Source organism: Balaenoptera physalus, assembly GCF_965194825.1.
Source record: "Balaenoptera physalus genome assembly, chromosome: 3".
Classification (NCBI taxonomy): domain Eukaryota; kingdom Metazoa; phylum Chordata; class Mammalia; order Artiodactyla; family Balaenopteridae; genus Balaenoptera; species Balaenoptera physalus.
In genome coordinates, this window is record NC_138890.1 from 112,248,521 (window position 1) to 112,825,236 (window position 576,716).

The following is a 576,716-nucleotide window of genomic DNA, read 5'->3' on the forward strand; positions in this document are numbered from 1 at the left end:
CCAGTCTGGTGAGGACGACAGGCTTCAAACAGGGACATTCACACACTCTGGGGCTCATACAGCAACAAAAATGAACTGATAGAGGCTTAAAATCAGTCCCCTTAGGAATAAGAAAGCTATGGTGGATGATTTTCCCACTGAAAGGAATGATGCCATTCACCTGAGAATGTCAAAGTGGTTTCCAGTAACAAATAGCAATGGGTCACATCAAAGGCAGGATGTCAAAAGCACTGCTCTGGCAACTAGTAGGAGATGAAACTATCTTTCAAATAGGACAGGGATGCCTGACTTTGTTATGGAGACTACAAACTATTCTAACTGTACAACTGTCTCACCGATAATTTTCTAGCACTCTTTCAGTTCCTCAATATGCTTCCTTTCCTCCTTCCCATTCTGGGGAGTTGTACATACTGCTGCCTCTGCACAGAACACTCCTTTCTCACCTCCACCAGTGGTTCTCACCTGGGGTAATCTTGCCCTTCAGGGGATATTTAACAATGTGTGGAGACTATGGTGATTGCCACAGCTGGAGGGGGGTGCTATTGGCATCTAGTTGGTAGAGACCAGGGATGCTACTAAACAGCCTATAGTGCACAGGACAGCCCCACGACAAAGAATCCCGTGCAAATATCAGTAGTGTGGAGGTTGAGGAACCCTACCTTACCCTTGTGCTCTCTTCACCTACCACCTAGCAATTACTCAGGGAAGCCTTCCTGACTCCTCAGAGATGGGGTGTTCATCCCATCCTGGGCTTTTCCTGGTGCACGTGTCCCAAAAGTAATGAAAACTCATGGTTTGCTGTTATATCTGTTCACTGCTAGACTAAGAGCTCCACGAGGACCAGACTCATGTCTGTCTTGTTTATCACCAAATATCCAGTGCTTGGCACAGGTCCTAATATTTGCTGGATGAAAGAAAAGAGTTTAGGGGTCCCTCCTGGAGAGCAACCTTCAGAGCAATTCAAATGCCACAATGGACAAGTCTCAACACTTAACACTAATACGTCATTTTTCACTAAAAATGGTCCTTCCCAACATGATTGTCCACCTTCTTCATTAGATTGCCCTCCAAATGCCTTTGGCTGTTTTAAAGATCAAATATCTTCTCAAAGAACAAAGAATTGTTGCATTAAGGGCACTCAAGAGAATGAGACACAGGCTTGTAGACAATATGTTAATAATAGAAAGCACAACTTCCCACAATGAGCACTTCGAAAGGGACAACACTCATGTGTACATGCAAGTTTTAACATACTTGTTTACATGTCAGTTTCATTACTTGATAGTCATAACATCATTTTTTGTATTTACCCTAAGGAAATGCACAAAAATAGGATGCCAGACAATTCTGTGAATGAAAAGAATAGGAAACAAAAGGACATGAAATAAAGGAAATATTTTAGAGGTTTCCACAGTATGCCAAAAAATAATTAAACTTTGGAAATCAGGTAGAGCTGGGTTCATATCCTGACTGTTTTACTAAGTGTGTAACCTCAGGCGATTTTCTTAAATTATCTGAGAGACAGTTTACTAATGTAAAATGGAAATGAAAAACATCCACCTCTTGAAATCACTGTGAGGATTAGCAGAGTACTACATTTGAGTACTAGCATAATGCCTAACTCTATACTCAGAAGAAGCTGTATATAAAAGGTCCACTTCTCATAAAAGAATTAGAACACCATTCTAACCCCAAGAAAGATGTTAACTGAGAAGGCAGGCTGAGAATATTCCTCTTTTCATTCAGCAAATACTGAGCACTGGGTCCTCTACTAAGAGTATAACAGTGAACAAGAGTAAGGATCTTACCACAAGGAAGTCTTCAAAATATTTGCAGCTCATGGATGCCTACAGTAAGGAGAACAGTATAACAGCAGGTCAAGAAATAACGTGTTTCAGACTCACAGCAGTTGTCTTGCCTTGAAAAACTGGCCTTAATTATATAATTAATATCCTCTTACATTCCTTGGGTGCAAGAAACACAATCCAACTCTGAGTACTTCGAGCAAAAGAGAATTCATTTCAAGATGTGGTATGGCTCAGAGAACCAAAGGCCTGAAGAAGCAGGCTCAGGAAGGGTAGGGACCAGAGCTACTCCTGAGTTTTCCCATATCAACAGAGCTGCCATGAGGATGAATCTGCTCTAGGTATTTTGTTACTTTAGCCTCCATTCTTGAATCTTCCCTCTCAGGCACCAAAGTCCCAGAAGAGTCTAATAGCCTATTTTAGGACACATATGACCCTTCAACTAAGGAAAGTCAAATAGCCTTAAATTATAATCTCAACAAGATTGCCCAGAATAGCAGAGAGGCCATTCACCAAAAGGAAATTGGGGTAGTGTTACTGAAAGAAAAAGAATGAATGATGGTGGCTAAAATACAACAACATGTAGTAATAGTAATAATAATAATAATAATAACAATAATAATAATAATAATAATGAAAACAGGAACTAGCTTTAATGAGCACTTTTGTAGTATTAGGTACCATGTTAAGCATCCTATTGAACTAGTACCACAATCCTACAAGGTAGAAAGTATTCTTACTTTTAAAGATTAACAAATGGAGCTCAGCTGAAGCAAGAAGAACTACAATCCTGCAGCCTGTGGAACAAAAACCACATTCACAGAAAGACAGACAAGATGAAAAGGCAGAGGGCTATGTACGAGATGAAGGAACAAGATAACACCCCAGAAAAACAACTAAATGAAGTGGAGATAGGCAACCATCCAGAAAAAGAATTCAGAATAATGATAGTGAAGATGATCCAGGACCTTGGAAAAAGAATGGAAGCAAAGATCGAGAAGATGCAAGAAATGTTTAACAAAGATCTAGAAGAATTAAGGAACAAACAAACAGAGATGAACAACACAATAACTGAAAGGAATACACACTAGAAGGTATCAATAGCAGAATAACTGAGGCAGAAGAACGGATAAGTGACCTGGAAGACAGAATGACGGAATTCACTGTGCTGGAACAGAATAAAGAAAAAAGAATGAAAAGAAATGAAGACAGCCTCAGAGACCTCTGGGACAACATTAAATACAACAACATTCACATTATAGGGGTCCCAGAAGGAGAAGAGGGAGAGAAAGGACCCGAGAAAATATCTGAAGAGATTATAGTTGAAAACTTCCCTAACATGGGAAAGGAAATAGCCACCCAAGTCCAGGAAGCACAGAGAGTCCCATACAGGAAAAACCCAAGGAGAAACACGCCAAGACACATAGTAATCAAAGTGGCAAAAATTAAAGACAAAGAAAAATTTTTGAAAGCAGCAAGGGAAAAATGACAAATAACATACAAGGGATTCCCACAAGGTTAACAGCTGATTTCTCATCAGAAATTCTACAAGCCAGAAGGGAGTGGCATGATATACTTAAAGTGATGAAAGGGAAGAACCTACAACCAAGATTATTCTACCCAGCAAGGATCTCATTCAGATTCGATGGAGAAATCAAAAGCTCTACAGACAAGCAAAAGCTAAGAGAATTCAGCATCACCAAACCAGCTCTACAACAAATGCTAAAGGAACTTCTCTAAGTGGGAAACACAAGAGAAGAAAAGGACCTACAGAAACAAACCAGAAACAATTAAGAAAATGGTAATAGGAACATACATATTGATAATTACCTTAAACGTGAATGGATTAAAGCTGCCAACCAAAAGACACAGGCTCGCTGAATGGATACAAAAACAAGACACATCTATATACTGTCTACAAGAGACCCACTTCAGACCTAGAGACACATACAGACTGAAAGTGTGGGGAAGGAAAAAGATATTCCATGCAAATGGAAATCAAAAGAAAGCTGGAGTAGCAGTACTCATATCAGATAAAATAGACTTTAAAATAAAGAATGTTACAAGAGATAAGGAAGGGCACTACATAATGATCAAGGGATCAATCCAAGAAGAAGATATAACAATTATAAATATATATGCACCCAACATAGGAGCACCTCAATACATAAGGCAACTGCTAACAGCTATAAAAGAGGAAATCAACAGTAACACAATAATAGTGGGGGATTTTAACACCTCACTTGAGCCAATGGACAGATCATCCAAAATGAAAATAAATAAGGAAACAGAAGCTTTAAATGACACAATAGACCAGATAGATTTAATTGATATTTATAGGACATTCCATCCAAAACAGCAGATTACACTTTCTTCTCAACTGCACAAGGAACATTCTCCAGGATAGATCACATCTTGGGTCACAAATCAAGCCTCAGTAAATTTAAGAAAATTGACATCATATCAAGCATCTTTTCTGACCATGACGCTATGAGATTAGAAATCAATTACAGGGAAAAAAACGTAAAAAGCACAAAAACATGGAGGGTAAAAAATACGTTACTAAATAACCAAGACATCACTGAAGAAATCAAAGAGGAAATTAAAAAAAAACCTAGAGACAAATGACAATGAAAACACGATGATCCAAAACCTATGGGATGCAGCAAAAGCAGTTCTAAGAGGGAAGTTTATAGCTATACAAGCCTACCTCAAGAAACAAGAAAAATAAACAATATAACCTTACACCTAAAGGGACTACAGAAAGAAGAACAAACAAAACCCAAAATTAGCAGAAGGAAAGAAATCATAAAGATCAGAGCGGAAATAAATGAAATAGAAACAAAGAAAACAGTAGCAAAGATCAATAAAACTAAAAGTTGCTTCTTTAAGAAGATAAACAAAATTGATAAACCATTAGCCAGACTCATCAAGAAAAAGAGGAAGAGAACTCAAATCAATAAAATTAGAAATGAAAAAGGAGAAGTTACAACAAACACTACAGAAATACAAAGCATCCTAAGAGACTACTACAAACAACTCTATGCCAATAAAATGGACAACCTGGAAGAAATGGACAAATTCTTAGAAAGGTATAACCTTCCAAGACTGAACCAAGAAGAAATAGAAAATACGAACAGACCAATCACAAGGAATGAAATTGAAACTGTGATTAAAAATCTTCCAACAAACAGAAGTCCAGGACCAGATGGCTTCACAGGTGAATTCTGTCAAACATTTAGAGAAGAGCTAACACCCATCCTTCTCAAACTCTTCCAAAAAATTGCAGAGGAAGGAACACTCCCAAACTCATTCTATGAGGCCACCATCACCCTGATACCAAAACCAGACAAAGATACTACTAAAAAAGAAAATTACAGACCAATATCACTGATGAATATACATGCAAAAATCCTCAACAAAATATTAGCAAACAGAATCCAACAACAAATTAAAAGGATCATACACCATGATCAAGTGGGATTTATCCCAGGGATGCAAGGATTCTTCAATATATGCAAATCAATCAATGTGATACACCATATTAACAAATTGAAGAAGAAAACCCATGATCATCTCAATAGATGCAGAAAAAGCTTTTGACAAAATTCAACATCCATTTAGGATAAAAACTATCCAGAAAGTGGGCATAGAGGGAACTTACCTCAACATAATAAAGGCCATATACGACAAACCCACAGCAGACATCATTCTCAACGGTAAAAAACTGAAAACATTTCCTCTAAGATCAGGAACAAGACAAGGATGTCCACTCTCACCACTATTATTCAACATAGTTTTGGAAGTCCTAGCCATGGCAATCAGACAAGAAAAAGAAATAAAAGGAATACAAATTGGAAAAGAAGAAGTAAAACTGTCACTGTTTGCAGATGACATGATACTATACATAGAGAATCCTAAAGATGCCACCAGAAAACTACTAGAGCTAATCAATGAATTTGGTAAAGTTGCAGGATACAAAATTAATGCACAGAAATCTCTTGCATTCCTATACACTAATGATGAAAAATCTGAAAGAGAAATTAAGGAAACATTCCCATTTACCACAACAACAAAAAGAATAAAATATCTAGGAATAAACCTACCTAGGGAGACAAAAGACCTGTATGCAGAAAACTATAAGACACTGATGAAAGAAATTAAAGATGATACCAACAGATGGAAAGATATACCATGTTCTTGGATTGGAAGAATCAATATTGTGAAAATGACTATACTACCCAAAGCAATCTACAGATTCAGTGCAATCCCTATCAAATTACCAATGGCATTTTTTTACAGAACTAGAACAAAAACTCTTAAAATTTGTATGGAGAGACAAAAGACCCCGAATAGCCAAAGCAGTCTTGAGGGAAAAAAACGGAGCTGGAGGAATCAGCCTCCCTGAATTCAGACTACACTACAAAGCTACAGTAATCAAGACAATATGGTACTGGCACAAAAATAGAAACATAGATCAATGGAACAAGATAGAAAGCCCAGAGATAAACCCACGCACCTATGGTCAACTAATCTATGACAAAGGAGGCAAGGATATACAATGGAGAAAAGACAGTCTCTTCAATAAGTGGTGCTGGGAAAACTGGACAGCTCCATGTAAAAGAATGAAATTAGAACACTCCCTAACAACATACACAAAAATAAACTCAAAATGGATTAGAGACCTAAATGTAAGACCGGACACTATAAAACTCTTGGAGGGAAACATAGGCAGAACACTCTTTGACATAAATCACAGCAAGATCTTTTTGGATCCACCTCCTAGAGTAATGGAAATAAAAACAAAAATAAACAAATGGGACCTAATGAAACTTCAAAGCTTTTGCATAGCAAAGGAAACCATAAACAAGACGGAAAGACAACCCTCAGAATGGGAGAAAATATTTGCAAATCAATCAACGGACAAAGGATTAATCTCCAAAATATATAAACAGCTCATGCAGCTCAATATTAAAGAAACAAACAACCCAATCCAAAAATGGGCAGAAGACCTAAATAGACATTTCTCCAAAGAAGACATACAGATCGTCAAGAAGCACATGAAAAGCTGCTCAACATCACTAATTATTAGAGAAATGCAAATCAAAACTACAATGAGGTATCACCTCACTCCTGTTAGAATGGGCATCATCAGAAAATCTACAACCAACCAGTGCTGGAGAGGGTGTGGAGAAAAGGGAACCCTCTTGCATTGTTGGTGGGAATGTAAATTGAAACAGCCACTATGGAGAGCAGTATGGAGGTTCCTTAAAAAACTAAAAATAGAATTACCATATGACCCAGCAATCCCACTACTGGGCATATACCCAGAGAAAACCGTAATTCAAAAAGACACATGCACCCCAATGTTCATTGCAGCACTATTTACAATAGCCAGGTCATGGAAGCAACCTAAATGCCCATTGACAGATGAATGGATAAAGAAGAGGTGGTACATATATACAATGGAATATTACTCAGCCATAAAAAGGAACGAAATTGGGTCATTTGTTGAGACGTGGATGGATCTAGAGACTGTCATACAGAGTGAAGTAAGTCAGAAAGAGAAAAACAAATATCGTATATTAACGCATACATGTGGAACCTAGAAAAATGGTACAGATGAACCAGTTTGCAGGGCAGAAATTGAGACACAGATGTAGAGAACAAACGTATGGACACCAAGGGGGGAAAGTGGTGGGGGGTGGTGGTGGTGGTGTGATGATTTGGGAGATTGGGATTGACAAGTATACACTGCTGTGTATAAAACAGATGACTAATAAGAACCTGCTGTATTAAAAAAATAAAATTAAATTAAATTAAAAAAAAACAAATGGAGCTCAGATATATTAAATAACATACCCTGTGTCACACAGTTAGAAAATTGAAGCATGTTCAGATACCAAAAATCTGCTGAACTGCTATGCTATTTTGCATCTTTCATTAACTTTGGGCAGTAAATAACCAAGTGCTCAATTCTCAAAATGTGAATATTAAAAAGAAAACCCTAAAAACTCCTATACTGTGGTAAGTATATGTGGTGTTGGCTTCAGCGAATGATAATCTAGTTATAGAAGAACAGGCAGCAGCAACCACAGAGCTAATAAATGAAACAGAAACCCAGAATCACGTTTTGCAAAAAGGGGCAAATGGTAATTTACTGACTACAAAGACTTTCCTGATCTCTCTGTAGCTTAGAAACTGTTAACCTTGGCAATGAACAAGTGACTTACTGCAAATTGGATTCCAACCACCAGCACTAGCAGATTTTCAATCGTCTGTGGATTAGTCAAGTTCAGTGAAAAACTGAGAGTATACAAATATCGCCTTTCATGTTAGTTTTACCTTTAAAATGAATTCTCTGTTGCTGAATTGATAGGATGGAAGTTGAGATTTCCTTTATCTACCTGCAAAATTTGGAATAAACTAATAAATATTTCTAACTATGTTGTACTTTTCAAAAATTTAAATAATGTTATCTGTAACTGGAATAGTGCTAATAAATAAGTCAATGTGCAGAACTGGGGAACCAGCCACCATTCCTGAAGTGCCCATCCAACAGGGGTGTGCCCACTGGTCCTGTCAGCCAGACACAGTCCCAAGCCTGGATGTAGTATGTGTGATGGGGCAGAGCCTTGGCACAGATCAGACTGTCTCTGTGTGTATCTCAGGGCACCACTGTGTGACTTCACTGCTTGGTGCCTGTTTCCTCATCAGTAAATCGCTATCTCCAAGACTTGCTCTGAGGACAATATAAATAGACAATACTATAAATTGCTTGGAACCAGGTTCTTGGGATGGTTCCCTAGAAGCAGAGTATCAGGTTGGGCTTCTCGTGAATGTGATTTTTTGAGAGAGTAAGAGAAGCAGAATAGAGCAGAGTAAGAAAGCTGAGCAAGGATGTGGTCTCAGCTGGAGACTACCTTTAGCCTGATCCATGGCAAGCTCTGGAGCAGGAACTATACTACAGAGTTGGTCCCGTCTGGAGGCAGGGGGTGGGCTTTCATATTCTGGAGTTAGTCGGTCACTGGCCATTGGCTAGAGGCTTGGGAAAGGGAGGGAGGGAAGGGCCAACTGGTAATTCTATGAAGAAGAGGGTAGCTGTGAGCATTAACAAGCAGTCCTCATTAGCAGGTAAGAGGATTTGAGCAGGGAACCAACAGCATCTATTCACATGTTTGTGTGGCATATCGTAAGTGCTTGATAAATATTAGCTCTTTATTTTACCCTCAACCTAGTAAATATTCCTTGAGCCCAGGACCCTTATTAGGCAATGAAGTTATGAAGACGAATAATGTATAGTTCCTGTCCTAGAAGTGTTCGCAGACCAGCTGGAAAGACAGGTGTATGTTGGACTAAAAATGCAATGGGAAATAGGAGAAATTATCTTTAGTAGCCTCTTCTCACATCCCCCTTTCTTTGAATGCCCTCCTTTCATCCAATCCAGGGCCCCAGGATATTTTCTTTGCCTACCATCTCTCCCCTGGCAACACTCAATGTTCAGACCTATATTTCAGAAATCTTTTTTTTTCTTTTCAACACCTAGCACAGATAGATGTGTGATAATGGCAATGGTTTAATCAATAAACCAAACCAGTGTTTTCAAACTGCATTAGTGAGCATGAAATCAATAAAGTGGATCCTACAGCCTGTATTTTCAAAAATATAAATAGAACATAAGAGAAGGAAAAAAATATCAGAGTACATCACAGTATTAAGTAAGGCTAAAGGTAGGTATAACTATGGTCTCTGTATATACATATTCTGTATATATGTATCTGTACATGTGTATGTATGTTTTTTTGTCCTGATTTCAGGGTAAATACTTTTTAAATATGGATCACCACCAAAAAACATTTGAGAAACACTAGCCAAACTAAACGTGGCTGTTAGCTTCATAAGGTTATTATTCCACGCAGATAACATGTGGTCCCCAATAGGTCACAATACAATTTCAGAATGAAAGTGTGAAATCTGAGGTAGCAATTTCAAGTAACTTTGCAGAACAAAGGGGTAAATATTTTGGTTAGCTGTGTCTTTCAGCACCCCTCATGTTAATAAACCTGCTTTTTCAATAAGGTTTTTGAATGTCTTACCAAGTTCTGGGCTGTGCACTGAGAATACAATAAAAAAAACAAAAACAAAACAAAACAAAAAAAACCCATAGGCCATTTAGGAGTTTATAATTTCACAAGGTCACCCACACAAATTGATAATTTTAGTCAAGTGTGGTAAATGCTATAACAGAAGCAATCAGCTGCTAGAAGAACATAAATTTAAAACCTACTCAGCACATGGCGTCTTTTCTGCTTGGCATGAGGGACACCCGGTGTGTGCCCTCATGGACCTTACAGTCTTATTTGGCAGACATAATACATAGAAAGAGTTAAAAATGAAATAACACACAAGCATTTTTTTGAAGCAAGGAGGGGATTAGGATTTTGATCTTTTTTTTTTTTTTTTTTTTTTTAACTCCGTTTTTTTTGCTCCGTTTTTAAGACAACAGAGCAGTGCAAAATCAGGAGACTGGCTTGATTCTGGAAAGCCAGCCTAGGCTATGGATTCATGAACGAGGGCCAGAGAAATGCAATTAAGCACACGTATTATTGTTTAGCCTGGAACACAATAAGCATTTAATAATTATTCAATGAGTGAACACATGCAAATATCTGATCACTGATAAGTGGGCTGCTCCTCTGACTACTCCTTATAAGCAGCAAGAGTGGTAGTTAACAAGGATCTGCTTCATACTAGATTTACCCAATCTCTCTAAGAAAAATCAGCACAAATCTGGTGAAAATGACAGGACCCTGAAAACCCATTTCCTATGACCAGCACTGAGTGGTGAAACCAAGAATGTAACACATATCTTAGTCCATTCAGACTGCTCTAACAAAAATACCATAGAATGGGTGGCTTAAACAACAAACATTTATTTCTCACAGTTCTGGGAAGTCCAAAATCAAGGCAGTTGGAGATTCAGGATCTGGTGAGAGCCCATTTCCTGGTTTATAGAATGTTGGCTGAGTCCTCACTGGTAGAAGGAGCAAGGAAGCTCTCTGGGGCCTCTTTTTTTTTTTTTTTAATTCTGGTCTTCTTTATTTATGTATGTATTTATTTATTTATTTTTGGCTGTGTTGGGTCTTCGTTTCTGTGCGAGGGCTTTCTCTAGTTGCAGCAAGTGGGGGCCACTCTTCATCGCGGTGCGCGGGCCTCTCACTATCGCGGCCTCTCTTGTTGCGGAGCACGGGCTCCAGACGCGCAGGCTCAGTAGTTGTGGCTCACGGGCCTAGTTGCTCCGCGGCATGTGGGATCTTCCCAGCCCAGGGCTCGAACCCGTGTCCCCTGCATTAGCAGGCAGATTCTCAACCACTGTGCCACCAAGGAAGCCCCTTTTTTTTTTTTTTTTTAACATCTTTATTGGAGTATAATTGCTTTACAATGGTGTTAGTTTCTGCTTTATAACAAAGTGAATCAGCTATACATATACATATATCTCTGGGGCCTCTTTTATAAGAGCACTAACCCCATTCATGAGGGTTTGACCCTTATGACCTAATCACCTCCCAAAGGCTCCACCTCCAAATTCCATCACGTTGGGGAGTAGGTTTCAACATATGAATCTGGGGGAGGACACACTCAATCTATTGCATTCCGCCCTTGACCCCCCTAAATCCTTATCTTTCTAGCATGCAGAATATATTCATTCCATCCCAATAGCCCCAAAAGTTTTAACATGTTGCAATATCAACTTTAAAGTCTAAGCCCTAAGTCTCATCTAAATATCATCTAGGGACTTCCCCGGTGGTCCAGTGACTAAGACTCCACACTCCCAATGCAGGGGGCCCGGGTTCAATCCCTGGTCGGGGAACTAGATCCCACATGCCGCAACTAAAGATCCCACACACGGCAACGAAGATCCCATGTGCCGCAAGACCTGGCACAGCCAAATATAAATAAATAAATAAATAACACAAATAAATAAATAAATATCATCTAAATTATATTTGGGTGAGACTTGAGGCACGATTCATCCTGAGGCAAATTCCTCCCCACCTGTGAACGTGTGAAACCAGACTATGGTGGGACAGGCATAGGAGAGACATTCCGATTCCACAAGGGAGAAATAGGAGAGAAGAAAGGAGTAACAGCTTCAGGTAAATCCAGAACCTAACAAGGCAGACAACATTAAACCTTAAGGCTCAAGAATAATCCCCTTTGGCTCAGTGCTCTGCCTTCCAGGCCCACTAGGGTGGCAACATCATCCCCACTGCTTGGTGGGGATGCCCCCATCCTCCCGATGCCACAGTTCTCCTGGGCTGGGGTCAGGTTCCCTGTGGCTCTAGGCAGTTCTACGCTTACACTTAGGTGGAGGCTGCTAAGCCCCTCGGCCACGTACTCTGCATATGCCGGCGGAGACAGAGGCACGTGGATGCCACCGCAGTTTGCTGCTTGTGCCTTCTGGAGGGCTGGCCATAGTGGCTGAGCCGTGCTGGGCCCACTGCAGCCATGCCTGGGATGGGCCAGGAGCCAGGAGCACTGAACCAGAGGGCGGGGGTACAGCCTGTGATGTGAGGCGGCGCTGGCATCATACGCCGAAGGCCCGCAGGCGCGGCAGCCCCTCCTCTGAAGCCACCCTGCCTACCACTCCAACCCCCTCTCCCTGCACTAGAGGCCTGTGATGGGACTGGCAGCTCTGATTCTCTCTGAATCACCTTCTGGGTCATTCTTCCATTGCTTGGGAGAATAGCTCCTGGCTTCCGTTGAGATGGCTGATGCATACTAATCTAGTCAAACGGTCACTTGGCCACATCTTCAGTGTTCTTATTTTTTGCAGTATGAATGGGCTGAGAATTCTCTAAGTTTTCAAGTTCTTTTTTGGCTTAACAATTCCATCTTTAAGTCATTTCTCTCGAATTTTACTATAAGCTGTCAGGAAGGGCCATGGCTCACCTTCAACACTTTGCTTAGACATTTCTTCAGCTAAATATCCAATGTCATCGCTCTCAAGTCCTACTTTCAGTAAAACACTGGAACACGAATACAATTCAGCCAAGTTCTTTGCCACTTTATAAGGATGGCCTTTCCTCTACTGTCTAATAACATGTTCCTCATTTCCAACGGAAGCCTCATCAGAATGGCCTTTACTGTCCTTGTTTCTACCCACTTTCTGTTTAGGATTACTTCGGTATTTTCTAAGATTGAGTCTTTCTCTACAGCTCTCCTCTTTTCTTTTGGACCCTCACCAGAATCTCCTTTAAAGGTCGACCCACAACAACGCAGGCTCTTTCTAACACACACCTGAAACTCTTGCTGCCTCCAGCCATTGTCTAGTTCCAAAGCTGCTTCCATTTGTTTGCTGTTTGTTACAGCAGCACTCCAATTTCTTGCCTCCAATTTCTTGCCTCCACTGTCTGTCTGTTTTATAAGCCACCCAGTGCCTGGTATTCTTTTATAAGCAGCCCAACCAGACTTAATACAATACCCAAGGAACAAAAGGAAGAAGATAACTTGTGGTGGTTTCAAGGAAACAGTGCTAATATGGGGTAGGAAAATCTAAGATTTGGATCATTTTTACTTAGCACTCTTTCTTTCTAATCAGTTTTACTGAGGTACTATTTATAACACATAATTTGGCAATTTTTAAGTGTACAATTTGATGAGTGTTGACAAATGTATATAGTAGCTTAATGACCAACACAATATACGGTACAAGTTCATCACATCGAAAATTTCCACATGTCCATTTTACTTCAAATTATGTTTTAAAGCAAGCACTGAGGTTAATAAATTTAGCCACTAATCTTATAACCAGCAAAAGGTAAGCAAAAGACAAACCCTGTTAACTCTAATTGAGATCTCTTAAATTAATCCCTCAGTAAATGTAGCAAGAAGAATAATGAAAAATCAACAGGTGATGCTTAACAAAAACATACTTAACAAAAATCAAGAGGTGATACTTAACAAAAACAGAGAGGCAAAAAGATAAACTTCCTCCAGAAAAGTAATCTAACAGTTAATTTATATAATAGGTCTTACTTTTATCTGTATCAGTTTGATCAAAGTGCCTACGCAATATTATTGGTCTTAGGAGACAATGGATATTTTTCAGGGGGAGGGAGGACAAACTCTCTGTCCCCAGGGTAACTTCTCCTTTGAACAGGTACCAGTCAGAGAGACCAAAGGAGAAAATGACCTGAACATCCTCACAGCCATCTAAAGAGTTACACAAATTTGCAGCTGATTTCTTTCATGTTCTATATAAGGAGATTTCATAGACCCCAGTTCCACACAAGAAGAAGAACATTACTGTAAATAACCAAGAGGTCATGAGGATGACTATATAAGTTTCAGACAGATGTTTTTATAAAAAAAGAAATAAAGAAAGAAGCCACATGGGAGTATTAAAGGCAGGAACCAAGTTAAGCCCAAGATTACCCAGAAAGATAAAAAGATGACTAGGAGAGTAACAGCCAGTGCTGACCAGAGTCAGAGCACAGCCGGCCCGCCAGTGCAGACAGACGTGGCTCAGACTTGGCTCAAACCCAAGACAAGCACAGTGTACCCATATCCAGAGCAGCCAGAGAATGAACCGTGTGCTAAGCAACTGAATCATCACACGTTACAGTAAGGTCTACAGTCCATTCTGAGGAAGAATGTTTTAAGAATAAAAAGGAATCTCATATTGTTGGGCACGAAGAACCCCACATACTCTTGCCCAGAGGCAAGAGACAAGCCAGCAACAAATAAAATATAACTTTGACGCACATACCCCAGACTTGTTGGTATGTTTTCAATCAAATTTCAAAGGAAGTAAAATACGTAAAGAAAACACAAATTTAAATTTTCACTCCCCAAAATAACTACATCAAAGGGTTCCTATTTTATAGTTTCAAAATGTTAGTCCCACTTAAATATTTTCCCGCCTGCACGAACCTTTCCCATAATAATCAGTGTTCTGGAGGTCAAGCCTCTGATCAACTACTAAAACCCCTCAGCTGTGAATTTGAATTGTGATTATTTATAGCTTGTTTTCTCTTGGAGCTGAAACCTAAGAACAAGTGCTAATTCATTCTGAGGTACTGGGAGTTACGTTTTAAAAATATGAATTTGGGGGAGGGGTACACAATTCAACTCATAACAGGAATAAAATTATTATTTAAACTGAAAAACAAAAAAAAGAACGAGTGCCAATTTACCTAATTGTCTTGCTTGCTGTGTGCAGTGCATTAACGTACCACAGAATACCACAGACCTTGCAAAGCATAGCTATCTGACTCTGATACCTGCTATATTCCTCCGCAGTGAACAAAGGAAGACCCCACTAGAAAGGACCCCTCAGGTCCCTGCTAGCTGCTCTCACTGTGAATACCCATCTTCCCTCATCCCAGCTTACCCATCATCCTGAAAGTCCTCAGGGGTCTTCAGGGCCTCCTTCCTTTGATTCAGACTCAGGTTAAACCCGAAAAAGTTGTGGTCAGCATCCTCCTGAATGTCAGTGAAAAGACTGAAGCCCCGAAGAGGAAGAGGCGGAGGGAGAGGAGAGGGTGACGGGAAGCTACTACGCTGGCTCTGAGTGGATTGCTTTAATTAAAAGCAGCTAGGTGGTGTTTTACACAAAATGGCTCCCAGAGCAATTATAAGATCACCCAGCCCAGTGCTTCTCAAATCACCTGGAGATCTTATCAAAATGTAAATTCGGATTCAGTAGGTCTGGGGTGGATACGAGATTCTTCATTTCTAATACGCTCCCAAGTGATGTCAACATTGCTGGCCCATGGGCCGCAATGGAGTAGCAAGTTTACTTAGAGTCCTTGTTTAAAAATTCAGCCGTCTAGTCTCCACTCCTGACCAACTGAAGCTATGGAAATTGTACTGTTTGAGCTCTTCTGATGATTCTTATGCATACTAAATTCCTGTCTGCTCACTCTGCCACCCCTGGGAGGGTAACACCTGAGCCTACCTCAGTCAGTTACTCTGGTGACAGCTGCCTACCGCAGTCAAACCAGCAGTGGCAAGGCAGAAGTATTCCACGGCCAGGAATATCATGAACTCGCGAATACCATGAGCTAGCTAAGCTAAGCTACTTTACCCTCTTAACTAGTGATTCTTGCCCTGCCACTAGTAAGTGATTCTGACCTGGTAGTGGGGATGGAGGAGGGAGTTTATTTCATTCGGTACCTCAAGGAAAGAAGTGAAAATACTGGGAGTGGTAAGGTGCCACATGCTAATTACGTTTGGGGTTCCTTTATACTTTTCTTTAATTTTCTAATCTTCTACAAGAACATCTATTTACTTTTATAATCAGAAAAACAAAACATTTTTAAACTCTTTAAGCTGGGAACTACCACACACTTGAGAAACTACCACAGAATTCAGTACTTCCTAACTCAGCAAACTACCTGAAAACATCTTTCCCTTGAAGTTTAACTTTTATACACACCCTAACTCAGTTTTCTGATTCTCAAACTTGACCTCTGGATTTCACCTACTAGAACTTTTTGTCGACTGTTTCCTCAGTCCTTGCCCATTAGGCAGATTTCAGTCTTATAAATGTACCTGTTTGTTTGTTTCATAAGAAAATTTTCAGACCTATCTACCGTTGAATATTCCTGGTATTTTCTTTCTTTTGGTTTTCAGGTGTCTAGTTTTACTAAACTGCACTATTTTTTAGCTGAAATAAATGGCCTGCACCATCTCTTCCCTAGAGGTAAGCACTTCTAACCATTTGGATTTCGTTTCCTCTGCTGTTTACCTCTTTCTTTTTTTAATCAAAGATAAGCTTATGAATGATGACCATTTAGCTCACTTAATTCATCCCTCCTCATCCTCCCTGTATGTTGTTGCTGTTGATTATCATTATTAATTACTCTCCCTGTCACATCTGGAATTTTAAATATTTTAAAATCTGTATTCTTATTCTGTAAACTTTTGACCTGATCTACCAACTTCCCACTGTATCAGGAGTTAAAGATATTAGTCCCCTTCCCTTTACTTCACTTTTCCTTCTTCCTTATCTCTTCTAAGTCCTGTTATCTAAACCTTTAATTTTATAATTTATATTCTGTACTGTAACTGTAATTGTCTTTAATGGTCTGTGTATAGATTCTAAAAATTAAAAACCAATAAACAGTTATCTATGTCATTGTAACTATCTAAATATTATTTACTGCAGAAGCAAGAAATATGCTAGTTTACCTTTACTTCTCAAGTCCCATGTGCCTGTGCTGCATGACCCCAAGGACAGCAATCCTACATAAGGGTCAAATGAATTATTTTCTTGTGTGGCTTCAGTTATACCAAATCCTGTCAAATTTCTGTTTGCTCCACATTTGGTCCATGACTTTCTTATACCTTCTGTATTTGATCTGGTTTGGAGGACAGAGAGGAGATGTTTAATTATCTTGTTTTCTTCTTGTAAATAGAAGAAATATATGCTTCTACTATATCCTGAAATTTACTCTCAACCATATAACAAAATCTCCTTTTTCCAAGAGACATTTTCCTGTAGACCTGGGCCCTCCACCTCCCCCCAGCTCTCATCCTGGGCTCTCATTCTGGGCTTTCCCACACTGCACATCTGGCTGAAACGCTATGTCTTCTTTCTGGGTTTCCTTTCTCATTTTGCTATCACTGAGAAATGTCTTCAAAAGGATACATGGTAGGCAAATTTTCTGAATCCTTGCATGTCTGAAAATGTCTTTTTTCTACCCTAATTGATTCATAGATTGGTTATGGAAATTTTGTGTCAAAATAACTTCCTCAGAGCTTTGAAAGCATAATTCTATTTTATTCAAACACCCCACATGACTGATGAGATGTCTGATACCAGTCTGATTTCTTCATCCTTTTAAGGGAAATTTTTTCTTTCTGAAAACTTCTTATCTGCATCCCAAACGATCTGAAATTTCATAAGAATGTATCTGTGGGGGGGTATTTTTAGTCATCCTTAACAGCACATGATGAATTCTGCTAATCTTACATTCAGCTCTGGGAAATTTTCTTTCATTATTTTGTTCATTTCTTCTTCTCTCTTTTCTCTGCTTTCCATTTCTGGGACTCCTGCTAATCTGATTTTGGACCTTCCAGATTTATCATATCTTGTTTTTAATATTTTGGTGGTTTCGTCTGTTTCTGCTTGATGTTACTGGAGTTTTACTTTTCAGCAATCATTTGTAGTTTATAAAAGTCATTTCTCATTTTGCTTATTCTTTTTTCATGGCAACCTGCTTTTGTTTTATGGATGTAATATCTTCTCAAATCTTAATGGCAATACTAACGGGATAGAATTTTTTAAAGTTCTCTTCTGTTCCCTAAATTACCTCTAGCTCCTCCAGAGTCAATATATATTTTTATATATTTGTAACATATTTTAATATATTTTCTTATCTCAATGTTTTTCAGTACTACTATTTTTTCTCTACTGTCTGGTATCTTGGATTCCATTTATGTTTAAGAATGAAGATCTGGGTTTATCATTCTAGATAACTGATTGAGATTTCCTCTGCACTGTCTTTAGGCATGGCTCTTCCCCTGAGCGGGAAGACTGACTATAAATTATGTGTTCATGGGTTGTGAGGTTTTTAAGTGTTGAATGGGCAAGAGGGAAACTGGTGGTCAGAGTGAGGACAGTAGTTCTCTAGAAGCCTTGGTTTTCTTCAGACAGTTTAATTCAGCAGAACACTGCTTGCCAAACTCTTTCACACCAACAAATATATTGGGAGGAATATTTTTATTGGAGCATTTGGACTGCTTCCAGGCAGAGAAGATCCACCAGGAGTTCTTGCTGCTCCACACCTCTCAGGCTTCCTAGCAGTTCTATGCATGGAGGTAGGGAAGGATGCACCTATCATATTGCATTGACCAACCTTCATACCATCACTTCGGTTTTCTGCATTCCACATCTGCCACCTTGAGCCCAGCCATCTTGCATTCCATTTCCCATATGCCCAGCAGTCAGCTACTTCCTCTATTCTGTGTCCCTCCTCACATTTCTCTGTGTTCTGTCTTCCAGAAATTTGTTAAGCTCTCATTTTCTTATAACTTCTGCCTCCCTTTCTCCTGGTTGTTATGAATTTCTAGCCTAACCATTTTACTGTGACATCAGTGGGATTAGAGATGGAGGGCAAGTCAATAAACATGCTTGGTCTGCCAGCTTGAAATCTTGGACCCGAATGCACTATATTGCAGGCAACCAAAATAACTCTTCTTACTCTGCTTTTTCCATGTTTTGTTTAATTTTAAGACAGATATTATCTTTTAGTCAACAAAGACTTAAATCATGAAATTATCCTTAATTCCTCCTTAATTTTGATTCCCATATCTAGTCAGTCATTGGATTTCCATTGTCCATGCAGAAAGTGTAGACTAATGAGAGGTCAATTAAGAACTTAGTAGTAACTATGTGAGGTGACAGATGTGTTAACTAACCTTACTGCAGTAATCATTCAACAACATATACATATATCAAATCTCCTTAAACTTACATAATGTTATACGTCAATTATATCTCAATAAGATGGGGAAGGAAAAGAAAGAACTTAGTAGTTCTAACCCTCATAGACCCACCTGTCACCTTGTGACAGCTCCCAAAACTTCTTCCTGCCTGTAACTTCCCTTTCTAATTCATCCCACCACTGTTCTCCTTCCCTAGTAATTCCCCCAAAGTACAGTTCTTATCATTCATCATGTGTGTATTAGTCACCAGGACATGAACCCCTGGAGGTGCTTATGAGAACTTCAGGGGAGGTCTTTTTAAGACTCACCCTCTCCCCAACCATTCATGATTGAGAAATAAAAGAGGAAAGAATAAAGTGCAAGCATCTAAGCTTGTCACTAAAGCCCCTCCATATCCAGGTCCCACTCTGCATTTCTGCCCTTACCTCTCATTCCTCCTCCTTATGGTCTTTGGATTCTAGCCAAGCTAAACTACTTTCTAGGCCTTTAATTTGTCTGTAATTTCCTACTCCTGTGCCCTTGGTTTTCCTATTTAAAAAGCATGTTCCCCTCATGGAGAAAAGGTGTTGTCAAAATTTCTTCCCTCTTTCAAGGACCAACTGAAATGCCTGCTCTTTCCTCAAGTGCTCCTGAATCCTCCCAGCTGGAATTAATTTCTCTTCCCCTGTTTTATCTTAATACTTGGTTGACACTTCTCTTACTTCTCTTGTAACTCCTGTCATATTCTGACTTATTCAATAGTCGTTTACGTACACATATTTTCTCCTATGTAGTAGACCATCAACTGCTTGAGGGCAGAAGTCATCATTGTTAATTTTTTAACTTCCTATAATACTTAGCACAGTGCCTCTTCCAAATGGATGATACTTAATAAATGTACTTTGAGCGAAGGTAGATAAACCTTCTGGTGAGAAATGACTATAGTAACACTCAATAACTTATCATTGTTCAAATTTATTAGCCTACCATTCAAACTTCTCCATAATATAGCTCCAATTTACCTTCCGACTCTCCTCCTATAGGAATCTTAATACATGCTAAAAGATTCTATTCACAGACTGCCAGACTGGTTAGCAAGCTGGATCCATCCCCTCTACCTGACCACATTTATGATCTTTATAAGTCACTTCAAAGTGCTTCCTTATAACCTTTTGACACCATTCAACCTACTTTGCTCTTTCCATCTGCTGATCTCATTTGGCAATGTTTGCATCAACTGTGATTTTTTCTTGTTATTCAAATTTAATTATTATTAAATACCTTCCCTAGCTAAATTATGTTTCTTTTTATTTGCCACAGTACTTTGCATGTGACAAGACTTAGGACATATTTGATTTATTGAAGATTTTATCATTCATTCAAATTAATCAGCAGTAATATTATTCTATAAATCCAACAATATTAATTACATGATTTTAAAATATAATTTGGTGTTTTCAACTACAATTATTAACATGAACTATTTTAATGAAGAACAATACATAAATATATATATGCTAATTGATTATTTTAATGTATTTAAAATATCTTTTAAATAGTTTAAATTGTACATCATCATGTTTATGTTATACATGTGCTTTGTATATATGTCATAATTCATTCCAGATACATCTAAATTATCAACTTGAAATTACTAGGCTCTGATATAATTAAAGCTTGTTTGTAAAATAAATAATAGAGAATAATCCCTTCTCTTTTCAATACATTTCTGTATATTTTTCTGGAGATAATTTTAAAGCTAATCTGAATTCATTCTAACAAAGATTTCATACAGGGAAACAAAACTTCACTACAAAATCAAGACATGTTGCTGCATACGTTTAGTATACTCAGGAGTCTTGTCAACACATCAAAAACAAGATACTTATTCTTGCTTATTTATTTCTAGAATTTTACTTCCATCTTACAAACATATTCCTATCTTGTCTTAATTATCTTTGTTTCATAACTTCCTATCATATTTCATTTTCTGTTTATTTGTAATTTGACAGCTTGCTCTGGGCTTATTCTGGTTTTTAGTGAACTTTGTTTCTGCCTCTATTGAATCTTAATCGTATGGAGCTGTCCCTCATCCACTTTTTGAATGGGGCACTGAATCCATGGTCATGTCTTCAAGTGGCTTATGTCTAGTGGGAAAATATAGTCACATGATCACTTAAATATATTATAAAGCATGATATCATTAAATACTAATTGAGTGTTATGATTAAATAGAGAACATAATTAAGATCTCTGCACTGGAATTATCAGAAAGAGCTAGGTAGATAGAGTAGAACTTGACCTTTAGTTATATAGAACTTAACAAGGTGAAGAGGCAGCATGAAAAGTAGAAATACTCTGAATTTGATGCTGGACAGAACTAGGTTCTGTCACACAGCTCTTCCACTAAGGAATGTGTTGGCATGTTCAAGGGATATTATAGTCTATGCTCTAGCAGAATAGCTGATTAGTGTTAAGTCTATAATGCTCAATGGAGCAAGTCTTAAAGGGTTTTCAATTATTTTAGAATTAATCGTGTTGACCGTGGTGAGCCATGGAGCCACGGTGAGCCTTGTTCTACAACATGTAGCTAGGTTTGGAAGAAGATTCCTTTTGGCAGCAATGTTCAGGATGGGTTAAAATCAAGGAAAGGATGGACAGAGTGAAAGACACCATGTTTTTAGCAAGAGTACTGCACTTAAAGGCACAGGGCCTGGCTTCACGTTCCAACTCTGCACATAATCACACATTTGCAGGAGGGACTTTTGGAGGTATCATCCCAGCTCGAGGTTTTCCTTCCCTGAGAACTTCTGCCCACCAAAGTGGCGCCCTGCAGCCATGTTTCTTCTCTGTGACACTGTAGTAGATTTGCCCATGTGTGGACACCTAACCCCAACTAGTATCCAATTAAGTCTATTCAGACTCTGTTAATATTACAACTAACAAAATAGGGCCCCTTAAAGCTGTCCTGTTAAGATCAATGGCATAGGAAAACAGGGGGAAGAGGGTCTATGGACAGAGCGGTATAAAGGAGTTCATAGGAAAACAGAGATGTAAGACAATGGGCAGAGTAACCTTGGCAGATCTCCCTGCCCAGCTTCAAAGAATGTGATTAGCTGATAGTCTCCAACTGTCAGCAATCTCAGCAACCTCTCAGTGTGCCACCTGAGCCCACACTCCTCTTAGGGTGTGGCCAGTGATTAGTGGTGGTAACCAAAATCACATTTCTTTTGATAACCCAACAAACGACCAAGCAAAGGGACGGAACAAGGGCTTAGCCATTTTCACGCAGTGCAGGACTCCTCCAGCAGGCACACTTCAGTCCAGAATTCCCCCAGTGGGTTGGCAGAGACATCATTCATATCTGCATCACGATCTGATTGGCTCCTCCTGCCGAATCCAGCTGCCCAAATGTCAACAGCTCTGAGGTTGATAAACACTGCTCTTTGTGTCTCTTCGTTGCCATTAAGTGATCTCTAAGTCAGAAATTCTCTCAGAATTATTTGAGATATGTTATAATAAAAGAAAAATATGCAAATGGATCATTACCAGGAAGTCAAAAAAGGTCACATAGTAGAGAGACATTTATTCTTTCTACTATGTGCTAGAAAACCTATGCTAAGGATACGTTACCACTAAGCCCCAAAGGTAGCTCTCAATGGCCAGGCCAGAAAGGAAAACACTGTGTTACACAGTTCTCATCATGGGATAGTTTTTCATAAAAGTACTAGGTTCCTCAGTGAGTCCTAGAAGAATGATGACATTATGTAAGAAAAAACTGAAATAGAATTTGATTCTGAATGTCAATGGCAGGGTCATTTCAGATAAGTCAAGTATGAATGAATGCCAAGCAGAAGCACACAGTATGGGAAATCTCTGGACATTATGAGATTTACAATATTTTATTTTTACTTCATTTTTCGTTCAGTGTGTATATGACTCTCAGACTTAGCTTCACAGGGAGAATATAAGAGACCAATTCCTGAATACAGGGTCCCTGATGTTTCTGAAGTTGGGATTTCTATTTTGTTTGCTTGTTTGTTTGTTTTTAACAAACACATGTAGCCCAATTATGATACAGAAATAGAAATTTTCTGGTTTTCTGAACAGGGTAAAAGCCCTTCCACAGTCCACATTCTCTATGGCATCAAGCAGCACAGAAAAGACAGAAAGAATGTCCAGGGTCCATATATACCAAGTCGGCCACTGTCCCAGCAACAATGAGAAAGGAACAACTACCTGTGGTCCCTCTGGACAGTAGGGGACACTGCCTCTTAGCCAAAATTCTATCCATCATCTCCCACTCTCCTTTCAACTCTCAAACAGGAGAGTTTCCTTCAGCCAATTATAAACCCAGAATCTAACCCACAGGTTATTTTGGCCAAATTTTTCCTTTGGACAGAAAAAAAAAAAGAGGGAGATAGAAGGAAAAATACAATACAGCTCTGTTACTGTCCCAGACAACATTCTCAGGCAAAGAAACTGACTCACAGCCAGACAACTTCCCAAAAGAAAATTTTCCAGAAGACAGCAGTGATGCCACAGAATCAAAAAAAAAAAACAAAAAAATGATAAAAAGTTGTGACCTGGAGTTTCATAACTACAACTCTGCTGCCTAACGTCTCCATGAACCTAATGACTCATGATTTTACTGTCAGATCTGTGTTTTAATCACTTTGTGAAGGAGCACATGGAGGGCGGAAACTTGCCTGAAATGATGACTTTTCAAATAGCTTCATCAAAACATAACCAATGGGGCTTCCCTGGTGGCGCAGTGGTTGAGAATCTGCCTGCCAATGCAGGGGACACGGGTTCGAGCTCTGGTCTGGGAAGATCCCACATGCCACGGAGCAACTAGGCCCATGAGCCACAACTACTGAGCCTGCGCGTCTGGAGCCTGTGCTCCGCAACAAGAGAGGCCGCGATAGTGAGAGGCCCGCGCACCGCGATGAAGAGTGGCCCCCGCTTGCCGCAACTAGAGAAAGCCGTCGCACAGAAACGAAGACCCAACACAGCCATAAATAAATAAATAAATAAATAAATAAATAAATAATTAAAAAAAACAAAAAATAACATAACCAATGGTCTCAAGGCCTTGTCTGCCTCAGCCCAGCCAACATGTACAGATGGGCTTGTCCACCACACCCTGGGGTGAGGAGGACAACCTGCAGAGGGAAGGTTACTGTGTTGGGTCCTCACGTCCAGCACAGGCAGCGTCTCATTAATGTTAATGCTGAAGTCGCATTAATGTAGGCTGAGAAGAAGCAAGAAGAAATAGCCAAAAATGACCCCAAAACATTATGACTGATAAATGTAAGTGATAATAAGAAAGCACCCGATAGGCATGCAAGCACGATTGGACAGCATCAGTTAGGTTGAAAGGCTCCAGCTGGAAAAGTCAGAGGTTAAGAGCCCTCAATTCAGGGAGCACTGGGCATGTGGGAGCAAAGGAATCTTCCAAAAGAAAGGGGTCAGCGCTCAGCTTGGCAGACCACAGGAACTTTGAGGAAGCCATCAGGGAGCCTGAGGAGGAGGAGTTCAGGGAGAGGAGGCTGGCCTGGGGGTGACCACACACTGAGAGCCAGGAGGACGGGAATGAGGCCAGGCCCGGAAAACCTGGGTGCAGCCAAAGCGAGGCGAAGTCTGGGGCACAACGTGGATGAGGTGATGAGAGGAGCCGCCATTGAATGAAAAAGAATTTGAAAGATAAATGTGGTCAGAGAGGCAGATAACTTTTATAAGAGCATTCCAGAATGAGCAGATGAGAAAGGCAGCTCAAGCAAGGAGGGAAATATCTGTTTATTTTCATGGGCAATTGTAGGCTTAAAAGGCAATGTTGGAGATCTTTAGCCTTAAATAGACAAACGGTATACTATTTTCTAGTCAACCACCAAATATAACCTGGTATCTGGAATATAATTTAACATGCAATTCCCAGAATAAATTATGTCAACTTAGCTATATATTTCCAGCCTCGTTAAAGGCTGTGTGTATTTTCCTCTCCCAGAAGTGCACCAAACGTCTTACTAACTTGCAGCCTCCTGCTCTCACTTGCTGCCCAGTGTCAGATGACATTCCTGGCAGCCCCCAACATGGATCCCAAAGCCCCAGCATTGGGGCTCATCACTCTGCTCCCACCACAAGTCTGCCTTTCCACAGACAGGATTCTTTCAAGTCTGGCTCTCATCCTGGGGGGACCATGGTGCATGGCTAGTTTTCCTAGCACCTAATGGAAACTAAACCATCCCAAAAGACAAACACAAGTGGGTGGGAATCACGTGTGCAGGGTTTGCACACTTGACACACAGCAAACACAGAAAACATCTCTGAATTTCACAGTTTTTATTGGGTTTCATGCTATTATACACCTCAATTCTATTAGAAGAAAACATTTAATAAAAAAGTTCCTACTTCAAAAACCAACAAATTACTTTGATGCTACTTCAAACTCTGTGTTTTCAGTTCTCCCACATTTTTGCCTTGATCCCCCGGCTAAGAAACCAATATATCAGAGTGAATACCTTGTTTGTGTTTATCATTATCTTTATGAAAAGGCATTAACCTTTGCCCTTCGAGATAGCAAATCAGTTGTCCTCAGATCAAACTGAACTAAGAAATGTCAGAGACACGAGAAGTTTGCTGCCGTGATGTTGATTTTCAGTGCCCCAATCCAGCTTTGCAAAACGAACCCACCCCACCCCCCAAGACATTCAGAAATAATTTTATTTGCTCTTATTCATCAGCAAAGGAAAAGTAGTAAACTCCAGAGCCAATGACTATTCATCCCACCCTGTGATAACCCTGACCCTAGTAAAGCCAACATCTGTCTTGTGTTTGGAGTGGCTGACGGCCAACTGGGGATCAGAAAACAACAATTACCCTGGTCAGATGTAAACCTTGCCCGGCATGTTGACTTTATAAACCACCCTGTAAGCTCAGTAAATTTAATTGGTAGATAGGGTTGTCTTTCCTTGGCTCATTTCCCACCGATTAATATTACCGCCATGAGCCCCTGTATGATCAGACATACACTAACAAGGCTCTGTCTAGACAGGCAGAGAAGGTTTTTACCTCCCCCACTTTTTTTCCAGAATTAGGCATTAATATGCCACTTTCAAATGGGACAAAAGTTTACATAAATCACACTGGGAAAATAAATACGTCTCTCAAATACTTCCAGTGGAGACACTTTAGACAGGATTAGTTAGAGGTATAGGAGCTACCATATTAGTTCATTCCCTGTGTACTTCAAAGTTGTGTGAGCCAACAAGAGGGAGGGCAGCAGTGTGTAAGAAATGTGAGTAGCAGAATTATAAATCAGTGCTTCTGACAGGTTGATCCATCTAGCTTCACTTCAACCAACATTCTACCTTAATTTACGGTGGAAAGGGGGTATCAGGCATGGTTAATAGTGTTCACAATGACACTGGCCCTTCCTACAATGCGATATGAAAAATTATAAAAGGCACTTTTAACAATGACTTTGAAAATCTCAAGTGAGGTATATCATGTAGGGAAATCTGTTGTCCAAAATCTAAGATTCTTTTATTTTCTAAAAATAATTTTTAAAAAGCACCACCTCACACACACAAAAAAGAAGAACTTTAAATAAGGTCTTACATATAAGTGAAACTGCTAACTTTCTCTAACTACCCAAGCTACCCACAACCTCACCCAGTCCCTTTTTAATATTTAATTCATAAGTTTTCCCATAAGTAATCCCAACACCATCATTGTTATTAATTTTATGAATCTATTTATTATCACAAGTAATCCAAACCAAGTCAATATTTAGCATATTTTCAAAATTCTTCTGAGCAAAAGCAGAGGATAAAAGTATTATAAAATATAACCCCTGTCCTCAAGGAGATTCTAATCGATTACCCATTCCAGTTTAATTCTTAAGATTACGATTCTAGAAAACTAAAGCCCAACAGATAACTGAGAGTTTTCAGGTTGAAAAGAAAGATTTTTATCAGTTGAAGGGACATTTGCAATATTTCCCTTCTGAAGAGAGAAACTTCTGCCTGACTGTAACACGATGTTGTAGTTGAAGCTGGGGCTGCCAAATCACAGTGTTCATTCCCTCCAGACCGTAAGAGGCGGGTGGGGGGGTGGGTAGACATTGACACCAACTGGGTCAATCACAGTCCTGCCCTTGGATGGTTTTTATACAGAAGTTAAAGGGAGCTGCTTCTTCTCAAGTGGAAAGCTTTGGGAAGCACAAGGCTGGAACTATCAGTGGGAATTGCTGCTGCTCACAGAGAAAACCAGGCTGAGAGAATAGAGCCAACATACTGAGAGAAGCAGAGTGAAGAGAGAGACCTAATAGCATTGTAGGCTCTTCTTCCAGGGCCCTGAGGTCATCCATACCCCTGCCCTTTCCATAGCTTGGTTATGTTTGCCAATAAATCCCCTTCTTGGTAAGCTAGGCAGAGTTGGGCTTCTGTCACTTGCAATCAAATCATGTCTTAATTACTCCATCTGTTGTTCTCCATCTCCAGAACACCTGACAAGAGAAAGAGTCTTAGACTTCAACAAGAGTTACATAATGAATGTGACTATTATTTTATGTATAAAATTTGACTCTAAAGGAGCTTGAACACTAAACTTGCTATAAAGTGTATATGTGGAAACTATCCCTCATCTTCAAATTATCTTGGATAACTGTCTTGAATAACTTAACACACAGAAACAGGGCCTAGGATGGAAGATTACTTCTCAACTATTTGTTCTACAAATTTGGGGTCTGTTGTAATGACCCAAAGATCACCTACCCCTTTTGGCAGTGCAACTTCCTATTCCTGCCTTCTAATTTCAGATGCCCTCTACATGCTGTCATCCTGCTACTTCTGCACCTCCACGCATACAAACACATTCCAGTGTCACCCGCACATTCTCTGCCTTTTCACAGCAGCCTAGGTGAACCCCTTTTTCCCTCCTGGCCATCTGGGCAGCCACATCAGCTGGACCTCCAGCTCTTCCTTGTTAGGTTCCTCCCAACTAAAAGAATACCTGGTGTTGGCAACAGAGAGCACATTTTGAGAGCCGTTAGACAAGAGGAATTCCAATATTCCTATCAACACTGTTATCTCTGCATAATAGCAGAGATATTTTCTTTCTCTGAACATTCTGTGTCTTTTTTGGCAATTAAAGGGGCATATTTTGGAAGTTGTCTCCCCGTCCTATCCTTTACTTACATAAAAAATGGGCAGTACATGAACATCAACCAAGAATATTGTTTTCTCAGCTGCTTTTCCTTAACCTTGGGATTCCTGAATTGAAATGGGGAAGGGAGAATAATTAGATCTGATGCCTGAGAAATTGATTTCTAATAGTTTTGAGGTTGAGAGTATTTGTCATTTCACCCGCTAGTCAAGTGTTTCTTCATGGTTTGCTCCACAAAGAAAAGTGTTCTTGGGAGGCAAATCTGTTTGAAATTATTCAGCCCAAAGACTGACACTGTAAAATTAGAAAGAAAGAGGTCAAATAACCTTATGGCAAAAGTGTCAGTGGATTTCCAGAGTAAAGCGTTCTCCCAGCATCATGTTGAGATTTTAAGATGGCCACAGACACTGAAGAGACAAAAAGAACTTTAAAAAATAAACAGAAGGGTTTTCCTTACATTAGAAAAGATCCAAGTCCCCCCACACCATTTTTTTCTCTCTTTTTTTTTCCTTGACCCTCAGCTGCTAACATGACATCGAAATTACTGCAAACACAGTTGAGTTGGAATCTCCATTAATATTTACATAGCTTGCCACCCAGGCTATGACCCACCCTGCTGCTACAGAATGATAAATTCATCTGTCTCCACTGAGACCTGAGAAGTCTTATTTCACTGGGGAATAAGCATAATTTCTGCTATACATGTGAAGTGATTATCATGTCTGGTTTATTAGTCTACCTAACTCTCGAGGCTATTTCATGGTAAAAATGTATTCAATAAAACTTTGGAATGACCAGGATTATAAAGCTTTCTCCAAAAGTCTTATTTCCTTAGTAGCTGTTAATATCAGTAAAGTACAAGTAGGCACAAGGCCAACAAGGAATAAGAGGTAACCATTCTGCAAATGTGCCTGAACATAGGCCCCCTGAAAAAAAGAATGCACTCAGCAGCAGCTAGATGCAGAAATGCATTTCTTCCCGGTAGCTCTCCACGCCAATAAGTTTGTTTTGTCCTTCGTTGGGAAAAATGAGTTGACAACATTGGTTGTTTTGATCATTTTGTTTAAAAATAAACAAACTGGAATCTACCTTAGTTTTAAGAACCAAAGTCTACAAGGAAGTTAAACCACATTATTTCTAAGGGCTCTTCCAGACCTAAAATTCAAAGTAACATGTAATGAAATGACAAATCCCTATGTGCTAGAGATGAGCGCAATTTGACAACACCTGGTCATGCTTTTCTTGCCTTTTCTGGATTTTTTTCCTTGTGATGAGAACTTTAAAATTTACTCTCTTAGCAATTTTCTTTTTTTTTTTTTAATTAATTAATTTATGGCTGTGTTGGGTCTTCGTTTCTGTGCGCGGGCTTTCTCTAGCTGCGGCAAGCGGGGGCCACTCTTCATCGCAGTGCGCGGGCCTCTTACTATCGCGGCCTCTCTTGTTGCGGAGCACAGGCTCCAGACGCGCAGGCTCAGCAATTGTGGCTCACGGGCCCAGTTGCTCCGCGGCATGTGGGATCCTCCCAGACCAGGGCTCGAACCCGTGTCCCCTGCATTGGCAGGCAGATTCTCAACCACTGCGCCACCAGGGAAGCCCTCTTAGCAATTTTCAAATATGCAATACAATATTATTAACTGTAGTTGCCATGCTGTACATTACATCCCCATGATTTATTTATTTTATAACTAGACTCCCTCCACCTATTTCACACATTTCACCTCTGGCAACCACCAATCTGTTCTCTGTAACCATATGCTTTTTTTTTTTTTTAAGTATTCCACATATAAGTGAGATCATACAGTATATTTCTCTGACTTATTTCACTTAGCACAATGCCCTCAAGATTCATCCACATTGTCACAAATGGCAAGATTTCATTCTTTTTTATGACTGAATAATATTCCATTGTATATATACCCCACATCATCTTTATCCATTCATCCATCGATGGGCATCTACACTGTTTCCATGTTTTGGCTACTGTAAATAGTGCTGCAGTGAACATGGGGGTGCATATATATGTTCAAGTTAGTCTTTTCATTTTCTTCAGATAGATATCCAGGAGTGGAATTGCTGGATCACATTCACAAACATGTTTAATTTTTGGAGGAATCTACACACCATTTTCCATAGTGGCTGCTCCAATTTGCATTCCCACCAACAGTGAATAGGGGTTCCCCTTTCTTCACATCCTCTCCGATGCTTGTTATTTATTGTCTTTTTGATAATAGCCATTCTGACAGCTGTGAGGTGATATCTCATTGTGGTTTTTGATTTGCATTTTCCCTGATGATTAGAGAAGTTGAGCATGATTTCATGTACCTGTTGGCCATCTGTCTTTGGGAAAATGTCTACTCAGATCTCCTGCCCTTTTATTAATTGAATTGTTTGGTTTTTTTGCTATTGAGTTGTATGAGTTCTTCATACATTTTTTTAATTGAAGTATAGTTGATCTACAATATTATGTAAGTTTCAGGTGTACAACATAGTAATTCACAATTTTTAAAGGTTATATTCCATTTATAGTTAGAATAAAATATTAGCAACATTCCCTGTGTTGTACAATATATCCTTGCAGCTTATTTATTTTATACATAGTAGTTTGTACCTATTAATCCCCTACCCCTATTGTGCCCTTCCCCCTTCCCTCTCCCTGCTGGTAACCACTAGTTTATTCTCTGTATCTGTAAGTCTGTTTCTTTTTTGTTATGTTCACTAGTTTGTTGCATTTTTTTAGATTCCACTTATAAATGATATCATACAGTATTTATCTTTCTATGTCTGACCTATTTCACTTACCATAATACCCTTCAAGTCCATCCATGTAGTTGCAAAAGGCAAAATTTCATTCTTTTTAGGGCTGAGTAGTATTCCATTGTATATATACCCCACATATTCTTTATCCATTCATCTGTTGATGGACACTTTGGTTGCGTCCATATCTTGACAAGTGCAAATAATGCTGCTATGAACACTGGGGTGTACATATCTTTTTGAATTAGTGTTTTTGTTTTTTTCAGATATATACCCAGGAGTGGAATTGCTGGGTCATATGGTAGTTCTATTTTTAGTTTTTTGAAGAACCTCCATACTGTTCTCCATAGTGACTGCACCAATTTACATTCCCACCAACAGTGTAGGAGGGTTCCCTTTTCTCCACATACTCGCCAACATTTGTTATTTGTGTTCTTACAGATGATGGCCATTCTGACAGATGTGGGGTGATATCTCATTGCAGTTTTAATTTGCATTTCTCTGATACTTAACGACACTGAACATCTTTTCACATGCCTGTTGGCCATCTCTATGTCTTTTTTGGGAAAATGTCTATTCAGATCTTTTGCCCATTTTTTAATTGAATTGTTTGGTTTTATTGCTATTGAGTTGTATGAGTTTTTTATATATTTTGGAATATTAACCCCTTATCAGAAATATGATTTGCAAATATTTTCTCCCAGGTGATTCTGAAATTCATCCATGGTTGAAAACTACTGGTCTAAACGGTAGAGATGAGAGTAGAATAGGAGTGAATACATAGGATATGAAGAAGGGACAAGGAGCTTTTGCAATTTCCATACATTTCAAAAACCCTAGATAGGGTTTCCAGATAACTTCAACAGAGATAGAAAATATACTTGTTAAAATTCCGTACAACCAAAAGAAAAAAATTACATGATGTTCAGTTAATAGGTTACAATGGTTATTTCTCTTTTATCACTTATATTGTATGTTATAGATCGTGTCAGTTTTTTTAAAACCTTAATCTTTTTCTTTCAAAGAAAAAAGAAGTTCATAGAAAGTTCATAGCTAAATGACTCAAATGTCAGTCTTTCAGGTTCACATGTCCATTTATTATTTATGGCACTAATAAAATAATTACTAACAATATTAGTAGCTAATATTTATTGAACATTTACTATGAGCTAGTCATTGTGCTGAGTAATTTGTGATCATAACCTCACTTAGTCCCCACAATATCTCTGTCAGATAGTTACTATTATTATCCACATTCTGCAGAGCAGGAAACTGCAGCTCATGGAGATGAAGTCAACTTACCAAGAACATGCAATATATAAAAGTAGATCATGGAGAGGAACTCAGGTTTTTTTGAGTCCAAAACAGACAATTTTGACTACTACCAAACTGACTCACCAAAATTTCTTTCCATCCTTTTACTGAATAACTATAATAGAATAAAGAACCAGTTTTGATTTGAAAAAGAAGGTATTTGATGGAGAAAACAAGTCTGCTTATCAAGAAATGCTATTTCTTCATGGGAAATAAATATCATGTCCAAAGAATCACCAAAGTTATAAAAAGAATTTGCAGAGAGGGCAAGAGAGATTTTTCTCTCCCAACCCCCAACAGTGACAACAGAGTAATTTGTATAAGTTCACAACCAGCCCAACTCAGAGTCAGCTGTTGTTTACAACTTAATGCCACAGAAGTCAATGTATTGGCAATATTAATCAGTTCTTCTGCAGTGCAAAAGTAACTTCCAAATAGAAAATTTTACAGTCAGGTACTATTTAAATTTTTGGAATATTTGGAATTAAATAAAATTTGGAAAATTTTACTCAACGTGGCTAATCTCTTTGGGGGCACACTGCCAAATACCTCTTATATTAAAAGAGCACTTGATAAACTATAACACATATATTCAATATGCCTATAGGGTGGTACACTTCTTGACTAAAAGATAAAGCTTGTAAGAAATCAGAATGTTGCCAATAATTTTGCTGTGCATAACTCCATAGAGAAAACCAAATTGATATGCCAATAAAAATCACATTCCCTTTTCCAAGGACTGAATGGGCACAGTAGTGAATAACATAGGCCCAGAAGATGAGTGAGAATATTCACAAACAAGTCAGTGATGGTGCTAATTCACTTCAAACCCTCCACAGGTCTGCCACCAAGTTTTATTCAATATGTATGTAACCCATAAAATCCAGGAGACCTATGTGGTCCAAGATTGGAGTAATACTACACTCAAGAAAATAAAGTCCAAATACCAAAAGTAATTTTAAAAGTAACTCAAATAATTTACTTCCATTTCTGGAAGACTCCATTCATAATGGAGTCTAGCTCCATTATGAACATAATGAATAGTCTAGCTCTCAACACATGTGATTCTTTTGGTAAATAGTATTGGATATTGTGTTGGTAATTATGCCTTTAACTGAATTATCAATTGGGATGTTCTCAGAAATGACCAGGAGCTGAGAGCATCTCTGCCTCCAGACAGATGGAGGATCATAAACTTTGATGAGTCAAGTGGCCACCTGAAGGCCCACAGCATCCTCACTGATTGCAGTCAAGATGAGTTCTGAGAATAGACTGACCTTTGATGAGATACAGTGTGAGTAAACCTGAATTCCTCTCAGGTTCCTAAAAGTAGAAGTCAATATGGGCCCAAGGTAAAGAAGCCTTCCCTGTTGTTTCTTAAACTGATCTGTCTCAGAAAGTATAAACTCCTTGCGAGCCTTCTCTTTGCTCATGTTTACCATGCTAATGCCACCAAAGAACTCCAAGCAATAACAAAATTAAACCAAGTGCCGTTTTTCAAGTACCATGTCCCCCTGCCGCTATCTCAAGAAGGCTTGTATAAGTGCCTTTGCTTTTTTTTTTTTTTCTACTTTCTTCTTCAAAACACCATGTTTTTCTAACAAATGAATACAGCAAGTCATTTTTCACCCATTTAAAATTACCAATATAAAACAACACTTTGTACAGAGCTGATGAGGCAATTGTAAGGGATGAACGATGAATTCTGACATTTATGCCCTGCCCTAATGACTAAGATTTATAACTGTAAACCTGCAGATCTCTGGCTTATGTATGCAAATGTGAGACCAATTAGTGATTCACCTGCAACTGCTAATTAAAAAGCCTGGAGTGATGGATTACCACTAAGCGGGTAGACTAGGGCCTGGCTGTCCAGCATCATCTATTCCCACACAAAGGACACCCCAAGGAGAGAATATCTGAAGATTAGCTCCCTAAAGAGCCATCAGAATTTTATATCTACTAATTTGGAAGAAAAAAAATAACTTGTGTGGGAAAATGTAATTATAATGTAGCTAGAAAATAAAAACAGGCAAAGCAAACCAAACATTGTTGCATCATTAAAAGAGAAAATAACCCTTCTGGGTAATTTTCCCATGGAATTCAGAACAACAACAAAAAAAAAAAATTGGAAAAAGTTTTGGAAGAAACCGCATGTGATTCTTTCCCCTCCAATTACAACAAATTTCCACAGTTTTCAACTCAGCAAAATGCCTGAACCAAAGCTTGGCAAATAGTAAAGAATAAAATTGTTAATAAAATAAAAAATTCAAGTCCAAGCCTTCCAGACAGCTAGGTTGAATAGGTTCTCATATTACTTAAACTAAGTTTGGAGATATTTATTCAATATATGACTTCCAGTTTCAGCTGAAATAATCTAATTAAAAGTCAGATTAAAAAAAAAAAAAAAAAAACCCACCCTGCTTCTCAGAGTCCACAAACAGCTGCATCTATAGACCTCAAGCTCCCTCCAGTATCAAGTGCGAGGATATCTCTTCCTTTGTCAGCCCTCTGGCTCAGTCACAGACATATATTACCAAACCATTGCTGTGGCCACAGCGCCTTATGATCTACCATCCCTCAAACCCACACCTCTTCATGATTCTCATGCCTTAACTCAAAGCACAACCACAGCATCAGCTACTTGGACCAAGGGCCAGGCTTGTGGCCACAAAGACCTCGCCTTCAAAGGGCTGCTGAATGCAGGGTCTTTTTTGGTCAGGAGCATCTCTCCCACGCAGCCACCCTCGTGTGTTCGGGAAGTACCAGGGTTCCTGCTGAATGGCTTCCCGCATACGGCATCCTGGAGGTATGGAGAGCCTAATGAGGTGTCATATAAAAAATACTCCTTAATGAAGTGACCTCTGAGGAGAAACAGCAGGTGGGCAACATCAGTGAGCTACTGGCAGGAAAATCTAGTAGATGCTCATTAGGTTTACCTCATCAGTAAATATCACTGCCTTGGAGAAAGAAGAAATAAATAACCCTTTGCCAAAGTATGTCAAAATCCTGGACTTTTAGCCTCACAGCTACACCACGCTGAGTATCCTGTTTGCTTCACTTTGTTTATTGTCCCTTATGTTCAACTTGTATGCTATTTAGTTTTCCCCTCATAAGTACCTGTATTTACAGTAAAAATAGATTACACGTTTAAATATTTGCTGAGTGCCTACTATGTGTCGGGTGTTTCTTGCTGCATTATATCCACTAACCAAATGAGGTTGTAACTTGCTCTAAGTCATTAAATGATCAGGTAGCTGAGCAGGCATTCAAGCTCCAGACCTAGCCCTTTCCCTGACATTGCAGCTGCCGCCCACTATTTGGAGAGCCATTTTCTCCCCTAGCTTTGCCTCCTATTACTTTTCATTTGAATGTGCTCCCTATTCTTTTTGAAATCATCTTCTTGTGGATTTTACCTGTTTATCCCTGCTTTCCTCATGCTTCTGTTTTCTCTATTTTCCCAGTCCTCTACATTTCTTTCTTTATACTCTCTTTACCTTCCACTTCCAATTGCTTTCCCCTTGACACTGGGAACCCCAAACCCTCACCTTACCAATAATATCAGGTAAAGACAAGTGGTCTGCCCATATTGTCTACCATCCCCACCTACACTTAAAGAAACTAAGAAGTCAGGGAGAAGTTAGGCAACAAATTTCAAGGACCCACTGCTAGTAGGGAGTGAGATTCAGTCTAGAAACTAATCTTCATTCTTACCTTAGTGTTATTCCTACCTCTGAACTTTCCTCTCATGCTCCTTGATCATAATCACATAGTTCAAGTTCACTTTTCATCACTGACTAGTTTTCCTGTATTCCTCCAACCTTACCTCTGCCATACTGTCCAACAATTTTCAATACAGGTGCTCCAGATACGAGTCTCTGAGGCCACAGACCTTGGATTATTGTCTTTGGCGCAGAGTCGGAGCTCCATAAGTGATTATTGGATGAATAAATAGATACTGTTTGTTCTAGATTTCTTCACAGATCTCCTCACACACCTTCCCCATTCCAACCTATACTATCTTAAAGTCCTCCCTGACTGGAATGCTTCTCCCCAAACCCACACTTCTCATGGTGTATTTCACCTGCACTTAAAGGACAAGCTCAAGTCTGCTCTCTTCCATGGAACATTCACTAAGCACTTCAATTTACTTGGATTTTCCTCATGCCTGGTCTCCTAAAGTAATTACCATCTCCATATATAACCTAATTTAGAATTTGATTATATGTCATTTTGCTTCATTCATCTTAGTTTTGTCACAAGATCTTTAGGAATAAGTGCCAATTCTTATGTTAAAATATCTGCTTGTAACTAGAGCTTTGTAGATCACAAAGTACTTTTCTCACACAATGTTACCTCCTTTAATCCTCTCAGCAACCCCAGGAAGTAGGTAGATCTGCATCTGCCTAGTTTTGTGAGCCTCAGAGCCAAACTCTTTCTTCATCTCACTGCTGCTCTGCCCTTTGGTGATTAGTACTAACACACATGTCCATGGGCTGAAGAACTGATACGTACATTTGGTAGCAGTTCACATTTTCTCTTTAACCATACACTTTTTGAAGGGTAGCAGAACATGCCAGCCCAAACTATGCCTCTTTGGCATAAGGATTATTTTGAGCTGCAGACACAAGTGAAGCTCTGAAAACAGAGTAGAAGTTATCCTTTTGTAAGGGAAATTTACATTAGAAAGGAAACATGTACCAGGAAGAGAACTATTACCAGAGATCGCTTTTTTACCTGAGACTTATCTACAGGGCAGGGCAACCTCTGTTTTGTTCTTGTTTTGTTTTTATTAAGATGTAATTGACACATAACATTATACTAGTTTCAGGTGTACCACATAATGCTTCGATATCTATATATATTGTGAAATGATCACCACAATAAGTCTAGTTAACATCCATCACCTCACAGAGTTACGTTTTTTTTCCTTGCGATGAGAACTTCTAAGATCAGGGTAATCTGTGGTTACCAATCATCTCCTCTTCTCATCGTCCCATGAACTGCCTTGCTCACTTTGAAATCCCAGACCCTATCCCTCTCCCTAGCTCAAGATGGTATATGAGCCTCAATCTTTGGGCTGCCTTTTGAGTCTCATATCTTTGTGGGGCTCCTGTATGTACCCATGTCATTTAAATTTTTGTTTGTTTGTTTGTTTGTTTCCTCCTGTAAGTCTGTCTCTTTTACAGGGGCTTTTAGCAAAGAACAATGAAGGTTAGGGGAAAATTTTTTTTTTCTCCCCTACACTTCTGATATTTATGTTCCACCACTTTCCTAATCTACATTTTTTATCCTTCATTTAATCTTAATTCTCTATATCCGTTTATCCCTGTCACAACAAAGTAAATGCATAATAAGGGCTGTGAATTTCTTTAACTTGGCCTTTAGGTCATAAATTCACTACACAGTTAGAATTTTAAGGGGACTAAAGCCATTACCATGTATCTACGGTCAAGAGGACTTAGCACTTGATCACTTAGGTTGCCTTAGATTATCCCAGGACCACTTGAGGAAATTAAAGGTATTGGTTGCTTGTTCCACCATAAAGATAAACTAGTATGAATCAAGTTGATGGGAACTCACTCCCAGGTGAGTATGTTTTCTGCGTTTTGAAAGAGGCTGGGTGACAGAAGTTCAAAAGGAACTCAAAGGAGATTCTTGTAAAAGAGTTTTTGAAGAAGACCTGTTGTCTGCTGGCCTCTACCAGAATCAATGCCCAACAATGATCTTGAATTGAAGGAGCCCTCTTCTTAGGCTGACTAAATACACACCAACATCCTCATTCTGTCAGGGAATTACTGTTTGGGATAACGACTTTACATTTCAAAATTCTTAACCCCTTATTCACTGAGTATAAGCTCTGACAAAAATTTTTTGCCTAATTCTACTTTTTATAACATGTACTTCAATGCATACTGTAACATGTAATCACCATGAATACTGCTTGTTTGGGGGACAGGTTGGTGCAGCCAAAGAGCCAAAGAGAAAAAAAGTTATGTAAGAATTTAGGTTTTTAAAAATAAAATCCTGAAACTATTCTGAACAATACTATAGTAGTGAATACATGTCATCATGTCAAAACCCATGGAATGTATACCACCAAAAATAAACCCTCATGTAAACTATGGACTTCTGGTGGTAATGATGCATCATCATGTCCTTGATAGTGATGTATCAGTATATGTTCATCAGTTGTAACAAATGTACCACTGTGATGCAAAATGTTGATAGTTGGGGAGGTTGCGCATATATGGGGGTATGGGTTATACAGGAAATCTTTTACCTTCCATTCAATTTTTTTGTGAATCTAAAACTGCTTTAGGGCTTCCCTGGTGGCGCAGTGGCTAAGAATCTGCCTGCCAATGCAGGGGACACGGGTTCGAGCCCTGGTCCAGGAAGATCCCACATGCCACCGAGCAACTACGCCCATGTGCCACAACTACTGAGCTTGCGCGCCACAACTACTGAAGCCCATGTGCCTAGAGCCCATGCTCCGCAACAAGAGAAGCCACTGAAATGAGAAGCCCACACACCGCAATGAAGAGTAGCTCCCGCCCGCCACAACTAGAGAAAAGCCCACGTGCAGCAACAAAGATCCAACACAGCCAAAAATAAAAATAAATAAATAAAACTGCTCTAAAAAAGTAAAGCCTATTAAAAAATGAAATCAAACTTCTCTTACTATACATACACACATGCATATGTTCTAGAAAACATTTTTTTTGTTTGATGAGATGTCAGAAATATTCATGCACCTTGGGACTTCCCTGGTGGTGCAGTGGTTAAGAATCCGCCTGCCAATGCAGGGGACACGGGTTTGAGCCCTGGTCCGGGAAGATCCCACATGCCACGGAGCAACTAAGCCCATGCACCACAGTTACTAAGCCTGCGCGCCACAACTACTGACACCTGCGTGCTCTAGGGCCTGCATGACACAGCTACTGAGCCTGAGTGCTGCAACTACTGAAGCCCGTGTGCCTAGAGCCCGTGCTCCGCAACAAGAGAAGCCACCACAGTGAGAAGCCCGCGCACCGCAACGAGGAGCAGCCCCCACTCGCCGCAACTAGAGAAAGCCCACGTGCAGCAACAAAGACCCAATGCAGCCAAAAAAAAAAGAAATATTCATGCAGCTTGATTGCAGATTGTTTTTACTTTGACATCATGACATTTCAGTATAAAGACAATGAAAAGTGGGCTCCAAGAAAGACACCAAGAAATCCACTAAAAGAATTAAGTCTGATTCCCAATAACTGTGGGAAAACCTCAACAGAAATTCAGCCAGTATATTATCAATTTTTAATTTAACAAATATATCATAAAGATTTACTAGCTAGAAGAGATGAGGGGTAGGAATTGATACTTGCACAGCCTTTTTCAATCTTCGGCAGTAACCATCCCTTAGGAAAGAATGCTTTCTTTTATTTTCTGCCTGTGATCCATACAGGCCCAGGCTTACAACCTGTCAACAACCTCTTCCAAGCAACCAGCAAGTGAAAATCTTCTGTCGATAAACAGCTCACACACTTGTCTACAGCATCAGAGTAGCTTCTTTCTCAGGTTCTCTGCTGGCACAAAGGACCAGGCTTTATCATGAACAGTTCCAATAAAGTAGCTGCAACCAATTTATTAGAAAATAGCAAGACAGTAATCTAGACAGTGCTATTTCTCTGCTGTTATTACATCTACTCCTCCCTCAGCACTGGCTTCCTGAAGCTCCCAATGGTCTCATTTTTCAAGTCATTTGTCTACTTCCAACTAACCTTGGTAAAAGATTCTAGTGATAAATACATAATGACTAAACCAAGTCTTCCTTAACTCATTCATTCATACTGAATTAATTATTAATTTTCCAAACATGCTCTTCCTAGGCCCCCATTACTTATTCTTTCAATTCCAGCTGGTCAAGGGCTCAAATCTCCATTATCTTTGGAATTACAACTAGTGAGAAGGAAAGTAGAATGGTCAGAAAGCAGAGAGAAGGAAACCTGCTATTCTTAGAAAACGGTCAGAGGCCATCTCTTATCCCAAATCCTCAAAGACAATGAAAGGAAAAAAAAAGAAAAAAGACAAAGAAAAGTACAGTGACTATAATCCACCCCTCTAAGTATAGAAAACTATTATAAGAAGGCCCAATCTTATCTCAATTTCTATGGAAATTTCTTTGCCTATCAAATAAGAGTCAAGATTTTTACCTTATTGTGGTGTGACAAACCTTGCTCTTAGGTTGGGAGATCATTTAGAATTGTCCTAATATTTTGCTCCTATATATCTGAACAGAAAGAAAAAGCCCAAGGGTAAGAAATATTTAGACAGCAAAGAGTATTGAGTTCCTTTGATAGAAACCCTGTAATTCTTCTCCTCTTTTCTCTCCATCACCAGCTCTTCATTTCAGGAGGAACTGGAGACAAAAAATCTTGAGGTTAATCAGAATACAGTTCCCATGTAATGCATTTCGTGTGTCTTCTAATGATTCCTACCAAATCCTGATATGTTAGGAAAAGTGGTCATAGCTGCTGGGGCTTCATTCTGTCAAAAAACTTTCCCCCTGTCCTTAGTGAATTTGGCTTTTTTCTAGACCACATTCAACATTTATCCAATTAACTAAGTCTTCAAAACATCCCATACCCCCAGGGGGAAGCAAATGGGGGTACAGATGAAACAAGACTGGCCATAAGTTAATAACTATTGAATCTGAGTGATGAGTATATGAGAGTTTATTATACTATTCTGTCTACTTTTGTACATTTGAAATTTTTCCTAATAAATTTTCCATAATAAAAGTTTCACCCTCCATCATCTCAGGAGAGTGTAGTATTTTAAATAAGTTCTGAAAAATATCTTCCAGAAAATATTACATGCCATAGTTATCCTAAATTCTGTCCCTAAGCATAATAGCACAGTCCTTCCTTTTCCCTTACTGCAGATAATTCAGTTTACATGCTCTTTCCTTACCTCTACTCTACCATTCTCTTGCACTTTAGTAAACATGATCAGTTGTTTTGACCAGCCTGTTGTGAATTATTAGTTCTATGCCTCCCAATACTGTGTACATTTTAAAAGAGGCTAGGAAAAGCAAACCCTAAAAGAATGGCTTGCCAACTGACAAATTAGCTGGGGAGATCATTTGTGGGCAGGTCTTCAGTAATGCCTCTGTAATAGATGCTGTCGCTGTCCTGCCCAGATGCCCTTCACCAGCCAGGGCACCGTTACTTAGTTGAGAGTGTTGGCCAGGGGTGTGCCAGTAAATGTTTAACAACTAGTTCTTGGTGGGGGTGTAGAAGTTCTTGATTTGTACCTTTTGTTGGTTTTCATGATGCAAATGTTCTCATTATGGCTGATTCCAAACTACCAGGATGAGGTGACTGAATGGGGAGTTAGGAAGCAGTGCACACAGCCAGCTTCTGTGAGCTGTATGAGCCGCCTCCAGCACACCACTGGCTGCAATGGCTGCACACAGCTGTTCCATTCTTTGGGGAATGCCCCCCATTTTTCCTTCCTACTCCCACTGAAGGGAGTCACCTCTCAGTCTTCATGCAGGGATAGCCTGCAGACAATGACTAACTGATATGCAGATACAAAATCTCAGCCCTCTTGCCTCAAGCGTAGTCAATTTTATGATGTGATTTATTCCTTACCCCCATAAATCAGATTATGTTCCTTGAGACTATATCATTATTCAGCTGTTTCCTCTTTCCTATTCAGTGTCCCTCACTTATTAGAAGGCTTTTTTCTTTAAAGAGCATAACCTTAGTAAATTAACATATCAGAATGCCTACCTCAGGCTCTGCTTCTAGGAAAGCCAACCTAAGATACTTCTGTAACATACTCCAAGGGTTAAGCTTTCCTAAACTTTCCCTCCAAGGAACCTCTAATGAAATGAGGAAATAATTCTAATTCTAGGAAATCCAGAAGTGTAACCCAAAGCATTCAACTACAAACCCCATATTTTGAAATCTATTTCACAATAAAAATGCAAACATTTAAACTATATTTCGTAATATTTGTGTTTAACATAAAACATGTCTTCTTTTTTTTCCCCAGAATTCTTGAGTAGAATCAATGCTCCAATGCTCCAAGGTCCTGGACTATAATGGTCCCAAGGCTGTTCCATCCCTGAAGACACGCACGCCCCAGTCTGGTAATCCTGAGTGGGGGAAATCTACACTCAGAACCTAGATGCTCAGCCTCCAACTCCAGAATGTCCGGTATGCTTTGCCAATCCTTTAGAGACTGTCTCTTCAGCACTACAAGCTCATAACACACTTGCCCCAAACACAGTGTCAGTAAACCCAGTTTCTCCTTTAATCAGGAAGGAAAGGAGGGAGGGAGGAGAAAGGAAGCAATTCAGTCATTGATTGTTAGAACTTGAAGTGATCTTCAAGCATTCTTTCTAGTCTTCTGTTCTACTGAGGAGAAAACTGAGAATTGAGGCATAAAAGTAATTTGCTGAAGGTCAAGAAATCAGTCAAAGCTGGAGCCAAATTTGTCATGTCCCTGGATTCTCCGGCCAGAGGTCTCTCTGCTTGACATGTGGGCTGTCCAGATTTTGGGGACAGCCTTAGTTGGTATCAGTACAGTAAGAGAAAGATGTGAAGTCTGCGGTGACTCGGGAAAATGTCTCTGCTGATACCCCAGAGTGGGGTGCTGGTTTATTTAGCAAGGCAGCCTTCAGGCTCCAAGTGTTTCCAAGTGAGAGTCAGAAACTGCCTCTTTATCCAAAAGGAGACCTAAGTGAGAATTGTCTGGTACTTCCCAGCTGGAGTCCCTTGATAACAGATGGTCTGAGAATGCCCTCTGGTGACTTTCTGCTGCGTGTTCAGGCAATTTAGAGACAGGAGGTGACTATGGAAAAGGACACGGAGAAGCTGGACTCCTGGAAATGGACACCTGTGGCGTGGGTGTTCTGTGAGAAAACTGTGGCAGGATCCAACCAGGAAGTAAGGTAAATACATAATACATGGTTACGCCTCTGTGGCATTTGTCTTCTGTTCTCTAACAATGACTATCATTCTTTTTAATTACACAATTATTTCAATACTTATGAACTCATATTAATACAAGGCATAGAAACAATAACAAATTGGTAGGCATAAAATTCTCTAACACAATTTTAATTTAGGCATATCCTTCTCCAGTTTGCTGTATAATGTGATCACCATTTCCCAAGAAAATGAACAAAAGCATACCCCTAGGTCTTTGGAATGGAACCCGTCTTCTCAAGGCCACTGCCACCTCATTTGTGGTGATATATATTTGAGAAGAAGAAGACTGATACTTGTGCTCCAGGATATACCCCTGAAAAAGTTGAAAGGAGCATTGAGGTGAAGCAATGGGAAGAAGGGAGACTCCAATGCAATGAAAGGTTTTCTACAACTATGACCTAGATATGTTTGACACTTTTATACCTTATATGGATTCAAAATATAAAATGTTAGGTTTGGAAAGGAGACCATCCATTTCACCATTCCCTCACACCAGGACTACTAATAGTAATAACTGTCATTTGTCAAGTATTTGCTAGGTGCCAGGTAATGTGCTAAGCACTTCACAGGGATTAATTTAAGTCCTCAAAACAACCACAGGAGAAGGAAACTGTTATTATACAGGTGAGAACTCTGAGGCGTGGAGATATTAAATAAACTGCCCAAGTTCACACAGCCACTAGGGAAACCAGAACTCAAACATCAACCAGTTCAAGCTGCAAGCCCATGCTTTTAGCCATCCTGACATACGGCCTCCACAACTCTCCTAAACAGCTGTCCTGTCCCCTCTCCTTGAATTTATCCAACAATGAGCGAATCATTCTATTATCTGACAGCTCTTATTGCTTAAAGAACTCCTGTCGCCCCATGCTTTGTACCGTTTGGTCCTATTCTGTCTTTTAGAACTATGTAGGAGGCTAATCCCTGTTCTACTTGACATGCCTTTAAATACTTGAAATCAAGTATCAGGTCACCAGCCCCATCTCCCAGCCTTCTTTTCTCCAACCTAACCCTCCCTAAGTCATCCAACTCTTACTTGTATAATTAGTTTTCCAGGCTTTTCACCTTTGGGGTTCACTCCAGCTCGTTATCACCTCTCCCCACAAAATACAAACCTAATGTCCAGTGTTGTCCAACATTCTAAATGTAGTCTGACTACAGCAAAGCATAGTGGGACTATTACTTCCTTTGTCAAAATCGTATTTCTAATTAAAAGGCAGCTGAAGATGACCTTGATTCTCACAGCAGCCTACATCCAATTGATATTCAGGCAGAGCTCACGGTCAGCAAGAATTCTCAGCCTTTCTCATCCAGAAAGTGAGACCTCCCCCAGCCCACAAATGCACACTACATGTTTAACCAAAAGGAAGAATTTATTTATTTTAAACTTCATATTTTTCTTTATTCTCATTTCTTAATGTTTCTTTTCTATTAAGATCATCAAAATCTCAGGTCAAGATGTTCAAAAGGTGGGGTCCACAAGTAGAGCCCTGCAGCCTCCCTCCCAAATGCCCTTTGCATATCACCATCAACTGGCCATGAGTCCTCCTAGTTTAACTATCACCCAGCTCATATATCTTCATCGTTACCACAAGGACGTCATAAGAGACTCTATCAAAGGTCTTCCTGAAATCCAGACACATTTTGTCTGTGGCATTTCCCCTCCTCACCAGTCTCCCCACTCTATCAAAAAAGGAAATGAGGTTAGTTGGGCATATCTTATTTTTAAGTAAACCCACATTTAGTGAATCCATATTTACATGTGCCAACAAGCTCGACAGGATTTTTTTCAGAAAATGAAAAATTCCTCCAAAAAAGCAAATTTTGAACAGATTTGAACAAAGAATCGACATTTTAGCTACATTTTTTTTCACTTTTAAAAGCACTTGACAAAAACACATTTTCAGGACCATCAGTGCCATCACGGAGCTCAGAATTTATAAGAGTATAAACACCACTTAATCCTACACTTCCAGACTACAATTACACTTTAAAACTGCATTAACTGGGATTGGAATGTTTTCTGAATCACCCTCTCACCAGAGAAATAAATCTCATTAAAACAATTTGATACCTGAGTTGAGTTCTATAGTCAGTACATATTAAGTTCCACTTTCTAGAACTTTTAGAGCTGTCATTCTGGACAATGAAAGTTGAATTGGCACTGAAAGATTTCTATATCATAGACAAAGATTCCATTGCATAAGCATTCCATACATACCAAAGTTTAAATATTGAATGAAAACATTTTTAAAAGATATTATTTATCAAAAGTAATATATCATTTAGAATATGTCAGGTATGTGCTGAGAGTTTTACAAATATTAACTCAATTTAACCTTCATAACAATTATTTGTGATAGTTGCTTTTATTCCTTCATTTGAATGAAGGGACAATGAAGGCACAGAGAGGTTAAGTGACTTGGCCAAGGACACACAGCTAGGAAATGTCATGGAGCCCCCATAGTGAAAATTAAAAGTTTTATACTTAAAACTCAAATAAAATAATTTGTAGATATTCCATTACCTCTCTGGGCATTCCCCAAATGTCCTAAATACTTTTAGATTTCTCTTTACATCAACTGGCAATGTTATGTTCATCTTCATAAAAGAATAGGATAAAAATGTAGAGAATAAGAAAAATTAAGCAATGTTCAGGGCCATGCATGGCTGGTTTTAGTTTAAAATTCTTGAAACATTTAGTTTCAATTCACTGACTTCATTTCAACTACTGATCCTTATGGCAGCCCCAATGTCTGCTACACTGCCTGGTCTTTAGTAGGTACTAAATAAATCTTTATTGAATTCAATTAAATCGATTTGTTTTGAGGCATTTCCAAGCTGCTACATATAAAAGTAGTAATAAGAGCCCCAACAATGATCTCAAATTTTCTTTCCAAGTCCTGTTAGGTTACCCTCTCTCTTACAAAAGGTTTAGACCTATATTTCTATATAAGCAAGATTTTGGATACTTGGCTCCAGAAAGGAGAGTATGCTCTAAAAAATTATAAGAGAACCAAACATAAGCCCCAACAGAATACCCTAGATTGGTTATATTTCATGCAAATTTGAAATGTGTGATATTTAAAAATTAATAAAATCTCTTCATGTTCAAAATTTGAAGTAATGTAAATCTCCCAAATTTAAGTTCTTTTCAAGGATCACATAATTTCAAAGCTGCCAAGCCAAATGAATTGTAAAACTGAGTTGAGGCTATTGCCTAAATTATGCAAGTTTTAAATTACGCAAAGTCTTCAGGGCCACATCCTTTTCATAAAATGCCACCAGCCTCTACACATCACCACAAGACAACACAAATGAAACATTACTTTATAGCTTGATGGCTAAAGCCTTGGAGGCTAAACAGACTCAGAAGCCTCAAGCCAAAAAGCTGTCCTCTACTTCTCAAAAATCTATGGCACTACAGAGAACAATGCCAGGACTCAGGATGCAAAGATGAAAATTAAACTGAAGAGGCCCATGACCGATTTGTACCCACACATCCAAATGTTGGTGGTCATGGCCCTGAGACAGCAGTCTCCTGGAAGCTCAGAGAACTAGTTATCCACCAAGCTCTCCAGCCCTAACAGAATCATAAGTTCTCAGACTTCATCTGGACGAGAAACCACAGCTCTCTCAGAAGCCACATCATTTGAGGGTGAGAAATGTTGACAGATAAACAAGTTACTAAATGACAAAGTGAGCTTCGCCTATTGTGCACTGGAGCAATAGCTGGAAACGTTTCTGACCAGTTCCACAGAGCCAAGCAAATACTCACATTCAGAAAGTGTGAGGGAGGGAGCAGAGAGAATAACAGTCTATCATTTCCTCTCACATGTTCACTAAAATCATCCTTGGTCCCTGTTCCATTAGAAAGCAAGAACAGAACAAAAATTTTTAAAAAAAGAAAGGAATTGGGGCAAAGATTGGGGGTGACCATGAAGCAAATGGGGCTAGAAGTCTTTTACAAGGGTGTATGAATCTGCAATAATATGTTACTTCTTTTCTTAGGTTTTATCCTTCCATGGCCTTCCTAACTAGGGAAAAACTAAAGCCAGTCACTTTTGGTGCCTCTATCAACCTTGTAAGACACACTAAATTCTTCATGTAATGCATAACTGTCAGCCTCCCTCACTCATCTGGAGTGATTTTTCCAATTAACCACGACAGGCATTTCACTCAAGCGGCCTATTTTTACTCAAAGGCCAGGTCCTGAAGAATGAGAATTCAGGCAGCTGCTGACACTTCTTTTGTCATACAAGCTGCTCTAGACAAACAATATTGACTACAAATTTGTCAGGACTTTCTATGGCCATCAATCATTCCCGCCCTTTTGCCTTCTTAGGTGCCCCTGAATTTCCTCTCACTCCCATCCTTAAAAAAATAAATAAATAAAGCAAAAAATTAAAATCCCTCAAAGTTCGAGTCAGTACATGTCCTCAAGTATCTGGAATTTGAAGGTTCATTTGTTATAACTAATGTATCCCTTACATAGGAAATTAAATGCTATAAAATGATACACTGCCTCAGAGAAATGAATGCCATAGCCTCATGTCAGAATGCTTTGGGGTTTGTTCTTTTCACTCTTACACAAGATCTCAGAAAGTGCAAGACAGGCAAAGATTTAATCCACCAGTCCCAAACTCCGATAGCTTCAGTGACCAGAATTATTGATGTAAATTATAAAAATCCTGGGTGTAAGAAAGTCGGGACCTATGGAAACTGGGGTGTGCATCCCCACTCAGTTTTTCAAACACTGTGCTAACCAAACAAAGCACATCTGAGGGCCAAATTCACGGCATGTGCCGTGCTGCCAGTTTGCAACCCCTGGTTTAGTACACACAGTATGTGTACTGTGTATTATAGCTCCTCCTTTCTCTCCTACGGGCACATGTGTATTTTTGTTTCAGATTGAAAGAGAAAGGGTAGAAAAAAGAATACTGACTCTTAGTTTATATACAGTTCATACAGGCAGGATTCAGAGGCGTCAGCTTCTGCAAAAAGAAAAAGAGCTCCTGCACCCATATTCCTTGATAATCGAGAGTCCTACAGTAGCAAACACTTTTAACTTGGCCCCCATCTCCACTCTGTGAGCACTAAAACAATTCCATTACTCAGAACTGCTACTCTCCCTAGTTACTCCTCAAGCAACCAGAGATGTAGTTACTCCTGCTCAGAAAAGGCTATGACCGTTTCCAAGAGCTCCTCTGCAGAACTCGAATTAGGCCAAGGGTCCCCACTATGGCAAGCTCTAAGGCAGGCTGGCCTGGGACTTCTAACAAAATGGCTGACAACAGCACCAGAGCCTCCAAAGTTATGGTGGACTTGAATGAGAAGGAATTCATTTTTTCAATTAAAGTTTAAATTTTTCTTCTCTCTCCAAAAGTTTTCTCAGCCAACATGCTGGCCATCTGTCAGCTCAGATAATGAAGATGAACAGGAATGGTACACAGGCATCCCTTTCCTTACTGCTCTCCTCCTGCACCTCTGTCACTTGAAGACACAAACTGTTCTCATATGATGAAATATAGGCTGCTTCCTCAGCACGTTTGGGAGGTACATTCGCAATTATAATGTTGTTTGCAGTTTTGATTCATAATAAAAGCTAAAGTCAACATGATTAAATATAAAGCAGACATCTCAAAGCACATCTAGTTAACATAGAAGCTAATTTCGTCTTTTTTTTCTTTTTCCTGATTTATGAAAACTAGTCACAAATTGATGTAGACTCAAAGTAGGAGACAGGGGTGGGGAACGGGTCTCAGGATCTGGCCCTTTTGGAGGCAGTGCCTGAAGCACAAGGAGAAAGTATCTGGCCTGAAGCCAGCGGTAGAATCATCGCAACAGACAATGCAACCAATTTGTTTAGTGGGGAACGAGTTAGGCAACCTACTAAAAACCACAGGCCTGATCTACATTTTTTAAACTTCTGACCATGTCAAGAAAAGTTGCTTAACTCTTCTCTGCCCTGTTCTTTCAACTCTCAGAGCTCCATGAGACTCAATCTCTGCCCCTCCTCTAATTTAGATATGAGTGAGGGTGCCCAAAACTGCACAACTATCAGAATACCCTGGAAAGAAAGTCTTTTTTAAAAAATGAAGGTTCTCTGCCCTAACCCCAGGTCTCACCCTTGGCCTACTAAATCAGAAATCTGCAGCCTGAGGCAGTTTTAGGAAAGTATCTAGATGAATCTAATGATCAATCAGATTTAGGGATCACTGGCCTAGATCAAAAGGACAAACATATGGTACATGAGTCTCTTCTTCTCCTGCTTTGTCCATGGCAGACATTAATAATCAATACAAGCACTCTTCCACTGAGCCTAGCCAAAGTCTCAGAATTCCTCTCCATGTGGAACTCCAGGCAGCCACCACCAGTCAGTGAGAGCTGGCTTATAAATTGAAACCTATCTGCCATCCCTGAGTGAGAATCAACTAGCCCAGCAACATTTTGTGCTCAGTTGCACCTTTAGCCTGGCACCTAGAATAGCTCCATTGTACGGCAGTCCCCCCTTATCTGCAATTTTGCTTTTCGGTTTCAGTTACCCGTGGTCTACTGCAGTCCGAAAATATTAATTGGAAAATTCCAGAACTAAACAATTCATAAATTTTAAAGTGTGTGCCACTCAAAGTAGCATGACGAAATCTCACCACATCCTGCTACATCCTGCCCTGGATGTGAATCATCCCTTTGTCCAGCGTATGCCTCCCACTGTTCACTTAGCAGCCATCTGGGTTATCAGATCCACTGTCATGGTATGTTACCACACAAGCACTTGTTTTACTTAACCCTTATTTAATAACAGCCCTGAAGCACAAGAGTAATGATGCTGGCAATTCGGATATGCCAAAGAGAAGCTATAAAGTGCTTCCTAAGTGAAAAGGTGAACGTTCTCGACTTACTAAGAAATGAAAAAAAATCATATGTTGAGGTTGCTAAGATCCACGGTAGGAACAAATCTTCGATCAGTGAAATTGTGAAGAAGGAAAAAGAAATTCGTGCTAGTTTTGCTATCACTCCTCAAAAAGCAGAAGTTATGGCCACAGTTAAGATGGAAAAGGCATTAAATTTGTAAGATAGTTTAAGAGAGAGGATGAAAGACACCACATTCACATAACTTTTATTATAGTATATTGTGATAATTGCTCTATTTTATTATTAGTTATTGTGTTAATCTCTTACTGTGCCTAATTTGTAGATTAAACCTTCTCATAGGTATGTATGTATAAGAAAAAACATAGTATATATAGGGTTCAGCATCCACTGGGGGTCTTGGAACGTATCCCTCAGAGATAATAGGGGATGACTGTATAATCCTTCTAGGTTTACAAAATCTTTTCAAATACCTGATCCCTTTTGAGTCTCTCAAAAACCTTGTGAAGTGAGAAGGGCATGTACATTACAGATCTGACAGGTGAGGAAACCGGAAGCTGCTGCAGCTTTGTCTTGCCCAGAGTAAGAGAGCTGATGAGGAGTAAAGACAGAATATCAATCCTGAACCCCTGCCTCCCAGACCAGTGTTCTTCCTTCTAGATCAAGCTTGGCATGGAATGTCAGGGCAACATTACCACCTGAGCCCAGCAAGAAACAGAGACAATAGATCAAACAGCGCAGAAAAGGGTACGTAGGCTCGAGGGGTTTAGTACGTTGACCAAGCACAAAGCTGGAGAGCCAGAACTCTAACCAGGTCTGTCTGACCCTGGGTTCTGTGTGATTTCTGTTTGAATCGTCGCCCCTCCCACAGCAGCACAGATTAGGAAAGGGCCTTTCCTCTCCTCTCCTGCCCCCGCATCAGTTCTCATTCCCTGCTCCTCCTTCACTCCCTCCTCTCAGCCTAGTACCCTTCCTTCACTAGAATCATCCTCTCAGGCATGCGTACCTCTCCACAGCCTGCCCCTCTTCTTGCCCCTGCTACTGCCTTCCAAAAGCAGAAGGAAACCGCCCAGCTTACTCAGAGCAGCCCCAGCTAACTGACTTAAGATGAGACAAGCACCTTGGCAGTGAGATGTGAATATAAAATTGCAAACAGCTTTTGAAGTTGCAGATCCATAATCTTCTAAGCCAAAGAAGAGGGGTTTGCGTCTTCTCCCCCTTGTCTAAATCAACACTCCAAAGGTCTGAAATGAGTCCAGCCAGTCTTCGGATGTGATCTCACAAGGCTGCCTGCCACACACATGCATTTCCAGCCTGTCGCCTGAGCACAGCCCCCATGGGGCTTGTCATCACTTGATACAGGGGACGTGTTTCTGCTGAAATCAAAGTGAAGGGATGTGCTTTGCTGCCCTTTCATGTTCTCAAATACGTCCTGACTGACGTGGCTGGGCCCTTATCTCTTTAAGAAACTAAGCACTTTCAAGTTTAGGAGAAGGATTCTGAGGGTTTCAGAACACAGGGGCTGGTCAGGATCCCATCTACCACTTACTAGTCAGTAACCTTGGTCAAGTTACTTAATATCTCTTATCTCAACTTTTCCACCTGTAAAATGGAAATCTAACAATAGCACTTTTGTTATAAAGTTGTTGTAAGTGTTAAAATTGTTGATCCATGTAAAGAATTAAGTCCAGTGGCAGATACAGAGGAAGCAATAAGTATTAATCCCACTGTTCATTTTAAAACAGAAACAGAAGATTCAGGACACATATCACATAATTTCTGGATGTTAGACGGCATCTCAACAGGTCCTCGTAGTATTTTAGGGTCACAGTAAATAGGTTTAGATGGTCAAGCATAAAACTCTAATGCTTATGTTATCATTATTTTCAATGAAATGATTGCATGCATAGGAAGTAATAAGAGTAAAACTTCTTTTAGAATTAAGTCAGCTTAAAATAACAATACTTGCTGAGAATATGCATGATTTTTTAGCTTTTTTATAGTTTACATTTCCAACTTTTCTACAAAAAGCATGCATTATTTTATGATCAGAAAAATTAGAACAAAAAATACATAAATAATACATTTAAGGAAAATATGCCTTAGAGTATATAAACACAGTATCTTCAGGAAACTGCAATCAAACAATAAATAAGTACACTATGATTGCATCATGACTTTCCCTACTGGCCCCATTGGACATTTCTTTTGGAAAGTTTTAGAGCCTTAAGTCTCCAAATCCAAATGGAAATGGATTGCTCAAATAATACTGGTAGTACTTTCAGCCCAGAGAAAGACAAAATAATTTTTTGCAGTCGGAGGCCACCACCTGAGCTAGTTCCATTTGTGTATGCATGAAGCCTCAGCCACACAAACCTGTTCATCTGCCACCTGTACAGAGACAGACACACACACACACACACAAACACACACACACACAACCCAAATATTGGGTTTCATTTCCCCTGCTTTGTTCCTATGGAGTACCAGATAGATATTGGCAGACTCTATGTCACTTTTTTCTTGGTGTAGTCTGGAAATTTCAGCCTTTTTTCCACTTAAAATAGTTAGAAATATCCTCAATTAGGGCACTATTTCAACTGGTAAAATATTAATTCTCATGAGTCAAAAAGTGCTAGAGTTCTATAAGTGTGCAGAGTAAAGTTTAAAAACTGATGTCCAAGACCCACTTTGAAGTACTCATATAAGAAAAATCAGGAGCTGTAGTGAATCTAATCTGTTCTTTGGATCTATAAGCAGAGGAACCAGCTGGGTCATTTGGCATGGGACAAAAGCCCCAGGGACCTCAAATGTTGGCTTCTGTTTGATGGTAAATTAGGGGCCTCTCAGAGGCTGAGAGAGGTCTGAGCCAATTCCAAATTTGGAAATTTAATGAATACATTTAAAAATGAATAAATGCTGAAACACGGTGACAAAAATTATATTTTTAATATGTTTACATTTAGCAAATGAATGCTTTTGATCCAAGAATAATTTTAATAAGCACATATATGTCTTCTTTTGAAGATAACTTCAGAAGTCAAATTTTGAGCCCCATCAGTTATGTGAACCTAAAGCCCAGTGGCCCCCTACCCTGCCCCTGTAATGGATCTGAGAAAATTCGAGCAGAGGACAGGGTGAGGACAGCATTCTCTCTAATGCTGATCTGAACTTGGCTCCATCACCCTTGGTCCTGGTGACATTAAGGCATGGCAAACAAAGGCCTGGATTAAAGACCTCAAATTGAGGGCTTTCCAGGCCTCATGCAGCCCTTGAGCTCCTTTTTCTAAAACTGGGACAGACATAAGACATCCAAAGCAAGAAAACCTATCCTGAAATAACTTTCTCTGCTCTTGGGTTATCAAGCTGCTAATGGCCTCATTCTCTTCTCCAATCCCCCTCTAGACTTTGTCATTTTCACACAAGATAGATTTGTTCTAAGACCCCAGCATCCAAAGGTATCAAAGAGGGAAACTGTTTCCTCGAAGATGGTGATGAGTAGTCTTAGCTCCAAAGCCCCTCGGGGGTGGGGGGAGGAATAAGATGATGATAGCAACCTATGTAAATATCTGTCCACCAGATGCACAGATAATTACACACTCTGGGCTTTTTTGGGCATCCATGTGATGACTGCCTGACACAGGGTCCCCTGAAGCACAGAAGCAGAAACACAAAGAAAAGGCCTCTGGGATTTCTAAGTCATGTTAGTTGTGAAAGGGAGACAAGGAGAATGATGCACGAGCCTTCCCCGAGGAATCTCATGGCAACCTCATCCCTTCCTCTGTTCAGGGACATAAAGATGTTAACTTGGCAACTGTTCATCTCAGGTTCCCACATTCTCCACAATCTGCTCTCACAATGCCTGATACAAAGTGCGTGTGGTAAATGTCAACCGACCTACATTGGTACTTTGAAAATAAGTTAGAGCTTAGATTCAGAAATCCTTTTTAATTCCTGGTTGGTGAGTTTCCCACTTAGGTCTTCATATATATTCAGTTATTTAATAGCTTGCTGTACATGACATCAGAACATGCCGGTTATGCTTATCTACTGCTCACCTCTCCCCCTTCCCCCATACACACACACACACACACACACACACACACACACACACACACACACACACATCTTCCCAGTTGTAAGAACACTGTTTCCTGTTGTTTCACTTTGTGGTTTGGAGGTCTGAAAAATAATAATATTTTTTCCAGGAAGAGTATCAGAGAAAAGAAAATACAGAATGATGGATCTATTTAATTTAAGAAAAAACAGAAGTGATTCTCCAAGGAAAAAGGATGGTCTGGCATTAATAGAAGTTCATGCCCACCTAAAAATAAAAAGCCAAATGGATTACTTCATTATAAAAAAATATGTGTTTTCACACGAAGCACAAAGAAGAGATGAAATTTTCTCTTCCTGCTCTCACATGAAGAGAACTGAGTACAAATGCTACTTGGGTCAGAAATAAAACACATTCATACCAAATTGCAGGAAACTATCCTCAGCAGAAGAGATAGTCTACTGAGAATACTGGACCCAGGGCAGTGGTGAGCTTCCATTCCACCTCTCTGCTCAAAAGACAGAGTTTATTCTCTTCCCTTCTTTACATACACACTTCCAAATCTCAGACACTCACCTAATTGTCTGTTTTGTAAGCAAGTCTCCAAAGGAAGATTAGGTCGCTGAGAGATGGATGGCCACATTCCTTGAAAAACTGTAGAAGTGAAGAACGAATACACTTTATAACATTCCCCTCAGTAGGGAATTGTCCACGTGCCAGCAGTACTGACCCAGGAGTTGCAAGACATCCATTGTATAAATATGGGCAGCCCCACTGGTCACTGGTCTCCCTCGAATTAGATAAGAGGTTGCTCTCACAGAATGAGTTATACCAGCAGGACCTGGTCAGATTACTTTTCATATACTCTACCCTACAAGCCTGTGGTCAGTGCCTTTTAAAGCATCTGGGAGCAATTAAAAAAATGTATCAAAGGCATCAAGGTAAGTTATCAGGAAGACTAGTGTTCCCTGATAATAACAATAACAACAACAACAGCAACAGATGGCTGCTTTCAAAAAAGCTGAGAAAAAGATCTTTACTTTTCTAAGTCTTTTTTTTCTCTTGGTGCCAAAGCACTTAGTACTTCCATACTCATCATGTACTTTGTAATTGCCTTTACACATCTGTCTCTCCCATTGATTGATGAACTTAATAAAACCCCTGACCTATTCTTATTCACCTTTTTATTCATAGAGACTTCAGGATAAGTGGAAGGTAACAGACTCTCGATGAATGTTTGATGGATGGATAAATGTATGAAAAAGTAATGTACACCAGAGTACGTCAGGAAATAATATCCAAAATTCTTGAGATAAAAATGAGAGAGATCATCAAAGTAAAATTTCCCATGCGAATCCTCCAAACACTGGGGTGACTTCATTCTTCCTTAGATTTCATCAGTGATTCATTACAAATAATTCAAATAATTACATGAGCATTCTAGATAATGGACTGTTGAAATGTGCCCTTGTCATCACTGACACTACCAGAAATGTCGGTCATACCCAAAATAGCTGTAGTTCGTGAGACCAGGAAAGGAGACACACTGAGGACTCTAGAGGTGATAGTGTCAGTGTCCCTGGAAAGTCTGGAAGTCATCGTCTCAAATATGAGAGCTTAAGGAAGCTGAGGGCAGTTTGTTCTCTTGATCCCAGGGTTAGCACTCACCGAGGGGCAGGAAGTGGGAAGAGGACCCAGGGTCAGACCTCTGCAATGGTGTGAAGTAGATGAAATTTGTCCTCACCTCCTCTTTTACTGCCCTCCTCATTGTCTCTTCACCCACCCTGATCTGTCTGTCCTTAGTAATCACACTGAGGAAATTCCAACAGAGTAACTCATACTAAGGTATAAATTACTTACAATGATTGTACAAGTTAGTCCCCTGTGGTCATTGCCTTTTTAATAAGAAGCAGTGCTGTTACTCTAAGAAATAATAGTGAAAGAGTGTAATTTCTATCATGAATATAGCAAGGGATATGCTTGAGGGATGATGGTCTGTGCCAGCTTGGAGTTAAATAGGTAGCTACCCACTGAATTAACTACAAATGTTTTTTACTCTTTGGAAATTTAAGATTCAGGCCCTGGATCGCCTGTGACTATGTGACTATTCCTGTTTGAAAAACAAACACCTCCACCTCCTAGAGTGGTTGATAAAAACCAACAGGTTATCAGGTTCAGAAACTGATCAGTGATTCTCTAGAGACCCCAAGCGGTCAGAATAGGAACTCATTTTTGTAATAAATAGAACGAAGCAAGATGAGGGAATGTTAATGGGGCAAAATTAAGACCTACAATTTGGTGATCTCTATTAAGGAAACATTTGGAACTTTCAATAATGGACAGTTTGAGTCATTTAATTTTCCATCTACTTTTGTTTCTCTATTCTTTCTCTTCTTGATCTGTGTTATAATCCCATTTGCCTTATGTGCCTTTGAGGGCACTGAGCCTTACTGGGCCCTTGTTGTCCATTTTCATTGCTTTACCTGGGTTGTTCACAGAACAAAAACCACCTTGCCCTTCAAAGTATCCAACTGAGAGTTTCTCTCATATATTCAAAGGGCTCCTACATCTTGCTTCACCCTGACATTCACTTGGTCTTTTGTTACTTGATTCTCATACATACCAACATGTACTCTCAGATAAATACAAGAATATACTATTGCTGCCTTTGATTTTTCACCCTTCTTCTGCCAGGAGAGTGTTTCTTCAGGGGTATCAAATGGACTATCCCAAGGGATTCAACTTTAAGTGCTGAGTTTTAGTTTCACAAAGAACTGGATTTCTCAGTTCATTGTGAAGCTCAGGAAACAGAACAGGGAAGGTGGGCTTTCCTGGTGGCACAGCGGGTTAAGAATCCACCTGCCAATGCAGGGGACACGGGTTCGAGCCCTGGTCGAGGAAGATCCCACATGCCGCGGAGCAAATAAGCCCGTGTGCCACAACTACTGAGCCTGCTCTCTAGAGCCCACAAGCCACAACTACTGAGCCCACGCGCCACTACTGAAGCCCGCGTGCCTAGAGCCCGTGCTCTGCAACAAGAGAAGCCACCGCAGTGAGAAGCCCGTGCACCGCAACGAAGAGTAACCCCCCCTCGCCACAACTAGAGAAAGCCCGCGCCCAGCAACGAAGACCCAGCACAGCCAAAAAATAAAATAAATTTTTAAAAAAATGTTAAAAAAAAAAAAAAAGAAAGAAACAGCCAAGTTTTCTTTCAGAGATGATCCTTCCCAACGAATAAAAATAATCTCTATAGATTTGTGGTAAAAGAAATATAAGTATCTATTTTAACCTGATGCTTTATTTGGTATACTTTTTATACCTAAATTTTATTTTACTCTTCCAAATTTTCTCATCTAACTACTAAAATTATATAGATATATATCATATATTAAAATATATATTGACCAATATGTACTAGAAGGACATTTCTCTAGAATTAGATTGTAATTCCTCTTGGCTTTGAACTAATCATATCTCAGTAATAGAAAGAGGTGGATCACCTCAATAGGAATGGTGTGTGGGCTGCAAACACATCATCTATAAATCTTACTGAGCTCTTGCTTTGCCTTGAAGTTCTAGTCCAAGATCATAAACACGTTCCTTTAATTCATTTTTAAAAATCATCACGTCAGATGAAGCCCTTCTCAATTCTGAGTGGTCTGGATTTGAGTAGGTCAGGCCAGTGATAGAAGAAACAGGCCCAGAAGGACCTACTTAATCTGGACTCATCTTTGGGCAGTTTCCTCTCATTCATAGAAGCATAGGATTTCCCAGAAAATCCATCATGTTTGGTCCAAAAAATAAACATATTCATAGTTATAAACGGTTGATTAATGGGGAGTCATGTCCCAGACATTTATGGTGTCAGAGAGCTTTTTAATCAAACAGTTAAGAGGAGGGGAAAAAAGAAGCAGGTAGACTTTTGCTTTGGTTTGCTTCCTTAGCTCAACCCAGTTTGGAAATAGCAGACAACTGAACAACACTTGACAATATCTTTATCGTGGATATCAAAACCTAGGACCATGATCTTTGTGTAAAAGCAAGCTAGTTCATCAATCAGTGCTGTGGACTGCATTTTGTTCCCCCCAAATTCAAATGTTGAAGCCCTGGTCCCCAATATGATGCTATTCAGAGATGGAGCTTTTGTGAGATAATGAGGTATAGATGAGGTCATGAGGGTGGGGCACTCATGATGGGATTAGTGTCCTTACATGAAGAGATATCAGAGATTTTCCCTCTCTCTCTTTTTCTCTCTTCCCACAATGTGAACACCCAACAAGAAGGCAGTTGTCCACAACTCAGGAAGACAGTTCTTGCCAGAAACAAATCGTGCTGACACCCTGATCTTGGACTTCCTGCCTCCAGAACTGTGAGAAAATAAATTTCTGTTATTTAATCCACCCAGTCTATGGTATTTCATTGCCTCAGCAGAAGCAGACTAAGACACATTTTGGTATTGAGAAGTGAGGTGCTACTGTAGCAAATACCTAAATATGTGGAAGTGGCTTTGGAACTTGGAAATATGTAGAGGCTGGGTAAGTTTTGAGATGCAAACTAGAAATATGGATGTTAAAGGTGATTCTGGTGAGGTCTCAGACAGAAACGAGGAACATTTTACTGTAAAGTGGAGGAAAGGCAACCCTTGTTATAAAGTGGTAAAGACCTTGGTGAACTGTGTTCTAGTGTTTTGTGGAAGATAGAACTTGCAAGCAATGAGCTTGGATGTTTAAGTGAGCAGATTTCTAAGCAAACTGTTGAAGGAGCAGCGTGGCTCCTCCTGACTGCTGATAGTAAAATGCGAAAGGAGAGAGATGAAGAAGGAATTGTTAAGCAAAATGGAACTAGACCTTGAAGATTTAGAAAATTCTCAGCCGATTCATATTACAAAAAATAAGAAAGCATGTTCTTTAGAAAATACCAAGTATGTAGCTAGATTATCAACAAAGAGCTTATGAGATTTTATGCGCAGAAACACTGTCAGCTTGAACTGAAGGGCATGGAGACAGGATGAAGTGAAGGAAGGCCATTGAACTTCTTGCACTTGACAGGACTGGAAGATAGAGCTATTTAACTGTGCTATTCTTCAAGAAGAGTGGGAAACGACCCCTCAAGATCATCAGAGCCCCGGCTTCAGTTTCACAGGCCAGATGGCCTATACCTGAAGCCTCAGGGGTGGGGCCTCCCAAAGCCTTGGGGGCAGGACCCCAGCATGACAGAGTCATGGGCTGGGACCCTGGCCTAGCAGGTGGAACCCCTGCCTAGAACCTTGGGGTGACACTGCCACCATAGTGGGCCTGGAAGCAGGACATCAAGCCAAAGAGGATTATTCTCGAGTATTAAGAGCTAATGGAATTTGCCTTGCTAGGTTTTGGACATGCTTGGGACCCATAACCCCTTTCTTCTTTCCAATTTCTCCCTTTTGGAACAGGAGTGCCTATTCTATGCCTGACCTACCACTGCATTTTGGAAGGAATTGTATTTTTTCTGGTTCCCAGCTGGAGAGGAATTTTGCCACAGGAATGAATCATACCTCAGGTCTCATCAATGTCTGATGTAGATGATATTTAGATGAGACTTTGGATTTTAGATTTCAGAATTGATACTGGAATGAGTTAAGACTTTTGGAGCTGCTGTGATGAACTGAATGTATTTTGTATGCTAGAATGACATAAATTTTGGTGGACCAGAGGCGGAATGCTATGGGCTAAAACATGTCTCCCCAAACTTCATATGTTGAAGCCCTAACCTCCAATATGACAGCCTTTGGAGATTTGGTATTTGAGAGGTAATTAGGTTTAGATGAAGTCATAATGGTGGGGCACTCATGATGGGATTAGTGCCCTTATAAGAAGAGACCCCAGAGAGCTGGTACTCTCTCTCCCCTCCATGTGAGGACACAGCAAGAAGATGACTGCCTGCAAGTCAGGAAAAGAATTTTCGGGCTTCCCTGGTGGCACAGTGGTTGAGAGTCTGCCTGCTAGTGCAGCGGGCACGGGTTCGAGCCCTGGTCTGGGAGGATCCCACATGCCGCGGAGCGGCTGGGCCTGTGAGCCACAATTACTGAGCCTGCATGTCTGGAGTCTGTGCTCCACAACAAGAGAGGCCGCGATAGTGAGAGGCCCGTGCACAGCGATGAAGAGTGGCCCCCACTTGCCACAACTAGAGAAAGCCCTCGCACAGAAACGAAGACCCAACACAGCCATAAATTAAAAATAAATAAATAAATAAATAAATAAATAAATAAATAAAAATTAAAAAAAAAAAAAAGAATTTTCACCAGAAACTGGCCATGTTGGCACCTTGATCTCAGACTTTCAGCCTCCAGAATTTCTGTGATTTAAGCCAATCTATGGTATTTTGTTATAGCAGCCCAAGCAGACTAAGATTTTATACACAATGCCAGTTTCATACACAATGCATATACTACCAGTCTAGAAGTTAATCCCTCCAAGACCTGATTCCCACTGACCAGAGGCACTGATCTAGATCCCTTCTTCACTTAGGTACCTTCTCCCCTGGGGCATTTTGCCTTTGCTCTTAAAACTTAAGTCATTCCTTCAAATCCCCTTTATATATATGCATTTTAATTGTGCAACATAAGACCTGCTATCTTGTGTTCTCACCTTTCGTCCAAAGACCCTACAGCCCATGACCACCCAGCCCCAGGTGCCACACTTGAGGATTCTGAGAAGTCAGCAGAGACTCTGGACAAAATTCTTATTTCCTAGCAAGAGCTTCTGTGTCTAGCCCCTAATCTGACTCTGTCTGCTGAGCTCAGTTTCCTCTTTTTCACCTAAGATCTAGGGTGAAGCCAAGTGAGGCAGTCTGCTCTGAAAGTGCATCTCCTGGCACCCTTCCAAACCTACAACTTCAGAGGGGAGGGAGTAGAGAACTATTATATTATTTCATTACAAAAACCAACTATTTGTTAATTCCTAAAATATTTATTGAGTGCCTAATATATGAAGGTTATCACACTGAATTTGCAAAAATTTTAGTTTTATTTTCCTTCTATTTTCCAAAATCATAAGAGCATACTTATGTGTAGGAAAAAAAATTTAATTAGCTGAAGATCTGGGACTATGATTACTTTTAGGGAAGAAACTGTTTTTCTTTTGGACAGTCTGTTGTGGTAGAAGATGGACCGTGAAGGTACAAGGGTCATAGGAACAAAAGCAATAAAGGAGATAGCTAAACTGTCCTGCTAGAGCTCCACAGGAGAAAATGAGAGGGATTTGGTATTGCTCCAGACTGAGAGGGGAAAAGAGGAGAGATGCAGAGCCAAACCAATGACACATGGTAGGAGGATGGGAAATGTGTAAGGCAAAGTAGCCAGTAAAGAGTCCACCCTGGTGAGCCAACTTTCAAAAACAAGAATGGTAAAAAAGTAAGAATTGGTTTAAAAACAACTGAGCAGTTGTCACAAATGCTTTGTATTTCAGCAGTGAATCCTCATCTAACTCCCCACCCATTTACCCAGTGCACATGGCCATCTGGTCAGTGGCGCCCCCTGGAGTCCCCTGTGCCCCACCTGCCTACGGGGCTGTTTGCAGAGACCATTGTTTCCGACTCCCCAGAGCCCTTTCAGGCCCTGCCAACCCAGCCCACACCAATTGCTCAAGTCTTTATAAATGCGTAAAAGTAATTTGGTAAATTAGTAAATTCGGTAAATTCAGCAAATTGGTTATTCAACAATTGGCAAATTGGACCGATTGTCTTAGTGCTAGGAGAAGAAAATCATTTCCAGGCTTTGGCAAGCCTGCCCACCATTATATTCAATACAGTGCTTTGATGTTCACTCCCTCCATTCTCCTAGTTTCCCCAGTAAATGCCAAAGTGTCTGAAATTCAAGAACCAGCCCTCATTCTCTGAGAAGATCAACAGTTTAGACTTAGGCCTGGAGAGATCATCTCTGACAAAAGTTCATTTCTACAGGTCTCCTTTAATCAAAAAATTAAGAGAAAATGATTAACTAGAAAATGATTACCCATAAGAAGAAATATCCTTAAATGAGAGAAGCTACTACCAGCCTGGGCAAGTAGATTATGTCAGAAGCAGGGCATAGACCAGTGATTCATGGCTACAAGGCATGACTACAAAATGAACACGTACACAGGTCCAAGGAGGGCCTGCCCTCCAGCTCCACATCTCATCTTAGCCGCACTGTCTGGGGGACAAAGGGCAGGCCCAGGGGACTACAGAAAAATCAAGGTCATGTATGTCTCTCTTTTTCCCCTGTAATTCACTCATTGATTGCATCATTCAGGAATTTAGCCCGAGATGCCATGAAGGAGGCAGGGCTCAGACCCCTTTTTGGTGAAGGTATTCTCTGCCCTTCAGAGAGACCATACCCTACTCTGCCACTGGGTGGGAGATCACATTGCTCCCCTGAGGGATGCTCTTCCCAAGTGGCCCAGGGCTGAGCTCTCATGTAGATCCTAGGTGTGCCCAGTTTACAGGGTTGGACTGCCCAGAGCAGAGTTGGGTCCTGCCAGAAAAAAACAGGGCAAAAGGAATGTTGATGGCGGGGGAGAAAGTGAGAGAACATCTACCCTTCTTACTTTAAAACCATCTCTCTCCCTCACCAAGACAGATAGAGGAGAGCTAAACATACACCGAAGAGAGGTCTTATTGCAGTGAGCAGGAAAACTCCAGATGGAAATGTTAAAATCACACAAAAACACGCAGAGCACATGACACCCCTGTTGGCAGCCCCCAGCACTGGACCAGCCAACACTCTGCATCTTGAGAGCCAAAGATACATCTGCAGAAATGCACACCCTGCAGTAGCTGCAGTAGAGTCCCATGCTGGGGAAGAGGGCAAAGATGAGGGTGTGAGTCTCCCCCATCACTCCATCCACAGGTCCCAAGGGCTTACCTGGCACCAAGCCAAGGAGGGGGCTTTCGGCCTCTGTCCTTCCATGCGGGGGAGGGGAGGGCAGCAGGATGACCAGTGTACCCAACCTCAAACCTGGGATCCTCCTGCTATAGGCCAATTGAGCATTGGGAACAGTTACCTCATGAATGGCCTCCGGACACAGAGTTGGAGTTCTGTGAATAGGGGCTCAGCAGCTCTATGCTCAAGTTTAAAAAGTTGCGTAATTGTAAAGAAACAAAGGCTCTCCTGGGCCCTCTAATCAGATTTGGGGAGGGGGTAGATTTGTGCAACTGAACAAATATGGAACTTAAAGCAAAGGCCAGAAGACTAGTGCATGGCTCCCTCTCTCCAGCAATTCTTAGACACAACCTATTATTACTAATACTCCTTCATTTGCTTGGGGACCAGGCCAGCGCACAGGCTACAGGATTCGATGCTCAGCATGTAGCTGGGATAGATACCCCCCGGCCTCCTCTGCAGCTGCACGAGCACTTTTCAGAAACCACCAAATTCAATACCCCAAACAACCAAGGTTGAATCCTTGGGGAGAGGCCAATTCGGCCTGTGGTCATTCGTGTTTGATGAGTTGCTCTGATTTTGAAAGGAGGTCTGACATTCCTGACATTGAGCGGGTTAGGGTCAGCCTGACAGGGGTCAGCAGAAAATGTCCCATGGTCCTGTGGGAAGCCAGCACGAGCCTTCCAGAAACAGCTTGCGCCACTGTCTCCTCAGCCCTCAGCCCATTCCACTTCCTGGGCTTAGATGAGAACAAGGCAGGGAAACAGAAATGGTTCATGTTTCATCCTCTAGCCCCTGAGCTACAAAAGCCCTCAGTCATACACTTCCTGCCAAAGTTCACAGAGCGGAGCGGCCCCAGATGGGCATGAATCGCCCTCTGTCGTCCCTGGCCAGGCCCTGGCGTGGTGTGCTGTGAGGGTTCACACTGTCACCCTTGTTGTGCCGACAGCCCTGCACAGAGCTCTTCTGTCTGTTGGCACATTCAATTTCAGTGGTTTCAAATCAAGTCACAAAAGCCGACGTGACCTCTTCCCCAGGAAATAAGAGTGTGAGTTTGAGAGAGAATCTGGCTCTCCACAGGGGCCTTATCGCTCTGCATTGGAAGAGACTTTTAAATGTCTTCTAACAAAGATCACAAGCAAATTTTTTCTTGGGGATTGCCTCTTTAACCACCACAGCCCCAAACATCCTTGCTGTTCATCTGAGGCTCCCCTGGGTTCCTGTCCCCAAGCACTAAGGAAACTCCTGGGAGTAAAACTACCGAGTTTGTCAGAGAAAGGACAGTAGCTGTGGCATTCAGAGGTTCAGAATGCCGTCACCTCTCCACTGTGCACCCCCCCCACACACACACACATTCTGAAAGACCAAAACCATAGAAAGGACACAGAGTCAGCTGGTGGATAATGCAGCTTTTGCTCTCCCCATGGCTTGGCAAGCATCAGAAAGGTCAGGAGAATTGAGAGATCAAGATGGAAAGGAGTTCATCTCAAACCACCCTTCTCCTCTTGGCCAAACAACATCAGGTGGGGACCAGGACTGAGAAGCCAGACCCCTTCCATAGGAAGGTAAGTGCTTATGGTGCCAGTGAATCAACCAGTGAATTAACTCATATTTGTTGATCACCTCTGATGCTTCTCACTGACTAGAGCCCTATGAAGAGGACAGAAGCACAAGGTATGGTCCTCAAAGGGATGGATGGCATCTACTCACAACCCAGCATGGGCGAGATGGGTGGTGCAGGGGTGAGAGTACAGACTCCAGATCCAGTAGGCCTGGGTTTAAATCCACATTCCATCACTCATTAGCCAGAATTTAGGGCAGGTTGTTTATGTCACTATTCTCTCATTTGCAAATTAAAGATACTAATGGGGGTCAACCCTATAAGAACTGTTGTGAGAATTAAATGAGCTGATGTACACAAGGTACTTATATCAATGTCAGCTATTAATGGGATAAGAAAAAATATATATCAAATGTTAAGCCAAAAAAAGATAATATGACAGACATAAAACTTAGTCCACGAACCTAGGTGGGTAAGAGGGAACACTTCTTCCATATTCTTTAAATCAACCTGAGTCCAACTCAAGCCCCCAGGAGATGTAACCCAGTCGCTATTGGGGCTCCCCACACAGCAATAGGACATCAATAGGCCTTGGGTTGGATGTCAGCTAAAAGAGTGAGAAAAGTCCAGAAGGACTCCCAAAATTTCTGTCCCAGCATTGGGTGCACCACTGACTGAAAGAGGGTGAGACACACAGTTCTAGAGAGGCAACACCTTGGTTCACCTTGAATTTGAGGTTCTTGAAGGATGTCTGTGTGGAGATGCCCAAAAGGCATTTGCATATACAAGTCTGGAAAATCAGAACTATAGATTAATATTTTAGAGTTATCAGTATATGCGTAGCAATTAAAACTTTGAGAATGATAGTGTTTTACATGCAGAATTAATTAATTGCTGTCATATTTTACTTTTCTCTGGTACCCCCCACACACACACATACCCTGAAACAAAATCAGCAAGAAAACTGCTGACCTCACAGTGAAACTCAGAGTGGGAAGACACAAGATTGTTATCTGGCCAATTAATCCGGCACACATCTCCCCTTTGGTACATGGCTGTAGCTCCAAGAGGCTGGGGACACACCTGTTGGCTTATTGTTGCACACACACATCCAATCCTGTGCTCAGCACAGTGCCCAGCACATAGTAGGCACTCAGAGAGAGTTATAGACTGAATGAAGCAAGACATCCCACCGCCATATTTAACCATCATGTATATACAGTGCTGGATTTTGAGGTCTGGATTTATGCATGGATGATAAAGGGGAAACCTTTCTATATTAGAAAAAATGCTCAGAGTACGAATAAATAATGTGAATTGCTTGGAAATGGGGTCAATTATTTTGGCAAGATATGGCAGAAATTAATTCTGTATCTAAAACTGCAATATATAATGACAAAATAAAAGAATCTTTTACTATGAGAATACACTGACCATATTCCTAACAAATGTAAGAGTCACGCTTGAATGAGTCAGATGAAATTTCCCTGCTGTGACTAAAATGCATTCCCTTATACAAATACATGATTTCACAAAGGTGCCATATTATATAATTTTTAAAACTATCAAAATGACATTCAAAAATATTTCAAGACTCTAAAAAATATCTATGTTGACTGTGTAGTGAATAATAAATTAATTACATAAATAATTCCATTTTAAAAAGCATTACTTCAATTTTTCATTTAAAATAAGCACATTAAAAACAACAGATGCCTGAGATCATTTTGAATATCGTTTGATGTTAAGGTAAAAGAACCATGCAAAACTTTCTAACCTGGGCTCAAAATTGTTTTAGTTTGACATTTTAGTCTTTTGTGTACATATATTTAGAAGGAGCCTAACCTCATCTTTATCGTTAGGATCGTAAAGACTATCAGTTCTCAATGTTGTGTTATAGTGTCTAATTTATTCTAAAATACTTGCCCTCAAACAGGGTATTTGTAAGTGAACCTTAACTTAACTAATGTAACTCCCCAGGGGCGATTAGTTAGAATTTAAAAGACCCTAATCGGTCATTCTCTGAGGAGCCTATTGCAAGCAGCTTTCAATATGGCTTTCCAAATCTGCACCAGAAGATTAATTTAAATAAAGATATTAGATAAATTTTCATAGGTGAAATAAGAATTATTCTAGATCTGCAGTCAAATGAAAATTTTATGCAGGCACCCCAACCTTTGCATGAACAAAGTATAAAAATTTGCCACATTCACCTTCAGTGTGAGACCCTAGGTCTGGTCCAGTCCTCCATGTTGCCTGTTAAACTAAAAGGATTTTTCCCTTCCAAGAGTACTGTTCTACTGCCTTAAAATGAATGTTCATGCAACATGTTCAGCCCAAGCGCCTAAAAGGACAAAAACCTCATGAAGCCAATTGCATGACTGCCTGCTAATAAATGTTGGATTACAGTAGAATTCTGCCTGAGACTTGCTTTCACTGATTCCTAGCACCTGGTGGCTAGGGGTGTAGGGAAGGAGCTTTCCAGTTACCACTTACTTCTAACTGTTGGAGGCTACCAATAATCACCAAAATAAGCTGACACTGTCATTGGGTGAATTGGCTTACATGAGTTCTCAAAACTGTAGTAGGGAGACCAGTAGGGATAGCCAGAAATAGACTGGCCATGTCCCTCTCCCAAATAACCTGAGGCCGAATCCTTTCTAAAGCCTAACTATGCTCAGAAAAATTGCCATACAAAATGAAAGGTAGGCACATGAAAAGATGCTCAACATCACTAATCATCAGGGAAATGCAAATCAAAACCACAATGAGATAGATATCACCCTATACCTGTGAGAATGACTATCATCAACAAGAATACAACAAACGTTGGCAAGAATGTAGAGAAAAGGGAACCCTCGTACACTGGTGGTAGGAATGTAAATCGGTGCAGACACTGTGGAAAACAGTATGGAGGTTTCTCAAAAACACTAAAATTAGAACTACTATATGACCCAGCAATCCCACTCCTGGGTATATATCTGAAAAAAACAAAAACACTAATTCAAAAAGATACGTGCACCACAGTGCTCATAGCAGCATTATTTATAATTGCTAAGATAAGGAAGCAACCAAAGTGTCCATCAACACATGAATGGATAAAGAAGATGCAGTACATACATATAATGGAATATTACTCAGTCGTAAAAAAAATGAAAGTTTGCCATTTGTAACTACATGGATGGACTTGGAAGATATTATGTGAAGTGAAATAAGTCAGACGGAGAAAGACAAATACTGTATGATATCACTTATATGTGGAATCTAAAAAAGTACAACAAACTAGTGAATATAACAAAAAAGAAGCAGACTCACAGATATAGAGAACAAACTAATGGTTACCAGTAGGGATAGGAAAGGGGGGAGAGGGGCAAGAGATGGGTAGGGGATTAAGAGGTGCAAACTATTATGTATAAAATAAGCTACAAGGATATATTATACAACACAGGTAATATAGCCAATATTTTATAATAACTATGAATGGAGTATAACCTTTAAAAATCGTGAATCACAATATTTCACACCTGTAAGTTGTATAATATTGTACATTAACTATGCAATAAAAATTTTTTTAATCTTTTAAAATGAAAGGTATGGAATGACTGAAGTAGCCTAACCCTCCCACTATAGAGGTGAAAACTTCAACTCACAGAGAAGAGACCAGAATCTCCCAGAAAGCAAGTGATAGCCCCACACACTGCACCCAAGGGCAAGCCAATTGGCTGAGAAGGGTCAGCCTCACTCTGTCCTGAGGGTAGGACACTTCCTACACTTCCAGGGGCGACTGAAGGATAAGGGAAAGACTTCCACTCAAAAACACTGCCCCATGGGCTGTCATTAGTTGGTGTATTTTCTGCTGTGGATTTAGGGTTTGTATGGGTGAAGCCACTAGGCAAGATACAGAAAGACAAGGATGTTTGTTGAGATTAGGTCAACAACTGAAATTTCATGGTCAGGTGCTCAGTCTTTTGAATTTAGCTTGACTGTCTCTTGTACAAAGAGACTATATTTATTAGCAAACATGACTTAAGTACCGCTTGTATGCCGGGCGCTGTCCAAGTCACCAGGGACACAGAAATGAAAGGCACATAATCCATTCCTCAACTTGTCACCAGTCCTAGGAGAGTAGCATGTTCTCAGAAACAACTTCATAGGACTTAATTTATCTAAGTTTTCCTAGATGACTGGAAGGACCTGGGACAGTCTCCAAGCAGAGATGAGTGAGGGAAAGAGTTAAAGAAAAATGCCAAAAGGGAAAAAGAAGGAAGAGATACTGAAAGAGGTGCCTTCTTTCGGCAGCCTTCCCTGCATGGCCACGTCGTCCTAGGATCAGCCTAAACCTAACCAAGATAACTGAAGTTATTAGTAAGGTGAGGGACATAAGACTGTTGGCAAAACACAGATCCACCAGTGTCAGAGTAGCTTTAGTCTTGGAAAGAATGAAAATATAATACTTCTTCTCTGAGTATTCATGCTCTTTCATATGTTTGTCCCAAATCCTTGCAATGAAAAAGGGCTTCTTCCTTTCTGTTTCCATAGACCAAATGAATTCAGAATCATCTGGTGTTTGTATTGCACAATGTATGCAATGAAGCAGAGGTAGATGAAAGTAAAATACATCCTGTACTTCCTGCCAAGTTAGAAAACAGGCCCAGATAGGGGCCAGATGTGTAAATCACGCCATATCATATTTTGCCCTTCCAGAGCTCCGCTGCTCTGAGTCACTTAGAAATGGAAGCAGGTAGGAACTTATTTCCTAACTTAGGAAACTAAGGAACTTTTCCATAAGATGGAAGTACGAATTTTAGACTCAAGGAGAAAACCTGAATTTTCTGGTGCTGGGCATTAGGTTTACCCTCCGCAAAGCACTTAGAACTGCTTGGAAAAAGTCAAAAGACTTGTTAGACATCAAAAGCTCAGAACAATGCTTTAATGATTTTAAGTGTAAATGAATCTTTGACACATATGGATTAAATTTCCCTTACAAGGCGCATGCTAAAGCACTGAAGAAAAATGTTCCTGACAAGTCACATGTTCAGTTTACCAAATGAGTGCAGACTATGTGATAGATCATCCATGAGGCCCAATTGTGTACCATCCCACAGGACACATGCTGCCTGCAGGCGGACACATCACAGGTGGACTCATCTGCTTTTCTCCGGGAAAACCGGATAGCCACTTGCAAAAGAATGAAATTGGACCTTATCTTACACCATACACAAATACACAAAAATCAACTCAAACTGGATTAAAAATTTAAACATAAGACCTAAAGCCATACAACTCCTAGAAGAAAGCATAGGAGAAAAGCTCCTTGACATTGGTCTTGGTGATGATATTTTGGATTTGACACCAAAAGTACAAACAACAAAAGCAAAACTAAACAAGAGGGACTACATCAAATTAAAAGCTTCTGCACAGCAAAAGAAACAACAAAATGAAAAGAAAATCTATGTAACGGGAGAAAATATTTGCAAACCATGTATCTGATAAGGGGTTAATATTCAAAATATATAAGGCACACATACAACTCAATAGCAGAAAAACAACTAATCAGATTTTTTAAATGGGCAAAGGACCTGACTAGATATTTTTCCAAAGAAGACATACAAATGGCCAACAGGTGTATAAAAAGATGCTCAACATCACTAGGTATTAGGGAAATACAAGCCAAAACCACAGTGAGATATCACCCCACGCCTGTTAGGATGGTTATTATCAAAAAAAGTCAAAAGATAAGTTTTGGCTAAGTGTGGGGAAAGGGAACCATTTTCCACTGTTGGTGGGAATGTAAATTCATACTGCCTTTATGGAAAATAGTATGGAGTTTCCTCAAAAAATTAAGAATAGAACTATACTACCATATGATCTAGCAATTCCACTTCTGGATATAACTATCAAAGAGATAGCTGCACTCCCATGTTCACGTCAGCATTATTTACAATTGTCAAGATATGAAAACAGCCTAAGTGTCTGTCAACAGAAAAATGGATAAATAAAATGTCTAAAATCTATGTATATAATGAAATATTATTCAGCCTTAATAAAAGAAGGAAATAATGCCATTTGCAACATCACGAATAAACTGAAGGACATTGTGAAAATTGAAATAAGCCAGAGAAAGACAATTATGGCATGGTGTCACTTACAAGTAGAATCTATAAAAGCTAAACAGAACTTTTTACAGAAGCAAAGAGAAGAATGGTAGCTGGGGGATGGGGAAAATGGGGAGATGTTTGCCAAAGGGTACAAAAGTTCAGTTATAACATGAAAAAGTTTGGAGACCTAGTGTACAGTATGGTGACTGTAGTTAATAATTATTGTATACTTGAAATTTGCTAAAAGAATAGATTGTAAGTATTCTTGCCACCAAAACAAAAAAGGTAACCATATGAGGAGATAGATATGTTAACTTGATTGTGGTAATCATTTCACAACATGTATATACAATCATCACACTGTACTTTATATACAATTTTACTTGTCAATCATACTTCAATAAAGCTGAAAAACAGTAGGAGTATAATAAGGTAAAAATGAGATGAAGTAAATTGGAATGAAATTAAATGGAAAAAAAAAACTTATGGGCTATGAACCATAGACTTGTTAGTCCTTTTTATGGTTCAATGGGTCCTAGCACGACCCCAGAAACTCAAGAGAAAACATTTTGAAAGTTGATCAGTCTAGGTTCAGCCTGGGACAAAAGACTGTCTTACTGAAAAAATATGGATACGCCCTAAGGGCTGCCATATAAATTTAAAATCCATAACTTTGTGACATCATAATTTATGTACACAAGAGAAGGTCTGCCAGAAATATCTGAGTCCAAAACATCAATAGGGAACAAAATTATTCTGGGAAAAAATAAGTTTTAGGTTTGTATCAATCCACAGTAATCCACAGTAGACAAAACAGTCAATTTTAGAAAGTAACAAACTAAGGTTTCTTAGAAAGTAACAATAAGGCTGACACATTACAAACCTGGATGAGTGACTAAATATCTTAATCTAAAGTGAAATCTGGGTGAAGGTATGAGATGCGGTGCTGTGAGGCTTATAGACTATTGAAGAGCAAAAAGCAGCTGCAGAATTGTCCTGTTATTCTCCAGATTTAATGTCCCTAACACTTCTCCAAACACATATAAAAGCTGTGAAAATGCAATAAGAAAAAAGTCAGGAATCGTTACATATTAAATGGGTTTACTGTCTCATCTTTGGATTCAGCCTGATTTTTATTTTCATAACTTCTAGAAAAGGTAATCGTAACACTTACTAATACCTAACAGTCTGCCTTAAGAATTTCTATGATAGTTTGTGTGAAGGAAGGAAGGGAGGAAGGAAGGGCTAGTAACACACCAGATTTGGAGCATTTGAGGAACTGTAAATGACTAGACTGAATTTAAAGCTTTATCATTAGACTGTGTGCTTCAAAATCAGAAGTAAGATGAAAATTATAGGGGAAAACTGAATAAAGCATATAAAAAGTAAATATGAATGATTTATTTTAGGATATAATTATTCTTATGGAACAAGCCAGAAGGGAGTTGTAGACGGAAGAAAAGGTGGGGAAATCCCAGCTAATTAATTTCGATTTTTTTTTTTGGTAAATTTTACAGTCTCCACACTAAATTTCTAAAAAATTTTAAACGGCCCACACCATTCCAAAACTATTTGACTTTATGTTTCATCATTTGGTGAGTTTAATCAGTTCCATAAAGGAAGCAACAAATGATGGCCAAATGAAAATATAAACTTCAAGAGCTTGGGAATCATTAGTGAGGAGCCATGTTTCTTCCCAGGAAGCCTGCTCAGCTGTGGGCTCTGGATATGAGAATGAGAATCTCCTCTGAATTTACATAACCTTAAGTTAAAGAATGAAACGCAGCTAATAGGAGAGAACCAGATTAAAGAGGACAAGCTCTCACTAATTACTCAGCCAACGTTTTTATAGGAAGTAGCAATAAAGGTTTCATGTCTTTCACACTTCTCCCTAGAATAGGTTTTACCAAATTTTAATAAAGACACATGGAAAGATTTCTTTCTGAGCATTAACTTAAATCTCATTTTCAATTCTTATTTTTAGACACTGAGTCCTGTGGTTGGCATTACAGAAGTGTTTCTGGAGGGTGGCCATGTTACTGATGATTTTTAATGGATGCCAAAGAAGAAAAAACATTCTAACTTGGAAAGAAGAATTCAGGCCAAAGAAGAAAGCACAAGGTATGCAAGCCATCTATGTTAAACAAATGCAGCCATGCTGAAACAATATAATTTGTGCTTCAGACAAAAAAATATTGTAATTTTCTTATGGGTTACAGAAAAATCATACAATAAATATTATAGAAATGACCCTTTTTGGTACTGGGGAAAATTAGAGCATTTGCCTCAAACATTGTGCTGTGGGCACAGACCTATTCCTAGTCCCAAAGCCTTTTTTTCTTGCCAAACTAAAGCAGATACATGAGCTGGAGCAGGTGGGGGACCAGGCCTTGGACACTTGGGCATGTGAGCAGAGATGGGATAAAGTAATGAGAATATCACACAAGAAAAGTCCAAAGACCTGGGATCTAGTTCCATATATGCCATTTGATTGTTGGGCAGAGTTAATGAATGATTCTTTGGTGCCCAAGGCACTGACAGGTAGTCGATTTAGCATTTAGGCAGACCCACAGGCACTTTTAGTCTCATATAGCATCACTCAATGCCATGTCACAGATGACACAGAGAGTCTTACTAGACTCCATCAACCTGAGTCTTTCTCAGGCTCCATCCTTCTCAGTCTCACTTGGACAAAGCTCTCAAAAAAAAAGTTTGGCTTATCTGAGTCCAACAGGGTGTTGAGTTTCTTGTGTCAGAGCTCTAGAAATAAGACACTATTCTTAGCTAGGATTACTTGGGAAATGTTTAGCAGTGATTGTTAGCTATTCTAGGAATGACACTGAATTTGGATGGGATCAGGTTGGCGCCTCTACTAGAGGAATGTCTGCTCTGGTGAGGAAGGGAGCATGGGGATTGTAACTTCAGTTTGAACGTTTTAAATCATCCTGTGGGTAAACAGAAGTTCCCGCAACCCAATTCCTCAACATAATTTACCTGTAGCTCTGAGTTTTCTCATGAAAGGTGAGGGGTACTTCCAGTCAGCATGAGCCTAACCATCATGTTAATTGGTTAAATTCACTACATCTTCCACTGTTGAAAGACAAAAACTTCAGACACAAGAATAATCACTGGACATCTTCCCAAAACACATCCCACATAGCTCCCTAAACAGCTTACCATAATTCCTGGCACCCAACACTGGCATCAGCGTGCAGTGTCTTAGACATCACAAGTAGATAAACTCAATCAGGAAACCAGAGAGAGAAGCAAAAAACAACCTTTGCTTTTTATGAAGCAAAAAACAACCTTAGGGCTCAGTTGATATCAGAAGGCAGAATAACATGTAAGCCAATTTTGCCTACTTGACAAATCTACATGGAGTGCACTCTGGACATGAAAAATAGTAGGTCACAGTCCCATTTCTAGGCTTTCATAAATTCACAGTACATATCCAACCTCTCATATTCCTCTGCTCAAAAGACTCACATATAAAAGTCCTACATAAATTCACTTCAATAAAGGCTCCTTTAATCTAGATGAGTATAGGAGTTAATATGTATAAAGCACCTAGAAAAATCCTGAGTACATAATATTCTTTATGTATATAAATGTTTGTTAAATAAAAGATTTAAGAATTTAGTACATCTGTTTTTAAACGTCAACATAATTATAAACTCCTTGGAGCTTTTTAAAGATTTTCCTACAGTTCTATCAGAGTTCTAGGAACATACTAGACATGTAATAAACACTGCTTCCTAACTGATTCATTTCAAATATTTATTGAATACCTGTATCGTTATTCAAAATTAATTGAACGCTTCTGAAATTTATTTTCAGTGCCTAAGTTTTATATGAACATTCAGTCAAACCAATTTATTAAGAAGCCTTCATGGTTATTTCTTTACTCCTGCAGATGTTCATTATGCATCCTGCATGGCACCTGGCAGGGCTCAATCCTGCATCTAATTCATCTCAGGCTCTGTGTAGCATCACACCATCAATGGTGGAAATGGCAGCCTTGATGTGGTCCTTCATAGCCTCAGATCTGAGAGGATGAAATAGTCCGAATACAAGGTTCAGGACACACCCCCAAAAGAAGAAGTCACTCAGTGTACAACCTGAGGGGTCAGGGGGGCCACTGCTCCTGAGATAGTTAGGGGCAAAGCTCTGTACTCTACACATGTTGGATTCCTTGACCCCTGGCAGTGTTACCTATTATATGGTCTAAAATAGCCCTCTTACTTAAGGAACTTTACTCTGAGTTTTAAAAGTTATTGCTCTTTCTCCTTCTCAACATACTTACCCTATTTGAAGGATAATTCTTCCTGGCAGGAATAATTATTTATAATATATAAAATAGACTGAGGTAGACAATGAGTTCCTTATGCTCACATTATCACCTTTAGTTCTTCTACTTGCTTGTTTCTTTCAAACATTTCTCACTTTCCCCATCTGAATTGCTCATTTCTAGAACTTCTCTCTGTCCATCTGCTTTTCTTGAGAATCAAGGTTTAGGTTAAAAGAGTCATTTTCCCAGTACATAGAGTTTGCCATTCATCAGTGTCAACATAAGCATCAGCTTTGTGTCCAGTTCATCAAATTTTAACCTCTATGCCCTCTTTCTCAAACGACCTACACTTTCCAAAAATCATCTCTCAAGCTTCAGACTTTTCTGGCTGCCTCTGCTCACTGGCATTGGAAGGCTCTCCTAATACGCTTCTTCACCCAATGTCAGTTATGTGTTATTGTCTTCTTTCAGCAAAACATTTCTAAAGATGTTCAATAAGCCTGCACCTCACAACCTCTTCAATGCCTAGGACATCTGTCTCTCCACAATGTGGTAGACATCTATATAGTCTCAGCCCTTGATTCTCTCAGTCTGTCTCCACCCATACGTCAAAAAACCCATATTGTCCAGCACATCCATAACTCACTTCATAGGTCATATTTCATCAAATCCTAAAAAAGATGCTGCACTAAAATCTAGTCAAATAATCTACTGTTACTCTCTTCAGTCCCCTAACAAATCTATTGTACAAAGAACAGTACTCAGCATATCCAGAGAGTTGTTCATTTAGAAACACAACTATGGTCCAATCCATTAGTGGCAAGCCCAAGAAATTCAAGAGACTAGAGAGGGGTTAACACATAAATTCCTTTCAGAAAAGTGACTTCCTTTATTTCACTGGCCTTAAGGCATCTCTTTTACTCCTCATTCCATAGAGGAGTAAAATCAATAAAGATCTCAGAGAAAACACAATTTTTTAGACAACAGAAGAAATGGAAAGACCTCAAAACAGAAGACCTCAGAGGTATTTTTCCAGAGTGTGTATTTCCCAGGCTGGTGTGGACATTCCTTCAATCACTGAAAGACAAGGAGATTTGCACTTTGCTTTTCCTTAATCCGAACACAATCATCACCTTCATGTACCCAACAAACACATAGAGCTACATTCAACCTCCAACAAAAATAAAGCCATCCCTACCATGGGCTTCCCAAGGGTAGTTACCTACTCTTCCACTCACATTCCCACCATGTCACCTTTCCAAGCCCTCTGCTCTCCACGTTTAAGGGTGTGAGCAAGGAATAGGCAGGCTCTCACTTTTATCACCCTGACTTCCACCAGGATTAAAGAGTCTATAATATAATTGAATGGTTCTTAGATTTGTGGAATGTCTGAATTCTAAAGGTAACTGGAGATTAGATGTTCAATAAATGTTACCTATTATTCCACTAAACTCTAAGCAAGGCCTGTATCTGAATTTTCTCATCAATGTATCTCAGCACCCACCAGAGTATCTGGCACATAGTAGGTGCTCAATATCTATTTACTGAATTAATGAACAAATAAATAAGTAAATGAATGATGAATAAATGAGATATCACTTATTCCAAGTATCTATTTTAAGGATGACAAATGCTATATAGCATTAATAACAGACACTTCATATTTACTGTCTTACAGCAGTCTTACTTTCAGTCTTAAATAATATAAAACTAATTTAAATGACTTGCCCAGTTTCTCACAATTCTAATACCAAAATTTCAGTGCTCCTAATCTAAAAAAAAAAAAAAATGCCACAGTTGGGAAATCAGCTCCATCAAGAAGGTATTAAATATAATAATAGGGCTATATGAATCTATATGAGCTTATAGGCACAAAGCCCAAAATCAAAAGTATGTGTGATATATTAATAAACTATATAAATATTAATAAAAGATGTACTATAGTTTAATTTAACATATGCACTATAATTTAGATGGTATTATGATACTCAAGCATCTGATAATTCCTGAATGCATAATCAATATCACCTTGATATTGATATGAGAATGCCAAGCTGATGACAATTTTGCTGGTTAGTCAGTGTTTGCATATTGATCATTTGTTTCAAATTAGCTGTAAAAGCAAGATGGCCTTTGGGAAAAGTACAAATAATGGGGTGATTAAAAACAAATAAGGTGTTTTTATATCAGTAAGTGAAATACATATTTCTATTTCAAAATTGTGGTATTCAATTATTCAATGCACTGAATTCAATGCAGAATTCGATATACTCACTAAAGAGGAAAGTGGAGAATTTCAGCAATTATCCACCTATTGCAAAAGGGGAAATATATTTTGCTTATTCCATTAGATATCTCATACAAAACTAAGGGATGGTTTTGTTTCACCTGATCGGAGAAACAATCTCAGTTTGCTCCTGAAAAGCTGGTAGTTACACGTAATGAGTAATCGTTATTCCACAGTAAAACTTAATTTTAGTGTGATTCACTGGTCACCTACGTGTTACATTTATTACAAAATGCATTACTTTTTATTATATTACTAATATAATACTATACTGTTACTATATTATATTACTAATCAAAAATAAAAGAGCATATAAAATGAATATATTGATCTAGAGAGGGAGGAAATACCATTGTTTATTCACCCAAATATTACATAATAAATATCATTTTTTGACTCTAAATACAAATGAATCTGACTAGACACAAAATGCCTTACTCCACTCCTTGCTGTCACATGGACTTTGAGAAGTCCACCATTTACATCATGAGAAATAAGGCCTACTTCATTCTGTTGTGAATCAAATACCAGCTGATGGAAAAGCAACGAATCATTAACTTAGTCTTCTCTCAGTGAGGAAGAAAGAGACTGAGTGTGTTAATTCATCCACTTAAAAGGGAAATATTTTGAAGATTTTCAAAAGGAACCTTGAATCCCAAAAACAAATAAATGCAGATTTGGGGGAATCGTTTATAGGAAAAGACTGGGTGTGTCTACATTTTCCTTACTGATGACTGCAACCAATTAATTTAATCGGCAAAACTTGTTAGTAGGACAGAACTGGAAATAAATTTACTTATTCTGACAAGTTTTCTATTAGAGATATCAAGGAACAACTGATGTCTCTTGGAAATAACTAAAGACAACACCCTCTTTGGCATCAGCTGTGTGTTTTCTTTGGTTTGATTTTCCCTGGTTTTCCATGGCAAACAGTATTTGCTTAAAGACACCTCTCCCTGCTCTGCCTGACTATTCTCCATGGGAATCAGAGCTCCCTATCTGATGATAAATCTGGTTTCCTACAGCAAATGGAGTTGATACCCTGAGGCCTATGAGGCCTGTTCCCCCAGGGCAGTGAGGCTACTGAACAGATGAACCATAGAAACAGAAAATGTTTTCCATCTCCAAAAGCAGATACAGAAAACCAGTAGGAAAGAGAAACTCTTGGTTCTGAGATTGTAAAAGTTGGTTCAGAGAACATCTGCTGCATTTTAAAGAATATATTATGGAGGACACAATCTCTTTGTCTCAATGGACATCTCCCAAAGTCTATGCAGCAAAACCCCCAAAAAGCTGTGAGTGTGAGGACAGAGTGCAGGGGTCTAATTCAATTTCTATTTTGACATTCAAACAAAGAAATGTAGCTGTTTGGGAGAACTCTCCTGACTACAAAGGAACCATCTGGGACTAATTATGATATCCAGGCTTATTTAAAACCATCATTTCATTTGTATTTTGAGTTTCTAGTGTAGTTAATTAAGGTTTCCCTTATCCCTAACCATAACCGTAATCATACACACACACACACACACACACACACACACACACACAAAGCTTTTACAGAGTTGTGTAAGGATTACCACTATGAATAGCAGTGAGTTACAAAATTCTACAGGACTTTTTATTTATTTATTTAACAATTTATTTATTTTATTTTTATTTATTTTTGGCTGCATTGGGTCTTTGTTGCTGCGCATGGGCTTTCTCTAGTTGCGGCAAGCAGGGGCTACACTTCGTTGTGGTGCGCAGGCTTCTCATTGGGGTGGCTTCTCTTGTTACGGAGCACGGGCTTCAATAGTTGTGGCACGCAGGCTTCAGTAGTTGTGGCTCATGGGCTCTAGAGCGCAGGCTCAGTAGTTGTGGTGCATGGGCTTAGTTGCTCCACGGCATATGGGATCTTCCTGGACCAGGGATCGAACCCGTGTCCCCTGCATTGGCAGGCAGATTCTTAACCACTGTGCCACCAGGAAAGTCCTCCAGGACTTTTTAAAACTGGAAGTCATTTTCCAAGTCTTCTTCAACGGATAACAATAATAGTTCCAGCAACAATAGTTCCAGAACAAATTAGTGGTTTACATCATTAGAGCATTACATCTGGACACCACAAATGCAATGTACTCTTGTCCCTACAAGTGTATGAGCTTTTGCATTCAAGAAACACTCCAGATCCAGAATAAGTGAGACCCTGCCCCTCCAGTCTATTGAAAACCCTTGTGGGAGCCAGGAGGCCATAAAGAGTTTATATATCATCTCCTTCTCCCAAACAGTCAGAGACTGAACCAGATAAAATAAATCCTTTCTCTTGCAGGCTACTGGCTAGATGTAGAAGGCTCTGTGGTAGCATTCTTCCTTCCCATTCAGCTATATTTCAAATCTTCCCTTTTTGAGAGACTATCTTCAAAGAGGCTTCAGAATTCTCTAAAATCCTTTTACTTCTTTTTTGCAGTTACAAACTGAAAACTGAATTTGGAAAGGAGGTAACATGAGTTTCGGTGTATGATTATCTCTTAAATCATAAGGAAAGACAAGACACCTTACTAAAGGAACAGGAAGACTGTCATCCTCTTTTCCTATAGAGTAGTTTCCTTTTCCCACAAACGAGCTATAGTCAACATGCTGAGAAAAATCTAATGATCATGAGATTTGTGAATAAGTTTTTTGATTCTACCCTTCTTTCCTGCTGGCCATTTCTCTACCCCAGAGTCTGGGGAACCAGGAGGAGGGTAAAGAACAACTTGACTACTTGTGGATCTCTGGCAAAAGGTTTAGTGTAGGACAAGGTTCAACCTAATTTCTAAAATAAATTTTTCAAATATTACTGGTACAAACTCTGTCTGTTCCCCATTACCATAGATACCAGGAATTAACTGTAATTTTGCTTCCATTTGATTCCCCGTAGGGACAAAACCACAGTTTTAATGCCAACACATGCACATTCTAACATTACAGTAAACGTTTTTCTGACGCATTTACAGATTCACAAAAAAAAGAGAGATAAACTGAAACATTTGGCTAAGGCTTAGTTACTTTGCTGAGAATCAGTAATATTTCAGAAAGTGGTACAATGTTGAAATTACAAAATCCATTCTTTAAAAACCCTCAGGTTAGAGTTTGAGTTACTAGAAAAAGAAAGAAATGCAAATTGTTTATTGTTTTCACATGTACAGTAAATTCAGAAAATTGTACTTCTTTCAAGAACCATATGGTAGAGAGAGACTTTCTTTTCATCAGGGGTGGTTTTGCTTATTGTGCCAAGAGCTAAAAAGATGTTTTTAATAACCAAAGCCAGTATGTCATACAATCTGTCTGGATCTTGCTTGTAAGAGATGAAGATCCCTTGGGTAGGAAATAGAGGGTGATGGGGGAGTTGTCTGAGATAGAGAAGTTGTGCAAGAAACACAATCCAAAGGGAAGATCTTTAACTCATGGTTGATAGAAAAACTGGTTTGCATATTTCATTGCAGAATCATGGGAGGTTACTGAGGCTCCTTTTGTAAATGTAACCATGTTCTTCATGAGGGGGAATGTGACAATGAACTGAGTGCTGAAAACATGTCCCCTAAATACCCAAGTTTGGTGCAAGTGAAGGATTCACCCAACAACAGTCTGAGAGGGCCTCAGAGAGAAGAGGACTGCTCTTTGAAAATGACTTTGAATCAAGGGAAGGCCAGAATCCTGCCTTGGAGGCTAGGAAAAAAGCATTCTTAGGAATGAGAGTGATCCTGAGAGGATCACGCAGATGTGTTTCCCCAGACCTGTGTTTAAAAAAAGGACACATCAAAAACTAGTGCCAGACCATTATAAAGTGTTCATGGTTCATGATGAAATAAGAAAATTAAGGAAAGTGTTGCGCATTTTTCATAAAGTTAAATAAACTCACTGTAAAGGTCAGTTCTTTATTATAAGAGTATATCCTTCCTACAGTTCTCAAGTTAAAATATGCTTCAATATATTACATTGAACCACAGGAAATTGCCAATATTCAACTGTTTTTGACCTACAAAAATGGCAATTTCCTTGGTTTCAATCTAACATTAAATGATGATGATTGGATATGGGAGCTTGTAATGGCTTTCTGTGGCAAAATATAGACCTGGTAACCATATGTCAGTACCCAGATTTATTTTTGAAAATTTTCTATTCCATAAAATCCATATAACTATAAATTGCTATTAGAGAGTGCCTCGATCAGCAGGCTTCTAGATTTTGACTATTGTAAAATAAAACAAAACAAAACACAATTTTTTTAAAAAAGGAAAACAGACCCAGATGCTGAACAGAATGTTAAGGACACTGGAAGCTAGCTTAATAGGAAGGAGAGGCTGGAAGCCCTGAGTCTTGGGACACCAGGAGCATCATAAAGACATTTGAGGCAGGACTCAGGGCTAAGAAAGACTTTCCAATCCCTGCCCCAGCCTGATCAGGAAAGGAAATTGCTGATTATTGTCATTCACATTCCTCCAATGGAAGGACGCAGAAGTTGATCCTCCACTGGAAAGCAAAGGTAAAAATCTATTTGGTAACTTGGTAAAAAAGGAGTTCCAGAAAGTAAGGTGTAGTTCCTGCCAGTAGTAGAGATTAAGAATATTAATGCAGTCCTCTGGTTCTTACAAAAGATACCCGCCCAATGTGAAAAGAGTGGGAAGCAGCCTCATAGCACAGGGAGATCAGCTCAGTGCTTTGTGACCATCTAGAGGGGTGGGATAGGGAGGATGGGAGGGAGAACGCAAGAGGGAGGAGATATGGGGATATATGTATATGTATATGTAAAGCTGATTCACTTTGCTATAAAGCAGACACTAACACACCGTTGCAAAGCAATTATACTCCAATAAAGATGTTAAAAAAAATAATTAAAAAAAAATTTTTTTTTAAAAGGCAAAAAAAACGGGGTATCTTTATTGGCCTTGCCAACCACCACTCAAGCACAACTGACTGGTCCACAGTGGACCAAATAGGATTCTCTCTGAATGGGAATTTGAATTTATGGAAGGTGAGCTAGAAGGTCCTGAGGACTGGAGTCTGAGCCTGCTATTTTGGAATGGGCACAATGAAGCTATGTGCAAGCAGAGAACTGAAGAGAGAAAATGTGAAGCAAACATACAGAAGTGATGAGAGATCTTGAGAAAGAGGTGGAAAAAACAAGGCAGAGAAAGTAGCTCTCTTGTATCCAAACTATATTCCAGTTCTAGGACCAGTCACTCAAGAAGACCTAGCTGGGTCTTGGGATCCATGAGATACCCCTGAGACTAATTTTCCTTTACTTAAGCCAGTGTGGGGGAGTTTCTGAGTCTTGTAAACAAAAGATTCCAGTTGAATTGTAAAGTGATCCATTTAGTGGGAGAAGAAACTGGATTATAATCAGAACTACCTGAGAGTAATAGCAACCTGCCTATATATTCCTCCTTTTATATCTCTTCTCTTCCATATATGGTTCATCCTTTGCCTTTTCTTTCCTCTTATGTGGCAGGTGTGATAATTCAGCAGTGGATGTAACTTGTAATTTGGAAATGCTTCTAACCTTGACGACAAATCAATAAACTTTGGCTGCATAACAAACCACTCCAAGCCATAGTGGCTGAAAACAACCAATTTTTAGCCATAATTCTGCAGGTGGGCAATTAGGCTAACTTCAGCTTGGCAGTTCTTCAGGTCTCAGCCAGGGTCACTAGACATCTGTGGTCAGCTGCTGGGTCAGCTCGACACTGGCTAGTCTAGGGTCACCTCTGCTCAGATGGCTCCTCTCTCTTCCAGGTGGTCTCTCGCCCTCTAGCAAGCTTTGCCCCTTTGATTATTTACTTGGCAGCTGAGCAGTGTTCCAGGAGAACAGGTGGATCCTTAGGCTCAGAATCGACCCAGCAACACTTCTGCTGCATTCCAAAACAAATCATCAGGCTAGCCCAGATTCAAATGCTGGGGAAATATACTCCACCTCTTAAGGTAAGCAACTGCACAGTCACATCACAAGGGATGCAGATAAAGAGAGGGGAATAATAGTGGCCATTTTGCAAAAAGTCCACCACAGGTGGCCTCCCAGGCCTAGGGTAGGGTCTATTAACAAAAGAGATGTGGAATGGTGCTTAGTCCATCTCTGCTCTAAGGCCCCAGAATAAAAGCTATTTTCCATTTCCCTACTGGCTTCCTCCTGTCATATACAGAGTCATAGGACACAGAGGACCAAATTCAGGGCATGGGCTCACAAAGCCGAACTGCGGACTGGGATGGTTGCAAGACTGAAGCCTAGAATCTGGAAAGCCTAAGACAGCTGGTTTTAATAGTCTAAGAGAAGACTCTATCCAAAGAACAGCATTGCAAACTATGTCAGGGTGGAGATGGTGCATTGTGACCATGGCAATTTAAAAGTATCTCTTTAGGGACTTCTATGGTGGTGCAGTGGTTAAGAATCCACCTGCCAATACAGGGGACACGGGTTCGAGCCTTGGTCCGGGAAGATGTCACATGGAGCAACTAAGCCTGTGCACTGAGCCTGTGCTCAACTACTGAGCCTGTGCTCTAGAGTCCGTGAGCCACAACTACTGAGGCCGTGTGCCGCAACTACTGAGCCCACGTGCCACAACTACTGAAGCCCACGTGCCTAGAGACCGTACTCTGCAACAAGAGAAGCCACGGCAATGATAAGCCCGCGCACCACAACGAAGAGTAGCCCCTGCTCGCCGCAACTAGAGAAAGCCCACACGCAGCAACAAAGACCCAATGCAGCCATAAATAAATAAATACATACATAAATAAATAAATAAATAAATTTATTTTAAAAATAAAAATAAAATGCCAGCACCAAAATAAAAAAAAAAAGTATCTCTTTGACTATAAACTTCCAGTTATAAGATGAATAAGTTCTGGGGATCTAATGTACATGTTTATTATAACTAATAATACTGTATTGTATACTTGAAAGTTGTTACGTGATTGTATCTTCAATGATCTCACCACAAAAAAGATATGGTAATTATGCTACACTACAAAGGTGTTAGCTAACACTATGGTGGTAATCATTTTGCAATATGTAAGTATATCAAATCAATAGGTTGTACACTCTAAACTTACAAAATACTATATGTCAATTATATATCAATAAAGCCGGGATAAAAAAAGAAAATCAAAGTATAAAAAACAGTACCTCGGGCTTCCCTGGTGGCGCAGTGGTTGAGAATCTGCCTGCCAATGCAGGGGACAGGGGTTCGAGCCCTGGTCTGGGAAGATCCCACATGCCGTGGAGCAGCTGGGCCCGTGAGCCACAATTACTGAGCCTGCGCATCTGGAGCCTGTGCTCCGCAACAAGAGAGGCCGCGATAGTGAGAGGCCCGCGCACTGCGATGAAGAGTGGCCCCCGCTCGCCGCAACTGGAGAAAGCCCTCGCACAGAAACGAAGACCCAACACAGCCATAAATTAATTAATTAATTAATTAAAAAAAAAAAAACAAAAACCAGTACCTCTTTGGTGTGCTATTTCAATTGACATTCCTTGGCTACAAAGATGGAAGAGTTCATCTTCCTTAAGCACCTCTCCCATTCTTGCATGGACTCACAGTCTTTCCAGAGCCACTAACACAAACTCTACTCATCCAGGCTACCAGTACCAAGGAGACCAGCAACAATGATTTGAGTGACACAGAGGATGGAGCAGCAGAAAATGTCTTACTGTCACATCTAACAGAACCTAATAGCAAAACAAACCAGACAAGATAAGAGAACTTAGTTACTTCAGTGAGCTGTGGATCCTAAATAACATCCCAAATGCAAGTTTGTACATGAACAGCAAAAACCTTTGAAAAGTTTATGATTTTCCAGACACAACAATAGGAAACATTAATGGACACTTGGGGATAAGCAATAAGCAGTCAGAAAATGCCCTGCATGTAGACTGGCATTTACCTGAAGTAATTTGAAAGACTCCAAATTTCCCAGGATTAGCTTGCCGCAAAACTGAAATTTTTCATCGTTAGAGTAACTCTTTCTGTGACTTAGAGTCTGCAAGAAACCACTATAGAAATATAAATGTGTTTCAGATATATTTGAAAATAGAAGTCACGGATTCATTAACAATTTATCATTTTTCTATTAGAGTTCAAATCCTGAGCAAAAGAAGAATTTAAAAGGAAGGCTTGATGAAAAAAAGTTGATGAGACAAGAGGAAGAACTCAGGAACCTCAGGTAGCCAGGGATTTACATAAAGACACAGGGCACAGAAGGGGTAGAAAGAAGAGTCTTGCAATGACTTTGTGTCCTTCAATAGTTTGCCTGGAGCCAGTCTTGTGGAGAATGATGGAGACTGGGAAGGGGAGGAGGAGTGCACAGGGAGGGAGAGGACTCTACCCAGACACCTGGCGTTTCCTTTTGGGTCTAGTTTCATGTCAAGATCTCCTACTGCCACTGTGACAAATCACCACAAACTTAGTGGCTTAAAACTCAAATTTATTATCTTATAGTTCTGGAGGTCAGAAGTCCTAAAATCAAGGTGACAGCAGGGTTGTATTCCTTCTGGAGCCTCTACAGGAGAATTTATTTCCTTACCTTTTCCACTTCTTAAGGCCACCTGCATTCTTTGGTTCATGGCTCCTTCCTTGTATCACTCCAGCCTCCACTTCCGTTGTCACATCCACATCCTACTCTCTGATTGTCTCTCTCCTGTCTCCCTCTTTCTCTTATAAGAACTTTGGCAGTTACATTGGGTCCACCTGGATAAAAGAGAGTAAGTTCCCCATCTCAAGACCCTTAACTTAATCACATCTGCAAAGTCCCTTTGCCACGAAAGCTAACACATTCACAGATTCCAGGGGTTCGGACATGGACAACTTTGTGGGAGGGGCATTATTCTGTTCACCACAGGGTCCATATCAAACACACACACCAAGAGTTTAGGGATTATATATCTTTCCCCTAGAAGTAAGTATAATTAGGAGTAATGAGAAACAAAAGCTGAAATCCTGGGAGATTGTGCATAAGGAGTCAGCTTGAAGTGTCAGTGATGGATAAGGATGTTTTATGAAGCCTATGGCAGGCTGCTCTTAGTGAATCACAATGAAGACCCTTAGGATTTTGAAGCAGAACCACGCTATCCTGTGCAAATAACTACTCTCCTTTTGAGAAACAGCTTTTGGCTTTCTACTTGACCTTAGTAGACCTGAACACCTGACCATGGGCCACCAAGTTACCATGTGACCTGAGGCGCCCATCATGAAGTAGATAGTCTGACTCACCAAGCCTATAAAGCTAGGCATGTACAGCTGCGACATTCCATCAAGTAAAAGTGGTATATAGAAAGCAGGCTCAAGAAGGTCTTGAAGGCACAAGTCAGCTGCATGAGAAAGTTGCCGAGATGCCCATGCCCCCACTCCTGATAACTGCCTTCTCTCTCTCAACCCACACCTATGGCCTTGTGGGGAGTTCTCTATGAACAGTTAACTAAGAAAGAAAAAACTCAGGCTTGGTTTACAGATGGTTCTACTTAATATATGCAGGCAGAACCTGAAAGTGGGTGGCTATAGCACTATAGCCCTATGCTGGGATGGCCTTCATGAACAGTGGTAAAGGGAAATCTTCCCTGTAGACAGAACTTTGAGTGATGTACCTGGCTGTTCATTTTTCCTGGTAGGAACAATAACCAGAGGTATGTGTCTACAGTAATTCTTGAGGTATGGTTAATGGTCTGGCTGGGTGGTCAAGGAATTAGATGAAACACAATTGGAAAATTGGTAACATGAAGATCTGGAGAAGTATTGGATAAACATCTCTAAATGGGCACAGAATGCAAAATGTTTTGTGTCCCATGTGTATGCTCACCAAAGTGTGACCTCAACACAGAGGGATTTTAATAGTTGAGTGGATAGGATGAGATATTCTGGGGCTGTCGGTGAACTTCTTTCTCCATCTACTTCTGTTATTGTCAAATGGGCTCAAATATAATGGCCATATTGGCAGGGATAGAGGTAATGCATGAACCTAGTAAAATGGACTTCTACTCATCAAGGCTTATCTGGATACAGCACTGCTGAGTACTCAATCTGCCAGCAGCAGAGACCAAAACTGAGCCCCTAAAATGGCACCATTCCCTAGGGACAATCAGCCAGATACCTGATGGTGGACTGATTACATTACCACTTCTGTCATGAAAGGAGCTGCACTTTGTTCTCACTGGATAAGCACTTACCATAGGCGTGGATTTCTCTTCCCTGCCCACAATGCTTCTGCCATTGTCTGTGGCCTTACAGAATGCCTTATCCACCGTCATGGTATAATACAGCATTGCTTCCAGCCAAGCATTTCACAGCAAACGAAGTGCAGCCAATGGGCCCATCCCCATGGAATTCACTGGTCTTCCCATGACGCCCATCATCCTGAAGTAGCTGACTTGATAGAACAACGGAATGGCTTTTTGAACACTCAGTTATAGTGCCAGATAGTTGACAGTACCTTTCAAAGCTATGGCAATATGGACCAGGAGGTAGTATATAACCTGACAACAAATGTACAGTCCTGTTTCTCCCATAACCAGGATTCATGAATCTAGGAATCAAGGAATAGAAATAGGAATAGCAGCTCTCACTAATACCTCTAGTGATTCACTAACAAAGTGTTTGCTTTCCATCCTTGCAACTTTAGGCTCCGCTGATTTGGAGGCTGTAGTTCCCCAAAGAGCAATGCTTTCAGCAAGAGACAAAACAGTGATTCCATTAACTGGAAACTGAGACTGTCACATAGCCACTTTGGGGTACTTATGTCTATGAATCAACTGGCAAAAGAAAAGGGTTACTGGGGACAATTTTGTCCAGAGGACATTTGTAACGTCTAGAGACATTTTTTGTTGTTGTTGTGATAATTGCAGGAGGAGAGTGAACTAGTACCTGGTGGTTAGAGGTCAAGGATGCGGCTAAACATCGTACAATGCACAGGACAGCCCACTACAACAAAGAATTATCTAGCCCAAAATGCCAATAGTATGGAAATCCTGGATTGCTTAGATCATCCCGGTGATTGATCCTCACTATCAAGAGGAAATTGGATTGCTACTGCACAGTGGGGGCAGAGGGAAACCCTGGGAGAGCCTTTCAGCAGTCCTTTGTTATGTGATTAAAGTCAATGGAAAACCAAAACAAGTCAATTCATGCAAGACTACTAATGGTCCAGAAACTTCAGGAATAAATGTTTAGGTTACCTCACCAGGAGAGGAACTCCAACTCGCAGAAGAAGGCAATTATAAATACCAGCTAGACCATGTAACTAACTGCAGAAATGAGAAGTATGGTCGTTGTATTTCTTCCTTATTTTGATATGAATGTATCACATCAAAATACTATACACTAAACAGATACCTTAATTTTCTTTCCTACTCCCATTTCCTGAGCAACTAACATAAGATATATGGATAATTGTTAACCTTATATCTCAGTATTTAAGTTACAGGATAACAAAGGGGGAGTTTGAATAACTTAAGAGAAGAATGAACGTGATCAAAAACACAAAAGGGAATTAGTATCCACTTAGGGGGGAAAGGGTTAGCATATTTTCAGTTGTCCATAGGGTAGTTGTATCAGGTTAGGCAGAAGTATGACTTTGTTAATGTATTTATTTTTAAAATAAGTATAGTTTACAGAGATGTATATGGGTGGCAAAGTGACAATGGGCAGACTGTGGTGCTTTTGTAATACATCAGTATACTTAGGCTGAACCATGTTTCCGAGCATTCACTTCCCTGTATGTTTCTGGTTAGGGTGAACCATGTCTGAGAGACCTCTGTGCATGAGATTTAGAAGGTGGAAGTGAAGCAGCAGCCGTATTATATTTAACCTTCAAAAGGTGGAGTCAGGTACATTTGTAGCTCAAGCACGTTACCATTGATCTGCTGGTTTACCTTGTTGGCCACAGGGCAGCACCCAGGCCTGCAGCTGCTCCACCTTCTCCTGGGATCCTCCTTCAACATCTTCCTGAGACATTTGTTTAGCTCTGTAAAAAAGGGCACTATTTTATAAAGATGAAGGCAGTGAAAACTGACACAGGTCCCAGTTCATTCTCATGATCCTGGCTCCTCTTCGTGGATTCTAGCTTGTCCTTGCTCTCCCCCCACTTTACATCCATCTTCCCTTCCCAATTGTTTGCTATGCAGACTTTAAGTTTTAGCATCTGACATGAAGACAACAGGCCCAAAGAGACTATTTAACCAGCATCCACAGTTGTGTATAATGTCAAATCTCTGTAAAAATCCCATACACACACACACACACACACACACACACACACACACAATTTATACAGGTCTCTTCCATGGCCCTGGAAGGGTCCCTAGCATTACATTCTCATGAAAGTGTGTTTTTGAAAAAGTTGTGAAAATAAACTATTTCAAACTCAGTCAACTTTTAAAATTTTTGTTATTAGTTTTCTCTTTCTAAATAGATAATCACCTTTATGCCTAATTTATATTTATAATTTTATATTCATTTTCCTAAAGAGGGTCTTCTAAATAGTGCTTCAAAATCTGCCTCTGTCCCTGCAGAGGTCTTCCTGCACTCGAGGTCAGTTCAGAATTGATCTCCCGGAAACCAAATCAGAAAACCCTTTTGCAGCTGCAGGGTGAAATAGATGCAAGCTGCAAACACGTGGAGAAGGCTGGCAAGTCCTGAGTTCTAACCACAAGGCATTTAAACATGAAGTGAACTCATTTCAGTCTGCACTAAGGAAAACATCACCGTAAGAAGGAGGGCTGTACTGGAAAATCAGGCTCAGTCTTGGGAACATGCACATCCTCAACAGGAAGAGGGATGGAATTGAGGGCACAGGAGCTGCAGAAAGGGGGGAAAGACTAATTAAGGTTAGAACATTTAATCCAAATCTCCACCAGCATAATCTCCTGGACCTTGGATCCTCCAAAAAGCAGAAAAATTTGTAACACATGAAGACATTTTCAGATCTCACTGAAATGATTCATTGAAGTAGGAATAAGAGTATGCCTTGTTTAAGGAGAAGAACTGAGACTACTGAGTAGGTTTCTAAATCCAATGCTTCACATAAATGTGACAACAAACTCTTAAGGCCAGAGATGAGTTTTGCTCAGAATGCCATTGCTGGATAAAAATGAACACTTTATCACTGTAATAGGGTTGGAAATAAAATTTAGCTTCTTAAAAACTGTGATAATATGCATTCTACAGTTAAGTATTTTACTAAGAACACAAAAATTTCTTTGCTTCATACTTCCTAAGCTTTTCTGTGATAACTTTTGAAGAGCTAGTATGCATCTTTTACAGCCTAAACATACAGACTTTTAAAACATCTTTCAAGTTTTTTTAACATTGTAAAACCACATTCATCTTACATACGTACCAGATGGATAGATAAAGGAAAGAGAGAGAGAGATGGGTCAATAGATGAAGAGATGTTATTATTTTAAACCTGACTGCAGTTTAATCCAGGTAGGTTAAAAAGAAAGAATTCTGAAGAGGGAGAAAGGCTCTTTTCTTTAAGAGCTACACCATATATTATTCCCTAACTTTCAGTAAAAGTCTGTGACACTCGTGTCAATGTCAGACAGCAGCTCCAGGAACTGAGAGCAATGGGAGAAGGTGAGGCCACCGACGGGGTGTCTGAAAATCAAGACAGGCAAGAAATCAGAACTAGAAGAAACAACAAGAATACAAGTCACTACTGCTCATGCCACCAATCCACACTCCTGCTGAATTCTCAGCTATCTTGGGGAACAGACTTATTTCTCATATTAAGGAGACTCAAGCCATTTTATTAGGAGAGTAAACTGAAGGATGACTCCAGAGGGTTCGGGAACATCCAGGTGGCCACCATCAGGGTTACATGTGTTACAAAATAATAAACATTAGAACAACTAAATTTGACTACCAACATTTGTCCTATTTTTCCTTCATAAAATATCAGAAGGTCCAAACCACATTTTAAATTCCATTTATTTGGAACTAGAGGTTTTGCTCTTTTGGTCCTTATAAAATGTTGTTGATCTCATCTCAGTAACTGAAAGTATCATATAGCAAACATTGCAAGTTCTATCATAAAAAGAGGAATCTGAAATAAAGACAGATTGTCCCAAAGAGTTACAGGAAAACTGGATCTGTTCATTTCATTACCGTCTAACTCTTAAAGGTGAGGTCATGAAAAGCACAAGCAGGGATAGAGACAGAAGGGACAACTGTTCAGTATTCTCCCCGGAAAGTTGTTCCTTCTATGTGTCTCCACTGAGGAAGCACAAGTACCTTCTCCACCCCATCCCCAGAAGAAAATCTATAACACAGAGGACCTTGTTCCACCAATTTTCTCCCCTCTCTGGAGTATATATTTTTAACCTTTCTCTACACCCTGGACTCTATATCCTTTCTTCCAGTCCAAGGGTTCCCAGCTATAGAGGCAATCAACTTTATGGGATGCCCATACAACCTGTTGGCAATGATTGTTTATACTATTTGCATAAATCAGAGAATAGTCAAGGGCTGCCCTATAATAATACACTCTCACATTCCAATATGCTTTTTTAAGTAAGAAAGCCTCAGTTTGTTACCTAGGAATTGTCTGTAGCCTGTAGCTACCTATGTCTGTTACCCAAGGACCTTTATGCAGCAGGGATCTCAGAAGACTACCAGGCTGTAGGGCCCTGAAAATTGGTGCACAGAGTAACAACATGTGGGCATGTCTATGGGAGAGTATTACACATGTGAACGTCATCGTTCATAATGTCACAGGAGGCAAAAAAAAAAAAAAAATCCACCACAACCTCAGAACTGCTAATTTACCCTACAACATACTCAAGTTTCTTCTACCTTATTAAAATGTTTTAAATTCTTTCTGAAAAACTGCTAGCTATAAAAAATTGCAACAAATAAATTTTAATTTTTCTAAACCTCTGTGTAAGTCTGATTCCCAACAGGAAGCAGGCACCCTCAAAATGGGATAATTTAAGGAGGGTTTATTTACAAAGAAACCATTACGCAGGTCCCAGTAGAGTACAGGAGATCCATAAGGGACAATGCAGTAAGCTGGGGCTACTATCAATGGCGTTGTTACCATCTCTGAGTCCAAAGAGACAAGGAAATAAGAAATTACTGAAAGCCAGGAGAGAGTCATGTGTAGGAGGCCATGTTAAAAGAGGCAATGACCTTCAGAGAAGGGATACAACCAGTCCAAGGTATTCCCTCCAGGAGAAAACTGGGGCAATAAATACCCTGAGTATCTCTAATCTCTCTTTTTCCATGAAGTTTGATGTTCATCGAGGACCTCCTATTGATCAATCCAAGGAATAAACACTTCTTAAGTTCTTTTCTTACTTGATCTATCTCCAAATTTGACATAACTGACTACTCCCCTCATCCTGAAAGCCTTTTTCCCTTTAATTTCTAAGACAATACTCCTTTCTTGGTTTGCCTTCTTTCTTCTCCGATTGCTCCTACTCTAGCTCCTTTACAGAGTTCTTTCTCATCCTACTCCGTAAATAATGGCATTCCCCAGAGATCCATTATCAAACTACCCTTTCTCCTTGCCTGATCTCGTTCATTTCTCCATCACCACTACCACCTTGTTTTCAACCTTCCCCCTATGACCACTACTGCTTATCTTAGTTTGGGTTTCCTGAGAAGCAGATCCCAAGACAAGGATTTGAATGCAAGCAGTTTATTTTGGAGGTGATGCCAGGAAACATCATTAGGGGAGCAGGAAAGTAAGACAGGGGAAAGAAGAGAGTTAATAAAATGAACATTATCAAGCAAAGATGCCCCAATGGGCAAAAGAGCATAGTCTTTGAGGAGCTCCAGGAAATGGTGTAAAACACTCTAGAATTATTCCAGTCAAGGGGAAAATGAGCTGGGGTATTTATACAGAACTCCTGAGAGTCATTATATGAAGGTTACTCCCAGGGGACATTAATTCCTCAGCACTTCCAGCCTGCCATGAACACAGGCAGAGCAGCCTCTGAGGGCAGTCACTGGCAAAGGAGAGATGGGCCAAGATGCACTGAAATGGTAAGGTGCAAAGGTGGACACTGACAGCAGCTGCTACATTTCCAAATTTCTATTTCTAGTCCAGACCTCTTCATTGTACCCCATATTCATACATTCAACCACCTACTTGGACCTCTACTACAGGACCTGCCTACAGGAGCCTCCCATTTCCCACTCCCACCCTCACCTGTTTCTCCCTGATTGCAGAGATCAGCATCACCTTCCACCAGCACCCAAAATAAGTTATCTACCAGTCATTTGTGACTTGCCACCTGGTCGCTATGTCTTATTGAACCAACCTCTGAATCCTCCAAAATCCTCTCAATGGCCTCTCCATTAACTCAAGTCATGATTCTAAGTCTTTAGTTGAGTACAATGATCTGTTTCCTCTCTCCATTTCCAGCTGCACCTCTCTTTCACTCTCCAAATACATTGTATGTGCCAACCCATATACATGTGTTTATCATGTTCTCCGCACATGATAAGGTCTAATCTTTGCATATGTGTTTCCTTCTGCCATATCTGTCCTTCTCCATGTTACCTGTCTGGTTAACTGCTACTCATGTCAAACATCACTTTCTTTGCCATATTTTTCCAGACCTCCCAGGAAGACAGACATCTCTTAGGCTGTGCTCCTGCATCACTAACAATTACAGGACAATAATCACATACCTACTAGGTTAATAATAAAAGTACCCATGGGAATAGTGTCAGTTCTTTACCTAAAAGTCAGAACATACCAGAATTGATACAAAAAGACAGATACCTGATGGACAAACATAAAATTGTTCATGATAATACTCAACATTAGATACGAAGATCAAAGACCTTCTTTTAATAGGTCTCTTCTTCAGTCAAGGGCTCTCTTCTTAAGTCATGAACAGACTCAGCTCCATGAGTCCACCATGATGGCTCAAGTAAGGTCTTTTTTACACCAGAACTAGATCATTTATTATTATTATTATTATTATTATTATTATTATTATTATTATTAAGATAAATAAGTATTCCAATGGACTGTCTAGCCACATCTACCATAGAACACTTTACCATTAATAAACATAATCTAATCTGATTAACACTCCTGCCCTTCAGCCCCTTAAGGCTGCTCTGCTGCTATTTGACCCCTGCCACTCCAGGATCCCAGCTTCCCTATGAGACTAAGCGGAATCCTTAGTTCAAGGATAGCACCTCTTACCTTCACCCATAGACTACAGAGGACAGTTGCTGGAACACTTTTCAAAAATGCTGATACTATGTTCCCAACGTGTTTCTCAGTGTTATGACAAAAGGAGTATCCTCTGGTCCTTCACAGAGGAAAATAGTTATAAGGATGGAGAACAGGTCATACATGATAAATCCATTCCTATATCCCAATTTTCTAAGTTTAAATTTTTTTTTTTTCTCCATAGTATACCAAGAAATTTCTGGCCTATTTTATTTTGTGTCTGTCACTGTTGAGTTTCTGATTGTAATCAACCAACTGAGAAAACTGTTAGAAATACTCCCAGCTGCTCAACCACCACAATTAATCCAAAATCTGGTAAGAGAACCTATCTCAAAAGATTCAGCATGATCTAAATTATACACCTCACTCTCTGAGCTAGCACCTCCAGAATCCATTCACACATATATTCCCCAAGTCTTATGCTGCATAAATTAGCAAAACCTTGCAATTTTATTCTGCCATGTTTAACTTTGCAATTGGTTCCCTGGGATATGCTAGAATACAACACTAATTGTCTAGAGGCATTGAGGAAAATGGGCAAGGTAACTGTCTCTGATGAGGTCATCACAGGACCTTCAAGCAAGGCAAGAAGCATTTCATCTCAGAGAGGATGCTTCTGCTAGCAAGAAAAACTTAATGGAGTTTGGGATTCAATATACCTTAAGTTGTCTAAATTCTCCCAACAGTTACCACTCCTATTTCAGTCTCCTTCTATTTTGAAACAAATGTTCTCATGTATATGTAAGAGACCTGGCAAGGCTGTGAATTCCACATGCAATGCAGTTTACCAATTTGCAGGATCAGACCTGTGTCTGATTTTCAACTATGTCAGCCCTTTGACAAGAGGTAAGAGATCCTTGCAGATCAGTTATAGAAACTCCCTGGATTTTTTTTAACCATGCCTTGAGCTGTGAATTTAAAATCCTGAGCTATCATTTTTCTTTCTGTAAGCCCTCCAGCACAGCTAGAAAGAGCTAGCCTACCTTACAGGGTTACCACCATACCTAAGGTGACTATATACCCCAGTTTGCCTGGAGCCATCCCGTTTATGTCTGTTATCTTAGAATGGTCAATGACACTCACTTTTACTTTCAAAAGTGTCCCAGCTTGAACAATAAATTATGTTGACCCTTCATGTACTTACAGACTCTCACAGCAACCATTTATACCACCAGTGGACACTCAAAGCAACCACAATGAAAATTTCTTTATGGAATGGCATGGGCTCTCAGTTTCCATCCTCTAATGCTAACAAAGTCCCCTCTAATTTTAAGCTAAACAGAGTCAGATAATCAATCCTAGATTCCCATTTTCTTGAGGGTGTGCTCCCTGCAATCATCTTTGGTACAAATAAGTACATAAATTAAGATTCTTAGTTACAGGCTACAGAATCTGCTCCAGGTATTAAAACAGAAAGGATGTAAATCAAGTATGCTTCAATTAAAAAAAACAAAAAGGAATTCACTACAGACTAATAGGAGCTTACAGAATTCTGAGAGGGCTGCAACCAAATCTACATTCACAGCCAAGAATAATGCAGCCAAAAGAAATGACCAACATGAGACTGTTTTTATCAGAAATCCCACAGTCATGATCAGTCACACTTGACATCAAAGATGAGACTAGACTATAGACCCATCACCACAGCTGCCCAGAGGATCCAATTTCTCTGTGCATGATTCCCTATCTTGCATTGTTCTCAACTGCTTTCGAGGTTTTGTGCAGGGTATCTTAGTAGAACCTAGCTCATGTGTGAAACCCTAGTTATGGAAATGCAATGTAGTTTTTACACATAAGATCTCTTTAACACAGAAGGCATATTAGAGAAGCTTTGGTGAGGATGCAGAGTGAGCCATTTTTCACTATCTGCCAAGAACTGAAAAGGATTATGGGGAAATCCATGTGGAAGAAAATGGTTATAAGAAGATCAGTGGCACACCATATTAACAAACTGAAGAATAAAAACCATATGATCATCTCAATAGATGCAGAAAAAGCTTTCGACAAAATTCAACACCCATTTATGATAAAAACTGTCCAGAAAGTGGCCATACAGGGAACCTACCTCAACATAATAAAGGCCATATATGACAAACCCACAGCAAACATCATTCTCAATGGTGAAAAACTGAAAGCATTTCCTCTAAGATCAGGAACGAGACAAGGATGTCCACTCTCACCACTATTATTCAACATAGTTCTGGAAGTCCTAGCCATGGCAATCAGAGAAGAAAAAGAAATAAAAGGAATACAAATTGGAAAAGAAGAAGTAAAACTGTCACTGTTTGCGGATGACATGATACTAAACATAGAGAATCCTAAAACTGCCACCAGAAAACTGCTAGAGCTAATTAATGAATATGGTAAAGTTGCAGGATACAAAATTAATGCACAGAAATCTCTTGCATTCCTATACACTAATGATGAAAAATCTGAAAGAGAAATTATGGAAACACTCCCATTTACTATTGCAACAAAAAGAATAAAATACCTAGGAATAAACCTACCTAGGGAGACAAAAGACCTGTATGCAGAAAACTATAAGACACTGATGAAAGAAATTAAAGATGATACCAACAGATGGAGAGATATACCATGTTCTTGGATTGGAAGAATCAACATTGTGAAAATGAGTATACTACCCAAAGCAATCTACAGATTCAATGCAATCCCTATCAAATTACCAATGGCATTTTTTTTACAGAACTAGAACAAAAACTCTTAAAATTTGTATGGAGAGACAAAAGACCCCGAATAGCCAAAGCAGTCTTGAGGGAAAAAAAAGGAGCTGGAGGAATCAGACTCCCTGACTTCAGACTATACTACAAAGCTACAGTAATCAAGACAATATGGTACTGGCACAAAAACAGAAACATAGATCAATGGAACAAGGTAGAAAGCCCAGAGATTAACCCACGCACCTATGGTCAACTAATCTATGACAAAGGAGGCAAAGATATACAATGGAGAAAAGACAGTCTCTTCAATAAGTGGTGCTGGGAAAACTGGACAGCTCCATGTAAAAGAATGAAATTAGAATACTCTCTAACACCATACACAAAAATAAACTCAAAATGGATTAGAGACCTAAATGTAAGACTGGACACTATAAAACTCTTAGAGGAAAATATAGGAAGAACACTCTTTGACATAAATCACAGCAAGATCTTTTTTGATCCACCTCCTAGAGTAATGGAAATAAAAACAAAAATAAACAAGTGGGACCTAATGAAACTTCAAAGCTTTTGCACAGCAAAGGAAACCATAAACAAGACGAAAAGACAACCCTCAGAATGGGAGAAAATATTTGCAAATGAATCAACGGACAAAGGATTAATCTCCAAAATATATAAACAGCTCATTCAGCTCAATATTAAAGAAACAAACACCCCAATCCAAAAATGGGCAGAAGACCTAAATAGACATTTCTCCAAAGAAGACATACAGACAGCCACGAAGCACATGAAAAGATGCTCAACATCACTAATTATTAGAGAAATGCAAATCAAAACTACAATGAGGTATCACCTCACTCCTGTTAGAATGGGCATCATCAGAAAATCTACAAACAACAAATGCTGGAGAGGGTGTGGAGAAAAGGGAACCCTCTTGCACTGTTGGTGGGAATGTAAATTGATACAGCCACTATGGAGAACAATATGGAGGTTCCTTAAAAAACTAAAAATAGAATTACCATATGACCCAGCAATCCCACTACTGGGCATATACCCAGAGAAAACCGTAATTCAAAAAGACACATGCACCCGAATGTTCATTGCAGCACTATTTACAATAGCCAGGTCATGGAAGCAACCTAAATGCCCATCAACAGACGAATGGATAAAGAAGAGGTGGTACATATATACAATGGAATATTACTCAGCCATAAAAAGGAACGAAATTGAGTCATTTGTTGAGACGTGGATGGATCTAGAGACTGTCATACAGAGTGAAGTAAGTCAGAAAGAGAAAAACAAATATCGTATATTAATGCATGTATGTGGAACCTAGAAAAATGGTACAGATGAGCCAGTTTGCAGGGCAGAAGTTGAGACACAGATGTAGAGAATGGACATATGGACACCAAGGGGTGAAAACTGCGGTGGGGTGGGGATGGTGGTGTGCTGAATTGGGCGATTGGGATTGACATGTATACACTGATGTGTATAAAATTGATGCCTAATAAGAACCTGCAGTATAAAAAAAACAAACAAAACAACTAATACTAAACTTTCATTGGGTTATTTGTATGGAAATATGTTAATATAAATGTTTCAGACATTACATGAAATTTCTAAAAATCTAAAAAAAAAAAAAAAAAAAAAGATCAGTGGTGGTTCCAGAATTTCTTTAGGGAACGCTATCTCACTGGAAGGGGACTTGGAGATGTATTTGCATAGTAAGCAAATTGTTTTTGTTTAGCTTAGTTGTTTATTTTAAGTGGTACCTAGGAGAGCTGATGGAAGTCTAAATCAGACACACGAAGCAAGTCTTGGCACCACAATGAAATAAGAAAGGTAAGATACTGCCAAGACTATCATTGCTCCTTCAGAGACTGAATCGGGCTGCCTCTGAATAGCAAAGAAAAAGACAAGAATGCCCTTGAATAAAGTGTTCCACCATATTGACAGGAGTCTTCCCTAAACAGTTCTGTGACAGAGAAAAAAAAAGACTATTTTTTAAAACAAAATTGGGACAAAACTTCTGAGAAACGCAAACTATGTTACAAAATACTTTAAATTCTGAACTTCCAGATAACCTTATATTTATCATTTCTATATTTCTCACATTCAAACTGACAAAGGCAAGGAAAACCAAGTGTGTTTTCCCTTCTTTACATTGCATCATTCTTTTTGGGGGGGGGTTGCCCCTAACTTGAAATATTCTTTTACTTTCAAGACACCTTGGGGCAGCAATCATATTTATCTCCGTGGGATTCCTGAGATACCTTTATCATTGCTCCAAGTCTATCTAAGAAGGCCAGTGGATGTTCCAAAATGTATTCTTTGCATGTATTTCCTTTAAAAAAAGAAAATCAAGACTTTTGGTGAAAATCTTATATCACAAGTCAAACAGCACAGAACAGGAACACTTCCTTTCAGAGCCTATCGTGGACTTCCTGAGGAAGAGGGACCTGTGCTGTTAAACATAAATTTTGCAGGTCTGCTGGCTTCTCAGTTCATAGCATTCGACTCCCTGGCTCCTCAGCAGCTCCTTCTCTTCTGATGCATCTCAAGCTTTCAACTGGCAGAAGTGAGCCGGAGCGGCGATGAAATCATAGTGCCAATCCAGAGAGCGCAGGTAGATGAGCATGTGCAGGGCACAGGCCAACACCAGCAGCAGGATCAGGGACATTGCCAGGCTGACTGGAATGGCTGGTGAGAAGGAAGAGGTGCAGTCTCAGGCCTTGGCAAACTGCCCCCCGCTTAATGGTAAAGCCTTGGATCTGTCAGGAGAAATAAAAGTGCTGAAGTAACATACTCTTTCCTCTGAAAATCTGCTTCACAGTTGGGCTAGGGGTTCTGGAGCCCTAATCAGTCAAATTTAAATACTGGGGCCATACTTGCTGAATAATTTAAACACATTATCTAACAAATGTAAGTGTGCTCTTGGGGACAGTGAAACTTAATTTTAAATCAAGACTGACCCAGAAACTCTGGGATATATGGTTGTCATAATTAAGTGGCCAGATAAATTCAAGGCCCTGAAATAAAACCTCTTTTATCTGATCCTTAGTTCACCTAAAACCACGTCTGGTGTCTCTAAAATTCAAAGCCTACTCAAAATTTTATGTGTTAATATAAATTTCGCAAAGAACATTAATTCTCACTTTCTCTGCCTTTGATTCTGTTGACAGGAAGTAGATAGGAAGAGTCTTTTAAGGGAAGATATGATTCCCAGTGATGTAAAATATAGATAATAAAAGCTAACACTTATTGAAGATTTTTTTTTACGTACCAGACACTGCCTTAACTCATTTAATAATTACAACAGCCTATGAATAAGTTACTATTTTATCCTAATTTATGGATGAGGAAATAGGCACAGAATAGTTAAGTAACTTGCCCATAGTCACACAGCATTAAGTACAAAGAAGCTGTAATTCAAACCTTGGCAGTCTGGTTTCAGAGTCACTTCTCGGTTTACAACTCCGTAACTCCTGGTATATTGTGTCTCTTTTTCCCCCCATCACTAACTCTCCTTTTTTATCAGTTGTACCATGCAGACTTGGTACTGTTTTTGGAAGAGCTGTATACCACTTGCAGTCTGCCCAGAGAATAGAAAGAAAAGCTTTCTCATATGTGCAAATGAAGTGATTTAATTACTTGGAACTAGGAGAGGTTCAAATCGACAACTGGCCCCGTTATCTAAACACTATCACAATAAAGAAACAGGGGCTACAGAGTCTACGGAGTAATGATTCTAAATGAGAACAATCATTTGTAGAAGGCAGCTTCCACATGCAGCTGGTTTTTAGAACATAACCCTACAGTGTCACCTCATTCAGTCACCTAGTTGGTTTTAAAAGGGTACATCAGAAAACTGAATTATCCATGAATGCTTTACTGAGGATTCATTTTTAAGACTTAGGTGGGCACTTTACCATGTTTCCATGCTAAAATGATTGTAGCCACCCATCATACCATAGACATTAGGGGCCTTGCTTGCCCAACTACCTGTGCTTAGACTGAACCAAAACAACTACTGAAGGAGATTCTAGGCCTGGCTTTCAGGATATTTGGTCTGCCCACTCTATGAAGAGGCAAAGTGGCCTTCTCTTCAGGCACTAGCCTGACGAGTCAAGCTCCTCAATGACAAAAGATGGCCTCATTTGATGCTACAACTCCAGCCAAAGAGAATGTCCTGACACTGACTGCCACTTAACTCTTAAGACTTGACTGAGAACAATGTCTGTGGAGGATGCCTGAGGGAGACGTTGTCTATCCATGTTCTGGACTAGAGATTGCAAACACTCTGTATCTAGCCCACGGGTAAGTTTTGTTTGGCCCAGAGTTCTGAACATCCTGAAAACCTCCCCCAGGAATCTACATTTCTACCTTTAATTGAAAAGTCAGAAGATCCAGCAAGATTGGGCCTGCATTCCTACAAAGCAAAAATTAGCTGAAGTTTTACAAAATATACTTCTTGTGATGCCAGCTACATTTTGCCAAAGTCCCCAGCTGGCCCACCTGAGGCATGTGAGCTTTCACCTGAGGCACCTGAGTTTGCCATGCATGACATCACTCTATACTTTAATCCTAGAATAAACCAGATAGATCAGCAAAGCTGTAGATGTGGAACGCAGCCTTTTGTATGCATCCCTTAACCCCCATCACCACCAGCACTACCTCTTCCCTGGACTGGGCTTGCTTCTGCATCTGTCCACATGAAGAGTGTTTTACAAGGCCCACCTCTGCCCCCCAGTGCTCTGCCCCCGCTGAGGCTGCTGCTGAGGATGCTGTCATGCACTGCACAACACCAGGGGTGAATGTGCTCCGCACAAGCACATTCTCAGCAGTCTTGTGAACCCCATGAACACGTAAAGGGTGATTCTTTCTTATGCTGGCTGCTCAAAAGCTTCAGAGCGAAATTACTGTGCTGCTTCCAGCCAGGGCAGACAGATGGTCTCATGGTTTTGTGTACCAACTTCACTAGTGGTTTAGCTGATCTTTTCTTCCTTTTGTTTTCCTTAATCCCGTGTCTTGGCTCATTTTTGGTTTTATATTTTTTATAGTAAAATACGCATAAAATCTACCATCTTAACCATTTTTAGGTGTGCAGTTCAGTGGCATCAAGTACATTCACATCATTGTGCAACCATCACCACCATCCATCTCCAAAACTCTTTTCATCTTGCAAAACTGACACTCTGTACCAATTAAACACTACCTCTCCAGTCCCCTCTTCCCCAGCCCCTAGCAACTGCCATTCTACTTTCTGTCTTCAAATGTGCCTACTCTAGTACCTCATAAGTAGAATCATACAAATATTTGTCCTTTTGTGTCTGGTTTATTTCACTTAGCATAATACCCTCAAGGTTCATTCATGCTGTTGCATTTATCTGAATTTCCTTCCTTTCTAAGGCTAAATAATATTTCATTGTATGTATATGATAGATTTTGTTTTTCAATCGTCCACTGATAGACATTTGGGTTATGTCCATCTTTTGGCTACTGTCAATAATGCTGCTATGAACATGGATGCGCAAATATCTGTTCATGTCTGTTTTCAGTTCTTTTAGGTATATAATCGGAAGTGGAATTACTGAATCACATGGTAATTCTATGTTTAATTTTTTGAGGGACCACCATACTGTTTTCCATAGTGGCTGCACCATTTTACATTTCCACCAGCAATGTACAAGGGTTCTAATTTCTCCACATCCTTGCAATAGCTGTTATTTTCAGTTTGGGGGATTTTTTTTTTTTTATGATAATCAACCTAATGGGTGTGAAGTGGTTTGCCCATTTTTCAAAGTTATTTTTCTTGAAGTATTTCTATAAGTCATTGTAAGTCATTTCTGGAACAAGGTAGAGATATAAATCAGTCAATTCACCTGTTCGTTAAGATTATGTGTGAATTATTCCTTGTTTTCATTATTACCTCCTCATTGCCCTTTCCACCTACTTCTCTTTTAAAAGTGCGAGAGAAATAGATACAATATATACTTCATAAATGTTATATAAATAGATATATACATTACATGTATTATAAAGTGTCTTTGGAGCCAGTCCACAATTCAAATTCTGCCTCTACCAGTTACCAATTATATCACTTTGAACAATTATGTAATCATCAGTTTCAGTCATCTCATTTGTAAAACAGGGATAATAACAGCTATCTTGCAGCATTATGATAAGTTTTGAAGACAAAATATGTAAAATAACTACAACAGGGCCAACACACAAAGAGGACTCATAAGTATTAGTTATTGTTAATCCATGCCTGACACGGTCCTGGGTGTTGCCACATATATATTAGGCCATAAATTCTTTACATCCATAAAGATAGGTCAGAAATCGAGAGGGTGGAGTAACTTGCCCAAGTGGCTGAGAAGTAATTAAAAACCATGTCTTTCGAACTCCAAAATGCAAACTCCTTCCCTACCCCAAACTACCTCACCACACTTCTCCAAGCTGGGGGGAACGGGAATAAATATATATTTATATATGGAAAAGATTGGGAAGAACCCATAAAAGGGACATGTAAAACCCTGCCTATTTCAGCGAGTTGGAAGAACAAGTTAAGCTTTTTTCACAGGTAAACAGGTCAGAGGAAGTTGACAAATGTCTCTCAGCCCGAGATTCTGTTGGTGAAAAGGAACTTCTTGTGCCTCTATGCCTTTCCCCAAATACTTTCAAGAGGATCTTTAGGGTATTTTTGACTCCCTGGCTGACAGTTCCATTCCTATGCTAAATGCCAAAGCTGTCACTCACACTTCAGATGTTCTTCTTATCTGCCCTGATAGGATCACTGCTCCTCTCCCCGAAGGAAATAAAATAATTGTCTGACAATTCCTCTCCCCAGAAGGGCCTCTTGCTCCAGGAAGTGTCAGTCACTGGGCTCATGCCACAGCTTCACTCTGGCTTACATTGCTGGCATTCCTCACTGATAATTATTAGTGACTAGATAAACCTTTATATAAAAGAAAGTCCTTGTGGGGGGCAGGGGGGATCACTGTGCAGGAAGAGGAAATACTTGACCCTATTCTATTTCATACCTTAGAAGATAAAGAACATAATTTATACCAATATAATTTTAACAATATCTACTCCTCTCTTTTCCTTAAACATCTATGTTTTCAAACAAACAGAATTTCTTTGGCACCAAACACACAGGTGCATTGAGCATATGCTTTAGTTTATTACCTGGAAATCAACAAAAGTGACCTCCCACAGGCTTGACATATCATTGGTGTCGCTGGGCAACAAAAGGGCATCATACCGCTGCAGGCTGCTGACGTGTTGGCAGTGGTAGGAGTAACTTGACAGAGCAAATATGCCAGTTGCATTAAAAGTTGCTGGAATTGAATTATTGAAAATAACCTCGACTCGGTGCAAACTAAACCAGCTCTGGATGGACAACTTGTTGTAACTGGTAAGGGTGAATCTGACAATGATTATAAAACAGTATTACCCCCAAAGCACTTTTACATTTGCTGATGCAGGACACTGTTGACGAACAGTACAACTGCGCCCTCTTTTGTCAGGTAGTAGAACTGGCTCAGAGAGAGGCTTTTACTTTCTAGTTCTGAACAAGAGCCTCCTGACGGGTGGGAATGAAAGCAAGTAACAGGAGAGCCCCCCCAAAGTGAGCAATACAAATTCCTACAAAAGGAAAAACACAAAAAGCTTGAGGATTTTTTCTTTTTTAAAATTAAAATAATTTTATTATTGCAAAAAAATTGAGAAAAACTAAATGGACAATAATATAGAATTAGCTAAATAATGGTCAAAACTAAAAGTAATAGCTCTTACTATGTGTCAAGCATCTCTCTAAATTCTTTATGTATATTTTATTTAATCTTCACTACAACACCATGAGATAGAGAATATTATTATCCTCATTTTGCAGATGAGGAATCTAAGACACAAAGGGGTTAAGTAACTAACTTGTGCAAGTTTACTCAGAGAGTACGCACTGGAGCTGGGCTTAGAATCCCATCTGAGACCAGAGCGCTTACTCTTAGCCATTTTGGAATGGAATATTCTCTAGCAATAAAAAATTATAATATGCATATGTCATGATCACTTTTTTCATTAAAAATGTGTGACTGCATAGAAAAAAATTCTGGAAAGACAGAGATCAAAATGTTAATATGATTACCCACTTTGTTATACACCTGAAACTAACACAACATTGTAAATCAACTATATTTCAATTTTTTTAAATGGAAAAAAGAAAAAAAAAGCAGCTGAGATCAGTATAGCTCAGGGTGAAAGCCTGGGTTTTGATCCTGGCTCTGCCCACCCGTAGGTTATGTTCCTGCTCCTCCTGGGAACAGCATCTTGGTGTGTATAGGGCTGACCCTCTCCCCTCTCAGTGAAGTCTCCCGGACCCTGCCAATCAGTGTATTGCAGCCCTTTAATCACTGTGATCGGTTTAGAGAGAGGCATATGCCCCAGGCTGGGTCAATAAGATGTAAGCTGTGCTATAGCTATCAAGCAACAGAGCTCTTTTATGTTGCCTAAGTGGATAACTGTCAGCTGGCCACCATCTTTCCAGCCTGAGAATGGAACTGACACAAGGACAGCAGAGCCAAGAGATGGAGAAAGATGCTGCCCTGGTGAGGTAAGTTAAGCGTCTGAAGCTAACACTTTCAATCCTATTAATCAATCAGTTACCTTTTGACTTTATGCAGCCAAAAGAGTTCTCACAAATACAGCTCTTATTAGTGGTATGGTAAGTGTTGTTAAACAACCTCACTGGGCCTTGCTTTCCTCATCTGTAAAATAGGTTGTGCTTGCTTAAATAGAGTGCTCTGTGCTGGCCTGGTGTTATAAAACACTCGACGTTATCTGGGACAGCCCCTGCTCACCCTGGGCTCCTGACTCAGATACAGAAAGGTTTTTTGAGGGATGCAATTGAGCCTGGCCACCCCCACCCACTGCAACAATCCACCGAGAACGCTGAAGGCCAGAAGGACGGAGGTGGTGGACATCTCAGATCTGGACTCTGGAGTCAGCTGTTCCAGAGGGCAATGGGAGAGACAAGCCATTCCCAGAAAGGGCAGGCTGGCTCTGGATTCCCTGGAAGTGACTTCTGTTGTGCTCAGGGCTGGGGTGGAGCCTGCCACATTGTTTGCAGCCCTGTTTCAGATAATGGCCTGAGATTGAGGCTGTTCTGACACAGCCTCAGTGAGATGGGAACATTAATGCACCAACAGAACAGCTCGAAGAAATCCTTCCTGGTGAAAACACCAGGTCGTTTTGCCAAACAGCTGTCCAGCCCACAGTGTCTTTGGTTCTGTGTCTCTTGGCCCACTTGAGGGCAGGAATGGCATGCCCATGGGCCTGGAGGACATGACACCCTCTGCCCGGGCCTCTCAAACCTGTGCTGGTTCCTGGAGCAGAGCCTGAGCAAGGATTTGTGGGCGAGTGATTTTTTAAGAAAATCCCAGGACAGGAGAGGAAAGATGCGAAACAGGTGGAGGGAGGGGAGAACAAGTAAGGGCGTGCATCCAGCAGGGTCCCTGGAGGGTGACTTCGGCTCTGTCCTGCTGGGATATCTGGAAACGCCTGTTGGTTAGGGCTGTCCTGGGGGATGTCTGGCCCTCTGGTGGACATGCAGGCAAAGGGCGCTCCAGCAGCCCAGGGGAGCCCCTGGCAATCACACAGGTGCCTGTTGTTAAACGAGGAGAGGGAGGGAGGGAGGGAAGTGGATGGAGCAGCACAGTGCCTACTTCTGTCCCTGCCCTTCCAAGTTGCTCTTTTAAAAGGATACGTTGGAAAAGTCAGACATAAAAGGTCATATGTTGTATGATCCCATTTATATGAAATGTCCAGAACAGGCAAATCCAGAGACAGAAAGCAGACTGGTGGTTGCCAGGGGCTAGGAGGGGGAATGGGGAGTGACTGCTAAGGGGTAGGGAGTTTCCTTTTGGAGTGATAAAATGGTCTGGAACTACACAGAGGTGATGGTTGTACAATATTGTGAATGTACTAAGTGCCACAGAAGTGAACGCTTTAAAATGGTAACTTTTATGTTATGTAACTTTTACCACAATAAAAAAAAGTATAAATAGAAAAAACAAATGTTAATTGCGATGACCAATGGTGTTTGGATTATGAACGATTTTCATTTTCTTTTTATAGCTCAGTATTTTCCAATCTTTCTGTTTTCAACAGATATATATAACCTTGTCTTAGTTTGAAAGGCTCCTACAGAAGCAGACCCTGAGACAAGGATGTGAGTACAAGTATTTTGTGGAGGTGATCCCAAATTTATTGGGGAATTTAGTCATTCAAAAAATGTAGAATATCATATGACATTTGTCTTTCTCTTTCTGACTTACTTCACTTAGTATGATAATCTCTAGGTCCATCCATGTTGCTGCAAATGACATTATTTCATTCTTTTTTATGGCTGAGTAGTATTCTATCGTTTTTTTTTTTTTAAATGGGGTACAGTTGTTTTACAATGTTGCGTTAGTTCCTACTGTACAGCAAAGTGAGGTAGAATTCCCTGTGTTATACAGCAGGTTCTCATTAGTTATCTATTTTATACATATTAGTGTATACATGTCAATCCCAATCTCCCAATTCATCCCACCCCTCCTCTTTCCCCCCTTGGTGTCCATACATTTGTTCTCTACATCTGTGTCTCTATTTCTGCCTTGCAAACTGGTTCATCTGTACCATTTTTCTAGATTCCACATATATGTGTTAATATACGATATTTGTTTTTCTCTTTCTGACTTACTTTACTCTGTATGACAGTCTCTAGGTCCATCCACGTCTCTACAAATGCTCACTTGTATGTGGAATCTAAAAACTGATACAAAACAGAAACAGACTTACAGACATAAAAAACAAACTTATGGTTACCAAAGGGGAAGGGGTGGGGAGGGATAAATTAGGAGTTTGGGATTAGCAGATACAAACTACTATATATATAATAAATAAACAAGATCCTACTGTATAGCACAGGGAACTATATTCAGTATCCTGAAATAAACCATAATGGAAAAGAATATAAAAAAGAATATATGTATACATACACACACATATATGTGTGTGTGTATAACTGAATCACTTTGCTGTACAAAACTTATACAGCATTGTGAATGAGCTATAGTTGAAGTATACTTCAATTAAAAAATTTTTTAAATAAAGTATTGCAAATAAAAACAAACAAACAAAAGTATGTAGAATAGAGAGAAGAGAAATGACAGAGGAATGGAAGGCAGCCCCAAAGGACAGAGGTAAGCAAGTTTCCACCATGGGCAACGGGGGCTTAATGCCCACAGGGAATCCTGGGAGACAGCGTAGGACACACACCTCTGAGTTATCTCACCTGAGGGTGAGGGAGCTAGGATATTTACAGACTTCTTTCAGTCATTGCTGGGGTACAGATGGGAGGCAGTGGGCCCCTCTGGCCAGAGAAAGCTTTTAGGCAAAGAAAGGCTGGCAGTTGAAAGTTGAGCTGGTGGGGACTTCCCTGGGGGTCCAGTGGTAAAGAATCCACCTTCCAATGCAGGGGACGCAGGTTCGATCCCTGGTCAGGGAACTAAGATCCCACAAGCCATGGAGCAACTAAGCCCGTGCGCCACAACTACTGAACTCGCACGCCTCAACTACAGCCCACGTACCGCAAACTACAGAGCCCACGCACCCTGGAACCTGTGCTCCACAACTAAAGAGAGAAAACCTGCATGCCACAACTAGAGAGAAGCCCACGCACCACAATGCAAGATCCCGCATGCTGCAACTAACACCTGACGCAGCCAAAATAAATAAATAAATAAATGATAAATAAATCTTTAAATAAATAAATCATTTTTTTTAAAAAAAGTTGAGCTGGTGGACTATAGTGCTCTCAAATGGAAATGCCCAAGAGGATATAGACAAGGCACACTGACAATGTCAGCCACATAGCTTTATCATCAGAAAGAATAATAATCAAAAAGCTACTTTCCTCTAGGGAAAAAAATTTAAAAAGGTGCTATTTGAATCAAAAATATTCCCCATTCCTATATCAAACAGATATGTATACGTGTTTGGTCACCTTGTGAGATTCTATAAAGTGTCTCTGAAAGATGATGGCATGTATGTTCTAAATTATGACCAGTGAAACATTCGTATCCCATAATATGTAGGCACATGTTGAGGAAAGAGCTTTCAAGGTTAAACACAGGAAATGCTAGGTGAGAGGCAAAAAAAGAAAGAAAGGGGGACTGGAGACAAGACGGCAGAGTAGAAGGACTTGAGCTCATCTCCTCTTACGAAAACACCAAAATCACAACTAACTGCTGAACAACCATCAAAAACAACAAAAAAAGACAGGAAATGCTAGGTTAATCAAAGTCACCAAGTGAAGCAATCTTCCTTAAGAGCGCATCTTCGTGGAAACTTCAATATACAGATTTATACTGTGAATCTCCAAGAGGACACGGTGTGCAGTCTTTCTCAAACACAGGACCCCTTTTCTGGAAATATTATAAGCATTTACACAGAGCAAAAGTGTTCCATAGAACACAGCTTAGGAAAGACTGTCCTAGCACATCCTTCTGGTTTTTCAAGAAATGTTAATGACACAGCTGCTTATCTCCACTAAAAGGGTTGCTCCTATACGAAAAGAAACATTATATTTTTATAAGAAAAAAATTTTTAATGCCTTCAAATTGCTTCCCACCCCTGGAGCAGTTCCTAACTCCTTGGATAAGCCAATGTTGGCAGATGCATTATTCCATACATAAACACAAAAAAATGTAGGCCTATGTTGATTGTCTGCTGGGGAATTCAGCTAACAGAGAATTTTTAGTTACAGTTAAATGATAAGTGTGACTCAGTTGTAAGGAGCTATACAGAAAATAACTTCAAACTAGAGCCTCAGTTTTGGAGCTTTAAACATATTTTATTCTTTGCTCAGAGGAAAGAGGTATCCCATTCTCAGGTTCATGTATTTTCTAGGTCGCTAAAGGAAGAAGGAAAAAGTATAGTTGCTTTGGTAGAAACTAAAGAAAGCATTGCTACAGGATCCCATCATAACATCACTGACTTTTCAGTGTAATTAGATAAATGTGGCATTTCATGTGTCACAATACTGGGCACACAGTAGCCCCTTGATAACTTACACGTTGAATGAATAAATTATATGGAGCTAATCTGAAGTGCTGAACCTATGACATTCCAAAGTGCTATCCATACCTACCTTATATCAATACCTCTGGGATTTTCAGCATCACCAAACTTCAGAGACAACCTTAGAAAACAGAAACACAGTCCATCAAAATAGGAATAACCCTTACTCCACACTATACTCAAAAATTACCTCCAAATGGATCACAGGTCTAAATGTAACAACTAAAACTATAAAACACATAGAAGAAACATAAAATAACATTTGTGCAATCTTGGGGTAAGAAACAGCTTCTTGAAAAAATGTAAAAGTATGAACTATAAAAGAAAAAACTGATAAATTGCACTTTATCAAATTTTAAAAACTTTTGCTCTTCAAAAGATACTGTTAAGAAAATGAAAAAGGCAAGTCACAGAATGGGAGAAAATATTCACAACACATATACACAAAGAATTTGTATCTGAAATACAGAAATAGCATGAACAACTCAATAATAAGGAGACAACCCAACTTTAAAGTGTTCAAAAGACATGCACGTCACAAAGGAAGATATACAAATAACCAGTAAGTACATATAAAGGTGTCAATATCATTAGTCATCAAGCAAATATAAAATAAAACCACAATAAGATGCCATGGTACAGTAATCGGTATGGCTAAAACTTTTTTCAAAAAAAAAAACACTCTTAAGCTTTTAGTATCTATATTTATTCACATTTTCTGGAACATTAACACAAGATTTCCTGGAGAGGAGATAGATTATCACTAACCCAGAGCAATAACCACATTGGTTCTCTTTTAGCCCAATTCTTCCCCTGCTGAAAGCCAGATGCCATCCTGCACATACTGGGATTTACAACACAGGTAAGGAACACTAAAATTATGAACCTGGGAGCTCATAGAGGAGACAGTGGTTCCTCCTTCAACTCCTGAGAGAAGGAGAAAGACATTTGCTTCCTTAGTGTCAGAAATTTTCCCTGGAAAAATAAAAGTGTATGAGTTTTATTAGCCTTTGGATGGGAGCAAACAGCTCACCATAAAGGAAACAAATGGGTGCATGTCTAATACCCATGTAGGTAAATAAAGTCTCCAAGGAGACGATAAGAAGCTTCTCTGGGTTTCTAAGCCCTGGAATATCTCGATGGTACTGAGCTTCATTACTCCTTGACATGTAATCACATTCCTCTGAGGAGGTACATCTCTTACTAACTCCAAGACTTATCTTTTAACCCAGGTCCGAGCAAAATTTGTTTAGAAATTGCTAACTGTACAGAAACATAATAATATTTTCTCTGTAGTCCCACACTGATCATACCTAATGTTGGTAAGGATGTGAAGTAGCTGGAACTCTCATACAACGCTGGTAGAAAGGTAAACGCTACAACCACGTTAAAAAACCATTTGGCAGTTTCTTAATAAGCTAAACATACACATACCATATGATCTAGCCATTCCAGTCCTAGGTATTCACCTAAGAGAAATGAAAATATATGTTCCTATAAAGACTTGTACATGAATATTTACAGCAACTTTATTTGGAAAGTTATCTAAAAACTGGAGGAAAAAACAAATTTCCATCAAGATAAATAAGTTGTGATATATCCATACAAAGGAATACTTACTACTCATCAGTAAAAAGAAATACACCTTTGACACATGCAACAATGTAGAAGAATATCAAAATCATTATACTAAGTGAAGGAAGCTAAACTAAAAAAGAGTGTACACTATACGATTATAGTTATATAAAATTCTAGAAAATGCAAACTAATCTATAACAATAGGAAGCAGAACAGTGGTTACCTAGAAAGGTGGGAATGGCAGAGGGATGGATTACAAAGGGGCATAAGGAAACTTCCGAGTGTGATGAAAATGTTTGCTGTCTTGCTTGTGATGACGGTTTCACAGGTATAAACGTATGTCAAAACTGACCAAACTGTATACCTGAAATATGTGCAGTTTATTATATTTCATTTAAATTTCAATAAGGCTGAAAAATAAGAATGATGAAAAGCTAAATACAATTGAAATGGGAAAATGTGAGAAATTTAAATATATAAAGGATGACGCTGATATGTGACATTATGTCTTGAAGTTATAACACCTCAATATACATTATAAAAACAAAAAAGCCAAAGTAGATGGTTATAAAATGTCCAATTACAAATTTGAAAAAAATCACACAAATATAATCTCATCAATTTGGTCCCACTTATCAAGAAATAGAAATGTCAGTGACTGAGCTCGTTTATCTTCCTACTACTTATGGAGAAAGGGAAGGAGTATTTACAATATTAACCATATTAATAAGATCGCTAAAAGAAATATCTTTATTTCCTAACATCATATAAGCTTAGACACCTTAGAAGCGCTCATTTACAAACACTTTATAAGCTAATTTACTCGGTAAAGCAAGTTTTCAGGAGGATTTTTCTCTAACAATATTCTGATAATCTGTTAGAAATTACTGAAAATACTTTAAAGAAATGAAGTGCATTTCTTGGATTGTACTTTATAAATTTGACTGGTCACTTACTCTAACAGAAGTTCTCTAGTTCTTCCAAGGAATCAGAATAGCTTAGTTACTCACAAATTGGGTCTCCGGCTAATGAACTAAAGCTCCAAGCAAAGCCACGCTGTGCCCACCCGAATCTCTGGTGGAGCAGCTCAATGGCCTCCATGCTTCTGATGCCCCAAGAGCTTTCTCCAGCAGTCCTGGTTTCAATGAAAGCCGTTAACGTGCTCTGCTGTGGAGTAAAGAACATGAGGCCCAATTTCAACAAAGCAAATTCAGCAATCATTCAGTGAGATTTTTTTATGTGCCAAGCACTGCACCACATGCTGCACCATAAAGGGGAAATACAACCTAGGGAGTCACTCAAAAAAGAGCTTCATTTACTCTTCCAAGCGCCCTACCCTCCCATGTTTAAAACAGATTCTGAATTCTTGAGACTTTAATTGCCTAAATTCAAAATACACACAGATGCTGGGACTATGCTCTGTTTGTAAGGCTTTCACTATTTAAAAAGACTTCTGTAGCAAATCTGTCTGCCAACAATTTGCCTTTCCCTGAACATTTTGTTTCCAAGCACTAAAATATGGTCATTTTTTTTTTAAATCTGTGCTTTTGACCTTACATGGTTATGTCTTAGCTTGGGTTTGTTCTTTCCGCAACTCCCTTTCTGGTTCTTGAATGTAAGATTTCCTTGCCAGCACAACAAAGGCATCTCACTAATCTATGCAATTCACAGGAGTCAGGGACAGTCTCAGCAGCTGGTCCTTGAACGCCTCACATCCTCATGCCCTTGAAGCCTCCCCCTCAGGCCCTTGGGTGGGCTCTCCAGGATGCCTGCACACTCACCTGAGCAGGACTCCAAAAGGTGGATGACACACGCTCAGAACTCACCCACTAGAATTCTTGGGCAGTGACAAAGAAAAATAAAAAATCATTAATTTGTGTATTATGAAAACCAAAGGTTCCTTAGGCCTCTCTACCAGGTAACTAGACACTGTTTTACTCTAGTTGTCATTAGTATCTTATACTTTGAGTAGCACTTGGCAAAGTTCTCATGCATACATTTCCTCATTTGATTTTCACACCCCAATGAGACAGGGCCAAGAGAGAGGAGGGAAAATGGCATTGTTAAAGATGTTTTAGACCCCAGCTCTATTACCATACAGGCTGTATGATCTTAGCAAGTTTCCTAACCTCACGAGCTTTGATTTCCTCACCTGAAACACCGATGATAACTGTACCTGTGACTCAGGGACTTACTCGCAATAGCATTGTGAGGAATAACAGAGTGGCTCCTGTTTATAAAGTCACAGAGCTCACTGGCAGAACTGGGCCTAGAAGCTAAGTTTTCATTCTTTCTGTCTCTAGGTTCCCAGCGATAATCAAGGTTTCTCAAGTCCAGCAAAAAGCTGTGGTGCCCTGATCTTCCCCACAAATTCCCTGGGGTCAGGATAAATGGAATCAAGCAGGGCCAGTCAGCCATGGACAGGCAAGACTATCCCCAGGCAATCAGCCTCTCTCCCCGCAGCTGACCACAAATAAAGAGCACTGTAGGGAATTAATTAGAGGCTGAGGAAAAAGTCCTGAGCTCTCAGCAATGCTGGAGTCTCTTTGATAGTTATGCTGTAACAGAATAAACAAATCCGGGAGGACTCTGGATTTTGCTTACAATTCCCTAGCTCTCTGATAAGAGATAGTCATTCTGAATAGCAAGATACTTACTAAAACTTGTAATGTAACTTGTAAGCATACATGAATATAATCCATTTTTTACCCATCATCAAGAATTTTTAAATGAGAAGTAAAGTTCAGAAATAAAAAAGTGTTTCCACCAAAGTATATAAGAATAATACAGAGAAACACACACACACACACAAACACAGATCATGTTATGGTTTATACAAAGCATTCTGCCCATCTAAACCAGGCCAGAACAAATGCAGAGCATCTTCCAAAAGCCTCCATTATGCCAACAAATGTTGAAAGCAAGGAGCTTTATAGAAAGCAAGTGGGACATGCCAGACTTCCTTCCTCTGGACCAAAACAAATACAAGCAAAAAATATTTGCTGGGATGGCTGAAAAGCAGAGAAAGGCACTGGAAATTGACTTCCTCTTCGAAAGGGATAGTTGTTTAATCTGCTTATCTCAAGTCAAAAATAATTATTCTAATCATTTTTTACATGTCCTAAAGAATTCTCTGAAATTTGGCCATTCAAAGGTACCCTTGCACATTTGCAAACAGGCAATGTTCCATAACTTCAGAACACTTCCTAGAGTCAAATATCTGCCCTGGCTAGATGGAGTCAGCTTTCTTTGTTTCACCCATTAGAATATGTATGACTCTGCTCACCGATATGCAATTTCCTTCCTGCTGGGACAAAAGTAGTTTGACACCTCACATTTGGAGTTGACACAGAGCCTGGAATCCTTTCTCTTTTTCAGAACAAGTTTGGGAAACTTGATTTTCAGAATCCTGAACTTCCACAAAGTATTATAACAATTAGCTAAAGTGTTCAGAAGAAAATTCCTGGGAAAAAAAATAAGAAATAAAAAAAATTAATTTCTGACTTGACTTGTTCTTTCATTTTAGACGTTAGACATTTCCTCAGAAATGTAGGTCAGGGTCATGTACAAAGGAGCCTACTTCTACTTTCCGAAATGACAGAAAACTGGACCACCCAGTTAATAGGCTACACTCGCCCCAAGGGTTTGCTCCAGCAAAGCAGTCAACTTACATGGCACTTCCTTCACTGCAATTTGAGTTGCCAGCGCCCACTATTGCCTTCTGGCCAATGGCTTCATCTGTAAGGTCCAGCCAGGTCTGATTCTTAAATTTAATTGTTATTCTTTTGGCCCAAAAGAGAATGCAGGGAATTCCATCCACGGAGACATTAACCGGGCTATGACGACTGAATGCATTCCAAGGTTCTTTTTCTAAATCTTTGTCTGCTCAGATTGTAGTTGAGAGCCTAATTAACCAAACAAATGAAATTTAAGATATGAATTTGTATCCATGGTACAAAAGGCTTCTTGGAAGTAAAAGAGCCAATTCAAAACCTGTTGAAACTCTACTAGCTCCAGAGTCCATGCTATTGCGGGGAAAAGATGGGTGGACCTATCAAGCCTAAAAATGATAGGTGTACCTGAAAGGCACATGAACCCAGTTCCACAAAGCACCAAAAATGTAAAGGAACAAATTATAAAGACAAACAAACCAAAAACCAACTTTGAAAGTAATAATATTAGCAATAATGACTTTAAAAAGTCACCAGTCACCATGCTGGGGGAGGAAGAGGGGATAAATAGGTGGAGTGCACCAGATTTTTAGGGCCGTGAAACTACTAGTCTGTATAATACTGTAATAGTAGATAGATATCATTATACATTTGTTAAAACTCATAAAATGTGCGAGACGAAGAATGAATGCTAATGTAAACTATGGACTTTAGTTAATAATGTATCTAGTGGATTATCAGTTTTAACAAATGCATCACACTAATGAAAGATTTTAAATACAGGGGAAATTAGCAGGGGTGGAGGCTGCAGACTGGAGAGGTATATGGGAATATTCTGTACTTGTGGTCAATTTTTTCTGTAAACCTAAAACTACTAAAAAAAAAAGTCTATTAAATTTTTTAAAAAATCCACCGTGCCTTGAAACTAATGGTGGTAATCTTTTCAAAAAATAATATCATAAGAACCCAAATAATTCAGAACTTTAAATAAATTCATTAATATGTTAAACAAAGAAAACAAAAGGTTTCTGAAAATCAAGCGTAATTCCCCAGACCATTAATGTCCAACAGAACTTCCTGTGATATTGGCTATTATGCACTGGAAATGTAGCCAGTACAATTGAGGAGCTTAATTTTTAATTTTACTTAACATTATCCAATTTGAATTTAAATTTAAATAGCGGCATGTGGCTAGTGTCTACTGTCTTGGAGAGTGTAGTTCCAGGTCATTTAATATACATAAACTAGCAAACTAGAAACTAGCAATTCTAACCTTATTCTACATCTTATGAAACCTTTGCAGATTTCCAGGAAGCCCAAGACAATGCACTTCAGTATGTCACTCTGGAGATCATAAGGGCAGGTCTCTATCCGAAAGAAGATCCACTTATCTAGAGCAACTATTCCATACCAATTACTCCAGTGTAAACAGAGATAAAAGAGAAATTGAACAGGCAGCAGCAACCCAAGTTTACCAGTAACCAAAGATAAACTGTTACTATAGTGATCCTATCTGGAAAGCAACAAAAGTAAAACTGAATATTGTAATGAAAATACTGTATATGACAGCAAGTGAAACTTTAGTGTTTTCTCAACTATAAGATTACCATAATACATTTCCTCACCCAAAGTTCAAGAATGTTAGTTATTAATAGAATTATTACTTATATTTTCACAGTGGCTCTGACCTGATTGAAATGTGTTTACTTTTTTTTATGATACAATCTAGTTTCCTAACATGTTCATACCTGTGTGATTGGTATTGTTGTCAAATCCTGCACTGGTTTCATACCTCCATTATTCTGTTGATCTGTCAAATAAAATGATATGAGTACAAAGGCTAAGTGTCATATATTTATTAATGTAATTGAGTGACAATAATATGCTAAGCACAGGCTTAAGTCTCTTTTGGCTCATAATTTAGAATACTGTAGTTTAAGAGATTTTCACATCAGACTGCTGGTGCCAGTACTGGTGTTCAGGGAAGCCCATCACAGACAGAACCCTTCCTCAACCCCCCAAGGAATCATAAGGGAAATTACAAGTCTTACCATTGTTCATAACCACTTCTTTATTTGAAGATGTTGGAGAGCTGAAACTAGAAGAAACAAAAATAAAAAGATGCTGAACAAATATCTACATTTTAGATTTTATATGTAATTTTAAAGACATTTTGGTTTATTACATCTCAGAGTAGAGGAGCAGAACCTTAGCCTGTCAAAACTGTTCACTTTTGAATAGTGAATTTCTGATTTAAAAAGTAATACTATATATGTTCTTCAAAGAAAATAAGGAAAAGACTGAAAACTTTAAAGTAGAAAAAATTTTTAAATATCAACCCTAATGTTCATTCATTGAATAAACAATCTACTCTGAGAGTTTACTATGTGCCAAGCAGTATGCTAGACACTGAGGTTTAACCAAAAATAAATAATAACCAAATAATAAATCAAATAACCAAATAATTAAACATAATAAAATATTTTACAGTGAAATTTTATCCCACATTGTACTGTCAACATATTAAAGCAAAAGTATTCAACCCTTTTTATTTAAAAGACAGACTCTATTGCCAAAAAGGTATTTCTGAAAATTATGAAGATATAAATTATAATAATATATCCTTCCAGGTTTCACGCTACATACATGCATACACACCCTACACACAAATATAATTTATTTTTTATATCATTTAAACAGATTTTTATAAACATCCTGTTTTAAAGCATGTAATTTTTTTTACTTAAAAATATATCACAAATATTTCCCACGTTATTACATATTTTTCTGACATAATTTTGAATTCCATGTGGTATTACATCATACAAATGTATTAATTTATTTAACTAAAAACCTACTAAGTATTTAAGTTGTTTCCAATTAATAAACAATACTACATTGAACATTATCATGGATTATTTGTTCATACTCCTGAGAAGTTCCTTAAGATAAATTCCTAGAAGTGAAATTGCTATGTTAGAAGATATATACATCTTTTTATCGTGGAATATTGCAAACATATACAAATTTAAACAGAAAAATATAAGCTCCTTCACCCTCCCCAAGTACCTGTGCCCATCATCCAGCTTTAGTAATTATCAAGTCATAACCAATCTTGTTTTACCTATGTGCCCACCCACTTCCCCACTCTGGTATTATTATGAAGAAAATATCAGAAATTATATCTATTTAGGTATGTATTTCTAAAAGATAAGGACTTTAAAAAGTAACAGCCCAGTTATATCTAGAAAATATTAATAATTCTTTAATATTAAATATCACATCAGTTTAAATCTCCAATTGTGTCATGTCATAAAAATTTTTAGTTTATTGCATATTTTTAATTTTTCATAAGTTGTACCTGTAATATATGAGAATGCAGATTAAATTCTATATTTAGAGACTCCTATCCAAGATCTATATATATAACTATCATATAAACTCAACATTTTTACAATTAGAGAAATATATATATTACACATTATTATCTATACGCAAAACATAATTTTGGATAAAGAGTTACTAAATCTATATTATAATGAAATGCTTTAGACTTAATTATATGGAACCAATTACAAATTAAATGCACCATTCTCCTTGTAATACAACCTCTAACAGCTAGTGAGACGTTCTTAAGATGATAAATTGATAACTATAATGTCTACTAGATGCTGTTAATAAATTCATATATGCATGCAATTATTTTTTCACTTTATCAGCTCTATTGACATATAATTTAAGTACAGTAAACTGCATTAATCCATTCAATGTGTACAATTTGATGGATTTGGGCATAGACATATACCTATGACACACTGCCACAATAAAGATACAGAACATTTACATCCCACAGAAGTTTCCTCAGGCACTTTTGCAGTGAAGAGATGTTTCCTCCACCTCAGCCACAGGCAACTACAGACTTACTTTCTGTCACTTTAGATTAGTTTGTATCTTCTCCAATTATAAATAGAAGCATATAACATATATTCTTTGGTGCTTGGATTCTTTCAGATTTATGATGACTAAAATTCACTGACGTTATTACATGTATCAATATTTCATTCCTTTTTATTACTGAGAAATATTTCATTGTATGGATATACCACATTTTGTCTATGAACCCACTGGTGGACATTTATGGGGTTTTGTGGAATATGTTTTTGTTTCTCTTGAATACATACCCAAAGTAGAATGGCTGAGTCATAATGTATAAGTTTGTTTAACTTTTAAACTGCCAATCAGTTTCAGCATGTGAGCTTTCCTGTAGCTCCACATCCTTATAACATTTGGTATTGTCAGTCTGCTTAATTGTAGCCATTCTAATGGGTGTGGGTTGCTATCTCATTGTAGTTTTAATTTTCATTTCCCTGATGACTAATGATGCTGAGCGTCTTTTCTTGTGTCTAATGGCCATTCATATATTTTCTTCTGTAAAGTGTGTGTTTAAAACTTTTTCCAATTTTTTTTTTGTTTTGTTTGTTTTTTTATACTGCAGGTTCTTATTAGGCATCAATTTTATACATATCAGTGTATACATGTCAATCCCAATCGCCCAATTCAGCACACCACCATCCCCACCTCACCGCAGTTTTCCCCCCTTGGTGTCCATATGTCCATTCAGACTAGTTCAGATCCCCCTATTATATGTGTTCACAGTCTACCATACTTTCATAGCATATTTCACAGTTTATTTGTAATAATATCATTCATTTGATTAATGAGCACCTCTGCTCTAGATTTAAAGGTCCATGAGAGCAGAGACTATATCTGTTTTGCTCACTATTGTACAACCAGCACCTAGCACTGTGCCTATGTAAAAGTATCAAGCATTAAAAATATGTGTTACATGCATAAATGAGCTAACAATTTAATGAACGAACAAACTCTGAAAGGCAAGTAGGAAATGGGAGATCACGGGGGGTGCTGTGTGAGAGGGAAAAGATTTCCTTTTTGTTTAAGTATAAACCCAATTTGAGGAAGGAATATGTAAATGAAGAGTGATGACCCCTACTTTCTCTAAGCTTAGGTAACATGTGTCAGGCTTAAAATACAATCACCCTTCCTAGAGACTTAAGAACCTTGAATTACTCATAGAATTTAAATATATTTTAAATTCCAGATCTATGATTTGAAAGAGCATTCACAAAACAGCAACTGTTGTTTCCTTCATAATGAATTAATATGACATATTATTAGATTCAAATGATCATTGATTTGTATGATTTCTAGGGTCTCTTCTGGAGCTAAAATTATTTAAACCCATTAATCTTGCTTCAAAAACAGAATTGGGATTTTTACAGTTCTTGGTGTATATTTTACCAGTGTAATACACAAATCAGTCATTTCTGTATAAACCAGGTGAGGAAGCATTACTAAGCTTTAACCACCTAAGGAGTATAGGTCACTTATTACTTGAAAGTGAACCTGAAGGAAAGCATCAACTGATTTGGAAACAACGTGGGGAAACAAATAAACAATACCTGTACTTACTGTTTTTATTAGCTGATGACTTAAGAATTCCTTAACACAAGTTTTGGCAGATCATCCTGCTTGACACCTTCCTTTGTGCTCACACTAAATCCCCTGATGGATTTGTTGCGAGAGCACATAATGAGTAACTGGGGGATGTGACATAAGTTAATTGCTATTCAGATTTTGCATGTTCTTCTTTATATAGAAATCTCTATATGTTCCCTTACATGGTATGGAAAGAAGCCAAAAGGACAAAGGAAATAGAAATAGAAATTTTGCTTGTTAGTTTTAAATAGTATGTACTCCACACAATTACCGTCTCCTACCAGTTAAAATGATTTAATACCTGTTCTTTGGGGGACAGGTAACATATTTCTGAGGTTTTTAAATGTTTTCTTACTCTCTTCTCACATGAAAACAGCAGGAGAAACCAAAATTAACATTTACTTATAAGTATAAAAGAAACATGAACACTAATTTGAGTCATTTTCTCATAGAGATATACTTTGATACATAATACAAATGTTTCTTGGATATTTTGAACAAATAAATTAACTCTTCTTTCTTATAATAAAGATTATATTTTCATCTCTTATTTATAAACTCTCATTCAATGATTTTAGTAGCTACCAAATGATCTAATCTAGTATATCCATTTTGAATTGTTAACAAATGTAGCTGTGCAACAATATAAAGAAATTACAGAACCACCTAATTTCATACTTGCACTGAAGTTCGCAGATGCATTATATTAAAAGATGTGCAGTTACTCACCTTACATTCTCCCTGGCAAGTAACTGGTCCAAGGTCAGTGAAAATCCCATACATAAAAAAATATGTGAAAAACTAAAGAAGATTTTTCTTCCCATCAAGAAATGAATCCGTTTTTTCAAACCAGGCACATCTGTTAATTCATAAATGCAAACAGAGCAGAGGCAGTACTTTTTACGCCTTGTGACTGACTAATATATTCAACCAATAAAAAGATAGCTTTTCCAGGATGTATTATGTGTGGGAGACGGTGGAAGGAGGGGCCTGATACTGTTTAATTTAGAGTACGGAGTGAAACTAATGAGTCTGTTTAGGTTGTTTGATTATTCATCGCAATGAAAGATTATTAAGCTCTTTTTATAAACTGGCATAGTTTTGGTACTCTCTCAAGAATCTCATAATGCTTTTCAGGAAACAAATTCTCCTCAAAAATCTATGAAGTATACAATATCATATGCATTTTCAGGTGAATAACTAAGTAAAACTCTCTGAGGCTAAACTAATTTTATGTATGTGTCCTAGAACACAGTTTCCTATTGAATTCATGACTCTCCATTTGCTGAGAAGCATGGAATGCAATGGTAAAGCACACTGGCTTTGGAGTCAGACAGCACTCAAGTACATTCCCAGCTCCAGCTCTTACTAGCTATCTGATATTAGGCAAGTTACTTTTCCTCATTTGCAGAGTGGGGACAAAAGTACTTAACTCAAAGAATTGTTGTGAAGATTAAACAAGGTCCTGAATAGCCAAATCTACCTTGAGAAAGAAGAACAAAGCTGGAGGCATCACACTTCATGATTTCAAAATACATTACAAAGCTACAGTAATTAAAACAGAACAGTACTGGCATAAAGACAGACATATGGAACAATAGAACAGACTAGAGACCCTAGAAATAAATACATGCACATAAGGGTAACTGGTCAACAAGGGTGCCAAGAACATACAATGGGGAAAGGACAGTTTCTTCAACAAATGATGCTGGGAAAACTGGATATCCACATGCAAAAGAATGAAATTGGGTGCTTATCTCACACCATACACAAAAATCAACTCAAAATGGATTAAAGACTTAAAACCTAGAAGAAAGCATAGGGGAAAAGCTTCAGGACATTGGTTTCGTCAATAATGTTATGGCTATGATCCCAAAGCATGGGCAATAAAAGCAAAGACAGACATAGGACTACATCAAACTAAAAAGCTTCTGCACAGCAAAGGAAACAATCAACAGAGTGAAAAGGCAACCTATAGAATGAGAGAAAATATTTGCAAAACATACGTCTGATATAGGGTTAATTTCCAAAATATATAAGGAACTCCTACAACTCAATAGCATAAAACAAATAACGCAATTTTAAAATGGGCGAACGATTTGAATAGACATTTCTCCAAAGAAGACACACAAATGGCCAACACGTATATGAAAAGTGCTCAGTGTCACTAATGATCAGGGAAATAAAGATCAAAACCACAAAGAGACATCATCTCACACCTGTCAGGGTGGTTATTATCAAAAAAAGAAGTGTTGGCAAGGATGTGGAGAAATTGGAACCCATGTACACTGTTGGTGGGAATACAAAATGGTGCAGTTTCTATGGAAAACAATATGCAGACTCCTCAAAAAATTAAAAATAGAACTACCATATGATCCTACAATTGCTCTTGTGGATCATTATCCACAAGAATTGAAATCAGGATCTCAAAGAGATATTAGCACTCCCATGTTCACTGCAGCACTATTCACTATAGCCAAGAGGTAGAAAAAACCTAAGTCTCTGTTGATGGATGAATGGATAAACAATACGTGATATATACGCACAATGAAATATTATTCAGCCTTTAAATAAAAAGGAAATTCTGCGATATGTGACAACATGGATGAACCTTGAGGACATTATCTAAGTGAAATAAGCCAGTCACAAATACTATATGATTCCATTTATATGAGGTGTCTAACACAGGCAAATTCATAGAATCAAAGAGTGGAATGGTGGTTGCCAAGGGCTGGGGAACGAGGAAATGGGACTTGCTAATTAACTGGCACAAAGCTTCAGTTAAGCAATATTAATACATTCTAGAGATCTGCTGTACAAGACTGCATCTATATTTAACAAAACTGTACTGCACACTTAAAAATTTGTTAAGAGACTGCATCTCATATTGTGTTTTTATCACAATACAATAAAATTTTAAATAAATAATTAACACAGATGAAAGCCTTTTCTTACCTCAATGCCTAGCTAAATAAAGAATATCTATTGTTATTCCTTCTTTGTCAGCCTCCACTCCCACCCACCACCACCTAAAAAGCATCAAACAAACAACAAAATTCCTAACAGTTGTTTTATATAAAAACATACAATTAAAAAGCCACAATAAAGAAAATCCTCCAAGATCAAAGTGTCAGCATTTTTGACACTTAAGAACCTTGATCTTTTTAATGGCAAAGTACTGGTAGCTGAAAGGGGCTATTTGTAAGCGGCATTTCAGAGAGGGTGTGTTATAGGAAGACTTGGGACTTGACCCTGATGAGATACTACCTTCCTCACTGTCCACTTTGCACAAATACCATCTTCTAACATGACTCTAGGGAGCCCTATGGAAAATGAGGAGATTAAATCACAATGACTGGGAGAAGTGGGAGAAAACAGAAATAAGGAAGAAAACTGATAATAAAAATTATAAAATAAAAAAGGTCTGTCCATGCCCCATCTTATTCCTACTTCTCAGCATGTATTTCTTTTCTTCTCTGTTCTTTCACTGCACCCAACTTCCACCCTTCACCTTTTCTTTTACCTTTCTGTCCTCTTCCTGATTCCATGGAATTTCAAGAAGCAAGACAGGTCTGGGCAGGAGGCGTTTTGTCATAGGCAGTGTTGCCAAATAGAATTCGGGACACTCGGTTAAATGTGAACTTCAGATAAAAAAACAAATAATTTTATTACTAAGTATGCCCCATGCAATACTTGGGACATATTATACTAAGAAATTATTTGTTGTTTATCTGAAAACTAAATTCCACTGGACATCTTGTATTTTTATTTGCTAAATCTGGCAATCATAGTCTTAGGGACTCTCTGCTACTCAAATTTTAACATGCATACAAATCGCATGAGATTTTCTAAAAATGCAAATTCTGATTCAGTAGGTCTGGGGTGGGGCATGAGCGTCTTTGTTTCTAACAAGTTTCCGGATGATGCTGATGCTGCTTGCCCGAGGACTGCTCTGTGAGTAGCGAAGATAAAACATTGTTCAGTAGAAATAAAATAAGAGCTATTATTGTACATATGTAATTTAAAGTTTTCTAGTAGCCACATTGAAAGAATTAAAAATAAGCAGGTGAAATTAGTTTTAATAATATATTTTATTTAACCTGATACATCTAAAATATTATTCCAAACATAAGTAATTTTTAAAATTATTAATGAGATATTTTACCTTCCTTTTCTGCCCTAAGTCTGAAATCTGGTACATTGATTTAATCTACACTTATACACATCTCAATTCAGACTAACCAAACTTTAAGTGCGCAATAACCACATGTGGCTAGTGGCCGCTGTACCGGACAGTGCAAACACAGAACATCTCCAGCTGCCAGAGCAACACCTCATAGTCTCCCACGGTAGTAGAAGTAGTACCTGATCACATTGCTCCCCAAACTCCTGGTCAGGAGGAGGTGAGAGCCCAAGCCCATGATGATCCTGTACTGTGATAATAATGGTTCTGTGAACACTCAGAAACCACAGGGTTAGTCCCTTAGTGCTTATCATGTAACAAACTTTCTTGAAAATACGCTTCATTTATATTTTCAGGCACATACACATATACAATATTTTTTATTTAAATCAAGTATCATTTTAATATATTTTATGACTGGATGATTCTAAAATTTTAATATAGCATTCTTTCTGTTGTCGAAATTTTCTCCCACTTGGTTAAGAATATTTAAGGCAGAATAATTAGTAGTTAGTAGGTTTCACACATGTATTTTAGAAGAGAAGTCACACTTAAAATGTGATTGTCTGAGAACAGCTCATCTTGTGACTCTGGAGGAGAAAATCAGTGACAAAAAAAAATGCTAATATGATAGCTTGCAGGCTGCAAAGCACAGGGTATCACCTGTGTGGCACTGTACCTGCCTGCTCAGACGGCTAAGGGGTCTCTGTCCAAAACTTTGAAGGTTTGAGGTTTTCCCAACTTGGAAGCTAACAAGTTAGCCTGCTATGGCTTCATGGATGCCAGCAGAAGACAAGACTCATGGGTCAGAGACAAAGGACTTTATTTACTACTCACCACAGAACAAGCAGTATGAGCATCAGTCTATTTGTGTTAGTTCCCTTTGCCCATAAAGCAATATAGGCGGGCCCAGATGGACGCTTGTACACACGGTGGGTTTCATTTCAGGAGAAAAACCCTGAGTTTCCAAGGCTATAAACAAACCTGCCCCTCTGCTAGAGAGAAAGACATTATTTCTACCTTTCAAGGCTGTTCGCTATACAAACATCCTAAAGATATTCCAAAACGAAGAGCAATTAGTGACTTACAAGATAAACAGAAAATACAGAGGTGCATGGAAAATATTCCCTCAACATTTTCCATGAGAGAACAGGAAGTTGTACATCCATGCTGCCTTCTTTTCAACTGAAAATACTTGGATTTGCTTCATTTTCTGATTTACTATATATTATTAAATGAAATGTTACCTGAAAATATGAATATCAAAAATCTATCTTCCATAATCATATATAACTATACAGAATTGAGTTCTCATGGGAAAAAAATGGATCTATCTTAATTCTAATATTTACTTCAAGGAGCATCTAGCGTTTGTCAGACCACAGTCTCTATTCATCCCAATGCTCTCAGACTGAAAATCGCATTAGTCAAATGTTCAAATCAATTACAATGGTCTATGCACACTGATTCAAAATCCAAATCCATATACCTCCTACAAAGCCTGCATGACCTGGCCCCTGCTGGTCTCGCTCGCCTCATTTATGGCCGCCCTCCTCCCACCATGCTCCAGCACACTGGCTTGCACTCAGCTTCTCAACACCCTCCATAGGCCAAGCTTTTTTGCACCTCAATGACTCTGCACATATTGTTCCTCCTGTAGGGATCACCTCACACCCCTCTAGCTCTCCCTGCCTTCTGTTCACTCTCATCATAACATATATCACAATTTGTACCAAGACATTTATTTTCTTGTTACTTATTTACATTGCGTTTCCTCATCAGAAGGCCTGCTCCATGAGGGCAGGGAACATGTCTAATTAACTGTTGTACACCAAGACGCTGCTGGTCCAAGTTGGTGCTAAATAAAGTGTACAGAATAATGAATAAACCTATCAAAAATGTTACATAATTAATTCCCACTTCATGCCACATGGCTGTGACTCCTAGGGCCTGAATATTTAGGCAATTGTAGCTAGAAAATCAATTAATTCAAGTATTCCATCAAATTCAGTAACTTGAAAATGCAAATGGACAAAACCCACATTACATTAGTTTATTAGCAAAACACCATAGTATGTATGTACTTCTTGCTCCTTGTCAGGGGTATGACTCTGTGATGGTTAATGTGTGTCAACTTAACTGGGCTGTTAAGTACCCAGATACTTGGCTGTGTCTCTCAGGGTGTTTCTGAATGAGATGAACATTTTGAATCAGTAGATTGAGCAAAGCAGATTGCCCTTTCCAAGGTGAGTGGTCCTCATCCAACCCACTGAAGGTCCAAACAGAACAAAAAGGTGGAGTAAGGGAGACTGCACTTTCTCTACCTGTCTTGTAGCAAGGACATCAGTCTTTTCCTGCCTGACTCAGACTACAACTGGAACTATACAACACTGGCTCTCCTGGGTCTCTAGCTTGCTGGCTATAGATGTTGGGACTTCTCAGCCTCTATAACTGCAAAAGGCAACTCCTATATTAAATCATATATTCATATTCATATGTGTGCATATATATGTATATATCTCCTATTGGTTTTCTCTGGAGAATCCTAATACGGACTCTTTATCAAGTTCAGAGCCTAATTGCTGCCATGATTTCTACCAATTTTCATCAAATTAACTTGAGTTGATTAGAATCAGGTTAGCAAATGAAACACAAGTGCTTTTGATTTATTTCTTACTTGAGATCCCCCTTTGACTTCGTGGAATGTGGATAATGTGCCAAATTAGTGGCACACTTTTACATTCTTGCTTCTCAAGCTAAACTGAACCAGGAGGCCTGATGTTTCATAAATCTGTCCATTATGCAAACATTGATTGTCATATGCTAGATGCCAGGAATACAAGGTAAAAAAGACCTAGTCTTCGCCCCCAAAAAGATCCCAAGCGAGTGATATGCAGAGATGTGAACACATAATTGCTGGGGTAAACACTTTGGGGACGTTTCACCTAGCAAACTTCTCTGAAGTCCCACCTCCACTCCAAGCAACGGCTGATTAGATGAGGGGGAGAGAGGCAGGTATATAATAGATAAAGATTTAAGAGATGAGTCATAACTATCTCTTTTGAAGAGCTGAAGCAGCTTTCCTAGGGAAGAAAATGCCTCCACTATTCTCAAAAACGCTCCCACAGGCACCTGCAGAGTCCTCACCTCAACAGACAGGAATCAGAATTTTAATTCATAAAATAAAACTCACATTGAGAATATGTGCTATTTGATGTTGCCCTATACTTTAGGCTGCCATTTATAGAAAGAGCAAAATGGATTCTTTGGACAAAAATTAATACTTCAGAGAGCATTACGTACAACTACTCGGTAAAAATCCAAGATGTTGTCTGCTACGTAATTAACATAAACCTGGAAACTTTAACTGAAAACCTATCTAAGTAACTTTCAAAATTCATCGGCACATAGTACAAAAAATGATCTTATATATGAACTGGTTATAGATTCATTCATTTGGGTTATCTTCATAATCAGTAATGACTGCTAGAACCAACAAGATCAAAAAGTAATGGTTTAGAGCAGTGGAAAAATTACCTCTGTCCTTTTGTAGCTATAAAAACCCAGAACCCTTCATTTCTTCTTTTCTTCCTCTCTTCCTCCACTTCCTCATTCCTTCTTTTTTCCTTTTTTTTTTTTAATTTATGGAAAAAAATCTTGTTTAACCTTATTTAAAGTCCTTTAAACAATAAAAATCTTAGTAACAGAAAATGCTCAAAATTTTACACATCTACTTTCATAAAAGTTTTATATTTATATATTATAATATTATTACATTTAAATAATCTAGAAATAGTCCCGGTGAAACTGCATTTTACTATGGAATTAAAAGGCAGAAAGAGTGACACCAGCCATTCTCCATCACAAACATCAACTGGTCCCCACTGAACTCAGACAGCACAGATTTGGCCCATCTACAGGTTCTTAAACCTCTCCAGGGAATAAGATTCTAAAACTTAATGTTCCACTGAGTGAAGAAAGTTATTTTCTTTTCCTAGTGAGAAAAATTATCTTTCATTTCTTATAATTCAAAGGTCCCTGATGAAATAGAGGCCTATTTTCTTTTGTTTGGTTTTCAGCCAAGTTAGAGAACACCTGGAGAATAACTTTTAACATGCATATTAAAATGATAACTCTCTTCCAGGAACTTCACAAAGGGCATCAAAGAACAGCACTGTCAATTCCCCTTAGATCCTACACAGAGGTTTAGTTACATAACAAGATTTTAAAGATCAGGTTTGAATGTTATTAAGATTATATGGCAATACACATATTTCTTTAGTTCCACAGAATAGGTATATGAGAAGAAACAACAACTACATCAAAAAGTAGCTAGAATGAGAGGATAAGAAATCTCATTAATTTTGGATAAAGGAAAAGTTGTGTTTAATAATTTAATCAGGTAAAATGAAGCACTCAGCATTTATTAATAGTACTTATACAAAGCGTGTTAAGCACTGGTCTTACTTTTACTGCTTATTCTTCCCCACTTAAAGCTGTTATTTTATCTTGTCACATTTCCACAGCAACTAATGCCTCAATTTTTATAGCTAAAACACTAAGAGTAACTTCTAACCATTCCAAATGCTCCAGAATCAATTGTCAACATTGTTAAAACTCTTAGCCATTCTTCCCCAAAAGCGAACTTCTTCCCCATACAGTACAAAGAAACAGCATCACCCTTGACCTAAGTCTCCTCATCAACTGATCTAATTTATGAAGATCAATCTTTCTTCTTAGTTGGGGGGCTCTGAGAGAAGTCAAATAATAATACTCTTCTGCCCCACCTGAGTGCCAAACTAACTGAGATATAAAACAAGGAGTAAGACAAGCAGAGGCCCAAATACCATCTTTATTACTATGAAAGGCCAGGTTGGAGGACAAAGCTTAGTGCAGGAGCAAAATGGATTGTAACTGAACCCCTCCTCGCACAAGACAGACATGGCAGCCTATCACAGCAGCACTGGGCTCCCAATAGGGAAGAGAGGCCTGCCCCAGAAGAAGCAGGAGGAAATGTGTGCTCCACGGCAGGCTGGGTCCCAAAAAGGAAAAAAGGAAGAACTGAACATGCCTAAACTATTTTTTCTAAATTTACCACATGAAGAGAGATGTCACCTCGTCTCACCTGGCATGGAATGAGTAAATTGGCAGAGAAATAAGGAGTTAAACTAATTTAACACCTTCTGCTTGGAGGAAATACTAGGAAAAACTTGTTCTCCTTCCTGCCCCCATTCCCCCAACATTTTAAGAACTACCAAATAGGACCTTTTGTGACAAAGTGTCTGTCGGTTTTCACATACCTCTAGTAACCCATGGATATGGGGTTGCAATTTATATTAAGAATACTTTAATCTTAACAACTATACCCCTTAGATTTCCTGGTGTTTTGCTGGCTAGAAAATTATTTCCCATCAATTTTGCACCATATTTACTTTACATCCATCAAAAATATTTCTAAACTCTTTAAAAATCAAAATTGTGTCTTATAACTAATCTGGAAACCAACAAATGTGTTCTGGTTAAGAAAGTTAACTTCTTTAAGTCTCAACTTAAATGGTAAAGTGGGTCTAATAACAGCACCTACCACATAGGAGTTGTTTTGAGGATAAAAGAAATTATGCATGTGAAGTCCTAAGCCTGACACTAAACAGTACTCAATATCTGTTAGATGGTCATGATGGTGGTGGTGGTGATAGTGATGATGATGATGTCAATGATTTTGCTCTTTCCAACATGATCTAACTCCAACTTATATCCTGACTTATGACATCTCTCCACCTCCAAAGCTACGTATCTATGATCTCTCACCTATTCTATTGCAACAGTTCCCTCCTTGGATAGCCCGAGTCCTCTCTTGTCCCTCTGTGGTGGCCTACCATGGCAGGCACAGTGATATTTTTAAGATGCAGATCAGATCTTGTCATTCTTTCACCTGAAGCCTCCAGTGGCTTCTCATCACACTCAGAATTAAAACCCAAACTCCTTATCCTGGCCTACAGGTTGGACGTGAGCTGATCCTGCCCACCTCTCGGACTTCACCTTCCTCTGTTTACCAGCTGGCTCACTACACTTTAGCCATGGCAGCTTTCTTTTCCTCTAATTCCTCAAGCTGATTCATGTTTGGGTACCCTTTTAGAAAATTCAGGGTCCAAGGTCAAAGGAAATTCTGTCTCCTTTCAGGCTCCAAATTACATAAGTTCTTTATCACGAAGTAAAAAATTCAAAGCTCCAAAAACAAAAATTAAATCCTTTTTAAAAAATTTGCATAGCTATAGTAATCAAAATCCATGGTTCATAACACATTCTGACCATTGGTTCATGCTTTATTTATTTGTTGGTTTCTATAATAATATAATAATTAAACCCACTACCTAAAGTAAACATAACCCAACATCCAGCTATGATTCCCACTCTCTCCACATAATGTCACTATCATCCTGAATAACGGATACAGAAGACCTGAACAGCACTATCAACCACCTTGGGCTAATTAACATTTATAGGACATTCTTCCTCAGCAAAATATACTTTCTTTTCAAGTGTACATGGAGAATTCACCAAGAGTGACTACATTCTGGTCCATAAAGCAAACCTCAACACATTTTAAAAATATTGCAATCAAAAAAGGATGTTCTTAGACCATAATGGAATTAAATTAGAAATAAATAATACAGATATTTAGAAAATCTCCAAATATTCGGAAATTAAATAACACAATTCTAAATAATCCATAGGTCAAAAAGAAAATCAAAAGAGAAATTAGCAAATGTTTTGAAATGAATTAAAACTAAAATATATCAAAACTCACAGCATGCAGCTCAAGCAGTACTTAGGATAGTCATATTACATATATTAAAAAAGAACAAAGACCTCAAATCAATGACATAAGCTTCCATTTAAATCTAAAACAAGCAGAAGAAAGTAAATAATAAAAAAGACCAGAAATCAATAAAAATGAAAACAGAAAAACAATAGAGAAAATCAGTGAAAGCAAAAGATGGTTCTTGGAGTACATCAATAAGATTACGAAACTTCTAACTGACCAAGAAAAAAAGAGAAAGAAGATACAACTTACCAATATCAGGAATGGAAGATGAGACATCACTATAAATCTACAGATATTTAAAAGATTATAAAGGAATAGTACAAACAACTTTATGCCCATAAATTTGACAACTTAGATGAAATGGACAAATTCCTTGAAAGGCACACATTACCAAAGCTCACTCAAAAAGAAAGAGATAACCTGTATAGTACTATATAGTACTATATATTCACTGTTAAAAACCTTCCAAAAACAAATATATATAAAATACATATATTCATGCATGTGAGAATGTCATAACAGCTTTATGAAACAATTTTGAAAACTTAGATGAAATAGACAAACTCTTTAAAAAAATGACTTACCAGGTCTGACTCAAGAAGAAATCACAGTTCTCTGAATAATTCTGTAAATTAAGAGATTTAGTTTAAATGAGAGATTTAATTAAAGAGATTTAAGCTGAGTTTTATAACCTTCCCACAAAGAAAACACCCAGCCCAGATGATTTTACAGGATGTTTTACTAAACTTTCAAACAACAAACCATCCCAACTTTATATGAACACTTCCTGTGAATATCAACTCAGTTTGTAACTTTTTTTTTGGTTTCTTTCAGGTGTTTTTGTAGAACAAAGGTTCTTAATATGGTCAAATGTATCATTCTTTTCTTCTTCTTTAGAAATATTTTCCTTTCCTAAGTTCATGGAGATATTCACCTTTGTTTTCTATTAAGAATTTTAAAATTGTATTGCTTACATACAGGCCCTCAATCTGCCTGGAGTTGATTTTTGTTTTTAGCCTGAAATGGTGATTCAATTTAATTTGGGTAACCACTTTTTGTGCAGTTCCATCTGTTTGACAATCCTTCCTTTACACATTGATCTGACATCTAATTCTGTCATTTAATAATATTCTATACTAATTCTATAGGAGTCTTTTGCTGAGCTCTCTATTCTATTCATTAGTCAATTTATCTACTTCTGTACTAATGCTGCACTATCTTACCTAGCCTCATAGAAATTTCTCGTATCTGGTAGCGCCAGGACTTCAGAACTGTTTTGCCTATCCCTGGCTCTTTACTCCTCCAGCTTCAATCTCATGGAAAGAGAGATTCCTTATAATCACTCTTCCTTTCCTTATAATCACTTTCAACTCCCTTGCCCTTCCTCCATCACATTCACTTAACTAGATCCCACTCCCAGGCCTGTTAAAAGCCAACTCTCTACCTACTCAGTCACTACACTGAATGAATCTGAAGAATACACAAGACCATGCTAACTGATGTAACTTTGTAACTACGGTTTCAAATGGGTCCTCAAAATTGTTCAACAATCCTACATTCTCTTGTCAATCTATCCTCCCACACTTCTGAATTAGAAGGCAAAATTCATGTTGAGACCTAATCCCCAATGTGATAGCATTAGTAGGTGGGGGGCCTTTGGGAGTAAATTAGGTGATGAGGGTGGAGCCCTCATGAATGGGATTAGTACTCCTATAAGGAGGCTCCAATATGTCAAATACATCTCAATAAAACTAGAAAAAAACCACAAAACAACAACAAAAAAACAGAATATAAATAAAAGCGACCCCAGAGCTGTCTTGGACCTTCTGCCACTTGAGGTTATTGCAAAAGAGTCTATGAACCGGGAAGCGGGCTCCCACCATACACCAAATCTTCCAGCACCTTTGCCTTGGACTTTCCAGTCTCCAGAGCTGTGAGAAATAAATTTCTGCTGTTTATAAGCCATCCAGTCTATGGTATTCTGTTACAGCAGTGTGACTGGATTAAGACACTATCCCTCAGTAAAACAGAGGTAATAAAAGTATTTACCTTTCAGAATTATGAGAATTAAATGAGTTAATATATGCAAGGCACATAAAATATGTGGCACACAGTAAATACTATTTAATGCTAGCATTGTTACCCTACGTGATTTCACATCTTACCCCCTCTACTCAAACCTCTTTTCCCTACTCCTTCTCTTCACTGATGACCCTGCTAATTTCATTGAGATAAGAGTAGTCAAAAGAGAAGTTCCACGTCTTCCTATCAACAGATCTTCCAATTTACTTGCAGTTGTACCCGTATACTCTGCCTTCTCTATTACTGTAGATAAATTGTTATTATTCTTCAGGTCAACTCCTTCACTTAGGGACTTCCCTGGTGGTCCAGTGGTTAAGACTCTGCGCTTCCACTGCAGGGGGTGCAGGTTTGATCCCTGGCCTGTAACTAAGATCACACATGCTGCATGCACAGCCAAAAAAAAAAAATTCCTCCACTTAGACACCCCTCTAGTCTACTCAAGGACTTGCTCATGCAATCATCCCTTTTCTCTATGAATTATCTATTTTTTTCTTCTCTACTGGAGTAATCCCATCAGTATACAAAAATGTCATAAAATGTGCCCTCTTAAATCCATCCTGGCTCCACAACCCTCTCCAGATACGGCCCCCTTTCTCTGCACATTATAGAAAAACTCCTTGCAAAAACTGTCCATAATTGCTGTCTATAGTTCCTTCTCTCTCATATTCTCTTGACTCCAACCCAATCAAGCTTACATCTTCACCACTCCACGGGATCCCCTCTTGACAAAGGCACCAACAACTTCCACATTGCCAAATCCAAAAGACAATTCTCAGTCCTCATCTTACCCTTCCTTCACACTTGCTCACTTCCACCTTCTTCACTTGGCTTTGATTAGAGGACAGCATTGGCCACTCCTTCTCAGTCTATTTCGCTTCATCTGCTTCTCTTTCATACCACTAAGTTTCCGTGTGCCTAAGGCTCAGGCCTCCAACCTCTCTCTGTTCCACCTACAGTCATCCCCTAAACGATCTCACTCAGAGCCATGGCTTTCAATGCTATCTATTCACTGGTGACTCTCCTGAACACCATACCTGTATATCCAACTGCCCACCTCACATCCCTACCTGGAAGTCTAACAAGCTTCTCAAAATTAACGCATCCTTAACAGCACCCTTAATATCCCTTTCTAAATCTGCTCCTCTCCCAGTATTTCCCACTCTGTAAATAACACAAGTCATTCAGTTGCTCAGGTTGCAAATCATAATTAACTTCCCTCTCACATCCTACAGCCCTGAGCAAATCCTGTTGGCTCTACCATCAAACTGTAAATCTAAACCAACCACTTTTACCACCTTGGACTGAGAGGGGCATCATCTCCCAACTGAAGTAGTGTAACACCCTCCCAACTGGCCTCACAGATTCATCTCTTACAGTTTTTTTTCTCCTCACAACAGCCAGAGTGAAACTATAAAAATATAAACCCTATCTTGTTACTCCCCTGCTGAAAACTTTCCAAAGGCATTCAATCACAGGAAGAATAAACAAAGTCTTGACCATGGTCTACAGGCTCCATATGGCCCTGTGCACCTCTCAAACCTCACCTAGCACCACACTACTCTTCAAGCACGCAGCTCCCCCCTCCCTGATCCCTCAGTTCTTGAGAAACGCCAGCCCATTCTACTTATGGAGAATCCCTCTTCTTGGAAGGCTTTACCCATACACTTGTCTGAATGGCTCCCTCTATTTAGGATCTCCGCTCAAATGTAATCGCCACAGAGATACCTTCTAACACCACCCTACCCAAGGTAGCCACCTACATCCCCAAGTCACTATCACTTAACCAATTGCATTTTCTCTATAGCACCTTATCCATATGTAAAACTATCTTTTTATTTTAAATACACTTATATTTTTGTCTTCTCGTACCTAGAATATAAACTTTATAAGAGCAGAAACCTTCACTCTCTTGTTAACTGTTGTACCCCCAAGTGCCTAGAACAGTGCCGGGAACAGAGAAGACATTTTAAAAACTAGTTGTGGAATGAACCAACATCCCAGAAAACTTTCATATCTACTTCATTCTCCAGGAGAAACTGAAGTTTAAAGACTCAATTAAATGAATCACCCAAGATTCCACAACCAAGACGGCAGCTTTGAGGTTTAAGGCCGGGTCTCTCACTAAAGCATGGGTTTTTAAATACTACGTCACCTTGCTTCACTAAATGTTTTTCAATTTACTGTGCTTCTTGTGAGTAGGAGTTAAGCCTCCGAGGTCTAATTTTCCAAACTCGACAACACGTATACCCACACGCCTGACCTCTCCGTCCTCCGACCCAGCGCCACAACGCCCGCCCTGTGGGTTTGTCCAGAGTGCCTGCGCCATGAGCGGGGCTCCTGCAAAGGCTTCTGGGATTGGTAGTCCCTGTTCCTTCTGTCTAAGGCATTCACATAAAAAGAAATAAACCACAGTGTAAATTAGATATCTCTGAATTGCGCACAAATTAAACACGACGCAGATTCTGGAAAGTGGTGCAGACTTCTCGTTTTCTACCGAGAGGCGCCAGCCGGACCAGGCGCTGCGCAGACAGCCGCAAGGGTCCTCATCTGGGCGGGGCTTGCTCGCGATGGCTTGTGGCTCCTTCCTGCTTTGCTTCTCTCTTTCGCTCAGGCCCGTGGCGCAGGCAGGATGGGTGAGGTGTCCTGGGCCGGGGTGAGGGGGCTGCGCGTGCAAACTGGGGTTTCGGGGACGGGCGGGCAGATAGAAGCAGAACGGTGAGGGAGAGCCACGGTGGGGAGCAGATGGGGAGCGCCGGGGGAGCGCCGCTACCGCAGGCACATGGCCGGGCGGGAAGGGGCCGGGGCTGCTCGGAGGCCGCGGAGCCGGAGTTCGAGAGGGACGCGGGGGCGCTGGGGAGGGCGCCGCTTCCCCCGAGCTTTGGTGCGGGGCTTCATTCGTTTGGGAGGGCACAGCTGTTGGAGCGCTTGTGTCCATGTCTTGGTTGGTTCAAGGGAAACTCAGCGGTTCGAACGAGGCCCAGGGTGTGATGTCAGAGCCTACCGGCCTGTAGTCTAGAGGAGGCTAGTACCTGAGGTAATGTAAAATAAGATTTGGGTGTTTTTACTGGGGATCTAAGGTTATTTTGAATTATAGGCAAGTGTCGCGGTCTTCGTACTGCCAGGAAGCTCCGTAGCCACCGACGAGACCAAAAGTGGCATGATAAACAGTACAAGAAAGCCCATTTGGGCACAGCCCTGAAGGCCAACCCTTTTGGAGGTGCTTCTCATGCTAAGGGAATTGTACTTGAAAAAGTGTAAGTCAAAGTCCATCGCTGTTTCCTTCATGGTTTTAGTATTGTAACTCGGGATAGATGCGCTTAAAGAAGGCTTGATGTAAATTCTAGGTCTTTGTGTATCTGCGTCTTTTGGAAAGTTAAATAACCACCAGAGGTTTTTAAACTTTCAACATTAGTTTGGAAGGAATTGGGGTGGCATTGGAGGGGAGAAAGCGATAATGAAACAAGGGACATTATGAGAGCTTAGTATGTGTGGAAACTATTCTAAGTAATTCGCACCCATCAACTGTTTCATCTTTACAATTATTCACATCTTTCCCGGAGAGAAAACTAATATGGAGAAGTTTCTTGCCTGATGTTGTACAGCTAAGATTGAACCACATGAATTTGCCAGCACGCAACTGTTTTTTGACTTTACGAAATGATCCCATCAAATTTAGTGGTACTGAGGATTTGAATCCAGGATTTCTAGCTCTATTTCTTGGTTCATGTTTTACAACTATAAAGAGGCCAGAAGTTTCCCCTGTTGGTCTCATGAAACTAAGACTAAAGAAAAAGTTGGTTTAAGTTTAGCAATTTAGGATTATGTTGAAAAGGTAGGCATACTACAATTTCTAATAAGTTTTATGCTTAATGAGCTAAAATGTGTCCCTTTTCAGAAAGCCAGCTTACTGTGTTACATGCTGTTATGTTTCAGAGGGGTTGAAGCCAAACAGCCAAATTCTGCCATCAGGAAGTGTGTCAGGGTTCAACTAATCAAGAATGGCAAAAAAATCACCGCCTTTGTACCCAATGATGGTTGTTTGAATTTTATTGAGGTAAGTGTTTTAGTCTGTTAGCTTCTGTTTCTGGGGTAGCAACTGTTTCCCCCAGTTGTTTATAGGATGAATGGGTATTTTTGGTGATTGCCAGTTACACCAGAAGTAAACTGTTGATTTTATTCCAGGAAAATGATGAAGTTCTGGTTGCTGGATTTGGTCGCAAAGGTCATGCTGTTGGTGACATTCCTGGAGTCCGCTTTAAGGTTGTCAAAGTAGCCAATGTCTCTCTTTTGGCCTTATACAAAGGCAAGAAGGAAAGACCAAGATCATAAGTTTTGATGATGAAAGCAGGATAGTAATAAATTTCCATATGCCAAAAATATGTTTTGTGTCTTTTCTTACCATGGAGATGCATTTTATGCTTTACCAATTTTAGGAGATTGGGTAAACAGTTAATTCAGGATTTTCTAGAGTAAATGGAATTCATAACAAATTTTTTCCCTTCTCCATGGAATAAACAATATTGGTTAAATCTGAAATAAATATACAGTGTTCATGTGTAGAGGGTCTAAAACACTCTTTGAGCTTCTAGTGGGAATCATCTTGGGATCCCTAAATGTACATTCCTGGATCCATCTCCTTAGGGACCCAATATGATAGATACTATGGTCAGGTTACTCCCTGCTCTGGTGATTTTCGTTTCTCTAAAGGTCATCAGGATCCATCTGGTAATTTTGTGTTTATGATAGCAAAACTTAGGCACTACACAGTTTAGTAGACAGGAGTTAATGGAAGTGTATCCCAGGTAAATTAAAGCGTAAGGGAGACCAGTTATGGAAAGATTGATCTAAGTACTCTTGTCTTCAGCTTGTCAGTAATACAGATTTTGACCTTGAGATTTACTTCAAGGCACACAAAGTAGTGGAAATGACTAGGTAGAAATGGTCCAGATGGGTTGGTTGTCTTGATAATTGAAGCGGGTGTTGGTTGGGTACATAGGGGTCCTCTGTCCACAAATTGCTTGAAGATTTCCATAGGAAAAAATGGTAGAATTATATCTAAAAAAGCTTATTAGCCCTATGAAATCTGTGATCTGAAGAACTGCTTTTGGCAGCATTAGTAGGTATGAGTTAATTTGCTTTCTGAGTTATGTTTAAGATCTTTGGAAAATGGAAATTTTTGGCTATCTCCCATAAGATCAAGACCAGGATCCATACCTGGCATAGGAGACCCTGTGTGTTGTGTGTTGTCTTTTCTCTGCCTGCTCAACAGCATGACCTCTCACTTGCTCAAACCTGCATTCCCCAGCCAGCTTTAGGTAGTGCCTGGCAGGTCACCTGCTGCTCCTCCCACCTCAGACCTCTTTGATCCCAAATTCACGCTTCACACTTGTGCTTATACTTGTACTCTCTGTGCTTATACTTGTCGCAATTGTGTGATTGTCTTTCCACGAGGGTGGAAATAGGCTGTTTTTTATTTTTTTAATTGAAATATATTTGACATATTACTAAGATGTACATGTTAATTTGGTACTTTTTTTTTTTAATAGGGGAAAAGCTTTTATTCACACACACAACTTGAATAATACCAGGGGAGTGTACCAAATTAGCAGTGAGCAAGTTGGTTTTCGTAGACATGTTCTATCTTCTAACAAGCTTTCTCCACTGAAAATTTCAACCAAAGATATCAAATATAGACGTACACACATAGTACCATTCTCTAATCAATTCCACAGGATTTGGAGAGAGATGAGAAATATCTGTTTCATGAGAGCAGGAGCTAAATACATTGTCAGTTTGCATATGCAAACATTACGGCCTTATATTTAGGTCTTTAATCCACTTTGAGTTTATTTTTGTGTATGGTGTTAGAGAGTGTTCTAATTTCATTCTTTCACGTGTACCTGTCCAGTTTTCCCAGCACCACTTATTGAAGAGGCTGTCTTTTCTCCATTGTATATTCTTGCCTCCTTTGTCGAAGATAAGGTGACCATATGTGCGTGGGTTTATCTCTGGGCTTTCTATCCTGTTCCATTGATCCATATTTCTGTTTTTGTGCCAGTACCATACTGTCTTGATTACAGTAGCTTTGTAGTATAGTCTGAAGTCAGGGAGTCTGATTCCTCCAGCTCTGTTTTTCTTTCTCAAAGTTGCTTTGGCTATTTGGGGTCTTTTGTGTTTCCATACAGCTTGTAAAATTTTTTGTACTATTTGTGTGAAAAATGCCATCGGTAGTTTGATAGGGATTGCATTGAATCTGTGGATTGCTTTGGGTAATATAGTCATTTTCACAATGTTGATTCTTCCAATCCAAGAACATGGTATATCTCTCTATCTGTATCATCTTTAATTTCTTTCATCAGTGTCTTATAGTTTTCTGCATACAGGTCTTTTGTCTCCTCAGGTAGGTTTATTCCTGGGTATTTTATTCTTTTTGTTGCAGTGGTAAATGGGAATGTTTCCTTAATTTCTCTTCCAGATTTTTCATCATTAGTGTATAGAAATGCAAGAGATTTCTGTGCATTAATTTTGTATCCTGCTACTTTACCAGATTCGTTGATTAGTTCTAGTAGTTTTCTGATAACATCTTTAGGATTCTCTATATATAGTATCATGTTATCTGCAGACAGTGACAGTTTTACTTCTTTTCTGATTTGGATTCCTTTTATTTCTTTTTCTTCTCTGATTGCTGTGGCTAAAACTTCCAAAACTATGTTGAATAATAGTGGTGAGAGTGGGCACCCTTGTCTTGTTCCTGATCTTAGAGGAAATGGTTTCAGTTTTTCACCATTGAGAACGATGCTGGCTGTGGGTTTGTCATATATGGCCTTTATTATGTTGAGGTAAGTTCCCTCTATGCCTACTTTCTGGAGGGTTTTTATCATCAATGGGTGTTGAATTTTGTCAACAGCTTTTTCTGCATCTATTGAGACGATCACATGGTTTTTCTCCTTCAATTTGTTAATATGGTATATCACATTGATTGATTTGCATATATTGAAGAATCCTTGCATTCCTGAGATAAACCCCACTTGATCATGGTGTATGATCCTTTTAATGTGCTGTTGGATTCTGTTTGCTAGTATTTTGTTGAGGATTTTTGCATCTATGTTCATCAGCGATATTGGCCTGTAGTTTTCTTTCTTTGTGACATCTTTGTCTGGTTTTGGTATCAGGGTGATGGTGGCCTCGTAGAATGAGCTGGGGAGTGTTCCTCCCTCTGCTATATTTTGGAAGAGTGTGAGAAGGATAGGTGTTAGCTCTTCTGTAAATGTTTGATAGAATTCGCCTGTGAAGCCATCTGGTCTTGGGCTTTTGTTTGTTGGAACATTTTTAATCACACTCTCAATTTCAGTGCTTGTGATTGGTCTGTTTATATTTTCTATATTTTCCTGGTTCAGTGTCGGAAGGTTGTGCTTTTCTAAGAATCTGTCCATTTCTTCCAGGTTGTCCATTTTATTGGCATAGAGTTGCTTGTAGTAATCTCTCATGAGCCTTTGTATTTCTGCAGTGTCAGTAATTTGGTACATTTGTATGTGGTAACTAGACTGGCAGTTCTTGGTTTCCATCCCAATGGTTCCTAGTGCCTCTAATTGCACAGTTACTGGTTAAGCCATTCCCAAATGCTGACCAGATGCTTCCAGATGGGCGTAACTGACCCAAATAGGGAGCCCCTGGGCCTTGCCCGCCTGTAACAGAAGAGGCTGCTGAGGTCCACAGTTTCACCCCCGGGCTAAGGTGCTGGGAGGGCACCCCTTGCGGGCGGGCAGGGCCCTGGCAGTAGGAAGCTCTGCGCAGGGGCAGGCGCGCGGAAGGGAGGAGGGGTCGGGCGATAAGGCCGGGTGGAACAGACAGCCACCTACTCCTGCGTCTCGCTCCTGCAGCACTGAGACCTCAGCCGAACCTATAAAGATGAACAAGCCTGGGAGTTAGGACACCCTGCGACGATGGTTCACACTTGTCTCCTGGGTACACCCAGGACGCCTCTGTCCTGTGATGACTGACCCATAAATCCACCACAGGCGCCTCAGACCCAAATGTTGGACCCTGATGTGAGTTGCCTCTGCCTCCTGTGTATTCCCTCCATCCCACCCGCTACTCCCCCACCACCTGTGAACAAAGCCCCTTCATTCTTGGATCCTTCTCGAAGTTCTAGGGAGGGAAATGAGGCACTAACCTTGGGTGCAAAATTTAAGCAAAATCCCAGCAGCTCTTTTTGGTAGAAATAGAAAAGCTAATTCTAAAATGTGTATGGAAAGGCAAAGGAACTGGAATAGCTAAAACAATATCGAAAATGAATAAAGGTGGAGGAATCACAAACTGGTTTTAAGACAATTTGTAGCTATAGTAATCAAGAGGGTGTGGTGTTGGAGGAGGGACAGACACACAGATCAATAAACTAGGAGACTAGAAATAGACTTACACAGGTATGACCAACTGCTATGTGACAGAGATATAAAAGCAATTGAGGGACGGACACATAGTTTTTTCAATAGATAGTGGGGACTTTGATTAGCAGAAAAATGGACTTCAACCTAAACTTCACACCTTTTACAAAAATTAACTCAAAATGGATCATATATCAATATAAAAAGTAAAGCTGTAAAAATTATAGACAAAAACAACATCTTCATGAATTAGGGTTAGGTGAAGAGTTCTAAGAGATTACACCAAAAGCACGTTCCACAAAAAGAAAAAAAGGATAAAGTGGTCTTCATCAAAATTAAAATCTTTTGTTCTGTGAAATATCTTGTCAAGAGGATGAAAAGAAACTACAGACTGGGAGAAAATATTTGCAAATCAATCACATATCCAATAAAAGACTTGTATCCAAAATATATGAAGAACTCCCTAATCTCAAAAGTAAGAAAACGATCCTATTACAAAATGGACGAATGAACAAACATTTCACTGAAGAGATGACAAGCACATGAAAAGATGATTAACATCAGCCATTAGGAAAATGCAAATTAAAATCATAAGGAGATATCACTATACACCTAGAAAATGACTAAAATTAAAAATACAATACCAAGCACTGGAAAGACTGTGGAGCAACTGGATTGTTGGTGGGACTCTGAAATGGTAGTCACTCTAGAAAAGTTTGGCAGTTTCTTACAAAGTTAGCATATGCTTAGGATCCAGCACTTGCACTCCTGGGTAGTTATCACACAGAAATGAAATGTCTGCCCACACAAAATCCTGTAGACACATGTTCATGGCAACTGTATTTGTGATAGTCAAGAACTAGAAGCAACCTAAATATCCTTCAGTGGGCAAATAAACTGGTTGCATCCATAAATGAAATGCTACTCAGTCGTAAAAGACACTTGTTGCGTGCAACAATTTCTGTGGATCTTAGTGGTATGCCAAGTACAAAAAGCCAGTCTCAAAAGGTTACATATGTCTTGTATCATTTCATTTATATGAACTTGAAATGACAAAATTATAGCAATGGAGAAGAGATGGGTAGCTGCCAAGGATGAATGGTGGGGATAGAGACAAACTATAAAAGAGTGGCAGGAGGGAGTGTCTTTGTGGTGATGGAACAGTCCTGTGTCCTGATTGTGGTGGTGTTTACACAAATCAATACTTGTGATGGAATTTCATAGTCCCCAGAAAGTGCATATAAAAATTGATGAAATAAAGCAAGTTCTGTAGTTTAGTTACTACTGTTGTAATGTCAACTTACTGGTTTTGAAAATATACTCTGGTTATCAAGTATGTTATTAAGGGGAAGTTGGGTGAAGTATACAAACTATACTGTTTTTGCAACTTCTTGTGAGTCTTAGTTACAAATTAAAAGGTTTAAAAATTGTGAATGAGTAAATATTTAAATTCTGTGACCTCTTACATTTGCCTAGCAAACTCCAAACAAATCAGAAATTGTTAGTGCAGAAAGAATCTGGAGATCACTTAGTCCTGTGGTTCCCAAATCCAGAACGTCAGAGTCCCTAAGGCATTTGTTAGATTATACAAATACTCCTGATCTTCTGGAAAACAATCTTTACAGTATTTCTGGAAAAAATCTGTCTTATCGACAAGCTATCAGGCAGTCTTTATGAAGCTATCCCCTTGCTTTCTGCACTTACGGGGATACTACTACTCTATTCCAGCCACCTCATTTTATAAGTCAGAAGCCAAAAAAAGATAGCTCTTAAGTAGTTTTGAAATAATTTGCCCAAGTAATTGGCATAGCTGAAACTAGAGAAAGAGTCTGTCCTCTAAATTAAACTGTTCCTGTAGGAGATGCACCTCATAGCAAAATAATAAACACTACCTTACAGGTGGCTGCTTAGCGAATTATGGCATACATAATGCTGGGTATTTAATAAGAGTTTTTGTTGTAAACTGTATTAGGGAAATACACAATACCTCAACTATATGGGTTTTTTTCCTTTTATTTTTTGATAGAGCTGAGAGACACAGTTCTAATTTGACAGCTAAGCAAATTTGAATGTATATCTTTGTATAGATGAATTTTCTGTTTCATTCCAGGTAAATGTCTGGATTTTGTTATAATAGTCATCTGTGGGTAACATTCCTGGAGCCTGTTTCACGTTTGTCAAAGTAGCTAACATGTCTTTATTGATTTTACACAAAGTTGAGAAAAGAGACTAAGGTCATAAATTACCATATTACAATAAAATTTTCACTAACAGCTGCTTGTATAATCTTTATTCTAACCTATAAAATCTAAAATAAAATGGATCATCCAAGTATTAACTCACATTTCTTATGATATTGTACTTGGGGGACTGCCTTGGCAGGATGTACTAAGCATTCTTAGTTTCTAGCACAATTTCTATCCGTATTATTTGGTAAAATGATGTTATATTTACTAGTATGTGAGGAAAAGAAGTGGACTTTTTAAAGCTTATTGTCATGGTAATGTCACCACAGGAGTTTTAGAGCAAAGTATTAAAACATTTAACAACTGAATGTTTTAGAGTGATCATTTGAGGGGACCCAGGAGTGACAGATAACCAACATTTCCAAATATGCACACAAACGGTTGCCACCTCATTCAGACTGTCACTTAAGCCTTCACTATGTGGTGTGTATCTTCAAAATGAGGGAGCCATTCACATACAGCCCTTGAGCCAGGCTTGATGAACATCATTGACCTCCCTTGCTTCCCAGAGGATCTGAAGCTTTCAAACAGCAATTCTGACGCTAAGGAGAGCTTTTCCTGTAGGAGGGAGAGGAGGAAATTGTGGCCCCAGATCACCCCTTCAGACCTTCCAGTCTGAGAAGTGTCAGCTTCCTCTGCAGTTCCTTACCAGTGATCTGCTTATCTGTGGTAATAAATTATTGACATGAATTGTCTAATCTACTCACAGTGTAGGAGTTTTTGTTTAAGTCTAGCTTTCTAAACCTCTTTGACTGTAGTTAATTAGAAGTCGAACAATGGGTCATGTTACTTGGCTCGGTTACAAGTGTAGGACATGCTGAGCATACCCAAATTTTCAAATAAGACGAGGTTAGATGCTGATAAATATAATGCTTTCTTACCTCTTTAACAACCAGTGAACGTTTAAACCTGTACAATAGGGGGCAGAGTGAGCCACATTTTAAATAATTCTTTTTTTATGTCAATCACAGCTGAGAACAGTTGAGGGAAATGTTACTTGTTGAAACACGTTTTGTCCATTAACACCTGCTTTGGAAACAATGACATGAAATAGATTGTCTTGTCATATCTGTCTCCCCCAACAGCTTGGTGAATTTGTTTATCCAGTTTATAAGAAGATATGTTTTCTCTATATAGCTCGACAGTTTCAGGTATTCTGTTTTTGTGTGTGTTTGCAGGCTAGTTGGACCACACTGCCCCCCCCCTTAGTTTCCTGATAGATTCCAGGTATTTCCTTAGAATTTTAATTCCAGTATATACAATAGTTGACTTTGTTCATTCTATATTTTACACATTTTCTTATGTTTATAATTAGGTCGTTTTTTTTTCCCCTGTCAGCATACCCCTTTTCCTCCTGCCCATGACATAACATAGATGTGTGTGTGTGTGTGTGTGTGTGTGTGTGTGTGTGTGTGTGTGTGTGTAATAGAAGAAAGCCATTTTGAACGATTTATTGACTAAGAGTCTTGATCTAGGATTATATTTTAGAGGGTCTAGGAACCTCCTGAAACTGTATGTAGAATTTGCTGATATAAATATGTACCTGTGCGTGTATGCATACACACACACACACACACATACCCAACACATACATTTTTCTGGAAAAGGGAGCTATATATTTTTCAGATTTTTGAATGGTTTCTTCCCAAGAAACCAGCTACTGTTTAAATTTGTACATCAGTGAGCAGATTATTACATAATTATTACATAATTTTCCAATTTAATCACAGCTGAGAACAGTCGTGAGAAGTTGCCTGTGGTTTGACATCATTTATGAAATGTCCCCAGAGTGGTGAGGATCTGCGGATGCATGATCCAGGCTGCAGAACCTGCAACCTGCACATTTCACATACTGCTTTGATGGCACCAGCTAACCTAATTATGGAGCAGTGGGCCATTTTAGAGAAAAGTTCCACAATGTCACTGGTAAATGCAGAATCAGAAAGAGGGTATAAAGCCCCAACCTCAGGAATAAAAGCAGAGGACAAAAACCCAAAGATGTTTTAACACCTAAGACTGAAGTAAAACTTGACAGAATAGATCAAATAAAAAATGTGCAGTGTGTGCCTGTAAAAACAAATGACACAACGTTTGTGTTTGCTTTAAAATATTTAAGCAACTATAAAGTTTTAAAAAAGGGTTAAATGAAGCAAATATGGCAAAAATCTTGGTAATTGCTGATTCTGATTTATAGGTATGTTAAAGTTCATTGTACTATTTACTTTTCGGTATGTATGAAATTTCCCATAATAATTTTTTTAAATTACATACATGTCCTAATTGCTTAACTGCCATACTCTCTGGTCATACTAGAACCAGTACAGTCAGCTCTGATAGGGGCAAAATGAAGATATGGAACAATCAAGTGGACAATAAAGAAGCTGGAAACGAACCCTAGGAGCACTGAGACGTATGTAACACAGCAGGAAGAAACAAAGCTGAGAAGCCATGCAAATTTTAGCAAGACTAGATGAGAAAAATGATCAGTTCAATAATAAAAGCACAATAAGCTAAAATCATTTTCATTGATTTTAGGAAATGGTAAAACACAGACTGCTTTGGGGAATGTAAATTGGTATAGCCTTACTCCTAAAACAGTTTAGCGACATGAATCAAAAATCTTAAAACATTCCATATCCTTTGATCCCTTCATTCCCTTAGTAACAGTGTAACCCAGAGAAACATAATGTGAGCAACTATTTCTGCACACATATCTTACATTTGAAAACTCTGAGGGGAGGGGGACCCTACGGAACACTATATCCCTAGCACAGGTCCTCCTAACTATGCAGGAAATAAGTGCTCGTTGAATGCATATTAAATAAACAGTGAAGAATTAGAAACAACCCAAAAAGCCCTAAAGCTATTTGGTACATTTTGATTTAAAAGAAATACTAGTCATTTTAAGTTGTTTTTTTCAAAGAATGTTAAATGACATGGGAAAATGCTGCACATAAAATGTTAAGTGGGAAAAATCAGGGTGTAAAACCATATACAGAATGATCCTAATTAAATATGTCTAACTACAACAAGAAAATATATCAAAATTTTAACTGTAGTATCCCTGGGTTATAAACACAAGTAAGTTTTAAATTTTCTCCTTCAAATTTTTCTGCGACTTCCAAATTATAAGGACGAAAATCTTTTTTGTGTGTGTGTATTTTTAGTTTTGCAGTCTCTGGATACATGTGTACACTGCATTAAAAAAGAGCCCGTCTTCTTTGATCACTTCCAGTCCAAGTTCCCACTCTCCACCTCTGAGGTAACCTCTCTTACAAGTTTTGTGTGTCCTTCTAGACCACTTTAATGTTTTTAGATACATATACTGTATATGTACTACAGAAAATGTGTGGTATTAGTGTATTTTTTATATAAATAGTGTTAAGTGGCATGCATAGTTAGCATCTAGTTTTTGTTTTCTGTTTTAACTCAACATTCTATGAGAATTGCCTGTTTTTTTTCTTTTAATTTATTTCATTTTATTTATTTTTGGCTGCGTTGGGTCTTTGTTGCTGTGTGCGACACACACACACACGCTTTGTTGCTGTTGTGGTGAGCGGGGGCTACTCTTTGTTGCGGTGCGCGAGCCTCTCATTGCGGTGGCTTCTCTTGTTGAGGAGCATGGGCTCTAGGTGTGCGGGCTCAGTAGTTGTGGTGCACGGGCTTAGCTGCTCCGCGGCATGTGGGATCCTCCCGGACCAGGGCTCGAACCTGTGTCCCCTGCATTGGCAGGTAGATTCTTAATCACTGCGCCACCAGGGAGGCCCCGAGAATTGCCTGTTTTGATACATGGAGATGAATTCACTCCCCTTAACTACTATACGCTACTATATTTTATTTAACCATCTCCCTCTCACTACGCAGGAAAGGGCTTGGGTATTCTCTCTCTGAACCTACTGAAGGAGGGGGCTATGGAAACCTCCTCCCACTCTGCTGCTGGTGGCAGGGGAAATGAATCTTCTCAAAGGATAGAGGAGTGGGTATCAGTTCCCAGGAGCAAAACAGGTCCAGTCCTTAGCGTCTGCAGAAAGGAAACCATGGGAGGCTTCCCCTGGGCTCAGTGATCACCCACATACACAGACATTCCACAGAGATCTATTGAGTACCACCAAGTGCCAGGCACCATACTAAACCCTGAAGATCTGGCATGCACGTGTAAATACCAATGCACCAAAGGCTGTAGATATACTGAACTATGATTTCCTGTTAGCCTATCAGGGCATGCTTTGTTAAATTTCTGCTTCACTGTTATTACTAACAGTGATCTCTGGGTATTTGAAAAGCTTTAAAGTAACCCAAGAAATCACCACCTAGCCATAGGTTTTATTTATTCTCATGTAAAGTTTATATGAATGTAGGAATACATGTGAGTTTCCAGTTTGTTTTTAATAATTTACAAAATGGGACTTGGTGATCTCTAAAATCACTTTTCAGCTGTCTGTACAAGATATTTGCAATAGGGCTCTTTTACCACTAGGTGTCGCTATTGACAACACAAAAGTTAAACAAAAGCAAGGGGTTTACAACTGCTTTAAAGAACACTAAGAAATTTAATAAAAATGTGAAAGCACTTTTACAGACAAGCCCTATAAAAACCCAGAAGGGGCGCTTCTGGAACCTATGTGCATATCAAAGTAGCCCAGTTCCATGGGCATGCTAATAGTTAAGTACTCCCTATACCTTCTAGAACAACCTTTAGCAACTTACTGGTCAGCAGCATAAGAAGGGAATCAAAGGTCTTAGAATTGGAAGGGAGTTTATTTGCCTATCAGTTTTCAAATCTCTGCTCCCTGGAGTTAGAGATACGTTTACATCACAACCTAGTGCACACACACACACACACACACACACACACACCATAGACACAGATTTTCTCTGTCTGTGTTTCTACTTCTAGTTGAAATCAAAGTTTCACAAAACAATGATACCCTCACTATGTGCAATGCACTTTTTTCTGTGTACTTGTGAACTAATAGAAAACATATATTGGTCTCTGCCCCAGTTCCTGGCACAGAGCTCCTAAATGCCTGGGAATTTCCTGGGTGATAGGAGTGGCTTTTGTTCTAATGGGTTGACTCTTGGTGGGCTCCTGAATAGCTTTAGGATGGGAGCTGGTCGCCAGGAAGACCAAGCCCTGATTAAAAGCTTGGAACTTTCAGCCCCATTCCCCATCATCCGGGAAGGGGAGAAGGGTTAGCAGTGGAGTTAATGATTGATCATGCCTATGTGATGCAGCCTCCATAAAAATTCCAAAAGTACGTGGTTCAGAGAGCCTCCAGGGTGGTGAACTCATCTACATGCCAAGAGGGTGGTGCTCCCCAACTACAGGGGGACAGAAGTTCCTGCACTTGTGACCCTTCTGGACCTCACCTGTGCAGCTCTTCCTCTGTATCCTTTATCATATCCTTTGTTATATAACAAACTGATAAGCATAAGTAAGTGTTTCCCTGAGAACTGTGAGTCATTCTAGCCAATTACTGGACCCAAGGAGGGGGTCATTGGAACCCAGATTTATAGCTGGTCAGTTAGAAATACAGGTGACAATCTGGGACTTGCAACTGGTATCTTAAGTGGGGCAGCCTTATGGGACTGAACACTTAACCTGGAGGATCTGATACTAACTTCAGGTAGATGGTGTGAGAACTGAACTAAATTGTAGAACACTTAGCTGGTGTTGCAAACTTGTCTGATGTGTGGAAAACCCATAACATCTAGTGTCAGATGTGCCGTATGATAGTATTGTGACAGTAAAGGAGACACAGGGAATGCTTTTCCTAGACATGTTCTATTTCATAAAAAAATACTGGTCATAATCCAATAAATTGATTTTACTTGATCTAATACCCTTCCTTCCATTTAATACATTAGGAAACAGAGGTTCAGAGAGGTGCAGTGACTTGCCCCAAGTAACACAGTAAACCAGGACTCAGACTTTTCAGGACACTGGCAGGTTTTTCTTTGAAAGGTGCTAGGCAAAATTCAAAAACTGTCCTTGACATACTCCCAGCCCTTTCTGCACTCCTGTTTCTTCTAAAGTTTGTGGGCCAGTGCCTGCTGGTGAAAAAACCAACAAAGTGTAAGTGTGATTAGTCATTTTAAAAATACGAGTTCTTTCTGAAATACAAATATGATCACTTTAACTGTTCTACTTGAATTCCCACAGCAGCTCTTTGTGGTTTTCAGGCCAAATACAAATCATCAGTGTGGCAATAAAGGCTCCTCCAGACCTGGCCCCAGTCCTGCTAGCCAGCCTCACTCTTTACCACTTCCCCACATGCAACTTCAAGGTCTTTCCTTCCTCCATTCTTGGCCTGGCTAAATCCTAAGTTTTTCACAACTCTACTCACATTCCTCTTCTGTGACTCTTCCCTGGTGCTTGCTTTCCACACCTCCGCTACAGCACACGTCGTGCCATCCCCTAATCTTCTTCTTGTCTGTCTTCTCCACTGGACTCGGGCATTTGTATGAGCCGGGTCAGGGCTCTCAGTCTGTTGCCCCTGCCACCCAGCCTAGGGCTCAGCACACAAGAGGAACTCAGTAAGTATCTGCCGAAGTGAATCTTTGCATATTCTTACTCTCAGATTTTAATCCCCCCAAAACTACAACTCACTGGAATATCAGCTCTCTGAATTATGTAAGAACTAGTTTTTCTTTGTTTTTTTTTTAACATCTTTATTGGAGTATAATTGCTTTACAATGGTGTGTTAGTTGCTGCTGTATAACAAAGTGAATCAGCTACACATATACATATATCTCCTCCCTCTTGCGTCTCCCTCCCACCCTCCCTATCCCACCCCTCTAGGTGATCACAAAGCACCGAGCTGATCTCCCTGTGCTATGCAGCTGCTTCCCACTAGCTATCTAGTTTACATTTGGTAGTGTATATATGTCCATGCCACTCTCTCACTTCGTCCCAGCTTACCCTTCCCCCTCCCCGTGCCCTCAAGTCCATTCTCTACATCTTCGTCTTTATTCCTCTCCTGCCCCTAGGTTCTTCAGAACTTTTTTTTTTTTTTAGATTCCATATATATGTGAAGAACTAGTTTTGATAATGCAGATCTCCGTTTCCTAATATCTTGAGAGTATTAAGAAAAACTATACCTATCATCTTGGGAAAAATGGATGCAAAAACCCACTTCTGACTTTTTTTTCCTCCTTATCTTATACGTATTGGGTGGGGGGTGGTAGTTTCATTTTTTTAACCTCCTGCTTGTAGGCTAGTATCTGATGATCAGCACAGCCTCTGACCCTTCCATGGTTACTCAAAGAACTAGCCCACCCACTCGGGTTCCCAGACTGAGAGCTTTCCCTGGATCACTTACGAGGGGCAGACAGCAACTCTTCCTGAATGCCACCTTACAACATACCCAAAAATGTGGCTCAGTAAATTACTTACTATCCATCAAATCAGAGTGAAAAGGAGACAGTTAAATGCTTCTATGAATAAGTACAGGGATAACAAAGGGAGAGGTCCACCACAGGGGGCTGTGGTGCTCAGAGACGGCTTTGTAAAGAGTGGATCACATAGAGCAGGTTGAGAATGGGGCAGAGAGATGGGGAGGGAAACACTTCCAGGTGAGAACCAGCATGCGCGACAGTCAGGCTGTGGGCAGTGGGCAGAGAAGGCGCCCGACCAGGAGCCCATTCGCCTGGGGAGAAGTCAGGCCCGAACTGAGGTGGGAAGGAGCAGGCATGTGCCTCGACGGGAGCAGGGCCGATTACCCTCTCCCGCTGACTCCACGCGGCACTGTGTAAGTTATGCAGCGCATTCAGACTCACTCACCATTGCGATCTCTGTGCCCTTGTTAGGTGAGCGGGATTGATAGTAATGGACTTTTTAAAACAGAAGTGGTAACAGACTAAAGGAGATTAAGAAAATTAGCTCAAGCCACGCAGCTAGTAGCAAACCAACCTCACAGTCCAGCTCCCTAGACCTCTCCCAATTTCACAGACCCAAGCGTCGGGTGGGCCTCACAAGTCACATGGCTGAGCTTCCTCATGGTGCAGATGAAGACTCTGAGGACCAAAGAGGTGAAAGAGCTTTTCGAAGATCACACAACTGTAGAGTTTAGGAGACTGACTTGTAGCAGCTTTAACCAGTCTTGTTCCTCACTGAAGGGGCTTTGCCTTGTATTGGCTGGAGAGGAAACCCCGAAGAAAAAAAATCCTCATGTTGCAGAGAAAGAACTGTTACTTTGACAAAACAAAATATTTTCTAATTTTATGACAGTTGGGATAACAGTCTGTTATTTAACTGCATTCTTAAAAAAATGGAAATTTTTATCAACCAAATATTAGAAGTTTAAGTGAAAAAAATTCTGAAAAGAAATAGAGCTGCTCGAGGAGAAGCATCTATCTGGGGAGGGTGGTCTCTACAACCTACAGGAGCTCTTCAGAACTTTGTGCTGCCACTGGTGAGTTTTTAGGTCTCCATCAATCAGGGAATTTAAAAAAAATTAACTTAAAAAAAGGAAACTAGGGCTTCCCTGGTGGTGCCCTAGTGGCTGAGAAGCCACCTGCCAATGCAAGGGACATGGGTTCAAGCCCTGGTCTGGGAAGATCCCACATGCCGTGGAGTAACTAAGCCCGTGCGCCACAACTACTGAGCCTGCACTCTAGAGCCCGCAAGCCACAACTACTGAGCCCACATGCTGCAACTACTGAAGCCCGCCTACCTAGAGCCCATGCTCCACAACAAGAAAAGCCACCACAATGAGAAACCCGCACACCGCAAGGAAGAGTAGCCCCCGCTCGCTGCAACTAGAGAAAACCCACGCGCAGCAACGAAGACCCGACACAGCCAAAAATAAATAAATAAAATAAATAAATTCATTAAAAAAAAAAAAGAAACTACACACTGCCCCCAAACTGACAGACTACTATCATCTCAGAATCTGTTCAAAAAGGATAACTAGTATTTCCAGACGAGTACATCATCCAGATGACACATTATTACAATTTTTTTTTTAACCCTAGAAATGACATGGCTTGAGAAATGACTTGCTGAGAAATCTGTGTTTACATTAGGGAGAGTCGGGGGCGGGAGGTGGAAATCCCTTGCAGAAGTTGAAAAGATGTTAAGTGGTAAATACCAAAATGCCCAACAAGCATGTAAGCAGGCTCTCATCCCAGCAAGAATATGTGCAGCTCAGCGTTTTAAAATTTACTTTTAGCTTTTCCAGCAGTTTGAATTAACCCTTTCTCTACTTCTGTTCCCTTCGTGAGAGTACAGCCCTTAACCTAGAGGCTCACAGGGCTGTCGCGGTCCTCTGCTATTCGCCAGCAGATAATCCCCTCATCCTAACTGCTTCCCCAAAGTAGGCCGCCTCTCCAAATGCCTCCTAGACTTCCTTGCTATCCAGATTCTCGGGGCAAGGCCCGGGCAATGTTAGGAAGTAAGTCCATCTTGCAGGAGCTATGCACAGAATTGGAAAAGACCTACTGGGAGACCAAAGCAATACAAATAAATGCCACTCGAAGGGTACATCCAGACCAGAACTTCTTCAGGAGCATGTGCATCAGAATCACCCCAGAGGGGCTGTTCCAGCAGGTGGCCCCAGCGTCTGTAATTGTAAAAGATCCTCAAGTGACTCTAAAGTGCATCCCCCACTGACAGACACTAATCTAGATGCTCTAAAGAGTCAATTACATTTTTCTCTTAGTTTAAGACCCTAGCAAGTTAAAATGAAAAACAAAACAGGCAACCCCAAACCGAAAATTCTATGGTTCATCTTAATATCTTGCTGACTATTAATCTTATTGACAGCCTAGGTGAATGACAGTCAAATATAAGAAAGGTGACCATTTAATGAATATTTGCATAATACTTTACCATATTTTCTCATACACTAAGGCTCTCATGTGCTTCACAGAGCAGCCCTGTGAGGTAGCTTGTTATTCTCAAATTAAAGATGAAGAGAATGAGTCTCAGAGACATGAGAGAACGACCTGGAAGTGCCCTGATGATGTCAGTATTTCTATTACCGAGTTAGATTCCTTTTTTGCTATTTATAGTGATTTGTGTCTTTGCAGTGTTTCTTCTAAACATAGAGTACATCAGTTGCTGCAGACATTTGCTTCCAAGGGAAAAAAAATCCACGTCAAAATCTCAGTGATCTGAAATCTCACACCATATTGGTCCCGTTAAAACCAGGACCGGCCACATAAACTCTCAGAGTTCTTCTAAGCTCTTTGGCTCAATAGATGAATCTGAAGAACAAGAACAAAACAAAAGCCAAGAAAATAAAAGAAGGTTAACTGAGCAGTAAAGACTTGTTTCAAGAATATCAATTCTAAAATAAAACCACTCAGCTCTGTGGTTGGGTGAGTGTTATTATAGCAAAGTCAAAAGCTTCCTAAATGAGTGGGTGCTGATTGGTTGGAAAACAAAACAAACAAGTCAGTGCCCAGTCCGTTAAAGATGAAAGCAGACTTAACACATGGTGGTGCCAGCAGGGACGACATATCCAAGTGCAAAAGAGACACCAGGATCTTTGCAACAGTGAAACATGCAGCACAGGCTTCTCTTTTTACCTTGTCTGTCGACATTTCCTTCATCCTGAAAGGCTGCTCTGGCGTAACTCAGAGGCAGATTCAGCCCGACAGCTGGCCCTACCATGCTCAGCCATGACGTGATGTAGTTGACATTCCTGGGAAATAAGTGAAACACAGAAAACTCTGTTTCCATTGTAGTTGTTTGAGTGGTAGAAAATCAGTTACCAACAATCATAGAAATGAGGCTTTCTTCAAAGACGTGTGCTCAGCACCTGGAATCTCAGCATTTCCAAATGCCAGCCCATTGCTTAACAGGGACTCGAGGGCCAAAGAGGCTGAGGATCCATCCCTCACTAAAGCAGCTGAAGGGAAGGTCAAGGCACTGGGGCTCCTGACTTCCCTCGATGATTCCAAGTTGATGCAATTGACAACATTAGCTAAGGTAGCAGAGTGCAGTTAAGTGCATGGCTTGGAGGCAAAAGTGCCTGGGTTCAAATGCCAGTTCCACCGCTTAACTCGACGTGTGACCTGAGTGGAGTCATTTAGCCCCTTTGTGCTTTAGCTTCCTCCTCTACAAACTGGGCAAAATAATGGTCCTTAACTCGGAGGGGTGTTACAGGAATCCAGTGCTTTACTATATCCGAAATACTTAGAACTGTGCCTAGCACACAGTAAAAAAAAAAAAATCAATAAATGTTAGCAATTTTTATTATTACAAAGAATATTTCTTTTTTAGCTTAGCTTTTAGAATCACATAAAAAGATTTACACTTTTAAAATAAGAGTGAAAGCCAATGTAGCTTGATGGTGTTTCTTACCTATTGAATTTCTGAGAATTTTTTAACACAGGAGTCATGAATTCATTCGTCTTGCAGGGATGAAGTACAAAAAAGGGTTGTCCAAGTATCGGATGCTCCTGTAAGAATCAGAGTTGGCCCAGGATTGCCAGCTTAAGTTACTTTGAAAAAGTTAAAATCCATAATCTGGTTTACTCCTTTAAGATAAAGGTTTGTTTTAAATTTCAAGTTGTAAAATTAAGATACAGATTGATTCCTATTTTGAAATATAATTCATAACCCAAACATGAGAAAGAGTTGGTGAGAAGAAACTATTTATTGATAAAGGACAGGCACTCAATACAAGCTGCAGATACATTTATCAGTTCCCTCTAACTGTTCTTTAGCTAGTGTTTCCTTTGGCCTATAATTATTCTTCAGTTTTAACTCAAGGATATCCATGAAGTCCAGGAGGCTGACCATCTGAACAATGCATTTCATTCATCTCTTTGTCAATGGTAAGGGGACCAAAATCATTCACATATTTTCTTACATAAATTTTGTCAACATATTAATTGCTTCAGGCCTAACTGCATCCAGTGCCAGTGGGCACATGTCCAGTGAGTAGACGGGATAGGGGGTGGGGTGGAAGAGGGGAACGGCTGGCACTATTTAAATTGCACTGCTTCTGTCTGTCTCTCCCTGAGTTTCTCTGTTTATCTATGTCTCTCCTCTGTCTCCCCCAAGCTTACGGGGCTGTTTCCGGAAGTTCAAAGTCCGTAAGACGGAACTCCACTGCCTTTATGAGAGAGTGACTGGATGTAAGATACAGGTCAGACTGCTGCCAAGTTAGGGATGTGGACATCATTTGGCAAGCATTGGGGAGCCCTAGAAGGTTTCTATATAGTGAGTGATCTATGCATAAATTCTACCAATGCAAAACCAATTATTGTTGATAAATTTATCAATTGCTTACATTGTGCATTAGCCATTATGCCAGAGATTGCAAACCCAAATACTGCTATGATCTGAATGTTTGTGTTCCCACAAATTCATACACTGAAATCCTAATGCCCAGTGTGATGGTATTAGGAGGTACGGCCTTTGGGAAGACCTTAGGTCATGAGGGTGGAGCCCTCATGATGAGATTAATGCCTTTATAAAAGAGGCTCCAGAGGGCTAGCTTGCCCCTTTCTGCCATGTGAGGACACAGAGAGAAGTCTGCAACCTGGAAAAGGGCCCTCACGAGAGAGGGCTGGAGACCTAAACCTGGTCTCAGACTTCCAGCCTCCAGAACTGTGAGAAATAACTTTCTGTTGTATATCAACTACCCAATCTGTGGTATTTTGCTATAGCCACCCAAAGAGACCAAGACAACTACCTATGAAGACCAGGCAGGTGACCCGAAGGGGTGAGGCCAATTAACTACACCAGCAGGTGACGAGGACTGTGGGGACCTGGAGAGCCCAGCCGAGGCTGTTTTTGCCACTCTGCTTCAGCCAGCTGCACCACGTGGGGTGCAGGCTTGGTGTGCCAGGTCTCCCCATTTGTCAAAATAACCTAGAAATCCAGATTTGTATGCAAAACCCCCTAAATTTAAAAATGGGCACAATTTTTAAAAACATGGTGCGGGCCAAATAAAACAAGCCTGTAGGCTGGATCTCGACTAGGGGCTGACTAGCTTCTTCTCCTGGCTTCTTCTCTTCTCAGCCAGTCCAAGGAGAAGCTGAACTCAGAGCTGTCCATGGGAAGAATTATATCCTGCTGCCTCCACTGTCCAACCCTAAAACATTCATGGCTGTGCACAAGTGAACACACCCAACCATAAGAAATGGGAGGAATAGTTCCATTTGTATGGGTGACATCGGGCGTGGAGATGCATGTGTTTGTGAGCGCGCGTGTTCGGCGAGGGCTGAGCTATCCGCTGGGAGTAGGTTGGAATATGTCTCCCTGAGTGCCATCTCCAGATGTCTCTGCCCAGGGTCCTGATTCTCACACAGAGCTTGAGCTCCCATCTCCTGCTCTCTCCCTACCCCTCATTTCTGTCCCTAACCAGATGCTGGGGTCACAGCCCCAGATGTGTTATGCTTATCGCAAGTCCTCCTGTCCAACTTGATTCTGGCTCCCCTTAGCTGCCTTAAACTAATATTTATTAATTCATCACATATCTAGTGATCATCTCTTATGTGTCTTCCAGGAATAGTTCTGGATCTAGTTACAGAGATCACTATCTCTAAGATAAACCAAGTCCCTGATCCCATGGAACTTACATTCCAGTGCAGGAGACAGCCAATAAACACATAGAACAAATAAGTAAACAGGATAATCTAGATAATAGTAAGTGCTATGAATAAAACAAAACAGGGTAATGTGATTTTTTTTTTTTTTTTTTTTTTTTTAGGGTAATGTGATTTTGGAGGACTGTGGTAATAATTTAGATTTGGTGAAAGGGAAGGCCTTACTGAAGAGGTGATCTTTAAACAGAGATCAGAATGGCAAGAAAAACCCAACTGTGCAGAGAAACTTGATGGATACAGAAGACCATAAAGGGAAATGAGTACGGGAAATGTACACAGGAAATGCGAAAGAATTTTAGAATCATCCTGGACTAAAATAATTATTGTTTATAGAGCTGAGATTTAAAAGGTTAAATTTAGTCTAAATTCTTTTTGGATTACTTGTGTAGTAAACATTGGAAGGAATGAAGAGCAGTAACCAAATCTGTGAAGACATGTTACTTTCTTTAATAAAATGAAACCTAGACCTCCAAGGACGGCATTACATGGAACACTCATAAAGGGGAGAGTCAGCTCAGCCATGCCTCCACTCCTCCAGGACTCACCCTTCCCTTGGCAGCCCTTGTTTCCCATGGCCACTCTCATGTTCATGGGGAAACTCCTCCAACTTTAAACACTTGAGCCCAAGTTTCCTGTAGCTGAGGTGGAATGGACTAGTCAAACAAGACTCTACTGAAAGCCTGGGAATACTGAAAGGGTAACAGAACACTAAGCAACAGGGCTCTAAAAGATCCAGAGTGTTACAATACTGGGGCTCCCAGGCCCATTTGAGTCATGGGGGACACTGGAAGAGATCTTGGCTGGGCTTTCCCTTTCTGGCCTGCATGGTGGATGGAAGCACTCACAACAACTATGCAAGAGTGTCCTCCAAGAATCTTAACCCCTAATAATTCAGTCTCCTTGAGGAGATGGTAACTCTTATGAGGAATGGCTTCATCATATAGACAAGACCTTGCCTCTTCCTTACAGGTCTGTGGCCTAACATTTACAAGACCTCACAAGAATAACCACATCAGAGTATAACATACATCTGAGAGTTACAGACACACTTAAAGTTCAGGGGTCCATTTTCTAAGCAGAGGTCGGCCCATGTCACATTGTAGCTCTGCTTATTTGATGCTCCTTAGTAAAGACTTGGACTTCATGTCTACAAGTCATCTTTTGCTCACTCCATATAGCAAGTAGATAAGAGCAGGCTTGGGATCTGTAGTTAAGACTTAAGTTCTGCTCCACTACTTAGTAGCTGTGAGCTTTGAGGCAAACCACTTAATCATTTCATGTCTCTGTTTCCTCATCTGGTAACTGGGACTAATGATAGTATCTACCTCATAGATTGACTGTGATACTTCAATGAAAAAATGCCAGAAAACTTTTCAAAATAGTGCCTGACATATATAATAAGCACTTAGTTGGCTATTATTATTAAACCCATTGTTATCTAAACAGACAAGGATAATAGCACCCAGACATCCAGAATATGGTCTTATAATACCCTATAACAAAGTCCAATTTCAATATGTAAAAACAAAAAACTCCTATAGAGTTATGCAGCACAGGAAAAATATCACTGACCAGTGTCTAAATGTTTACGGACATTTGACAACTGATTATAACCAAGGGCAAGAAAACTCTAAATTAGTAAAAAGTCTATATACAATATATATGGCAATTAGAATTATCAATATATTGGTATTCAGGACAAATTAATGGAAAATAATTTAAAGAATTTAAATTAAAATACAAATTCAGGCACTTCAAAAACCCTTCAGTAATCTACAGCATTTTAATATTCATTTTTCCTCAAACAAAATAAAAAGTTATATTAGCATTTAAGGTTATATTCTAATAAAATGCAAGGTAATGCTTATGTGAAACACTTTTTAAATAATAGGGACTTTCATGCCTTAGAAGAGCTTTTAGATCAGCTTGGACAGTTCTTTAATACAGGTTTGGCAACATTAAAAAAAATTCTTTGTCTTTTATTATGTTAAGAACTTATATTTATATAATTAGATAGAATATATTTAAATCAACGACTGCCTTTAAAAACAAATGTTTAAATTGTATTTTAAACATAAAAATTATACTGTTTTGGTAAGATGCTTCGGTTTAAAAAAGCCAAGCTATGAGATGTTGATCTCCTTATAATAGGAATTATAATAAGGGACATTTATGTAATCTCTTGAGAAAAGTTTTATAAATAAATAACAATAGGAGTAGACTTCTAGTTATAGCAGAATGATATAGCGGTCAACAAATTTCCTTGAAAAACAAGTATAAAACTGAACAAAATTGTCAAAAAAAACCCCACTTCTGGGATGTGGACATCAACCAAAGGCAAATAAAAAATTTGATACATGTTTAACTCATGAAAAGTTGCTAGAACCTCAAGCCAGACACAGAGAGAGTCTTCAGCCTTCTTGCCTAGAAATACTCTCATACTCTCCCCCACCTCCACCTGGCTCCTCAACAGGGAAGTTTTACAGGAGTGGAGCTGGCCACGAGAATTAGCAGCTGTGCTGCTAGCAGGGCTGACTTGATTTCCAACAGTCAAAGAAAACTACTGCCCGGTGGCATTAGCAACAAAACCTGATAGGGAGATCTTGGAGGTGAGACAGTTGTAGAAGGGCTAGGTAAGTTCTCCAGGCATCCTGGGCTGATGGGAACTAAGCACATGTTCAGGGGAGGTACAAGAAGGCCTGATGAAAAGTAAAAGCTGATGACAACTTGAACATTAACTGAAATTTGGTTGTGCTCCCAACCCACACACACATCCATGAACAAATGAGGAAAGGCTTATAGGCCTGAGGTATATAAGCACAACCTCTGTCCAATCATTGGCTAACCAGCAAGGTATGCAGATAGAGCTGGTGACCCTGTGAAAGTCAGGCAAAAACATGAAAATCAGAATGAAAGACAAAATAGAGACATGAATGGCCACACAGAGTAGGCAAATTCTGCAGGTAAAACCTAGGAAAGCTACTAAAACAAACAAACAAAAACAACAGCAACAATAACAAAGAGACAACCCTCAGGGAAGAATATAGGAATCCAGAATTGCTACAATATATTATCTAAATTGTCTCGTTTTCAACGAAATTTATGAGACAGGCAAAGAAACAGAAAAGATACATACAAAGGGAAAAAAATCTATTAATAAAAACTGACTCTGAGTGGGCCTGGTTATCAGATTTACATAGAATTCAAAGCAGCTATTATAAATATGTTTGAAGAATTAAAGAAAACTATATTTAAAGAGTTAAAAGGGGAAAATTATGATAATGACTCTGCAAATAGGTAATCTCAATCAAAGAACACAAACTATAAAAAGAACCAAATAAAAATTTGGAGTTGGAAAGTACAATACAGAAATTAAAAATTCACTAGATGGGTTCAACAGTAGATATGAGATGGCAATAAAAAGAATTAATGATTTTGAAGATATGTTAATAGAAAGTATTCAATCTGAAGGGGGAAAAAAAATGAAGAAAAAAGAACAAAGCCTCAGAGACCTGGTGGGACAATACCAAGCATACCAGCATACCCATAGTAGGAGTCTGAGAAGGAAAGGAGAGAGAAAGGGGCAGGCAAAATGTTTGAAGAAATACTGGCTGAAAAGTTCTAAACTTTGATGAAAAACATTTAAGCTACAGATACAAGCAGCTCAACAAACCCTAAGTAGAAACACAAAAATCCACACCTACACACATCATAGTCAAATGTCCAAAAGCCAAAGACAGGAGAAAATCTTAAAAGTAGCAAGAGAGCAAGAACTCATCACATAAAGAGGAATAAGAATACAATAATGGCTGGCTTCTCATAGCAGCAGAAAGACATATTCAAGTCCTGGGGAAAAAAACCCCTAGAACTGTCAATCAAGAATTCTATATCCAGCAAAACTGTCCTTCAAAAAATGAAGGTAATGTAAATACATTCTCAAGGAACAGACTGAGAGAATTCCTTGCTAGTTGACTTGCCTATAAGATATACTAAAGGAAGTCCTTCAGGCAATAATACCAGAGGGTATTATTGAGATACCAGAGGGTAACTCAAATCCACAGGAAAAAATAAAAAGCATCATAAATGGTAAACATAAAAAAAGAGTTAAGTATATTTTCTTCTCTTAATTACTTTAATAGACATAGGATTATGTAAGCAAAAATTATAATACTGTAGTGTTGGGTTTATAACATACATAAATGTAATATACATGACAATAATAGCACAAAGGAAGGGAGGGAATAAAACTATATGGAACAAAGTTACTGTATTTTAGCCAGATTAAGTCAGTACTAACTTGTCTTCCTGCCATTAGAATGTTAGTAAAGGTATTGTTTTTGAGAGCATTTAGAACTCAAAACGTCCTTCTTGTTGTTAAATAAATCCTTTAAGTATGTTATTAATCAAAGTTAGCCTTGTGACTTGAGCCAATACTATTTTTTTCAGTCACATTCAATGAGCTTATCCTGTAAGCCAAGCAATTTGTATTCAGACAAAGTAAGGTAGAGAATTTACAAATAATTTGAGGCATTTGATCAGTGTAGACAATCTGGATAATATTCTTCAAAAGCCTTTTTTCTGCAATGGAAATTTTTTAAGGTTTACACTATCAGGAAGGATTATCTGCATTTTCTACTTTCTCCTTCAGACAGCCAGAATCAGAGATAAAAGCATCTTTACTTGGTTTAGGAATTATGTGTTGGAGTTAAAAAAATCTAAAATCCTACACCTTATTTGTTTAACATACCATTTTCAGAAATGGAAGAACATCAAAACTGTCAGGATCTCTTTAGTGACATTTCTTAGATCAATTCAGAAGGTAAATTTGTGTGAAAGTGCTACCATCTGCTGTCAGTACTAATGAACTGATGCAAATCTGCGCTGGGAAAAATGTCAGTGTGTAAATGCAGGCAGCCAATGAACTGTGTTAGGCTTACAACTCAATAAACACTTCTACTGGAACAAAGTTCTGCTAAATGGTTTTCCGTGAAAGTAGAAATGATGGGTCAGATTTCTATCTCTGTAACTCCAGAGGAGTTATAGTGGCACATTCTCATATGAAATTTAATTTAGCACATTCTCTTATGAAATTTAATTTAGCAATGGTTAAATGTCTCATAAAATAAGTCTGACATGAATACTGTGAATTGGTTTCAGAACTATTAGATATGACTATCATAAGGAAATGATAATACTGCACCTTCATTCTTACATCTAATAAATATGATGAGTTACTTGGCTCATTTCTTAATTTTCTTGGCTCTCCAGGACGGCACAAATATAATTTCACGTGCTAAGCTTTCATCCAGTTTCACATTCCAGACTGATCAAATTTGCCTTCCACTCGGGGCACATTCCTTAGAAATGGAGAAGGGTATCTCCCTCATCCTGCCTCCTCAGGCTAGGAAAGGAAAATGGCCACTGAGCACCTACAGTATCAGGCACTGTACTAAGAGCTTTGCAGGGGTCCCCTTTCCCAATAACTCTTTGAGATAGGCTTTATTATTGCCACTTTGGGGAACAAGTTCCAAGAGATTATGCCTTACAGTCGTCCAAGTGAGCATCCAAAGTGCATGCTCACACACCGTACCTCCTCATCCCACTGACCAGAGCTCGTGTCAAGGATCGTCCCTGGTTTTAATCCTCCCCAGTCCACTTCTTTAAAAATCTATTTTTTCAAATTTCAAATTAATGTATTTTCATAAAAATTATAAGAGCAATACATGGAGAGTTCAGAAAATACAGAAAAGAACAATGAATAAAAACAGAATTATCTAAAACTGCCCAACTCAGATTTATTCCGTTTGGTGAATTCCCTTTCAGATCTTTTATACACATGTTTATAGTTTTCTGTTGCTTTTTATTCACTGAACAGATATTTATCGAGTGCCTACTATGTGCCAGTCCCATCATATGTGTCTTTTGTCAATCGGTTCTTTGTCTTCTGTTTTACTAATTTCTGCACTTATTTTTATTATTTCCTTTCATATAATTTGTTTGGTTTTCTTATTTATTTATATTAGTTCTTTAGTATCTTTTGAGGATATTGATTCTTTTCATTCATTCAACCACCATTGTGAGCCATGCACTGGGTCAAATGTTAGTAATACAATGGTACATAAACAGATTACCCTTGCTCTCATAAAAGTTGCTGAAACAGTCAAAACATTTTTTATTTCCAGATTATTTGTCATTAAATTATTTTCATGATGATTTAGATATGAAATGTATTATTAAATAATTAAATCAATAATTTTTCTCCTTTGTTATTTCTTTTATCATTTTTATGTTTAAAAAATCCTCTTCATAAGTCAGAAAGAGAAAAACAAATATATATTAACACATATATGTGGAATCTAGAAAAATGGTACAGATGAACCTATTTGCAGGGCAGGAATAGAAATGCAGACATAGAGAATGGATGTGTGGATACAGGGTTGGAAGGGGAGGGTGGGCTGAATTGGGAGATTAGGTTTGACATAAATACACTACCATGTGTAAAATAGATAGGTAGTGGGAACCTGCTATATAGCACAGGGAGCTCAGCTTGGTGCTCTGTGATGACCTAGATGGGTGGGATGGGGGGGGAGGGAGGTCCAAGAAGGAGGGGATAAATGTATACATATAGCTGATTCACTTCACTGTACAGCAGAAACTAACACAACATTGTAAAAGCAACTATACTCCAATAAAAAAAAAAATCCTCTTCAGAATTAGAAAACCAGATATTTACCTATATTTATGTACAGTTTATCATGGCACTTCTTGCTGTTCCCTGAACACAATGCTTTTTCTTACCTCCAGACATCTGAACGTTCAGTTCTCTCTGCCGGGAACACCCTCCCCCCCACCCCCCCCCCCACATATGTCCTTTTCTTCCCTACAGATCTCAGCTTTCTTTTACCGCAACCGTGTATCAGGTGCCCCGCCTCTGTTCCCACTGCACCCATGCTTAAGCCCACTGCTTAATTCCTCACTGTTCTGTATAGGAGATGGACTGTTTACAGGAGTCCTCCTCTACTATAACTTCTTGAGGGCAGAAGAAATATTCTGATTACTATTTTAATCTCAGCAGCCAGGACAGTGCCTTTCATCTAGTAGGCATTCGACAATAATTTGTGGAATTACTGCATAGAAAAAGACATCCTACTATGCCAAAGTCAATTATTACTGGCACATGCAGCCTGTTCCATAAAGGGGAATATTTGTGCAGGAATCACCAATGGCCTCCATGAAAGAGACCAAAACATTCTCTCTCCTTGGCACAAAACCAGGGGCAGCACCTGCTGTACATTTATAAGAGTCCCCAGATAAGAAATTCAATATCTGTTTTCTGAAATATTTCCTCCAAAGTGTACCTAAGAACAAAGGAGGGTTTGAGGGTATGGTTAGGAATAACTCTCTGCGTAAAAAACTTATGTCAGCTATACAATATATTCTAAAATCTACTGGTTTCTACATAAAAATAATATCCTTCATTATCATTTTAAAAAACTGATGCAAGATGCATATTTTAGTTCTGTGAATTAGCCTTCCCTCTGCCATGCCACCATATTCCCCTAAGGTTTGTTACTCAGACTTAGAAGCAGATCAAATACTACTAAAATGTGTAATAAGCTCATGCCTTTCTACTTAACTCACTCCTTTATTACTTCATGCAATTTTTGCTCATGCATTCAATAAACAGCATTGAATACCTAATGTGGGTAAGACTCTATGCTAAACATTCGTCCATCTAGCCATCCACCTCCCCACTCATTTATTCAACGAATATTTATGGAGCCTGTTCTATGTACCAGGCACTGTTCTAGGCACTGGAAATAGAAGTACACTCAAGACAGAAGCAAAATCTGCCCTCATAGAGGTTACTTTTAGTTTGAAGTACTAGAAAGATATAAAACAACATCCTGTTATCTCAACTCCTGAGGTTTACAGTCAGTTACATGCCCAGGACTCAAAGTCCCAGATCGCACCTCAAGGGCAGAGAGTTCCAAAGGTAAAGTAAGTTTGTCACTACTCACTTCCCTTCCTTTAGGATTTCTAAAGAGAATGGAAAAGCTGATCCCCAGGGAGAATAGCAGTGTCACCTGGTCTAATGATGGGAGACGAATAATAGGACTTGTGACCAGTAACAAGAAAAGCTGGCAAGAGAGACGCCCTCGGTGGGAGAGATTTTTTTTTTTTTCCATCATTTGGAAAGAAGGCATGGGGAGGCTTCACACTCCACAGAAAACTGTGTAGGTGATCACAGTGGCACTAGCATAGAATGAGTTGCTCCCCACTGTAGGATGGAGGGTTTCCTAAGGAAGACATATAAGTACCTGAGGCCATAGAGGAGCTCACCAGTAAACTAAAGGAAAACCACAATGCAGAGGTGGCCAAGCCTGAGACCCCACACATGGAAAGAAGGCTTGTTCCCTGGAATGATACTCATGGTATCCAGGTATCATGATATCCTGATGCCTGGAACTCAACTACTATTTTCACCCAGCAGAGCTAATGCTTATTGTAGTTGTGTGATTCCTATAATGCTACGTTGAGTGCTCTGCAATGGGAAACACCAAACTGAACACAGGGTGTATAAATTTCCATGAGCTGAAAGCGACCTTGAGTCAAATGAAATAGGTCATCTCCTCTCCTCATTTCTCCCCATGCTCCCGTTAGGACTGCTGCAATGTGAGGATTACAGAAATCACTATAATACACAACATTTAAAAGGCACAAACCCAGGAATATAGGAACTCAGAGAAAGAAAAGGTCAGTTTTGTCTGGGAGGAGGAGCGAGTAGCAAAGATTTCCTGAAGATGTGGTATTTAACCTGGTCCAGACCCTAAAGGATGGGCAGGACTTCGAGCAGGGGAAGAGTGTGCCAGTAGAATTGAAGACAGAAAGAGGCTACTCTAAGTTTAATGGGAAGGGAGTTCAGTGAGAGGCACAGAGACTTCCATCTTTTGAGTAAGACTAACAAGTTTGGTAAACTGAAGAAGAAAAAAAATGCCCGTTTTTTTATGTTTGTTTGTTTGTTTTGTTTTGTTGGTGTGTTGTTAAATGATTGAGGCAATCCCTGTAAGTTCCAAAGTATTTACTGGAAATAATCAACACCTACACAAGAAAAAGAAGGTTTGAAGTTCGAGCAATCCTCTCTTATAGTTTTGAAAAAAGACAGGGAAAAAGGGGGGAAAGAAGATATACCCTGGTACACATTTTTACCCCTAATAAGTGCACGAGGATATAGTTAGAAAGACAGTGAGAAAATATTTAAGAAAAAAAATATGTGGAAAGAAATGAAAGTCATGCCCAAGTACCCAAGAAAGGTCCCCAAGCTATGCTTTGCTCTAGCTGTACCTGTTGACATTTTGTGGCCATTTAATTGGGAATAAAATTCTAGTGGTGTCTGGAAAGGTGGATTTTAAAAAAAATAGACAGTTCCTCAAATTCATATGTTGCACAGAAGCCACTAGGCTTCCTAGAATTTTTATTAAAAATTACAGACACCAGAGCAATAGTCCTCAGATACGACCTCTTCTGCTAACAAAAACTTTCTTTTCATGGCTCCAGAGGGAGTCCAGAAACTAATTCTCCCACCCCTGCATAAATCTACAAAGGGCTCCCTCCTTGGGCTGCTGACAGTCCCAACTGCAACTCCTGGATTAGAGAGCAGAGTTTTAATATATTTATAGAGTCTATATGGGTTGTTGCTTTAAGCAACACCATTAATATGCCAGAACTCTGCATTCTCAAACTTATTCACTTATCAATTTGTTGTACATAATTTAATCTTTCTGTATTTTGATATGCAAAATGGAAATAGCACTGCTGATACTTCACAGGGTGAAAGGAGATAACCAACAAGACGATTATAAAGCTTGCTGGGGGAAAAAAGAGCTTATGTAAATGCCTATTAATTAAACAGGAACGACTGCACAACTAGGTCAGGCATGATGATAAGATGGAACAACCCACCCCAGCCATCAGCATCAAAAGGAAGAAATGAGCATTTAATGCTAATAGCACTTGTTGGTTGCATTTTATAAAGAATATTAAATTGTAATATTCTGTAACATAACATGGAATAGCATATTTCAGACCATCCTCAAAGAATTCTTTGATAGAACATAAACTTATTAGAGACAACAGCCAAAAACAAAAACAAAAACACAAGCCAATTACTAATGAAGAACTTGCAAAAAGCTAATCAAAGCTCTCATCCAGAGAAAATGAGAAAATCTGAGCTCAGAATGATTTTGTATATTGATGAGATTTTATACAGCACCACAGAAAGAAAAATAAAGCAGCTTTAAAGGAAGACAAAAAGGACTTTAAGCCTCTGTTAAAAAGCCTTGTTATGGTCCATATCAATGTTTTTATTAAAATGTTCTGTTCGGGTGGAAACATCCATTTTTTAAAAAATACCTGATGGGTGGTGTTGGCAGTAGAGGACACACTCGGTTTCCTGTCTCTCTGGTCAAATCCCTGAGTTGTGGGAGGGTCACACAAAAGAACCTTAATTCAGCCTCCACCCATTTTGTACAAATCTGCTCAGAGAGGTGGCTTATCCACCTCTCTGGCACTCAGAAATTATGGAGTCAAGCTTCATGTCCAGATTCAAGAATAGAACTTAGTCTTTCTCTACCAACACCAAGCCTACTGAGACTAAATGCGGCACTTGAGCATGAAACAACTTGCAGGCATTACATTTATTCTATTTTTGTCTTAAAGGAAAACAATAGGGAGCTTGTGCTTTCCAAGCATTAATTCTTCTTTTTTTTTCCCTTCCACTACGTTACATAATGGTGACAATTTTTGGCTAAGTTTATTTCTGGGATACTCACTAAAACAGTGACACCACTTTAGATTATGTTGGGGTATAATAAAGTGGTGAATCACAATCAGAAAAGTCAAGGATTTTCAAGAACAAACTCACAAAACAGCCTAATTTATTGATAACCAGATATTAATGTCTAGCAACTATCACATAGGAAGATGTTTTATGAGAAACACAAAATAAAATAGCAGTCTGTTAGTACAATTACTTTTTAGGATGATGCCAAATAGAATTTTAAAGTAACAGAAAAACATACAGATTAATCTTTAAGATGATTTTTTAAAATACCACAATGCTTCTCTTTATGTAAATATAATCAATATAAATTTCTAACAAAACACCCCAGTTTACAGCTAACAGGTATTTCCTTCCTGACTCTTACCCAGTTTTGATAATTAAAATATTCTTTTTATACCCAGAAGTAGATTCCTAGTGATTTCTTTAAGTTAAAATCAGTTTTTCTCTTTAGAAGTGCTCTAGAAAGAGACTCTATGAAGAAAATTCCTAAGGATGTGATAAACCCATTATAAAATCTGTTACTCATCTAATAATGAAAAATGTTAGGTAAAGATTGGACCTGTAAAAATTTAGCTACAATGAGATACTCCCCCAGTTTTTAGACTACTACTCATTTGAAAACAGGTAACAAAAACAAAACTACTGGGCTTCCCTGGTGGCACAGTGGTTGAGAATCTGCCTGCCAATGCAGGGGACACGGGTTCGAGCCCTGGTCTGGGAAGATCCCACATGCCGCGGAGCGACTAGGCCCGTGAGCCACAACTACTGAGCCTGCGCGTCTGGAGCCTGTGCTCCACAACAAGAAAGGCCACGATAATGAAAGGCCCGCGCACCGCGATGAAGAGTGGCCCCCACTTGCCACAACTAGAGAAAGCCCTCACACAGAAACGAAGACCCAACACAGCCAAAAATAAATAAATAAATAAATAAATAAAATTAAAAAAAAAAAACAATGCTACTAATAGGCTACAGTATTAAGAAATCATATTCTTCTATATAAAAATATAATCATGGATTTTTTTCAGGCAATAATTATATCCTGGTATTTTGCAAACAAGTGTTAGAAAGAGGAATAAGCTGATACATATGGGCAAGAATGGCAGTTTCTTATATTTAAAGATATTTTATTAAAATATAAGCAACTTAATAATGTCAGGATTAAAAAAATGTACATTCTAATCCTATTTCCTGACCAAACATTTCTCCATAATAACTTCTGTCAGAATCTTAAAAACTGATTTTTATACATTGGATCTAGTCCTGTATTTTCTAGATAACAAAGGCTAGGACACAAGAAAGAGTCTAAAGTCGAAAAAGAAAATCAGTAGCAGCAAATACAGAGGCTTTCCACATGAACTCAGGAGTGAACCCTGATTAAAAGGCTGAGCTCTGAGCTCACCATTATTTTTTTATAATTTTTGAATTTTATTTTATTTTATTTTTATACAGCAGGTTCTTATTAGTCATCAATTTTATACACATCAGTGTATACATGTCAATCCCAATCTCCCAGTTCATCACACCCCCCCACCACCACCACTTTTCCCCTTGGTGTCCATACGTTTCTTCTCTACATCTGTGTCTCTATTTCTGCCCTGCAAACCGGTTCATCTGTACCATTTTTCTAGGTTCCACATATATGCACTAATATACGATATTTGTTTTTCTCTTTCTGACATACTTCACTCTGTATGACAGTCTCTAGATTCATCCACGTCTCTACAAATGACCCAATTTCGTTCCTTTTTATGGCTGAGTAATATTCCATTGTATATATGTACCACATCTTCTTTATCCATTTGTCTGTCAATGGGCATTTAGGTTGCTTCCATGACCTGGCTATTGTAAACAGTGCTGCAGTGAACATTGGGGTGCTTGTGTCTTTTTGAATCATGGTTTTCTTGGAGTATATGCCCAGGAGTGGGATTGCTGGGTCATATGGTAATTCTGTTTTTAGTTTTCTAAGGAACCTCCATACTATTCTCCATAGTGGCTGTATCAATTTACATTCCCACCAACAGTGCAACAGGGTTCCCTTTTCTCCACACCCTCTCCAGCATTTGCTGTTTGTAGATTTTCTGATGATGCCCATTCTAACTGGTGTGAGGTGATACCTCATCAGTTTTAATTTGCATTTCTCTAATAATTAGTGATGTTGAGCAGCTTTTCATGTGCTTCTTGGCCATCTGTATGTCTTCTTTGGAGAAATGTCTATTTAGGTCTTCTGCCCATTTTTGGATTGGGTTGTTTGTTTTTTTAATACTGAGCTGCATGGGCTGTTTATATATTTTGGAGATTAATCCTTTGTCCGTTGATTCATTTACAAATATTTTCTCCCATTCTGAGGGTTGTCTTTTCGTCTTGTTTGTAGTTTCCTTTGCTGTGCAAAAGCTTTTAAGTTTCATTAGGTCCCATTTGTTTATTTTTGGTTTTATTTCCATTACTCTAGTAGGTGGATCAAAAAAGATCTTGCTGTGATTTACGTCAAAGAGTGTTCTTCCTATATTTTCCGCTAAGAGTTTTATAGTGTCCAGTCTTACATTTAGGTCTCTAATCCATTTTGAGTTTATTTTTGTGTATGTTGTTAGGGAGTGTTCTAATTTCATTCTTTTACATGGAGCTGTCCAGTATTCCCAGCATTTCCGTTTTCATTTCTAATTTTATTGAAGAGACTGTCTTTTCTCCATTGTATATCCTTGCCTCCTTTGTCATAGATTAGTTGACCATAGGTGCGTGGGTTTATCTCTGGGCTTTCTATCCTGTTCCATTGATCTATATTTCTGTTTTTGTGCCAGTACCATACTGTCTTGATTACTGTAGCTTTGTAGTATAGTCTGAAGTCAGGGAGTCTGATTCCTCTAGCTCCATTTTTTTCCCTCAAGACTGCTTTGGCTATTCGGGGACTTCTGTGTCTCCATACAAATTTTAAGATATTTTTGTTCTAGTTCTGTAAAAAATGCCATTGGTAATTTGATAGAGATTGCAATGAATCTGTAGATTGCTTTGGGTAGTATAGTCATTTTCACAATATTGATTCTTCCAGTCCAAGAACATGGTATATCTCTCCATCTGTTGGTATCATCTTTAATTTCTTTCATCAGTGTCTTATAGTTTTCTGCATACAGGTCTTTTGTCTCCCTAGGTAGGTTTATTTCTAGGTATTTTATTCTTTTTGTTGCAGTGGTAAATGGGAGTGTTTCCTTAATTTCTCTCTTAGATTTTTCATCATTAGTGTATAGGAATGCAAGAGATTTCTATGCATTAATTTTGTATCCTGCAACCTTACCAAATTCATTGGTTAGCTCTAGTAGTTTTCTGGTGGCATCTTTAGGATTCTCTATGTATACTATCATGTCATCTGCAAACAGTGACAGTTTTACTTCTTCTTTTCCAATTTGTATTCCTTTTATTTCTTTTTCTTCTCTGATTGCCGTGGCTAGGACTTCCAAAACTATGTTGAATAATAGTGGTGAGAGTGGACATCTTTGTCTTGTTCCTGATCTTAGAGAAAATGCTTTCAGTTTTTCACCATTGAGAATGATGTTTGCTGTGGGTTTTTCGTATATGGCCTTTATTATGTTGAGGTAGGTTCCCTCTCTGCCAACGTTATGTAGAGTTTTTATCATAAATGGGTGTTGAATTTTGTCAGAAGCTTTTTCTGCATCTATTGAGATGATCATATGGTTTTTATTCTTCAATTTGTTAATATGGTGTATCACATTGATTGATTTGCGTATATTGAAGAATCCTTGCATTCTGGAGATAAACCCCACTTGATCACGGTGTATGATCCTTTAAATGTGCTGTTGGATTCTGTTTGCTAGTACTTTGTTGAGGACTTTTGCATCTATGTTCATCAGTGATATTGGCCTGTAATTTTCTTTTTTTGCAGTATCTTTGTCTGGTTTTGGTATCAGGGTGATGGTGGCCTCATAGAATGAGTTTGGGAGTGTTCCTTCCTCTGCAATTTTTTGGAAGAGTTTGAGAAGGATGGGTGTTAGCTCTTCTCTAAGTCCTGGGCTTTTGTTTGTTGGAAGATTTTTAATCACAGTTTCAATTTCATTTCTTGTGATTGTTCTGTTCATATTTTCTATTTCTTCCTGGTTCAGTCGTGGAAAGTTATACCTTTTTAAGAATTTGTCCATTTCTTCCAGGTTGTCCACTTTATTGGCATAGAGTTGCTTGTAGTAGTCTCTTACGATGCTTTGTATTTCTGCAGTGTCTGTTGTAACTTCTCCTTTTTCATTTCTCATTTTATTGATTTGAATCCTCTCCCTCTTTTTCTTGATGAGTCTGGCTAATGGCTTATCAATGTTGTTTATCTTCTCAAAGAACCAGCTTTTAGTTTTATTGATCTTTGCTATTGTTTTCTTTGTTTCTATTTCATTTATTTCTGCTCTGATCTTTATGATTTCTTTCCTTTTACTAACTTTGGGTTTTGTTTGTTCTTCTTTCTCTAGTTCCCTTAGGTGTAAGGTTAGATTGTTTATTTGAGATTTTTCTTGTTTCTTGAGGTAGGCTTGTATTGCTGTAAACTTCCCTCTTAGAACTGCTTTTGCTGCATCCCATAGGTTTTGGATCATCGTGTTTTCATTGTCATTTGTCTCTAGGTGTTTTTTGATTTCTTCTTTGATTTCTTCAGTGATCTCTTGGTTAGTTAGTTACGTATTGTTTAGCCTCCATGTGTTTTTGTTTTTTATGTTTTTTTCCCTGTAATTGATTTCTAATCTCATAGCGTTGTGGTCAGAAAAGATGCTTGATATGATTTCAATTTTCTTAAATTTACTGAGGCTTGATTTGTGACCCAAGATGTGATCTATCCTGGAGAATGTTCCGTGTGCACTTGAGAAGAAAGTGTAATCTGCTGTTTTTGGTTGGAATGTCCTATAAATATCAATTAAGTCTACCTGGTCTATTGTGTCATTTAAACTTTGTGTTTCCTTATTAATTTTCTGTTTGGATGATCTGTCCATTGGTGTAAGTGAGGTGTTAAAGTCCCCCACTATTACTGTGTTACTTTTGATTTCCTCTTTTATAGCTGTTAGCAGTTGCCTTATGTATTGAGGTGCTCCTATGTTGGGTGCATATATATTTATAATTGTTGCATCTTCTTCTTGGATTGATCCCTTGATCACTATGTAGTGCCCTTCCTTGTTTCTTGTAACATTCTTATTTTAAAGTGTATTTTATCTGATATGAGTATTGCTACTCCAGCTTTCTTTTGATTTCCATTTGCATGGAATATCTTTTTCCATCCCCTCACTTTCAGTCTGTATGTGTCCCTAGGTCTGAAGTGGGTCTCTTGTAGACAGCATATACATGGGTCTTGTTTTTGTATCCATTCAGCAAGCCTGTGTCTTTTGGTTGGAGCATTTAATCCATTCGCGTTTAAGGTAATTATCGATATGTATGTTCTTATTATCATTTTCATAATTGTTATGGGTTTGTTTTTGTAGGTCCTTTCCTTCTCTTGTGTTTCCCACTTAGAGAAGTTCCTTTAGCATTTGTTGGAGAGCTGGTTTGGTGGTGCTGAATTCTCTTAGCTTTTGCTTGTCTGTAAAGCTTTTGATTTCTCCATCGAATCTGAATGAGATCCTTGCTGCGTAGAGTAATGTTGGCTGTACGTTCTTCCCTTTCATCACTTTAAATATATCATGCCACTCCCTTCTGGCTTGTAGAGATTCTGCTGAGAAATCAGCTTTTAACCTTATGGGAGTTCCCTTGTATGTTAATTGTTGTTTTTCCCTTGTTGCTTTCAATAATTTTTCTTTGTTTTAAATTTTTGTCAGTTTGATTACTATGTGTCTCAGCATGTTTCTCCTTGGGTTTATCCTGCCTGGGACTCTCTGCGTTTCCTGGACTTGGGTGGCTATTTCCTTTCCCATGTTGGGGAAGTTTTCGACTATAATCTCTTCAAATATTTTCTTCGGTCGTTTCTCTCTCTCTTCTCCTTCTGGGACCCCTATAATGAGAATGTTGTTGCGTTTAATGTTGTCCCAGAGGTCTCTTAGGCTGTCTTCATTTCTTTTCATTCTTTTTTCTTTATTCTATTCTGCAGCAGTGAATTCCACCATTCTGTCTTCCAGGTCATTTATCCGTTCTTCTGCCTCAGTTATTCTGCTATTGATTCCTTCTAGTGTAGTTTTCATTTCAGTTATTGTATTGTTCATCTCTGTTTGTTTGTTCTTTAATTCTTCTAGGTGTTTGTTCTTTAATTCTTCTAGGTCTTTGTTAAACATTTCTTGCATCTTCTCGATCTTTGCCTCCATTCTTTTTCTGAGGTCCTGTATCATCTTCACTATCATTATTCTGAATTCTTTTTCTGGAAGGTTGCCTATCTCCACTTCATTTAGTTGTCTTTCTGTGATTTCATCTTGTTCCTTCATCTGCTACATAGCCCTCTGCCTTTTCATCTTGTCTATCTTTCTGTGAATGTGGTTTTTTTCCACAGGCTGCAGGATTGTAGTTCTTCTTGCTTCTGCTGTCTGCCCTCTGGTGAATGAGGCCATCTAAGCTCACCATTATTTTCTCCCCATCGCCCTTCAAATCAGCAAAGTCAATAAATCTCATGATTGCTTCAGACTAGGTCACCCTTGAGTTCTTTCTTTCCTTCCTCTTAAAGGTTGATTTCTTCCCAATTTTATTGATATCTACCTACCCACCTATCTATCTTTCATAGTTATGTACACAGTGAATATATAATTTTATGATTCAATTTTCCTTTTACCTCAACATTATTTCATATATGCTTTCCTATATTTTGCATAATCCTCATAATTTTCTTTTTAGCTACATAACATTTCATCTGGCTAATATATCATAATAGATATTCCACTGTGAGACATTTAGATTATTTTCCAAGTTTATATTGTTATAAATTGTGTGTGTGTGTGTGTGTGTGTGTGTGTGTGTGTGTATAATAAAGTTTCAGGAATGAGTAAAAACAGTGGGGATATTTACATGTCTGTTAATCTATATTATCACTTTTCCCTCCATATTGATTAAACTAATTTATATTGCCACCAATGCAAACTGCTTGACTACTCCCTCACTGCTTCAAGTAGCACTGTCAATGTTACAAATTAAAACAGCCTTTGAAATATTTCACAAAAACATCACACAGACTCTACAAAGACTCTAAGCAACTAGCTTAGGCTTCATGCCACTTTTGACTTGGCCATAGGATGCAACCCTTGGGAATTACTGACTCGATTCAGGAGAACATATGGAAGAAGGCTTAGGGCTCAGGATGGGGTTGAGTAACTCTCTTGAAAGTCTGTAAACACATCATGTCCCTAGATGCTGTTTTTCCAGATTGGCTGAGGTAGGGTCAGCAACTTTTGAGGAATGGTATGCCAACGCCCAAGCTCTCAGAGCAGGCTTGCATTATCTGACCTGAGTCTCCAACAAGCTGGTACTTGGGTCTCGGAGGGTCAGGAAAATAGGCCAGCACAAATCACATTAACTAAAGCTTATGCTCTCCTCAGATTCTGTGCCATTTGGTATAAATATGGCTACAGTATTATCATATCACTCGTCTAAGAAGCTCTACTTTCCTTGGCAAGGGTCTGGAAAATAATGCTAAGTGAGAAAACCAGCTCACAAAATTGTATATTCATTATGGTTACAACTATGGATATGCTGACTTGAAACTTGCCCAGGAAGAAAATGGCATCTAAACTTTCATTTTGAGGTAAGGCCGAAATAAGAATGAAAACTAAAATCGTGCACATCAAACTGATACAAATATAATTGGCAGTAAACACACCTGAGGGCATACACACTTTCTTCAACACTTATTTTTTTTACATAGGAAATAGCCCATTTGTAGCAAGTCCCCCTTAAGGGGGCCATTCATTCTTTCCTGTCCAAGCTGGTGCTCTTCCAGTAGCAGTAACAGGTGCCTTTTCCAGCATGAAGTAAAGTTCTCAGAGCTTCCATCCAGCAGTACAGCCTCCCCATTTCTGCCTCAACAGGATCCACTCCGAGAGGGCACCTTCCATAAGCAGATCAAAGGACAAATCCACCTCCCTCTTCAAAGGTAAGGCTCTCTCCCGACATTACTAATCAACTTGGGAGCACACATGTAGTCTTCACACTGATCTACTGTGAAGCACCAGAGATACTCAGCCAAATTAGTCTACACAGAGTCAAATCGACTTTCTGCCAGAGGAGTCTCAAAATTCTAGAATTTTACTTAGTTTCCAAACTTGATAAGGAAGGTATTATTCTTAATATCTAGTACTCAGAAAACATAAATTATGAAGTTAATTTTATATTTCTATTTTCACTTACACCATTACTCTGATTTATAGTGTTTTATTACAATGTCTGAATGTTTTTGCTTGCACATACCTATATTTTAAAAATATGTATCTACAAACCCCAAGGCAAAAAAAAAAATCCCAAGGCACATAGTTGACCTCTAAAATTTTTCATTAAATAGTTGCAAAGGATGTAATTTTCAGGGTATTGTAAATATGAACAATTTTAAAAACATTCTGTTTTACTTAAACATACAATTTTAAATAATACTATTGTCACTCTCTTAAACGCACTCAATCAAAAATAAATGCCCCAGTGTTATGATCCCCACCATCATTCATTTTAAAAATATATGAACAATTGGATGTTTTATATTTTTCTCCTTGAATTCATCTCCATTCTGCTTCTCTCAAAGAACTTTATCCTAATGTATATTTCATGGTTAAAAGCTTTTTATTGATCCCATTCTTGTAAAAAAAAATTTATATACAGAAAGGAGTTTATTTTCTAAAATTTCCTGTGACCATTTTGCTCTAGGTATTAACTAAGATATGTGATTGAGTTGTCATTATAATTATTAGTAGTACTCGGTTGAGCAAAACAATATACTATAAAATTTGATAAATAAACATGTAAAGTGAAATATTTTTGGAAATCATGGGCTAATAGCATCATTTAGTTTGTACTACAGGTCATACTTCTTTCACACATGTTTGAATTCACTTAATCCTCACAACACCCTATTATTACTATCCCCATTTTGTAGATGCAGAAACGGAGGTTGAGAAGGCTTAGACTACTCAAGGTCACAGAGCCTGTATCCACAATGCTCCCTGGTTCCAGAGCCCGGGCACTTAACCACAATCCTGTACTTCCTGACTCTTAAAAATATGGATTGGGGCCTGGAGAGTGGAGCAATATGCCATGGTAAGGGATAGGGTGGGTGTGATGTATGCCTTTCTCAGTGGAGAAAGGCAAAAGGGGGAGGTGTGGTAGGAAAATCTCCGTAAGGGCCTTTCAGGCAGATGGAGTTTATGAGACGGTACATATGGAAGTAGAAGATCTGGATATTAATTCCTTTAAACCTTTCTATACCCACATATCCTTTGGGATGTCTTCATATCCACTCAAGGGTACGCATACCCCAGTTTGAATGCTATTGATCCACTCAATCTTTGATACAATAAAAACTAGGGAAGGTTTTGTGAAACATTCAGAATGCTTTAGAAACAAAATTTAATGAAAATTTAAATTACTTTAACCCTTGAATTTTATTTTAAAATGGCAGTCAATTTTGATAATTTGGAAGGACACAAATGCTAAAATATTACAAGAGAATAATAAGCAAAACTATAATCTACATGGTAGGTTTATAATGATTAGATGTAATGCATGAAAAGAGAGCAGGTCAGTAATAGAGCCATGCATCAAATGCTCCTCTCAAAATCTTTATTTGCATTTCTATTACTGACATCATTTCCTAATAATGAAGTTGCCATGAGAGAAGCTCCATTACTAAGGAATCACTGTTACAGAAACAACGTTATTAAAGCATTGCTATGTACAGGAACTTTTATTAGGATGATACAAGTTATATATCATTGTAATAAAGCTTCCATTATAATCCTAATTGCATAAAGCTGTGTTTGAGTATAGCAGTGCTAGAGCTGTAGGACTTTTAATAAAGTATCAAAATAATGCCTTGGTAATAGGATTGTTTAGAATACTAATACTTCAGGGAAGGCTGAACTGACTAATGGATGATATTTATGTCACTGATTATACACGCTCTACCAAGAATTAAAAAGAACAGAAGTGAAAAGAACCCTCATGTACTTAGTGGCATACAGTGTGGAAATACATGTGTTGAGGCATACATACCAGCTCTCTTTGATATAACAACTCAGTATGTCCAATTCGCTTACTGACACAAGACAGCAAATTATCAAATGGACATTTGTAACTGTGATAATTAAGAGGTTTAATGCTCATATCTATGAAGATCTGGTAATCAAAAAATTAATTATACCCAGCACAATTATATATACCCACAGACATGTACACAGGCACATCTTAGGAATTCCTGTTAGAAGAACCACTGGAGAAATGTGAGGTTTTGGTGGAGAGAGAAAAAGATAGAGAGAGAGAGAATATTTAAATACTATATAGATAATTCACTCTAAGGTGCCACTCTATATAATACATCAACAACATAGTGATCCTTCTGAGTTATAGCTAGAAGTTAGTATCAGACTTAAGTTCACACCAGGGAATTTTAGCAGATTCGTTCAAATGTTTGTTTTTGCATTTGCTCAAATGGAGTCAAGTATTCGGCTGTTCCCTCTAAAAGCATATCTAATGTCTACCACCAGAGACCGCCAGAGCCATCCAATCACCCGGGAGGCACGGAGATGTTCCTCAATATACCTGCTGTGTGGAAAGCGTCAAGGAAGGCACCAGACTGTCGGAAAATGGCTTCGGCATATGCTAAGGCAGCAGAGACCCTGACGAGTGGCTCTGCCACAGCCATATTTGCGTCAGATAATGGGGCCAAGGCCATTTTGGTTTTGAGACCACTTGTGGCAGCTGGACTGACTTGAAATCGGCTTAGAAAGCAAAGTGCTTTGAACTTTGAAGACAGTGTCTCCTTTCCACAGTTCCCACTTGGCCTCTGCCTCCCAGATGTGCTCAACTACAAACAGTTGGGTGGGATTAACTTAGAGCCCAGAAGGTTTATTGTCCTTACTGACTCAGGTGATCAAGAGCAAATATGAATCTTCCCCTAATGTGATGGTCCCCAAATCTTTGTATTACCTCAGGGGAAGGTACAAGGTGTTGGTTTGTTTGTTTGTTTTACTGTATAGTCAGCTAGAATATGTTATTTTTCAGAATTCTAATATTCTCTCATTAAATATGGTCAACCCAAACTAATTTGCACAATGAAGGACTCGTCTATTTCTGAAACACCTACAAAATTTGAAATCTCTTGACTTGGGAGTGTGTGACATTGAGAGAGTGAAAAGGGCTTAGTTATCCAACTGGTCAGGTAAATGTCTGCAACAACTGAGGCATCCAAAATATTTAGAGACATTTTCAACTTCCACAAATTTAACTGGAAATTTGAAATCAGGTAATTTTGAAAGAAACTATCTTAATTTCAGCATTCATATGAGGTGGCAGTTCACGATTCACTAATGTCCTTATTTTTAATACATCTTTCCAATCAGGCCTTGCAAGGAAAGTCTAAGCTCTCATTGCAACCAGAATAGAGTTCTTATATGAAAGGCTTTACATCAACATGGTGAAGACTCAAGAGGCTTGAATAAATAAATGTTAACTGATTGATTTCTTTAGAAACTGATTTGAACTTCACTACCTCCCATTTCCCCATCTTCTCCACAAATGTTTTGACATTATCCTCCAAAGGAGAGCTTTCCTTTAAACACCTCCTTTTCCCTCTACCTCCTTGAAGACTGTCAGTCCCACCCATGGTGCTGTCACAACCACGTCTGTCCCTCCAGCCTGCTGCAGCCTCCCGCCTGGTGTCCTCTGCTCCAGTCTCTCCAGTCTGTCCCTCACCCTGTGCAGATACCGGAGTCGTCATCCCAATTACCAATTTTATGTCACTCTTGCTCAAAATCATTCCTTATTATCCATTACTTATTAAGCGAAGCTTAATTTGGAGACAGGGGGCATGAATGTCTTTCAATATCCAATAAGAACTATGGACCTTAGAACAATGCACAGGTTTTTGCCTATGATTCAAGGGGTTCACATATATGCTGAAGCTTGGGGATTTGTGACCCTTAGGTAAAAAATCCAAACCTATAAAGTTTGAATTGCACGGCCCTCTCTCTATTCAGTTTCCCTGCAAACTGGCATCAAACTATTAATATTTTTCTAGGCTTATCTTCTATCAGGATACCCTAATCACAGACAAGAGTGAAGCCTTCATTGTTCATATGAACATTCTTCTGCTGTTAATATTCTAGAGACCCACAGTTATCCCGTGTCTTGTCACACCCTAACCTGCTATCGCATATCCTCAAAGGTATGCAATTCCTAGTAACCTGGCTCTTCATGTAGTTTATACTGTCATTAATTGGGTTTGCTCTCTACTCTCAGTATACCTTGTGTTTCCTCATGTCTGTGCTCATCCCACCTACCTAGAATAATCCTTTCTCTCTCCCTCTCCCTCCCTCCCTCCCTCCCTCCCCCCCCCTCTCTCTGCCCCCCTATCTTCATCTCCACTTCCATCTCTATCTCTCTCTTTTCAAGAAGTCTTTCCAGAACCATTTCAGCTTACAATAAACAAACTTTCTTCTTATATCTCTATCAGTGATCTGGTGCTTTTTCATATACTGCCTGCAGCACCTCTTAAGAGTTATCTCACTTTATAACTTATTATTAATTAATTCTGCTATGTAATCTGTGCATTATCACCCCATCTTTGGAAAAGGAGACCATGCTATAGATTTCCGTTTCCCGAACAGTGCTGTCTTTCACAGTGCCATTTACACACACCACCACTAAATCTCTATTTGGTGGCTATTGTTGATTGATTGCAAAAGATGATGCCACTGAGATGATGAAACTTATCTCTAACTTTCAGGGGTGGTCCAGAGAAATTTCAGAGAATCTTTCTCTGCTTGGGGATTGATAATATGACCAAAGTGATGCACAACTTAAGCAAACCAACCCAACCACTGTTATTCATCATTCTGACTGTGAGACACCTGTGTGCAGTCATTGGCATGCGGACAATACGTAATAAGGTTGTTTATATTCCAAATAATAATTTGCTTTTGCCATCTACATACGGCAGAGATTAGATGCATTCTTATCTGACCTAACCTTCATGTTAATACGTGAATTGAAATCTTTGAAGGCAACAAAGGGTATCTTAAAACAAACAAACAAACAAATAAAAAAAATAGCTGACAATAATGGTATACATGTGCCGGCTTGTTTGGTGCTATTAGTCACTATAAACGTATTTGCTATCTGTCTGCATCTATAACTCTCACCATCACTTCCTTGCAGAGTAAACAAATGATGCTTATAAACTTCCACACACAGACTATCTTCGCAGTATTTTCTAACCTACCAATATGCTCACCAGACTCAAATGCCTTGTTAAAACCAAGTAGATGGCATACCAATTACAAGGCTATTCTTTGGACTGTATCAGAGATGGGGTGACAGAATTTCTTAAGCATGATACTTGTTTTCTTAGAAACCTGAAAGAACCACGTGTCCTGATTGTTATCCTGGCATGTCCATTTCCACTCATCCCTATGCAACCTTGCAGTTGATATGCTTTGAAATTCTGAAGAATATCTTCAACCTCCCAGAGCCTGGGGTAATCTCCACGTGGGTTGCTATTTACCCCAGTGACAGAGTTCCATAAAGTGATCATCACTACCAGATGATCCACCCCATGATGACTGTTGGATGGCAAAATAATATGAATTTATTTCTACTTAAGTATAGTGATATATGTTATTTGAGCTTATGTCTCATACTAGCCACGTAGTAAGGTTAATTTTGAATTTGGTGAATGAATTCATAGAGACTATGTTTATCATCAACTTGAGATAAGATCATTAATAACAATAATAGCTAATATTTATTGTGTGATTGCATACTATGTGCTACAATCTATTCTAAACATTTTATATTTATTATTTTATTTAATCCATGTAACAACTCCATGAAGTATGTACTACTATTGTCATCATTTTACAGATGGGGAAACTGAGGCACAAAGAGAATTATTACCTTGCTCCAGGCTTCACGACTGGTTTTGAAAAGCCAGCATTTGAATCTAAGCAGTTTGGCACTAAATCAAATATTCTTAATCACTGTGTTATACTACTTCTCATTTATTTTGTTCCATTCTTTTTTTTTTCCCAATTTTAATGAGATATAAGTGACGTATGGCACTGTATAAGTTTAAGGTGTACAACATAATGATTTGACTTCCATATATTGTGAAATGATTACCATAATAAGTTAACATCCATCATCTCATATAGATACGAAAAAAAACAAAAACAGAACAATTTTTTTCCTTGTGATAAGAACTCTATTTAGTTCCATTCTTAAAATGGGAAGTTGATGCATCACTAACTACATCCTGTCTTGCCATGTCAGAGGAAAAATAGTATCAGATATTTATCATGACTCCATATGCAGTTGACTGTTGAACAATGTGGGTTTGAACTGCATGGGTCCAGTTACACGCAGATACTTTTCGATAGTAAATACTGTTACATGGTCCATGGTTGGTTAAACCCATGGCTGTGGTGGGACTGTGGACACCGAGGGCCGACTGTAAGTTATGCATGAATTAACTCTGCGTTGTTCAAGGGTCAACTGTATGTGGTGTTCAATGGGCTGGTCTTAGGCAGGTGTCTAGTATTAATAATTCTGAGTTCTCCTCCATACATCCAAGGAACCTTTACCTTCGCAACAAAACATGCTCCATGCCATTGTTTGTACTGTGGACTTTGTGATGACCAGTGATTTGTCTGACTAGATGGTTTCAGCTAAAACAAGCACAGAATCATCAAGAATATTGTGGTGCTTTCTGTAAACCTGGGGAGAGGGTACTAATCAAACCATCACAGACGTGTTCTCTGATAGCTTCTGCTTCTCTAACATAGAAAGAAATGCACTATTCAGTTTCACAATTTGGCCTACTTCAAGCATGACATTTAATGCAACTTTGACACAAGCTTCTCTGTCAACATTCACTAAAAGACTAGCAAAATGTTTCTTTGGTGAATATTCTGATTGGCATGCAAACTCAGGGCTTCAGACTCAGCATTATGCTGAATTTGCTGACTATATACCAAGGGCTACTGGCCTTCCGCATCTCCTCTATAGTCCTCTAGCACATAACAGTCTGAATGATTCATCTGATACTCAGCTAGAATTCACTTTATTTGTTTGTATCTACATTTTTGCATGTCTACATCTTACACTGCCAGCCTCAGGTCCTTGAACCATCTCTACATTGTAGATTCTGAGTCCAGTCAAATGGCCTGATGCTGCCTTGGCTCTTGGCTTCTCCGGCTGTTGGAAAAACCTCAGAATGAACAGACACCAAGACAAGTGGCAACACCAAGACATGTTGCCTGGCTTGCCCTGTCCCTGTGATTATCTGACATCTGGGTGTTTTCTTATTACTGCACTTGGCACCTCATCTGCAATGAGGCAAAAAACATACATAGTAGTTCAAAAAAAAAACAACAACCAAACTCTATCAGACCAGTTCACATCAATGAACATTTATTAGCTCTTACTTACACAAAGGTTAACACCCTGCTTATGCATGTTACACAAATAAAAACAAAACACAGCCCCTACAGTGGAAGAGGTTCCACATAAGTAGGAGAGATACCTCATTGAACAGTTTCCAGTTGGTATCCTAAATAGAGAAATGCAGAGGCATCAAAAGGGCAAGCCATGCTAGCTCAGAGAAGATCACTAGGCCAGTTGGGAAAGTGTTCCAGACAAAGAGAACCACAGAAGCACAGGCCTGGAGTCACGAAGCAGCATGGAGCACAGAGAGAGCCATAGAGAGATGCAGAACATGAGAGTAAGAAGTTCTGCGTGTTGGAGGAAGGTCAGGTCATGTATTTCCCCAACCGGCACCCCCGCCTCCATGCCTTCATCAAGTCATACATATTTTCCCTCCTAATATTTCCTTCTAATGTTATTTCCTTCCTCACAGTCTACATTCTCTTCCATCCCTGTTATTATTGGCCCACTGCAGTGGTCTTCTAACCAAAAAAGGGGAGGGGGGGGTGTTTAATATGTTGAAAGAATAAGCCTTCAATGGCAGGGCCTCTGTGCACTGTCCTGCTCTATCTCTGAGCCTCTCTTGGGGTCCCAGGCACCAGCGTCAAGGGCTGACGGAAGCCTGTTTTCTGCTCCTGCCTGTGGGACCCTGTGTACACTGCTTGCTCCCTCTCACCCCCTTCCCCGTGTGTATGACTAACATACTACTATTCAACTCCACCTATGAGTCCTTTGCCCAGGCAGAATAACTGCACTTGTTCCTTCCCCAGCTCCTTACACACTTTCATGGTGACTCTTATCCTACTGTTTTGCAATTGCTTGTTCGCAGAATTGTCTCCTCACCAGAATATAAGTTCTTTGAGGACAAGGACTGTGTAACCCCAGCACTAACCACAGTTCCTTGCTTATGACAGGTGTTCACGTAATGTTCGTGAACGAGAGAGAAAAAGAAAAAATGAATTATTGCTACATTTTCCCCAGACTCTAATAAGCCTGGAAGTAATGAAGCATGTAGACCAAACAGTTAGACCAAATCAGCTTGTCTAAAAGTAATGTTTCTGTATGGAGCAAACCTTCTCTCTGTGGCCAGGCAGACACAGGTAACAGGATGCTGAGATGCGGCAGGTCCTCACCGGGATGGTGCACTGAGTTGGCTGCTAGGCTGCTAGCCTGACTCCCCCAGCAACATAAGCCTCAGTGAAAGTGCCTGGCGAAAGTCTCTTCACTATCAGCAATGCCGCAGCTAATCAGAGAGGACTATTTGGGTTTTAAAACCATTACATGCCAAGACTATATCTTTGTAGAACCTAGTAAACAGTCAGTGCCTATTAAGTGCTTACTATTAATATAGTGTTTCAGTAAAAGAGAAGAGAATCAGTGGAACCACCACCCTAGCATGCTAATTAATTCTCTGTGTGAAAAGAAGTGCTAATCTCCATTTTAAGACATCAATCACGGAAAATAAACTAAAATGTGACCAGATTTTAAAATGCTACTTGTTCTAAAATCAGATGTAAATGAAAGCTTCCAGGATTCTGTAAGAGGCGATTATATGGTGCTGAGAAACCCCATTTAAACTCAATCTTCTAGGAAACTTTAAAATACTTTTTACCAGTTTGAAGCTGTTCCCTAATATCACCCTTCATATGCTTTCCTTGTCTAAGAAGCTTTGCTCTATAAAAATTTCTCCCGATTTCTAAGTGAAATATTACAGAATTTCCCAGAAGCATTAGCGACGGTTCCTTAGCAACTGTTGATATGTCTCAAAACAACCTGAGACAATCTTCTCTGAGACATACAGTCTCTCCCTCTATCTGCTAACAGAATTCCACAATATGGCATAAAAGATTCGTGTGGCTAAAAATAGCTTCTGACACACATTTTTAAAGTTGACGGAGTCTTAATGATTTAAGTCTTCCATATCGCAGCTTTGGGTAGGTATGCCTCAACAACAGTATATCAAAGGATTCTGTGCAGAGAGATTTTCGAATCTTTCTCTTTTTTAATCACACCATTAACACTCTTGACATGTCAGAAATAATGTTTATCGATTTTGGTGTTAGCACTCCCATAAATTAAGTGATGTAATGGACGGGATTATTGTGGTACTATAAAGAACATGTCATTTAGATTGTTAACTACATATTAGAAAAAGCACAGACTCTGGATTCATGTAAAAAAACCCCAGATCTGGATAGTAAATAAGAGATGGAGGAAACTGACCTACTCCAGTGATTGATAGGTCTATCTCCACCATTACCTCCTGGATATTGTACCAAAAACAACTGAACTTGTTTAATACAAGCAAGCTATAATAGCAATGGTCATTTTCTACACACAAACACACACACACACACACACACACATACACACAGGCCCCAAAGGTGAAAATAAGATACATGAATTCAAAGTTATTCACACCAAAGAAGTCAGTATGATAAAAAGTATTAGGAATAGAGAAAAAAGCATTGAGAACCTATAGCAGAAAAGAACCACCGTGGTACAGAAAGCAAAAACAGTCCCTAATAATCTGTGGGGCTATAAGCTTCCACAAGGAATTTGCCTCTTTTACTAGAAAAGAGTTCAGAGTCTAGCCAAAATCTGTGATTATGGTTCTGGGGTAAGGATAGATAAACTGAAAATGGTAAAGCCACCAGGTAATGGACAGATTGAAAGAATTCGCGCGTGTGCGTGTGTGTGTGTGTGTGTGTGTGTGTGTGTGTGTGTGTGTGTGTGATAGGACATATGTGGGATAAGAACTGCATTTATACCTCACAGGGTTACTATGAGGAGTGAATGAACTAATGCACATAAAAATAACGCAGTGCCTGGTACATAATAAGCACTTAACACATGTTAGCTGTGATCATCATCATCATCACCGTAATCATCACCATCATTTCTCCCATTTTATTTAGGAGGACACTGAGTTTCCAGGGAAGTTAGGTAACTTACTCAAGGTCACACAGCTATCAGGAAACTAGGCAGAGACTGATGTCTGCCTAATTGCAAAGCCCATGACCTTTCTAATTTCACTACAGATTTAAGCATTCTTATAGAGGGGTTAAGCATTTTGCTTCTATGAGATGGGTTTCAAATAAGAAGAGAATATAGCTGCTGGTACCATCTTCACTCCTATAGTTGTAAATGCAAATAAATCTAATGAAAACTCTTAATAGTATGAGTTTTATTGGCCAGACATATTAGAATAATCTATTGCTAGGATAAGACACTTCCTGGTCATAGGTTAAGTATCTAGAAGTGGCTTTTGCTAAAGTGTTGCCAGTCTGTCATTGATCTATTATTCTATACATATCCAATTAGCATTCCTGAAATCACACAAGTTGCTGAGGTGACTAATTTGATTATGTTATTTTAAAACAATAACATTACTGTGGATATAATGAATAATTTTTACCATATCAGAACATCAAACTCCATTCATTAAAGAATCCATCAAATAAGTCTGGATATATATTAATAATATGTGTCTGTGTTCTGGTTTGGATATGAAGGAGGAAAGTTACTTGAAAATAAACGGGCTGAAGATTTATTTTTAGTCCAGGATATACTTAGCATTAATAGTCCTAAGCCAGTGTGGCTCAGGGCCAGAGCAAAATTCACTAATTTGAATCTCTTTTTGTTGCCCTTCCTCTTTGCTCTCAAACAGGCAAGCTAATAAGCAGTGGGGACATAACTAGGATCTACAGAATATTTCTGCAGTTTCTATTTTCTAAATCATCAAGCTGTTCTTTAGTTTTATAGAGCAGTTTTTCAATTGTTGAGGATCTTTCTGCAGAAACGCAATTTGATTTCTATCCTTGGCTTTTCGATTTTACATTCCATCATCACTAAACACTGATTAAGCCTGCTGCAATACACTCCCTTGTATTTGGGTCTTTGAATTCTCAGAAGGTCAGTATTTATTACAATGTAACAATCTGGAAATATTTTTTTAAATATGGTCAATACAGGTGCTGTACTTATTGGTATTGACCTTTGTGGGGTTTTTTTCAGGGAAAAAAAATGAACCGATGTTTCTGAATAACTATGGCATATTTAATTCAATTTTTTAAAGACATATGAAAATTAATATTCTTTTTCTGAGAATATCATCATTTAAAGAAACTCAAGGTTTGGTAGGCAGCTTTCTAAAATGGCTCAATAATCCTTATCTCCTGGTATTCATTCCCTTGTGCAATCCCTTCTCCCTGCATGTGGGCTGGATCTAGTGACTTGCTTATAATGAACAGAAGGTGGCCAAAGTGAGGGAATATCACCTCCATGATTAGGCTACAAAAGGCTCTGACCTCTACAGTAGTAGCTCTCTCTCTCTCTCTCTCTTGCCCTCTCACCTCCTCACTCTGATGGAGCAAGCTGCCACATTGTGAGATGCTCTATGAAGAGACCCACGTGGCAAGGATCTGAGGGAGGCCTCCATCCAACAGCCTGTGAGGAACTGAGTCCTGCCAACCACCATGTGAGTGAGCTAGAAAGTGGATCCTCCCTAGTCGAGCCTTGGGACAACTGCAGCCCTGTGACAGACCCAGGACAAGAGGACCATGCCTGTTTTCCTGATCCACAGAAAATGGAAGGTAACAAATGTTTTAAGCCACTATATTTTGGAGTAATTTGTTATACTGCAATAAACAACAAATAAAAGCTGTAAAATATATAATGTCATCATCCATACTATTTAGTAAATATTTAGCAAGAGCCTCTTATGTGCCAGGCACTTGGCTAGCTGTGGAGAATGAAACACACATGGTCTTTGTCCTCTGGAACAGAGGAAGATGGTCCTGTGTACACTTCCTTGGCTGCCAGTTTGCATTTGGTTCCCCACGGGAACTCTGATGAGTGTTAACTGCCATCTGATGAGAGAGCCCCTCCACCTTGAGAGATACACTCTTCTCCCGCAGAAGGTTTTGGTAAACCACAGCCTGGTCTGAGCAATTATCCCTGGCTCCAAGGGGCTGATTATCTTCTTCTCAGGTACCACAAAAGTCCTGGCATATGTAGATAGTGATGCTTTATTACTCAGATTCTTCTACACATGAAAAGAACAACCCTTGAATGAATTTTTTTCATATTAAAAAAATGTATCTCATTAGTCTAATCATAATAATAATTATAATTGGAACCCAATTATATTGTTGCAACAACAATGCAACTGCAAATCTTCTGTAAATTAGTAGTCTTCATCTGCTTCTACTAAAGTATCCTTATCAAGCTTACAAAAAATCATACATTTAACTCATTATCATACCTATTTTTTTTTTGTTCTAGTTTCACCTATCAAAAAAGTCAACTATATTCTTGTTGCCTTCAGATTTTGTGGCACATTCTTTTGGTGGTAAATCTCTATTCTTTAAGATTAGTTACATTTTTAGAAAGATCTTAAGGCATTCATATTTAAATATCTATGGATTATGAAGCAGTGTTCAAAGATTACCAGGTGGAAATCCATGGGTATGAGTAGATGTCTTATGCTTCTAGCTTCTGATGCACAATTAGGCCAATGAGTAGTTTAGGTGACAGTGAGGCAGAACCTCGTAATTAAACTGGTGAAATCAACCCTAAATGTTTGGGATTAAATTTGTACAAAAGTTACCTTAAAAGACAATATCTAAGGCTCAAAGTGGAGAGAGCACAATTCTGGTTTGAATGATTCAGAAAGAATGTGTCAACAGAAGAGACAGAATTAGCAGAGATCAGGGGAAAATGGGAAACAGAGAGCAGAGTTTGGCAGTGCTCATGTAGCACCATCCAGGACAGGGAACTCTGGGCATATTCATCCACAGGCTAAGTATTGGATTTAATGGTGAGCATGAAAGACATGGACTCTGCTCTCATGAACTCTATATTCTACTAGACCAGATGACAAAGTGACTAGTCTATTGGCAGAAATATGTATGGTGGAGTTGGCCACACCAAGCTATTTGTTACCTTTCAAATTATCTAACTCTTCTTTGCTGAGATTTCTAGACTCACCATATAATATTCTGATTATAAAGTGGCTTCCAATAATCTTCCTCAATGCTGATTAGCTGACACCAGCTTTCCCATTCACATGGCAGTTACAACACATAATTATAAATTAATACACTGGCATTCTAAGTTTTCCATATCAGTCACTTAAGATTCTGGCTGGCATTCTCTGAGTTTTCCCCATAAACTTGAAGCAAGGTGGTGGCCAGAGGAAGGAAGGTCACCAGGTAGGACTGGGAGAGGTAGTTAGAAGCAGCCAAGGCAGGGAGAGATAACAAGCCAGTATCATGGACAGGAATCAAACTCTTAGCCTGGAAAACTATAACTTGTCTCAAGTCCAAAGAGGAAGTTTAAAACAGAAATGGGAGAGTGAGAAGCAAAGTCAAATCTTCAAGTTAAAAGAAGTTAAAAATAGAATAAAGTCAAGGAATAAATAGATGCCAAAAGTTCAGGATTAAGTGAAATCAAAGATGTTGTTAGTTTTCTTGGCCTGAGAAACAGGGAGGGTAGTGGAGTTATTTAATGAAATTAAAAAGGCTTGGTGAGAGGAGGAGTGGATTTAGGGAGGAGGAAAAAGAATCAATCCTACTTGGGCCACCTTAAGTTTGAGATACCATCAAATTATCATGTAGACTGTTGAGATGAGCTAGTCCAGAGTGCACAGGAATCTCTCAGTTGAAGGTCTGACTTTAGAGTCACTGGTGTATAAAAGGTACTTAAAAGACAAGGAAGTGGGTAGAACCACTTAGGAAGAGAATGTAGACACAGAAGGTCCACAAAGCCCTGGAGGCACTCTAACGCTTGTAGGTCTAATACAGGATAAACTCCAAAAGTGGGGCTGCTGGGTCAAAGGGCATATGCATTGGGTAATTTTTCTAGATATAGTCAGACTGACCTCCATTGAGGTTGTACCTATTTTCTCCCACTTCTCTGTGTGAAAATACCTTTTCCGCCATACCCTTCTCATTACTATATTTTCAAACTTTTATATCTTTGCTGATATGGTATGGTAAAAATGTCCTTTCAGCATAGTTTTAATTTGCTTTACTCTTTTTGTGAGTGGGCTTGAGTATCTTTTCAAATATTTAAGATGCTTGTTTGTACCTATCTGTGAACTGCATATTCATAATCTTTGAAGAGAAAGTTTCTCAAGATGGGTGAAAATAAAGGTGCTCGTAAAGCAGTAGAAGGATCCTGTGGCAGGGTGGCAGGGAGACATGATGATGCTAGAGGAATAGGGCGTTACTGCCAGAGTCACATCCTTGAGAAGGAAGAGGGTTTAGGGCCCAGGGCGCATAGCAGGGCTTAGTGTTGGGAAGGGGCAGTTCCACTTTTCCCATGGTAACAGGAGTTAAGGCAGAGTGTGTGGGTACAGGTGTCAGTAGGCTCAAGCACTGGTGCTGAGAAGATGAGGGGCTCTCCCCTGATTATATCTATTCTCACTGTGAGATAAGAGTGGGGAAGAGAAGCTGAGCTGTGAGAGGAAACAGTGTGAAATAGTGCCCTTGAGGAGTGGGAAAGTGAATTTACTAGAGGAGTGGCATTGAATGACCTGGTAGTTCTACACATCCTTTTGAGATTTGTGGTCATCAATTTGAAGTGAGCCTTGGCAATGTGTTTGTGTGATTTTTTCCACAGGGATGTTCAGTTGCTTGGATATGAGCACAACATAAGAGAGATACAAGATGATAAAAAGTTTGAAAGAGCATGATTATTGACCCAGGCCATGGAACCTACACTGGGTCTGGAGAGATGTGAGGACACTGAGGTGCAGAGGTGGTAACAGGAAAAAGTGGAGGGGTGAATTGACTGAAGGACTCAGTGAAGTTGGGGGACTGCTTGAGTAGGAATCCACGAGTATGTGAACGAAGGGGAGTCCTAGGAAGCTGTACATGAGAGCAGTCAAGAGGGTAGACAGTAGGTCAGCCCTGACCTGAAAGGAGCTGGAGATTTTACACAAGGGTGAAGGAGCCATGAGCCAAAAAGGCAGTCTGAGATATGCAGGAAAGAGAAGGCTGCAGGAGCAGCAGGATCCTCTTGGGAGAGCCAGGATTCCGTTGAGGACAATAGCTGAAAGGAACATTCAGTAGAAAGGCTGAGAATGTTGGAAGCTCTTTCTACCATGGAAGAGGAATTCTAGACAGCATAGTGAAAAGTATGGCATGGAGGGAGCAGCGGGCAATAAAGGGGAGAAAAGGACAGAAGATAATTAGCATGAAGACCCAGGAGAGGTTAGATGAGTGGAGGCACTTACGTCATGAGCAGAGAAACACCCAGAACCTGTAGATTGTATAAAAGAAATAATAAAATCATAAATACAGTATAAGATATGAGGAAATGAGGCAGGTTCCATAAATGTATACTACACAATGATCCACAGAACAGTAAATTCCTAGCAGATGATATTGCAACTGGTTCCCTTTAGACTTAAGATTTTAGAATCCCATTGTGCATTACAGAAAGAAGCTGGTTCAGCAATTTACAACTGGGAGCTATTGTGCTGAAATTAAAACCCGGAAGTTTTCTTTATGATGATAAGCCTCCTTATCTCTACAGGAGAAATTTTAAGTTCTAATTAAACTTCTAATTAACCTAAATGGAAGCCCAGCTTATTTAATAGAATCCTAGAATTTCAAATTACACAGAAACTTAGATGTCATCTAGTTCAACCAACCTATCCTAAAGTAAAAAAACAAAAAACAAAAAAACACTTTTATATTAACTCGCCCCTCCCCAAGCTCTCCAAGTTCCTTAGCTTCTTCTCAGCATGAATCCTTTAACTCTTGTCCTGAGTAATATCTGACAGCCCCTAAGGTCTCTTTCCCTTGCAGCCCTCTCAAACAGAAACTCAGTGCCTGGAGGTAGGACAGGAGTGATCCTTCCCCACTACCAATTCCAAACAGTTTCCCCCCAACTATCTTCAAATGCCCCAGCTCATATGAGTTCTATATCTAGCATGGTTCCCACTAGGAACTAGGCAAGCTGGAAAAAATTTAACAACATCTGTTTGAAGGCATCAGAGTTACAAAAACATGGGATTGTAGGACAAAGAATATGGAGAAGAAGGAAGCTCAGCAAAGTGAGCCTGGCATTTGAAGCTGCCTTTTCCTTTGCAACTGCTGATTCTGAAAGTTCAGGGTCTACTAAGGAAGAGAGGCCCTGGTAAGCACATGAAGATTTTGAATGAGATTTGGAAGGACTACACTTCAAAAGTAAGGGTATTGAAAACAGACCAGCCCATATAGTAACTGAAGCCCAGCTTCAAAACATCTCAGTCCTTAGCTGGATCAACATAGGCAGAAATTGCTAGTGTCTTAAGCTAGCTGTCTGCCTGAAGCAGAAATAAATCCTCTCTGGAGAAAAATAACATGTCACAGAGCCTTAAATTACCCCTGTAAACTTTTTATATGCACAACATCTGGCTCCTAATAAAAAGAAGCTATTAAACATATATAAATGAAAAGACTTGACCAAAACCCAAGAGAAAAAACAGACAATAGAAACAACCCACATGAACCAGATAAAAGTGTTAGCAGACATTGACTTCAGACTTCAATTAATGCATTTAAGACAAGCTTGAGCATTTTGGTAGGGAACTGGGATTTTTTAATGAATTAAATAAAAATGCTAGACTGAAAATACTATAACTCAAATCTGGAATTCAATGAAAGGCTTTCAGAGCAGATTTACATAGATGAAACTGGAAGACAGGTCAGAAAAAAAAATCCAGAATGAAGCACAGAGAAGCAAAAGTGTGTGTGTGGGGGTGGGGGTGTGGTGCAGGACGAGTCTAACAGACATACGAGATATGGTAAGGAGGTCTAAATACGTGTAATTGGAGCCATCAAGAGGGGATAGAGACCCTGGGGCAGGAGCAATATATTTAAAGAGAAAATGGCCAAGAAACTTCAAAAACCAATGAAAAACATCAAGCCACTGATTCAAAAGGAATCATAAATCTCAAGGAAGATACATATAAAGATTATAATGCATAGATATATAATAGTTAAAAAACCAAGAAGTTCATCCTGAAAACATCCAGAGAAAAAGAAAGACTACCTTCAAAGGAGCCACAGTGAGACTGACAGCTGGATAATATCATATCTATTAAAAAACTCAAATCTTTTATTAAAAACCTTACCATGAAAAAAACTCCAGACCCAGATCGTTTTACTGATTAATTCTCCCAAACATTTAAAGAAAAAATACCACCAACATAACATAAACTCCTCCAGAGAATAGAAAAATAAGATCCCTTTTTCAACCCATTTTATGAGGGTAACATATGCTTGATATCTAAAACTGACAAGACACTATAAGAAAGAAAAATGCCAATTTCTCTTATGAATATGGATGAAAATGTCCTAAGCAAAATATTAACAAACTAAATCCAGCAATATATTAAAAGGACAGTGTATTAAAAACAAGTTGTATTTTTTCCCCAGGAATGTAAGGTTGATTTAACACTTGAAAATCAATCAATGTAATTTACCATATCAAAGAATAAAAGAGAAAAATCATATGATCATCTCAAAAGATGCAGATAAAGCATTTGATTAAAAACATTAACATCTCAAAAACACTGAGTAAACTAGGAATAGGAGGAAACTTTCTTAATCAGATAAAGAATACCTAAAATAAAACCTAATGCAAACAGCAGAGATTGGTACAACATTGTAAATCAACTATACTTCAGTAAAGATAAATAAATAAAATAAAATATTGAAAGTTTTTCCTCTGAAATGGAGAATGAAATACCCATATCACCACTTCTATTCAACGAGGTACTGGAGGCCCTAGACAAAGCACGAAGCTAAGAAAATTCAACAAAAGATATGTCAGAGCTATAAGTAGAATACTATAAAATAATATTAAAGGAAAAAATTTTAAACTAAATTAATGGAGGGATATACCATATTCATGAATAGGAGGAGTCAATATTGTAAAAATTTCTACTCTCTTCAAATTGACCTCTAGATCCAATTTAATACCAAAATCCCAGCATGATTTTGTGGAAATTGACAACTGCTTATAAAGTTTAAATTTATAAAAGTTAAGAATACCTAAGAAAAAGAAGAATGAAATTAGGCAGCTTTCTCTACTAGATATCAAGACTTAATATAAACCTACAGTAATAAAGATAGTGTGGTATTGGCACAAAGGCAGACAACTGAATAGAACAGAGATTCCAGAAACAGACCTATGCATATGTGGAAACTTAACATGTAATCAAAGTGACAGAGCACTGTTGAAAGGACAATCTTTTGATAAATGGTCCTGCTCCAATCAAATATCCACATGGAAAAAAATGAAATTTGACCCATACCTCATACCATAAACAAAAAGCAGTTCCCAGTGGCTCACCAAAATAATCTGAAAGGTAAAATAATAAACCATCTAAATAACAAAGCGGCCCAGTAGCACAATTAACAGCCACATGTAGCTATTTAAATTTATTAAAATTAAAACAAAATTTAAAATCCAGTTCCTCAGCCACACCAGCCACATCTCTAGGGCTCAACAGCCACATGTGGCTAGTGACTATTGCATTGGACAGTACAGATAAAAAACATTTACATCTTTGCAAAAAGTTCTATTGAACAGCACTGGACATTGACTATCTTCATGACCTTGTAGTAGACAATTATCTCAAACAGGCTACAAAAAGCAGAAACCATAGAGGAAAAGATTCATAAATTAGCTTACAATAAAACTAAAAACTTCTGTTTATTAGAAGATACCAGTAAGGAAATCCAAAGTCAGGCTACCACGCAGGAGAAGCTATATGCTATACATATATCCACCAATGAAGTCATACTCAAAATATATTACAAACTCCTACAAATCAGTAAGAAAAAGACAGGTAACCCAATAGAAAAAATGGCAAAGACCTAAACAGGCACTTCATAAAAGAATGTATCAAGCTCATTAATCACCAGGGAAATCAAATTCAAACCACAGTGAAATACCAAAACACATCCACCAGAATGGTTAAATTTTAAAAGACTGACAATTTCAAACAGTAGTCAGAATATGGAAGAATTGAAATCCCTATGCTGCGGATGGGAGTGTATGCTGATAAAATAGTTTTAGAAAACTGTTTGGCTTTACCTACTAAAGTTGAACATATTCATACCTTATGGTACAGCAATTTTATTCTTGGTACATACCCAAGAGAAATGCATATGTATATGCATCAAAAGACAGCTAAAACTTGAGGGGGGCACCCATATGTCCACCAATAGTAAAAGATAAATACTGTAAATCGTAGTGTAGTCATACAATGAAATACTGTACTACATAGCAATGAAAATTAATAAATCCCTGCTATATGCAACAACATGGATGAATCTCACAAACATAATATTTTGCTTAAGTAACCAGGATTAAAAGAATACAATACTGGGCCAGAGACCTTCAAGCTGGCAGAAGAGTAAGACGTGGAGATCACCTTCCTCCCCACAAACACATTAGAAATACATCTGCATGTGGAACAACTCCTACAAAACACCTATTAAATGCTGGCAGAAGACCTCAGACTTCCCAAAAGGCAAGAAACTCCCCACGTACCTGGGTAGGGCAAAAGGAAACAGAAAAAACAGAGACAAAAGAATAGGGACGGGACCTGCACCTCTGAGAGGGAGCCGTGAAGGAGGAAAACTTTCCAAACACCATGAAGCCCCTTCACTGGCGGGGACAGGGGTTGGCAGGGGGGAAGCTTTGGAGGCTCGGAGGAGAGCACAGCAATAGGGGTGCAGAGGGCAAAGCAGACAGATTCCCGCACAGAGGATCCGTGCTGACCAGCACTCACCAGCCCGAGAGGCTTGTCTGCTCACCCGCCAGGGCGCGCCGGGGCGGGCGGGGGCTGGGAGCTGAGGGTCGGGCTTCAGAGGCCACATCCCAGGGAGAGGACTGGGGTTGGCTGCATGAACACAGCCTGAAGGAGGCTACTGCACCACAGCTAGCTGGGAGGGAGTCCAGGAAAAAGTCTGGATCTGCCAAAGAGGCAGGAGACCATTGTTTTGGGGTGCATGAGGGGAGGGGATTCAGAGCACTGCCTAAATGAGCTGCACAGACGGGCGCGAGCCACAGCTATCAGCGCGGACCCCAGAGACGGGCATGAGACGCTAAGGCGGCTGCTGCAGCCACCAAGAAGCCTGTGTGCAAGCACAGGTCACTATCCACACCTCCCCTCCCTAGAGCCTGTGCAGTCCGCCACTGCCAGGGTCCCGTGATCCAGGGACAACTTCCCCGGGAGAACACACGGCACGCCTCAGGCTGGTGCAACGTCACGCCAGCCTCTGTCGCCTCAGGATTGCCCCACATTTCATACCCCTCCCTCCCCCAGGCCTGAGTGAGCCAGAGCCCCCTAATCAGCTGCTCCTTTAACTTTGTCCTGTCTGAGCAAAGAACGGATGCCCTCAGGCGACCTACATGCAGAGGAGGGGCCAAATCCAAAGCTGAACCCCAGGAGCAAACAAAGAAGAGAAGGAGAAATTTCTCCCAGCAGCCTCAGGAGCAGCGGATTAACCTCCACAAACAATTTGATGTACACTGCATCTGTGGTATACCTGAATAGACAACGAATCATTCCAAAATTGAGGCAGTGGACTTTGGGAGCAATGATATATATTTTTCTTCCTTTTTCATTTTTTCTGAGTGTGTATGTGTATGCTTCTTTGTGTGATTTTGTATGTATAGCTTTGCTTTTACCATTTGTCCTAGGGTTCTCTCCGTCCGTTTTTTTGTTTGTTTGTTTTTTAGTATAGTTTTTAGCTCTTGTTATCATTCATGGATTTGTTTGTTGGTTTCGTTGCTCTCTTCTTTCTTTCTTTTTGTTTCTTTTTTATTATTTTTTAATTTTTTCATTTTTATAATTATTTTTTATTTTAATAACTTTATTTTATCTTATTGTTTTCTTTCTTTCTTTCTTTTTTTCTCCCTTTTCTTCTAAGCCGTGTGGCTGAGAGGGTCTAGGTGCTCCGGCCAGGTGTCGCACCTGTGCCTCTGAGGTGGGAGAGCCAAGTTCAGGACATTGGTCCACCAGAGACGTCCCAGCTCCATGTAATATCAAACGGCAAAAGCTCCCCCAGAGATCTCCATCTCAACGCTAAGACCCAGCTCCACTCAATGAGCAGCAAGCTACAGTGCTGGGCACACTATGCCAAACAACTAACAAGAGAGGAACACAACCCCACCCATTAGCAGAGACGCTGCCTAAAACCATAATAAGGTCACAGACACCCCGAAACACACTGCCAGATGCGGTCCTGCCCACCAGAAAGACAAGATCCAGCCTCATCCACCAGAACACAGGCACTAGTCCCCTCCACCAGGAAGCCTACAATGCACTGAACCAACCTTACCCACTGGGGGCAGACACCAAAAGCAACGGGAACTACACACCTGCAGCCTGCGAAAAGGAGACCCCAAACACAGTAAGTTAAGCAAAATGAGAAGACAAAGAAACACAGCAGATGAAGGAGCAAGGTAAAGACCGACCAAACCAAACAAACGAAAAGGAAATAGGCAGTCTACCTGAAAAGGAATTCAGAGTAATGATTGTAAAGATGATCCAAAATCTTGGAAATAGAATGGAGAAAATACAAGAAACGTTTAACAAGGAACTAAAAGAACTAAAGAGCAAACAAACAATGATGAACAATACAATAAATAAAATTACAAATTCTCTAGAAGGAATCAATAGCAGAATAACTGAGGCAGAAGAATGGATAAGTGACCTGAAAGATAAAATAGTGGAAATAACTACTGCAGAGCAGAATAAAGAAAAAAGAATGAAAAGAATTGAGGACAGTCTCAGAGACCTCTGGGACAATATTAAATGCACCAACATTCAAATTATAGGGGTCCCAGAAGAAGAAAAGAAAAAGAAAGGGACTGAGAAAATATTTGAAGAGATTATAGTTGAAAACTTCCCTAATAGGGGAAAGGAACTAGTTAATCAAGTCCAGGAAGTGCAGAGAGTCCCATACAGGAAAAATTCAAGGAGAAACATGCCAAGACACGTATTAATCAAACTAGCAAAAATTAAATACAAAGAAAAAATATTAAAAGCAGCAAGGGAAAAACAACAAATAACATATAAGGGAATCCCTATAAGGTTAACAGCTGGTCTTTCAGCAGAAACTCTGCAAGCCAGAAGGGAAAGGCAGGACATATTTAAAGTGATGAAAGGGAAAAACCTACAGCCAAGATTACTCTATCCAGCAAGGATATCATTCAGATTCGACAGAGAAATTAAAACCTTTACAGACAAGCAAAAGCTAAGAGAATTCAGCACAACCAAACCAGCTTTACAACGAATGCTAAAGGAACTTCTCTAGGCAAGAAACACAAGAGAAGGAAAAGACCTACAATAACAAACCCAAAACAATTAAGAAAATGGTAATAGGAACATACATATTCATAATTACCTTAAATGTAAATGGATTAAATGCTCCAACCAAAAGACATAGACTGGCTGAATGGACACAAAAACAAGACCCATATATATGCTGTCTACAAGAGACCCACTTCAGACCTAGGGACACATACAGACTGAAAGTGAGGGGATGGAAAAAGATATTCCATGCAAATGGAAATCAAAAGAAAGCTGGACTAGCAATTCTCATATCAGACAAAATAGACTTTAAAATAAAGATTATTATGAGAGACAAAGAAGGACACTACATAATTATCAAGGGACCAATACAAGAAGAAGATAAAACAATTGTAAATATTTATGCACCCAACATAGGAGCACCTCAATACATAAGGCAAATGCTAACAGCCATAAAAGGGGAAATCGACAGTAACACAATCATAGTAGGGGATTTTAACACCCCACTTTCACCAATGGACAGATCATCCAAAATGAAAAATAAGGAAACACAAGCTTTAAATGATACATTAAACAAGATGGACTTAATTGATATTTATAGGACATTCCATCCAAAAATGACAGAATACACTTTCTTCTCAAGTGCTCATGGAACATTCTCCAGGATAGATCATCATATCTTGGGTCACAAATCAAGCCTTGGTAAATTTAAGAAAATTGAAATTTTATCAAGTATCTTTTCCGACCACAACGCTATGAGACTAGATATCTATTACAGAAAAAATCTGTAAAATCTAAAAACAGATGGAGGCTAAACAATACACTACTTAATAACCAAGAGATCACTGAAGAAATCAAAGAGGAAATCAAAAAATACCTACAAACAAATGACAATGAAAACATGACTACCCAAAACCTATGGGATGCAGCAAAAGCAGTTCTAAGAGGGAAGTTTATAGCAATGCAATCCTACCTCAAGAAACAAGAAACATCTCAAATAAACAACCTAAACTTACACCTAAAGCAATTAGAGAAAGAAGAAGAAAAAAATCCCAAAGTTAGCAGAAGGAAAGAAATCATAAAGATCAGACCAGAAATAAATGAAAAAGAAATGAAGAAAACAATAGCAAAGATCAATAAAACTAAAAGCTGGTTCTTTGAGAAGATAAACAAAATAAATTGATAAACCATTAGCGAGACTCATCAAGAAAAAAAGGGAGAAGACTCAAATCAGCAGAATTAGAAATGAAAAAGGAGAAGTAACAACTGACACTGCAGAAATACAAAGGATAATAAAAGAATACTACAAGCAACTACATGCCAATAAAATGGACAACTGGAAGAAATGGACAAATTCTTAGAAAAGAACAACCTTCTGAGACTGAACCAGGAAGAAATAGAAAATATAAACAGACCAGTCACAAGCACTGAAATAGGAACTGTGATTAAAAGTCTTCCAACAAACAAAAGCCCGGGACCAGATGGCTTCACAGGCAAATTCTATCAAACATTTAGACAAGAGCTAACACCTATCCTTCTCAAACTCTTCCAAAATATAGCAGAGGGAGGAATACTTCCAAACTCATTCTACAAGGCCACCATCACCCTGATACCAAAACTAGACAAAGATGTCACAAAGAAAGAAACCTACAGGCCAATATCACTGATGAACATAGATGCAAAAATCCTCAACAAAATACTAGCAAACAGAATCCAACAGCACATTAAAAGGATCACACACTATGATCATGTGGGGTTTATCCCAGGAATGCAAGGATTCTTCAATATATGCAAATCAATCAATGTGATACACCATATTAACAAGTTGAAGGATAAAAACCATATGATCATCTCAATAGATGCAGAAAACAGCTTTTGACAAAATTCAACACCCATTGATGATAAAAAACCTCCAGAAAGTAGGCATAGAGGGAACTTACCTCAACATAATAAAGGCCATATATGACAAACCCACAGCCAGCATCGTTCTCAATGGTGAAAAACTGAAACCATTTCCACTAAGATCATGAACAAGACAAGGTTGCCCACTTCCACCACTATTATTCAACATAGTTTTGGAAGTTTTAGCCACAGCACTCAGAGAAGAAAAAGAAAAAGAAATAAAAGGAATCCAAATTGGATAAGAGGAAGTAAAGCTGTCACTGTCTGCAGATGACATGATACTATACATAGAGAATCCTAAAGATGCTACCAGAAAACTACTAGAGCTAGTCAATGAATCTGGTAAAGTAGCAGGATACAAAATTAATGCACAGAAATCTCTTGCATTCCTATACACGAATGATGAAAAATCTGAAAGAGAAATTAAGGAAACACTCCCATTTACCACTGCAACAAAAAGAATAAAATGCCTAGGAATAAACCTACCAAAGAAGACAAAAGACCTGTATGCAGAAAACTATAAGACACTGATGAAAGAAATTAAACATGATACAAACAGATGGAGAGATATACCATGTTCTTGGATTGGAGGAATCAACATTGTGAAAATGACTATACTACCCAAAGCAATCTACAGATTCAGTGCAATCCCTATCAAACTACCAATGGCATTTTTCACAGAACTAGGACAAAAAATTTCACAATTTGTATGGAAACACAAAAGACTCCGAATAGCCAAAGCAATCTTCAGAAAGAGAAATGGAGCTGGAGGAATCGGGCTCCCTGACTTCAGACTATACCACAAAGCTACAGTAATCAAGACAGTATGGTACTGCCACAAAAACAGAAATATAGATCAACGGAACAGGATAGAAAGCCCAGAGATAAACCCACGCACATATGGTCACCTTATTTTTGATAAAGGAAGCAAGAATATACAATGGAGAAAAGACAACCTCTTCAATAAGTGGTGCTGGGAAAACTGGACAGCTACATGTAGAAGAATGAAACTAGAACATTCCCTAACACCACACACAAAAATAAACTCCAAGTGGATTAAAGACCTAAATATAAGGCCAGACACTATCAAACTCTTAGAGGAAAACATAGGCAGAACACTCTATGACATAAATCACAGCAAGATGCTTTTTGACCCACCTCTTACAGAAATGGAAATAAAAACAAAAATAAACAAATGGGACCTAATGAAACTTAAAAGCTTTTGCACAGCAAAGGAAACCATAAAGAAGATGAAAAGACAACCCTCAGAATTGGAGGAAATATTTTCAAATGAAGCAACTGACAAAGGATTAATCTCCAAAATTTACAAGCGGCTCATGCAGCTCAATATCAAAAAAACAAACAACCCAATCCAAAAATGGGCAGAAGACCTAAATAGACATTTCTCCAAAGAAGATATACAGATTGCCAACAAACACATGAAAGGATGCTCAACATCACTAAGCATTAGAGAAATGCAAATCAAAACTACAATAAGGTATCACCTCACACCAGTCAGAATGGCCATCGTCAAAAAATCTACGAACAGTAAATGCTGGAGAGGGTATGGAGAAAAGGGAACCCTCCTGCACTGTTGGTGGGAAAGTAAATTGATACAGCCACGATGGAGAACAGTATGGAGGTTCCTTAAAAAACTAAAAATGGAACTATCATACAACCCAGCAATCCCACTACTGGGCATATACCCTGAGAAAACCATAATTCAAAAAGACACATGCACCACAATGTTCATTGCAGCTCTATTTACAACAGCCAGGACATGGACGCAAGCTAAGTGTCCATCGACAGACGAATGGGTAAAGAAGATGTGGCACATATATACAGTGGAATACTACTCAGCCATAAAAAGCAATGAAATTGAGTTATTTGTAGTGAGGTGGATGGACTTAGAGTCTGTCATACAGAGTGAAGTAAGTCAGAAAGGGAAAAACAAATACCGTATGCTAACACATATATATGGAACCTAAAATAAAAATTAAAAAAGGTTCTGAAGAACCTAGGGGCAGGACAGGAATAAAGACGCAGACATAGAGAATGGACTTGAGGACATGGGGAGGGGGAAGGGCAAGCTGCGACAAAGTGAGAGAGTGGCATGGACATATATACACTACCAAATGTAAAATAGATAGCTAGTGGGAAGCAGCTGCATAGCACAGGGAGATCAGCTTGGTGCTTTGTGACCACCTAGAGGGGTGGGATAGGGAGGGTGGGAGGGAGACTCAAGTGGGAGGAGATATGGTGATATATGTATATGTATAGCTGATTCACTTTGTTATAAAGCAGAAAGTAACACACCACTGTAAAGCAATTATACTCCAATAAAGATGTTAGAAAAAAAAAAAAGAATACAATACTGGGAACTCCCTGGCGGTCCAGTGGTTAGGACTCCGTGCTCCCACTGCCGAGGGCGTGGGTTCAATCCCTGGTCAGGGAACTAAAATCCCACAAGCCACATGGCGCGGCCAAAAAAAAAAAAAAAAAAAAAGGAGTACAATACATGGTATACGATTCAATTTATATAAAATTCAGAAACAGGCAAAACGAATGGAAGGTTTGAGAAGTCAGACAACAGCTTCATTTACAGGGAAGGGAAAGTGACTGCAAGCAGGTATGAGGTGGGAGCTTCTGAGATTTTAGAATGTATTTCTTGGTTGAATGGTAGGTACACAGGTAGAATCACTACATGATAATGATCTGTATACATTTTATTTGTGTATGTTTGTGAATGTATGTTATGCCTCGATAAGAAAATATTTTTTAAAAATCAGCTCCGTTGATGCACATGCCATTGGGTTCTCATACCTTCTACCTCCTCCCCATTTCTGTTATTATTTTTCCCCTTGCTCTCCTTTGTTTATTGTCTGATACACATTCATTAAGAAATACATATTGGGTTGCTGAATGAAGAAAAAGCAAGCCAGTTAAATGTCCAAGCTACCAGAGTTATTCATGCCAGAAGAACTTTTAGAAGGACAGACAAAAATAACAAGAAATCAGCCAGAAATGAAAGTTTCAAGAGGATATAAATGAATTTTGTGAAATCTTATAGTGTGTAAACAAGGAGAATACTGATTTTATTAGCAAAATCAAGACTACAAAAGTAAGGGACATTTCTTGCCATTTTAATTTTTAAAAATTTATATAGAGATATCTCTTGGAGTTTTCTTCATTTCTTTAAATATTCTGAGGGTGATGGAAAGTGTTTGGGTTTGTTTGTTTTGTTTTAGGAAGCCTTTGGTCTTGTTTTTATATTTCACTTTTTTTATGGAAGAATTTTTTATGGAAACATTCTAACACACAAAGATGTAGACCGTATCATGTATGGAATCTCTAATAACCATTACTTAGATTCAACAATTATAAACCCTTGTACAATCTTGATTCATCTATACCTTCACCTACTCTACACTCCCTATCCCCTACACCTGGATTATTTTGTAGGTAATCTCAGACATCATTTCATAAATATTTCCATAAATATTTCAGTATATATCTCTCAAAGTTAATGATGACATTATCATATCTAAAAAAAATTAACATTGATTTCTAAATATCACCAAATATCCACAAGAATTCAAAACTTCTCCACTGTCTCCAATTTTTTTTTTTCTTCTAATTGTTAGATGTCAGTGTTTTGTTTTATAGCATATATAGAACTCCTGGAACAATATTACATAGTGATAAAATATCATCGAAATATTATGTATGTTCCTAAATGTTTGTCCTATATTTGTTCCCCCTTCTCATTGCTATTATTTTTTTTTCCTGTTCACCATTTTATTTTATTTATTTATTTATTTTTAACATCTTTATTGGAGTATAATTGCTTTACAATGGTGTGTAAGTTTCTGCTTTATAACAAAGTGAATCAGTTATACTCATTGCTATTATTTATTGGTGTAGCCTCTAAGAGTTTAGCATTTGATTCATAGTCTTTCCTTCTACTTCAAGTCCCGCCATCATCCAAGTTGACTTTATATCCATGTGGACGATCCATGCAACACTCTGGCCTCTCTTTCTTGACTTCCACTTCAGCTAAGCACTTCAAAAGTCACACTGAGGAATTTATCAACACCAAGAGTCACTCCCCCTCTAAAACCATTTCCAGATCAAAATATCCTATCTTTTCTGATCTCTTAGAAGATCCCTAAGATTTCAGTTCTTTGATATCATGGGAACCTCTAGTCCACATTTTCTATGAGCTCACCTCCTCTTTTCCTTATTAAACCTAAATTCTATTCTTTGTCACTTCAATCACATTCTTACCAGTATTCTCAATTTTCTTGTCTACTGTCTCTCCATTTTAATACCTGGCAAAATCCCAATTCTGGCTGACTCTATTTTGCACTTCCACCCAGGTTGCACTGCTTGAGAAGATCATGTAACTGGGCACACCTCAAGTGGACCCACCATGCCTCCTCCTTGTCCTATTTCTCTAGTCTACTTTTCCATCCCCATAGAAGGAAGTCAAATCTCCATTTTCTCTAAAGCTCTGAAATCACTCTCTGTCAGCAGATGAGTTTGCTTCCAACTTTACAGAAAATTTAGAAACCAAAAAATATATTTTTCTTGCCAAACTAAAAATACATCTGAATCCATAACCATATCTTGTTCTCTATAACTTCTGTTAAAAAGGAAGAGCCATCTCTTGTCCCTCCATCACCCCCACCTTTTCTGGAACTTTGCTCTCTCAATTCTCCTTCTATATCCTCTCTCTCTGTTGGCTCTTTCCTATGAGTTTTTAAAACACTCAAGTCCTTTCCATCTTAAAAACAAACGAATCAACTACAATGAAAAATAAACCCCTCCCCCCTTCATTTTCTTCTCCAAGAATCATCCTATCTTTCTCTCCCAATTAATGAAACAATTATTAACTCTGTCTACTTCCTCATCTCCCCACTGAGGCATCAAACCACAATAATCTGTTTACTCATCACAAGTACACAAATGACCTTGTCGTTACTGAACTCAGTGGGCACATTTCAGCCTTTTCTTACCTGGTTTCTCTGAATACAAGCTCACAGTGCTGAAACCCATTCCTCCCTAGGCTCCAGGGTCTCAGAATCTCCTGAGTTTCCTCCTACACTTTTGGCCACCCTTTCTCAATGCCTTTCATAGGCAGTCTTCTACTCTTCGCTTAAATAATGGTATGCTTCTGAATTCTCTCTTAGGCCATTTTCTCTTTTGATTTTACTTTTGGCTGGATGACCTCCTCTATTCCCATGGCTTCAATTACTATTTATTACTGATAGCTTCCAAATCCATATATATATTCCTGATATGTTCTCATGAGGTTCAGAGATATGACACTTGGATGTCTTGCATGATCTTTAAACTTTAAGGATCTTGAAAACTGAATTCATCCCATCCCTCCTCTGTGACTGGCATCATCCATCACCCAGTTTCCCCAACACTGTCAATTCCACCTCCTAAAATAAACTTTCTCTTTATCTCTAGAATCATTCTTTATCTCCACACACCTCCACCCCCCATCTAGGCCATCATCATATTTTTTTTGGGTTACTTCTTTCTCCTAACTGGTCTCCTGCCTTCGGTCCTGCTCCATTCCAATCTTCTCCATACTATAGCCAGAGTACGATTCAGTTGTTTGTTCAAAGATTTGTCCTCTCATTAGATTGTAAGATTCACGAGAATATGGACCATGTCTATCTTGCTAAACTATCAATTACTACAGTGTCCTATTACATAGTAAAATTCAAGAAACACTATGGAAGAGATAAATACATTTGCATCGTTGACTTCATCTAGTATGAAAATAATGTAGCAAAATCCCTTAAGACTTCACAGGGATGCCAGGTCTGGTTTTGCTCTCCATTGTACCCCAGAGTCTAGCACAAATCAGGCCTACATTTGTTGAATCCATGAATAAGAATAAAAACAAAATATGAGACACTAACTTGCTCTGCAAAATGACATATAAAATGCTATGCAAATGAAATGTGCAAAGAACAAAGCAGTACTATTTCTCATACAGAAGGGAACTAACTTGCCAGTTTACAGCTGCCAACTCTACCTTCCCACTGTTCTCCCTAACCTGTTCCCTGCTTTAAATTTTTCCATAGCAATTTTTGTCCTCTATCAGACTATGTAGTTTACTTATTTATTTTGTTTATTGGTGTCTCCCCTGCAAGGATGTAAACTCATAAGAGCAGTAATTTATATTTGTTCTGTTATTGAACACATAATAGGTGCTCAATTAATCTTATTAAATTATATTTACTGTACCTGGGACATGCTAGATACGTTAAATATTTTACCTTATTAATCTTGAAAATAACATTCTAGTTAGATCCTTTTATCTCCATTTTAGAGATTAAAATTAGGAATCTCATAAAAGTTACATCACTCTTTAAAATTAGAAGAATGCTATACAAGGAAACCAAAAAGGAAGACAAACAGAAGCACAAATAAGATGTAGGAAAAAAACTGAAATACATCACAATAAAAGTAAACAGATTAAACTCTCTGGTTTAAAGACAAAAATTATAGACTGGATTTTTTCAGTACAGCAATATGAGAAAAATATATAAATAGCACTTAAACATAAGGACTCTATACTTCTGGTGCCAGCCAAGATGGAGTAAGCCCACTACAACCTATCTCTACGATTGACTAAAGCTAAAAAAAAAGACAAAATTTTTAAAAGCAACTACTCTAGGACTCTGAAAAGTTAACAGTAGTAGCAGATCGGAAAGAGAAGCCAAAACTTGAAGAAAAACTTCCAGGAAAGTAAGTTCCCTGGCTTTTCCTCTTTTATCTCCTGGCTTTGACCCAGGGGTTGCCCAGTGTGGGGTTGTGCAAGGAGCGCAGGCAACAAAAACACTGGCCAGACAGCCAGGAAAAGGGGTCCCTGTGAGATGAAGAGGGTGGAGAAGATCTATGTGATTTTTTTTTTCCCTCTTTCTTCTCTCACAGTCCTGCCCCAAGGATGGCCCCAGTCATTTACCTGCACTGCAGGGGCAGCCTAAAACTTCGACAAAAAACAAACAAAACAAAAAAACACATTTCTGTGGGAAAAGGAGACATGGTAGTCTGAAGATGTGAGGGAATATCTGGGTTTATTTTTTTTTTCCTTCTTCTCTCTTTCTTCTGCTGCTTTGTCTCAAGGGTAGTCCTAGTAATATGAAACTACACGTAGAGCAAGAAGTTAAAACTCCAAGAGAAACCCTCTCTTTCTAGCCAGAAGACCAGGAAAAGGAGCCTCTGAGATCCAGAGAGTGTGGGAGAAACTGTAGAGAGCTGGAGAAATGGATCCCCTAATTCTGCACACAAACAGAAGTCCCAAGCTCACTCCCAAGCAGTGCATGTCCAGGATAGATCCAAACCAGCCTAGGAAAGGCTGTGAGGCAAAGGAATAGCTGACACAATTTTATCAAAGAACAAGGTTGAGAGACTTACACTCTGATTTCAAGACTTAATATAAAGCTACAATAAGCATGACAGTGTGGTATTAGTGAAAGAATAGAAAATTGATCAATGGAACAGAAAAGAAAGTCCAAAAATAGAGCCACTCATATATGGTCAGTTAATTTTTGACAAAGGTATGAGGCAACTCCATCAAGAAAGATTAGTCTTTTCAACAAATTTGCTGGACCAAATGGACAGCCACATGTAAAAAATAAACAAGAACTCAGACCTCACACCTTACTCAAAAAGTAATTCAAGGGGCTCCCCTGGTGGTGCAGTGGTTGAGAGTCTGCCGGCCAATGCAGGGGACACGGGTTCGAGCCCTGGTCTGGGAGGATCCCACATGCCGCGGAGCAACTGGGCCCGCGAGCCACAACTACTGAGCCTGCGTGTCTGGAGCCTGTGCTCTGCAACAAGAGAGGCCGTGACAGTGAGAAGCCTGTGCACAGCGATGAGGAGTGGCCCCCGCTCGCCACAACTAGAGAAAGCCCTCACACAGAAACGAGGACCCAACACAGCCAAAAATAAATAAATAAATTTATAAAAAAAAAAAAAAAAGTAACTCAAAATGTATCATAGATATAAGTATAAAAAGTAAAACTATAAAATGTCTATAAAAAAATCTTTGTGATCTTGGGCTAGGCAAAGAGTTATTTGATATAATACTAAAAGTACAGTACATTAAAAAAATGTTTTTTGATAAACTGGACTTTGTATAATTTTAAAACTTTTGCTCTGTGAAAAATACTGTTAAAAGAATAAAAAGAGAAGTCACATAGTGGGAGCATGTATTGTATATCACATATCATCTGGTAAAGGACTTGTATCTAGAATATGTAACGAACCCTCAAAAGCCAACAATAAGAATATAAAGCATCCAATCAAAAAAAGGGCAAAAGATTTGAAAAGACATTTCACCAAAGAAAATATAGGAACACCAAACAAGCACATTTAAAGATACTCAACACCATTGGTCCTTAAGCAAATGCAAAATAAAACCACACTGTGATACTATAATACACTAATTGGTATAGCTAAAATAAATTTAAAAATTGACAATACCAAGGGCTGGTAAGGATGTGGAGCAACCGGAACTCTCAGAAATTGCTGGTGGAAATGCAAAGTGGTTCAAACACTTTGGAAAACAGTCTGGTGTTTTCTTATAAAAATCATATGGACTAGTAATCTTAGTCCTAAGTATTTACCCAAGAGAAGTAACACTTAAATCAACCAAAAACCATGTTAATGAATTTTACAGTGTTTCCACGTTAAAGAATTTTATAATGGGGTGTTATTTTTAATCAATGAAAAGTACAAACAACTCAAAGGTCCTTCAAGTGGTAAAGGAATAAAGAAAATGTACATTTATACAATGGAATGCTACTCAGCAACAAAAAGTTATAAACTATTGATATATAGCAACATGGATGAACTCAAATGCATTGTGGTAAGTGAAGGAAGCCAGACTTAAAACACTATATACTGTATAAATCCATATACAACATTCTGGAAAAGGAAAACATAGGTACAGAGGACAAAGGTCGGGGCGGCAGGCGAAAGGATTGAGGACAAGGGGCTGCACTAGGGAATATGGGGCAGGTGTGAAGGAGCAGCTCTGCATCTTGATTGTAGTGAGAGTTACACTTCTCTATACATTTGTCAAAATCCACAGAACTATACAGCAAAAAAAAAAAAATGAATTTTACTGTACATAATTTTTTTAATGTTCTATTTATCAAGAACAACAAACAGAGAAAGATGAATAATTAAAGGGCAGAGAAAAGTTTATCAGACAAATACTACCCAAAAGAAAGTTGGTGTTGCTATATTATACTAGGAAACGTGGGTTTTAGGTAACTTGCCTCAAGGCATATAACTTGTAAGAGGCAGATTCAACCTTTAATCCACTTCTTTCTTGCTATAGATTCTATGTTGTTTTCAATATATCTTAATGATGCACATTCTAGTTATTAACATGTAGGAAATTTATTAATTAAAAAAAAAAGTTTGAGACAATCTCTCACAAGCACACAAATTCTACCATGAAATAATGCAGTTTTTATGTTTTGAGAAAAGTCAGTAAATATTCAGAAAAAAAATGTTTAATATCGGTGAAACAATTTTTGTTTCACTTGGAGATTACTTTCCTTGTTTTCTTTCATAATACTAGAAGTCATCCATTAATCCCACCCTAAATTTCAAAATTTCTACCAGATTTCCCTATAAAAAGAAATCAATATTAACATTTAGAATTGAAGAATCTCTGCAGCTAAGATAAATGATCAGAGGAACTTGCCTGCTTTGAACTGAAACATGCAGGAAAAACTAGGGGAAAATTAGCTATATAACATGTCAGTGTGAGCTGAATGTGCACATGCACCTGAAAACATTTAAGGCATATCATGCTGCTTATAGGACATTAAATGAAAATAATCATATTAACCATTAAGTAGGGACTTCCCTGGTGGGCCAGCGATGAAGAGTCTGCCTTACAATGTGGGGGACATGGGTTCAATCCCTAGTTGGGGAACTAAGATCTCACATTCCATGGGGCAACTAAGCCTGTGCACCACAACTACTGAGCTCACATGCCTCAACTAGAGAGGCTGACTGAATGCCACAAACTACTGAGCCCATGGGCTCTGGAACCCTCACGCCACAACTACAGAGCTCATGCGCTCTGGAACTGGCACGCCACAACTAGAGAGAGAAAACCCACACACCACAACTAGAGAGAAGCCTGCTCGGGGTGACGTAGAGCCCTCACGCTGCAACAAAAGATCCCGCATGCCTCAATGAAGATCCTGTGTGCCACAACTAAGAGCCGATGCAGCCAAAAATAAATTAAATGAATAAATAAATAATAAAGTATTTTTAAAAAGAAAAACCATTAAGTAATACTTCCACTGATGAAATTAGGGTGTTCGGTCTTCAGAAAAGTCAATGTGAAAAGTCAAACAAAACAGCAATTAAAGTTTCAAGAAGTCCCCAAATCCCAAGAAACTATTCTAGTACTGTTCCCTTCTGGAGACGTAGAGAACAAATCTATGAATACCATGGGGGAAAAGGGGCGGAGGGGTAGGATGAATTGGGAGATTGTGATTGACATATATACACTATTGATACTATGTATAAAATAGATAACTAATGAGAACCTACTGTATAGCACAGGGAACTCTACTCAGTGCTCTGTGGTGACCTAAATGGGAAGGAAATCCAAAAAAGAGGGGATATATGTATACATATAGCTGATTCACTTTGCTGTACAGTAAAAATTAACACAGCATTGTAAAGCAACTACACTCCAATAAAAATTTAAAAAAAACAACAATAGCTGCCTGTCCTTAGAATGTTGAAAAATGAAAGAAGAATAACCTCTTAGACCAGGAATTCAGGTTGTGGAATCTTTGCTTTTGGGAGTGAGTCCAAAGTTGACATCCAAACTACAGAAAACCTGTAGAAAATATGCATCCTTATCCTAGCCTTCTTTATTGGTTATTAAATGCAAATCTGGTTTCTTTTTGCTCACTTATATATGATCTAATATTACTTAGAGTGTCTACAAATTAAATCTAGAATTGAGCAGGTGAATTAAATGAAAACCTAGAGGGAAATATACCACATTAACAGCTGAATCCCCTTAATCAACCTTCCCCAGACCCAGTCCCTCCCTCTCTCCCAATTTTCCTCATATTTTTCACTCCAAAATATGTGAGGGCTTCTCCTTCCATGGATAGGGCATGTAACATCATGCAGTAACCAGGACCTTGACAGAACATTCATACATTAGGAAATGGATTTTACTTCCTGCTAAACACCAGCCCTTGGCAAGAGTGCTCAGGGCACTCGATTCAGCTGAGGTTAGTTCCCTGAACCCCTGAATGTGAACTTGATATGGGCATATGGATCATTTTATCAATAGATATAGACAGACAGATAGACATAAAATAAGGGGCACCTAAGATTTCCAAACCATTACCTGGAAAGCCTCCGCTGTCCTTAGACTGGTTTGGAAAACCTCCCATCTTGGCTGAAGAGTTTGGGATGGTTAGGTAGGTCCTGCCAAATTTGTTGTTTGTGGGCCAGAAGAAGATAGGAGGATTCTTCTTCAGGTAACAAGACCAAAGCCAATATTCACAAGAGAGAGCTGAGGTTTGTGCATCAGGAAGACATCTCCCAATTACCAAGGTCATAGGACAAAAGGTCGATACTAGGGTTACACAACAAAGTACTTGAAACCAGGCACGAATGAGACAAGGGTGAAAGCAGACTACACACAAGCAAGGAAGAAGGGGCATCCTGGATGATCTCCCTGAACTATGCTGGTGTGTATACAGATTGGCGAGCTTTATCTAAAGTACAGGTAAGTTGAGCTAGCAAGGGAGACACTATTGGCAGCTGTAGAAACTTAAGATCCTTAGTTTCCAAAGTTAACTGGCTACATTTTCTGATTATAAAGGAGCTCCAGAAAACACCCAGAGGGCCAAAAGTTTGTCTCCTATGAAGAGCCAGGATGGAGAGCTCAGTTCAAATACCCTGATCACCTTCCTTCTGGGCCATATCGTTAGTTGCTGGAATCTGCCTCAGTTTGACAGAATGAACTGTCATATCCAAGGCTGTGGATTCTAAGAACTATTTTTATTCAATGCTCCACAGAAAATAACTACAGCAGATGCAAAGGTAAGTCTGGCCACAATGATCTCAGTTAAGACCAAAAGGATCTTTTTCTGAGCAACCTGCTGGAAATAATATGGACTTATATATTCCTGATTCAACTCTCTCAAAAGATAGACTTGACATGTTTAAAATTCCCCTTGTCAAGGAACAAAGCACTGTTAGTTGTATAGCTTTAACTTGACAGTCTTTTGAATTATATCTTGGCAATATGTCCTCTAGCTCAGACGTTTTCAAACATTTTAAAGCAGCAGAACACTTTTTGCAAATAAAACCTTACAAGGAACTAAAAAACAGAAGAAAGTGGAGGTGCTTTGCCTGCAGTAAAGTGCAGAGCTCCAAAGACCCATCTACCTTACTTGGCCTCTTCCAAATATGTCCCCTCATCCCCCTCACACCCTCATATACACCCTAACATACACATAGAATAGACCCAAGATACCCCCACTCACACATGGGACTTCCCTGAACCCAGTATGAAACCCAAGTTAGCTGACACAGTAACTTTAGGAGATGGGAGTGTATGAAATGATAATGATTTGATTAAAGCTTCATCGGTAGAAGAAGGGCCTGTTTTGAGAAGCCGGTTTCCATACGGTCCACACCTCTAGGGATAGCCACTTTGATCAATGGGGAAAACAACAGCCAAACTTGTGTTAAAGTCATAACTTAAATCTCCTAAATTAAAGTCCAAGGGGAAATATCATTCACATATTCAAGAGAACAGCGCTTTTGATTACTTAGCCTTTCCTGATGGTGACACTGATGTCAAACATGCCTTTGAAGAAATTCAAATAAAATGTGGAAAATAATTGCAATTTGCTGATTATTTCTACCTAGGAGATGGACTTCCGAGGATTCAAAGTGATCATTTTACAGGACTCTTAATTAAACAGATTTTCTCCTTTAACAGCTGTTTGCAATTAATTTGATTCTATGACCACCTTCAAATCACAGTGGAGGAGGAAGGCTTTCAGGACCTTTAAACGGGTTACATAAGCAACCTTCTGAGGTCTACAGCATTGAGTGTCTGGCTGCCCTGTCGTGGAGTTCCCCACTGGCTGTATATCAAGAAGTCTAAGTTTTCAAAACCTGCCTAAACTGCCATGTGAGGGTGTTCTTGGCTGTTGAAGCCTATCTGAATAAGGCTGGGGGTGGGGGTGGGGTGGGGATGGGGAGAAAGCCTGGCAGAAAGGAGCATATTGATTAGAGGAAGCTACTTAGACACCTATTCCATTTAACTCCTTTAACCAGGAAGTGGTTTATCTCACAGTGTCCATGTATATTACCCTTTTCTCTTCAGTATATAACACAAGTTTTTCTAGTCAGGTAAAATACCCTGTACTTCCTCTGGCTCCACCACAATTACTAGTGCAATGTTGGGGATATTGCAGCGATTTAATGAAACAGTTTCTACTGCACAAAGGGTGCAAAATTTCTGGAGACATTTTGCCCTTAAACTGAAGAACATTTCTTTTATTTTTTAATTTAGTTAGCCTTGTTAGCTATTCAGTATAATTGAACAAACTGTACCTGGATTGTGTTTCCTTACCCTTTAATGCTACTGGAAAATAAGGCTTAATATCCACCTCACTTTCTTACATGTAGCAATTTTTTAAAATATTTATTCCCAGCATTACTATTTTTTTTAATCTATTTATTTTATGTATTTATTTTGGGCTGCGTTGGGTCTTCATTGCTGCACGCGGGCTTTCTCTAGTTGTTGTGAGCGGGGGCTACTCTTCGTTGTGGTGCACGGGCTTCTCATTGCGGTGGCTTCTCTTGTTGCGGAGCACAAGCTCTAGGCACGCGGGCTTCAGTCGTTGTGGCTTGCAGGCTCTAGAGCGCAGGCTCAGTAGTTGTGGCTCACGGGCTCTAGAGCGCAGGCTCAGTAGTTGTGGCGCACAGGCTTAGTTGCTCCGCGGCATGTGGGATCTTCCTGGACCAGGGCTCAAACCCGTGTCCCCTGCATTGGCGGCAGATTCTTAACCACTGAGCCACCAGGGAAGCCCCCAGCATTACTTTTTAAAGAACAATTTTTTTTAAATCAATTCTAGATGTGTTGTAGGATATGTTAAGACATTTCTTTATCTCTATGGGAAGCTGTAGGTTTAGCCAAAAGCTCAATAATAACTACAGTCTCTAGAGTGCAAGTGCTCATGGCATGGCTTGGAGAGCAGCACTGTGGATGGATTCTCACAGGCCCAGATGGGCGACTTCTGCTCTAACAGCCTTGGGACATCCCTCCCATGATTTGCCAACCACATCACATAAAAAGCAGCATGTTGAAATAGCCATCTAAAGCTGAAGGTCTCTCCTGAGGAAGGAGATTAGCTGCCAGAAGGTTTTGAATGCTATTTGAATGAGAACTACCAAACTTTTTATCTAGTTAACTAAGTGAATATGACCCCTAAGTACTCTATACAGCTTCCTCCTCAATAAACTATCAGTTTGAGCCTGTGAATATATTGTTGTAGGAAACTTGAAGCTCAACAATTATTCTATTGACCACTGCAGTGCTGTATTTTATCCAAAACACAAATTGTGCCCACTGCTTTTTCTTTTCACAGTATTTAAGGATTAATGATAAATAAGAGCTCACATTCTTAGCACCCACTATGTATCAAGCATTATGCTAGGCACATCACATAAATTAACTCAGGTAATTCTCACAACAACCCAATGGAGTAGTCCTTATAATAGTCCCCTTATAGAAATAAGTTCCCATTTTGTGAAAGAGAAAGGTGAAATGTCAAATAATTTGTCCTTGGTCACACTGTTAATAAGTAGAACTTGAATAAGAACCCAAGTGTTTCTGAATTCAGAGCCAAACTCCCAACCTGCTGAAAAAACTATCCTTAGGTCAAGCTATATAATATTGTATCAGTCAAGATTCAGTTGCAAAAAATGGAATCTCCTCTGTCTAATTGAAGCCCTCATTGGGAGAGCTGAATAAACACATTCTAGATTACTTTCCAGGAACAATTCCCAGAGCCTCCCTGGAGAACTGGAGACCTGGAGACCATAGGACATAATGCCTCTTTTCAGATCAGGAATCTGCCATTCCAGAATCATATTCCCAACTCCCATGATCAGAAACTTGCCTCTACTGCGGCCACCTCCAGGGCCATGCTACACCTGCTGCAATTCACACCAGCAAAATGGTCGCCCCATCCACTGCCTCTTGACACACCCAAAGCTAGTGACTGGACACTGGAGCCACACAGACAACCCTCATGCCCCACAGTGCTTCCAACAAAGTACAGCCTCCAACACTTCTGCCTTCCAAATCCTGCACGAATGCAACCAATATGATGAACCTGAATCAAATTCAGACCCCTCTTAAAGAGGGAAATGGAGAATGGTGTTTTAACTTTCCAATGTCTGCAATACAGGAAGGGAACAAGAGAAGGAGGGTGGAATGGATGTTGAGTTCTAATCCACGACAGCCACTACAAATTCCAAAGATTTGGATGTTCTTCTTTAATAGGGTTGCAAAATTTTGTGTCAAGGAAAAGGTCCTGGATTTTTCATCAGATTCTCAAAGGGGTCCATGACACAAAAACGGATCAGATCTATATGATAACATCTTGAGAATAAGATAAACATTGCAGGAGGAGCTAAAGCATAGTGGTTAATGATGGAGTTCTCAAACTCATGAGTTCATGAACATGAGTTCAAATCCTGGTTCTGTCACTTAATAGACGTTAGACCTTTAGCATGTTATCTGATGTCCTTATGCCTTGATCTCCCCTTCTCTAAAATGTGGAGAATAGAATCAACCTAATATGGGTGTTCAGAAGATTAAGTGAAATAATAAATGTAAAATATTTAGAATACCTGGCACTTGGGAAATGCTCCCTAAGTGTTAGCTATTGGACTGAAAAACCTTTAGACAAGATAAATTCTAATCTTAAAAGGTTATATAATAGAGTTGCATTCATGCCCCACACTTTTAAATTCATTTCCAATTTGATTGAGCGTTTAGAAGTGAGTACTTGATTTCCTGTGACAGCAAACAGAAAGACAAGCACCCGTCTATATGGTGATGACCTGGTTCTACTTAAAGAATACATTAATCTCACAGCCAATTACTGCCAGGGGGAACAGCTCAAGCACAACTGTGCCAAAACCAAATTTGTCAGTTTTAGGAGATGTTCTTCAGGACCCAAATGGATAGTATTTTGAAAGTATTCAAAATGCTAACCCTTTTATTGTTTGGAGGGAGGTGTATGAATAGTAACCTCATCCTGGCAGGCCTGATCCGATACAATGTTACTATCAAATATTCCACTCCTGTCTTGTTATCTGGGTGAGCTGGATGACTGACACCTCCAGCTTGCAAAAATCTTGCCATCCAAGAGCTTAACTTCCATGCTTAAAGGAGCAGGACTTCCGTGCTTCCATGGATTCTGCTCAATCATTTGTGCAAACCTAATAAAGCTTACAAAGAAAAGCCTCAGCCCTGCTGGCAGGTACTCCTATAGGCTTCTCTGGACGGCAGAAACAAGACTATGTCTTGGCAAGAATGCAAAGCAGACCCTTTAATTCTGACCATACATCGACTTCCTCGGTGTCTAAAATGTATGTGCCAATCAACTGCGAGAAAAACCTACATTTCGTTCATCAGTAACTTTGGTGTTCGATTGTTTGATACATGTCTCCAATCAGAAGCCTGGTTGACATCAGACTGAAACATGTTAAAGAGAACAATTATGGCCAGTGTCAGCCAGCACTTAGGGAAAGGGTTCTTTAATATACTGCTGGTAGGAGGAATTAGTACATCTTTTCTGAGATTGACATGGGAATAACTAACAAAATCTTTAAAAGTGAATGCTTACTGACTCACCAATTCAACTTCTAAGAATTTATTCCAAAGAAATAATCTGACAACTGCATAAATTGTATGTACAAAGATGTTCACTTAGGAACTGTTTATAATACAAACAATTGTAAAAGAACTCAATGTTCACAACATAAAATTGGTTAAAACAATTATGGTATATATAGCTTTAGAATGGAATTCTAAGCAGTTATTAGAAGGAAAATTTAGATGTACTTAAATATTGGCATGAAAAGATAGCTGTGACATAAATTTCAAAAAACCAGACGCATAGTATGATCTCATTTGTGTTTCTGTATATTTATATATAATGTATACATATGTATGAATATATATTATATATATATAATTATATTAAAAAATATATATAATATTTCTAGAAAGCCATACACTGGAAGGTTAACAGTGGTAATTTATAATGTTTGAGATTGAGCAATTCTTATTTTTTCCTTATGCTATTCTGTATTTTATTAAAAATGATCCATATGTATTACTTTTTTAATCAGAAAAAGTAAGTTATTAAAAAATTTTATGCTCAAGTGATAGCACTTTTATTTGAAAATAGTCCAAGATATGTACTAAGATTCATATATTCATAATCATACATAATCTCTAAACTTTCTTTGTATCTTGTATCAATATTGGAAGGCAAACCGATATGCCTTTAGAAGACAGGTGGGCAAAGTAAGTGAAATAGGGTATAAGGCGATAGGAAGGGGAAGTGACCATGATTAACTACAGAGCACATAACCAGTCCAAAGGCTTTCAAATTCAAAAAACTTTCCAAGCACTCAAAATACATCTACAGGCTGAATTTGAATGGCAAGCTGCTAATAAGGACCTTTAGAGTATAAATCTACACACACACAGAACATTACTATAACTCTCCCACACAATTACAACTGAACATCACTCCCTCTCCATCTTCTAAAGGTGGCTTAAGTAGTATCTATAAAGGAGATTATATTTTTATATTTGTTAAAATTATCTTCCTAAAATTTAATATAAGAAAAAGGTTTGTCTCTCTTGATAAACTTTCATTTCATAACAGAAGGAAAGCAACATATTTAATTGGCTTTCCCTTTTTTGTTATTTCCCTATTTTGTTCTAGAAAGCTCAGATATGTCCCTTAGTCTAGGTTTTCTGTAAAACTGTCTTTTCCCCTCTATCACTTAGTTCTCACTCACTTGCTTTGATCTTTAGAGTATATGTATTAATCTTACATTTGAGTGTATGTATATACACGACTTTAAATATTTTTGAAATTCAGATTGGATAGAGGGAAGTAGAAATGAGTTAATGTACTGAAAAAATAACATCAGCATGCAATAAAATAATTGTAATGACTTGCAAACACACTTTATATACTTTGGTAGTATCTCTATTTACTTGCCAAATTTTAAACTTTGAAATATAGACTGCAAATGTAATATGGGGAATTTAACAGCTGACATGGAAAAGAACCAGGAAAAGAACAGGTGAAAAGAAAAGGCAAAAGGGGTAGGAAGTAGAATTTTCTTTAAAGGTGGAATATTGTATTACAGAATATGAATGTGCAGCAACCACTGTGCCAAAAATAAGATAAAACAAATAGCATCTTTCTTAGGAAGCTTATACCCTTACAGATATCTGGATAAGCCTGTCTGCAGAGTCCATCTTCCATCCCCTCTGGGTCCTGTGCCTGCCTTTCCACTCCCCCAGGCTTGTCTACCTGCTTCTAGCTGCTGCTTTACAGCCCACCCATCAATAACCTCTTTCTCAAAAACTAGAAATGAGAATATAAATATTCCTCAAACTTGAAGTTTTGGAACTAAGATGTTTATTAAAAATTAAAAATTGATGGTAGGTAATTATCAAAATGAAATGTAAGATGAGTAATATTAAAATTAATTATTAAATATTTTAAATGGTATTTTATTTTCAGATTTATAAGCTGCTTCCTTTTTTTATTCTTAGTTATTTATTTTATACATATTAGTGTATATATGTCAATCCCAATTTCCCAATTCATCCCACCACCACCAACCCCCTTCCCTGCTTTCCCTCCTTGGTGTCCATACGTTTGTTCTCTACATCTATGTCTCTATTTCTTAAGCTGCTCCTTTTTTAGGAATAAAAGTTCTAAGGATCAATGAAATGCTGGAAAATTCTTTAAAGAAAGCCCTCATATAAATTCAATTCATACGCTGAGTCAAAAGTGCAACTTTGATGGTAAAAAGCTAAGCAATATTCTGCTCAACCAGATATACATATAACAAAAAACATTAACTAACCAGTCTCTTGTTTTTATTGTCTACTGAAATAAATTTCAATTTAAAGAAATAAGACCCAAATATAAATGAATAAGCTGGCTATTATAAGAAATACATTCCTTGTTTAACTATGTATCTTGAACTCTCATTGAAATGGAATAAAACAAAACATTTTAGAAATTAACTTAGTAATCAAAAGCTGGATGAGAAAGTAATATTATATCAATGCCTAAATAGCATTTAGTATGAAGTTAAGATTTTCTAAAACACTCCAGGGTGTAAAGTCAAAAAAATTTTGAGAAAAATTAATTATTTAGTCAAAGATAATGAGAAAGAACTTTCATGTACCTTTTAATGTAAGGCAAGTCTGAGGAACAAATAAAACTTACAAAAATGTGTTTTTTACCCCCAAACAAGAAAAGCACAATAGATTGTGAGTGACAGAGGATATTTCTGAATTGATTAAAAAGAAATGAATATAGAGAGTGAAGTACTCTGACGATGTATGGAATCCACAGCATCAACATTCAGTAAACATTAAAAGTCACAACGCATGTGCAGATCGACAATCTAAAAATAATTACCAACAAAGGAAAATAGCACTGTCATCATTACCCCAGGATACCAAACAAAGTGACACACAACGAAGCATTCACTCTCCTAAAACAGGGAAGTGTGGTAGAATTACTGAGTACTGTTAAAACATTGGAGGGTTTCTACAAAAAGTCTGCAAGATAGATATAATTACTACAGGATTATAAACCTACCCGCTAAGGTGACGAATTAATGTCCAGAATAAATACCTAGAAACTCAGAATCAACAAATTAGTAGCAAATTACAGAGAAAACAATCACATGATGTCTGCAGTCCCATTTAAATAAAACTCTACCGTGAAAGAGCCAGCAGTGGAGCTGGCGGTGATTCTGAAGCAGCAGCAGCAATCCATAAAGGCTTCTTAATTTTCTTGTCATTTAAGAATTAAGCCACTTCCAGTTCACACTGATCCTACCAGGTGCACTAAATTGATGTCATTATGAGCCATCAGGAAATACCCACCGAGACCTATACCAACACTGAGAAGTTCTGTTAAACAGCTGGGTGTTTTAATTGATTTGTATTATTTAAAATAGGAACAGTTAAAAGTCAGTTATCGGATGTTGTGTAAAAGAGATGCCTAGAGACACTAGGGAGACTGAGCTCAGAAAAAAGCCAATCACTGGAACTTCACTTGAGCACTTAAGATTATTACTAGAGGAAGCACAATTAAATCATCAGTTTATCAGCCATCATTATAAATCACCAGGCAACATATCAAGCTTCATTATTTAAGAATCCTTAACCAGTGACTTCCTGCATCACTGAGAGTCAAAAGCAATCTATCTACCAAAGGGTACCTAAGGAGTTTTAGATTTTTGTTGTGTGTGTGTGTGTTTGTGTGTGTGTGTGTGTGTGTGTGTGTGTGTGTTTTGGTTTTTTACCCTGAGAGATTTATCATGGAAATATGAAAACTCACTGAAATTAATTATCATACCTTTGCATGTTTTAGACATGCTAAAATCTTCAAAATGAAATTAGTGGTATTGGGGGCATGCAGAATGTGTATTCAAGGCTCCTCCTAATCCAGTTCTCTCACAGTACTTGTGTGGGATCACATGGAAAAATAATCATTGAGTTTCTTTCCACTTCTATCCACCCAAACCCATTCATTTACCTGTACTTGGACAGCCTTCCCCAGACATGTAAAATCAGAAAACAAAGTACCTCAAAAGTCTTAGTTTTCCAAATCTAAAGCACACAGTTCAGGTGTTAGAAAGAATATATTTGAAAGGAGATGACACAGGTTGAGTTTTGTATACAACCCTCTCTCTTACTCTTCCCACCAACTCTATGTAGATGCTGCCATTAATTTTAATGGAAAAATAAGACACGGAGAGTTTTTGTAATTTGCCCAAGGTCATACAGCTAGTAAGTGGTAGTGCCCAAAGTTAAATCCACTCTGTCTGGTGCAGCACCTAGATAAGGACTCTGGAAGGGGGCAAGCCTCCCTGGAGAATGCCCAAGTCTGGGCATCAACTTGTCATATCAAAAAGCAAGAAGCCATCAAAGCTACTTGGGTTGTATCAAAATAACTCAGGAGTCAACTTAGAGACTTACATTGGCCATGGAAATTCCCTGGCAGTCCAGTGGTTAGGACTCAGCACTTTCACTGCTGTGGACCTGGGTTCGATCCCTGGTCGGGGAACTAAGATTCTGCGAGCCACACAGCATAGCCCAAAAAAAAAAAAAAAAAGAGAGAGATTTACACTGGCCAAAGATGAGACAAACCAAGCATCAATAAAGGTAATCACTACAATGAATTGAAATACATAAAACATTTATATCCATGACTTCATAAAAAAAACTTTCTTGGTCACCTTTGGAGGATGCTAGAGAACCAACTCATTATCTTGAAAGCTAGAACATAAAGAGAGAGAATCAAGCATTTATCCTGCCTTTTCTATACAAAGCACACCTCAAGTAACTAAGCTGGTGAGGGAAACTCTGTCATTATAGAAGTAGTCCAGCTAATAAATAATGAATGATAGAATTAGAACATTACCATTTTGCAACCCCTCTAATGAATTAATGGGTCTAGGCAATAATCATCAATGGCTGCTAACATCACAAAAAAGAGCAAAAACCAAACACTATGTGCCTCCTTATAAAAGTACCCAGAATCACCGATGAAGTATTCTTGCCCTAAAATACTAAACCTGAATCTGATCAAGCTTCCAGATCTAACTAGGAGTGTATATAAAAAATAGCGAAGAACATAGTAAACACACCACAGAGACACAATCAAAAAAAAAAAAAAAAAAAAAATCCAGACTGCAAATACTACAGGACAAACAACCTTTTTTCTTTAACAAAACCTACAAGAAAAAAAAAAAGGAAGGAATGAGAATTTTAGTTTCAAAAGTCTTGAGATGTTAACCATTTTAATGTATAAACCTTATTTGGATCCTGATTCAAAAAAACTATTTAAAAAAAGAAGAGGAAGGAAGGGAGGGAGGAAGGGAGAGAGGAAAGAAGAAAGAAGGAAGGAGGGAGGGAGACAGGGGAGGAGAGGGGAGGGAGGGTGAGGAGGGGAGGGAGGGAGGGAGGGAGGAAGGAAGGGAGGGAAGAGGAAACAATTGGGGAAATTCAAACATTTGCTTATTTAATGATATTAAGAAATTATTAACAACTTTAGTTGTGATAACAGAATTGTGGTTATGTTTTTTAAGAATCCTTACCTTTTTTAAATAAACTTTTTTGAGATAAATGTGGATTCACATACAGCTGTAACAAATGATACAAAGAGATCACTCATACCCTTCACTCAGTTCCCCCAATGGTAACATCTTGCAAAACTATAGTATATTATCACAACCAAGACACTGACATTGATACAGTCAGATACAGAACATTTCCACTGCCACAAGGTTCCCTTGTTGACTTTTATAACCACACCCACTTTCCTCCTACTCATAACCTCTGAAAACTGCAATCTATTCTCCAATCTATAATCTTCTCATTTCAAAAATGTTAGCTAAATGGAATCATATACTAGGCAAACGTTGGGGATTGACTTTTTGCACTCAATAATTCTCTGGAGATTCATCCGGGTTGTTACGTGTATCAATAGTTGGTTCCTTTGTATTGCTGAGTAGTATCTTGCTAAGGATGTACCACCGTTTGTTTAACCATGCACCTCCTAAAGGACTTCAGAGTTGTTTCCATTTGGGCTATTACGAATAAGGCTGCTATAAACATCTCTGTAGAGCCCTTATCTTTTAATCACTTTTATTTTTTTAATGGAGTATAATTGCTTTACAATATTGTGTTAGTTTCTGCTGTACAGCGAAGTGAATCAGCTATATGTATACATATATCCCCTTCCTCTTGGACCTCCCTCCCAAACACCCCGCCCCTAGTGCCACCCATCTAGGTCATCACAGAGCACGGAGCTGAGCTCCCTGTGCTATACAGCAGGTTCCCACTAGCTATCTATTTTACACATGGAAGTATATATATGTCAAACGTAATCTCCCAATTTGTCCCACCCTCCCCTTCCCCCTCTGTGTCCATATGTCCATTCTCTACATCTGTGTCTCTATTCCTGCCCTGGAAATAGGTTCATCTGTACCATTTTTCTATATTCCACATATATGCGTTATTATACGATATTATACGTTTTTCTCTTTCTGACTTACTTCACTCTGTATGACAGACTCTAGGTCCATCCACATCTCTACAAATGACCCAATTTCAGTCCTTTTTATGGCTGAGTAATATTCCATTGTATATATGTACCACATCTTCTTTATCCATTCACCTGTCATTGGACATTTAGGTTGCTTCCATGTCCTGGCTACTGTAAATAGCACTGTAATGAACACTGGGGTACATGTGTAATTTTGAATTATGGTTTTCTGAGGGTATATGCCCAGTAGTGGCATTGCTGGGTCATATGGTAGTTCTGTTTTTAGTTTTTTAAGGATCCCCCATACTGTTCTCCATAGTGGCTGTATCAATTCACATTCCCACCAACAGTGCAAGAGGGTTCCCTTTTCTCCACACCCTCTCCAGCATTTATTGTTTGTAGATTTTTTGATGATGGCCATTATGACCAATGTGAGGTGATACCTCATTGTAGTTTTGATTTGCATTTCTCTAATAATTAGTGATGTTGAGCATCTTTTCATGTTGGCCATCTGTAAGTCTTCTTTGGAGAAATGTCTATTTAGGTCTTCCACCCATTTTTTTGATTGCGTTGTTTGTTTTTTTGATATTGAGCCCTTCTCTTTTAAAGATACATACTTAAATACTCATGGATGAGAATGGACGAGATAATATGATGTCTAGGATTTGCTACCAAAAAATTCCAGATTGGGTGAGATACCAAAATAATAAGATTGGTCATTAGTTTGCAAGTGTACTATACTATTACCTCTATTTTTGTATTATGTTTGTATTTTTCCATATAAAGTTAAAAAAAGGAGACGGTAAGAAAAAATTACTTATCTGATACACTTATCTGAAGATATGTGTATTTACACATATCTTTGATTAAAATTGAAAGTATGATTTCTTATCATCTAATTTTAGCTCATGCCAAGATTACAGGAGTTCTTTACCTAAAACATAGAGCCCACACCTTCCAGTGATTATTATTGTAACATTCACTGTACCAAATTTAGGCAGATCCAGTCTAGGCATCTGTTCACTTTCTTCTTCTGGAAGTTCTTTATTAGGCTGCAGGGTTGAGATAATAGGTAGTCCGTAATGTTGGACAAAAGCAGGTAAGTAATCACCATAATCAAATGTATGAGATTCATGAGTGGCTTGTCTTCAAAAGACAGAGTTCATATCTGACATGAATAGGTCCTTATCATCAAGACAAATGCTGAGAGAACAGAAGTGTGATTACTAAAGATGAAGAGCAATAAACTACATGAGCACAGTCAAGCCTGAAACTGAAGTGAAATGCATGTTATACTATGCAAAGGCTACTTTTGTTTTTAAGCCACTCTGGAGGACAGGATATTATTATCATGTTCAGTCTGCAACCTAATGGTTCTTTAGTATAATCCTGCAAAATGGTGTCTACTATTTGGTGCCACCAATATTCTATCAGCTCATTCTTCCCCAGTGCTGTATCACACCCTCCCCTTCACAGCACTGACACCCTATGTTTTCTCCACATGGAGCCTTACAAAATTGAGGACACACTCTCTCAAAGATCTCAAGCAAAGAACAGCACATAAATAGCAACCCATTAACTAAACTGGGATTAAAAGCTAAGACCTCCAAAGTAAATATTCATAATGACTTTCAAATACCAAGTTAGTACAATGACAACAAATGAGTTTCCCTTGCTAGGTCTTCAATGCCTGGACATACACTGTGATGAGCAATTCTAAAGCTTAAACAAAGTGTGTTATCACAAGTGGGGATACCTGTCCACAAGATCAATCCCAATAAGACAAATCCCAAAGGAACATCTAAATGTTATAGTTATGTTGTAGTTTGGTTATATCAAATATCCCTCCCAATAAGTGGGCATCATACTTGGTATTGAGATAGTAATGCTTATTGTGATAGGATTTGATCATTACTACCATACTTTGACAAGTAGGAAAAAGATGGTCTGCTAACAGGCTGTCTGTATGATGCTTAAATGCCTGGAAACTAAAAGATACTAGTCAATTTCATTAAAAACTATCAACATACAGATTGGTTCGTGTAGTTTGTTTAGCAACTTAGGAATTCCATCAATGGAATGAAATCTATTGGCAACATCATATTAGGTAACTAAGAAAATATGGTTGACTTCAAAATCTTATTCATATGTCACATGCCAGAATGGAGACATGTGGAATTAAAACCCAAATGACATAGACCACCTGGAATTGTGCTATAGGTTTGCACTGGGGAGATTAATAATAGGGATGCTAGTGACAGAAAAAAGAAAAAAATAAGATTTGGGCTCAGGTGCACAATGTAAAACTTGATTGAGAAGGAGCAGAGAAAAAAGGCCCTGAAGTTAAATACATATATATTTTTGGATGCTCCCTTCCTCTATCCTTTGCCGTCTTCCTTGACTCTCACAACCAAACATTTTCTGGGTCCTGTGGATTCTGACTCTACATTTTTGGACAGTTTGTGGTCACTTACAAGACACTGGAAGTTGAAACGCTTAGCACTTACCTTGACATACTTAAAGGTTAATCTAAAACACTTTGCATAAAATAAAATGCTCTTGCCAAAAATCTTTATGATGGATTTGCTTATATATCTCATTATATTATCCTTCTTCAGAGCAACCACTGATTCCTGGTCTACAGAAATGGCATTTCAGAGGGGGCCGTTTTTGTAAGCTGAAGTGGTTTCCGAGAAAGGAACATATGAAAGAAAAAAGGGGATATATAAAGATAGAACAAAGGCAACAGGGAAAGCATGAAACCTGGAAAGAATTCCAAGAACAAACTGCACAAAATGGGTTTGGGGAAGTGAACAGCCATGCTTGGCAGGAGCTGAAACTGTGTAGCGTGGAGGCGTAGGAGAAAAGCTTGAAAGGGCTGGTGGGACCCAGGGAACGGCAGCCACTGGAACCCCAGCAAGGCATTTAGACCACATACCATAGCCCCTTGGACAGCTATTGCAGGTTTGCACATGGGTAAGATAAGAGCAGCATGGTTAGGAAAAATTGACTAGAGGGAAGGAGCAGGGAGGAAAGGAGCAGAAGACCAAAGTAGGAGGTTTTACTAATTGTTCCAGATGAGGCAACAGGGCTTGAACTAGGAAGGTGACAGTAGGAAGAGAAAGAAAAGGATTAATTTGAGGGGCAGTGTGATTCATATACTTAAAAACTAGTTTTGTCCTCAATTAAAACCTAGAAAATGGTCATTTGCAGTCATTGCCAAAGAACTACTTATGAGATGCTAAGGATTCTGAAGTTGATTGGGAGGTAAACTGTCATTATTGTGATCAAACACGTAAGAGGGCATAAAAATTCTAATGGCTGATAAAGTCATTTTTAAAGGAAGCTTTGATTAAGCTTAACAGAGGCTGGGAAAAAATAAGATTTTTGATATAAGTAAAAGTTATTTTTAAAGAGAACATGATTGGTTGAAAGGTGATGAGTATTTTTAAATTTCTAAAATAATTACTGATTTTAGCAGGGCAGTAATAATGACTTATATGATTGACAAATCTATTTTTCTCTACTTTTGCAAATCTATTTTTTATATCTACTTTTGTAGATCTATTTTCTCAACTTTTTCAGATCACTACTGCAAACTTATTATTAATCAAAAGTTAATTTTTTTTTGCAAATGCACCTATTAGTAGAACTCTGAAGTATTATAGGTGACACAAGCTCAATCATCTATTTCTTGGTGTATATGCCAACTTTGTTTCTATTTTCATTTACTTAATACATTTTTATTGAACACCTACTGTATGATAAATACTGTGCTGGTGTTGGGTATACAGTGAAGAGGGAAAAAAAACAGGGTCTGCCCACATGGGAGCACACAGTATAATGGCAAAGACAGACATTAAATTTTTTTCCAAAAATCCAAATAGATAATTTAAACCTGTAAGATGCACTATGAAGGAAAATTACAGGGTGCTATGAGGGCTTATAACAGATAGGCTAAACCAAGCCTGGATCTGGGAAGATGTATTAAAGGAAACTGTCTTTGAACTGAAATCTGTAAGGAAGTAGAGGAGTGAAACAGGAAAAAAAAGTAGGAGAGAGAACTAGAAGAAAAGACGAGCAGAGGGAAAGAAACACATATAATACAATGAAAATACTCTCTAACCTGTTGGGTAATAGTGTCCCACGGTCCATGCAGCAGCCGAGTCTTATAGCACTCATGAACTCCTTCCCATATGTCCTTCAGAGCTAAAGGGCTTCCATCTGTGAAAGCGCATGGTAAAGACTGCCAGTTAGTAATCCATTTAACACAATGATGCTTGATGTCTATCTAAAACTACTGAAAGAATATTATGATTTTAAAAAAATCTTTACTAGTACACACACTATTTATATATCAAAAGAGTGCTGTATGAATTACTATCTTCTTCCTGAGGGAAATGTAAACATTCAAACTTCTCCCCTTTGTAACCATCTAGCAGTTAAATTATCTGCTCATTTATTGCCTCTAGGAATTTTTACAAAATAAATAAGATATAAATGTGTTTTAGAGAGAACTGATAAACAGAAGCATCGGCAAAGGACCAGGTAGACTCACATATTCACAAGGGTGTACTATAGATACCTCTGAAGTCTTAATACTTCCTCTAATCCTTAAATCAGAGACCATACATATGCTTCTTTCACCCTTTTGTTGGCTGAATATCTGTAATGTTCAAATCACTCTGTTGGGTATCATGGGGAATAGAGAGGAGGAAAGCACACAGTTTCTCCTAGTAAGGAGTATTTCCCTACTAGGGAAATTATGACAAGTATATCAGTAAATATTGATACTAAAATCCTAGGTAGAATGGTCACTGCCAGAGGAAAGCTGCAGTTCTCGAGAGTCCAGAGGAGGGAGACATTAACACCCACTGTTTGTGGCAGGTGGAGAAGAGATCTTAGGGGTGGAGGGACTTGAGAAGGGCTTGGCATGAAGAGATCAGTAAGAGCTTTAGTGAACAATAAACCTCCTTTTCTTTGTTTAAGCAACTTCAATTATTCGCCTATATTCGTAATCACCCAAATAATGCATTTTACGAAGAATACTATGACACAAGGTAAGTAAAGTGGAGAAATAGACATCTAGGTTCAGAAAAGAAAGCAGAAAGAGGGAATTACCTAAGGACTTTAAAACCACACACTGCTGAAAAGAAGGTGGTCTTAACATTAGAATTTAGTGCTACTTGGCCCATTTAGAGCTAACCAAGTCCTCAAGACCTATGGGTGTGCTCTTTTCTTTAGGCAAGTAGACAATATCATTTAAAGAAGACTCATCAGCATATTAGATCCAAAGAAGTATTTGGTCATCAGGTACAACAAAACTTGGGGAAATAATCTACTCAAGAGCCCCCCAAACCAAAAGGTATTGCATTCAGACTTACGGAGTACAAGTAAAGATGTGGGGTGTAGGAGAAGAGCACGAAATTTGAAGTCCGGGCTGAGTCTGAATCCTAGTATTGGCACTTACTCTGTATGTGACTGCAAGTTATTTTGCTTCTTTTTTTTTAATTGAAATATAGTTGATTTACTATTTTGCTTTTAACTTTACCTGAAAAAATGAGGATAATAATCCTTTTCAAATCGTGCTCCTGGGACTCCCCTGGTGGTCCAGGGGTTAAGAATTCGCCTTCCAATGCAGGGGACGCGGGTTCAATCCCTGGTCGGGGAACTAAGATCCCACATGCCGCGGGGCAACTATGCCCATGTGCCGCAACTAAGAGAGACCCGACGCAGCCAAAAAAAAAAAAAAATCCTGCTCTTGTGAACAGTTTACATCAGTGAACACACCAGGACTGTGTCACGCACATAACAAGAGTTCAATATATATTAGGTATCTCCTCCTAGCCCCCATTGCACCATTCCAGTAATTCTCATACCTTAAAGCTAAAAGGTTCATTTATAGACCATTATTTCTTAGAATTTTCTCATGTTGCTACACCTTGCACATTGTGTTTGATACAGTAATATACTAATACCATAAGCAGGGCATTTCTCATGTTTGACCTGAAAAGTTGAACTTTTCTCAACCTTTATTTTCAATAAATAGCAATAGAATATTTTGATACATTTTCAATAAGTATCTTCATCTTGGCATTTATCTGGTGGCAGGAAACCATTATCTTGTGATAAATTGTTTTATTCCACTGACATTTCCATGTCTGTAAAATGAACAAGATTTATTCATCCAATTAACATTTGAATGTCATGTTTAGCTACAAGTTTAAAACAAGCTGCCTTCAATATCTGTGTTATATTATTTTCTGAACACATTTACAGAATAGGGCCAAACTTTAATTTCAAGCACTACACATCTTCAAAATATGCACATACGTGTGTGTGTGTGTGTGTGTGTGTGTGTGTGTGTGTGTGTATTGATGTTGGAAGAGGGGAATAGCATCTTAGGTACATCAGTGTCAGATAGCAAACCAAATAATCAAATTATTAAAAGGTGACATGCTTTTAAAATAATTTTCAGATGTCAAAGTTAAAAGAAATCAAGTTGTAGGATAATAAAATATTATAGCTGGTATAATTACTAATTTTATAGATAAGGCAACCAAGGTCTTGGGAAATATACATCTGCCAAAATTATGGAGCCAGTTCATGACTGCACTGGAGCTGGAATCTCAGGACTCACAGTTCAGTGCTCCTCCTGCTATTCCGTGCTGCCTCTGAGGGTGAAGACTGCATCTGTCCTTTCACCACAGCAGCCCTGCTGTGCAGTTCTAAGCCTCACTCACACACTGCAAATGCTTTTTATATATTGACTGAATAAATGACAAGTGAAAGGATGCTTTCCTTAACTTTATTTCCTCTAAGACAGGGAAAGGCTTTGCATACCTAGAGAAGAATGCTGGGTTTAAAATCTGGTAATCAGTAATGATCTCAATTTTATTCCTTAAAATATTTCAGCTAAAAATCTAAGGATGGAGTAAATGGTTTGGCTATTACCACTGTCAAAACCCTCCATACTCTGCTGGAAACATTCATACAAAATGCAATAATCAGCAGCCTAGCAACAATGTGGAGAGACCCAAAACAAATGTTATAGAATATTTTCATCAGATTTGATGCTAGAATTAAGGGTATGTGTCTTAAGTTTTCAGGCAACACCTAATTTAGAGAAAAAAATTTAACACCTTAAATATAAGAGTTAAAAAATGACCTGGTTAGCTCAAAATAAGAGACAATCACAAGGAATAAAAAATAAGTTCAAAACATAGAAAGATGCATGATACTCTTTTATGTATGTCTATAAGAGTGCTACCTGCTTGCTACGAAGAGAAGAGTGTTTTTTAAGTGAATGGATGTGATTGGATTCTCTAATGTATTTAGAAAACTGTTTAGAAACATACATATTAATGATGATCAAATGAGTGCTTGCGCCAGTTACTTTGACAAGAGTGTCAATCTCTCCAGTTTCTGCCAACCATTTACACTACAGAAGATCTGGGTAATATAGCTTTGTCTCTCACGTACAGATATGACAATAATGATTTAATGAAGTATGATGTGGATTCTTTTCCCTAAGCCCTCATCACCGGTTTGCCTAGTCATAGCTCACACCTTCAAGAGCAAAAACATACAAAAGTTAGTTTTGTGATCCTTTATTCAAAGACAAAAAATGCTGACCTGATCAGCAATATCTTCAGAACCATGACATATGCAATTGACATGCAAAACATATTCAAATATGACTGTACTACAAAACCAAAATGGAGCCTTCAGATATCCCACTGAAATCATTGAAATGAGATAGTCAAATATATTTTTTAAATCACATCATAAAACCTTAAATATGGCAGAAACATGAAGAATTTTGTGATTTTGAACCTATTTATGAAAACTGAAGACCCAAAACTTTAACTTAAAATTAAAATGTGGATATACACTATGGATACTATGTATAAAATACATAAAATACAACTGATGGGAGCATACTGTAAAGCACAGGAACTCTACTTAACGCACTGTGGTGTCCTAAACGGGAGGGAAATCCACAGGGCAGGGTATATATGTATATGTATGGCTGATTCATTTTGCTGTGCAGTAGAAGCTAACACAACATTGTAAAGCAACTATACTCCAATAAAAATTAATAAAAATAAAATAAAATTAAAATGTGGACATAAACAAATACTTGGTTAAACTCATGAAACATATTATTTTGTGCCTTCATGTTCAGTTGAAGTTATCTTCAATCAAGAACTTTAAGCCCTGTTTATAGGGTCTATTTTTTCCGTCTGGCCTCAGTCAGAGGAGACATAAGCATACTCAATCAACAACTCCCTAGTTTCAGACCCAAGATATTCGATAGCACCAATTTCAACATGCTTAGAAATCTCATTAATCACACTGAAGCTGAGAAGCTCAGTAAAATCCCTTGCATACTTGAAAAACAGAAGTAGAAGCTGAAATAATTTCAGCAGCAACCTACAAAGTGAGCACGGTAAATTAAGGTCATTTGTTTCACAAGTGTTTATTGAGTGCCTACTATGTGCTTCTATCACCTGGAGTGATAACACACATTTGAGCTAAAGGAATATTCTCTCAGCAACCTATAATAAAATGTCAATGACAAAAGAGGCAGAGACATTGGATGAAAAATAGAATAATTAAAAAGTACAATCTTTAGCAACTGCCAGTAGCATTTAATTTAACATTTTCATATAAAATCTCTCAGTTGAATAATAACCTACATGTCAAGTAATCTATATATTACTCAAAATGTTCAGCTTTCTAAATTAAATTTCTCAGGGCTATTAGTTTTCATGAATCAAATAACAGCGTGAGATATTTCACTAGCACTACCTAACTCTAGTGTAAGCATGCTGAAGTCACCTTTAACCTGCGGTGCATGCTTTCACTAAAATTTCATAACTCCTAAAAAGAAGATGAGAGAGGATAAATTATTTAGAGTAAATGTAAGAATATGTTCTGAATGTGGTCACTAGAAATAAAAAGGAAAGGGTGGATTTTTCACAATGAAATATGTCATTATTCAATATATTGTCTTCAAGAGAGCTTTGAAGTCTATAAAAATTCATCTCACACTCCACAGTAAGGCAGAGATGATGCTCCATCAAAGGGGAAAATTCATTTTTGCTTCAGTGAGAAAATTGTATTGTGATATGAAATGAGTGTTAATTGTTCATGTACATTCACATCAGCTAGTATGCTGGCTAATTCTATAATTTTTATTTATTCCTACATACATTTTTTGCATTTTGAGTCTTTATTAACCTCAAGAAATCTGAATGAAAATTCCAAAAGTATAGATTATGGCAACTTCTCTTTAATGTTTCTTAAATTTTGGTGACTGCATCGTGCAGTAAAATAAAAAGGCTAAAGAGTTTGTCTTAACTCCATAGTTTTCTATGTACCCTTGAATAGATAAACCATTTAACCCCGCTGAGCATTCAGTTTGTATGACTGCACTTGAGGATAGTAACAGTTCCTATCTTACAGTGTTATTGTGAGGTCCAAGACACAGAACTCAGCCAGCATTACTGGAAGGTACTACATGCCAAGCCCCACTTTATGTATTAGCTCACAAACTTTAAAACTCTATAAAGTAGGTATTATTATTATTATCTCATTTTTTTAGATGATGAAAGAAAGGAAACAAAAAGTTCAGTAACTTCCACAAGGTCACATAGTTAGTAATTAGCAGAGTGAGGAATCAGAGCCAAGGCATTCCAGCTCCAGACTCTGCATTCTGACCAGTACCCAGGAGCTCTTTGTAAACTATAAAGTGATACACACATATTAGTTGTGGTGTTGTTTTTGTTGTCACTAGTACTCTCTACCAGCATCGCCTAACCTAGGAGTATCTAGAATTTTGCCTTTCCTAGGTTTCTTAGTAGGCCAGGCCTGCCCCTTCCCTCATCAATGCATGGACAAATCCCAAGTCCAACCAGGGCCTCTCTTGATCACTCCAGCTCAAGGTAATCTCTGCCCTCTGAGGTCTGGTGGTAATTTTTCCCCCAGCTTTATTGAGATATAATGGATTCATAGCATTGTGTAAGTTTAAGGTGTACAATATGATGATTTGATATATGTATATATTGGGAAATGGTTACCACAATAAAGTTAGTTAACGCATCCATCCCCTCACATATTTACCATTTGTGTGTGTGTATATGTGTTAATGTGGTTAGAACATTTAAAATCTACTCTCTTAGTAACTCTCAAGTATAAATACAGTATTGTTAACTGTAGTCACCATGCTGTACATTAGACTCCCAGAACTTATTCATCTTATATCTGAAAATCTGTACCCTTTAACCAACATGTTCTCATTTCTACCACACCCCCCACCCCCCCACCCAGCCTCTGTCAACCACTAACCTATTCTCTGCCGGTGACAATTTTTACCTCTCTTATGGCCCTTAACATATTCTACTTGTTACAGTGAATTTCAAACCTGTCTTGTTTCCCTCAGGAGACTGTAAGCTCCTTGAGGGCATCAATCATCTCTGATTCCTTTATTCATCTATGCACTCCAGAAACATTTTCATGTCTTGTGCATAAATATTTTCCAGTGCTTGGATAGATAGATGTTCAATATTATTTCTAGAGCAATTAGCACAATTATTACTAAGAATAAAGACTGAACAATCATGATTAAAAATTCATTGATTAAAAGCTTTTCATTTATGTAAAACACTCATATAAATCTATAGTGTTAAGTAGATAAAGGTATAGTGAATATTTGATTTTTCAGCATCCAAACATAGTTCCTACTTGGGAGATAAATTCCAAAATAAGTGGTAGGCAGAACCCCATTCTGCACCACTAAAGCCAAAGAGAGGTAGACATCATAACACTTTTGCCTTCAGTTGACTCTACAATTTACCCTTCCAATAAATCCTTTTCTGCTTATCATGGGCAGGTTCAATTATTTGCAACTAAGTATATGCTAACCTAACTAATACACCCCAGATAAATGGTTTATAAGTCTTGCTTAATATTTATCAATTTTCAAAATTATCATCCCCGATGTTTTAAATGTCATATATTTGTCTAGTAATTTTGAGTGGAAAATAAATGTAAGACATCCTTCAGTTACATGAGAAAGTTTATGTACGTTGCAATCCATCTTTATGAGAAATATGCCCAACAGCACAAAGAGGAGCAATTTGGGGGTCACCTTAAACTGTCCACACACTGTTAAGAACTTACAATAATGCAGGTGATGCTATAACCTCTCATTTAAATTAAACACTTAACCTAGTAGAAGTACACACAAGACCTTCTTGAAGAATCTCTGAATCAGAAAATATTCCAAGGGAAGCAACACTGGGTCTACAAGGTACCTGAGACACCAACTCTGAGATACAGCTATTCATCAGAACTCCGAAGACCACATCACCAGACGAATATCTACAACATTAGGTCTGCTGGTTCTAAAGCAGAATGCACTCTACTTTCAATCCTATCCAAAGTGTTCTGAGGTTTTGATTCCAACCTCTTGCTCTGGCACACCAGTACTCAGCATTTTGGACTCCTGGCTTTCTTCAAATCTCAGTACCCCACAGAACATGGACCTGTTAACACCTGCAGCAGCACCTTGACTATCCATCCAACATGATCTCCTTCCCGTGATCACCTTCTCAGCACAGCACCTAATATATGGACTTAACAAACTCTGCTTTGGTGACTTTAAAGGAGGAGAAAACCAATATACTAGTTTCCAGTTAGGCAGTGATTTTCGTCAGCATATTTTTTAAATAGGCTAATGAGTTTTTGTGCTGTGCACACAGTAGGCACTCATGTACGTTTTAATGGATGTTTCAAACAGGGCTTGTTTTGTCAAGAGTAAGCAAAGAAATGTTTCTTCTTTATGGTCCACAACACATTTATTTGTCCAGGAAAGCTAAAGTATAGTCCCTTATTGGTAAGAAAATAAATTTGTCTGCCTTTTCATGTTCTCTTTCTGTCCTCTGAATCCATGTAAAATCTGTTGCTTTTTGTGTATGTGATGCTTTGTACTAACACAGGTTTGAATAAACCTTTTAGCTAATTAGGTGTCCCTATAGTTTTGTTGCACCTTTTCTTTAATACATTTTAAAATTAGGGCTTGACTTTTCAATGGGATTCTATTCCCATCATGTGTTCTAACCCAGCATCCTACTTGTACCCTAATTCCCCATAATGTTTCAAACATTTACCTGGTTCAACAAATAATTCTCATTATATTCCCTCTATTATTTAAACTTTTCGGTTTGAATATATTTATATTAGTTAAATAATTTTTCATTATTTTTCTTAATAACTTTTACCATTTGCTCTTCATATTTCATTTCAACCCCTAGAATCTCTTTTTAATGCACTAAAATTCATGTGCCATTGCATTATTATGACTTTGGCTAGACCTATGGTTTATGTAAATATAAGTGGCATATATGAACTTTCTTAAAGATTCTCTACTATCAAATAAGACTCTAAATTGTCTGCCAAGTCATTTTCTATTTCCTGGTCATTATAATAATTAACTAGAATCATTTTTGCTTTAATCTTTAAGTACCCCTCTAATCCACCTTTCTTTCCTATTCAACAAGCAGCCTTAACTCTCACTCTATTTTCCCTGAAAATATGTTCTTTCCAGTTCATTCTGAGACTATTAAATTTTTTTAAAATATTTCTAACGATTATACTAAAAAAAGCCAAATTCCTTTTCCTAAATTTCACTCTTCATAATTTCTTCTCATCCTTCATTAATTCTCTCTCTGCTCTACTCAGTCATATACTTTCTGCTCTAGAAAACCCCTCCTTTGATCCCATTCACTTTTGCTCAGCCTCTTTCACCCTTTCATTATATCCTCCAACCCCATCCCATCCATTATCTCTTCCATAATTTTACCTCAACGTATCTTTCCAACCATTTCTTCTACAATTTGGAATAGAGGTTTTCCTCAAACCAGCCTCTCATTGTTCCCCAAATATGCCATGCTTTCCAGCCCTACAGCTTGGCACTCATCCATCTCCCCTTCTCCAGTGCTTTTCCCAGCCTATTCAGAAAAGCCAACCTGTTATGTTCCCTTGAAAACTGTTGGGCAGAGCTATGAATATTTTACTTTTATTCTCCAACTTCCTCCAACCCCCATCTTTCCTGTTTTCCTGTCATTTTCTTCTATGTGGTCCAAAGACTCCCTCTTGTTCCACACCAGGGACAACCCTCTTCCTCCTCCTCCCTGATGATGTATATACTATTCTAATTCCAACCTTTTCATTATTCTTCCTTTGAGCTGGGCTTTATCTTGGTTTGGTTACGCTGCCTTTAAGAAGAAATTATTCTCTGGCTATTTCTCTTGCCCTGTTTCTCCATGAGCATCATTCAAGCATATAACAAGTGGATAAATCTTCTACGTGAAATATCTGGGTTACATTTTTAATTCTATACTCTTACTCCCTGGGCCAATAATAGAATGGATCTCCAGAAAAAACAGACATTCAGTCGCTGAATGGAAGAAATGTTGTTTCCTTCCCTATTCAAAAGCAGCCCTTCTAACTAATTAAAGAAATATGTCAGAACAGTTCCCAAGAAGAACCCATATGTCAGCACCAAAGAATTAAATATTTTGAAAATGAGAAGAACCACTTGGCCTATTTTTCAATAGAGATCACGGACAAAGGAAAGGAAGAGAGACAGGGAAGAAATTAATCAGAATTCAAGCTGAAATAAATATAGAAATCTCTAGTTGTAAGGTAAAACTAGGTAAACTTAGGAGTCTGGTGAAGCCCAAAGCCATTATGTATATGCCTAAGGTTTACACCACATTTCTAACACTTACCATCAGCTTTTGACCAAGTCAAGCCCTCAAAAGGGAACACTGGGACATAAAAAGGTGCTGGAATGATGAGCAGCAGTTAGAAGCCTTTAGCACGGTACAAATAATTCCTTAATACGGTGAGCTTCAAAAATAGTTGGGGGAGGGCTTCCCTGGTGGCGCAGTGGTTAAGAATCTGCCTGCCAATGCAGGGGACACGGGTTTGAGCCCTAGTCTGGGAAGATCCCAAATGCTGTGGAGCAACTAAGCCCGTGTGCCACAACTACTGAGCCTGCGCTCTAGAGCCCGCGAGCCGCAACTACTGAGCCCCTGCGCCACAACTACTGAAGCCCGCGCGCCTAGAGCCTGTGCTCCACAACAAGAGAAGCCACCGCAAGGAGAAGCCCGCGCACCGCAACGAAGAGTAGCCCCCACTCGACGCAGCTAGAGAAAGCCCGCACGTAGCAAGGAAGACCCAACGCAACCAAAAATAAATAAATAAATAAATAAATAAATAAATAAATAAATTTATTTAAAAAAAAAATAGTGGGGGAGAAAAACAGGTGGGCACTTGAAGACAAAAGTGCTTTGTGAGAATGGACTTCATAGACTACAAAGCACTGTCTGAATGTAGGCTATTTATTAGTACTTGAGAGAAGTGCAATTACCTCTCACCCACTGCTGGGTAGCAAATGGTATTAAGCGTGCCCCACCACCTCTCCCAAACCTAAAATGGCAAGAGTGGTTAGGGAAAAAAGGACTTATTTCTTCTCTTAAATTCATGTTAAACCCTAGGGAACAGAGTTCCCATATGGCCAAGTAGTAGAAATGTTTCTGCGTTATGCCCAGAAACAGAATGCTGTCTCACCTTAGCTGTCTGCCTTCAAGGATCAAATAAAAATATGTGTTTATAAGAAGTGGCAGGGCTGTCCACCTAGCTTAGATGCTCACCTTTGAGTCCTCAGGACTTTCTATTTTCCTTAGTCAAGCATTCCTGCTGTCTCTAGGAAGCACCAGGCTAAAGAGTAAAGATATATAGATGGTTTAGGTTCTGAGTTTCCTGGAGACAACAGCATTACTCCCTTCCATATAACTCATCAGAAAAGTTCAGATAAGGCACCATCACAAGGTTTCCATCTTTGGGCTATCTGCAAAAATGGTTAGAAATTCCTGCTCACTGTTTCATTCAATAAATACTTGTTGATACTGTGGGTATAAAAATGAGTAAGACAAAGAATACATATGTCATATATGTATTACACACACACACACACAGAGCTATGAATAAAGTTCACTTTGTAGGTTGTAAGTACTCACTATTAATTTCCTTCCTCCCTCTTTTTACCTTAAACCCCTATATTCTAGCTTACCATTTTATAGGGGACAAGTAAACAAATATTTTTCTGATATTGTGCAACATGATATATAATATAATGTGATATGATATGACAAGGGGGTGACAACAGTAAGTGGCATGTAAGCTGAGTCTTAGGCAGTAGTTGGCCTGGTGGACACTGGACATATCAAGGAATAAGAGGTAATCACAGTCCAATGATTTGCATTTCAAGAAACAAAATAAAGATCTCCTCTGGCACCTAAGCCAGTCGATAAAAGAAAAGGTAATGTCAATTTAAATGGGAATTACTTACCACTTGCTTTACCTAAAACAAGAGGTACTGAAATAAAATTTAGAGCAAAGCAGAGAAGCTAATTTTTACTGAGTCAAATGCAAAAAAAAAAAAAAAAATCCTAAATATCTGTCAAAAACAAGGCTAAGTGAACTATTTTTGAAGCAACAAAAAAAGACCCCTGAGCAAGAAATTTTATAGCCATCCTTTTTCTAGGTCGGAACTCTCTTAGAATGAGACAAAGAAAAATCTGGACCTGGAATAAGAGGAAGATGTTAGGAATCCATTCACCACACTGACAAAGATTTGTTTAACAGATGAAGGGCCAGAGTAATCACGTAACAAATAAAGAGGGAATGGACTGAGGGGAAAAAAGGAAAAATTCTGACTCCAGAGTAAAGGACGATACATTTTTAGAATACTTATTAGGTTAAGTTAGGTAGAAAAGAGAAAAGAAATTATTAGACTATGATAAAGGAAAGAACCATTTTTCATGTTTCTCCACAAGAAAACATTCAGTATGCTTTAAAAAAATTAAATGTGGTATTTTAATGTACCTGAAAAACCACTAAGTGAATTCCGGAATTTAAAAATTCCTAATGCTCATTCTATAGAACACAGAGTAGGGAGGGTGGAGAACAAGAAATGCTTCCACACAAAATAAATGACTCATTTTGATTGCCTTTATAAAAACATAAATAAAGAGCATCTTAAAAATATACAAATAGGATCCAAAAAGGCTAGGGTTTTTTTTGTTTTTTTTTTAAGAAATAGAAAACTGTCATGAAGAAAAGATCTTAGGAAGTATACAAATTTCATTAAAATATAAATGGATTTGCAGGAACAATTACTGTGCTGTACTGTAAGGGGAGCTGTTGGCACATAAGAGCAAAGTACACGTATGAGCTCATCCGCCGGCCTCGGCAAGACCCACTTCCAGCTAGAAGCAGTCATGTTTCAGCACCTCCGATTCCCTAATGCTGACAAGCTAAACAACTTGTTTTGTCTCTGGGAGCTCTTCTCTGGTGATTAACTGCTTATGGTGAATACTAATTATATGAAAGTACAGTATTGAAGAAGTAGTGTCCTATTTCCTCTACCTGCAGCCTTGACATGGCTTTGAATCCAGAAGGTACTGGGTAGAGCCCTCGCAAACCAAAACCTAGAAGGACATTTTTCTTCCCTCTGGTAAATAAATGTATCCCCTTCTACTTTTTAGTATAACACAGCTCACTGACAAGAAACTTCCTTTAACCCCTGGGCTCCAAACCCAATAGAATTACAATAAAGTGAGTGTTTTAAAGGCCTGTAATAATCATACGGATAAATCTGCAGCAAGAGTTTGTGAATTGGTGAACTATCAGTGTCCTCAACTCCCCATGTTCCATGTTGAAAATTTACCCCAAATTGTCGGTTCTTAGGAGCTGCACCTCAGAGTAAAATCTTCTCACCAGGGAGTCTATGAGAATTTGTTCTTGTGTTTTAAATCCTAAGTGCTTGTTAAACCACCAACACTGCAAAATTAGAGACCATTTAACAATATAAGGCAGCAAGTGATTAAATCTACCAAATACACATTCAAAGCAGCTTAAGCTACTTTTTAATTAAAAATAAAATATCACTGGCTAAATTCAGATGTCTTAGCTACCCAGAAAAGGTTAGAAGCCTGTTCAAAATGCAAAATGCTGCTGCTAAGTCCAGACAGAAAAGGAGAAATAGGGTAGGGGTGGGCTGGGGAGGTGGCTCCTCTTGTCTCTGAGCCCAGGGTGGAGGGGCCTCAAAATGTTGACCCGGTTAAGTCATAGGACGTGAAGGGGGGGAGTCCCGGCTGCGCTGCAGGGTGAGGACTCCACGCGGCTGCTCATTAAATAAGCTTTATTAGCCAAGGCCTCAGAGGAGACAGGGTGTTCCACCTTCTTGGCAAGGGGGATGAGTTGAGTAACAGCATCGCAGGAAGCTGAGGTATTGGAGATGTATAGATGGCCGAAGGAAATGTTAGTGCTATTTTTAAATATAGCTTAAATGGATTGACGAACAGTTCCTGAAATAATAATTAGTGCTTGGGGAAGGAGACATGGGGACTTTTGAGTTAATGGGATCACTTGAGATTGAAAGAAATTTTTACTGTAAAGTTAGAAGTAAATAAACATTGTAGCTTTAAGTTGTTCCTACTTGTTTAAAGTAAAGAAAAGAAAAAGGGCCAGGGGGCTTAGTCAACGCTGGGCAGGAGGCCAAGAATCTGAAGATCAGACTTAAGGCTGGGATGATATCATTCACTCTGAAGTCTTGATACTCTTTCTAAAGCATGAGAAAATTTACTGGTAAAACCTTACCTCACCCACAGTTTTCTTATTTTTAACTCTATTTTTTTCTCTCAAGAATAATTTTCCAAATCTGCTTTCTGCCTTATATGTAAATGCTATGAATTTACATTTAGCTTCCAACATGGTCTTACCTAAAAAGCTTGCCCTAAAGTAAAGCACAGGCACTTGGTAGCTGCAGGAATATAAGACATGATACTCATATTTAATCACTTCGGTTGCCGTGGTGGTCTCCGTCACCTCAAAATCATCCAGGGGTGGCTCTAAAGCCTCCTGAAAAAAAGCAAATACAAAAACAAAATGTTTCTGTCAATAAAAAGAAGTACATTAACACAGAGAGAGAAAGATGAGGTTTTCTTCTTGCAAAATAACAGTTAAATAAATATAGGACTATGAGGTAAGGAAAAGGGAGTTTCCCACATTAATGTTTAACATTTGAGTCCTGTGTAAATAGTAAAACCAGAAAACAGCATTAAGTAATTCCAGATTGTTTTTGAGAGACAAAGCAGCTCTGGGTAAAGAAACAGGAAGAAAAAAAAAAAAAAAAAAGCAAAAGGATCTATTGCAACAGCAACTCTGAAAAATCTTTACTGTACAATTTTAGCAACAAGATGATGGCTATACAAGCTACCTTCTTCCCTACCTGTGAAAGCTAAAAACATCCTAACAATTGAACAAGATACTGCAAAATGTCCCTAAAGATTCTATTGTACTTGCCAAAAGGTGATTCACTGTGTGCTGAACAATTCCCAGTTCCATTTTGAATAAGAAAGTTATTTTGCAAGAGGCTGAATTTGTTAGGTACATTTCAAAACCTGAGATGAATCTGTTTTCTGTATTATTGTGCTATCTTTGGTACATTTCTACAATAAATCTTGATTTATAATAGAGTAGATAGCAAATATTAATGTCAACTTAAATGGGGTTTTGTAAACAAAGATGGTTCTAAGCTAGTTCACTTCTCACGTAATCATTCTCCACTGGTTGATTTTTTATTATGTGTGGGGTTTCTTAAGAATGTATCTTAACATTTGGAAGCAATTAATTGGACATGTTGAGTCAGAATCTGATTCCATCCACATTCACTTATTTATTTGGGCTGAAGAATTTCCTTTGACATTAATTTAGTAGAAGGAAAGAAGCAGGTTGGTTTGGCTCATTTCTACCTCTCATTAAAACGGTAACAACAATGAACAATCGGGAGGAGCTACAGGAAAGATTTCAAACTTTACCAATATGAAATACGGTTTCCTGTGGAGATAAGTAAAACCACAGACTACTCTCCAGATCCGTTATCTGCTTTACTAATTCCCCACTTACAGTCAATTCACTGGGGGAGATATTACACTAGGTAAATCACAACTGAAGATATTTACAAAATAGCTTTTCACTAAACTCCAGTAAACACTATCAGTTAAACACAATGAATTAAATAACCAAAGAGAAACCACTAAAATAAATATTCCAGATACAGAAAATTAATACAATAGCAAGGAAGAGTTTTGTCTATTTTTTTATTTAAATTTTCATTAGGCAAAGATAAATACGTCTTCTTTTAAAGCAATTCTTCTAACCAAAATTCTTTCTTTTTGGTCAAAGATTGGGTTCTTTAGCATTTATAATTTCTTTTCTTTTGTAACATTATAAAATCATTGTGATTAAAAATAACTGCAGACACTGCACAAGTACATTAAAAAAAAAAAAAAAAAAAGTGAAATTCCCCTCATCCCAGCACTTCAGTACCTCAGATTTGTAACCATTTTCAAAAGGTCATTGTGTATTTTTCCAGACTTTTATTTTTTGGTCTACAAACACGTTTATACACATACATCCACCTACCCTCCCACCTCTGCATCCCCAATTAAATCATGCTATATATACATGTTCCTTGATTTGATTTATTCACTCATGAACATACTACCACGTGCTGCCATGTCAGTGCTGCAGATTTTGTTCCTTCTTTTAATGACTTCACTACATTCCAATATATGACTACGCCATAGTTTTGTGTGTGTGTTTTTAAACATTTCCATATTGCTAGATATTTTAGGTTAATTATAATTTTCTGCTACTACAACTAATGCTGCTGCGAATATCTTAGCACATATATTTTATACACCTCTGTTTTTCTATGGTGCAGATTCCTAAAGGTGACATTAATGTATGAGAGGGTACGTACATTTCAAATTTCAATAGATTCTGCCAATTTGTCCTCAGAAAAAGGCTGTATCAATTTATATTCCCAGCAAAAATGTAAAAGAATGCCCTTTCCCAATTCCCATAAATACTGAATATTATTTGTTTTTAATTTTTGCCTATTTGATGAATTTTTAAATGTCAGTTTTTTGTTTTAGCTTCTAGTTTCTTAATTACTAGTGAAAGTGAACATCTACTCATATATTTATTGGTAATTTATACTCTTTTGTGATGTGCCTGTTCTTATTCCTTTCCTATTTTTCTGATATTTAATTTCCATTTTTTCTTATTGAATTATACAAACTCTTTGTATATTAGAAATAATAACTTATTACTGGAAATATATACATCTCTGCACCATAGAAAAACAAAGGTGTGCAAGTGTATGTGTGATATGTATGTGTGTATAAAACACTTTCACTCAGTTTTCTTTTGACTTTGTTTCTTGTACATGTTATCATAAAATTTTTTTTTTACTTTCATGTAGTCAAAGCTGTACATTTTCTGTTTGCAGCTTCTGAGTTATCTGTCTTCATTAGAAGGACTCCTGCTATGTCCCACCTCATCCTTAAAAATTATAAAAATGTTAAACTCCTCTATTCTACACACACATACTCTGTCTCTCTCACATACACACGTTTTTAAATTGACATTTAGATCATTAATCCATCTGAATTTTGTTTTTGTGTATGATGTGAGGTAAGAATTTTTCCCAGATGATTTCTAATAGTCCATCATTTTCCCATTGATTTTTAATGCCACTTTTACCATAAATTAGATTTGTGTGTATGTGTGTATTTACTCCCTATTCTTCTCTATTAAGCTATTTCTCTTCTTAGACCATCACTGTACAGTTTGTAAGTAAATATTGAATTTGGTCATTAATTTCTGCACAAAACTGCACAAATAGTCTGCCGGAGACTCAGTCCTGCTAGGGAGGATAAAATTCCTGGAAAGACTGTCCTTCACCCAAACTCAAATTAAGCACTCAGGTAATGTGTTGGGGTTGACACCAGGTTCTTGCAACAATTAGACATAGATTCAGATTCTTGGAATAAGAGAGAGGGGACAGGAAAAGCTTCTTCAAGAGCTATTAGAAGTTTCACTCCAGTCACTGTTCTCACTGGCAGCTGAGTACCTTTGTAGGATTTGAAGGCTGGAGTACCTGTCCTCTAATTGCGAGTGCTGTTATGTCAACCCAGCCCCTTGCTCTGAGCAGCCATCTACAGGCAAAGACATTTTTGCATCCTTAACTCATATTAAATGAACTGAATTCTTGGCCTGTTTCTGCTAGGATCTTTCCATCATTCGTGGTCACCTTTATGATGCCCATGCAAATATCATCCTGTGAAGTCATGCAATTTGGAAATCTCGGACTTCTACATATTTTCTGCTTCCCTTTCCCAAAGTGCCAGATGGTTTTAGAACTTTAAGACCAAGGTTCTCGTCTTATTCATCTTTGTATTCCCAGAGACTCTAACACAGAGCTGAGAACACTGGTAAGCTATATTTTCTGTAGCAGTTGCAGATCTGGTTCCTCCCATTTAAGTATACTTAAGTATACTTTGTTAAGTATAACAAACATCATAGGTGATTTACCAGCAAGCCTACCCAGACCCTAAATTCTGAAAAGAAGTAAATGGAGGAGTAAAAATGCAAAAGATCACCAAAGATGATATACAAATGGCAAACAGGCATATAAAAAAATATTCGATATCATTAGCCATCAGGGAAATGCAAATTAAAACTACAATGAGATATCACTACACATCTATCAGAATAGCTAAAATAACACACAGTGACATCTTCAAATGTTGGTGAAGATGCAAAGAAACTAGATCATTCATACATTGTTGCTTGGAGTATAAAAGGGTACAGCCACTCTGGAAAACCATATGGCAGTTTCTTATAAAACTAAACATGTAATTATCATACAGTCCACCAATTACACTCTCGGGCATTTATCCCAGAGAAATGAAAAACCTGTACACGAATGTTCATAGTAGTTTTATTCAGAATAGCCAAAAACTTGAGACAGTTCAGATGTCCCTCAGCAGGTCATGGTTAAACAAATTGTGGTATATCATCCCATACTGCTCGGCAATGAAAAGAGCAAATTGTTGATACACACAATCACCTGAGTGAATCTCCCGGTACTTATGGAGTGATAAAAGCCAATCTGAAAAGGTTACAGACTGTATGATTCCATTTATATAACATTTTTGAAATGACAAAATTTTAGAAATGAAGAACAGAGAACAGATTAGTGTTGAGGGGATGGGCAGAAGGAGGTGGGTATGGTTACAAAATAACATGAGGAGTCCTTGTGATGATGGAATTGTTCTATATCTTGACCACGGTGGTAGATACATGAACCTACACATGTGATAAAGTTGTATACAGCCAAACACACACACACACACACACACACACACACACGCACACAGAGATCAGTATAAATAAAATGGGGAAATCTGAATAAGATCAGTGGATTATATCGATGCCGATACCCTGGTTGTGATATTATACTATAATTTTGCAAGATGTTACCACTGGGGTAAACTGGGTTAAGGGTACATGGGATCTTTCTGATTATTTCTTATTACTGCCTGTGAATCTGTATTTATCTTAAAATGTCAATTAAAAAATGAAAAGGAAAAAATAGCTAGACAATTTGAGATTCGTTAAAAACAAAATACAATATCTAAGACCTCAGGGCTAACAGTACAGATGGCAGAGGGATTACGTTGATAAAGAGAGGCTGACGTCTGGAATTAGCCTTACAATAACACAGGAGGGGTGTCAGTGGATGGAGATGTGGAAGGGGCATGGTTGGCCACAGAGTGATGATTGTTGGGGTTGATTGATAGGTCTGCAGGTTCTTTACACCTTTCAGTCTACTTTTTTGAATATTTGTAATTCTCATAAAAATTTTTTTAAGGTAACAAAAGTTTCTGCTACCATGTTACAGGATACAGAATCACAGAACTCTAATAGTGAAAGAAACGTCAATCATTCCATCTCGCCCAACACTCACCTTGCTAATCCAAACAAGAAGGCCCAAAAAGGTTAGTGGTTTACCCAATGTCACCCAGATAATTAGAGGCAGAGGCAGGCCTATGACCCATATCTACTGATCCTGAAACCACTGCTCTTTGTACTGGAGAATGCCATTTCTTAACTGTTATATACTTAATTTGGACTGATGTTCTAGACACCATCAGATTACTGTTAACATTTTGAGTACATTTGTTAATATTCTATTACTTTTCTTTTATTATGTTTTAAAGAGGATTTGGGTATATTTAATTTGATATTAAGAGTTAATAGAAAAAGGAGTCATGTGTACATTTATTTTCCTCACAATGTTGCTATTTCATTAAATGAGAAGATACCTGTGTTTAGAAAATTACATTCATTCAAAGAGCTAAAAGATTACGTAGTTCACATTAATTATAGAAACCTTGATTTTATTGAATTCAATTAACAATAAGTTGACAGTGATCTCTCATTTAGAAAATCTGATATAAATTAAGCTTTACAACTAAATCTCATTAAATAGTGATCATGCTAAAGACACTTCATAGATATTTTATTGAAAGCAAACCCAAATAGTGTACTGTGCTTAGGAAATGAGATCCATATCTCTATTTAGCCTACAGGGAAAAGTAACTGGAGGAAGAAAAACTTTTTTTCTATCACTAGAAATCTCTATTACTATTACTGAGCAAACATAAGCAACGAGATTTATTCATAATGTCCCTTGAGGAAAAGAGAGTCTATTTGTTTATCTTCCACCAATCAGGTTCTTAATTCAAACCTAACAGTTACGGGCCAGAATCGTAGCCAAGAAGCCAAAGAGTGACAAAGGGACAGTACTGGTTCAGGACAGTCTTCAGCTGCATCCACAAGTGGACACATAACCATCTAATCACAATGGAAAGATGGACTGTGTAACAAACTTTGCTTGATTTTCCTGAGCCAACATCCTTTTAATATTTTCAGAAGTGATAAAGACTGACAAAGCCTTTGGACAAATCGTTGAAAAATCAATTCCTTAAGAAAGAAAGAGTTTTAATTATTAAAACATTTTAAATGAATTATAAAAATAACCTATGTGGGACTCTAAGTAAGCAGTCCCTTTTTGTTTTGTTTTGTTTTGCTTCACATGCTCATTATTTTACAGTGGGGTGGTTTTTTCACTATTTTTACTCCTAGAATGACTCTTTTTTTCATGATCTCTGTGGCTTTTGAGTGCATGATTGTCACAAGAACTTTGCAAGTGATGGCATTCTTTTAGCAACTGTAAATGTTGCATCCAGTACATAAGAGAGTTCAACACCAGGCAGGCGTGTGTCTGACAGCATCTGGGGTGACACTGGTACCAAGATGATCCCAAGGATAGCATCTCAGTGAGGCTCCCCCTTTCCCAGAACACTATCACTACTCCTGATTTCTTTTGGAAAGAAAGGGGTGCCATTCTTTGCTCTCCAAGCTCCATCAGAGGGGAGCGAATTAGCATCCGCATGGCCAATGTGGGTTCTCACTGAGAGAAAGAATCTGTCTCCTGTGTGGGATTAAATCCGATGCAGCCTGGCATGCTCAAGGGCAAGGCAGTAGGGAGGGGACACAGAAACCTGCCAAAGCACATCTGGCAGTTTTCTGGATGTTTACTGCTGGCTCCACTGTGCTTCGAAGGCCATGTTTCCTTTAGGACTGTGCGGTAGACAGCAAGACAGCTTGAACCCAGAGTTGGGCAGCTAGCAACTAGGCTGAGTGCAAGGCGGACTGCAGAAGAGGCTAACTCTGAGATTCCGTGCCAGAGAACACAGGTTCCCTGGCAGAAGGGAATAGTAATAATGGTTAGAGGTACCTAACATATGTCAATGATGATTAGTCCTTACATCAGAACAATATATAAAAAGTATCATTTTCTTAGAAAAAAATAAGGATTCAGAAGGACTTTTTAAAAGAAAACTCAGGTTCTTCTCATCTACTTTTTAAGATTTCTGAGAAGTTAAATGCAAAAGAATTAGCAGGATAAGGGATATGAAAACCAGAAATTCCTTATGGAAATCATGACTGACTCAAGGAAAAGGGAAAGACTTTTACCTAGTATTCTGAGCTTCAGAATCAGTCAAATGTGTTTCTATTCAGAGTTACCCTTTGCATGCTACATAAGAAAGACCAGCCTCAGTTACAACAGTTCACAGTTTTTCTAAGAACATTTGTGTGCATTATGCCATTTGCTCCTCTTCTCTAGAGGAAGGCCCAAGGTCACCCAGCAATTAAGAAACTGAGCCAGAGCACACATTTAAGCCCCCAGGCTCCAGGCCCAGGATTCCTTCACTCTGCACAGATGATGGGATTTGGGGGAGTAGGGGATGTTAAACATTTGACTCTCGGGCTCCACTCCCAAACTTCTGCTTTTGAACTCAGTAGTTCTGGGACAAACGCAAATGGAGGTGGCCATACTCCAGTGAAATTTTACTTACAAAAACAAGCTATGGTCCATAGACCTTGGTGTGCCCACTCCTACGAGTCTGTCTTAAGGCTCTCCTTAATTTCATTTTATTGTATTTTTATAAGTAGTAAGCAGAACCTTATTAAAGGACCTGTGTCTCCATTTGGTGAACTTTCCCCCTTTTCTATTTTTTTTCTATCTTAGAATGTTACATTAGATTTCCTGAAGGGATGATAAATTCTAAGCCTTCAAAGAATGATGATAATTGAATCCAACAGGCTGAAGTTTGGCTGAAGTAATTTTCTAAGGTAAGAGATGGCACTACACTAATTTAAACAAGTGGGATTTTTAATTGTCTTGATGAATAAACTACAAATTCCTTCAGCATATGAATAAACGTCTACACTCAAATCCAGAAATGAGTAACTTTCATTGCCAAAGAGTGCAACTGATAAGGTCTTGATAAACAGACCAAAAGGCAAGCACTAGTAATTTCAGGAGGGGCTGTCTCGGTATGTGCACAAGAAACATCATATCTAGGAATCAGCTGTGAACTGCTCTACAGGACCTTCAAGTGAGCCTGAATTCCTTCCCCTTCCTCAAAACTGTCTCTGGATTATGTGGATGTGAATAGGCTTTATTTGTTTGCTTGTTGGCTCTTTTACTAGGAGAACCCCTTAAAAAATTCCACAAGTGCATACCACGTGCTTGTGCCAGGACAAAGATAGGGGTTGAGGGGTGGTTAAACAATACTATTTCAGCAGCAAGGAGAGCACAGTGAACGTTCTCATCTTTCTACTGAAGTGGAAGTGATATTCAAATCTCAGATAAAAACATCTAGATATTAGAGAAGCAGAGTATAGTCAAATGTGGAAAAGGGCATGGAATTTGTAGTTAGACCTGGGTTCAGTTCCTGACTGCACTCTCTGGATGAGCAGACCACTTAATCCCTCTGAGCCTGAGTTTCCTTATTTGTTAAATGAAGGCACTGTCTCCTTGTTTAAAGTGTATTAAACAAGATAAACTATAAAACTATCTGACACATAGTAGGTATACTGATTAGTTTATTTATTCATTCATCAAATGTTATAGGGTATTTTCTATGTTCTACATCAAGGGTCCGCAAACATTTTCTTAAAGGGCCAGGTAGTAAATTTTTTAAGCTTTGTGAACCATGTGTCTCTGTCAAAACCACTCAACTTTGCCACTGTAGCACAAAAGCAGCCTAGACAATATGTAAATTAATGACTGTGGCTTTGTTCCAATAAAATGTTATTTATGGACACTAAAATTTAAATTTCATATAATTTTAGTGTGTCATGAAACACTATTCTTTCTCAACCATATAAAAATGCAAAAACCGTTCTCAGCTTCTGAGCTGTACAAAAATAGGAAGCTGGCCACAGTTTGCCAACCCTTGTTCTAGACTCTGTCCTAGGATCTGGGAACAGAGGGGAGAACAACAGCAGACACTGTGCCCTAAAGGGAAGAGATATGATAAACAAATAATCACACAAATCATTAAAATTATCATCACAATAAGTGCTACTAGAGAAAATGCACAGAGTCCCAGAGTACACATAATTGTACTACATCTATAAATTTTGTGTGTGTGGTTTTTACCTTTTTTGTTTCAGCTCTTTCAAATATAAACCAGTTTTATGTAGGATTGACCCTTTTAATATCCTAATCCCCATTCCCCAAGGTTTATTTTTTAGTCCAATGACCATATCATCCACCCAGATAGATTTTTAGGAACACCTCTAATCACCCAAGCTTCTTCCTAACAAACTCTTCTTGCAGACACTAAAAATTCTCCTTGCACACTTCATTCTGTCACTACATGTCCTGCTCTCAGCAACAGTTTCTGCTTGAGAATGCCCCATGCCTTTCTTTCTCAGCTTTGAGCAAACCCACATACATGTGCACACATGTACACAGTGTGTGCAGACAGAGCAAATATTCTTTCACTAACCATTAATGAGCGTCTACTATATGCTAGGCATGGTGCCACCACTGGAGAGTTAGTGGTGAAACAGAACAGACACAGTCTTTGCTCTCAGAGAGCTTATAACTGGAGGGAGAGTGCAGGAAAAACCAAATCATTCCATAAACAATTATTTGATTATAGTGTTGCAAGTGCTATAGAAATATAAGAATGTATCTTGGGGCCTTATCTGGTCTGGGGTCAGGGAAAGGCTATGCTATGGCACACACACATCCCTTGGGACGTGAGTGCCCCGAGGGCATGGTTTTTGCCTATCTTATTCACTAAGGTATCCCAAGCATCTTGAACGGTACCTGGCAAATAGTAGGCATTCAATCAATATTTGTTAAGTGAAATAAGTGAATGGAATGAGCATAAACTCTCTGTTATCATCTCCGTCCTATAAATCAGGGGTCTCTCAACTTTTTTGATTGTGATTCCTGGAGTCAAAAAATTTAAGCATTCATCTTTAATGTGTGTATATTTACCTTCTGATCAGTTATGAACATGTATTTCTGTGTAATATACTATGTACATTTTAAAAGATTAAAGTTGAAAACCTTCATGGATAAGACAAAGATGAGGGAAAAATATTTTCCCAGTGATTATTTTAGTTAGGTGATGATCTGGGCACTGATAGAAGTAGGCGTCCCACCCTGCTCTTTGCTCTGAGCACCACAGGACCTTCACTGGCCCCTTGCCCTCATCTCCTCTTTGGGCATCTTGCCCATTTTGCCCTCAGCTTTCTGGGGCAGTGGCTGTGGCTGAATAAAGTTGCAGAAATGTTGATTTTAAAGTACCCATTGCAAAAGTTAGCACCTAAATGATCACACATGTAAATCACATGCAAATGAGCACAGAGTTGCCAGCGTTTCACTGGGCTCCTGGCTTCAGAGCCCGTGCTGCTGAGCAGCCAGCCCTGGTCACAGTCCTGGATGACCAGACACCCAGACACCAAACGCCCAGATCCTGGCTGCCCGGCAGTCCTGCCTCTCTCTCCAGCACAGGGGCACAGCCTTAATTCAAAACGGACTCTGAAGAACCAGGCGTGACTTCCTTCCTCTTCATAAAGAATCTTGTTCTAATGTGCACATAGACAAAGAGCCCTGGGTTCCAAATGTGTAAATCAACACAGTAAATAAAGTGTTATTGAAAAACCGTTATTTTATTTATTAATGGTACAGACACTTTTTTTGCCAGTAATATTTTGATGACAGCAATTTGACTGAATATGCTACAGACTTTTTTGTTTGTTCTGTTTTAAATCTTAATTATGACATGACATTTCAAAAGTCTGGCTTCAGTTTTTTCTCCATTTTTTTGGTAGGTGATTTTAATGGTTGCAACAGCTGAAAAAGATACACAGATCCACATGGAAGACATATATCACTGGCTGCGCCTAGTAAATCATGACACACACATTTCAGTCATTTCCCCAAGTCCTAAGAGGTTTGTCTTCATGTTCTGGATGCTTTTCAGTGAGTTGCCAATCAACACAGAGAGTTTCATGTGATCGTTAGGCACAACATACACACAGGTTGAGGGTCATCATTAATAACAGTAAATATAAATCCTATCTCAAGAAATCTTAACTTCAAATTTGGAGAGACAATTTTTTTGAAAGATCGGATTATATTGTTGTTTATACATACTGCCATTTTGTTGTTGTTGTTGTTCATTAAAGTTTCTTGGCAGGGATCTTTAAAAGTCCCTAGTCTGACAAGTAGGAGTTGTGTTAACTAAAACTGGATGAGATCATCCCACTAAATCCAGGGCACAATAAGCTGTGATACATAACAAAAGCCTGAAGGAGTAAACCACCACTGTTGACCCCTTCCTAGCATCTGGCTCCCCGTTTCCTTTCGGATGCCTTGAGTAACATATAGGACTCCTGGTCTTCTGACAAATGAACTGCGTGAAGACCCAGTGTGAGTCCATGTTTAAATATTAGTAAAGCTTCATTTAAAAAAATAAACAAAGTATAAAGGTGGTTCTAATATTATTTCCCACATCTCAATGGATTGTTCTGCAAGCCCCCTGGGTGCATGTATCCACTTTAAAGACTATGCTGTTGACCCAGACCATTGTTAAAAAATTATGAAGAAGACAAAATTGATCCTTAGCATCTCCTGTATCCAGCTTTTCATGGCCTTGTCTTCCTCTTTCAGCACAAGACTTCCAAATTCAGCCCTTCTGATTTTCAGAGGAAAGGGACTTGAAAAACTCATTTACAGTAAATGTTACAGGCTAGAAATGTGCATCTTACCAAGAGTCTTTTCCTTTGAAAAGAAGTTTCCCTGAACGGGAAAATCTTAATGAATCACTGACCATGTAGTTACTGTAAAGGAGAACAAGACATGGGGGGAGAGGGGCAGCAGCGGGGGCTTCCCTGGCACCCTTCAGAACACACCCAGGGGATTGACTGCCTACTGTACTGAGGAGAAGGCCAGACCTGCCAAGGACAAGGATGGTGCAAAGCGGCATGTGGACATGACCAGAGCCTCACGATCTGTCTCTGAGGTAACAGAAATTGCTCCTGGAAGGAATGTGACTTCCAAATGCTGGACCCCCATTTTCCCTGTTACCAAGCATAGGCATTCAACCACTTTTTCTATTTGTAATGCTAATGATAAATCAAGATGCAACAGAAGTTTCCAAACAATAAAATAAAAGAAGCGTAAGCTGGTAATACTGAATTAATGTATCTTCCTGGTTACTTACAATGGTAGAGAATTATTTGCATAGTAAGGAAAATGCTAATTTCATTAAAGTGCTGTTAGATAAGGCTTTTAGACTAACTTGGAGCACCCTAAATAATTATATAGAGGGACTTGATTTGTCAGTTCTAACCTCTTTAGGATCGTTTGCCTGCACAGGTGCCACACGTGGAGGAAAAACCAAATCCAGAACTGACTTGTTTCCTAAATGAACTGGGAAGTTGTCATTAAGAAGCATCTGCTACTTTATTGCCTTCATGTAAAAGCATTCTTGTACCGCTATAACGGACTATTGAGCAGATGTTTTAGAGCACTATACCCACAGCAATACGTGTATCATAAAAAAGATAAGGAGCTACAACGTAATTAATGATTTCAGTTCCTCGATAAATGAACTTCACTTTTTTTAAAAAAATGGATTTAAAGTTGTGTCACGAATTTCAACTTTTAACTCAAGCAATTCTTGCAAGTAAGTGAACAGAAAATCATTTACAGCAATAAATAACAAAGGGTCAAACCCAGCCTTACACCTAACATGATGAAATCTGAGGGTCCAGAAAAGGCTTCTTCAGACCAGACCACTCTACCACCTCCTCATGGATCAGCCAGAGAATTCACCATTGGAGATCGACTTCATTCACACAACACTGGGAATGTAACATAATACAGAATCTACTTTTACAAAATTACACTACTATTTTAAATCCCCCAAATCTGAATTCCAAAACACACTGTAGCTCAAGAACTGTAGGAATGTAGGTTTTTGGTACCTTCTGCCTTTGTTTGATTTTAGATTTGTCTTGAGCATAAACAAGATAATATAGATAGAAGTGTGTTGACCTCCTTGAACAAAAGGCACTAAATAAATTCCTGAGCATAAACTAGATTAAAAAATTGGAGAAAAAGAGAATAGGGGTAAAGGGGGGAAGAAAGAAAAGAAATAGGAAGAGGAAGGGGGACAGAGGAAGAGAGAAGAAAGACAAGACAAATTATGATAAAAAGCCAATAGCATCAATAAAAAGTGAAAGCTAGAGTAAGACTAAACAAAATAACAACACAAACAAGCTTTATGCTTCTATTCTCCAATTATATTGTTGCCAAAATCTAGTCCCCAAACTTTTATATAGAAAGATAAAAGAGAGACAGAAAGAAAACAGAGACTATGCACATGGCTGAAATATTTAAGAACTGCCTGAGGGATCTGATGAGACACTTATCAATATTCAAAAGGAGATCACAACCCATGCACCCAGAAGGAATACATCACCCCTCTGTTCTATAACCATCATTGACTCATCAGCTCTATTTTACATCTGAATCTTTGTCTAATCCATCCCTGTGCAAGAATAGTCTCCTTTCACCATTAGAACATAGGGTGTTATTAAATTTAACTTACTAAATTTTGGCTTAAAATTCCTCTGTCCTAGAACATCTTCAGTGATTAACCATATCAGCCTAATGTTTGACCAATCTCTTTAACAATAAAATTTTGCAATTATTATATTTGTATGTTCAAGTCTCTGTGAACTGGGCTTATTTTGGAATGGCAGCTATAGTTCCTAGAAAACTTTTTAGCTATGTGAGTATTTTTATTCACTGGGATTCTTGGAGCTCTCTCTTTACCATGGTCCACCCATGGGGAACAGTTTTAAAATTCCCATTTAAAATATTAGAACTTTACATCTTCAAAAACTCGCCCGGGAACATCAAAACCCAACTCAGAGGCAAATATTTTAAAGTATGAATATTGAGAAAGGTCTCAGTCCTTTTAAAAAGGTGATCTCATTAAATTAACACATTTATAATTTCCATATCTGCCTCTCAAGCTCATATACTTCAGAAATCCAAAGCAATAATCCTAATTATTGAGGTCCACAATCACAAATTTTTATTCATTCAATAAACATTAACTGAGCATCTAGTATACCTAAAACAGTAATACTAAGTAGATTCACAAATAAAAACATGACAGATAAACCCACGAGTCATTTCCACAAGTGACTACAACACACATCAAACTGTTATAATGCCTGTATAAGAAGTAAACAGTGTTTATGGGATTACAAATGAAGACCTCAATCCTAACTGGATCCTACAAGGATGCAGGAAGTCTCAGCCTAAAAGGTGTCATTTAGCTTGAATAATGAATGATTCCAACTGGTAGAAATGAGGCATAGGTTATTATTCCAGGCAGAAAAAATGGCAAGATCTAAGGTACAAGAAAATGAAACTCATGGCCAGTTTAGCAAGTCACCCTGTTTGTTTGGAACATAGTTGTATGAGAGATTTAATATAGGATAGAATTGTTAGTCTGAAGTCAGATTGTAGAGGACTGAAGTATAGAACTTAAACTGTATATATATATATTTTTAATTTTTTAATAGATCTTTATTAGAATATAATTGCTTCACAATACTGTGTTAGTTTCTGCTGTACAACAAAGCGAATCAGCCATATGCATACACATGTCCCCACATGCCCTCCCTCTTGAGCCTCCCTCCCATCCTCCCTATCCCACCCCTCCAGGTCATCACAAAGCACGGAGCCTATCTCCCTGTGCTATGCTGCTGCTTCCCACTAGCCAACTTTTTCACATTCAGTAGTATATATATATGTCGATGCTACTCTCACTTCACCCCAGCTTTGCCCTCCCACCCCATGTCCTCAAGTGCATTTTCTATGTCTACCTCTTTATTCCTGCCCTGCAACTAGGTTCATCAGTACCATTCTTTTTTTTTTTAGAGTCCATATATATGCATTAGCATACGGTATTTGTTTTTCTCTTTCTGACTTACTTCACTCTGTATGACAGACTCTAGGTCCATCCACCTCACTACAAATAACTCAAATTCGTTTCTTTTTATGGCTGAGTAATATTCCATTGTATATATGTGCCACATCTTCTTTATCCATTCATCTGTTGATGGACATTTAGGTTGCTTCCATGTCCTGGCTATTGTAAATAGTGCTGCAATGAACATTGTGGTACATGTCTCTTTTTGAATTATGGTTTTCTCAGGGTATATGCCCAGTAGTGGGATTGCTGGGTCATATGGTAGTTCTATTTTTAGTTTTTTAAGGAACCTCCATACTGTTTTCCATAGTGGTTGTATCAATTTACATTCCCACCAACAGTGTGGGAGGGTTCCCTTTTCACCACACCCTTTACAGAATTTATTGTTTCTAGATTTTTTGATAATGGCCATTCTGACTGGTGTGAGGTGATACCTCATTATAGTTTTGATTTGCATTTCTCTAATAATTAGTGATGTTGAGCATCTTTTCATGTGCCTCTTGGCCATCTGTATGTCTTCCTTGGTGAAATGTCTATTTAGGTCTTCTGCCCATTTTTTAACTGGATTGTTTGTTTTTTTGATATTGAGCTCCATGAGCTGTTCGTATATTTTGGAGATTAATCCTTTGTCTGTTGTTTCATTTGCAAATATTTTCTCCCATTCTGAGGGTTGTCTTTTTGTCTTGTGTATGGTTTCCTTTGCTGTGCAAAAGCTTTTAAGTTTAATTAAGTCCCATTTGTTTATTTTTGTTTTTATTTCTGTTACTCTAGGAGGTGGGTCAAAAAAGATCTTGCTATGGTTTATGTCAAAGAGTGTTTTTCCTATGTTTTCCTCTAAGAGTTTTATAGTGTCTGGTCTTACCTTTAAGTCTTTAATCCATTTGGAGTTTAGTTTTGTGTATGGTGTTAGGTAGTGTCAAACTTAAACTATATTTGATAGGCACTGGTGATCATAAGGAAGTAGTTGTGAAGCAGTGCAGTCTAACAAATTAAGAGGGCAGACTTTGGAGTTGTTCTGCCTGGGCTTAGAACTTGATTGCACCGTTTATTAGCTGGGTGACATCACAAGTTAATCAAGCTCTCTAAGGTTCAGCTTCCTCATTTGTTCAACAGAGATGATAATGATAATATCTGGTTTATGGAGCTGCTGGGAGGGCTAAATGAAACAGTTCATGTAAAACATTTAGGGTACTGCTTAGCACATAAGAAAATAATGTTAGACGATGATGATGGTGATTATCCATGTAGTAGAGTAATATGATTAGAGCTTTGTCTTCAAAAGGATAATCTGGAAACAAACTGAAGGATGAATGGGAAATTAGAGAGAAAAGACCTGGTGAGATAAGTTAGAAGCCTATCTAAATAGAATGATCCTCAAGAGAGATCATAAGAGGTTTTTAAAAAATAGTTAGAAATAGTATTGGGAAAGAGGGAACAAATAAGAGAGATGGTCTAAGAGAGTATTTATTTGTCTAAGCAAATTACTGTTGAATGGAAGGGGCCAAAACGAAGCCCATCCATTAGACAATACCAATGTTTTGAGCCTGAATAACTGAGAAGATGATAGTGTCATTAACTGTAAAAGGAACATCAGTACTAGGTACTATTTTGGAGATGTTGATTTAAGACATCTGGATTCTATAGTCCACTGAATTTGTAGGGCAAAAATCTGAAGAGAGATGGGTACTGTAGAAATGGCTTTAATAATTATTACCAACATTTGAGCATTAACCATAAGTTATATGTATACTATAAACTGTGTATGCTAATGTGATAAGCAACCCTATAAGGTATTAGTATTTTACCCAAAGTGGGTCCTAAAGATCTTGGCTACACATCTTGCCTAAGGTCACAATTAGTAAGATGTAGAGCCAGAATTCTGCCCATGTATATAACTTTAAAGCTTGAATATACTTTGGATTTGAGTCATCAGCATAAAAGGAGTAACTGGAACAACTCCAGTAGTAGTAGATGAGATTTCTAATTGAAAAATAAGACAAGGCCAAGAAAAAATCTTGAGGAATACCATATTTCAGAGATAGAGGACAAGGGGAGCTGGCAAAGAGAACTTCACAGATAAAGAAGAAAAATAAAGATTTGAAAATGATACAAGGGCTTCCCTGGTGGCACAGTGGTTAAGAATCTGCCTGCCAATGCAGGGAACATGGGTTCAAGCTCTGGTCCGGGAAGATCCCACATGCCACAGAGCAACTAAGCCCATGTGCCACAACTACTGAGCCTGTGCTCTAGAGCCCACGAGCCACAACTACTGAGCATGCCTAGAGCCCATGTTCCGCAACAAGAGAAGCCACCACAATGAGAAGCCCACGCACCACAATGAAGAGTAGCCCCCGCTCGATGCAACAAGAGAAAGCTCGTGCACAGGATTGAAGACCCAATGAAGCCAAAAAATAAATATAATAAATAAATAAAATTTAAAATAAATATATAAATAACATGCCTATACTGCTATTTCTAAAAATAAAAAAAAAAAAAGAAAAATGACATGTAAGTCACAGAAGGAAAAGCTTCCAGCTGACCATGGTCAACAGCCTTGAATGTTACAGAAAAATGAAGGATAGTCTGAGGAGAAATTTTGAATTGATGGTTCAGTTATCACTGATGTCTTTTAAGAGGGAAATATCAAAAGCATACTAAGAGAAAATGCAAAACTATAAAGAGTGGTATAAACTTGTGGTGAGGAACTATAAGTATTAAAAATAGACAACCCTATTAAGAAATGACACAGAAAAACAAAAAGTTAACATATAGGTAGCTTGAGGTGATACCAATGTGAAAGTGAGAGCTTTAAAAAAATATATATGCAAATCTGAAATTGGGTTTATCTGGAAGTTAAATGGAATGAGTCAGTTGAGAAGGAGGAACTGAAGATGCTAAGAGACTCAGACTTAGTGATACAGCAGAGGATGCCCAAGTGGTAAAGTACGGAAGAGTGCCTAATAGACCAATCCTCCTCTAAATAACAGATATACATTCCAGGGGGGAAAACCTATTTGAAGGCTTTGGAGACTCAAATAAGGAAGACAGATTTTGGAGGGGAGTCAACGTCTGGAGCAAGTGACTTGTTTTTTGCTGTTCTTCTCTAGAAGCAGCTGCAGTGGAAGTGGTGGTGGCAAAGGAATGGGGGGAAGGAAGTCAGCTAAAAGTCCTATCACCTCTCTGAGTAGAGAAACAGGGAGAAAAAGCCTGGAGCAACCACAGCTGCTGGAGAATATGGAGGAAGCCCCAGAAATGAGGGAGATAAAGAAAAAGAACCTTAAATTCCATGTTCAAACTCAGTCTAAGTCTCTGGCTGACTCCTGAGCCATGAATGTGTGGAACAAACTGAAAGCAGCTGGGAGCTAAGTTGTAAAAAACTGAACTGAGATCTCAGCCACTGCCTACTATAGGCATGACAGTTTGCAGTTTTAATCCAAGTTAATTGAATGCTAAAAGGAAATATCAACACTCTTTGGAAGAATGTAACTAAATCCAGAGCCTCCAAAACATAACAGTTAAAATATCCAAAACACTCAAGAATTATTCAACATAGGATGAACAGGGAATATGTGACTCAATCTGCTGAGAAAAGTTGAACCAGATGTCAGCAATATTGAATAAGGACTTTAAAGAAACTATTATAAGATACTCAGTAACATAAAGAAAAATATGCTCATACTAGTTAAAAAGACAGGATATTTCATGAGAGAAAGAGGAAATGCAAAAAACAAAACAAAAAAAACCCCAACCAAACAAACAAAAAACACCAAATGGAAATATCAGAACTAAAAAAATAAAAATATTTGTGATTAAAAATTCAATGGGGGCTTCCCTGGTGGTGCAGTGGTTGAGAATCTGCCTGCCAATGCAGGGGACACGGGTTCAAGCCCTGGTCTGGGAAGATCCCACATGCCACAGAGCAACTGGGCCCATGAGCCACAATTATTGAGCCTGTGCGTCTGGAGCCTGTGCTCGGCAACAAGAGAGGCCGCGATAGTGAGAGGCCGGTGCACTGCGATGAAGAGTGGCCCCCGCTTGCCACAACTAGAGAAAGCCCTCGCACAGAAACGAAGACCCAACACAGCCATAAATAAATTAATTAATTAATTTTTTAAAAAAATCAATGGATGAGGTTAACAGCAAACTAGAGACAACAGAGGAAAAAGTTATTAAACTACACAGTAGACAAATTGAAATCAGCCAATCTTAAAAAGGAAAAAAATTGAAAGAACATGAACAGAGAATCTGAGGCTTGTCCATCAGATATATAAAACTGGGTTACCAGAAGAATAGTTGAGAGAGAGAATTGAGCAGAAAAATGAGATTTGAAGAAACAGTGGCAGAAAATGTCCCAAATTTGGTGAAAGAAATAAATTTACTGATTCAAGAAGTTTAGAAAATCACAATCTAATAAATGCAAATAAATCCACACCTAGGCACATTATAATCAACTGATGAAAACCAAAAATAAAGAGAAAATATTAAAAGTAGCAAGAGAAAAACAACACACTACATACAGGAAAACAACAATTAGAATTATTATGTATTTCTCATCAGAAACACTGTAGGCAATAAGACAATATCTTTAAAGAAACCTGTATCTTGTGAACATATCCTTTAAGAATATAGGTGAAATAAAGATATTTCCTGATAAAGGAAAACTAAGGCTATTCATTGTCACCAGACCACACTACAGAAATGACAAAGAAATTCTTCAAGGTGAAGAGAAATGATACCATAGGGAATTCAGGTTTTGAGGAATAAATAAAAAGCACTGGAAATGGTAAATATTTGGGTAAGTATTAAGGAGTATAATTTTATCTTATATTTAAAAACTACCTGTGAGAGCTTAAAGCAAAAAATTATAACACTATCATGTGAGGTTTATAATGTATGTAGATATAACATATAGGATAACATATAAAATGAGGGATGTGGTAAATGGATGTATATAACTGCAAGGTTTCTACTTTTTTTGTGAAGTGGCATAACATTAACTCTAATTAGACTGCAGAAAGTTAAGAATGTATACTCTAATACATAATAAGTCATAAAATAGTGTAAAGAGGTTTATCCCAAAAGTTAATAGAGAAATTAAAATGAAATTCTAAAAATTCATCCAAAAGAAAGCAGGCAAGAGGAAATGGAAGAACAAAAACCAAAAGTGGGATAACAGAAGAAGTGTCAGACTTAAATCAGTCGTATTAATTATTACATTACATGTTAATGCACTAAGTACTTCAATTAAAAGGTGGAGATTATCAGAATGGATTTTTAAAAGAAAAAGCAGTCTCTGTCTACAAGAGAAAAAATAATTAGGTAGAAAAAGATAAATCATGTAAACAATAAACATGTAGGCTAGAGTAGATATATGGTACATATATTAGTACCAGAGAAAGTAAACTATAAGATAAAGAATATCACTGAAGATAAAAAGGGATACTTTTGGGCTTCCCTGGTGGCGCAGTGGTTGAGAGTCTGCCTGCTAATGCAGGGGACACGGGTTCGCGCCCTGGTCTGGGAAGATCCCACATGCCGCGGAGCAACTAGGCCCGTGAGCCAAAACTGCTGAGCCTGCGCGTCTGGAGCCTGTGCTCCTCAACAAGAGAGGCCACGAGAGTGAGAGGCCCGCGCACCGCGATGAAGAGTGGCCCCCGCTTGCCGCAACTACAGAAAGCCCTAGCACAGAAACGAAGACCCAACATAGCAATCAATCAATCAATCAATAAATAAATCTTTAAAAAAAAAAAAAAAAAAAAAGGGATACTTTGTAATGATAAGAGTCAATTTTTCAACAAAGTCATTAGGCATATATACACTTTTAATCATAAGTGTATATGTGCCTAATGACAGAGCCTAAAACTGACAGAATTAAAAGAAGAAACAGACAAATCCACAACCATAGTAAGAGACTTTAGAATCTCTTTCTCAGCAATTGATAGAAAAACTAAACTAAATTTTAGTCAAGACATAGAGGATTTATGATTTAACTTATATTTTTAGAATAGTATGCCCTCCAAACTGTAAAATATTGATTCTTTTTAAGTACACATGGTACATTAACCATGATAGGCTATACGCTCGGCAATACAAGTCTCAATAAATTTAAAAGGACTGAAACCATACAGAGTATCTCTGACCACAACGTGATTAAATCAGAAATCACTGCCAATAAGATATCTAGGAAAACTCTCAATATTCTGAAATTAAACAACACACTTCTAAATAATCCATGGGTCAAATTTAAAAACTCACAAAGGTTATTATAAAATACCTCATTCTTTATGAAAATACAACAAAGTAAAATCTGTGTGATTCAGCCAAATCAGTGTTTAGAAGGAAAACTATAGCTTTAGGGGCTTATATTAAAAAAGAAGAAAAGTCCAGAATTAATGACCTAAGTTTCAACCTTTAGAAGAGCAAAGTAAACCCAAAGCAAATAAAAGTAAGGAAATAACAAAGATAAGAGCAAAATCAACAAAAGAGAAAATAGACAAATCAGAGGAAATATAGACCAAAAAACTGATTCTTTGAAAAGATCAATAAAATCAACGAACCCCTAGTGAAACTGATCAAGAAAAAAAGAACAAAAATCATCAAAACCAGAAATGAAAAGGTACTATCACTAAAGATCCTACAGACATTAAAAGTATAACAAGAAAATGCTCTGAACTGTACACCAAAAAGTTTACAATTCATATGAAATAGATAAATTCCATGAAAGAACAAGTTATCGAAGCTCACTACAAAACATATAAATACTCTAAGTAGCTCTCTACCTTTAAAGAAATTGGCTATAGTTTAAAACCTTCTCACAAAAAACTCCAGGCCCAGACGGCTTCACTGGTAAACTCCATAAAATATTTAAAGAAGAAATAGTACCAATTCTACTCAAAATCTTTACAAAAAGAGAAGTAGTATAAACACTTGCCTACTCATTTTATTAGGACAGAATTACCTTGATAACAAAACCAGAAAAGAAAATACACGAAAACTATAAATCAATATCCCTCATGAACATAAACACAAAAGTCCTTAACAAAATTTGAGCAAACTGATTCTAGCAATATATAAAATGTTAAGACATGACCAAGTGGGGTTTATCACAAGAATGCAAAGTTAGTTCAACATTCAAAAATCAATTTAATTCACCACAACGACGGAATAAAGGAGAAAAACCATACAGTTTTTCAATAGATGCAGAAAAAGCATTTGCAAAATTCAACACCCATTGATGATTAAAACTCTCACCAAACTAGGAAGAGAGAGATCTTCCTCAATCCAATAAATGCATATAAAAAATCCTTCAGGTAACATATTTAATGACAAAACACTGCATTTTGTAAAATTTAAGGGCAATTTAAGGTTTTTAAAATTAGGCTAAAGTGACAGGGCAAGAAGGTAGAACCAGTACCACCTCGGAGCTGAGACTATAACATGAGGCTATCCGGTAGGCAATTGGGACCTTTCATGCTATTTTTTTTTAATAGCTTTACTCGTGTGTGTGTGTGTGTGTGTGTAATTACACTCCTTAACTAGAATTTTGGGTTATAAAAATAGATTATCCTTAAGACAGAAGAAACTACCTTAGTCAAAGAAAGGAAATTCCTGACTCTTAAGGATAATTTTTATATATTCATTACTATTTTCTTTCTTCCCTTCCTTCTTTTTCTTTTCTTTCTTTTTCTTTTCTTTTCTTTTCTCTCTTTTCTTTTTCTTTCTTTCTTTCTTTCTTTCTTTCTTTCTTTCTTTCTTTCTTTCTTTCTTTCTTTCTTTCTTTCTTTCTTTCTTTCTTTCTTTCTTTCTTTCTCTCTTTCTTTCTCTCTCTCTTTCTCTCTTTCTTCCTTTCTCCCTTTCTTTCTTTCTTCTTTTGTCTAAAGTAAGCTACATTTGTTGGCATCTCTGGGCATTTCGCCCAACTTAGCTTAATCTTTTTTTCATCTGTTCAGTCTTTTCTGGGTACATGGTGACTGATAACTTTTAGATAATAATTTAGCATTATCTCTTCACTTTTATGCCCCCTTCCAAACTAGAATTATGACTTGAGAGCAAAAGAGGGTGTCAGGCATTTTCTGTACTGTCCACAGATACTTTAAGAAAAGGACACACCAAAGTTGAACCCTCAGAAGCAATTTTCTTAATTAGCTTAATTAGTAATGATTGTGTTCAAATTGGGTATATCAGTTTAAGAAACCCTTTAAAAAAAAAAAAAGAAACCCTTTAAAGCATGATAGGCTTCAATAACAAAAATATTTAAATTACAGGTTATTAATTCCTATATCCTACTCTAATTGTAATTCTCAGTAGATGGCTTCAAATTCTGTTCTTACCAAAATGTATCCCAAAATTTAAAGAGTAGTATTTTATTGATAATATACTTTCTACAAACATGCCAAAAATATTTCATCTTCTGGATATACTAAAAAAGGGTCCACAGATATCAGGGGAATAAAACAAAAAGTAGATAATCTATTTTTAATCTAACCATTTCCTTTTGTTTTAACAAGTAGTTTAGGGTTAGACTAGGCTGTACAGGCACTGCCTCCAACTTCTAATTGTAAAAAGCAGTCTTCATAAATAAAGCAAAAATGTCCAGCTTCCAAAAGAAACTTAATCTATTTCACAGCTTTGCAAAGGGCCCACATAAATTAGGAAATGCCTGAAGAGGGCATTTATGTCCCATGTCACCTTCTCAGTGTCTCCTGCTAGCAAGATCACAGGACTTCAGCCATCTATGGCCATGATACCCCCAAATTAACAATTCTTTTTACACCAATCTGAAGAATTAACTATAGAAATGGTGATGTGACCTCTCAAGGAAAAAGGCTCTAGGATGGTATAACCTTTACTCCTAGGTCCAGGGTTACCGAACCCCATCTTACAGAATGTAATTTTATCATTTCACTCATTTAATGAATACTTTGAAGGCTTATGAGCACAAGTTATTAAGATTTCAAATATATTCAGGGTAATAAATACGGATCTTCCTGCCAGAAATATTAGAACCCTTTAAACCTAAATGGGTAGATAATACTTCTACTCTCCAGCCTGATCCAGGCCATTTGACCTCTAAATCACCTTACTGCCTATTGGCTTAAATCTTGGCTGCATTACAATCATTCCTTTGGGGTCCAGTAATTACTTTTCTGCTCAGCCATGAGAGGTTAAAATGTTGCCTGGAAAAGAGTATGGTATCAACAAAGACAGTGAGATTCGTTAGAGGAAATGGATGAAGCGAATAAAAACAAACAGAAAAAGTAAATGCAGGGATTCTTTTGTGTCACTTCTTTTATCCATTACCAAAATCAATCTCTATATCAAGAAGCCAAGGAAAAAATGTTTAGAATAATCCCCCTTAATTAAGTTACTTTCATCCTACTTTGGGTAAGATTTGCCTAAATCAAAAATGCAAATGTTCTTTCTACAGTTTTTCCCTGCCTGCCTGACTACTCCTAAATACATATTCCATCCATTTATTTTGTGACTTTTTCCCCATGTATATCCCACAGGCTCTGAAACTTCCTGCTGGACTAATGGCACCTGGGCAGATATAGCGTTATTGAAGACTTTCCTGGCACCTGGCCAAAAAACATCAGTGGATTCAACCTGACTACCAATGGCCAGGATAGTTTCTACTAAGTGCAACAATTGTTGGAGAACCAGAAGGCTCTCGATTTTGTATTGGGCTGGCCAAAAAGTTGGTCCGGGTTTTTGGTAAGATTGTACAGAAAAACCCAAAAGAACTTTTTGGCCAACTCAATATATAATTTCAACAAGTCAAGCATTTTTTTTTTATATTAAGCTTTTTTTTTTTTAACATCTTTATTGGAGTATAATTGCTTTACAATGGTGTGTTAGTTTCTGCTGTGTAACAAAGTGAATCAGCTATACATATACATATATCCCCATATCTCCTCCCTCTTGCGTCTCCCTCCCACCCTCCCTATCCCACCCCTCTAGGTGGTCACAGAGCACCTAGCTGATCTCCCTGTGCTATGTGTCTGCTTCCCACTAGCTATCTGTCTTACATTTGGTAGTGTATATATGTCCATGCCACTCTCTCACTTCGTCCCAGCTTACCCTTCCCCCCCACCCATAGTCAAGCATTTTTTAAACATTAGGTAGCTTCTAAATCTTGTCAACAATTAATCTTTCAACCCAAATTTACTGATCATCTAGTGGAAGCACAGTACAGTATTGATGGGGTCTATTTATAAGGAAATGTGTCATACTAAATGAGTAACATCCCATACAATTTATAAATTTAGAGATACAAAACAGATCTTTATGGGCACATACACTTGTATATCATAAGCAGTGGATTCCTGCAGCCAAATAATTCTTAAGTGTTTCTAATTTCCAAAGAAAGTTTTTATATTGTCTGTCTTTTAGTTCTCTCTGACTGATTGAATGGTAAAGAACCCAGGCTATTGCTAAAATAATTTGTTTTTCCAAAGAAAATCAGGAGAATAAAAGGGAGATTGTGATTTTCATTGTTGTTTAAAATAAAACTCATAGTAACTCAAAAAGCCTTACAAACCAAAGAATAACAGCTTCCCCATTCTACCTCACACATTAGTGTATTCACGAAAGTTACAATAATAACCTTATGCATTAAGAATCATTTATAATGATTCATTTGTCTTTAATTGCTTTAAAAGTGTTATCACAACTGAAAAGTAAAATTTATTCGAATGAAAGGAGCAATGGACCATAAAAATTTGAAGAGAAAATTAGTTTAGGACATACACTTCATTTAAAAGCAGAAAATTTATTTCTAAATTTTTGTCTTTTCCTCTTGCAGTTCATAGGCAAAAGTCTTAAGGCTCTATTGCCTGAACAATACTCATATAGAGGGAATTATAAGGTAATAGAAAGTATCCACAGTTTAAAGTAATTTGACCATAAATTAAAGAGTTAAGACATAAATTCTGAGGCACAGAAAAAAAGAGAGAGAGAGAGAGAATAGTTCAGGAAGCCCTGACTTCCAAGAACTCTTCTAGGGATTCAAATTTCACAAATACTATGTCCCAAGACATACTCCTCCTTGAAAGATTTTCCTCATTTCCCTTTGGTGACAACACTGTCCCCTGATTTTTCTCCTAAAACTCTGGACACCCTTCTCAGTTGCCCTAATTAACTCTTCTTTCTCTACTTATCTCTTAAATATTTGTATTCCCTGGAATTCTGTCTTCAGCCATTATTATGCCTCACTTTTCTTACTCTATTAATCTCAAATATTCCATGGCTTCAGGTTTCATTTTCATCCCAAATCTGAATTGCCTACTACCAAGATCGCTCTTTTGAAGTTTAGATAGATTCAATCTCCAACTAGATGTTCATGGCATCTCAATTCAATGTGTCCAAAATATAATCTTTTATGTTTTCACTAATCTTCCTCACCCTCATGTATTTCATGTTCTAGTTAAAGGTATTAAAATTCATCTTTAACAGTGCCTGGTAGTCAATAAATTGTATTGAACAAATAAACTAGTCAGTTGGTCAATAACTATTGAGTGTATCAGTATAGCCAGACACTGTGTCTAGTACTAGGGAATATGGATATAAGCAAGAAAGACAAAGTCCCTGCCCTCATGGAGTTCAGTCCAATGGAAAAGACAGCCATTAAACAAATAGCTACAAATGTAATTAATTTTTTACATTAATTACAATTATAATGACAAAGGAAAAAATAACCCATCTAATCATACATACCAGAAAATTTGGAAAATATCTTGAATATTTTTCTTTCCTTCCCTGCTCAATTTCCAGTTAGTTTCCAAATCTTACTAGTCCCATCTCTGACATTTTTCTGATTGATTTCTTCTTCTCCATCACTACTGTCTTGCTCAATTCAGGGCTTCATCATCTCTTTCCTTTTACTGGGCTCCCTGACTGCAATCTCTCCTCTTTATGGTCCAGTCATGACACCATTATCTTTCCAAAGTATAGATGTGATGGTGTCACAGTCCTCCTGAAAACCATTTATGGGTCCCATTTGGCATGAAAAATAAAGCGCCAAATCCAAGTTTTTTATGGTTCTTACAGTCCAACCTTCACTTGCCTTTCCAAACATCCCTCTCAATCCTCTTGCACCCTGGTCTTGAGCCACATCACACCTGCATTTTCTCTGACCTTTCTTTTCTAATACGCCATCTCAGAAAAATAAAATTGGCTGGAAGACACTGGAGTCCTTGGCTGGAGTAGGATTCTGAATGCCTGGCCAGATCATGTGAACAAAGCTCCTCTCGCTTGAAGCTGCAGTAGGTCAAGGAGAGGGGCAGTTACCAGAAGCAGAGTACTTTGAGAGTGCCAGGTCAGACTAAGAGTAGATAGCTGAAAGCCAGGTCAGTAATCTAAAATGGACCAGATGTCAACCAGGATCCAAAGAATAAAACCAGATAGGACAGAGATCAAAGGCTGCAGTACAAAAAAGCATCTGAAGCAGACAGTAGGGAAAAATGGAAGCAGAAGTACCTTCAGAGCTAAGGAGAGATGACACCTATTGATCTTTAAAAACCTGATTCTCACAGTTGCCATTATTAATGTAACAAGAAATATAATCAACCTCAATTTATTCTTCAAGGTTCTTTTCCATGAAAAATGTCTGTACCTCAATCCCATTCCATCTCCTAGCTAATCTTTTTCTCCATAATATTCCCATGGCCCTTTGCATTTACCACCACTATAACAATCGGCATACTCAATCACAATTACTTACTGTTTATTCAGCTCAAATGTGAGCAGCATGAGGGTAGGGGCTATGTCTTATTTATACTTTCATCCTCAATGGGAACACATATTAAGTTTGTTAAATTAATGAATAAAGGGAATTCCCTGGTGGTCCAGTGGTTAGGACTCCACGCTCTCACTGCTGATGGCCCGGGTTCAATCCCTGGGCGGGAACTAAAATCCCATAAGCTGCGCAGTGTGGCCAAAAAAAAAAATTAATGAATAAATATAAAGAAATAATCAATGAATAAACAAATGAGTATAGTAGTCCTAACTTAATAGTACCTAATAAATTCAAATATCTGCCATTAAACTTAGAAATTGATTTTGTGAGCTTATTGCTTTTGACTATAGAATAGTTTGGGTACAGGAGGAGAAACAATTTTTTCTTGGCTTTAACTACATAATTCTGAAATGGAACTCAAAAAGAAATATTCAAATAGTCCATAAAAGGTGCAAATAAATACAATTAGAAAATTATCACAATGCCAATACAATGCTGTTCAATAATGTCTTGTTTTACTTTGCTTTTAAATAGTCATGTCCTAGTGAGGCAACTGTATAACAAACATTCCACTCACTAATTTATTCCTGCATTAATGGTTTGTTTGCTGAACTCCCCCCGTCCCCATTCCTGGTATGAAATATAAAACATGGACACTTGCAATAGCTCAACAATAGCCCTGAGACTAGAAACATAAGTGTAAATACAATTCATAAGTTGTATTAATAAAATAAATTTTATTTTATAAATAAAATTATTCTTCTCTACTTTAATCAATAATCAGTTTAACCAAATATTTGCATTACTTGAATAATCATAACTATTATCTACTCATCTCAAAATCTTGAGAGCATACATAACTGTAATTTTGTAATCTTTATGGTACATAACTCAACGCCAACTACCCATTGGAAATGCAATATGAATTTGGTAACACAGAAATAAATGGGTTGAATTAAATGACCTCAACAGCACCTTCCAGATAAAAATTCTATACTATTACAATCATTTTAGATTAAATAAATAGAGATTATCAGGTATAGTGGTATATACATTTCATAATAAATAATGTCAATATGGCTATATGCCAAGTCAGTTAACCTGCCCTTGCAGGTTATGCAGCTGTCTCCCAGTAAGAATTAGCAGTCATCATCCTTACTTTCTACATAAATTATGCTCTCAGCCTTTTGACCTGGTCCCATCTTATCCATTCCAGATCTCTTTGGAACTTGCTTCTTCCTATCCTCTCAAATCTGCTACTGGACCGCTCCTCTGGTTTCGCTCCCAAGCTACTTTTTACATTCAGCCCTCAAATCTGGATTCTGTAATATTCCAACCTGATCCAACTTGCTATGGAAAACTCTACCCTCTGCTGACCTATGTGGCCAGCTCTGCTACCAAATTTAGCCATATCCACATGAGAGGGAAATGTGCAAGACAATTCATCAAGGGTCATGGAGCAGGTGGGATGAAAAACCATGTGTCCAAAATATGATACAGTGCAATGTCATAGAAAATGAACAGAACTTAGAGCCAAATGACAGATCTGAATCCTAACTCTGCCATTTAATGACTGAGTAAATGAACTTGGAAAACCGGCTGAACTTTATGACAAACAAGGAGCTCTCCCAATTCAATACTGTTTATTATGAAAACATTCCACCACATATAAAAGCATAAAAACAGTATAATGAACATCATATGCCGTTCAGCTAGCTAAAGATCTGTGAACACTGGCCAATCTTGTCTCAGCCACTCCCCGGCAAATACTTTTTTCTCTAAAGCAAACCCTAGGTATCATATTATTTCATCTGAAAACTTCACTGTTGTGTTTTAATAATACAAGCCCATTGCTATTATCACACCTAACAACGTTAACACTAATTCCATAAAACCACCTAATGCCTGATCCAGGTTCAAATTTCCCAGATTGTCTCAAAACTGTCTTTTAAACTTTTCATAGTTGGTTTCTTCTAAACAGGATCCAAGTAAGAGCTACACATTCCACGACATTTTTTATCAGATAATATGGGAGAAAGCCTCTAATAGGCATTAAATTGGCTTGTCAATTCTGTGATTTAGTGAAACTCAGGACTGTACTTCACTCAATATAAACCTCTAGATCTATGCTTCTCAATATAAGAGCCACGAGCCACTAGCCACATGTGGCTATTTAAACTGAAATTTAAATTAATTGAAATTAAATAACTAACAATTCAGTTTCTCAGTCACACTAGCCACATTTCAAGTGCTCAGGAGCCACATGTGGCTAGTGGCTACCATATTGGATGGCAAAGATACAGAACATTTCTCTGATCAGGAAGTGAACAGTAATATGGTATACATTTTACATCACTGCAGGAAATTCTACTGGGTATTTCTGCTCTAGATCCAAAACAGAAGACATACCTATGCACCAGTCAGACTGCCTCTCACCTCACAGAACTTACAAAACAAGTCTTACTGTAAATCTACTGTGCGGAATCACTGAGGACTAGTTAGAGTCATCCAAGATCAACCGACCATTCCTGGTCCAGGGTCCTTAGATATGGCTCCTCAAGAAGACTGACTGCCAGACCACAAGCTACAAATGGGCTATGCTTCCAAAGTTTATTTGTAACCTGTTTTGAACTTGAAACCATTTTTTGTTCAGGTTCCCAGGCTACCCTTAAAACCACAATTAACTCAAAACATGGCTGACATTTTATACAATGAACAGTGGGGAAAAAAACTATTATTGCTATTGTGGACTAGCCTGGAAATCAAATAATTATGCATTTCTATAATTTCTGTATGTAAAAGTGCTCTTCAAGTAGAGAAGAAGAGAAGAGAGTGTCATTGGAAAGGTCTAATCCCTCACTCTCCTTTCTCCACTTCTTCCGCAGTGGAGAAGTGTTACGGCAGCAACTAAGATCACAGAACACTGGACACTTCACTTGGGAAGGGCCCTCCACAACCTGAGGTAAAACAACCAATCATATCTATGGGATATCTGTAAATGAGTCATTATAAATAAAAATTCACACAGTCCAACAAAGGTAGTTCCTTATAAGTTATTTAAACTAAGCAATATGAAGGCTTTGTCTGATTACTCCCTCTTACATCACAGTTTCAAAAGAAAGAAAAATTTACATAATTTAGGGTTGTATAGGTCTTTCAAATCTTAACAAAGAAAGAAAGCATAGACTAAATGATTACTAGATTTAGCTATAATCATTTTTTAAATTATATATGCCAAAAAACCACTGCAAACAAAGTTAAAATACGAAAATACTAGGTAAAATATTTCTAACATACACAACAAAGTGTATTTGTTTATTCCTTAACAAATAAAGAATTTCATAACCAGTAAGAAGTGAGTACCTTAATAGACAAATGGACAAAGAACAAGGATAAGCAATTTATAAAGGAAGAAATACAAGTGGCAGAATAAACAGGCAAATTTTCTAACTTCACCGATAAGGCAAGAAATACAAATCGACACAAAGATAATTTTTTTCCTATCAAACGAGCAAAAGAAAAAAATTAATTTAAATTGGTAATCTCTAGCGCTCACTCTTAGAGGGAGGCTTGCTAGAGAGAGCAGAGCTACTGGTACCTAAAGGTACATTTCCTGTCTTTCTCAGCCCTCAAGAGAGAATGAGTACAATACACTTGAAATAAGTCTTCACCCCACTGGAAATGCAAAATGCATCACATAAATATAAAATATCACTCCTAATAGTTATGGTGAAGAATTTTATTAAGGGGATGGGCATGAAAAACTGAAAAACTGGACTTTTTATGTAACATTACTTTATCTCTATTATATTTCACATTAAGGCATTTTAAAGCCTTTTTAGTCTGCTTGTCTGCATCATCTCTGCATTGCTTCTTGGCATTGACTCATTAAGTATTCTTCATCTGATTCAAGGCAAAATATGCTTCTGATCAAATATGCACTCACATGCTCTTTGGCAAGCTACAAACCAAATTAGAAAAATCATAAATCTGGTGCTAAATATTCTGGAGAGATGGTATATGCTATACCTTCCTTATCAGAAAAGCACACATATGGATTGCAATATGTCAACAAACTACATCTGTGACTTTTCTCACTCTTAATTTTAAAAATCACAGATCAATAAAATAAGCTATATTACTATATTTGGCTTAATAACTAACAAACCTAGCTCCTCACTTCTCAAATGGAATTCATTCAAAATTACTTTGAAAGACACTTGAAATGTACTTGAAATGTACATTTAAATAACTGTATCTACATAAAAGTTAAAAATAAATATATTTGATATCCCAAGGCTGATACCAATTTTAATATCACTAACCACAATATGGTTCTCCAAAGAAAGTTTGCTGTTAAATAGCCTATAAAATCATTCTATCACTTTGAATATACCCCTTTATTTGCGAAAAACTTCAGTTTCCCTATTTAAATCAATATAACAAAAATGATCAATTATCACTAACCTTTAATCATATATGCAACGTGCATTTTATGCCACAATTTCACATTAAAATCATTTTCAAAGGTTTTAAAATAATTTTAGCATTAATGTCCAATAAACCATGTACATAGCAAACAAAATTCTTTGCAGCTCACAGGAATCAGGGTCTAAAAATACAATTCTGTATACGATCATTCACTGAAATTAACAACAGTTGAATTCTGCAAAATGAGATTTAGGTATACAATTACCCGATAAAACAATAAATCTTTCTATTCAAGTAACAAAATGCATTTATCAAAATTCTAAGCATAAGACTTATCACCATAAATTTTAAAGTATCTATACAAAAGAGTCTAAACCCCCTCATATTTTATAAAATAAGTTAACAAACATTAATTTTTAAAAATTCATTACAACTGTTATTCAATATTTAAATATTTATTTCAGGACCAGTACATGCAAAGTACACGATACGGTTTGAGCTATGCACCAACGAAGAGCAGAAAGATGCATAAGACATCGTTCCTGAACTTATCAAGGAGAAAAACTAATAGCAAGGATCTGATATACACATGTCAGAAACATGGAATTTCACAGCTTGAAGGGATATTTAAGTTTATTTAATCCAACATAGGTAACTACATATGAGAGTATCTGTATTCAAAATAGGGGAATTCCTTTGTGCTTTCTTAAAAGTTCACCTTTATGCCTACACTAAATGATTAGAAGTCTCTAGTCTCTTGAATTTTTCCACTTGTGAAATGTCTCTGTGTGCCTTTTACCCACTTTTCTTTTGCAGCAGTGGTTTTATCATATATAAAACACATACACAACAAACATCTATCATCCATCATTTACTGTGAATATTTTACCTGTTGCAATTTTTCCTTTAACATTATTTGTATTTATTGTTGGTTTTTGTTTTCCGAGGTTTTTTTTTTCTTTCTGATGCAGAAAAACCTATAGATCATTTCTTCATGTTGTCTATCTTGAAGATTCTTAGAGAGAGTAGAGGGCCACCAGTGTTTCCATCTACTAGTTGTATGGGTCTTATTAAAAAAATTAATTATTCAGCCCATCTGGGATTTTATTCTGGGGCATATTGTGAAATAAAGGTTCAATTTAATTCATTTTCCACATGCTTATTATAACATTAAAGTTGAACAGAGGATACCAAAAGAAAAAAATTTAAAGGAAAGAAAAGGAAGAGAGAAGAAAAGAAAAAAAGGAAATCACGCACAAATCTGAGAACAATGAAGCCAGCACTGGATTTTTCCACAGCAATTTTCAACAGCAGAGGACAACTGACCAGTGTTTGTATAGTTCTGAAGGAAAGAAACCATGTCCCCAGAGCAGTCTGCCTAACCAAGATGTCTGCATAGGATAAATACAACAAAATATGTTCTCAACAGGAAAGAGCTGTCTATAGCCCTTCCTAAATAATTCCACTTATTGATGGAAACTAGACAACTAAAATATGAATCAAAATTAAAATTCAAGGATGGAAACGCCAGGGTAAAAAAAAAATCATGGTGAGTACTGAACTCCAGTTAAATATAGAACTAGATTTAAACAAGTATAGGCCTTAATTACAAAATGATGTAAATGTCATAAAGCTTAAACAAGTGCAACTAATGTAACAAACACAAATTGGGAGGGGACAGGAAGGTAGAGCATACATGTGAATCTTTCAAAAACAATCAATCTATATGGTCTCAACAAAAACGTGTATCATAAAACAGTAACTCTAACCTCGTTATGTTTGTCATAATCTCATTTCTTAACTGTAGACAGATCTTCCGAAATATATACTACGTCTTGTAGTCACGAAGTACTTATTTGGAAGCTCTACAATTCTCTTAGGTACCTTTAGTTTCTTTTCCTTTTTATAAATTTAAGTAAAAGTAAATTTAATCCTTTTTATTTAAAATAAAAGGCATACTATAATCAACAAGGCAATAGGAAAAAAAGAAAGAAGGGAGGGAGGAGGAAGTAGAAAGGGAAGGAAGTTCTATTTCTGGTTATCTAATGTATTATAGTGGTTATTTAAGGGGTGATTTTTAAAATTTCTTCTTTGTATTTTAACTTTTTACAATGAACTTACGCAAAGATAATGGTGATTTTTTTCTCTGTTATAAAAAATCAAATACAAAGTAGTCATAAAATAAAGATAAGTAATCAAGGCTACAAGGGCATTGTACATCTTTTGAAAGCTATACAAGTGAGTTTGACCCACAAACAACACACCTGGATATCAAAGTTACAGTTCACAAATTTTGAGCCAAGGGGCGGTCCTCTGGATCTTTTAACTTTGCATAAACAGAGCTGTGAGGTGGAAGTCTACTTTGTATTTTAGTACACAACTAAAGGAACTATTTAGGAAGTCTGATCTCCTGAATAAACAAACCCGATGACCCTCCCATCAGTCCCCATCCTAAACTGTCCCTTGCAGCAGCTGACTCTGCTCAGGCCCCCTCCTTTACACTCTGGACAGAGGCTTCAGTGCTTTGCACACAGCAGCGAAGCACATATTGTTGAGTGACAAATGGGGCATTTTCCTGACTACTCAGCTCTATCAGTGTCTGTGCAGGCTTCTTCCCACACTTCTTCCTTTCCTTACCCTCCTACATGTAGGCATCCCCCAAGGTTTGGTTCTCACTTCACTCCTCTTCTCCGTCTAATTGCCCTGAATAATCTCATCCACTCCCAAACTCTAGCTCTGGCTTCTCTTCTGAGCTCCAAACCTAAAACTGGAAGTATGTGCTAGACATCTCTACAAGGATGGATGCCCTCCAGCATCTCCAGTCTGATACACCAGCGTTGAATAATCCCTGCCCTCCACCTCCACTCCAGCCTCTGTCATCCCTTACATCTCCAATGGGAGTAATGGTAACTTGTTCAGTTTCCTGGTCACAGAGACTGAAAACCTGGGCGTTCTTTTGGGTACCAGCTTTGCTCTGAATCTTCTATGAGACCTGGTACACATTACCTAAATGTACACATTACATTTTTAGTACAAATCTTTAAATCACAGGATACTTCTGAGGGATATATATTTACATATATGATTTAGGAACAGTATTGTTGTATAAATTGTATGTGTGTGAAAATATATACACAAACATATATATCGGTGTCTATATATACACATGCGTGATATGTATACATACAAATACAAAATAAAGATATTATTATTATTATTATTATTATTATTATAGAATATTCCCCCCATGAACTAGTACAGAAAAGTCCAGTTTTAATCTCTCAGTTCTCCAGGCAACCTTTTACCCAGAGTGAAAAACATAATTTGTTTCCTCTTAATGGTCTGCAATTTACTCTCCTTTACCAAAAGAATAAACCAAAACTCCTAAGCATGGATTTCAAGGTGCTCTGTATCTGACTCTACCTTAGCTTTCTGATTTCATTTCCCAGTACATCCCCTCTATCACCCATGTTCTGTCAAGCCACACCCTTATAGTTTCCTTTTCCCAAATACACCCTGCATTTATGCTGTTCTCTCCAATCTAGAATTTTCATTTTAGGAAACCTCTCCTTAAAGGTCCAATTCAAATATCACCCTCTCAAGAATACCTCCAATGATTCTTTATCAAGGTAAGTGGCCCATATTCTACCTTGTAAATAGAAGGATCTTTATAATTCTCTATCCAACTAGACTATAAATACCTAAAGGACAGAGACTGTGGAGTATTCATCTTTGACTCTCCATTACTTATCTTATATACATTAGACATTTAATGGACATACGCAGAATTGAATTGCATAAATAGTACCCTTTAAGTCTTTTAATTTCAAACAAGAATTAGAAACACAGAGAAAGTTAAATCTATATAGTAAAAAATGTATAATCAATAAATGATTAGTTGTAGATATATTTTTAAATGAAAATGGAGAAAAGAATTTAAAAATACATTATTAAGCTTTAAGCTAAACAAAAATATTGTTTGGTGCTCCCTCTGCTGGCTTTGCAGCAGCAACTTAAGAATGCTGAACAATAACACCACAAAGAAGTAAACACAGATTCAGCTTATCTGTTCCCTGTATGAACCTCCTTCAAATAACAAGAGTAGAAATTTTTCACTGAGTTCATTTGGAAATAATCCTATCTGCAAAAAGGTTTAGTCTATGAAAATTGTTTATAAGGAAACAAAACTGATCTTACAATTTTGGTGATAATAATTCCTGTAAGAACTCCTGTTTGTAACTTTGATTTCTAACTATACCACCTACTTTATGTATAAAATTTTTTTAAGTTTAGCTGAAACTATTGAGAAACAAAGTAGGATGAGATATTTCTGTTTTCTAATTAACCTATAGTTTTTTTAAACTGATTTGGAACATAAGAGGTTAAATTCTTCTTGTGTTTCTAAACAGAGTTATTCTGAGTACCCTGAAGGCATTTAATTCCAAAACAGGAAGCCACAGAGAGGAACACTTGGTTACACTAATGTTATGCAGATCTTTTGGAACATATTTTCCTAAACACTTGCTGAAAGAACCTTTTCTATACTGTACGCTATCACATAAAGTTGGAGAAGGGTCCCACGGATACCACAGTGCATTTACTGTTCAAATTGCCCTTTATACTTCTCTATTTCCCTCCACTTTTCTTACTTTAAATGGTCCTCTGCTTGCTCATAGAAAGAGTGGTAAGAAAATCAGCTTGGGGTCAGGGAATGTTTATTCACACACTATAATTCAGTTGTTTTTGCATATATTTGTACAAGAGCTATGATATGACTTAATGACAGTCAGATTTTTAAAAAATGATTATGACCCGATACCATAGAAAGATTATCTCGAGACCAGCAGAGCCATCACTATTAAAGATCAGTGTCTTTTCTACTAAATTCATGTTTTCTATGCTTTTAACTGTACTGTAAAATCTCTTTAATCTAAAACATGTTGCTGCTGAAACCAAAAACAACAGTAAACCATAGCCAAGTGGAAAGAGCAGTGAATTCATGTAAGTGGCGTGGATACTGGAGCTACCTCTGTTATTGAGCTAATCACTTAACAGGATTGGCTCTCTTTCCCAACTTCTCAAGTAAGGATTCAGACTACTAGTGATCAGCAAGTTGCTTCCTATGGTTCCATGACTAAATAGGTGAACCAGATCCTAGGTCCACTTAAAGTTACAGGTGTAGGTCAGAAAAAAACACCAAGGTGAGTACAGTTTTCATATGCCATTTGATTTCATATACCATTTCAATGGCATGTTTAAAAATAGCTCTTTTCCTTAGTTTCTGTCTTAGTTTATATTCAGTTATGTTTTAAAGAAAGTAAATGATCACTGAGCAATTATCCTTCTGTGCTGGAAATTAAGGTTTCATGCACATTCTCGATTATCCATAAAAATGAAGTGCAGTAAAACTAAAAGCACTAGTCTAGTCAGAAAAAGCCAAATAGGAAAAATAGTCAATATATTTGGATCTGCTTATTGTTACTTTCAAAGAATTTATGAAAATATTTATTCCATTTTTAACGTTTAGGCACTAAGAATTTTTGTTGAAATCAGCTGTGAGAGCGTCAAAATAGTATGTTAAATCCATTCTGCAGAGCCTGGAAATTATTTTCCCTTAAAAAAATCACCATGAGAACAAGAACAAGGGTTTAGCCACTACAGTGAGCTACTTCTGGCATTCTTGTGCTGGGATTCATGACTGTTGCCCCCATCCCCTGCCACTGAGATCGCTGAAGTGAGAGACTGGTTAGTGAATGGGTGCCTCCCTGTCAGGACCATAGGACAATGGAAGCCCGACACAGAGGAGTAGGCAGAAGGTCAGAGAACAGAGGATGTTCCCAGGCTCATCCCAACTCTGTCATCTAATACATGGACACCTCTAAAATGCTGAGCTGCTGTCTTTTGAGCAGGGCTGTCAAATCGCTAGATTTGTTTTTGGAATTTCAGCTCATGAACATGTCCTCTAATGTTCAGAGGGCAGCTCATTGAAATGTACAATTACATATATGACTGTAGCAAAGAAACACATCACAAAAGATTTAACAGCAGTTCTTCATCACACAGTGATTCATTTCACTTTAAATTATTGAATACTCTATTCTGAAATGCTACAACAACAAGGTTTCAGAGCTGTAAATTAGCTGGCAGTTAGACAATATCTGAAAAGGACATTTTGAAGTGTGGGAGAAAAATATTCAGAATATGTAATTCTTTTTCATTTAACATAATATATACCCAGTGATGAATGAACACAAGAAACTTATGATGTGGTTTGTTGCAAAATGGAAACAGTAGTAACCAGTGATAGTTATGTTTCTTGCATTCCTATTAGCCAATACCAGTGCAGTAAACTACTGAACAATTTCTGAACATTTCTGTAAAGAAAATTTCATTTCTGATTGAAATTACTGAACACTTTCTGTAGAGAAAATATCAGGGAAGTCCATTTATCAAGCTCCAGCTGTGCTGATGTCATTATGCACAAGTGTGTGACATCAAACACTGACATTATTACGTGTTCATCATAATAACTCAATCCTTTCTAGACTCTATGATGCAGCATGAACTGATAACAAAATCAACTCATGTATGTCACATTCATTTCAAAACACCTACAACATCAATAAACACTAGACATTCTGAAACAAGAATACATATAGATGAATATAACTTTATACTCCAGATGTTTTTTCCATGGAAAATAACAATAACAAAAGGCCTTATCTATGATGATTCAATATAATCTCACATAGAACTTCAACGATGAAGATTAAATTGTCTCCTTTAAGATAAGCAGGTCTCTAAAGTTGCTTAAAAGTTAATTTAATAGCAAGTCAAACACTGCTATGCAGGGGAGTGCCATGCTCAGCTTTGAGTTTTAAAAATGTCACTCTGGTAGCCATGTTGGCCATGTGGCAGGGCTGGGGGCAGGATGGTGTGATGGGTGAGAATGGAGTCCAAGAGGCTCAACACAGCACTGGGGAACAGGTAGCTTAGCCTGTCTGAGTCTTAATTTCCTCATTTTAAAAACAAAGAGTGATGACAACACCTACCTAGGAAAGTTACCATGGGATGAAATGAGAGCTGTTTTGCACAGTAAGTGCTTCATAAAGGTCAGCTATTCATCCTGTGAGCTGTTCCAAGAAAGCTCACGAACCCTTGCTTAAAAGTTAAATTAATAAGACAATGGTGTTTAAGAAAAAACTATTAAATTGTTATAACTCTTTTCTATCTATTGCCTTCAGTTAATCCCAATATGGTAGCCAAAACCAGTACAGAATCTGGTCAGTTTACTTACTACTCAGTTGGCTGAAAAAGCAAATGTTAAATCAGTTCCTTGAATATTATACAGAAAAACAGATTACCTGTACTTAATTTTTTTATTGGGTTGGGCAAAAAGTTCCTTTGGTTTTTACATAAAAATAAAAGACACACTTTTCATTTTCACATGCAGTCTTGCATTATCCTGACGGAAGATTATGTGTTTTCTGTTGACTAATTCCAGACGCTTTTTGTCGAGTGCTGCTTTCAGTTGATCTAATTGGGAGCAGTACTTATTATTATTGGAATTAATCGTTTGGTTTTCTGGAAGGAGCTCATAATAGAGGACTCCTTTCCGATCCCACCATATACATGATACACCACCTTCTTTGGATGAAGACCGGCGTTTGGTGTGGTTGGTGGTGGTTCATTTCGCTTGCCCCACGATCTCTGCCGTTCCACGTTATTGTACAGTATTCACTTTTCATCGCCCATCACAATTTGTTTTAAAAATCGAATGTTTTCATTACATTTAAGTAGAGAATCGCATGCAGAAATACGGTCAAGAAGGTTTTTTTTCACTTAATTTATGTGGAACCCAAACATCAAAGCGATTAACATAACCAAGCTGGTGCAAATGATTTTCAATGCTTGACTCGGATATTTTGACTATGCCAGCTATCTCCCACGTGGTATAACGTTGATTGTTCTCAATTAACGTCTCGATTTGATCACTAACAACTTCAACTGGTCTACCCAATGGTGGAGCACCATCCAGAAATCTCCAGCACGAAACTTTGCAAACAACTTTTGACACGTTCCATCAGTCACAGCACCTTCTCCATAAACTGCACAAATCTTTTTTTGTGTTTCAGTTGCATTTTTACCTTTCTGAAATAATAAAGCATAATATGCCAAAAATGTTGTTTTTCTTCCATTTTCAATATTAAAATGGCTACAAAAAAATTCACCAATTTTGATGCTTTTTTTAAATGCATGCTGATAATGACAGCTGTCACAATACAGTCTAACAAAACTGTTTCGAATGAAGTTAAAGACAACTAAGTGCTACTACAGCCATCTTACGGAAAAAAACAAATGAATTTTGGGCCAACCCAATATATTGATATTTTATAATTGCTCAAAGTTTGATCCCAAATTGATAGAAACATTTTAGCATTATCTAAAAATTGATAGTTAATTTTGAAGAGAGGAGATGAGAAAATTTCAACAGAGAGTTAATTTACTACACCTTGTGGACAGAGAGTAGGCTCTTTTGAAACTATGAAGCAAGTAGGAGTGTAAATTATTACAATTACCTAGGAAGACTGTGTTGGTATAATCTACTAAAGATGGACATATACATACCCTCTGGCCCATCCATTCCACTCCCAAGTATAACCCAACAGAAATATGTCCAGATACTCAGCAAAAGAGATGTATAAGATTGTTCACAGCAGCATTCTTTGTAATAGTCAAAAAATGGAAAGAACCCAAATCCCCATCATTCTAAAGAATGTATAAACAAATGTGGTAAATTCACACAATGCAACCATATACATCAAGTAGAATGAACAAACAACTAACTACATACAACTTGGATGAATTTTACAAACAAAATGTTGAAAAAAGAAGACACACACAAAAGAATATGTGGTGTATGATATATTTATATAAGGTTAAGAAGAAGAGGTAAAATGAATGTGAAGTATCAGAAGTCAGATTAGTGTAACCGTTGGAGAGCAGATAGCGACTGAAAGTGCCTAGAGGGGATCCTGTGGTTCTGGTAATGTTCTTCTTTATCTGGGTATTGGATACATAGGTGTGATCACCTTGTGAACACTTCTTGAGCTTTAAAAATCAAACAAACCAACCAACCTAGAAACCTGTAGGCAGAAGAAATGGGAGCGCCACTGAAGCCCACCCCAGGCATACACACATATACTGCAATTTAGCATGAATTTCTAAAAGAAAGATAAGTCTTTTTCTGGGGCAGGGAAGGGAGACAAATGGGAAGCAGGACAAGGGAGGGAAGGTGAGGAATAGACCTAGTAACAAGCCATAGACATGCAGTAGAAAAAGAAGAGAAAGGGGCAGGTAGGTTTATGTAAGAGTGAACCTCAACCCAGCAAGCACAGCTAAACTGAGAGGCCCATGGAATAACGGCTGAGACTACAGGATCATAGGGGTCCCTGTTATATGAGGACCTCATTTTAGAATGCAAAGGGAATCACAATTGTTGATCATTATGTACTGTGCTAAAAGCTTTACAACAAAATAATTTTACATTTTACTAGACCAAGATCCCAGAAAGAACTCAGATGTTTATTGAACTTAATTGCCATAATCCTTACATAATAAGCATTATTATCCTTATCTGCAGATAAAGAACCTGAGGCCTATTGAGTTATTTGTGCAAAGTTTTAGAAAAAGCAAGTGGCGGAAGAAGATTTGTCCTTTTTTTCTTGGGGAAGAGTTGGGAAGAAAGAAGGAAAGGGGCAAAGGTAATCAATCCCTCCACTTTAATCCTTCTCCCAGCAAAGTAAATTGTGGTCTTTAGAAGGCTAGGCTCAAGTCAGTTCAATATCACATTAGTTAAGGATTCCACCTGAAGATCAAGTTAAGGGTCCTCAAACTAAAAGTATTCAAATTGGGTGTGAAATGAGGCCTAGATGCCAAGCAAAAGGAGGACCAAACAGCTGGGATCCCACAGTTGCTTCCACAAAGCAGAGCTGAGCTGTCCATGGTCTAATACATATCAGGTCAGGGCATCCGCCCCCCAACCCTGTCCTTTTATGCTTTACACCATAAAAACTCTAGGTTGAAGCAAAAATGTTTTCCAGAACTGTTCTCTGTGAGTAACTAAAACAAAACTATACCTTGAAAATGTGTACAGGCCAAGTTATGTACACGTAACAGTATTTTTATGTACTGGAAAATTCATTTAAGTCTCTAAAAGAGCACAATTTGACAGTGTTTACCATTGCATTCTTACTGATATTTGGTTTACCTACTTGGAATCTTGAAAAGAAAGTTTCATTTTTATATGACATTTTTCTGGTTTGGCAAGCAATAGATTTTCTTCTTCTGTTTCTAATGGAGCAGCTATCCAACAACTATTGTGTATAACTTTTTAATATTACCTGCATCTATAGAATAAGCACTGGCCTAGAAGTACTGGAGTGTTTTCAGTCTACTTCTTATAGACTTACGGTCCAGGCAGGGTACTATAGTCTAAAATTACAAAACTCATAACTTTAATATTTAGATCTCTTAATTATAGAACTGTGAATACAAATCCAAAATACACATCACATCAACAGCTTAATATTTTCTGAAGAAACTCATGTAATTCAGACACCAAGGGAAAATAAAAATCCACCACAAAATAAAACTGGACCTACACATTTCATATGCCACAAATATTAAAATGTATCTGTCTTATAGCTATACTGAGTGAAATTTGGGTCAATCAGTTGATCAATACTTCCTGTGGCAAGTTAATTAATAACAAAATTCATAAGGCAAAACACTTCATGTATCAGAAAGATTGCTAAATGCGTGAAGTTATGTGTCCACAAAATCCTACTTCACTAGAGTGCCTTCCATTTAAAGAATATGCTGGCTTCTGAATAACACGATAACAAGACTTGTGTACTGAGTATTCACTTTAAGGAACACGTCATTATTGATATGTAGTAAGTAGAAATCTGATTTTATCAAAATCTCTTATAAGAAAAGTTAATCAAACTAAAACTCAGCATGGCCCATGCACACATATATTGAAATAGTCTTAGCACATAGTATTGGAAGAAACTGTACCTATCAGGTCTTCCCCTAAAACTTCTCTGATAGGCAATTTCCTAGTTGCTTTTGAATGTTCAACAACAGTAACATCAGTACCTCTAAAAAGGTGCCCTTTTGAAACTTTTACCTACTGGTTCTATTCTGCCTCGATAGCAGCCAGGTGTGGCCATGAGACTAAGTTATGGCCAAAAAGATGTAAGTGGAAGAGTTTTTGGAAATTCTGGGAGGGTTTCTTAAAAGGCAGAAGGTGTGCCCTTCCCCACACCATACCTATGCTTCTTCCTGCTGTCTGGAATAAGGATGTGATTGCAGGAGCTCCAGCAACTTACTATGACGCGATCTTGAAAAGAGAAACAATCATTCATTGAAGATACCAGAGTCAGAGAGTCCTCAGTGACTCTGTGGAGCTGCTTCTCTAGCCCTGGACTATCTGTCCCCAGACTTTATTTACACAAGAAAATAACCATATGTGTGCACTCTTGGTACCCATAACTTAGGAACTTAATTCCTAACTCACATACTGAGTTTGCAGATACACTTTCAGTATTTGACGAGCAACATCACATTCTACCTGTATCCTCTCTACTTTAAACTTAAAATTTCCAGCTGCCTCATCATCTGAGTTATCCTCTTCTATACAGTTTCAAGCTTTTCAGAGTCCTTAAAATTTTTAGAATAGAACTCTACAATTCACCAGATGTGATCTAACCAGTAGAGAACAGAGGGATTATTAACTTCCTTTTGCTTCCATTCCGAGACAGACTTATGCATTACCTTCTTCAGCTATCCTCAGGACTAAAGATTCATACTGTGGTTATAGGCAGCCAAAAAAATCTAGATATTCCATTACTCCATATAACAGAAATAAACTTTGAACCCCAATTTTAGTAGCCTACCTAATTAATTATCCTTCTTAGCTTCTATCTTTTGATTTTTTGGTTAGCAAGTGTTCTGTGTTCCCACCAAGTCCTTGGTAAGAATTTGACATGATCAAGGTAAAGACAGAGCCCTTTAGTGATCCACTGAAGACCTCTCTCTCAGTGGGCAGGTAACACCTGATTAATACTCTAAGGATGCTGGTCCAACAAGCTCTGAGTCCCACGATGTGCTCCTTCAAGAACTCAGGGCCAAGGACAGGGCCATAAGACGCCCGTGGGTGGCACTCAGGAAGCCCCTGATCTTGACACCTGCCACCTAGAGAGATGGGCAGCACGGGCTGCCTCACTGTGCAGGGGGTAAGTGTGCAGGAAAAAGGTGGTAGGGGAGAGGAGGCAGTCAAAGCAATAGCACTAGCCTATATAACAAATACTTAGAAAGAAGTAAGTCATTGTCTCTTTAAAAAGAAAAAAATCTATTAGTATTTTGAGTGTAGGGTGGAGACTTGACTAGTGATTGATTGACAAAGCTGTGTAAATTCCATAACCACCTCATTTGCATAGATATTGATTGCAGTGGGCTTCAAAAGACTGATTATGCTGCTTTTCAGATTTCAAATGAGTGTCTTGTACCTTAGCCCTACAGAAAAACCAAGATAGCAAATGTTAAAGAACTTAAATATGCACATGTGAAAATGTATTTATGATTAATGATAATTTATTAAGTGCAATACTGTGCTAAATTACTACACGCAGAGTAAGACTGACTTGTGCTGATGGGATTATCTTGTTTATGATTACTATTATTGACTTTAAAAGAGTTATATCACTATTTTCTGAACAAGAGGCACAATCTAACATACACAATGCATTTGGATATTTGACTAATATTTGATGTAGTCACTGTAAATTAACAATTCTCTATATCTATAAATGTCATTCCATTTATAAAAAAAGTATACAGAAATAATATTTAAATATAAAAACATAATCATATATAGTAAATTATAGTACTTTGTCAATTAGTAATTATACCAATATCCCTTAAATAAGTTATCTCTTAACTAAAATTATTCAATATATAAACAATTGCTGCTTTAAAATTAACTATTAAATATTTTTATTAATCAATGTACTTTTTAAATTCACTTAACTACCATGAAATAGAGAACAAACTGCAACCATTCTTTTCTTTGGGGAGCTAAACTTTTTTTTTTCCCAATTAAATAATATATTTAGGTTTGGCTGACAAATATTTATATTTGTTCTAGTTTGGTTTTTCGTTTTTTTCCAATGAGTAATCTGAGAAAATATAAATCTAGGTGAAGTTGCAGTTTGATCACTCAGATAGCTTTTTCTTTTCCTTTTGGTGAAAGAAAGATCTACAAATTAGTGTGGTTTGTCTAGTTTTTTTGGTTCACGGTTCACGTCAGTTCAAGTCCCTACTTAAATCTAAATTAAATTAAATTCAAGATGTAATGCTGTTTTATTGCTCTTATATGGTTCATTTTTCTATTTTACTTCAATGCTGTCAACAAGTCTCTGGGTTGTGGGTAAGCTGGGCAAAGGTCCCTGTAATTTGGTCAGGCTGACTTCTTGGGGACCATATAAAGGAGAACTATACAGCACTTGCAAACTCACATTGTTCTTGCCACGGCTAGGACTGTTTCAATAAATCTTACGCAATTCTAAGTGACCTGAAAATTTTTCACTGGTCCCATTAACTAAGAGCTTTGTCTTTAGGTCAAATCAAGTATGGAAGTCAAGAAACAATGATCCCTTTATTTGCACAGTGTTAGTTAAAACTAACATGAGCAAATAATTTAAAAGAAAAAGCTGAGCTCAATTTAAAAAATTAAGTTCACTATTACCATATATTCTGTTTCTTTAGATACTAAAATACTAAACTTAAGACTTAAATATTTCATTCTTGTGTCTCAAAACTGATTAATTAATCTAAATTAAAAGTATTCAACACCTTAGTATTCAAAAGCTTTAGCTTTTGACAGCTTGGGCTGAAAGATAACTTTCCTGACCATGCTGAATGAGACAATCAAGACTACAGAAAATCCAGACTAAATGCCACAGTGGGAAACAAGATTTCCTTAGAGCAATACTTCATCCTTTTCCATATGGCATCTTTATTGTCTTTTGTTGATGTTATTAAACCAGTTTAAAGATGTCCATTCCCTTCCTTCTAGTTCTCCAGCTCCATATAACAATTCTCTCCCAGACCCACATCACTGTGAACACAGGGGTAGGGTAAACAACACCTCAATTTTACAAGATTGCTTTGGTTTTGTGAGAGATATGAATGATATTTTTAAAAAATCTGCTACAGTAGAAATATGCCCATTATTTTGTACCGTATATGTCTGGCATCTTCAATTATTAAAATGAAGCTAATATAACGGGAAATTACTGGAAATTTCTTTTTAAATTAAATGAAGAAAATGATTCATGTTTCTAGTTTGACTTAGTGTTTAAACATGGTTATTTTGTTGCTCAGGTTGAAACTCTTGTGGCATGGATCTATTGTAAGCTCTCTTGAGACTTCTTTGGGCAAATATTATGCTGTAATTTAAGATGGTCCTAGACCTTTAGATAAACCTTTTCACATAATTTAAGCAACTGTGAAACAGACTTTCTAAATACTTTGATATTTTACTACTGAATCATCATAGCTCTGTGACCTTTGATCTTTTATGCAGGAATGTTTGGGTTTGGCAAAAAGAAAGGTATTTTAAAATTTTAATGCTAATATTTATAGGGATAAAGGTCATTAGCGTCCATATAACAATAATACTTTAGTATTTACCTAGTATTCTTCCTCAAGAAAGAAAATTCCTTCCTTAACCAAAAAAATCAAGGTTGACCGAAAATTCTGTTTTACAAAACACATAACAATTTAAGATATTTTAGATATAACTAACTATAATTTTGCAGAGGATTTACTTTTGCTAAAGTTAAAAATAGATTATGTTATTGCTTCAAAAAGCATACACGACTACTAAGTAAATGCAGCTAATTTACCTTAACCTTGAGGTAACTCAGAAGATATTTCTTTGTAGGTAATTCATAGGTATCTCTTTGTAATTACTTCTTTGTAGGTAGTTTAAGAAAAATATATATAATAATATGAACATGAAAGACAGGGATAGAAGGTATTATTTGATCAGATGATGTTATCAAGAAAATTGGGGCAGTGGGGTGTAGCAGAGCACAGTATAGAAAGTATATGAAGTTACTAATTAGTGATTTCTTTTGTTAAGTAAGGGCATTAGTCTACATAATGTGTTCATAGAGACTTTAGCATGAAACGCTAAGTTACCAGGCCCGCCCCCACGTCTCACTAGGATACTAACACCAGCAAACAAACTTTGTAATATTTTGGATAGATGGGCCCCATTATAAGCTCTCAAGACTTTAATAATAAAGCCGGCATAGTTAGCCCACAACCTATGGCACCCTCCCCTTAACACCTCAGAGCCTGACACAGGCACTCATCAAGGAAATACAATAATGGAGGGTAAAGCCAAAGGGCTAGAGGGCAGCAAAAGAAATTGCAAAGCAATGTTGATACCACGGACTAGAAAAGACTGCAAAATATTGAAACAGCAATATTCCAATAGGGGGAGGGTTCCATTTTGAGCTAACTTTGGATTTAAGTCACTCCATAGGAAACATATCTGAGAGATAAAATAGGTTACAGGTATAAGTTGTTCTAAAATAAATATGAAGTTAGACTTATAAGAGCTAACTTCTAAGCTGCTCTACTAACAGCAAAAATGACTGAAATTGACATCTGCAGAAATTTTAAACCCAAATCACCTGATAAAATGGACAAATCTTAGAAATAGATGTGTGAGTGCACCTGCTCTTCTCACAGCAGTGCATAAAAATATTTCAAACCCAGAAAGACTGTAGAACTGAGGCTTTACGAGTCTTTATTTGACTATAAAACAACATCCATGTGATAACTGATGTGCCAGTGTTTTCATTTAAAAGATTAGTAATGTCTTTGGAAATAAACTGATTCTTATTTCACAATATTAGTGGCAAGAAACTATATTTAAGTGAAAGGAAAGAAACTGATAGACTTCTTGCCTCTGTAAAGTCTCTAAAGCTGGGCTGTCATAAGGGTGCATAAGGGTAAAGAAATGTTTTTTATTTGAAGAGTTCAAGATCATTAATGTCTATTAATTTTCCTACTAAAGTAATACACCTCATTTTAAGAAACACAAGGTTCCTCTTGTTCTTCAGAGCCAGCCTATCTCTGGGAGTGAAGGAGTGGTTAGAAACAGAAAGAAGGCAGAGAGATCCCCAGGAGGAAGGGTACCAAGTCACTTGGCCCACTTCTTCAGCAGTAATATGTCTTTGCACCTCCTGCCTAAAGCCATCTCTCCCCAGCCAGAAGTAGGAGCCATGGTGGGCTGCGGCACACTGAGGAAAGATAGGACAAGAGGAACTACCAGCTGTAAGTACAGACACCACTCCTGGCTAAAATGAAATGAAACAAAATACTCTGTGATTCTCATAATTGAAGATCATATTTTAGACAAAAATTGAGCTTAACTGAAATTAAAGATAGCAGCTCTCATACAGAGATAATTAGTATTTGTTAATTGCAGCATGATAATAATAAACTCATCCCATCATCCGAATAGATTTTATGCCTGGTAAAAACTATTCTCATTCCCTTATTTTATATTTAAAAAAATTAATAAACTACTCTTTGCTGAGCACTTTTTATTACCTGTGACATAAATATAATAATTATATGATATATTACATTTGAAAATAAAGACTTTAAAAACTATTAGAGATGTTTAGTAATTTGCCCACAATCACCCCACCTATAAAGGAAAGAGCCAGGACTCAAACTTGGGTCCTGCTTTTTCTACTAACCAGATCTACCAACTGACAAATCACAGGTGTCATTTCCATTTTACAACCTGGTTTCTTGGAACCTTCTAAGGCTTCTCTGTGAAGGTTTCCTTTCTGATATCTTCCTTTTTAAAATATAGAAAGAGCATTTTTTTTCCTGAGTGTACAAGCTCATTATTTACATGCTTATTATTTTGAAAAATTAAAATATATAAGAATGAGAAAATAAAAAATAAAAATTCCCTGTAATTCTACATTTCAAAGAAATATTGTATGTGTATATACATGTGTATGTGTTTGTATGTGTATATTTCCCAGATATCATCTATACGTACTAGCTCATAATCTGCCTTTTTCACTTAACATGTTGAAGACATCTTTTTTTGTTAATAAACATATATTTACTTCATTGTTTACAATAAAAGAATAGTGATATCCTGAATGTATATACATACATATATTTAATCACTGAAGAAATAATTGCAAAAAATAGTAAAGATAATTATTGTAGAATTAAAAAATAATAAATAATTGCACATATAAAGATTAACTATTTGACTAATAATTTGCATTCAAGTTATTTTTAGTTTTTATCGGTGATTCTACAATAATTTTTTTTTACAAACTTGCAGGAATATTTGTTTAGGATAAGCATCTAGATTTGGAATCACTAAATCAAGTAACTATTTTAAATTTTCATACATATTATCAGACTGCATTCCAAGAAAATTGTGACAATTTACATTCTTACCTACTGTGTATTAGTATCTATTTTGTTATCCATGTGTATCATCATTTGTTTTCTTCCTTAAGAATATGACATATGAAAAATGGTATCTCTTGGTTATTTCAATTAATATCTCTTTGATTAGCTCTGTGACAGAAATTTTTTCATGTATTTATTGGTCATTTTCATTTCTTCTTTTATCAACTGCCCACTAACAAAAGTAAATAAACAAACAAAAATACCCTTTTCCATTTTCCTATTGGGAATGTTCATCTTTTTCTTATTGATTTACGAGACTTGCTTCTATATTGGAGCTCTCAATGCTTAGGAGGGCACAATAATTGCAAATACTTTTCCCAGTTTGTCACCTTGTCTTTCAACTTAGTTTACAGTATCCTCTACAATATTGTTATTTGTTTTTAATATAGTAAAATACAAATGTCACTTGCCATCTAAAGTTACTAGGTTTCTGAAGACCATTTCAGCCAAGAGGAAGTAACAGGGAAGAGATTTATCTTGCCACCTGAAACAACTAAAAAACTGGGCAAAATATATGAAAGAATGATTTGTCAAGACATTGGACATCAGGCAACAAAAGACAGTGATCCCTGAAATATGGGAAACAAACAAAGTAAGCTCTAAGATTGCCCCAGCTTATTGCCAAGAGAGAGTTTTCGAGCCACAGGACAGAGCCATAACCCAGGCAGAGCCCACAAGGTTTCAAGTTAAGGAGATAGAACTGGGAATCCGGGAGGCCAAGCACATTAAAAGTCTGCAGGGCAAAGAATCAGAGAGGAGAGAGTTACACAGAAAAAGAAGTCTCTCTCATCTTCAGCTAAGTACAGATTAGCTTATGTGTATGAGGAAACAACACAGGTCAAGAAAACAACCATCCAAAAGGATTGGTGGAAATAGCTGACATTTGCATAGAGCTGGAAATAATTCAGGTTCCTACTAGTCATAATTCTTGAGGCATTGGATAAATTCCTCAGAGGAGCTATGCCTCAGTGACGGGGTAAAATTAGCCCTAGACAAAAGGCTGCTCTGGTCCCACTTAACAAACAAAGCTTAACAGTCAGACTTGAAAAGAATCAAACTGCCTTCAGAAAACCTAACTGTATCCCAAAACAAAGCTGAAGAATATTTATAGGAATACAAAAATATCCAGCACTCAACAATCCACCAATATCTGGCATCTAATCAAAAATTACCAGGCATGCAAAGAAGCAGAAAAATACAAAACTGTAGTGAAAGGAAAGATCAATCAATTGAAACTGACTCAGAAATGACATCAGTGGTAGAATTCGTAGATAAACATAGTAAAACAGTGATTATAATGGTATCCCATATGTTCAGGAAGCACAGAGGTCAGCATTTTTTATTCTATAAAGGGCCTAATAGTAAGAAATGTAGACCTTGCAAGCTACACAGAATCTGTTAAAACTACTCAACTCAGCTATTGTAATGCAAAAAGCAGCCATAAACAATGGGTTAACAAATAGGCATGGCTATATTCCAATAAAACTTCATTTACAAAACAAATCTGCTAGGCCAGATTTGGCTCATGAGTCTTATTTGTCATCCCCTGAGCTAGAAGACTGAACATGTTAAGTAGAAACACTGAAGATATAAAAAAAGATCCAAACCAAACTTCTACAGATGAAAACTACAATGTCTAAGAAAGAATTAAAGAAAGACTAGTCATTGCAGAAGAAATGACTGGCGAACTTGAAGACAGAGCAGTAAGTCTATCCAAAATGAAACAGAGGGAAGAAGACTAAATTAAAAAAATAAACAGAGCATTGGTGAGCTGTGGGGAAACTTCAAGTAGACTGATATATATGTAATTTCAGTCCCTGAAGGAAAGGAATGGTGGAGGGGGCAGCATATAAATATTTATACAGGTATAAACCCACATATTCAAGCTCAATAAAACTGAAGCGCAGGAAACATGAAGAAGACTATACCAAGGCACATCATAATCAAATTGCTTAAAGCCAGTGATAAAGCTATGACATTTCCAAGTTAGGATAGTGCATATATAGTTGGCAAATCCAGAGAGCAAGGTCACCACATTATCCAAATCTATTTAGATCTTAAGTTTCAGATAGCAAGTAGCTGAACAAGAGTAAGAGATTTATCCAAAACTTTATCCAGATCTACTTTGTTCCTGTTTTTAGGCAGAGTGTTTAGATAGCAAGAGATTCTGAGGGAGATGATTATAATAATGGTTCCCAATGAATTATGCTTCATTACGTCTGCATCTCTTTGCATTCTGATATTGCTGCTCAAGAGGTAGAGTCTATTTATTCACCCCCTTTTATCTGGCTGACCTTGCAATTTGTTTTGACCAAGAAAATGTGGCAGAAGTGAATATGAGTTCTAGAGTCTAGAACAAGCCTGATAGCTTCTGCTTTCACTCTCTCAAGACCCAGCCACCATGTAAAGAAGCTTGGGCTAGACAACTGAATAAGACACTACAGGGAGGGAGAGGTCACAGCCACCAGATAAAAGAAGCCTTATAAATGAGAGGTGAGACCCATGGAAGAATAACTTAACCAATCTACAGAATCTTGAGAAATAATAAATCATTGTTGGTTTAAGCTGTTAAGTTTGGGGATGGTTTATTGTAGAAAAATAGATATCAGAAACACACATTTTTTGGTTATTACTGTCATGTTTAGAAAGCCCTTGCCACTTCATATTATAAAAATATAAACCTATATTTTCCTCTAGGGCTTTAATACTTGAATTTGTACATTTAGCAGTTCAATTTGTTTTGACATACGATAGGAAGATGGTATCCAATCTTGTTTTTCCAAATAGGTATCTGGTTATCCTGACATTTAATAAATAACCATTTTCCTCCATTGATTTGAATGCTACTTTTACTGTATATTAAATTTTGAGGACACCATAATGAGACAAATCCAAAAGAAAAATGTCAAACCCACCCTCAAATACAGAAGCTATTAAGCCAAATTGGTAGTGTTTCATAAATACAAAAATTTCATATTTCCATTTTAAGTATGTATATGCATACTTTATTATAAATATTATTTTTCTACATTTCAAGAAGAAAATCAGAAACATATGTTTTCCAACATTTTGTCATGGAAATAATCTTATTATTCAGAAAGCTTTTTAGATTATATTGACTGTAATATGATTTTGCTGGTACTAATTAACCCTGGTCTTGTAATGTGGTTTCTACAGCTCCCTGACTATGTATTAACCAAATGACCTTAAGTCAGCTCTAATCCAACAGAAAATGCTTCTTGAAAAGACTTCACTGCAACCTGCAAATATGGGATAAAATTCAAGTCAATTTTTTCCACATTACAAAAATATGGCAAAAAAACCCAGATCTCGTTAAATTCCAGGTAGGACTTTGTCAACATGCAGGTCTCCTGCAAGTTTCATGAAAGCCACTGAATTGGAGGAAGGAAAAAAGCTTTAAAAAGGTAGAAATAGCAAAGAAGCTGATTTCTAAATGGGGTCCCTAGAAAAGATAGCCTGCCTACACCTTACCTCCTTTCCAAAAAATGTCCCACATTGCTAGTATTGCTCCAGTTGATTTGGTCCTGTTGCTTGAAATCACATCAATACACCTCAGTCAATAAGTATCCTCTTTCCAAAATATACTAAAATCTCTAAGATGTTTTAAGAGCTTATCACATTTGTGTAATTTGTTCTTTCATTGGATTTTTCTAATAGATTATGGAAATCACCTGTATTGAAGAAGTAGGACTTTTCTAATTATATTAAAAAGTACCTTCATTCTCCCCATTATTGGCTTTGAAATCTAAAATCATTTTTAATTAAACTTCTAATCTCAAGGTAATTATAAACACACATGTAAGATAAGCATGTATTGTAAGAAGTAATACAGATCCTTTACCCAATTTCCCCCAGTGGTTACATCTTGCAAAACTATTGTGCAAAATTAAAACAAGGATATTGACATTGATACAGTCAAGATACAGAGCATTTCCATCATAACAAAGATCCCTTGTGACACTCATCTCCCTCCTACCCCATCTTCTCCTTAATCCTGGCAATCAGTTTTTTGTTCTCCAATCTATAATTTTATCACTTTAAGAATGCTATATAAAAGGAATCATATATTATGTAACCTTTGAAATTGGTTTTATTCATTCAGCATAGTCCTCTGGTGATTCATCCAGGTTGCTGTGTGTATCAGTACTTTGTTGATTTTTATTGCTGAGTAGTATTCCAGAGTATAGACGTACCACAGTTTGTTTAATCATTCACCCATTAAAGGACATCTGGGTTGTTTCACGTTTTGGTTATTACAAATCAAACTATTATTAAAAATTTGTGTATGATTCTGTATGAGCATAAATTTTCATTTCTCTGGGATATGCCTAGGAGTATAATTGTTGTGTCATACGGTAGTTGCATGTTTAATTTTTCTAAGAGACTGCCAAACTTTTTCCAGAGTGGTTATAGCATGTTACATTCCAACCAATGACATGAGTGATTCTGTTTTCTCTGCATCCTTGCTAGCATTTGGTATTATAACCATTTTTAAATTATTATTATTTTAGTCATTTTGATAGGTGTGTAATGCATTTCTCTAAAGGCTAATAATGTTAAGTATCTTTTCATGTGCTTGTCATTTGTATATCCTCTCCAGTGCCTCTTCATGTCTTTTGCCTATTTTCTATTGGACTGTTTGTTAAGTTTTGAGAGTTCTTTATATATTCTCAATTGTAGTCCTTTGTTGGATACGTAGTTTATGAATATCTTCTCCCACTCTGTGACTTCTCTTTCCATCTTCTTAACTGGGTCTTTTGCAGAGCAAATGTTTTAAAGTTCAAGGAAGTCCAAGTTATCAATTTTTCTTTTTATGCATTGTGCTTTTGGTCTCAAGTTGAATTCTTTGCCCAGTTCTAGATCCCAAAGATTCTCTTATTTTCTTCCTAAAAGCTTTGTATGTTTTATATTTTGTCTTTAAGTCCATGATCCATTTTGGGTTACTTTTGTCTAAGATGTGAGACTTAGGTAAGGGTTCATTTTTTGCTTATGGACGTCCAAATTGCTCCAGCACCATTTATTTAAATGGCTATCTCTCCTCAGTTGAATTGTTTATGCACTTTTGTCAAAAATGAGCTGAACATATTTATGTGCATCTATTTCTGGATTCTCTGCTCTATTCCATTGCTCTATGTGTCTGTCCCGCCACAAATACCACACAATCTGATTACTGTGTCGACATAAGAAGTCTTAAAATCAGGTAGACTGATTCCTCTCACTTTATTCTTGTTTTTAAAAGTGCTTCTAGCTATTCTAGTTCCATTGCCTTTTCCTATAAATTTTAGGACAATATTTTCTATATCCCAATAAATCTTGCTGGAAATTTAAGAGGAACTATGTAAACATATATATTTATATATAATAATAATACATTATAATATATAATAATATATAATTTTTATATATATATATATATATATATATATATATATTTAGGAAGAACTGATATCATTGCTATGTTGAATCTTCCAATCTGTGAACACAGTGTATCTTTCCATTTATTTAGATTTTCTTTGATTTATTTCATCAGTGGTTTGTAGTTTTCAGCATACAAGGCCTATGAACGTCTTTTATAAAGGCTTCCTAAATAATTTCAGACCATGTTTATCTCTCCCTTCCGTGAAAATCTGTCAGTGCTTATGGAGTTCTATTTGACCCCTGATGGGTAAAACTTGTCTCAAAAACTAATGTTGCTTGAGTGCTGGGTCTTATAAGACAGGGTCTTATAATTCCCTGTATCTTTCCCCTAATGACTTGGGCAGTACCTTGTATCCAGGACATACTCAACATAAACTGAAATGAAAGCATTAAGGCAATTATTTTTAAAAGATTTATTTTTCTCATTGCAACTAAATCTCTTACTAATCTTCAGGTGAAAGTATATTTTGGCTATAAAATACTGTTATGTATAAAATTAATGTGAATTTTAATTTTGGAAGTATGTTGATACAAATTATATCAAAAATATGGTGAAATGATTATTGTCCACTTATGAATGAATATTTCACATTGTGATAGCTAATCTCTAAAGACACCTCTCCTCCTTCCCCTCTCTCCTTCTCCCCCCACAATAAACCATGCCTTCTGAGTGTACACATGCCCTTATGTGGTTTTCTACCTTTGAATCTGAGCTTGCCCTGAGATTCACTTTTGCCCAAGAGAATGTGGAGGAAGTGATGCTGCATGCTTTCCAAGGCTAGGTTATAAGAAGTCCTTCAACTGCCCAGAGTCTCTTGGACTATGTTCTCTGGGACAGAAGGTCACCAGCTAAGAAATCCAACTACCCTGAAACAGCCATGCTAGAGGAAGCCCAAGACTGCCACGTGAAGAGAACACATAGAAAGAAAGAGATGCTCTGCCAGCCTCAACTATTCCAGTCATCCCAATTGCACATGAGTGTTTGGCACCTCAAACCATCTTGGATATCCGGCTCAATTGAACCTTCAAGTGACTCTAGCCTCAGTTATTGCTTAAAGCCACTAAATTTTGCAGTGGTTTTTTAGGCAGCAATATATAACAGAACCAAAACACATACTTAAAACATAATCGCTCAGGCACATGCAAAACAAAATTATAATATACATATGTTATTTCAGTCATATCTCTAAAGCTATTACTGTTTTATTTGTCTATTGTTGTTGTTTTTCATGGTTTTATTTTTGTTAATTCTATTGCCACTTTTAATTTTATTCCATTATTTCATATTATAAATTATAATTGGCATTAATAATAGTAATACAACAGAAAATATTTCCTTTGTAGAATCCACTCAAATTATTTATTAAAATATGTGGCTTTTAAACATTTATTGAAAGTCAAGATAATGTCTTGATTATTTTTTCTCTATACAAAATAGTACATAGTAGTTATTCAATAAAGATTGAAAATTTAATTGATGAGTGATGGGAAATGATAGTTTGGTGAAAAATACAATAAACATCATGCACTGAATCCACCATTGACCCAGTTAAAAACTGTTCAGCATCTACTGTCGTAAGCTTTTATTCCAACTCATTGTATCCATTTTAATCCATTATTACCCCAAAATTCATATTGTGATTAACCAACAATCACTTCACAAATAAAAATAAAATAATTTAACATTTTAAATGTATTTGAGGGCCTAATAGAAAATAATTAGAAATATATACAATAGTCCTTTAATATAGCTTTTGAACAAACTAGAAAAACCTTTATTTTTTTTTAATATTTTATTTATTTTATTTTTATTTTGGCTGCATCGGGTCTTCGTTGCAGCACACGGGATCTTTGTTGCGGCATGTGGGATCTTTCATTGCAACCCGCGGGTTTCTCTCTAGTTGTGGTGTGGGGTTTTTTTCTCTTCTCTAGTTGTGGCACAGGCTCCAGAGTGCGTGGGCTCTGTAGTTTGTGGCACGCAGGCTCTCTAGTTGAGGCACACAGCTCAGTAGTTGTGGCGTGCAAGCTCAGTAGTTGTGGCGCACGGGCTTAGTTGCCCCACGGTATGTGGGATCTTAGTTCTCCAACCAGGGATCAAACCCGCATCCCCTGCATTGGAATGCGGATTCTCTACCATTGAACCATCAGGGAAGTCCCAGAAAAACCTTTTTTAAAAACCTTATTCAAACTTCTTACCGAGTTTTTGCAACTATCCATTTTTTTTTTTTGCTAGCTTAATGGAATAACAATTTCTTAAACCTTTATTGAGTATTTATCGCAATTCTATATTCTATATGTATCATTAATAATTTTAAATTTTCTACCCTAATTTTTTATATACCTAGTTTACAAAATTGGTTTCTAAAAAAACCTTGATTGTGACTATCTGTAAAAATTATGAATATATCTCTACTTAGTAAAACCTCAGTCTTCCATAACTTTTTTTTTAATTGAAGTATAGTTGATGATGGATACATGTCATTATACATTTGTTCAAACACACAGAATGTACAGCACCAAGAATGAACTGTAATGTAAACTATGGACTTTGGGTGATCACGATGTGTCAATGTAGGTTCATCAACTGTAACAAATGTACCACTCTGCTGGGGGATGTTGATAATGGGCCATAACTTGTGCAGGGGCAGGGGCTATATGGGAAATCTCTGTACCTTCCATTCAATTTTGTGGTGAACTTAAAACTGCTCTAAAAAAAGTCTATTAAAATACCATAGAGGGAAAAAAAAAAGTATAATTGATTTACAATGTTGTGTTAATTTCTGCTGTATAGCAAAGTGATTCAGTTATACATATATATACATTCATTTTTTAAATATTCTTTTCCATTATGGTTTATCATAGGATATTGAATATAGTTCTCTGTGATATACAGTAGGACCTTGTTGTTTATCCATTCCATATATAATAGCTTACATATGTTAACCCCAAGCTCCCATCCCATCCCTCCCTCAACCTCCTCTCCTTTGGCAACCACAAGTCTGTTCTCTACGTCCGTGAGTCTGTTTCTGTTTTGTAAATGGATTCATTTGTGTCATATTTTAGATTCCACATATAAGTGATATCACATGGTATTTGTCTTTCTCTTTCTGACTTACTTCACTTAGTATGATAATCTCTAGTTGCATCTATGTTGCTGCAAATGTCATTACTTGGTTCTTTTTATGGCTGAGCAGTATTCCATTATATATATGTACCACATCTCCTTTATCCATTCATCTTTCGATGGACACTCAGGTTCTTTCCATGTCTTGGCTATTGTGAATATTGTGCTATGAACACAGGGGTGCATATATCTTTTCAAATTAGAGTTTTGTCTGGATATGCCCAGGAGTGGGATTGCTGGATCATATGGTAATTCTATTTTTAGTTTTCTGAGGAGCCTATCAATACATACAGTTTTCCACAGTGGCTGTACCAACTTACATTCCCTCCAACAGTATAGGAGGGTTCCCTTTTTTCCACATCCTCTCCAGAATTTATTTGTAGAGTTTTTAATGATGGCCATTCTGACTGGTGTGAGGTGCTACCTCATAGGATAGTTTTGATTTGCATTTCTCTAATAATTAGAGCTGTTGAGCATCGTTTCATGTGCCTATTGGCTATTCGTATTTCTTCTTTGGAGAAATGTCTATTTAGGTCTTCTACCCATTTTTTGATTGGGTTGTTTGTTTTTTTGTTGTTGAGTTGTATGTGCTGTTTGTATATTTTGGAAATTAAGCCCTTGTCAGTTGCATTGTTTACAAATACCTTCTTCCATTCTGTAGGTTGTCTCTTCATTTTGTTTATGGTTTCCTTTGCTGTGCAAAAGCTTGTAAGTTTGATTAGGTCCCATTTGTTTACTTTTGTTTTTATTTCCATTGCCTTGGGAGACTGACCTAAGAAAACGTTGGCACGATTTATGTCTGAGAATGTTTTGTCTATGATCTCTTCTAGGAGTTTTATGGTGTCACAGTCTCTTCAGCAAGTGGTGTTGGGAAAGTTGGACAGCCGCATGTAAATCAATGAAGTTAGAATACACCCTCTCACCATACACAAAAATAAACTCAAAATGACTTAAAGACTTTCATAACTTAATTTGCTTTCTATTTCATGAAAGTGAATGAGTTTCTAACCATTTTAGTAACTTGGTTAAAAAAAAAAAAGAAGGAAAGAAAGAAAAAGTACTAACAGTTGGATAAAAGGCTGAGAGTTTATTTTAATCCCAATGCACTCATATGCACTTTTAAAAGAAAATCTAGAAGTTCATCAGTCAGAAAATATGTTATAAAAGGAATTTAGAATAAATTAAGCATGTTCAAAGACTCTCAAGAGGGTCTTCAGAATGAAGCTGCCCTTGAGACATGATGTTAATCAAGTAATTGAAGGAAAAAAAAAAAAACTCAGCATGACTAAGTTCCTATTTACTGAGATATTTCTGGGTTCAACAAATGAGAAGATATAGAAGAATAGGTGTTTAGGTATTCCTAAATTATATTTCTTATATTTTTACTACCTTCTTCAAAAACTCTCACACAGTCACTTCACTGAATTCCAGGATGTATAGATTGTTATAAATCATTGTGGCCAAGAGGTCTAGAAAAAAAGCCAGTCTCATCGTACCCCTTTATCTTCAAAAAACAGAAGTTTAGGGGTCAGGACTTGAAGTTTATCAAGAAAACTGAATGACTGGCTTAGTCCAGACAGAACCATGGAGCGTCAAACCAAACTGTGAAACAAAGGAAGAGATCAGGAATGTGAATCAAATTACAAGGTTGAGTTCAGAGATAAATGGAGATTCACACAGGACCAAGTACAAAGAAAAGCAGAAAGATGAGCAAAGCAAGGTGCAAAATTCAGTCAGGTTAGCAGAGGTAGGTCAGGAGTACCAGTTTCAGATCTCAGAGAGGGAAAGTGAGGCACTGCAGTTTGGAGTCACTGGCTGACCAGGCTCCCTGGTAGAGAGGAAAAGACTCTAAATGGTCTCTGCAATACACCAGGTTGAAGCTGGTATTAGCTTCACCCCCACCCAATGTAATGCATGTGTTAATCCTTAAATACTTAGCTTCAAGGATCCTAATGTAGATTTTACACACTTTTCAGAGCCAAAATATTGAAAAGTTTCCTCCTGGTGTTCCTACAGCAAGGTGAGAGTGGACAAATAAATGACTGCACTTTTGTATGATCCTTACTTATAATTTCTTACGTAGTAAATGACCAAGGAATTCCAAAAAGACAAAATAATCACTTTATCTTCTAAGATTTCTGGTGCCTTCTTCTTTGAGTATAAAAATGTATACTAAAACTTTCACTGCATATTAAAGTAAAAAACTAAAAGGAAGGGGAACTATCAATCTAAGAAAGCACAGTGAATAGTGGCTAGACAGGAATCTATATCCTTTGAATAATATAAATCATAAAACCTCAGTATTAAAACGCTTCGACCTACTGAAATGCTTGGAAAGATTATGATGGAAGAAAAATGACTGTATTACACTCAAGTTAGAAAGTCAGTATATTTCCATTCTTAAAAACCATGATCGCAATGCACCAAGACCTTACTCCCTAGTAATAATTGATCAAAGGAGAGAGATTTCACTGCTTACTTGTACTGCAGTCAGTGAAAGATCAGAACCTATAAGAACCTGCCAACAAAATACTCCAGACAAGTGCAAAATCTACGAAGTATAAGGAGTATATGCCCCACACTATAAAGGAAAGGAAATCTTGCAGTTTTTTCTAAGGCATCAATCAAATCAGAATGAAGTGGCACAGAGAGGATTTTGCTTTATGAAGTGCTGGCTTCCTTCAAGGTCATTCATGGCGATAATGCAAAGATATCTGCAGTACTGTGCTTTCAGTCTCAGCTAGAGAACTGCCTAGGGTCCTTACTTAATGAGTTTACTAGCTGAGCTTCATCTTAATAGAAGCAGTTGAGTTCTTAAAAAAAAACAATTTTTTAAAATCTCAGCTCAGTGCAGTCTCTTTCACAACTATAAAAAAATAAACAATACTCCTATTATAAAGTAATGAATACTAAGTTAAAATAAATGTGACATCCAAAGAGTCACTAAGTATTATTATTATTACAAACACGAGTTTTCATCATTTATTCATCATTCTGCTCAAAAATCTATAAAATATTTACCTTTTAACATTGAATCTCATATTTGTTGCTCTCCTTTATCCCTAATGACACCTTTCATTTACTAAACCTCAAATCTTTGAAAGACAATCCAACTTACAAAGGTTATAAAAAGCCTAAACCAATGAATTGTGAAGCAAGATTAAAATTAGGTAGCAGATAAATCTGAAAATGTAGACTTAGCATATAATTTTTTTTAACTATCAGAATGTACTTATACATCCAAATTAAAAAGGAAAGAGGACCACTGAGTACTCTTCATATTATTCTAATACTATACTTCTGAAGGAGTCCAATTTGGTCTGTTATTTGGTCATCTTGTCTGACCTTTCAGTGTAAAATTCATCACTGATGACCACCCATATATTTAGCCCTCTGGTTATATTGAAGTAATCCATGCTAAACTAGTTTCTCTGAGAATATTATTATAATCAGAGGCCCTCAAAAGGATCATCACATTTTGCTTTTTCTCTAAGATCTTCCAGTCACACTCACAGGAGAAGAACTACACAGCCACAAAAACCAAAGATAAATTCCAGAGAGGTTCCCAAGGAGGACTTATGTATCCTCTTATAGCACTTCAGGGTTATAGGAGAAGCCAAGAAATTCTGGTTGTCTCTTTAAGTATGTCCATAAAAATGATCCAAATAATACTATTTAAAAGAATTTTACAATTTAAAAGTGTCATAAAAAACTAAACAATAATGTTCAGTACAAATAATAATATTCAATACTAGTTGTGGAGAAAACCTAAAAAACCTAACACAAACCATAAAATGCCAGAAAAAATTTCTTTTCTAAACTCTCCTGAGACTTATGTCACTGCTTCCGAGGAGGGTTTTATTCCTTTTGGTATCCTTTAACATAGTGCCTAACACTCAGTAGATACTGAAAAATATTTGTTGAATGAAGTGGTGAGTTAAAAAAATGAAATTAAAAAAAATATAGGCACTAACTTACTGAGGTTAGTGGACATAATTTAGTATGCAGAAATAATACTTCACAAATTACTTAAAGTATTACCTAAAGCTTAGCATATATGGATAACCAATATTCAAAGGCATTTTTGTTTTGAAAAAAAATATTTCAATGAAAAATGTGTAATTTGTTTACTCCAAAGTTACTTTTAGTACTACTATGCAATAAACTACACAATAACAGAGATGTTTGTAACTAAACATTCTTTATTAAAATAATTACAGATTAACTAAATTTAATATACAATATAGTACAAAACCTTCAAAATGCAAATAACTAAATACAAACTAAATAACTCCTCTTAATAACCTCAGCCATACAGAAAACATTTAATCCTGCTATTTAACATGGATGTTGGATGTCCATTAAAAATATCCTTTAATTTCTCTCACCTACATGTTTCCAGTCACTGAAAAAACCCTAGTCTAACCTCTCTATGTCCTCCTATGCAAGCTCTTTATATCTTGCCTTCATAGTATTTTCCAACTGTCTGCCTTACACAAAGAGTCCTTGCTGGCATTGGCTTGTTGCTAGTCAGTATTTAGCTCTCTCTTTCTGTAGCGAAGAGAGAGCAACCATCTGCTTCCCACAGCTTTTCATTCCTATGATAGCTTTCTGCTCTTTCCTCTTCCAACTCAGAAACAGAAAGTAAGATAAAATAAAGCATCTTAGGTCCACAAGAAGTTGTAGAATACCCAGGAGAGTTTTCTCCCAATCAGGAAAATGCTTCCTTAGCAACCAAGTTACTAAGGCCAATTAACCTCCCTTCTCTATCAATATTCAATTTACATTGAAACCCTTTTTGGTTAAGCCCAAATGAGCTTTCTGGCAGAGAAAAAGGTACTTCTGTCTTAAAGGAGCCACGCCTCTTCTGAATATAAGTGTGATTTGAACTTAACATAAAGTGTTAGGTGATTTCCTAACACAATGTAAGGTACTGGAGACATAGAAATGAAACAGAAATTAAGTGCAATCAACCAGCACAGGCCTAAAATGAGAGTGAAATATTTCAGAACAACCAGAGACTGGATACCATGGAGAATAAGAGATATAGAAAAGATGCTTTGTATCTGTCATGGCCTTATACTTGCCTTGTCTGATTTATGCCCCTTCCCCACAACCAGCAAAGCCCAGGTTACCACTAAATAATTACAACATCAGTAAAATTCTAGAGAAAAGATGAATGGAAGAGAGAAGCAAAGACAGTATCAAAACCAAGGAGTTTTCTTTCAGGCAAGAAAATAAAAAATTAACACTAGTGAGGAAATAGCATTTCAAAGTTATGAACTAACTTAGAAGTAGTAAAAACTATAACACCTTTAAAGTAAAGAAGGTGCTTTTATAAAAACATACAAATATACAATGAAAATTCTCCTTCCTCCCAAGATTTCAAGCTGTGAGATGGAGGCTACATTCTTCTACGTCTCACAATTAAATTATTATACTGCATTCCAGTTAAGGTAAAGAAAACGACAGAAATATTATACAATAGGTAATTAGTTGTCTTCTGATGTTCATTTTCCAGGTCTTGATGAAGCAAAATCCTCTGTTGAATAATTTTAAAGTTTCTTTAAATTCTATATATAATGCAAAATGGAACAACTTGTATATAGTAATTTATAATAGGCACTATAAATCATCCTTTGGCAATGTTGGTAGCAGTTCTCCAATATCCACATGCAATACCACTACATCTCAAAACAATCCTTGCTACTAAGTCGTAATACAGAATTTCAGAACCAGTTTTGTTTTCTAGTGTTGTCATGTAACCTTTGCAGGACTCTCTATCCCACTTGCACAAAGATTTATTCTGAAACAGTGATGCTGCCTTAAGGATGCTCTGATAAAAATTAACATTAGTTAATCCTTGGCTTCCATTATCCTATGTGATCCTCACAACCACCCTGTGAGGCAGGGGTTACTACCACGCCCTTCCCCAGGTGAGGTGTTTGAAGCTGAAAAACAGCTGTTGAAGTGGGGAAAGGAACATAAACTTTATGAAGCTGTTGAAGTGGGGAAAGGAACATAAACTTTATGAAGCACCTACCACTTTTTCAGCAATGGTCAGGTGCTTTCTTCCATGACATCATTTAATATAGAGCCCCCAATTCCCTACTTCCTGACTCCCTCAAATATTTGGAATCTGTGTTTACAGATGAGGGATGTGAGGCTCAAAAAGGTTCAGTAACATGTTCAAAGTACACAGTTAAAGTGAGGAAAAGTAGGAATTTAAAACAAATTTGCCCAATTCCAAAGCCCTTGCTCTTTCAACCACGCCACACCACCTGCTACCCAAAGCCCAAGGCAGCCCCATCATGCTACTCTCTGAATCCCTTCCACTGACATTAGCAATCATCAAGGATCTAAGTAACATTTTCTAACTGTGAGTCATGAGCTGTTAGGAGGTTCTGAAATCAACTGGTGGACTTCAGCATTTTTAAAAAAACAAAATAGAGCAGAATAGATTAATAAAGTAGGTAGATCAAAAAGAATAAGAATTGTTTCTCATGAACCTTGGTTTCAGGTATGTGTGTATGGAGTGTACTGGGTCCTGATGTAAAATGTATTTCTTAGTGTGGGTTTATATCAAAAAAGTCTGAAAGCCACTGGTCTCAGAGGATGCTCTCACTCAGACCTGGAGCATGGAAAGACTTATCAAGGGACTGGAAACTACTCAATGCTCAGCTCTGTTCATTTAAAATTAACATCAAGAAACACAAGACAGGAAGCCCCTTCTCAGACAAGGAAGAAAAAGGATTACCTAGAATCAGCATAGGAGGAGGATGCTGATTGTATAATTACATACCTCCTTCACAGCAGCTCCAGTCCATCAAGTAGATGGTATGGTTTATTTTTTACAGCACTAATTATGTAATTATCCATAACATTAAATCAGTTCCACCTGATTCAGTCTATCAGAGGTTTCCTGAAATATTCATTTGTTTATTATTTTTAAAAAAGAACGCTAAACTACCAATCATCTTATATGTAAAAGCTCCAGTGTGGAAGCTGGCAAACTTTTCTTGAAAAAGATCTTCTGTCAAATATGCCACTTTCGGTCCTTTGGGATAACTGGCGATTGAAATTTCATCTTAATATTCCTTGATGCTTCTACAAGCAACAGATTTCAGACAATACTTGGATATTTCCACTTATTTTATGTAAAGTTATTTTTCATCCTTAGACACGTAAATACAGAAATAAACTTTAACAAATATTACTGGCCACTTCATTTAATAAGTACCATTTAATAAACAGACAAAAAAATTGATAATGACAAAATATTTATCCTAACATTGCTGACTTTTAGTAAGTTAACAGTATTTCAGAGAGAGGGGAATTTTAGACAGTTCCAATCCAGAAAAATCAAGATACAGGCTACATTAGTTTCTGGCATTAATATACCAGGCACTGGGCTAGATGCTAAGGACACAGCGGGGATCGAAGTGATCTAAACAGGTCAGTGCTTAGAGTCTAGGAGCAAGGTTGAGAACCACTATTCCAGTCTGAAAATGTTTTGTTCTCTCCCTGTAAAAATAGTCCATCCACATTTTTAATAAAGCCTCTTTAATAGGAGCATTTCAGGTACTAGTGGAAGAAATATTGGGAGCTATATTGGTCCAATTATATAAGTAGCAATCTACATGTATGACTGCCCTTAGTTCTAGGCAATAATTTTGTAGTAAAACAATATTCTATATAATAGTCTTTATCTGACACTTAAAAAAAATCCTGCCAAGTAGCTAATTTCATTGAAGCTAAAAAACAAAAAAAAAACAATCTTTTAAACATCCAAAGATTGCAGTTTTTCATGATATTTCACATTTCCATTTCAACATTCAATTTCCTTAGACTTTTTGAGCCCTGCATAGAATATTATGCTGATGGGCATTTCTTTCACTCCAGAAAATATTTTTTAAATTAACCTTTTCAATTTAACTAAGGAGGACTTCCCTGGCAGTCCAGTGGTTAAGATTCCATGCTTCCACGACTTCCCTGGTGGTCCAGTGGTTGAGAATCTGTCTTGCAATGCAGGGGACCCCTAATCAGGGAACTAAGATCCCACATGCTGCGGAGCAACTAAGCTCCCATGCCACAACTAGAGAGCCCACGTGCCACAACTAGAGAGCTGGCAGGCCACAACTACAGAGCCCACATGCTCTGGAGCCCAAATGCCACAACAGAGAAGCCCGCACACCGCAATAAGGATCCTGCAAGCTGCAACGAAAGATCCCATGTGCCGCAACTAAGACCTGACACAGCCAAAAATAATAATAATAATAAATAAATGAATAAATATTAAAAAAAAAATATTCTGCGCTTCCACTGCAGGGGGCATAGGTTCAATCCCTGGTCAGGGAACCAAGATCCTAAATGCTGCGAGGCGCAGCCAAAAGAAATAAAACAAAAACAAACAAACAAACAAAATTAACTAAGGAAGAAAAAGAATTTTAAATATAATTGATAAAATACTCTTGAAGACTCAAATATTTTAGATCCTATTTAATCTTTTGTGAGAGCAAATCTCACTGGAATATATTCCAACCAATGTATCCCTCTCCACACATGGAGTTTCCACTGACTTCAAACAAAACAAAGGGAGAGGAAGAAGTAGTAAATAGTAGTTTCACTTTCATTTATTTTAGATTTGATTATAAAATCAAGATATCCTGCTCAGAAATTTTCCATTTAAAAAGATCCACATAAAGACTGAAAGCTCCAATCAATCCATTCTTTCTTTTTTAAAGGTATATCATGGAAAACATCTCACACTCATTGTTTTTTGTAAATGGGAGAAATAATTAGAGCAATTAAAATAATACACTAAGTGTTCTTCCTCAGAAACAACTGGTTCCTGTTAGACCTTTACAACTGGACATAAGCATTCCACATTGAAAGTCAGATTTTCATACAAAAAATATCAGCTCAATATTCTCTCAAGTACACATTTGCTGCTAGAAATGATCATACTTTTTTTTTTAAGATTTATTCATTTTTTTTATTGATTGATTGATTGATTGCTATGTTGGGTCTTCGTTTCTGTGCGAGGGCTTTCTCTAGTTGCGGCGAGTGGGGGCCACTCTTCATCGTGGTGCACGGGCCTCTCACTATCGCGGCCTCTCTTGTTGCGGAGCACAGGCTCCAGACGTGCAGGCTCAGTAGTTGTGGCTCACGGGTCTAGTTGCTCCGCAGCATGTGGGATCTTCCCAGACCAGGGCGCGAACCCGTGTCCCCTGCATTAGCAGGCAGATTCTCAACAACTGCGCCACCAGGGAAGCCCAATGATCATACTTTTGATTTTTAGAAAACCACCCCAATATTAGGACTATACATAAAGAAAGCTTTGTGATATAACTCACTGCTGAGTTAAAATACAATGGCTATGTCAGGTGCCTTTACAAAGGCTTTTCTACTGGCTTGAAAAATAGAAAGAGAATTAGTTACCTATCTGGATTGATTCAACTTGATTTCTCTCAAAAAATAGATTCTCTCTTTGCTCTGCTAAGGCAAACAGAGCACAGAGAATTTCAAAGGTAGGAGTAAACTTAAGAAGCCACTTAGCCTCCCTCTTGCGAGAGCACCGGAATCACAACTAACTGCTGAACAATCATCCATGGGAAGACACTGGAACTCACCAAAAAAGATACCCCATATCCAAAGACAAAGGAGAAGCCACAATGAGATGGTAGGAGGGGCACAATCACAATAAAATCAAATCCCATAACTGCTAGGTGGGTGACTCACAAACTGGAGAACACTTATACCACAGAAGTCCACCCACTGGAGTGAAGGTTCTGAGCCCCATATCAGGCTTCCCAACCTGGGGGTCCAGCAACGGGAGGAGGAATTCCTAGAGAATCAGACTTTGAAGCCTAGTGGGAATTGATTGCAGGACTTCAACAGGACTGCGGGAAACACAGACTCCACTCTTGGAGGGCACACACAAAGTAGTGTGAGCACCGGGACCCAGGGGAAGGAGCAGTGACCCCGGGAGAGACTGAACCAGACCTACCTGCTACTGTGGGAGGGTCTCCTGCAGAGGCGGGGGGTGGCTCTGTTTCACCGTGGGGACAAGGACACTGGCAGCAGAAGTTCTGGGAAGTACTCCTTGGCGTGAGCCCTCCCAGAGTCTGCCATTAGCCCCACCAAAGAGCCCAAGTAGGCTCCAGTGTTGGGTTGCCTCAGGCTAAGCAACAAACAGGGAGAGAACCCAGCCCCACCCATCAACCATCAAGCAGATTAAGGTTTTACTGAGCTCTGCCCACCAGAGCAATAGTCAGCTCTACCCACCACCAGCCCCTCCCATCAAGCCTCTTAGATAGCCTCATCCACCACAGGGCAGACAGCAGAAGCTAGAAAAACTACAATCCTGCAGCCTGTGGAACAAAAACCACATTCACAGAAAGATAGACAAGATGAAAAGGCAGAGGACTATATACCAGATGAAGGAACAAGATAAAACCCCAGAAAAACAACTAAATGAAGTAGAGATAGGCAACCTTCCAGAAAAAGAATTTAGAATAATGATAGTGAAGATAATACAGGACCTCAGAATAAGAATGGAGGCAAAGATCGAGAAGATACAAGATATGTTTAACAAAGACCTAGAAGAATTAAAGAACAAACAAAGAGAGATGAACAATACAATAACTGAAATGAAAACTACACTAGAAGGAATCAATAGCAGAATAACTGAGGCAGAAGAACGGATAAGTGACCTGGAAGACAGAATGGTGGAATTCACTGCTGCGGAACAGACTAAAGAAAAAAGAATGAAAAGAAATGAAGACAGCCTAAGAGACCTCTGGGACAACATTAAACGCAACAACATTCGCATTATAGGGGTCCCAGAAGGAGAAGAGAGAGAGAAAGGACCAGAGAAAATATTTGAAGAGATTATAGTCGAAAACTTCCCTAACATGGGAAGGGAAATAGCCACCCAAGTCCAGGAAGCACAGCGAGTCCCATACAGGATAAACCCAAGGAGAAACACACCGAGACACATAGTAATCAAATTGGCAAAAATTAAAGACAAAGAAAAATTATTGAAAGCAGCAAGGGAAGAATGACAAATAACATACAAGGGAACTCTCATAAGGTTAACAGCTGATTTCTCAGCAGAAACTCTACAAGCCAGAAGGGAGTGGCATGATATATTTAAAGTGATGAAAGGGAAGAACCTACAACCAAGATTACTCTACCCGGCAAGGATCTCATTCAGATTCGATGGAGAAATCAAAAGCTTTAGACAAGCAAAAGCTAAGAGAATTCAGCACCACCAAACCAGCTCTACAACAAATGCTAAAGGAACTTCTCTAAGTGGGAAACACAAGAGGAGAAAAGGACCTACAAAAACACACCCAAAACAATTAAGAAAATGGTCATAGGAACATACATATCGATAATTACCTTCAATGTGAATGGATTAAATGCTCCAACCAAAAGACACAGGCTCGCTGAATGGATACAAAAACAAGACCCATATATATGCTGTCTACAAGAGACCCACTTCAGACCTAGGGACAGATACAGACTGAAAGTGAGCAGATGGAAAAAGATATTCCATGCAAATGGGAATCAAACGAAAGCTGGAGTAGTAATACTCATATCAGATAAAATAGACTTTAAAATAAAGAATGTTACAAGAGACAAGAAAGGACACTACATAATGATCAAGAGATCAATCCAAGAAGAAGATATAACAATTATAAACATATCTGCACCCAACACAGGAGCACCTCATAAGGCAACTACTAACAGCTATAAAAGAGGAAATCGACAGTGACACAATAACAGTGGGGGATTTTTTTATAACACCTCACTTACACCAATGGACAGAACATCCAGACAGAAAATTCATAAGGAAACACAACCTTTAAATGACACAACAGGCCAGATAGATTTAATTGATATTTATAGGACATTCCATCCCAAAACAGCAGATTACACTTTCTTCTCAAGGGCAGATGTAACATTCTCCATGATAAATCACATCTTGGGTCACAAATGAAGCTTCGGTAAATTTAAGAAAATTGAAATCATATCAAGTATCTTTTCTGACCACAATGCTATGAGATTAGAAATAAATTACAGGGGAAAAAACGTAAAAAACACAAACACATGGAGGCTAAACAACATGCTACTAAATAACCAAGAGATCACTGAATAAACCAAAGAAGAAATCAGAAAATACCTAGAGACAAATTACAACAAAAACATGACGATCCAAAACCTATAGGATGCAGCAAAAGCAGTTCTAAGAGGAAGTTTATAGCAATACAAGCTTACCTCAAGAAACAAGAAAAATCTCAAATAAACAATCTTACACCTAAAGGAACTAGAGAAAGAAGAACAAAAACAACCCAAAGTTAGTAGAAGGAGAGAAATCATAAAGATCAGAGCAAAAATTAATGAAATAGAAACAAAGAAAACAATAGCAAAGATCAATAAAACTAAAAGCCGGTTCTTTGAGAAAATAAACAAAAATGATAAACCTTTAGCCACACTCATCAAGAAAAAGAGGGAGAGGACTCAAATCAATAAAATTAGAAATGAAAAAGGAGAAGTTACAACGGACACTGCAGAAATAAAAAGCATCCTAGGAGACTATTACAAGCAACTCAATGCAATAAAATGCACAACCTGGAAGAAATGGACAAATTCTTAGAAAGGTATGATCTTCCAAGACTGGACCAGGAAGAAATAGAAAATATGAACAGACCAATCACAAGTAATGAAATTGAAACTGTGATTAAAAATCTTCCAACAAACAAAAGTCCAGGACCAGATGGCTTCACAGGTGAATTCTATCAAACATTTACAGAAGAGCTAACACCCATCCTTCTCAAACTCTTCCAAAAAATTGCAGAGGAAGGAACACTCCCAAACTCATTCTATGAGGCCACCATCACCCTGATACCAAAACCAGAGAGAGATACTACAAAAAAAGAAAATTACAGACTAATATCACTGATGAATATAGATGCAAAAATCCTCAACAAAATACTAGCAAACAGAATCCAACAACACATTAAAAGGATCATACACCATGACCAAGTGGGATTTATCCCAGGGATGCAAGGATTCTTCAATATACACAAATCAATCAATGTGATACACCATATGAACAAACTGAAGAAGAAAAACCATATGATCATCTCAGTAGATGCAGAAAAAGCTTTTGACAAAATTCAACACACATTTATGATAAAAACTCTCCAGAAAGTGGGCATAGAGGGAACCTACCTCAACATAATAAAGGTCATATACAACAAACCCACAGCAAACATCATTCTCAATGGTGAAAAACTGAAAGTATTTCCTCTAAGATCAGGAACAAGACAAGGAAGTCCACTCTCACCACTATTATTCAACATAGTTTTGGAAGTCCTAGCCACGGCAATCAGAGAAGAAAAAGAAATAAAAGGAGTACAAATTGGAAAAGAAGAATTAAAACTGTCACTGTTTGCAGATGACATGATACTATACATAGAGAATCCTAAAGATGCCACCAGAAAACTACTAGAGCTAATCAATGAATTTGGTAAAGTTGCAGGATACAAAATTAATGCACAGAAATCTCTTGCATTCCTATACACTAATGGTGAAAAATCAGAAAGAGAAATTAAGGAAACAATCCCATTCACCATTGCAACAAAAAAGAATAAAATACCTAGAAATAAACCTACCTAAGGAGGTAAAAGACCTGTACTCAGAAAACTATAAGACACTGATGAAAGAAATCAAAGATGACACAAACAGATGGAGAGATATACCCTGTTCTTGGGTTGGAAGAATCAATATTGTGAAAATGACTATACTACCCAAAGCAATCTACAGATTCAATGCAATCCCTATCAAATTACCAGTGGCATTTTTTACAGAACTAGAACAAAAAAATCTTAAAATCTGCATGGAGACACAAAAGACCCTGAATAGCCAAAGGAGTCTTGAGGGAAAAAAACGGAGCTGGAGGAATAAAACTCCCTGACTTCAGACTATAATACAAAGCTATAGTAATCAAGACAATATTGTACTGGCACAAAAACAGAAATATAGATCAATGGAACAGGCTAGAAAGCCCAGAGATAAACCCACGCACCTATGGTCAACTAATCTATGACAAAGGAGGCAAGGATACACAATGGAGAAAAGACAGTCTCTTCAATAAATGGTGCTTGGAAAACTGGACAGCTACACGTAAAAGAATGAAATTAGAACACTCCCTAACACCATACACAAAAATAAACTCAAAATGGATTTGAGACCTAAATGTAAGGCCAGACACTATAAAATTCTTAGAGGAAAATATAGGAAAAACACTCCTTGACATAAATCACCAAGATCTTTTTTGATTTACCTCCTAGAGTAATGGAAATAAACACAAAAATACACAAATGGGACCTAATGAAACTTAAAAGCTTTTGCAAAGCAAACTACAAAGAAGACAAAAAGACAACTCTCAGAATGGGAGAAAATATTTGCAAACGAAACAACGGACAAAGGATTAATCTCCAAAATACATAAACAGCTCATGCAGCTCAATATTAAAAAAACAAACAACCCAATCAAAAAATGGGCAGAAGACCTAAATAGACATTTCCCCAAAGAAGACATACAGATGGCCAAGAAGCACAGGAAAAGCTGCTCAACATCACTAATTATTAGAGAAATGCAAATCAAACCTACAATGAGCTATCACCTCACACCAGTTAGAATGGGCATCATCAGAAAATATACAAACAACAAATGCTGGAGAGGGTGTGGAGAAAAAGGAACCCTCCTACACTGTTCGTGGGAATGTAAATTGATAACAGCCACGATGGAGAACAGTATGGAGGTTCCTTAAAAAAACTAAAAATAGAATTACCATATGGCCCAGCAATCCCACTACTGGGCATATACCCAGAGAAAACCATGATTCAAAAAGACACATGCACCCCAATGTTCATTGCAGCACTATTTACAATAGCCAGGTCATGGAAGCAACCTAAATGCCCATCGACAGACGAATGGATAAAGAAGTTGTGGTACATATATACAATGGAATATTACTCAGCCATAAAAAGGAATGAAATTGGGTCATTTGTAGAGATGTGGATGGATCTAGAGACTGTCATACAGAGTGAAGTAAGTCAGAAAGAGAAAAAAAAAATATCATATATTAATACATATATGTGGAACCTAGAAAAATGGTACAGATGAACTGGTTTGCAGGGCAGAAATGGAGACACAGATTATATGGACACCAAGGGGGGAAAGTGGTGGGGGTGGGGGCAGTGGTGGTGGTGGGATGAATTGGGAGATTGGGATTGACATATATACACTAATATGTATAAAATAGATAACTAATAAGAGCCTGCTATATGACAAATAAATAAAATTCAAAAATTCAAAAAAAAAAAAAAAAAAGAAGCCGATTAGGTTATAGGTTCTCACTACACCCAATACCCTCTCTGAGTTTTGCAAAGTGATATTACTCAGGTACCAAGAGCCTAGAGAAGAAAGAAGATTCGGGAGAATATGGAGCATGTCCCTGCCTCTATATAAGACTTCTTGGTTTTCACAGCCAAATGCTAAGTTGCTTTAAGACCCCCTAAGATTTTATTAGGTAATTCAAATAATTTTAGTGCCACATCTCTATATGTGGTTTCTGATGAGTTCTATGAGTAAGTAAACACACACTTCTGTCATACAGTAGTTAAAGAAATATAGTTTGTGTAATAAATACTGTATCTAGTGCAATAACCCACAATTTTATTAGAACTGAAAATCCTAATCAGACCTGACTAGTTTTCAGAATATCCTATACTATCCCCTCTCAAACACCACAGTACTCTGTGGCATATATTTACACTCTAAATTAAACAAAATTAAAATTTACTTTGCCTTTGAACATTTTCATAATACCTCAAGAAAAACACAAAAATGGTATTGTGGGATTGGGGTCTGCTGTATTAATAGTTATTTACTTTAAAAATCCACTTATCTATCAGCATTAGATTCATTAAATCAATAAATAAATACTGACTGACTATTACAGGTACCTTTATTTGCATCTACACACATTAAATATAACAGACTTTCTGGTATGTTAGCATTGCTTTAATAATTACATTTTCAAATACTAGTGGTAATCATGCTTATTACTCATCATTCACATTTATCAACATGTCTATACTTCAGTCTAAAAATAGCAGTTGCTTTACAGAGAAATTGTTAACACTGAGAACAGTAGCTTGTCATTTAGCCATTATATATTAAAAAAAAACCCCACAATATTCTGACATATGAGTCTATTTCAGACATACAAAATAGAACTCATCCTAGAAGCCACTTAATAAAATCCTTAGGGCAAATGTGTATATTTGAAGACCTGGTTACATCAGAAGATCATCAATCTCTGAATATGTTCTTTTGGCAATTGAGATCATCTCCTGTTACTAATTCTCAGCTTTACGCTTCAGGGAATTTATGATAGGTTGTTTTTTGTTCAGGGCTCCCTATAATATTCTACCTGCCCTGGACTAAGGAAAGTCCCAGTTAGTGGACTACAAGGCCCTAGGACAAAAATCCCTTTTTCCAGTAGCATACTATTACTATTTTTATGAATCTATCATTTTCATAGTTTTAAAAAATTTAATCTGAAGGTGTAACCTCAGGCTTTAAAGTAATGAAGATAGTAAATGAATAAATAAAATATTCTCAATACCCATCTCTGATACCTCATCAAAAGGAAGAAATGGAACTTCAGACAGAAGAATCCAAACTTCAATAATATAAAAAAATCACTGACCAACCTAAAATAAATATTTATGGGTATCTAAATTGAATGAATCAAAGGGCAAAATCTGGGCCATCTCTATTCTATGAAAATGATTCAGAATTTCATAAATGAAGAAGTTAGAGATAAAAATAAAATGCAAAGCAATGTCAGACAAAAGCTAGTTCTACAGGAAGGACTTTCAGGCATTTCCCTCCTCTAAGCATTCATTAATAATTTTTACTACTCATTACTAACAATCAATATCCATGTTGAACATTCATCTCATTGTTTCCTTTTATTTAGAGTGGTTTAATGTTAAACATGATAAAAAAAACTTACACCTTGTTTCTTCATTCTAGTCATTGTAGTCTTTATTGGCCAGTGAGTTAATTTATAACCTTACAAAATATATTTTATTTACTTATTTATTTATTTATTTTTGGCTGCGTTGGGTCTTTGTTGCTGCACGGGGGCTTTTCTCCAGTTGTGGTGAGTGGGGGCTACTCTTCATTGAGGTACGCAGGCTTCTCATTGCGGTGGCTTCTCTTGTTGTGGAGCACAGGCTCTAGGCGCGCGGGCTCAGTAGTTGTGGTGCACGGGCTTAGCTGCTACGTGGCATGTGGGATCTTCCCGGAACAGGGCTCGAAACCGTGTCCCCTGCATTGGCAGGTGGGTTCTCAACCACTGCGCCACCAGGGAAGCCCACAAAATATTTTTAAAGTTTAGTAGTTATTTTGCAATAATATTCACATGAGTTTTAAAGGTTAATAATGACTAATTTTCCTCAAAAAATTGTCTAACATGAATATAGAGCCTTTGCTCCCACTTCCATTCTCAAACTATTGTTTTATTTATGTAAATAAGGCTTTGATAAGACTTTCCACAATAAGCTCATATTTGTTAAAGCATTTAACATGTTAAATCATGTTTTTCACTAGTGTTAAATGATATCTTAATTTCTCTAAGAAAAGTCTTCAGTTAAATCCAAAAAGTCCTAAGTTGATAAAGTGAAGTATTAGCACCAACATCCATTTACAGAAATTAGTGTTTCGGACTTACCTTGTGTCGCAGTGATTAAGGATCCGCCTGCCAATGCAGGAGACACGGGTTTGAGCCGTGGTCGGGGAAGATCCCACATGCCGCGGAGCAACGAAGCCCATGTGCCACAACTACTGAGCCTGCACTCTAGAGCCCACGAGCCACAACTACTGAGCCTGCATGCCACAACTACTGAAGCCCGTGCGCCTAGAGCCTGTACTCCGCAATGAGAAGCCATTGCAGTGAGAAGCCCGTGCACCACAACAAAGAGTAGCCCCTGCTCGCCATAACTAAAGAAAGCCCGTGTGCAGCAATGGAGACCCAACACAGCCATAAGTAAATAAATAAATAAATAAAAATTAAAAAAAAAAGAAGTTAGTGTTACATATAAGATATTCAAGAACCAGTGTTGATTGTGTTGGCTCCTGTTGAAAATATTCACTTAACATTTATAAAATTTTAAATTGAGGCAATGAATTTCTCTTGGTCACTGGTAAAGAAAAGATCTTGTTCAAAAATTGCCACAGTCTTGTTATTTCACAAACTCAGAAATGTCACAAGCAAATCATATAAACTACTCTCAACAATAAATGTCTTATCTAATGATTAACCTATAAGAACTCCTGTTCCCCAAAACCAGAACTAAGATACCCCAATATATTCAATAGATTTCTGAATATCATCTCACTCTTTTAAGTATCATTTTAAATTATATTTTAAAAATTCAAAAAAGACATAGTTTATGATTTTCACAAATTACTTCACTTATATATTCCATTATATTTCACTTTGATTTTTTAAATCCTGTTTATTAAAGGATTAAACTCACAGGCATAAAAATCATGAATCCAGCTACCCTTCTACAGTCAAGACTGCCGGTTCTGGTGAGAACAAAGAAGTGAGTTACTTCCCACTTCATACATGGCCAATTTTTTTAAAAATCTTTTTAAAGCAACTATTAGTAGAGGCATTCTTTCAAATAAATAGGAAATGTGATATACAGATATGGATCAGGCTTCAAATTCTAAAGAGAATTCAGAGGTCCGCTGGCTCAGTCTTCTACACAATGCAGGACTCCTTTCTATAATGTTAGAGGCTAGGTTATAAACTGGTGGCCTAAGGACCATTTGAAGCCCATACACATAGTCTATTTGGCCTGCACAGTTTGTTTGTTTTTCAATTAAACCCACCTGGAGCTGCATTCCTACTGCCCCTTTGGATGAGCCATTCCCTCTCCACTTCTCCACAGCTCCCACCACTTCCCATCACCCCACTTCACTCACTCATCATCTGCCTGGTGCTTTAAGCATCTGAACATCTCCATCAGTGACCACTGTTCTGGAGAAAGGGTTATCTACTCTGTGGCTGAACATCTCCATGAAAGGGAAGGGAACTCACAACTTTGCAAGTCGACCAATTTCACTGTAGGCAACTCTAAACAGTAGAGAGACTTGTCTATAATAATTTCCAGACACAAACTAATTCTATCCTCAGAAACAAAATGAGTCTACTCTGTCTTCCACAGGAAAGCCTTCTAGATATCTTAAGACAACTAACCTTCCTAGGTCTTCAGAGCTCCCAAATAGTCCTCATAATAATATATTTTCAAGCCCACCCATGGCATGCTTCTTTGAATGGATAAACCCTACTTATGATTTATTTTCAACTATTATTTATGGATTCATTCATTATGCATTCTAGCTACCAATGTTGCTCTTCACATGTAATAATGTAATATTTCCTTTAGATCAGTGATTTTTAAACTTTCTGGTCTCAATACTCCTTTATACTTTTAAAATTCATTGAGGATTCCAATGAACTTTTGTTTGAGAGTTATGTGTATGGATATTTACTATATTCGAAATTAAAATTGAATTTTTAAAAAAATTTGTTAATTCACTTTAAAAATACATAGTAATATAATAGCAAATTTCTATGAAAAATAAATGTTTTCCAAAATAACATAAATGAATAAGTAAAGCAGTATTGTTTTACATTTTGCAAATATTTTTAATGTCTGACTCAATTAAAGATAGCTGGATTCCTATAACTTTCTGCATTCATTCTGTTTCAATATCACACATAGGTAGCCTCTGGAAAACTCGGGGAGAATGGAAGTAAAAAATGTAAATAATATTTTAATATTGTTAAATAGTTTTGACCTTGTGGACCCCTTGAAAGGGTCTCTTTCAGGGACCCTCCAGGGGTCCCCAGACAATATTTGGAATCCATTTATAAATACTTTCATTAGTGTAGCTTAGGTTCCAGTTATTTTCTCTAGCATCCATGGCATTCTTTTCACTTATCTTGAGCTTATGGTCAACTAAAATCACTCGCTCTTTCTCAAACAAATTGCTGTCATGTCAATGCAGACCTTATACATAAATTTCCCTACAGATGCCATTTTGTTGGCTTCAGGTTACACTTTGGTAGTAGACGCTGTTGGTGCCCTACCCAGGTCTCCTTAAGGCTGGTATAATTGTTGGCTGATAACACACAGCAGCCCCCTTCTCTGAAGAATTTCTCAGTAATACTGGAGCCATCTTGCTTGGGAAGCTATGTCTATCTCTACGTCAGCCAATGACTGACTGACAAACCAATAACTTACAGAGTACAAAAGGTCAGCCTCAAGGACACAAAGTAGGACTAATTCTGGGTATCTGTGCTCCAGAGCTTCAAGGAGATCAGACTAAAGTTAGTCTCTAGTGAGACCACAATCTTCCTTAGCTTTTATCCGTTGTTCTGTCCTGCTTCTGGCACTCTTTTTCTCCTAAGAACACATCCCTAGTAAGTCATTTTAACAGGAATCTCCATATCAGGCTCAACCTAAGACATTTTTTATCTCATCAAGATTATTGCAATATCAACTCTACCATACACCATATTAGCTAACCATCTCAGCTGTACACCATCTCAAATATGCTAAGAATTCTATTATAAAGTACTGCAGTGGTTCTCAAAGTGTGGTGGTCCCTGTACCAGCAGCATCAGCATAACATGGGAACTTGTTAGAATTGCAAGTTATCAGGCCCCAGTCCAAACCTACTGAATCACAAACTCCATCACAGAGATGTGCTGTAAGTAACTAATCCACTACTGTTGAACATTTTAGTTTCTATTTTTCCTATTATAAATAACGGTAAAATGAATATACTTGCATGTAAAACTTTGTGTACATTTCTGATTATTTTATAAGTATTTGTCTGCAATTTACTTTGATGTAAAAGTACTGCATCAAAAAAGAAGATGTATTGATAGATGAATCAGGGATGGATATGTAATACAGCAAGCACAGCAAAGTGTTAATGGCAGAATCCAGGTGATGAGTACATGGATGTTCACTGCAAAATTCTTTCGACTTTTTCATATGTGTTTGCAATTTGTTGGGAAATGTTGAAAATGAAAAATGTTGAAAAAATATATTTTATGAAGCTAAATTCCTAGAATTGGAATAGACTGTTCATAGTATGTGCACATCTTCAAACTTTGTAAAGTTAAAACATCAACCAGAAAGTGTCAGTTCCCTCACACACTGTCAACACCACTTTTTAGTGCTTTTCAAATGTCTGACAACTTGTTAGGCAAAAACTAGTAATTTATCTTTTAAATCATCATCTCCATGTGCATTTTTTAAAGCTAATATATAATGAACTGAAAAGCTTCCTAACATGCTTGGCTTCAGATAGGATGTTGGTTATTTGAACCAGGAAACAGTAATCAAGATTTGAACACCTACTCGGGGGCACTTACCTTATTACCAAGCACAATACCCTCAAGAATAACTTGCAAACTAAATTGTACAGGCGAGAGTTACTTCCAGGCCAGCATCATACACAGGCAGAGGGGGTTAGTGCTAGACTGCCCTAACAGTCAAGGGGACTGATTTAACAGGTCCTAAGAAAGGACTCTTCCTTCACAAAAAAGTCTCCTTTCCCATTTTACCAGGATACTCAGAATTCTAAGCATTAGAGTTCTTTCTTTATGTTGAAGCAATTAGATTCCCACCGATTCAATTTTAAAATTCAAGTATTTTACTTCAATATGGGTTCCACATAATTATGGTGCATCCATAGGATGGAATGCAGTGGAGCTATTAAAAAAGAACTATGGATATCTACATCTACTGACATGGAAAGATGTCCATGCTATGCTTGTTCATTGCAGAACACAAGTATGTATGTGTGTGTATGACAGAAATATGTATAAGGATACTTACTAAAATATTAATAGTGGTTACCTCCAGTTGAAGGATATAGGGGAGTTTTTTTACTCTTTTAATATATTTCTCTATTGTTTATTTTTACGATAGATATATACAAAATTTTATTAACAATAAAGGCTATTTGCTATTTGATAAAAAGAAAATTGAAAATAGCCCAGAAAACCATTAAACCATTATTAGTACCTTATTAAATTTTAATTTAGCAAGATTTTCAAGTCAAGGTTAAAGTTGCCTAAGCAATGAGACCCAGATCTAGCATACTTTAAAGGACATAGGAGAAAAATTAAAGGCAGACTAGGTAAAGAGATCTCCATCCATGTATTAAGCAGCTGAGGTATAGGCCTGTATTATCCTGGGGGGATTTCACTGGGAAAAAATCAACAGGCAACGGAAGGCATCTGTGGTCTTTAGATGCAAGAGAAACCAAAAGGGTGAAGGCTTACTACAATCTGTATAGACCCGGAGTGAATCTTAACTTTACCACAGTTTCTGCTCTCAATATTATAGAAAATAACCTCCTACAAATGATGTTCACTTCTCCCCCTACAGCAGGTCCAGGATCTGATGGCAGTTAATTTTTCAAATATATTATTTATCAGATTTAAATTTTTACTTTATACTTTACAAAGACTGAAAAGGAAAACATGACATGTTAAATCACTCACCTCCATGGGAAGACATGTTTGTACACGGGCAGATGTTCCTCGATGTGACACTGCAGTCCCATTTTTAATTTGAAACTGTGTTTTGCACATGTAGCCATCAGAACAGTCCTGTGTTCCATCACCAAACAATACATAAGAAAATGCCAATTATTGTAAGAAATCATCATTCTAATATCTACAGCATCTCATAAGTTCCAAACCGAGCAATGAAAAACTAAGTATATTAAATGAGATAATATGGATAAAGAAACTCATCCAATACCCCTGTACATAGTAGGTACTCAATAAATAGAAATTTTAATCCCCTACTTTTCACACCTATTAATGATGTTTCCTCTTCTCTTAGATTAAATCTCTTTTATTCCCCAAGCATTTCAAAGCATAGAATTCATAGAACACAATGGGTTTGCAGCTGTTTAAAAATATCTAAACTTATAGAAATATCTTGTCACATAATTAATACTGATGTCCATGGCATATACAGTAATAGAAATTTTAGGAGGACATGCATCTTGAAGCTAGAAGGGACCCTCTATTTCAATTTCTTGTTCGAGGGAAGATCTCCATTAAAAGGTCCCAAGAGGTAATCATTCAGCACCTTCCTAAGCACTTCCAGGAACCTGCACTTCACTCCCTTACATGACTACCACCTCCATTTTGGCATATGACACATTGTTCATTGAGAAAGTTTAGTTCTACATTGCACTAAAATATCTCCCTTTAACCTTAATTCACTGGTTCTAGTTCTGCCCTCTGGAGTCTAAACTCTTTTCCACAGAGCCATTATTCAAAGAGTTGAAGACAATTACCACCATTTTCAAATGTTTGTTGTAAGATATGATTTCCAAGCCCTTCACCAGTTGCATTTCTCTCCTGTTTTTTATACTTGCTGTTAAATACACTAATGGATGATGTTCATCTAATTGTGGTCAGTTTCATTTTTTTTAAGGCAAAACTTGTTTGAACTTAATGAAGTCGTGTAAAAATGTAATAACTCATCATGCACAAACATACTCACATATCAATGAATATTATTAATTCTCCACCAAAATGTCACACTAACATTCATATTTTAACAGAATTAAAATAATTAGAATTAAGAAAAACATGGTTACTTAATCTGACGTAGTAAAAAAAAATACAAAATAGCATCCAAACTAAAAAATTCATAATTCACTTAAATACTTTTACTAAGATTCAAATATCCAGTTTTTAACTATAAAATAAGACAATTTTAGAGTGTGAGCTATTTAATATTGAGTATTTTTAAAAATTTGTGTCATGACAACTATGTAAGAGCATTTGATATTAGGTAACTATCCTGGGTTGAATCATATCCTCCCAAATTTCATGTCCACCGGGAACTTTGTTTGTGACCTTATTTGGAAATAGGGTCTGTGCAGATGTAATCAAGTTAAGATGAGATCATACTGGAATAGACTAGACCCTAAATCCAATATGACTGGTGTAGTTATAAGAAGAGGGAAATTTGGCTACAGAGACAGACACATGGGAGAAGGTCATGGGAAGAAAGAGGCAAAGATTGGAGTGGTGCATCTACAGGCCAAAGAATGCCAAGGATTGCCATCAACTACCCAGAAGCTAGAAAAGGCACAGGAAGATTCTTCTCTAGAGACTTTGGAGGGAGCATGGCCCTGCTGACACCCTGATTTCCAACTTCCAACTTCCAGAACTGTGAGAGAATAAATTTCTGTGTTTTAAGCCACCCAGTTTGTGGTACATTGTTATGGCGGCCCTAGGAAACTAATACAGAAACTATATTTTCAGAGAAATCTGGTGGCACCTTTATAATACCTCCCAGTTAGTTAGGCTGTCATCCCACCAGGACTCACACAGGGGCCGCCCTGCTGTTTGGTCATGATCAACACTAGTTCTGATTGACTGCAGCCAACTCATTCAGACTGGTTGATGCCACTACCATAGGTTGTTAAATATTTTGAATATCCTTCCTGCCTGTAAAGTAAGCTATTAGGCATCGAATACTATCATCTTTTATTATTTCACTAAGGTTCTACATTTTGTAGATGGAATTATTGTTTTAAATTCTAGTGAAAGCTATTCTCTTTTCTACTAGATTTGAACCAGAAAGATAAAACCCTGGCAGTGTCGGCAGCCATCGTGTGATTAAATGGAGCCTGAGAATAAAGCCAATGCAGAGGAAAGCAAGGCCATAATATGCAGAGACCAGATCCTGATTACACTATTTATACCAACCATACCTGAAGCTAGCTCTATCCTCAAATTTTTCAATTACATGGACCCCAAAAGTCCCTTCTTTGCTTCACCCAACTTAAGTTGGATTTTCTGTCACTTGTAACCAAAATAATCTTTTTATAAAGTGACCTATATTGCATTTACTAGTTTAAAACGAGATTTTCTACTGTATTGTATTATCACTCTCATTATGATAATCAATACCTGATTATATAAAAGATTTACCAAATTCAATAAAACCATAATAGTATGTGTTTCTGAGAAAAAGTACTCACAGTCTGCAATTTAAAAATAATCTAGCGACTTTGTAGTCAGCAACTTTGCTAAGTTTGTTTATAGACTATTTTTGATTTTATAATTATAATATCTGTATCATCTATTAATAAAGACGGTTTCACTTCTTTTCCAAAAAAAAATTTTAAAAAATAAAAATAATCTAACAACAGAGAAAAAAAATCATAGGCTATTCAGAGAAAAGTTAGAGCTAAACTGTGTGTACTGAGTATAATTCATCAAATGAGGAAAAATGTTCCATTTCATATTTTCTATACCTGAGTGCTGGTCATACAACCTCTTCCTAAGGGAAGCTACAATTTAGTAAAACTCTAATTACAATGCAAAATACACCTCCTTTGACATCAAAGAGGTGAGTCAGAAATTCCTGTACACCTATGTTATAAAATCTAAATAAATTATCTGGTATCTTTTAAGATAGAGACGTTATTTTCAGTATTACTTATAATTTAAGCAATTTAAATCTCTGTTTTAGGCAATTTCTGATACTATTTATTAGTGTCTATAGGGAGGTGCAAAAGGGTTTTTGACTCAGCCTATATTTGGTCATGGTGATTTTCTTTTCAGTATCAATCTCTTAATAGTCAAGATTAGCCTTGAAAAATTAAATATAGAAAAAGGAGAGTTTTATAGCATTTCAAACATTTACTTCCACAGAAGTAGGCCTTTCTCCCACATCATTTTAACTTAAGGCAGAAAATGTTTTATTCTTCACTGTTGAAGGATGCTTTTTTAGCGACAACAAACATAAAGGTATGAAAATTGCCCTCTGAACTGGCACTAGTCAATCAAGGCCAGTAAACAAAGTTGAACTCAAACCTCCCCCTGAAAATTTCAGTGGACGTTCTGCTCTAGCTTCCCTGCATTCTTTTTGTACTTACAATTTAATATTAACCTCCTTTAATTTTTTAACATTGATTAGTTTTACTTCCTCCAGTTGATCCTAAGATCAGGGCCTAGGCCCCCATCCCTGGAGAAAGAAAGTCTGCAAAGGGAAGCCAGGGTCCTTACTGTAGAATCTAGACTGTCCTCCACATAAAAACCTCATCCCCACAGAGTCTGAAAACACCCCAGACCTGCATGGGAGGAGGTGGAACAAAAGGAACCTTACAGCTTACCCAGTTCAACCCTCCTGATTTAGCGATAAGAAGGTGAAGGACTGAAGCAATGTTAAGAGACTTGTCTTACTGCTAATTAGGGGCAGAGCTAGAAGTAGAAGGCAAGCCTCTTGGCCTGTGTTCTTTCTACTACACTAAGCAAGTTCTGCCAGAGAGCAGGATCATAGCAGAAAGATCTTTACTGATGCTCGTGGACTGGTAGACGTCAGGCTCTGCACATGGAATAACAAGCTCAAGCCACTCAAAGTGTGGTCTGGGGACCAGCAGCCTCAGGGTCACCTGGGAGCTTGTTAGACATGCAGAATCCCAAGCCCCACTTCAGACCTTCTGAATTGGAATCTGTATTTAACAGGATCCCAGGTGATTTGTGTGCACATTTGGAAGCACTGAGGCAGGGAGCACTGCGATCCCTGCGGGACAGCAAACTGACTGCATTAAACAGTGGTTCTCAACCCTAGCTGCATATCTGAATCACCTGAGGAGTTTTCAAAATGCTGTTGCTAGGGTCCACCCTCAGACTGGTGAAGTGAGAATCTTCCTAGCAGCCTCTAATGAAAAGCCAGGGTAGAGAACCACTGCACTAAATTCACTAGAGTCCCCTTCTGAACTCTGAGAACAGAGCCAACCACAGACTCTGCAGCTGCCTCAGCAGAAAAGGCCACAAACAGCTCCCAACTTTCAGGAATTCCAGGGCTCACTCGGAGCACTGCATATACTAAACTTGTCTCTGTGGATGCTCATCTTGGAGCCTCGACTGTGCTGAGACTGCTTTTTATATGGTCTTCACTACCACCTCAAACCCTACTCTCTGGCAACTTGCCCACCCTTGACCTGGTCATCTGTAACAGCCAGTAATCTCATAACTTAAAACCTTCCCATGTCCAACTACACTTCTGCCATCAGGACTCCCCGCTGCCCACTGCCACAAAGCAGGTTGCTCCACATTGTCACTGTAGAAGAGAAACTAATAGGAAATGCAGGTGCTGTATGCAACCCAGACACCACTAATAAAAAGAGAACACTTCCTCACAGTCAAAACTCCTCAGGTCATCTACATGGAATGCCCTTCACCTTATGCCAAAACAAGGAATAAAGATTTAAATGAGGAAAACAATACCATAAATGTGTTCAATGAAAACACTGGAAGATTAGAAACTCTTTTATCTATTTATTTTTATTTTTTTATTTTTTATTTTTGGCTGCGAGGCTTGCATCATCTTATTTCCCCGACCAGGGATCAAACCCGTGCCCCCTGCAGTGGAAGCACAGAGTCTTAACCACTGGACTACCAAGGAATTCCTTAAAAGCTTTTAAAGGATATTTAAAAAGTAAATAAAAATCTTGAAGTCATGTAAAATAATGATAAATTCTACTGCATGGAAAAAATTCTTAACACCATAAAGTCAAAAGGCAAATATTAAAATGTGAAAAAAAGGTCTGTAGCTCAAATCATAGAAAAGGACTAATTTTGTCAATATATAAATAGCTTTAATTTCCTCAGTATATTAATAGTTCTCACAAACCAATAAGAAAAAGATGAACAGCCCAATAGAAAAATAAGCAAACGATATAAATAGATAGTTCACTAAACAGGAAGTATACATGGATTTTAATCATATAAAAATATGTTCAGTGTTACCCATAAGAAAAATGCAAATTAAAACTATGTGATACCATTTTTTACCTATCAGATTGGCAAAGATCAGAAAGCGTGAAATACACTCTGTAGACAAAGATGTGGATAAAACAGGCAGGCGCTCTCATACACTGCCAAGGGCAGGGTAGTTTAAATTAGTATAACCTCCCTAAGCAAGTTGACAAGAGCAAGTTGACAATAACTATCTAAACTTAAAATGCACATACCTTCCATCCAGAAATGCTACTTCGAGGAATTTATCGTACAGATACAATTGCACATGTAGAAAGTAAAATTCATGCAATGATATGTATTAAAGTATTGTTTTAATAGCACAATATTGGAAATAATCTAAATGTCCATAGGTGAGGATTGGTTAAATAAATTATAGTATATCCAAATAATAGAATGCTATGCAGTCATAAAAAAGTGACTATAAGTATTCATATGGAATAATAACCAAAATAGATCATTAAGTTAGAAATATGCAGAACAGCACGTATATAAGTATATTATCCTACCATTTGCTTAAATATAAACGCATATGCTTGTGTACATTGAAGATATCTGAAAGGACACCCAAGACACTGGTATGAGTAATGACCTCTGAGGTTTGGGTAAGGAGGGTGGGAAGGTTAGGAAGGAAACTTACTTTTTTAGTGTACAAACCCTTTTGTGCCTATATATAAAAAGCACTTCATGTTAAACAAATACTTCATTGATTGCCTTTTGAACATATGCCTCGAGGCCAGCACAATGCTGCAGTGGATTCCAACTTGAACTTCTCAGGAGAAAATGTTCTGGAGGCCTTATAGAACCCTAGAGAGACAACCAAGTTTTCTAGTGTAGTACTGACTGCATACTAAGGATTTCCTGACAGAACATGTTTAGGTCTGCTTTCCTACAAGCTGTCAAAAGCTATGCCACCCAGATAGTTATGTTATGCCTGCTGGAATCCAGCTACCCAAATAACTATGGGGCTCTTGTAGCTGAATTTTAATAAGCTTATAACAATCAACTCTAGAAAAACACTGCTGTCTAAAAAATTAGGTGGTTACCTAAGAGCCTCAGCCCTGCTTTGGAATAAAGGATTGCATATAGGATGTAAACTCAAGTTAACTGCCCATAGTGATCAGCTGCAGGAAGGGCTTGTCAAGGCCACTGGGGAGGAATTAAGACAAGAGGAAGTTTCTAGGTCACTGCTGGCACTGAACAAACAACAGGACCTTCAAGGCCAATGGAACCCTGAGGAACAGGCCAAACCTAAGCCACAGACCTCAAGTGGTTGTTCTTTCCTTCTGTAAGAGATCAAACCAATACTACCAGTAACTGCCCAGAGCTAATTAATCTTGGGGTCAAAAAAAAAGAAAAAGAGAAAGTGCTGAAAAGCAAAGCTTACACTGGGTAAGTCAGACACTAAACTAATATCTGTTCATTTTTTTAAAAGCCTGAAAGTTAGATGGTGTATGAAGGTAACTGTTAAGGATTTAGAGATTCTCCAGAACACAATTTTGAATATATTAAAATGTCTCCTCGTGCCTCAATCTCCACCCAATCTCACTAACCGATACTGCTACGCCTTCCTAATATGTGTGTGGATGTTGACCATGGCTGACTCTGATGCCTCTGAGTCAGTATCAAGAGTGACCAGATCCAGTCAAAGTGATTCATGGGTAACTGCCGGCCTTTGACTCAGGCAAAAATTCAAAAGACCAAAAACTCAAGAAACCAAAAACCCAAAAGTAAAAGTAGGTATATAACATATTTCACCTTTGAAAAAGACCTTGGTCTTCTCCTTGGTCTTGTAGTATTTTGGAGTTTATTAAACATGACACAGCCATTAATTGAACAGTCCACCAATACCTTCACCATACTTTCTGGGGGAGAGGGTTGGAGATACACCTCAGATAAAAATGAATTCCAGCAGAGGGAGCTGAGGCTGTCCTTCTGGGAAAGAATTAAATCTTCTTCTGGATGTGTGGTCGCATCCAATAGAGGCCCATACCCCCTTGCTTCACCATTTGCACAACATAACCCGTTACGATTATTGCCTTTATCTGTGTGACCTAAGGTGTGAATGACTACTGAACACATTGGTTCACTAGCTGGGAATTAAACCACAAAACATGGTGACCATTGGTCCTTGATTGGAGGTTCTCTGGCTCTGCCCAGTTTAAAAGAGCTTTATCTTAGCATCGTCATGGTATGAAACTAAAAGAGAATCTGTGGGATTTTAACTTGAAATATTCTCTCCAAGGCAGCCATGTGTCAGAGGGTTATACTGCCTTCTCTTACAATACTTAGTTCAGCAGTTACTCTTGTTTACATTAGCATACTCATTACAGACTCTTATTAGGTTTAAAGTTCTAATCAACCTATAAACAAAGCACAGAGGACTAATTATAGTTACTGAACAGAATCTAAACATTATAAATCTTGATGATGTAAAAATAATAATATAATTAATTTAAAAATCAGAAGGAGGAACAGAAAGGAATGTGGGATATAGTATAAGTACTCTAAATTCCTCATCTATCACAGCAGGAATCAATAGTTACTATCCAAAAATGAAAAATCAGGAATTAAAAGTATTGATATATTGTTAAAGGTTACAGGGATCACTGTGAGAATAACTGAGTTATTCTTCACCAATAGGGGTTCCTTTAAACAAATTTAAATCATCCATATGATGGAATACTATGTAGCTATCAGTGATAATGAGATAGCTCTATATATGCTCACAAAGAAAGATGTCCATTATGTACTGTTAGGTGGAAAAAGTGTAGCTATCAGTGATAATGAGATAGCTCTATATATGCTCACAAAGAAAGATGTCCATTATGTACTGTTAGGTGGAAAAAGTAAGTTACAAAACAAATGATCCCACTTCCGTAAATATGTTATAAATGTACATATATTTACATGTGCATAGAAAACAAACTACAGAATTGAGTCAAAGGAGAGGGAAGGAAATATTTTCATCTGTATTTTATATATCTATATATTATTAGAATTTTTACAATGATCATATATTGTTTTTCCTTGTAAAAGTTATTTAATTAAATATAAAAATCCAATCCATGAAAGAAAAATGTAATACTGTGCTTTCCTTCCACTCTCTGCAATCAATAATACTCTAAGAACCATAAAATGTTCTTGCATACAATATTAACTTTTATTTTCTCTCCTTTTTAAATTTACCCTCTAGTTGCTAAGCCAAAATAAGGCCAATACTTCTTTCCTAGGTCACTACCTAATTATGGTATACCTTCACTTTGCTTCTCAAGTGGACATTGTTTTACACCACTTAGGGCCTTCAATTTTCAATTCCATTCAATAAAGACATATTGAGAACCCCAGCACTGTGCTCATCTTAGTTAGTTTTCCTACAATAGTCCTACTCCCTTTCCCTGACAGGACTCTTAGACCTACCCTACCAAGTCCCTCTGCTTTTTACCTCTAACCCCTTCTGACTTCCTAGATGAGCAGTAGAACACACTGCTCTCCCCCTCCCCAAAGACAGGTCAAAGCACAGCAAGTACCTGCTGTATAAAAAAATAAATAAAATAAAATTCAAAGAAAAAAAAAAAGCACAGCAAGTGCAGTGACCCCAGGGAATAAAGAGCAGAAGAAAATCAGTCACTTGTCAGCCCAGAAAAGGAGGTTACTGGACCAATTTGATGACCTTACTGGGGAGAGGGGGCGGGGATGAGCACACACGCATATCTGTTGATGTGTACTTGCACAGCCTGCTTATTTCATGCAAATTTTTAAAAAATGGTTATAGTTTAAATAATGCTAAATCCCTTCTCTTTCTTGGAGCCAAAGCATCAAAAGTAAGTTTAGATCACATTGGTTCCATTTTCTTTATTAACACTTTCAACAGATATCTCTACATTGTTGTTTCACTATTAAGCATTTTTGTGGAATTTCATTCTCTTTTCCCTCTTTCACCTTTTTTTTTTTTTTTTATAAATTTACTTATTTATTTTTGGCTGTGTTGGGTCTTCGTTTCTGTGCGAGGGCTTTCTCTAGTTGCGGCGAGCGGGGGCCACTCTTCATCGCGGTGCGCGGGCCTCTCACTATCGCGGCCTCTCTTGTTGCGGAGCACAGGCTCCAGACGCGCAGGCTCAGTAGTTGTGGCTCACGGGCCCAGTTGCTCCGCGGCATGTGGGATCTTCCCAGACCAGGGCTCGAACCCGTGTCCCCTGCATTGGCAGGCAGATTCTCAACCACTGCGCCACCAGGGAAGCCCCCCTCTTTCACCTTTTAATAATTTTTTTTCAGGTTTTCCAAATTGCCCATTTTGATTTTTCAACTTTCTGTTCATAAATATGGGACCTCCATGTGTACCCTCATACTTTTCATTATATTAAACAATTTGGTTCTGCTTATTTGTGCCCAAGGATTGGCCAACAAATTCTATAACTGATTGGAGGGGAGATGGGGGCCTGCTGTAGAAAAAATTTTTTTTCTCTTTGTTTCTACTTTCAATTTAAGTTTGTAGAGATTTTACCATATTTTGTTTGCTCTAGATGAAATGTTCTCAAAGGTTTATCACTGCTTTTCTAATATCATAGATAAAATAAGAAAACAAAGATGACCCAAGTTCTGACCTTCTCCATCTTGATTTCTAAATTTAAAGTTACTCCAAATCTTATTCCTCTCATAAATAATATTTTTATAAAATTACCTGTTATAAGGGAATTATTCAAGAAAATTAAGAGTATTAAAATAATTTTGTACTTAATAAAATAAATTGAAAGAAATTTTATAGACAGTGGCAAATTATCAGGGCAGCAAATTGTCACTTTCATTTCAAAGCACTGTCCTTGCAAAGCCATACAAATAATTTATTAAGTTTCCTATTTTTTCATGAAATGAAGGATGCCTGAGCTTAAGCAGTTTTACTGGGAGAAGGATCCTGCTGTGCGGGTGGGAAGAAGGAAAGGAAGGTGAGAAAGGCCTTCCTGGCATGGGTGCATACAAAGTACCGCAAAATGGGTGGCTTAAAACAACAAAGATTAATTCTCTCACGGGTCTAGATCTGGAAGCTAGAAGTCTGAAATCAAGGTATCGACAGGGCCATGCTCTCTCTTCAGGCTCTAAGGGAGAATCTTTCCTTGTCTCCTCCTGGGTACTGGTTGTTGCCTACTTATAGACACATCATTCCCATTTCTGCCTCTGTATTCACATGCCTTCTTTCCTGTGTGTCTGTATCTCTGTGTCCAGATTTCCCTCTTCTTAGAAGGACATCAGTCAGATTGCATTTAGGACACACGCTAATCCAGTATGGCCTCGTCTTAACTTGATTACATCTGCAAAGACCCTATTTGCAAATAAAGTCACATTCACAGGTTCTGGGTGGACATGAATTTGGGGGGACACTATTCAGCCCAGTACAGGTGAAGAGGCAGGAAGAGGTGGGAGGAAGGCAGTCCCACAGCTCCTGCACCTAACACAGGGGTAGTTTGCCCAGAACAGCTGAGGCAGGCCAGTGTTTCAGAAGCTGTTCCAGCTTGAAGATACTAGGCCAGATTCTCATGGCTGTTGCAGGAAAACAAAAGGGCTTTGACCAATAATGGGGATGAAAGTACTGACAGCTTTTAGAGAAGGCTGCACAGTAGTACACTCACTGTTTTTATGCATGGGACCTGGATAATGAGAGACTGAAGACTTTACTGGAGTCATCCTACGTGCCAAAAAGAGCATTCAATATCCACTACTTGGATCAATACCAGAAACGTGGCAAACTCACACTGCTGGCAGAGAAGAGTGAAGAGGAGGAAGGAGAGAGGGAGGATGTTGTCCACTCAGCCTTTTTTATTGATGTAACAAAAGTTTCCTGACATATTTTCCAGAATGAGTCACAATCTCTGCCCTCATAGTCATTTCCATTCCAAGCCTGTGCGTGTTTAAAGCTCTTATACTGATGCCCTCTCTTTCTGTATCTTCCATCAGAACTCCTGCTTCCCATAGCTTGACATTAGCAGGTTGCCTCTGCATCAAGGCAGGAGTTGTGTGAAAGCCGGGTGGACACAATGCAATAGAGAAGGAGCAGAAGCTCACCACCTCACCCCACACTTATGCTACAAATCTTAGAGAGTCTTCCCTCATTTCCATGAATTAATCACGTTCTCCCCCTGCTGTGTTCCCAACCATAGGTTTAGAAACAGACCAGCTGAACTGATGGTCATGTATCTAACAGAATCTTAGCTTAAAATTGGTATTCATTAAATTTACATTTCATATAATAAGGCGATAGATTGGTATCCTTCAAGAATTTTTGCATTCGTCTAAGTGTTTCTTTGGTCTTCTAGCCATGATAGAATAACAGAGACTAGATCTACTCTCCCATCTTAAGCAACTAGAAAAGCAAACAAAAAATATATGAAATTGGGGTTTGCAGATGTTGGGACACAGGCAGTGTAGGACAGTGATCTCTGAGGAAAAGGAAATAAACAAGGTAAGCTCTACAAGTGTCCCAGCTCACTGCCTGAAGAAAGTTCTCAAAGAAAAAGATTAAAATGGCAAATGATTTCATTGTTTGTTTAAATAATCTAAGAGAATCAACAGAAAAAGTAATAAAATAAGAGCGTTTCAGAGAGTGGCCAGGAAAAAGATCAACATATAAAAATCAGTAACTTTACAACTGTAGCAATAATCAGTTAAAATCATAAAGATAAAATACACTATTCCTGGTATGAACACAAATTGTCAAATATCCAGGAAAATACCTATCATTATGTCAAGAAAACTCTATAACTGTACTGTAAGACATGAAAATAATCCCAACAAGTTTTTTATGAAACTTGTAAAATGATTCTAAAATTACTTTTAAAAGAAAATGCATGGGGTAATTAATTTTAAAAAAACAATGAATGATAGGATTATTAGATATCAAAACCAACTAAAGAGCACTAGTAATAATTAAAATCTATGTTATTATGACACAAAAGAAAAATAGATCAGGGATTAGAGTATGGAGTCTAGAAATAGACACATTTATATGTTGGAATTTAATATATGATAAAAAGAGAATTTGGATCACAGATGGAAGAATGGATGAGTCAATAATGAAATGAAGTCATGAGGTTCACCATTAAATAAAATAAACAAACTACATTACCACATCTCACAATCTCTAAAATAAATTCCAGATGGATTAAAGCCCCAAACATAAAAAATAAACTAATAAAGGTCTAGAGGAAAATATAAGAGAATATTTTCTTAATTTGAAGTTAGGAAAGATTTCCTGAGCAAAACACCAACCCAGAAGCCATAAAGCAAAAGACTGGCAGATTTATTAAATATTAAAAAACTCCTGTTTGACAAATGATACTATTAACAAAGTTAAAAGAGAAGTGACAGTCTGGGAAAAAATATTTGCAATACATATAGGAAATGAAGGATTGATAGTCGTAATATATAAGTTACTCCTACAAATCACTATTACAAAGATAAACAACTACAGTAAAAGAGACAAAGGGCATAAACAAGAAATTCCTAGAAGAAATATCAGTGACCAATAAGCATATAAAAATATGCTCAACACCAATGTAATGAGGAAAATGCAAATTGAATCAATATATCATTTTTCATCTTTTAGAATGAAAAATTTTTAAAGATCAGTAATATCTCATAGTCTAGAGAGTATGAGAAAATGGGCATACTCATATACTATTTAAGAATATAAATTGCTCCAGTCAGGAGAGAAATTTTGCCTTTCTCATTCACTCATTTATTCATTCAACAAATATTAGCACTTAGTTCATATAACGTGGTGTGCTAGGCCCTAGGAATACAGCAGTGAACCAAACAGACAGAAGTTCTTGCCCTCAGGCAGCTTGCACTCTGGAGGAACAGATGCAGGGCAGAGAAGATAACAACTGAATATGTACAGTAGATGGTTTTAGTGCAATAAAAATAAATAAATTAGAGTGAGGGGGACTGAAGTGATAGGGTTAGGAAGATGCTATTTTACATAGGGTGGACAGACAGGAGGACCTTGCTGATAAGGTGAGGGATGATCTCACTGAAGTAGGGAATAAGTCATAAAGCTACCTTTATGAACACACTAGACAGTGGGAATGAGCTGCACTTAGACTCCATAGTGGAAACAGCAGGGATAGTATATGGCTGGAGCAGAGTGAAGGAACACGAGAATGATGGAATTTAAGACTAGAGAGGGGTGAGAACAATTTAGGCCATGGAAGTCATGGTCAGAGCTTTGGATTTTACTCTGACAAAGACTGGAAGTCATTGGAGGATTCTGAGGCACAGACTGGTATGATTGTACTCACAGTTTTAAAAGATCACTGTAGCTGCTGTTTAGAGACCAGATTCCTAATGGGCATTAGTTAGGAAGCTATTGCAATAGGCCAGGCGAGAAATAATGGCAGCCTGGGCTACAGTGGTGCAGTGGAGGTGGTGAGAAGTGGTTGATTATGGATATATTTTGAAGATAGAGTTAGTAGGATTTATTAATGGATTAAACATGGGATGTAAGAGAAAGAAAGAAGTCAAGGGGAACGCCAGGTTCTTGTCCCTAGCAACTAGAAGCTAATATTTACTGAGATAGGGAAATACGTGGAAAAAGTAGGTTGTGAGGGAGGGGGGAAGGTTAAGTAAAAGTGAGTTAAATGTGCTGCCTCATAGACACTCAAATGTAATGTCAGGTTGTTGGATATAAAAGCCTGAAGTTCAGGGACATAATAGGTGTTAAAAATACAATTTCAAGAGTCATCAGTGCATATATAGTATTTACAGCCAAGGAGCTGGGTAAGATCTCCTAGAGAAAGTGTCTAATTGGAGAAGTCCAAAGACTGAGCCCTGGGTCACTCCAGAGTTGAGCTATTGGGAGATGAGGAGGAAGCAGCAGAGGAAGCCACTAAGAACAGTTGAGAGGTAGAAGGAAACCACAAGGTCAGCATCTCAGGCGCCGAGTAGTTCAAGAAGGGAGTGATAGCTGTGCCAATTTTGCAGCATCTGTCAAAATGTCAAGTGAGCATACCCTCTCATTCAGTAATGCTATTTATCTATTCTACAGAAATAAGAATAAGTACACATAAAAATTGTTTTGCATGGACATTTATTAAAGTATCATTTGCCATAGAAAATTAAATGCCCATCAATAGAGGAAAGCTTAAATTATAGTGCATCTGAACAAGAGAACAAAATGTAACAATTAAAAAAAAAAACCTGGCAGATGGAAGTTATTGATATGGAATAACCTCTGATATTAAGTTAAAAAACTACTTTAAGAACAATCATATGAAATGGTTGATTCCACATATATGGAAAAAGAAAACATATACATATATGTTACCTGCAGGGTAGGCAGGATAGTGTGATGAGAGAAAGCATGAGCTCCAAATCAGACTTCCTCAGATATAAATTTGGCTTGTTACCGTGAACAAATTTCTTAACTTTTCTGACCTTCCTCTCTCCTATAAAATCCCTCAAATGGCGGTTCTAAGGATTAAATGAGTATACAAAAAAGATCAGTGACATATAGCAATCCCTCAATAAGTGTTAGATATGAATAATGTCTTAATAGTGTACATTATAATATATAATAACCATATATAAGCGCATAGGAAGAGATTTTGAAGTTTACTCTCCAAACTGTTAACACTGGTTTTCTCCGAGGAGAAGTTTGGGACTGGGAGTTGGCAGGAGGGTTAGAGGTAGTTGAAAGGCACTTAAAACATTTTGACATATATGTCTAAATTACTTTCATTTTTAATAATATACTAGTGCAGATTTTTACAAAAGTATATGTGCATTTCTCATGAAATTTTTAAACTTTTTTAATTTAGAGAAGAAAAGAGAACAGTAAACATGTATGGACCTCAAAAGCTATTGCAATTTCTATTCAGCTGACACCAAAAAAGATAAATCAAAGAACTGGGATAATGTGAAGCAGGTAATGTAACATTTTCTAGCCATTTCCAAGAAAGATACACAGACAGACTTGTGGTAATAAAAATAGAAAAGACAGAAAAGAAGAGCCTGAATAATGAAATAAAGGGAAGAGAATGAAATCAAGCAGATTCACAGTCTCTGAGTCTAACCATTCAGGCAAACAAAAGCCCTACCTATCACCTGAGAGAGGCAGTCACCCAGTGTCTCCTGACACATTTCCAGTGACATAGACAGCATGTGTCACCTTATATTAACCAAATATAGTCCCTCACTGGTCCTACTTGTCTTATCCGAAGTAACACATTTAAGACTCTCTCTTCACCAAGACTGACTCTTGGCTACATATTCTGGCTCCACTACATTGTCTGGGCGAGCCCAGCCCTGCCCAGTGTGGGCAGAGAGAGCATTCCAAGCAGCAGGCTGCTACAGCTGCTCCAAATCTAAAGCAAATACAGCTAAGATTCTTTCCATTTAATGACGCCAACAGGTAGAATGGTTAAGACAATGTGGATGTACAACTGCATGACTTCTGACTTTGACTAAATTCTGCTTGGAGAAACAACATGTATTTGCAGGAGACAAATACTAAAGCATACTTTATGCAGGCTCAACTTAAGTCTTTTGTACATAACTCAATGTTTTTCATGACTTCTTTCTTTGTCTTCAGTACAAACCCTTCACCAGCTCCTTCCTAGACCTTCCCAAGGTAGAGCTCACTACTCCATGTATGGCTGTGCCTCTAATTACTATTTACTGCATTTGCATGTGTTTTTTCTCATTATAATGTCATTAGCATGTGAGGGAGCCTGGTTGCCAGGGCAACCAGGAGTGGTGAATGCACAGCACAGCCTTTAATGAAAACTTAACCCTACTTCGTTTAATTCCCACTGTGTTTTTTGGCTCACTTCACTTTTGTGGTCGCAAGAATGGAAATATCCTGCAGTTACCCCTTCTTATGTGGTGCTGCTCCAAGGTCTTAGGAACCTTTGTGTTCCCCTGAACATACTAACAACACTTTATATTTCTCATAACTAACCTTGAAAACTTCCTCTGATAACAATAAATTCTCCTTCTGATCAACAGTGCTCACTCAACACAGTCCTCTGAATATCTAAAATAGTTTATTTTTCTCCAGACTAAATATTCTCAGGTTTTTCAAATTTGATATGTTTTCTGCAGTCCTTATTCACCTAATGGCCCACCCCTGAAAACATTCTAAATTATCTGGTTGAGACCAAACTCACTCCTTCTATAGCATCCTGCCAATCTGGTAACCTTCTAAAAAGGAAATAGATTAGTTTGACATGACTTCTTTTTAGCCAGCCTACAAAGGTATGCTTATAAAAGCTAGGTATAATAATAATAATAATAATGGTTTATCAGATGATCAAATCAAGATTTAATTTAAAAAAAAATCTCAGTCAGGCAAAAATGGGGTGATATTTGGCATGAATAAAAGCAAAATCCTAGAACTAGGCTCAAAAATCCAGCTACACAAATACAGGAGCTCTTGCTTAACAGCAAAGCACACCTTTAAGCCACAAGATATAGATGCCTTCAAGTTCAATAGGAGCCAAAGTGTGACAGGCTGTCATGAAGGGATTTCTTAGAACTCAGTTTGTAATTGTTATACTTGCAGGATAAAGTAAGGAGAACAAGGTCAACAGTATTGCAGAACTGTTTTAAAATAGTAAATCTTATATGAACCAGCAATTAATGACCACAGAAATCTATTATTTTCTGGTATCACTGTCTTTCACAATATGAGGAAAGACAGAAATAGTGGGGCCAGCCACTGAAGTAAGGCAACCTGAGGAGTTAGAAGCCAATAGGAATTGAGCTCTCACTTCTGATGGAGCAGACTTGAAGAAGGGGACCAGTGAGAATGCTATTGTCCAACAAAACCAGCAGCGATGATGGTAATGTTTTTTGTTTTGTCCAAAATGGTAGGCAGTAGCCACTTAAAATGCAGCAAGTGCAACTAGGAAACCACATTTTTCATTTTATTTAACTTTACTTAATTTAAATTTCAATTTGAATAGCCACATGTGGCTAGTGGCCACCATATTCTACGGCACAGCACATAAATGATGGTCTGCTGCAGAGTAAATGTTCTGATAACATTTTAAGATCAGACTATATTCTTTAGCTTTCCCCCAAACAAGCAACTGAAGTGGGACCCAGCAACATCCGAGTCACAGTCTAGGAGGAGGCCCTACTATAGCATCCACTGTAGGCCACATTCTCTACAGGAGAAGGCCCACGCCATAAGAACAATCTGCCTGAGACCAGGGGTGGGAGTTTAGAAGGAGATGGGTGGTTAGTATTACTACAGACTTGAGAAGCAGTATGGCATAGAGTCAAGCACACAGACTTGAAAACCACACTGCCTGAGTTCAGAAACCATCTGTACAGCTATCTGGCTTAATCCAGCTTAGTCTGGTTCATCACCCTCCTGCCATCTATGCATCCCACTACTGCTGGCCCTTATTCCCCATATCAGTAAGACGTAAGACACCACACATGCCCAGTTGGTAAATATATTTTCTGAAACTTTACCCTCTCCCAGTCCTTGCTTTTTACTCCATTTTCTGATATCTCTTAGTTATTGAATTTGGGACCCATCACAGTTAGCATTCCTGCCTCAGCCTTCCAGATTGTCATATGATTCAGTCCAGTGCTTCCTAACCCTTTTCACATCATGACACATAAAAATTCATATTTGAACAGTATAATGGAGTAAACTGTAGGGTATTTGGTGGTGTCTATATGAAAGCTGGTGAAAAAAATCTTAAATATACTTTCTTTATACCATACAATTATTACAGTCAATTCCCATTCCTACTCCCAGCCCCAGGCTAATCTACTTTCTGTCTCTATAGCAAGGAGTATTTATCATTTTTCTCCAAATGATGGAAACTCCTTTCTCATCACTAACCACAACTTGGATAATTCAAATCTAAACTGTACTTCAAAAGTGCCATCATTCAGTAAAACAAATAGATCTTCCTTTACTTTCATCAACAAATGAAATGTGAAAATTTCTTATGATAGTATGAATAAATTGTAAATACAACTGAAAAGCTGCTTTAACCAGTGAAGCAGCTTTTCCTTAAGTATACAAGATGTTGCTCTACTTGTCTTAATAATCATTCTTTACTATTCAAACGGTGACACAGACTAAATACCACAAGTGAATCTTTTTTAACTCCTTATTTCCAAGGCTGAATTTTTCACTTGAATCCATAAATTTTGTCAGTACATGTGAATACAGTATCATGAGGTCCTGGCAATTTTCTATTAATTAGGTTCATTCATTCAGCTAATTAAGCTTTTTTTTTTTTTTTTTTTTTTGCTACGCCGCATGGCTAGTGAGAGTACAGAGTCCTAACCACTGGACCACCAAGGAATTCTCTAAGCTTTTTTTTTTTTTTTATAAATTTATTTATTTATTTATTTTGGCTGCGTTGGGTCTTCGTTGCTGCATGTGGGTTTTCTCTAGTTGTGGCGAGCTGGGGCTACTCTTCATTGTGGTGTGCAAGCTTCTCATTGTGGTGGCTTCCCTTGCTGTGGAGCATGGGCTCTAGGCGTGCGGGCTTCAGTAGTTGTGGCTCGAAGGCTCTAGAGCACAGGCTCAGTAGTTGTGGCGCATGGGCTTAGTTGCTCCGCGGCATGTGGGGTCTTCCCAGCCCAGGGCTCGAACCCTTGTCCCCTGCATTGGCAGGTGGATTCTTAACCACTGAGCCACCAGGGAAGCCCTAAGCTATTTTTTAAAGCCAAGTAACTACCTTTTAACAAATCTTCAAAGTAAGAATTGCTTACCAAAACAACTTCTAATTCTTTCATAAACTTTTGACAAAACTCTTTGTTGGACATCCTCTGCCCTTCAGTGGAAAGTTGTATTCCAATCCCATTTCTTCACGTGAAGCCAAAAACAAATGTGAGTGAAGCAGCTTCAGTTACATTAGATTCTCCATTTTGATATATGAGGCTATGTGAAACTCATATACAGGCAAACTTTTACACAACAGAGTTTCTCTGGGAATAAAACATCGTATTATTTGAATCTCAGTGTTTTCATGACTCTTGATGTGTAGCCTTTATGCCATCCTGTCACTGCAGTCACTCTACCAGTAATACAAATTCAAGCATGTTTCCATAATACCTTATTTATTTCAAAGTATGAATTTACCACCTTCAATATTTCATCCCTGGTAATTTGTTTTCATACTTCTTTACAGAGAACCAATATTCCTCCTAGCGTTTCTCTTTAGGAATTCTAACTGTGCCGGAATTTGGCAGTTTCTAACATGTGTAGATTCACCAATCTGAAATAAAAGCTTGTTTGATTTAATAATAATCTGGATTAATTTTGTCTTTATGCCATCTGACACATCATCAATACATTTACAAGTATTATTTGAGAGTGCCACCTTCTCCATCTCTTTTGCTTTACTGGCCTAAGTTTCTAGCCTGGCTGGTAAAATGAGGGCTTCCATCCTTGTGGGAGGCAGTTTGGCTTCAGTTTTTAATGATGTGACCATGTAACTGGTTTATTTAGCTTAATCTAAATAAACTGAAATAGTTGGGGGTGAGGTGTCAGTGCAGTTTGCTTGGTACTGTGTCTTCATCTGATAACTTCTCCTGCCAGGAAGGCATTTAGACTACGGGGAAAAAAGTCACAGGCACATACATCAAAGTTTGAGATGATTCTCATTTCATTACCTAACTAGTGACTTCAACTTTTTTCGATACTGTGGTTTCTTTGTGAAACTGATGGCTTTCCAGTTCTAATAAAAAGTTATCCATTAAGATTGAAAAGTAAGTACAATATCTGTAAAATTTAAATATTTGTTAAATATGAAGAATAGGGCCAATAGGCTTTTACAACCACATAAAACCTGTTTACAGGAATGAGAAATCTGTGTTCATTAAAATGTTTTAAAAACAAATTTCATGAAAATTCAAACAGTCATTTATCACTCCAAAAATTAAAAATTTGAAATATTCACAGAATATATATAATGCATAAACTGGTAGATATATGATTAAAATATTTTGACAATTTCCTGAAACTAGAAAGCCTTTTAATTAATCAAGTTAATTAAATTACATTCAATGATTATTTGATTTTTAGAAACAAATAATTTCCAAAAACAATAATTCGTTACAAAATTCTAACAAGAATATGACTTTGGCTAATTGTTAACACCAAAAGCAAAAACTAAGTATAAGTAAGTAAATAAGTCAAAAAGCAACAAAATTCAATGTTTTATTTAGCAACACTTAGTATCAGAAAATGATAATAAAAGTAATAAAAACAATCATACATAAGTTCTGTCAGAAAAATTATAAAATGATGATGGTGATAGCAAAATTAAATTGAAATTAAAATACAAATATTTTACATGCATTAAAAACCAAAATTTTAAAAGATGAAAGCAACCCAAATATCCATCAAAAGATGAATGAATAAATAAAATGTAATATATATACAATAGAATATTATTCAGCCTTAAGAAGGAAGGAAATTATGACACATTCTATAATATGAATGAACCTTGAAGACATTATGCTAAGTAGAATAAACCAGTTGCAAAAGGACAAATATATGATTCCATTTATATGAGGTAGCAGTCAAGTTCATAGAAACAGAAAGTGCAATGGTGGTTGCCTGGGCTGGGCGGAAGGAGTTGTTTTGTGAGTAAAGAGTTTCAGTTTACTAAGATGAAAAAGTTCTGGAGAAGGATGCTAGTAATGGCTGTATAACAATATGAATGTAGTGAATACTACTAAACTGTACTACTGAACTGAACCACTTAAAAATGGGTTAAGATGGTAAATCTTATGTATTTTTCCCATAATTTTAAAATATTTTAATTTAAATGCTTAAAATGGTACACTTTATGTTTTACATATATTTTTTGTTGTATACATTTTATCACAATTTTAAGAATAAAAAAAAAGCTTACTAATGACAAGTATATCACAAGTGTGTAATCAGACATACTGGAATGATTCAAGGTCTAATGTCAAGGGTAGGTGCAATGTGACATGGATACTACAGAGGACCTCCAGGCCACAAGTACCACACCTAAAGCTTTTTGGTCCAAAATAATTACTGAATTTAGTTTACATAGGGAGCCATTCAAATAATACTCAAATATCATTTCAACTACTATAAATTTCTGAATGATGGTACAAAACACTGTTAATGAATTATGACCGTAGTATCCTGAGGCCCCTTGTAGCCTGTTCACGGCACAGCAGTGTGGCACAGCAATGTGCATGGCATGGCAATTAGGAAGCTCTGATCCAGTAGTCAACTTTCAGCTTTCTCCTGGATCAGCTTATCTCTCTCCCAAGCTCAGCATATTCTTGGACAATCTTCTGGGTAAGTCTCATTCCAGCTCAACCAGGGCTTGAGACCTGTGCTTCTTGCATGCTACGTCCAGGATATCTCCCTTCCAGCACACCCTACCCTCAAGGGCAGAACCCATAGAGTGGCTACAAAAAAACTAATGCATCATAAGCAGCCTTAGTAGAAGCAGTATTCGGAACAAGGTGAATTATATGACCTCCTAACTGTAAACCTCTATTTCTATGACTTATGAACATTTTTATGACTCGAGGTTATATAACACATAAATCTCAGCTTTATACTCTGATTGCTTGTCCAGGTATCAGCAATGAATAAAATGCATACCAAAGAGGCATGCCTCGTGATGATTTTTAGTAGCACTAAGATACGCTAGGTAAAACTGAAAAGTAAATGAAATTTGTCAATTGATGCTCTCCCATTTCTACTCCCCCTTTGTTGTCAAGGCCCACATAATGTCCCATGGTGGTCCAAAATTCCTGATCCTTCAAAAGTGCCGCAAAGTACGTAATTCAGCTTTCTCTGTTCTTTCCTTTCCTCCACCTAAAACCTACCCTCATTTTAAAAAATATCTATTTGGCAATGGCCCACTTCCATTTGGACACAAGATCCTAGTCAGGCTTTTCTTATGAGATTTTCTTATGAAAATGTCAACACCAACTCTTACTCAGTGGTCACTAGAGCATATGGACCTGCACTTAATGGGAATCAGAATATCTCCACTTCAGGTTCTACTATCCAGCCCTTAGCTCATTAACCATTCAATACCATCAAGCTGTTCTCTTAGGGTATGGGAATTATAAATGATGGTCTTTCCTTTTTATTCAAATTTTAATATCTAATGTTATGTAATGGGGCAAAAGGACATAAATCAACATTTGAAAATCTCATCTTAGACCAAATGCTTTTCAAGCCATCTGTGGCGAAATATCAGGATTTTTATTTCCAATCTGTCATAGACATACTTTTGTGAAAAACACTAAAAATGGATTACTAGAAAAAAATAAAAATTACATTTAAAAATCCAAAACATACAAAATACAAGCCCCAATTAAAAAAAAAAAAAAAAAAAACTTTTTTTAGAGTAGTTTTAGGTTCACAGCAAATTTGATAGGAAGGTACAGAGATATCCCATATATCCCCTGCCTCCACACATGCATAGCCTCCCCCATTGTCAGTATCTTTTTTTAATCTACATTTGACAGACATAAAATTACTCTGTCAAATTACTAACAAGTTTCTAAGTACTTGTTTTCAATTTCTTTACTTATCTCCTTGCATTGCTGCCAATCTAGGACCACACTGAGTAGCACTGCTCTCTCATCCCAACCCAAATATCTACCTCCATCCTATCACCAAACAATCCTCTCCATAAAGAAGCAGGAAGATAGAGGATGCCATATGCTATGGTTAGTGAAAAAGCTACTTGGGGTATACACACATCTGCCATCTATAGATTTCTAATTCATGCAAGATGATCCTTTTTCATAAGTCATTCACCAATTGAATACACTTTCAGGTTTATGAGAGTAACACAGTCTAGGTGTCTCATATACACCTTTCATTTTGAAACCTCTCATTTTTTTAGGGAAGTTAAAATCCCTATTCTGGTTCTTTATTATTTACATAATAAAGATCCATTTAAATGCACATGAACTATACCCTCCTGAAGTCAGCAGGAGGTGAACATGAAGATCTGAGACCAAATTTCTCTGTATGTGTGCAAAGCATGTTTCCATTGTGCAACTGCTTTACAAATAAGAAATAAACGTTGGGTTTATAAGACTTGGAAGAAACGGTTTAATGGCCTTTGACTGTTTTCCATTACTGGAAAATTTACATGCTGAAAAGTAGCAAAAACCAGTGCAAAAGAATAAACAGTGGGCGCACTTCAAGGGCTTGCTTCTTTTGAGAATCAGGAGTAAAATTGGGTTTTATTAGCTGTTTCATTAAGTTTTACTTTGAAGAAAAACAAACAGTGAAGGCATATGTGCAACATCTGATGAAAAAGGGATTTATTCTAAACAGTCTCTGTACAAAACTCATTAACGTAACATTAAATGTGAAGACTTGTCTAGCAATTTAAGGATAGTTTTACTCATTTTAGTTTATTTATAATTTCTGACACAGTTTATTTAACATATTCTAATCTTTAAATCACCATGTGCACTAAACTAATACATTAAATCTGTCTTTTCAATGACATTTTGCAATAAATATCTACAGCAACTGTTAAGGGCAATTAGTGTATGAAGTTTGTACCAAATTTAACACCTAAAGATAATATAGCTGGATACTGATAACTTGGAAAATTCATGAAAACAGAACAGTTCATCTTAATCAAACTCCTAATTATAAATGCTTTTCTTATACTATAAATACACCTTTCAAGAAAAATCTAAATATAGGTGTTATTATAATCCAATATCTAAAATCTAAGCATCTAATATAATATTCAAATTATTAAATAACTGGTTTTTCCTCAGAGAAAATTTATACATGCTGGATATTCATCATATTCCTACTGGAAGAATTTACTCAATTGCTATTTTTCCATTTCAAGCCTAGTTGTTGTTAAGAAGCAACTAAAATTTGATAGCAGGAAAAAAATACATATATTCCAGTTCCTTTGTGTTGGCTACAAAATAGCATGGGTCTCTGGTATAGAGCAGATTAAACTTCAGCTTCTAACCAAGTAGATGAATTCAATATTAAACTACCGGTTGGGGGTTAAGTCCACAGTCTTTGAAAGCAGACACACGTTGGTTCCAATCTTGACCCTGCCTCTTACATAAAGACCAGGTAACCTTGGACAAGTCACTTAATTTCTCTAGTCCCAAATGCTTCATCTGAAGTAGATATAACAACAGCTAACTCACAGAGACTTTGTAAGGATTAAATTAAATGAGGTATTATATGTAAATAACAGCACAGTGATGGTGCTTTGAAAATACTTTCCTCTATAGAAAAAAATTTTTACTGATTTTAATCAAAGTAATGTAGTACATAACTTAAAAAGTCAAACTGCACTAGAATGCAGTTATAACAAAAATCAGCAGCCCCTTCCTTACCCCTCCCCATACTTTGGTCAGCCTACCCAGAGGCAACCTCTTGTAACTTCCCTTGCTATATCTTCTGCCATTCATCTCCAAATTCCATATGTTTTCTGTATATAGCTTTCTCCTGATACATAAAATTTAGATACTATCTATTGATATATTATGTAGATTATATATATTCAAATTCAGTGTGACCCCCAAATTAAAACACCAGGATCTTTAAACAATGACTTCTGGGGTAAATTCATATTAGAAAGAATATATAGAACAAACCGTCTCTGTTTTAAGAGCCTATGTAGTCCAAATCAATTGTAACCCGTGATTAAGGGGTCTACTCCTCAGAGCAGAAATATGAAATGGATTTATTTTTTCCAATAACTGCTCTTAGCTTTCCTGTGTGGAATCTCCTTTCCTACCTGATAGGTGTGGCAGATTGATTGCATTAGTGACCCCAATTTTTCATACCTCCCTATATCTTGTCCTTTGGTAGTACCTTTCCACACTGACTCTGAGCTTGGCCCCCCAAGAAAAGCTCAGGTAAAGGTCTGAAAGAGTGCTTGAGTGTTTCTACTTTCTTCCTTTGGACCCTAACCACTGCTATGAGAACAGGCTCAGGCTAGCCTGCTGGAACACGGAAGCAGGCTGAATCACCCCTCTTAGATGAGGCCCTTTTAGACTAGCCAGCTCCCAGCCAATACTCGGCTGGATTGTAGATATATAAGTAAGCCCTATGGAGATCAACTGAGCCTGCCACAGATCAGCAGAACTGTCCAGCCAATTTGTAGGTTTCTGAGAAATAATAAATGGTTATTGTTTTAAACCACCAAGTTTTATAATGATTCATTATGCTGCAATTCCTAACTGATATATTAGGGATCCTTAAACAACTTGGTCCCAATCTATAACTTTTTAGATGCTTTCAGTTTTTAGAACTTGAGCCTTCAGAAAATTAAGACTCAATCTTATATTATTTTTGTTATTTTGAAGATTTCAGACTCAAAATCAATTTGAAGTTCTTTTTTCCCTGTAGTTCAACCCACACTCTCTGCTGCTTAGAATGGAGAAATGAAGCATTGTCTTGCTCAGAGAAACCTTCTGCCCCTCACTACTTCTTCCAGAGCCCGTGGCTTGAGACCTGGAAGCAGGAAGGAGAATCATCCCCTTGCTTAACGGGTTGCAGTCACAGTCCTCTCCTTGCTGCTTGCTGTTGCTTCTCTGGCTGACACTGACTGCTCCTGCACGTGGCAGGCATGCAACTGCTGGCTCCCTCGTGAGTGATTAAACAGGCTCTTCAGAATATCCTGCAGGGACATTTATCTGATCTAGACAGTAACCATCCACCCTCTACCACTGCTGAGGTCCCTTTACACCTCCTGGCTTGAGCAGGACAATGGAAAAATAGGTCCAGCACAGTTATTCTCTGAAGTGACCATATTAAACAGATTGAACAGTGCCCTCTGCTTCCCACTCTTACTCTCAACTCCCTTTAGCCTTGCTCCAGCAGAAAAGGGCAGATCAGCAAGCCCATGGATAAGCCAATGCTCAACTAGGCAATGAAATGTCCCCTCTCCCAACTGTAAAGTACCCCATACTTTACAAGTGGTTCTTTGGAGAACGAAGAGAGGTTTGTGAGGGAGGGAATCGTTTCTCAGTACGACTCTGCACTTCTGCTCACTGAGTCCTGTTCTCATATTGGGGTGGGGTGGGGGATCCCAGTTCTTCAGAAATGGTTCCTCTGAGCAGTCTCTGCAGGCAGGTTTCTGACCCCACTGGCTACTAGATTATTCATAGCAATCCAAATATAGAAAATCAGTTACTCAAAAGTCTTTTGTCCTCAGCTTGGGGCCTTAGCTGCAATGCAGGAGCAAGATAAAAAGGTCCCACTCAACACACTGTTATACGGTTATTTTAAAATCTAAAGTATGCACTAAATTCTACTATACTGCATATCATTATAGAAAAATTCCATTTTTACAGAAATGCCAGTTTTATTAAAAAGACTGCCCTGAAGAGGTTATTTGAATGATACTTATTAACTTTTTATGTAAATTTTATGGTGTTTTCATGGATCCTAATTCATCAATTAAGGGCTAAAAGAAGAACATTGGCATTTTTTTTTAATTTCTCATATTTTTTCAAATAAAACTTTTTGTCTAATAAAATTCTTCAGACAAAGTGTAGATTTTTCTTTTTTCCAGAAAATCAGATATTCAATCATTCATTTAGCAAATATCTGTTTGTGTACCTACTTTAAACCCAGTGATATTCTAGTTACTTTGGGCATATCAGCAAACAAAATAAAGATCTCTGTCCTCATAGCCTGAGCAGGGAAAGAGAGACATTAAACAATAAATATAATAAATAAGTAAATTACCGAGCATGTTAGAAGGTGAATAATAGTATGAGAAAAAGAAAATGTAGAAGAGGATAAGGGAAATCAGGAGTGAGGCTGTAGGTAGGTGGACCAAGTAGTTTGAAATATTGAATAGGGTGGTCAGGGAAGCCTCAGAAAGAAGGTGACATGTGAGGAAACACATGGGATGGGACAGAGGGATGGGGGCAGTTAGTCATATCTGGAAGAAGAGGGTTAAAACAGAGGGCCCAGCCAATTCAGAGGCCCCCAGGAGGCAGTGTTTGTCTGGTGCATTTGAGGAACAGCAAGAAAGTCAGTGTGCCTGGGTGCCCTAATATTATGAGGTTATGGAAAAAAGAAAAAACAGCAAAGAGGACTGAAAAGGAGTGAAAAGTAATATAGGCGGTAAACCAAGAGAGTAAGGACACCAAACGAAAAAAGTATTTCAAGGAGAAAAGAATGATCAATCCTTGTCAAATACTACTAAAGGATCAAAGAATTTACCAGTGAGCTTAGCAGCAATAAATTTAGAGGTCTCCGATAACATTACATAATAACATTGGACACAATGATTCATTCTACTAAAAAGGAATTTTACTATTTAATGAAAATTCTTATAAAACAAATAGGTTTTTAAATACTAGTCAATGACCCATTTATTTCAAACAAATATTATACAATGAAATGAAATATAATGAGATGCATTTACACAAATAAAAAACCTGGCATAGGGCTTCCCTGGTGGGGCAGTGGTTAAGAATCCGCCTGCCAATGCAGGGGACACAGGTTCGAGCCCTGGTCCGGGAAGATCCCACATGCCGCCGAGCAACTAAGCCCGTGCACCCCAACTACTGAGCCTGTGCTCAGAGCCCGCGAGCCACAACTACTGAGTCTGCCTGCCACAACTACTGAAGCCCGCATGCCTACTGCCTGTGTTCCACAACAAAGAGAAGCCACTGCAATGAGAAGTCCATGCACCACATTGAAGAGTAGTCCCCGCTCGCCTCAACTAGAGAAAGCCCATGCGCAGCAACAAAGACCCAATGCAGCCAAAAATTAAATAATTAATTAATTAATTAATTAAATTTTTTTAAAAAAGAAATGCATATAGAGTGCTTACTACACTAAGCACCAAGGATATAGAAGTGAGGATGCAGAAACAAAATTCCTGCAGTCAAGGAGCTTTCAGACTACTGTGGGGAATCAGGCAAGTATACAGATAACCACCATACAAAATTGTGTGTCAATTATATGAACTACAGAGAAGGGGCAGGCTTCTAAGCCAAACTTGAGGGTGGGGTTACCTATCTGCTTAAATTTAATCTCAAAAAAATATGTAGTGATTATGGGCAAAAGACTTAACCAAACAAATCACAAAGGAAGGTACAATAAACTAATAAACATATGAAAAGGTGCTCAAATGAACTAGTTTTTAGGCAAATGCAAATTAAAATCACCCTGTGGCGTCAGGAGGCAGGACTTCAAATCTCCAAAAAACAACTTGGAAACTGTTCAAAACTGTTAAAAAAAAAAAAAAAAAACCATTTCAGGATTCTGGTAATCAACCAAAGTCAAATAACTTAGTAAGAAGTACTTATTCATGAAACACTGTTGAAATTAGGGTAAGAACAGTGGGACTCTGTGACACTCCTGCCTGGGGCTGCTTTCATCCCTCCCCTGTGGTCAGGTGGTCAGGGATAGGGCTCTCCCTGGACCGTAGGCTAGGGCAGCTTCAAGGCCAGAGAGGCTCAATTGATCTGGAGCCAAAGATGAAAATATGCAGTCCAGCAGCATCACCAGCAAATGTAGCAATCTCAGGAGCAAGTCTGAGGTAGCCATCCCAGTTGGGACAAGCAACCTCCTGACAACAAAACCATAAAGGTAATAGGTAGATCCTGGAAATGAGAGACCACAGAGGGGCTTGAACTCTGCAAACAACCCTGGCTGCCTCCACCCACATGCCTCAAGAAAACCATACTGTCCTCAAGTCCTGGGCTGATGGTGGAGCTGCTCACATGAACAGAGGACATGGGAGAAACTAGAAGGCAGGGCAGAGTAGAAACCTGCCTGAACTTTGAATGTGCTCCCCAACCCACATATAGATCCTTTGGGAAGGGTAGAAGTCTTACTCCATCCATCATGCTCAGGTGTCCAAGCATAACCTCTGACCAATCACTGACCATAAAGTTATGCATAAATGAATGTTGAGTAAACAAAGCCAGACTCAAAATAGTGCATCTGTTTTAGGCATGAGCTGTGTATGCTTAGCTAAAGACCCTAAACTATATCCTGAAATAACGGAGAATCACTAAAGGATCTTAACCAGGGAGTAATGGATTGGAAATGCGTTTTATAAGATCACTTTGTCAGGGTGGAGTCAGGTTGGCAGAGGGCGAGATCAGAAACAGAAAGCAGAAACAATGGCCTGAGCCAAGACAGTGGCAATGGGAAAGGAGGGCAGAGGAGGCAGAGGTAAGCCAATGTGAGAGATTTTTAAAGGTGGAATAAACTGATATAATGATCCATCAGGTCTAGGTATTGAGGAGACAGAGGAATGTAAAAGCCTTCAGGTTTACGGCCTGAGCCAGAAGGATGGTAGAGCCATCTACTAAAACAAAGAATTCAACTGACAGGAGGCTGAAAGATGAGGAGCTCAATTTTCAGAGCTTGAGGTTACCGGACTCTAATCTGTGAGATCACTTATGTGATTAAACTTTGTACAAAGGCTATTATTTAGAAGAAGATAAGTAGTATATGGCAATTCGGGACTGTAGTGGTCCAAAGACCTGGGTCCTTGCTCCAGTGGTAGCTCAGACTTGGGCAGGTCAATTGTTATCTCGGTGTCCAAGTTTATTCGTTTATTCAAGTTATCTTGACACAAAATGAAGAAAAAAAGACTGCCCCATATACTTACAAAGTGTTGTGAGCCTAAAAAAGGATGCTGTAAAGCAAGAATACATGTGATTGCTGCTATAGCATGCAATTAGTTCTGGAAATTGTCACTAAAACAACATGACCAAAATGAAACCATATATATTGGAAAAGAAACCATATTTTTGCTATGTCAGATGACATGGAAAGCACCAAATAATTATTTTTAAAAGCACTAGAAGTAGTATGACCGTTCATTTAGGTAACCAGTTACAAAATATACCCAGCAGAATCAATCTTTAAAGTGAACACCTATTCTGTTCCTAAAAGGGAAGATAATGTTTTAGATATGTAATTTCACTCCAATATTTTAAATTTAAAAGAACAACCATTAAAATCCCATTTGGGAAATTTAGCAACACGTGTTTAAGAGGACCTAAAAATGAAAGCCTACACATGAAGGAAATTCACCAAAACAACCACAATTGTATTAGGGTAATGTGATTCTTTTATGATTTTTTTTTCTATTTCTACAAACATTCAAGATCAGGGTAATGTTGTCTGTAACTGGAGGCCCAATCCAAGGCTTTGGAAATAAGCATTTTTCGAGTTCAAGCATGAAATTAACTCATAATAGATCAGAGCGGATGGGCAAATTACCCTGAAGAGACAGAATAGCTCCCCAGTCTGCAAGATTTGGCTATAATCAAATGGCAACCAAAAGAGACTGGTCAGTCATTAAAACTTTAAAAAAAAAAAATGAGATCAGTGGAGGAAACATTAGCATTGCCCACTACACTATTCAAGAAAGAGATTTCTTACCCTACATATCAATACTTTAAACAACTTGGCCTCAAATGGTAAGACTATCCCTACTGCAGAGCCAGATGTATGATGCCACTCTTAGATTATGCCACTAAATATTTCGTTCATACAACTACACATGAGAATTTGTACTCATTCTGTGTTCACGCAATTGTGATTTGCCCACTTACAAAAGAAAATGAATCATCACAATGACAGGAGCATTCCAGTTCATTTGACAATTCTATTCATTATAAATTAATAAATTAGATTCTGATATATATATATATATATATATATATATATATATATATATATATATATATATATCAGGATACAAATGTCAAAGGATATATGTATACATATATATATATAATTTGACATTGCTCGATGTGGATCCCTCTTTGAGAGACAGCTCCATTCCATTCTATCTGAATCTGAGGGTCAGATCCTGGGCTTGATAAACTTACCAGTGTTAACTCCCTAGGAGGCTTTTTGAAATAGAGCCTGCCAGCCTGCCCAATGAACCCAAACCTCACTGTTAGCCAAGAATGTGCTTTTAATTGTTAAATGTGCACAATTACTATCACTGTTTAAGTTCAATTGATAAATTTGTAAAGTATTACAGCTTTCCTTTCTGATACTCTTGATAGTCTTTAAAAATGGTGTTCAAAAATATTTAATTCACGAGTAATACAACTTGTTCTTCTTGAAGTGATTGCTTAAGATTTGCATATGCTTAAGTGACAGATCATATCATAACACACAATAAATTATGAATGAAAAACCTAGTGTAACTATGAGTCAATGTTTGTTACAAAAACACAGCATGCTGCTCCAAGTGCATTTTTCTCCTAATCTCCAAAGATAAACTAAAAAAAACTCTACTTTAGTCTAATCAAGGACTATGTGAATGCAATATATTTAATCTTTATCTAGTGACATTTGGGGCCAGAAATGATATTTCATTAACTCACAGTAGATGACTTAAACAAATACAGCATTACACTAAAACTAATAGCAATAACATGCTCACAGCCACCCTAAAAAGGATTAATACTGGGATATATAAAAAATGTTTTCTGGGGCTTCCCTGGTGGCGCAGTGGTTGAGAATCTGCCTGCCAATGCAGGGGACACGGGTTCGAGCCCTGGTCTGGGAAGATCCCACATGCCACGGAGCAACTGGGCCCGTGAGCCACAACTACTGAGCCTGTGCGTCTGGAGCCTGTGCTCCACAACAAGAGAGGCCGCGATAGTGAGAGGCCCACGCACTGCGATGAAGAGTGGCCCCCACTCGCCGGAACTAGAGAAAGCCCTCGCACAGAAACGAAGACCCAACACAGCAAAAATAAATAAATAAATAAATTTTTTTTAAAAAAATGTTTTTAGTAAGCTGGAGGAAGAAGAATAAAAGTTAAGCAAAATTAAGTATTTCAAACCAACAAATGTATTTATTTGTTACTCACATAAAGCAATATTATACTTAAGAAACCTGTGGGAAATGTCTGTTCTTTTCGTAAACCTTAAAATTGTCACTAAATTTTAGCAAAGAATCTATCTAAGGATATTGTGTACATAGAGATCAAAAAGTATGAGGATAGTTAATATTTCACCTTTAAAACAGAAAGCCTTACTTCCAACAATTCAATGTATAAATACCACAAAAATGAATGCATAGGCAAAGTAAAATAACTGTATTTAAGATATTAATTCTATTATTTACTCTCTAATTTGATTATGTTTCTGATAGAACTAGCCAGTAGGATTTATACAGTATCAGCAAATTGGAGACATGATGAAAAATTAGTCTCACCAGACACACATAGAAAGCATTTTTAACTCTCTTTAATAATGTTGTGCTTCAAAATAAAAGAAATGAAATCTCTTAACAGAATGAGGCTATGTAATTCAAGATGTCATCATCTAACGGAAATTCACCCCCAATTCTCTGTTTAGTTCTCTACTTTATAAATCCCTAAGTCAAAATTTGTAGAAATAATGGGTGAACTTCGAAGATGTCATGCTAAGTGAAATAAGCCAGTCACAAAAAGATAAATACTGTATGATTCCCCTTATATGAACTACCTAGAGTAGTCAAATTCATAGAAAGTAGAAGGGTAGTTGCCAGGGGCTGGGGAAGGGAGGAATGAGGAGTTAGTGTTTAAGGGGTATAGAGTTTCGATTTTGCAAGATGAAAACAGTTCTGGAACTTGGTTGCACAACAATGTGAATGTACTTAAGGCTACTGAACTATACACTTAAAAATGGTTAAGATGATAAATTTTATGTTATGTATATGTATTTTACCATAATTTTTAAAATAAAAATTTGTAGAAATAATATTTTATGTCTCTAGAGTCTTTTTTCTGAGATCATTAATTTTAATATTAATGATAAATAAATTTAGAGTGCACTTGAAAAACCCATAATTTTAAGACATATGGGGGAAGGGGAAAAAAGAAAGCCAACCTAATTGAATTGAGATATATCATGTCACTTCATGATATATGCTTTAAAACAGTATATTGTTACTCACAATATATATATTGTTACTCACAATGGATGTGAGCTGATAATTGTGGGAGCTAAGTGATAGGTACATGGGAATTCATTATACTATTCTCTTTGCTTTTGTATGCTTAAAATTTTTCAGAGTAAGACATTAAAAATAAAGATATCTGTGCAAATAAACAAGGTGTGAAATTCAGCACGGCAGCAGGATTGATGGAAAGGGTAGGGTGGGTTTTCTAACAAGATAGTGTTAAAAGATGGAATAAAGTAAGATATGGAAATATTTTAGAATCTATTTTAAAAATATGAATTTGATGTAATTAGGATAATGGTGAAGGGTTCTAAGAAAATCAGTGTGAATTAGTCAGAGAGAAAGACTACTGAAAGGGAGGAATTAAAATGGAATTAAAAATCAGGAATCAAAAAGAAATTTAAATTGTTTTAATTTCTAAGAATAAAATAAAATTTAAAATTTTTACTCTATATAAATTAGGAAATAAGCCCTTTCAATAAGGGTTCCTAAGCTGTCAGGGAAATAATCAAAATATTTCTAGTGTGCTGCTATGAAATTTCAAAATATGATCAAGTAGGTTTAACTGAAGAGACAGGGATTAATGGGGGGTGGGGAGCAGAGGCCTTTTAATTCTTCTTTAAGAATAACAGGACTTCCATGGCGTTCCAGTGGTTAAGACTCTGTGCTTCCACTGCAGAGGGCATGGGTTTGATCCCTGGTCTCGTAAGGTCCCTCATGCCGCCTGCATGCCATGCAATGCGGCCAAAATAAATAGAATAAAATAAAATAAACAATTCTTCTGCATCTCATTGTAAATCAAAGTAAATCAACTATACTTCAATTTAAATTTTTTTAAAAAAACGAATAACATACAAAATAATCTAGTGTTAATTGTATAAAATTTAATCTCAAAATTAGTATTAATAGAATAGAATATTTTGTTTTCAGTATCTGAATGGTCTCTCTTCCTGTTTCTGCTATACAAAAGTGAGAGAATATAGTTGAAAAGCTATGGGAAATTATTTTATCAATAACCTGTAAAAGGTGAAATCACAGAACTAATGTACTCATATCCAGTGAGTAAAAACACAAAAACAAAAGAAAAAATTTTAGAAGGCAAGTTGCTTTGAAGTTTTAAACTGCACAAATTCCCAAAAGGGCGCTGAATCTAAGACAAGGTTAAGAACATTTGCAATGATGAATAAAGTTTAGGGTGAAGAATAAATTGTGATGACACTGAAGAAAAGGAAGCATATATGTAATACACAAAAAAGTAGAGAGAACAGTACCAAAATTAAACCTATATACACATTACTTATATTCAATATATGTCATGATTTTGCCACATTTGCTTCATCTATCCCTGGTGTGTTTTTTTCTTTGCTAACCTCATTAGTAACATTTTATACCTTAGTCCATAATCAAATATCCCCAACTGTCTCAAAAAAGGTCCTTTTACAGTTGATTTGAGTCAGGGTCCAAAGAAGGTTCACACATTACATTAGGCTATGCCTCCTGATTTCTATTAATTTAGAGTAGTGCTACTCAAAACGTGGTCTGAACTGGTGCCAATTCAAGAACTAATTGTAAATTACCAGTCCCAAAACTGTTCTCAATCTGCAAACTCTTTGTTATGGGTCAATAAGATAAATTCAGAAAAGGAAAGTAAGGACTTCGAAACTTTCATAGCAAGTTGACACTGTCAACACACCCAAGTGCATGGTCAGTGGACCCATCTAGTGAACGAGGCTGGTAATCTCACCCTCCTATGATTGAGTCTCACATGATCTGAGCTGCACACTAGTTTTGCGTACCAGGACAGCTTACTGGTTGCTGCCCCAAGGATATATTAAAAACAAAACAAAACAAAACAAAAAACTGGTCCTTAATTCTAAATAGTTAGAAGTGTAGTCCTCCTCCTCACTTCTTTATCCTACCATTAGCTTTTTAAGGAAACTGGGTCAAATGTCCTTTAGATTTCTGGATTTTTCTATTTGCTTCCTGTGGTGTCAATTAACTTGGTCCTCTATCACTTGTCTTCCTTAATTGGTTCTATTCAGGTTCATCTTTGGGGGCAAGAATATTCCATAGACTGTGCTCTGTGATTCAGGTTATAAAACTTCAGAAAGTATATAATATCTGGATATCCTATTTTTAGTAATGATAAGATTGATTGCTAGGTTCAGGTAATGATAGATCAATCCCTCTTTTGTAAATTTCACATCAATTTTTCACCTTATATTTTCACCTACTGATTATTGTTGACTAATTCATTTCATTAGGGATTGAAAAGTGGTAACTTTCTAATTCTATCATCCTTTCTATATTTATTAGATGGAATTCTCAGGGGAAAAAAAATTTTCCTTATCAAATTAGGCTATTTAGTTACTATGAGATATAATTCATACAGGAAAGACAGGATAAATGCTTATTTCTTTCCTTTTGACTAACAATTTTCAGACCAAGGAGTTGATGAGTTCATGTCCTAGATACTCCCAATGGTGTTCAATGAGTTAGGTTTGGAGTCTCTTCTGCTCCACTCTCTGTCTCTCTCTCTCTCTCTCTTTGTCCCCACCCCCCCCATCCCTCCCTCCTTCTCTAACATTATGAGCCCATGGGTTTTTAAGATATATACAGACATATATTGGAGATACAAAGAGCTAGGTTTCAGACCTCCACAATAAAACAAATATCACAATACAGCGAGTCACATGAATTTTTTGGTTTCCCAATGCATATAAAAGTTATGTTTACACTATACTAAGTTATGTTTCCCAATGCATATAAAAGTTATGTATACACTATATTAAGTGTGCAATAGCATTAGGTCTAAAAACACATTGTATGAACAAAAAATACTTTATTGCTAAAAAATGTTAACCATCATCTGAGTCTCCAGTGAGTCATAATCATTTTGCTGGTGGAGTGTCTTGTCTCGATGTTGATGGCTGCTGACTCATCAGGGTGGTGGTCGCTGAAGGTTGGGATGGCTGTGGCAATTTCTTAAAATAAGACAACAATGAAGTTTGAGACATCGACTGACCACTTCTTTCACCAACGATGTCTCTGTAGCATGCAATGCTGTTTGATAGCATTTTACCCATTTTGAATTTCTTTCTAAACTGGAGTCAGTCCTCTCAAACCCTGCTTCTGCTTTATCAACTAAGTTTATGTCATATTCTGAATCCTTTGTTGTCATTTCGTCACAGAATCTTCACCAGGAGTAGATTCTATCTCATGAAACCACTTTCTCTGCTCATCCATAAGACGCAACTCCTCATCTGTTCAAGTTTTATCATGAGATTGCAGTAAGTAAGTCACATCTTCAGGCTCCACTTCTAATGCTAGTTCTCTTGCTATTTCTACTACATCTGCAGTGACTTCCTCCACTGAAGTCTTGAACCCCTCAAAGTCATCCATGAGGATTGGTCAACTTCTTCCAAACTCCTGTTAATGTTGACATTTTGACTTCTTCCCATGAATCACATTGTTCCTAATGGCACCTAGAATGGTGAGTCCTTTCCAGAAGGCTTTCAATTGACTTTGCCCAGATCCAACTGAGGAATCACTATCTTTGGCAGCTATAACCTTATGAAATGTATCTCTTACAAAATGTGACTTGAAAGTCGAAATTACTCGAACCATGGGCTGCAGAATAGATGTTGTGTTAGTAAGCATGAAAACAATATTAATCTTGTTGTACATCTCCATCAGAGCTCTTGGGTGACTAGGTACATTGTCAATGACCAGTACTATTTTGAAATGAATCTTTTTTTCTGAACAGTATGTCTCAACAGTGGGCTTAATATATTCAGTAAACCACATAAATAGATGTGCTATCATCCAGGCTTTTTTGCTCCATTTATAGAACACAGGCAGAGTAGATTTAGCATAACCTAAAAGGCCCTAAAATTTTCAGAATTATAAATGAGCATTGGCTTCAACTTAAAGTCACCAGCTAAGTATTAGCCCCTAACAAGATAGTCAGCCTTTATTTCTTTGAAGTTTTGAAGCCAGGCATTGACTTCTCCTCTCTAGCTGTGAAACTCCTAGATGGCATCTTCTTCCAATAGAAGGCTATTTTGTCTACACTGAAAATTTGTTGTTTAGTGTAGGCACCTTAATTGATGATCTTAGCTAGATCTTCTGGATAACTTGATGCAGCTTCTACATTCAGCCCTTGCTGCTTCACCTCACACTTCTATGTTATGGAGATAGTTTCTTTCCTGAAACCTCATGAGCCAAACTCTGCTAGCTTCAAACTTTTCTTCTGCAACTCCCTCACCTTTCTCAGCCGTCATGGAATTGAAGAGATAGGGCCTTCCTCTGGATTAGGCTTTGGCTTATGGGAAGTTGTCCTGGTTTGATCTTCTATCCCAACCACTAAAACTTTCTTCTTATCAGCAGTAAGGCTGTTTCACTTTCATATCGTTTGCATATTCACTGGAATAGCACACTTAACTTCCTTCAAGAGCTTCTGCTTTGCATCCACAACTTGGCGAACTGTTTAGTGCAAGAGGCCTAGGTTTTGATCTATCTCAGCTTTTGACATGCCTTCCTCACTAAGCTTAATCATTTCCAGTTTCTGATTCAAAGTGAAGATAGGCAATGCTTACTTTCACTTGAGCACTTAGAGGCCATTGTAGGGTTATTAATTGGCCTAATTTCAATATTGTTGTGTCTCAGGAAATAGGGAGGCCCGAGGAGAGGGACAGAGATGGGGCAATGGCCAGTCAGTGGAGCAGTCAGAACACACACATTTATCAAGTTCGCTGTCTTAATGGGCAGGATTCCTGGCACCCCAAAACAATCACAATACTAACATCAAAGATCACTGGTCACAGATCACCATAACAAATATAATAATGAAAAAGTTTGAAATACTGTGAGAATTATCAAAATATGACACAGAGACACGAGTGAGCAAATGTTGTTGGAAAAGTGGCACCAATAGACTTGCTCGAGGCAGGGTTGCCACAAAACTTCAATTTGTAAAACATGCAATATCCATAAAGTGCAATAAAGCAAAGTGCAATAAAACAACGTAACCCTATAATGTGTTTCAAACAATTGCATTCATTGTTATTTACCATCTTCTGCTCCCCTTTCTTATTGTAGAGAATTCAGAATAATACACTACGGACCATTACGGTATATTTGGTGCTAATAGATTTTCATAAAGGTTTCTGAAAACCTAACTACAATTTCATTCATAGCTTTATTTCTATAACAAAAGATGCTGAAAATTTCAAACAACCTACTAAAAATTATAACCACAATATAACTGTCCACGTGCCAGAAACTGTGCTAAACTTTTTGAATGCAAATCTCATTTAACGTATACAATAGCCATGTTAGGTGAGTATTATTATTATTCCTATTTTATAGATAAAGAAAATGAAGTTTGGAGACATTAAGTAATTTGTCTAAAATCCAGCTAGTAAATGGTAGAGTCAGGATTTGTACTCAGGTCTATCTAACTCTGAAGCCCATGCTATTAACCACTATCTTTAATATTTGACAGACCATCATGTTAAACAATGGCTCTCAACAAAAGTGTACCGCCTTCCTGAAGGGTTTGGAGATGATGGGGGTAGGAGAACAAGAAGAACTGTCCTGCCCAGATGCCAACAGAATTAAGCCCCACTGAAAAAATATTGATTTAGAAGTATTCTCCTTAATCTGCATACCTCCAGATATAAAAATTAGGACTATTTTGATTATTTTAAGAAACTTCTTCCTTTTAAAAATTTGAAATTATTTACATGTTTCATTAATTCACATTGCTTTTCTCATCAACTCTGCAGGAAAAATGATGCTTTGCCTTATATAAAAAGTTGAATTATACCAATTCTCTAAACATTGTCACAATTATTTTAAAATTAAAAAATAAAATGGGGGGGCTTCCCTGGTGGCGCAGTGGTTGAGAATCTGCCTGCCAATGCAGGGAACACGGGTTCGAGCCCTGGTCTGGGAGGATCCCACATGCCGCGGAGCAATTAGGCCCATGAGCCACAACTACTGAGCCTGCGCGTCTGGAGCCTGCGCTCCGCAACGAGAGGCCGCGGTAGTGAGAGGCCCGCGCACCGCAATGAGGAGTGGCCCCCACTTGCCGCAACTAGAGAAAGCCCTAGCACAGAAACGAAGACCCAACACAGCCAAAAAAATAATAAATAAATAAATAAATAAATAAATTTTTTAAAAAATAAAATAAAATAAAATAAAATGGGTGGTACCAAAGTGATTTATGAACGAACCTGAAGGTATGAGTGACAATATATGTACTCTTTAAAGGAGCCTCTACATACAGGGATAAACAAAGGTTTTTTTAAAAATAAGGGGCAAAAAGGGGCAGAGAGAGGCATTAAAAAGTTGTATTAGGAAACTTTTGGGGATGATGGATATGTTCACTCTCATGATTGTAGTGAAGGTTCAAGGTCCGTACATATGTCAAAACTTATCAAATTATACACTTTAAATATGTGCAGTTTATTGTTTGTCAATTATACATCAATACAACTATTTTTAATATAAAAATTAATTTCTGGAGCCTAAAAAGTAAAAGAATATTCTAAGTATTGTCTCCAAACAGTCCCACAAAGCCTGAGATGTAATACAGATGGAAGGTTAAAGGAAATAACCAAGTGACTGATTCACAATTTCCTTCTTAAACTGGGTATAGGACTGCAGAAATTAAGTGGTAAAAATACTAATATTCCAAAATACAGAAGAGAGGGATCTCCTTGCTGGAGCCCCTTTTCCTAATTCAGATCAACAGCATGCACTGAGGCAGGGCTGGGCGAGAAACCGCAGTCAACACCACGCAGACACCCAGTCCCAGAAGTCACCCACTGGCCACACAGAGCCCACATATTATACATCACTGGCATGTTGGGTTTGCTCCTCACTGTATTTAAAAAATATCTTTTTTAATTAGTTGCCAACCTTTAAAAATTTAGATTTTACCCCCAAATCTTTTTTACTTTTCTTGGAAGATCTGGTAAACCCCTGGGCCCATGTTTCCAACCTGGCCTCAGGCCAAGCACTCTGGTCAGCCACAGGCCCCAAGACTCAGTGTCCATTCTGTCTTGTCCCTGGCAGCTTGACCCACTTACATTACCCAACCAGCTCTTCACAGACTTTTGAGTTTGCAGTCCTAACCCTAAGGCTATAAAGATTTTCTCTGATGAATGTTTTGTTTTGTTTTGATACTATCTACAGGCTTACCCCCACATTAAAGAGAACAGTCCTTAATTAGAGGTGCAATTCTTACTCCAAAGGGTAGGGAGCTCAGCAGAAAGTGGCAGCAAACAAGAAACTAGACTTAGCCATACCCATCCGTGAAGTAGAGGCCAGGCCAGAATAAAAACAAATCCTGGAAACTGGTTCTTATGGCACTAGTTTCAACAAATTCAGTGAAGAAACTTCTGACATATAATTTGTCTCCTGGAGATCTTCCCCAGAGTCCCCCAACACACACACACACACACACACACACACACACACACACACACACACACAGACCCAATTTCCTCCCTACCTTTCTGCTCCCCAACTCTGCTAGGTCATGAAATGGTAACAGGAATCTCTATTATCCTGCCTCCAACTTAAGATAAAAGAAAAATTCTTTTTTTTCTTTTTTTAACCTGGTAAAAAGGGAAAGTTCCCAAGGAATAATCACACAAATTATTACAGGACAAAAGGGGTCAGAAACCTATTCTCATTCAATGAATAAACAGTCAACATTTTAATCATTACGTATCAGAAGCATTAATATTAAAGTCAGGAAGAAGACAAAGATAGCTGTTATTACTATTAACATTTTTCTACTCAGTTCATAAAATAGTAGGGAGAAATATTACAAAGAAGGCAATAAAAAACTCCTCATTTGCAGATAACCTCACTCTACCTAGAAGACACAAGAGAAATCACTGAAAAATTATGAAAATTAACAGGAGAATTCAGTAAGATGACTGAATGGTTACAAAATTAATATACAAAAATTAGCAGTTCTTTTATATGTCAATAATAATCATAGAAGAAATAAGATGAATAAAAATTCAAACATAATAGCAAACAAAATTATTAAATACTCAGGAACAAAATTAATAAAAGATGCTAGTAAGGTCACGTTATCCTAGAGCAAGAGATGCCTTAAAAGTTTATGAACTGTCCCATCACTAGCTTAGAGAGTGGGGCTAGAATCCACCACAAGAAATTGACTCTATACCTCTGAACCCTCACATGAGCTCCCCTGTCAAAGCTTAGCTGATATACGACCCAAGAGGAATCATGGCTTCTCCTCCCAGTGACAATCTAGATCTGATCAAGGCCTGCATTTCCCTAGCCTCTAGATCTGAATCATAGGAATAAGCTCAAAACTGTTCTCATTTCTCAGATTTCATATAGGAAACAGAGTTAATCGGCAGAGAATCAGGATTCACCACTTTTTCATGGATCAGATAAAATGTCAAGTAGAGAAAACTTACTTATTCTCTAAGAACAGGATTTCAAGGAACTCTTAAAGAGCTTTTGGCAGAGAACCTTACTAAATGTTTGTGTGGAAATAAATGAGTACATAGACCTTTTACATTATTACTACTGAATAGAATCAAAAGAAAGAATGTTTTGGAAGTATTTATATTATTAAGAAATTCCCAGTGAATACAGTCCTCAATATTTCAGAATTTGTGATTATTTGACTATGGTTTGGTTTCTGGATTACCTTTCCACTCTCTGGACAAAAGTAGTTTCCTAAGAAAATTAATAGTGTAAGCAAATGGTTTGAAGCACCACAGAAGCATCTGTTTACATTCAGATAATTAATATGCTAACAACTCTTATTATTAAATTAAAGCAGTTCACCTAAGGACTTTTGTAGATAATACTTCATTAGCCTAATTATAATGAGTATATATAGCTGAAGTAATAAAATGGACATCTGTTTTAAAACATTCTTCAATTTAAGCTTTCTACTAAATCAAACTAGCTTTCATACATTACTTTCAATTACTGAGGTTTTTGTGGGGGGGGGGGACAAAAAAAAACCCCATTGAAATAGAAAATAAAATTTTCTTACCTTTGAAGTTCTCCATTCCCAGCCATCGCCTATCTTCTGTGAATGTTTAATGAATTCTGCACAATAATGCTGGAACGTTTCCTCTCCAAAGAACTCATCTTCTTCCATACTAAGTAACAACTGAAATATAAAAACTATTAGCATCAGCTGTGGAATGAATACTGAAAAGAATTCAGCTAATTCACTTATTTCTTTAAACAAACAGAAATTTGGGATGTACACTGGAAATTAACCTCAGAGCCACTCCAAAAAAAAAAGTGTTTTGTTTCCTTCTTTCTCACCCTATCCCCCTTTTTTAATCAGGAAGAAAATGTGATCAACATGAAAACCCAGGGACTTCCCTGGTGGCGCAGGGGTTGGGAATCCGCCTGCCAATGCAGGGGACACGGGTTCAAGCTCTGGTCCGGGAGGATCCCACATGCTGCAGACCAATTAAGCCCGTGCACCACAACTACTGAGCCTGCGATCTAGAGCCCGCAAGCCACAACTACTGAAGCCCACGCACCGCAATGAAGAGTAGCCCCTGCTCGCGCAACTAGAGAAAGCCCGTGCGCAGCAACGAAGACCCAATGCATCCAAAAATAAATAAATAAATTTATTTTTTAAAAAAATGGAAACCCAAAACCTAGCTTTGTATTGATAACAAATACGTATCTATGGTTCAAAAAGTTTAGTTTGTCCATAAATTTACTTTCAAGTGTTTATTATCTCACTTCTTCTAAGCTAATGCTTCCAAACAACCTCCTCACACTTCCTTCTCTATCTCCTACCTTAGCTCTTATACAGACAGCATCACAGTGATTAGTGGAGCTGGGCTGTTCTTCAAAAGATGTTCTAAAGCCTGAAAGTATTTGTTTTGCAAGGTGTAAGGTGATGATCACCTAATTAATTACCTACTTTACTGAGTCTACAAATGTGCCAAAATCAAGGATTACCCATATATTTGTTATATAAATCTATCCAAAACATGAAACATTGTTTATAGAAAGAAAATTTTAGAGCAGCTGGAAGGAAACTCACAGATTATATAGTTCAAGTCTCTTGATGAGAAAAGTTGGACCAAGTGAATTCCCACATTCTCCTCATTAGTGATAAGCATCATCAGGACAACGAGCACTTGTTAACTGCTTACTATGTCAGGTACTTATGCTAGACACTTCACAGTTCCATTTAATCCTCGCACAACCCAAAGGCTGCTGTTACCCTCATTCCTCAAATGAAAAAGAGTAAGTAATCTGCTCAAGAATACAAATGAGGAAAAGTTCAAACCCCAGTTTGGCTCCAGGGCCAATGATCTGTCTATACTAGCTGATTCCCAGTCCAGTGTTCTTTCTGATTATTCAAATTTAGTATGACCTACATAAGAATTTGTTCACTCATCCAACAAATACATATTGTATGTAAGTAGTAGGCACTGTGCATAGGTAAAGGTTAGACACACAAAAATGAAAAAATGTATAGTCCTTGCCTTGTAAGAACTTATCTTGAATGAAGCATTGTAGGATGTTGAGCAGCATTCCTGGTCTCTATGCACTGGGATGCCAGTAGCATCCTTTTCCCCAGTTGTGACAACCAAAAATGTCACCAGACATTGCCAAAGGTTCCCTGGGGGACAGTCACTCTATAGCTGCTTACTTCTCTGTCTTTCGTGGTTGCAGAAGCGTTTACCCACCTGGCAAACTCATACACATTCTACAGGTGTCCCTCCAGGATGCTTCCATCAAGATGTACCTTGTGTTTCCCCCACTAGACCATGAACATCTCAAAGACAAGATCCGAGTCTAATTCATCTTGGTACCCCCAGCACCCAGCTTAGTGCCTGGCTCTAGACTGAACCTGATAAACATTTGTTGGATGAATGAATAAGTAAATGAAGTATGAACTGTAAAAAAAAAAAAAAAAACTTATCTTGCAATGAAGGGAGATAACCAGTAACAATAATTACAGCAGAAGCTCTCTTATAAGACCAACCTCCATTCAACTTGCCAGATTAATTGATACAGCATCTATTCCCTCTGTAAAACAATGACTAATGTCTACAGCATGCTTTTTATGAAGCATCTCTACTCCTATCAGTTGAGTGTACTTTCACAAACCATATTCATGTATCATAAATACATACTTTAATTAAATGCAACACAAACCAAACCAATAAAATGTAAGTAAAAAAGAAACACAACTGTTATTTCTATGATGTAGACTTCATAAAGACTTGGAAAGAGTATAAAGGTAAGTCTTCATAAGAAAAAACAAACTACTATTGAACTAGTTATAGACAATACAACTGAAAAGATTGGCTGAGGGGAAAAAAATCATACAAATCAAGGATTATGCACTCAGATTGTGGCACAAGTGGCTTGAGTTCTTTCATTTAAACCAAAACTAGAAATTTACAGGATGCATTCCAGGTTCGGTATAATTAAGAATGAACAATGAATTCCAATCAAGTACCCATACTCAAAGAAAATGCCTTGGTCATACACGAGAAAATTCGCAAATGAATGTTTATATGTTTTAAGTTGAAATAAAATGTTTTAAGTACATATGTATCTTTTAAACTCTAGCTTTAATCAAATTTCTCAATTAACAGCTCAACTCTTAATTCTGATAGCAATGGAAAAGAGGACTTTGAGTTAAAGTATATAAACGGAGTGATGCACAGATTATGGTAGGCACAAGAAGAGTTCCTTACAAAGAGGGGATGGTGTGGGAAAGTGTGTGGGGTGGGGGTGGAGATGAATCTTTAAGGTTAAGTAGGAGTTTTTGCAGGGCAAATTGTCAGTGAGTGAAGCACAGGGGTTAGAACAGTGGTCCAAGCGGGGAGGACAGTGTGAACTAAGGTAAGTAAGGGTGTAGAGAACCGCAAGTTTGATGTCACCAACATGATAAAGAGACTATAGTAAGATAGAGATAGTCAAATCCCATGCAAGTTAAATCTGTCTGCCGTCACTAGTGGAGGAGAAGTGGATGGGAAGGGCCTCAAAGATACCAGATAGAATAGTGATGAACTTCCTGAAAGGTCACTTGTGTACCATGCCAGAGTTTGGACTGTCTCCATAGGAAACAGAGAATCAGACATTGGAGCTGAAAAGGTCAGAATAGTAAGTCATTGGTGGTTCTGTGGAGGATGGATCTGAAGGGTACAGCCTGAGGGCAGGGAGGAGAGTTAGAAGCTGTTGCTGGATGAGAGGTCATGAGGATCTGAAGCCAGGCAATGAAATGCAGCAGAAAGAATACGTATCTTAAGTTATGGAGACAAGCTAAAATGAACTTAAGAGATTTGGAAGTCATCGGTTTAAAAGAGACAAATGAAACCATGAGGGTGAATACTGCCCAGCTGGAATGCAATAGCAAATTCTTAATAAGCCTTCTGGTGGGTCATGAAATTTTACACTAAATTTTGTATGTATATGCCTATCTATATTTTGGAAAGGAAAGATTCTATAATTTTCAACAGACTGTTTGAGGGGTCTTAAACAGAAAGTTAGGAACCTCTATGCATAGTGAGAAAAGCAGTGGGTTGAGAAAGAAACCTTCAGAGCAGCAGCATTTAAGGGACCTATTGAGGAAGAGGAACGAACAAAAGAGCTAGAGAATGAGTCAGGCATTAGGAGATCCTAGCAAGAGCAGTGCCACAGAGCCCAGGGTGTAGAGAATAACTAACAAAGAACCAACAATGTCAAAAGAAAAGAGAGGTCCGTTAAGAAAAGGACTGAAAACATCCATGGAGCTTGAAAATGAAGCAATCATTGAGGCCTTAGTGAGCAGTTTCAGCAATGTTGGAGAGAGAAGCCAGGTTGTGGTGGGCTGAGAAGAAAACTACAAGTGAGGAAATAAGTAAAAACTTTGTAGACTACTTTTCAAAAAATTTGATTAAAAAGTAGATACAAATTGGTAACAGAAGCAGCACACAGGCTTAAGGGAGGATACTGTTTTTCCTAAGAAAGGGAGATATGAATATATGTTTAAGCTGAGCAAAGAGGGTTGGAGAGAGGGAAAAGTTAAAAATACCAAAGAGAGAAAGTGACTGATGAAGCAATATCCTAAAGGGGCTGGGAGGAGATGTGGTCATCAGCACAGGAGGATGGATTTGAACAACACAATTAACACCTTGTCCCTTGCAGAGGAAAGGCATTTGAGGATGAACATAAAAATTAGAGAAGTTTTTCAAATGGCACCCCAAATTAAGGAAGACAAAGTCTGATGATCACAAGATTTTCAGATGCAGGGGTAGAGGATAATGATAAAAGGAGAGTGTTTGAGAAAGCGAGTATAAATTAGGAATTGGTGGTGAAGAAGAAGAGAGGACAGCATTTTAAGATGAGCAGATACAAGTGAAGGCCCAGCACAGGTTGGGAGCCTGAATTTGCAGTGCAACACTCTGTGAGGTATTGTGGTTGCCTTCAGCAGTGCTCAGCTCCCCAGGTGTCAGAACAAGCAGAGAGGGCTGCATTGACTATGCATGCAAGTTGAGGTTTTGCTGGGTTGAGTCAGTGTAAGGATAAGGGTGAAAGAGGAAACAGAATATGCTAGTGAGAACAGCTCAGAGGTCCAGATTATGTAGAAAAAGAAAAGATGCCAAGAGAAGGTTAAAGGGGCTGGGAAAATATGGCCGTATCAAGAAATACTGCATATGAAAGAGGGTAAAGGACAACTGCAGTGAAAGGAGGGAAATGGAAGATGGGAAGACTATGAGATTTAGAAATTGAGAAGGTCTCAGCTGTGGCCATGGAAATAAGTTATAAGGTAGCTTGGAGATGAAGGTCACTGGAGCTCACAAAGTTTAAAAAACTATAAGACGTATAATGTTTGCTGTCTTCCACATGGACACTGAAGTCATTTAGGATTATTCTGAGAGCTACTGGGAATGCAGAGCTCTTTAAAAAATATGTAAGTTAAACTAGGAGATTTAGAAATGACAAGGGGCAAATGGCAGAAGACAATAGAGCACAGAGGTGGTAAGTAATATGTGGTATATAATGCCAAGTCCATCAAGAATAATCACTAATAAACCAATACCTGTGTTCATGATAGCCAAACACAGCCTTGGATTCCTTCTCAAGATGGCGCTCAAGGCAGCAACTACCAGTGATTAGGGACAGCATGTGAGAAAAAAGTCTACCTTGCCATACCTGGTAGAGCTGAATTTCATGAGCCTCAAAGGAGCAGGAATATTTACATGAGGCTGGAGAAGCGGTAACCTAAAGCTGGCTCTTCAGAAGTGGGGGTTACCAGCAATCTCAGCACCCTGAGCTTTGTAGAGTGGAGGAAAAAGCCTCCATTCAAAGAGTTTTTGGGTTTTGTTTGTTTGTTTGTTTTTTAAGTCAAGTTTCCTTTAAAACAAGTTAGTGGAAGCACTAACCTGTGCAGATGTTAACATCATGTAAGATACGTGTGGAAACATCCACACTACATCCACTCACTACTCCCACCCTGGAGATTCACAATGCACATTTATATGGGGAAACTATTAACTCAGGGTTTCCCAACTCTTTTGACCACAAAATTATTTTTCCTGGGAACACTTTTTAACATCTTACTCCACAGAATGTAGTAAAGGAAATAATGAATTAAGGGTTTAGACAAGTTTTTTTTTTTTTACTGTGGATGTGTGCTCCTGAGATCACAATGGAGAGGAATAGGGGAACAGTGGGAGAACAAGTTTGGGAAGAGAAAGCACCAAGTACAGGAACCAAGTACAGAAGAGTCGATAAACTCCAGGGGCTTCTACAAAGGCAGTCAAATGTTTCAAGGGTGTAAGTGAGATCTCCAGTTTACACAAAGAATTCACGTTAACAAGGTGCTTCAGTGCAGATAAAAGTTGAGAAAGTGACATCTAAGAAGTCTGTAAAAGGAAGAACAGAAGCTATCTTAGCAAAAGGAGGAGGTAAAGGGAACAGACTGTGCAAATGCCCAAGAATGTAAGAGAAGGTCTGGTAATTGAAGAACTCTTGTTTGACTGAAATACAGAGGTAGAGGAAGGGTACTGAGAAAATCACAGTTGATGAAGACAAGAGAGCCTTGTAGCCTGAGGGCTCAAAAGGGTTTTGAAATGGGAGTAAACTGATCAGATTTGCATTCTGGTTTCCAAAGGGGACTACAGATCTAACCAGACTGAAGACCAGTTAAAAGGTCCTTACAGTCATTTAGGAGAGACAAAATAATGCTAAACAGAGCCAAAGATTGGCAGTAGGGTAGAAGAGAGACGGATTCAAAAGTTATTTTGATAGTGTAGTATACTCATTACAACAACTGGCTGACCTTGATATGTAAGGGATTGATGGGAGAAAAGGTTCAAGAAAGAGTCCTAGCTCTTTGCCTTAAGTGGTAGTCTACTAACTGAAACAGATCCCTCTAGGAAAAACAGGTCTGGGGAGTGAGATGGGTTTAATGTAGCACTACCGAGTTTGAGTTTGAAATGCCTATGGAATACCCAGCAAAGAGATCTAGCAGGAATTTTTAGATGGATCTGGAACTCAAGAGGAAAGAGAAATCTGAGCTAGAAATATTGATTCTAAATCAGCATTTCATAGATAACAGAACACATTTGATCACTTAGGGAGAGGATACAGAACAAGAATAGAAAGACCAAAACAAAGTGGTTAGAGAAATAATTTTTCCAACTATATGATGACCGTGACATATACTGAGAGATACTAAATCAAAGAAAAACTGAATTTAATTCATAAATAATACTAATACATTTTGGAACATTCTATAAATTCCAAACAAACCTTCACTTAATAACAAAATTGAACTAAGTGAAAACACTCCATTCCCTAAGCCCTCCAGTTACTTGAGGTTTACTGAACTCTTCAAAATGTTAGTCAAAACATAAAATTTCACTCAATAGCCATAGTTTATCTAATTAACAGCACTGTGCCACTAGCAAGATGACTGAACATCAAAGCACTAATTAATATTTGGTTGAATACTTTTAAAATTATCTAAGGACCGGGCTTTGCTGAAGGATGTTACATACAATAATAAAAACACTTATGGCTTGATTACAAAATTAGGAATTATATTATATTAAAATGATATCCATCTCAATTCAAATCATCATAATATGGTATAATGAAATATCACTGAGTAATTATTGCCTCTTTGCTCAAGTTAGAATATTTCAACTCATTAAAAATGAAAATATAATTCAATTAACATTTTTATAGGTACTTTTCAAGTTGTAATACTCTTGTCCTTTACCAAGTTCCTAGACTAGTAGAGACAGAAATTAGAATCTTAAGAACTTTCTATTATGAGATGGCTGAAATTATGGTCAAAAATGGAAATAACCACAACTGCAGCTTATTAAGCAATAATGGCAAGAATAATCCTTATTTTGCACATGGAAAACCTGAGACATGTGAACTGCCTATGTTTCCAGACTTAAGCTACCTTCAGACCAGAGGTGACAACAGAACACAGATGAACTCACAGTAAAAGACTACTTCCAATTCTCATCTTATCCTTAACAATGAACCTCTCATCTCTTATTATAAGGAAAAGTCAGAAATGAGTCAGAGCTCTTTCATGTCATAAAGTGTAAGTTGTTAATACATCTATTTTGTTTGAGTTTCACGCTTGCTGAACAGCTGTTTGTTTTTTTTAAGCTCAAACAATCAAAACTTTAAGTGCTCCAACAGAGGCTAAAGATTGGAAAGGTAGAATAATTTTTTTTCCTCACCAAGTGAAAGAAGTCTTTCTAAACTATAGGTTAGCCCTAAAGTAGACAGTGTGAAGAAGCTTATTCTGCTGCTATTAAATATATCTTTTCAGAAAAGCGGCCCCAATGAATTCTAACACTGTGTATATAATCATTGTTCAAATGATCCTTCTTAATTTTAAAAACAATTTTTTTTCACTACAACTCTCCACATTTTTTTATAGGATTTTTAATCTAATGTGTGGGGAACTGATTCTTTGTTTTTGTTTGTTTTGTGTTTTTGGTTAGAGACATTTCTTTTGATGAATCTATAAATCAATATATATCAGAGTCATAACAAGACTAAAACACTGTAAGACATATAACTAAATTTCTCCAGAACTTAAGATCATTTACAAAAATGTGATTATCACAGAACATATTGTACTATGCACCCCTTTAAACATTAAAGATCATTTTTAACTAATAAAAGTAGGCAACTTCCTCTGCACTTGTCCCTCCTTGCAGCAATTCTGCATTTTAACTGTAGATTTAGACTCTTTCCTAAAAAAACATGCAATTACTAGCTAGGGAAGTGAATTCAACCTATTATCTTTATGAGAATTTGGCTTGAATTAATTTAGATTAGTTAATCACTTACCTAGCAGGATCTTCGGGCAGTGGTCCTCAAATTTTAGAGAGTAAAGAAGCACCCAGGGTACAAATTTAAATGTGGAATCCTAGGCTCAGACCAGAAACATTACCTGATTCTGAAGGCCCCAAAATAAGCATTTGTAATTAGCATCAGAGATACTTTTGAGGATTCATGCTAGAACACTGAGACAAAAGATAGATCATTTTAATAGGGGTATTAATGGGCCTGGATTTCAAGGCATTTGGCAGCCTGGGCAGGGCACAGCAGGTGTGACCCCAGTAATCCAATAAATAGCACAGGAAGCAGCAAAAGAAAGGAAGCTGATTCAGGCTTGGCAGCAGTTGGCCAGCAGGCTCAGCACTCCCTCCTTGCCTTCCCACTGAAACACACATCTGAAATCAAACTTTAAACGGGATACAACATTGTACCTAAACTGAAATTGAGGGATTTGAGGTAGCTTTATTGGTAGCTGATGCTTGCTATGGCCTCTGCGGCAAAAGGTCCAGTTAGGAAGAGGGTAAGAAGGCGTCTCACTCTCAATTCTATATTTCCTTCAGAAAAAAAGAGCCTGCGGTGGCCCCGCAGCTTGGGGCTGAGGACAGAGTTCATGAGACCGCTTCCTTTCCTCAACCCCCACCATCTTCCAAGAGTTTAGGGAACATCTCCTTCAGTGGGACTTTATGCAGTGGCATGCTGGAGCTGGATTGTATCAAAGAGTCAATAGTTAAGTTTTCAGGAATTTGGGGAGCCAGTTGACATCATGTTGACAGCCTGAAATTGACCACAGTGGGAATATTTACACCACAAAAATTGGCAAATGCCACAACTGGCTTCTAATACCCATTAGTAATTCTCTTTCAAGAACATTCTTTACCAATGATATAATGTTCACGGCCAGAAGTGGAAGGTGTCAGCAATAGGTAGCTGTGGGAGCAGTATGAGCCCTCAGAAGAATACAGTCTCACCACTACACTCAAAAAACTATAAACCAGGCTTCCCTGGTGGTGCAGTGGTTAAGAATCCGCCTGCCAACGCAGGGGACACAGGTTCGAGCCCTGGTCCGGGAATATCCTACATGCCGTGGAGCAACTACCTGTGCACCACAACTACTGAGCCTGCGCTCTAGAGCCCACAAGCCACAACTACTGAAGCCCACGTGCCATAACTACTGAAGCCTGTGCGCCTAGAGCCCATGCTCTGCAACAAGAGAAGCCACCGCAATGAGAAGCCCGCACACTGCAACGAAGAGTAGCCCCCGCTCGCTGCAACTAGAGAAAGCCCACGTGCAGCAACAAAGACCCAAAACAGCCAAAAAAATAAATAAATAAATTTATAAAAAAAAAACTATAAACCACTTCAAATTACAGAAAAATACTCCCCTCATTAGAGACATAGGACTGAAAGATTAGACAATAGGAAAAGAAGACTCTCCTGAGTACAGAAAGATCTATCCTTCATAAATTGGGTTATATCTATCAACATGCTCTCCAACCTAACACTGAGAAGAGTCCTCCAGCATCTAAGTGTAGTGAGGAGGATGAAGGTAGCTTACTCACTCTGACAAGAATGAGCAACACCATCCCTACACAAGTCCCTCTTCTGTCAAGGTAAGAAAACCAAAAACCTCAATAATAGCACAGGGCCAAGATGAAGCTTGTGCATCATAAGAAAGAGGACCACTGCCATAAAGAGGAAGAGAGAAAGCTTGCTCCTATAATGGGCTTATACTCGGAATCAGGAGAAAAACTTAGAAATTATCTAATTTACCAATTGAAAAAGAAAAAGGAAAAATAAAAATGCAGCCTCTGAAAGCAAGAGATGAGAAGGAAAAAAACAGCTAAGATTAAAAAGGAAACTGAAGAAGAAAAAACTGGAAGGGAATTCAAACATATAATATTGGGTTGGCCAAAAGGTTCGTTTGGGTTTTTCCATAAGATGTTATGCAAAAACTGGAATGAACTTGGGCCAACCCAATATTAGACAAACTCTATAAAAGAGGCAAAAGAGAGAAGTACAGAAGCTGGAAAAGAATCTCATTAACATTTTAGCATATACACATGAGGTGATCTCCAAACATGGAAGAAAAAGAACCAAGATGAAAACAATGCATACTGATTGATAGAAAGGACAAAGAACACAGATCTAACCTACAAATAACTGGCATTTCTGAATTGAAATCATACGCAAACATATCATTGAAAAATTTTTCCTGATCTGGGTAAAAGAAAGATTAAAGAGATTTACTTCTATAAATTGAGTAGACTCACTATGTTTGAGAAAACTGCTAGAAGGAAACCTATGCCTACAGGTAGTCTATGGAACATCTTTATTTAAAGAACAAAAAGGAAAACAAAAATGCAGGCAGAAAAAAACAGTTTACCTACAAAGGAACAAAAATCAGTGTAGCCTCAGCCATCTCTTCCACAGCAAGGAAAACTGGAAGATGATAGAGCAATGTCTAAACAGCTGAGGACCTGTGACTTATAATTTTATATCTTACCACCTATAACAGGGTTAATTAAGCACACAGCAAATATTAAGTAAAAATTGTAAGGAACAAAAGAAAAATTCAAAATTTTAAATGAATTTATTTTACATATCTCTACCTCTTTATAGCACCTTTCTTCAACTAAACTTTTAAGCCTATTCATCAGTTGGATCTTTTCCCATTCAAACAACAGATTTATATGACATCTAACCTTTCTGATACTGGTGTCATTACTTTTATAAGAAGATTATCACTTTTTTTACATAAACCAAGACTTCTCTGCATGCACATGAGAAATTGTTCCTCTGACAGTGATGATTTGAACTGATCCACCAGCTCAAACTCTTTTGCTGCCTTTGAACAGTGGGACTTGTAGAACTAACTCTAGTCAGCACATATACTAATTAGACCAGAACCAGGAACTAAAGGCTTATGACCTTGGCCAAAGATATTCAACAAATAAGAAGGTACAAAAAGATCAACACTGTATCAGAGGTTATGGACTCAGTGCTGGTCTAAATAGTCTGAATATATGATAGAGCAATGTGTTTTTAAAATATATTACCAAGTGTCATTATTTTTTGGAAAAAAAAAGCTGTTGGACTTTTTTGTAATGGAAGAGACAGTCCCTTTAAATTTTTCTTCTTGCAAAGTCTTCATTAAAGGCTAGATTAATGTGCCTTCTTATTTCCACAAGCTTTTCATTCATTCACTCAGCACCTACAATATCCTAGCACTTGCTATATGTGTGTCCTCAGAGGAAGAAGTGTCAAACTTTTTCTGGGAAACTCAGAGAAGACTCCAAAAAAACAGGGAGTCTGGAAAATGCAGAACTGAATTTTGAAATTTGAATAAGGGCCTAACAAGTGGAGACAAAAGCATGTCAAAAAGATGGAAGAGCTCCAGCAAGACAGGGCCTGAAAAGAATATGCTAGGTTAAAAGGAAAAAAAAAAAGGCAGTAGTTGAAGCATAGGTTGTATAAAGTATGGGCAGATAAGGTCCAATGGTTCCCAACATCAGGAGGAACCACTCTTGAAGGGGTTGTTTGGAAATGAGTAGGATCAAACTGGGTTGTCACAAAGGGGGAGTGGAGGTTGTAGTTTGCTATTGCCATTTAGTGCTCAGGGACCAAGTATGATAAGCATCCTGCAATGTATGGAACAGTTCCATAAAAATGGCAGTTGAGCCCCCTTTGAGAAAAAATGAGAAGTAGGCTTAACAAGGTTGGAGAACTTAACCCTAGGGTTTCTCAGTATGACTCTGCATGCATACCTTTGAAATCTGTGATCACAATGTGCATTTCACTCACTAAACACTTCCAAGGAAGCTGTTTTTCCTCAGCAAGTGATATGTTTCCTTCTTTCTTCCGACCATCATGAAGCTCAGAACTCAGTCTGTATCCCACCACTAACAATTATACAACTGGTCACAGTATGTATTTGAGTATAATGCACCCCAACCTCACCTTTCTATTCAAGCTTCATATTTTCACGACTGATTTACCTTTATTTTGTATGTTTCTATATTATATATAGTTTATAATCTACTGTAAATACTTTTAGGACAAAATAGGGTATAAATTTTAAAATATAAGCAACAGAAGTAAAATGGAAAACAGAAAATAGAAAACTAGATAGTAAGATAGGGAAAAAAATATATCCAGCCCCCAGAATCATCCTGGGAGCACTTTAAGAGACTTTTTTAAAAGATTGTAATACATGATCTTTGCCCTCAACAGCTTGCAATCAAATTTATAAGAAAAGATTCAAACTGAAAAGAACATTAGAGAATAAAAGACAGTAAAAATTAGTGATAAATTGTACAACCACTGTCTAAAGAATTACTACGGATTAAATAATCATTATAATAGCATGTATTCAGCTCTTACTATGTACCAAAACTATAGTAACTTGTTAAATCCTCACAGCAACCCTATGAGGTAGTCACTGTGATTTTCTCCATTTTACAGATGAGGAAATTGGGACAGAGAGGTTAAGCAATTTGTCCAAGGTAACAGCTGTTAAATGTGGCAGTTTGACCTAAGGCAGTCAGTCTGGAACCAGAGCCTCTGCTCTAGAAGAGTTACATTTCAGATAATCCTAGAAGTATAAAAGGATACTGAAAGGCAGAGATGCTACAAAAAAATGATGAGTGGGGGCAGTCAGTGAATCTAGGAACAGGTTGAAATGAGGCAAAGTAGACAGGAAAAGAGCCTAACTAGAGAGTGTTAGGAATATTAAGGAATATAGGAATACTGGGGGTGGGAAGGGGGGGTGTGTGGAGCAGTTTCTAAATCACCTTAAAACTCTAAAGAGATTCTATTTAAAACAGTGGACAACAGGAAACTATTGTAAGTTCTTGAACTCAAAAGAGATGATTAAAAAGTTTTTCTCGAAAAGCTATTACATGACAGTGATATGAAATAACCCTAACTTCAAAGCTAAATTCATATTAGTAAATACTCTTTCTGGGTCCTATAAACCTACAAGATCAAGCACTTTTAAGGCCTGGGGTGCCAGGTACATTAGAGGAGCCTCTGGCTCTGCATCGTTTTCAGCTGCCTCTCCCTAACCTGGATGCTTTTACGTAGGGTTTCTTCTCTGTTTCCCTACTTTCCAGTTGTTTTATACCCAGCTGCACTTGGCCCCTGAAGACATTTGTTAATCACCAAATAATCTCGAGGCCATTTTGTTGTTGTTATGGTTCCCTGAGCATGTTTAAAACAGTTTCAAACACTGCCTCTAGGGTCCCAAACACGTCTCTAGGCGTCAAAGATATTAATAACCAAATCAAGCCCAGTCTTAAGGAAACTACTTATATAAACTTTACCCTACTTGTTTTTCCTAAGGGGTTGCTTATCATTCTCAGAAACTTAAAAGCATAATCTTGTAACATTCTATCGTATATCCGATGAATCCAGTTTAGAACCAGTGAAAAGACTGTTTCCACTAGTTTCAATTAAAATATCAATTTTTAAACCTTGTAATTGCAAGACTTTAATTTGACTTTCTCAATACTCAACTTTTTTTTTTTTTTGGCCAAGTTTTCATTTTGTAAATGTCTCCTCTTGTCCATATTTGACCCTTCAGAAGCAAGGAGGATTCTACCCAGGATTCTAAAAATGTAATTGAACATTACATAGGGCCTATGCCTTCCACTTCTAAAAAGTATAAACTAAGCTTTTGCCACTTAAGAGTGAGGCCATTGTCGAAATGTAATTTTTGAAACGTTATAAACATGATTCATACAAAGTGAGCCTGTGGCAAAAATTTACTGAACTCATAATGAAGGAGCAAGCTCAATGGTAAAAATTATAAAAATCTTGGAAATAGGGCAATAACACAATAATCATCAGTAGTATTTTTTTCTCCCAGTCAGAAATAATTTGCTCCATTAGACAAAAAGAAAAAAAAAGTAACTGCAAAGCCTGGGCCCTAATCGATACTATTTCAAGCAAAAGTATAGTCCCCTAGATAATTGATTCTCAGGTGGGCCTATTAGACACGGCTCTATTTTGACTTTGAAAAGACATGTAGCTATCCTTTCGCCTTGTCAGAGACGTTTATAATTTCTACCATCATAAAAGTTTGTTTCTACAAATCAGTTAACTATTCCTTTATCCCACCCACCCCCCATTCGTGATTTCAAATGCTGAGTAGATACGTTATTTGGAAGAAAAACTCCTAATTCTTAATGATTAGAAACTCCTTCAAGTTAAGTGGCACTTAACCACTGGAATCACCAGTAACTTCATATCCTCTGTTTCAAGGTTACGAGGCAAAGAATTTCTGTCTCGGTACAGGCTTTAAACACAGGTCTGTAACTACCTAAATCGAGGGTGAGGTCTCCATGGTGGCCCAGGAGTGCGATCCACACCCGCCAGCGGCTCGCCCCGCGCAGAGGATCCAGCGCGACCCGGCCTGCATTTCACGGGCGGGAGCCCCGCTTCCCCGGCCTTTTGTTCGGGGCTGGGCTGTTTCCCGCCCACCCGCGCCCGCCCTTCCTCTCTATCCCGGCAGTGGGGTGAGGACCGTGCGGGAAACAGCGCCGGAAAGAGACGGCCGGCAAAGGTTGTGGGAATACTCACCCTGCTCCGCTCGGCCCCTGACCCTGCCGCCCAGCCCAGAGTGGGCGGGGCGACGGGGTGGGAGGAGGGGAGCCGGGGAGAGGGACCCTTCACCCTGCGAGCTACCGCCAAGCCAGCGGTCGCGGGGAGGGGAGCAACGGGCCACCAGGGGCCAAGAGGGCGGTGGCAGAGGAGCAGAGCCAGCCAGCAGGGACGCCCACTAGTAAGACCGCTCTCTACCCATCCCTCAGCCTCCGTCGCCAGAGGCGACCCAATCGGAGCATGCGCACTGGACCTCCCGCACACCCTAGGAGTAGGCTCGCGCGGGCGGCTGACGTCGTGGGTCTCGTGCGTGGGGCGGGGGCCGGAGGGCGTGACCTCCCTGCAGTTTGCTACGGCAGCCGCTGAGGCCCCGCCCCGCACCTCAGCAACCTAAAGAACCGAACAGCGGCTGTTCCCTCAGCGCATCACAAAGGCGGCGCACTGAGGGAGAGGAGGGGTTGCCAGCGGTTTCGAGAGTCACTGCATACTCTCCTCTAACAAACAGCCAAGTATCTGGAAAATAAAAGGATGACCAATGGTGAAAGGTAGGCCAAGAACGGAGTTGAACCGTTTAGTGCCCCTAGAACGTCTCTCGGGGGTTGGAGAACCGTGCCGGCTCTCAAAACGCAAGCTGCAAAATTACTGTGAACACAACAATTAAGCACAAGCACCATCCCCTTTGAAACTTAAGGACCGAGGTAAAAGTTAGGGATTCGGGAATTGGCAATAGTACCATCTGTGTCACAAAGCTCAGGAAAAAAAAAAAATCTAGCAGGAGAATTAAATTGGGAAAAGGGATAATGAAAAGACTAGAAAAAGATGTAGGAGTAACAGGGGTGATCCAGCTGAAATACTGAAAATGCAACGGTAGACATCTAAGGGAAAACTAGCATCTGCTCCTTTTAACACAACAGAATTAAATTTGTGTCCAAAGAAAAGAGTAAACACAGGCAAAGAAGTGAAAGGAGAATCTGCCTTCAAACATGCAGGGCATGGTTTTGATCTTGTACGACAGTTATGTAAGATGTCACCACTGGAGAAAGCTAGGTGTTGGGTACTCAGGACTCTATGTACTATTTTTGCAATTTCCTGTGAGCCTGTAATTCTTTAAAAGTAAAAGGGTCTGAAAATGGGACAACACTGATCAGTAGTGACCAAGGGAAGGGAATGACTAAAAAGGGGCTTGAGGAAATTTTGAGGGGTAATGGAACTGTTCTATGTTCTATATCTTTGTTTGCCAAAACTCATAAAAGGGATAGATTTTACTGCATGTAAAATAGTTTAAAACTCAATTTTAAAAAAGATTCTGCTAGTAAAGATGAACTGTCCTAACATGTTTGAGCAACTATAGATATAAATTAATCAGATAGCTGCCAACTAAAATTATCCACTTGCTTTTTTAAAAATCACAGGGCACTGAGAATTTCAGTGGGTTGGTGTCTCCAACTTTAAGCGGTTATCTTTAAAACATACAGCTTTATGGGAATTCCCTGGCGGTCCAGTGGTTAGGACTCCGTGCTTTCACTGCCCTGACCCAGGTTCAGGGAAATAAGATCCCGCAAGCTGTGCGGCAGGGCCAAACAATAAAAATAAGTAAAAACATAAAGCTTTAATACAAAGATAAGAATGTGTTGCTTTACATTGTATTCAGTAATTTACAAACATTTTTCATGCATTAACAACAACACACCATGTTAACAAAATTTTTTTTTGCATTTGAGATGTTTTTAATTTTCATAATTCACCTGCCAAAACCAAAGAAACTAAAAGTAAATCAGGTAGCTTCCAGGCAAGGGATAGTACTGGCAGTCCGTACACTACAGAGTACTTTAGTGCAGAGTCTGTCATCAGTGCCTACCCAGCCTCGAGCAGGGCTCCTCACTAGTAATGAGCGTTAGAATAAAACAATGAGTTAATCACAAAAAGAGAGAAAGGAAGGTATAAAATTTACTGAGCACCTACCACAAACCAGAAGCTTATGTTTAGTTTAATCTTATAATAACCACATGAGATACCCATTTTATCGATATGAAACTGAGACTAAGGGTAATGATCTATGAATCATTAATCATTTTCATTCCTTATTTTATTGGATTTCTCTGTTTCATTTGGACATGTTGATCACTTCTTAAAAAAGTCTTGCTTCCCTTAGCTTCTATAAAACCATAATCCCTTGATTCTCCTTCCAGCTCCCTGACCATTCTTTTTTTCACCCTCACAGGTTTCTGTTTGTCCATTCCACTTTAAATGTCCATGTTTCCCACAGGGCCTCATAGAAGTTGAGACTTCTGGCTTTTCGTTTATTTTATTTTGCTGAGACACTATAAGTGGGAGAAAAAAAAAAAAGAATCCAAAATAAGGTTATACAAACTGTATTATATTTAGTGTTTTCCTTTAATCAATGAATACTTTTATACATATTCTTTCTGCTCATATCCTCTGGGCCATACCAAGATACAAGGAAAGTAGGAAAGGCATTCTCTAGCTAGGTAGCCAAGGGCTCAGTCAAACCTTGACAAAGTGGGATTGTTTTATAAAAATGAAGAAGGGGAAAGTAGATACAGGGGGAGAATAGCTATCTCTGCTGCAGCCTGTAGTAGGCAGATGTCCTCTTCCACCTTACAGGAGGTCCTCGGGAAAAGGTAAATTACATAAAAGAAAGACTTAGAGGAGCTAATCTGATTGGACGACAGAGATAAGAAATTTATCTTGAAGCTCTGTGTACATAGCACTTACCTTAAAGAATGAGAGGAAAAAAACTGTAGTTGGCAAAACTATAGAGACAGTAAAAAAATTGGTGGTTGCCACAGTTTATCCATTCATCTGGGAAGGACATTTAGGTTATTTTCAGCTTTTGGCTATTATAAATAAAGCTGGTATGAATAATTATGGAATATTTTAGTGAATTTTGATATTTACTCCATTTTCTAATATTCTTGGTTGGACATTTTTATCTTTTAAACATTTGAGGACATTTGGGAATTATAACTTGTGTTTTAAATTTGTCAGGGAAATTCAGTGTTCTAAAGGGATCACTCTGGCAGTGATCTGATATTTTTCCAGGTTACTTGTCTTATTCCACTGGAATTGGTTGGGATGGCCCTATGTTCTTTCATTTTTGAAGGGGGGTGGTATTAAAAAAACTATGCACGTCTATAACATATTCTTCTGGGTTATTAGATTCTAGCCTTATTCATTGTCTTTGAGCTATTTTGCTGTTCTTTGTAAGTCATGGGTAATTGATAAGTATGTACCTCCTGTCCTTCCGGTAGTGATTTTATTTGTCCCATCCTACCCATGGAAAAATCAGTGCTGTCCCATTTTGCCTGGTTCTCTCATATTATATGAGTAAAATAAATTCTTGTACATGTGCCCTTTTTTATTTTTATTTTATTTTATTTTTTAATCAGTCATCAATTTTATACACATCAGTGTATACATGTCAATCCCAATCTCCCAATTCAGCACACCACCATCCCCACCCCACTGCGGTTTTCCCCCCTTGGTGTCCATACGTTTGTTCTCTACATCTCTGTCTCATCTTCTGCCCTGCAAATTGGTTCATCTGTACCATTTTTCTAGGTTCTACATACATGCGTTAATATACGGTATTTGTTTTTCTCTTTCTGACTTCACTCTGTATGACAGTCTCTAGATCCATCCACGTCTCAACAAATGATCCAATTTCGTTCCTTTTTATGGCTGAGTAATATTCCATTGTATATATATACCACAACTTCTTTATCCATTCGTCTGTCGATGGGCATTTAGGTTGCTTCCATGACTTAGCTATTGTAAATAGTGCTGCAATGAACATTGGGGTGCATGTGTCTTTTTGAATTACGGTTTTCTCTGGGTATATGCCCAGTAGTGGGATTGCTGGATCATATGGTAATTCTATTTTTAGTTTTTTAAGGAACCTCCATATTATTCTCCATAGTGGCTGTATCAATTTACATTCCCACCAACAGTGCAAGAGGGTTCCCTTTTCTCCACACCCTCTCCAGCATTTGTTGTTTGTAAATTTTCTAATGATGCCCAGTCTAACTAGTGTGAGGTGATACCTCATTGTAGTTTTGATTTGCATTTCCCTAATAATTAGCGATGTTGAGCATCTTTTCATGTGCTTCTTGGCCATCTGTATGTCTTCTTTGGAGAAATGTCTATTTAGGTCTTCTGCCCATTTTTGGATTGGGTTGTTTGTTTCTTTAATATTGAGCTGCATAAGCTGTTTATATATTTTGGAGATGAATCCTTTCTCCGTTGATTCGTTTGCAAATATTTTCTCCCATTCTGAGAGTTGTCTTTTCGTCTTGTTTATGGTTTCCTTTGCTGTGCAAAAGCTTTGAAGTTTCATTAGGTCCCATTTGTTTATTTTTGTTTTTATTTCCATTACTCTAAGAGGTGGATCAAAAAAGATCTTGCTGTTATTTATGTCAAAGAGCGTTCTTCCTATGTTTTCCTCTAAGAGTTTTATAGTCTTACATTTAGGTCTCTAATCCATTTTGAGTTTATTTTTGTGTATGGTGTTAGGGAGTATTCTAATTTCATTCTTTTACATGTAGCTGTCCAGTTTTCCCAGCACCACTTATTGAAGAGACTGTCTTTTCTCTATTGTATATCTTTGCCTCCTTTGTCATAGATTAGTTGACCATAGGTGCATGGGTTTATCTCTGGGCTTTCTATCTTGTTCCATTGATCTTGGTTCTGTTTTTGTGCCAGTACCATATTGTCTTGATTACTGTAGCTTTGTAGTATAGTCTGAAGTCAGGGAGTCTGATTCCTCCAGCTCCATTTTTTTCCCTCAAGACTGCTTTGGCTATTCGGGGTCCTCTGTGTCTCCATACAAATTTTAAGATTTTTTGTTCTAGTTCCGTAAAAAATGCCATTGGTAATTTGATAAGGATTGCATTGAGTCTGTAGATTGCTTTGGGTAGTATAGTCATTTTCACACTATTGAATCTTCCAATCCAAGAACATGGTATATCTCTCCATCTGTTGATATCATCTTTAATTTCTTTCATGAGTGTTTTATAGTTTTCTGCATACAGGTCTTTTGTCTCCCTAGGTAGGTTTATTCCTAGGTATTTTATTCTTTTTGTTGCAGTGGTAAATGGGAGTGTTTCCATAATTTCTCTTTCAGATTTTTCATCATTAGTGTATAGGAATGCAAGAGATTTCTGTGCATTAATTTTGTATCCTGCAAATTTACCAAATTCATTGATTAGCTCTAGTAGTTTTCTGGTGGCATCTTTAGGATTCTCTATGTATACTATCATGTCATCTGCAAACAATGACTATTTTACTTCTTCTTTTCCAATTTGTATTCCTTTTATTTCTTTTTCTTCTCTGATTCCCTTGGCTAGGACTTCCAAAGCTATGTTGAATAATAGTGGTGAGTGTGGACATCCTTGTCTCGTTCCTGATCTTAGAGGAAATGCTTTCAGTTTTTCACTGTTGAGAATGATGTTTGCTGTGGGTTTGTCATATATGGCCTTTATTATGTTGAGGTAGGTTCCCTCTATGCCCACTTTCTGGAGAGTTTTTATCATAAATCGGTATTGAATTTTGTCAAAAGTTTTTTCTGCATCTATTGAGATGATCATATGGTTTTTATTCTTCATTTTGTTAATATGGTGTATCACATTGATTGATTTGCATATATTGAAGAATCCTTGCATCCCTGGGATAAATCCCACTTGATCGTGGTGTATGATCCTTTTAATGTGTTGTTGGATTCTGTTTGCTAGTATTTTGTTGAGGATTTTTGCATCTATATTCATCAGTGATATTGGTCTGTAATTTTCTTTTTTTGCAGTATCTTTGTCTGGTTTTGGTATCAGGGTCATGGTGGCCTCATAGAATGAGTTTGGGAGTGTTCCTTCCTCTGCAATTTTTTGGAAGAGTTTGAGAAGGATGGGTGTTAACTCTTCTCTAAATGTTTGATAGAATTCACCTGTGAAGCCATCTGGTCCTGGACTTTTGTTTGTTGGAAGATTTTTAATCACAGTTTCAATTTCATTACTTGTGATTGGTCTGTTCATATTTTCTGTTTCTTCCTGGTTCAGTCTTGGAAGGTTATACCTTTCTAAGAATTTGTCCATTTCTTCCAGGTTGTCCATTTTATTGGCATAGAGTTGCTTGTAGTAGTCTCTTAGGATGCTTTGTATTTCTGCGGTGTCTGTTGTAACTTCTCCTTTTTCATTTCTAATTTTATTGATTTGAGTCCTCTCCCTCTTTTTCTTGATGAGTCTGGCTAATGGCTTATCAATGTTGTTTATCTTCTCAAAGAACCAGCTTTTAGTTTTATTGATCTTTGCTATTGTTTTCTTTGTTTCTGTTTCATTTATTTCCGCTCTGATCTTTATGGTTTCTTTCCTTCTGCTAACTTTGGGTTTTGTTTGTTCTTCTTTCTCTAGTTCCTTTAGGTGTAAGGTTAGATTGTTTACTTGATATTTTTCTTGTTTCTTTAGGTAGGCTTGTATAGCTATAAACTTCCCTCTTAGAACTGCTTTACTGCCTCCCATAGGTTTTGGATTGTCGTATTTTCATTGTAATTTGTCTCTAGGTATTTTCTGATCTCCTCTTTGATTTCTTCAGTGATCTCTTGGTTATTTAGTAATGTATTGTTTAGCCTCCATGTGTTTGTGCTTTTCACGTTTTTTTCCCTGTAATTCATTTCTAATCTCATAGTGTTGTGGTCAGAAAAGATGCTTGATATGATTTCAATTTTCTTAAATTTACTGAGGCTTGATTTGTGACCCAAGATGTGATCTATCCTGGAGAATGTTCCGTGTGCACTTGAGAAGAAAGTGTAATCTGCTGTTTTTGGATGGAATGTCCTATAAATATCAATTAAATCTATCTGGGCTATTGTGTCATTTAAAGCTTCTGTTTCCTTATTTAGATGATCTGTCCATTGGTGTATGTGAGGTGTTAAAGTCCCCCACTATTATTGTGTTACTGTCGATTTCCTCTTTTTTAGCTGTTAGCAGTTGCCTTATGTATTGAGGTGCTCCTATGTTGGGTGCATATATATTTATAATTGTTACATCTTCTTCTTGGATTGATCCCTTTATCATTATGTAGTGTCCTTCCTTGTCCCTTGTAACATTATTTATTTTAAAGTCTATTATATCTGATATGAGTATAGCCACTCCAGCTTTCTTTTGATTTCCATTTACATGGAATATCTTTTTCCATCCCCTCACTTTCAGTCTGTATGTGTCCCTAGGTCTGAAGTGGGTCTCTTGTAGACAGCATAAACGTGGGTCTCGTTTTTGTATCCATTCAGCAAGCCTGTGTCTTTTGGTTGGAGCATTTAATCCATTCATGTTTAAGGTAATTATCAATATGTATGTTCCTATGACCATTTTCTTAATTGTTTTGGGTTTGTTTTTGTAGGTCCTTTTCTTCTCTTGTGTTTTCCACTTAGAGAAGTTCCTTTAGCATTTGTTGTAGAACTGGTTTGGTGGTGCTGAATTCTCTTAGCTTTTGCTTGTCTGTAAAGCTTTTGATTTCTCCATCAAATCTAAATGAGATCCTTGCCGGGTAGAGTAATCTTGGTTGTAGGTTCTTCCTTTTCATCACTTTAAGTATATCATGCCACTCCCTTCTGGCTTGTAGAGATTCTGCTGAGAAATCAGCTGTTAACCTTATGGGAGTTCCCTTGTATATTATTTGTTGTTTTTTCCTTGCTGCTTTCAATAATTTTTCTTTGTCTTTAATTTTTGCCACTTTGATTACTATGTGTCTCGGCATATTTCTCCTTGGGTTTATCCTGTATGGGACTCGCTGCGCTTCCTGAACTTGGGTGGCTATTTCCTTTCCCATGTTAGGGAAGTTTTCGACTATAATCTCTTCAAATATTTTCTCTGGTCCTTTCTCTCTCTCTTCTCCTTCTGGGACCCCTATAATATGAATGTTGTTGCGTTTAATGTTGTCCCAGAGGTCTCTTAGGCTGTCTTCATTTCTTTTCATTCTTTTTTCTTTATTCTGTTCCGCAGCAGTGAATTCCACCATTCTGTCTTCCAGGTCACTTATCCGTTCTTCTGCCTCAGTTATTCTGCTATTGATTCCTTCTAGTGTAGTTTTCATTTCAGTTATTGTATTGTTCATCTCTGTTTGTTTGTTCTTTAATTCTTCTAGGTCTTTGTTAAACATATCTTGCATCTTCTCAGTCTTTGCCTCCATTCTTATTCCGAGGTCCTGGATCATCTTCACTATCATTATTCTGAATTCTTTTTCTGGAAGGTTGCCTATCTCTACTTCATTTAGTTGTTTTTCTGGGGTTTTATCTTGTTCCTTCATCTGGTATATAGCCCTCTGCCTTTTCATCTTGTCTATCTTTCTGTGAATGTGGTTTTTGTTCCAGAGGCTGCAGGACTGTAATTTTTCTAGCTTCTGCTGTATTCCCTCTGGTGGTTGAGGCTATCTAAGAGGCTTGATGGGAGGCTCTGGTGGTGGGTAGACCCTTTTTTATATCTGTATGAAAGTCATGATTTTATCTTTTTCTGAAAATTATATTTTAATAGGGCCTGGCAATTTGTACCCAAAAACCTCATAGGAATAAGTTCTCACTGTGGACTTTTAGTCCCAAGTCTCAATGAAGTGTCCAGGACCCTGAAGGGAAAGTCAATCCAGGGTCTTTGGAGGCATAAGAGGACAGCTGCCCCAGGGAAACCAAAATCTTGACCAACACATAGTGTGAGGCCAAGAAGACATAAATGAGAAAGTAGATCAATAGCAAATTATTTGTGATAAAAGAATGCACAACACCTTTGGACTATGTGGGGAAAAATGAGTTCAACAGGATATTTGCAGTACTCTGTCTCCAGAATCCATTGATTTGGCAAGCAATGAATAGAGAATAGAGAAGAAGTAACTATAGAAACTCATAAACTCTTCAAAATTTTTGGTTCAACCTCCTTTGCCTTCTAGGCCCCAGGTTAGTTTCCTTAGACCTATGTAGCAAGATGCCCTCCCCTGCTAGACATTCTACTTGTCATTTGGTGAAGAAAATAAGGGGGGAAAAGGGTAATGAGACAAGATCAATGTACATACCTAGGGTCTGCTGTTAAGCTTGCAGATTTGAATGTCCTTGTTCAATAATAACCGGTTTTCTTTAATGTTGTATGGCTATGTTCACTGATCAGGAATTAATTCTTATTGTAGGATTCAATTGCATATTGATACTGTTGTGTTATAATGATGTTTTGCATGAAGAAGAATTCAATCTGCAGCCCTAGAAGCCTTTGTGCAGTTTTAATTTGGGAAGCTGCCCTAGATTCAGACCAAATCAGAAGTTGTTCCTGAGGCAATGACTCCCTTTAGGCTGTCTCTTTAAATAAATAACAGTAAGGTGTACTTTTCCAGCCCCTTCATCTGCATTATCTCATTAGAGAGACAGGAGACACACTGTGTGGAAAGGGCATCAATTTGGAGTCAAAAAGTCCTAGAGCAACCTTTATTTCTGCCACTTACTTGGTATGTAAATTTTCAACAGTCACTTACCCACTCTGAACCTCAGGATCTGTATTTCTATATAAGGGAATTAGTAATAATCCCAGCTTTGCAGGGCTGTGGAGAACAAAAAGATACACATTTTCAAATTTATGAGATTGATACATAGAAGCAATGGAATAATACAATCATTAATATAATCATGTAATCTGTGTTTTCTAAAATGGAAAAATGACCAGGTACAAATCAGTGTGTTAAAGTATGACTTCATTTATGGTCCTAATGAAAAATGGTAAATTATAACCAAAAATTAATAACAGATATCCCTAGGTAAGTGTATTATGGATGACTTTTATTCTTCATACTTTTTTGTTATTTCAGATTTAAGAAAAAATAATGTATTATCGATGTGTTACTTTTTATAATAAAAATAAAGAATGCTATCTCCAATATAAAAAATTAAAATTGATGTCTGTGATTTTAGATGGGAGCAAATTATTTATAATCTTTACTGAATATTTATTTGACACAAAGAAAGGAATGTTATCTGGATATAGATTATATCCTGTTGTTCTTAAAGAGAATAACAATGGAGGTAAAGAGGTCAACTTCAAAGGGAGGAAAGCTAAAATGTGATGGCCAGCAAAGGATAATAATGGGACATTCCAAATGTGCAATTCCCTACCTTCTGCAACCCAGAGTTGACTGTGTTGAATGTCCCTGCATGGTTCAGTCTTCCTCAAATTAAGGTACTGATAATATAAAGAAGTAGGCATAGATAGTAGAAGGATGTAAAGACATATCCTTATTCTATATATACTCAAGGCATGCTAATAAAAAGCATATAATGGAACATGAATGATGACAGGAAGAAGGAGGACACCATGAAAGCTGTTCCGTCCCATTGAAGTGATGTGCTGTTAGAATGCTAAATATGGATTGAAACAGGCCAAAGTCGTTGCTACATTTTTAATGTAATATCTGACTGCTTTGTATTATGATGCTTTTAATTCTTTATATTGTTTGATGTGTATGATGAAGGGGAGGTGAAGCTTTTTTTTTCTTCAACTTTTTATTGACGTATAGCTGATTTACAGTGTTGTGTTGGTTTCTGGTGTTCAGCAAAGTGATGCAGTTATATATTCTTTTTCAGATTCTTTTCCATTATAGGTTATTACAAGATATTGAATATAGTTCCCTGTTCCATATAGTAGATCCTTGTTGTTTATCTATTTTAAATATAGTAGTGTGTATCTGTTCATCCCAAACCCCTAATTTATCCCTTTTCCCCTCCTTTCCCCTTTGGTAACCATAAGTTTGTTTTCTATGTCTATGAGTTTATTTCTGTTTTGTTAAGTAAGTTCATTTGTATCATTTTTTTAGATTCCACATATGATTTTATATGTTATTTGTCTTTCTCTGTCAGACTTACGTCACTTAGTATGATAGTCTCTAGGTCCATTCATGTTGCTGCAAATGGCAATATTTCATTCTTTTTTTTATGGCTGAGGAATATTCCAGTGTATATATACACCACATCTTTATCCATTCATCTGTCGATGGACATTTAGTTTGCTACCATGTCTTGGCTATTGTAAACAGTGCTGCTATGAACATTGGGGTGCATGTATCTTTTCGAATTAGAGTTTTCTCTGGTTATATGCCCAGGAGTGGGATTGCTGGATCATATGGTAACTCTATTTTTAGTTTTCTTTTTTTTTTTTTATAATTTTTTTTTAATTTAATTAATTAATTAATTAATTAATTTTTATTTTTGCCTGTGTTGGGTCTTCGTTTCTGTGCGAGGGCTTTCTCTAGTTGTGGCAAGCGGGGGCCACTCTTCATCGCGGTGCACGGGCCTCTCACTGTCGCGGCCTTTCTTGTTGCGGAGCACAAGCTCCAGACGCGCAGGCTCAGTAGTTGTGGCTCATGGGCCTAGTTGCTCCGCGGCATGTGGGATCTTCCCAGACCAGGGCTCGAACCCATGTCCCCTGCATTGGCAGGCAGATTCTCAACCGCTGCGTCACCAGGGAAGCCCTATTTTTAGTTTTCTAAGGAACCTCCATACTGTTCTCCATAGTGGCTGCACTAATTTACATTCCCACAACAGTGTAGGAGGGTTCCCTTTTCAAGGAGGTGATGCTTATTGCCCTATATGTAGACTTGTCTCTAAAATTGGCTCTTAATACATACAGCTTGTAATAAATGTTCAGTCCAGTCAATGGGGAAATACTGGAATTTCGGTTGGCTGATGGGTCATGATGGCTTCATGAGGATGGTCTTTAAGGTGATATAACAGCCAGTGGGTGAAGCACAGCACTTGAAAGGGCCAGTAAAGAATTGAAATGCCTTCCTTGATGCTTATGAATTCCACTAGCTAACAAAGCTGTTCAGCCAGAGGTTACTGGCTTGTGTGATGCTTGGCCTAGAGATTCCACCAATCTGAAGCTGCCTATGGCTCCAGCCAGGCAGACTGGCTTGTGGCAGCTGTGTAGTGCTAAAGGACACCTGCCTGGAATAAGAACATCAACCCAGAAGATAGGAAAGCACTCCACATATGAGTTAAACCCTTGTCACATCACTGTTATCATTTTAATAAATGCCTTTGCTAAGTTGAATGTGAGTTATCTCACTTCTTCAGCTTTTAGAACTCTAACTAAAACAATCTGGATTGGCATATCCAAAAGGTGATATTCAGTAGGTAGTTTGGTGTATAAGTACAGGGCTTATGAAAGAAGTCAGGCTGAAAATATATACAGTGGAGTTATCTCCTACACTTACTTAACATATTAGCTCTACTATACGTGCTTGGCAAAAAGACAAAAACATATTTTTCTTATAACATGGCCCCTTAAATGCAAGCCAACAACTTCATCTGGTGTTCAACTAAAGAAACAACCTTCTGTTCCAATAGCAGAGGAAAACTGGCTGTGTAGGATTTCTTGGTGGGTAGTATATATATTTAAAATCATGTATACAGTATTTTAGGAGATTTTTCAAAGGTAATTTTAACTCTACTTTATTTTTGTCTTTCATGCTGACTTTAAATCCTAATTCCCACTGGAAAAAAATCACTCCCCTGTACTTGGATGTCACTGATATACAGGTGATAGTTGCAGCTATGGTAACAAAAGGCACTATTCAAGGGAGAGTATATACAGTGAGAAGAGATCTGAGGGTGAAATCTTAGAGAACATCAATATTTAAAAAATAGGTAGAAGGGTCCACAAGGATTCTAAAAGAATTAGGAGGGGGACAGGAAAAACCAAGAAGAGAGGTTCCAGAGAGTGGTTAACTGTATCAAAAATAAAGCAAAGAAATCAAGGAAGATAAATACTGAAAAGTGACCGCTGGATTTGGAAATTGCGAAGACACTGATCACTTAGCAAAGCATTTTGGTTGTTATGGTGGTGGTCTAAGTCAGTTTCTGATGAATTACAAAGTAGATGGGTCTTTTAAAACAACAGCAGCAAAAGGAAGCAGCAAGGAAGTGGAGACATCAAGGTTTTCTATGAAGAGCAGGCAAAGATAGGGTGGCAGGCAGCAGAGAATCAGAGCCAAGGGAAGGTACTTTGGTATTTCACTTTTTAAGTGGGTATGACTTGATCCAGTCTATAGGCCAAGAACTAAAAGGAAAAGAGAGAACTGAGGCAACACAGCCCCTGAGGAGAAAGGAAGGGGGTTGAGTCCCAAATAATAATATGCATTAACTAGAAGGAGGGCAAAGGAGAAAGATGTAGTGCTAGGAGTGGAAACAGATGCTTTTGTATCTGGGAGGAAAGAAGTGCTGTGGAGGCCAACTTGAGGAAAGTATTTCTTTTTTTCTTTTTTTTTAAATTAATTAATTTATTATTTATTTTTGGCTGCATTGGGTCTTTGTTGCGATGCACGGGCTTCTCATTACGATGGCTTCTCTAGTTGTGGAGCACGGGCTCTAGGCGCGCAGGCTTCAGTAGGTGTGGCTTGCGGGCTTAGTTGCTCCGCGGCATGTGGGATCTTCCCGGACCAGGGCTCGAACCCGTGTCCCCTGCATTGGCAGGCGGGTTCTTAACCACTGCGCCACCAGAGAAGCCCCGAGGAAAGTATTTCTGATAGCTTCTACTTTCTCTGTGAAATGGGAAGTTAGCAGAGCCAGTTTTCGAAAGTGAGGGAAAGGGCTTAAAAAACAAGTAAAAGTTTGTAATAGACTTTAAAGGAAAAAAGAGAAGCTGAGAAAGGATGTATAGGATTTGAGAGTATAGCTCAGACTAGATTCCTATATTTGTGGAAATACTAGTTCCTACACTTACATTTTGTGATTTTTTTTTTCGCAGTACCACCCATCCTGCTTGGGTGAAGAAGTATAAAACACAGATGAGTGAATGAGTCCAGAATTGCAGGCTTGCCAGGTGCTGAAGAGAATTGAAAGAGCAGGGTTAATTAAAGTTGCTAGTAGGAGAGTGATAAAAGTGAGATTCCCTGGGGTCTGAACTGGGTGGTAAGGAAGTGATGCTGAGAGGGGACCAACAGAGTTGGAAAAGAAGAGGAATCAAGGAACTAAAGATCATCATGGTGTCAATAAGAGAGTAGGTTTACAGAAACAGGAGGGGACTGGCAGAATAGGAGGGTATGTTTGGAGAGGAAGAGATTGGAGTGTGAGAATCCAGGTGTATCAGTTAGTTCCAGGTGAAGACAAGACCAAAAGGTCATTGCAACGTAGGTTGCTGAAGTAGACTGAAGTGAAGCCATTAGCATTGAATACACCACAGAACTATGAGAGTGTAGTAGTTGATGGGTCATTCATGAAGGCCTTGAAATTTTTGCAGTAGTTGGGTTGGAGAGAAAGACAGCCTGGTACCAAAAACCTAGATGAATATGGAGGATTAAGAAAAAAATGGTGATGAAGAGGATGGGAAATGGTACAAATGGGGTGGTATAGAACCAACTCGAGAGAAATTTTGCTTGATAGGAAAGTAAAACGATCTGGAATTGGCATTCTGTAGCTAGGAGAATGCAAGCAGTACTTCTAGGCTGTGAGTAAAGGAGCCAAGCTAAAATAAAGTGGGGACCTCAAAGAGACCTGTGTTTCAAACAAGTGGGTATATCAGTCATGGTTCTCCAGAGAAACAACCAATAGAATATATATAGATATGTAGAAAACACATTTATTATGAGGGATTTGTTAGGGGAACCACTGACCGAAACTGCCCACTATGGCCAGGCACGATAGTAACCACTTGCATGAGTTATCATACAACAGGAGGTCCCGGTAAAGAATGCGGAACTAACAGGCTACCACCACCCAGAAGAATTTGGGAAAGGTCAAAAGGAGAGAGGAGACGCCAGTCCATATGTCCTAACAACCTCCCAGAATCCTTCTTGCTGGAATCCATCTTGGCTGAGTGATGCGCAGGCCACTAGGAAGCACCCTGAGTCAGAATGATTGGTCAGAGACAACCCAGAAACTAACCCCATTACCATAAAACCTGAGACTGTGAGCCACGTGGCAGAGCAGTTCTCCTGGGTTCCCTCACCCTGCTGCTCTCCACCTGGGCTCCCCTTCCCAATAAAGTCTCTTGCTTTGTCAGCACGTGTGTCTCCTCGGGCAATTCATTTCCGTGTGTTAGACAAGAGCTCACTCTTGGGCCCTGGAAAGGGTCCCTGTTCCTGCAGCAGATTGGCTCACGTGATTTTGGAGGCTGAGAAGTCCCAGGATATACTATCTGCAAGCTGGAGGCTCAGGAAACCTGTGGTGTAGTTCTAGTCCAAATCCGAAGCCTGGGAACCAGGGGAGCCAATGGTGTAAGTCCCAGTAGGAGTCTAAAGGCTGATGCCAAGAAGATGAATGTCCCAGCTCAAGCAAGGAAAACAAATTCACCTTTCCTCCACCCTTTGTTCTATTCAGGGGCCCTCAAAGGATTGAATGATGCCCACCCACATTGGTGAGGGTGATCTTTACACAGTCTATAGATTTAAATGCTAATCTCTTCCAGAAACACCCTCACAGACACACCCAGAAATAATACTTTATCAGCAATCTAAGCACCTCTTAATCCAATCAAGTTCACATAAAATTAACCTTCACAAGTAGGTCTACCTCATACTGGCTCTTTCTATGAAAAATGGAAACTGTTAAGCCTATTAACATTCATCCATTCTTTTCACAAATTTATCAAGAATCTATTATATGCCAGGTACTGTGGTAGGTGCTGGAAATACAGTGAAGAAAAAGCACTGCCCCTGCCTTGATAGAGTTGAGTCTTTAGTCAGCAAGAGCCTAGACAGATAAGCAGAAAAAAACTTTTCAGCCTGAGCATGTTGTGAGGCTGTGTAGATCTGTTGTTGGAGGAATGTTAAAGGCTAAATCAACCAAGCTTTCGCATGAAAAAAGATTTGTACACAGTCTGGCAGGCATTGATATTGATAATGTTGATAAGCCTTCCTGTGTATTTGAGAAAGTCACTGATAGAGCTGTTTACTAAAGAGCAAACACTAGTTTACGGTATCTTTAGGGCTTATTTACATCCCAACAAGGCGTAGAATCAATTGATATGGAAATCAGTTAAGAATGCTCTAGTAGCAAAACAACTGCAGAGCTGTATAATGTTATTCTAAAACATAATACCTAAGATCCACATGAAAGTTAAATTTAAATGTTATATGCATGCAAGATGGAAAATTTCCTAGATGTTTTTAGAAACATTATTGTGGATTGTTACTCTGAGTACCAAATGATAAAAGCAGTGAAAAGAACTACAAATGAATTATAAGTAGATAATATGTGACATGTAAATGACATGTAAGATCATTATTCCCTTGACAGTTGGCAAGCTTTACCCAATAATAGTTTTTTCAATTATAATCAGTAAATTTCAGAGATAAACATTCAACCATCTAATTATTTTTTAACATTCAATTTTTTTAGATCCATTTTGAAAAAGTTTTCTTACATCACCAAATCTATAAATACAATCAATATATTAATAATTTTCTATAAAAATAGTATCGGGAAGATAAAATATAAACTAAAACTGTCAAGTTATCAGAGGTAAAATTTTCCATAAATAAATGTAATGAAATGATAAGATATAATATTAGAAACAAAAAAACCCATCAAAACCTTTAAAAATCAATTGTAACTTGCGCTGTGGGAGAGGAGAGAGACTAAAAAGGAAGAATATTAAGCAACAAAACCATTCACGATACACCCATATTCCTAGAGTACAAAACTGTTCAAGCCTCAAATCCCGAAGCCAACCATTCCCTTTAGCCTTCTCAGCACATCCTCCCAACCTGAGGCTTGAGCATAAGCTTTTAGGGCTGAGTAAAGCCTGTGGGAGGCTTGCCATCTTGGGTTTCACTGTGGATAAGGCTCAGTGAACAAATACCAGGCTGAAACACAAGCTGACCTTCCCTTAGGAAGAAGGATTTGGCTTAGAATGGGTTCAGGGATTTCAGTCCTGTGTTTGCCTCCCCAACTTCCACGGGATTGTGCCAGAGGCCCCCTACCTTCCTGCTGCACTGCAAATTTGTCATTGGTATCACTTGTCTTATAGAACTTACGTGTTCCAGAAAATGTGTATTAATACTTCATAAAATAAAAGTTCTTCTGTCTTATGTTAGAATCAGAAGTATGATCCCACAGAAAACGTACTTGGTCAAGGAGTAAAAAATGACAGCCACTTAGTCATTCAACAACTACTTATTCAGTAAACACAAAGCACTTTGAGGAAAGCAGTATAAAGATGAAGTTCTTGGTCACAAGCAATAGAAACTGACTGGCTAATTTTAGCAGGAAGGGAATTTGTTGGCAGAATACCAAATAGCTCATAGAATCAACAAGAAGACTGAAGAACCAGGTTGAAAAAACAGGCAGGAACCAAGGGCAATCAGACAGTAGGAACCACAACAGGGTTATAGTCAAGTCTGGTTAGGATACTTCTGCTGACCCTGCCAAAGTAAAGATACTGTTAGACACCATGCTGGAACCACTGGCTCCTGGGAACATAACCATCCTTACCCTTCAAATGATTCACTTCAGATTCCAATGCCCAAGTCTGATTGGCCAAAACCAGGTTTCATGCCCTGGTTTTGCTCATGCCCTCACTGTTGGGGTTAGGAAGAGGGGATATCTAGCTAGCTGGGCTTTTGGCGAGGGAGTTGGAGCCATAACGCTCACCAAGACTCACACAATGGGGAATTTCTCTCAAATAGGGGGAGCATTTGGATGCTCAATGGCCAAAGAAATTATAAATGGTGACTTCAGTCTATAACTCCGACCATCCAACATATACTCTTTTCCTCATACTTCCCCAAAGAGATTCTGTGGCCATCACTGTTGCATCTTTTCAGTATGCCATATTTATTAAGGAGGGGTGGGGATGATGTACCACATAATATTCTCATTATTCACTCCCTCTACCCTTATTACCTTAAAACATCAGTTTTGGGGTAATATTAAGGTACGCCTTCTATACAACCATCAGTATTGGGAGGAAGGGATTATAATGAGCTCATATTCCTAGCAACGAAAATATCAATTTTTTAAAAATGCATTCTTTTTCCAAGATGATAAAGAATATAACAGCGATCTATAGTGGAAGGCAAGCCTAAATCACGCAATAAAAAGAGTACAAAAGGATACGGGTGCGAGCACTGTGTTAGAATTGCAAAGACAAGATAGAGCCCTTGCCCTCCAAGGGTTTAGAGTATAATAGAGTGACTCATTTGAATAGCCTGTTGGAATATATTGTAAGAAGTACTGTAAGAAATATATACAGAGTTTGGTGGAAGCATGTAGGAATGACCCTGATCTCAAATGTGGGGAGCAGGGTGGAGAATGTGAGGATATGACAATCTGAGCTGTCTTCTAAAGGATGAGTAGGAGTTAGCTTCTGTCTTGTGAGCATATTTTATAATCAAGAGCAATAAATCACTCAGTAGTTATGTTGCATTTTTATTGAGAACAGTTCCAGTAGCACCCTGTGCTTCACCTATCATAACACTTATCATGCTGTATTGTAATCACCTGTGCTCTTGTCTATCTTTCCACCAACATTAAAGCTCTGTGGTGATAGGGACCATGTCAGTCCTGGTCATGGTTGTATTCTCAGCATCTAGCACAGTACCTAGCACAGGGTGACAAATAAATGTTTACTAAAGGAAAGAACAATGTCAAAACATTTTAAACATTGACATAGAAATAATTGCTGGAGAACCCATCTTTTTTTTTTTTTTTTGGCCACATGGCATGTAGGATCCCTGACCAGGGATCAAACCTGTGCCCCCTGCGGTGGGAGCGCAGTCTTAACCACTGGACCACCAGGGAAGTCCCTGGAGAACCAATCTTGACAATTAGTTAAGTTGCTGTTAAACTTCAGAGGCAGCTTTACTATAGCTTACTTTTAGTCAGTACTTAGGATAGTCAAGTCATAAAACTAGGGTTATATCTTTGATCTGTTGTAAGAGACCCAAAGACTCACCTACTGCTTACTAAATAGCAACGCAAAAGAGTAGTGGTGTTCATATCTTTTTTTACATTTAAAAAAAAGGATTAACTTCCAAACTTTTTACTTTTCCATTTAATGACAAGACTTCTTTAAAAAAACAAAAACAAAACACATGTTTAAAGGGAAGTAGTACTACAATGCTGCAATATAATAGGAAGGAGAAGTTGAAAAGGAATCTAATATCCCTATTTTAGCTGGAGAGGCAGTAAACTTCAGCTTGAGGGTTAATACTTTATGATGCACAGAAACTTACATGATCGCATGGAAAACAACATTGGACTATTAAAAAAATATTGGTGTTTGCAGTAAATTAAATCCTAAATAAGTGATACCAATGGTTCTCAAACATTAGGGTGCATCAGAATTACCCAGATTGTTTAAACACAGATTTCTGGCCTCTACCCCTTCCCCCAAAGTTTCTGATTTAGTAAAATTGGGGTGAGGCCAAGAATCTGTAGCTCTAACAAGTTCCCAAGTTGTGCTGATGCTGCCTTTGGGGGGCTGCACATTGAGAAGAACTGGACTACAGCAATCATTCACCTTTTACCATAGCTTTAGTGATTTCACTTACTATTATATATCCCTCAACTCTTCATTCAGATGTAAACATCTCTCCTCATCTTAAAAAATTCAAGATTTTCTTTTACAAACTTCTCTATTTTGGAATCCCTTAGAAATGCTGAAATACAAATAGCATGGACCATTGCAATAAACATACATTTTTATTGAAATTTCTTAATAAATGGGAAGCTGAAAGGTCAGAAAAAGAGTATGATTGTTGGGACTTCCCTGGTGGCGAATTGGTTAAGAATCTGCCTGCCAGTGCAGGGGACACAGATTCGATCCCTGGTCCGGGAAGAACCCACATGCCATGGAGAAACTAAGCCCGTGCGCCACAACTACTGAGCCTGTGCTCTAGAGCCCACGAGCCACAACTACTGAAGCCCATGCTCCACAACAAGAGAAGCCACCACAATGAGAAGCCCATGCACCGCAACAAAGACCCAATGTAGCCATAAATAAATAAATAAATTTATTTTTAAAAAAATAAAATAAAATAGAGTATGATTGTATTGGTCAGGGTTCTTCACAGAAACAGAACCAATAGGAGATATATATGAGGAGATTTATTATGATGAGCTGGCTCACAGATTATGGGGGCTGAGAAGTCCCATGATCTGCCATCTACAAGCTGGAGACCAAGGAAAGTCAGTGGTGTAATTCCAGTCTGAGTTTAAAGGCCTGAGAATCAGGGGAGCTGATGGTGTAAATTCTAGTCCAAAGATAAGAGAAGACCAATGTCTCAGCTCAGGAAACAGGCAGAAAGCAAAAGGGGTAAATTCCTCCCTCCTCCGCCTTTTTGTTCTATTCAGGCCTTCAGCAGATTGGATGATGATGTTCACCCACAGTGGGGAGGACAATCTACTGAGTCCACTGGTTCAAATGCTAATCTCACCCAGAAGTATCCTCACAGACAGAAATAAGGTTTAATCTAAGCACCCTGTGGCCCAATCAAGTTGACACATAAAATTAACCAGCACAACGATGAAATGTTAAAATCAAGATTTGGGATTTCCTTTCCTGGAAATATGACAGTTGAAATAAACTGAAAACTCTGCTGCTACTATATAAGAAATACTGGAAAAAATATTACTTTAAATCCATAATTGAGAGGTAGCGTTTTTAATGATTAAAATACAGAACTTGGAGTCACGATGTATGGATTTGAATCCTAGGTCCGCCACTTAATAGCTGTGTGACCTTAAGCAAGTTAATTAACTTATCTGTGGCTCAGTATCCTCATCTGGAAGGTTGGAAAGATATTATTACATATTATATGAAGGGTTATATGAGGACCAAATGTAGAATGCTTAGAAAATATCTGGCCCATTATATATGCTCTATAGAAGTGTTAGCTTTTATTATTGTTGTTATTATTGTTATATTGTTATCTGCCAAGAAAATATGGGAAATATACAGGTGTTCAAACTAAAGTAGAATAGAAAACCAGCCCAGGCACTGTGCTTTGCTGGTCTTAGCAATCTAAGGACTTGGGTTTTTATGCCTATGAAGAAAGATCTACCTAAAACTTTATCCCCTGTAAAAGAGTCAACAGAATTTCCACTTACTGGATAAGAAAGTTTGTTTACTTTGGGCTGAGTTCTGGGTAGAAAAGTCTCCCTCAAAAATTTATAACCATAGGTCTTTGACTCCCACGATTATAGAGTTCAAATTTATACTATTGCCTGCTCCTAGGGCCCTTCAAATTAAGAAATTATAATAAAATTAATCCTAGGCTATTGATATACCTAGGGTACCTCAAAGAGGAAAATACAAAACTTCTCTGAAGAAATACACTTTAACTAGACTGTCCAGGATTATACAGAATAAACCTCTCTGAAAATGAGCTTAAAAATATAAAATTACAAAACATGGATGAAAATAATCCACCATGAATTAGAGTCAGCAGACACACTAAATAATAAGATATTGTCCTAAGAATTTTATATAACAGAACATTCTAATAGAGACTATCATATAAAATTATAATCATACTAAAGATATTTTAAAATCCAAATTCTATTTTAAAAATTGAGAAACTCTAAAAAGAAGAAAAAGTTATTTGAAAAATAAAATTTCAAGAAGTGAAATATATACTCAATAAAATTTTTAACAATCATGGCTAAAGAGAGTTTATGAACTGGAAGATAGCTCTGAAACAATTACAGAGAATACAATTACAATTACACATCCTGTTTTGCCTAGGACTTTCTTGGTTTTAGTACTGAAAATCCCACATCCTGGGGAAAGCTTCAGTCCTGAACAAACTGGTTGATTGGTCACCCTAGTTAATAGATATGAAGACTAGAAGAAGAGGGCCAATATAGGAATTCCAAGATAAAAGAATATTACGAACGGGAGAGAAGAAATACTTGAAAAGATACCAATGTGAATTTTCCACAATTGATGGATATGCGTTCTAAGAATAGCAGAATAAGAATTTTAAGATTCAGGAATCATAGATAGTAAGAAAAATAAATAAAAATAAATATACCCAGACACATCATAATGAAACTACAGAGCATCGAAAACAAAGGGTAACTACTCAGAGTTACCATAGAGAACAAACAGATGACTTCAAAGGAATAAAATGTAGACTGGCAGGAGATAGTACAAATATTAGGCAAAAGGCAATATAATAATAATTTTAAAGGCCTGAGATGAAATAACTTGCCACCAAGAATTCTGTACTTAGATAAAAATAATTCTCAAGTTAAAGCAACACCCCCACCCCCGCCCTATGAAAGGCTATTTTCACACTAACTGGTATAAAGGAAGGCCACGTCCCTGCCTGTGGCCCAGCCTCATGGTGCATCCTGCCACTCCCCAGACCAAGTTTGCCTTGTCACCAGATAGCGAGAGACAGGGGACCTATGTACTTGTGATTGCCTTTGTCAGGTACTCTGGCTGGTGTTCACCTTGAGCCTCTTTGTATAACAAAGGGAAATCCACCATAACCAAAGTGGAAAAGAGAGCTGAAACCAGAGTGGTAAGGAAATACCACAGGCTACTCTGAGGGATTTGCCAATAAAAGGAACCTAGAGCCTCATGACTGAAAGCAATGTAGGAGACTGGAGAAGAAACCTTGACCAGGAAGTGGAGAGTTAGAATTGAGGCCTTTACAAACATCAGCCAAGATGCTTAGAAGGGCTACAGTGAGAGGATGAGAGAGAAAAAGCTCTGCTGAGAAAAAGAACCATAAAGAAAAGCTGTCTCTCACAGGTCTTATTATGGGCTGAGGGAGAAAAAATTTTTTACATGATTAATTCAAAAGCACAAACCTGCCCACACTGGGTTTGGTATTTACATTAATTTGTGTGGTCTAGGAAAGTTTGTGCCAAATGCTTCTAGCTCAATGATGCCCCAGGGCATCTGGCAGAAGCAAGGCAAATCCTCACTAGAAAAATGTACCTTCAATTCAGGTTAGCCATGCTCAGTTCTACTGTTAAAAACATATATATAAATGTGTGTGTGTATGTGTGAGTGTGTTTTATTGATGTAAGTTAATAGCTCTTCTGATGACTATTATAGAACTTCGTTATCCAAGCAGCTCAATATATCATTAGTGCTAAAATTGAATTCCTTTTAGAATTCAATAGTTGCCAGCCTACTTGCTCAGTGACACCTTCTATCCTCTCTACACGGGATCCAGGCTCTTTAGATGTAGAAATGGGGAGAATGACCTTTCCACAGGGATTAGTCTTGGCCCCTGAGTACTGAGTAGGCCTAGATGATCAGATGTCTCCTTGTCCCCTCCATCTCATTGTTGCTTTGGTCCCTGGCCCGAAACATAGAAAGGACTTCTTTACTCTCCACTCATATCACTTGGTAAAGTGATGCATGCATTCCAGTTTAGGCTCAACTGGAATATCTAGCTATAAAACATTTCCTTATTTATTCAAAAAACATCTATGGAGCATCTATTACATGCAGGGTGCTACGTTAGAAGCTGTGACAAATACAATGGGGAGTTAGAGGCAGCTACTTGGGTACGAGATTGACATGTTTCCACCTGAAACCAATGGCCAAGGAGTTCAGTTGTGGTGTATTTATTTATTTATTTTTGGCTGCGTTGGGTCTTCATTGCTGCACATCGGCTTTCTCTGGTTGCAGTGAGCAGGGGCTACTCTTCGTTGTGGTGAGCAGGCTTCTCATTGCAGTGGCTTCTCTTGTTGCAGAGCATGGGCTCTAGGCACGTGGGCTGCAGTAGTTGTGGCATGCGCTCAGTAGTTGTGGCTCACGGGCTCTAGAGTGCAGGCTCAGTAGTTGTGGCACACAGGCTTAGTTGCCACAGAGCTGTGGCATATGGGATCTTCCCGGACCAGGGATCGAACCCGTGTCCCCTGCATTGGCAGGCGGATTCTTAACCACTGCACCACCAGGGAAGTGTCAGTATCTTCTTTTAAAGAATCTCACCAATCCTAATATCAACCCCATTACATTTTGAAACTTGACCTTTAAAAATCTGACTTAGGACAATGGGAGGCTAAGCCAAATAAAGAAAAGCCTACATTGCTTCCAAAGGTTAATGAATGATGGTGAGGTTTATTATTCAGAAAGATGAATAAAAATTCAAAGCAGTTTAAATCAAATACATGTCTGTACATGAGGATCCATAATCTCCTGGTGCCTAAGCTACTACCAAGTCAATAGAAACTTTTGGAAGCTGTGTTAATTCTTTCAATAAGTTCCTGCCTCGAGCACTAAATGGCTAGGACTGAAAGAACATGGCTCCCCTAATGAGCATACCTTATCACCTTATCCTGTGATGGCAGGTGACAAGATAGATGTCCTGTGATGGAAGATGACAAGAGGTCTGCATCACTGTAGACAAACAAATGATTCATATCAGAATGGACACCTGACCAACTGATTGTCAAGAGGAACTTAAGTCATAATGCTGACACCTAAAAGAGAGACACTTACTACCACAGGGAGAAAAAACATGATAGAAGTTTCCTACTGTGTGGAAATGTATACCAGATGGATACATTTAACATGACAAAAAAATGAAATCTTCTACATCCTGGATTTCTCTTCCAGCTCTGAAACTGGGGGATTTATATCCAGATTTGGATACTTTAGACCTGTGCTGTCCAACACAGTAGCCACTAGCCACATGTGGCCACTGAGCACTGGAAATGTGGCTAGTCTGAATTGAGATGTGCTGTAAGTGTAAAATGTGCATCATGTTTCAAAAGCTTATTAAAAATAAACAATGTAAAAGATCTCATCAATATTTTAAAATATTAATCACATGTTGAAATCGAATGTTTTTTGGTATTTTGGGTTAAATAAAATATGTTTTAAAAAATAAATTTACCTGTTTCTTTTTCATTTTTAAATGTGGCTATTAGAAAATTTTAAATTACATTTACAGCTTGCATTATAATTCTGTTGGATAGCACTGTTTTAGATATAACTGTATTTATTGTATTTAGAGCTAACAACCTGGAGCTGGCCCTTTTTTGTTTAGATAAGATGTCCACTAATACCACCTCCAACAGGGTTATTCTCATAAGCAAATGTCACTGGGCTTAGTGTTCTATGAGGCAAATATGTAGTAACTTGCACCATAGATAAGGCCAACATTTTATCATTGCACTGACTTCAAAACAAGGCTCACCATGAAGAAGCCTACAGTGCAAGGCCACTTAAAAACAGTTTTACAGCCCACTAACAACAGACCTTATCATACAGTGGCTTCAGCTATGAGAGCTAGCATAAACAGCTAAATTAGGTAAAGGCTAGAGCTGATCCCAACAAGATCCTATGGTCACTGAGAACTGATATTTGAAAGAAAAGTCCTGTTGGAATGAATAGAATATATTTGTGAATGCCTAGAGTTGGAAGACTGAATAACAAGGTCAATGGCACTGAAAACACCTATGTTATAGACTGAATTATGTCCCCCGCAAATTCATATGTTGAGCCTTCACTCCTAGTGTGACTGTATATGAAGATAGGATCTTTAAGGAGGTAATTAAAGTTAAACGAGGTCAGAAGAAGGGGCCCTAATTGGATAGGACTGGTGTCGTTATAAGAAGAGGATGAGACATCAGACCAGACCTCTCTCTCCACCATGACCCCTCAGTGAGCACAAGGAAAGGCCATGTGAAGATGCAGCAAGAAGGTGGCAATCTTCAAGCCAGGAAGAGAGTCCTCACCAGGAACTGAATTTGCCAGCACCATTCTCATGGATGAGCTTCCAAAACTGTGATAAAACAAAATGTCTGTTGTTTAAACCTGTTGCTTAATAATACCACAGACTGTATTTTATTGTGGCAGTCCAGGCAGACTAGTCCAACCCTTAAAAGGGATTCTGGAGAAAGAGTTTATAAAACCACTTTAGTGGGTCTTTAACTGCCTTCTGCTGCTGCTGTTGTGACATCACATAATGGAGACTGTATCCTGATGTCTTAGCAGTGACACAGAACTACTAAAGAAGTCAACAACACAGTCAAAGGCCCAAGAATTGTAAATCTCTCATTCCTGAGAATATTTTGAAAATTTCAAATTCTGCAAAAAGACTGTTGCAGAATTTGTATCTATACTGTTGTATCTATTCGTTCCATGGGACATTTCTAAAATTTTTCTTGCTGAGAAAGTACCTCAGAAATTTCAAGAGAAGCAGAAAGTTTTAGCTGTAGATATCATTCTACTGAATACCAAAGAGAATTTTTTTTATCTTGTTCTTTTATCTTGTATTCAAACTAGACCTTAATTTAATACATCTTCACCTAAGTAGTTTTCATTAATAAGAATATGCTCCAGGGGCTTCCTTGGTGATGCAGTGGTTAAGAATCCGCCTGCCAATGCAGGGGACACGGATTGGAGCCCTGGTCCGGGAAGATCCCACATGCCGCGGAGCTACTAAGCCCGTGAGCCACAACTACTGAAGCCCGCGCGCCTAGAGCCTGTGCTCCGCAACGAGAAGCCACTGCAATGAGAAGCCCGCGCACCACAACAAAGAGTAGCCCCCGCTCGCCGCAACTAGAGAAAGCTCGTGTGCAGCAACGAAGACCCAACACAGCCAAAAATAATAAATAAATGAAATAAATAAATTTATTTTAAAAAAATAAAAATAAAAAAAAGAATATGCTCTAAAACAAAGCCATTATCTTACTAAATAAATGCAATGGAGCATTTATTTTAATTCTAGACAGGTTGGTATCAAACTGTTCTGGCATTAAGAATCATGTATGGAGCTTGTTACAAATACAGATTCTAGGTTCCCATACCCTGGGAATTTTGACCTTGGAGGTATCTGGAGTGGGGCTACCCCTTTTATATTTAAAATATGCCCCAGGGGATCGTGACTAGGCAGTCCCTAGACCACACTTGGAGGAACATTATTCTAGATTTCAAGCAGATATGAAGAACAATTGATCCTAAATTTAAATGGAAACATACTTAAGGTTGTTCACATGTTACCATGAGTATAATTATACTTTGAGACGAATGTGGGCCCTCCTTTTTTCACTCTCAGTTATATCCTCAACAATCGCAATTTTAATGAAAAGTTTATATGTGTTAACTTCATTTACTGTTTCACACACAAACTATGTGCTAAAAATCATGTCAACACTCCATCTGAAGGGGCATTTTTTAAAAGGTGTAAAGAACATTTGCATTCCACAATAACTTTTGATCTAAAATGAACAATGAAAGGAAAATAGAAATGCATTCATTCATACAACAAGTCTTTATTAGCGATGACTTTAGTGAAATGTATTCATTTAAGCAACAAACATATGTGCGAGATATTGTGCCGGCACAGCAGGAGAGACAAAGATGCGTTAGGGAGAGAAGTGTCCTCAAGAGGTTTACAATCCAGTAGGACAGATAAGACATGGGCACAGACACTGACGCAGAAAATAAGATGTGCTATACCATAGGAAGCACAAATTGAACATGGTAAGAATTGAGGAGAGGGAATATTCAGTATGAGTGTAGCAAAAGCTGAATGGGGGAAATGGCAGAAGATGAATCAACAGAGGTAGGAAAGGGCCAGATCATGAAGAGTCTTAGTCTTGCTAAACTAGGGTTTGATATTTATCCTGAGAGCTATGGGGAACGTTGGTAGATTTTAAGGCAAGGAGTGGAATGCATTCACTCTCTCCCTAATTACTAAACACTTGCTGTGTATCCAGCACTGAGTAAAACTGCTGACCAGAATCACCTGCAGAACTTTTAAACCGTCTCTGAGTCCAGGCCCCACCTAGCCCTACCCAATTAGAACCTGTAGGGCTGGTGAACGGTACTGTGTCATTTCAGATCTCTCCCAGCGATTCCGAAGCATAGCCAAGTTAGGCAACCGCCATTGAAGGGTGTACTTAAATGCATATATATGAAAAACTCTTTGCCCTAAGGTGTCTTCAAAGGGAGAGCATTTGAGCAAAGGAATTGAGCTAGTGATAAACTCACTTACATGGTAAATGGTGCTGAAATCAATAGGAAAGAAATAGCAACAGAAAAGCTGGACAGGTGAGGTGGGGGTCAACTGATTGGGTCACTTAATTCTTAAACAAGGAAAAGATACTCTGAAAAATTTATTTTAGGAAATCGTTTTGTCTGTGATGTCCAGAATAGATTAGAAGAAGAAACTGGAGACAGAGACACCAAAAAGAGCTGAACATAGTAATCCAAGCATAGGATTATGGCAGATGGCTGAGGTGATGACTGGAGGTATGGAGAAAAGTGGGTGAAACTGAGTGACAGTGTTGGGAAACTGCCACATGGTTTGAAACATGTGTCACTAGTGAGAAAGGAGAAAAACACAAAGAGTAGAAGGCAACAAGGCAGGAGAGAGAAAGTGGATGAGATAATGATGAAACTTGCATTGTAAGAAGTGATAGTTGTATCTAGAGATGTGAACTGCTGGTTGTTTGTGTGGAGCCTAGAATATAAGGTATTTGAAATCATACTGAAAGTTGCTATTTTGTAGATGGAAATCTTAAATGTAAAATGACAAAATATTCTGAAATGTCAAGTAAAAGTGGCAACTTGTTTTGTGACTCAGACTTGAAGTTCTTTATTGGAATTATTTTTTTAAATACGTAATGTGGGCTTCCCTGGTGGTGCAGTGGTTAAGAATCCACCTGCCAATGCAGGGGACATGGGTTTGATCCCTGGTCTGGGAAGATCCCACATGCTGTGAAGCAACTAAGCCTGTGCACCACAACTACTGAGCCTGTGCGCCTAGAGCCTGTGCTCTGCAACAAGAGAAGCCACCGCAATGAGAAGCCCGCGCACTACAACGAAGAGTAGCCCCCACTCGCCGCAACTAGAGAAAGCCTGCGTGCAGCAAGGAAGACCCAACGCAGCCAAAAATAAATAAATAAATAAATTTATAAAATATATATCGTAACAAATCTGCAGTCTTGTTACTATTTTATTTTTAAATTATCAGTATAAATTTTACTATTTATAGCATTTTTTTTTTCATTAAAAAACTACCTCTCTCATACTAAAACTACCTCTCTGTTCACCTACCCTTTGCTTTGTTGAGGTGTCTCTCCTCATGTCCGTGCTTTGGCTGGAAGTCAATTATGATAACAAGGGTGAAAAGGCAATAAGAAGCCTCTTGCCAAGGCCTCCTGCCAGGGACAGATGCACTTGCTCTCTCGTGCTTCCTGTGCACAAAGGACGTTTAGGCTTTAAACTGAAGGCTTGAAAGAAAACAAGGCTGCATACATGTGTGCAGGTTGTGTACTGCACAGCTCTGGAGCGCTGTTTACCTCTGTAGTTTGTATATTTAATTTCTGGCAGATGGAAATCAAGTGTTTGATTCAATCACTAAGGCACTGTATAGGCTAGAAACACTGCTGAAGGAAATCCTCTTCCTTCATTGTGTCTCAAATCATGGTCTTGGGACTAACTACTTTTTCACAGTTCCTTTCTGAATTGACTTAAAAATATAGATTTTCGGATCTCACTTCAGACTACTGAGGCAGGCCTTGGAATCTGCATTTTTAAACAAACTCCCACCAGGCAATTCCCACATTCTAAACACAACTTTTCAATTACTTGGCAGATGACCTCATTTTCCCCCAACCCATCATAATGGCATAAAGAAGTATATATATTTTAAACCATTTTACTATAAAAAAAGAGACAGCACACCAGTTTTATCAATAGAGTAAAAACATGGGAATAAAAATACAGATATAGATCATGATAAGTGAGGTGCTGCAAAATAGTGTAGGAAATGCCATACTAGGTCATATTTTTTATCTGCCCGAGCCAAGATGTCAGATTTATCCCTCTCTACAACCTCAAATGTCTACAACAGGAGTATTTTTCACACATCCCTAGTTTGCGCATTATGAATCATTGATCAACGCTTATAAACTCTCATCAAGCATACATATTTATATTATCAGTCTGCACAACCCATGAAATAACACAGTTCTTATTACCTAATGTGTAAATTTTCACCTACCTTTCTGTGTCCTGAAAGGAGCTTTGCTGAGCTTTAAGTGGCCCTCTCAGCGGCTGCATCTTGGGATCTGATGGACAAAGTGGTGTTTTCACTAGCCTTCCCATTGCTTCTTGATTTACAGGCTGCAGTCTATGCCCCTTGCAGGATGAAGAGCCTTAATCTTTTCAGTCTGTTCTCATAACAAGAACTGCCATCACCTTTTAGTCTTTTTAGTTGTCCTTGTAAGGACCTTTTTTGTTTTTAATCCATGTTGTCTTTTTTAAGGTTTGATGACCTGAAATATACACAGTTGTCTGTATATATACATATATACCAGCTTTCTCACAAACATAAGACCTTGTATGTGATGCTTCTAATATCATTTCTCATCATGGTGTCACATTCCTGACCTTTTGAGCTATCATTTGAGACCTCAAAAACAATCCCAGATACTGAAATATCAGATATTGAGATTTGATAAAAATGGAAAATTACTGATGTAGAAGAGCCAAGATAAATTGAACACCATTAGCCAGCTGTTTCCCCCTGAGCAGCATCACCTTCCCTCTTACCTAGACTCACCCTCAGCTGCTTGGCTTCCATCCAAGTCCACGGCTTAGCCAGGAACGTCTAAGGCAGTAAACTGCACTGCAGGGACCTGGTGAAAGGGAAGCATTTAACAAAGCATCATCTGGACAGTGATGATGCTGCTTCTCCCATATGCCTCATGATTCCTTAAAAGATTCAGATCCTGACCTCCACAAGCATTCATCCTATGGCATGTGGATATTGATAAGTCCTGTTTTTGGGGGGGTGGGTGGCCTAAAGAAGAGCACAAAAAGCCCAAAGCCAGGTGTTTTTGACCCTTGCTTTACAAGGAGATGCAGACTTAGGTGTTATTCACATTGAAGGTCACTGTGTGTCTTGTAGTGACTGTACAAGGCAGCTGAGACAGCAGCAGTGGCCTGAAATCCCTCACTAAGGGTGCCTGACCCTCCTCCCTCCCACTTTTGCTCACACACTGATCTCATCTGGGATATAGTTTCTTCTGACTGGCTTCTCTTTGGATAAACCCTCTGTTTCTCTACTTGGTTTCCCCTGTTGGTGGACCCCCATGTAGAATGAGTTGGTAGGCCTTCTTATGCAAGCACCGACCCAGGACCCCACTGCCTGTCCAGGCTGCTGCTGCCCAAATCTCAAACAAATCCTCAAGTAGACAAACACACCACCCTTATCTACTTAGCAGGCCCCATTCCTTCTGGATTTATTTGCTCCAGGATATGACGTTTGGATGCTGTCTCTGAACCAGGAAGTAGTCTCCACCAGAAACCAAATCTGCAGGCACCTTGATCTAGGACTTACCAGCCTCCAGAACTGTGAGAAATAAATGTCTGTTGTTTATAAGCCACCCAGCCTATGGTGCTGTTGTTATAGCAGTCCAAACAGACTAAGACAGGTGCTCAAAGCAAGGAATAGAGAAAATTAACCTAATGTGGGAGAAGGGGTAGAGGAGATCCAATAGGACGTGAAAGCACTGAGGCAGTGAATTAAGATAGTGGCAGTGGGAATGGCTAGCCACTTTTAAAAGGATGAGTCCCCATGCCACGTAAGAAGTACCTTTCAGGGTTAGACCCCAACTCCCTCACAGCCTGAGTTTTCACTTAGTCTTACATTCTGTGTTCTCATCCCTTGTTCCTGATGTCTTCAACACCAATCCCTTGCCTTTGTACACCTATCCCTCTCACTTTGGATTTGACCCCCTGACACTCCTGCTCTCGTTCTGACCTCTGACTCTCTCCATCACTACCATTCACACCAGTCCCCTTGCCTCACACCCAGTGGAGCATCTTCTCTAGGACCAGCTAAGGCTACTGCAACCAGAATTCTCTCTAGGTCTGTAGTGGTTTCAAAAACAGAACTCAGTTGCCTGACAGTTTGGTGGGGATGAAAGATAAGACATTAGGAGGGAGGATATGATCCTGGGGTTTAGGACCTGGGGTTGAGGATTGGTTGAATGGAGTTTCACTGTATGGAGATAGAAAGGTGGAAAAGCCACTAGTCTGGAAGGTAAGGTGAGGCAATCACTTTTCACACACAAATTAGAGGTGACAATGGGACATCTGAGTGGAAATGTCTGATGTGCAGTCTAACATGTTGGGTAGCAACTAAGGAGAGAGGTCAAGGCCAGAGTCACAGCATATAGACACACAGGCCGTATACTGCATAATTGCAGGGGGTGGCATTCACATGGACAAGGAGGTACTTGACGACCCTGGAGTTGTATAAAGCTGCAATCTTGGTCAGGGCAGGGAATTAGCACATGGAGGAAATAGACGAAGTCAGAACACAGTAAGACTAAAGGGAGAGAGCAAACCAGGGGAACACAGGGCTAGGATTGCACTTTGGGGGAAATGTAAGGGCAGAAGAGAAACTCTACCTCTGTCATTTCAATATATACAAAGTAGGAAATTGATAGTGACCCTCCAGGATGTGTTTTGAATAGAAGTGAGAAAGACAAAAACACGATTATAATGAAAGAAAGAAGTGTGATGGTAAAAAAGAAAAAGGATTGTGAGCATTAAAAGCAAAAGGGTCAAGTAACAATTGTTTCAAATAAAGATAAGACCTGTGTATAGTGTTGCTTGAGGGGAAGGAGCCAGTGAAGAAGAAGAGATTGAAAATGCTGGAGACTGAGTGAAGTTGACAGAGCAGGATTCCAGAGAAGAGAAGTTAGCCTTGAAAAGGGAGAGACACCCAAGAGGGTGCAGAGAGACCGACATTTAGAGGCAAGGAGTAGGAAAAATGGAAAAATTCGTGTATGAGCCCCTGGCCATTAGGAAATACAAATTAAAAGAGCAATCACCTCAAAGTAGACACAGGCCCCACCGGAAATATTTATATTTTTGTTATATTATAAAATGTACTCACAATAGAAAATCTGGAAAAATTTTGGAAAAGTAGAAAAAAAAGCACCTAAGTCCTAGGAAACAAAGATAACCACTAGAGTGTATTCCTTTCAGACAATTGGGTGGTTTTTTCCCTCCACATGTTAACATTAGCATTTCTAGTTATTATTTAGCTTTCATAAACCTCACATTTAAATTTCATTTAACATTCTACCAGGTGGATGTGCTATAATATCCTTAACCATTTCCTGCATTTGAGTTGCTTCCAATTTTTTGCTATCTCATAAATAAAGCTGAACTGAGCATCTTCACACATAAAATGTATTCTACATTCAGAATCACTTTCAAAAGATAGAACACTGAAAATATAACCATTAATTTGATGACAGTATAATTGTGAACATCTTTAAGGCTTTTGACACTTGTACCATTTTACATTTTACCAGTAATGGATAAGGATACAATTTTCCTAAACTCTTGCCAGAATGAATCATTTACCAAAAAAAAAAAAACCCCACAAAACTTTGTTAATTTGACAGATCAAAAAGTAGTAACTTATTATATGACATTTCTTCTACTACTAGTGAGGCCTGAATAATTTTTCATATATTTGTTAATTGTTTTCTTCTACTTTGTAAAGTGTTTATTTTTGTCCTTTATACATTTACTTTTTGGGTACATAGTGTTTTATAGTTTTAGGAGTTATTTATATAATAAAGATATTAATATGTTCCCATTTTAAACTTCTTTACTACATTTTAACTTATTAGTTTTATAAAATGTATTAATCAAAATAACTTTTCCTATTATTATAAAAAGTACTACATATTCTGAGGCTGGTTCTTTAATCTCCTTTTAATCAAATAAACTCCCCCATCCACTTCCACTCAGTTCCCTTTTGGCTTAAGTTGGTCAGAGTTGCTGTCTGTGGGCTACAACAAAGAACTCTAATAAAACCCGGCAATAGTCAATTAAGAAGTGCAATAAAAAGAAGCTGGTATATGTTAGCAACCAGAACCATAAACTATCTAGGAATAAACTTACGAGCAAGCAAGCTAGACCTCCAGGAAGAAAACTATAAATCGTTGCTGAGGATATAGGAAAAAACCTGAATGGAAGAATTTTTCCTGGTGAGAAGAAGTGACTGTTATGAAGACATCAATAGTCCTCCACATGGTTGTATAAATTCAAAGCCATTCCAATGGGATTATTTGGAGTATGACAATTTGGTGCAAATGCAGAAAAAATAATATGTGAGAGCAGCCGGAATCTTTTTGAAAATTACAGCCTACGGTAAGGTAGTGATTGATTCAGCACCTTGTTTGTGCTTAGGGCAGAATAGACAAGTAGAGTGGAAGAGTCTGGAGATAAACCTGGGTAAACATGGGGAAAAATTGGATAAAAGTGGCATTTCAGATCAATGAGGAAAGGCATGGGTTGTTCAATAAATCGTATTTTGGAATAGTTGCCTCGTGACTTCTAAGACACCTCATCACTCTACTAGATTTCCCCCTACATTGTTGGCTGCTCCTTTTCTGTTTCATTTCTTGGCTTCTATTTCTACATCTAAGTGCACCAAAACTTGAACATGGACTTATTATTTTCTTTTTTAGATCTGCATTATCTAGGAATCTGGCTTTAAATACCAGCTCTCTACCAATGAATCCTAAATTACTCTCTCTAGCCCTTACCTAGCTCCTAAACCCTAGCATCATACATTAAACTGCCTACTTGATACAAAACTTAAGGAACGCTCTTGCACTGTTGGTGGGAACGTAAACTGATACAGCCACTATGGAGAACAGTATGGAGGGTCCTTAAGAAACTAAAAATAGAACTACCATATGACCCAGCAATCCTACTACTGGGCATATACCCTGAGAAAACCATAATTCAAAAAGAGTCATGTACCACAATGTTCATTGCAGTTCTATTTACAACAGCCAGGACACGGAAGCAAGCTAAGTGTCCATCAACAGATGAATGGATAAAGAAGATGTGGCACATACATACAATGGAATATTACTCAGCCATAAAAAGAAACGAAATTGAGTTATTTGTAGTGAGGTGGAGGGACCTAGAGTCTGTCATATAGAGTGAAGTAAGTCAGAAAGAGAAAAACAAATATCGTATGCTAATGCATATTTATGGAATCTAAAAAAAAAATTGTTCTGAAGAACATAGGGGCAGGACAGAAATAAAGATGCAGATATAGAGAATGGACTTGAGGACACGGGGAGGGGGAAGGGTAAGCTGGGACGAAGAGAGAGAGTGGCATGGACATATATACACTACCAAATGTAAAATAGGTAGCTAGCGGGAAGCAGCCGCATAGCACAGGGAGATCAGCTCGGTGCTCTGTGTCCACCTAGAGGGGTGGGATAGGGAGGGTGGGAGGGAGATGCAAGAGGGAGGACATATGGGGATATATGTATATGTATAGCTGATTCACTTTGTTATAAAGCAGAAACTAACACACCATTGTAGAGCAATTATACTCCAATAAAGATGTTTAAAAAACCCACAATATTTCTAAATCAGAACAGGTAATTCTTCTGCTACCACCCTCCCACCACCACCACCAAACATATATACCCATCCCTAGATTATAGCTTCCCTCATATTTCCCATCTTAGTATAAATAACACCACTATCCACCAACTGCATAATCCAAAAACCTAAGTCATATCTGATTTCTGCTTTTCCTTCAACCTCCAACATTCACTCTACCAGCACATCCATGGGCTCTGCTCAAGAGAAATTAAAAATGGGTGCTTAAGAGCATAAGCCCTGGAAACAAGCTATCTGGGTTCAGATCCCTGTTCTATCATTGACCAATTATATCACCTTGGGTAACCTACCTACATTCGATCAAGTTGTCATATGTAAAACAAGGATAATGACATTATCTGATTCATAGGGTAACGGTAGGGATTAATAAATTGTTAAGAAATTAGAACAATAGCTGATGCCCATTATGTGCTCAATAAACATCAGTTATTATTATTGTCTTTGAAATATATCTCAAATCTCCTAACTCTCTCCGTATACATGTGTACCTCCTGACTTCAAGCCACCATCATCCCTTCTAACTGATCCCCCCACTTTATTGTCCCACTACAATTAGTTCTCCACACAGTAGTAAAGGGACCCTTTAAAAATATAAGAATCAGATGTTCTCCTGTTTAATAATTCTCACTGCCTTCTTGAACGTGGTCTGAAATCCCCTGCATGAATTAGCCCCAACCCAACTCTCTGCCTCATCTGGTAATATTCCTTTTTTAATTTTTTTTTTAATTTTTGAATTTTATTTTTTTTTATACAGCAAATTATCTATTTTATACATATTAGTGTATATACGTCAATCCGAATCTCCCAATTCATACACCACCACCACACCCCACTTTCCCCCCTTGGTGTCCATACGTTTGTTCTCTACATCTGTGTCTCTATTTCTGCCCTGCAAACCGGTTCATCTGTACCATTTTTCTAGGTTCCACATATATGCATTCATATACGATATTTGTTTTTCTCTTTCTGACTTACTTCACTCTGTATGACAGTCTCTAGATCCATCCATGTCTCTACAAATGACCCAATTTTGTTCCCTTTTATGGCTGAGTAATATTCCATTGTATATATGTACCACATCTTATTTATCCATTCGTCTGTTGATGGGCATTTAGGTTGCTTCCATGACTTGGCTATTGTAAATAGTGCTGCAATGAACATTGGGGTGCATGTGTCTTTTTGAATTATGGTTTTCTCTGGGTATATGCCCTGTAGTGGGATTGCTGGATCATATGGTAATTCTATTTTTAGTTCTTTAAGGAACCTCCATACTGTTCTCCATAGTGGCTGTATCAATTTACATTCCCACAAACAGTGCAAGAGGGTTCCCTTTTCTCCACACCCTCTCCAGCATTTGTTGTTTGTAGATCTTCTGATGATGCCCAGTCTACTGGTGTGAGGTGATACCTCATTGTAGTTTTGATTTGCGCTTCTCTAATGATTAGTGACGTTGAGCATCTTTTCATGTGCTTCTTGGCCATCTGTATGTCTTCTTTGGGGAAATGTCTATTTCGGTCTTCTGCCCATTTTTTGATTGGGTTGTTTGTTTTTTTAATATTGAGCTGCATGAGCTGTTTTTATGTTTTGGAGATTAATCCTTTGTCCGTTGATTCATTGGAAAATATTTTCTCCCATTCTGAGGGTTGTCTTTTCATCTTGTTTGTAGTTTCCTTCGCTTTGCAAAAGCTTTGAAGTTTCATTAGATCCCATTTGTTTATTTTTGTTTTTATTTCCATTACTCTAGGAGGTGGATCAAAAAAGATCTTGCTGTGATTTATGTCGAAGAGTGTTCTTCCTATGTTTGTTTTCCCCTAAGAGTTTTATAGTGTCTGGTCTTACGTTTAGGTCTCTAATCCATTTTGAGTTTATTTTTGTGTATGGTGTTAGGGAGTGTTCTAGTTTCATTCTTTTACATGTAGCTCTCCAGTTTTCCCAGCACTACTTATTGAAGAGACTATCTTTTCTCCATTGTATATCCTTGCCTCCTTTGTCATAGATTAGTTGACCATAGGTGCGTGGGTTTACCTCTGGGATTTCTAGCCTGTTCCATTGATCTATATTTCTGTTTTTGTGCCAGTACCATATTATCTTGATTACTATAGCTTTGTAGTATAGTCTGAAGTCAGGGAGTCTGATTCCTCCAGCTCCATTGTTTTCCCTCAAGACTGCTTTGGTTATTTGGGGTCTTTTGTGTCTCCATACAAATTTTAAGATTTTTTGTTCTAGTTCTATAAAAAGTGCCACTGGTAATTTGATAGGGATTGCACTGAATCTGTAGATTGCTTTGGATAGTATAGTCATTTTCACAATATTGATTCATCCAATCGAAGAACATGGTATATCTCTCCATTATCTTTGATTTCTTGTGTGATCCTTGATTTCTTTCAAAAGTGTCTTATAGTTTTCTGCATACAGGTCTTTTGCCTCCTTAGGTAGGTTTATTCCTAGGTATTTTATTCTTTTTGTTGCAGGGGTGAATGGGATTGTTTCCTTAATTTCTCTTTCTGATCTTTCGTTCTTAGTGTATAGAAATGCAAGAAATTTCTCTGCATTAATTTTGTAACCTGCAACTTTACCAGATTCATTGATTAGCTCTAGTAGTTTTCTGGTGGCATCTTTAGGATTCTCTATGTATAGTATGTCATCTGCAAACAGTGACAGTTTTACTTCTTCTTTTCCAATTTGTATTCTTTTTATTTCTTTTTCTTCTCTGAATGCTGTGGCTAGGACTTCCAAACCTATGTTGAATAATAATGGCGAGAGTGGACATCCTTGTCTTTTTCCTGATCTTAGAAGAAATGCTTTCGGTTTTTCACCATTGAGAATCATTTGGTAATATTCTTCATCTCACTCCCTTCACTCCATCCACAGGGGTTTCATTCTGTTGATTGAATACATCTAGTTTGCTTTGGCCTCAGAGCGTTTGCCTGTGCTTTCCCCACTGACTAGAACATTCTTTTCTTGGCTCTTCCAATGACTAGATCTTCATCATTAAAGTGGTAAATGTACCATCTTAGAGGAGCTTTTCCTGACCATAGTATCTAACAAAGCTCTATTATTCTCCATCATATCATCCTGTTTTATTTCCTTCATAGCACTTCTAGCTATCTGAAATTACCTTGTTTACCTGTTTAATTTTTTGTTGAATCTCTTTTCCATGTAAGCTGTATGAGAACACAGACCTTGTTTTTTCTGTTTGTTTGTTTTTTGTTTTTACAGTTGTTCTTACAATGCTTAGAATGGTAAACACTTCTCAGGTGTTTAATAATTTTATTGAATAAATTTTAATAAATTGGTGAATTACTGAATGAATTTTAAAAAACAGGCCATTGGGACCAGTCCCTCCCATCAGGAAACTTGCACAAGCCTCTTAGATAGCCTCATCCACCAGAGGGCAGACAGCAGAAACAAGAACGACAATCCTGCAGCCTGTGGAACAAAAACCAACTTCACAGAAAGATAGACAAAATGAAAAGGAAGAGGGCTATGTACCAGATGAAGGAACAAGATAAAACCCCAGAAAAACAACTAAATGAAGTAGAGATAGGCAAACTTCCAGAAAAAGAATTCAGAATAATGATAGTGAAGATGATCCAGGACCTTGGAAAAAGAATGGAGGCAAAGATCAAGAAGATGCAAGAAATGTTTAACAAAGACCTAGAAGAATTAAAGAACAAACAAACAGAGATGAACAATAAAATAACTGAAATGAAAACTACACTAGAAGGAATCAATAGCAGAATAACTGAGGCAGAAGAACGGATAAGTGACCTGGAAGACAGAATGGTGGAATTCACTACTGCGGAACAGAATAAAGAAAAAAGAACGAAAAGAAATGAAGACAGCCTAAGAGACCTCTGGGACAACATTAAACACAACAATATTCGCATTATAGGGGTCCCAGAAGGAGAAGAGAGAGAGAAAGGACCAGAGAAAATATTTGAAGAGATTATGGTGGAAAATTTCCCTAACATGGGAAGGGAAATAGCCACCCAAGTCCAGGAAGCACAGCGAGTCCCATACAGGATAAACCCAAGGAGAAACACACCGAGACACATAGTAATCAAATTGGCAAAAATTAAAGACAAAGAAAAATTATTGAAAGCAGCAAGGGAAAAACGACAAATAACATACAAGGGAACTCCCATAAGGTTAACAGCTGATTTCTCAGCAGAAACTCTACAAGCCAGAAGGGAGTGGCATGATATACTTAAAGTGATGAAAGGGAAGAACATACAGCCAAGATTACTCTACCCTGCAAGGACCTCATTCAGATTCGATGGAGAAATCAAAAGCTTTACAGACAAGCAAAAGCTAAGAGAATTCAGCACCACCAAACCAGTTCTACAACAAATGCTAAAGGAACTTCTCTAAGTGGGAAACACAAGAGAAGAAAAGGACCTACAAAAACAAACCCAAAACGATTAAGAAAATGGTCAGAGGAACATACATATTGATAATCACCTTAAACGTGAATGGATTAAATGCTCCAACCAAAAGACACAGGCTTGCTGAATGGATACAAAAACAAGACCCACATTTCTGCTGTCTACAAGAGACCCACTTCAGACCTAGGGACACATACAGACTGAAAGTGAGGGGATGGAAAAAGATATTCTGTGCAAATGGAAATCAAAAGAAAGCTAGAGTAGCAATCCTCATATCAGATAAAATAGACTTTAAATGAAGAATGTTACAAGAGACAAGGAAGGACACTACATAATGATAAAGGGATCAATCCAAGAAGAAGATGTAACAATTATAAATATATATGCACCCAACATAGGAGCACCTCAATACATAAGGCAACTGCTAACAGCTATAAAAGAGGAAATCGACAGTAACACAGTAATAGTGGGGGACTTTAACACCTCACTTACACCAATGGACAGATCATCCAAAATGAAAATAAATAAGGAAACAGAAGTTTAAATGACACAATAGACCATATAGATTTAATTGATATTTATAGGACATTCCATCCAAAAACAGCAGATTACACTTTCTTCTCAAGTGCAGTCGGAACATTCTCCAGGATAGATCACATGTTGGGTCACAAATCAAGCCTCAGTAAATTTAAGAAAATTGACATCATATCAAGCATCTTTTCTGACCACAACACTATGAGATTAGAAATGAATTACAGGAAAAAAAACGTAAAAAACACAAACACATGGAGGCTAAACAATACATTACTAAATAACCAAGAGATCATTGAAGAAATCAAAGAGGAAATCAAAAAATACCCAAAGACAAATGACAATGAAAACACGATGATCCAAAACCTATGGGATGCAGCAAAAGCAGTTCTAAGAGGGAAGTTTATAGCTATACAAGCCTACCTCAAGAAACAAGAAAAATCTCAAGTAAACAATCTAACCTTACACCTAAAGGAACTAGAGAAAGAAGAACAACCAAAACCCAAAGAGAGCAGTAAGAAAGAAAGAAAAAAAGATCAGAGCAGAAATAAATGAAATAGAAACAAAGAAAACAATAGCAAAGATCAATAAAACTAAAAGCTGGTTCTTTGAGAAGATAAACAGAATTGATAAACCATTAACCAGACTCATCAAGAAAAAGAGGGAGAGGACTCAAATCAATAAAATTAGAAATGAAAAAGGAGAAGTTAAAACAGACACCACAGAAATACAAAGCATCCTAAGAGACTACTACAAGCAACTCTATGCCAATAAAGTGGACAACCTGTAAGAAATGGACAAATTCTTAGAAAGGTATAACCTTCCAAGACTGAACAAGGAAGAAATAGAAAATATGAACAGACCAATCACAAGTAATGAAATTGAAACTGTGATTAAGAATCTTCCAACAAACAAAAGTCCAGGACCAGATGGCTTCACAGGTGAATTCTATCAAACATTTAGAGAAGAGCTAACACCCATCCTTCTCAAACTCTTCCAAAAAATTGCAGAGGAAGGAACACTCCCAAACTCATTCTATGAGGCCACCATCACCCTGATACCAAAACCAGACAAAGATACTACAAAAAAAGAAAATTACAGACCAATATCACTGATGAATATAGGTGCAAAAGTCCTCAACAAAATACTAGCAAACAGAATCCAACAACACATTAAAAGGATCATACACCACGATCAAGTGGGATTTATCCCAGGGATGCAAGGATTCTTCAATATATGCAAATCAATCAATGTGATACACCATATTAACAAATGGAAGAATAAACACCATAGCATCATCTCAATAGATGCAGAAAAAGCTTTTGACAAAATTCAACACCCATTTATGATAAAAACTCTCCAGAAAGTGGGCATAGAGGGAACCTACCTCAACATAATAAAGGCCATATATGACAAACCCACAGCAAACATCATTCTCAACAGTGAAAAACTGAAAGCATTTCCTCTAAGATCAGGAACGAGACAAGGATGTCCACTCTCACCACTATTATTCAACATAGTTTTGGAAGTCCTAGCTACGGCAATCAGACAAGAAAAAGAAATAAAAGGAATACAAATTGGAAAAGAAGAAGTAAAAGGGTCACTGTTTGCAGATGACATGATACCATACATAGAGAATCCTAAAGATGCCACCAGAAAACTACTAGAGCTCATCAATGAATTTGGTAAAGTTGCAGGATACAAAATTAATGCACAGAAATCTCTTGCATTCCTATACACTAATGATGAAAAATCTGAAAGAGAAATTAAGGAAACACTCCCATTTACCACGGCAACAAAAAGAATAAAATACCTAAGAATAAACCTACCTAGGGAGACAAAAGACCTGTATGCAGAAAACTATAAGACACTGATGAAAGAAATTAAAGATGATACCAACAGTTGGAGAGATATACCATGTTCTTGGATTGGAAGAATCAATATTGTGAAAATGACTATACTACCCAAAGCAATCTACAGATTCAATGCAATCCCTATCAAATTACCAATGCCAATTTTACGGAACTAGAACAAAAAATCTTAAAATTCGTATGGAGACACAAAAGACCCCTAATAGCCAAAGCAGTCTTGAGGGAGAAAAACGGAGCTGGAGGAATCAAACTCTCTGACTTCGGACTATACTACAAAGCTACAGTAATCAAGACAGTACGGTACTGGCACAAAAACATAAACATAGATCAATGGAACAAGATAGAAAGCCCAGAGATAAACCCACGCACCTATGGTCAACTAATCTATGACAAAGGAGGCAAGGATATACAATGGAGAAAAGACAGTCTTTTCAATAAGCGGTGCTGGGAAAACTAGACAGTTACATGTAAAAGAATGAAATTAGAACACTTCCTAACACCATACACAAAAATAAACTCAAAATGGATTAGAGACCTAAATGTAAGACTGGACACCTTAAAACTCTTAGGGGAAAACATAGGAAGAACACTCTTTGACATAAATCACAGCAAGATCTTTTTTGATCCATCTCCTTGAGTAATGGAAATAAAAATAAACAAATGGGACCTAATGAAACTTCAAAGCTTTTGCAAAGCAAAGGAAACTACAAGCAAGATGAAAAGACAACCCTCAGAATGGGAGAAAATATTTTCCAATGAATCAACGGACAAAGGATTAATCTCCAAAACATATAAACAGCTCATGCAGCTCAATATTAAAAAAACAAACAACCCAATCAAAAAATGGGCAGAAGACCGAAATAGACATTTCCCCAAAGAAGACATACAGATGGCCAAGAAGCACATGAAAAGATGCTCAACGTCACTAATCATTAGAGAAGTGCAAATCAAAACTACAATGAGGTATCACCTCACACCAGTAGACTGGGCATCATCAGAAGATCTACAAACAACAAATGCTGGAGAGGGTGTGGAGAAAAGGGAACCCTCTTGCACTGTTTGTGGGAATGTAAATTGATACAGCCACTATGGAGAACAGTATGGAGGTTCCTTAAAGAACTAAAAATAGAATTACCATATGATCCAGCAATCCCACTACAGGGCATATACCCAGAGAAAACCATAATTCAAAAAGACACATGCACCCCAATGTTCATTGCAGCACTATTTACAATAGCCAAGTCATGGAAGCAACCTAAATGCCCATCAACAGACGAATGGATAAATAAGATGTGGTACATATATACAATGGAATATTACTCAGCCATAAAAGGGAACAAAATTGGGTCATTTGTAGAGACATGGATGGATCTAGAGACTGTCATACAGAGTGAAGTAAGTCAGAAAGAGAAAAACAAATATCGTATATGAATGCATATATGTGGAACCTAGAAAAATGGTACAGATGAACCGGTTTGCAGGGCAGAAATAGAGACACAGATGTAGAGAACAAACGTATGGACACCAAGGGGGGAAAGTCGCAGTGGGGTGGGGATGGTGGTGTGATGAATTGGGAGATTGGGATTGACATGTATACACTGATGTGTATAAAATTTGTGACTAATAAGAACCAGCTATATAAAAAAATAAATAAAATAAAATTCAAAAATTAAAAAAAAAAGAATGATTAAAAAGAAAAAACAGGCCATTGGGTCCTCAACTTAAAGCTTATATAAATGTAAACTCCCAATGATTAACACTCTAAACATTAAAAGAAATAAAATAATGACCATATTAAAGAAAAACACAGATAAATATTTTATGGTCTTGGAGTAGGAATAATCTTTCTCAGCAAGAAAAAAATACTGTGGAGCCGTAGAGGAAAATATTGACTAGTTTGGTTGCATAAAAGCTGGAAAATTTTGCACAGCTAAAGACACAATGGTCAGTTAAGTGGACAAACAGGCTAAGAGAAAGTATCTAAAATTTAAAAGGCCTTATAAATGTAGATGCAAAAATCTTCAACAAAATACTAGCAAACCAAATCCAGCAATATATAAGAAGGATTATACACCATAACCAAATGGAATTTACCCTAGGAATACAAGATTGGTTTAATATATGAACATCATTCAATGTAACACACTATATTAATAGAATAAATGACAAAAACCATATATTCAATGCAATAGACATAGAAAAGTGTTTGACAAAATCCTACATACATTCAGGACTTTTTTTAAAAAACCTATTAACAAACTAGGGATAGAAGAAAATTTCCTCAACCTGACAAAAGAATGTCTACAAAAAATTCACAGCAAAATAATTCTTTATGGTGAAAGACTGAACACTTTTCCCCTGTGGTCAGGAACAAGGCAAGGATGCCTGCTTTTACCTCTTCTATTTAACATAGTTCTGGAGGTTCTAGCCAGTGAAGTCAGGCAAGCAAAAGAAATAGAAGGCATCCAGACTGAAAAGGAGGAAGTGAAACTATCTTTATTGCAGATGAAATGTTCTTGTATTCAAGAAAATCCTAAGAAATCCACTAAAAGACTAACAAACAAACAAAAAAAGTGCAGCAAAGTTGCAGGATACAAGATCAATATACAAAAATCAATTTTTTGTTTATACATTAGCAATGAACTGTCCAAAACTAAAATTGCCTAGGCAACTACTAATCTACTTTATGTCTCTATGGATTTGCCTACTCTGGACATTTCATATAAATGGAATTATATTGTATGTGGTTTTTTGTGACTGACTTCTGTGACTTGGCATAATGTTTTCAAGATTCTTGCATCTTGTATCATGAATCATTTCTTCATTCCTTTTTATTGCTGAATAATACTCCATTGTATGGATATGCCATATTTTGTTTATCAAGTGATAGTTATTTGGGTTCTTTCCCACTTTTGGGCTATTACTAATAATGCTGTTATGAACACTCAGGTACAAGTTTTTGTGTGGACATGTTTTCAACTCTCTTGTATTTATACCTGGAAGTGGAATTTCTGGATCTATGGTATCTTTATATGTAACTTTGTGAAGAACTGTCAACCTGTTTTCCAAAGTGGCTGCACCATTTTACATTTCCACTAGTAGTGTATGAGGGTTAGAATTTTTCTATATCCTCACAACACTTGTTATTATCTCTTTTTTGTTTTTGTTTTTGTTTTTAATGGCCATCCTAGTGAGTGTGAAGTGGTATCTCATTGTGGTTTTGATTCCATTTCCTGATGGTTAATGATGTTGAGCAGCTTTTCATGTGCTTATTGGTCATTTGAATGTCTTCTTTTCAGAAATATCTATTCAGATCCTTTGTCCATTTTTAGGTTGTATCTTTTTTTTATTGTGAGTTCTTCATATATTCTTATCAGATTTATGACCTGTTAACATTTTCTCCCATTCTGTGGATTGCTTTTTCACTTCCTTGACGGTGTCCTTTGAAGCACAAAACTTTTGAAGTTTGATTAAGTCCATTTGATCTATGTTTTCTTTGGTAGATTGTGCTTTTGGTGTCATATCTAAGAAACCATTACCTAATCCAAGGCCTCAAAATTTGCTCCTATGTTTTTTCTAAAACCTGTATAGTTTTTGCTCTTACATGTAGGTCTATAACCCATTTGGAGTTAATTTTTGTACACAGTGTGAGGTAAGGGTCATTTTTTTTTGCATGTGGATATCCAGTTGTCTAAGCACCTTTTGCTGAAAAGACTTTTCTTTCCTCATTGAAGTATCTTGGAACTCTTGTTGAAAAAAACTCTAAAAATATGATATTTTGTTCGAATAAAAAGTGGCAGGATGACATCTTTGGCCTCCTGGTAATTTTTTGACATGCTGTTGAACAGTTGTCACAGGTGTCATCAATATCTGTAGATGGTTTTCATGTAGAGAAAATGCTAATCCTGTAACTCATCTAAATGAAATGGCATTTCACATGGGACTCTGTCTCAGTTTCAACCAGGGCTCCAAGGCAATAGGTGCCTTTGTGCAAATTAGCAGAAAAGCAATCCCACTGGGTAGGTGAATTGCAGTAAAGTGCCCCTCTGGCACCCTGTGCTGCTAGAAGAGGAATGGCTTTAATTCAGCACTCACTCATCCCTGTAGCTTGATATCTTTGTGTGGGGTACACACTGCATAGTCATTTGCGGTAGTTTTGGATTCCTTCTACAGCAACATTCCAAAGTGAGTTTTGAGGCCACCTAAGAAGAACTTCCAAAAGAGTTGGTAAAAACTATCAACTCTACCCTGAAAAAAGAGATTAGAGAGGTCAAGAGAGAGGATGTGTTTGGAGAGAGTTGTTCTGAGAATCTAACAGTCTAAAAACTAGGTAAGATGGGAGATACTTCTTCACCTCAAATGTGAGAGGACCTCTTTTGGGACCACCCAGAAAGTATCTTATGTGTTTCCTAGTATTGGGACTGCATGTCTGATACAGGCTTGAAAAAATATAAACTGGCTCAAGCTTTAAGCTACCTTTAGCCACAATGCAGAAGGGAATAACTATAGTATAACTGACATCAGATCAGTGTTTTGTGGACCAGACTAAGCTATGAATGAGCAAAACAGGCCAGAGTTTCTAAGGTTCTGCCCAGAAGGATCACCTGGAGGGTGAGGAGACCTCAGCATAAAGAGGTACAAGTTTTCTGCTAGATACTCAAAAGCTAATGGAGGCATCAGAAAAAGACCACTTTGAGGCGATACATTTCTACTTTTCAAAGGACATTCCAGGTAAGAGATACCCAATGATGTGGCAGTCTCAAAAAAAAAAAAATTATAGATGAGCTCATGAGGGAAAAAGTCAGGTGTAAACATTCACCAAGTCTGAAGAGTGTCAACACATCAAGAGTGTACCAGTCAAGGGACTTCCCTGGTGGCGCAGTGGTTAAGAATCCGCCTGCCAGTGCAGGGGACATAGGTTCGATCCCTGGTCTGGGAAGATCCCACACGCCACGGAGCAACTAAGCCCATGCACCACAACTACTGAGCCTGCGCTCTAGAGCCCACATGCCACAACTACTGAGCCCATGAGCCACAACTACTGAAGCCTGCGCGCCTAGAGCCTGTGCTCCACAACAAGAGAAGCCACTGCAATAAGAAGCCCACGCACCACACAAAGAGTAGCCCCCACTTGCTGCAACTAGGGAAAGCCTGCGCGCAGCAACGAAGACTCAACACAGCCAAAAATAAATAAATGAATAAATAACTAACTAAATAAATAAAAAGAGTGTACCAGTCAAGTAAATCTTTGCCTGTTTCCTTACGTCTTTCCCTCACTCACATCCCAACTCTTGTGGGGTCAGAAATCACAGTTAGTGAGTGGCAAGGAAGAGAAGGCAGAGTCAAAAGAGAAGAAGCTAACTTCTCCCTGTTTTCCGCTAAAGGCCCGAAGTAAGAAAAGGTGCTTAACTTCAAATTAATGTCTTAAGCTTTAACAGTTACACAGAACTAGGCATTAATTAGTAACATTAGTCTCTTTAGATTAAAAGTGTCCAAAGACATTTTGTTAGCTAAGTATGTATATACATCCATCTATCTATCTATCTATCTATCTATCTATCTATCTATCTATCTATCTATCTATCTATCTATCTATCTATCTATCTATCTATCTATCTATCATCTATCTATCTATCTATCTATCTATCCTAATACTGTAGTGCCTTCTACAAGGCAGGGGAAAAACTGGTTGCACAGAGTGGGTTTGAATAGGCAGTATGGGGGGAGGGGAGAGAGTAAAATTGTATTGGTGTGCACTCTAACAGTGCCACTTTTCAATGTATTCATTCCTAAACTATCAAAATCAATAAACTACAATATGAAGAGTAGCCATGTCTTTTTAAATCACAAAATGTCATTTCAAGAATCTCTGTAAAAATAACTTTGATTCAATTCGAACAGTACTTTAAGTAGATCCCTAAAGAAATAACTGTACTGTAATTTGGGCATTGATAGCTATAACACAATTTAAACACGACTTCACTTTTTTGTCTTAATACGATTCCACCCACTGCATCCTTCTGTGTGTTGTTTTGATGACCCTGTCACTTAGGGTTCTTTGAGCTCAGTTTAAAGGTGTCAATAGTGAATGAAATGAACTCAGCATTGGGATACATTTTCAAGAATTCTGGTAGTTTGAAACCATCCTATATAATTCCATCATACTTGATTATAACATGAAATAGAAACAAAAAAGCTAATCATGACATAGAAGCAACTTCATGTCAAATGATGTCCATGAAAGAGCCAATTTAGTAAACTCTGAATTTACTTAGCCTGTTTGAACATCCGTAAAGGGGACTTAGCAAAACAGTCTTTCCATATGCCAGGTGAAACCCTCAGAGGGAATAGACCTCAGTTTAATAATGAAAGAGAAGGGAAGGGGCTGATAACTATTCTGTCTAAACAGTGTTTTTGTGGCCCAACATTGATTGTGTCTTGAAATCTCCTTTGGGAATGGAGCAGGCAGCTTTTCCTTTGCTTTCAGAAACATCATGCAAATTATTTAAACATTTTTGCAATTATTTTCCTGAAACTGAGTTTTGGCACAATGCCTAGAAACACTGAAAAGTGACATCACACCGCACCCAGAAATGCAGTTTCCAAAAAATTCTCTGGGGAGCCTTACAACTGTCTTGGAGGCCGATTTCCATATCGCCATGTAAACATGGGAGTCTATTGGTACTTCTGCCTTTAGAGAGGCTCCAGATAAGGACACCACCAGTAAGCAAAAGTTTAGGCAATTTAATTCTAGTTATCTTCCTGTAACTTGACTGTATGTGCAGTTTCTTTTAAAGTCCTTTCTAACTATCTGTGTGAAAAATATTTCTGTTGGCACTTTCTTAAACCCTTGATGTGTCTATGACCACCTCTTTTTAATGTTAACCACAGAAAGAAGTCTGATCCCCTTTTCTCTATCCCAGACCTTATATCTGGTTATTCGTAAGGATAATTTTATAATTCATGCAGATGACTGGCCTAAAAATGATGACCCTCTTTTGTACTATTACTTCATGCTGAGGACAAAGAGGATACAGGAAAATTACTCCTTGGCCCAGGAAGTTTATTAAAATGCTAAATGAAGGTCTGGCGGCAGCTCAAAGAACTTTAAATAACCTTGTGGTGGAAAACCTCCAAAACCTCTTTTTACCGTCAGCTTAAACTAGGCTGGTTGTGACAAAGAGTAAGAAAATAAGTAGTTTCAAGAGTGCAAAAACACATCTGTTTTTAAAAGGTAGGTCTGTCCAATGGTTGCAGGCAAATGTGACACAGCCTTCCGAGGCATGATGACAATAATTTATCATACAGTGGTTTTGCAGTGTTCACAGCCAGTCCTGGGCAGATTCCACGTGTCAAGCATGGATGAAGTTGTGCAGAAGGAAGTGTAATTGCATCGTGGTCGATGCAGTGTTCCCTTTTGTTCATCAGTGCAAAACATGCCACAGACACATCCTGTGAATAACGTTCTTGTGGCTAAAATTCCATGGAATAAAAACACAAAATTATGTGAAATAGAATGGCAATTGCTACTCCAATTAATTCCACTCTAGTGCCATATGGGGCTCTAACTCCATATGTGGTTTTGGCTCTGTGTTACTCTGCTGGATCCTTCAACATTCAACAAGTAGCAGACTCTCTAAGAGGTAGGAGTCTCCAGGGCAAAGTCATTGAGTCATGGTATCTGTAAATTATTACTGGGGCATCTGAAACCTGTATTCAAATTTTCAGGAAACCCATAGGAATGGGAAAACCACATACAAATTGAACACAAGAAACCTTTTAATAGGGTCCCAGGGAGAACAAAAGAGGTAGATCTCCACAGCCTCAGAAGAGCCAACAGCAATGGAAAGAAGGCACGTTTTTCCCAGAGCCCTCATCTGGAGTACCTGTGCCCTTTCTTTCCAGCCTGACTTCCTGACACACCGATGCACAACCTCAGTGAATACAGCCTGTCCCCATGGCCTTTTTCCCAGTCCCTGAAGTTGTCCTCCTAGGGGGTCCCTAGGCTCCAATGCAGCTATTCTGACAACCCCTTCCCTACAACCGAGCTCCCCAGGCCCAACATTATTCAGGAATGACTTAAGGAAATTGAGCCTGGAATTCAGTGTCTGCTTTAGGTCTGACACCTAGGCTTGGAAGACCTGTTCCCACCGTATTCATTAGTCTTGTAACTGCTGCCCTTTTGTGTTTCTTCTCCTTGGTAATTTAACTATTATGGGTTCTTCTAGAACTAAAGCTCACCTTGATCCTATTTTTCAGTCCGCAGGCTGCTCCTGAACCTCAGGCAAAGGGCTGGAACTCTCAATCTCCAACAGCTTCTGGATTCTTCCTTCGGCATCAAGCCCCAAGCTGGCAGCCTTCTGGCTAGACAACAACCAGGTCAGATGCAGACTTCCTTTGCTCTTGGGCTGGACTCACTTCCAGTGCCTGCAGCTGGGCCTGTGCCCCCACTGCCTGCCTCACCCTTGTAGGAGAGGCAACTCCTTAACCTGCCTTTTCTAGTCCATCCTGCCTCAGGTTATCTAGGTCATCTCAGACAGTGCCCCAAGATATGAAGGCTGGAGCTCAAGAGGCTGACTTCTTCCTAAAGAGTGCTAACTGAAGCTAGAAAAATAATTCAGATAGCTCTGGATCAAGATGCTTCTTCCTGGGCAAGTCACAGGTATTTTGGTAGGAGGAAATGCCAATATATTTTGTTAAAAAAAAAAAATCCCTGAGACCAGTCTTCCCTCTCAATCCTGATCTACACATATTTTTTTATTTATTTTAGAACTAGATAGTCCTTTGAAGGGTGGCCTGAGAAAATTGGACTATGTATGTTTAGGGAAATTTAACATCCAAAGCAATATGGAAATTCTTCTTAGCGCTGATCTTTATGAATGTGTATAAGCACAGGAATGCTGCTCTTATGATGCTTTGTAGGTTTCTCTTCAGTAGATATCCCAACGGTTTATTACTATGAGTAATAGTCTAAAATACTAGGTTATTGAACCTTTCAGTAATTCATGCACTTGGTTGAGTGGCTATCAGCAAATGTGTGAGTAGCACAGAGGAAAATGTATAATAGTGTCCTTCCTTAGAACAAAATCCCAGCTACCAAGAGAAAACAACGAGCAACATTGATAGGAAGCAGTGATAGTCTTGCTTCTTTGTGTAAGAGCGCACGGAGCTTTTCAGTGTCTCAGCCACACACTAGGAGACTGCCTGCTTTTGACCATGGGTGAGAGATCAAAGTTACATGGGATAAGAGCCTCCCACCCCTCTATCAACACCACCGAGAAAGCAGTCAAGGGAACTCTGAATCTGAACCAGCTGTGATCACTGAGTTGCTGCAACCCTCAGAGTGTGGGGACCCCATTGATCTTGCCAACTGAAGCAGCAAAGTACAGTGAAATGGAAGAAGCATGGCATCTAGTCCAACAGACTTGGTGTTAGAGCCCAGGACAAGCATCCATCAGCTGATTGCATGAGTTACTTGACCTCTCCGGGCCTCAGTTTCACCACAGAATGCAGATAAATAAACGCCTCATGGTGTTAAAGGAAAAAAACGCATGTAAAACTCCAAGCACAGTTTCTGGCTTATAATGGGTACTCAGTAAATGGAAGTTCTCTTCCATCCATGACCCCTGCCCCCCTTATTTCTCTGGAAAATTCTTTATCTTTATCTTTAAGAAAGACTGACTTCAAATGCAATTTTTGCAAAGATAGTTATTTTCTTCAAATCTCTCAGATCTGGTAAAAGACTAGAGTCACCTTCTAATTATTTTTTGGAAAGAGATGTCGTGCCCCTGAACCATGAAAAACTGTTGATAAAGGGAAACATTCTCAATTAGCTGAGCAAATGATCTATGTCAATATTGCATGTGAGAAATGGATCATCATTTAACATGTAGGAATCAACATTAAAATTTAGGATAAAGGTATTAAAGCCCATGAGACTGAATGGTGTAAAAAAGGATTGATATTTGCTTGGCGAGTATGCCAAGCTTCAATAGATGATCAACACTTTCTTCTGTTTATTGAATAAGGGAAATACTCCATATTGAGCAAAATGCCTTTGTAAACTGCTTAGGTGTGGCTGATTAGCTTGGACATTAAGATGCAGCTTCCCATATCCTTCCAAACAGCATTTTTCTTGCCAGTGTGTAAATGGGACTCCAGTCTCTCAGAAGGGGATTCAAGAACAGAAGTGCAGAAAGGAAGGAAACTCAAACTGGAAAAGAAGCTCTGTCAAAAAAAAAAAAAAAATCAATAATTTTGCTACTGAGAAATTGCTACCATCCTTATTCAGGAAGAGGTGGGAAGGTCAGAATAACTTGTGTGATAAATGAATTTATAAAGTAGCCGGTATCAGGAGACTAATTTAATTGGATGTTTTAAGTATGATAATATACCACACTTTCTACAAATTTTTTCCTTTATTAAAATCTTCAAATTAAGCTGAGTATAAGGCTCACCATGTCCACCTTAATGGGACAAGCAGCACCAATTGCTTCTGAGGCATAAAAGCACTCGTTATTAATTATTATTACCAATACCTATCCCAAAATATATTTTTTAAATGAGATATTTTTTTCTTCATGACATTTTAGACAATTTCAAGTCATAAAAGACAAAGGAAATATTTTTGTTCTACCATCTCCCTCTCCGCCAACCCCTGCCCTGGATACTTGGAACCTCACTAAATACCCAGTGTTGTTGCTTCCAAATTACAAATTAAATAGAGATTTAAATTAAGGACATTTGACTGTATAAATTTATAAACACCCTAGATGTGCATTCTCAAGTTTAAAACTCAGTTTCTTTCATCGCTACTAGTTGTATGTTATCAATGTAGTTCATATTCCACTGGCTGTCACTTTCTCCATTAAGAGAAAAATAAGATATTTGGAAGACAATGTCAGTTTTAAACATAATTTTATACAAGTTCCCTACCGCTTTTGTAAGAATAACTGGTAGAAGAAACAGCAGTGGATTAGCAAGACAGTTGAAAATACTATAGAACAATGTAATCCAGACACCATGTGCCTCCTAGAATATATATATTTTTTATTTTATTTATTTTTGGCTGCGTTGGGTCTTTGTTGCTGCACATGGGCTTTCTCTAGTTGTGGCGAGCGGGGTCCACTCTTCGTTGCAGTGCGTGGGCTTCTCATTCGTGGTGGCTTCTCTTGTTGCGGAGTGTGGGCTCTAGGCACATGGGCTTCAGTAGTTGTGGCACGTGGGCTTCAGTAGTTGTGGCTTGCGGACTCTAGAGCACAGGCTCAGTAGTTGTGGTGCACAGGCTTAGTTGCTCTGAGGCATGTGGGATCTTCCTGGACCAGGGCTCGAACCCGTGTCCCCTGCATTGGCAGGCGGGTTCTTAACCACTGTGTCACCAGGGAAGTCCCTGCCTCCTAGAATATTAAGAGAAGGAATAAAGCCAGTGCAAGAACTGTGTTGGTGCGCTGAGTAAATGGTCCTGAGTTTAGAACCTGCAAATCTAACTCTACACATAAGGGAAACAGTGAGAAACAAGAGGAAAAGATCCAGTGCAGTATTAGATCTTGTTTTCTGGTGATCATTGATAGAGCTGATAGTAGATGTTATACAAAACAACCACCAAAAAAATTAAAAATTCAACTAAGGTTAGGAAACTCTGTATTAAACAGGGTGAAACAGGTTTTTTTTTCCCTCTTCTCCCTCTCTGTCTCTGTTTTCTAACTTGAATAATTCCCCATGCCTCTAATAAGCTAAGGTACACCGAAATCTTCAAAAGGGTAACAATAATAATAGATTTCTTCCTGCACAAGAAAAAGCTAAGTTTACATATTAAAACAGGTAGCCTCCTGAATACTTTCCTGAATTTTCCAAGTTCTCTATAGTGAACATGTATTAAATTTTTCATCAGGGAAAAACGAAAAACTCTCTCCTTTCCTAACCCTTATATTCAGTCCAACTGTAAGTCCTGTCAGTTCTGCTTCCGAAGTATATCCTGAATCCAACTTCTTACCATGTCCTAAGACCACAACCATAGTCGAAGCCCCCATCTTCCTTTTCCTGGATTAATGCAACACCCCCAGTAAGTGGTCACTGCCACCACTCTTGCCAACCTTCAGTCCTTCTGAGTCCTCCACAGAGCAGCCAGCTAGAGGAATCTTCCTGAAGCATAAAACTGGATTATAGAGTTCCCCTGCTTGAAACCCTCCAAAGGCTTCTCCGTGAACCAGAATAAAATTCAAATTGTTGCCCTTGGTCCTCAAAGCCCTTCCTGACCTGGCACCTGTCTGTCCTCTTGCTCTCACAGGCCACCCCGCTCCCTGACTCCTGTGCTCTGGTCACTGCCTCCACAAAAGCCAAGCTCATTTCACTCTCGGGAACTTTGTTCTTGCCGTGCCTTTTGCTAAGAATGTGCTTGTCTGGGATCCTCACCTGACTTCCTCGTTTTCATCTTTCAGATCTCAATTCACACATCACCTTCCCAGAGAGCTTTTCCCTGACCCCCCTATTTAGCTAGAGCACCCCACCCATTTAACCCTCATTAACACTTATTGCAGCCTGAAGTGATTATATTTATCTCTCTGCATACTTATCATGTCCTTCTTTACTAGAATATAATCTCCTTGAGAACAAGGACCTTTACCCTGCTACACGTCCACAATGGTTAGAATGAGGCATAGCACATAGTACGTGCTCAATACATCTTTGAAAGAGAAAATTCAGAGAAAAGCACATTTATTGTACCTCATATGACACAGTGCTAAATATCTGATTCTCTGCATAGACTTGTCAGCTGTATGTTATCCTCATTTTTACAGAAAGAGAAACTAAGATTTAGAGAAGTTAAGCAACTTGTCCAACGTCTCACAGCGAGCTCCTGTATGTGACCAATAATAACTGGGGAGAAGATACCTAATTCAAAAATTTTATTTCATAACCCCCAAACCCTCAGCAGTGTAAACTCCCCAACCCCTAATAACTACTACCGTAACAAAACCTACAGTTTCTCTCTTTCTTGTTATTGCAAAATATATTGATATTTCATTTATCAGGCACTTGACTGTTCTAAATAAGTGAATTTTTCAGATAATGTAAACTTACCTGTTACATGTCAAAACTTCATTTATTTACATTATGTTTGGTAAGATATTTCTGTATATTTCTCAGTCTTCTGAAACAGAGTATATTCAGCAAAAAATTTTTTTTCTGAATAACACATGGTAATTTTCAGAAACGTCAGTTACTGTTCTGAGCAAAAAGAATTTTCTATTCATTATAACAGGAGTGGCTACATAATCTGTAGGACCCAGTGCAAAATAAAAATGCAGAGCCTCTTGTTCAAGACTTGATAAGAATTTTAAGATGATGACAGCAGAACATTAAACCAGGCACAGGGCCCTGTATGACTGCACAGACCGCACGCTATGAAGCTGACCCTGCATCATATAGCGTCTTATACATAATAGGAATTCATAAGCATTTACTGAATAATGAATAATATCTTTAAGCCTCAGTGAGCAAGGCTCATTTCTCTAAATGAATTCAGATGTGATGAAAATAATAATAATAATAACATTGAGTTATGTAATAAGCACTGTTTTAATTGTTCTACATGCATTATCCTATCTGATTCTCAAAAACCCTTATGAGATTCATTTAGGATTTTATGGCTGCATGTAACAAACTCAGGTGAAGTGGCTTAACCAAACATGGATTCTATTTTCATATATTTGATAAGGGTCTAGTATCCAGAATATATAAATATATAAAGAACTTTAGCAATTTTTATCCGTCAGAGTTCTTCAGAGAAACAGAACCAATGGGATGTATATGTATACTGTGTGAGCGTGTTTGCATATTATATATGTGTATACACACATATATACGTATATAAATATATAATATTTATTTATAAATATATAATATATATAAGCATATATACATATATATTATATATATTGTATATGTAGTTATATACAAACACACACACAGACACACACATGCATATGAAGAGATTTATTTTAAGGAATTGGCTCGCAATATTATGGGATCTGGCCTAAAGGCTGGACACTCAGGCAGGATTTCTAGTCTTGAGGCAGAATTCTTTCTTCTTCAGGAAACCTCAGATTTTGCCCTTAAGGCTGATGGAATTAAGGCCCACCCACATTATCAAGGGTAATCTCTTTTACTTAAAGTCAACTATAAATGGTAATCACATGTACAAAATACTTTCATATCAACACATAGACTAGTGTTTGACTAAACAATTGGGTACCATAGCCTAGACAAGTTGAAACATAAAATTCACCATCACACAACTCAAGAACAAAACAACAGACTACGCAATTTTATAAGGACAAACTTCTTGAATACACATTTCTTCAAAGAAGGTATACAAATGTCCAATAAGAACATGAAAAGATGCCCAATATTGTCAGTCATCAAGGAATGCAAATAAAAACACCAATAAGGTGACTGACCTTATGACATTTCATATCTATGAGGATGGCCATAATAATAATAATTTTTTGAAATAGAAAACAGCAAGTATTGGACAGGATGTGGATAAACTGAAACTCTCATACAATGCTGTTGGGAATGCAAAATGGTGCAGCTGCTATGAAATACAGTTTGGCAATTTCTCAGTAAGTTATACATAAAATCACCATATAACCTAGCAATTCTGCTTCTAGGCACATACCTAAAAGAATTGAAAACAGGTGTTCAAATAAAAATCTGTACACAAATGTTCATAGCAGCTCTATTCACAATAGCAGATAGGTGGAAAAGACCCAAACGTCCATCAAAAGATCTATATATATATATATATATATACACACACTACCAAATGTAAAATAGCTAGCTAGTGGGAAGCAGCCACATGGCACAGGGAGATCAGCTTGGTGCTTTGTGTCCACCTAGAGGGGTGGGATAGGGAGGGTGGGAGGGAGACGCAAGAGGGAGGAGATATGGGGATATACGTATATGTATAGCTGATTCACTTTGCTATAAAGCAGAAACTAACACATCATTGTAAAGCAATTATACTCCAAACAAAAAAAAGATGAATGTATAAACAAATGTGATATATCCATACAATGGAATATTATTCAGCTATAAAAAAAGATATACTAATACATGGTACAACATGGGTAAACCTTGAAAACATTATGCTATGTGAAATAAACCAGATACAAAAAAGGTCACATATTGTATGATTCCATTTATATGAAATATCCAGAATAAGCAGATTCATAGAGACAAAAAGTAGTAGTTGTCTAGAGCTGAAAGGATGCTGGTATGAGGAGCGACTCTAGTGAGTCTGGGGTTTCTTTTTGGGGTGATGAAAATGCTGTGAAATTACATAGTGGTGATGGTTGCACAAAAGTATATATATATATATATATATATATATATATATATACACTAAAACCCACTGAATTGTACATCTAAAAGATTGAATTTCATGACATGTGAATTACTTTTCAGAAAAGCTGTTATAAAAAAGAATCAAGGGCCTAAACATTGTGCATGTCCTTTTAGCAAGTTTGGGAGTTTAGGGGCTGGGACCTTTTTTCTGCTCAATTTCTGGGCATTACACATAGGTCAGTTGATTGATGTAACTGCATAAGGGGGCTCCAGGTAAAGGAGCTATTTCAGAATAAAATTGGGAAATTCAGACAGAAGGCACAGAGGAAGAGAACAGTTCCTTTTGCTGGAGTCCTTGTCTCTGCTCCTCTGATTCCTGTAATGCCCTCAGAACTGCCTCTTGACCTTTCCAGGTTCTAGAATTCAGTTTGAGAAGCTCTGGTCAAAGCCATTCGGTAAAGCCAAGATAATGTGTATCAGTGCCTAATATTTAACCTGAAGGACTCTAACAGGTCCTCTGAAAGTATTATTAAGCGGCTAGAGTTGACATTCTGGTCAGAGATCTAGCGATGGAGAAAGACATGTTAAAGGAATCAAATTGCCTAGATATGTTAAACTCATTTGTAGATAAATATCTCGGTCCTATACTTTAAAATAAAACAACCTGCAAAGTCATTCACAAGCTTCAGAGAAGAACTTAAATGAGCTGAAGCCCACTGATATTGCTAGAGACTCATAGCATCTGAGGAAAGAGAAGAGCTTAAAAAAGTGACTTATTCCAGGGAAAAGCTCAGAGAAGATCAACGCTTGTAATGAGCATAAGCTTCTATGCCAAAACAAAGCTCAAGGGGAGAGACCTGCGTCAAGAAAAGAGGTGTTGCCTGGAACCACCTTCTTTAGGAGGTTTACTTCTACTGTCCCAGAAAAAGAGAGTTGCTTCTGATACAGGACAATTTGAAATGATGTAGTATAAAATAGTAACATCTTTGTGCACAAAATGGAAAGAATGCAAATTCTGAAACTGCTTCTAAATTTATCAAGAATCTCAATTTCAAAGCTGGTATGTTAGGGATTTTTATAAATTGGGTTTTGCTATTGCTATTGTCACCAGCAAAGCCCACTGGGGTCCTGGGAAAAATAAGATGGAATCTAGATGATAAGATATAAGGTCTAACCACTTCTTTTGTGCTTAGTCTAGTTTCACTTGCCTGTAGGGGGGCCCTGCAGAGGCCTTGCACCTAAGACATGGGATTGGAGTTCCCAGTGCAGAGATGCTGGCACTGAGATATGGTGTGCCTTGCGCAACACACCTGCCCCAACGGGCAAGGACTCTGCCCCTCCCTCCGCAGATGAACCCTATAAACTGGTCCCGCCAACCGCCCGTCTCAGAGAGCGTGTACTCCAGAGCGGGAGCTCCCACCTCTCCATTCTTTGATCAAAGAATAAAACTTTCCTTCGCTTCTGAACCAAACTCGGTCTCCTTCTATCAGCGCGAACAACACCAGGCAGAAGGACTCTTGTTGGGGACCCACTCTGGAAGGTCAGTAACACTATCATGGTGCCACTTTTAGCTGATAACTAGGAATACCTGTCCTTTTTGGGTCATGATTAGGTTGGAACTAAAGCTTTGAATTACACAAGATCTTTAGAACTTCCTCCTTTATGAAATGCTACTGCCCTGTACCTTGAAGAAGAGACTGATCATGGGAATTCCTCATTCCTTGGATCTCAACAGAATAATGAATGAGGAAGTTCCACAGAGACCCTTTAATCAAATGCAGTCAGGACAGGGAGTTGGTTGGTTAGTGGAAGATGTTAAAGAGATGAATCATAAAAATATCATGGATATACACATCAAATTTGTATTTTAAATTAAAATAACTGCATTCTTTTGCCAAGCTTTTGATATAAAGGCTTTTTCATTGAATGTTGGTCAGTTGGTTGGAGTTCTACCTTATCTTTCATGCATAAACTGCACCCGTAGTATATCCAGTACTATTTCCAGTTATAATTTCTTTAAAAGGAAGCAAAAACTTAAAGACACCTGTTGGACAAACTGAATGCAGAGTCCATCTAGATTTTTATAATTGCTTTTCCACTTTAACCAGTGCCCAGCAACTTACTTTTATTGAATCTTTTCAAAATATTCAACCAAGTTTTCATAGAAACAACTTTTCTTTTTGCATTCATATTTCATATATTTATATATTTTATTTATTATTAATAATGACATGTTTAACTGGCATGAAACAGGCTGAGGAACAAATAACCTGAGTCTTAGTAAGTATAGAATTCAGCTGATGGTAGCAGAGTGCATGGGGGTGCTAGAGAGTGGCCTTCTGGCTGTGAGTGCTCAGGTGCTGAGGGTATGGGTCAGGATATTTCCCTGCAATATTGGTCACACTCTCAGCAACGTGTCTCAGAGCCGATTGGAGCTGCTCTACACCACCAACTCTGCATTGCCCAGCGCCTCCCTTTTCTTTACTGCTGCAAGTTCCTTTGCAAGCCCAGGCCCCGCCTTCCCCAAACAGCTTAGCTACTAGTGGTGGCCAGTCCAGACCTGCTATGCTCAGTGCCTCCTTGGGTCCAAGGCCCACTGGATGTATGAAAGCATGTGCCCACAGACTGGTTGTCATCACAGTGTTGTGGTGTGACTGTTCATGTACATGCCCAGAGGTTATTTTATAATCTGTGGCTGGCTTGGCAACATAGTTCTATAACCTAGAGGAAACTGTTTCTGACATCTGAATTTTAGGTCCAGATGATGCGGCTAGCCCAGAGCAGTTTTTGCCACCACGTAAAGTAATTTGGTTGGAGTCTTAGGATGAAATGGTAGGAGGCACAAAATGCAGTGAAAGCCCCTTTTTGGTGCTCCCTCAGCCTAGCTGACTTTACATCCTGGACAGCTGACCATCACCAGCCTAATGCATTTCCCTTGGTGGAACGAGGGAAGATAGATGCACATTCATTGAATCATGACAAACTTGATACCATCTCATATCTTCGTTGACACCTGTATCATTTAAATATGAAAGGGCAAAGTCAATTTGCAGAGTGTTATGTGACACAGTGTATGGTCCCAACCATCCATTAACCCATGCTTGGAGCCACCAATTCCACAGAATACTAGCTTCCCTTCCCTTCCTTTTCTAATCACTTTGCTGGTCAGCTATCCTGGATTTTTTTTTTTTCTTTTCTTTTTTTTTTGCATGTCGGGAAAGGGGGCAGGGGAGTGGGCAGATACAGTTATGAAAGGTTTAATGTGAACATTAAGGGAAAGGGAATTCAAGAGGACCAGAAAATTCTTGAGAACCACCAATATTAAGAATGGAATCAGGTTTCAAAATGATGTGTATATAATAGAAAAAAAGTTAGAAATAAATAGCAATTACACATTTCAGAATTTCAGAAGAGGAATAACAGACTCAGAGAATGTATAGGAAATATAGTTAAACCAATAAGCCAAGGGCTGCTAGGCTGGAGGTAACCAGGTCAGTGGGTCCTGAGGGCCCCAGGCTATGCTTGCAACAGAAAGAGAACAGCTTCCAGGTCACAGGTCAGTGTTCCAGGTCCTCTTTCCACATTTTCTCTTTGCTATCTTTATCAAACCCTTTTCCGATTACAGCATGATTTCATTTACATTGATTTTGTACTCATACACGCCTCTCATGTTACCAGAGAATGTTCCTCCCAATTGCTTAAGTATTTGTCCATCTTAACGGCAAAGTTTCTTCCTCTGGCTTTTTGTAATACTAACAAACTACAAACTCCCTAGCCCCAGTGCTCCTGGCAGTAACCCAGTGAAGGTTCTACCTTTGTCACTGTGTGAAACCCCTCCAAGAATGTCTCCTTACATGATGCTTCTCTCCTAGCCCACCTCTAGCTGGACTAGATTACTCGGGCTTCATCACCCCACAGACCTCTGTTACGTGTTCGAACAAAGTCATCTCCATTCTCTATTCTGGTCTTATGCATCTGCATATTCTCCATTAATTGTATAACCCACATAGCAGCTGTCAGCTCCTCCCTCACTAGCTTCCAGGAGTCTGGTCTGCACACCCTGTGATATGTGTGGTTTTGTTGGTAACCTATGGAGAAGGGTCACCTCACCCAATGACAGCATCTCAACAGAGACACCCCTTTTAGACACTTCTTCCCAAGCCTCAAGTGGCTCCTCCTGCTGGCAGCTGCCACAAAGCCCCTCCTCAGACTCTACCCCTTCCCTCCAGGCCGTTTCCAGCTCTGTCTCCTGGTTATGCAGAGCAGCTTTCTTCTCCAGGCTCTGAGACTTCTTTCCACTCTGCAGAGGGATCATCAAAGCACCTTCTCAACAAAGACTGGTCTCTTCCAACATGGAAATTAAACTGAAAACTTTCTTCATTCAGTTCTTCAGATCAGCTCATACCTCAGATTCCCACTGGTTGGCCAACTTCTGCTTTGCCCACAGTGTCCAGCTCTTTAACTGGTTCCTTCACATGAGCTTCTGTTGCTCCCTCTGCTGCAGCAACTCCTTTCTGGACTTTGGATTTGGGGCAGCTTTCTGTCTCTACTTTTATAGGTCTACCTCAACCTCAACCTGAACTGTCACATACTTAATACATTTTGCGATAAGATTTGTCAGCAGTAAGAACTGTCACTAAAACAAGACAGCAAAGCCACTCTCTAGGGTGTCGTTTTTGGTAACAAAAGAAACTAGGGATTTCATTTAGTTTGCAATAACTAGCCTTTCCCCTCTACCATCACCCAGGTTATCGCTAATGCTCTACACAAGCTGTCTCCTGGGGTGGTCTGATGGTACAGTTCTGGATGGCATCCTGGTTATCTTGCTAAATTCTTTACTTACCTCAGAGTCAGTACCAAACCCTTGACCATTATACATCCTCTCGGGGAACCCATGATATAATAGTTCTTAACTTTAGGCTGATGAAAATCTCTCAGAGAGTCTGTTTGTAAGGCAGGTTTCCAGGCTTCCATAAACCGGGAATCTGCCTCTTTGTCATGTACACCTTAGTGATTCTGAAGCCAGTATTGGAGGAGCATAGTCCTTCCCAAAGTGGCCATTCATATTGTGGTGGCCCAAGACATTGTAAGAGTTACATGTTTATTTACATTTAAAAAACCCATATAATAGCAAAAATATTATTTCATATATATTACTTAGGATGCTAAATTAAAATAGTGATTTAATTGAAAGGATTATTAAGTAAATCAGAGTGGAGGTAGAACTCGTATGGCAAAAATTGTGAAAGTGGCAGGTACATGGTGAAGTTCAAGGAACAGTGAGTCGATGACTAGGTCTGCTTCTATGAATATCTGACATGATTATTTTTTAAGTTCCAGAATATTGCTTTTATGTGTAGCTTTTTAAAAAAATTATAAAATGATACATTTTCACCATAGAAAAATTTTTAATTTCATAAAAATAATAAGAAGAAGATAAAATTTACTGAGAAACCATCATTGAGAGATTAGCACTGACGTCTTGCATACTGCCTTCCTACCTTCTCTCTCGGTGTTCCTCATGCTTGCTTTTTCTCCCTCAGTCTCTTTCTCTCCTTTAATCATCATATTTTTAAAACTGGGAGCGTACTGCGTATACATATTTGCCACCGTTTTTAATTTTTTAAAACACTTTACCATGCCATTAAGGGGTCTACAAAAAGATTATTGTAATGGTTTAATAACATTTCAGCAAAGAACAGTAGTTAAGAGCACGTGGGCCAGTTTGCCTGGTTTCAAACCCTGGCTCTGCCTTGCGTAGTTTAACTGCCCTGTGCTTTCATTTTCCCATAAGTAATATGGGAATAGTGGCACCTAACTCAGAGAATTGGAGTAAATGAGATAGAATACTTAGAACTCTGCCTGCCTGGTCCATAGCAAGAACTTGAAAAGTTCAGACATTATTATCGCATGTGTATTATCATATTTAAAGCCCCTTTTATTTTCTGATGTTTTATGTTCTTTAGAATGTTTGTGATTCCTATAGCACCTGACCCTAGGGTCAGAAAATCCATGTAGGTGAAGCAACAGTTTGTATGTTCCCTAATTCCCATGGCCTGTCTGCTTTAGCTCTTTGGTTTTCACATTTCTCCTAATACTTTTGTAGTTGTTGTTGTTCAAAATGTCTTCCCATTCTAGGCTACTAACATCTGGCTCAAACAAATATGACCTTTTCTACTGGCACCAAAGGAAGTTCTTAGTTTGAAGAAGAGAATTATTAGACACAAACTTGGCCAGTCTTTAAAACAGTCCCTCTCACTTATTCTGCTGAAGAGTTGAATGTCTTAATCAAGCCTATCGGTGGAAAGTCACCCTTAACCTCTCTGTTACACCTTCCTGCCTGTGTATATATTCTCATCTTGTTGTTTGGATTGTACCTTAGAGTTTCCCTTTCTTATACTTGGATCTTGCTGACAGGACTGTTTTGTGACATGTGCGTAGAAAATGCCCACACCTTTCTTAAAGAGACCAAAGTTTCCACAGTGCTGTTATCTTGCTCCCGTCACAGAGTTACACCTTGTGATTCTGTTGTGCTTGAGTTGCAGGGACGACCCTATCGCTTTTGCTCACTGCAATCTCCCTCGGGAAGCTTCAGCGGAGCAAGCTCTTCCTCCACTTGGGCCTCCATTTGGACCTGTTTGGTCAGAAAACTTCTGCTGAACTTTTGAGTTTTAACTGGCTTAAGAGAGACTTGTGTCATATGATTGCCATCTACCTTATTTTCTCTGGTAATTCTCCTGTCAGCTTTTTGGCCTGTTTATTTTTCCTAACAGTCTCAGTTATGTGTACGTCAAGTTAAAGTATTGCATAGGGCATCTTGGTGACTAGGTTAATATTCTATGCAGTTAGTGGGAATTCTAGCAAGCACCCCTGAGGCCCTGTCAGAAGGTTTGCTCTTTGCTATGTCTTCTTCCACTATCAAGTTTGACTAAGATCTGCATATAATCTACTTCAAGATATTGGAGATGCTTTTGCTTTACTGTGCAAGAGGAAATCCTTGGTTCTGTATGCTCTGCTATAAGTGGTGGCTATGGGAGAGAATGCATGTCACAGAGCAAACCTATAAATGGGTGACAGAGGACAATTGTACAATTCGCACTGGCTGATCCAACATTGCACTAATCTGTGTAATAGCAAATTAGGAAGAGCAGTACCTAGAGCTGTAGAGATATATTTATCTTTCTCAGCTTTTGTTTCGAAAAATTACAAGCCTACAGAAAGTTTCCAAGTATAATGAACATCCATATAACCTTTATGGAGATTCCCCAATTATTTTGTCACATTTGCTTTCTGTCTCTCTCATATATATGCTTTTATACATCACACATAAACACAACAATTATTATTATTATTGTTTTTCTGACACTTTACCCCTAAGAATAAAGACATTCTCTTACATAACCATAAGACTGGAAAGTTAACATTGATTTGATAACATTATGTATTATACAGGCCATATTCAAATTTCCCCAATTGTCCCTTTAGTCTCTTTTAACCTAAATCATTTCCCAGCCTTTCTCTCTTTCGCCACATCGATTTACATATTTTGTTGTTGATGATACTGTTTTGTTTTACAGAATGTTTCTCAATTTGGATTGGTCTGATTGCCTTCTCATAATTAGATTCAGGCTAAACTGGGACTTGGGGAGTCAGAGCAGGAATACTACACAGATGACTTTGTGTGCAACAAATTAGGGACCTCATGATGCCAGCTTGTACCTCATTGGTGATGCTATGTGTAGTCTCTTGGTGAAGGTAGTATTCACCAGATTTCTCCATTGTTAAAGCTGTATTTTCCCTTTGTAGTAAATGAGAATCTATGAGGCAGGATTGTTTGAACATCCCATTCCCCAATGTTCTTTCACCCAATTGTTTTAGTATCCACTGACAATTTTTGACTAAATAATTGTAATTACTGTGGTGATTGTAAAATGGTAATTTATTATTTCTATTATTTCTTCTACATTTACTAACGGGCTTTTTTTTTTTTCTAGAGAAGAGCTTTCCCTTCTTCCCCTCTCTTTTAAATTTATTTCCTAGGCGTATGAATTCATAGATATGTTTAAAATTTAATGTGTTTAATTAATTCCTGTCATTGTTCATTCTGATGCTTGGATTATTCCAAATTTGGCCAGTGGGAACCCCTTCAAGTTGGTCAATATGCTTTTGAAGAAGACTCTACTCAAAGTCCGGATTTCGGACAATTGCATTCAAACTGGAAGAAGATGGCGGGGGAGGGTAAAGCTCATCAGCTCAGTGATTAACACTCTACATGCATTGTTTCACTAATTCTTAGAAAAGCCTATAAAATAATCACTATATTTTAAGGAGTTTAAAAATTCTGTAATTAATATAAAAGCCCTGATATATAGAAATTACAGCACAGATGAACATTCAGGGTAGAACACATAAGAATACCAACAACATGTAAACGGAAGCCCACAATAGGGCCAGAACCAACATTTCCTTTCCCCACACCTAAGAAAAATACCTTTGCTTTAGGTATGTGCATGTCTGTGTGTGTTTAACCATTTCTTTAGTAATGTTTATCTAGAATCACATAGCTATTCTGGGTAGTTAACAAAAACTAACTGCTTAACTAACTGTATACAGTAGAAACTCTCAACCACTTCCACTTAACTAACTTGCCAGATTCACAGATGTTCTCCATTCCCTCTGTGGACTGAATTTTCTGATATGCACAACAGGCTGAGCACATGAGGGCAGTAACTACTCTCCAATATATCCAAGGACTTCTGCTCCCATTTCTGCTGTGGTTTACTAACCAAGAGTTCATTGTATTTGTTCCCAAGCCTGTTTGGGTTAATTAGAATTGTGATTGTAGTATTTTATTTAATTAAATTAAGCATATTTTAATTAAATATTATGAAAATCGACAAACTAGGATAGCAAAAAAGAGAGTAGTTGTTTTTCTGAAAATTAAGTTGACTGTATTAGAAAGTCTTAATAACCCCAAACCACTAAAAAAATTATTGTTACAATAGAGGTGAGCAAAAAAATGTTTAAAAGACTGTAATAGGAATCATAAAAGTCCCATCAGGTTCTAGATTCAGACTGCCTCAGAAATGTCTGCTTTACTTTAAATAAACTGAAACTAGAAATAGATGCATTGTGGATGTGATTTATGTAAGAAAGTCTTTAAAACACAGATCTGCACTTAAGGGGGAAAAAAGACCTTGACTGTACATCAAAATATTGCCAAAGCATGTTTTGTTATTTTTTAGGAGTTGGGACTTTAACCAAATTTTTGGATTAATTGACACAGCACTGCTTTTGGTCTTATCAAATAAGAGTTTGTACTGTAAAGTTCTCATCCTACAAGGGTTTCAGCCATTCTTAATTAAGGTTTCTGTGTCTTTTAAATATCTCGATTAAAGAACCATTTTTAGGTACTGTTAAAAGTCTGTATGTGGAATACAAACCCAACTAACCACTGCAGCCTATCTTCTGGTGCCCAGAATGGACAAACAGGGCAAACAGCCCCCCTGGCAAGATGATGTTTAAACAGGGTTTATAGGTGCTGAACATAACTCAGAGGAAAACACTCTGGAACTTTATATGCTACTACATATGATGTTATATGGTGCAAATTATTTTTTTTTAAAGTGAGTTTTTTTTTTAATTTATTTATTTTTGGCTGCGTTGGGTCTTTGTTGCACGTGGGCTTTCTCTAGTTGAGGTGAGTGGGGCTACTCTTCGTTGTGGTGCGCAGGCTTCTCATTGTGGTGGCTTCTCTTGTTGCAGAGCACAGGCTCTAGGCCCGTGGGCTTCAGTAGTTGTGGCACGCGGGCTCCGTAGTTGTGGCTCACGGGCTCTAGAGCGCAGGCTCAGTAGTTGTGGTGCACGGGCTTAGTTACTCCACGGCATGTGGGATCTTCCCGGACCACGGCTCGAACCCGTGTCCCCTGCATTGGCAGGCGGATTCTTAACCACTGCACCACCAGGGGAGCCCTATATGATGCACATTATTAATAGGTTAAAGTTTCTTTTGAATTTCTGTATTTCTGGAATGGCTATCACTTCTTTTGTATCTTGCTAAATACCTAACATTATCTTTGCTTCTCCTAAATTAGAATGTAAAAAAATTATCTGAGAAATTATTATATAATAGTACAGTATTGCAAAGGCAAGGATTCCATAGCCTATCTACTGGGTGCACCAACCTTAGCCTTAGCCCTTTCCTATTCTGAGTTCAAGCTTTTATTTTGCTTCTGGCTAAGACTGCTATTTTACCACCAATCTAGAACAGGGCAAAACTGCTGCTGTTCATCTAGTAGGTGAATTGAAAATATATCTTTAAAAATATTTTAATTTTTATTTAATTAATTTATTTTATATTAATTTATTTTAAATTTACACTTAAAAAATATTTGTGGATGATGCTGGTTTTTTTCTCTCACTTCTGAAAATGTTCAGGAGCTCAAACGACACTTAAATAGCCAGGTCACAGTCCACATTCAGCAGCTAGATTATCCCTGGGGGAGTGGGAGCAACTTACCCAAATACCCCCTACCATGCTCTGCCCTTCAAGTAAATCTGTAGTACAGAACCAATCTCTCCCCCAGGGCTGGAGAACCAGCCTCACCCTTTCAGCAGGCAAATGTGACTGAGTACAGAAGCATGGGCACCAGAGCATAAACAGAGTAGTGTCATGTCACATCATGTCACATCCACCGACTTCGATGGAGCCCCACTGCTGACTGAATTGAGTCCAGACTGCAGGCTTACATCCAAGTCCAGAGACCCCATGACTGCTGCCCACCTTCCAGCTTTAGTCTGGCTACTCCCACATACGTACATCATGCTCCAGCAAAACAGGAAACTCTCCTCTCAAATAAGTTCTGTCTTTCCCTGAATTGTTTTCCCCACTCTGCTCAAACCAACCTCATCTCTGCTTATTGAAATCCTATCCATCCATTAAGGTTCTAGGTCAAAATGTCGCTTTTCCTTGAAGCCTTCCTTGATTTCTGTAACCCATGGTCTTCTCTCTCTCCTTTGAACCCTTAGGGCACTGAACATATTGTGTCATCTACTATCATTTTTTACTTTACTTCCTATGGTCTTTGGGAGGAAGCACTAGATTTTACTCAGTTTGCATTTCCTGCAGTACATTGCCCACTCGTCACCTTGAACACAGAAGGTGTTTAACCTCTAAATAAATGTTTGATAGCTTTTAGTTGAATTGTGTAAGTTCTTGACTCCATAACCAAGTAGTGCAATGCTGGTAGAGTTTAGGAAATATTTTTAGGAGGTAAAGGTACATAGATTTGGAATGAATATATTCTACTATAAACCATGAAATTCTCTGAGCTGAAAAATGATAACACTTAAAATTCAGATAGAAGAGTTGACTTCCAGAGATGTCCTTTACATACGCTATAAATAGATACAACGTTTATTCCAATTTTTTATTTATTGAACACTAGGAAATATGTTACTTCTCTTTTTTTCTTGACACTTTTCAATTCTTGTTCAATATTTTTGACTCGTACTATTAATTTATTATTAAAATATCAATAGTCTTAAAAAAAAGACTTGACTGTTTCTTTTTTTTTTTTTTGGCGTTGAGTGGTCAAATACACAATCCTGAAGATTGATACTTCAAATAAATATAGGGAACTACTCCTTATATATAAGACATTTCTATAATTTATTATTGATGCATTCTATAATGATATATCTATTTCCTCCTTGCTTTTCTGCCACAGAGTTGGGTGGCAGGCAGCTGAACAAGCACTAAAGAACTTTCCCTATTAACTTTATTCTGCTGTTGAGGATGAATTGTGACATTGACAGCATTATGGATCACTCAGCATCCTCCCCCCAGCCCCTTGATTTTTTCTAGTACTTCATTCTCTAGGGGCTGAGGGGCATTTCAAGGTGGGTTCAGTGCATTAAATATGTGTGTGGTCTGACTACAGTTCCAAGATGGTATACACTAATGATATCACTCCAGGTTCTGGCTTCATATTTAACTCCGTGTGTGCAATGCACTCAGCTAGACCATGATCAGCCAGACACATTCCCAATTTTACTCATCTTGTTTATTTACTGAAGGGTTTCTACATGTGCCATCCAATCAGTGTCTCTCTTAGGTTTGGGGGAGAGTTTCCTTAAATGTGGTCATCAAGTACAGATTTTGAGCATCTGAAAATGAAATGAATAGCTTAAAACTACAAAGGAAACAAAGAACTATTCTCTTGGCTTTGGCATGATAACTGGGCTTCACCGCTTAAACGCAAAATTGCTGGTCTTGAGTGATAGCAGGAAACAGTTTAGTTACTTCTGTCTAAAATTCAGGCCCCATAATGATCTATAAAAGAAGATCCTGTCAAACTCAAATACTTTTAGACAAATAAGTAGAAGTTATGAATGATATGTAAGAGGTGATCAGTATTTCTTTGGCTCAGTGCCTCCTTCATACAAATATGGGAATGTAAATCTTAAATCCCTCTCTTTTGTCATCTTAGGGTTTTCAGAGCTCTCATATAATACAGAGGGCTTTGCACTATTCCTTCTGCCTAAAATTCTCTTCCTACAGATAGCCACATGGCTTGCTCTCTCTTCCTTCAGGTCTTTGCTGAAATGTTCCCTTCCTTCTCAATGGGATTTACAATATATAGGGTGAAGTGTTCACCCAATTGCAAAGAATGTATCTATCTTCCTTTCCTGCTTTATTTTCTCCACAGCGCTTTTTACCACATCAGTGATTATATGCATATATTTGTTTATAGACTGTTTCCCTCCTTAAAGCTGCATGGGGGCAAGAATTTTTTATTATTTAGCTCAATGCTATATCTTCAGCCCCTAGAAGATGCTTGGAAGATGGTAAGTACTCAATAAATATATGCTAGGTGAAAATGAGTGTATTTAGTCTTTTCCTCCTTTGCTTATTTTTCCAGTCATCTTTCCAAAACATAAATCTGATCATGTTACTCCCATGCTTATAAACTTTCAATAGCTCCCCATTACCTACAGAATACAATTCAAATGCCTTAGCTTGGCAAACAGAATCCCAACCCACCTCTCCAATCTCTCCTCTTAGCACTCAACAGTGTCCAAACCTGCCCTACTCCTCACATCTCTATGCTTTTGTGCACATTGTTCTTTTCACTTACAGTGTCCTTCCCATCTTTCTACCTGGGCAACTCCTGATCATTCATCAGGACCCATATGAAATTGGGGCTCCTCTGGGAAGCTTTCTTTGTCCATCCTAGGCAGAATCAGCCTGTTCCTTATCTGGGCTCCTACTCTTAATACAGTACCAATGACACGTGGTTATAGTTATTTATGCATTTACATTCTGCTACCAAATTGTGATATAGCCTTTGTCTTTCTTAGTCCTGATGATTAATTAGATGATGTATATAAAACTTGGCACAGTAGTTAGAACACAGTTGGTACATAATCTCCTTTCCTTCCTTTCTTCCTGACAAACTTCCTTTCTTTTCTCAAAACTGGGTCTGCTCAAGTTATGACATATAAACTCTTCAAAGACTGGAAACATTTTATAACAATCTTTGAATCTTAGTAAGTTCTATAGAGACTCACACTTTGCAAGATTTTTTTAATGGAATGATGGATGGATGGGTAGATGGGTAGATGGATGGACCACCAGAGGATAAAGTTTCAGGTCCTTTCCCAACACCCCCCCTTTTTTTGTTGCAATACTACTTTTGTGCATAACTGCTTAATTACCATTCTTTCTTGTATGTACAATTATCCCCCCCATGTGCCCAGTTAAATGATTCCATATATTTGGGGGACACAAATGATTTATCACAGACGCAAGTGATTAACATTGGACACCCAAAGTTCATGTGTAAAAAAGAAAAAAAAAAAGGTTCATCTGAGGCTAGGCTGAAAACCTGGAAAAAAAAGTTAAAGATACTGTGTACAAAGCAGCAGCTTACAATTCTTCAACTTCTAAATGTATTATTCAGTCTCCAGGGAATAAACAATGAGCAAAAAGTTAGAGTTGAATCCATTGGAAATTGTTTCTTACTTGATTCAGAAAAAGAATTAAAAAGACTTGACATAGAATAGAGTGATTTTATCAAGGCAGAGGACACTGTGAAAGAAAGGTCATAGAATGTAGCTGAATACACAGGGACAGCAATAAATCATGTTAGCAATCAACACACCCAGTGTTCTATGCCCACCAACAGTGGCCTGGGTTTGAAAGAAAGGTGTAAATCCCTCATTCAGCATAAGTTTTTGCAATACTATGCTGTAAAAATCATTTCTTTCCAAGCCTTTCCAGGGATCAGAATATGACCTGATAAATAGCCCCATTCTATTTTCGTTATTAAATACATGGGGTGGGAAAAGCAACAGCATTCACAGCAGAGGATCAGGTGACAACAGCCTTCTGTACAGTGGCTTCCACATGTGAGACTTGTAGCCCCATCGTCCCTGCACTTCCTTTACTCTGGGAATCTCATCTATCGCTACTTGACTCACCCAAGCCAGCTCCTGGATGACTCCTACTCCAATACCTTGAACACTGAACTCACTCTCTCTAACCACAGAGTTCTCTTCTCTTCTCCCATTCCTTCCCTCCTGCTGAATCCAACTACTTCAGAACCTCTAAGACTTCACCTTGGAAAGACAATAAGATGTTTGTGGCAAAGAATGCCAGTTTTCCTCCAGTATTCTTCCTTTGTCCTCAGAATAATAGAAGCCCATGTTTTATCAGGGTATATAGCTGCTCACATTAAAGGCTACATTTCTTTGCTTTCCTTGCAACAGTCTGTGGGCTTATGACTAAGTTCTGGTTTGTTGGATGGGACATGGAAGTGACATGTGCAATCTCTAGGTTGTTTCCTTAAAAAGAAAGAGTGTGCCATTTTGCTAACTAGAATGTGGACATAGTGCTGAGTTGTTCTGAACCATGTGATTGAGGGCAAAGCAACAAAATAAAGAGACCTTGGGCCTCTAATAACTTCTCAAAGCAGAGATGCCCACTAGCTCAGTCTGTAATATAATAGAGATTATAATTTTTGTTGTGTTTAAGCCACTGTTATTTTGGATTTCTATCACAGCAGCCAAACCTATAGCATAACTTATATAGTCTTTCACAAAGTGACTTGCCCACCAAACATGTTTTTCCATCATTGTTTTACAACTTCTTCCATAACCATCAATGGTTCTCAACTTTGGTTGGGTATTATAACACCTGGGACTTCTTAAAAAATCTTGATGCCCAGGGCTTACTGAAGACCAATGATATAATAATTTCTGGGAGAGACTCAAGTATTAAAATTTTTTGAGGTTTCCCAGGTGATTCTAAATGTATAATCAAGGTTTAGAAGATGGTTTAGATGATCTGCTGGTGTCTTGATAAGTGAAAGAGTTCATTCCTAGCTTGAAGTTGGAAGAAGGAAAAGAAATATTAGAAAGTAGATAAAAAAGAATGATAACTCCTTATATCTCTTGCTTCAGAACCTGATACAACTATCCATTTTCTTGCTTGAATTTTGAAAACTCTCAGTTTACCACAGTGGCCATATTTGAATATAACTAGGAAGTACATTCCAAACAATGTTTTGATGACTTTTTTATTTTCAAATCTTGATTATTTTCATGACTCTGACTTCTTTCATGACAATGTAAGGTTGAACCACACAATTAACATCTTGCAGAAAACCACACAGATCAAAAACAGGGGCCACCAGGGAGGACCAGTAACCAAGCATCCCATTGTGAAGGGAAAGTTCATCCTAAGGAGTGACTTTAGGCACTTGGGAGAATTCAATGTTTAAAACACACAGACCACCTCCCAATAAGACAATAGGTTCCCAGGCCTGAGAGATTTGTAAACTGGGAAAGAAAGAGAGAAAGAGACTGAAAGAAAGAAAATGGGGAAGGAGGCAATATTGAGAAAGATGGGGAGGGGAGGGGAGGGAAGGAGAGAGACAGACAGACAGACTGGCAGAGAGGTAGATGGTTATAGCTCTTTGAGTGGCCATTAAGGTTCAATTCCCTTGCCACATACCTCTCCCTCCATCACTCAGCTCCTGTAAATGACTTTTCTGATTTATAGGACAGGGGAGGGGCTGTTCATTTCCTGTGTATTATTCCATTACTTACTAATATCTGAAACCAGAATGAAAGATGGAGTAAGCTGAATGGGAGGAGGGCAGAGAGAAGTTGTAATTGTACGAATTTATTATTTCAGATTTTTTTTTTTTGCCAATGGGTTCATTTCATCTGATATCTGGTATGACAAAAATGCTATTATAATTTATTAAGATTGTAAGGGAGGAAAAAGCAAGCTTTTTTAAGTGCCAAAAGAAATAAACCCTAAGACTGATCACTTTTTAAAATTTAGTAGGGATCCAAAGTCTGAACTAATACACACTGTCATCACCTTTCCAGGCTGTCCTCAGATAGTGTTCCTTCTGAAACTAATGTTCCTTCTCAGAGGATATTCAGTGGAATCATAAGGTGGTGTGTCTCTGGCTAGATACAGTGGGAGTTGAAGAGATAGCATTTATAAAAAAGTAATTTGTCACAACTTAGATCTAGCTTTAACAAAACAGGGAATGATGTAAAGTCAGCTATCAGTGAGACATAACATGAAAAGAGGGCAAATTGCACAGCCCTCATTTGAGTTAGCAGGTGGGAGTTGGTTCTTAACTGTTTCTGTTTGTATTATCAAAGCCCAGCCTAGGAAACAAAATTTTAAACAAATTAACAGAAAAGGCTGATGGGTTGAAGAGAGCTCTACACCTTGTAATTAATCACAGAACTCATACTTAGATGGGTAAGAACTTGTTGGCTAAAACACTAAAATAACCATTTCAGAAGATCAGTACTTCACAAGAGAGAAAGCAACCACTGAGTCACAGACTCGACATGCTTCAGGGGGGATAGAGGCAAATGGCTTTTAGCCTGACTTTCTTTGCTATGATATATAATATTTTATTTGCTGCTTTACTGGACTTTCTTTACCAGAACCTTACAACTCAGGCTATGGTTTTTAGAATCTCTCTTAAAAGGCAAGGACAATATTTCTTTTGTATAGGGTCTAGCTCATTAACTAGTTGTAGACACACATTTAAAATATCTCAGATGGATACCATCAGGGAGTTTTCCAACAGTCTTTCTCCACTCTCTTTTACCCTAATTATTAAAACCCTGATTTTGTTTGGTCACAATGTGCCTAGCCCCAAGAAATGAATCATGGTTGGTCTAAGGCCCTTCTGGTATGGCCATAAGGTCTTCTGCTGGATATTTGTTTTCTCAGCTTCCCCTACAGTTAGTGGTGGTCACATGAGCCAGTTCTGGCCAATCAGATGTAAGAGTGAATATCCAGGGGCTTTCTGGGTAATATTTTGATTTCCTTGGAGTGCTCCTATTCTTCCTGTCTGAGATATTGTTGTAAAGGACTGATGCTTGGAAGGGAAACATACATCTTGTGACTGCACATAAGGCAGCAACATGATAGAAGATGAAGATAATGTCAAAGATGCTGACCCAGAGCCCTAACATTGTTGAGCCCTGGGATTGCGTATAACTAGACTCTTGTTAAATAAACAATAAATATCCTTTTGACTTAAACTAGTGTTTGTTAGATCTTCTGTTATTTGCAACCAAAAACATCCCAACCAATACAATTCCTTTCCTTTTAGGACATAAGTTCTTATCGCTTTGTCATGTGATTATGGAAATGATTCTCATTCAGTTTGCCCTTTTGAGTTATTAGTCCAGTTTTATATAAAGTTTAAATAATTTGTAACCTTCTCAAGAAAAGAAATAGGATCTTTCTTTCCATGAAATCAAATAGCTATTACTTAAAAATGTTAACCAGCCATATGGTAATATTAACCATGATCAGGGTTTCTGACAGACGTAACAAGCATTCTTCATCTTAAAGGTTGGTACTATGACTACAGCAATATTGTTTCCATGTTGATTAATGGGCATTGTTGTGAATTTGCTATAAAAAAGCAACTTTTTGCTGGACTTCAAATTTTACAGAGTGCTTTCACATATATTAGTTCAATGCACTCTCACAATAATCTCACAAGGCAGAAATTATTTTTAGCTCTGTTCTACACATAAGGACACCAAGACTGAGGAAAACTAAGTGACTTGCTCCTGCTAATTCAATTAATAACTTAAAGAACTTGGATTTAGATCAAAGCTTATGTTCTTTCCACAATACAATGCCATGGAGAAGAGTCACTAGGACAGCTCTTGAGGCTCTTGCTTTCAGCTGTCAGCCCAAATATTCCCAGATCTCACGATGTATTATTAGTATATTTTATTGAGTTTTATAGAACTTAAAAATAGGTAATATATATGCCACACCCATAATTAACTGCTAGCCTAATGTAAGTTTTGGTAGAACTGGCTTAAAACAAATTTTGCAAGGCCGTAAAAGGGCACCAGGGTGATTTGAGGCATTCCTTATCCTGGGACTACCATAGTAATTTTTCCAACTGGCTATTACTACTTATGTCACATTAGAATTAATATGTAAGCCCATCCAGAGCAAAGACTCTATATTTTTTGTTTTTGTCCAGCTCAGTGCCTGCCACATAGTAGGCACTCCATAATACTTATCAAATCAACAGTGAGTTATTGATCTACTCATTCATAGACACAGAAACACTTTCATCTTTTCTCTCTTCAGCACATTAGTCTATTGTCTCAAAAACTTGCTTTGGACACCCAAAGCTCTGTGCAGTTTCAGGAAAGAAACATTATAAGTAGCAGCAAGGTGAAGTTTCTTCACACTTTGTCTTTCCTGAACTGGTGAAAATATCCAAAAACGGGAGGAAAGCAATTAGTTTTTGCAGTAGTAATGGTAGTTTCTAGAAATAGCTTATCCATCTTCCATTGGGAACTGTCACCTTTCTAATCACTTTTCTCCTCATGCTGGATTAGTTTAGAAATATTATTGCCGGAGTTTAGTGCATGCCTTTCGTTTTTAATATTGTAACCACATCACCACAGGTAGTGAAGGAAAACAGCTGTATTGAGGAAAGCCATACACCTATCAGAGTGTCAAAAAAAGTGAAATTATAGCTCAGAAAACCTTAATTTTCTGTGAAAGTTAAAAAAATTTTAAGGGAAATCTGTGCTCCTGATATTTTTGAAATGTGCTTCCATTTTCATGGATCTGAATTGCTCTAATAAAGGAAAGAAGCTCATAACTGGAATTCAAAATGCTTGTGAATTATCACTGTGCAAGCTGAGTTTGTTCTAATGGGGAAAACGACCACTTCAAGAAATATTCATGCTTGGATTTTACGTTTTTAATAGTCTATTCAAATTTAATTCCATAATCAAATACATTTTAGGATTAAGGAAGGATGAAATGATCACTGAAAAATTTCAGGCACTAAAATATCAGTTAACTAGAAATCCAGAAAGCCCAGGGAAACTAAAACATAGGCCATTCCATGACCCCAGGAAAACATGGCTACAGTCACCATAATGTTAGAAAGGGAACTCTTACTATTAATCATAACGTGCAAAAAACTTAGGAAAATGTGTGCTGTTGTTAATCTGATATCAATCAACGTTTGTATTCCTAGGGAAGAAATTCTTGAGAAGGAATACAGCTGTGAAAATAAATTTCTTATTACATAGTAGTATGAATCTGATAGGTTTCTAGCCATTTATACATAACATGTCAGACTCCCACCAGGTGAGTGTTGGGTAGTTTGTAGAAACCTAAACTTGTGTGTTTTTTTTTTAATTTCATCTTATGGTATCTATTTTATTTCTCTTCATTTTGAAAGAGCTAGGTAGTATACTGGCAAAATCAAGGAGAAGGCTGCTGAATGTGAAGAGAGCAAAAGAGAAGATTTTATCCAGTTTGATCTGCATCTTTATCTGTAGAAACATGTTTGATGCATTTACTTAAAGAACCAATTTAAATTAAAATATATGAAATGCATATAATCCAGAACTTCATACTAATATTGACTATTAGTATTCAGTTATCTACAGGGAAAATTTCAATCACCATTTGGAAGAATAAGGTCTGGTCACCAATTTTTTAAAATACATATGTTTTAACACTAGAATCCTTTTCTCTAGTTCAAATTTTTAAGTAGAACCACAGTATGTAAAATCCTCAAAAGTATTGGGTTCTAGCTGAAGAAGGTGAGAAACAATCAACTCTGTCTTCCAAGGGAGAGACTCCTCAAGCCCCCAGACAGACAGGCTTGAAAATCACTGGGAAAGTAGCTTGACCTCAAAACCAGGCTCTAGATCTGGCTGGATCACCAGAGCTGTACAACTTTGGAAAAGTGATTTTGCCCCTTTGGGCCTCAATTCCCTCACTAACAGACTGAATGATCTCTAAGAGTCCTTCTTGTGCCAATATTTCATCCTGATTTCTAATATAACTATGCACATAACGACTTTGTAAAGAAATCTATTGGGAGTAAAATATGAAGAAAGGCACCCATGGGTTACGTTAGCATTAAAAGCATGTAGTTTTGAAATATGATGTACTTATTTACTCTTGAAAAATATAATAAAAACCCATTCAAACCCTCAGGGTCACATTTCTTCATCTGTGATCATTGTATTCCATCTCCAACTTAAACCATAGCACATCACTACACATCAGAGGGAATATTTGTTACCTCACATGTCTGCAGCCCTCAATATTTTAAGACCCTTAAGATTACATATGTAGGACTTCCCTGGTGGCGCAGTGGTGGAGAATCTGCCTGCCAATGTAGGGAACATGGGTTTGAGCCCTGGTCTGGGAAGATCCCACATGCCACAGGGAAACTAAGCCCGTGCGCCACAACTACTGACCCCATGTGCCACATCTACTGAAGTTCACGCACCTAGAGCCTGTGCTCCGCAACAAGAGAAGCCACCGCAGTGAGAAGCCCGCGCACTGCAACGAAGAGTAGCCCCCACTCCCGCAACTAGAGAAAGCCCGCCTGCAGCAACGAAGACCCAATGCAGCCAATAATTAATTAATTAATTAATTAAAAAAGATTACATATGTAATATTTTCAGTTTCATTGGCAGGTGTCTCATTTTCACCTGGAAAAGTTGCCATTATTACTCTATGTGAATAATTTATGATTTGGTCAGTGGTATTTGCTTGGTTAGGTTACAATATAGTTAAATACATATCTTTATTCTAGAAAGTGTACACTCAAACCTACAGCATTCTTCACAAGCTGATTTTTTGTTTCCCTGCACAGCTGTTCTATATTATGCAAGTGTGTTGTGCAGTATTTGGCATACAAATAAACATTCAAGTACACCTGGTATAATTAGAATTGCTGTGGGTATTGAGGAAGTTGTAAGTGCAATGCTGAAGTGATTGCCCAGGCTGGGCAGAAGATAAATAGAGTTTTAGGGAACTGGTGGACTAGATGGGGAGGAAGGAAAGTGTCCAGGGATTTTACATCCAGGTGTTGTTCAAGAGCAATGAGAAGGGGGAAAGGGATGGTCAAAGGGGAGAAAACCAGAAGTCTGGATCTCCCAATAGGATGGGATTTCCCACATCGTGTGGGAGGTTCATGGGATAATTTCCATAACTCCTTCTTATTCCTAAAATTCTGTTATTTCCACCAGGAAAAAATATTACAGTTAATTTGATCTTGCCCAAGTCATAAGCATTTATAATTAGGAGTCACAATGATTCACGGTATATTTGGTAGTGAACTACAGATATGAATGAGCTTTTAAAATGGTAGAATTTTAAAGATCTTACAGTCCTATTTCTTCAGTACACAAAGGAGACAATTGAGGCCCAGGACGAGCATGTGATTTGCTTAAGGGTATGAGACAAGTTTGACTACTCTGGACTCTAGATGAATCTCTTTTTTCCACTATATGGGGCTGCTTTTAAGCCATTTGAATTTTGTGCTGATCTGCGAATTGGAGATAATAGATGCCATTAGCTGGCCAGATCTGTGTGAACAAAGAGAATTGCAGATTTGAAACAACTGTGCAGATAATTCTGTTTCCTAAGATGCTAAAAATGTTTCAGTGAAAATATCCAGATAATTGAAACCTGACCATTTTACCTTTAAAGTATTTTATGAAATAATTACCTTATTCACCATTTCACTTTACTAAATGCTCAATAAATGGATATATTGGTCTCATCTCTATGAGCTTCCCATAATAAATGATTCACTTGAGAAGTGTACAAAAAAAAAAAAAAAAGAGAAAAGTGATCAAACTGCACATCACCAATAGTGAAACTACTTTCTCATGCTCTGCACTGAGAAGGAAACATCTCTTATGTAGTATTCTTCTCCCAAATGCTTAACCTGAATCCAACCATAAGGTAACAATCAGATGTACTGTGGGACATTTTACAAAATGATGGGTATGGATTCTTTAGAAATACCAATGTAACTGAAAGATTTTTAAGAAGTTGAGGGACTGTTTTAGATAAAAGAATACTAAAGAGACATAACAACCAAATGTAATGCATGATTCTTGGTAAGATCCAGGTGAGAAAAAAAGCTAAATCAGATTTGGGACAATTAGGGAAATTTGAATATAGACTACGTATTGGATAATTTCATTGTATTAATGCTAAATTTCTTGAGTGTGACAATGATATTGTGGCTGTGTAAGAGAATGTCCTTTTCTTAGGAGATGCATGCTGAAGGATGAAGGGGTAACATGGTGATGTCTGCAACTTATTTTCAGACTGTTCAGTCGTAAAAAAGTGTGGTGTGTTCGTGTTGGGGAGAGGTAGAAGGGAAGAAGGGAGAGAGCATATATGGCAAGATGTTAATGATTGGTGGTTCTAGGTGAAAGGTATAATGAGCTTTTCATTGTACTTAAAAATTTTCGAAATAAAAAGCGGGAAAAGTTGAAAGTTCTGTGAGTTGTTTCCCTTCATACAAAATATACAGTTGGAAATGAATAAAACAGGAACTTTTATACCTTGTCCAGTAAATTATTACTTGTCCTGGGCAAGCATCTATTAACAAGGTTATTATGAAGCACTTTATAACACTTGAAAAAAATGCTCAATAAATGACAGATCTAGTTTTATGTGTTTCCTAAGGGAATCTCTCTCCAGTTATTTAGGAGTTTAGTAACCACACATTTCAGAAATGATGTACATCAGATAATCCACGTTCTAGAATTGCAGAACACCAAGGGTCCTTAGTCACAACTAATCAGAAGCAATGAATGTGGCTTTTTCTTTCCTTTTTCAAAATCCCACCTTACCCAAGTAGATCTATATTTATTGTACAGCACATATTTTCCCCCTAAACTGTAGAATACCCTCCATCTAACTAGAGAAAGAGTGATCTAGCAGCTAGCATGCAATGTTGTGTGTGTGGGTGTGTGTGTGTGTGTGTGTGTGTGTGTGTGTGTGTCTGTCCTAAACCAAGGAAGGGTTTCTAATATACTTAGTGTGTAGCAGGGGTTAGGTGTTGACTACAGAGGTTTTCCAGAGAATGTGATACCTGCTGAGCTAGTGGAAGGTGGAGAGGGTAAAAGGATTTTGCAAAAAGTGGCAGCAGAATGAACAAAAGCAGCTGCTGGCTAATCAGTTTATCCAACATATAAAACAAGATTTAATGTGCCCAGAATGTCTGGTTTTTTTCCTCCTATCCTCCCATAATTCCTGTTGTTTTGCCTTTGTTCATTGACAACAATCTAATGACTGTTTGTCTCATATATGAGTCAAATATTTCTGTGCAGATAACTAACTAAATATTTCTGAGTTATTCTTTGACAAGAATTATCATGATTGGCTTAGAATAGACAAATCAAGACTCATCCTTTGGAGCTGGGACAGAGATTGATGCCAGTTTTCCCTCAAGCACATATCTTTACAGAATCACGTGGATACCTGAGCAAAACTGGAATTCTGTTAGCAGGGAAGGAGGCAGGGAGAATGTTTGTTGGGCAGGTGGTCATTAGCATCTGCTACAAGGGGGGAATCTACTCAGTAAATATTTTAGAAGACCAACAATGTGTTGGGTCAGGTCAGGTGAGTTGAAGGTCAGAAGACAAAAATGGGCTTGCACCTCTGGGAGACTGTGGTATTATAAACGGAGACAGAGAATATAGCAGGGAAAGCAGATTTGGAAGTAAGGTAATAAGTTCTGTTTTTAGTAAGTTGAATTTGAGATGCCCTTGGAGCATCAAGGTGTAAATATACAGCAAACATTTGAAGTTCCAGGTAGAACACTGAATTGGGTATATATAGATTTGAGTGTCAACAGCATAGAGTAAGAATGAAAACTATGGAGTAGTTAGATCACCCAAGGAGAATGTAGCATGAGAAAACCAGTGAACAGAAGAGGAAACTATAAGGGAAATAATAGAGAAGAGTGGTTTTAGGGGGACTGAGAGAGAGCTGTGTCATCTTGGGACCTAGATAGAGAGTTTGAGAAGTGAAGTGATAGACATCGTCAAAAGTAAAAGAGAAGTCTATTTACCTATGGTCTAAAGATGTGTTTTACGGTCATGCTTCTAAGGTCTTAGGAAAGTTTTTGTTTGGCTCACATTGGATCAAATGCCTACTGCTGAACGGATCACTATGACCAAGAGGATATGGTCATCCACCCAAACCACAGACATGAGAATGGTGAATGAGGAGGGAGGTGGTAATTGCCAGAATAAAAGGGGAATGGATGCTGAGCAAGCAACAAAGATGTCCACTGCCAAGGTCATTTGCTGAAGGCAACTCTATTGGGAGTTGCGTAGAAGACCTGTGAAGAATAGAGATTTGGAATATTACTTAAAAATATATGGGAGCTTAAACTTTGCCAAGTAAGAAGATTGACAGAAACATTAAGGATCCACCTGAAGTTGTCTAAATCATCACAGACAAGACTTTATCGAACAGTGCTTGACTATTCAGGAATAAATAAAAACAATAATACTAAGTACGTGTGAGGAATTGTTTTAAAGAGTGCATGTACTGACTCATTTAATCTTCACAACAACTCCATGTGAGTGATGTAGGGATCAAATTGTGTATGAGTAGAGGAGGTTGATCATGGCATTGAGATTTCACTGATGGATGTAATAAAAGTAGAGGGCTATGAGGGGATCAAGGCTCTGTGAAAGCTAAGGATGGAAGTGGGGCTGAAGGGAGGCCAGTGAATAGGCAGAGTAAGAAGTTGAGGTTCTGAGGGTCTCTGTGAGGTTGATTGGGAATGAGACTTGGAAAGACATTGTACTCAGAGAGCAGGATATTGGAGTTTGAGATTTTAGGGGGATTTCAGATTCATTTCTGCTTGACTTTCATTCCTATCTCTAGTATCTAAAAATGCAGTCTTAAAAGTCATCTAGACCAGAGTCTCTGGATGAGTTTGAGCTTTAGATGAGTAATCTCGAGTAAGAAATTTAATTTTTCTGATGCTCCTATTTCTTCAGCTGTAAACTAGAGATGATAAATGCCTACCTCATACATTGTGTAAAAATCAGGTGAATTGATGAACATAAGGCACCTACCTTGTAGTATATCTGGTATACAGTAGATGCTCAATCTACTATACATATTCACTATCACTTTTACATTGTCATCATCACTATAATTAGCTTATACATAGTTAAGAGAAGCTTTAAAGAAACCATGAGGGCAATGCTCAGTGTCCCATTCATCATGTATCCTTAAGACTTAGCACAGCGTCTGGCACACTGGAGGGACTCAGTGAATTGATGTGGAACCCAAGTTATCTTCTGCCTTCCATTTCAGGGGTCACCTATGTCTAATGTCTTTGGGAAAAAATAGTTTTTTCCCATATCATTGAACAAGTATCTACTGAGACCCACTTTGCAACTGGCACTATTCTAGGAACTAGGGATATAATGGTGCAAAAACATCTCTCATGAAGCTTCTATCCACAGGGGAAGCAGACATGAATGAAATAATCTTACAAATAAATGTAAAATTTTAACTATGATACATGCTACTAAGGAGAGGCAATCAGGAGGAGGCTGACCTAGTCGGGGAAAGTTTCCTTGTGTAAATGATGATGGAGTTGAGGATGAGAAATAGTTAATTTGATAAAAAGGGAATGGAAGAGCTCCCTAATTAAAGGGAACAGCATATGCAGTCTCTGTAAGGAGCACATCAAGAACAAGACCTGTATGGTTGGAGCAGAGAGATACAGAGTGTCTTGTGCTGGATACTGCTGGATAAGAAGGTCATGGAAAGAGGAGCAGGGCCCAGAATCTGCACTCACTCTATCATTCAGGACACCATTTTCTTGACAAGGTGCTGGTCTTAGCCAAAGAGAAATGAAGAAAAGCCTTTACTTCACTTTACTCTATCCCTTAATTCTTCATTCGCCACTAGCCCCAGACTGCTGTGAAGAGTAGAATTTTTATAGGAAGTTTGGGAGTAAGAGAGGGTGAAATGTAGCACAGTTCAGAATAAAGGGACAACTGAAAATTGAATAACAGATGCTATTGGTCTTAAAATGTTTCAAGGTCATCTTTCACTCCAAACTCACCTAGGATGCTAAACTAAGGCCATCTACTTTGTGTTTCTACCCCTAGCAATGCAACTGCACCCATGATTCCTGCTGGTGTTTGTTCTCTTTAACCTGTCCAAGGTCAGGTTCTTTTTTTTTTTTTTTTTTTTTTTTTAATTAATTAATTTATTTATTTTTGGCTGCATTGGGTCTTCATTGCTGCTTGCGGGCTTTCTCTAGTTGCGGTGAGTGGGGGCTACTCTTCGTTGTGGTGTGCGGGCTTCTCACTGCAGTGGCTTCTCTTGTTGCGGAACATGGGCTCTAGGCATGCGGGCTCGTAGTTGCAGCACGTGGGCTCAGTAGTTGTGGCTCATGGGCTCAGTAGTTGTGGCTTGCGGGCTCTAGAGCACAGGCTCAGTAGTTGTGGCGCATGGGCTTAGTTGCTCCGTGGCATGTGGGATCTTCCCGGACCAGGGCTTGAACCCATGTCCCCTGCATTGGCAGGCGGATTCTTAACCACTGCGCCACCAAGGAAGTCCCCAAGGTCAGGTTCTTAAGCATGACTTCCACCACTACAGATGAGAGCAGAGAGTATGTACATGTATGAAGGCAGGTTCATTTCTTCAAGTTCATTTCCTCCATCACAATGAATGACCAAGAACTCCTAGGTCAGCCCACTGAAAACCAGTGAGGTGACTTTGTGCAATCAAATTCCCTTTAATTAAAAAAAAAAAAAAAGCCTGTACCACTTAAAACTTTTCATTCATTTAACAAGCATTTACATAGCACTTAAAATGTGCCATCAACTGTGATGATGTGCCGACATACACAAAGATGCATAAATCATGGTCCTTGGCCTGGGAATGTTCACAAAACAAATCATTTCAATGTAATATCTTGTGACGGTGCTATAACTGAGGTGTAACTGTGTTTTGTGGAAGCACAGAGGAGAGTAATTCTCTCTGGGGAAGTGGGATGGAGGGACTTCACACAGAAGGTAACATTTGAGATGTGACCATGAAGAACGAATTGGAGCATTCCAGGAAGAGAGAAAAAAACGGTATGTTCCAGCACAGAGAACAACACATGGGAAGGCATGTTGGAAAGTGTTAGCAAGTCTGTCTGGGGAGATGAACCAGGCAAGGTAGACAGACTTTATGGCCTTAATAAAGCAATGATGTAACCAAATCAATTTCTGAAAGGGTTTTCAAAGCTCTGGAGATGCCATTGTGGCAACATAGCTGCTTTAAGAAATTTTCCTTAGATGTTGTATACATTAGTCAAGAAAAATTCAGTCATCTTGAGTGTTTAGAAATGATTTTTAAATTTCATTAGATTGTCATTAGATAAACCAGCAATATATTTCTAGCGTTGTGGTTTGTTCACCTCCCATTTATAGTGGTCCCCAATTAGAGCACTGGGTGGAGACCAGGAAATGACTTTCTTATACAAAATAAGGATAAAGTAGGTGTGCAGGCCTAATAAAATGTAACCATGAAGCTGATTGAGAAGACCCAGTCAATTACTGGTTATCTCTATGTGGATTATCCACTGTTTGGTTTACTCCATTACTTGGTAATAATAAGAGCAACCATTTATTGAGTGACTATTATGTGTCAGGAGCTTTACTTATGTTAATATCTAACCCTCACACCTTCTTAAAGTAGGTTTTGTCCCTATGGTAGCCACAAGAAAACTACATTTTATAGAGATTAAGTAGTTTGCCCAGGACAGAGTGATTAGGAGCAGGGACTATAATGCCACAAGCTTATGTTTGAAACCTGGCTCTGCCACCCATCTTGACCTTGGGAAATATGTCTGACCTCTCGATGGTGAAGTTTCCCCATCTGTAAAGTGGGGCTACTGTATCTAGGCACTTCAGAAAAGTGGGTAGCATAATTTTTTGCTGTTCTGATTATTAACGGCCAGATTAGAACCTCTCAGTAACCCTCTGCTGCCAAGTATTAACCAATAAAAAATTTGTCCTAGATGAAGGCAACTGGGAAGGAAAAATGTGCTGCAAAATGATTACAATGCTTTCAAAAACAACAGAGAAGTAAGTGACTTCAGATGATGTCTTTATTTACCTTCATGATTTGGGATCATAGAAGGATGGCAGTATTCTTAAGCTGTATGGCTATAGCTCTCAAAATTCAGCATGTATAAGAATCACTTGTGAAAGTTTTGTTGAAACTTCAGATTCCGGAATACACCCCTCCCCTCCTATGTAGGATGCTGGTTCAGGAGGTCTGGGGTGACTGCTGGGTGTTAGCATTGCGTATTACTTAGAAAAAAAAATGTCTTTCTGCTTTTGTTTTTTTATTTCTGCTAATTATATGAGCCACCAGCTGCAACCCCCTGCTATTAACCTGAAGCCCATCTGGATTTCTGCAGACCCAAAGCTTCATTCCCTTTCTTGTTCTCTTGGCTCCAACATAATGCCTGGATTCTCCAGGGTCCAAAATTCTTTAATAAAACCCAGAACTGTTTTGCCTTCTTCCAAGTGTAGGGAAGTGGGACTGACTTACCAACTTTTAGCCCTTAAGAGATAGCTGCAGTGGTTTAACATAACAAAAATAGGAGTCTACAATAGCAACAGGAGGAGGATTGATCATATTCTTCAATTTTCCTTTTTCTTATATACAGGGTAAGCACTAAATAAGAGAAATGAAAAAGGCTAAGAAAAATTCGCTCTTTTCCTTACCCTTTCAAAAAATCTTCTTGAGATAAATCTGGGGCAAGGAAGTTCTGACATTTTACAGAAGTTTTAAAGCATCAGAACTCACTCTCAGAGGACACTCCAGAGCCCAGACAAAGCTGGACTGGGAATCCTAAGTTGATGAAGGGTTTCTCCCCAGGTGGATATGTGCCTCTGTGCCTTCCCGTGTTGGGTTGGGCACACTGCACCCACCCTGGATCCAATCCCACCTCTACCAGCCCCCTAGGCAGGAGGAAACCCAAAATCTGCTCTACCCTAGGTTGCCGCTGACAACTGGAAACTCTAGGCCAGGAGACAGCCTCCTGGGCAGCCTGTTTTTGCTCTTTCCCAATCTGTTCAACTCAGTTTCCTGCCGGCAGGAGTGTTCTTTTTGTGCCAGCTTTAAACCACTGAGTGCCCTGGGCATGGGCCCGGGCTCTGGAGCTGTGCCCAGTGCTTGGCCCAGTGCTTGGCTCACCGCCCAGGAGTTGTCAAGTGTCTGCACCGGGTATCTGTCCCTTCAGCCGCCTGTCCTCCAATCTTCTCCTTGGAACAGTGGGATGAGAAACATCCATCCTTGTCATTTTTCCAAGCCTACCCAAGCTTTCCAAACTTCTTCATGCCCTTGTTGAGGCAATGGGCCCAGTGTGGTTGCAAGCCCTGGCCAGATGAGGGAGGGCACTGGGACTTTTAAAGGCATTAAGGGATTCCTTCAGAGCCCTCTAGTGATCACAAAACATTTTAAAGGGCCTGTGGGCCCTGGGCTATGGATTCTTCAGGAACCAGAGCCTGAATGCAACCTCAGCTTACAGGCCTCTTCTAGAACTTCTCCATCCTTAAGATCCTTTGGTTAAATATAGCCTTTTGGAAGAAGGCAGGAAAACATGGCTAATTTTAGCCTTAAAGAGCTTGTATGTGAGGTTAAATCTGTCAAACTGTACCCCTAGGATGTTATACAGTCTTTAAGCAGCTGCCTTCTGGGCACTCCAGCCAGACCCAGCGGGGCACACTACAGGGGGATGGCTCAGAGCGAGAGAAGAGTCAAGTGTGTGGGATGGAGACAGAGCCACCGACTTGGAGAAAAGACTGACACAAACCAGAGTCAAGGCTGGAGGATCCTGCTACATCAGAATTCCCATACCAGGTTCTTGAGCACAGAAATTTATGCCATATTTAAATCTCCAAAGTTGAATGGGTTCAGAAAATTGTAGGAAAGTAAACATACTATTTAGCCACTAGGTGGGTGGTCATCACATATGTTACATATCTAAAAATTTAAGTCCGAACAGCTTGAACCTTTCCATATCTAATTCCCAGTAGTAGTTCTGAGCTGGGTTTGTACTGTTTATTAACAAAACCAAGGCTTCTTCTTTCCCCCCAAAAGAAGACAGTTAGCCCTTCAATATAAATCTATATTTTAAAAACTCTTGTTTCCAAAATCATAAGCAAGAGAGCCAGATTTTTTTCTAATTCAGGATTCTTTGTTTCCATATGTAAACAGAAAGAGATGCCCAGTCTGGTTTTTAGAAAGCAAGTTTAGTTTGCAGAATAGGCAGTTAGAAAAATCTCATTTGTACCTGAATATACAGCAAATTTGGGGAAAAAAGCACTGGTGGACCAAAAAACATATTGCCAACTACATGGCAAATGTAATTGCCATGTTGACTCTGACTATAGCCGCAGTCAAAAAATATTCTAAACTTTAAACCCACAGTTTAGTTGATAGCTTCTTTTTCATGTCTACTCATTACACAACGTCACAGAGTAAATGGTCATTTAGAGCATTATTTATCAAATTCCCACGTTCACAATGAGCAGGAGCTACTTTCCACATTCCACTTTTAAAAATCACTAAAAATTCTTTAGGTCACAGGAGTAAAATTAAATACCCAGCCATGGATAATGGTAAGTGAAATTGCAATCTGTGGTCCTGGCTGTAAAGATTAGCTTCACTCCAAACCATTTCCAAATCAAGTAACTTCAAATGATAAACTTCTAAAAAATATTCCTTATGGACAAAGAAATTCCATAACAACTTTAGGAAAAAAAATGCACTTTTATGCAGTATTAAAATGTTAGAAATATTTTTTATCCATAAAACTACAATTATTATCAAGGGCTTACTAACCCATTTAGGATTTTAGAATCTTTACTGTCTAATCTTAGCATACTGTACTAATACTTTTTGGCTAAACACATAAACTCATTATAATATGAACACAGAATTTTTTATAGCAGCAGCAGCACCACTTCTAAACATGTAAAAACATGTCACAGATTATAAAACAGCAATTGATTTCAAGTGCAAAGTAATCTCAGATTAAAACTGGCATCAAGTTCTAATAAGCATTCACCTACCAGCACTAGAGATTGGACTGGTTATTAAAAACAAAGGAAAACAAGGAGGACACCAGAGTATACTCTCATGTGTGTGTATTTTTAAACACACACATACAGAAAAAAAAAAAAAAAAAAAAAAAAAAAATATATATATATATATATATATATATATATACATTTTTTTAAATAGAAAATCCCAACCAGCCCTATGGGAAGTAGGAACATCTCTCTTTCTCTCTCAGAACTGCTTTCATTTTGACCCAAATTTGCTGGCTTATTCAAAATGATTTTACCTTTCTCATTATAAATTCATTTGAAGTAGAACTGTAGAATCTTGAAATTTAGAGCATCAGAAAGTATTTATCTTAAGGGAATGGATTCTGCCATTAATTAATTTTATATACTGTTTCTCTTCTTTTGTCATTCATTTGGTGTTAAATTTTGCAAATTTTGTCTAATGCCAATCAGTGATCTGGGAAACCTACCTTAGCAGGCAGATGTCCAGATCAAAAAATAGCCTATTTTTATGGAAGAACTATACACAAACATTTACACACCATACAAAATAAGGTTGAAATGGGTGGGGTCACTTGATTGACATCCATTTGTCACTTTCATTAGAAAATTTCATGGGTAGCTTCCAATATGCTTAGACAAATGTAGATGAATGGAGGCACTGACTAATGATGCCATTATCTATGTACCAAATATAAGTGAAGGCCTAAAAATCCTGAGTCATTCTTGTGAGCTACTATAATGACAGAGGAGTGGAACTTAGAAAAGTGAAAACAAAATGTCTTGAGGCGGCAAATTAATAAAAAGAAATAACATTCAGATATGTAAAAAGATAAAATATGCTTAGTTTTGAGGAAGAGATCCAGTAAAGTCCAGTAAACAGGGCCAAGTCTTATGAACTGCAAAAACTGCATTATGTACAGTCTTTTTAGCAATAGAATTATTTTAACCATCAATAACTAAGGGTTGTAATTTTAGGAGACTGAAGTCAATACATTTGTTTTCCTGAGGCAGGCAGGGGCAGTATTGTGCTATTCATGAACTTCATTAATATTCACTAATTTTTAAAGCAGTTTGGTTAGCTTTGGCCATTATCTATCAGATATTTTTGCCTTTAAATAAAAATAATTACAAGAACTTCATTATTTAAAAATGTAATTAGCATGAAATTTAAAACCTATGTTTTCACTAGCTGACATTATTCATTGGAGGGTGTATATTTTTCAGAAGGGTCTGTTTTAATTGAATTCCTAGGGTAAAATTCTAAAAATCATAGTAACTAACATAATCTAAGTGTAACCAAAAGTAAACTGAAAATACTTTTTTTAAATGTTCGAATTACTTTCCACTTTAAAGAGTACCATAGTTGACCCAATTAGCTCTGTAAACGAATTCTGTTGTTTGACATTCTTTAGCATTTCACAGTAGACTATTTTCACCCGTCCACCACCTTAGATCCCCAAAGATCTCAGTGCACATTTAGTGATATTTACCTTATGAAGTAACTAAATCCAGATGAGCATAGAGCTCACATCACTGTAAAAAGAAATTGTTTCCTCATGCTTGCTGCTCCCATTCAGGGACTAGAAACTGAAAACTCTGAAAATTATCCTTGTGCAACTAGGAAATTGTGGACAGAAATGCAAAATAGTTTTATTTGTATATAAGCCCAGCCATAGAAACCATACAAAATCTTGCTCTGCAAAAGCCCTCCAGCCTTTGTAAATCAGGCTTTTTACACCATGACAGATTAACAACCAAGGCAAAAAATTCATGCACGTGGAGTTGAAAATGGAATCCTCCACATGTCCTTCTTGATTCATGTCCACACTGAGGTACAACAATGTTGAGTAGTACTTTGTGGATTATAAGAAAATAAATAAATAGAAATTAAAGTACCATCCAAAGAAAAGAGGTCTGAATAATTCAGGGACATTTTTTGAGGCATGGCCAAAGGGAAAATTCACTGTAGTGAATAGCTAAACTTTCAAGAAAACACACTTCTTTGTGTGTGGCTTTTATTTTTTTTAGGACTGCCTGCTCTGTAACTGTATTTGAATCAGTTTGATTTGTGTTTGTCAAAAGTAACTTCCAGTGCCAGATAAACACCTCAGTGTGTTTTCTTTGGATTTTATTTTTAGCTTTTTGTTTTTGTTTTGTGTTTAAGGTAAGCTAGCCCCTTGGGACTAGAACAATTTTCCTGTTCTAGGAAATTTAGGGTAGTTTGAAAAATAGGAGAAAGCGTCTTGCTTCTTGTTATGAAAGATCCATGACTGTAGATATAATTTTTCTAAAAACATGATTAATATCAGCCTACCAACAAGAGTAAATGCAGTACCTGGCGCCCTAAATGGATTAAATCAGCCTCCCCACAATATCATAGTGGGATAATGGGTAATATTCTCTTCAGAGATATTTATTCACTCTGACTTATTTTTGAAGAATATAGAAAAATTTTGCTGCATCCACAAGTGGACACATTTCCAATTCAAGGGAGCAGACTTTGGACTGTCGCTTTAGGGATACTGAACCCTCTCAGCCGCCCATACCTCACTTGACATTACACGGGGGATACCGCAACCCTCTCTCGGATTTCCCGGGTCTGAAGGCAGTTATGTGGCCTCCCAAACTAGATATAAAGTTAATATCAGTGTCTGAGGTTTCCAGCTCCTCCACAAAAACCTGTGGCCCCCAAGTGGCACTAATTCATGAGTGCCTAGGGTCACAACTCAGCGAGTCAGGCCTTGTCCTCTGCAGTCTGAGCAGGATTGAACGTATCCGGATAAAAGTACGGAACGGAAAGGGTTAATCAGAATCCTCCTCTTCCTCCTCTCCCCCCTACCCCCGTCACCCCACTCCACCCCCATTTGAGCCTGGAGTATCTCAGCAGACAAGCAACTGGAAACCACAGACACCCAAACTGGGGAGCAGCAACTCAAACTAAACCTGGAGACCTGGCTTAGGAAAAGGAGTTTAAGTTTAGACCAAATGGCTTAATGAAGGTATCAGAAGAGAAAAGGTGGTACATCTGTGCCCTCAAATAGCAAGGATTTCTTTTAGGTTGCAGTTGAAGCCTCAAAATACATTTCATGACCCTAATGCCCTTTATTCCGAAAGATCCCGAGAGGTGTTTGCAGAAACGTCCTGCAGGAGTGCAGAACGCAGTGGGAGCGTAGAACCCTCCCACCCCCCGCCATATACTCCTGGCCACCGCGTCCAGGTAACCTTTGCTGCGGGGTCGGGGCCGCAAAAGCAACAACCTTCTCCCAAGTCCGTGCGTCCTCCAAACCAACCGCAGCCCAGGGGCTGCAGGACCCATTTGCCAACCCCGGTCCCAGCCCCCCGCCCCGCGCCCAGGCCCCAACCTCCCGCACGCCCTGCGTGGTCCCCTCCCTACTCCCCACCCGGGGGCAGTCCCTTATCTCCTCCCGAAACCTACCGGCGCTCGGAGCGCCCACCAGCAAATTCCTAACAGCCCCAGCCTTCCAGAAAAGCAAAAGAAAAAAAAAAAAGACCATGACATCACGGGCAGGTTTATTTGGGTTTGTTTGTTTGCTTGTTGGCTCGATTAAATACTCGTGGAAGGTGAACGTACCCCACACAGGAGAAGTTTGATGTTGACAAACTTCTGGTGGCAGCGAGACTGTGTCAGCACAACTTCCGGGATAATGAGAGCTGCTTTGCAGCGAGCGCGGCAGCGGCGGCGGGAGGCGGCCGCAGGACGGAACAGCAAATGCTATTCAGCCCGAGCAGTTTCAAGCCGCCCGAGCTGGGGAATTACTGTAGTCGAGCTACGGCTCTTACCGCCGGCGCTGGATCTGGGCGCGCGTTAGGGGGGGAAGCTGCAGGCACAGGGCGCCGAGAGGGGAGCTTTCAAGTTACTTTGCTCCATCCCTACACCCGGCAGAGGCTGGCAGGCCGCGTCGTAACTGCCAACATCTTGGTCCCTGCTCCTTTGGGCGGCCGCCCTGGAACCAACCAACTTTTCTCTCCCCCAAAACTCCCTCTTTGTTTCAAATAGGACTCTCCAAAATTTATTCTTGGGAAGACTGACAGCCGGGGTCAAGAAACAGCTGTTGAAGTTAATGTTTCTTCCTCCCACTTCGTCTGATGGTTGTGCCCTGCCAAGACAAAGTGAGAGGCACTGCCTGGTGGCTTCTTTAAACAGACAAGCATTTAGCCAAAAAAAAAAAAAAGGTTTGGGGGAGGGCGGCTATTTTCCTGCTTAACATACAATCTGATCAGAAATGCAACAGCATGTGCCTTTCAACTTGTGCTGATTACTTGCTGTAAAGATGCTGCAGCTTTTAGTTTTGAACACTTTGAGCATTGGGGGCAGGGATGGCGGGAGGTGTTTGACACTTTCCATGTTTTGGTAAAGGAGCAAAAATGTTAAACCTTCCTCTTTCAGACCCACCTCTCCCCCCTCTAAGAATGGTGGAATGGCCTGGGGGAGGGAGAAAAGAGTTGCATTCCTTTGCAAGGTTTAATTCACATTTCAAAATTCATATCATTATGCAGAACAAGGACTTGCCTAGAGCTAGGCAAATTGTTTTCATTTGGAGACCTAGGCCAACCTGGACCTTTCTGCCAGCTCTTTGCAGCTCTTGGTGGCTTTCTCCAGATTAGGCCTGTCCCCTCTCCTGTTACCCAACCCAACACCTTGGCCCAGAGGGCATACTCTAGGGGAAGCTACCTTGTTTTTTCTGCTTTTTTCGGGGTGAAGGTTGGTTTTAGCACAGCCCTTCCGCTGCTCACTGTGCTGTTCAGGGTGCCCTGTTGTCTGCCTGAGTCTCCATCCCCTGACTGAGCCCTCCACAGGTGGCCAGTCTCTGCAGTGGGAGTGGGTGATTGGGAACTCTTCCTTCCACATCAGAGAGCTTAACCACTCTTCCACCTGACCCATTCTCCTTTGGGAACACGCTGCTCTCGTGGGCCTCTGTCAGACACAGTCATATGAAGACATAAAAGGCCTTCCTACTCCACCACCAGGTTATCCTGTCACTGCATCGCAATGCAGTGCCATCACAAAGTGATATTGCATCAGACCCAAGGATATTTTAGGAAGCTCTCAAGCTGGGTCCAACCAGCCTTCCGTGCAGGAATCACGGCCATACTGCCAAAATGAGGGCTGCAGAGATGCTGGACAGGTGGCAGTGATGCCCTCTCTATTCTCAGCTCCATAACCCACTGGCACCCCCCTCTCCACTGCCCCCCCCAGCCAGTCAGGTACACTCAGTGCCTTCCCCACCTCTCTCTGTCTAGCTCCTAGATGCCACCACCTTAATTTTTCCTTGTGTCTCTTTGCAAAGTGTTTCAGTTCACCTTCTGATGTATTTCCTGTTTTTCTGTCTATCGTGGTCACTCACTGAGACCTTAATTAGCATTTGTTCTTATTAACTGAATCGCCTGAATTACACTTGGAGTTGCCCTGGCTGCCGCACACACTGAGCCTCCAACTTGCGTGTCTGTAGTCCTCCTTGGTTTGCTTGACTTGGGTAAACTTTTCTCCTCTCAGACTCTGGATCGCCCAGCTGGACTGGCATGATAACAGCGGCCAAGAATCAGTGGCCCACTCTCTGCAAGCGCCCCCTTTTCTGAGTCCTGCTCATGCAATCCAGCAGCCAATTGACTTAAATTCCTTCCGCTTTATTGTTCTCCATCCTTAGAGAGGCCAGTGCTTAGCATCTAGCAGGGCTGTAAGGCAGACCTCCGCTGATCCTGGAGTTGTAATTCCCTACTGCTGGCTTCTGCAGTTTTATTACGGCCTCCTTTTTTTTTCTGAGATTGACAGACATAAACCTCCAGTGTGGAGGCCTGCAACAGCACCCTTAAAGGCTTCTTTGTGTGGAAATGTAACCTTAGGGCAAAGTCGGGCCAGCTCCAGGAAAGGCACACTATCCTGCCACAGGGAAGTACTGTGCTGGGACAGACCTCAGGATTCCTCCTTCTGGCTGGCTACCTGGCATCCTCCCAGGGACAATGCTTTCTTCCTCTAAGTAGAATTTTTTGTGGGGAGACTTTGGTGGATTGGGAATAGTACTGTAAGAGGATACCTGTAGTGGCTGTCCAGTGAACTCTACATGCAATCAGAGGAATCAGATGTCCTTCAGTGGGTGGGTCTCTAAATGCAACCATTCCTGAAGCCCTAAAGCACCGGCCAGGTCAGGGTGCCCCCTGGTAAGGGAGCTCCTCTTAAAGCTAATGCTACCCTTCCCAGTGCCTTTGTATCACTTAGAGGATCTGATCTACTCATACAGGTGTTGGGTTAGACAAATTACTCCAAAAAGCAAAGGTGAAAAGATACAGAATCTTAATTTATCATGCAGGATTAAAGTCAGATTTAAATCAGGTAGAATTATTAAGGGATTTATAGCTAGTGTCTCTTTCCAAAGAGAAAAAGGACCTAGGGACTTCCCTGGTGGCACAGTGGTTGGGAATCCGCCTGCCAATGCAGGGGACACAGGTTCGAGCCCTGGTCTGGGAAGATCCCACATGCCGAGGAGTAACTAAGTCCGTGTACCACAACTACTGAGCCTGTGCTCTAGAGCCTGCGAGCCGCAACTAGTGAAGCCCACGCACCTAGAGCCCATGGTCCACAACAAGAAAAGCCATTGCAATGAGGCCCGCACAGCGCAACGAAGAGTGACCCCCGCTCGCAGCAACTAGAGAAAGCCCGCGCACAGCAATGAAGACCCAATGCAGCCAAAAATAAATAAATAAATAAATAAATAATTTTTTTTTAAAAGGACCTAAAGAATCCTCTTTGTTGAAGGGTAGTGAGGTCGGGAATGTAGCATCTTATGTTTGAAGGGTTTTTTCTCTCTCTCCCTTTTAAATGTTCACTTATATTTCAATCAGTCAAATAAAACAGTAATAGGACATTCAGATGTATGTAATTAGGCCTTAACTGTTGCATATAGACAGGTGCAAAAAAGAAGAGATGAAGGTGTGCACTTGTCATGACAGAGGACTCCCTGTAGGAACTGGGACTGTGCCTGGATTAAGAGTCAGGTGAGTTATAGCTGGTTAGAGAAGATGAATTTGAAATCAGGGAGAGGTAAATAAGACACAAATACAGTTCACATGGAATCTTGTTGAGATGTGGGCATTCAGTCCTATAGCCCCAGGAGCTGGAGTTATTAGTACATAGAGGTTAACACATGCTTTTAGTCAATGTTTCTGAAAATGTATTCTCACAGAGTCAAGAACATGAACAGTGAAGGAAATGGAAACAAGATGTCTTTGCATAGTATTTGAGATTACAGAATATGGACAGAAATAAAAATACACATGCAATTATTTTCCCCCCTTCCCTTTTCATTCTAAATCTAGGCAAGAGTTTAATTTAGGATTAAAAGTGTCTGTCTGTGTTGTTTCTCCTCTAGCTTCTCCTCCAGTTATCCCATCCACACTCCAGTTCTGGTTTTGGGCAGAACTGCAATTGTCCTTTGTAGGGAATTGCAAGAACTCCTGTGCTGGTTTTCTAATGTGGGAAAATGTCAACTGGGGAGGCAAAGACCACCAAACTAGTTTCATTATGACCCAAGTTACACTAAATCCAGCCCTTCAGTGGTGGGCAACTGACCCAGCACACTCTTCCTCTGCAGCACTCATTAAAATCTTATTTATATCTTACAGCATGATCCGAATCCAAAAGTTGGAATTTTATCTTGGCAAATAGAAAAAGAATACTCTTGTCATATATGGGCCTGCAAAGTGTTAACTTCCACTGTGGACCTGCTGGTGATTTGCGAAATAAGTTTGTATCACTTGAGAGTGAGCTCTTCCCATTTCAGTTCAGAGAAGCTGGCAGGGAAGTAAAGAACAGATGAAAAAACCCATGGTCACAAAATCAAACTTATCAGCGAGATAGATTTTAACTTTTACCTTCCTTTTAAAAGTGAATTTATTGTTTGCCAAAAGTACAAAGTCAACAACTCTGAAGAAAGCGTGCTTCATACTTTGGTCCCAAACCCTGCAGCAAAAGTGATGATTCTTCATAACTATGCCCGATCTCCTTCCCTTGGAACTCTCATTCATGTGACCAGAATTATTCCAGATCAAAAACAATATCATAAATCCCAGTCACTTTTAGGTGAACCAAACTGTCTGGATTCTTACCTCAACCAACCAAATTAACATTTTAATGATGTGTTTCTGGCATTGTTCATGCTTCATAAAGAGTAACTCACTTTATTTTATTTTTTTTTGGCTGCGTTGGGTCTTCATTGCTGCGCGCGGGCTTTCTCTAGTTGCGGTGAGCTGGGGCTACTCTTCGTTGCGGTGCGCGGGCTTCTCATTGCGGTGGCTTCTCTTGCTGCGGAGCATGGGCTCTAGGCACACGGGCTTCAGTAATTGTGGCACGTGGGCTCTAGAGCACAGGCTCAGTAGTTGTGGCGCACAGGCTTAGTTGCTCCGCGGCATGTGGGATCTTCCCAGACCAGGGCTCAAACCTGTGTCCCCTACATTGGCAGGCAGATTCTTAACCACTGTGCCACCAGGGAAGTCCAAGTACCTCACTTTATTTGATTCAAGGCAACAAGGCTAAACAAGTGATTCTAAAAAATGGATCACTTCCAGGTCTGAAAATTAAGTTTCCTTAAGTTCTTCTGAGGCAGCAAATATTCTTCAGACTCTGTAGGCCCAACTATATGATGCTACCACCTTCCCAGGATAAACATTAAGAATTGCACCTAGAACCAGTTATGAGAATAATTTTTTGCAAAAGCAGAGGCTATCTCTCAAATGGCAATAGGCCAAACATCTAAGACCTCTGGAGAGGCTTGACATCTTGCCATGTGTCATCACAATCAGATCCTGGATAGGGTATTCTCGTCTGAGTTTCTCTGACTACCAGTAAGGGGCATGTGCAGAATAATAAGTGATTCAAGTTTTAGTGCCCCAGTTACAACCTAACATGCCTAATAACATTCCCTGGAAGAGGGTATGGGGACTGTGTATCAAAGATGGCATCTGCTCTTCACCTGTCAACAGCCTGATGATACCTGGCTGGAAGCCACCTTAATTCTGTGGTTTGTAAAATTCTGGGATTATTGTGATTACTATATGGGACTCTCAGCTGAAAACAGTGAGCCCTTTCTCAGCTGCAGATTGTGAACAACAAGGTCAACCACAGAGGATTTAAAAAAAAAAAAAAAAGCAAAATTTAGGGACTTCCCCACCAGTCCAGTGGTTAAGACTCTGCACTTCCAATGCAGGGGGCATGGGTTCAATCCCTGGTCAGGGAACTAAGATCCCACATGACACATGGTGTGGCCAAAAGAAAAAAATTTAAAAAAACATTAAAATAAAAAAGTAAAATTTAGGGGAAAGCAACCACTTCACTGACCCAAGAGAGCTTTTGTTGCCAAATAGCCATCTCAGACCCCAGCAATTACACAGTACCTATGTTTTCCAAAAGTGTTTGCCCCCAAAAGATCATAGCAATATAATATTACTATGAAGGTGTCTTCCCATTTCTGTTCAAAGAAGTCACATGCCAGTCTGCGGAGAAATACACAGGGAGTCTTCAAATTTAAAAGTGCATCAAGAGGCCTTCAACGCCATGCATCTAATTATAATCTAAATATAAATATAATCGTGGAATTATCTAAATATAATCATGCCAATTAACAAATGCCATCATTTTTCAGCATTGCACTAGCATTTGACTTTCTTTTCAGGAAAATTTTTCACAAAGGAACAAAATTATTGTCTCTTGGCAGGATTTATTGCAGATGTGACAATTAGAACCATAAGAACTTGCTTAAGATGTGACTACTAGGTGGATGGCTGGGCCCACTCACTAGTAAAGTGCTTTGTTCTGAGACAGTCATGTTTGGGATTCTGATGCTTCCCTCAGCAAAACTGCAAATTATTTTTTTTCATAGAGCTTTGAGGTTGTCCATAAGTCATTGCCATGTTCAATGCCAAATCCTCACATTTTCAGAGATAAAGAAGGCAAAGAAGGAGAGAAAGAATGTGTAGCTCATTATCCACAAGTTATTTTCCTGTAGTTCGGGATGTTGAGAATACTTTTCAGAAATTTTTCAAGGCGATGACTCCCAGCCATTTTCCATAAAAGGGGTATTTTTGCATTTCATGTACTATCCCAAGAGTGGATGTAAGAAGCAGTTTGTTTTCACTCTGCAACAAGGGAATTGATCTAAACAATTTGTCTTGCATTTCATAATGACCACAGTAGTGAACTAAAACTTTTTTTTCTATATTTGGTTCTTCTATGATACAATTTTGCAAGTTAATACATATAAACTTTGCCTAAAAGGTCAAATGATTTTTTTCTTTTAACAATGTACACTCTTTAAACTTTTTAGGGGGCTTCCCTGGTGGCGCAGTGGTTGAGAATCTGCCTGCCAATGCAGGGGACACGGGTTTGAGCCCTGGTCTGGGAAGATCCCACATACCACAGAGCAACTAAGCCCGTGAGCCACAACTACTGACCCTGCACGTCTGGAGCCTGTGCTCCGCAACAAGAGAGGCCACGATAGTGAGAGGCCCGCGCACCGCGATGAAGAGTGGCCCCCGCTTGCCACAACTAGAGAAAGCCCTCGCGCAGAAATGAAGACCCAACACAGCCAAAAATAAATTAAGTAAATAAATAAATTTAAAGTTTTTAACTCTTTTGAAATGGGTCATAAATCCAAGCTAAACTCTAATTGATAGTTAAGTACTTTCCTTGTATTTCAAAGAGTTCTAAAGAACAAGTTGGTGTAATTAAGTGGTAAATATTATGGCACACTACATTATCACTCTAGGTTATGTTATATAGCACATATAAGGCATTTTCATCCTAGATATTGAAGATGCCATACAAAGTGAGTCTGTAATTCAGATGTCTCAACAACAACTGTTTAAAAAGTGATTTTTGTTGCAGCTGAATTCAGAACCCAAAGCACTTCTGATTATCCACTGCTTAGGCAGAATACAGGCAGAAGAGAAAGTGTTACTGTGTTTATGTGCTTCAACTCTGCCCTAAAGGGATTATTTCCAGGAGTGGGTAGGAAGACCAAGTCTACAGAAATCTTGGCAAACTCTTATTCAGGAAGACTATAGAGATTTCATGGATCTTGCTGTTGTTTGCCAGGAGGTATTACCTTTCTCCAAATTCCATTCATGCAGCTGGTTTCCTCTTTTCTCCTGGGGTAAACTTCACAGTAAATATACACATCAATTAGTGCCATTCGGAACATTTCTTCCTTCCAGGTGACGATTAGCCTATAATCTGCAATGAGGAAGGAGTCGGTCATAAAAATTAAATGCAGGCTCAACCGTCACAGTGCTGGGTTCAAATCCTGATTCTGTCTTAGCAGCAGTGTAAACTTGAGTCAGTCTTAAGTTCCTCATTCATAAAATAATTGTGCAGAAGATAAAAAAAAATACATACCCATTGTTCACCATCTCGCTTCATTAGTATCCCCATCAAATGCACCCCGAAGCTCTCATAAGATCTGGATGGAGCTCTAACTGGCCTTTGGAACAGTCTGTGAATTTCCTTTCCCATGGCAGCTAAAGGATTGCATTTCTCTCTAAAAGTTAATACCTTACACTCAGTGTAATATCTTATACTCTCATCTAATGTTTGACCCATCAAAACCTAAGCAGAGGCAGACTCAGAAGTCAGACAGCCAGTTTCTCAGCTGTCCCATCACACAGCTGTATGCAGTTGCTTAGACAGTGGTCAGTGATGACCAGGTGTTGTTGCCAACCTCATTCACCGAGCAGCTTCTCATCTTCTCAACTAGACTGTGAGCTTTCTGACTACAGGCTCTAGCAGTCTCATAGGTCCTTGTATCCCTCTGGGCACTAAGTGCAACACAGTACCTTGAAAATAACAGATTCTCAGCAAATGTTTTGTGGTTTGGTTATTTTGAGAAAGAGTTCTGGTGTGTTTATAACAAAACAGGTTCATATTGAAGAAACAGGTTCAAAACAGGCCTATAAAGGCTCTTTCTAGGAGAATTCTGTTTGGTCACTAATGTAGTAACAGCTCATTTTTCTTTTCTTTTCCTTTTTTTTTTTTTTTCACTCTGGCCGTGTCTCAACTATACTAGTTTAAAATACCTTTAATTGGTTTTTATCATATTTGAAAGTGCAATAAATTCTTATTAAAAATAAGGTGAGGTACACCTGAAACTAACACAACATTGTAAATCAACTATACTTCAATAAAAATTTTTTTAAAAAGTCGACATAGACGGGCTTTCCCCATTTTCCACGTACCTATTAGAAAATGATTGCTAATACTTTGGAACAACCTCTTCCAAGTTGTTTTATTTATTTATGTTTTTGATGCACATATTAACATTATTATTTCATAGGAACATGGTTACACTGTTCATTGTCTTTTGGAACTTGCTTTTTTTCATTTAACAATGCATTGTGAATGTTCCTCCATGTCAACACACACGTCATTCTTTTTTAGAGCTGCATAGTACAAGTTTCTTGTGATCCGACTATTCATTATCATTATCTGAAGCCCTGTAGTTGCTAAGTTGTATAGGGAAGCAGAAATAGGTCATAACAGGAAAATATCCACTAATGAACTGGTCACTTACTAAATTAGTCCCTACTCAAATAGCCCTCCCGATTTAATACCAGCATTTATCCCCACTCAGCCAATTTTGCTGATTGTAGATGTTATAAACATCCAACAATACAATGTAAATAAAATGCATTTCGGTTGCCATGTAAAATTGCTAATCTTGCAAAAGATGCAGGATTTTATGAAGTCATTGAAAGTGATTCTGGAGAACTGTTCCATAACAAAATGAGTATCCGGCAGTGTTAGACCAGTTAACAATTAAAGATGAGAAAAACAACAAGGATGATAAGAGGATAAGTTCTTCAAAAGGAAAATTATTTGAATATCAAAGGATTAAGAGAGGCTCTCAGGAAAATTGATGAAGCCCTCACATCTTTTTTCAAAATGACCTTTGTATGATTCTGCTGTAAAAGTCAGTGTGAAGTAAAGGGTGTCAAAATTTGCTATCAAGTAATTTTGCTAGAAAAATTATCCCCCTCACCAAATCAACACTTGATTTATCCTTTGTTTATTCTAAAAATTAGAGCATAGTTGCAATTAGAGTTGTTATATGTATATCTTCAAAGATAAATCATATTTAAAGATAAGATAATCTTTAATTTTTTCAAAACAAAGTCTCAATCAAACCTTTTTTTTCATTCTTCATTTTACAATACTAAACTCTATTTATTACTTTTGCAGCTTTCATCAGCCATATAATGGCAAACAGAAGAAACAGATGCTGAAAATAAGGCTCCTAATAGACTAATCAGATTCCCTAGTTCTCTCTCCATGAGGCATTTAAAGGCAGGACAGGCCACTTTGCAAGAAGTAAAGCCCCAGGGTGGTTGGATAATTCATGGGCGGGAATAGGCCTTAAGAAAGGAGACAGGCAGTGGACTTCCTCTGGCACTAATCCGGCACATTGATGTTTGGGCCTAATGTAATTTGAAAAAAATAAAAAAGATGTAACCTTATTTGTGTCCAAGCTGGTAAAGCAAGTTATACCAGTTAAATGTGGGTATATCAGGATTTATTTTTAGCAGTTACCTACTGACTGATATTTGGGTTGTTTCCAATTTTTTGCTGCTAGAACCCATGTGACAATGAACAACTTGGTGCACTTGTATAAGCATCTCTGTAAGAAAAATTCCTAGAAGTGAAATTCCAGGGCTTGGCAAAAGATTTAGCATTAAAAATGTTAATAGGCATTAGCAAATTGTTCTGCCATTTAATGCCACCTACAGTATCGGAGAATGCCTGTTTCTCCACACCCTCCACAAAGGGACTACTATCACTTTTTTACCAATCTGATTGCCAAAACATGCTATGTCCATTGTTGTTTTCATTTTCAATAATATAAATTCTTGATCTGCAAGATAAACATTGCTTACTGCCTGCTTAGAATCTTTAGAAAGAGCCTCATTATAGACTCTGGAAAATCTGCATGAGAGATGCAGGGAGAGATCATCTCAGCCCTGGTAATGAATGGGCAGGAGCTAAAAAAATGAGCTTACCATGCATTCATCTGTTTAAAAAATCTCTTTTTGAAACTATTATAGTCATTGCTCACACAAGGTAAAGTGTTTATAGTCAGTAATAGAAGATGGAGATAACTCTTTTTTGCAAATTCCTGATTGCAGAACTGTGAGTTCCTTTACAGATTTTAAAATATGTGAACAGGTAAGGTCAGTAGGTCCTGAAACTAGATGCTTGATGTTATCCAAACCCATACTCTTTCCATTAGGATTTTGGCCAAAGAAAGTGGCTGCTTTCTAAGTGAAAATTTCTTAGGTATATGGAGGACCTAAAAAAGAAACAAAAAATATCCACTAGAGTGTGCATTTGTCACAACCCATCAAATGGTAAATTAAGATGTGTGCATTTCACTGTGTGCAAATTTTACATAGGAAAGAAACCATAGAGTCCTCAAAAAATTAAGCATAGAGTTACCTTATGATCCAGCAATTCTACTTCTGGAAATATACCTTAAAAAAATGAAAGCAGGGACTTGAACAGATAAATGTACACTCAGGTTCATAGCAGCATTATTCACAATAGGCAAAAGGTGGAAGCAACCAGGTGTCCACTGATGCATGAAATGATAAACAAAATGTGCTATGTACATACAACAGAATATTATTCACCCTGAAGAAGGAAGTTCTGACACATGCTACAATGTGGATGAAACTTGAAGACACTATGCTAAGTGACATAAGCCAGTCACAAAAAGACAAATATTATATGATTCCATTTATATGGGTACCTTAAATAGTCAAATTCATAGAGACAGAAAGTAGGATGGTGGTTGCCAAGGGCTAGTGGGAAGGGAGAGTGGGGATTTATTGTCTGATGGTGTAGAGTTTCAGTTGGGGAAAATGAAAAGTTCTGGAGATGGATGTGGTGATGATTGCACAACAAGGTGAACGTACTTCATGCTACCAAGCTGTATACTCACATATGGTTCAAATGGTAAATTTTACGTTATGGATATGTTACCACACTAAAAAAATGTTTTTAAAATCCAAAAACAAATATGGAACTCTAATGATACGCACGCTGAAGTGTTTGGGGGTGAAATGTACTGATGTCTGTAACTTATTTTGAAAGGTATCAAGAAATGAAGATGGATAGATTGATAGAGGAATGAATGAATATGTGATACAGTAAATATAGCCAATGTAAACTGTAAATGTAAATGTATGGGTGTTCACTGTGCCATTCTTCCAACTTTTCTGTATGAAAGTTTTCTTAATAAAATGTTTGGGGGAAATGATTTAGGCTAAAAAAATAACTAGCAAATGAAAGACTCTTTTCACCACAAATTCACATTTTGCTTTTGTTAATTATGGGGAATAATTTTGCCGCGGAGAGATCTTCAAGCAGATTTAAAGAAATAGTACTGATTTTTTTGTTTGTTTTTAATAACGGTCAGACAGAAACATTTATTAAACAAGTATGGGACAGGTATTGATTCACAAGTGACTCCATGATATTAAAAAAAGAACTCAATATCACCAAAGTTGATAAGCATCTCTGCATATCAAAGGCAAGAGCCATGGTTCAGCTTTTTCTTCCGTTTGTAGGATTTGAGCATGTGCAGAGGGAAAGGATCCCAGCCTACTCAGTCAAATGGAAAAGATGACATAAATAGATTGGCTATGATGACATGCAACTCTACAGTGTTTGAGAGACTGGAGGTCCTCCTGATAAATACTAGCTCATTGCAGAAGTATAGCAGATTATAAATAGCAGCTCTTCATCTCCTCATAGAAACATTTTAGAGAGCTCTACATTCCTTTTCTTCAGTTCATTAAAAAGTAAACAGAGAGAGATGGCCTTCATTTCTGGGATCTCTACATTGCAGCAGAGGCAGTTTTTATAATTAGAGAAGCATGTGATCATCCTATCCAATAACATTCTTATTGCAGTGAAGTAAACATCCAAAGTTTCAGAGGGGCAAACTCAGTGCCTACAGGGGCAGGGAAGTAACCCCAATGAGTAACACAGGCCAGTCCAGGGAAGAATTGTTACCTCCTAGAGAACGCTTATCCTGACTAAAAAAGGAGTCCATGACTCAGTGCTAGCCAACTGGCCCAAGATAGCCAGATATATCAGTTTTTTACGAGCAGTCTGAAATCCATATTTTTATGTGAAATCTTCCAAAATTAAATGCAGGCAACAAATTCAAATGTTTTCAACAATACTGTGTGGGTCAAACAAAATGCTTTCTTGACTTCTGGGGTCTATAGGTTGGCTCCCCACATGTGACCTCTAATGTATGTGTACAGGATGGGATAGTCCAATACTCTTTGCTGCTAAAATTCAGTAGAATTCAGATCTAGCAATGTTTCAACTCTTTGGGATTATATGCTCACACCCACTGTCCTCAGTTTCTCCCTTGTAAATGTGGAATATGAGTAGTTCAGGTCTTTACCACTTTACATAGAAAACAAACATTTGACCACTGCAATGTTTGCAAAATTCACACAGTAAAAGTGTCTGGAAAGCGTGCTTTGTGTCATGTACCTCTTGTGTCCCCCCAAAGAGGTGAATTGACAAAAATATATAATTCATGGAGTCCTCAACTTATTTACATGTAATAATCCCCATTATGTGTTTGAAACTAGAAAAATATTTTCCCATAGGATGATAGCTACCATTGAATGAGTGCTGTCTCTGGATCATTTACTGTCTGAGGCCCCTTATATATTTAGCTTTTTAAATTTTCACATTATTCTCCCAACTTTACAGATGAGGAAAGAATGGGCCCAGAATAGTTGCATGACTTGCCAAGCTGGTAAGTGTCAGAGCCAGGAATCGAAAACACGTGAGCATCACGCTCCAAGCCCTGCTGTTCTTAATTCTTCATCACCATAGTGCCTATGATTGGTGTTCTACCTGGTGCTAAGGCAGTCTGAACAGGCTGCAAAGTACTACTGTATCCATAATGTACTTGTAGAACTATATTCTTAATACTCGACTTCCAGCAGAACCCATCCTCAGGTATGATTATGCTTCTTTTTTATTTACTTCCCTTGCTTTTATGTAGGAAAAATATGTTTAATTACCCAGGTGATGCATAGATACATTCTCGGTGTGAAATATCCAAACAACACAGCAGCCTACAAGGCAGGAAGGAAAATTCCCCTTGGCTTTCTCCTCTAACACTGATCCCTCTCCCTCTCCGATCTCTGGCTCTAACACTGTTAATAGTATGGCTTCTTTCTTCCAGACTTTTCCTATGCATTTACATACATACATGTACATATATAAATATGCATGGAGCTATGTTTCTATGGTAAAGACATTCAGAATTCCACCTTGGGATGTCAGCACACTTTTCTCTTGCAGCCCTGGCAACTTCCCCAGCTCCAAGTCAAGGTTGGGAGGGTCTGGCGTGAGGTGGGGAGGGAGATGCCTGAATTAGTTATCTCCTGCTACATAACAAACCACCCCACAGTTTATCAGCACAAAACAACGAACATTTATTATCTCACAGTTTCTGAGGGTCAGGAATCCGGGAGCAGTCTAGCAGGATGGTTCCAGCTCAGGGTCTCTCATGAGGCAGCATTCAAGATGTCAGTTGGGGCTGCAGTCATTTTGAGGGTTCATTGGGGTTGGAAGATTCACTCCCGATTTGGCTCATTCAATGGTTGTTTGCTGGAAGGCCTCAGTTTTTCGTTGGCTGTTGATAGAAATCCACAGTTCCTTGCCATGAGGTCTGCTCTGTAGAGCTGTTTGGGCGTTCTTATGGCATAGCAGCTAGTTTTCCCCAGAGTGAGCAATCTACAATTCACGAGAGACAACAAGGAGGAAGTTGCAATGTCTTTTATGACCTGGTCTTGGAAGTCACAGACCATTGCTTCCACCAAATCCCATTCGTTAGAAACCAGTCTTTACATCCAGCCGGCGCTCAAGGGTATGGGGGTCAGGCTCCATCTTTTGAAGAAAGGAATGTCAAAGAACTTGTGGACATATTTTCCAACCACCTCAAGGGCCATTTTGTGTGGGCAAAAAAAAAGGACCAAGGCAGAGTCTAAGATCAGGGCGGAATCTTCTGAGTAACAGGGAGGAGGGGAGAGGTGCAGAGATAATGAGGTAGCAGGGTGGTGGGACGTGGAATAGCATGGCTGGCAATCCTGGCTGCACATTAGAATCACCTGGGGAAATTTCAAAAGTCCTCCTGCCCTGGTCCCCACTACAGATCAATTAAATCCGTATTTCTGAGACTGAGGCCCAGGTATAAATAATGTTTAACAGCTCTTCACGTGCAGCCTGAGTTGTAAACCATGTAAAGGCAGAGGTGCTGGAGTCCAGCTGAGTCTGGGCTCCAGTCCAAACTATGCCAATTAAGTATCCTGGGATCTTAGGCAAGTTAATTAGCTTTTCTGTGCCTCATCTGTAAAATGGGGATATTAATAGTACTTCCTCATGGGGTTGTTGTGAGGATCACCTGGGTTAATAACCCATGTAAATTCCTTGAACAGTTCCCTGCACAGTAAGTGCTGGGTAAATGTTACTATTGCGATTATTAGTAGCATTCGCTGGATTTTTCCTTCCTCCCCCTTTCCAAGTGCCTAAACCCGGAGAGGCGTGTGGCTTCCTGTGCCCCACCCTCCTCCTTTTCCCTTGAGAGGAAGGTACGTAGACTCTTCAGCATCCTGCTCAGTCTCTACAAGCCCTGCTGGCCCTCAGGTAAGCTGGGGAGCTGAGCTGTTGCCCCGAAATGGTGGACGTAGACATAGAAGAACCTCCTGCCTGTCGGGAGGTGGCCGGAGAAAGGAGCCCTCAGGGTGGGAGAGGAAGGGAAATTCCCCTCTGCCTCAAAGGGAATTGAGAGACAGCATATTATATGTCACATGCCTTGCAGTTCCTTCAAGAAGCCTTTCCTGATCTCTATTTCTCTGAACGCCTATAATATCAACATGGTCCCTAAATTACCTGCTGCCATTTATTTACTTACTGTCTGTGTTTTCTTTCCTTCACACAGTAAGTTCTTTTAGAGACGAGAACTATGTCTTCTGGGAGAAGTATCAGTAAATGGAGGGAGGGGAAGATGAGGAAGGAAAAAGGGATGTCTTGTTGGCATTATAGATACCTCTGTAAGCCTTAGAAACTTACATGTGTGTATTTGGAAATGTACTCTGTTTCTTTAACTCTCTCTTCTTTTCCCCTCACACCCCTACAACACCCCTTCCTCTAACCACCATTTTCACGGAAAAATAGCATGAGTCTTCTTTCTCCTGCTTTTACAGCAGAGGTTAATAAATTGTCACGATTACAGGGCATTCCCAGCTGATATTGATGAGGCAGGTACAGAAATCAGCTAATGGGTTATTTCCTATAAAGAAATGTGTTTTCCAAGCATAAAAGCTGTACTCCGTGGTAAAGTAGATTTAGTTTTTTCAAGCCTGCTAAGATAGAAGTTGGGGGGTGGGGGAGGATAAAGAATAAAATAATTAAACTACAAAACTAAACTATAAACAACTATAGGATTGTTGACGGAAGTCCTACACAAATTTTTTCCCTGTTCTCCAACATTAAAATAGTAATAATTTGAATAGAATGTATCTTCATTCACTGCTTTTTAAAAACAAAATCCCTCTATTCTGCAAGTTTATAATTTGAATCTTAAAAGTTAAAAATCTTTTAAATAAAATATATTAAGCAAAAACATAAAGCCCCTGCTGTTTGTTAAGTGTGCTTTTATAGTAAATATGGATGACAAAGGAGAACATGGTATTAATAGTTAAAACTGTGACAGTAAAGGGCCTAATTTCAGTAGCACTTGGGCTTAGTTTTCTAATATAGACACGAACATGATGGCTAAAAATTCTGAGAAGGTGAGACCTGATCTCGTGTATACCAGTGGTATCAATACATGCTATCTTGTTAGCAAGCATCTAGATGACAGAAAGAGGTCACTCTAGATTCCAATTTCTCCTCAGTTCATTCATTTCTGCCAATGCAGGGAATCCTGGAATTTAAGCCTTATAAGCTAGAAATATAATCAGCCCTAAACCTAAAAATTATTCTACAGAAATATGGCCTGGATGGTTAAGGTTATAATAACTGTTACTTACATAAATAGCTGATTTTATTGGTCTGGTTAAATGATTCCCATGTGTCCTTCTGAAACTTTCTGCAGTCATTCTTCATTGACTGCCATCTCAGCTATTTGAGAAGAAAAAAATGATGTACTCAAGCCTTCTTCATCAATGAGCTCAGCCAATAACCCAGTAGAGGGTTCAGTGGGCACCACTGACCTTCCCAGGAAAGCTACCAGCCTGAAAACGGAGAAAACATGGCACAGAGACACTGCAGTAAAATTCAAGAGACTAAAATAAACTCAGTGAGCCTGCCTGGTCGCTAAACACTGAATACATTTAAGTGCTATTTCGACAAGAGAGCATGGCGGCTTTTTAAGAATTTCATTTTTAAAACTCTAGTACGATTTTGTTCTTCTAACAGCATCATCCTGTGTCTGTGTTTGTTCCCAGTGAGGTCATTATTAAGTGAATTGAATTATTGTTCTGTTCAAATGACCTGTGAATTCAACAACGTGAGCCGAGCCCCAGCAAGAAATGTTTTATGTATTATTGGGAGATGGCCATCTGTGGCACAAACCGGGCCTCCCGACATGCAGAAATGTTGGGAGATAGTTTATGTTCAGTTTTATCTATGATCAGAATTCCATTTATAAGCTTTTTTTCATCCACTTGTCAACACTGTTCACTATAGCAACACTGAAAACGGCCAGAAATGAACAGATTTATCAGAGCAATGTGAGGTCAGACTGTATGTTTCAATTACTATATATTGGATTTTTATCATACATTTTAAATTTTGTCCATAAAAATAAGAACAATGTAGTAATAAAAATGGAAGTAGTTTTCTCTGATCAACTTCCAGTTATTATATGTTACAAAGTGAACAAGCTAGATTGCATGACTTTTATTAGATAATGTCTCACATTATACATGTATATTTTAAACATAACATTGGTTGTCCATGCCAAGAAACATGGATTAATTTTTTCAAGTCTGAAGAACACTGCTCTTCCCTTTCCTGCATGTATAATGAAACAGCATGGCAATATGTAAAGTTAAATTTTAAAATTGCAGATTATATTTAAACCACACCCTCCCAACCTTTTCATATCCTTTTCAAGTAAACTGTTGGTAATACTAGGGGAATGTCAGACCAAATGAATGATTTTACATCACCTAAATATACCCAGATATTCTGTATTACAGAATGAAATGATTTTAGGTATCTCTTCTGGCTGTATTTTGGTAGTTGTTGTTGTACTGATACCTCAGTTAACAATAGGCATCTCTTATAGTGAAGTATACAATCTCACAAGTGAAAGAGGACTTTGACAAGCAATTTTCTTCTCTCCCTCTTTCCTTCCCGTCTTTACTCCCTGCTTGCTTGTTTCCTTCCTCTCTTTCTTTTTGTAAAATAAAGACCTTCTAAATAGTATAAAGTAGTTAGTGTTCACTTTACACAAATAGCTGTGCAATTAAAATACATTCTGATTTTAATTTTATTTGTAAGTGGGGAGTGATTGTTAGAGAAATGACTTGTATCTGCAAACAGGTAAAGAGATAAGCTTTGTTCGCAAATGTATCCCGGGAGTCATACTACACTCACTCACCTTCAAAGTATCATAATGAAAATGAGGATAATGATGATGATGATGATGGCGCAATAACTGGCGGTCAACGAACACTTTGTGCCTGGAGCTAGGCTAAGTGTTTCACAGGCATTGTCTTATTTGCTCTTCACAATAACCCTATGAAAGCAGATAATGCCATCTTTAGATGAGGAAACGGAGGCTTCAGAAGCTAAGAAACTTGCCCAAGGTCACTTACTAGGACTCCATCCTAGGTGTGTGTGAGCTCTCAGGGTGTGACCTCTCTTTGAGATATGATGGAAAGTGTAGACAATGTGGGACTATCTCCAATTTCCCCCAGTCAGTAGTGGAAGTCAAGCCAAGCAGAGGCCCGTGACTCTGCTGGGGCTGTGAGAGGCCTCAAACTTCTGATCTGGAAAGTGCCCACCTTGGGCTCGCTGCTTTTTCTGGGGCCTAAGGCCCTTGGCTCTAGTCCAGATCACTTCATCAAATCCTTGCTCTGTGTCTTCTCCATATCCGCCTCTCTGGTACACTTTTGATTTTCTGGTGCAAAATATTTTGATTTAATATTTGCTCGATGTTGCATACTGTGACTCTTCATTCTTGGTGTTCTGGAACACACATCTCCTACAATGGGCATGATGGAGTGTCCACTTCGTCCTAAATTCCCCAGCTTTTGTTATTGTTGTTCAGAGGATACCCTGATGGTACCAGAGATGGTGCCTCACCCACCAGTGGCCGAGAAAAAAGAGCTCTGCACAGTGGAAACAGCAGTGTCACTAGCTGACCTCCTGGGATTTGAACTGACAAGTGGGAGGGTGTTGATCAGAGAGGAGCAAATGGAGAATGGAACAGACACTCTGAGAAGCAGCGTTGACATGGAGAAGAGGCCAGGAGAGAGAGAGAGACCTACAGAGTAGCTGGCCCTGACCTGTCTCCTTTTTTGGTGGCTTTCCACTTTGTCTCCACATATGTATCCTTGTGAGACCTGAGTGAGGCTCTGTTTCTTGCAGCTACAAGAGCCTGACAGCACATGTGAGCATCCCACCACCAACACCCTTCCAAGGCTTCTTTCTTCCACCCCTGTCCTTGATGGTTTGATTATAAGAGGGTTACTAGTCACGATTCTTTCCTTTGCAAAAGTGAGAGAAACCCAACTAAAATTACTTTAAGCAAGCAAGCCATCAAACAGCAAACAAACAGGGGTGGGATGGAGAAATGGGAGAAGTATGGAAGTTAGAAAGATACTGATAGAGACCACAGAACTGAAGAAATTGTTGCAGAACCCAAATAGCTCTGAGCCCTTAGTGACTAGAGGCAGAGACTTGTTGCTACCATGGTTCTCTTCCGCTCCTTCTTTTTGGCTTTTGTCTTCTTCATTCTCTTGCCTGTTCTACACTGTGGAGGGTATGGCTGATAGCAGTTCTTGGACACATTCTTACAGCTCTGTGACCAGAAATGAATGAATGAGAACTTTCCCCATCAGTAAAATTACAAATTCCCAAGGAAGAACTCTGATTGGCTGGGCTCTGGTCATGTGCCAAACAAATATTTGCCAAGGGAAGGGTACACATCCCTGTGGTCGTGGAGCATAATGCTCTGATTCTAAGCCCACCAGAAATATATGCTTGGAAAGGGGGAAGAGCAGTTCTCCAAGGGAACAGGAATGCCTCTCCGTGCAGACAGAACAAGTGCCTCTGTGACAAGAGGTGTAGCTATACAACTTGGCTGTATCATCTTCTGCTACAAAGGAGCAGAAGAGCAAATGGGCTCTTTGTCTGATTTCCCAAGGTCCTCATACAGACCTCTTCCACACTCCCTGCTCCCACCTCAGATCTTTGGCTCATCGCGGGGATGAGAATCATTACCTAGGACATTGACTCACCTCCACTTGGTAGTCATCCTCACCATCAGGCTCAGCAACCTGAATGAATTTGAGGACCTCAGAAGAGGACAGTGGAGTCTCTTTTCTTTATACTATGGGCTCTTAGAGTGGGTTCCCTGGACCAGCATCACCTGGATATCTGTTAGAAATGCATGTTTTCAGGCTTTACCCCAGACATGCTGGATCAGAGACTCTAGGTGTGGGGCCCAGGAATCTGTTTTAACAAACCCTTTAGGTGATTCTGAAGCAGGTTAAAGTTTGAGAATTTCTCCTTTAAGCCATCCTTTCAGTAGCCCCTTGTTTAGGTGATCTCTCCAAAACATTACTGAGGGAAGACTGTTGAGTCCAAGGATGTTGGCCTATCATCCCAACGTGTCTCTCTGTGTCCAATATGTGTGGCCACCATGCACTATGCCACTATGCATCCATCCATTGCCACCCGCATCCCCCAGATAGATCCCAGAGAGAGTCTAAAGGATAAGGGGAGGGCAGATGAAGCCGTTCTTTCATATGGCTTGTTCATGGCAAGGCATTCCTGCACTGAGAATGTGCACTTTCCTATACAGGCACACACACACACACACACACATCTAAAGTGTACTGGGGGCATGGTATCAGCCACACAGGCTCCTTGTGGCCCCGGAGACTTTAGGGTGGTTCTTGGATGAACCTCATCTTTCCCATGTACCCAGTGGGACTTGCTTAAGAAACCTCATGGGTTTAAAGAGGAAAACTGAGCCCCAAGTGTTTCCCTGCCCTGTTTTCCTTTTTATATTGTTAGAAATCTGAGATAATGTTTTTCCCCTGCACTGTGCTCGTCGTCATTATAGTATCTCGTAAGGGCTGTGCATACAGTAGGTGTGGAGATGACAGACTCTCATGGCTCCCATAGTTCTTGCTTCAAACCATCAGTTATAGTTTCTGGCCCATTTACTCAGAAATAGATATTTTCTTTGCATATCCCAAAGTTCCTAACATTAAAATATCCCACTTTACTACTAAACAAAATATAGCATTCTGAAGATTTCAAGAAGCTTTATATTTAGAATAAGTCATCGATATGTACAATATAGATCCATGTTTTGGACAAGTTAAATGATTCAAAAACTAAAGATCATAAATCTTAAAAACAAACAACTTTTAGTTTTTGTCCTTAGAATCTTCTGGGTGCAAGAACCCTCATACAATCATCTAATCCACAACTTCACCTTTAAGCTGAAACTGCTTCTGCCAGGAAGGAGTTCTCATCTCAGAGTAAAAGGATTTGCAAGCAAGGATTCATAACAGAAGTGCCATCTCAGCCTTATTGGTGGGATTGCAAAGTGATAATTTAATTTAATTACATGATAATTTAATATCCCTTGTGTTTCTCCGCAAGTACTTTGAGGACAGTGTTTGGAGTGGCAGCTAGGTCTTTGACAGCATAGTTATACTAGTGGAAGGTGAAGTAGTGCCCACAAATACTAGGTAGATTTTTTTTTTAACATCAATCTCTGAAAACATTTAGCTCATGTGAAAAAACATTTGTTTACATGAAATAACATTCTTTGTCAAGGTCATTCATTTGCATTCTTATAGACAGAGTAGGGCTTCCAGAGAATAGTGGAGAGTTTATTTGCCCGAACAATGACTCAAGCTTTCTTCTCTGAAGTAGGCAGAAGAGACAGCCACTTCCTTGTTCCTTAGTTATACCACCAGTCCCCAACCCTAGCCCTAGAAACTGCCTAGAAATCTGTTGTCTTGGCTTCTTCAGTAATTCAGGGAGTAAAAGACAGATAGGACCTGTGCCAGATTTCACTTTGTAGTGAATTATTTAAAATTGTTTAAAAGGATAAATATGCTGGAAATTAAATGTGACAGACTGTTAAAAATCACCCAAGGCAATTTTTAGAAATCTTCAGATTTCTTTTCTGCTACCTTGGGTAAGGAAAATTGGTGATGCTGATAACAAAGAGAGGAAAGTAAGAAGGAAAATTTAACTTGTTAATAGGAGGCTGAGTTTAGTTCTCACATGGTGACTTTGTAGTGTTACCCAGCATAGTGGGCACTATGGTGTGCCACCCAAATTCCATGGACAGGACCAAGGCACTTACTTCCCCAGCTATCAGGGTGTTTCGTGTTTACCACTCACAGCTGAGTCCCTCCCCAGCAATTGCCCATAGCCAAAAGGCACTGTCCTGCCCTAAATTATGTTTCTTTCACAGGAGTAGCCCACATCCAGTGCCTGGTTAATGAGGTGGTACCAAGTCCTGGCTCCCTTGCCTCAGTTTGGCGGCCTGAGGGACCATCCACTTTCAGACTCACGGTGGGATTGGCTGAAGCCTTGTTCCAGCCGCACCAATAGCTCAACTTGTCCTTCTGCCCATTCTGCTTTCCCTCGTAAAATTACACACATATCTTCATCTCTGTCTGTTTCCTGAGGAATCAAAGCTAAGACACTATACAGAGGAACTAAACAAAGATGTTAATATAGAGTAGGGAGGGTAGGAAAGAGATGTAGAAGGAGCTCCTTCTTCACTACAAGTGAATTCACTACAAGTGAATTCACTACAAGTGAATTTATCTTAATAAACTTCCTTTAGGTTTTGTGGTTTGAATCTGTAGTATCCCTCAAGGCTGATTTGATGTATTATTGTAAATAACACCAGTATGAATCAATGAGTCAAGTATTTACTAAGCACCATAAGATAACTAGTTTCTGACTCAAAATCTCCATTAATACTGCAGTTTGTTTATAACATAACCTATTGGTATTATTCAGATGATTTTGAGTTTTGATGATAACAAGCCCAGTTTTTAAAACTGCATCGAAAATAAGACCATGTAAATTCAAGGACTTAAAAGTGAGTTATTGACCCAGGGTGGACCTCACGTGGTAGTTTCCCATAAGCACCAGAGTCACGTACAACCAGCTCCTCATGAAATCTATTAAAAACGTACTTTTTGTTTTTTAATCACCTAATGAGACAAAGTTCCAGGTCAAAGTCCTCCGTGAAATGACTATATTCTGTGTGATCCAGACAGGTAGCTCAGTTTTATAGATAATATCGTGAGAACCACGCAGGCAAGAGCCTGAGTGTAGCATCTCTCATCAAGAGCTGCCCTAATGTTCTGCCGTTACCTCCCCTGGTGAGAGCCCAGTACACTGGCCTGGCTGGATAAGGGGAGACCACAGCATCCATGCCCAAAGCACACAACCTGCAGAATGGGTTCCGTGAATCATCTCATTTTTGCAAGCCCAGCTGTTCAGGTTCTGCTCACTTTCCAGTAGGTCCTGCAGGCTTGGGTTTGGGAACTCAGAAAAATAGCTAATTATCCCAGTGTTTATTTATTGGGGGGGGTACTTATTTATTTATCGGAGTATAGTTGATTTACAAATGTTGTGTTAGTTTCAGGTGTACAGCAAAGTGATTCAGTTATACATATACATATATTCGTTCTTTTTCAGATTCTTTTCCCATATAGGTTATTACAGAATATTGGGTAGAGTTCCCTGTGCTATACAGTAGGTCCTTGTTGGTTACCTATTTTATATATAGTAGTGTGTATATGTTAATCTCAAGCTCCTAATATCCCAGTGTTTTAAAATGATGAAGAATCACACATTCCCTAGACCTCCTCATTATTTCAACTCTGGGGCCTCCAGAATCCATGGTGTTTGCTGTATGATGCAGCACATCTCAGCCATGACAGACCACGTGTACTAGAATTTTGCAGAGGAAGACAGTGTGCAGAAGATGAATTTTAGTAGTTTCTCTCTCTCTTTTTCTGTAATTTGATATTAAAATAGTGATTTAACATTTTAATGTGGCATAGTTGACAATGCAGTTTTGTGCAATGAAAAGATAATTGCTATAACATTTAAAAATATTTCATTACGGCATTTTTAATAATGAAAACAGTAAAATGCTTTTGCATTTTAGACTCAGCCTAAACTTTGATAATCATTCTTATTCAAATGACAGGATGTGGAACACTTGAATGTTGTACATATATATCCATGAATGATTTAGGGGAACTATGAAATTATATTAAATTTGAAGAATACAGTTTAGCATATGAGAGAAAAAACCCTAATGACTTCACAGGAGAAATATTTATTGGAATATCGTGTTACCTTTGTTTGTAGCATAATGGTCTCAGAGGGACCAAGTGAGATTGTTTTGATGGTAAATTTATTACATAGTTTTTAGGGGGCTGGGCCTGAGGGATCTTCTTGAAAAGGGTTTTGTGATCCCAGAAGCTATAAGGAACTTTGGCCTCTCACAGAGAGAGTCTCCACAGAGTGAATCCATGTCCTTGGAGAACCAAAACAGATGCTGCTGGGGGGAGCAAATGTTTCAAGTTGGTGTCAGCTCACCAAGGAAGGGAGCAAATAGCACATATTTCACTCTGTCAAAAATGCAGTATTTCCTTTCGGATAGCAACTCCAAAGCATTCTTTGTTTCTTCTCATTAAAAGCTCAGACTCGAGCACTGAACTGCTTCAGCTGGATTTCTGGTTCTGCCATTTGCTGGCTGTTTGACCGTAGCAAGTTACTTGACCCTCCTGAGCCCATTTCCCCATCTGCAAAACAATAATAGGACTTACCTCATAGCAGTATAATGGGGACTAAATGAGGTGTGGATATGTGGCCCTCAGGTACAAGTACCGTGCCTTGGCACATGCTAAACTCTCCAGCAATGGTAACCATTGTTATTACAGTTGAGCCTTGAACCACACAAGGGCTGGAACTTAAAGTCGGCCCTCTGAGTACATAGTTTCTCCTGATCAACAATGATTTAATCAACTGCAGATCGTGCAGTAAAGTAGTATTTACTGTTGAAAAAAATCTGCCTATAAGTAGACTGTGCAGTTCAAACCCATGTTGTTCAAGGGTCAACTGTATTATAAGTAACCCTTTTTTTTTAAATTGAAGTATAGTTGATTTACAATGTTGCATTAATTTCTGCTATACAGCAAAGTGATTCAGTTATACATATATATACACATTCTTTTTTTAATATTCTTTTCCCTTATGGTTTCTCATAGGATACTGAATATAGTTCTCTGTGCTATACAGCAGGACTTTATTGTTTATGCATTCTATATATAATTGCTTACATATGCTAACCCCTACCTCCCACCCCATCCCTCCCCCTCCCCCCTCCCCCAGGAGCTCTTTTTTAAGGCACTGTTTTGTTGACATATGTGTGGGGAAGGATCCACAAGGGCATGATTTGTGAAACAGAGTCTGTACTTTAATGCCTCCAACTCCAGGTTCACTTCCACAGATAGGGCCAGCGTGAGGCCAGAGGTGCATGATCTCTCTCGTGGTCACTGCACACCCTGGAGGTTTAGGGGAGCCAGTCTATGGCAGAGTCCCCGAGATAGCAGAGGACCTTCCAGGCTCTTCTGTTTCACTACTCACATCTCCAGCACAGGCCCCAGAGAGCCCCGATACGCCTATGCCGGATGGGCCAGGGGGCCCACAGTGACCGTGTGGCAGAGTCCACCTAAGGAGAAAATGCCCCTCTCCCAACTGCCCTTGCAAGAATTTGCCGGGCTCCTTTCCTCTGCAGCTCTTTTCCACCTCTTGACCCTCCTCTGTCAGCTTAGCCTCATCCCAGGCCTGTGACCAATCTTGTTCTTATTCAGAAGAAACTGAAGAATAAGAACAACTTTGGTGATTCCACATCAGGACCACCCTGTTGTTTCTTTGGCTTTATTTGTGCCAGTTCTAGTGAGGAAAATATGAACAATAATAACTAATATTTTTAACACCTACTCTGTGCTAGCCCTATTCTAAGCACTTTATGTTTTCCATTTGCTTCTCACAAAAGCCCTATGAGGTAGGCATTGTTATTTTTCTCATATAGCAGATGAGGAAACTGTAGCACAGAGAGGCTAGGTAACTTGACCAAAGTCACACAGGTAGTGAGGGACAGAATGGAGATTTGAGCCCAGGCTGGCTGGCTGTACAGGCCACGTACTTAACTACTTGCCCCCTAATAAGCTTCTCCTTTATTCCTCTGTCTCAGACTGCAGCTTGTTCTCCCATTCTAAATATCATGACTCCAACTTGTTCTGTCTGCCTGAGTTCTATGGTGAAGAGCTGCCTGGGGTCTTAGGTCCTCACCATAGTGTCCCCAGGAGCTGGAGTGCTGACCCTGAGTCCTAGGGCAGTAGCCCTGCTCCTTCCATCCAATTTTAGGCCTCTCTGCCCTGGATCCCTACTCAGGATGCTGCCTAATGCCTGTCTCAGAACATTCCAGATACTGCCTTTCTGGCTGGGTTCCCTCCTTCACCCATGGGGACTTTGGTCTCCAAGCCCCTCGCTCACCTACACTGGACATTCCACATCTGGGCTCCAGCAACTCCAGGAATAGTTCCAACTACAGTGGCCCAAGCTCCATTCCTGAAGGTGATCTGCTGGGGCTTCTCTCTGCAAGGAGTGCCCTGGCCGTGGAAGAGAGTGACAGAGAAAGTGACCACATCATTTTTATACCCGCTAATTCTTTCCCCTCCTTCCACAGCTGAGTCTGGAAGGGGCCTTTATAGGGAGCCAGCATCTGAGCTTTCTCAAGGTACACTGCCTGAGCAGAGACTCCCCCAGAAGTTCCTCTGGACTAGCACGTGCTAGGGTTGCTGGTCTGTTCAACATGTGTAGACAGGCTTCTAACGGTATAGACAAGAAGAGAGAAGATGACTAAGCCCTTCAAAGACCAATTAAAAGTATTCAGTGTGTCCTTAGACTGCACCATTTTCCTTGGAGTAGGAAAGAGGAACTTAGGCTTACTGTATGAAAATGATCAGCTGGACGCTTTTCTATTTAATGTCCGAGATATCGAAATGTCAAGTATCCCATGACGTTTTGTTAGGTCAGTGGAAACTAACTGAGTAATAAAATAAGAGACTCCTTAGCCATGAAGGCACATATTTGACGAACAGGTCAGAAAAATTCCCCTGTCTGAAAGGCAGAATGTTAAACATTTTGAGAGGTGGTAGATTCCCAACGTAGAAGGTGACAGGGCCACCACTTAAGATAATTAGCCTCCAGAGCAGGAGCACACATGTCTCAGAGTCAAGGATGTCCCTGACATGAGAGGAAGACCTGGGACATCAGAGCTGCCTACAGACTCAAAGTATAGTCTGCAAAGCCCTGGAGACAGGCACAGGAAGTCCTTAAAAGGAAAAACGCAGCCCTGGTTGGCTCAACTGGGGGAGTGTGTAGAAAGTTGGAGAGAGTGAAGGTCAGAGCAGAGTTGTTAAGATCAGAAATCATTAAAGGAAGATATTTTCAGATTATATTCACCAAAAAATTAAATTCTCTGTAAAGCTAAAGGCACAATAAACAAAATTAAAAGTTAAACAACAAGCTGGTTATAGGGGTCTCTTTCTTTCTATCTCTGTCTCTCCCTATCTCTTTGCCTAGCCTCTGACTTCCTATTTTTGTTAGCGGAATTCTCCACTGTATGACTCTAGGAGAAACACAGGGTCTACTTTCCAACTCAGGAGATGAAAACTCCTCATATTCACTCTCTCAGCCCCCTGGCAACTAGGATGCAGGCTATGACAGGGGCTCCCCAATAAGACACTCTGAATCCGGGACAGAGAACAGACCACTCCAGGGCCAGTGCGGGCACATGTGCCGGAGTGGCTTTCAGCATCTGGTGTCAGTATTGGCAGGGTCCTCACCAGTCATTCCTAAGTTTAGTTTGGGCTGCCCTCTGCCCGGCCTCCCTTAGTGCTGCTCTATTTTCAGAGTCCAGTTGCCTAGCTTTTCAGATGATTCTGTGATCTAGCAAATATCCTTTCAAAACATTCATTTTCTGCTGGAATGAGCAACTTTCTGTTGCATGCACCCAAGAACCCCTGACAATACACTGGGAAACCTACTTACAGCATTTTACAGGCAGAAGCAAAATATCCTGAAAATACAAATGATTCTAACAAATTCAATAAGGAAAGATGCATATTCCAATAGAAAACAGGGCAAAGGGCATGAACAGACAATTCACCAACAAGGAAATGAACTTAGAAAAAGATATTTTGGTCAATAAACATAGAGAAAGACTTTGCCCTCACATTTCCAAGATGCAAAATTCTCATACATTGTTGAGAAATCATTCTTCCCGTATCATACTGACAAAGATTAAGAATGCTGACACTCAGTGTGGTGAGCTTGTGGGGAACTAGTTGTTATTGGGCATCTAAAATGACATACCCTTTCTAGTGGGGGGATCTGATATTGTGTATCAAAATTTAAAGTGTTCCTTTTGGCCCAGAAATTTTGCTTATAGGAGTTTATTTATCCTGAAAAAAGGCTATGACCCATGAATGATGTCATAGAATATAGAGTTCATGCAATGAAAAGTAAATTCACAGTTCAAAGCTGTTTCAAAATAACCCAAACCCTTTACTTATTTGTGTCAAACATCGTGGAAAGGATGAGCTCCCAGAATTATATATTAGATCCCTTTTCACCCTCTCCCCTAATTCATTGCCCCTGCACTTTGAAGCTGTGATCCTTAAATATTCTGCCCAAAGTACTCCTTCTGCCCCAGCCTCAAGCGACTCTCCTCTCTCCTTTTGGACCAAGAAGACCAAGAATGTATGTTCCCTAAGGGCAGAGGGCCCAGGGAGACTGAAATTATAGGGGCGGTAAGGAATAGGAACATTCATAAATTAATAATCCTTCTTTTAATCTTATCTAAAAATAAATAGAGAAGGGTTCTAAGAGATACATCTTAGCCCCTGTTAACCTCCCCCTCACTCCACTCTAGCCACCCTGATTTCTTGCTGTTCCCCAGGCTTTTGCCCTTGCTGTTGCTCTGGTCATGCTGCAATTCAAAATAAATAAATAGGGCTTTATCTCCCATCCCATTCAAGTCTTTGCTGAGATGTCACTCTCTCAGTGAGATCTTCCCTGGGCATCCTATTTAAAATTGCAACATGCAGCTCCTTAATACTTCCTATCCTCTTCCCAGCTTAATTTTCTCCATTGCACTTATCATCAATTAACATTCTACACTTATTCCTCATTCGTTCATTGCCCGTGTTCCTCCTCGCCCACTAGATTACAAGCTTCATGAGGGAGGGATTTTTGCCTGTTTTGTTCACTGCTTTATCCCCAGTACTTAGAAGAGCAGCTGACACACAAATGCTCAAAAAATATTTGTTAATGCAAAAATACCTTTGTTATCTTTATAGTAAAGGAAAACAAAACACCCTGAGTATTCTGTAAATTGTAGATTTGTTAAATTACACCACATTCGCATGATGGATTGCTTAGCATACTGTGGTAGGCACAATAATATTTTATTCTGATAATAATACATTCTGATAATACAAAATCAGGTCCTAAATTCCAGACCTGTAAATGGAAACTTATATGGAAAAAGGATCTTACAGGTACAGTTAAATTAAGGAATGTGAGGAGAGATTATCCAAGATTAGTAGGTAGGCCCTAAATGCTATCACACAAAATATCTTTTTTTTTTGCAGTTTATTTTATTTTTTACTGAAGTATAGGTAATTTACAATGTTGTATTAGCTTCTGGTATACAGCAAAGTGATTCAGGTATAACATATATATATATTCTTTTCATATTCTTTTCCATTATAGTTTATTAAAGATATTGAATATAGTTCCCTGTGCTATACAGTAGGACTTTATTGTTTATTTATTTTATATATAGTAGTTTGTATCTGCTTATCCCAAACTCCTAATTTATCCCTCCTCCCCCTTTTCCCTTAGGTAATCATGTTTGTTTTCTATGTCTGTGAGTCTGTTTCTGTTTTGTAAATAAGTTCATTTGTATCATATTTTAGATTCCACATATAAATGGTATCATATATTTGTCTTTCTATGTCTGACTTACTTCACTTAGTATGATAACCTCTGGGTTCATCCATGTTGCTGCCAATGGCATTATTTCATTCTTTTTTATGGTTGGGTAGTATTCCATTGTATATACGTACCACATCTTCTTTATCCATTCATCTGTCGATGAACATTTAGGTTGTTTCCATGTCTTGGCTATTGTAAATAGTGCTGCAATGAACATTGGGGTGCAGGTATCTTTTCGAATTAGAGTTTTCTTTGGATATATGTCTAGGAGTGGGATTGCAGGATCATATGGTAACTCTATCTTACAGTTTTTTAAGCAACCTCCATACTGTTTTCCATAGTGGCTGCACTAATTTGCATTCCCATCAGCAGTGTAGGAGGGTTCCCTTTTCTCCACACCCTCTCCAGCACTTATTATTTGTAGATTTTTTATGATGGCCATTCTGACTGGTGTCAGGTGATACCTCATTGTAGTTTTGATTTGCATTTCTCTGATGATTAGCGATGTTGAGCATCTTTTCATGTGCTTGTATTGGCCACCTGTATGTCTTCTTTGGAGAAATGCCTATTTAGGTCTTCTGCACATTTTTTGATTAGGTTGTTTTGTTGTTATTGTTGTTGAGTTGTGTGAGCTGTTTGTATATTTTGGAAATTAAGCCCTTGTCTGTCACATTTGCAAATATTTTCTCCCAGTCCATAGGTTGTCTTTTCATTTTGTTTATAATTCCCTTTGCTGTGCAAAAGCTTATAAGTGTGGTTAGGCCACATTTGTTTATTCTTGTTCTTATTTCTGTTGCCTTGGGAGATTGACCTAAGAAAATATTAGTAAGATTCATGTCAGAGAATGTTTTTCCTATGTTCTCTTCTAGGAGTTTTATGGTATCATGTCTTATATTTAAATCTTTAAGCCATTTTGAGTTTATTTTTGTGTGTGGTGTGAGGGAGTGTTCTAATTTCATTGATTTACATGTAGCTGTCCAACTTTCCCAACACCACTTGCCTAAGAGACTGTCTTTTCTCCAATGTATATTCTTGCCTCCTTTGTGGAAGATTAATTGACTATAGGTATGTGGGTCACTCAAAGTATCTTTATAAGAGAGAGGCAGAGTGAGAATTAACATACATGTGGAGGAGAAGATAACATGAAGATGAAGCAGAAAGAGATTTGAAGATTAGAATGATGTGGCCACAAGCCAAGGAGTGCCAGCAGCCACTAGAAGCTGCCGATCCAGTGATACCGATTTCAGACCTGGCATCCAGAACTGTGAGAGAATAAATTTCTGTTGCTTTGTGTTCCCAAGTTTGTGGTGACTTGTTAGAGCAGCCACAGGAAACATCCACATTCCTAACTTTTAGATTACACTTTTGGATTACCCTATAAATGAAATTTTCTTTCCCAATAGAGACACCTCAAGTGTCAAAAATGACTCGATTCCTTTAATTTTTTTAATTAAACTTTTTGAGAAACATGTAGCTTCACATTCAGCAGTGAGAAATAATACAGAAATCCCATGTATCTCTTACCCAGGATACAGGGGAACATCTGCCCTGATGAAAGTCCTGGCTCCCTATTTGCCTTCTCTGATCCCACCTGGCAAGAGTTTTGCTTATCACAGCCTCCTGAGGGTGGAAATCTAGGGTCTCACTTGGCTTTTGCCTGTGTGAGTGTCCCTGGGGCCACAGTTCTTCTCTGGTGTTTCACTGGAGTAGAGCAGTTGCTGTCCACAAGTTTTCTTTCTTTCCTGGCTGCCCCTCTCCTTGCTCTTTTGCTAGAGAGAGCAGACTTTTTTGGAACTTTCTTCACCTGTGCCCATTGGCATTTCTGGGTTGCTGGCTTCTTCAGTTCTAAGTGTGGGATAAATGAACCAAAAGGAAACCTAGGGCACTCACCACTGCAACGTTCCTCGGATCCTGTGGTCCCTATTAAGTTCGCCTATTCTCTCAGCCTTTCAGAGTCTTCTTATGTTTGTTTTACATATAATGTCCAGGGTTCTTAATTGTATTTAGTGGGAGGAATAGGGAAAAGTACGTCTGCTCCATCTTCCCAGAAGCGGAAATTTCTCAGTATATTTAAGTGTGAACAAATTCTGTTTTATTTCGGGTTTTCTACCTATAGGAAGAATGAAGGAATAGACTATTTGGAAAGCTCTAAAAAGCAGAGGAAGCTACTTTTCTTTAAGGTTTCCAGTTCTAAAGTCATGCTGACCCTCTCTTAATCTTTAGATGCCTAGTTTCCTTGTATACATTATACTTTGCACATATTTTTAGCTCTTTCTTATAAGCTCAGTTCCACTGTGAAGTCTTCAGTAAAGACCACATCTTATACTTTTTTTTCAAACTGGTTAACCACAGAGGAGGTGTCTAATAATTGTTGATTGAATACATAGAAAGAATATCTACCACAGACCAAGCTATATGGGAATCTTAGAGAAGTGTGCAGGAAAAAAAAAAAAAAAAATCACCATGTTCTTAGCGGCCTTAAAGTCTAGCATAGAATGAATTACCCTGGCATACCTTTTACGTCAAGTTCACCAACTTGATTTTGTGACAGAAATGAAAAGGTTGCTCACTCTATGGGATACAGAACCTAACTCCTCATTTTAGCATGTGGTATTCTGGACTGTTTCATAAGTCGGCTGGTGCTGGAAAGCAATGAAAGCTGGCCGATCCTATAGTTTCATTTGCTCATACATTTCTTTTTAGATTTTTTTCTAGAAAAGTCTCAAATAGTCCATAATATCTGGAATAGATGACTCTTAAAAGTAAGCTCTTCACCACACAGTAAGGCATGTAGGCTCACCCATATCTTAGTCCCATAGAGTACTTCTGAATAGGCCTGGGGAAGACCAGGCCAGATGAACCTATGTGCAAACCTTGCACCTGCCCCTATCTTATCTTGCAGACTGAATTCTTTCAAGCAGTGACTGACAGCTTCAACAGGCTGTCAGCAGTGGACAGAGATGGTCAATGGCTGTGAAACCACCATTACTCCTGAAATAACATAGCAGCTTCTTTCTGAATACCAATACCCCATGGACGATAATAACTTTCTTTCTCTGATTCATTAAAGCTGAATTGTCTCATCTGCTCAGGCTTTAATGTGAAGGGACAGAGGGACAAAATTATCTTTTCATCTGGAATACAGACAGTGCCAGTACTGGGGCCATTTTGTTCTAATTTGGACTCTCCCTTGACTTTTCTATAAAATGTTTAACCTCTTTGTATCTTCTCATCGGGATGTCATAAAAATTACCTCTTCACTTGAATGTTGTAAATGAGACATATATATCAGTTGAGATTTTTCTGATGTGAGGTACACTCATAAGCAAAAGTACTGTCCTTAGGTTTCTAAACTATAAAGTTTAATCTTCACTCCCCAGTGTCGGAACCCTTGGTTGATTAATTCATATAAAATCTTCACACTTTCAACAGTTTTCTCCCTTTCATTCCCAATCCAAATCTCAAGGACAATATACAGAAATTAATTCTTGATTTAGAATGGGAAAAGTTGTGTTAAATTCCTTCAGAGAATTCATGTGGAGTTAAATGTAATATTTGTCAGCTCTACAATGCTTTTGCTAGTTTTTGTCCTTGCCATTTTTATTTTAATCCTTTATGTCTGCTTTTACAGGAACTATTTTAATTTAGATTTTCAAGTATTTTTCAATAATGTTTAGTAGAGGGGGAAAATGGCCAATGTACAGAGACAGTTTTCCTAGTTTGGATGAACATCGTTGAGTGGGTTGGATTTTCACCATCACTGTCTGGAATGTGGAGCTTCTACCTGACTGATATTAAGGGACACTTCTTGTGATACTAATACTAAGGGACTGATATTAAGGGACACTTTTTGTGACACTAATTCATAGTCCTAGGAAAAGAATATAGTTAACTCTTCTTTTTAAGAGCAAAATCTTTATTTCCTCAGACACTGAAGAGCACATTTAAAGTTGTGATGAATCTGAAAGACAGGTATCCCCCATTTTTCTTTTAAAAGTTCGATTTGTGCCACTTCTCTTTTAGGAAAGACTTATTTTAGTACCTGTTTTCACGAACCGAGAGAGGATTTTCACTTTTATTTAAAAAGGTAATTGATTGCTTCTTCCCTTCATGTTGTTCCAGCTTACGAAAGATTTCATAGGAACGCTCTTCTTTCACATAGAAGGGAAACCTGTAGTTAGAAACTTGGTATTTTACATCCTCTCTCCCCCAGTTCTGATATTGAGAGCTTTTTGGATGAATTCTGACTTTTTACCACCTCTATTTACCCCCAGGGCATTATGGGGAGAAAAAAGTGAAAGGATGAATGCGAAAGTAATTTGGAAGCTGTAAGGGTAGTTTAATGTTATACTCTTATAATCTCTGAAGTCATTGTCATCGCCATCACCACGCCACCTCCCCAGTGTCATGATACCTCAACTACTGCAAACTCATTTTCCTTTCTCTCTTTGATCCAGTCAGTTCAAAATCCTCTCTGAGTAATCTTTGTCTCCCATCACTCCCATCTTATTCTTCTCCTTCAAAACTCTCCTCTGTCTTCCAGATTAAGCAACCTCACACCTTCCAAAAGATTCATTTTCTCCTCTAAGGCTTTTTCCTTAACCATCAACAATCTCAGAAATGTCCAGTGTCAGCGATGATTGATGACAGAAACTAATCTCTCTCCCTGCTGTCTGTTGGCTTCTGCCTTTCATATATTCCATTCTTCTCAGCGTAAATGCCCTCTCTTTGAATCGAGAGTTCCTAAAGACTAGCCTCCCTCATCTAACTGATACCAGTACCATCATTGCAATTTATGGGTGAGGCACAGTAGACATTAATGCCATGTTCTTGCTCTAGAAAGATGGCATTGGAGACCAACCCTCCTAGGCTGCCCACAGGAGTTGTTTTCTGAGTTAAAGGAGAATGGTGATGAGCCATCACCCATGATCTCCTACATCCTCTTGTTCACAGGCATACAACTGAGAAACAGGTCTTGTACGTTTCTTCCATCACCCCAGAATAGTGGTTTCCTTTGGCTTCTTTCTACAGCCCTTTCTGTACCTCTCAGCTCCTGGTATGCCTATTACTAAGTACCCCATTTTCAGAAAGTGGCTGGTTCCAACTTCTGATGCCTGAATGACAGTCTAAATGGTAGGTGCTTAAATTAAAAGTTATTTATGGAGTTGAAGCTTGTTTAAATATATCAGTTCAGAGAGTTTCCCCGCAAGTCTTTTTGATTATCCTTTCTTGCTGTCCAAATTATAACTACTATTCATTTGCATAGTCCCTATGTTCCAGGCTCTATGCAAGTGCTTTATATATAGATATACATACATATATGTCTTTACAATAATCCTGCAATTTATATAATCCCTATTTTATGGTAGAGGAAATTTGGCATCTGAGAGGTTAAGAAATTTGCCCTAGGAAGTAATAGCAGCAAATGACAAAGCCCAGATTCATATCAAGGCTGCCTTTTCTACCAAACCACTCTGGGGGCCCTTCCCCCCACCCAAATTTAGTGCCCCATACTACAAAAAAACTTTTTTCCTCCTCTCTAATTAATTTTCCTATTCTTTGAGTTTTTGTTGTAAAGAAAAAAGCAAGACAATTGCCTAACTAAATTAATTTATGCTATGATATTGATGACTCTTACCCTTAGAAGAAGAATTTGTCAGGTCAAGATAATCATTAATTTGTGGAACATGTGAGAAAACAATCTTGGCAGGGTGCCTTTCTATTCTTCCTTAGCTCAAGTCACCAAAAGCACTCCCACCAACACATGCTAATATTCATGCATACAACACACACACACACACACACACACACACACACACGCACACACACACACACACACACACACACACACACCCTGGAGAATAAGAGGTTAACAATTTGAAGCTTGCTTTGTGCTGACCCCAGATTTAGCCAATTGAGCTAAGTGGTTCAGTAAGTATTGACAAACTGAGACCCGAGCACTGGCTTATATATGGGATTCAAGGTTCATTTTAATATTAGTCTACACAAAAAGCTACTGGGCTTTCCAATTAGCCAGAGAATATAAGACATTTTATGTTCAATACTTCAAGTTTAGCCACTGGAGAGAAATTATTTGAAAAGAGAATTGCTAAGGGACCTGACAGAGGAGGCACTACATCAATATATATACTCTCTCTCTCAATGTCTTTTTTTTTCTCTGATTCTTACCAGTCCCCTCTTGAAGTCGCCTACTGAAAATTTTGAATCATTTTTGTTAAGGCTATATAATTAAATATCTAATCATATCCCTAAATCTCTTTGAAAAATGTTTTATTTTAGATTATACAAGGAACACAATTATAGGCTCACTGTAAAAAAAACAAAAACAAAAACAAAACAAAAAAACCTAAAACCTACAGAAATATAGAGAGTAAAAAATTTAAAATTCTTTATCATCTTCATTCCTGTTTCATATCTTTCCCCCAAATAAATTAGTATGTATAGTTTGGTGTATAGCTGCCTGGACTTTTTCTATCATTTACAACCAGGTAATTTATACACAGACATATTTTAAAACATTTTTTATGTGACTGAGTTCATACTAAATATAATCTGGAATTTACTTTTTTTTTTGTACCAGGGATGCTTGCAGGTTCTCAGTCAAGTCCTTAAATCACTTAAGCCTCAGTTTCTCATTTCTGCTGTAAGAAGCAGAGGTTCTTATTGGACTGGCTCTTGAAAGCCAGTGGTGTACCTGTCTTTCTAACTCTTTGTTCAAATGTCAGGTTGGTAGCTTAAATTGGCCATGGTGTATGTATTTATACCATGGAAATTGGCAAATACTGCAAATCAAGGCTCCCCTAGGCCAGCATGCTAACCCTAACCCCCTGGCCGTCATGGTGTGGCTAACCCTAGCCCCTCCCCTTCCCTTCTGGCACACTCTACATCATTATTCAAATTTAATTTTGGTTCTTCTCTTCCACTGCATCTCTTCCCCCCCCCCACCCCACCATCCTTCGTGGGAAAGAAGTAATCAGAGTGGGCATTGGTCCACACAGGCAGTAGATTAAACTGGTAAATGGGGCTCAATGTCCCATTTGACAACGTAAGTCACATCCATGGGAGCATTTTGAACTAATTCCTCCCCCAGAGTTAAACATTCACCACCACACAACTGCTTACATTGTAGGTTGTTATGAAGATTTAGTTAAATGAAAGGTGCCTGGCACATAGTAGGTGTTCAACAATATGTTAATTCCTTTCCTTGTTTATGTAAGGAAGCTTCAGTTCAGAACTTGCTTAAGGATGCACAGCTGGTTACTGGCAGAGCAGGACCTGGGACCACAGTCAGAACTCACAGTAAGTGTAGTTCTGTAAAACCAATGGTTCTCAACATGTGGTCCAAGGAGTCCTGGGCAAGTCTTCCCTTTTTCAGCTACATATTTGTATGAGGCTAGGTTTTCTTCATACATTGTAACCAAAATAACATAGCACAACAGGTTAAATGCAGATGCAGATGTGAGAATCCTACCATATTCTATTAAGCCAGGCATAGGAGATGTACAAAAATGTAAATGAGTGACACACTTCTCACCAATTATTTTTATTTTGAAAAACAGCTATTTTTTATAAAAATATGTTAGGGTAACATATTTTTTATTAGCTTATTTTGAATGAAATTCATAAATATATATTTAAATTTCTCACTTTTTATTTCTAATATATATATTTCTCTAAAGCATAGTATCTAGAGATATGACCCACGAAAACAAGCCCTCTTTTACATTCTTAATTTTTAAGAGTGTGAAAGCGTTCTGAAACCAAAAAATTTAAGAACAACTGTATGTATATATGAAAATATCCTGCCCTCCAATACTTTACAATGCTTCTGTACATCAAATACGAAGAAGGAATTACAACCATGAACAATCTTTAGACTCTTTAATAACTTAAAATATGCTAGAATAGAGCATTTTCAATCTGGGAATTTTGAAAGAGTGCCTGAGTTGAAAAACAGTTGGATTAAAGTTGGTGTGTTGGGCAAGACCCACTCTGGCTTTAGCAGTTGTGATGGTTAATTTTATCAACTTGGCTGGGCCATCAGGTGCCCAGATAATTGGTCAAACATTATCTTGGATATTTTTGTGAGGGTGTAAATTTCTGGGTGAAATTTACATTTAAATTGCTGGACTTTGAGTAAAGCAGATTGCTCTTCATAATGTGGGTGGGCCTCATCCAATCAGTTGAAGGACTAAATGGAACAAAAGTCTGACCCCCCCTGAACAAGAAGGAATTCTGCCAGCAGACAGCCTTCATTTGTAACATCAGCTGTTTTCTGGGTCTCCAGCTTGCTGGCCCACTGTACAGATTTTGGACTTGCCAGCTTTCATAAGCATGTGAGCCAATAAATCTCAATTCAATCTCTCTCTCTCTCTCTCTCTCTCTCTCCCTCCCCCTCCCTCCTTCTTTGGTTCTGTTTGGTTCTATTTTTCCTCTGGAGAACCCTGACCAACACAGCAGTAAAGTTGGGGACAGACTTGGTGGGGGGTGGCGGGGGGGGGGGTGCAGTGGTTGAGGCCTTTTAGTTCTATTAGGTGGGCAACACTTCAGTCTTTGGAGGGTGGAGGCATCTGACTCTGTCTCAATTGCTTCAGGACCAGGTCAGTGGGTCTTTAGCTGGGGAGAGCATGCTCTATGGGCAGTCCAGACTGTGGGCTCTGTTCCACTTCCACACCACTCCTCACCTGCTGTGCCACACTAAGGGGCTAAATTAAGGTTCCTTAGGTCCCTTGATTCTGTTGGAAATTTCCTTATGGAAAAAAAATGTGTGTGTATATATATATATATATATATATATATATATATACAATTCCATAGGAACACTTCAGTGAGACTGGGGTTTGTTAGAGTGTCAGTTATTTTACATGCTACCAGAATCTTCTCAGGGTGGTTGAGGGTTGGGTTGTGAAAGGAGCATAAGGACAACAACATGCTCGGTGAGAAGACTGTCCCTAGGCTCTGAACGAGGGGGCAGGGCAGGCAGGCAGGGGGCTCAGGACCACATATTTCACCACTCTCATTTTTGGTTAGGATTGGTTAGCTCTGCCTGTGTCCATGCAGTTGTAATTCAGTATTTGTCTTTAAATCTAAATATGTTTGAACTAGTTTTCTGGGGGATTCATCAGTTGAGGCATCTTAGACCCTTGGCCATGGGCCATAAAATGCACTTGACCTGAGTATGATATAAATACCTTCCACTCCATTAATGTATTGCTTTGTTTTCATTTTGCTGTCTCTATGTATCATACACATCCATATCCCAGCCTAAGTTCCTGGAGAAACTTAGAGAAATTCTCTGAGCAAATAAGTGTCCAAAGAGGGAACAACTTCATGTTTATCCAGAACCTAAAATGTGACAGGCAGTTAAATATTAAACTTATCTGATCTTCACCACACTTAACAGATAAAGGAACTGAGTCTCGGATAGGTTCTATATGTAGTGTGGAATGTTATTTTAAAAGTATTTTCTGGGCTTCCCTGGTGGCGCAGTGGTTGAGAATCTGCCTGCTAATGCAGGGGACACGGGTTCGAGCCCTGGTCTGGGAGGATCCCACATGCCGCGGAGCAACTAGGCCCATGAGCCACAACTACTGAGCCTGCGCGTCTAGAGCCTGTGCTCCGCAACAAGAGAGGCCACGATAGTGAGAGGCCCGCGCACCGCGATGAAGAGTGGCCCCCGCTTGCCGCAACTAGAGAAAGCCCTCACAGAAACGAAGACCCAACACAGCCATAAATAAATAAATAAATAAATTTTAAAAATATGGAACTCACCATCTAAAAAAAAAAAAAAAAGAGCATTTTCTGCTGTCTTTCCCCCTCTTGGTAAGTTAGAGGTTTATTGTTGGTCAGTTTGTCTCCTTGAAGCTCTAATTCCATTGAAGCCAAGACGGAGACTGACCAGCCTAAGGAAGCGGGGAGGGACACAAGTGAGAGAAGAAGGAAGTAAAAGGGGAGGGGAGAATGGACATAAAAACTCCCCAAATAGACGATTGGAAGCTGAAAGATGCTGAGTAGTGTTGAATGTAGAATTTTAACCTTTTTTCCTAATTCTGAGTAGGAATGGGAGATAGAAACTAAATTATCAGTATTCGTCAAACTTCTTTGATCACTACCCTCAATAAGCAATACATCTGACGTTGCAACCAGTAAACACATGAGTGTGTGTATACCCCCCACACACACACACACATCACAAACATCTGAAACAAGCTTCATGGAAAATACTTAACCCTTACCATTTGCAAAGAATATTATTATTTTCTATTCTGTTCTATTTCTTTTTAAAAAATGTTTGTCAAGCCTATAAATTGATTTCATGACCCATCAATGATCACCAATCTTGGAAAAACACAGACCTATAGAAAAGTTATTTTTTGACCCACCTAAGTAATTTGCTCAAGGTCATGTAGTGTAAATGGTGGGTCTGGGTTTTACCCCACACTTATTATGCTGAGCATGAAGGAGCCCCAGGAAGGAGAAGCCCCATCCATCAGTCACAGGTACCCAAGATACAACCAGTCTTCATCTCACAAACTTTCCCAGTTCATATGGGATATACACTTTCTCCCCCTACTACTGGGATCCCATCTGCTTTCAGCCACAAAATGTTTCTTCCTAGACAAGTTATGGAACTATGGGGCTGCAGGCAAAATCTGAAGAACTTTAATCAGCAATTACCAGACAGAATAAAAGAAAAGGCCATTCTCCCCACTGTAAGGGGAACTTCCTATGCAGGTGTACCTTGTTCAGGAGAAAAATACAACATACACCAAGTTCAGGGAGAAAAGGAGGTAAAAAATTCTCTTCCCTAGGGCCACCTAATCCTACACCCAGCCAGGCCAGACTCCATCAGGATGAGGGTGATGGGGAGCACTGAGTCAGGGGCGCAAAGGGCAACTCTCCCTTTGCTGACTTGCTTCTGTACTGCCCCTCACTTTGCACCTCCTTGGAAGTTTTTTCTCCTCCTTGTTTCTTTCTTTCACATTTTTCCTCTTGTCAATTTTACTTTGGGGTTATTTAAAATATCGAAGGAAAAACAAAAAACAAAAAAGCCCTCTCTTTCCACGAGGCAGGTGAGTGATACTTTTCCTTTGGAGAAAGACTGGTGCCCAGGAATCGGACTTCCCAAGCATCTCCTTTGACCGAGCTGAAGTCTTTATCTTTAATACATGCACTCCTTTCCTTTCAGAGTGTTTCTAAAATGTGGTGATTCCTTTGGGGAAGGCCTAGAATAGAAGTGGTCTGAAATTCCCCTCAAGCTTCCATTTGCTTGTCTGCTCTGCTACCTCTCTTAGATTCCTTTCATTCCTCCTGCTGAACCAGGGAAGGGGGTTGTCAGGACAGAGCTGTCAGCTCCTGATCTCCCAGCCCTGAAGGATCTGGTCCCTGCCCCTGTTATTTCCCCATTCAGGCTCTCAGCTCCAGTCACTCTGGTCTTCTTGCTGTTTTGGGAACAAAACGAGTTCTTTCCTGCCTGTGAGCCATTATGTAAACCATTCCTCTTCCTGTACAGCCCTTCCCTTGATTCTTCCCGTAGAAGAAGAATTACGGGGCTCAGCTTAGAGACCACATTCTTAGGGAGATTTTCTTCAATCATATCCTCTAAAGTAGGTCTCCTTTGTTCTTCTCTATCTTGGCCCTTGGTTTCTCTCATGATACCAACCACAATTTGTTAATAGTTTACTTAATTGTCTTTGTTTCTGCTTCCTCTACCATAATGAAAGCATCCAAAAGGCAAAATCAATCCTACAAAGTAGACAGTGTACCACCACCATCCCCGCCTTGTGCATTAAGAAATCTCATTTGTCTTATGATTAAGATATTGTTGGCAACCTTCAGCAAAGTAAGTTCTTTGCCAGGCTCTTCTTTCTCCCCCACTAAAATTATTCATTCATTCATTCACTCATCCAGTCAACAGATATATATTGAGTGTCCACAGAGTTATTCTGCACCAGACACTGTGCTCTGGTGATGAACAAGGCAGTTCTTGCTCACTTCACTCCGTGTTGTAGCTGGCCAGAAGGATCATTCTCAAGTGCATTTCTCTGCTAAAAATCTTCATCAGTTTCCAGTGCCTTGTGGATGAAATCTGAGCTCTTCAGTATGGAGAGCAGTGCATGCCCCCCATCACCTGGCTCCTCCTTCCTCTGCAGCCACACCTTTCGGTGCTCATCTCCTGCCCTAGGCTCTGCTGGCTAACTAACTACAGACGGTCCCCTGGAGGGCAGGCAGGTAGCAACAACAAAGGTCCCTTGGGTTTGCTTTTTCTGTTCTCTCTCTCTCTCTCTCTCTCTCTGTCTCACACACACACATACACACACACACACACAGCCTGGGTCAGTCACTTACAACAATGGCTTCTGGGTTCTCATAGACAATCTCAGCAGGTGTATTTCTCTGCTGGTTGGTCAGACAGGTTTTGCCCCTACCTGCTGGACTGTGGGCTTTTTCTAATTGAGATCTCAGTCCCAATGCAGCAGGCCAGGGATTGAGCTGGCCCTATGACTCGAGGGAAAACCTCCATAGAGGAACCCCACTTTGCCAGGTCATACTGTGGCTGGTGGTGTCAACAATGGCATGAACTGTGCTCGCTCAAGAATGCTAAATGTCTGCCAAGTGCTAGAAAAGAGGGTGTCAGGAGCTACAAAGCTAAGAGCTTTTTATCAAGAAGCTTTTCCTCGGTACAAAGGCAGTACCTTGGGTTCCTATCTTATTAGAAGGGCCAGAGAAAAGGGAATTTAAGTCTTTGCAATTTGTAAATATTTACTTCTTACTTTCAGGTCCACCTTTCTTCTGGATTGCTGCTATAGACCCTTATAAAATTTTCCCTTTTTCAGTTTTTGTGCTACTTGGGGCTTGCTTTTCATTTTTTTTCCTTAGGGGAATACCATGAAGAAAAGGAATTTTTTCAGCTTTTCTGGAAACTTGCAGTGGCTTGTCTTCTAAATGCTTTATGCTTCAGTTTCTTCATCTATAAAATGGAGAATTAGCAAAATTAACGAAGCTTTGTCTTTTATAAAGTGTCTTATAGGCTAGGTGCCATGTGAGTAATATGCTATGGAATGATAGTGTTTTGTTAGTGTTTATAAACATAATTTGAATTCTCCATTAACTGGAATTAATACTGTTTATAAGGAATGATCTTTCCAATTTAATCACTGGTGTGAGACTTTCGGGTGGCTGAAGCCTTCATTTTGCTTTACTTCTAATAAAATGGGTTCCTACTCTACTTTTGGTAAATTCTTAATTTGCAGCTTCCTTTGGCCTGTTTCAATGAAGACGTTTCACCTTGTATGTAGTCTCTCTAAACATTATTATTTGTATTAGAAAATTTTCTTTGATATTATGCCTCTTCTGATGATTGAAAATCACTTTATAGCTGAAGGGTAATAACAGTGTTTATTCAAGGTAAGGCTACTATGTGCTTTAAGATGTTAAAATAAAAACAAACAACCTTTCATTAAACCATTATTTTAGTAGATCATATTCTATTTTTACCCTGGATGCATAATGTTCCTTCTTTTTAAGAATTAAAATTATTTTGAACACTACTCGCCCCAAATGGTAATGAACAACAAAACCATTTATACTTTTAGGTTTCTCGTCAGTAAATGTCCACCTGGTTCTAACATTGACCTATGTTTTAATGCTATTTCCCCACTTATAAGCCATTTAACTCTTGTACAATCTTTTTTTTTTTCTTGAAAGGTAAAAGATTTTTTCAACTTTCCTAGATATGCCTTGAATCTAAATCTCAGTTGCTTTCTAAACAGCATCTGTCACTGAAGTCATATACGTGATATTCTATAAATTGGAGTATCAGTTCGTCCCTAAGTGGTACCAATACAATTAGCAGCCACAGAGGGCAGAGTATGTCCTGACCTCCTGTGACCTGTTTACTAACTTGGTGATTTGGGGAGGTTTTGAATTTGAACCCATTTGGTGTTGGTTCTAGACAATTTATTGTGGTTGGAAACACCCAAGCTGATTTCTTCTGACTCAAGAAGACAAAAAAAATTCTAGATTATCCTTCCCCCATCCTAAAACAAGGAGTTCCAAATAATTCAGGGAGAAGTGCTATTCTGTGAAACTCTTCCTGTTCCCCAGATACCATGCTAAATAGATTAAAATCCTGGGGGTGGGTTTCAAGATGATTCTTAGGTACTTAGTCTATAACTGTCAATTAGGAAGTTCTTAATAAGAAAACCCCTGTTCCTTGAATTTCTGGGACTGGTGCAAACTTGAACTGGGTCCTCCAGGATATCTCTAAATCAATATGGTTGTTTAAACACCCTAAACAAAATCAGTCTTCATGCCGCAAATAATCTGCCTACAAATCTTTATGTCTGGAATGCTGTAGAATCAGGCAATACTCTGAATGGCCCATAATCAGGTAAAGTTCCTTAGCCCCTTGTCTCCTTGGTGGATACCTTTGGAAATACGTGGCGCTGAGGTTAACTCATATAAAGTGTTTAGCCTGATAGCTGGCTTGTAAATGTTTAACATATTAGTGTCTACTTTCTTCCTTCTCGAGGGCATTTGGAGTATGAGAAAGCTCATGGCCAGTAGACTCCAAGTCAGGCCATAGTATTCAGCCTCATTTTCCTCTTCGAGAGCAGACGAGTCCTAGCCCATACATCTCTTGTGCCTAAAGGGACTCCAGTATCAAAGCTCTGCTAGCTGCCACCCAGCCATGCTGTATTAGATATGGGAGGAAGAGCAGTACTGATTCTGAAACTGCCCCAGTGCAAAGTCTGGGGTGATGATGATCAGAGCTCTTCCCAAAAAAAGTCTTAAAAATAAGTTGAAAAGTGGGGAATTTTGAGCAGTAAGCCATCTGAGAACTAAAAGGAATTATGTAAATTGTTTCAATTGCCCCCTCACAAAGCTTTCTGTATAGTCCTGACAGTCACCCTCAAGTCACTTATGGTATGAGCTATAATCCATTCAAACCAAAAACATTAGCCAGTCTTGTAAAATTTACTAAAGATTTTGGAAGGGAGATCAAGGAATGTTTTACACCGCACCCTGCATATGATACACTCTCGTAAACCCTCTTTCTACTCAGCAATGCCTCTCTGCCCATATGTCTCTGGCATGCCACTTAGACCCACACCACAGCAGACCTTCATTTCTTTTCTACCCCTCCCCCACAATAATATATTACTCTAATGTAATACTCAGCCTTCCAAACTCCACCATTTCTCCCCCAATCTCTTAAAACTGCTTTATGCCTCGCCATTTCTCCAAACTTCTCCACTTTCTCCAAACTTGCCTAGTCACATGCAGGAAAATAACTCTTTCAAAGTAACCCTGAGTTATGTACGCTTGTATGATAGGCTGGGATTGGTTTATCTCCTCAAGATGTGACCAACTGAGCCAACTGATCCTTGCTGAATCCTGTCTCCCAAGGAAGAAGATAGATCTATAGACAATATGGGCTACTGGTACCTTCACGTAATAGGCTCTTAGGAGTCTAATTTGTTTAGAAGTCCAAAGAAAGATACAGGAAGATGTATACTTTACAAAGATATGTAGCCAGCAGATCTTCAGAAGGTGGAAACTCTTAGTGGAGGCGTGGTGCCCCACCATCCGCTCGGGCCCCGCTTCCTCTCTCCGACTCCCCACAATCTCTGACGCTCCCACCCCCCTCCCCTAGAGACTTAGGGCCGAGCAGACCCCCCACCAACACCTGGAGTGGAGCCCAGGTCCCCACGGAGCCCAAACTCCTGGCTTGGTGTCTCTTCTCTCCACCACTGCTGAGCTGCCCCAGAGCCTGAGGGGAGGGCGGTGCGACCCTCAACCTCACCCACAGCCGCACTGCTGCCACACTCAGGCTGGACCCCACCAGCCGAAGCCCAGTCCACCCTTGGAGCCCCATGCCAGGGCACCTACCAGGCACCGGTGGGGGACCACAGACACCTAGGGGGATGGGGGGAACCCCCAGTGACCAGCTTGTGGGATCTTGGTTCCCAGGCCAGAGGTCAGGCCCTCGGAGGCCCTGTGGTGGGCGCTCCGAGTCCAAACAGCTGGACTAAAGAGAACCTCAGACCCCAGGGAATATCAGTCGGAGTGAGGCCTCCCAGAGGTCCTCATCTCAGCACAAAGACCCAGCTCTATCCAACTTCCTGCAAATTCCAGTGCTGGACGTCTCAGGACAAACAACCAGTAAGACAGGAATACAGCACTACCCATCAAAAAAAAAAAAAAAAGAAAAGAAACAACAAAAAAATTTGTTAAGGACGAAGGAGCAAGGTAAAAACCTGCAACACCAAATAAATGAAGATGAAATAGGCAAGCTACCTGAAAAAGAATTCAGAATAATGATAGTAAAGATGATCTAAAATCTCGAAAAAGAATGTAGAAAATACAAGAAACTTTTAAGAAGGATCATGAAGAACTAAAGAGCAAACAAACAGTGATGAACAACACAACTACTGAAATTAAAAATACTCTAGAAGAAATCAATAACAGAATAACTGAGCCAGAAGAACGGATAAGTGACCTGGAAGATAAAATGGTGGAAATAACTGCCAGGGAGCAGAATAAAGAAAAAAGAATGAAAAGAATTGAGGACAGTCTCAGAGATCTCTGGGACAACATTAAATGCACTGACATTCAAATTATAGGGGTTCCAGAAGAAGAAGAGAAAAAGAAAAGGTCTGAGAAAATATTTGAAGAGTTTATAGTCAAAAACTTCCCTAACATGGGAAAGGAAATAGTCAATCAAGTCCAGGAAGCACCTTACAGAGAGTACCTTACAGGATAAACCCAAAGAGAAACAGGCCAAGACACATATTAATCAAACTATCAAAAATTAAATACAAAGAAAAAATATTAAAAGCAGCAAGGGAAAAGCAACAAATAACATACAAGGGAATCCTCATAAGGTTAACAGCTGATTTTTCAGCAGAAAATCTGCAAACCAGAAGGGAGTGTCAGGACCTATTTAAAGTGATTAAAGGGAAAAACCTACAACCAAGATTACTCTACCCAGCAAGGATCTCATTCAGATTCGAGGGAGAAATTAAAACCTTTACAGATAAGCAAAAGTTAAGAGAATTCAGCACCACCAAACCAGCTCAACAACAAATGCTAAAGGAACTTCTCTAGGCAGGAAACACAAGAGAAGGAAAAGACCTACAATAAAAACCCCAAAACAATTAAGAAAATGGTAATAGGAACATACATATCAATAACTACCTTAAATGTAAATGGATTAAATGCTCCAACCAAAAGACATAGACTGGCTGAATGAAAACAAAAACAAGACTCATATACACATGCTCTTGTCTCTCTACAAGAGACCCACTTCAGACCTAGAGACACATACAGACTGAAAGTGAGGGGATGGAAAAAGATATTCCATGCAAATGGAAATCAAAAGAAAGCTGTAGTAGCAATTCTCATATCAGACAAAATAGACTTTAAAATAAAGACTATTACAAGAGACAAAGAAGGACACTACATAATGATCAAGGGATCAATCCAAGAAGAAGATATAACAATTGTAAATATTTATGCACCCAACATAGGAGCACCTCAATACATAAGGCAAATGCTAACAGCCATAAAAGGGGAAATCAACAGTAACACAATCTTAGTAGGGAACTTTAATACCCCACTTCCATCAATGGACAGATCATCCAAATTGAAAATAAATAAGGAAACACAAGCTTTAAATGACACATTAAACAAGATGGACTTAATTGATATTTATAGGACATTCCACCCAAAAACAACGGAATACACTTTCTTCTCGAGTGCTCATGGAACATGCTCCAGGATAGACCATATCTCGGGTCACAAATAAAGGGTTGATAAATTTAAGAAATTGAAATCATATCAAGTATCTTTTCCGACCACAATGCTATGAGACTAGATATCAATTACAGGGAAAAAAATTGTAAAAAATACAAACACACGGAGGCTAAACAATATGATACTAAATAACCAAGAGATCACTGAAGAAATCAAAGAGGAAATCAAAAAATACCTAGAGACAAATGACAATGAAAACACGATGACCCAAAACTGATGGGATGCAGAAAAAGCAGTTCTAAGACGGAAGTTTATAGCAATACAATCCTACCTCAAGAAACATCTCAAATAAACAACCTAGCCTTAAACCTAAAGCAATTAGAGAAAGAAGAACAAAAAAACCCCAAAGTTAGTAGATGGAAAGAAATCATAAAGATCAGATCAGAAATAAATGAAAAAGAAATGAAAGAAACAATAGCAAAGATGAATAAAACTAAAAGCTTTGAGAAGATAAACAAAATTGATAAACCATTAGCCAGACTCATCAAGAAAAAAGGGAAAAGACTCAAATCAACAGAATTAGAAATGAAAAAGGAGAAGTGACAACTGACACTGCAGAAATACAAAGGATCATGAGAGATTACTACAAGCAACTATATGTCAATAAAATGGACAACCTGGAAGAAATGGACAAATTCTTAGAAAAGCACAACCTTCCAACACTGAACCAGGAACAAATAGAATATATAAACAGACCAATCACCAGCACTGAAATTGAAACTGTGATTAAAAATCTTCCAACAAACAGAAGTCCAGGACCAGACGGCTTCACAGGTGAATTCTATCAAACATTTAGAGAAGAGCTAACACCTGTCCTTCTCAAACTCTTCCAAAATATAGCAGAGGGAGGAACACTCCCAAACTCGTTCTACGAGGCCACTATCACCCTGACACCAAAACCAGACAAAGATGTCACAGAAAAAACTACAGGCCAATATCACTGATGAACATAGATGCAAAAATCCTCAACAAAATACTAGCAAACAGAATCCAACAGCACATTAAAAGGATCATACACCATGATCAAGTGGGGTTTATTCCAGGAATGCAAGGATTCTTCAATATACACAAATCAATCAATGTAATACACCATATTAACAAATTGAAGTGTAAAAACCACATGAAAATCTCAATAGATGCAGAAAAAGCTTTTGACAAAATTCAACACCTATTTATGATAAAAACTCTCCAGAAAGTGGGCATAGAAGGAACCTACCTCAACATAATAAAGGCCATATATGACAAAACCACAGCCAACATCGTTCTCAATGGTGGAAAACTGAAACCATTTCCTCTAAGATCAGGAACAAGACAAGGTTACCCACTCTCATCACTGTTATTCAACATAGTTTTGGAAGCGTTAGCCACAGCAATCAGAGAAGAAAAAGAAATTTTATTCCTTTTAGGAATCCAAATCAGAAAAGAAGAAGTAAAACTGTCACTGTTTGCAGATGACATGATATTATACACAGAGAATCCTAAAGATGCTACCAGAAAACTACTAGAGCTAACCAGTGAATTGGTAGAGTAGCAGGATACAAAATTAATGCACAGAAATCTCTAGCATTCCTATACACTAATGAGGAAAAATCTGAAAGAGAAATTAAGGAAATACTCCCATTTACCATTGCAACAAAAAGAATAAAATGCCTACGAATAAACTTGCCTAAGGAGACAAAAGACCTGTATGCAGAAAACTCGAAGACACTGATGAAAGAAATTAAAGATGATACAAACAGATGGAGAGATATACCATGTTCTTGGATTGGAAGAATACATTGTGAAAACGCCTATACTACCCAAAGCAATCTACAGATTCAGTGCAATCCCTATCAAACTACCAATAGCATTTTTCACAGAACTAGAACAAAAAATTTCACAATTTGTATGGAAACACAAAAGGCCCCAAATAGCCCAAGCAATATTGAGAAAGAAAAACAGAGCTGGAGGAATCAGGTTTCCTGACTTCAGACTATACTACAAAGCTACAGTAATGAAGACAGTATGGTACTGGCACAAAAACAGAAATATAGATCAATGGAACAGGATAGAAAGCCCAGAGGTAAGGTGACCATATGTATGTGGGCTTATCTTTGATAAAGGAGGCAAGAGTGTACAATGGAGAAAAGACAGCCTCTTCAATAAGTGGTGCTGGCAAAACTGGACAGCTACATGTAAAAGAATGAAATTAGAACACTTCCTAACACCATTCACAAAAATAAACTCAAAATGGATAAAAGACCTAAATATAAGGCCAGACACTATAAAACTCTTAGAGGAACACATAGGCAGAACACTCTATGACAAAAATCACAGCAAGATCCTTTTTGACCCACCTTCTAGAGAAATGGAAATAAAAACAAAAATAAACAAATGGGATCTAATGAAACTTAAAAGCTTTTGCACAGCAAAAGAAACCATAAACAAGACAAAAAGACAACCCTCAGAATGGGAGAAAATATTTGCAAACCAAGCAACTGACAAAGGATTAATCTCCAAAATATGAAAACAGCTCATGCAGCTCAATATCAAAAAAAAAAAACCCAATCCAAAACTGGGCAGAAGACCTAAATAGAGATTTCTCCAAAGATGATATACAGATTGCCAACAAACACATGAAAAGATGCTCAACATCACTAATGATTAGAGAAATGCAAATCAAAACTACAATGAGGTATCACCTCACACCAATCAGAAAGGCCATCATCAAAAAATCTACAAACAATAAATGCTGGAGAGGGTGTGGAGAAAAGGGAACCCTTTTGCACTGTTGGTGGGAATGTAAATTGATAAAGCCACTATGGAGAACAGTATGGAAGTTCCTTAAAAAATTAAAAATAGGGCTTCCCTGGTGGCACAGTGCAGGGGACACGGGTTAGAGCCCTGGTCCGGGAAGATCCCACATGCCACAGAGCAACTAAGTCTGTGCGCCACAACTACTGAGCCCGTGCTCTAGAGCCCATGTGCCACAACTACTGAGCCCACGAGCCGCAACTACTGAAGCCCGCACGCCTGGAGCCCGTGCTCCGTAACAAGAGAAGCCACTGCAATGAGGAGCCCGCGCACCGCAACAAAGACCCAAAGCAGCCAAAAATAAATAAATAAATAAAATAAATTATAAAAACAAAAACAAAAAAACATAGGGAAAAAAAAAACTAAAAATAGAACTACCATATGACCCAGCAATCCCACTACTGGGCATATACCCTGAGAAAACCATAATTCAAAAAGAGTCATGTACGACAATGTTCATTGCAGCACTATTTACAATAGCCAGGACATGGAAACAACATAAGTGTCCATCGACAGCTGAATGGATAAGAAGGTGTGGCACATACATACAATGGAATATTACTCAGCCATAAAAAGAAATGAAATTGAGTCATTTGTAGTGAGGTGGATGGACCTAGAGTCTGTCATACAGAGTGAAGTAAGTCAGAAAGAGAAAAACAAATACCGTATGCTAACACATATATATGGAATCTAAAAGAAAAAAAATGGTTCTGATGAATCTAGGGAGAGGACAGGAATAAAGAAACACACGTGGAGACTGGACTTGAGGACACAGGGAAGGGGAAGGGTAAGCTGGGATGAAGTGAGAGAGTGGCATGTACTTATATATACTATCAAATGTAAAATAGATAGCTAGTGGGAAGCAGCCCCATAGCACAGGGAGATCAGCTCGGTGCTTTGCAACTAGAGGGGTGGGATAGGGAGGGTGGGAGGGAGATGCAAGAGGGAGGGGATATGAGGATATACATATGCATATAGCTGATTCACTTTGTTATACAGCAGAAACTAACACAACACTGTAAAACGATTATACTCCAATAAAGATGTTAAAAAAAAAAAGGTATGTAATAACATGTAGTAGTAACATGTTCTCCTTGTCCTCCTTGAGCTTCCCAAATCACAAGACTTTTTACACAAAAGCATTATCAAAGTAGACTTAATAAATATTTAGTAGGAGGAAAGAGGTTGTTTTTTGTTTGTTTGTTTTTTAAAATTTATTTATTTTTGGCTGCTACTCTTCGTTGCAGTGCGTGGGCTTCTCATTGCGGTGGCTTCTGTTGTTGCAGAGCACAGGTTCTAGGCACACGGGCTTCAGTAGTTGTGGCTCGCGGGCTCTAGAGCACAGGCTCAGTAGTTGTGGCGCACGGGCTTAGTTGCTCCGCGGCATGTGGGACCTTCCCAGATCAGGGCTTGAACCAGTGTCTCCTGCATTGGCAGGCAGATTCTTAAACACTGCGCCACCAGGGAAGTCCCAAGGAAAGAGTTTTAATTGCATACCACACAGGAAACAATTTATAAAGCCCCCATTGTGCATTCCCCCCAAGTCCCTTTATAGGTGGGCAAACATTTGGAATCTTCTTTTCTTTGACCACTTCCTGCAAGAAGCCCTTGGCCTTGCACCTACCTGCTCTCCTTTCTTTATTAGGCAGAGTCTTCTTCATCTGCACAAAGCCTGGACCCCAGCCGAAGCCTTGCTCCTACGCCATACCAGACTTATCAGAGTGTTTACAGCAAAGCAAGCCTCTTCCTACAAAGAAATTCTCACACCAGCAGGCAAGAAGGTAGTGTTTTCTCCATGTGTTAGCTATCCTTTATTATTTGAAAGGTAATACTGTGTTTATTGAATTTCAGCACATAGGTTCAGATTCATCTATTCAATAGATAATTACTAAGGGTTTTTTATCTGCCAGGCAATGGGTGAGAAGCTGGGGCTGCAGCAGTGAGCAAGACCCAGTACCTGCCCTCAATGAGCTTACAGTCTAGCAGGGAAGAAGGACAAGAAAACACACCTTTTAACTCAGAATGATATTGGAGGATATACTGGTTGTTAGGGGAACACTTTCAAGAGCCACCCCACCTCATCCTGAGGAAGGAAAGTCTAGGAAGGCTTTGCAGAGAAAGTGTTGAGAGGAGGAGGAGGAGGGTGGAGACAGCATTCCACTTAAGAAACAACTGGTCCAAGACCCCGAGGGGAGAAGGAACACAGCCTGCCCCAGGCTGGGACAGCGCACTGTGGCTGCAGTGTACAAAGGGTGAGGAGGGGAAGTGAGGAAAAGATGAAGCTGGAGAAGGAAGCATGGCTGATCATACATGGCCTGTAATGCCACACTGAGGAGTTTGGGCTTGTTCATTTGTTTGTCTGCCTGAAGTTAGTGGGAGAGATTTTGAGCAGGCACTCTGCATATTTAGATTTCAATTCTTTAGAAAAAAAAATCTCATTGGATGAAATATAAGCTAAACCAAACCAAAACAAGACAAAACAAAGTATATGTGTGATCATTGCTGTTTGAATTGTGTACAAAGTGCTTTGAAAGTGCTGTGAGGGGCTGGGTAACTCCCGTGGCTGAGGTGGGCTCCGGAAGTCCTTCTAGAACAGGTGGTCTGGGGATTGAGGAGACACTTCAGCAGTGCAAATACCCTGCCTCCTAAATGTATTGGTTTTATTCTAATGCACATCCTTTAATTCTTGAGAACTTTGAAGACAGTATTACTCAAATATCTTCTAAGGTCCCAATCCCATTTATTATTTATCTGAAGCTCCTGGTGGCTTTCTTTCTTGTCAGGGATATGAATCTGAAGGAATATTAGAGCCCAGAAGATAACTTCCTTGAATAAATTATTATAACGTTTTCAACTTCGAGGAAAATCACCAACTACAATAATAATGTTAGGAGTCTTAATCTAATTTTAGTGTTATTTCCTGACTGATCTACAAAATCCTCAGATCCTACAAAAAGGTTGAAGAATGAGTTTGCGTGATCATTAATTTCTTTTTTCAAAAGAAAATAGCTTCTCTTCTCTAACGAGAGCAATATAATAAAAAACGTGAATCTAGTAAGAGAGATTTGAGCATGTAGAAAAGGAAAATAATTTGATAGAAATAGATGTCAGATTTTAATTTGTCAACAAAAGAACTGTGAAAAATAATAGCTAAATAATGTTGAACACTTGCTATGTGCCAAATGCAATTTTTGCATTTTGTGATTTAATACTCAAAATAGTCCTATGAACTATATACTAGTAGTACCATCATCCCCATTTCACTAACAAGGAAGCAGAAGTTCAGAAAGACTATGCAACTTGCCTAAAGCCATGTAGTTATTAAGCAGGAGAGCTGGGATTTGACCTAAGTCTCTCTCCAGAGGTTATGTTTTATTTCTTGTTACGACAGTTCCTCTTCTTAGAGATCTTGGAGATCTTAGCTCCTCCCTTTGGGCTAGATATTGGATACCCAGCGTGGCAAAAGGCTAGAGAATAAGCATATGTGTAGAAGAAGACTAGTACAGAAGGGATAACTTGTATTTAATAAGCCTATAATTCCATCAGCAATCCAATAATTTAATTTTAATGTTAACTTCCAGAGCCTTCTATTCTCTCAAGATCACCATCATCTTTATCGAAACCTGTGGGGTATGGCCCAAAATTATTTATTTTTCCTAGATTTACAATTCTATCCTATTGAGTTATTTTCCATTCTCATCAACCTGTGGGCCATTATTAATTAAGCAGAACTGAATACTTCTCCCAACATGAATTGCTTTCATTTGTTGGGAAGATAGTTTTCTATAGTGCAAGGAGTATAGGATATGGTGAAAAGTGGCTCTGACTTTGAATTCTAGCTCTATCATTTACTCGCTGTATATGCCTAGATAAATTAAACTTCCCAGAGCTCCAGTTGCTTCATCTGTAAAATGGGGACCATAAGACCTACCTTGCAATGTTCTTAAGGATTTGATTACTTAACATCTGCAGGCACCTGTCAAGAATTTGCCAAGAACAGCTTTACTTATGGTGAAATCTGCTTTCTCTAATGCTACCACAGGTTAAACTATTGCAATAGGTTTCTCGGCTCTGGCAGGGTTTATTCACAAATATTTCTTCTTTCTTACATAGTATTATATATGAAACCTTTCTGAAAAGGTTTGATTAAAAGAATGACAAGTGATTCTGGTGGTGATGATTAGAGGGTAGGGTTTACTGGCTCCAACTGCCACCTATAAAATGTGTCTATCAGAATCAGATGCCCACTTGGCTCTGTTTCATGTTCAGAACTAGGTGGTTTTTTAGTAGGATGTCATTTGCTAGAATCCTGGAGGCCTCAGTCAGTTCACTGTTGCTTGAACCCGTGCCACAGACTTAACAGTGATATCTGCCTTTACAGATCAGGAAACTGGTTGGTTTTTAGGCACAATGCCAAGGATCTGAATATAACACACATTTGAACACAGACAAATAACAAGTTTATCCCCTTGTTTGTTGGTTTATGATTTTTACAACACAAGGCTTCTCTCAGGATCAGCCAGACCTCCCTCCCTGGCAATCTGTGGAACTGGTGATTACTCCTGCCCAGGCACAGTGGGACCCAGATGATCTAAAAGACTTGGTGATTCCCTCTTTTTCAGAGATAGTTCACATTCCATAAAATTAATCATTTCAAGGGTACAATTTCATGGTTATTAATATATTCTCAAGGTTGTACAACCATCACCACTAGACCTAGTGATTCTGACTTGTCCAAATGCATATACCTGAGGGAAAAACAAAACTTTTCCTTAATATCTATTTACCTTTAAATAAGTTGCTGGTGCAAAAAAATCCAGAATTCTGTGTGCAGTGCTCTACTCTTCAGGTCACTTTAGTTTGCATATTAATGTGAGTTCATTAATATGAATTATAAGCATATTCCTTTCTATTTAGATGTCTTCTCCACTTCCAATGATGAACGAAATGATTGTGAAATACATAGAGCCTACACATGTTTAATTCTTTCCTTCATGAGTATGTACAGCATATACTCCGAAAAATATCCTTCCAGAGGGTAACACTCAAGCTCCCCACAATTCCATTACCTTCTAACATTGTCTTTTCTTGTCAGGTAGAGGTAGAAGTGTAGGTACTCATGTTGCTTCCTTGTTTTAGTGATCCCACTCACATTTGGTAAAATCTAATTATTTTTTGCTTCTCTTATTAATCTTTTCACATTTAAAGTGTTTTATTTTCAGTGTAGGCACTATGGCACTATCTTTTTAAAATGTAGATTTTTGAAAAAGTAGACAAAATGTGCTATAGTTTTTATATAAAAATACTACTATTGGCCAACCGTATCCATGTAGAATTGTTTTCCACTAGTAATGAAGGATGTATGTCAATGGTACAATTACAGGTTTAGGGAAACATAAATATCCCAGGCCAGATGAGTACCAGCCAGTTAATGCCATTGCAGACAGCGTTATGGTAGCACAAATAGCTCTTCTGTTATTGGACGATAATAAGCTGGTTACTTTTTGAAGGAAGCATCAGGGACAAACAAAAGAGTCTAGAAGGTTTCATATGACAGGCTGCAGTTTCACACTTAATTCCTTCAAATAGTGATAAAAATGGTGATGAAGAATGAAGACCATGCTAATTGCAGTTCAACAATTCTAGTAGTGCCATTGCTGTATACCAAGGAAACTAGTTTCCATTTCATAACCAATAATGGCTTTCACTTTCTGTTGTAAATTGTTCACTCGTTCTAGTGTTTCTTAAGCATCTACTATGTATGAAACTTTGTGTTAGGGTATATTTTGTTCTACTGGATCTTGTGATCAAGTAGAAGAGCCCTCACACTTTCATATGACAAAGTTATAGTTACAAGGTCAAATTCCATTTTAACAGAATGGAAGTGACAGACAAATTATTTTATTTCACTAGAATTTTATGGTATTGAATATGCTTGAATAAGTAAGTTGCTGGCTAATGCTGAGAACTTTTTTTATAATAGTGAAGTTTTCATTATGATGGTATTTATTGTAAGGGGATCTGAACTGTACTATAATACAATTACAATCATAAATATAACTACGAGTGTGTAAGTGCTGAGGGAATACCGTAGAGGAGATTAATTAGAGACAGGTGGTTCTAGGACTCCTCCAAGGGCTTCTGATTGATTTCAGGGGGAGATCCTGGTGCTCTCTAGACCGCTCTTTGCCCCCAGAGGACTCTCCTGCACAGAGGGCTTATGATGGGGAAGGTAAGGGTCTTTGCATCTGCGCCCAAATCAGAAGGATCTTTTGGCTCCAGCTCTTAAGAGTCTCACCTTATTACTTTAAAATAACTAACACTACTAGAAAATACTCTATCATCCATTAAATAACTTACTTTGAGACCTCTGATGATGGAAGTTTTCCCCAATTTTGAAAAACAGCTTTTTAAAATGAAGTGACATGCAGATGACCAGGGTCAAACCCCCAAACTCTGCTGAGGAGAGGCATGCTTAATGATGGATACCATAAGTTATGAAACATTAATGGGTCCTGATTTAGCCCTCACTGGGGCACCATGGTCATTCTGGTGGTCATGCATGAGATCTTACTTCCATTAGAGCAGGAGTGTAACCAATCCACATCACTTTGTCCTCCCATACACCTACACCTTTCACAGTCTTACATATTTGATAAGAGACTTTCCTAACATTGATCAATGGGTGAACTGCTGGGTATAAGATTTGTTTTGCAGTAAGTTATTTGGATGGATATAAACACTTTTTTTTTTTTTAATAAATTTATTTATTTATTTATTTATTTATTTATGGCTGCATTGGGTCTTCATTGCTGTGCACGGGCTCTCTCTAGTTGCAGTGAGCAGGGGCTGTTCTCCGTTGTGGTGTGCGGGCTTCTCATTGTAGTGGCTTCTCTTGTTGCGGAGCAGGGGCTCTAGGCGCGAGAGCTTCAGTAGTTGTGGCACGCAGGCTCAGTAGTTGTGGCTCGTGGGCTCTAGAGTGCAGGCTCAGTAGTTGTGGCGCACGGGCTTGGTCGCTCCGCGGCATGTGGGATCTTCCCGGATCAGGGCTCAAACACGTGTCCCCTGCATTTGCAGGCGGATTCTTAACCACTGCGCCACCAGGGAAGTCCCGGATATAAACATTTTGACCATCACTGACACTAAAGATAATTAAACAATTAACTCAGGGAAATAAAAATATCACTAGGTTTTGCTGGCTACTCTTAGGTACTCTAAGCTTCAGGGAACAGCAGTTAGAAGTTCCTGCCTGACCTTGTCTAGACTGTCCTTGGTCTTGGGGTTATTTTAATGTATCAATACATGTTTAATTTCCATGAATAAGGAGCTGCAACAAAACTAGTCAAAGCCCAAGTTAAACCAGAAAGGAGAATTTTATGGAGCTTTAACTCCCAAAGTACTATAATCAAATATATTGTGTTGACCATCAACTGTCAGGAACTCTGAGTCCCAACTTCAGCTTAGTGATGACTCACTCTGCAATCCCCTGAGTCCCTTAAACCCTCTACTCTTCAGTTTCCCCGCTCGTCTCCCTTTAACATGTATGTAAAGACCATGCAGAAGAAGACTTTTTAAAAATCACCCGTTTTTAAGCATCTGAGTGGGAAATCATTTTATAGGCTCAAAGAAAAGAAACTTTTTTTGAAAAGCAAACTTCTAGCCTGGGTTGACTTTACATCAGTACCAAATTACAGTCTGTTGCCATACAGGGTTAGAAATCAGCAGTCAAGCGAAAGTTAAGTTCCAAGAATCTGCATTGTTAAAGTGCCAGCAAGCAAAAGGTAGCTTGTCATGTTTCTAAACCACTGGTAAGATGGGAGCAGGCTGAAGCAGGCAGCTAGGAAAACCATAGGCAGGATGTAACAGAGCCCCAGGGTTAAAAAGAAGAGGTAAGGGGGAAGTGGGATCTATGGCTCAACAAAGTGGTTAACTGCCATCACATGATTCAAATATGTTTATTTCTTAAACCTTCACCCTAGACTGAGGTGGGCAAGGGGCCTCCTTTTTTAGCTATAGATGACTATTAACAACAAATAAGGGGAAAGAAAGAAAAAGAAAAAACTGAATGAAAGAAAAGTATTGTATTTGTATTATCAAGAGTGATCAACAATCGATTCCTTAAACACTGCCAGAACAACATTTCACCATTATTTTCCAGCTCCAGCTACCAGCAGAAACTCCCTGTCCAAGGAGGCTCATAGCAGCTCTCCAGACAACAGAGAAGGAAGCTGCTTGCAGACAACAGAGAAAGAAGCTGCTTGCTGTAGCCAGCACCTTCAGGATGGCAGACAGCCGACAGGGCATCTCACCCTGAAGGTGTATGTGTGATTACACAAAACCTTCACTTGGTCATTTTTTAGGTGTTTTAATAATGCTGATGCAAAATAAGAGTAAAATTACAGGTGCCAGTTCCCAGTGTAGAATGCTGATAAACAACTTACCATTTTGCAGTGGCTGGTCACATCTGGAGCCTTTTGGGATGCAAAAGTACTGGAAGGATTATTGCAAAACTTAAAGACACTTTTGCTGCCATTACTTTGTTTTTAACCTAAATTAGTGAGGGGTTTTGGGGGGGGTTGGAGGAGGAGTGCTCTTTTAGAGAGTAATAATGCTTATATCATAAACTTATTTAAACACTAATCAGATAGCAAAATGGAGAAGGGAGTTAGGTTTAGAGTAGTTGCTTGAAAACTTTTCTAAATTGACTTTAAATAGACAGAGGCTGTTATAAAACTATGGACTAGTGGATAATAATTTATTAATTTTGGTATGCTATCAAATTTCCCAATTTAAATAACCTGTTTAAACTTGATTTGTCATTGGTGATACCTCTCCTTTGGGTGTTGAATTAGCATGTAACGTACACAGCATAAGAATAATAATATAAATAGAAGTGCTTTGTTCTTATTCTTTATGAAATTATGGTTTCCACAACCACAAAAGAACATGAACATAAGAATAATTAGAGTATTAGAATATAGTTGATATTGTAACTCATTTTTAATAAAGCTCTTCTTTTAGAATATAAATATTTTTCTATATTTTCTGTCCACTTTCAGGTTATTTGGGCCTGGCACCGAGACTAGACATAGATGGATGGAGAGAGGCTAGAGAGAGTACCTGTAGAAAAGTATCTGTGATTCTTTCGTGTTTTCTGTCAGGTTGCTTAAGGAATAATTATTCATGTATAAAGCTAGTAGTGTATGGTCCTCCTGCTCTCTCTTTTGTGCACCTCCTTTGAAAACATGCAATTTAAACCTTAGGCTGCAAACTGATCAGAGTCACTGAGGTTTGGTTTCTAGGAGATTATTTCCTGTATCTATCACATAGGGGAATCAGACATTTTAATGAATGCACCTGGTTTTCTATAGCATTACATGGACTGACAGGCCTGGAGTAATCTAAAAAGATTTGGTTAGACTCATCGCCGTCCTCCAGAAATCATTTCCTGTGATATCACGTACTACATTTCTCATAGGACTTCCTTGTCAAGAATATTCCTCTTTTAAGCTAAATAATAACTTATGGGCTTAATAGATTTTATTACTGAATATTGAAGCAGTGTGCCCGGTATGTGAAGCTTTCTAGCTTTCTTCATGCAAATGAGCAGATATGCTTAACAAATCCAGTTTGAGTTTATGGGATAAACAAAGCCACTCTGTTGGCTGGGCCCTGCTAGTACATGTAGACACACGCACGCACTGGCTTGGACATGTATTGGCATAACATGTTACTGCACCGAAAGAGTAATTTGCTGACCGAAATATGCATATCTGAATTAAATAAAGTCCCTTCTGCCGAAAGTCTGATTTTAAGCTCTATGTATTTCCTCTTTTTGGCAATAATGTAAGAAACTTTCTGACTGACTAGGCCAAGAAATCAAAAAGAGCTTGTTTTCCTTCTAGTTTCCACACCCTGCTTATTAATTTGGAGTTATATTATGTGGTTTGTTGTAAAAAAAAAAAAAGGACTTACATGGTGAGTGAGGGGAAGGAGGAGATGGACATTTGCTGAGTATCTGACATGTGCTAAGCTCTTCCCATAAATTATCTCATTTATTCCTTACAACAAACTGAAAGGGAACTGTTGTTACTCTTAATGTATAGATGAGGAAACTGAGGCTGAGAGGTTAAATAACTTGACCAAATTTACAGAGCTCATATTTAGAGGAGCCAGAACTTCCATCTGAGTCTAACTCTAAAATTTATGTTGTTTTTATTATACTGGGGTACCTTCTATGGATTGTGAAGCTTCATAAAGGGAGAACCAGAGGATAGAATTCATTTGGAGGGTAACACCTCATACTGTTTGAGTTACATTTTCAAATCTAGTTAGTAAATCTATGTGCTGCAAATTGAACTTGTTCTTGAATCTTCTATGTTGCAGTCTGCATTTTACAGTTGGAAAAACATATCTAGAAAGAGTTCATCTTGGTAGCTACAAAGGACGGTTGGAAATTTTTGCTTTTGGTACAATAAAGTCTATGGTGTTCTTGGTAATGACCTTTCAACTGAGGTATTAATGATTTAGCCAAAGTTCTACTTATAGCCAGGAAGAGAAAACCAATCAAGGGGAGTCTATTGTGAGGTAAAAACAGGCCATCTTCTGGTCATCCTAGGGAAAAAAAAATCAGTGTTCAGCCCATACACTGGATTAAGAATGAGACCTAGAACCAAGGTACTTCCTCTGTCTCCCCTGTGACCACATGATGTACTATTTTTGCTTCTCTCTACTCCATTCTCCAGCATCCCCTGCCTACTCATCAGTGTGCTCATGGTTGAAAATGGCCACCATAGATCCCAATTTCTCATGATCACCAGATTGCTCTCTAAGGACACTCTTGATTCTCTTTAATTTTGAGAGATCTGATTCCTCACTGCCATTTGTGTCCTTGATCACGTGTCCACCAGAGTCACCAGGGAGGGAGGCACAAATGTGATTGTTATGCCTACCTCCTTAGGAAAGGTTAAGAGCATGGGCAATTCCTAGAAATAGAGCTCTCAGTGAAGCAGGCATTCCAAATATACCTCCAACCATAAATAAAAAGTATGTGAATATGACTTTATAGTTTGGGGAATATTTTCATACAGTCTCCTTTGATCTGGAATTATCTCTCCCCACCTTACACTTAAGGAAACTATGGCCAACTGGCTGAATGATTTGGGAAGGTCATCTGGCAAAGTAAATGGAGGACCCAAAACTAGATACCAAAGCCCCAATTCTTTCCACCATATTAGTATTTCCACCATACTAGATACCAAAGCCCCAATTCTTTCCGCCATATTAGGCTGCCTCTTTGTCCATGGAAATGGACACAGCTTATGGCAGAAGGTTGCTGTTGTGGCCGTTTTACATCTACAGTTTAATTCACAATTAGCACTCATGAATAAATTTGCTAATTTGAAACCACAGTGGGTTTTAGCTTCCTTTCACAATACCACATTTTTGTGTTGCACCTAATGGTTAGTACTGCACTCCGCTGGAAGCTTGTGAATACATTTTCTTATATTGGTACGGCACAAACTTATAGGAATTATGGATACCATGAAAAGAATAAGTTGAATAGATTGTTTTGGGTTATTGAGTAATTGTAGTTCAATTTTGTACAGGTAATAGAATATGCCTTTGAAATGTCACGTGACAGTTTTGTGGCGCTAGAATTTTGGTTAAGGGAGGCATAGGCTCCCTGAAGGTGGGGATGTCCTTAAAATGCATGGAGAAATGAACCCTTAGTCACGTCTATACCCAGGCACATTTGTGCCAGTTTTTTTTTAATGACTCCTGAACCTCAAACCAAAAATCAAGAAAAAAAATTGAATAAAAATGCTTGGAGTTATCCTCTTTGCCCAGAGATAATGCAATTTCCCTGTGCTAAATGCTGTTAATTTTTCCAAAATCTAAAGAAGTGATAACATTTTAAAGATGAAAGGAATTTATTCCTGTCCTCAAGAAAAGTCTAGTATAGTGGACAAATTGAAATGCATCAAAATATAAAATACTTCTTTATTTCATCCCTAATGAACATATCTCCTGGCAATGACCACCATGGCAAGAAATGAATGGAAATTTTTCATGCAAGAGCATTACAAATAAATTCCTGTAGTGCTTTAAATGTCTGGAAGAGTCTCTAGAAATGGATCTTAAACAGTTACACAGTTAACATTCAGATATCAAAGAATTCAGCAAAATAGAAACTGCTTAAATATTAAACATCAAGTTTTCCTTCTATCAAAGGACTAATAACTTAGCAATAAAAATTGTCTGAATCTTGACATCACAAGGTCTCAGTCAGGCAGTGGATTTTAAATAAAAATTTGCAAGCAGTTCCTATTTAAGCAAAATTAACAGCTGAGCTAAGAGGAATATATTAGTAGCCTGCCCCAAACTCACCTTGAACAGACAACAGTCCACCTCCTTTGCAGTCCAAGCTCCTCCTCTGTGGAGCTGCCTGCAAAGGGAAAGCGCCCGGGATCGATGCTGTCAGGGAAATGCGTCTGCACAGAGGCAAGACACTAATCAAGTTCTCCTGCAGCTGCTGACCTAGCCCGCAACACCAAAGGAAGAAACATGCAGCCATGAAAGAGAAGCAGATGGTGGACAAGGAATTAGAGGATAGGGAAACAATAAAGGAGGAATCCCTGAGCTTGAAAATAATGGGACACACCAACAATAAAAACCCCTTTGTCCACAGTGATGAGGAAATATTTCATTAAGATGTTCTCAAAAAGACTCACTCACGTAGAGTGAGCAGCAAAGGGTAAAATGACTTGCTGAGGCTGTTCCTGGGGAGGAACTGGAGCCCGAGTATCAGTTCCCAAATGGTAGCCCTGGTACTGGACCAAAGAAGGAAGGTAGAGCCCAGCCAAAAATAACAGAAGGAGTCATAACCTGGGAGGGGGAGAACTTGACAATACAACATACTTTTTCTGTACTTGTGTTCCCCTGAAAAATATTGATTCTGCTTGGTTCTCAAGAGAACACTTGCAGAGAAGGAACCATGATGTCATAGAATCTTGAAGCTAAAAATAACCTAAGCCTTTCTAGTCCAACCAGAGACAAGGAATGTGAGATTCAGGAAGATCCAAGAGCTTCCCCAAGGTCACATACAAACTAGGGGCAGAGAGCTAGAAAGAACCAAAGTCAATTTCTCCTAGGTCTCAAGATAGTGCCTTTGGTGTTCCAGTAAATTTTCTACACTTCTGAAGCCCTATTAGTTGTGGGCTCGTGTTGGAACACTTCACTTCAATAAGTAGGCTAAAATGAAACACTATGGTATGGTTAATAATAAAACTGGTTTTTATAAATAATAAATTCTATAGGAAATATGACTTCTATCAACCTATGAAATACATTTTGGTTTTGCAAATAATGAGGCAGTTGTGCCCCTATTGGATGTCTGGGATGATTTTCCAGATATTGTCACCAGCTGGGTTAGGTGTTATATAGCATAGATTGACATCTGAACTAGTAGATTTCTACAGCAAAAACAAGGAATTTAGAGACTTTAGGTAGCATTGTAGACAGTGCCATTGCTTCCAAAGCACTCACTTTATTCCCCTCATTTATTTGATTAATGCATTCAAAAATTATAGGCATTGTAAGGAATCAGGAGAGGAGTGATTTGGCTGGAGTAGTTTGCATATTGAAAACCTCTCCTCTCGAAGGTCTTTAGGCAAGTGTCTCATGTTTTCATCTCCTAAAGAACGAGTGGATCACTGTAGAAGCAGCCGTCTCTTTTTTTTTTTTTTTAACACATGTCAAAGATTTCATTTAATTCAATAATTAATAAAGGAACCACTAAGATGTTACAATAGATTCAAAGGAGAATTCACGGTACCACACATCTGTGGTCAAATAATGTATGTTGAAATAAATTTTAAAACAGATGCAAAAACAGGCAAAATGGGCTAATAGCCACAGGTAAATAATTGATTGCATTCTGCCAGATACAATTTGGGGTTTTACCGTCAAGAATTACATTTTTATCAATTTTCTACAAGTTACAGTTTACAGTAGCTCAAAGGCAATGAAAAGTAAGAGATCCCATAGAATCAGATAACCCAGAAGGATGCGTAAGACCACATGCCTTGTTTTCAACTGAAGACACCCAGCAACCTTTTGGTCCATTAAAATTCTTTCACAATTTTACCTGCAATTCACATTTTACAGATGAAGAATCTCAATTTAGAGAGGTAATAGCCTAACCTGGATCCCTTGGTGATGATAGAGCTTAAATGGGAACCAAGGCCTGTTTAATTCCAGGGACACTTCTCTTAAACTAAAGGGCGGTAGTTCTCAGCTGGGGGTGATGGTGTGTCTCAAGTGATATTTGGCAATGCCTGGAGACATTTTTGGTAGCCATAATTTGGGGGTGCTTCTAGCTTCTAATGAGTAGAAGCGAGGGATGCTACTGAATATCATACAATACACAGCACAGCCCTCTACAACAAAGAAACCATCTTTTGAACAGTATCTGCTATTAAAAGGTGATATATCCTTTGGACATATGTAGGTTATAACTGACTAAGAACCTACATGCCAAGGCCACTGTAAAACGCAAAAACACACGTTTCAGAGGATCATCTACTTAAGAATCTTCCACTAGCATGTAAATCATTAAAGAATTGAAACGGCTAAGAGCAACAGGTAAAATTCAATGAGAACTTGTAGTAATTGGCACAGTACTAATAGCATCACAGTAGTGTTTATTCAACTTTCCTACAGGCACTGCTTAGGGTGTAGAGGCTCGTGCCAGGGAAAATATTTAATTGGCAGCATTATTATGAAACTTACCTGCATTTGGAAATAAAGGTAAATGAGAAGTATATATTTCAGTATTAAATGCAACATAAGTTAGATTCTGGCATGTACTTAAATTTTCTTTTAATATGTACTGTGTGCTAGATGTAATGCTAGGTGCAAGAGATATATGAAGATAGAAGCTTCTGAGCTAGTGGGGAAGATGAACATGCACATAAAAGATTGTAATGCAGCATGATCATTCCAGGTTCCTAAGGGAAAGCAGCAAGATTGAAAAGAGTGAGGGAAGGCAACTCAGAGAATGCAGGCTGATCCTGGGAGATTGGACTAGGAGAACAGGAGTAGAGGGAGGGGGAGTTCTGGGCAGATGGAATTGTACTTTTTAGAGGCATGAACATGAGAGAGAGTGTTGTGTTTTGAGAGTGTACGTGAAAGTGTGGGAAGGACAAGGTGATTTATGTAAGACGACAATAGACAAGTACCTAGGAGTCTGACAAGGAAGAGCCTCCCAACTGCATTGTCTCCAGCTTTTTGGCTATAATGAATAAAGCTGCTATGAACATAGTACAAGTCTTTTGTGAACACATTTTTAAAAAAATTTTTTCTTGGATAAACACTTAGGAGTGGAATCGCTGGATCATAGAGTAGATACATATTTAACTTTATAAGAAATAACACAAGTTTTTTTTAAAGTGGTTGAACCATTCTATATACTCACCAGCAATTATGAGAATTTCTGCTATTCCACACCCTTGCCAGTACTGGATGTTGTCAATCTTTTAGATTTTAGGTCAAATTAGTGGATGCACAGTGGTATATCAATGATTTTAACTGGCATTTCCCTGATGATCAGTGATGCTGAGCATATTTTAATGTACTTATAAGTCATTCTTTGTGACATTTCCAAGTCTTTTGCCCACTTTTAAAGTGTGTGTCTTTTTATCATTAAGTTATAGTTGTGCTTTATGTATTTTGGATATAAATGTTTTGCCAAATCTATGTGTTATGAATATTTTCTCCCACTCTACTGGGACTGCCTACTTATTTTCTTAATAGCGTCTTTTGATTAGCAGAGATGTTTTGACTTTGATAAAGTCCAATTTACCAATATTTCCCTTTTATGATTAGGACTTTCTCTGTCCAGTCTAAGAAATCTTTGCCTATCCTTCTTCATGAAGATTTCCCCCTATAGTTCCTCTAAATGCTTTATAGTTTTAGCTTTTGTGTTTAAGTATATGGTACATCTCAAACTAATTTTTTGTGTATGATGTGAAACGGGTCAAGTTTCACTTTTTTTGCACATACTGTTGTCCAGCTGACCCAGAACCATTTACTGAATAAAACTGTCCTTTCAACCCCACTGACTTTCTTTGTCACCTTTGTTGAAAGTCTTTTCACCGTATAAATGAGGGTCTGCTTCCAGACTTCTCTATTGTGTTCCATTGATTTATCTGCCTATCCTTTTGTCAATACTACTTCATTTTGCTTATTACAGATTTATAATATGTTTTGAAATCAGGTAGATTAAGGATTAAGTCTTCCAACTTCGTTCTTTTTTTTTTTTTCTAAAATTACTTTTGCTATTCCAGGTTCCTTGTTTTTTCATATATATTTTTTGAATTAGTTTCTACAAAAACACTTCTTGGGATTTTGATTTGGATAGCATTGAATTTATAGATTACTTTGGAGAGAATTGACATTTTGACAATATTGAGCATATAATGATAATGTTTAGCTCTATTTAGGTGGCTTTTTTTTTTGCAAATTTCTCAGTAGTACTGTATATTTTTTCAGCACAGAAATCTTGTAATTCTTTTATTAAATTATCCCTAAATATTAACAAAGTTTTTGAATGTTATTATAAATTTCACTTTTCAATCCTATTTGCTTTATTATGAAATGAAAAATCCTCACTGTTTTCTCATTTTGGAAAATATATAGAGAAGAAAGTATCAATTATAATACTACCATCTAAAGATTATTATTAGCACCTTGGTGAATATCCAATAGTCTTATTTATATGCATACCTACATACACATTTTTTTAAAAAAAATTTTTATTTATTTATTTTTGGCTGTGTTGGGTCTTCGTTTCTGTGTGAGGGCTTTCTCTAGTTGCGGCAAGCGGGGGCCAGTCTTCATTGCGGTGCGCGGGCCTCTCACTATCGTGGCCTCTCTTGTTGCGGAGCACAGGCTCCAGACGCGCAGCCTCAGTAGTTGTGGCTCACAGGCCTAGCTGCTCCGCGGCATGTGGGATCTTCCCAGACCAGGGCTTGAACCCGTGTCCCCTGCATTGGCAGGCAGATTCTCAACCACTGCGCCACCAGGAAAGCCCCATACACATATTTTAAAAATATAAATGGGGAGTCTTTTCTTTAAAAATTCAATCTAACTAACACCAGTATAACCCAAGAAGCATTAAAAGGGAGCCTTACATTGAATTGTCTTTCTAAAATCCCTATAAACACTCATTGTTTGGAAATCAGAACACAGTTTCCCCATAGAGACAATGTTCAAATGACAGGTTATCAATTCAGGCCCACAAAACAAAACCTACTTAGCCCATAATGGCTTTTAGCCCTCTGGCCTGCACCTATTTCTAAACTCCTTTAAGGGAACTCAATCCCCACACATTCATTCCCTACATAAGCTTTGGATCTCTTAAAACCCGTAAGGAGAGAGACACAGGATGGAGCTGGTGCGTGAGGATGGAGAAGGCTTAGAAAGAGCAGGAGGCTGGAGTCCTGCAGGGAGTCTGTACCAGTGTTGGCTCTGGGGTTCTTGTGTGTGAGCTTCAGAAGTCAGCTGGGCTCTGGCCATAGGAGGACAGAGTGGTAGCAGCAGTTTACCTGTATTAACATTCATTAACGTCTGCATTACATTCTCAAAGAAATTCTACTGAAGCTGAAATTCAGGAGATCCAATCTCAGGGTCACCACGCTATCCAAGAAACATGGCCCAGCAACTAAAAGGTAATCTCAAAATAATTTAAATACTTGCCTCTCTCAAACACAGTGTTGTCAATACATAGTCCACAAAAGTATTTGGTTTAAATCTCCTTTTGCTCTCCTGTTGGCTTCATCCTATAGCTTTTCTAGAATTTCCTTCTCTAAACCTGTAAAGCTTTCTCCCTAGCCACATCCCATGCACTTTTTTTTTTCTTCTTCTCCCACCCCCTTTCTCCTAATTCTGCATTCCCTAAGCCCAGAGAAGCACCCTGGCAGTGGCAGAACCCTTTCTGAGTAGATGGGGGTTTGAGGGGCTAGGGGGGGTGGGATAAGGGAAATGCTGGGAAGGGCTCCACATACCAACTTCCATCACTTCTCCCAGAGCGTCTGTTTCCTAAGTTAGGAAAACCTGTTTAACTGGAAAGACTTCTGGGAATTCCTGGAGGCTAGGGAAAGATGAGACAGCCATAAGAATGGATTTTAATTCTTACATGTAAAGATAGTAGATACATGAGAAGGTGCTCTAGAAGCAAGTCATTTTCAGGAACTTTTCTTCCTATTTCCTTTGCGCCTCCATTATTAAACTGCCCAAGAAATTGGCTCAGTCCTGTGCTTGAGGGGGACCCAGGTTTGGGATTCCTGGGGAGTCGCAGGTCAGGAGGGTATTGCCGGGCAGTGCAAAACAGGGAAGCTGGCAGGGTGGCTGTCCATGCTGTGTTGATCTTTTGGTCTGATACTTGTTTTTAGTTTCACTTTCTTTTAATTATGGTCTCTCCATATCTGACCTGAACAGCACCATTCTTCTGGTTTGTTAGTTCATTTTAATGATAACACCATATTACCATCAGAGTGCCTTCTCAGGTCACAGTGTACTGCAGAGAGCAGATTGTTAATTAAATGGTAATGTTTTCTGTGTTTGGAAGTAATTCCTAAAGTTAATAGTTATTAGCTACCTTGAAATTGTAAAAAAAAAAAAAAAAAAAAAACCATCAGTATATAAAATCAGTGCATAATTAGCAAGCTGCCCTCTAAGAAGCAGAGCACATCACATTCTGTCCAAAAGGAACAGCTCTGCTGATGAGGCACTGACATAGTTAAGAGAAACCATGAATCATGAGGGACCGGGAAAACGTTGCTGCCCAGCTCACATTCAGAAGCAGCATAATTTATGAAGCACTGAGGACAGTGGGAGGTAGGCTGTCAGAAATGCTAAGTTCTCTGTGGAATTATTACATTCCCTTTGAAAGATTGGATGTCATTGAAACGAGGTAATCTGGGGAAGCTTGGAGGTTCTGTGCAATTGGTAAAAGTGCAAAGATACTTGGAAATGAAGCCAAATTTCTTCAGCCCTTTTCCCACTGGAAATCACGCCCAAGGTCTTATGAAAACAGACTTTCATTTCAAGCATCAGGAGGAAATACTTCACGAAGGACACCCGTGGCACGTGGAAACTTCCTGATCCATCGATACTGGAATGGTCAGAACTATGCAGAGATTGCATCGACTCTGCCTTTTAAGATCTATGTTTTCTTTATTTACCCTTTGGCACACTCTTTTCAATTATTTAAGATTACGTATTGTCTATGGGTCCAAGGGAAGGAGAAAATGTAAAAATTAACAATATATGTTGATGACTTCAGCAAACTTATTATCAGTCATTACTTTTATTATTCCTTTTGATAAATAATAATTTCTAACATTTATCATTGGCTGCTCACTAAAGTGCCAAAGACAGTGTTGAGTGCTTTTCATGGGTTATTTTATTTAATCCTGCCATAAACTAAGCACCACCTTCAATTTAGAGATGGGGAAACCGAGGCTTAGAGAGGCCAAGCAACTTGCCCAAGATCACACAATTTATCAGAGGTGGAGCCTATATTCCAGTCATTTCCTTTGGCTGTTATAAAGGTATCAAGTTTTAATCCAATAGAAACTTTAAAATGACTAAAACTACTTGACATTTTGGAAGGGAATATGATTCACCTTGAAGAAGAGCACTCCGGATTTTGGCATAGCAGACTGGCTATTTCTTCTTGTCAAGTCATTTTTATACAACTCCTATCTGGTCCATAATGGCTCTGTGGCATGTTTTCTCTGAATATAGATGAAATCACTCCACTGTTAACAGCTCAGTGGAATGTTCCCTCAACAAGTGAGAAAGTTTATTCAACTTTGGAAAGTGGTATCAGCAAACTATTCCAAAACCACCTCATACTACCTTCAGACCCTTTTCAGCTTGTCCATTGGAACTTGAATCATAAAGGGATTTCTTTTAATGGGCTGTATTATTTTCTGCCAAGCAGTCATTTATTTCCTTGGAGGTCCATTGTATCACTATCCATTTCCATGAGGGTAGGTAGCCTGGTTTCTGAGGTATTTATAAGAAATTTTATAACAGTTTCTATGGTGATAGAGAATGAGAACATTACTTCAAGCCATTTAAAATGATAATTCGCCAAAACAAGTGTATACAATTTTGTTTACTACCTGGTCATTGAAAGGTCTAGGGTAACTTGGTTGGCAGTTTGAAGAAACTTTTTTACTCCTCATTCTTTGCATCGGGCAGCTACCTGGTCAGAAAATTGATTTCCAGAAGGATGAATGGCCACAGAGCAATTTTAGCAACAGTTTTAGTTGAACCTTTGCGGTAAACAATGCAATTTCCTGGGTGCTGAGTGATTGGACTTCAAAATGAACCATCAAGCCCACAGGCAAGCTTAGTACAGCAAGCAGGCCTGCTTTCCAGGCTAAGAGCTAAGCTTTTCTCCTCTGATTCAAATATCAGAAATAAGCCTTTCCCATTTATGTGTGATACCAAAATAAACAGAGGTCCCTCACAAGGGAAGCCTTTTGATTCGGCTTAGCTCAACAGATGGTTATGGGGACGTAGTGTGGCATTATAGAAAGAGAGCAGGCTTCAGGCCCACCGGAGGTGGAGTCAAGTCCTGGCCTTAGTTGTACAGCCCTGAGAGAATGACTTAGCTGCCTCAAGGCTCTCTCTTCGCCTGGAAATTAAAGACACTAACGTCTCCATTGGCAGCGTGTTTTAAGGACTAGAAATAATATATATGTGTTCTGGGCCCCCATGTTCCTATCTTGGAGAAGAAACAGCAGCTAGGAGCAGTTAGAAGCAAATGATATCCTATACCTGGATTTCTCAGAGCACGATGAAGGAGGGCCTATTTGTCATCTACAATAGCGCTCCCTAGAATAACCTCTCCCCTAGTCTTCTCCTCAAAGTCCTGTTTTCATAGGGCTATCCTTTCTTTCTCTCCCCCTTCCTCCTCATTAGTTCTGTTTCTCTGGCTCCCAGTCTCTCAGGTCTGTATCACAAATGTCCTGGAATCTGGCAAAAGTCTAATTCCCCTCAGAGGGCAGAGAATAGATGGTGTGGAGCAAAAGCCAGCATTCTCTTCAGAGGGCAGCAGAGGTGTAGCTAGGGCTGTGAACACACACTATGAAAAGGTTTGTTCTGTCTTACACATTGTAACGCTCACCTCAGTGCCTGGAACCTAGTAGGTGCTTAATAAAAATGTTCTCGATTAAGGAGTATCTACAATTGCCCAGATACTTATCTTGTGATTGTGGGGTTTAGAGCACAAAAATTAGTTAAGATAAGACCCCTGCTTCAAGGACTACACAGTGTAGAAGATATTCTTGAATTTAGGTGACTGTTTTTTTGAGGGTTTTAAAAATAAATTTATTTATTTATTTTATTTTTGGCTGCGCTGGGTCTTTGTTGCTGCGCACGGGCTTTTCTCTGGCTGCAGCGAGCCAGGGCTACTCTTCGTTGTGGTGCGCGGGCTTCTCATTGCGGTGGTGTCTCTTGTTGCAGAGCACAAGCTCTAGGTGCGGGGGCTTCAGTAGCTGCGGCACTTGGGCTCAGCAGTTGTGGCTCGCGGGCTCTAGAGCGCAGGTTCAGTAGTTGTGGCGCACGGGCTTAGTTGCTCCGTGGCACGTGGGATCTTCCCAGACCAGGGCTCGAACCTGTGTCCCCTGCATTGGCAGGCAGATTCTTAACCAGTGCGCCACCAGGGAAGCCGTAGGTGACTGTTTTAAGCAGCTACATCATCACTGAAACAATGAAGATGCACTTGGTTATATCCATAAAATATATTAAGCATAGTAAAACATCTCCATGGCATAAATGACTGATTACTGCATTGGTTGTATTCCAGAGAACTAACTTCAAAATGATCAGGCAACATTTCTTAAAAAAAAAAACAAAACAAAAACCGAAACAACCCACCAAAAGCAAGTTATTTAAGGTATACCTTTACTAGTTTTATGCTTAACGACAAATGCTATTTGTGGGTTGTATGATAACGGACGTACTATCAATGTACATAAATTGTGTCATTGCTTTTTATCAATTATGTCATTGATTCTTGGGTTAGAATGATAAAGACAGATTATTTCATTCATTCATTCCTTGCTTCTATCATCTTCTATAACTGCCACGCTATTCTAGCCCTAATTTTGTTGTGGAGTCTAAAATCAGCTACTTATTAACTGCATTTTGCAGCAAATTACTTAACCTCTCAAAGCTTCACTTTTAACATCTGTTAAGTGGGGTTAAATTTGATAGTATCTACCTCTTGAGGTAGGTTGTAAAGATTCCATGAAATAATGCACCTTTAGCATCTAACACAGAGTCAGGCACATTGTGGCCAACATTTAACAAATGGTTGTTGTTATTGTTGCTGCTATGATCGTTGTTGTTTATTATTGTTGTCATACCAATATATTATAGGAGCAGGGCTCTATGAGGTACAAATAGGAAATAGCTTTATTTTTAAATTTCATTGCCTTTAAACATGTTCTGTCTTATCTCCCTTCCCTGCCCCTGGATGATACCTCTGACAGATTCTGTGTACTTTCCTGTTACTTTAAGATATTAGACAACAGTCTCATTTTCAAAATTTAAAAAGTCTAGTCCAATCTAAAGCAAAACATCCATTTCCCATCTAGTTTAAATCTTCTCCCCTCCCCACAGTTCAGGCCCGGCCATGGGGCCCACAGATCGGTGGAGGGAGCAACACAGAGTCTGTTCCTTGGCCCACTTTGCTTCTGTCTCCTGCTTCTGGCTCCTTCAGGCTGGAGGGTGGGGTGGGGGGTAGGGTGAAAGGGGTGGAGGGGACCAGAGGAGGTGGTATCTGCTGCTCCCTGTACTTCTTTCTTGATTCTCTCTTGACAGATTCTCTCAAATGGCCTCAGTCCCAGCAAATGTCCAAAGCTGGCCCTTTCCTTGAAGGAGCATTTTTGCCAGTTCTTTGGGACTCTCATCCCTCCACCTCCCTGCTGTCAAGAATGTCAAACACTGCTCTATTCTCCCAAGAAAGTGATACTTGCGCCCAGCAAGCAGCCCTGGAACCCAGCTACCTCCCATGCTATTTGGCTTATGGGAAATTTACCCACTTTTTCTATCACCTTCTGGAAGCCGGGCTCTCCCATTGCTGTTCTCTCTGTCCCTGTCCACCTCCAGGTGAGAGGCAGGCATCAGATTCTCTGGTTCCCAAACTCCAGGGAATATGTGATTTGAGAAGAGACACAGACTGTAGCCCTTTCCACTTGCACCCCAGATTCTTCCCATAATGATTCACTAACTTCCGTTATGTAGGATGGGAGCATAATTGAATGGACAGTCACAGAACCAATTAGCAAGTGCTAGCTGGATGTGTTTAGCAACTGTCTTTACAATGTGTGGACGCCTACTGCCTATTGTCCTCAGCTGGGGCGCTTTGGCGGAAACTCTGAGACAACAGGAAAAGTCCCATCCAGCATCCTGTTACATTTTTATTATGCCTGAACTTTTACAACGGTCTCGTAATTGGTTTTCCTGCTGCCTATTGCCCACGATTTCATTTCATCCCATACCTAACAGCTAGATTAATCTTTCTCAAAAGACACTGGTCTTGTCATATTTTTCTTTTCAGTCCATCACTGTGGCTTTTGCAGGTTGGCTACCATCCCAACAGCCCTTTCAAAAAGAAAAGAAAAAGCCCAGGGTCCCCAGACTGAATTGAATCCCAGAAGATTAAGCCAGATAGCACAGTAGTAGAGTTTCTGGGAGTCCCCAGAGCTCCTGTGACACTGGTTTGCTTCTGCTTATTATGTCATATAAACTCCCCAGGCTACAGACATAAACTCTACTTATTCAATGAGGTATTTACACTATGATCAGAGATCCCCGAGGCACTAGAAAGAATGTCTTTAATATACAATTCCAGCTTCATCATTTCATCGAAGTCTTCTAAATTTTGAGGAGTGACCCACTGGCTGCACATCACCCAGATCATTTAGAGCTAATTTCTCCAAGAGCCACACTCTGTCTACACCAAAAAAGTGCAAAGTATGAATTCTAGAGAACTAGAATTTTGGAACCCAGAGAATATCTAATTCAACTTTTCTGTTTTACACATGACAAAATGGTGACTCAGAGAGGCTGTGGCTTTGCCCAAAGTCACCAGGCCATTTGAAGCACAACCAGAATTAGTAGCCAGGTCTCCTGGTCCCTAGAGTCAGGCTGATTTCACCATCCCAGGTGACAGCGTGCCAGTTGGTTTCATTTCTTTGTAAACCACTGTGCACTTAGCCCCTGTACTGCAGAAGGTCATCCACATGTAATGGAAAGGGAATGTTCTTTCTAAAATTGGTATTAAATCCTTCTCTGATAGCAAGTAGGGAGAAGAAAATTATTACTATTATAAAGAAGTAAAATGAACTGCAGACCCAGAATTTGTCTCTGAAGACGCTGATGCATATTTTTGGTAATGAAAGGGAAGGCCCAGGACATATCCTGGATGGAAAAGGCTGAGACAAAACAAACTAATTTGCTTTAAATAATAAAGTAAGAGGAATTTTCCATTTCCAGTGAGAATTGAGAGGAAGGTGTTTTTGCAGGCTAAGAACTTGGAAAAGAGAGAATAATGGGGAAAAAAGATCCCTGTAGATGGACAGAGTGGGCAGACCAGAGGGGAAAATGGCTAAAAAGAAACTCCGGGTGGCCAAAAACTTTAGAAGCAAAGATGTCTTATATTTGATTTTAAGTGCTTTTCTATACTGTACTGTGATCACCCTTCACGATTCACAAATCTTCAGTAAAAGTTCATTAGACACAACAATGAGGGTCAGAGAGGTACCTGGGACAAAGGGGAGTGGGGAGAGGAACAAAATCGTGGAAGTACCTGACTGCTAGGTTGCTGTGGTAAGCAGAATAATAGCCCCCCAAAGATGTCCGTATCCTAATCCCAGGAACCTGTGAATGTGTTAATCAACGTGGCAAAGAGAATTAAGATTACTAATCAATAGATAAGGAGAGTCTCCTGGATTATTCAGGTGGGCCCAATATAATCACAAAGGTCCTTAAAAATGGAAGAAAGAGGCAGAAGAGGAGGTCAGAGAGATGCAGTGTGAGAAGGACTCCATCTACCACTAATACTTTTGACGATGGAGGAAAGGGGCCATGAACCAAGAAACGTGAGTGGCCTCTGGAAGCTGGAAAAGACAAGGAGATGGACTTTGCCCTCAAGAGTCTAGGGAGGAATGTGGGAGAGGGCACTCTGATGTTAGCTCACTGTTCGGCAGGCCTCTGCTCTCTGTCTCTTCCTTCCATGGCAGCCACTAATGTTTGGGTCTACCCCTCCTTCTCTCAGCCTCACTGCTTCCTATCCTTGGTTTGTTTTAGGGGAGCATCTGCAGTAGCAGAATTTGAGGAAGAAGAGAGAGGAAGACAGAACAGATCCCCAGGTTAGCTGCTCTCTTATCATGCTCAGCATTCATGTGCCCCCAGCCCTGTCGTCCTGGTCTCGTCTCAGTGTTCCCAGGCATCATTCCCATCCTTTATTGTTCTGTTCCTTATCATTCAATGTCTGACCCTGCTTTGTGTTCCAACATCCATCACCGATTTTAGGCCCAGACTGATTTCACAGGAATGATCACCAGTATCCGTCTTACATTCAGGGTTACCCCCAATCTCAGAGCAGCAGAGATGCTCCTAACATCTCAAATGGCAACTCAACATATTTTCCTACAGCAGCAATTTTCAGAATGTGTTTTGGGGAGCTCTAGTTTTGGGTGTTAATATCTGTTACTCAATAAAAGGGTTTCAAAGGCAAAGAAGGTTGATGAATTCTCAATGGAACAATTTTAAGCAGTTTTCTTTCCTGCAGAACTTCTTAAAGCTTTTAATATGCAAATGTACATTATGAATCTCTGAGTGGGATACATGACACGCAGTGTTTCCCAAACTTATTTGATCTTGGAATTTTTTCCTTGAAGCTTTCTTGAGAGAATATTCTTCTGGGAAACATATTTTGTCTTAAAGTAACATACTTAACTCTTGTGGGTCAGGCATAGGTTCTTGTGAATTGACACAGGGATATAGGCATTATTGTTCTGGGGGGACAGTGCTTTCTAACTTCTTAAACTGCATTTTTTGGAACCCAGTAGTTTGTGGAGTGGAAAACTGCATGCAAGACCCTTCCAGCTAAGGACTGGGTAATTGCCCAGAAAGCAGAGGCAGATGACCAAGTAGAAAGCATCTGGGATCACAGGTTAGAAGAGCTGGTATCTGATCTCAATTTTACCACTATTAGCTGGGTACTCCTGAGCAACCTTCAATATTTGTCCTCAGTTTCTTCATCTATAAAATGGAGGGCTTAATGGTAATATTAAAATAAAAGTAAATAATAACTGCTTTAAATATTTCACAGGAATTTCAGGAGTTTCTAATGAGATGATAACATGAAAGCACTTTAAAAAAAAGAGTGAGGCTTTTCTAATGGTACAGATGAACCGGTTTGCAAGGCAGAAATAGAGACACAGACGTAGAGAACAAACGTATGGACACCAAGGGGGAAAAGCGGGGGGTGGGGGGGGTGTGATGAATTGGGAGACTGGGATTGACATGTATACACTAATATGTATAAAATAGATAACTAATAAGAACCTGCTGCATAAAAAATAAATAAATAAAATAAAATTTTAAAAAAAGAGTAAGGCTTTTCTTAGTAAGTATATGGAAAAAATACTGTATTATTTCTTAATTAACTTGGTTTTATACTAGGATCAATGATTCAAGCCCATAGATAACCTCTAAACCTTATCGATTGATTGATTGATTGCAAAACATTTCAATCCAAATTATTTTCCCCAAACTGGTAATAAAGAATAATTCACAAATTACAATTTTACCTCTTTTCTCTTTCTAGCTCTTCTGTCTGGTGGAGGAACAGTGCAGTGGCCAAGACAAAGATGCAATCAAGGGAAAGGAATAGAAGCTGGACATTTAGTAAACTGGATAATCAGGATAAGGCAGGTCATTGCCACATTTGAGCTTCAAGTGGGGTCTGATTGATTTGGAAACAGTGCCATTGGGGGCAAATTCTATCCTCAGATTTTCAGGTAACTTTGGATCCAGTTATTAGCTGACAGTTAATATTCCCATTGGCAAAACCTGAGAGTCTGACTCTGATTGACAAAGCCTAAAATGTCATCTGTGACACCAGGAATAAGTTTCATTTCACAAAAGAGCAGAAAGTATCAGTTATCACACTTCTCCATTGTCCATCTTATGTGATGGACACGTGACAACACACCAGTGGGTCATGGGCAACAGCAACAGGGTCTGTTCCTTGGCCCTTTCAGCTCCAGGATTGTCGTTATCTATTAACTTACATCACAGCATTCTGGCTATTCTTGTGCAATATTCAACCTCTTTGGTTCAGGAACTGACTTAGAAGAGGGAGACTCTAGATAACCTGTTATAAAGTGTCATTTATCTGGTAGATCCTGGTATGTTGAGCCTGGATCAGCAATTAAATTTAATTCCTTGCTCTATTTGTTTGAAAATGGAACCTGTAGCAAAAGTAGATGTGTCATACTGACAAGTGTATTTTTAAAGCAATCTCCATTGTTTATTTATTTATTTATTTATTTTGTTTCGGGCCGACTTCCTGGTAGCTAGGGAAAGTCGACAGTGAGCATGGGTTGCTGGTCTGTTTTTTTTTTTTTTTTTATAAATTTATTTATTTATTTATTTTTAGTTTTGGCTGTGTTGGGTGTTCGTTTCTGCGTGAGGGCTTTCTCCAGTTGCGGCAAGCAGGGGCCATTCTTCATCGCGGTGCGCGGGCCTCTCACTATCGCGGCCTCTCTTGTTGCGGAGCACAGGCTCCAAACGCGCAGGCTCAGTAGTTGTGGCTCACGGGCCCAGTTGCTCCGCGGCATGTGGGATCCTCCCAGACCAGGGCTCGAACCCGTGTCCCCTGCATTGGCAGGCAGACTCTCAACCACTGCGCCACCAGGGAAGCCCCATTGTTTATTTTTTTAATGGTAGAAGTCAGGGATGATTCTAGGAAGGTGAATTATACGGATAAGGATGAATAAGGAGGTACACTGCCTTATAGTCATATATGTATTTGGGTGTAGTGGCTCTTGGAGAAGGGGAATTTCTCTGTGGATATCACATATTATCATCTAATTTAGAGACATTTTCTTTAAATCATCTGGTTGCTTTCTCTTACCAGCAACTGTACTTTGAATATTCCTTTCATCATATTATGTGAAGAGAGTAACATCTTATGAATAAGTATGGCTTACACGGGACTTTTTCCAAATTGTTTTATTTATATATTATTATCTTTATTTGTTATCTTTCTTTTTTAACAAAAGATCTCAAAGCATGTTACACAAACAAATTCATTAATTGTATACATGGTGAACCACTTGTTTGCCATTTCATAGGTACAATTACTCTTGGTTTTACCCAAAGTGATTCGGTGTTAAAAAATAACAGAACCTAGTACCCTTTATTTCTCTGCTTTGGCTTCTACTTTGACCATTAGCACATGGCACCCGTTCTAGGCATTAGATTGACATTTTCAACAGTGGATTAATTAGCACATGTTCTTTGTTGTGGTTGAGGAAGGGGGTGTTAATAAAACAGAGACACAACATTGAGAAGAGTTGAGGGGAACAGGTGATTTCATCTTTCAAAAATAAAGTTCTGTGGAAGGAAGCTTCTCGGTGCTCATTAAGAACAAAAGCTTCCATACGTGCATGGAAGAATGGGGAGCAAAAAGAATTTCAATGACTTTTTCATGAAATCTGACCCAGAGTTGAACAAAGAGAGTTCTAAAGCTTTTAGGAGGTGGGGGGACATCCATCTTTCCCCCCCTCCTCTGGTATTGCTTGAATAAAAAGAATTATTGAAATTGAACTTGTTCAGGTTTTTATAAATCAAGATGTCAACAAACACAAGCACTAGTCTAGTTACAACAAGAGACTGTAGTTTACAGAATAAAACTAACCCTGTATGTTTTTTTTTTTTAAGCGCTACAAAGAACACATTGTTTATTCTTGTGTAAAAATGTCATGTAAAGAAGCTCTCTGTCAGGTATTCTGTTTTTATTTAGTTGTTTCATAACTCAATTATAATGTTCCCCTCTGTCTAATAATTAGCATATGCATAGTAACAAGGCTTGAAAACCTGTTCTTTTCCCCACTGTGTGTCAGTTAAATTTCCAAATTGTTATGGAGAACGGGCTGTGCCTGTGTAGGTGCGTCTCCCTGCTGCTCTGGCAGCTTGCCCCTGTGCAGTAGTTGAGGGTCAGCTCTTGGAGAAAGGCCCAGCCAGAGAGACCTGAGCGGGGACTTCCTGCCATCTGGAACAGTCTGGAGCACAAGGAAAGATGTCAGCAAGAAACACTCGAGTCTCCTCTCCAGCTCCCCAGGGGAAGACCAGTATTTCCCCCAGGTCTGTGACTGGGGAAACTTCATAGGCACTCCCAGTCACCTGATGGAGATGTTCTGAGCTCTGTATTTTGTTGCCTTTCACGCTGAGGTTTTTGTGGCCACTTACCACCTTTTGAACACCCTTTCTACCTCTGAGGAATTCCCCACAGCCTGAGTCTTAGCCTCCCATTGTATAAGCCCCAAATGTACTTTCCCATCTTCTCTTATAGCAAGAGCATAAATTTGGGACCTAGGCTCAGCCAGTCCTCCTTGCTTGTACGAGAGATTGTTTTGGAAGACAGCAATGAGAGAGGACGTAGGTGCTTCACAGAATCCATTTTCTGGCAATGGTGGCAGTGGAGGTTTCTGGCTTTGGAGGGGGACAGTGTGGAAGTTCCAGCATGTGGTGTCCAGTCCTAACAGTATTCACTGAGATGAAGGGGTTGGGGCCACAGGGGTCTTCCTGTGGCAGTTGTGATGGATGCAGTGCCTAAGACCAAGATCCTCTTTGCAATAATAATAAAAAAAAAATTACAGGCATCTAATGTAATTGTTCATTAGATACATACACTCTGAAAATCAAAGCATCAAAATGTTTAACTTGATTTGTTGAAATTTTTAAAAAGTTATTAAGATGATTACTTTTTAAAAAATTTTGTTGAAGTATAGTTGATTTACAATGTTGTGTTAATTTCTGCTGTACAGCAAAGTGATTCAGTTATACATAAATATATATATATATATATTCTTTTTCATATTCTTTTCCATTATGGTTTATCACAGGATATTGAATATAGTTCCCTGTGCTATACAGTAGGACCTTGTTGTTTATTCATTCTGTATATACCAGTTTGCATCGGCTAATCCCACACTCCCAGTCCTTCCCTCCCCCGCCCCCCTCCCCCTTGGCAACCATAAGTCTGTTCTCTATAGTCTGTGAGTCTGTTTCTATTTCATAGATATGTTCATTTGTGTCATGTTTTAGATTCCACATATAAGTGATAGCATATGGTATTTGTTGTTCTCTGTCTGACTTACTTCACTTAGTATGATAATGTCTATGTCCATCCATGTTGCTGTAAATGGCATTATTTCATCCTTTTTTATGGCTGAGTACTATTTCATTGTGTATATATATATATATATATATATATATATATATATATCACATCTTCTTTATCCATTCATAAGATAACTTTAAAGTGCATTATTTTCCATAGGCAATAATACAGCTTGTGATAAACTCAAAGACCAAAGTGTTTGTGGGAAACTGGTGTGGCAAGGTTGCCCAATGAGTTTTAGCCACAGAGACAAATTCCGAGGGATAAGGAATTTATGAACTCAGTACATAGTACTAAGTTACAGGAATGACAATTAAAGATCTTCACTATTTTCTGTGCCTCGTTCTTGCCATGATGTTGAAAAAGACTGATATTCTGAACTTTGATGAGCTATTCTTTCTTTGGTCATTCTGTTGGTTTTTAAAATTGTCTCCCCTTCCATCCTGTACCTTGTGTCATGATTTCTACATGATAGTATTCCTGTTACAAGTACTATTCAATTATCAGTGATTCAGGCCAAGAGAGTTTAAATGTTTTGGTAGAGGTCCCTCAGATGAGGCTATAGCTGACAGGATGGAGGAAGGAAACCACAGTTTTCTCCTATGTTCCAGAGTGCTCTATGTTGCTTTCTAATATTCCTTCTAGTTCTGTGAAGGCTACATGATTGCCTTGTATGTTGTATTATTTCTGTGATTTCCACCATACACACGAAAAGGAAAAGAACAATCAATATTTTTTTCCTGCTTTTCTTCTTTTAATTCCCACTGGTATTTTATTATTTATAAATGCTTTTAAACTCAGTTTGTTTTTTTTTTTTAATTTATTTATTTATGGCTGTGTTGGGTCTTCGTTTCTGTGCGAGGGCTTTCTCTAGTTGTGGCAAGTGGGGGCCACTCTTCATCGTGGTGCGCGGGCCTCTCACTGTCGTGGCCTCTTGTTGCGGAGCACAGGCTCCAGACGCGCAGGCTCAGTAGTTGTGGCTCACGGGCCTAGTTGCTCCGCGGCATGTGGGATCTTCCCAGACCAGGGCTTGAACCCGTGTCCCCTGCATTGGCAGGCAGATTCTCAACCACTGCGCCACCAGGGAAGCCCTAAACTCAGTTTTGAATTCTTCTTTTCTCAACACCATTTTGGTATTTCTATAATTCTGAATATGGCACTTCTAAGGGTAGAAGATAGTTGTGTGGCTGGAGTGGTGTAGATTTAGTTCTGCTAAGGCCAGGAAGACAGCCTGGCTCTGCCTTTGAGCTCCATTCAAATGTTGGTGTACAGGTATGGGAGACACAGAGACACCCTTTCAGAGGACACGCTACCCAGCCGTGGGGAGATATGGCTACCCAGCCGTATCTTCAGGGGCTGCTGCAGCTGCTAAGAACAACATCTCCACAGATTATGCCCTCTCTGAGGCAGCGCGCATCTGATGAGTGAGACTGGAGTATAAAAATCAGGCCCTTTTGCAGGACACAGGACATTCTGACGGATAATATTTGCTCCAGAGATCTCTGCCAGATTGGCTGAGGCATAATCAGGCCTACATTGGGCTTGACTTCTTAACAGGAGAGTGATTTTGTCTGTTTGCTAGACCATTTGTGATATTAGCTGTGCAAATAAATGTTTTGAATGTTCCTTTGGGAGAAGAGGATTATTTGATGACTGTCTTGAAGTATATGTAGGCTTATCATGAGGAGAAGGATGACTAATTTTTTTCCCATTGTTATTGCTGATTCAGTGAGGAAAAGTACTTACATTGTATCAGTAGTTAAAGATAAGAAAGAATTTCTTCACTGGAATTAAGGGATACTGTGGGAACTCCCACTTTGCAGATGTGACTAGATGACATCAAAATCCTCATTTCACCCTTGAATCTGTGAAATTTGAAATGATGTCATCGCAGTGACCAACTGCTACCAATAAAGAGGCTGTTGAATTCGACATTACATTCTTCAGTCACTGCCTTCAGATAAGCATTAGCGGGTACATGCTATGAATGTAGGACTGTCTTGGGCTCTGCTGAAGAATCACAGCATTCTCCTTGTGCTTATATCTCACTGGGGAGACAAGATACAGGAAAAGTTAAGTTCTAGTAAAAGGCAGCTTTTTCTTATGTGTGATACAGATTACAAGAGCAGAGAGCGGGTTTCAGAGGAGTTAGGGGCCAGAGTATGGAAGGCCATTCAAGGCAAGGGGAACAGTATGCACAATGCAAAACAGTATTGACAGATGTGTCAGGTAGGTTTGTGTATGGTTTCAGACCATGTAGGGCATAGACCAGCTCTACTGAAGAAAAAACACCCGTAAACATTCACTAAGCACCAAGCTCTATGCTAACCCCAGTACCTGCGTTTTCTCATTCGGTCCTCATAATAACTCTAACGTACAGTTAGAAACATTAACTCTGTTTGCAGTTGATAAAACGGAGGCACAGAGTGGTTAAATGACTTGCCTAAGATCACGCAGCTAGCAATTGATGGAGCAGGGAATTCAAACTCAGGTTGTCAGACTTCAGCTACTGGGACTAAAACTTAATTCCAGAAACATTGGTATCACTTCCCAAAGGCAAAGCACAAACTGAAGTAGGAATTGTAGGGTTTGAGAGTAGGAAAATGTCTTCAAAAGTATATACCCCCATATCAAGCTCAACGTGTAGGTGTACTGTAAATGTCTGTGAATGAAAAGGCTATTTTCAAGGAGTATATACTCTGGTAGGGAAGACAGACATGTATAAATAACTACAATGTACTGAAGGCTATAGGTACTGAAGGATCAGATTGAATAAAATCTGAGGGGAGAGAAAGTTATCCTACAAGCAGTGTGGAGGAATTGAGGTTTTTGAGTAGGAGTGACATGATGAAAGCTTATTACTGAAAACTTAATCTGCTGACTTGTGCTACTTGTTTCCTTATTGTCAGCAACATTAAGCCACTTGAAACTCCAAGTAAGTTAGATCTGTGGTATAGAAAAGAGGAGGAAATATTTCTGTCTCTCTCGTCCTGCTCACCAAAGTTCTGCTAAATTGGCTTAGATGCTGGAATAACAAATTGGAGTAAGAGCTGAAGCCTAAACTCTGAAGACATGCTGATGCTTTCTGTTCAGTCACTATTGTTCCTGAGAATATAAGGAGCCCCCAGGGTGTAGGGGTTGGGTAGAGGCCTGGAAAGATGATTTGTTGCAAACGTCTAAGAGAATTAGGACATAAGTTCATTCATGTATGATCCTTTTAGAGTTATCCATTCATTCAGTGGGTCTGTCATTCAATGAATATAGTTGACCCTTGAACAACACGGATTTGAACTGTGTGGGTCCACTTACACACAGATATCTTTCAAGAGTAAATATTACAGTACTACACAATCCAAGGTTGGTTGTAGAACCGCAAATATGGAGGAACCATGTATATGGAGGTTATATGCAAATTTTTGACTGCCTGGAGGGCCAGTACCCCTAACCCCCTTGTTATTCAAGGGTCAACTGTATTTGTTTATTGAGTGCCACTGGGCACTTGGTACTGTTCTAGGTCTTGGGACATAGGGGTCTAGTATGAGAAGAAGTATAATAAGACAGCTGCCCTCATGGAGTATGCAAGCCAATAGGGTTATTCAGACCATAAACATTTCATATAGTGACATATGACTCTGAAGAAAATAAAACAGAGCAACAGGATGAATGAAGAATGACAGGATGGAAGAGTAAGCACTCTTTAAAGAGGACTCTCAGAGAAAACCTCTCTGATGTTCCAGCAGACTTGAGTAATAAGGAAAAGCCAGCCATACAAAGAGCAGAGGAAAGAGCATTCCAGGCAGAGGAAACAGCCAGGACAAAGGCCCTGAGGTTGGAAGTTAGAAGAAGAGGCAGCAAGAACCGGGGGTTTTTGCTATTAGCCACATTCAGAGCTTTGAAAAGCATATCTGAAATACTTCTTCAAATACTGTGGCAGTGAAATATTTTAACACTTAACAATTCAATGATTCTCATTATTAACTTTGTTCTTAATAACCATTTAAAATGTTCCATCTGAAAAAAATAGATATTTAAAAAAATTAATTTGAGTATAAACTGACAAATAACAAAAAAGAAATAAAGATGATAGATAATGAGGAATCCAAACTAGGATGAAGGGTTTCAGAGAATCACCTTGAGAAGGGTGGTGGTGAGGGTTGGAAATGAAAGGCTGAAAATCATGTAGTATTTATTAATTTAATAAATCTGTCTTGATGTCAATGTAATCGAATGTTGCCACAAAATAACGGTCTCCTGCTGCTACGTAAATGTTGAGGCCAAGCTCCGATGTTTATTTTCAAGACAGGAGACATTGATCCTTCACTAATAGAATATTACAAGTTTATTTCTATTATGCTAAGTAACCAAAGTTGATTTCATTGTTTGATTTGAAGGATGTTGGTGCTGTCAGAGTTCAGAATGGTCTGGGGCTGGGAGGCCAAGAGGATGAGTATTTTTTCTTACCTAATTAGGCATCCTTGGATTTCATTTTAATATAAATCAATAAAAGAAAATTTTAGAGATACTTAGTCTCTAGGATCTTTCTTCTGATGCCCCAGAGATTGGGACTATTTGGTACAAGATTGTTCTCCCCTGGGACCAAGAGAGTCTAGAGCCAGAGAGTGAGTGAGCTGGATGGGGGCCCCACCCAGTTGGAAAGGCAACAGGAAAAGTGATGAGAGGAAAAGACAGCTACAACAATAGAAGGAGGAAGTGAAGCCAAAAAAACAAGAGAAGAAGGAAAAGTAGCAGTGAACTACAACAATTCACCAGGAAAGGAAAACCACACAGGAAAAAAAAAAAAAACAAAGGGAATTGCAATCTGCTGATTTAGATGCAGCGGATGAGTTTTTGACCATTTGCAGAGGTAGGGCACTTTTACAGTTATCAATGAATGGATGGCGATGGGATCCAGTGATCCAGGTCTCCCTCTTCCTAAGCAGAATGTGAATTAAAAAAACAAAGACCTTGGTTTTGGGGTTTTATCTTCCATAGATCACACAGCCACCTAGATCTGGGAAATGTGATTGACATTTCCCAGAGGAATGAACAAGGCCAAGACTGGAGAGAAGACATGAACTGACCAATTTAGTCAGAGTAAGGAGAATCCTCACCTCTTTTAAAAATCAAAAAAGAAATAGATTCATGCTACATCATTTCTCCTTTTAATAACCTATAGTGAGCCAAGGGATTCACTTTGCAATAGTCAAAATGGGGAGAAATGATGTACTTGATAAAGGACAAGGCTGTAATAAAGCAGGATGTGGCTTGGTGTTTCTGATTTTATTTAATCAGGGGGTTGGCTGTAAGAACAGAATTCATTGCTGCTTACCATGCTGAAGCAAGATCCCATAAGCCCTGCTCAAGTGGTCCCACCTATATTTAATCCAACCTGAATTCATAGAGAAGTTGCCCTTCCAGAATCATGGTACATGAAAGAGTAAATGTTAAGGGGCAGGGGTGGTTGGAAGGATGCATGTATCAGATTCCTTAGAGGGCCTGAAGACATAGGCTGTCTGGGGGAGAAATACACTCTTATTATTCAGTAGTTGTATAAACTAGAAAATGTTGAGAATAATAACACCTACCTCAAATGCTTGTGAAGAGCATTGCGTGAGATACTCTATGTAAAGCACTTAGATAGTACCTGGCACACTGCAAGGGCTTGATAAATATTAGTGTTGTTAATACATAAGAAGACTGTGGCATGCTTTGCAAGAACTGAAATTCTTGTATGGTTGAACCATATACTATTGCCAACAGTCAACCATATTTGACTTGCAAAAATAGCAGTTTCATGTATTTCAATCTAATATTTCCCCCCAAAACTTCCCTATTTCTCTCACCTTTTGTCCTTTTGTCAGGGGCTAAGGGGAAAATAAAGGAAAGAGGGAAGAGAGAGAGGAAGTACAGGGAAAAGAAGGAATGGGAAGGTAGGAGTTTACATGGTAAAGCCCTTTGAAGAACCTTCCCTGACTGGAAGCTGAGGTGATGAGATGCAGTCCTGTTCCCCTCAACCACTCTCACAACCCTTTAGTGAACTCTCCAGGTCTTTAGAAAATTCCTGAGACATGGATGTGTCTCCTTGTGCCACACATGATAAATGCTCCTTTAAAATAAAGAAAATACCCAAACCATAGAATAGAACTGACAGCTCCTAAAAGGACACAGTGCCGAGGCAAAAACAAAGGAAGCAGTACAGGTACGGGGTACAGGGGTAACTCTTCCAGAGGGGTGGGAGAAAGTGCCCAGAGCTGGGTTCTTCCATGACCACCCTTCTCCACAGACTACCCATACCCATCACCAGAGTGAGCTCTTTGCCTGCCACCCTCCTAGAAACTGGACCAGGCTGAAAAGCTAGGGCAAATGTATGTAGTGCTCCTGAAGCCTCTAATTTCTGGGCACCTCCGCATCAAACACAGAATCTAATTAGATTTTTCCAGAGGTCAGTATCCTTGGTCAAAACTCTCCTTAAAGAACAGTATGGAGGTTCCTTAAAAAACTAAGAATTACCATGTGACCCAGCAATCCCACTACTGGGCATACACCCAGAGAAAACCATAATTCAAAAAGACACATGCACCCCGATGTTCATTGCAGCACTATTTACAATAGCCAGGTCATGGAAGCAACCTAAATGCCCATCGACAGACAAATGGATAAAGAAGATGTGGTACATATATACAGTGGAATATTACTCAGCCATAAAAAGGAGCGAAATTGGGTCATCTGTAGAGACATGGATGGATCTAGAGACTGTCATACAGAGTGAAGTAAGTCAGAAAGAGAAAAACAAATATTGTATATTAACGCATATATGTGGAACCTAGAAAAATGGTACAGATGAACTGGTTTGCAGGGCAGAAATAGAGAAAGATGTAGAGAACAAACGTATGGACACCAAGGTCGGGGGGTGGTGGTGGGATGAACTGGGAGATTGGGATTGACATACATACACTAATATGTATAAAATGGATAACTAATAAGAACCTGCTGTATAAAAAAATAAATAAAATAAAATTTAAAACTTAAAAAAAAAACAAAAAACCCCTCTCCTTAACATAGCAACAACTTTAGCCCTAACTAGCGTCCACAGGGTTGGACACATTAAGTTTCTCCTCAAAGAATTAAAATCCCATGAGTATTACAGGGTAGGAGGTAAGCTCAGAGTAGCAGACCATAAGTCAAAAATGTATTCTTTCTTAACTTTCTTAGCACTGGCCCCCAATACTACAGACAACTTGTCTTAGAAGCTGAGTGAGGCTAATGGGGATTTGCCTTGTAGTAGTCAATAGCTCAGCAACATGTGGCAGGGAGATCCTTCTCTCCTCTGCCTCAAAAATTTAGGTCCAAGGAAAAAGACCTGAGGAGTCTAGAAAGCTGATGATAATTGGATTATAACATTATTCATCTGATGAGAAATCTGGTTTGTACATGTATAATCTAATGATGATGATGCTAGCAGGTAGTAATTACCACCACAGAGTACTTATATTTATTTATTTTCATTTTTATTTTTTGGCTGCGTTGGGTCTTAGTTGCAGTGCGCAGGTTCTTCGTCGTGGTGCGTGGGCTTCTCTCTAGTTCTGGCGTGCCGATTTTCTCTTCTCTAGTTGTGGTGCACAGGCTCCAGGGCCCATGGGCACTGTAGTTGTGGCACATGGGTTCCAGAACACGTGGGCTCTGTAGTTTGTGGCATGCGGGCTCTAGTTGAGGCACATGAGCTCAGTAGTTGTGGCACACGGGCTTAGTTGCTCCGTGGCATGTGGGATCTTAGTTCCCTAACCAGGGATCAAATCCATGTCCCCTGCATGGTAAGGCAGATTCTTTACCACTGGACCACCAGAGAAGTCCCCAGAGTACTTACAAATCTTCAGGAGCTTACTGCAGTATATAGGATGGAATCCAACTGGTTTCAAAGACTTTTTGAACACCCCAAAATAAAATATTTAAAGTGCCCTCTATATCTTTGGGAAGTATACATGACCCTGATAGGATTGTTTATTCCTTATGGCTGACTATTGGCAATGACAATATTCAGCACTTGTCTTAAACAGATTTTCAATACTGTTCTTAAACTATTTCAAGGTAAATAAAATACAATTGTGATATATTTTATCTTCCTTTTCTGCCACACTTGGTTAGAAGACCCAGTTATGTTGGAAAATTATGAACAGCAAATGTAGTGCTATTTTTTTCCCTGCATTTCCACTCCCAACAGAAGGAAATGCTACCACCTGGAATGCTGCACAGCCTCCCTCTTGAGACTGGGGCTTTTGTCAACTCCAAGAGTGCAAAGACATCATATTGGCATAACCTTAGCAGGTGAAAAACCATTGTGAAGATTTCGGAATGCACTAAAAATATATAGTAATACTTTTGAATAAAGAACACTCTTTGGCATGCTACCTATTACATAACTTTCAACATTTAATGACAAAAATCCAGCCAGTGAACACTGCAACACTTGGAATTTGTTTTGCAAAATGTGCTAAAGTGTGAGAAATTGCCATACATGGTAGCCCAGTTTTGTTTTTTTAAAAAAATTTTTATTCGTCTTCAGCTTATGCACAATTCTTTGGATCAGAATTATTCCAAGTTCCTAAATTTCCAATTCTTGATAGTGTTAAAAAAACTAGGCACTCTAGAGATGGAACTATTTAGAACCAGTAGATTTGCACACTGTCTCTCCTAACCCACTGGTAAGTGTTTATGAATATCTAAATTGGGATTTTAAAAATCCAGGGCAATAGGTTAAGAAAACAGTCATTGCCTCAGATTAACTGATGTTAAACCAATAGCAGTGTGTCAAATAATGTTAATTTGAGGCCCCGTTTCATTTTTTATTCTGGTATGAGAGACCATGTTGCATCGTATTGTAGTTCTAATGACTCTGTTCATTTCACTACTTTGGTACATGGCATGTGAACATATTTGCGAATATGAGCACGCTGGTCTGTTTGGGAGTGAAGTTTCTTTTTTTAAATTTTTTATTTTTATTATTTATTTATGGCTAAGTTGGGTGTTCGTTACTGCACGCTGGCTTTCTCTAGTTGCAGCGAGCAGGGGCTACTCTTTGTTGCGGTGCGCAGGCTTCTCATTGCAGTGGCTTCTCTTGTTGCGGAGCATGGGCTCTAGGCACGCAGGCTTCACTAGTTGTGGCATGCGGGGTCAGTAGTTGTGGCTTGTGGGCTCTAGAGTGCAGGCTCAGTAGTTGTGGCGCACGGGCTTAGTTGCTCCGTGGCATGTGGGATCTTCCCAGACCAGGGCTCGAACCTGTGTCCCCTGCGTTGGCAGGCGGATTCTCAACCACTGCTCCACCAGGGAAGTCCCGGGAGTGAAGTTTCATACGGTAGTTTGAGTGACAAACATCTCAGAGCTTGCTCACATTCCTCTGTGGAATAGTCACTTCTAAGAGAAAGAGGTGTGGCTTCGTGGTCTGGGAACAGGACAATCAGCCAGGAACACAGAGTTCTCATCTTGGAACTAGTTCTATTTTCTTTATGGATCAGATCATGCTAATGAATTTTTCTAGGACTCAGTTTCCCCAGTTTAAAAAGCTGGTCAGGAAAATCTAATTAACTGGGGTATATTCTGCTAAACGACTTCAAATGAAAAGTGATATGAATGTAAGTAGGGAGACGTTATTTTCTTAAACTAATTAGTTCTATAAAACAAATAAATAATAGTATAATTTTGTCCTTTGGAAAAATTACCCCCAAACAAGAAAATTCATTTTTATGTGTAAATAGTTTATTTTAAACTATTTTCTACTCTAAATGTTTTTCTTTTTTAAGTTAACATGCTAAGTATTTTGTGTGATGCAAATAATTAAATTCATGATTAGCTTCCATTTAAACATAAGGAGGTAGTCTCTTTGTTCTATGTAGCAAAGGGAAATCTTTTCTAATGTTCCATGCACTGTAAGAATACAGACATTATTAACCTTAATGTTTTAGAGAAAAAATTAGAATCAAAGGAATGTATAGTCAATCTAGAGCTTGAGCAGGGTGGTATAATAAACTGCCTGTTTTAAAATGATAAGGACTTCCAAGAATAAGATGCAGGTTCCAGAAAGAGAAAACTGTGCATATGTGCCCAAACAAAATGGGAGGGAAAAAAGACCTAATGATTGAGTAATTGTGGTGTTCTATATCTGACAGAATAAAGTTTAAAAAAAATCGACCTCAAATGCAAATATTCTCAGGTGGTCAGCATTCCCCTACCCCAAATCTAGCTCCCCCAAATTAATCAGCTTCATAAGTGAGGTTTAAAAAGCCCCAAAACTTATAAAAAATATATTGTGATTCTTTACACTAGGAAGCTTTAAAGCTCCAATTTCTTCCCCCTTTTAAAAAATGAAAACAAACAAAACATGGATCTTCAATTCTGTGTCTGGGATCTCAAATTTGGCTCTGAATATGTGTTTCAAATCTCATTAATTACAAAATTGGCCCCATGAGATACAGTTGCTGATGCAAAGAACACTCTTTATACTCAAAATAATTTGAACAAGGGCAAAGAAGCATTTTATTTACATGTGTTAACATTAAGAGAAAAATAAAACAGAGATGATGGTTCAGGTAGCTGCTTAGATATTTTAATGATAATTGATTTGATTACTTAAGCTGTAAGGTTACCATGTGGAGGAATACCACGTGAAGTCATGTTTTCACTTTGTATATTTGTTGCATGATAACATTCTTGTAAAGGTAACTCTGACATTAACTTGGCAAATTCTGAACTAAGACCTTTTGGCATTTTATTATTTCCAGATACTAAGACCAAATTGTTTTGAATTCCATACCCCACTGTGCAGATCTATAATTTATTTATTTTTTAAATATCAGAAAATATGCCATTACTCAAGACTCTTCCATGTAACAAATCTGGGTAAAGACCAATGAAACGAATAACTTACAGCTGTAGACAGCAAACAGCCTTTCTTGTTTTCTTTCTTCATTTTCCTTTCTCTTCAGGAAACAGCAAATTAAACCATGGCTATTTGTGGTCTTGTACTATAAGAACACATACATTTTCATCTTATTAACAAATTTGTTGGCTCACTGGGTAGAAAGTAAAGTCCACTATAAAGATGTCTTAATACCTAACATGGGGAGGGTCATCTGCTTTGTATAGCCACAACATAAATATCTTGCTCTGAGAGATGGTGCCCATTGGCTGTCTTTAAATGGATACTGAAGAGCAGAGCTCAACAGCCCTGGTTACATATAAGAATCACTTGGGGCTTATAAAAAGTACAGATGCCTGGGTCCATCTCCAAGGTTTCTGATTTAGTCTGAGACAAACAAACAAAAACCAACAAAAAAGAAATAAATTCTCCTAAGGCAATTCTAATGTGCCCTGACTGAGAATCAGAGAGAATCCCAACACCAGTGCAAAGATAATATCGAATTTGTTTTTAGATAATAGTATAAAACCCACTCTTGGTTTTAAATGGAAATCTTACCTTATTCCAGGTGTGGGCAGCAGCTGCCAGAGCTCTCTCCTTGACAGCATTCTCGAAGCAGCACCTTACAGAGAACATTCTATGGGAGATAGAGCCTGGAGATGCTAATAATTTTCTGGGTTAAAGCTAATGGAAGTAGATAATTGAACAACAAATTACACAGTGCTAACCTTGAAGGTAGAGTTTGTAAAGAGTGGCAGCCTAATAACATTTGAGCATTTTGAACAAAAGTTCATCAAGAGAGGTTCATCAAGAGAACTCCTTCCAGTTCTTCAGAGCCCATGAATGCCATGTCCCCATCACCAAATCATTGCAGGTCATTGTAAACAGAGAGAATTTTGAGTAAGAAATGGCAAATTACTTCTATTGAAAATCAATCAATTTAAGCCACTGTGACTTTTATCATGTTATCTTCACTCCTATTGGCTGAATTTTTGTCCTTTTAATAAAAGCATGTTTATTTTTCTTATATCTTTTATATCAGTCAATCCTCTTTTGTTTTCATCATCTTTTGTTATCATATTCTATGGCTACTTCATTTAATCCTGTTTCTGTTATTCTTCTTACCTATCTTTTACACTTCACCTTTTCCAATTTTTTTTCATTTTCCTTAACATCAGTATGGCAGGTCCTTTCTCTTCATTTTTCCCAGTGTTTGATTTATGTTTGGTTGCCAGCACCTTTTCTGATTCTCTCTTTTTTACTGACTGCCTTTCCTTACCTTCTGTTGTTTTATTCCTATCACTTGCTGTCAATGCCCACACAAGCCCATTTCTTTCCATTCCATCTATTTCCGTTTCTCCATATACATTTTTATGATCCTACTACTAAAAGCTTAAAGCTGTATGTGCAGAATAGAAAGGTACCTTTCTCCATTTGACTCCTTTCCTCTCCCCTCCCATAGCTGTTCCATGTCTTTTCATCCTTTCCTGATGTTTTCCCCCATCCGACCGACCCCCACTTGCACCACTCTTCCCTTCTCACTCCCTATTTGATGCCCATCTCTTCTTTTTAACCCTATTTGCACTTTGTCTGATTTTACATCCAAGGATCTCCACGAGATGAAATTCAACTGGGAACCAGGTTGTGTGTGTTTTAGAAACTTTTATGCATTTACTGAAATGGGATTAGGGGCTTGGATCCAGAAATACTCTGGGGCAGCCTTTCAGCTGTGGCACATCTTTGCACACCTTGGAGGGCAGCTGGGGCCTATGCTGATGGACAAGGACAGGGATGTCTTTAAAGGCCTTCTATGGCCCTTTCCACTCCAAAGGTCAGGATGAGTTGGCATTAACGACAAAGGCTGGAAAAGCAGGCCAGGTGGGGATACCTGGAGTTCTTTTCTGCAGCAGATCTGGCAGGGAAGCTGGTGCGTGGTGCGCCGCGGGCCTCCGGTCTTAGGGGGACGGGGTGGAGGCCACTGAGTCCCCAGAAGTCACCGGGCCATCTTTGGGAGGCAGGCCCTAGTAGAATGCTCCCCCAGATTGCAGGGCGCGGCCCCAGGGGCCAGGCGACGCCATCCCAGCGGCGCCAAGTGCCGGAGGCTGTCCCTCCGCGGGAGGGAAGGCGAGTCCCTCCCGGTTGCTGAGCCAGAAGGTCGAGGGAACGGCGCGCGTGTCCCTCCGCAGCCGGCCCTCTGGGAGCAGGGCGGAGGGTGACACCACAGGGAATAGGGCCGAGGGCGGCAGAGATCAATCCTGGGTACCGGCGCGGGGTCACAGGCAGGAGAGGACCGAGAGAAAGGGGCTGGTGGGGGGGACCCCAGGACGGCTAGGGCCGTAGGTCTGCCTGTGTACTCGGCGGGCGCCCAGAAGTCTGGGGCCGCCACGGCTCCAGCTCCGTCGGCTCCTGCCAGAGACTCCAGGCCGCACTTTCCCCTCCTCCCGGCGCCTTCTCTCCAGTGAGGAGCCGAGCGCGGGCGGCGCGGGGGGAGGGGCGGCAATGGAGAGAACAGCCAGTTGTTTAAAATCCTTCTAGAGCAGTTTCTAATTCCCCCCTTGCGCCGGGGTTCGGAGGGGGGAGGGGGGTAGAAGAGCGGGTGGAGGGAGGAGATCTGAGAGGGAAGGAGGGAGGGAACCCAGGAGGGAGGGAAGGAGGGAGGAGACTGCCGCTTAGGCTGTAGCCGCCGCCGCGCGCTTCGGCAGGCCGGAGGGAGGGGGGAGGCCTGTCAGTCTCATGCGTTGCCTGGGCGAAGGGGGCGGAGCTTTGGCGTGGGGCGGCCAATAGTGGGGGTAGCTGCGTGGGTCGCCATGGGGACGGGGCTGTTCCCGGGGAGGCTGTGATGGGTTGACAGGTGCGTGACAGTGGGAGCTGCTCTCGGCACAAGCATGTACGGCAAAGGCAAGAGTAACAGCAGCGCCGTCCCGTCCGACAGCCAGGCCCGGGAGAAGTAAGTGTCTCCGCTTCTCACCCACCTCCGCCTTCACACGCGCGCACACACACACACGCACGCACTCGCACACTCTCTTGGAGACACACAGACACTCTCCGCCCGGGGAGAGCCTGGGGTGGGCTGGCAGGGGGAGGGGTACGCGAGGTGGGGCATGCGGTGCGGGGAGCGGCTGTTTCCCAGGAGGGGCTCGCGCGGGGCGGGCGGCCCTGGGGTCTGGCGGCGGGAGGGAGCGAGTGTATCGGGGGGCGGCGGCAGTGCTGGTGGCGGGGATGGAAACTTGTTTGGGTGATTGAGGGAAATAACCCGCGGGTTCACCTCCTCACAAAGTAACTTTAGAGCTGGGGTCCGGGGCTGCGGGGAGCGGAGAGACTACGTGGGTCGCGGGTAGGGGGAGAAAGGGCAGCTGCGTGGAGGAGGGCAAGCGGAGGGAATGTGGGTGTTTGGCGGGGAGGGCAGCGCGAGCGGCCGGCAGCGCGAGGGGCGCCGCGGCGGGGGCTCGGGTGCCGGGACTCGGGGCCGGGTGTGCCGAGCAAGGCGAGGGCGGCGGTGCCGGGCGCGCGGCGGGCGGAAGCCGGGCGCGGAGCGGCCGAGCGGGGCCCCGCCGGGCGCGGAGACGCGCGCGGGGCGCGGAGGGCGTGTGCGGCCGTGGGTCGGGTGGGCGTCGGGGCTTTCTCCGGCCGGCGGAGGGACGCGGCATTCTCATCCCCGCGCGCCTCGCGGAGCCCGGGCAGGGGGCGCCAGGGGCGCCGCTGAAGTTTGGGAGTCTAAGACCGAGTTCCCTGTGAAGAAAAGTGTGCTGGCGAGAAGCGGGATCTGCTGGGGTAGGCTGGCGTTTTTGCCGCTCTCAGGCGACCCGACTCCGCGGCGGCCGGGGCTGGAGAACTTTTTTTGGAGACTTGCAACCTCTCAAACGTCTGGGGGCCTCGGCGGCCCGGGCGGCGGGCGGGGCGGGGGTCTCGGGGCGCGGAGGGGTAGCCGTGGGAGCCGCGACGGCCGGCGCGAGGAGGGCTGTCTGCGGTGGGGAGGGGGCAGTGGTCCGAACGGGGACTTGCGGGAAGGGTAGAAGCGTGGATGCGGGGAGGAGTTAGTTGTTTGGTCGGGGTGGCGGGGAGATACAGGTGTTAACTTCGGTGGGAGCGCAGAGGAGGCTGGCGAGAAAAGAGCCCCTCCCGGCCTGGGATGCCACCGTCACGGCAAGCTGCGAAGCAGGGTTGTTTGCTGCTATTCTTATGTACTTGTAACTGTGATTTGGTTGTTACTAACAATGAGAGCGAATAGTGACTGTGACCACTGAGGAAGAACCCCTCTTTTCTGTACAGCAGATCTAACAGTGATTCCCAGTAACCGCCTCCACTCTGAGGGTGAAGTGTATCCTTGTCATTGGACGCGCTCTGCCTTTCCTAGGGGTTCAGACTGGGAAAAAGTCTGAGAGCATCTCTCAAAAGCTGCTTTAGTTACCTTGCGCGCGGAAATAGCTGCGTAAATAAAAACCGAACGTGCAAACTACCGAGTTTCCCTCCTAGCTGGCAGTTAGTAGTCGTCTCCTGAAAGTTTCTTGTGCCCTAGGGATGGGAACGTTTCCTAATCTTCGTGTTGGCAGCAACACACATAATTCCTGTAGGATTTAGGGGAGGCAGGCCTTGATGTGGCAAAACAAAAAAAATTAACGGAGAGGTACTTTTCCCCCCCCCCTCCCCCCAGAGGTATTTTCTGAATTATATTCAGGATCTTGTTGCTGTGACAAGGAGTATGTAAAAGGCTTAGCATTATAGCTTGCTTAAGAAACAGCAAGTTACTGGAATTGAAGTTTTGAAATAGCCTAATCTGTGTGCATTTACTATTTGGTTGCAATATATCTGAGAAAATAGAGACATTTAGGGAAGATGTTTTAATGATTTTTGGATTTAGAGTATTTGGATTTCACATTTTTGGGAGTGAAGGAATTGAAATGTGTATTGAGGTATAATCTTATTTATTTGGGGAGTGGTTGAATTTGAGAATTAAAGTAATTTTGTATTTTACTTGAATTTCCAGGAATGGCTGAATTTAATCTATATTCTGATAACTTTGTAAAAAATTTTTTTTAAGTATCTAATACAATAATGAGGAAGTTGAACCTGGTGTGTCTGTAGTCCTTTCTAGCTCTAATTCTGTGATATTGCCATTTTGCTGTCAAATCTACCAAACTGAACACCAAGTAACATCTACTCTTGTAGGCAAAGTGGTGACGGTTCTGCTAGATGGTGCTATTTGATTTAAATATATTTCTTCCATTCATTATAATTGGCAGCAGGAATCCTGGACTGGTTTGCCTTATGAACTAAATATAGGTGAAGAGGCCACTTTTGGAGAATTGACAATGACTGTTCTGGGTTAATTGTCGTTGCATTAATTTCTAGGTGAATGTTGCTTGAATCTAAGACAAACATTGAGATAGATTCTGTTTTGTGGAATAGACTTAGTTTCATTTTGCTGGGAGAGTTGATCTGATCACTCATTTTTTCCCTTTAAGTGTACTTGGGACTTTAATGGCACTATTCTACAACAAACAACCTACTAAGTTCTGAAGATAGGAATCTTGAAGTTGTCTTTAAAATGGATGCCCCCCAGATTAAAAAAAAAAAAATTTTTTTTAAGGTGGCAGATTTTAAAAGTTACCTGAGTGAAGACAAACGCTCTGTTAGTAAGCAAATCAGAATTGTACTGGCCTTAAAAGTCACAGAAATGTTTTTTAGTAATGAATATGTAAATATTTATTTTACTCTAATAAAAACATTCTGAAAACTGAGTCATTATTAAAAATAATGGCATGCACATAAAATAAAAATATTGGTTTTATAATCTATCACGAAATGTATTTTCCAATGAGTTCATAGTAAATAGCAGACAGACCCTTACCTATATTATATCTTTGCTTTCTCTTTTGTTAAGAAGTCATTATATGGAATACTTCAAATTAATTTGTAGGTTTTACACAGGTTCTATATTTTCACTATACAGTTCTGAACATAAAACTGGCTGAAGTCAGGTTAATTACTGATTTTGTTGTTTTAAAAGCCAGACAGATCAAGTCTATACAAAAGTTTGGATTAGGTTTAATTATAGAGAGAGTGATTGAAAACCCTTGGAGGGAGGAAGGATGTTTGTGTAGAAATTTAAATTCTGATCCTGTTAGGTCATTTACCCCTTTAGCAGGTTTTCTTTGTAACACTGCACTGCAATCCCTTGCAATTAAGTAACTGTGGAATTGGTTGTTTAATGTCTGTCTTCCTCTAAAATGTAAGTTTCTTGAGGGCAAGGGATAATGCATCTAATTTCTTCTCTGAGGTATCCTTGACATTAAGAATAGTGTCTTCAAATGTCAAAAGCACCAAATAGTGTTGAATAAATGAAGATGTTAGACTCAGGGTCATTTTTTCAGTGTGAAATTTGTTTTTCAATGACCTCCAAAATAAGAACTTTGGAAGTTTGAGTTCCATATTCTCTAGCCTAGGTGTATTTCAAAAATAACCTATAACAACAAAACAGTAATCATTATTTATTTGTCATTCAATGTGTCAGTCACTGTGTTCAGCACTTTATATATATTTCCTCTAATTCTCCCAACAATTCTGCAAGGTATTGATTTTTTTTTTTTTCCTCCATTAAAGAAATAAGAAAACTCTGACTAGTTAAGTAACTTTGCCCAGGGATACAGTACTAGCTGGATTTCTAACAAAGATATCTCTGCTTAAAACCTGTAGTGGAAGATGAAAGATACATTTTTTTTCACTATCACAGACTGCTTTCTTGATTTAGGGTAGAATGCTACAGATTTAGGGAACAGCATTACATAATTAGGTATAACAGACTGTAAAGATTGATCAGATATGCAGTTTTAACCATTGGTGCACCTTATGCTTATACACTCCATTTTAACAGATTACAGATATGTGTGTGGTGTGGGGAAGACAAACTTCAGGAGGGAAAGTTGGAAGCCTAAAATAATGGAGAAGCCTTGTTTCTTGAGATTTTTCCTTCCGGAAATTTGTTTTATCACTTAAGTTTTGAAATTAGACATTGTAGTTGTGAACAATTTCTGTATGAAATGTTGCTGAACTTTAAGCTACTCTGTATGCCACACTGCCACAGAAAGATTAACTCGCACCTGCAAATAGATGAGTTGTGATACTGCTTTTTCTTAAACTAATTTCATCTTTAAAATTGTGTAATAGCACAGAAAGATGAATCTGCTATAAAGCAACATTGAACATAAGGTACACATACTAAACAGTGATATTAAGTAAACTTGTCAGAAACTACAGAAATCTAACTGTGCATCTAACCTGGGGCTCTGAAAAGTAACTTTGGTTTTTAAACTATGAAAACAACATATACTCATTTTTAAGTGGTTAAAGTCTAAAGATCATTTAAATGCTACTCCATATAGATTGTCATGCTTATACATGAAATAGAATTTAGTCAAATAAATTCTGGTCATTTAGGAAAAACAGTAAGTAAATACTACTCCATATAAAAGAGAGTTTGTAAGGATTAGTATCTACCAGCATTTTTATTATTTTATTATTAAGTTTCCCCCCTAAAAATGATAAACTTTTCTTCTTCCTTCCTTCCTTTCTGAAGGAAATAAAGTTAAGACAAGTGAAGTAATACAAATCTCTTCAGAAACTTGATTGCATTAATGCAGTTAATGCAATTCAAGATTTCTAAAACTAATGAAGGAATATCTTTATGGGCATGAAATTTTCTATAAGATATTAAATTGACTCTTCCCTTCCCAATCTCCAGGATATTTCCTCCAAAATACTTGTATCTAATATGTCATCGTAGCTATGGGAGCTTTTCTTTTGATTGATCTCTTTTCCATTATTTTAGAAGTATCCAAAAAATGATTGTTTGAAGGAACAAACCTGAAGAAAAAAAGCGTAAGATGTTGAGAGTTAAATTTTAGTATTGTTTATCTACAGGTTTATTACTCTTAGAAATAGTATTAGTGTATTTTGAAATGTATTTTTGAAATGTATTTATTCAGAGCTATGAAAGAAAAAAAATGGAAAGGTTTATTCCCACACTTTAGAGCCAGTTTGCCATATAAAACCAATTCAGGATGAAAAAAAAAGCATCAAGTTTTAGTTGCTTTGCAGTAGAGAAGTAAATGTGTCTTACATCTTCAATTACTACTAGAAAATAGAATTATTTTGTTTTAAAATTGAAACATACCCTGTGGGTGGGGGTTGGAATACCTAGGTTGCCATTTATTAACACTTCACCCCAATAGTTTATAGAGTTAGAAGTAAAATTTGGGAAAAAAACATTTTGAATTTAGAATGTTCTCTCTTCCATAGAGATCACAACTGTTACATTAATATTGGGACATAAGATTGAGGATTAATGTACTGGATTTAAAAGACATGAAACTACTTCTTGGAATGTATAATTTAAAATATGTATTGAAAATAATTATAATTTTATTTTGGAATATGTGGGGATATTCTCTACTATTGTGCGTACATTATTGCTTTGACATTGGTATGGGAATGATATAAAATATTTTACTAGTGACACTGTTGCTTAGTAGTATGTGAGCCTCTGTAAACATGCTAAAATATTAATTTTATTAATAACATTGTTTCTCAAAGGAGGGCCTTAAAATAGCATTAGAACAATAGAATAAGATATATTTGTTAAAATCTGAAAAGAGTTTGGGATAAAAAAATAAGTGGTTATATTTAGATTTTAAACTTTGCTTATCAGATTTCATATATATTTTACATATGTAATATCTATTAATGTAAGGTTTTGTTAACATATGTATACGACTAGACTTCACATGACTTATGACTTGCACTGTGAGAGTTATTTGATTACTGTACCAAAACCCCATGTATACTATAAAGAGTGATCTGAAGGATGGTCTACCAAGATTTATATGCTACTTGTTTTCAGTAGTGTTAGAGAAATAGTAGAGGCTATTCTTCCCCGAACTGTGTATCTTAGTCATTGTGTGAGATGTTGAAAAACAGGCAGAAAATGTTCCATCCAGGGAAGAATAGAGTTTTTCCAGATAACTTTTAATAACCCTACAAGTTGCTCGAATTTATGGTTGGTCATAATGAGTAACTGGTAATTTTTGTCACAGAAGGTTGATAGTTAAAGATTTTTGAAAAGTGGAACTAATAATGTTTTTGTAACATTAACAGAACCAGAAATTTATCTGGGCTCATAAGAGCCTGGGCATTTCTAATGCAGTGAAGGATTTAATATTTGTTCTTTGTTCATCTTTAAAAGAGACAATTTAGTTGGTGTCACTTCTTTAGTAATGACAAAACTACCCTCATATTTCACTTTAAGAATTTTGATTATTCTATTTCATGTAGGGCCCATACAGTTTTCCGACAGTAATGAGCCATCATAACATTTTAAATCGCAATTCAGCTGGAGTGAGCTTGAACCAATGACCTCGCAATTTCTTATTTTTGATCTTCTGTATTAATTTTGCTTCATGGCATATCAAACAAGTAGTTGAGCACAGAAAAAATTGTAGAAACTGAAGTATAACACTTCATTTTTCTTTCTTTTTTAAAAGAATTTTAAAATAACTATGTATAATATAGTTTTAGTTACTAAAGTATTTTAAATTTTTAATTGGTATAATCTAAGCTATATTAAAATACTGATGAAATATTTGTGAAGGTAAGTAGATGAACATTTTTATGAGGCTCTGTCCGTGTCTAAGTAAGGAGTTGATGCCAAAAAGAGGGTCTCACCTGAAATTAATGATTATTTTTCTTCAGTGATCTGATATTTGCCTTGATTCTTCTTTTTACCTACTTAAAACTTGAGAAAAAAACCAAAAGCTTCTTTACTGATGGAAGAAAGTGAGGTAAATGAATTATTTTATTAAAAATGATTTTATTTAAACAGGATTAAAATGAATGTTTTCTGTAAAATAACAAAATCCTAAATACTACATAAAGAGCTTGTGGAGTTTTGTCATAGTAAGTTTAATGTTTAATAGTAACAATAACGGCAAATACTGTTGTTTGAGTATTTTGTTTCTGTTTGGCACTTTACTTGCATTGTCTCATTTAATCCCCTCAAGAATCCACTAGACTGTAGGTACTATTTTCTGTTAATGTTACAGAAGAAACAGAGGCTTAAGAGTTTATTGTGCTTTTGGGGGCAGGTATCAAAACAGGAGATAGAAAATGGCTTAATTGATCAGGGCTTAAAAATCTCACATAACAGGATGTCTGGAAGGAGGTAGTTTCAGAGTTAATTCAGGGAATCAAGAACACCAAGAGATCAGCTTCTCTGCCATCGTCATGGTTTCCCTCTCATGAATGCAGCATCCCTGCATCAGGTTCCCAGTATCACTTCGTCACACAACCAAGAATGAAGGCAGGAAAAAGGGCAAGGTTTTTCCTTTATGTCTCATTAATCAGAGAGAAAACCTTTTCTGGAGGTGCTTAGCAGATATCTTCTTATGCCTTATTGAAGAAAACTGTAAAATTCCCTCTCCTAAACCAGTTACTGGCAAAGGTAATGGGATTACCATAATTGGCT

At 38.5% G+C, this 576,716-nt stretch overlaps 4 protein-coding genes across 21 annotated transcripts in view; 2 read left to right on the forward strand and 2 right to left on the reverse strand.

The window, feature by feature from the left end:
* Positions 1-79,118: 79,118 nt before the first annotated feature.
* On the reverse strand, positions 79,119-132,881 carry LOC309657011 (V-type proton ATPase subunit S1-like protein). Its single transcript, XM_082453990.1, is given in 12 exon segments — positions 79,119-84,657; positions 84,972-90,313; positions 99,661-99,944; positions 99,948-100,112; positions 100,116-100,136; positions 100,138-100,158; positions 104,582-104,822; positions 110,586-110,636; positions 115,765-115,979; positions 117,513-117,574; positions 117,816-117,862; positions 122,011-132,881. Coding segments are annotated over 10 exon segments (1,008 nt in total). The 5' UTR covers positions 122,106-132,881; the 3' UTR covers positions 79,119-84,657; positions 84,972-90,313; positions 99,661-99,854.
* Positions 79,119-381,781, reverse strand: ATG10 (autophagy related 10). Of its 2 annotated transcripts, XM_082458279.1 has the most exons (18): positions 381,710-381,781; positions 366,834-366,953; positions 324,553-324,660; positions 243,517-243,655; positions 229,785-229,882; positions 156,314-156,411; positions 155,536-155,651; positions 151,350-155,211; positions 132,875-132,915; positions 132,536-132,576; positions 117,816-117,856; positions 117,513-117,574; positions 113,104-113,930; positions 111,950-111,984; positions 110,586-110,636; positions 99,661-100,158; positions 84,972-90,313; positions 79,119-84,657 (listed from the first exon to the last, which is right to left on the reverse strand). In XM_082458279.1, exons 2-8 carry the CDS (start codon positions 366,939-366,941, stop codon positions 155,174-155,176), a joined length of 705 nt encoding a protein of 234 aa, XP_082314405.1. In that variant the 5' UTR covers positions 366,942-366,953; positions 381,710-381,781; the 3' UTR covers positions 79,119-84,657; positions 84,972-90,313; positions 99,661-100,158; positions 110,586-110,636; positions 111,950-111,984; positions 113,104-113,930; positions 117,513-117,574; positions 117,816-117,856; positions 132,536-132,576; positions 132,875-132,915; positions 151,350-155,173. The 2 variants fall into 2 exon arrangements, with proteins under 2 accessions (XP_082314405.1, XP_082314404.1); XM_082458278.1 differs by lacking the exons at positions 79,119-84,657; positions 84,972-90,313; positions 99,661-100,158; ... (8 more) ...; positions 155,536-155,651; positions 381,710-381,781 and adding exons at positions 155,668-156,157; positions 381,450-381,695.
* Positions 136,863-138,751, forward strand: RPS23 (ribosomal protein S23). Its single transcript, XM_082458320.1, has 4 exons — positions 136,863-137,005; positions 137,467-137,626; positions 138,306-138,426; positions 138,555-138,751. The coding sequence occupies exons 1-4, from the start codon at positions 137,002-137,004 to the stop codon at positions 138,699-138,701; spliced, it is 432 nt and encodes a 143-aa protein (XP_082314446.1). The 5' UTR covers positions 136,863-137,001; the 3' UTR covers positions 138,702-138,751.
* Positions 381,782-568,981: 187,200 nt separating the features above from the next.
* The window catches only part of SSBP2 (single stranded DNA binding protein 2), a 292,867-nt gene continuing 285,132 nt past the window's right edge, over positions 568,982-576,716 (forward strand). For 2 of the 17 annotated variants that reach the window (XM_082458207.1, XM_082458198.1), the window contains exon 1: positions 568,982-569,147. In XM_082458207.1, coding sequence (XP_082314333.1) covers positions 569,086-569,147 — 62 coding nt within the window. In that variant the 5' untranslated portion in view covers positions 568,982-569,085. Of the gene's footprint in view, positions 569,148-569,824; positions 569,972-575,944; positions 576,034-576,716 lie in introns of those variants that run through there. The other 15 variants (XM_082458213.1, XM_082458200.1, XM_082458214.1 and 12 more) reach the window with 13 other exon arrangements.

What these genes read in the sequence shown, in the direction of transcription:
- RPS23 (XM_082458320.1), top strand. An exon ending in GGAATTGTACTTGAAAAAGT is followed by an intron (nt 137,627 to 138,305) that starts GTAAGTCAAAGT and finishes GTTATGTTTCAG; the next exon opens with AGGGGTTGAAGCCAAACAGC. An exon ending in GTTGTTTGAATTTTATTGAG is followed by an intron (nt 138,427 to 138,554) that starts GTAAGTGTTTTA and finishes ATTTTATTCCAG; the next exon opens with GAAAATGATGAAGTTCTGGT.
- ATG10 (XM_082458279.1), bottom strand. Translation starts at nt 366,941, where the DNA reads ATGGAAGAAGATGAGTTCTTTGGAGAGGAAACGTTCCAGCATTATTGT. An exon ending in GGGACACTATTACCCAACAG is followed by an intron (nt 156,412 to 229,784) that starts GTTAGAGAGTAT and finishes TGATTCTTACAG; the next exon opens with GAGCATCCGATACTTGGACA. An exon ending in AGGAAATGTCGACAGACAAG is followed by an intron (nt 155,212 to 155,535) that starts GTAAAAAGAGAA and finishes CTTGTTCTTCAG; the next exon opens with ATTCATCTATTGAGCCAAAG.